This window comes from Schistocerca americana, chromosome 1 (assembly GCF_021461395.2).
Source record: "Schistocerca americana isolate TAMUIC-IGC-003095 chromosome 1, iqSchAmer2.1, whole genome shotgun sequence".
Classification (NCBI taxonomy): Eukaryota; Metazoa; Arthropoda; class Insecta; order Orthoptera; family Acrididae; genus Schistocerca; species Schistocerca americana.
In genome coordinates, this window is record NC_060119.1 from 731,449,677 (window position 1) to 732,026,392 (window position 576,716).

The 576,716-nt window shown below is 43.3% G+C and overlaps 1 long non-coding RNA gene, 2 other non-coding genes and 1 pseudogene across 3 annotated transcripts; 3 read left to right on the forward strand and 1 right to left on the reverse strand.

Annotated features, from left to right (window-relative positions):
- The first annotated feature begins 57,432 nt into the window (after positions 1-57,432).
- LOC124545628 lies at positions 57,433-387,528 on the forward strand. Its single transcript, XR_006967640.1, has 3 exons — positions 57,433-57,552; positions 367,999-368,198; positions 386,827-387,528. It is a non-coding gene; the product is annotated as an uncharacterized LOC124545628 (long non-coding RNA).
- LOC124552334 lies at positions 191,522-191,639 on the forward strand (annotated as a pseudogene).
- On the reverse strand, positions 236,778-236,884 carry LOC124554813. The gene has a single exon (XR_006968460.1). It is a non-coding gene; the product is annotated as a U6 spliceosomal RNA (small nuclear RNA).
- On the forward strand, positions 378,826-378,900 carry Trnas-uga. Its single transcript has one exon. It is a non-coding gene; the product is annotated as a tRNA-Ser (tRNA).
- Positions 387,529-576,716: the final 189,188 nt, after the last annotated feature.

Here is a 576,716-nt window from a genome sequence, read left to right on the forward strand (position 1 = left end):
GTCTCGCATTTGGAATGGGTTACAATGCCCTTACGGCTATAATAATTTAAATGTTCTGTAGTTTCACTAAGTCGTTCCAGGCCAACGGAACGATACTGTGCAATGCTAGTCGCAACCTGTATTAAAATGCAATTTAGTTATAGATGTCGCGAAAGACACATTTTACATTGCAATAAGTCAGCAAACGCGCCCTGTGTAGCTATCGAATGTGGTGTCACGCAGTGGGCATGGGATGGGCCCTGCAGAGTCAGAAGCATCCTCATAGCTTTTGGTGGCCATGAGGGCAACATCTCTTGTATAGGATAATAACCTATGAATTTCAGTAAATGTGTTCATTGCAAGTGGTACCTTTATTTCAACATATAATGACATATAATAAAGTGCTTAAAATATACACTACCCTCCATACGTTTCGAAACACCTAGTAATTGTAGACAATGGAAAGAAAATATTCTGTAAAAATGCATTTTGTTGTTTTCCAAATGTTTATTAAGCTCAAAAAATACACAGGAAGATGCAACAACTAAATTTTCGATTCCTCAAAATAGTCACCCTTTGCTTTCATCACTGCCTTGCACACTCTCGGCATGCGCTGTATCAGTTTTGCCAAGGTTTCAGTTGGAATTAATCTCCGTTCTTGCTGCAGGACCTCCCACAATTGTGACCCATTCATGATTTCCCGTTTTCGGATCCTCCTGTTCAATTCATCTCACAGCAGTTCAATTGGGTTATAATCAGGGACGGCCATTCTATGTTTTTCAATATTTTACGAACCTCTAGAGACTTCACATAGTTCTGACACAAGCGAGATCTATGTTTCGGGTCGTTGACTTGCTGCAAGACAAACCGTTTCCCAATCAGACGCAAACCAGATGTCTTAGCACGTTGCTGGAGAATAGCATGAGAATCCTTTTGGTTCAGTTTTCAATCTATTTTCACCAAATCTCCGACTTCATTCCCTCCAAAGGACCCCCATACCATCACAGATCCCCCTCCATGTTTTACAGTTGGAATTACGCACTGAGGATTCAAGTGTTCATGGGGTAAACGGGGTACAAATTGACGGCATTTGCTTCTAAACATTTCGAACTTGGATTCATCAGTGAATAAGACTCTTTCCCAATCCCCTGCTGTCCAATGTTGGTGTGTGTTAGCCCACTGAAGTCTTTTGTTCTTGTTAAATGGGTGCAACAGTGGTTTTCTTGTTGCTGCATAACCTCGGAGGCGTAGTCTCACTGTTGACACACTCACCGGTGTATCCCTCGTTGCGTTTGGTTCAGCAGTCAATTCACGGACAGTTTTTAATCTGTTACATTTACTGGTCACTACCAAATACTTTTCCTGGCGTTCTGATATTTTCCTGGGCGCTCCTGCGCGAGGACGATCTCCGTAGGAGCCTGTTTCTCGATGCCGGCCTATGGTTTTGACAGCTCCGCTGATGGAAATCATCGGTTTCTTTGCTATTTGTCGAACACTATTGCCTTCTTGGTGCAAAGTGATTATCATTACCCGTGATTCATGAGGAATCTGTCACTTTGCGGCCATTTTCAATTACTTTCGCGACGTGTTATACCTTTAACCAAACGCAGCTACAAGCGAACAGAAATGAAAACATAGTACATCTACATCTACACTACATCTACACTGATACTCCGCAAGCCACCCAACGGTGTGTGGCGGAGGGCACTTTACGTGCCACTGTCATTACCTCCCTTTCCTGTTCCAGTTGCGTATGGTTCGCGGGAAGAACGACTGTCTGAAAACCTCCGTGCGCGCTCTAATCTCTCTAATTTTACATTCGTGATCTCCTCGGGAGGTATAAGTAGGGGGAAGCAATATATTCGATACCTCATCCAGAAACGCACCCTCTCGAAACCTGGCGAGCAAGTTACACCGCGATGCAGAGCGCCTCTCTTGCAGAGTCTGCCACTTGAGTTTATTAAACATCTCCGTAACGCTATCACGGTTACCAAATAACCCGGTAACGAAACGCGCCGCTCTTCTATGGATCTTCTCTATCTCTTCCGTCAACCCGACCTGGTACGGATCCCACACTGATGAGCAATACTCAAGTATAGGTCGAACGAGTGTTTTGTAAGCCACTTCCTTTGTTGATGGACTACATTTTCTAAGCACTCTCCCAATGAATCTCAACCTGGTACCCGCCTTACCAACAATTAATTTTATATGATCATTCCACTTCAAATCGTTCCGCACACATACTCCCAGATATTTTACAGACGTAACTGCTACCAGTGTTTGTTCCGCTATCATATAATCATACAATAAAGGATCCTTCTTTCTATGTATTCGCAATACATTACATTTGTCTATGTTAAGGGTCAGTTGCCACTCCCTGCACCAAGTGCCTATCCGCTGCAGATCTTCCTGCATTTCGCTACAATTTTCTAATGCTGCAACTTCTCTGTATACTACAGCATCATCCGCGAAAAGCCGCATGGAACTTCCGACACTATCTACTAAGTCATTTATTATTATTATTATTATTCGTTACAGTCAACTTTGGACTACGCTAAGCATCAGTCATTTCTTGTGCTTTTTCTTGCGTTCTTCCCAGTACTTCTTCATTTTTTCTGAGTGGGCTTCTTTACGTTCTTGCGACCAGGTTGTTCCCGTCTTCTTTGATTGCGTTCGGTCTTTGAATCCATGTATTTTGTTGATGGCATTCCTATATTCCATTCTGTTGTAAACTGTCTCTGGTATAATGTTCATTTCTGCAATGTCTTCTTTTACTTCTTTCAGCCAGTTAATTTGTGTCTTTCTGCTTTCCATGTATTCCAGGATTTTCTTTGCCGTTCTTTCTGGTGCCATTCTTTTGACATGCCCATAGAAACTCAGTCTTCTCTTTTTAAAGGATGTTGTCAGTTTTTCAATTTTCTCGTATAACTCTTTATTGGATCGCAATTTATAATCCTGTCCATCCTTTTTAGGTCCTAAGATCTTTCTCAGTATTTTTCTCTCTTTTATTTCCAATTTCTCCAACAGACGTTTTCTGTTCAGTGGGATGCATTCAATCGCATACAAACTTTCTGGTTTTATTACCGCATTGTAGTGCCTGAGCTTCGCATTGATGGAGATCGACTTTTTATTGTATACATTTCGGCATAGCTGGTATGCTGTTTCCATCTTTATTGCTCTTTCCTGTAGTGAAACATTTGGTAACCCTGTCGGTGTAATCCATTCCCCTAGATACTTAAATTTATGAACTCTCTTAATTATTCCATATTTAGTTTGCAAAGTCTGTGTTGGGTCTGTTTTGTCCTGTATCATCAGTTCTGTCTTTTCATACGATATTTGTAGACCTGTCTTCTCAGCGATCTCATGCAGCATTTCTATCTGAATCTTTGCTGTTTCGATGTCATCTGCCAATATTGCCATGTCATCAGCAAATGCCAGACATTCAATTTTTGTTTTATTTCTTCCTAACGTTATCCCATTTTTCACTCCAGCTTCTGCCATCTTCTTTCTCCATTCCCTGACCACTTTTTCAAGGACAATGTTAAACAACAGAGGGGAGAGCCCATCCCCTTGTCTAACACCTGTTCCAATTACAAACGGTTGTGACAATCTACCCAAAAACTTCACTTGCGATTTTGTTCCCGTAAGGGTTTCCTGGATTAGACTTTTGCTTTTATCATCAATCCCAAATTCTTCTAATGTGTTAATCAGAGTTGGTCTATCAATAGAATCATATGCTTTTTTGAAGTCTATGAATGTAATTACTAGATTTTTCGATGTGCGTGCGCGAAGTTGTATTATGGAGAGTAGACTGAATATCTGTTCACTGCATGATCTTCCTTTTCTAAACCCAGCCTGATATTCACCCAGTTCTTTCTCTACCTGATTTTCAATCCTGTTTTGTAGTGCCTTGGATAGGATCTTATAGGCCACTGATAACAATGAGATACCTCTGTAGTTATTTGCATTTGTCTTGGCACCCTTCTTATGTAACGGATGAATCAGTGCTGTCTTCCATTCCTCCGGAATCTTCTCTGTATTCCAAATCTCTTCAAACAGCGCCTCGAAATTATTTATTAAGTTTTCTCCTGCGTATTTCAGTAGTTCCGCGACTAACGAATCTTTACCTTACTAAGTCATTTATATATATTGTGAAAAGCAATGGTCCCATAACACTCCCCTGTGGCACGCCAGAGGTTACTTTAACGTCTGTAGACGTCTCTCCATTGATAACAACATGCTGTGTTCTGTTTGCTAAAAACTCTTCAATCCAGCCACACAGCTGGTCTTATATTCCGTAGGCTCTTACTTTGTTTATCAGGCGACAGTGCGGAACTGTATCGAATGCCTTCCGGAAGTCAAGAAAAATAGCATCTACCTGGGAGCCTGTATCTAATATTTTCTGGGTCTCATGAACAAATAAGACGAGTTGGGTCTCACACGATCGCTGTTTCCGGAATCCATGTTGATTTCTACATAGTAGATTCTGGGTTTCCAGAAATGACATGATACGCGAGCAAAAAACATGTTCTAAAATTCTACAAGAGATCGACGTAAGAGATATAGGTCTATAGTTTTGCGCATCTGCTCGACGACCCTTCTTGAAGACTGGGACTATCTGTGCTCTTTTCCAATCATTTGGAACCCTCCGTTCCTCTAGAGACTTGCGGTACACGGCTGTTAGAAGGGGGGCAAGTTCTTTCGCGTACTCTGTGTAGAATCGAATTGGTATCCCGTCAGGTCCAGTGGACTTTCCTCTATTGAGTGATTCCAGTTGCTTTTCTATTCCTTGGACACTTATTTCGATGTCAGCCATTTTTTCGTTTGTGCGAGGATTTAGAGAAGGAACTGCAGTGCGGTCTTCCTCTGTGAAACAGCTTTGGAAAAAGGTGTTTAGTATTTCAGCTTTACGCGTGTCATCCTCTGTTTCAATGCCATCATCATCCCGTAGTGTCTGGATATGCTGTTTCGAGCCACTTACTGATTTAACGTAAGACCAGAACTTCCTAGGATTTTCTGTCAAGTCGGTACATAGAATTTTACTTTCGAATTCAATGAACGCTTCACGCATAGCCCTCCTTACGCTAACTTTAACATCGTTTAGCTTCTGTTTGTCTGAGAGGTTTTGGCTGCGTTTAAACTTGGAGTGGAGCTCTCTTTGTTTTCGCAGTAGTTTCCCAACTTTGTTGTTGTACCACGGTGGGTTTTTCCCGTCCCTCACAGTTTTACTCGGCACGTACCTGTCTAAAACGCATTTTACGATTGCCTTGAACTTTTTCCATAAACACTCAACATTGTCAGTGTCGGAACAGAAATTTTCGTTTTGATCTGTTAGGTAGTCTGAAATCTGCCTTCTATTACTCTTGCTAAACAGATAAACCTTCCTCCCTTTTTTTATATTCCTATTAACTTCCATATTCAGGGATGCTGCAACGGCCTTATGATCACTGATTCCCTGTTCTGTACATACAGAGTCGAAAAGTTCGGGTCTGTTTGTTATCAGTAGGTCCAAGATGTTATCTCCACGAGTCGGTTCTCTGTTTAATTGCTCGAGGTAATTTTCGGATAGTGCACTCAGTATAATGTCACTCAATGCTCTGTCCCTACCACCCGTCTTAAACATCTGAGTGTCCCAGTCTATATCTGGTAAATTGAAATCTCCACCTAAGACTATAACATGCTGAGAAAATTTATGTGAAATGTATTCCAAATTTTCTCTCAGTTGTTCTGCCACTAATGCTGCTGAGTCGGGAGGTCGGTAAAATGAGCCAATTATTAACTTAGTTCGGTTGTTTAGTGTAACCTCCACCCATAATATTTCACAGGAACTATCCACTTCCACTTCACTACAGGATAAACTACTACTAACAGCGACGAACACTCCACCACCGGTTGCATGCAATCTATCCTTTCTAAACACCGTCTGTACCTTTGTAAAAATTTCGGCAGAATTTATCTCTGGCTTAAGCCAGCTTTCTGTACCTATAACGATTTCAGCTTCGGTGCTTTCTATCAGCGCTTGAAGTTCCGGTACTTTACCAACGCAGCTTCGACAGTTGACAATTACAATACCGATTGCTGCTTGGTCCCCGCATGTCCTGACTTTGCCCCGCACCCGTTGAGGCTGTTGCCCTTTCTGTACTTGCCCAAGGCCATCTAACCTAAAAAACCGCCCAGCCCACGCCACACAACCCCTGCTACCCGTGTAGCCGCTTGTTGCGTGTAGTGGACTCCTGATCTATCCAGCGGAACCCGAAACCCCACCACCCTATGGCGCAAGTCGAGGAATCTGCAGCCCACACGGTCGCAGAACCGTCTCAGCCTCTGATTCAGACCCTCAACTCAGCTCTGTGCCAAAGGTCCGCAGTCAGTCCTGTCGACGATGCTGCAGATGGTGAGCTCTGCTTTCATCCCACTAGCGAGACTGGCAGTCTTCACCAAATCAGATAGCCGCCGGAAGCCAGAGAGGATTTCCTCCGATCCATAGCGACACACATCATTGGTGCCGACATGAGCGACCACCTGCAGATGGGTGCACCCTGTACCCTTCATGGCATCCGGAAGGACCCTTTCCACATCTGGAATGACTCCCCCCGGTATGCACACGGAGTGCACATTGGTTTTCTTCCCCTCTCTTGCTGCCATTTCCCTAAGGGGCCCCATTACGCGCCTGACGTTGGAGCTCCCAACTACCAGTAAGCCCACCCTCTGCAACTGCCCGGATCTTGCAGACTGAGGGGCAACCTCTGGAACAGGACAAGCAGCCGTGTCAGGCCGAAGATCAGTATCAGCCTGAGACAGAGCCTGAAACCGGTTCGTCAGACAAACTGGAGAGGCTTTCCGTTCAGCCCTCCGGAATGTCTTTCGCCCCCTGCCACACCTTGAAACGACCTCCCACTCTACCACAGGTGAGGGATCAGCCTCAATGCGGGCAGTATCCCGGGCAACCACAGTCGTAGTCCGATCAGGGGATGCGTGGGACGAGCTGGCCGTCCCCGACAAACCCCCATCCGGACCCCCACAGTGATGCCCATTGGCAACAGCCTCAAGCTGTGTGACCGAAGCCAACACTGTCTGAAGCTGGGAGCGAAGGGATGCCAACTCAGCCTGCATCCGAACACAGCAGTTGCAGTCCCTATCCATGCTAAAAACTGTTTTGCAAAGAACGTCTGAACTAATCTACAGAGAGCGCAAACAAATCGACAAAATTTAAACGGTTATTAAAATACAAGATTGCCTAGTAAATGCAGTAATGCTGCTACTTGCGCACTGCTGACACTGCTCAGCGGCGGAAGGAGACTAAGCGAAATTACACTATTCAGGTACTAAAACGCGATGCTACACTCTCAAATACTATAATACGCCCGAAATTTATGAATTAAACAATGCAAGTACCAAAAACACGCAAAGAAATTAAGAATTAAACTATGTAACAAACGAGTGAGCTAGGAGTATACGACTTGCTGCTCAGCTGCTTATCCAACGGCGGCAGGGAGCACACTGACTGTGACCAACCGACACTGGCCGTTCAAAACAAAAACAGTAGACAAACGACTACGCGAATTTACACTATTCAGGTACTAAAACGCGATGCTACAACTCTCAAATACTATAATACGCCCGAAAGTTATGAATTAAACAATGCAAGTACCAAAAACACGCAAAGAAATTAAGAATTAAACTATGTAACAAATGAGTGAGCTAGGAGTATACGACTTGCTGCTCAGCTGCTTATCCAACGGCGGCAGGGAGAACACTGACTGTGACCAACCGACACTGGCCGTTCAAAACAAAAACAGTAGACAAACGACTACGCGAATTTACACTATTCAGGTACTAAAACGCGATGCTACAACTCTCAAATGCTATAATACGCCCGAAAGTTATGAATTAAACAATGCAAGTACCAAAAACACGCAAAGAAATTAAGAATTAAACTATGTAACAAATGAGTGAGCTAGGAGTATACGACTTGCTGCTCAGCTGCTTATCCAACGGCGGCAGGGAGAACACTGACTGTGACCAACCGACACTGGCCGTTCAAAACAAAAACAGTAGACAAACGACTACGCGAATTTACACTATTCAGGTACTAAAACGCGATGCTACAACTCTCAAATGCTATAATACGCCCGAAAGTTATGAATTAAACAATGCAAGTACCAAAAACACGCAAAGGAATTAAGAATTAAACTATGTAACAAATGAGTGAGCTAGGAGTATACGACTTGCTGCTCAGCTGCTTATCCAACGGCGGCAGGGAGAACACTGACTGTGACCAACCGACACTGGCCGTTCAAAACAAAAACAGTAGACAAACGACTATGCGAATTTACACTATTCAGGTACTAAAACGCGATGCTACAACTCTCAAATGCTATAATACGCCCGAAAGTTATGAATTAAACAATGCAAGTACCAAAAACACGCAAAGAAATTAAGAATTAAACTATGTAACAAATGAGTGAGCTAGGAGTAGACATGCTGTCTACTCGCGCCACCCGACGTATTTAGTAGAACTGCTTGTACAGGTAACGTCGGTTAACATAAAACGGAACAATACTAGTATGTTCCAATATGTATGTATATGTACAATAATTAAGTGTACAATACTGTACGTGTCATTGTTAACCGTTATTTGAGCTTGCTATTCCGTATTCTAACCAATAATTCACATAGATCACTTCCATCTTGCTTCTTTGTAATATGCAGCATGGTGTTTCCAAACTTATGGAGGGCAGTGTATAACAGTTAATTATTTTAAAACTGTGGTAGAACGTTCATAATACCGTCAAATATGGCTCACATGATTTACTTACCCTCATTTTTTAATGAGTTGCTGCTCAAACTCTAATGACTTTTGTTAAACTCTGACCTTGCTAGCTATTTTAATAGGCCTCTGGCGTAGAGCTCCATAGTTTATACAGACACACAGCTTTTTCCTATTATCGGTACTGCAAGAAGGTCAACGATAATTAAAGCGGGCTTGGCACGGCAGCTTCGAGCGGCTACCATCACCTATCTTATAACGTAGTTTTTGTTTACTTTTTTGTGTAACGCCTCACATTTGCTCCAGTTGTAGGCGACCATTGCTTTCAGGCATTGCCGACAGCAGCGTTTGACACCTGTCACTTGAAAGCCGGCAGCAGCGGTGTCAGTGTCAGATGTCTTCTTTCGCCGCGCGGAGTGTAGCGAAGCACAGGCTAACACATGGTTTCCACCAGTGCCCTTGAACTAAAACATCTGATCACTGTAACCCAAGATCGTCATCTCCAGCATGTGTTATGGAGCCTTATACTGGACGAGAAATGAAAATGAAGGTATTATGATTACACGTTGTCACCGACAATCACACAACTAATGGATGAAGCCACTACAAGTATCGATCCCCATCTCAGTGCAGGATGTGTTGCTGAAGTCGTATACTTCCTTAGGGGATGTTCATGACAGCAAGTTGTACATTTTGGTGATCACATATCACAGGTTTTTTCGCTGTTGTGAAGTTATTTTCACAGAAACAACGGTAGCTGGAGCAACAAACCGATTAAATAATATTTACGGTATTACTCTGTAATGAGACAGTGGAGACCACGGGATCATTATAGCAGAATACTGTTGAAAAACATATGAAATTTTGTCGACGAAGTTCGCTCTGTACAAGTAAATCAGAAGTATATGATGCAGGAGCAGAAATGGTATGTCTGTTCTGGAGCACTGTGTTTACACGTGTGACCGTCGGGCACTTTGCCTGAATATTTTAACCCTGGTCTTCAACGTCTACCTGACCTTGACCTTTCACATATTACGTAATCACGGCCCTTCTTTTTCCCCTCTCCCTCCACCCTTCCCTTATCTTCTTCAGCCAATGTTAATATTTCATGAAGCGCAGTTTCATTGATCATTATCAGTGAAGCCTGCAACTACGTCAGTTTCGATTTAAATAATTACAATAATTAAATAAATTTTGAATATCCAAGACAGTGGAATCAGATCAGTTGAGATTTGTACCCCTTACCTTCCCTCTCCACTTTCCCCTTCTCATTTGATTTTTTATTAATAATTTTCGTAAGTACGCACACGAACACACACACACACATTAAAAATCTGTAGTTCTAATAATTAAACAAAATGAATTTTCAAAACATCCAACTATCCCAGTTGTTAGAATTTTCTCATAATTATAGTACTGAGGGGCGATCTGTTTTAATTGCCAAAAACTATTCAGAAGCCAAGATCGCACAAAATATTTTTTATTTAAGACAACAGGTTTGAAAAGTCTTGGTGTAAGCTTTGGATCTTAAGCATTATTTTAAGTAAAACATATTCATTTTACGCTGACCCTCAATCACAAGATGTCAAGTGCATAAAACTCAGCACATTATAAACGTTTTTCACCCCTAAAATATTTAAAAATACACAGCACCTTGTCCGAAAGACCATGTCCATATACAAATTGCTCACACATGCTTGATATATGATAAAAATACGATACACAATATCACATCTGTTTGCACATATGTTTGGACACATTCTCACTTCTGAATGGTTTTTAGGCCAGTTGTGCTTTGTACCCCTTCTCACACCTTCGCCTTTCCACAATCACAGCTTAGTATTAAGATGTATCTTCAATAAATAAACGTTATTGCTGTGGTCTTCAGTCCAGAGACTGGTTTGATGCCTCGGGCATGGGTGTGTGTGATGTCCTTAGTCTAGTTAGGTTTAAGTAGGTCTAAGTCATAGGGGACTGATGACCACAGAAGTTAAGTCCCATAGTGCTCAGAGCCATTTGAACCATTATCCATTGTACGATAACAAATTTCACAAAGACTTCACTACTCACCATTCTGAACTAAAGTTCCAAGGCTCCCAAGACAAATTAACTGAGCAAACACCACATTAAGAAGGAAGGACGGCGCTTGACGTTTCTGTAAACTTTAAAACTGTATATTTTTCGTAATCAGAACTAGAAACATCTTCAAAGAAGATGGTGCAACAAGACAGAGTCGATATCTCGAAGGTAAACTCTTTGACAAAATTATTTATCATTTATGGAGCACACAAAAAAGAAGACGGTTGTTTATCGTAGTAAGCAAGTATATTTTCAGATATCGAAAATTCAAACATTGCGCCAAAATAAAACTGTCTAAGTTTATGAGTAAAAAACACTCTCTGCAAGCACAATGAACCTTCAAATTAAATATTTCCACATCAGAACTGATTGTATTACTTATTAATATACAAGCAGCTTACTTATTGGCACTAGCGAAATAAATTGTAAGTTAGTAGACAAGCGCAGTTCGATGTTTCTATTGAAGATTAAATTTGTCTAAACACATAATAATTGGTTATCAAAACAGGCATGGGCGCTAGTGATGACAATAAACGAAGTTATTCTCAGGTGAAAAGCTCGTCTCTTACTACTAATTCAGTACTCGTAATTTTTCGGAAATTGAAGTTATTGTGAGAGAGAACATCCAAAATTATAGCTAAATGGAGTTTTCAGTCCTGTGTAAATGCATTAGTTTTTGATTCAAAAGCATTTAACACAGGGTATCCATAATTAAAGTTCCAGTTTCATGACACTGTAGAAAATGTAGATAATTCTAAAATTTTCGAAATGCCTCTGCAAGGCCGCTTCACTGGTTGTGCAACGTCCGGGGGAGCACAATCTTGCATAAAAATGATCCTACCAACACATCCACACTGTTGAAGCGTTGGAATGACGTTAGTCCGCAAAAAGACACTCACTGCGTTTACCAGCGATGGTATAGGCAGCAGCATCCGCAGGACTCGTCTCCTCGAAAAAATATGGCCCTAAGCTAAAGATACCGTCAACTCGTACCAAACAGTCATCTTTGCAGATGTGGAAATGAGCTTCATCCGCCCACATAATGTTCCATGGCGATTCATTGTCCACTTCCATGAGAGCAAAGAATTTCCGAGCGAACCTTTGTCTTGAGAGATTAGTGTTGAACGTCCCGTCAACAACTAGGTCGTTAGAGACGGAACACAAACTCGAGTTGGGGAAAGATGAGGAAGGAAATCGACCGTACCCTTTCAAAGGAACCATCCCGGCATTTACCTGAAGCGATTTAGTGAAATCTCGGCAAACCGTCGTCCTCCCCAATGCCAATCCAGTGTGCTAACCACAACACTAGCTCGTCCAGTAAGCTTTGTCTTGATGGCAGGTCAGCAGGAAGCAACTCCTGAACAAGAGTGATTTAGGTTTGATAGTAATGCAGGATGTTTCGTAAGATTGTATGCACTATACTCGTAGGGAAGTCCAACGTTGTGCCAATTCCCCATGCACTGCATGTTTACACACCAGCGTTCGACCTCTGTTGCAATGCTGTGGCTACATCTTCGGCAGACTACGGATCAATTGCTTTCCTGCCTGTGCCACATTCTACTTCAAAAGAACCTTTCTTTCCAAATTTTGTAATCATTTTCTCCAGATCCTTAGGAGACATCGGAATAGTGCCTTTTTCCATGCCCTTGACTATCCGAAACTTCTGCAGACCCACTGGGACACAGTCACTGTTCTTGTAAAAGAGCTTCAGCAGCAGCACACGATCCTTCATGGGGACAGTCATGTTGGGCATCTCAGATGCAAACTGAGGAACAGCCATGTGTTATATATCTGTTATTGTGCATATGCTGACTAGCTCGGATTGGCAAAATTATTGTTAATTTTTTTTTGTTCCATGACCTTTCCTCCCACTGATGAAATTTGACATCATTCTGAGCAGTGGTTCTCTTTCTACAGCGGTTGTTTGGAGTCGAAGCTAAATTGGAATTCAGAACACATGGGCAACGTTCTGAGGACTGATACCTTGAGAATATAGCAGCAACCCAATGAAAGCTATATTGAATTTTCGGAATTTGGTGAAATCTCCCTCACTATTTTGTGCTCCAGGGGCTATCAATCATGCAAGATAGATGGTGAAAGCAGTTTATTGCTTTGAAGACGTATATTTTCTGTGATATGTCACCACAAGCATGTAATACCATTTAGGATATTTGTATTTCTTTCATTTTTGAGGAAAGATCATACATTTTTGGGGCACGTTGATACACTTTCTGTTACTGAGTCGGAATTCCACTCAATTCATCTTTTTGTTTCAATTATGCTCCATCCTAATGATGTCTGGCATTGAAGGTCACTGACCTCATCAAGATTCAAGGTCGCTGATGGCAGTAATGTAGTCACCAGGTCATGGAAGCAGAAGGTCTAGATCTTAACCCAGGGTTGATGGATGAGTGGACACCTTGACCGTCATAATCCATTGACCTTCGCCAACTGCTGACCATCATTGACCACTGACCATATTCTCCACTGACCGTAAATGGAGAATTCTCCGTTGACCATAGTTCCCCATTGACTACAATCCTTCATTGACCACCGTTTTCCATTGACCATAATTCTCCACTGACCATTATTCTACATGGGTGCTGCAAAAATGAACAGTGTAGACTAGAATAATAAGCTTTTCGTAAATCTTACAGTAATCTTCACCTGAAATAATGTTATTGCAAAGTACGATAAGTGAAGCAGAAGACATGAATTGCTTCTCAGAGTGAAAGATGTCTAAAATGATCTTCCGGTGTTTTTAAAATCCTGTTTGCAGTCTCGGTCGTCTCCAGGTCATACATAATGAAGAAAGAGAAAATTGTCAAGGACAGTCCATCAAAATTTGGCTCCAGTGAGTGAAAGGTCGACTGTTATCACTGTTTCAAATAATAAAATCGCTTTAGTGTAAATTAATCTATAGATGAAGAGAAAGCTCATTTCCCTATTGAGAAATAAGGATTATTTCATGCACGAAAACTTTTGTCTGTATTAACAAATACCTTATACGAAAGGAGGACTTAGCTTCGATCCCACGGACGAGGCTAAAAATGATGGTCGTCCATTTTCACACACGCGGACGACAGGAGACGCAGCTCCCGCCAAAGCTGCACTGATCACAGTGGATGGAGGATGACTGAAAACGGGCTGGAAAGCACTAAATACGAGGAAGAGCGACATTCCTTAATACACTCCTGGAAATTGAAATAAGAACACCGTGAATTCATTGTCCCAGGAAGGGGAAACTTAATTGACACATTCCTGGGGTCAGATACATCACATGATGACACTGACAGAACCACAGGCACATAGACACAGGCAACAGAGCATGCACAATGTCGGCACTAGTACAGTGTATATCCACCTTTCGCAGCAATGCAGGCTGCTATTCGCCCATGGAGACGATCGTAGAGATGCTGGATGTAGTCCTGTGGAACGGCTTGCCATCCCATTTCCACCTGGCGCCTCAGTTGGACCAGCGTTCGTGCTCGACGTGCAGACCGCGTGAGACGACGCTTCATCCAGTCCCAAACATGCTCAATGGGGGACAGATCCGGAGATCTTGCTGGCCAGGGTAGTTGACTTACACCTTCTAGAGCACGTTGGGTGGCACGGGATACATGCGGACGTGCATTGTCCTGTTGGAACAGCAAGTTACCTTGCCGGTCTAGGAATGGTAGAACGATGGGTTCGATGACGGTTTGGATGTACCGTGCACTATTCAGTGTCCCCTCGACGATCACCAGTGGTGTACGGCCAGTGTAGGAGATCGCTCCCCACACCATGATGCCGGGTGTTGGCCCTGTGTGCCTCGGTCGTATGCAGTCCTGATTGTGGCGCTCACCTGCACGGCGCCAAACACGCATACGACCATCATTGGCACCAAGCCAGAAGCGACTCTCATCGCTGAAGACGACACGTCTCCATTCGTCCCTCCATTCACGCCTGTCGCGACACCACTGGAGGTGGGCTGCACGATGTTGGGGCGTGAGCGGAAGACGGCCTAACGGTGTGCGGGACCGTAGCCCAGCTTCATGGAGACGGTTGCGAATGGTCCTCGCCGATACCCCAGGAGCAACAGTGTCCCTAATTTGCTGGGAAGTGGCGGTGCGGTCCCCTACGGCACTGCGTAGGATCCTACGGTCTTGGCGTGCATCAGTGCGTCGCTGCGGTCCAGTCCCAGGTCGACGGGCACGTGCACCTTCCGCCGACCACTGGCGACAACATCGATGTACTGTGGAGACCTCACGCCCCACGTGTTGAGCAATTCGGCGGTACGTCCACCCGGCCTCCCGCATGCCCACTATACGCCCTCGCTCAAAGTCCGTCAACTGCACATACGGTTCACGTCCACGCTGTCGCGGCATGCTACCAGTGTTAAAGACTGCGATGGAGCTCCGTATGCCACGGCAAACTGGCTGACACTGACGGCGGCGGTGCACAAATGCTGCGCAGCTAGCGCCATTCGACGGCCAACACCGCGGTTCCTGGTGTGTCCGCTGTGCCGTGCGTGTGATCATTGCTTGTACAGCCCTCTCGCAGTGTCCGGAGCAAGTATGGTGGGTCTGACACACCGGTGTCAATGTGTTCTTTTTTCCATTTCCAGGAGTGTAGTAACCAACATGTATTTCGAGCAGGCAGAAGGACAGAAACGTCAAGAATGGATGACACATATAAAATAATTAGAACATCAGGAGTTAATCTAGTCTTTTCTAAAACTTCCGATACTGTTAGTCATGAAATTATTTTAGATAAGGTAGTAGCTATGGGGAATATGGGATAGAAAACGAGGGCGAGGGATTTCAAGCTTTTTTGCAAAACAGACCCCAGGTTGTGGAACTTGCGTCGGCTTGTTCTAATCATGAAACCAAATTAGTATCTGGTGCAAAGGAAGTCGAAACAGGTGTACAATAGAGTAGTGCGTTAGGCCCCCTGGTGATCCTTATTTACATAAATTCTGCACAGACTTCAGGAGCTGCACATAAGTTCATGTTGTTTGCAGATGACACAATTCTAATAGTGGGTGATGTAAAGGAATCTCTGCCTACGATAACTAATCAAATCCTAAAGTCCTTGCATTTTTGAATCAATACCAACAGGCTGAACCTTAATGTGAAGAAAACAAATTAAATTCAGCTTGGAACAATGAATCAAAACCATGCTCTCCATATGCTATTGGGAGCAAATGAGTTAGAAAGGGAATGTTGCTCAAATATTTTAGGGATGTGCGTTGATCAAGACTTAAAATGAAAACACCATGCAACTAAACTTTTCCAGAGACTTAGCCCTGCATGTTTTGCTCTCAGAATCATGTCTAAAGGATGCTCCTCAGAAGCTACTATATTGACTTACTTTGCTTACTTCTAGTTCCTTGTAGTTTATGAGAGTGTTTTTTGGGGCAAAACTAACAGTTGCTTAAATGAAAATTTTACATTACAGAAAAGGACAGTTGAAATCTTCTCACATAGCTATACAATGGCTCGCTTCGTGCTTACAATACAATTATAAGAGCTAATCTTGGAGACCTTCAAACTAACAGCCATAACCATATCAATAACACTCGCATTTGTGGGTTCCTCAATGTAAAGCAAGCAAAAACAACTCGTACTTAAAACATGTGAGCCACTTTGGTGCCACTCTTTATAATGCACTGCCAACACGCGTAAAGAAGTTTGAGGAGGAACGGCTTTTGCAGCAGAGTTGCAACTGTTGAGAAGTTTGAATGTTAGCGTTCAGAAATGCTGGGCCCTCGATTACTATTAAGGATTTTTTAACTTGTTACTACTAGGGGCATTCAATAAGTAGTGCATTGTTATTCAGGATTCCAATATACCATATTATTTCCCACTTCTTTGGCTTCAAAATTCCGTTTTTCAACATAATCTCCATTCAATGGGACGGCATTATGGTACCTGACTTCGATGGCCAATGTGGCTGCATGTTACCATTCTACTGGTCGACGTTGGACCTAACGTCTTACTGCATCAGCACCCTTCCATCATCCATCTACTGTTTTCCGCAGAGTGCATCTTTCATTGGGCCAACAGATGGAAGTCGGAAGGTGCGAGATCCGGGCTGTTGGGTGAACGAGGAAGAATAATCCAGTGAAGTTCTGCAAGCTCCTCTGAGTTGTGCAGACTTATAAGAGTCCTTGCGTTGTTATGGAGAAGGAGAAGTTCGTTTGCACGTTTGTGACGATGACCACGCTGAAGTCGTTTCATCAGTTTCCTCAGGGTAGCAAAATACACTTCAGAGTTTGTCGTTGCACTGTGAGGGAGGTCATAAAACAGAAGAGTTCCAGAAGATCGTGCCGCTGAAGGTGTGACTTTGAACTACTTCTTCGGAGGAGAGGTAGTATGGCACCAATCCATGCATTGCCGTTTTGTTTCCGCTGATGATTTTCGACCGAAAAATTGTCATCATCAGCCTCGTAAATCGCATATAATTCCGCACAGATGGTCCTTCGTTGCTCTTCATGGTCTTCTGTTAGGCGACGAACACACCTTGAGTACCACAGCGGGTGGAGGAGTGCGTTAGCACTACTAACAGAGATGTCTAGCTGCGCAGCGAAATGTTTCGCTGTGTTCCATCGATCACCCGGAATGAGAGTGTCTGCACGTTCCAATATTGCTGGAGTCACAGCTTTGTGCCGCCGTCTGGGACGCGGGAGATCGGACCGGTTTGCGCGACCTTGTTGCGATGATGACAAACGCCTCGCCCAACGATTCAACGTGTTTTTTTTTCACAACCGGTTCTCCATAGACATTCTGAAAGCGCCTATGAATATTTGCAAAGTCCTGGTTTTTCGCCAAAAGAGACTCAACGACAGCTCTCTGCTTGGAACGCACCTCCGTTACAGACGCCATTTTGAGGGCGACACACAGCGCCGCCACCTGTCGGAATTTTATGAAGCTGTAGGAGCTGACGAAGAAATATTTCAAGATGTTCCACACCAAATTCCTCGTTTTTTCTAGCGACACTGGCCGAGAAATGAGACGTCTTGCATTAGTTATGGAACGCCCCTCGTAGATGCACGATCTATGCTATGTTTGTCCTCGCACAATAATGTTTCTGGTGTGATTTCCTGTTTTCTCTGTTTCAGATTGCGTGCGATACACGTGCTCAGAGAAGGGATCTGTGGCAAGGTTGGGATGTAGTGCCAATAGGTGTTTCTTTGTTCGTGTGTTAAAGCTTTCAGCAATGGTTACGTTTTTCCAACGTGCGGTCTTGCAGAATTTTAAGGTCTAATTGTGTCACTGACTGTTATGAACGAAACAACAAGTTTACCGTTACCGGTGTCTGTCTATTTATATCTACAACACTTTCATAAGGTTTAAACTTCCATCATCTGGTGGTTTTATATGTGTTAGTACGACTTGTGTGTGTTGTGTTCCCACTCCGCCGTAACCTGTGGCACTGTCTCCAGTGGTTATAGGCTCCTTTGGCTCAAATGGCTCTGAGCACTATGGGACTTAACTTCTGAGCTCATCAGTCCTCTAGAACTTAGAACAACTTAAACCTAACTAACCTAAGGACATCACACACATCCATGTCCGAGGCAGGATTCGAACCTGCGACCGTAGCGGTCGCGTGGTTCCAGACTGTAGCACCTAGAACCGGTCGGACACTTCGGCCGGCACAGGCTCCTTTCTCTGTCATAATGTATCACATATAAACTGTCACATCTTGTGAACTATGATGATGTCTGCTGCAAAGTACGATAGTTTATATGTCATGTATTACGCTAGAGAAAGGAGCCTGTGAGCACTGGAGGCAGTTCTACAGCCTGCCCCTAAGACGTAACAGAACACACACATTTCGTACTAGCACATGTTAATCCCCTGATGATGCAAGTTCAAAACTTTGAAACGCGTTTTTCACATAAATAAACAGTGAGTGGTAACGGTAAAACTGTTGTTTCATTCGACCTCAGTAACAGTCACAGCGAAGTCCAGTTTAAAATTTTCGCATTTTAAATCATTGATTATACTTACTGTTCATCTTACAATCTCTTTGTAGTTGTGATATGAATAATTCGCGGCACGTTTTTCTTCCTGCCCCGCCCGACAGGTTAAGGTGGCGGTATCGTGCTAGTGCTGGGTTAGGAGGTACGGTTAGCAGGGCTTGTTGCCCGTCTGGGGACACTCGGTTCTTTGATGGGGCGAAGCTATTGGGAGGAGAACAGTCTCCTGCTCCGCTGTCAGCGTGGACACACCTCCTGCAAGCGGATGCGTGACCGCCGGCAGCGGTCGAGACGGTTGCGAACTCGCCGGTAGTCAGAACGGGACGTAACCGGGCTGGGGCACAGGCAGAGGTTGCCGCGGTGGGCCACGCTTGGAGGTATGGGCATTGGAACAGGAGGTGCGGCGTCAGCAACAGGGGCCTCCGCCGGTAGCCATAGTACCTGGTGCTGACAAGCCAGGCCGCTACTAGGGCATTGGCCAGACTCGTCTCAATCAGCTGTAACTGTCACAGCTGATGCAGGGTTAAGGGGCTCAGGAAGGGCTCAAAATCATGAAAAGTTCAATTTTTACTTTTTTGCGTTTTCTGAATCTGCAGACTATTACCTTTTAATAGATATATAATTTATTCAATTCCGAAGACTACAACTATTTTTAAATTTTTTTTGAAATGTGTTCTACATAGGCGCTGTTAAACTGCTGTCAAATGGTGTTATTATTAACGTCCGTGTTCATCAGGTACATTTTAGTGATGTGAGATAAAGTATGTGTTGTGGCTAACCTGTAATATATATCGCGGGTGTGATTGTCGATTGTTTCATGTTTATTTACTCTGTCGTTATCTCGAAAATATTCGTAATTAATTTTGTCTCTGTTTTGTTGAAGTATAATAATGAGTAAAAGTAAAGTTATTAGAAATCCTCTGAAGGCTTTTAAGAAAAGGAGAAATGTTGGAAAGTCAAAGGTATGTGTTATTACTGTAAACAATAAAGACGATAACCAAGTGAGTGAACCTAACCTCTCAAGTACACCTACCCATAGCAGTCAAAGTGCGAAAGAAAATACTTCACAGAAGAAGCTTGGTTCAATGAGTGAAAACTATGAATGTTTTATGGGCGAATCGGATATGAATGAAATATTTGATATGTCGGTTCTCAAAGGAATTTTTTCAAATTGTGTAAGATGTATTCATTGTAGTGAAGTTGGCCTGGAACTCTCCATAATAAAGCACGTAGGACTTGCTAGTGAAATACAACTGAAATGTGATAAGTGTTCATACATGACCACCTTTTGGAACAGTGTTGCAGTAACTGCAACTGAAGAAAATGGTAGCAAAAGCTACGAACACAACAACGAGCGATGCTTGCTTTAGACAAGGAACGCCTTCGGGCTGCAGACAGGGCTGTAAAGAGTCTAGAAATACAAGCAAGAGTAAACACGAGGAGGAACAAGAGGAAGCTGGAGGAGGAGTTTGCAGAGGATGAAGATAATCCATCCTATGGACCTGGAATGCACTAAAAAGTTAATCCAATCTTTGTCGCTCGATTCCCAAAACTTTTATTTTCTCGTACTAATTACATGTTTTCTTCCAAACATATTTGTTTCAAACTTTCAGTAAATGTTACACAGTACCTTCTGCATAATTTAACACAGCCTTTTTCCAAAAAACTGTATATTTTTGAATATATAAATAAAAAATTGCAAAAAAATGTTGTGAATTTTCATTACAATTGAAAAAAAAATCATCTTTAATAACTGAACTAAAATTTTGTAAAATCCCTGTGTTAAGTTGTAGCCCATATTCCAATAAATAATCTGTAAAAAGTTCAACTTCCTACCTCAAATACTTTGTGAGGAAAGATGTAATTTATAAGCGTTATTTTAACATTGCAAGTATAGGGCGTTCCGGAGCCCCTTAAGAGGTTCGCATTACATCGGCCAGATGGTGGACAGTCGAGAACGGGAAGCTTTGTGAAAAAAAAGGTTCAAATGGTTCTGAGCACTATGGGACTTAACATCTGAGGTCATCAGTCCCCTAGAACTTAGAACTACTTAAACCTAAATAACCTAAGGACATCACACACATCCATGCCCGAGGCAGGACCGTTGCGGTCGCGCGGTTCCAGACTGAAGCGCCCAGAACCGCTCGGCCACACTGGGGAAGCCTTGTCCCAAGCTGGTGCGCCGAGGAGAGAAATCTATGGCTCCACTAACGGTCAGTGTGGGGTGTGGCCACTGTGGGGACATAAACTACTCAGTGGGGTAGTCGATGTCTTTTCCCGCTTAAGACGACTGCGATCCCAGAGGAGTTGCAGACACATTACAAGAGAAGCGCCGTCAGGATGCTTTAGTAAGCGACAAGCGACATCGACAATTTGGTCAGTTCAGTGATGCAATACAGTCTACAGTGAATAGTACATGCTGTGCATTCAGTGTGACAAGTTATTAGTAATATTCCACAAAAAAGATACGGATGTACACTGCAGAACGTTGGCACGCTGGGCATGCGGTTGTTTTGTCTAAACGAAAGCCATACTGATCTTGTTAGCTATTCTCTGTGCGCGTGATTCATTCTGTATGTGCCATCGTACAGAAAATAGGAATTGCGAAACCTGCATAGGTAATATTGCAGTGAGCTGATAGTTGTTCAAATGTGTGTGAATTCCTAAGTGACCAAACTGCTGAGGTCATTGGTCTCTAGACTTAAGCACTATTTAAACTAACTGAAGTTAAGAACAGCACACACACCCATGCCTGAAGGAGGACTCGAACCTTCGACGGGAGGGGCCGCGCAGCCCGTGACATGGCGCTCAAACCACGCAGTCAGTCCGCGCGCCTGAATTGATAGCAGCGTTGATGAGTAATGATTGATGTGCTCGTAGACCTAGATTTAGTTGAGCGCTAAAGTAAGTAAGCCCTACTTAGGCCAGAGAGCTGTCTTCCGATTTTTTCCCTGATCCAAGTAGCTGTTTGTGCAAGCTATTTTCATTTGCCATTTTGGTGTTTGTGGCTAAGGGTCATAAAATGCGAACTACTGTTGCTGCTGACCCAGTTTATCCTTACGGTGGCGAAGTGTACATTAAATTTTTTTGGCATTCTGCGGAAGGAATTTCATGTTGTTTTTCTCTTATTTCAGGCTCGGCCTTCAAGAACTGTAAGTGAGCTGAGGTTCAGTTCAGTTATATTACTTGCTGTCAGTTTTCAAGAAGGATATTTTGTGTTTAATGCATTATAAAATTTAGTACACGCCTGCACAGCCCTCAGACTCAATCTCACTCCATCCAAATCCTACCCTACAGGTTGCTTACAATAAATTTATTTATTTTCTAGTTCATAGTATGACAATAAAAGAAACGTAAAGTCTTTAAGTTTTTCCTTGTTATTAAGCTTTAGTAGTTCATGATTATTTAGTCCCAATATTAACATTTATTTGTGGATAAAGGAAGTCAAAATTTAGTGGTTGAAGAGCCGAAGCTAACGAATGCTATTACACCCAGCGAAAGAATGGGCTGAATGGAGTGGATGGCAAACCGAAGAGAAAATTAAAAAATATGAATGGAAAAATAGGATAAAATAAAAATAAAACAAAACACAAGGAAAATAAATTTTAAAAAATGTTCATGGTCACTGCTTGCAACATGCAGAAGAAGTGGGGCCGAATCTTGGTGTGCCTTCAATGTTTGCCAAGGCATGTTCATTACACGTTCACTATTTTTGAATCAAATCAAAAATGTTCAAATGTGTGTGAAATCTTATGGGAATTAACTGCTATGGTCATCAGTCCCTAAGCTTACATACTACCTGACCTAAATTATCCTAAGAACAAATACAAACACCCATGCCCGAGGCGAAACGTCCCTTTTGAAAAATTGTACATGACTGTGCTTAACCTGACACACAATATTTTTAGCGCAACGCAATCTGACTTTCAAAAAATCCCTACGAAAGAATGGCCCTGACTAACATTAACCTATACCTTTCACAAATCACTTACCTCACAAAAATCTTCGTTACTGGAACTACTGCAATACAGCGAGCGCCACTACTGCCAGCTAAATAAAAGATTCAAACTACGGAAGGCACTAACTACTGATAGGCATAGTTAGCAAATGAAAGATTTTAATGTAGAACAAACAATGTATTTACCTTAATAGTCATAATATATATATCAGTTCATGACAAATTACAAAACTCCGCCATCTCTCTCCCCACATCCACCACTGCTGGCGGCTCACCTCCAACTGCCCAACGCTACGCGCTGTTCACATCCAGCTGCCGCTGCCCAACACTACAATGGCAGACAACAATGCAAACTAGCCACAGACTGCACACAGCACAGCCAGTGATTTTCATACAGAGGTGGCGTTACCGATAAAAAAACCTAAACAGCCTACTTACATAGCCCCCATGCTCCCCACAAAAAATTTTACAAATTCTGTTGGGCAGTGGCCAATAATGATTTGATAAAATTTTTCATAATTACAATAATAAAGATATCAAATGCACACACTTATTGATACAATGTTGGTCAAAAGCTAAAATTTTCTCACAGTCTATAAAGACAGTCCTGATTCATCACAGTAAAATTACAGTGTTTTTCTTTTTTTTTCAAAGTCTGAACAGTAAAAGAGAATGCACACAGAAGTAGTGGATTTCCATGCAGTCTTGAAGAAGTAGTGTCCTTCCAACGGAAAGACAGTGCTGACTCTTGACATGCAGACAAGTAATGGGCCACAACAGAGCAAACCCACAGCAGAGTCAGTCGAAATTTTGAAGAGTATTGGTAGGTAGGTCATCACAGAGCAGACCCACTGTAGTCCTGGTAGAGATTACGGTACTGGTGGGCCACCAGAGGTGCAGACCCACTGCAGTCCTTGTAGAAATAATGGTACTGGTGGGTCATCAAAGATGCAGACCCACTGTAGTCCTTGTAGAAATGGCCAGCAGCCATCTGTTGTGACTGTGCAGGTGCACAATCACCATTGAAGAGTCTTGCGGATAATATAGCAAGTCCATAACCACCACTTGTGCAGTCACAAAGTTTTTGAAATTGTCCTTAGAACCAGCAATGCTGTTATCCAGTCCCTTGCTGAATTATTAACACACGTGCAAACACTAACAGTCCCTACTTCTCACATATTGTCCATATACTATGACCAACAGAAATGTGTGCAGTGAAATGTAACTTACAAGTTAATAATATGATGAACTGGTGACAATTACAATTTTATAACATGAGAATACAATTACAAAGATACAGAAAACATCATTAAAAACATAGCAATACCGATAACATTTTTAGTAATACAGGCTTTACAAAAGAATAAAAATAAACATATACATCATTGTCACAGGAATTATGAGTACCTACATAAAAGATCAGAATAACTTTTCAAACATCAACTTCACACCTAAGCATTAAAACAGAACAGAATAAATAATGTCTAAACATCTTTACAAAGAAAATAACATATTATAAATGCAAATTATATTTGAGGATAACAGTATTCCTCATCATAGTGAATGTAGCTTAGTACTAGAACAGAAAAAAATTTCTATGAAACAGTACACAGAGACAGGAAGAAAAGAAATACACAAGGGTACACAAACACATAGCATAATAATACAAAAGGGAAGGACAGGGTTTGTTTTACTGCAGTATTTTGCAAAAACAACTTTCTTTACTTCTTGGAGATCTCCCTTCATTCATCATTATTCCCAAAAAGTCCTATCTATACCTGCTTTCTGTACTTTTTTCGTATAACTTCTTAATGCATTTTTTCCCTATTGTCCATAGTCAGTTTCTTATGTAGTCTACCCCCTCCTAAGCTAACTTAAATCTACTGAGCTCAGATGCTAAACTAAGGGACGAGGCAATGCAGCAGCACAAAACAATTAATACAAATAGCAATAAAAAATGGAAATTGTCAAAGCAAGCAGCAATATTACAACTAATATAAGGCAATGAGCAGCAAACAAGAAAAATAAATCAGTAGTAAAACTGGCTTAACAGAGTAATGTATAGTGAAATTTAGTAGCACTATGCCTGGCAGACAATAGCAGAAAATGAAATAACTTATACCTAAACATGACATAGCTCAAGCAGAAAAAATAGTACACTAAAGATAACAAGGCAGATAAGGGAAATGTATAATCACATCTTAATGTCTAAGTAATTAAAGTGGTGCACCACAACTATTTCTACAAAAGAAATTACCAAGTACTTGAAAAGAAAATTATGAATGCAGTTCCTGTGAAGGTAAATGTCTTTTTGTGCTCCCTAATTTTTTTTGAAAAAAATTATTATTTACTCGATCTGTAGATAGAAAATATTTATATTAGTACATCTATAAAATTTTATAATAACCAATGCAGCAGTGCAGCTAGAAACTAGATATTAAAGAAAATGAGCAAATATGTACAATGGAAGGAATGAAACATCTTTCATTAGCCATATGGCATTTCATAAGGTAGTACAGAAAATCTCTCAACTAGAAAGACAGTAGTCATAATCAGGTGTATAGACATAAAAATATTCCTCGTCATTTCATTAGGCATTTCAGTAAATATCATAAATTAAGAGCTCCACAGTGTTATCATATGTTTCCAAGTTTGAGCGTGTCGTATTTGCGATGCTTTCTACAAAGGAATGTCAATAGCGAGGATAATGGCCTCCCTTTTTTTCTCCACCTGTGCCTCTGAAAGGGGCACACGCTAATGGCTTTTTTTTCAGGCGACTGTCGCCCAGCTGGGTGCCCACGACGCATTACGTGCAGGTGGTCACTTAACTTTCTTACCGAAATATTTACGACAGCAGTTTCCGCTACAGTGGCAGTCTCATATACAAAATTTCACGGGTCGGGAAGTTGCGTTGCAAATGTGTAGAAACAAAATCCTATGAATATAACAGTGTTCAAAAAGTTTTCGTCGGCATTGTGATACATTCACGCATTTACAAACATTTCTTAACTCTTAAAGTACGATTCTCGGTTTCCAAAAACCTTTTTCACAAACCAGAGTCCCTAACCACTACTCATTATTCCTTACCTTATTCGTCGACACTTCTTCAATATTTCATCATAACAGATATGTAGCATACTCAAATAACTCATATAGCATCAGCTTATTGTTCATAAACATACCGCAACAGCATAATACACATCATCATCATAATAATAACATCATAAAACCTCAGCCACATCTCAAAATCTTCGTAGCTTCCTCCAATGATTTCAAAACCTAAAAAAAACCTCTGCTCATTTCAATAGTGTCATCTGCCTCAAACGTACTTTAAAAATCATAATCCCATACCAAATACATCATTCAAAGCTCTCATAATATCACAATGGTTCCAAAAAAATATGAACAGTTTACAAAGTACAGACAAAATACCATTTCGTAAGTGTGAAGTTATACAACGGTGTAATTACGTAAACATCTGTCACTGCCGTAGTAAAAAGGTTTGTCTCTCTCAGTTAAATGATCAGATAGGTGTGTAATTCTGTGTTAGAGAAATATGGTACCGATGTGTAAAGTTGTATAAGTAAATACCATATTAGCTAGGGCTCCTTGTGCTTGCCAAACACATGGTACACAAAGTAAGCATGTACCCCCCTGAGGATTAATGTAGTTATACCCTCAGGTGTTACAGATTACAACAATGGAATGAAATTATTACAGAAAACCTTTGTATCATTGTACTTCAAATATCTTTAAAAATAAATGTTTTAAGTACAAAATTAATCACTCAAATACGTGTCCTGTAGCGCTAAATGTGCGTCTTGCTGTAAGATAATCTCTGTCGAAGTGTCATAGTTATCGTCCTCCGAAAGCTAAGTTCTGCAGAAGCAATGTACTTACCTCATGATAAACAAAAGTGAAATGCTTTGCGTATAGATATCTTAGTTATTACGCTTATTGCCGTGATGAGGAAAGTACTGTGCTGTAATGTATTGTTGTCCTACGGAAAAGGCTGTCTTCTTGTAGCCATAGCACAAAAGTCACCACTAAAACATGTTTTACTTTCCAGAAGAATTCAGAAAACTGTGCAGATATTAAATAGAAACACCGCAAAACCAACATTGTAAATTGTCACTCATTAGTAGCGTCGTGATAAAATCGTGTAGCTGTCACATAAACTAACCACTGTCTCATCTGGTATCTCACAGAAAGTACCTTAAATCCAGAATGTATTTTCAATTAAACCAAAATGTTGCATTAAAATCTCATTAGCAGTACTGGTATATGTTCTAAGTATGTGAGCCTTATAGTCGTTACGTAATCGTGCAACTACCAAGCAAGAATGTACACACACAATAACACTGTGTCATCTGTTCACAATAACAATGCATTCGTAATTTCTGTTTAAATAAATTCTCTTGGTTCTTGACTGGATATTTAACTTCAAACAGTGTTGCATGTTAACAGTTTCTTAAGTCTGACAAAGCATACTAGAAATGTGAAGTGAAAAGTTTTATACCAAAGACTAAGTTAAAAAGCAGATTATCTCTCAATAAACGGTTTTACATGTGAAATGTAGTGCAATCCTTTACTCTTCATAGTACTCAGAGTTTCAACTTAAACGCAATTATCATGCAGCATACGTCGGTAAACAATACTGGAATTTTTCTCAAGGTTAGCGTCTATGTTATTTTTCTCTGAGCCAGCTGGCGCACGCGGCTGCCTGTGGTGCAAGTCATTGTCTGTTCCTTTGTTGGCGCGTCTCGTTATTGGGATTTGGAGACCTAACTTCTACAAATTCACCTTGCCCAGAGGGCCCTGCCCTGTTTAAATCCCGCCAGTTCTGATGCAATTCAGGTCTGTCGTTACGATCACATCGTCTGTCGTCATGTCGGTAGTTCCTGTAGTTTCTTTCTTGTCGGTTAAGTGGTGGAGAATTTCTCCCTGAGTTGTAACTGCGCACTGGACCGTTGTGTCTAAATTTATTCTGTCTCCCTTGATAATAATTATTTTGGTTCCCAAATTGTCTGTTTCTCTGATTGTCTCTGTGATAGTCACTACCGCGGAGAGGTGATCTTTCCCTGTAATTATTACTACTCTGCCAACGGTTGTCATAAGGGTGGTGTCTGTTTTGGTCACGATATGTGTTGTGAGAATAGCCTTGTCGTGTCCAGTTATTATTTCTGTCATCGCGGAATTGTGACGGATGTGACCTGTAATTGTTGTGCTCCTGTTTTCGGGTTCTGCGAATGTCAGTGTCAATTTCCAGTTCTTGTAAGATCCCCTGAAAAGCTTCAATGTCGTCTTTGCAACGTCCTGCCAAAATAATATGCCGTAAATGTTCAGGTAATTTGATTAAGCAAATGCGGATGAGTTCTGAGGGGCTGTATGGGTTTGAAAGATACTGATTCTTATGCAACATGTCTTCAAAATATTTCACAAGACTGGAAAATTCAGATTGTTCGAAATGTTTCATCATTATGATGCCATGTTTTACTCGGTCTTGTGTGGCTTGAGACCAATGTGCTGAGAGGAAGGCATGGTAAAATTCTCCTTCACTGTGGCAATCGTGAATGACCGATCACATTCTTACAGCTGGTTCATTCTCTAAGTAGCCACACATAAATTCTAATCTGTGTTCTAATGACCAGTTGGGAGGAAAACAATGAGAGAATTGATGGAGCCACGCTTGTGGATGAATGTCGTTGCCAGAATTCTTAAATGTTTTAAATTTACGTGTAGTAATGAACAGCTTATAGTCAAAATCATCATGTCGGCGAGTCGCATAGCGGTCATTGTTACGTCGTTTCGGCGGTTCCATTTCAAAATTCGGTGCACCTTGCCAATTTATGTCATAATTTCCGAAATGCGCTGTGTTATTATTTTGTGGCTGTTCCATATTTCTGTGTCCCTCATCCCGTATTAGGGCGCGAGTGTCCTCTGAAATACGTAATTCTTGTATTACCTGTGTCAGCTGATATTGTACTTCCCGGATTTCTCTTTGGTGTTGCGTATTAATTTGATTCAGATTTTGTTTCAGCTTCCTAATTTGTTCGCACTCTTCTGTCTCATTAAAGACTACCAGTTTTGTGTCATTCAGATTATCATCTACCTTCGTAGATAAATTATTTAGCTGATCCGAAAGTTCAACTACTCTCTCTGATAATGAACTAATTTCCTCCATGTGTCTTTCTGAACCAATTTTCAGAGTATCTACTGTGTCCTTTAAGTTTTCTTGAGTTTTTGCAAGTTGCGTAACCGAATCGGTAGATGCAACTGAGTCAGTTTTAGCTTGCAGGGTCTCATGATTTTGATGAACAATAGTTTGCAGTTCTTTTATGGCTGCTTCGTGATTCTGTAATGCATTTTCATGCCGCGAAAAAATAGGTTGGAAATGCTCACAAATTTGTGTTTTTACGTCATTACAGACTTTTTGACATTTCGATTCGATGTTATGTAACTCAGTAGTTAAATCTTCACGTGTTTGTTCAAGCGTGGTGTCTAACTTTTGAAGATTTTGTTCCATTGTGTCTAACTTTTGAAGCTTTTGCTGTGTTTGTCTCTGATTTTGTTCCATTGTGTCTAACTTTTGCTGTGTTTGTCTCTGATTTTGTTCCATTGTGTCTAACTTTTGAAGATTTTGTTCCATTGTGTCTAACTTTTGAAGCTTTTGTCCCATTTGTTGCATTAATTGTAATAACAATGCTCTGGTGTCTGAAACATGTTCCTCAGTGCTATTCGGCAATGCATTTGAACCGGCAATATTCGCGGTTTGAAAAGCAGAAAATGTGTCTTGACTTATTTGAGAAAAGGGTGAGGACGCAAAACCTGAATCTACAGTATTTGCAAGATTGTGTCCTGTCATTTCGGATTCCTGAGGCAAGCTGTTGCCGACCGATAGATCGATAATGCTTCCCTGTTCACTAATTGTTTCACTGTCTACACCATTGTTTGCAGCCCGCTCCATTTCCCTATGTACAATTACCAAATTACTACTTTGAACATTAGTTAATTCATTACTCGGTGGCGCTAACACACTGCTTTCGTCTTCACTGTCATTTCTCAGTTTACTTTGGAGCCTAATATTACGTTTTTCACACGCCATTATTGTCACAATATTTCACACGATAACACAGAAAAACACAATTTGAAGAGCAACAATAAGAGAACACATTAACATAGCACTGAAAATAATATCTCGTTAATTGCAAGCGCAGCTGCGAAATACTTGGTGCAAATCTACATGCATGCCACAACTGTTTTACTGTACAACAATGAAAGACTGCAACTACAAAGGAGATTCTCTCTACAATCACGCACTAGCAATAAACAATAGCTACACTAATTACACAAACTACAAGAAAAAATCAGAAGATTCCAGTGAGGTATCCTCGGCTAAGGGTCGACATATGAAATGTCCCTTTTGAAAAATTGTACATGACTGTGCTTAACCTGACACATAATATTTTTAGCGCAACGCAATCTGACTTTCAAAAAATCCCTACGAAAGAATGGCCCTGACTAACATTAACCTATACCTTTCACAAATCACTTACCTCACAAAAATCTTCGTTACTGGAACTACTGCAATACAGCGAGCGCCACTACTGCCAGCTAAATAAAAGATTCAAACTACGGAAGGCACTAACTACTGATAGGCATAGTTAGCAAATGAAAGATTTTAATAGAGAACAAGCAATGTATTTACCTTAATAGTCATAATATATATATCAGTTCATGACAAATTACAAAACTCCGCCATCTCTCTCCCCACATCCACCACTGCTGGCGGCTCACCTCCAACTGTCCAACGCTACGCGCTGTTCACATCCAGCTGCCGCTGCCCAACACTACAATGGCAGACAACAATGCAAACTAGCCACAGACTTCACACAGCACAGCCAGTGATTTTCATTCAGAGGTGGCGTTACCAATGGAAAAACCTAAACAGCCTACTTACAGAGGGAGGACTCGAACCTCCGCCGGCACCAGCCGCACAGTCCGTGACTGCAGCGCCATAGACCGCTCAGCTTTTCTCTAAAGCAATTTCATCACACTTCAGTGAGCTTAATTAAATCTCGATGGTATTTGAACAATGAGACAGGCGCCAAAATTTTGTAGCAGATGACGTGATCTATGCCTAAATGTTCTTCGGATTCTCTTTCCCTTCCAGTGTCAACAACCACATATTACTTGGGATAATGAACCGTAGGCCCGGCCGTAGGGGTGACAAGAATGCCCACGTGACCAGGCACAGCCACCCTTCACTTTAGAGTAGAGCGTGCTTTTACGTCGCATTGCAAGCAGGTAAGCCGGCCGCTGTGACCGAGCAGTTCTAGGCGCCTCGGTCCGGAACCGCGCTGCTGTTACGGTCGCAGGTTCGAATCCTGCCTCGGGAATGGCTGTGTGTGATGTTCTAAGGTTAGTTAGGTTTATGTAGTTCTAAGTCTAGGGGACTGATGACCTCAGATGTTAAGTACCATAGTGGCTGGCTCTGAGCACTATGGGACTTAACATCTGAGTCATCAATCCCCCAGAACTTAGAACTACTTAAACCTAACTAACCTAAGGACATCACTCACATCCATGCCCGAGGCAGGATTCGAACCTGCGACCGTAGCAGTCGTGCGGTTCCGGGCTGAAGCGCCTAGAACCGCTGGCAACCGCAGCCGGCTAAGTACCATAGTGCTCAGAGCCATTTTTGAGCAATCGGGTAAAGTCAACGCGACTAATGCTTTCGTTGGGCAGCCGCGCCCTTTTTCTGTTAACAACGTTGCAGCTGTTGACGATAGAGAGACAGGCAGTAATGCCGGCAAAAGTGACAGAACGCTTAAGCAGTAAATTAAAGTAGAGAATGACAACGGTGTGTGTATTACAAGAGGAGGAACAGAACGCTGGATGGAATCGAATTTGTATAGCTGCCTAAAAGAAGGGGAGGAGCTAAAGGGCACACAATTAATATCTAACTGATGGAAAAACTGTGTTATTAAGCAATAATTTATGTAACATTGCGAATAACAGAAATAAATAGCATCTTAAAGCAAAAGACAGACAAAAGAACAAAATCGTTCAAATGGCTCTGAGCACTATGGGACTTAACTGCTGAGGTCATCAGTCCCCTAGAACTTAGAACTACTTAAACCTAACTAACCTAAGGACATCGCACACATCCATGCCCGAGGCAGGATTCGAACCTGCGACCGTAGCTGTCGGACGGTTCCAGACTGTAGCGCCTAGAACCGCTTGGCCACACCGGCCGGCAGACAAAAGAACAAAAGTGCTAATAAATATTTACTGAAGAGCCAAAGGAAGTGGTACACCTGCCTAATACCGTGTAACCTCCTCCCGGCCTCTCCCCCCCCCCTCCCCCCCCGTAGCACGCAGAAGTGCCGCAACATGACGTGGCATGGAGTCGACTCGTGTCTGAAGTAGTGCTTGAGGGAACTGACACAATGAATCCTGCAGGGCTGCCCAAAAAGCCATAAGAGTACGGGGTGGTGGGGGGGGGGGGGGTGAAGATCTCTACTCAACAGCAGGTTGCAAGGCGTCCCAGATACGCTCATTAACATTCATGTGGGGAGAGTTTGGCGGCCAGCGGAAGTGTTTAAACACAGAGGAGTGTTCCTGGAGCCACACTATAGCAATTCTGGACGTGTGGGGTGTCGCATTGTCTTGCTGGAATTGCCCATGTCTGTCGAACTGCACAATGGAAGTGAATGGATGCAGTTGATTACACGGGATGCTTACGTACGTTTTACCTGTCAGAGTCGTATCTAGATGTAGCAGGGGTCACATATCACTACAACTGCTCACGCCCTACACCATTACAAAACCTCTACCAGCTTGAACAGTCCCCTGCTGACATGCAGCGTCCGTGGATTCATGAGGTTGTCTCCATAACCCGTACACGTCCATCCGCTCGATACAATTTGAAGCGAGACTCGTCCGACCAGGCAACACGTTTCCATTCATCAGCAGTCCCAGGCGAGGCGTAAAGCTTTTTGTATCCTGCAGTCACAAGGGTACACGAGGTGGCTTTCGGCTCCGAAAGCACATATCGATATTGTTTCGTTGAATGGGTCACACGTTGACATTTGTTGATGGCCCAGCATTGAAATCTGGAGTAATTTGATGTTTCTTTGGCGCTTCAGTGTATAATCTTTGTGATATGTAGGGCAGTTCGGATGTTGACTCATAGATGTGTAGTATACGGCAGTGCCCCACTTGCAAAAATATCGCCATGATATCTACTACTGTGTTTCCCAGTTTCTAGTGTGTGGCCACGATGCTTTGCTGCGTAATCTCTATATATTAGATATTGAAGTCCCCACCTATGTTTATTTGTCTGTATGTGGAGGCTAATCTCAAGAACTGCTGTAGTGATTTTGATGTAGTTTTCACTAACAGATAGACTGATCCACGAGAAAGATCTGTGTATGTAATTTATAAATATTTCGTGTATATCGGTCAACCTCTAGCAAATAACGGTTCGTAGGCCCTCGAATTCCAATATCAAGAGTTACCGCACAAGTTTGTCTTTGTCAGAATCGTTATCGGGCCAGTATGACTCATATCAGTTTAATATGTTTGTTCCACTTCATCTACTCTGAAAGTTTACATCATCAAAGAAACAGCCTTTGCCTCTAAAGTTCCTCCGGATATTGTATGGGAGCGATTTTCAGACCGTATTTTTGTTAGCGATTTGGATAACATTCCCAATAAATTACTGATACTTCTCTTGGCCACATCATTATCCTTCGTGTCTACGTACTGCAGCTCTCTGCCGCTAGAGGGCTCCGAATTGCAGCGTGTAACGTTGCGGAATGTAGCGCAACTATGGCGGTGCGTCATAGCCAGTGTGCTGCGACCGAGTTTCGAGTTCGAAAAGATCGTCCATTGTGAATAACCTCTCCTCCAACAGAGCGCTGCGACGCCTGCAACAAGCCAACTATCACCGTCCATACAATCTCGAATTGGCCCCATCCAGTTTTCATCTGTTCCAGATCGGAATGAACACCTTCTAGGACTTCACTTCTAGTGATGAAGTGGTGCAAGCAGAGCTCAGGTTGTGGCTCCGTCAACAAAGTCAGACATTCAACGGAGACAGTATCAACAAACTGGCCTCTCATTAGGAGAAATGTGTTCGTTGCCAAGATTACTATGTCGAGAAATAAATATACAGACATGTAGAATAAAGATGTAAATGCTAATAATTTTTTCTTTTTGAAAAAAGCTTTAAGAGTTTTCTCCTGAAAAATTCGGAGGCATTGCTTTTCAGAACTCCGTGGAAGAAATTAAATCCTTCAATAGAGAAAGCGTCCAATCTGCTTCTTTACAATTCACTTGACGTAGGTCACATTTCCAGTTTTGTAACCGGTTATTCGTCTTTTACTTGAAATACGAACACGAGTATAAATTTTTATGTGGTCCAACTCTCCCTGACTTCAAGCACATGCTTAGCATCAGAAATCTTCCACTGTTTCGTCACAAGGAAATCAAGCACCAAGAGCCCATAGAGATTGGAGCACCACACATGATGACGCGTTTTCTTCTTCATCACATATTCGATTCGCTGCTGGATGTAAAAACGCGAATAGAGATCTTCAGAAAGTGTCTGAAATTACTACTCGGATGAGACGTTATTGTAGAAAATAATTCTGAGTCATGAATTTTAGGGCAGCTAGGAAATTCCCCAACACGTGCAAAGATATTGTTTACGTAAAATAAATTTTGTTCCCCTTGGTTTTTGTTGCACAATAGAATAAGTCAAGTAGCAACTTATACTGAAGAAGTTTTCTTAAGGTAACTTCCATATGTTTTGGTTCAAATGTGTAAACTGGAACACTGTTAAGGTAAAAAATTATTTATTACTTTTTTGGTATATTATCAATGGAAGTTCAACAACGGTGCCTGATAAAAATTTCGTTTATGCACCTTGCCATGCCTCCTTCTCTTCAAGTGTCAGAAGGACGCTTAAAAAACATAAAGAAAGGCTGTGCGCTATTTTGCGTCTGGCTCCTCCGCTGGAAGCTCTCAGACACAAAGCAAGTCAGAGGCTTCGTCATTCGCACTTCTTCAACAAGCAGTACCGCAAGGTCAGCCATATTAGCGCTCAGTTTCTTTCTTCATGTATACCCCTGTGATGCACAATTCAAATTCATACAAACTCATCAAATCAACTAAATACACAGTATTATTCAATAAAGATTTCCTGCCACATCGTTTTTCACATCTGTAACTGCAATTAGTTAATAAATTAATTATGTAATAATTATCTTGAAGGTGGCACTAGGGTTGGGTTGGGTTGTTTGGGGAAGGAGACCAGACAGCGAGGTCATCGGTCTCATCGGATTAGGAAAGGATGGGAAAGGAAGTCGGCCGTGTCCTTTCAAAGGAACCATCCCGGCATTTACAATCAGAATGGCCGGACGCGGGATTGAACCGTCGTCCTCCCGAATGCGAGTCCAGTGTCTAACCACTGCGCCACCTCGCTCGGTGACACTAGGAAGAATGGAGTGTGGACATCGACCAAATGTCGCGCTACTCACTGCCTCGCTTTTGTTTTTCCGTCACTATTCAGGACTCTGGAAACCATAATCAACATTAGCTTTCCAATTACTTAATTACAAATGTTCAAATGGTTCAAATGGCTCTAAGCACTATGGGACTTAACGTCTGAGGTCATCAGTCCCCTAGACTTAAAACTACTTAAACCTAACTAACCTAAGGGCATCACACACATCCATGCCCTAGACAGAATTCGAACCTGCGACCGTAGCAGCAGTGCGGTTCCAAACTGAAGCGCCTAGAACCACTCGGCCACAGCGGCCGGCCTACAAATGTTCTAATTGTAGGCAGGCACATATGGGGCTTCCGCAAATTATTCAGTACGACTGCAGCTTTGACAGAAATGAGAAATAGTATCACACTAGCAGCAGGAAGAAAAAAAAAAAAAGATGTAGAACACCAGCAATGCATTTAACGTTGTTGATTCTGGCGTTCTGCTTGCCTAGCCGACAAACCGTTTCTGAGATCTGTGCAGTGGTTTCGCTCGTACTTTATCAGCCACCACATGTGTACGATGTCCGGAACAAGTAGGCCAAAATAAAAAGACGTAGTGCCAGGTGTCTCCTAAGGATCAGTACTAGATCCATTTCACACCTCGTTTTCAGCTGGTTCTTACACAGCAAGCAGTACACATTAATGAACTTGTGATGCACGTCCGTAACAGATAAATGACCATCAGGCGACAGTTATATTTCAATGTTGCTTTATCGTAGTTGTCAGAAAAATGCTGAGTTGCAACTAAACCCACGTGGAAGACTAGTATTGACACAAAATTTGTTGCCATCTAGACGGAGCCATTCTTTTCCCGTTCAGTGTTCAGTTTTGAATCTTACGCAAATAAAATGGTTAACCTCATAGAAGAACTTTGGCAAGAAAATGGGCGAGCTCATTAGCTGGACTGCATTTTATAAGAAGTCAATAAGGCAATATCGTTTTTTGACACATCACTTACATTCTTTCTGGAGCTTGTAAAGAAGTTGGTACAATATTGCACGTCCTCTGCCATGGAAACTTCATTATCTATGGACTTTGCCATCTGGCGTCGACGTATGTCGACGTCTGGAGCTACCGGTGAATGGCTGTGTGTGTTATATTTATTTTTAGAACTTCACTGTACCATGCAGTTGTCATAGATAAGTATGGATAAAAGTGTAGGCAAGAATACATTTCATTCGCACTTCCATTTGATAGTTTTCTTCAACCATCTTTTGACTTACAGGTTCTGGCTGATGGACATAGCAGAAACACCCATTTTCACCAGAAAAAATCTGATAGCAAATCATTTACAGCAAGAATATCACTCGTGAACTATCTTCACTAAAATCGTTAGTAAGTTACACTGTTCACAGCCTTCAAAACACGGTTAATGGTTCACCTATACCAACAGATGTACTTTCCATAAACTGGACTGCATCCAACTCCGCTCTGACCCTTCACTCTCTTTGCCCCAGTTTCCCAAAACAGTTCGGACTTCGCTTTCTGAACAGTCACGTTCACTACACTCTATTTTAATCATTTCTCCTTTGTCACATTTGCAGCGTCGTTAACGTGTTTTTATAAGTTCTCCATAAATAAAAATTGTTTTCATTGTTTCTGATTTTTATATCCAACATTTATTATTCCTATTATTATTATTATTATTATTATTATTACTATCTGTTTTATAATTACAAATATTACAATATTTGTCATGATGCCCCTTCATGGTACATATTCGCTGTAAAGCATGCGGGTATAGGCAGGAAGATGCTGAATGAAACGCGTTTGGCTTTGAATAGGGCAAGGCGCGAATCCTTCAACGATTACCGTAGAAGACTATTAATGTAAGTTGTCTCATAAGATTCTGATCATTTGTAAAGGCTGTTGGTGATACCATCGTTAGTGGTCGTACTCTAATAGACGAGATAGCGACTGAAATTGAGAGTGGCAAAGCAAAAGCAGAAAGTCTGAACCATATTTCCAGATGTTCCTTTACGAATGGAAATCGAGGGATATTGCCCCAATTCATTCATCGCCCCACTGAAAAGACGAGTGAAATATACATTAATGTCAGTGGTGTTGAGAAGCAACTGAAATCGTCAAATCTAATCAACGTTCAGGGCCCGATGGCATCGCTATCAAATTCTATATTGAATTCGCGGCGAATTGGTATTTTAACCATAAGCTACTGTAGATCCCTCGAACAAAAAGACATACCCAACAGCCGAAGAAAGTACAGGTCTCACCCGTGTACAAGAAGGGCAGGACAAGTGATCCACAAAACTACCCTCCTATTTCCCTGACATCCATTTGACGTCCTCCATGCCAACGAGCACGAATTTCGAAAACGTCGATCATGTGAAACCAAACCCACACTCTCCTCACATGACTTGCTGAAAGCATGGATCAAGGTACTCAGGTAGTTACAGTATTTCTCGAGTTCCGAAAAGCATTTGACTCGCTTTATATAGCGAAATTTATGACTGGATTGAGGGTTTTTTGGTATGGAGGACGCAGCAAGTTATCTTGGATGGAGAGTCGTCGATGTATGGGTGTGCCCCAGGGAAGTGTGTTCGGACTCCTGTTATTCATGTCGTATATTAATGACCTTGCATACAATATACACAATAACCTCAGAGTTTTCGCAGATGATGCAGTTATCTGTTATACTGTCTCAAAAGTCTGCTCCTATATTCAGTCGAATATTGATAAGGCTTCTGAGAGATGCAAAGATTGGCAGTTTGCTTTAAGTGTTCAGAAATGTAAAACTGTGCATGCTTGAACGTAAATGCAGATGCTAGACAGTTTTTTTTTTTAAAGAGGTGGAGCCCCTCCACGCCCACACCGGCATGATGGCTAACACAAAAGGTCTACTGCCATCTCTGCATAAGAGTTAGTATTCACTAAAGTGAGGTGTCGCAGGATGTGGGTACTGCGATGTCTGCGTACGTCTGGTTAGGATTAACCATTAATACGCGCTCATCTGGAGATAGATTGGTCGAAATCTGACGAAGGGTAGCGTTTTGAAGGGCAGAGGAAAAAAAGTGCCAAAGCAAGAGCCAAGGGAAAAAAACCTCTGCGAAAGTTAGGTCGGGCGGCAAGAGCAGTAGCGGTTGTCTTGCTGCCTGCGATAGGTTGTGTAAGGATAGGCTTTGTTAGTAGTGGGTATGATGCATGTCGATACCTTGACGTTGTGCGTTTGTGCTGGTCGGCGGCTGGCGCTGGGTGCTGGTACGGAGTCCTCGTTCAGCGTCCTGCAACCTGCAACAGTTATGTTTGTTATCGGTCTTGTGTCCGATAGGTCATATACCGGAGGCACAGTGTGAGGGAGTGTTGGCAGATTGTTCGTGCGTCTGTGTGCGAGCTCGTCGGTGTCCCTGCTGTGGCCTGTTGGTTGGCTCTAATAGCAGCTGGTAGTTGCCAGTCAGTGTTGCTGATATGCAGGGGCTTACCGGCGTTTGTCGCTGTTTGCGTATGTTAGTTTACCATAGGTGGTTATGCCCTAGCTAGCAGTGTCTATGCTAGACAGTCCTGCGAGTTGCGCTTTTGTACTTGACAACGAACGGCAGCTGTGCAACGTTCTCAATATGTTGAAAGCGTCGGTCGTGGCCAGACAAGTGTTCCGTGTATGTCGAAACTCGATGACTTCAGATGGTTCAAATGGCTCTGAGGTCATCAGTCCCCTAGAATTAGAACTACTTAAACCTAACCAATCTAAGGACATCACACACATCCATGCCCGAGGCAGGAATCGAACTTGCGACCTTAGCGGCCGCGTGGTTCCGGACTGAAGCGCCTAGAACCGCTCGGCCACAGCGGCCGGCTCGGTGACTTCGAACGTTGGCGATTTGTTAGTGCTCGTATGATGGGTGGTTCCGTAACCAAGGAAGCCAAAGTGTTTGGTGTTTAAAGGTGCACCATAAGGAACAATCACATCGCATACAGGTAAAAAGGAGAAACATCGTCCGCGAAGTCACAACGTGAACGGAAGTGTGTATCGCGTGATCGTGACAGACGGTCTTTGAAGAGGACTGTGCAAAAGTCGTTGCAGAATTGAATGTCGCACTCGCGTCCACTATCAACACGAAGAAAACACGAAAGGAGTTCCATAAGAAGGAAATTTCGGGTAAAGCTAGAGTTCCGATGCCAGTCATTAGTGATGCAAATGTATGAGGAAAACCTAACAGAGAAAAAGTGTTCCTAAAGCCAGAAGCCGGCCAGGTGGCCGAGCGGTTCTAGGCGCTACAGTCTGAAACCGCACGACCGCTACGGTCGCAGGTTCAAATCCGGCCTCGGTCATGGATGTGTGTGATGTCCTTAGGTTAGTTAGGTTTAATTAGTTCTAAGTTCTAGGGGACTGATGACCTGAGAAGTTAAGTCCCATAGTGCTCAGAGCCATTTGAACCATTTAAAACCAGAAAACAAGGATTATGGACCAATGGAAGAAAGTCTTTTGACCGGACGTGTCTTGTTTCACACTTTTTCCAACTTCTGGCCGAGTTTACTTTCCAACAGTGGATACGACGGGAGTTAGGCGATGATTTGTGCAGCCACGTCGTAATATTACATAGCCTCACGGTTACTCTGCAAGGTCGCATTACTGCCAACTTTATGTGACCATTTTAGCTGATCATGCCCATCCGATGGTACAGTGTTTGGTCCCGAGTAGTGATGTTGCGTTCCAAGATGACAGGGCCCCTGTTGACACAACTCGCGTAATCGAGGACTGTTATTGTGAGCACGAAGATGAATTGTCGCATATCCCCTGGTAACTAATGCACTACATCTCAATATAATTAAGAATTTGTCATCTACTTTGGAGAGAAGAGTTTCTGGCCACTATCTAGTTGCATCTTCGGTACCCGAACTTTCAACTAATTTGCAGGAAGATATCTATAACATTCCCTTGACAGTCATACGGGACCTGTATTTATCAATGCCGAGGCGGCTGGAAGCTGTTATGAAGGCCAATAGGTTTCCTAAGAGTCACGGTAATGTGTTTTTTGGTGTTTCCATACTTTTGTTCGACCCCTGTAGCTGAGGGTGTGGCTCCTCTTTGCCAGGCACTGTTCATTCCTTGCGCGAGGCATGAGGGCGGTAAGAAATGATCGCAAGGAATGGCGTGCACTCAGGCATTTCACATCGTGTGAACCTCCTCTGGGCTGGCCGTACAGTTTCGACTCCCGTTCTAGTAGCCCCCTGCCGGGCGAGTGACGTGAAGACGCTAAGGACTGCGTTCCACTTAGTACGAGTCGGCGTACCGTCGTTAGTGACTCACCCCTACAAATTCCCCTCCGTTGCAGAGGCGCCGGCTTTCGCTGGGTATTACTGTCACACAGCTGTCAGGGACCCGCTGCTTTTCCGCTATCTTGTGCTCGTCCCCGGGGAAACAGTTGTAACCCGAGAGGTCGAAAGCGTAGAACACAGTGTTACGCGCGCTCCGGTATGCGAGCTGTGTTCAAAATATATATCGAACCTTTTGTTGGCGCAAATACATTTACTGATTTGGAGGTAGTCTCCTTGGTGATGCACATTCTTCTCCCAACGCTCCCTCGATTGCTGGGAACACTTTTTGAATGCATCTTTTGGAATGGAAATCGGAAGCTCGGTCGCATTCCCCATGATGTCTTCTCTCAACTCAAATTGTGTTCCTCTCAAGGGAATTTTAAGCTTGGGAAATGGTTAGTGTCAACAGAGCCGTGTCGGGGGAGGAGAGAGCCCGATTAATCACAAGAATCTTGTGTTTCGCGAGGACAGTTTCAGTCAGACGCGCAGAATGGCCGAGTGCGTAACCATAATGGGGCGGTAACCATAATGGGGCGGTAAAATTTTATGTAGGATTCTAATGCTCGCCCCTGTCATAACTACAATTTCTATGATACGGCGGCCTTCTTTTGACCAAAGTCTGCGTTTTCTGAATTAGATTCTCGTTTCGGCTTGTTGCGGGCCTGACTGACCGTAGTTCGCTATCCATTGATATGCGGTCTTCTTTGTTTGCATCGCTTCTTCATCCATGAGTTGCTCATGGCTTCGTTCCTGAAAACCTTATGAATATTGCAAGTGATTTGCACTTCAGTATCGCCAAGATTTTCGCAAATGTTTCTGCAGTATTGCTGGTCGGTTTGTTCTGCCATTTTAAAAGTAATTGCAATCTGACGATTGCTCACAACACATCCTCAATGAAAGAATGGCCCTTTCGCTGCCCATGAATATTCCCCATCGTACCTCCACCTAAGAAAGTCAACCACGTTTCATTGGTTTAGCTGGAAAGAAACCACTCGATGCTTTTTGAATACACGTCGTAGTTCACTTGGCAGGAAACATCATTTGTGGAAAAACTGGACTTTACTGGAATTTTTCTACCTACTGAGTTGTTCGAGGATATCTCACCCTTTTTGTCACTGTACCATATAGTGCAGCGAGGAAATACAGGAGCAAAATAAAAAAAGATTTAAGCAGGGAGGAGTGTCCAGATAGCACAGCTGGCAGACTGTTGCTCTTGAAACCTGGGATCGAATTCCAGTTGGGTCTACAATTTTAATCTATGAGACACATCCAGAGGTGTCAAAAGTCATGGGGCACCTCCTGTTATCGTGTCGGACCTCCTTTTGCCCGGCGTAGTGCAACAGCTTCGCATGGCAGGGACTCAACAAGTAGTTGGAAGTCCCCGGCAGAAGTACTGAGTCATGCTGCCTCATAGCCGTCCATAATTGCGGAAGTGTTGCCAGTGTGGGATTTCGTGCTCGAACAGACCTCTGGATTATGTTCCATAAATGTTCGATGGGATTCATGTCGGGCGATCTGGATGGCCGAATCATTCGCTCGAACTGTCAAGAATGTTCTTCAAACCAATCGCGAACAACTGTTGTCCGGTGACATGACGCATTCTGGTCCATAAAACGCCATCGTTTTTCGGGTACATGATCTCCAAGTAGCCAAACATAACCATTTCCATTTTTTTAAAGTTTGCATTATATAAATTATGAACCATGCCCTCAACTAGGCAGAAACAATTTATACAGAACCACTTTAAAAATCGTAAAGCATTATAGAAAAACTTTAGGTGTTATGTTCGTTATATTATTTAAAATAGCAATAACAGCTGCATACCAATAAGACAGTGACAACAAAAAGTCATTGCTATTATATTTAATAGCATGTGACCCACCGAACACCTGACTGGAAGTGGAGGAAGAAAGGTGCTACGAACATGTGTCCGGAAATGCATCGTTGCCACTGTATATGGCGCTTACGAATGAATGACTACGTGCTGTCTATTTCTTGTGTGTTGCAGGCTGTGTGAGTGACGCAACGCACTGTAAGCAACAGAATGGTCCGGTATTCACGTCGGCAACGAGCCGAGATGGTGCTAGTGTTCGGCCAAGCAGAGGCAGAAACCGGTCCTCCAAATCTAGTGTACGCACAGTCCGCCGCTTTCCTGCATGTTCGTCTCATAGGACCATGATCACACATGTGCTCAAAAAGGGCTTAAAATTTTGTGTGATGTGGTTCGTGTCTGTGAGGGTACTTGTTTTGGTATAGGTATGATCGAATTGAAATAGAAAAATTTTCGAAATTGAATGTACTTTTAAGTGGGGTGACTTGGGCAGAATATGTTTTGCAACGTTCTGAATTTTTTAATCAAAATATGCGATAAACATTATATCCATCCACCGTGAAACACCGCGAAATCGACGATTTTCGGTGTTGTGTTCTCATTGTGCGATCGGTACAACTGAATTAAAGCGACACCATAATACTTTTATCTGACAAATTTTAAAGTTGGTACCAAGGAAATCAGACACCTTTTCCGATTATCCGTAAAACATCGAAATCACAAAATTTTATGACGAATTTATGAATTCAGTTTACAGGTGCAAACTATCCAGTCCCACAATATTTCATCACTAAGCCAACTCAGTGCTATGGCTGAGTGGCTGGTTCCCATCACGTGGCTATGACGTCAACATACCTCTACATCTGCACTCGGAGCGTACGCTTTCCCAATGCTGCCCATGAGCTGCACTAGCAATAGACGCCCTAGAAAGTTTCAGTTTGCTCGAGACGCCACGCCTTGTCTTCCCCCCTCCCCCCCCCCTCCGCCCCCCTCCCGTATGTGGAGGGATTCCATTAAAGCGAAGGGCACCATCGAATGTCTCACATCAATCTCTTCACAAACGGAAATGTAAGGGATGGAATTCAGTGCCAATTGGCATACATTTTCACAAGGAATCACCTACCACCCAGATGAACCCACATCACGATAAGTAGGGAGCTGTCTTCCGATGGTCGGACTAAAGCCACATAATGATGAATACTTGCCGTTGTCAGCTGTATTCGAGGCAATCTCAGAAACTAAACACTGTTGTTCTTCTTGTTATGGAGAATTATTTGCGCAAATCGCAAAAAAATACACAATGACATGCAATCTGGGCGAATAAACAACCATGTTTAAAGCTCTATGCCTAAAACACCAGATTTCCGATGTATTCAGTATTTTGCATAAATTTCTTATAATCCGTAACCTCTCTCTGAGTCCGAAATACCCTTCAATTTAAAATCATTCATTCCAGCTCAACTATTTTTATTCTTGTCCAAGGATGATTCACATAAGTAGGAAACTGAGAAAAGTGGATACTGATACGAAAATTATTAATTAGGATCTTTTTTATTTCCTCGAAAGTTTTCAGTAACTGTTCGGAAGGCGGTCCTGAGTCTCCTTCTGTCTTCTTCATCGTCTTATCAAAATCCTCATCCTTCATCAATTTCTTTATTTAAGGACCAACAAAAATTCCAGCTTTCAGTTTGTCTTGTGTGATGAAGGGAAATTTGTTGGGAATGTGCTTGAAGCACGGTCGATCATGTGGTAGAACCTTTACAGATTGCTACATCAAGCCCAATTTTATGTCTAGTGGTGGAAGCAAGATTTTTTGTGCTACAAGCGGTTCGAGTAGAATATTCTTAGGTAGAGGCACAAAATTTCCCCGCTCTGGCCAAACTCTCACACTTCAATGTCTTTCTCTTGCACTACTGTCCCATTCACCTAGAAAGTGTCCATCCTGGTAGCTGAGTAGTGAGCGCGATGGAATTTCATAAGTAACGGCCCGGGTTCGATTATCGGCTGCGTCGGAGATTTTCTCCGCTCAGGGACTGGGTGTTGTGTTTTCCTTATGATCATCATTTCATCTCCATCGACACGCAAGTCGCCGAAGTGGCGTCAACTCGAAAGACTTTCACCAGGCGAACGCTCTAACCGACAGGAGGCCCTAGCCACACGGCATTACCATTTTGCCTAGAAAGCAAGGCATTTTTGTGAACCTATCTTCTTTGCGATCGTTAATGCGTACCTCTATGTCAGTGATTATGAAGCTGAAGCCCATCTGGCTTACCATGAGACTTTACAACGTCTTTCCAACCAGAAGACCCAAGTCAGTACCCAAACACATAAACATAACCTACGGTTTGGAAAATCAGATTATAATATTCTGGCACAAGGACTGTTTCTGCTCCTTAGCATTTTTTCTATCCTGCCGAACTCTCTGTCAACAGGCAAATAACTGCGTCCATGTACAGAATAAGTTACGTCAAAAATAACATCGTACTGGTCGCAAGTCTGGTAAGCATACTCAGTACGATGTAGTTTTTGTTTTTATTCCCACAAACATCACGAAGCAAATTAATTTTTCTTATACGCCTGTTCTCAGAAAAAATTCGAGATAAAAAAATTGGAACACAGCACTAGGTACTTCTGAGCTACCCCTTTTTGCATCACCTTCGGACTCTGTAAAGAAATTTGTGCCATTCGAATTTTATTTCGATTTACCTCCATAATGGAGAACTAAATGTAAATCTAAATACCTGACGACCATGAAATGGTTCCCCCGAAGATGTTCGAGGAGCGGCTGTTTGTACATGAGGTCAAACGAAAACATGCGCGAGTTTTAGGGACAGTTTATAGAATTGTTTTCCCCTCTGTTTATGAACAATGAATTCACAAAGTAGTTCTTTCTTCACTTTTTCTTTATTCTCTCTTTTCGTTATTTTCAGTAACGCACACGTCTACGCATGGAACTCCAAAACCAGGGTTGTCATGACTAATGGAGCCTTTATAATACAGGTGGTAGTTATAGGTTTTAGCTTCCTCTTCATATTTATGTTCATAAAGAAACATGTTCCACATTTTTAGCATGTTGAGGTCTGCAAGCATGTATTTTCTAAGTGGTGTCTACAAAGAATAGATGAGAAACGTGACATATTTAGTTTTCCTAAGAAGCGAATACATTACGCAACTGTAGCCTAAGACAATGTGATGAAATTCAGAAGCCTAGCTCAAGTGCCGGCCGGTGTGGCCGAGCGGTTCTAGGCGCTTCAGTCTGGAACCTGCGACCGCTACGTTCGCAGGTTCGAATCCTGCCTCGGGCATGGATGTGTGTGATGTCCTTAGGTTAGTTAGGTTTAAGTAGTTCTAAGTCTAGGGGACTGATGACCTCAGATGTTAAGTCCCATAGTGCTCAGAGCCATTTGAACCTAGCTCAAGTCATCAAGTTCCATTGTATTTTAATAATGTAGGCTCATCTGTAAAATTAGGTAAGAATAATAAATTAAAAATTGTTAATATTCTCCACCATAGTGTTGGAAAGCACACTTGAACGATTGTATATGCACATGTATCAGTTTCTTGCTATGATGTACTCTTTTTTTCCCGTGTTCCCCTCTTTTTTCTCCTCGTGAAATACCATTTATAAATTGATACGCAGCCAAATGTTGGGAACGCTTCGGATGAATCATAAGAATGTCACTTAAGTTGCACAGAAATTTGTAACTTAATTCCTTCAGCACTCTGAACAAAATACGCAATAGGAAATTTCCTCTCCCTCTTCCCTTAGGTACTCCTATTACGGTCAGTTTTGCTTACCGAAATTTTATTGTTTATGACCTTAACTTGCTCCACTTCGGTAATAACATCGCTGTAAAATCAACTGTGAACTCTCACTATGTCGTTCTGTAGTAATAGTTTCGTTTCGCAGCATCCACCATCAAGTTTACAAGATACTTTCAGTCTTCTACCACCACTTTCACATGTCCGGGCCTTCTACATGTTTTATACCATTCTGATGGGTCATGTTTCCTTTTCTTAGGAAAACATCCTTGTTATTGTGTTATAGCGGCATCAAAAGATGCCATACTTCACAATTAGCTCTTTCAACACTATACTACCACACAGCACGCATTCAGACAACTAAAGCAGCCATTACTGTGACGAAGTTCACGTGACTTAAACCATCGCTCCTATCGGCCAAGTGAAGATAACTCAGATAAGGAAATAAAAGAGTGAAGCAAAAACGTCGCTGTGGAAGCAAAGACACTTTTCTATTGTATTTGGAGGCGGGATTTGCACCTCTTTGGAAACGAGATGTTGTTAGTATGACAAAACAGGGATATGACAATGCGCCAATTGTGTTATTTCAATTTCTTTTTTAAAGAAATGGATATACGTCACTTTGGAAATACACTCTTCAACTGAATTTCTATTTTCTTTGTTGACTTTTTGGCCTTTTTGTGAAATATTCCTTCATCTGATGCAACAGAACTATTTCAAAGATTATGTGAAACACTGGTCGTCTGTGAATTAATTCGTGTTTGATTCCTCAGCTTTTCTTCACTCCAGCGTCAAGTACTTCAGAGACTTACTACATCAGGTGCACGCCTCTGGACTCACCTTCATGTGGTCGTGGTGAGATTTCTAAATACTCGTTGGTACGCAGACTGCAACCTCTCATTTGAAATGGCGCAAATGGCTCTGAGCACTATGCGACTTAACTTCTGAGGTCATAAGTCGCCTAGAACTTAGAACTAATTAAACCTAACTAACCTAAGGACATCACACACATCCATGCCCGTAGCGGTCGCCCGGCTCCAGACTGTAGCGCCCAGAACCGCACGGCCACTCCGGCCGGCATTTTAAATGGGGCACTAGCTAAATTGTGAAATACTGGAGAGGTAAACAGGAACTCTCTGATCGTTCATCTGAGGTGTTTTAAGGGAAATACGAAAAATAGCGGTATGACGTGTGGGTACTTGAATCATCCAGTGGCTTGCCTACTGCTCCATGTTGGTCGATGTAACAGTACGGAGTAGGAGGCACAAGGCTCATGAACTCCTTAGCAGGCACACAGTCAAATAACGGGGACTTTTACGTGCAAAAAACGAGGCAGAGATTTAATTTTTTTATCTTGCGTATATAGATGTTGAATCAATGTTTTCGACCTCCAAAACTCTCGGGACAGCTTTTTGTGGCCAAAAAACTGAGAAATTTTGGCGCTTTTTCAGGTTTTCGCCTGTTACTCGGAAACTATGCATCCTACTGAAAATGATACCCGTACCAAAATGAAAGACTACTAAATTTTGCATCGAATGACCCATCTAAATGTTAAAATCGGTGCAGTAGTGTGGCCGCAGTTTGTTGTCAAAATTCGTTCATTTTTGTCAGCGTGGCTAAAAAGTCGGCTCCAACGCCTGTAACTCAAAAACGGCTACGTTATCAAAGTTACAGAGCATGAAATTTCCTGTTACAAAGGCATCTAGTTTTTCAGTTTTAGGCACTACGAAGCGTTCATACACTTGAAAGACAAAGTTGCCATGTTGCTGTTTGTTGTTTTTTTGTAAGTCATAATTATTTAATGAAATGAAATTTCCAGTGGAAAGACGGCTCTCTAACGAGCACATATGTGTTCTCTATGTGTAGGTTTTAATTTTATTCTTTCATTTGTATTTTTATTCGTTATTATCCTTGCCTTAATTGGTAAGGTTGGGTTGCTAAAATGAAAACAAAGTACATTGTAATGACCAATAATTATTTACGTATGAGTAGTATAAAGATTTGTACAAATGAACAAATAAAAGGGGATGACAACGTTGAAAAGAATTCAAATAGAGAGATTAATATTTTATCAAATTTTATCGCGTTCGATTGGGAGACTGCGAAACGTCCCGGTCCAGCATCCGATCTCCTGGATCCATTGCGGCACCTTCACCAACTTCCTCGTCCTGGAAGATATCTTCTATCTCTTCTTCACTCCTGTAGGGCATAATTTCTGGAGCGTTCTCGCAAGATAAGCCACAACCGTGTTTGCATGCTGAGGAGCCGTTCAGTCCAGATTTGCGACAGCGTCATACAGCTGTGCCTTCTGTTTTGCATGCACAGGAAACCATCTTCAGTAGCGTATGTGGTGCCGCATCTTTCGTCTTCGTCACGGGAAATAAGCCTGATAAATTTTTCTTCCAACCCGAGTGACGTGGATCTGTTTTCTTCCCCAGTAAAGATTGCACTTGATGGTAGGATCGTAATGAGTTCTACCTTGCTGGGTCCGATGTCGGCGGTAGCCTTTCATGTTTGAAGGATTTTCTCGTGGCAGATGTTACAAAAAAGTCCAAAGTCGCACAGTTAGAATTCCCATGCAGTGCTAACATCAGCTCTTGTCCACCGTGTGGTGTTAAGTCTCGTCTGAGGGTTTAACAAGTTGAGCAGCTTTCACTCTGAGGTGTGGCTGTTGTTCCTTAAGCTTTAGTAATTTCCCTTTTCCTTAACCAAAAAAAGAGGAAGTTGTATCATATCCTGTGAGAGCATGGATGAAAAGGGGAAAAACCAGGATAGAAATTGAAAGAATTACTGAAGTACCAAACCCCTGCTGATTTCTCTCTTCCCGGTTTATGGAAGTACAGGCTGTTGTAGTTGTTTCCTCAACAAGCACACCAATGTCCACGATGTCACACTGTCAGACTCAGCAGCTTGGGAAATAGCTGTTTCCACAATTAATGAATCGACATATTCTTCTCCCTGCAGCACCTGAATATCTCCATCCTCAAATTTCCTCATGAGCATAAAAATCAAGTTGTTCTTGTTGCTCTTATTTGGCAGAACCTTTTCACGTGCGTCTCCAGCATTTATAACTTTATCGAAAATTATATCTGTGAAGCGCCTGGTGTCTTTAAATGACGAGATCTTTCAAGAGACTTTGTTCCCCTTTGCGAAGCACCACTTGAGTAGACAAAAATTCAGAAGTTGAACGTCTTTTTTCCCCATCAATGTTCTTATCAGACTCCTTAGTGAGCAGGGAGAGACTGCCATGATTCTCCCACGGGAAGGAAAGTATTCAACCTGTCAATCGTCTAGATGTTGAAATCGGCGTTTGAGGCATTAGCTTGATGAATCCTTCACTGGTTATGTTACGATGCTCAGGTCGTGCAGTCGAGGAAGTCTCAAAAACGGAAGCTTCCATTATTGGAGCTGCGAATCCAAATGCACTCAAGAGCGTCGACAATAAGTCTTGATCCGAATCTTTTGTACATGAATATACTGAGCCCAATCAATAGTGAAGGTAGAAATGACCGTGGCCTTACTGTAGAAATCACTGCATGCGACAAAGCAAAACACTTTTTTTTATTTATCTAGTGTTCATTTTGACTTACAAAAAACTGAATAACTAGATGCCTTTGTAACAGGAAATTTCGTGCTCTATAACTCTGATACCTTGAAGTTTGTCATTTGAAGTAGCCGTTCTTGAGTTACAGGAATGGAGCCAACTTTTTAGCCAAGCAGGTAAAAGTGAACGAACTTTGCCAACAAAGTGCGGCCAAATGGCGGCACCGATTTTGTCGCTTAAATAGAGCATTCGATGAAAAATTCAGTGCTCCTTCATTTTGGTACGCGTAGCACTTTCCAGTAGGATGCATAGTTTCCGAGTAACAGTGCAGAAACCTGAAAAAAGTGCCAAAATTTCTTGGTTTTTTTGGCCGCAAATGGTTGTTCCGAGTGTTTTGGAGGGCGAAAACTTGGATTCATCATACTGTCAACTATACATACAAGATAAAAAATAAAGTCTTCTACCTCATTTTTGTAAGCAAATGGGCTTTTTTATAACACCGTTACTGGACTAACTCTCAGATATATCGGGACTTCTCGTGTCAATTTCCGTCCCTTTGTAACGTTAAACTTAGCAGTATATTCAATGTGATCGAGATGCTCACAAATCTTGTTTATACACTACATTGTATTAAAGTACACTTAAGGTGAACTGTCTTTCTTTACACTAAGTGCAGATATTGTGTTAGTCGTCCTGTATAATGTTTACAGTTGCACTTCGAAGATATTATGTCCGGGCTGTAGTCTTTCTTAGTACAATGAAGACAACGAACGATAGATGCAAGAGAGTCTGCCATCCATTAACTTGCAATTGGTACAGTAAAAAGCAGTATTTAGAGTTAAATTGTCTGTAAATTCACCAGAAACTCTGCCATAAAATAATAACTGTACGAATGAGTACACAGCTAAATCGTTTTAGTTAATGATGCATAGCGGTACATTAAATAAAATAAAAATAAACTACACATAAATATTAAATTTACTTCTTTTTTTCTCTGTGGAATGCTTCCTCGTGTTGCCAAACGAGTAATTAGACCACCAGATTGAGCTTATTAGAACAGAACTGAGCAGACAGAGTTTTGTTCTTCCGTTAATAGCTTTGACCGCTATCGTATGAACACAGTGTGTTTCGTTTATTCCCGGCGTTCTTTCGATCAATTACGCTAATGGCCTGTAGCACGGGACTAGTTAAACTGGTTTTTAATTTCGTGTGCCCCAGCTGCTGCTGGTGATGTAGGGCACAAAATGACAAAAACGATGTCTATGTTTGAACTTCAATGGTTTATCTAAAGCAGCAGTCCACCGTCCGGGACAAGAAAGGCATCAGTTACTGATAACCGATGAATACAAATAGCTTTTAATCACTGGCCTTTTCAGGAGTACTTTGCAGCTTAAAGTGGCCCATTTGCCAGGCAGATTTGCATATTAACAAAGAGCACTTGTTTTTCTACTGTCAGCCGTTATAATTATGTGGTGACATTTTGAAGCAGGATGAGAAGTAATTCTGATAAGGTGCTGTTTTCCCGCGCTGCTGGTACTGAGTGGTTTGAAGATTTCATCAACGTTGCCTATAGCGTCAGTCATGCGCATTTGCATCTTGACGTCGCTTTGGACATGACTGATCAGTGCTTGGTGGAGAACGTTGCGTTCACTTTTGCTCTCTTCCTTCCTGATTGACTGACGTATGAAATGAGAGTGAGAAGACCGCGCCTTTGCCTCTCTTCGCCTTATGTCTGATTATTTCCCTTCTCACGTTTTTAGTGTTTGTCCGAAATTCACGATCAAGTACCAAAAACATTCCCACGAGCTTTTTAAAATGGCGGTCCTAGCTCCTCAAATTTAGCCAGTCATTTCGTGAGCGACAACATAATGTCCTTAGAGACTCAGAAATTCTCGTACATTAATAACGCTTTATGGGCAGGATGATAAATACGGTCATAAAGAGATTAGAAATTGGAAATTTGTGGTAAGGTCTTATGGGACCAAACTGCTGAGGTCATCGGTCCCTAAGCTTACGCACTACTTAATCCAACTTAAACTAACTTACACTAAGGACAACACACACAGCCATGCCCGAGGGAGGACTCGAACCTCCGACGGGGGGAGCCGCGTGGACCGTGACAAGACGTCCCAGACTCCTCGGCTACCCCGTGCGGCAAAGAGATTAGAAAAATTTAAGTTTCGTGGAATTGATAACTTTACATACAAGTAACTGGAATTACAATTCGAAGCGAAACAGTCGAGTAGACATTGGCTCTAAAAGGCATACATGAAGAGCTACGGCCACTTCTTCACCTGTGATACTGCGAAACAAATCTTTTCCAGCGCAAGTTCTTTGCTTGCCATATTTTGGGAGGGAGTAATATGGACCAAAACAAGAAAAACTTGTCTAGTGTGAATTAGCTCTAAAGTGCAGACCTTAAGGCCTATGATTACTTGGTCAGTAGAAGGGATTTTTTTTTAACGGCATTGAAGATGAACAAATGCTCATAGCTTTTAAGGGATGGTACACGCTTTGCTACCCACGTTTACAGGGCTTTTTTGTTTTGTCTTAGCCCACGCTACTTGGTACTTTTAGCGGACAATACTAAGGTTATAACAAATCCTATTATAGACGAGCAACAGAAGAGATTGTTAATGTAGTTTTTCAAAGAATTAGTGATTCTCTGAAAATGGACTCTCCCTTTATTTTGAGAAAACATTACAACGTATTTGCTGTTACTTAATCTGTCTTATGTGACAAGTGTAGCAAGCCCTAGCATTATATCAGTGTTGAATCTTAAAAGCCAAGTTTAATATCCTTCCTGTTATCATTCTTATGGCCTTCCTATGGTCTCTGTCTGAAAATTAACAATGTCTGTTCGTGAGGGAAATTTTATTGCTGTTTATAATACTTAATCTGACAGCGTTTTACATTAAATCTGACTGCGTTTCGAAACTGAGTTCAACTGCAAACAGCAGTTACTTACAGTTCCTGCGCCACGCAAACAACTTTGATAAAAGTGTCATGAAACGTTGTCTGTAGTAACTCCTGTAAAGTGATTAATCTGTTCGTTACCTTGTGATGACTTGGTGTCGTGATAGGTTGCGTCGTTCTATCTGTACTGCAATTAGTTGTGCATGGACCCGGTTAAAAATGAAAAGAAGTGTCTACAATCACTTGCTTTTATTATTCTCATTCGTATTTCACTTAAGTTGTGACACCAACTATGATCATACACTTTGTGGCCTGACTACACAGTTTCTATTCACTCACTATAACCACATCACTTCTTCACATCACTATAACCATACATCAGTTCTCTCTTAAATTTTCTTTATTTTTTCCATCAATTTACCCATTAGTCCAAGTCAAATTACCCACTCTTGTTATGCCACATCTAGATGCCGTGCCGGCCGCTGTGGCCGAGCGTTTCTAGCGCTTCAGTCTGGAACCGAGCGACCGCTACGGTTGCAGGTTGGAATCCTGCCTCGGGCATGAATGTGTGTGATGTCCTTAGGTTAGTTAGGTTTAAGTAGTTCCACGTTCTAGGGGACTGATCATCTCAGATATTAAGTCCCATAGTACTCAGAGCCATTTGAACCATTTTTGAACTAGATACCGTCACGTTTCAACACACTATATTTAATTCTGTACAACAAATATAGTCATACCTACTACTGATGTAGCACATTAACGGGAATCAGTAAATAGAATACATATTGCTGAAATCTTGAAGTGGAAGAAGCATACGTATTAATAACCTGCGCAAAAACTAAATTCAGCTACTCCTGCTCTTCGTATAATTACTAGACTTGGAAACAAACGAATCAACCTCCTGAAATTTTTGCTTACTTCCACTCACTACTGTCTTATGGAATAATTTTCTGGGGTAACTGATCACTTAAGAAGAAAGTACTTGTTATCCAATAGCTAGCAGTAAGAAATAGTGTGCCGGTCATCGGGGCTGAATTCGAAGCGGGTCTCATCTCTGGGGACAATTCTACTCCAGTCAGTGACATTCCAGGCCGAAGGTGTGTCTGAAAATGTCCAGGGCAGCGGTGGGGTACCAGCTATAGAAGAGGAGAGATCGACAGATCAGCTGTTGCGCAACATAATTTGCAGCCAAAAGAACGCCCCATTCATTTTGGTAGCAAATAAGTACTGGCAGCCACAAGCGGACACCATTAAGGGCTACAGAGGGAGGCCGCAGAGATTGTTAAACGCCCAGGAATTTCAGTAGGAAGGAGGAGGGCGTAAAATTGGATGACATCTGGATCCTGGTGCTGACGAAGACCTGAACGAGTCTTCAACCATGAGACAGTAGGAACAGCAGACAACAGTTATCGACAACGCCCAGCTGAGCCTGGGTATTCGAACATGTGACGTGACGCCACCGCATAGGAACACGCCAACAAGGAATTTTGCTACAGTCAGTTGGGGCCCAGTGCGTGAATCGAACACTCAAAGAAGTTACGATCCCCCTTGAAAACATCGTCTATACATGAGGACGAAACATTGCGTTTTCATGTCAAAACCATCCGACTACGGCAAGTAGCCTGGAACTGCAGTAAGGAAGCAGACTTTGGAAATGCTTGCAGGTACTTAAAAAGAGGTACCTTTCACCAAAAGACGAAATCCTTTATTGGTCTGCACAACGGTAAGCTAAATTACTATTGTCACGATATGTACACTACTGGCCATTAAAATAGCTACACCACCAAGATGACGTGCTACAGACGCGAAATTTAACCGACAGGAAGAAGATGCTGTGATATGCAAATGATTAGCTTTTCAGAGCATTCACACAAGGCTGGCGCCGGTGGCGACACCTACAGCGTGCTGACATCAGGAAAGTTTCCAACCGGTTTCTCATACACAAACAGCAGCTGACCGGCGTTCCCTGGTGAAACGTGGTTGTGATGCCTCGTGTAAGGAGGAGAAATGCGTACCATCACGTTTCCGACTTTGATAAAGGTCGGATTGTAGCCTATTGCGATTGCGGTTTATCGTATCGCGACATTGCTGCTCGCGTTGGTCGATATCCAATGACTGTTAGCAGAATATGGAATCGTTGGAGGGTAATACGGAACACCGTGCTGGATCCCAACGGCCTCGTATCACTAGCAGTCGAGATGACACGCATCTTATCCGCATGGCTGTAACGGATCGTGCAGCCACGTCTCGATCCCTGAGTCAACAGATGGGGAAGTTTGCAAGACAACAAACATCTGCACGAACAGTTCGACGACGTTTGCAGCAGCTCGGAGACCATAGCTGCGGTTACCCTTGACACTGCATCACAGACAAAAATGGTTCAAATGGCTCTGAGCACTATGGGACTTAACTGCTACGGTCATCAGTCCCCTAGAACTTAGAACTACTTAAACCTAACTAACCTAAGGACAGCACACAACACCCAGCCATCACGCATCACAGACAGGAGCGCCTGCGATGGTGTACTCAACAACGAACCTGGCTGCACGAATGGCAAAACATCCTTTTTTCGGATGAATCAAGGTTCTGTTTACAGCATCACGATGGTCGCATCCATGTTTGGCGACATCGCGATGAACGCACATTGGCAGCGTGTATTCGTCATCGCGCCATACTGGCGTATCACCCGGCATGATGGTATGGGGTGCCATTGGTTACACGTCTCGGTCACCTCTTGTTCGCAATGACGGCACTTTGAACAGTGGACGTTACATCTCAGATGTGTTACGACCCGTGGCTCTACCCTTCATTCGATCCCTGTGAAACCCTACATTTCAGCAGGATAATGCACGACCGCATGTTGCAGGTCCTGTACGGGCCTTTCTGGATACAGAAAATATTCGACTGCTGCCCTGGACAGCACATTCTCCAGATCTCTCACCAATTGAAATCGTCTCGTCAATGGTGGCCCAACAACTGGCTCGTCACAATACGCCAGTCACTACCCTTCATGGCCGGCCAGGGTGGCCGAGCGCTTCTAGGCGCTACAGTCTGGAACCGCGCGACCGCTACGGTCGCAGGTTCGAATCCTGCCTCGGGCATGGATGTGTGTGATGTCCTTAGGTTAGTTAGGCTTAAGTTGTAGGGGACTGATGATCTCAGAAGTTGTGTCCCATAGTGCCCAGAGCCATTTGAACCATTTGAACTACTCTTGATGAACTGTGGTATCGTGTTGAAGCTGCATGGGCCATCCAAGCTCTGTTTGACTCAATGCCCAGGCGTATCAAGGCGGTTATTACGGCCAGAGGTGGTTGTTCTGGGTACTGATTTCTCAGGATGTATGTACCTAAATTGCGTGAAAATGTAATCACATGTCAGTTCTAGTTTATCATCTGCATTTCGTCTTGGTGTAGCAATTTTAATGGCAAGTAGTGTACTTTTATCACGATATATAACATTATCGTACCGCCGGTTATTTTCCGTAACGTGCGTCTGACGCCCGCTCACGCTGCGATCCACGGCAAGTAGCGGGGAGCGCGGTCGCTCTGGTGCTGATCGTTTGCGACGCTGCCAACGCATAGGTGCGCAGTAACCTGCGAGCTGTGCTCGCTACACCACACGTCCACAATGAAAAGAAAAAAATAAACTAAACTGAGCTTTGAATTGTCTGCTGGCTTAAAACGGAACCGTACTTTTCGCCTGTAATAAGTTTCCATTGTGGTGACTGCTGCCTCTTTGTGGGCGTGGCCTGTCGGTTTCCGGGTGCGCGGCGTGGCGGGCTTTCTGCGGCCGGTAGCGGGCTGCATTTCCAGGGCCTCATTCGCACTTTGGCAGGCTGGCTTTTGCCGCATCTATGGACACTACTGTGTCTACCTCTTTAATGCGGAGAGTGGGTTTCTTACTGTATCGCCATGCAACTTTGCATCGGTCTGGGTAGGGCTGGTCCAGTGATATGCGCAGCGGGTAGTGTTGCAGAAATACGCGTTTCGTCGTTGCGAAGTCTTTGAAAACAAAATTAATCTGTTTTCCGTGCCGTGTAGTTCCATTCGGTCGCATGACGTCCATTTGCCTTCGGACATCCGTGAGAAAATCTTGAGAAGATTGCAGGGGTCGGAATACTGTTCGAAAAACTCTCCTGGTGGATGCAGATCTTCGCCATACACCAGCACTACTGTGTAGGCCAGCAGGTTCTTTTTTACATCACTACGCAGTCCCAGCAGCAGGCACTGTAAGGACCGAAATGTCACGGTGTGCGAAATCAGTTTTTTGGTAGCGATCATGTTCTCCGATAATACTCACATCTTTTCCGATAACACTCACATCCTGGTAAGTATAGTGGAACAAACTTTCACTTTTCCACTTCGTCCAGTGACTGAGCTCGGCGTAAAAGTGACCTTGCTAGTAACACACAGGAGATCGGTGATGCGAGAATGTATACACCACTTCTCTGCAGTGTTTCTCTGTGTGTATTGCCATTTTCGTGGTGGAACTGCATTTTGCGGGTCGCTGCAGATCCAGGATGTGCGGATTCACTTCATTGTAGGTGCAGGCAAAGGAATACCGCCAGATCGAGACAAAAGAAAGAAAGCGTTTCCCGGCGAACTGGAAGACGAGTTGCAGAATTACTGCGGAGCTTTCGCCGCGCGTCGTCGGCGTCGCCGTGGTCAGAGCGAGGAGCTACCGTGACAAAGGCAGGAGGCCGCCTCCCCGGCAGCGCCACCGCCCCCACCAACCCCACCGCCCCCACCGCCTCATCGATCGCTCGGCGCCGCAATGCAGGCGCCTGAGTCCAGGTTAGGGAGGCCATCCGAAACACACCGCGCTCTCAACCACGCGCGCAGTGTCCTGTTCCCGCTTCCCTGCCAACCAGTTACACTTGGGTGACACACGCAGTCGCCACTGTCTGTGCGTTTCCCAAGTAAGTCAGTAACAGGTAATTTCCTGGTAGCGCCGATGTCCCTATCCTGGCCGTTATTGTGGGCATTATTGCTAGCCTCCGGTATCCCGGCTTTTTGCTTTACGTAGCCTGGTGGAACGGTCTTTCCATAACCCTCGTAGTAGGTTGTGGTGGAGGCGTCTGAAGCTAAGGGCTTGTGACTTCGGTAGGTGTTTTCCTGTACCTGCTGTAATGTCGTATATCCACTAGCAAGTAGACTTCCACAAGTCAAAATGCTTCAAATGGCTCTGAGCACTATGGGACTTAACTTCTGAGGTCATCAGTCCCCTAGAACTTAGAACTACTTAAACCTTGCTAACCTAAGGACATAACACATATCCATGTCCATGGCAGGATTTGAACCTGCGACCGTAGCGGTCGCGCGGTTTCAGACTGTAGCGCCTAGAACCGCTCGGCCACACCGGTCGGCTTCCACAAGTCGTTTGCAGAAGCTACGAGGGGTGTTCAGCAAGTAATACAACATTTTTTTTTCGTAAAGCAAATTCTACATCTACATCTACATTTATACTCCGCAAGCCACCCAATGGTGTGTGGCGGAGGGCACTTTACGTGCCACTGTCATTACCTCCCTTTCCTGTTCTAGTCGCGTATGGTTCGCGGGAAGAACGACTGTCTGAAAGCCTCCGTGCGCGCTCTAATCTCTCTAATTTTACATTCGTGATCCCTCGGGAGGTATAAGTAGGGGGAAGCAATATATTCGATACCTCATCCAGAAACGCACCCTCTCGAAACCTGGCGAGCAAGCTACACCGCGATGCAGAGCGCCTCTCTTGCAGAGTCTGCCACTTGAGTTTATTAAACATCTCCGTAACGCTATCACGGTTACCAAATAACCCTGTGACGAAACGCGCCGCTCTTCTTTGGATCTTCTCTATCTCCTCCGTCAAACCGATCTGGTACGGATCCCACACTGATGAGCAATACTCAAGTATAGGTCGAACAAGTGTTTTGTAAGCCACCTCCTTTGTTGATGGACTACATTTTCTAAGCACTCTGCCAATGAATCTCAACCTGGTACCCGCCTTACCAACAATTAATTTTATATGCTCATTCCACTTCAAATCGTTCCGGACGCATACTCCCAGATATTTTACAGAAGTAACTGCTACCAGTGTTTGTTCCGCTATCATATAATCATACAATAAAGGATCCTTCTTTCTATGTATTCGCAATACATTACATTTGTCTGTGTTAAGGGTCAGTTGCCGCTCCCTGCACCAAGTGCCTATCCGCTGCAGATCTTCCTGCATTTCGCTACAATTTTCTAATGCTGCAACATCTCTGTATACTACAGCATCATCCGCGAAAATCCGCATGGAACTTCCGACACTATCTACTAGGTCATTTATATATATTGTGAAAAGCAATGGTCCCATAACACTCCCCTGTGGCACGCCAGAGGTTACTTTAACGTCTGTAGACGTCTCTCCATTGATAACAACATGCTGTGTTCTGTTTGCTAAAAACTCTTCAATCCAGCCACACAGCTGGTCTGATATTCCGTAGGCTCTTACTTTGTTTATCAGGCGACAGTGCGGAACTGTATCGAACGCCTTCCGGAAGTCAAGAAAAATAGCATCCACCTGGGAGCCTGTATGTAATATTTTCTGGGTCTCATGAACAAATAAAGCGAGTTGGGTCTCACACGATCGCTGTTTCCGGAATCCATGTTGATTCCTACATAGTAGATTCTGGGTTTCCAAAAACGACATGATACTCGAGCAAAAAACATGTTCTAAAATTCCACAAGAGATCGACGTCAGAGATACAGGTCTATAGTTTTGCGCATCTGCTCGACGACCCTTCTTGAAGACTGGGACTATCTGTGCTCTTTTCCAATCATTTGGAACCCTCCGTTCCTCTAGAGACTTGCGGTACACGGCTGTTAGAAGGGGGGCAAGTTCTTTCGCGTACTCTGTGTAGAATCGAATTGGTATCCCGTCAGGTCCAGTGGACTTTCCTCTATTGAGTGATTCCAGTTGCTTTTCTATTCCTTGGACACTTATTTCGATGTCAGCCATTTTTTCGTTTGTACAAGGATTTAGAGAAGGAACTGCAGTGCGGTCTTCCTCTGTGAAACAGCTTTGGAAAAAGGTGTTTAGTATTTCAGCTTTACGCGTGTCATCCTCTGTTTCAATGCCATCATCATCCCGTAGTGTCTGGATATGCTGTTTCGAGCCACTTACTGATTTAACGTAAGACCAGAACTTCCTAGGATTTTCTGTCAAGTCGGTACATAGAATTTTACTTTCGAATTCACTGAACGCTTCACGCATAGCCCTCCTTACGCTAACTTTGACATCGTTTAGCTTCTGTTTGTCTGAGAGGTTTTGGCTGCGTTTAAACTTGGAGTGGAGCTCTCTTTGCTTTCGCAGTAGTTTCCTAACTTTGTTGTTGTACCACGGTGAGTTTTTCCCGTCCCTCACAGTTTTACTCGGCACGTACCTGTCTAAAACGCATTTTACGATTGCCTTGAACTTTTTCCATAAACACTCAACATTGTCAGTGTCGGAACAGAAATTTTCCTTTTGATCTGTTAGGTAGTCTGAAATCTGCCTTCTATTACTCTTGCTAAACAGATAAACCTTCCTCCCTTTTTTTATATTCCTATTAACTTCCATATTCAGGGATGCTGCAACGGCCTTATTATCACTGATTCCCTGTTCTGTACATACACAGTCGAAAAGTTCGGGTCTGTTTGTTATCAGTAGGTCCAAGATGTTATCTCCACGAGTCGGTTCTCTGTTTAATTGCTCGAGGTAATTTTCGGATAGTGCACTCAGTATAATGTCACTCGATGCTCTGTCCCTACCACCCGTCCTAAACATCTGAGTGTCCCAGTCTATATCTGGTAAATTGAAATCTCCACCTAAGACTATAACATGCTGAGGAAATTTATGTGAAATGTATTCCAAATTTTCTCTCAGTTGTTCTGCCACTAATGCTGCTGAGTCGGGAGGTCGGTAAAAGGAGCCAATTATTAACCTAGTTCGGTTGTTGAGTGTAACCTCCACCCATAATAATTCACAGGAACTATCCACTTCTACTTCACTACAGGATAAACTACTACTAACAGCGACGAACACTCCACCACCGGTTGCATGCGATCTATCCTTTCTAAACACCGCCTGTACCTTTGTAAAAATTTCGGCAGAATTTATCTCTGGCTTAAGCCAGCTTTCTGTACCTATAACGATTTCAGCTTCGGTGCTTTCTATCAGCGCTTGAATTTCTGGTACTTTACCAACGCAGCTTCGACAGTTGACAATTACAATACCGATTGCTGCTTGGTCCCCGCATGTTCTGACTTTGCCCCGCACCCGTTGAGGCTGTTGCCCTTTCTGTACTTGCCCAAGGCCATCTAACCTAAAAAACCGCCCAGCCCACGCCACACAACCCCTGCTACCCGTGTAGCCGCTTGTTGCGTGTAGTGGACTCCTGACCTATCCAGCGGAACCCGAAACCCCACCACCCTATGGCGCAAGTCGAGGAATCTGCAGCCCACACGGTCGCAGAACCGTCAGCCTCTGATTCAGACCCTCCACTCGGCTCTGTACCAAAGGTCCGCAGTCAGTCCTGTCGACGATGCTGCAGATGGTGAGCTCTGCTTTCATCCCGCTAGCGAGACTGGCAGTCTTCACCAAATCAGATAGCCGCCGGAAGCCAGAGAGGATTTCCTCCGATCCATAGCGACACACATCACTGGTGCCGACATGAGCGACTACCTGCAGATGGATGCACCCTGTACCCTTCATGGCATCCGGAAGGACCCTTTCCACATCTGGAATGACTCCCCCCGGTATGCACACGGAGTGCACATTGGTTTTCTTCCCCTCTCTTGCTGCCATTTCCCTAAAGGGCCCCATTATGCGCCTGACGTTGGAGCTCCCAACTACCAGTAAGCCCACTCTCTGCGACTGCCCGGATCTTGCAGACTGAGGGGCAACCTCTGGAACAGGACAAGCAGCCATGTCAGGCCGAAGATCAGTATCAGCCTGAGACAGAGCCTGAAACCGGTTCGTCAGACAAACTGGAGAGGCTTTCTGTTCAGCCGTCTGGAATGTCTTTCGCCCCCTGCCACACCTTGAGACGACCTCCCACTCTACCACAGGTGAGGGATCAGCCTCAATGCGGGCAGTATCCCGGGCAACCACAGTCGTAGTCCGATCAGGGGATGCGTGGGATGAGCTGGCCGTCCCCGACAAACTCCCATCCGGACCCCCACAGTGATGCCCATTGGCAACAGCCTCAAGCTGTGTGACCGAAGCCAACACTGCCTGAAGCTGGGAGCGAAGGGATGTCAACTCAGCCTGCATCCGAACACAGGAGTTGCAGTCCCTATCCATGCTAAAAACTGTTTTGCAAAGAACGTCTGAACTAATCTACAGAGAGCGCAAACAAATCGACAAAAATTAACGGTTATTAAAATACAAGATTGCCTAGTAAATGCAGTAACGCTGCTACTCGCGCACTGCTGACACTGCTCGGCGGCGGAAGGAGACTACGCGAATTTACACTATTCAGGTACTAAAACGCGATGCTACACTCTCAAATACTATAATACGCCCGAAATTTATGAATTAAACAATGCAAGTACCAAAAACACGCAAAGAAATTAAGAATTAAACTATGCAACAAATGAGTGAGCTAGGAGTATACGACTTGCTGCTGCAGCTGCTTATCCAACGGCGGCAGGGAGCACACTGACTGTGACCAGCCGACACTGGCCGTTCAAAACAAAAACAGAAGACAAACGACTACGCGAATTTACACTATTCAGGTACTAAAACGCGATGCTACAACTCTCAAACACTATAATACGCCCGAAATTTATGAATTGAACAATGCAAGTACCAAAAACACGCAAAGAAATTAAGAATTAAACTATGTAACAAATGAGTGAGCTAGGAGTATACGACTTGCTGCTGCAGCTGCTTATCCAACGGCGGCAGGGAGCACACTCAGTCCATTTGAGATTTCAGTATACCATATTATTCGGCCGGCCGGAGTGGTGTTGCGGTTCTGGGCGCTACAGCCTGGAGCCGAGCGACTGCTACGGTCGCAGGTTCGAATCCTGCCTCGGGCATGGATGTGTGTGATGTCCTTAGATTAGTTAGGTTTAATTAGTTCTAAGTTCTAGGCGACTGATGACCTCAGAAGTTAAGTCGCATAGTGCTCAGAGCCATTTGAACCATATTATCCTCCAGTCTTTGCCTATGAAACCCTTTTTTTCAACATAACCTCCTGTCACTGTGGCGGGCCCACGCCATCTTACTGGGAGGGTCTACATGACGACATCGTACCACCCTATTGGACGACGTCGGAACTTGCTGCATCAGTAAGCCGCCCATCATCCACGCACTGCTTGGCGCCAAGTGCTTCCTTTAATGGGCGAAATAGATGGAAGCTCTTTATGGTATTCTGTTAGGTAGTGAGGAACGCAGCAGGCACACACCCAGCTGGACGACGACTTTCTCGTCACTACCAACAGAGACGTCCAGTGTTGACTGTGATCCGTCGATCAGATTTTATGCAACACTGCAGGGGTCCCGGCTCTGTCCGGCTGTACGGCACGCCAGAGATGTGACAGGTTTGAGCGACCTTGTTGGGCAACACCGCGTCGCCCAGCGACTCTCTGTCACTGCCAGTTCTCCGTAGACATTCTGCAGGTGCCTATGAATATCTATGATGCTCTGGTTTTCCGTCAAGAGAAACTCAATGGCAGCTTGGAATGCCTCTCCGTTACAGACGCCATTTTGAAGGCTACGTACAGCGCCTCCACATGTCGCAACTCCGTGTAACTATAGGAGCTGAGGCAGGAGTATTCCACGACATCCAACAACAAGTTCTGCAATTTTTATACCGAAATCGACAGAGAAAAAAGTGTTGCATCACTTACTGAACGCTCCTCGAACGTCTGCAAATTTTTCGGCGTGGAAACACCTCCAGCAAGTCGACTTACTGAACTTCCGACAACTTTCAGTTTCCGCAAGTTAGTACAAACAGCTTCTTGGATCTTGTTGCAAGTACTTGCCAGACTTTCGAGTCTGAAGTTTTTCTGAAACCTCGATCCTCTTTGATAAGTTTTGTGTATTCGGTATCAGTACAAAAATGTCGGTGTCGGAAAAGTGAGTAGCACAAAGACATGATGGCCTGAACAAATCTATGTTTGAAACCCTGAAATATATATAATTTGCCACCGCCAACGAAGGAAGTAGGGGATGCTGAATGGTAGTACAGACGTCTTTCAGTTTTAACTTTTTTTTACGATTGTAATGAAAGTAATAAACCTGATGACAAAAGTGGAAGACTAATAGAAAGGCGAGCTTCTGTTGAAATAGCCTGCAGTATTTTTTATCTTGTTTTCGAATATCTGATTGTACTATAGACGAGAGATGTTCGAAAGTTGCTTACGACTTTCGCAAGAAGGATTTTAACCTGAGCAAAGTCCTTGTTTAGTTGTTAGTTCAAAATGGCTCTGAGCACTATGGGACTCAACTGCTGTGGTCATAAGTCCCCTATAACTTAGAACTACTTAAACCTAACTAACCTACGGACAGCACACAACACCCAGCCATCACGAGGCAGAGAAAATCCCTGACCCCGCCGGAAATCGAACCCGGGAACCCAGGCGTGGGAAGCGAGAACGCTACCGCACGACCACGAGATGCGGGCTTAGTTGTTAGTCCTTGTGTAGTATGTAAGTAGGTTGTTTAGGTTTTTATGTTGGTAACGCCACGTAGCGCTCTATATGAAAATCACTGACTGTGCTGTGTGAAGTCTGTGGCTGGTTGCCACTGTTGGAATAGTCGCTATTGTAGTGTTGGGCAGTTGGGTGTGAACAGCGCGTAGCGTTGCGCAGTTGGAGGTGAGCCGCCAGCAGTGGTGGATGTGGGGGGAGAGATGGCAGAATTTTGAGAGCAGACGATCTGGATGTGTGTCCATCAGAAAGAGTAAATTTGTAATACTGGATATGAAGTGATATATATATATACGACTTTTGAACATTATTAAGGTAAATACATTGTTTGTTCTCTATCGAAATCTTTCATTTGCTAACTATGCCTATCAGTAGTTAGTGCCTTCAGTAGTTAGAATCTTTTATTTAGCTGGCAGTATTGGTGCTCGCTGTATTGCAGTAGTTCGAGTAAAGAAGATTTTTGTGAGGTAAGTGATCCATGAAAGGTATAGGTTATTGTTAGTCAGGGCCATTCTCTTGTAGGGATTATTGAAAGTCAGACTGTGTTGTGCTAAAAATATTGTGTGTCAGTTTAGTTCAAAAATGTTCAAATGTGTGTGAAATCTTATGAGACTTAACTCCTAAGGTCATCAGTCCCTAAGCTTACACACTACTTAACCTAAACTATCCTAAGGACAAACTCACACACCCATGCTCGAGGGAGGACTCGAACCTCCGCCGGGACCAGCCGCACAGTCCATGACTGCAACCCCTAGACCGCTCGGCTAATCCCGCGCGGCCGTCAGTTTAGTGTTGATCAGAATAAGTAAAGAGAGAAATGTCTGAGTACGTTCAGTTCTGCTCAGCTGTTTGAAAATCAAATAACGTAAGGGGTTTATCAGCATAATCATTCATAAATTTTTCTAAGGGGACGTTTCAAGTAGTTGTTTCTTGTAACTTAAATGTGTATGTCTCTCCATCCATTTCTTCACACAAACCTTTCTTTGTTTCTTAACTCATTTTTAGTCATGATTTTTCTACAATAATAAATATGCAATAACAGTGGAACCTGATACGATTTTTCAGCACGAAACTGTAAACATGTACTTTTATACCTCAGGACGCGACTCAGATACGTCTGCAAGTTCCGACGTAACGGAATAAAGTAATGCTGTGTTCCCGAATGAGACGAACATACATGGCGATACAGATAGAATGCGCTTTGCTAACTAATTGATTCCTGACGAGACCAACACATTCGATTCTACGGATGCTTATGAAGCACAAATGCTGCTTTCCAACTAGTTGATCCCACAAAATAATTGTTCTGTAACTCTTAGCACAGGACCTTCCATGTACTATTGCCTGAATTATCAGTAGACAATTACAAAATCACTGTTACTTGCGTTTGTGACTGCATCGTTGTATTTATGAGTTGGCTACGCTACACGCTAGGGGCCAATCAATGCATTTATCGTATAAACTCTAAGAAAACTATACACAAAGATTAAATAAATGCACTTAGGAACCCGTGGTGAAAAATAACGTTTACTATCCACAGCGCTATTAAGATTTGACAAAACTGAGTTAATTCAATCCACTGTAACATTTATCGCTAGTTAATGGGTGTTCATCTTTGAATTACTGAATGAAGGGAAGAGGGAGGCTTAGACGAAACCGTAACAGTATTCCACGTTATGTATCGCGTAAACTTCTGGATAAATCCCGGAAAATATATCAGATATTATTTAACGCAAGTTTAAGCTTCCACAACTGCGAACTAACTAAATTCCGAGTGAAAATCACTCGCAGTTAACTATGGTATAGTTTTAGATTTCAGTCTAGTTCGCCAAACGGGAAATTATCAAAGCCACAAGTTGAAAGTATTTCAGAAGAACTGGTCGGGTTCAGTTTGTATTAGATTCAGCTTTATTTAATATCTGTGCTGGTCACTCAATTCAGCCATGGCGGTTACCCTTTCCAAGTTTCTCGCCAAAAGCCAGGTGGCTAGGTTTTTACCGACGACAGCTGTCCTGCGATCTTGGTGATTCTCATACTCCGAGTGGCCGCCAGGCACTAAGGCTCACAGGGCGCAGCCATCTATAGACGACACCGCGAGACTCGAGAACAGTGGAGGTCGCGGATCTGAGTTTTCAATTCACCACCCTTACTTTCATTCCATAATGACACATGGGATAATTATTTTTAAGCTAAAACTTCCTGAGTCCGAAACCATGCCGTACGAACTGTTTGTTACATGGACACAAGAACGTCCCGCAGAGGCTTGTTCCAGCAATGGGGATACTAACTACAAGTTTCCAATATATTTATTCCATAGCGAAATTTGTCATAAACATCTCTTATCTACATTTGGAAGATGTGACATCTGTTGCAACATAAATTAATCGTTTATCAGGAATAGCTAGCAAGATGGGCTTAGCAGTTTCTGAAGAAAAGACTAAATTTTAACAAACGTTAAAATTGCACCGAAATTTCCGAAAACAGATGTTGAGCGTTGGCAATACTCTCTTAGGATTTAAAGATTGGCTACAGCGCGCATACACAAGCTCTGGAATCTAAGATATTGTTGTCGCGCTTCGCAGCGCACGGATAAACTAGCGGCAGTTTTGAAGCCAGTGTAGGAGCCCGCCTGCTGTGGTGCGCACGTGTGTTGGGCGAGGGGTCGTCGCCGAGCTGCCGTACTGCCGTGTCCGCCAGCAGCGACACAGGATTTGGTATTGAGTTGATATTTTTTATAATTTGCAGCGTGCTTATTAATTTAAAGAAAAGGGTTTGTGTACGTGCGTAGCAGCAGACGGTAATTTTGATAATGATAGGAGTTGAATTCTTAAGGGAAACCATTGTTAGGCGAATATAATAAGTATTGATTTTTGTCATTGATTTCTTTTGTCATTGTCAGGGAATTGTTTCACTAAGTATTTAATTGAGAAGTATTTCAGTCTGTCTCAAGAGTCTGATTAAAGTGTAATATTGCTTTAATGCCACTGGAGGCAGATTTACAAACGAAGCGGTTGTTCAAAGAGCTCCTAGCGTTTTGTTAATTGAATGAGAAAGAATCGCTTTCAGGATATAGTTTTTGAAAAAAGGAATTACTTGTTTGGGTTATCATTTATCGAGTTTAGATTTGACCAAACCCTTTCTCTTGAATTATATGTAGTTGTAGTAAGCAGCAGCAGTCGCAGCAACAGCAGGAGCCGCCATACAGAACATGCATTGCACTCAGCATGAATCGTAGGTTTTTTATGTTTTTGTTAAATAATGGAATGCAGCAGATCAAGCAGTGGCAGCAGAAAGACCAAGTAAGTTATCTGTTGCGCACAGGACCAAATAAAAAAAAATAGTTTAGATGATCTCTGTAATAGTAAAGTTAACAAGAGTACAAGCACGAGATTTTCAGTAGAAAACACGAGATAAGAAGACAGAGCTCGCGACTTTCAATGTTGACCAAATGGAGTAGGTTAAGAAATGTAATTATCTTTGGGAGAAAATCCAACAAAATGGTTTGTAATAAGCTGCTGCAAAGGAAAGATTACATAAAATGGGAAGGGCATATGCTATCACTAACGACTTTCACAATAACAATCACCTTCTAAAATGCAATAATTAGAGATTACAGTACAACAGTGGAGTCAGAAGGTCTGTACGCAAGCGAAAGTCCAACATCAAACTATAACTTAGATAAATTAAAATTCCTGGAATGGCAAATCGTTTGGGAAACATTAGCCCCCATCAAAAACTATGGAAGTGTGGCAGTTACAAAATAACGATCACATTGTGGAAACATGTGAAACATACCAGAAGTCATGAGAAAAGAAGAACTGAGATTTATTGGACAATTGTATCGAATACTAGACAGCAGATTAACCAAAGACTCCGCGAAATATTTGTGGGATAAGAAGTTAACAAGTTGGATCCATGAAGTAAAAAGACAGTTAAGAAAAAAACATAGTATGAAAGTTCAAGAAACAACTGACATAGATGGGTTTAGGAAAAACATTTTGAGTATGGAAGGATTCCAAAGTAGGAGAGAGAAAAAATGTGGATTAAAGTGGTCGCTAGACAGGAAGAAAAAATATAGTGGACAGATGAAAGAGCACTGGAGGGAAAGAAGACATTAACGAGATTGGCACATGATCCTTAGTTGACCCATCCGAGAGGGGAAAAAATATCAGTTCAGTTCATGGAATGAATATTAGAAATAAGAATAATCTTCACAAAGATTTAAAGACATTTACTTTGATCCAGAAACGTATCCATTAGTCGGGAACACAAACTTTCAATAACTTGGCCATCAGCCATAAAAACTTTGATTACCATACCAATAAAGTTCATTTTAAGGGGAGCCTAAAGGATTTATTGGTGACCAACTCTTTCTACTCGATCGTCGAATTTCTTTGTGGAACAGAGTGATGTGTATAAATTATTAATAATTAGAACAATGTCATTATCATGTAAAATCTGACTTCGGTACCTCTTCAGTGTTGCAAAGTAATCATTGCAAATAAGAGTGGTAAACTGATTTTTCCCTTTGATAATGCGTGCCTACAATAGCCTAAGAATGATCACAGACACCTCAGTGTATTGTACACTTCCATGAATTGTGAGATGTCGATTACTACATTTTAAACGAAAATATGTTCAATTTTTTTTTACTTATTCCACATACATGGGGACCATTGCACTTACAACCTAGGGAAGATGCTTTAGCATATCTTGTTTTTCCTTGTAAATCATCACCAAATAAGATGAAGAAAATATTCCTGAATTCCAGTCAAGAACAACTGCCAAGATGAGAAACATAGAAGTAGATATCCCAGGTGTAGCAGAGCAGCTTAAATCACTTAATGAAGGCAAGGCCTCCAGTCCAGATTGTATACAACTCAGATTACTTTCAGAGTTTCCTGATACAATAGCTCCATATTTAGCAATTATACACACCCTCTCGCTCACAGGAAGAACCTTACCTAAAGACTGGGAAATTGCTCAAGTTACACCGATACCCAAAAAGGGAAATAGGAGTAATCGGCTGAATTACAGGCCCATATCACTAAAGTCGATTTGCAGTAGGGTTTTGGAACATATACTGTGTTCGAACATTATGAATTACCTCGAAGAAAACGATTTATTGATATATAGTCAGCACTGATTCAAAAATATTGTTCTTATGAAACACAGTTACCTCTTTATACTCATGGAGTAATGAGTGTTATCGATAGGGGACGTCAGATCAATTCCATATTTTTATATTTCCAGAAGGCTTTCGAAACCTTACTGATAAGCTTCTTCTAAGCGGACTACGTGCCTATGAAATATCGCCTCTGTTATGCGACTGGGTTCATGATTTCCTATCAGAAAGATCAAAGTTCGACGGAAAGTCATCGAGTAAAGCAAAAGTAATATCCGGCGTTCCCCAAGGCCCTCTGTTGTTCCTGATCTATATTATCGACATAGGAGACAAACTGAGTAGCCCTCTTAGATTGTTTGCAGACGATGCTGTCATTTACCGCCTTGTAAAGTCATCAGATGACCAAAAAGAATTGTAAAATGTTTTAGATAAGAGATCTGTATGGTGCGAAAAATGGCAATTGACACTGAGTAAAGAAAAGTGTCAAGTTATTCATATGAATACTAAAAGAAATCAGCCAAATTTCAACTGCGCCATAAGTCACGCAAACCTGAAGGCTGTAAATCCAATTAAATACATAGGGATTACAATAACAAATAACCTAAATTGGAACGATCACTTAGATAACATTGTGGGTAGAACAAACCAAATACTGCGATTCATTGGCAGAATACTTAGAAGGTGCAACAGGTCTACTAAAGAGACTACTTACAACACACTTGTCTGCCCTATTCTGGAGTATTGCTGTGCGGTGTGGGATTGCTGTGCGGTGTGGGATCCGCATCAGGTGGGACTGACGGATGACACAGAAAAAGTTCAAAGAAGGGTAGCTCGTTTTGTATTATTGCGAAATAGGGGAGATAGTGTCACAGACATGATACGTGAATTGGAGTGGCAATCATTAAAACTGAGGCGTTTTTCGTTGCGACGGGATCTTCTCATGTAATTTCAATCACCAGTTTTCTCCTCTGACTGCGAAAACATTCTGTTGGCACCCACCTATATAGGGAGGAATGACCATCACGATAAAATAAGAGAAATCAGGGCTCGCACAGAAAAATTTAAATTCTCGTTTCTCCTGCGCGCCGTTCGAGAGCGGAACGGTGGAGAGACAGCCTTAAGGTGGTTCATTGAACTCACTGTCAGGCAATTTGTTGTGAACAACAGAGTAATCATGTAGATATAGATATAGACGTAGATTGTGTTTTTCTTTTTTATGACATGTTTTACGTAATTGAGTCACTGACGATCTAAGGGTCGAAAAGTACTTGTAATTTAAACTAGGAAAAGTTTTTTGCCCCCCTCCGGTAGAGGGAGCATTTTAGAAGGTTATAATTTCTAAACTCGGGATCTTCTTTCTCATCAGATAGGGTATTATTACGGCATGGAAGACTTACGAGCATTCTCAACTGCATTCTCGTGCGCTGGTGTGGAGTTCTGTTTACACACTTGCTGTTTTTTTGTTTATTTTACTTTTTTAAAACATTTTAGGTGCGTGTTGCTGTTTTGTGAACGCGCACGTGCAGGATAAGAACCAGCAGCTAACAGGACTGAGAGGGGGGGGGGGGGGGGGAGGGTGCTATTTGATAAAAGTGATGGGTGTGGGAGAGATTTAATTGAAGCCAATAAATTGCATTATTTTCGTGCAAACGTGAAATGCGTTGTTTTGAGTCGTTTTTCCTATTGACTTTGAACTAATTCTTGTTTTGTTGTTATGAATGTTATCAGTGGAAACAGCTAGGGGGCAGCTGGAATCAGTGTTAACAGTTGACTTTTCCGGTCCAGTGGATAGATCTCGGACTCTCGATTGAAGTTGTAGGAAGGCTGCAGATCTTTCATTACTAACTTTGGACTCATGAGCAATTTAACTTAGCCTTGTGGTTCTAGCACCTACTGACGATTAAATATCGGATCGCTAGACTTATAGTCTAATTCTTACTATTTTTACCCGCTTTCTCATTAATTTTCTAAGGGGGAAATTTGTGATAATTCTGACATTGTTTAATAGTATAGTCTTAAATGAAAGCAGAACGTCAGTTCACGCAAATACAATGAACTTTCCCCTTGATGAATATTCATTACATTGCTGCAACTGGTAACTGCTTCTCCCAAGCTTTCCGAGGTAGAACCATTTATTTGTTGTTCAGCATTTGTTAACTGCACGTTGATGCAAACATCCACAGAAAACAAGTATTATTTTTATTCATGGAAGGAAAATTATGATTTATGTTCCCGTCGGAGATGAAGTGATTAGAGATATAACGCAAGAGTACAACAGGGGAGAAAATCGGCCAGGGCGTTTCAAAGGTACCACCCCTCACTTACTTTCAGCGATTTAGCGAAATCATGAGAAACCTAAGACTGAATATGTGGAAGGGGATTTGAACTGGCGTCCTCGTGAAAGCGAGTAAAGTGTTCTAGCCGCTCGGTGTGTCCACGGCCGATTATAATTTCACCAAAACTGGTTTTCTTGACAAACTATCGAAGAAGTGTTTGGGGTTAATTGGTATGGCAACAGATGTTGTCCACACATCATATACATTAACTGACAAATTTAGCACGAGGAGTCTAACACGTTGTTACGCCACTAACTAAGGAGTGGGACAGATATGTTTCCTGAGTATATTATATTTAAGGTGTGCTACTTTCCGTACGTTCAAATGTAATTACTGATGTCTTGATATAATTTAATAATCTATTGTCGAAGCAAAGTCGACACCACGCATTTATATAACTGAGATGCTTCGATGCGCTGTGAATCCACAACCATCATGCAGGTGTACACTCACGTACGACCTCCAGCGGGAATCTAAAATTAGTGAGCACGCCGGACATGGACGCGAGCTGCGGATATATGGAGGCGCTGGATGGGGATGTTGATCGGCCGAGGAGCCTGCTGAGACAGTCCGCGCAGTTATAATTAACGTTGTGTCTGGGAGGCACAGTGGTTAACCCAATTGCCTACTAAGTAGGAGATCAACAGCTCGAGTCACGGTCCGCTATTCATTTTCATTCGTCAGCATTGGTTCAGCACAAAGTCCAGATACACCTGATATTATAAGTCCTTTTCCTATCCTTTTCTTTCCATTTTCTTCCCTCTAGCTTAAATTTACATAATATATGTCGTAGCTGCGGATTCCACCACGCATATAACTAATAAAATGTGGTCAGACCCACGTCTGCCCCTGGACATGTCTTACCATTTAAAATGAGTTCCGAAATATCTGTCTTAGAACTGTACAATGAAGAGCCAAAGAAACTACTACACCTGCCTAATATCGTGTAGGGCCCCCTCGAGAGTGAAGAAGTGCCACAACACGACGTGGCATGGACTAATGTCTGAAGTAGTGCTGGAGAGAATTGACACCAAGAATCCTGCGGGGCTCTCTACAAATCCGTAAGAGTACGAGGGGATGAAAAACAGAACAGCACTTTGCAAGGCATCTCAGACATGCTCAACAAAGTTCATGTCTGGGGAGTCTGCTGGCCAGCGGAAGTGCTTAAACTCAGAAGAGTGTTCCTGGACCAACTCTGTAGCAATACTGGAAGTATGGGGTGTCGCACTGTCCTGCTGGAATTGCCGACGTCCGTCGGAATGAACAATGGACATGAATGGATGCAGGTGTTCAGACAGGATGCTTAAGTACGTGTCGCCTGTCAGAGTCGTATCTAGACGTATCAGGGGTTCCATATCACTCCAACTGCATACGCCCCACACCATTTTAGAGCCTCCACCAGCTTGAACAGTCCACTGCTGACATGCAGGGTCCATGGATTCATGAGGTTGTATCCATAGCCGTACACGTCCATCGATACAATTCGAAACGAGACTCGTCCGACCTGGCAATATGTTTCCATCATCAACAGTCCAGTGTTGGTGCTGACAGGCCTAGGCGAGGCGTAAAGGTTTGTGCCGTGCAGTCATCAAGGGTACACGAGCTGGCCGTCGGCTCCGAAAGGCCATATCGATCATGATTCGTTGAATGGTTGACACGCTGACACTTGTTAATGGCCCAGTAATGAAATCTGCAGCAATTTGCGGAAGGGTTGCACTTCTATCACGCCGAACGATTCTCCTTAGTTTTCGTCGCCTCCCGTTCTTGCAGGATCTTTTTCCGGCAGCAGTGATGTCGGAGATTTGATGTTTTGCCGGATTCCTGATATTCACTGTACAGTAGTGAAATGGTTGTACGCGAAAATCCCCACGTCATCGCTACCTCGGAGATGTTGTGTCCTATCGCTTGTGCGCCGACTATAACGTTCAAGCTCAATTAAATCTTGATAATCTAACCAATCCAACAACTGCGCCCGACACTTGTTGACCAATATAGGCGTTGCGGACCGCAGCACAAGATTGCTTGGCGTTACAGTGTGTATTCAGTCTGAAACGTGATGCCATCTCCAGGTCTCTTCCGCGTATACCTCCTTTTTTCATGATTCTTAAACCAAGTGTTAGCGATGATTAAATTACGCTCTCTGCAAAATTCTGCCAGGTGGCTTCGTCTTTCATTCATCCCCCCCCCCTTTTTCCCAAAAGCACATTCACCTACTATTTTTCTTTCTTCCTTTTCCTACTATCAAATTCCAGTCGACCATCACAACTAAATATCCCTTTCCTTTAACTATCTGAATCATTTATTTTATCTCATGATACATTTCTTCAAACTCTTCATCATCGCCGGCCGAAGTGGCCGAGCGGTTCTAGGCGCTACAGTCTGGAACCGCGCGACCAATACGGTCGCAGGTTCGAATCCTGCCTCGGGCATGGATGTGTGTGATGTCCTTAGGTTAGTTAGGTTTAAGTAGTTCTAAGTTCTAGGGGACTGATGACCACAGATGTTAAGTCCCATAGTGCTCAGAGCCATTTGAACCATTTTCTTCCTCATCTGCGAAGCTAGTTGGCTTATAAATTTTGACTACTTTGGAGGGTGCATTGTGTCTATCTTGACTAAGATAATGCTTTCGCTATGCTGTTCGTAGTAGTTTACTCACATTCTTTTTTTCTCATTCATTATTTAACCTACTCCTGCGTTAGTCCTATTTGATTTTGTATTTATAGCCCTGTATTCACCTGACCAGGAGTCCTCTTTCCTGCCACCGAACTTCACTAACTTCCAGTATATCTCACGTCAATCTATCCATTTCCCTATTTAAATTCTCTAACATACCTGCTACGTGTCCGTTGAGCGACAGTCTTGTCTCTCCTCCTTGTCTGGTGATCCGAATGTCTGACTATTTTACCTCCGAAATATTTTACCCACGCGGATGCTATCATGCTATGATGTAAAAGTACGCCATTTCAAAGCAGCGGCAGACTGATGATTTATCAAAAGCGCGTTGGTTTTGGTACAATTTGTTATAGTTAAATATCAAATAATGACACAAATGATTCTAGCCTTTACATATTTTTATTGGTGATTGTATACCACACAACTTAGAAAATACTATTGTTATGAAACCATGTTGTAATAGATAGAATCATGAACTAGGAACGCAAACATGGCATGTTCTTGACTGGTTACCTCCAAAGGTTTTTTTCGCCTTATGTTTTCTAAAAGACTCTGGGACACCCTTATTAAGTCAATAAAGGTGTGATCTACGATAATCGATGTTATTTATTATAAATAATGCATTTGCTGCATTTCTTATTGCACAGTTCGACTACTTGAATGGTTCCCCAGTGGCCAGAAATCTTAACGTTACTGGCAGAATACGTCAGAAAGTAAACACCAGTTACACACTGTAAGTTTTTGCTGTTATGAAACTTTGTGTAAAAGAGACGTACCTATCCCTTGGATTTGTGAGCTGCCATATGTTTGTATCTTGCCACTACATCTCTTTTCAGTGATAGTGAATACATTCGGAGAAATCTCCCGTTCCCTTCGAGCAACATTACTAAACAAATCTCGATTTGAAACCTATGTGATAATATCGAGAATATGGTTATCATGCGTGATGAAACTGACATTAGATTTTTGTAACTACAAGGGCCGATCAATAGGAGTAAGCTACAGAGAAAGACGAGTAATGTGTAAGAGACAATCAGAATGTTCCCTTTCGTAAACCGTACAGGCCAGAACTGGTATGTCAATCAGGCAAAATCGCAATGACCATTGAGGCAATCATTCACCGACGCACCGGGTTGAAGATACCAGTTATTAAAACACCGTGACCAGCTGTAACCGCCTGCTACACAACCTCGTCCGACAGGATCGTCAACCCTTGAAGACCTTTCCTAAAGGACCGAAGATGTGATAATCGCATAGGGAGAGATCAGGACTGTAGGGCAGGTGCTTGAGTGGCTTCCACTTGAGATCTACCGGCGTTTTGCGCCGAATCTCGAGCAGCACGGAAACTGGCGCACCATTCCACAATGGTGGTTTTCGACAGAAACGCTGCACCTTAATACATTCTTCGTTCCCAAATGGATGTATACGAGTGTTTGTCTTTGGGCAGCCAAGAAAAGAATTACAGTACACTGGTCCTATTTGGACGCCTTTGGTAAAAATGTCGCCATAGCTCGGTTTTCCGAATTTACCACATGCACGTCAGAAAGATAAAAATGTTACATTAATCCGTTGCCTCTATGACGGTGCTTATACACAAGCATCGCAGTCTTGCTGCTTTGAGTACACGCCGCAGAAAGGCCTACAACCCATTTGATCGCCCTTTATACACTACCGGCCATTAAAATTGCTACACCACGAAGATGACATGCTACATACGTGAAATTTAACCGACAGGAAGAAGATGCTGTGATATGCAAATGATTAGCTTTTCAGAGCATTCACACAAGGTTGGCGCTGGCTGCGACACCTACAACGTGCTGACATAAGGAAAGTTTCCAACCGATTTCTCATACACAAACAGCAGTTGACCGGCGTTGCCTGGTGAAACGTGGTTGTGATGCCTCGTGTAAGAAGGAGAAATGCGTACCATCACGTTTCCGACTTTCATAAAGGTCGGATTGTAGCCTATCGCGATTGCGGTTTATCGTATCACGACCTGCTCGCGTTGGTCGAGATCCAATGACTGTTAGCAGAATATGGAATCGATGGGTTCAGGAGGGTAATACGAAACGCCGTGCTGGATCCCAACGGCCTCGTATCACTAGCAGTCGAGATAACAGGCATCTTATCCGCATGGCTGTAACGGATCGTGCAGCCACGTCTCGATCCCTGAGTCAACACATGGGGACCTTTGCAAGACAACAACCATCTGCACGAACAGTTCGACGACGTTTGCAGCAGCGTGGACTATTAGCTCGGAGACCATGGCTGCAGTTGCCCATGACGCTGCATCACAGACAGGAGCGCCTACGATGGTGTACTCAACGACGAACCTGGGTGCACGAATAGCAAACATCATTTTTTCGGATGAATCCAGGTTTTGTTTACAGCATCATGATGGTCGCATCCGTGGTTGGCGACATCGCGGTGAACGCACATTGGAAGCGTGTATTCGTCATCGCCATACTGATGGTATGAGGTGCCATTGGTTACACGTCTCGGGTACCTCTTGTTCGCATTGACGGCACTTTGAACAGTGGACGTTACATTTCAGATGTGTTACGACCAGTGGCTCTACCCTTCATTCGATCCCTGCGAAACCCTACATTTCAGCAGGATAATGCACGACCGCATGTTGCAGGTCCTTTCTGGATATAGTGAATGTTCGACTGCTGCCCTGGCCAGCACATTCTCCATGTAAGTATACTTACATTCTAATAATACATTTTGATGTGTGATAAGATAATCCGTGATTCTCGTTTGCTTCGATTTCAACTGCATTTTTAATGATTTTTATTTTAGTTAATAATTGTAGTCAAAAATGGAATAGTTTTGATCTTTTTAAGGATTGCACAAAATCTCTTTTTAAATCTTCCATAATATAAACTGAACATTGCATATGCAGAAAAATGAGAACATCATGTTTGTTTCGAGAACATATCTTTTTTTTAGTGTGTATTATTGAGCTGCTTGTAGATTTAATTATTCCATTGTAAGTAGCAGTGTATCATATGTAGAAATAGTCTCATCGAAGTCACTGGTTCAGGCTCCTGAATCCCAAATGTGGCGTAAATATTCATATCATTTGATGCAACACCAACATTCCTTTTTTTTCCCAGTCACAATTTCTTTTACAGATATTCTGGATTGCATTTGTAATTGTGCAACATTGTGCAAATCTGATATCAGCATATTGCGTACTAATAAGATAACATTACAAAGAGCACAGGACCATAATGTATGTCCTGAGCGACAGAGGTGCTTATTACCTACTAATGAGTGATCACTAGATTGAGAATGCAGGGTGAGTCAAAAAGGACTTTACAGCTTTGGAATGCTATAAAATTTTATAAAGAGAACTTACAGAATCGGTAGATGTGTCATTTTTTAGCAGATAATCTCAAGTTTCACATAAGAGTATGAAATGTCATTTTGGTTTGGTGTGACTGTCATTTCTGATGTGGCAAACATACCACTGGTAATCAATATCTTCCCACACTCGTTGCAGCAAATTGGGTGTAACTTGTGCAATGGCAGCATAGATTCGATTTTTCAGCTCAGCTAAATTGTTTGGTAGGGGAGGAACATACACACGGTCTTTAATGCAATCCCAGAGAAAGAAATCCAGTGGTGTCAAGTCTGGGGAGCGAGGTAGCTATGCATTTGACCCTTAACGGGTAATCCACCAACCTACAGGGCAATTGCCAAAAAAACCTCGAACTTCCTTGAAAAATGAGGTGGTGCACCTCTTGCTACTAGTAAACCATCCCATCTCAGTCATCTTCATCGATCTGTGGAATTAAAAAATTTCAAGCACATCCAGATACACAATACCAGTGACAGCACGTTCAGCACCAGTTAAAGTTTTCATTTTAACTTTGATGGCGGAATGGGGTTCTGATGCATTGCGTGAAGCAAACTTGAGGTTGTTCCTACAAAATGACACATCTATCGATTCTGTAAGTTATCTCAATAGATATATATCTATATTATTCCAGAGTTGTAAAATCTTTTTATCTCACGAGACTCTGAGGGCCATAGACACGGGTTCCCAGGTAGATGCCGTGTTTCTTGACTTCCGCAAGGCGTTCGACACAGTTCCCCACAGTCTTTAATGAACAAAGTAAGAGAATATGGACTATCAGACCAATTGTGTGATTGGATTGAAGAGTTCCTAGATAACATAATGCAGCATGTCATTCTCAATGGAGAGAAGTCTTCCGAGGTAAGAGTGATTTCAGGTGTGCCACAGGGGAGTGTCGTAGGACCGTTGCTATTCACAATATACATAAATGACATTGTGGATAACATCGGAAGTTCACCGAGGCTTTTTGCAGATGATGCTGTGGTATATAGGAGAGGTTGTAACAATGGAAAATTGTACTGAAATGAAGGAGGATCTGCAACGAATTGATGCATGGTGCAGGGAATAGCAATTGAATCTCAATGTAGACAAGCGTAATGTGCTGCGAATACATAGAAAGAAAGATCCTTTATCATTTAGCTACAATATAGCAGGTCAGCAACTGGAAGCAGTTAATTCCATAAATTATGTGGGAGTAGGCGTTAGGAGTGATTTAAAATGGAATGATCATATAAAGTTGTTCATTGGTAAAGCAGATGCCAGACTGAAATTCATTGGAAGAATCCTAAGGAAATGCAATCCGAAAACAAAGGAAGTAGGTTACAGTACACTTGTTCGCCCACTGCTTGAATATTGCTCACCAGTTTGGGATAGGGTTGATAGAAGAGAAAGAGAAGATCCAACGGAGAGCAGCGCGCTTCGTTACAGGATCATTTAGTAATCATGAAAGCGTTACGGAGATGATAGATAAACTCCAGTGGAAGACTTTGCAGGAGAGATGCTCAGTAACTTGGTACGGGCTTTTGTTGAAGTTTCGAGGACATACCTTCACCGAGGAGTCAAGTAGTATATTGCTCCCTCCTACGTATATCTCGTGAAGAGACCATGAGGATAAAATCATAGAGATTAGAGCCCACACAGAGGCATACCGACAATCTTTCTTTGCACGAACAATACGAGACTGGAATAGAAGGGAGAACCGATAGAGGTACTCAAAGTACCCTCCGCCATGCACCGTCAGGTGGCTTGCGGAGTATTGATGCAGATGTAGATGTAGATCTCTCACCAATTGAAAACGTCTGGTCAATGGTGGCCGAGCAACTGCCTCGTCACAATACGCCAGTCACTATTCTTGAAGAACTGTGGTATCGTATTGAAGCTGCATGGGCAGCTGTACCTGAACACACCTTCCAAACTCTGGTCTGACTCAATGCCCAGGCGTATCAAGGCCGTTATTAGGGTCGGAGGTGGTTGTTCTGGGTACTGATTTCTCAGGATCTATGCACCCAAATTGCGTGAAAATGTAATCACGTGTCAGTTCTAGTATAATATATTTGTCCAATGAATACCTGTTTATCATCTGCATTTCTTCTTGGTGTAGCAATTTTAATGACCAGTAGTGTATATTCACTTTAAAACTGAAAATATCAGTCGAGATTCAACTGATTTGATGAAAAACTTCCTCTACTATGTATTTCAGTTCACTGTGCAGCATACGTAGTGTTCCTCTACCAGCGATTCGTTGTCCGGCGATGCCGGAATGTCTGCACGATGTAATCCACTGACGTTCGACGATTGCTAACAGAGTGAACGCAGCTACACTCCTGGAAATGGAAAAAAGAACACATTGACACCGGTGTGTCAGACCCACCATACTTGCTCCGGACACTGCGAGAGGGCTGTACAAGCAATGATCACACGCACGGCACAGCGGACACACCAGGAACCGCGGTGTTGGCCGTCGAATGGCGCTAGCTGCGCAGCATTCGTGCACCGCCGCCGTCAGTGTCAGCCAGTTTCCCGTGGCATACGGAGCTCCATCGCAGTCTTTAACACTGGTAACATGCCGCGACAGCGTGGACGTGAACCGTATGTGCAGTTGACGGACTTTGAGCGAGGGCGTATAGTGGGCATGCGGGAGGCCGGGGGGACGTACCGCCGAATTGCTCAACACGTGGGGCGTGAGGTCTCCACAGTACATCGATGTTGTCGCCAGTGGTCGGCGGAAGGTGCACGTGCCCGTCGACCTGGGACCGGACCGCAGCGACGCACGGATGCACGCCAAGACCGTAGGATCCTACGCAGTGCCGTAGGGGACCGCACCGCCACTTCCCAGCAAATTAGGGACACTGTTGCTCCTGGGGTATCGGCGAGGACCATTCGCAACCGTCTCCATGAAGCTGGGCTACGGTCCCGCACACCGTTAGGCCGTCTTCCGCTCACGCCCCAACATCGTGCAGCCCGCCTCCAGTGGTGTCGCGACAGGCGTGAATGGAGGGACGAATGGAGACGTGTCGTCTTCAGCGATGAGAGTCGCTTCTGCCTTGGTGCCAATGATGGTCGTATGCGTGTTTGGCGCCGTGCAGGTGAGCGCCACGATCAGGACTGCATACGACCGAGGCACACAGGGCCAACACCCGGCATCATGGTGTGGGGAGCGATCTCCTACACTGGCCGTACACCACTGGTGATCGTCGAGGGGACACTGAATAGTGCACGGTACATCCAAACCGTCATCGAATCCATCGTTCTACCATTCCTAGACCGGCAAGGGAACTTGCTGTTCCAACAGGACAATGCACGTCCGCATGTATCCCGTGCCACCCAACGTGCTCTAGAAGGTGTAAGTCAACTACCCTGGCCAGCAAGATCTCCGGATCTGTCCCCCATTGAGCATGTTTGGGACTGGATGAAGCGTCGTCTCACGCGGTCTGCACGTCCAGCACGAACGCTGGTCCAACTGAGGCGCCAGGTGGAAATGGCATGGCAAGCCGTTCCACAGGACTACATCCAGCATTTCTACGATCGTCTCCATGGGAGAATAGCAGCCTGCATTGCTGCGAAATGTGGATATACACTGTACTAGTGCCGACATTGTGCATGCTCTGTTGCCTGTGTCTATGTGCCTGTGGTTCTGTCAGTGTAATCATGTGATGTATCTGACCCCAGGAATGTGTCAATAAAGTTTCCCCTTCCTGGGACAATGAATTCACGGTGTTCTTATTTCAATTTCCAGGAGTGTATTTTAAAAGGTCCATTGCCGTAAACAAACTGCGCGATTTGCGCGCCAGATGCAGCTGACAACTGCCACCGCAGAGCACTGTGGTAGCAAATCACTATAAGGAGCACGGTACGTGAGATACAGCTGGCCTTTTCAGAGCGTGCAGCAACTGCGACGGATACCTCGTTTGGCGAGCTTCGCGGTGAGAAACAAATTCCACGCGTAGACAGCCTGCCGAAGTCATAGCCCATCCTCCGTAATCTGAGCTTGTGTTCCGTCTCTAATGACCTCAAAGTCGGTGGGATTTCAAAACCTAATCTTCCTTTTTCCCAAGTGTGCTGTTCCTGCTTGTTGGACAGGAGATCCTCTCTCTCTTATACACAAAGGGTGCTCTTAACTGGAGATGTACGAGCACTTTGCACAGGGTACAAGTCAATGATTTCGGTGACCTCCATGCTACTACTATTATTTATATTTTGGTCTCTGGAAGTGCGTTACTATACAGCGTGATTAAGCTCTCTCTTCTGAAGGGTTTTTCGGCAGCCCACAACGCTTTCAGAAATTGCATGTGAGATTTTCGTTGTCACTCGCTGTGTGCAAGCTATTAGACCTACAGAAAGAATAAACGGGACGTTTCTGGTTCAAATGGTTCAAATGGCTTTGAGCACTATGGGACTTAACTTCTGTGGTCATCAGTCCCCTAGAACTTAGAACTACTTAAACCTAACTAACCTAAGGACATCACACACATCCATGCCCGAGGCAGGATTCGAACCTGCGACCGTATTGGTCTCGCGGTTCCAGACTGTAGCGCCTAGAACCGCTCGGCCACCAAGCCGGCGGACGTTTCTGGAGAAAATTTAATATAATACAGGGATACGTTTTAACTGTAGGATAAGATTTTGGAATTATTCAAGAATAACGGATTTGAAGGTAACTTTTGCACGTTTTTCTTGAATAACTCGAAAGTTGTAGCCTGTACTGAAAGCATATTCTAGTACAAATTTTAACTGCATTAAATTGTCTACAAAATGTTCCTGTTAACTTTGCGAGTCGGACTAACAGTTTGCATATTCCGAACAAGAAAATATTAAAATCTTGTTCATGGTATCTGAAGGCGTTGTGGGTTGCATAAAACCTAGCGGTACGGCAGCTCAATCATCCTATACATACAAAAGTTGTTCAATAAATAATTTCCAAATGTTTTCCTACAGTCGTTAATATATTTAGGTAAATGTCCTTTTAGGTGCTTCAAATCTGATGTTTCTTCTGCACAAGTGCGAAGTCTCAAACAAATCCGACAGATAGCAGAACTGTGGTGAACCATCAAAGTGGTGTCTACGCAAATGGTTACAAGCAATGTGCTGCAATTGAATTCTTAGTTGCGGAGAAATGAACCGTGTTCAACACATACAAACGTTTGTATGTAACGTATGGTAACAGTACAGTTGATAGGGGTTCTGTTGGGGGATGGATAAAGAGACTTAAAGCCTCAGAAAGTGCAGAAACTTAACTCCATTATATACCCATTCTAGAGGTCTTGTCACAGTATTTGCTCCCGACATGCTGAATCGCGCGGATGTTTTTATTCGCGCAGACCGGTGCATCAAAATTAGGAATTTGGCTCTACTGCTTCAGTTTAGAACTGGAAGTGCGTGTGTAATGACTCAGATTATTGGCTATTGAGAGGCGTGCTTAAGAGGGGTTCCACGAAAGCTCACAACAGATGACACAATTGAAAGAAAAACCATTTCATCTGAACTACTGGAGTAATTTGAGACCAATGGGGAAGCCTTTCTACCATACATCATTACGTGTACGAAATATGAGTGCTTCACTTCGAACTTGAAACGGAAAGATAGTCACTGGGGTGGAACCACCCGAAACTACCAAACAAGACGAAATTCAAGATAGACTCTGCTGGCAAAGCCTTGATGAGTTTTCTGTGATAGTAATCGTGTCATTCTCGTGGATGTGTAGCCAGAAAGGTCAACCACTAATTCAGAGGCAAAGGTGAAGACTTTCAACAAACTTAAGAACCTATTCCGACGTCGTCGATCTGACAATAATTCAAAATAAACCTTGCTCCAACACGACTGTGCACGCCCACCCACAAATTCTAGAACTCGGAAACACATCGCGAACTAGGACTGCACATCATTGTCTCTTGCTCCCTAAAGCCCAGTCCTGGAGCACACATACTTCCGTCTGGGCCACTTAACGATTCTCTTCGTGGGACACACTTTGAAGATAATGACTGCATAATTCATGCAGTGAAAACATGGCTTCGGGCGCTGACAGGAATTTCTGCTAACAGGGAAATGCAACCTCTTTACAACGCCGGTGTAAGCCATAGAAAAATAATACATGTAACAGAAATGTTGACTGATATTGCTGTCAACTATTGTTAAAAATAATTGTTTTGAGAAAAAAATTATGGGATATTACTTGTTTACAGACCACAGTATGTTAGTTTTTAAACTTGCAGTATATTCCTTTCGAAATAAAACATCACATACATTACCGATCATAGTATGTTAGTTTTTAAATTTTCAATATATTTCTTTCTAAATAAAAACGTCACAGAATCTGAAGTCGAATATTATTTCCCACAAACTTCCACCGTCTATTCCTGAACACCTTCACTTCTCAGTTCCCTAAGCTCACAAGACGAAATACAATATTCACAAGCTTTTGCTGTGTAAGTTGCGTTTCAACACAAAAGTGCTTTACTCCAGGCAACAAGATTATTTTGGTATCTCTATTTGGTTCAACCAACTATATGTGTGATTTTACTATTTTAACAGTATTTTTCAATCTGATGTTCTCTTCATTACTGATTGCCGGCAGCTGAGGCCGAGCGGTTCTAGGCGCTTCAGTCTGGAACTGCGCGACCGCTACAGTCGCAGGTTCGAATCCTGCCTCGGGCATGGATGTGTGTGATGTCCTTAAGTTAGTGAGGTTTAAGTAGTTCTAAGTTCTAGGGGGCTGATAACTTCAGATGTTAAGTCCCATCGTGCTCAGAACCATTTGAACCATTATTGATTTGTTTCCCATTATGACCGTAAGCACTGTTAATGACTGTTATATTTGTCTCCATTTTCGTTTAGTGCCATGACGTTGACTGTTGACACCCGTTATTGCTTGTGCTTTTCTCTTTTTTTTTCCTGTTTATCTGTTACATTACAGTGCACTGAGAGTGAAGTTGTGAAAGCACAAAACTCACGGTATGAGCAGGTTCCCTGGCTCTTAAGTGAAAAAAACATCAGTATAATTTACATCCACTGTACATGGGAGATCAATATGTGAACAACTAACATTCACATGTGGCTGAACATACTGGCATTCTTGGAGCATACTTGCTTGGTTGGAGACAACCGCTACAGTCTTGGACACAAGAAGCTGCTCTCTCTCTCTGATAGTCCAGGATCTGCTGTCGTGTTGAGCATCCTTGTTGCGCACAGAACACGTGATCGAACGGTGGCCCTAAATCTTTCGACGGTGAGAAACGATAACAGAGATCTCAGAGCCCCATTTCCATTCCATCTAAACATCTCCACCCCGTAAAACCTCAATTATTTGCCTGAAACTGGGCCCTTGTGTCTAGCATCACTGCCTGACCATAGGCCTGTGTCGTATTCAGTAGCCCAGGCGATCATTCCCCATGCTAATCTCTGCAATCAGGGGCACGTGGCGAAAAAATTTAAACGTGTGGAGCATTGTTCCGATAACGAATAACTGAGGATGACACGACTATCGCGGAGTTTCCTTTTTCCGTTTTTCCTTGTGGAGCGTTGTCATGTGCACTCCCTAGCTGAGAGGCGATACTGAATGGTACGACGGGTGGTTATAAAGTCTTCATTTCGAAAAGCTCACTGTGACCATGAAACTTGGCGTTAGTCTTTCTCTAGAAAGTTGACTTCTTATTCAGCTCTTTCAATTTCCTGACTTTATGTCTTGTTTGCTGTGGGTCAAAATACTTATACATACTATACTGTATGCTAATATGCTGTAGCCAGTATCTATCGTTCGATAAAAGATTGTAGAAACATCTTTGCTTGTTCACTGTTACTGTCTTGGGCGACTCGTTTTGTTTTCGACCAACAGAATTCGTTCTCGGGCAGCACCATACGTGCTCAATCTCTGTCTTTCCCTACAGTTTTTACCCTGTGTAAGTAGGCTGTTTAGGTTTTCTTATTGGTAACGCCATGTAGCGCTCTGTATGAAAATCACTGGCTGTGCTGTGTGCAGTGTGTGGCTAGTTCGCATTGTTGTCTGCCATTGTAGTGTTGGGCAGCTGGATGTTAACAGCGCGTAGCGTTGTGCAGTTGGAGGTGAGCCGCCAGCAGCGATGGATGTGGGGAGAGAGATGGCGGATTTTTGAGAGCGGATGATCTGGACGTGTGTCCATAAGAGACAGTACATTTGTAAGACTGGATGCCATGAACTGCTATATATATTATGACTTCTGAACACTATTAAAGGTAAATACATTGTTTGTTCTCTATCAAAATCTTTCATTTGCTAACTATGCCTATCAGTAGTTAGTGCCTTCAGTAGTTTGAATCTTTTATTTAGCTGGCAGTAGTGGCGCTTGCTGTATTGCAGTAGTTCGAGTAACGAAGATTTTTGTGCGGTAAGTAATTTGTGAAAGGTATAGTTTAATGTTAGTCAGGGCCATTCCTTTGTAGGGATTATTAAAAGTCAGATTGCGTTGCGCTAAAAATATTGTTTGTAAGTTTAGTGTTGATCAGAATAAGTAAAGAGAGTAATGTCTGAGAACGTTCAGTTTTGCTCAGCTGTTTGAAAAGCAAATAACGTGAGAGGTTTATCAGCACAGTAATTCAATAATTTTTCTAAGGGGATGCTTCATATGGCGAACCTGCCAGGATACCTCACTGGAATCTTCTGCTTTTTTCTTGTAGTTTGTGTAATTAGTGTAGCTATTGTTTATTGCTAGCACGTAATCATAGAGAGAATTTCCTTTGTAGTTGTAGTTTTTCATTGTTGTACAGTAAAACAGTTGTGGCATGCATGTGCAGCTCGTTGGATAAGCAGCTGCAGCAGCAAATCGTATACTCCTAGCTCACTCATTTGTTACATAGTTTAATTCTCAATTTCTTTGCGTGTTTTTTGTACTTGCATTGTTTAATTCATAAATTTCGGGCGTATTATAGTATTTGAGAGTGTAGCATCGCGTTTTAGTACCTGAATAGTGTAAATTCTCGTAGTCTCCTTCCGCCGCCGAGCAGTGTCAGCAGTGTGCAACTAGCAGCATTACTGCATTTACTAGGCAATCTTGTATTTTAATAACCGTTTAAATTTTGTCGATTTGTTTGCGCTCTCTGTAGATTAGTTCAGACGTTCTTTGCAAAACAGTTTTTAGCATGGATAGGGACTGCAACTGCTGTGTTCGGATGCAGGCTGAGTTGGCATCCCTTCGCTCCCAGCTTCAGGCAGTGTTGGCTTCGGTCACACAGCTTGAGGCTGTTGCCAATGGGCATCACTGTGGGGGTCCGGATGGGGGTTTGTCGGGGACGGCCAGCTCGTCCCACGCATCCCCTGATTGGACTACGACTGTGGTTGCCCGGGATACTGCCCGCATTGAGGCTGATCCCTCACCTGTGGTAGAGTGGGAGGTCGTCTCAAGGTGTGGCAGGGAGCGAAAGACATTCCGGAGGGCTGAACGGAAAGCCTCTCCAGTTTGTCTGACGAACCGGTTTCAGGCTCTGTCTCAGGCTGATACTGATCTTCAGCCTGACATGGCTGCTTGTCCTGTTCCAGAGGTTGCCCCTCAGTCTGCAAGATCTGGGCAGTCGCAGAGGGTGGGCTTACTGGTAGTTGGGAGCTCCAACGTCAGGCACGTAATGGGACCCCTTAGGGAAATGGCAGCAAGAGAGGGGAAGAAAACCAATGTGCACTCCGTGTGCATACTGGGGGGAGTCATTCCAGATGTGGAAAGGGTCCTTCCGGATGCCATGAAGGGTACAGGGTGCACCCATCTGCAGGTGGTCGCTCATGTCGGCACCAATGATGTGTGTCGCTATGGATCGGAGGAAATCCTCTCTGGCTTCCGGCGGCTATCTTATTTGGTGAAGACTGCCAGTCTCGCTAGCGGGATGAAAGCAGAGCTCACCATCTGCAGCATCGTCGACAGGACTGACTGCGGACCTTTGGTACAGAGCCGAGTGGAGGGTCTGAATCAGAGGCTGAGACGGTTCTGCGACCGTGTGGGCTGCAGATTCCTCGACTTGCGCCATAGGGTGGTGGGGTTTCGGGTTCCGCTGGATAGGTCAGGAGTCCACTACACGCAACAAGCGGCTACACGGGTAGCAGGGGTTGTGTGGCGTGGGCTGGGCGGTTTTTTAGGTTAGATGGCCTTGAACAAGTACAGAAAGGGCAACAGCCTCAACGGGTGCGGGGCAAAGTCAGGACATGCGGGGATCAAGCAGCAATCGGTATTGTAATTGTCAACTGTCGAAGCTGCGTTGGTAAAGTACCAGAACTTCAAGCGCTGATAGAAAGCACCGAAGCTGAAATCGTTATAGGTACAGAAAGCTGGCTTAAGCCAGAGATAAATTCTGCCGAAATTTTTACAAAGGTATAGACGGTGTTTAGAAAGGATAGATTGCATGCAACCGGTGGTGGAGTGTTCGTCGCTGTTAGTAGTAGTTTATCCTGTAGTGAAGTAGAAGTGGATAGTTCCTGTGAATTATTATGAGTGGAGGTTACACTCAACAACCGAACTAGGTTAATAATTGGCTCCTTTTACCGACCTCCCGACTCAGCAGCATTAGTGGCAGAACAACTGAGAGAAAATTTGGAATACATTTCACATAAATTTTCTCAGCATCTTATAGTCTTAGGCGGAGATTTCAATTTACCAGATATAGACTGGGACACTCAGATGTTTAGGACGGGTAGTAGGGACAGAGCATCGAGTGACATTATACTGAGTGCACTATCCGAAAATTACCTCGAGCAATTAAACAGAGAACCGACTCGTGGAGATAACATCTTGGACCTACTGATAACAAACAGACCCGAACTTTTCGACTCTGTATGTACAGAACAGGGAATCAGTGATCATAAGGCCGTTGCAGCATCCCTGAATATGGAAGTTAATAGGAATACAAAAAAAGGGAGGAAGGTTTATCTGTTTAGCAAGAGTAATAGAAGGCAGATTTCAGACTACCTAACAGATCAAAACGAAAATTTCTGTTCCGACACTGACAATGTTGAGTGTTTATGGAAAAAGTTCAAGGCAATCGTAAAATGCGTTTTAGACAGGTATGTGCCGAGTAAAACTGTGAGGGACGGGAAAAACCCACCGTGGTACAACAACAAAGTTAGGAAACTACTGCGAAAGCAAAGAGAGCTCCACTCCAAGTGTAAACGCAGCCAAAACCTCTCAGACAAACAGAAGCTAAACGATGTCAAAGTTAGCGTAAGGAGGGCTATGCGTGAAGCGTTCAGTGAATTCGAAAGTAAAATTCTATGTACCGACTTGACGGAAAATCCTAGGAAGTTCTGGTCTTACATTAAATCAGTAAGTGGCTCGAAACAGCATATCCAGACACTACGGGATGATGACGGCATTGAAAAAGAGGATGACACGCGTAAAGCTGAAATACTAAACACCTTTTTCCAAAGCTGTTTCACAGAGGAAGACCGCACTGCAGTTCCTTCTCTAAATCCACGCACAAACGAAAAAATGGCTGACATCGAAATAAGTGTCCAAGGAATAGAAAAGCAACTGGAATCACTCAATAGAGGAAAGTCCACTGGACCTGACGGGATACCAATTCGATTCTACACAGAGTACGCGAAAGAACTTGCCCCCCTTCTAACAGCCGTGTACCGCAAGTCTCTAGAGGAACGGAGGGTTCCAAATGATTGGAAAAGAGCACAGATAGTCCCAGTCTTCAAGAAGGGTCGTCGAGCAGATGCGCAAAACTATAGACCTATGTCTCTGTCGTCGATCTGTTGTAGAATTTTAGAACATGTTTTTTGCTCGAGTATCATGTCGTTTTTGGAAACCCAGAATCTACTATGTAGGAATCAACATGGATTCCGGAAACAGCGATCGTGTGAGACCCAACTCGCTTTATTTGTTCATGAGACCCAGAAAATATTAGATACAGGCTCCCAGGTAGATGCTATTTTTCTTGACTTCCGGAAGGCGTTCGATACAGTTCCGCACTGTCGCCTGATAAACAAAGTAAGAGCCTACGGAATATCAGACCAGCTGTGTGGCTGGATTGAAGAGTTTTTAGCAAACAGAACACAGCATGTTGTTATCAATGGAGAGACGTCTACAGACGTTAACGTAACCTCTGGCGTGCCACAGGGGAGTGTTATGGGACCATTGCTTTTCACAATATACAGTATATAAATGACCTAGCGGATAGTGTCGGAAGTTCCATGCGGCTTTTCGCGGATGATGCTGTAGTATACAGAGAAGTTGCAGCATTAGAAAATTGTAGCGAAATGCAGGAAGAACTGCAGCGGATAGGCACTTGGTGCAGGGAGTGGCAACTGACCCTTAACATAGACAAATGTAATGTATTGCGAATACATAGAAAGAAGGATCCTTTATTGTATGATTATATGATCGCGGAACAAACACTGGTAGGAGTTACTTCTGTAAAATATCTGGGAGTATGCGTGCGGAACGATTTGAAGTGGAATGATCATATAAAATTAATTGTTGGTAAGGCGGGTACCAGGTTGAGATTCATTGGGAGAGTGCTTAGAAAATGTAGTCCATCAACAAAGGAGATGGCTTACAAAACACTCGTTCGACCTATACTTGAGTATTGCTCATCAGTGTGGGATCCGTACCAGATCGGTTTGACGGAGGAGATAGAGAAGATCCAAAGAAGAGAGGCGCGTTTCGTCACAGGGTTATTTGGTAACCGTGATAGCCTTACGGAGATGTTTAATAAACTCAAGTGGCAGACTCTGCAAGAGAGGCGCTCTGCATCGCGGTGTAGCTTGCTCGCCAGGTTTCGAGAGGGTGCGTTTCTGGATGAGGTATCGAATATATTGCTTCCCCCTACTTATACCTCCCGAGGAGATCACGAATGTAAAATTAGAGAGATTAGAGCGCGCACGGAGGCTTTCAGACAGTCGTTCTTCCCGCGAACCATACGCGACTGGAACAGGAAAGGGAGGTAATGACAGTGGCACGTAAAGTGCCCTCCGCCACACACCGTTGGGTGGCTTGCGGAGTATAAATGTAGATGTAGATGTAGATGTTGATGCAGATGTAGATTTGCACCAAGTATTTTGCAGCTACACTTGCAATTAACTAGATATTATTTTCAGTGCTATGTTAATGTGTTTTCTTATTTTGCTCTTCAAATTGTGCTTTTCTGTGTTATCGTGTGAAATATTGTGACAATAATGGCGCGTGAAAAACCTAACACTAGGCTCCAAAGTAAACTGAGAAATAATAGCGACGACGAGCGTAGCTTATCAGCACCACTGGGTAATGAATTAACAGACATTCAAAGTGGTAATTTGGTAATTGTGCAAAGACAAATGGAGCGGGCTGCAAATAATGGCGTAGACAGTGAAACAATTAGTGAACAGGGAAGCATTATCGATCGATCGGTCGGCAACAGCTCGCCTCAGGAATCCGAAATGACAGGACACAATCTCGCAAATACTGTAGATTCAGGTTTTGGGTCCTCACCGTTTTATCAAATAAGCCAAGACACATTTTCTGCTTGTCAAAATGTGAAAGTTGCTGGTGCAAATTCACTGCCGAATAGCACTGAGGAACATGTTTCAGACACTAGTGCATTGTTATTACAGTTAATGCACAAATGGGACAAAGGCTACAAAAGTTAGACACAACACTTGAATAAAATCAGAAACAAATGGGACAAAATCTTCAAAAGTTAGACGCAATGGAACAAAATCTTCACACCACGCTTGAACAAACACGTGAAGATTTAACTACTGAGTTACATAAAATCGAATCGAAATGTCAGAAAGTCTGTAATGACGTAAAAACACAAATTTGTGAGCATTTCCAACCTATTTTTTCGCGGCATGAAAATACATTACGGAATCACGAAGCAGCCATAAAAGAACTGCAAACTATTGTTCATGAAAATCATGAGACCTTGCAAGCTAAAATTGACTCAGTTGCATCTACCGATTCGGTTACGCAACTTGCAAAAACTCAGGAAAACTTAAAGGACACAGTAGATACAATTTCAACACAAATGGACACTCTGAAACTTGGTTCAGAAAAACACACTGTGGAAATAAGTACACTATCGGAGAAAGAAGCCGAACTTTCGGATCAGTTCACTAACTTATCTACAAAGGTAGATGATGATCTGAATGACACAAGACCTGTAGCCATCACTGACACAGAAGAGCATGAACAAATTGAAGAATTCAGAATCAAATTAATACGCAACACAAAAGAGAAATCTGGGAAGTACAAGATCAGTTGGCACAAGTAATACAAAAATTACAAATTTCAGAGGACACTCGCGCTCCAACACGGGAAGAGGGACTTAGAAATACGGAAAAGCCGCATAATAATAACACAGGGCATTTCGGAAGTTATGAAAGAAATTGGCAATGTGCACCGAATTTTGAGATGGATCCGCCGACACGACGTAACAATGACCGATATGCGACTCGCCGACATGATGATTTTGACTATAAGCTGTTATTTACTACACGTAAATTTAAAACATTTAAGAATTCTGGCAACGACATTCATCCACAAGCGTGGCTTCATCAATTCTCTCGTTGTTTTCCTCCCAACTGGTCATTAGAGCACAGATTAGAATTTATGTGTGGCTACTTAGAGAATGAACCAGCTGAAAGAATGCGATCGGTCATTCACGATTGTCACAGTGAAGGAGAATTTGATCATGCCTTCCTCTCAGCATATTGGTCTCAAGCTACGCAAGACCGAGTAAAACATAGCATCATAATGATGAAACATTTCGAACAATCTGAATTTTCCAGTCTTGTGAAATATTTTGAAGACATGTTGTACAAGAATCAGTACCTGTCAAACACATACAGCCCCTCAGAACTCATCCGCATTTGCTTAATCAAATTGCCTGAACATTTACGACATATTATTTTGGCAGGACGTTGCAAAGACGACACTGAAGCTTTTCAGAGCCTCTTACAAGAATTGGAAATCGATACTGACAATCGCGGGACGCGAAAACAGGAACACAACAATTATAGGTCACATCCGGCACAATTCCGCGATGACAGAAATAATAATTGGACACGACAAGGCTATTCTTACAACGTAAATCGTGACCAAAACAGACATCGCCCATATGACAACCGTTGGCAGAGTAATAATTACAGGGAAAGATCACCTCTCTGCAGTAATGACTATCATAGAGACAATCAGAGAAACAGACAATATGGAAACCAAAATAATTATTATCAAGGGAGACAGAATAACTTCAGACGCAACGGTCCACCGCGCAGTTATGATTCCAGGAGAAATTCTCCACCACATGACCGACAAACAAGAAACTATGTAAACTACCGACAAAACGATAGACCTGAATTCCGTCAGAACTGGCGGGATTCAAACAGGGCGGAGCCCTCTCGACAAGGTGATTTTGTAGAAGTTCGATCTCCAAATCCTAATAACGACGCGTGCCAACAAAGAGGCAGATAATGACCTGCACCGAAGGCAGGCGCACGGCTGGCTCAGAGAAAAATGATATAGACGCTAACCCTGAGAAAAATTCCAGTATTCTTTACCGACGTATACCACATGATAATTGCGTTGAAGTTGACACTCCGCGTACTAGGAAGAGTAAAGGTTTACACCACATTTCACATGTAAAACCGTTTATTGAAAGATAATCTGCTTTTTAACTTTGTCTTTGCCATAAAATTTTTCACTTCACGCTACTAGTACAATTTGTCACACTGAGAAACTGTTAACATGCAACAATATTTTGAAGTTAACTATCCAGTCTAGGGAACATATTTAGACAGTATTTACGAGTGCATTGTTCTAGTGAACAGGCAACACAGTGTTATTGTGTGTGTACATTCTTGCTTGTTAGTTGCACGAATACGTAACAACTATAAGGCTCATATACTTAGAACATGTACCGGTACTGCTAATGAGATTTTAATACAACATTTTGGTTTACTTGAAAATACATTCTGGATTTAAAGTACTTTCTGAGAGATACCAGATGACACAGTGGTTAGTTTATTTGACAGCTACACGATTATATCATGACGCTACTAATGAGTGACACAATTTATATTATTGCTTTTGTGCTGTATCTGATTTAAATCTGCACAGTTTTTCTGAATTCTTCTGAAAAGTAAAACATGTTTTAGTAGTAACTTTGTGGTATAACGACACTTCCACAGAATTATCTTACAGCAAGACGCACATTTAGCGCTACAGGACATGCATTTGAGTGATTAATTTTGTACTTAAAACATTTATTTTTAAAGATTTTTGAATTACAAAGAAAGTTTTCCGTGATACATTTCATTCCGTTGCTATAATCTGTAACACCTGAGGGAATAATTACATTAATCCTCAGGGGGGTACATGCATACTTTGTGTATCATGTGTTTGGCATGCACAAGGAGCCCTAGCTAATATGGTATTTGCTTATACAACTTTACACATCGGTACCATGTTTCTCTAACACAGAATTACACAGCTATCTGATTATTTAACTGAGAGAGACAAACATTTATTTTACTACATCAGTGACAGATGTTTACGTAATTACACCGTTGGATAACTTCACACTTTTGAAATTGTATTTTGTCTGTACTTTGTGAACTGTTCATATTTTTTTTCAGAACCATTGTGATACTATGAGAGCTTTGAATGATATATTTGGTATGGGATCACGATTTTTAAAGTACAATTGAGGTAGATGACACTATTGAAATGAGCAGAGAATTTTTTTAGGTTTTGAAATTATTGCAGAAAGCTACGACGTTTTTGAGATTTGGCTGAGTTTTTATGATGTTATTATTACGATGACAATGTGTATTATGCTGTTGAGGTATGTTTATGATCAATAAGCTGATGCTATATGAGAAATTTGATTATGCTACATATTTATTATGATGAAATATTGAAGAAGTGTCGACGAATATGTATAGTGTAATAAGGTAAGGAATAATGAGTAGTGGTTAGGGACTCTGACTTGTGAAAAAGGACGTTGGAAACCAAGAATCGTACTTTTAAGAGTTATGAAATGTGTGTAAATGTGTGAATGTATCACAATGCCGGCGAAAATTTTTAGGACACTGTTATATTTATAGGATTTTGTTTCTACATATTTGCAATGCAAATATTTCGACCTGTAAAATTTTATTTGTATCAAACTGTCACTGTAGTGGAAACTGATGTCGTAAATATTTCGGTAAGGAAGGTAGGTCACTGTAAGCACCCAGCTGTGCGACAGTTGCCTGGAAGAAATTCATTAGTGTGTGCCTTTCAGAGGCACAGGTGGAGAAGAAAAGAGGCCATTATCCTCGCTATTGACATATCTCTGTAAAAAGCATCGTAAATACGACACGCTCAAACTTGAAAACATATGATTGCACTGTGGAGCTCTTAATTTATGATATTTACAAAATGCGTAATGAAATGATGAGAAACATTTTACGTCTGTTGTCTTTCTAGTTGAGAGATTGCTCATTTTGTTTAATATCCAGTTTCTAGCTGCACTGCAGCATTGGTTAAAATAAAATTTAATACATGTACTGATATAATTATTTTTTGCCTACAGATCCAGTAAATAATAATTTTATGATCTACTTCCAAAAAAGCGAGGGAACACAAAAAGACATTTCCACTTCACAGGAATTGCATACACAATTTTTGCCAACGATTTGATAACTTTTTGCAGAGTAAATTTTTGGGATGTATCACTCTAGTGTTAAGATGTGACATAGGTATTAGACATGGCCATCTTTACTGTACTATTTTTCTGCTTGTGGGTTTGTCATGTTTAGATATAAGTTATTGCATTTTCTGCTGCTGTTTACCAGGCATGGTTCTACTGAATTTTACACTGTATTAAGCTAGTTTTACTACTGATTTATTCTTCTTTTTGCTGCTCATTGCCTCATATTAGTTGTATTTGCTTTGCTAATTTCTATAATGCTACTTGCTTTGCCAATTTCCATTTTTTGCCATTGCTGTTTGTGTTAATTGTTTTGTGCTACTGCATTGCCTCGTCCCTTAGTTTATGCATCTTAGCTCAGTAGATTTAAGTTAGCTTCAGATGGGGTAGGCTATATAAGAGAACGAGTTGTGATGAATTGGAGGAAATGCATTGAGAAGCTATAAGAAAATGGTTTGGCCAAAAAAGTATTTTGAAAGAGGATATGAACAAAAAAGTAGGGTTTAGAGACAGCAGGTTTAGGTAAGATTTTCTTGGAAATAAATGATGAGGTAAGATAATGGAAAATAAATAATGAGGTATGAAATATGTGAACATATAAATACAGGAAGCATGCTTGGATAGGATTTTTTTGGTGGAAACAAATGTTGAAATAAGACGAAAGATCTATGGAATGAAGTTTGGGTTGGACTGCAGTACCAAAAGTTACACTGAAAACAAACCCTGTCCTTTCCTCCTGTGTTATTCTGCTATGTGTTTGTGTACTCTTGTGTATTTGTGTTTTTCCTGTCTTTATGTGTTTTGCTAATAAGATTTACGTTGTAGAATTTTTCTGATAATATGTTATTTACTTTGTAAAGATGTTTAGACATTATTTATTCTATTTTGTTTCAATGCTCATGTGTGAAATTGATGTTTTGAAAACTATTCTCATTATTTTATATATTTACTTATGTCATAATTCTTGTAACACTGATGTACATGTTTATTTCTATTCTTTTGTAAAGCCTGTTTTACTACAAATGTTATCTGTATTGTTATGTTCTTTAATAATGTATTTTGTACCTTTGTAATTGTATTCTTATGTTGTAAATTTATAATTGTATAGACACCAGTTCTTGAAAGTAAGTAACATTTCACTGCGCACATTTCTGTTGGTCATAATGTATGCACAGTATGTGAGAAGTAGGGACTGTTAGTGTTTGCACATGTGTTAATAATTCAACAAGTGACTGGATAACAGCATTGCTGGTTCTAAGGACAATTCCAAAAACTTTGTGAGTGCACTAGTGATGGTTTATGGACTTGCTATATTGTCTGCAAGACTTCTAAGGACAATTCCAAAAATTTCGTGCGTGCACAAGTGGTGGTTTATAGACTTGCTATATTCTTCGCAAGACTCTTCGATGGTGATTGTGCACCCGCACAGTCGCAACAGATGGCTGCTGGCCGTCTCTACAAAGACTACAGTGGGTCCGCATCTTTGATGGCCCACCTATACCATTATTGCTACAAGGACTGCAGTGGGTCTGCACCTCTGGTGGCTCACCAATACCATACTCTCTACCAGGACTACAGTGGGTCTGCTCTGTGATGACCTACCTACCAATATTCTTCAAAACTTCGACTGACTCTGCTGTGAGTTTGCTCTGTTGTGGCCCATTAGCTGTCTGCATGTCAAGTGTCAGCACTGTCTTTCTGTTAAAAGGACAACACTACTTCTTCAAGACTGCATGGAAATCCACTACTTCAATGTGCATTTCCTTTTACTTCTCAGACTTTGAGAAAAACACTGCAATTTTGCTATGATGGATGATCAGGACTGTCATTATGGACTGTGAGAAAATTTTAGCTTTTGACCAACATTGTATCAATAAGTGTGTGCATTTGATTTCTTTGTTATTGTAATTGGGAAAAAATTTTAACAAATATGTATTGGCCACTGCCCAAAACAATTTGTAAAATTTTTTGTGGGGAGCATGGGGGCTATGTAAGTAGGCTGTTTAGGTTTTCTTATTGGTAACGCCATGTAGCGCTCCGCATGAAAATCACTGGCTGTGCTGTGTGCAGTCTGTGGCTAGTTTGCATTGTTGTCTGCCATTGTAGTGTTGGGCAGCTGGATGTTAACAGCGTGTAGGGTTGCGCAGTTGGAGGTGAGCCGCCAGCAGTGATGGATATGGGGAGAGAGATGGCGGATTTTTGAGAGCGGATGATCTGGACGTGTGTCCATCAGAGACAGTACATTTGTAAGACTGGATGTCATGACCTGCTATATATATTATGACTTCTGAATACTATTAAAGGTAAATACATTGTTTGTTCTCTATCAAAATCTTTCATTTGCTAACTATGCCTATCAGTAGTTAGTGCCTTCAGTAGTTTGAATCTTTTATTTAGCTGGCAGTAGTGGCACTCGTTGTACTGCAGTAGTTCGAGTAACGAAGATTTTTGTGAGGTAAGTGTTTTGTGAAAGGTATAGTTTAACGTTAGTCGGGGCCATTCCTTTATAGGGATTATTAAAAGCCAGACTGTGTTGCGCTAAAAATATTGTGTGTAAGTTTAGTGTTGATCAGAATAAGTAAAGAGAGTAATGTCTGAGAACGTTCAGTTTTGCTCAACTGTTTGAAAAGCAAATAACGTGAGAGGTTTATCAATACAGTGATTCAATAATTTTTCTAAGGGGACGTTTCACCTGTACAGTTCCCTCTACTACCAAGGAAGGTATCCCCTGATTTCTTAACACATTTCCTATCATCCAGTCCCTTCTTCTTGTCAGTGTTAGCTATTTATTCCTTTTTTCGCCCATTATGATGAGAGCCTTCTCATTCCTTACCTTATCAGGCCGCTTAATTTTCAACGTTCTTGTGCAGCTTACACTAAGAAATTTTCTATATCGTCCTTCATTTGTCTGTCGTGGGTTAATTTGCTTCTAAAGTTGTAACCTCCCCACATGAAATTTGAAAGTCCCACAAAAGTGAATAATAAAAATGAGCCAAGCGTAACCTCCTTGCAAAATTAAAGAATAACAATGTCCCAAAGGTAAACTCTCCACAAACATTAACGAATGAACATTGCTCATAAAACCCACAATAATGTTAATTAAATAATCAAGCATGAACTGAATATAACGTCTGAACAGAAATAATTAAACCTGATAAATCTTATAAGGGCAGCAACGCTGACCTTCGGCCCTGTGAAATAATTAAACCTGATAAATTCTTACCTCAGTAAAACTGCGTCTATATCTGCTCTTATTTTTCGGCACAGCTCCGTGCAATGCTGGCCTACATTTAATTTTGATTTTTGGAGGGAATGCATAGGAAATATTCTTTAGCTTGAAATGAATCTTTTTCTTTAAATGAGTTTCTTTATAAAAAGTTATTATTGGGGCATCATTTTGAACAAATTAATTACAATTAACATACGTTATTAGCTGAGCGCAATGCTGCTTCATTACCTTCAATAATAATACACATCGTCCATCACAATCCTGACCAGATTCGGAATAACAGCACGCCGTCGACGCATGGCGACGACTGCTCAGTACAACCGTCCGCTCGGTACAACTACTGCCGACTGACTTCTAGAATATATACAGATATATATAGGTGTAGAACATGAAGTAAATATAGTGCACATGCACTGAGTACAGAACATATCAGACAAAGACAAAATATATACAATGAGTACAAAACATATTCACAAATGGCAAAAGTGCACACGCACAGTAGTACAGAACATATCAGCAAATCACAAAAAATGTATATGCAATGAGTAGAAAACATGTTAACAAAATGACAAAAGTGCACATGCGCTGTAGTTCAGAACATATCAGCAAATCACAAAACGTATAGGCCATGAATACAAATCATGATAACAAAATGATTTTTAATATGTTACAAGAATTAGGATAGGAAAGAGAAGGATTGCGTCATGGTTGTAGCACTTTAGGTTGCATGCAGCTGCACTGAAAGTCCATATCTTTCTACAGAAGCACAACACCAAGTGAGGCAATCTAAAGTTCTTTTCCCAGAAGTATTAATCAGCGTAGCCAAGACACTGAAATGCCGTAGTAATATTCCATGTTATCCTTTTGGTAGTACATTAGGTACACCAAACAGTGGGACCATAATAGCATCTTCATCGCTCATGGTGGTGGGCAGCATGTCGTGTCAACACCACGTTCTTGTCTGTTATAACAACGTAGAATTAGTGCAAAAACCAAATATAGTGCTCCATGATCATGAGGATATACAGGACAAACGGATATTGCAGTAATTCCAGGTAATTGGGTTAGAAGGTGAAGGACATTACGTCACATACTAGTCTTCATTGAGAATTACACTAGTAATGGGTGGCACTCATTGCCCAGTCATTGAACATTTCTGTACCATGTACGTAGTATTACAGAATAATGTTCATGAGTAACTTTACAGAGAACATTGGTACTCATTGCCTAATTACAAACCATCAGAAGTCATTTACAGAGAACACTGGCACTCATTGCCTAATTACAAACCATCAGAAGTCATTTACAGAGAACATTGGCACTCACTGACTAATTACAAACCCTCAGAAGTCATTTACAGACAACATTGGCACTCATTGCCTAATTACAAACCATCAGAAGTCATTTACAGAGAACATTGGCACTCATAGACTAATTACAAAATCAGTGGCATTCATTTGCCAGTTACAAAGCATTTTTTTGTGCTAGCAATGCATTGCATTGGGATCGATAATTAATAACAATATTTACTTTTGAGTTATTGCTGCAAATGAAGATGTGTAACGTCATTCGTCATGAGTCAGCTGTATCGAGATTATGAAACAAGTAGAGTATATGTAATCACATTCATAAATGACACGGGTTTAATGAACAACTGCTTATAGCACATTAATTTCATAAATAATTTCTCTTGCAAAATATACAAAAATGGATTATTAAACTGAAAGAAGAAACGCATTTTATGCTGAAAAGTAGTGAACCTCGAATTAACAGGTAGTGAAATGTATATAAAATGTGTTCCCTAGCTGTCCTTTCCAAAATCTTGAGTCATCATACTATGCAATACAACACATACTGTCAAAACGAACTGCAACAAATACTTAAATAACTACAGAGCATAAATACATAAACTTCAACATCATCCTCATCTGTAAAGAAAAAACTTCATTATCCATCACTTCATTATCATAACTCCATTATTATCATCACCTGTAAAGAAAAACTTCATTATCCATAGTAGCATATTCTTCATCATTATTCATCATCATTCATTATCATCTGCAAAAAAGTCACTTCATTATTCATTATACAATTAATCCTTATTTCTATCATATCTCATCACTAAAACTAAAATGTGAAGTTCTGTCTGACAGCCTGCATCAATCGCTTCGTATTCTGAAAGAAAAAATTAGTTAAGACTGCTATTCTACGATGTGTATAGTATATTCTTGTTAATGCCTGTTAATTCTGATCCATTTACTCTTCCTCATAAGGTTTTTGCATCTTCTTTCGTTTATTCCGTAGGTGAAATTCCAATTTCTGTTTAATTTATTTCCTTTACACGTTATTTCTTTCTGAAAATGATGAACAAAGATTAATGTCTTGCATTTAATTCATATACCCATTAGATAAAACTGGTTTATAGTGATATAATTAAGCATACAGCATTGCATGACAGAAAACATTATATGTCAAAAAACATAGACAGTGTTCAGATGTAAAAATGTACACAGAATATTACAATGCAGCAGCAAAAAATGTAAAATAGTCACGATGTTGAGATATCATAGGGCAAAATGTCAAAGTCAACTGGTGTGTGTTATATCTTAACTATTTCATAGTGCATACAAACAAAACATGAAAACAATCGTACATACATAAAAAAATGATGATAAGAAATGTGACCTTCTTTGTGTTCAGCTTGCATGTTGTGTACTTAATAGAGGCGAGAATTAAAGACTTTACTGGGAACAGAATTTAATAAAATTAATATGTCACTAGGCAAAATTGCATAATTATTCATAAGATACGTAAATTTATCTGGAAAAATGTGCACGGTCTAATGTGTAACGACAAGAAGAGCGACCTGCTAACCTTACCTTGCCAGGCACTTGCCAAGAAATATATGACAATCATCAGTAAGTAGTCATATAAATATAATTGCATAAGTGGTCATAAAAATGTGTAAGTTCATCTGAAAAAATGCACGGTCTGATGTGTAACGACAAGAAAGGCGACCTGCGAACTTTACCTTGCCGGGCTCTTGCCAAGAAAAATACGACAATCATCAGTAAGTATTCATGTGAATATAATTGCATAAGTGGTCATAAAAATTAGGAAATGGCACTACAGCATGTTAAATCATAAAGTATTTTCATTCAATAAAAGGTTTAATATTCGATATGTGGTGGTTTCCTTTCGATTTTCTGGTTCTCAAAGTTTCGACGTGTACAACATTGGGGTGAGGAATGCTGCGAATCCGATATGGACTTGCGTATAGAAGTTCAAATTTACTGCACCTACCTTTTATTTTGTTGGATAAATAGTGTGTACGTACTAATATCTTCTGTCCAACGTGAAAGTCACGGCGTATACAAACCTGTTTTTGTTGTCTTCTCCGGCGCTCTGCGGCACGTTTGATGTTGTTCAGCTTAATGTCAATTATTTCATGGTGTCGTAGTCGACGAGATGTAGGAAATGTTACTAATTCTTTAATTTTGTTAGGTGTTTCAACGTTTTTCAGTATAACAGACGGAATGGGATAATGCTTGGCTTGAAATATGTCATGCTGTTTGACTTGAAATTCATACATAAAACCGGACATAGTACCAGGAATGTTGTCGAAAACTGGAGCTTGCTGTAAAAGAATTTTGTGTAGTTGCGTGTGTTCGTCGTCTGTATTTGCACTGCTTTGTTTAACTTTATCAGAAATCGTCTGTATTACGTCATAGTCAGCTTCGTCTGGAGTATTGTAGTTGTGTACGTATGTATCTGTAAACAACGTGGAATTAACGTTTATGCTATGTGATACGGAAATGACCTCTGTACGATTAATTGTTTGTTCTTCTGCAGATAATAAGTGCTGAAATTCTAAAGCCAATTGCACATTTTCATCTTTCAACATTAAATAGGAATTTTGAAAATCAATAACTGCGTCGTGTTGTACCAGAAAATTAGTACCTAAAATAACGTCTGTTGTCAATAAATGAACAATCCAAAAATTTGAGTGAAATGTGTGACCTGCAATACAAAATGATAAATGTGTCTGTAATTTAACGTCTACTCCTTTACTCGATACTGCTCCTTTCATTTTCGTTTTGCCTAATGGTAATGTAGGATACGTATTCTCTTTGTTGCACTCGTTGAAAGTTTCTTCATTTATTACTGATATAGGTGATCCAGAATCGATTACTGCTGAAAATTTCGATGGTCCAATTTTAATTTCGATGACAGGGTGTGAAATGGTTTTCTGAACAACTGGTCTTTCCTGCAAAAGAGTGTCTCGGATATCGTCAAAAGTAATAACATTTTCGTGAACAACATTTTGCGTGTCAAAGGTAGTGCTTGTGTTACTGGAAGATGCGACCTGTACATTATCTAGTCAAATTCTATCTGACGTCTTATTATTTTCTGGAGGATGCTGTGGCATTTCGACTATTTGAACTGTTCTGTTATTTCTTCCAGACGTATTACGCTCTGGATGATATCTACTGTCGGGTTCATTCATGAGAATATGTTGTTGCTGATCATTTTGCTGCTGGTAAGACCGACTGTTATTAAACGTATGTTGATAATTGTACTCATTGTTTTTACGTCTGTCGTGATACTCATTCTTATACGGTGCATTGCAATAGGAATTGAAGTACTGTGTTTTCTGCACGTAGTTATTTCCTTGCTGCCGTGCGTTTCTATTTGTTGGAGCTGAGACTATACGTGCGAAACATTAAAGTTTGGTTGACCTTGTAGACTGCATTGTTGGTTAGGTATGCTAACCGGCTGGCTTTCATGCTGTTGCGGTAAAAAACGTCTCTTGTTACCAAAATGGTGTTCCTGTTGCTGATAATTTTGACGATACCGATAATTAAAATTTTGCCTGTTATTAAAGTTCTGGTGGTTGCGTATGTTTGTTGACCTTGGTTATTATATGAAAAATTTTTGTTTATAAAGGAATAATCCGATTGCTGCACTTCCAAAAGCTGTAACAGATCCCTGAATGCCGAGATATTTTCTTTTTGCTGACCCGTTAAAAGTGACACTCTTAATGACCGTGGTAATTTAGAAATGCATAATTGTATAAGTGCAGATTCACTGTATGGTTCACTTAAGTACTGATTTTGTTGGACCATGTGCTCAAAAAATTGCGTGACACTGGGAAAATATGAGGTCTCATAATTCGGTAAACTAATTTGTTGATCTTTAATTCCGTGCTGTGTCGTCTTCGACCAATACGCTGACAGAAAAGCATTCTGAAACTCTTCTACCGAATAGCATTGTCTCGCGATCGGTCTCATACGAGTTGCTGGTTCGCCTTCCAAAAAACTGCAAATAAATTCAAGTTTATGTGTTACGGGCCAAGTCGGTGGAAAAGCAAAACTAAATTGTTGTATCCAATCCAGGGGGTGAATCTGTGCTCTGTCATTTTTAAATACTTTAAATTTTCTTACTGATAGAAAATGTTTGTAATCAAAATTATCGTCTCTGTATGTCGGAACCGGTTCAGGATTGAATGAAAATCTATTTGACTCACGTACTCTTTGTAGATTACCTAAATTATACTGGCTGTGTGAGTGTGAGAAATGTTCGGAATTCGCCGTATACTGTGACGTGTTATTAACTGAAATATTTTTTATATCTGTTACCTCTTGCTGTAAACTTGACAATTTTCTACGTAATGTGTTATTAGACGAATCGATCTCATTGATTGTCTGCTGTAAATTTTGGAATTCAGGTGTTTGGTTAAACAAAATCGGTGCAGTATCGTCTGATTTGCTGTCTTTATTACTTTCAATAACATCAATACGACTGGCCAATTCATCACATTTTTCAGTCAGTATTTTTACCTGATCATCGGTTTTAGTGTCAGAAGCATTAATTTGTTTTTGTATTTTACGTGTGGTTTCGCTCAATTTTTTAACGTCTGCTTTAATGACATCGGAATCCTGTGTTAGTTCTAATTGTTCGAGTCTGTCTGTCACTGTCCGAAAGGCTGTTGTGTGTGTGTGTGTCTGTTTTCGATTTAAGATCGGAAATTTCATCAGGTAATTCTGTGTTCAACTGCTTGATGGTATTAATTTCGTCGGACACTGTAGCAGTATTGTTGTCTACGTATGTTTTTGCTTTCGCAAACAATTTACGTTTATCTTCCTGCCTCTGTGCAGTGATTGTTTCCATTACTTATCGTTTTACTTTATTCTGATCCTGTATAAATTTAGGGAAACGCGTATCACTGTTTTGTAGGTGTTGATTAAAACGTTCGTCAATTTGACTGCTCTGTTGTTCGAATTTCGCGTCTATCTTTGCATCCATTGTGCGCGAAAGTTCTGCTGTCATTAATTTAAACTCTTCACGTAATTGTGTTGCCTTTTCAGAGCATTGTTTACCGACTGCACTAATTTCATCTCTAAGTATTTCTGTTGTAGCTGTTTGCATATCCCTTAAATCTTGAGCAACAGATCTAATTTCTTCACTACTTTTACTAGCGCAAGCCTCAATTTCCTTACGTAACTGTTCTTTAGTATCATGATACTGCGCGGCAACGGCTCTAATCTGTTCACTAAGCTGTCTGGAATTGTTGTCTAATTTCTCATTCAACTGTTTGGAAGTGTTGTCTAGTTTTTGATTAATTTCATTGATTTGTTGTTTGTTCTGTTCACTAAGTTGCTTGAAGTTTTCACTATTTTGTTTGTGATTGTTGTCTTGTCTTTCATTAAGTTGTTTGAAATTTTCAGTAAGTTGTTTGTTATCTTCCTTAAGGTTGTCTTGTTTTTTATTAAGTTGTTTGAATTCTTCTTTCTGTTCTAGCAATATTGCCATAATTTGATCCAAAGTAACATTACCTACTCTATTCTCTGTGATATGTGTTGGTGTATCTGCATTTGTCACGTTTTCTGTAACCATTTGGTCATTCTGTAATTTTTGAAAAGGTTCGCCAGTCGAATGTGCAGTGTTATTCACTACACCGGAATTAAATAAATCTGTCGTACTCTGATTACACTGTTCATTTTCATTAGAAAAATTTATCTGTTCGTCACGTAAATCCTGCAAACAGCGTGTGTTAAGCTGTGCAGCGCTCATTGCAACAGAACGCCTCGCGTCATCAATTGTCGTCAAATTAACAGAGGACACAATTGAATTCGTCTGTTCATCACTAGGATCAAAATCAACATTAGTGCTCGGTACGCACTGATTGTCAGTAAACGGAGGATTGTCATCATTACACTGCATGTCGCAAGTACTATCGGTCAAGTTATTTACGTCGGTTATTTCACTCATTATACCTCGCGATGTACTATTAACAGTTTTTCGCGGCATTTTTACACAAATCACAATTATTCAATAATGAAACAAAGACAATACAAAATGCAACAAACACAAATACAACAAAGAGCAACAAATTGCCGATGATCTGTGGAAGAAAGTGACAAAGTTAGTAAAAGCGTTGTGCCAAATGCTAATTATATTAAGTAAATAAGAGCAGACATCTGACTACTTATCAGAAGATTCTCAAAGAAATACGACCCTGGTCCGGATGTCGCCAAGTGTAACCTCCCCGCATGAAATTTGAAAGTCCCACAAAAGTGAATAATAAAAATGAGCCAAGCGTAACCTCCTTGCAAAATTAAAGAATAACAATGTCCCAAATGTAAACTCTCCACAAACATTAACGAATGAACATTGCTCATAAAACCCACAATAATGTTAATTAAATAATCAAGCATGAACTGAATATAACGTCTGAACAGAAATAATTAAACCTGATAAATCTTATAAGGGCAGCAATGCTGACCTTTGGCCCTGTGAAATAATTAAACCTGATAAATTCTTACCTCAGTAAAACTGCGTCTATATCTGCTCTTATTTTTCGGCACAGCTCCGTGCAATGCTGGCCTACATTTAATTTTGATTTTTGGAGGGAATGCATAGGAAATATTCTTTAGCTTGAAATGAATCTTTTTCTTTAAATGAGTTTCTTTATAAAAAGTTATTATTGGGGCATCATTTTGAACAAATTAATTACAATTAACATACGTTATTAGCTGAGTGCAATGCTGCTTCATTACCTTCAATAATAATACACATCATCCACCACAATCCTGACCAGATTCGGAATAACAGCACGCCGTCGACGCATGGCGACGACTGCTCAGTACAACCGTCCGCTCGGAACAACTACTGCCGACTGACTTTACTACAGACAGAGTACAACTCGCAACTGAACTCTCGCGCGGTCAAGCGTAGACTAGCCACGATAAATAACTCTCTGGTCAGAGATTCTGTCATGCCTCGCCATCCCCGGTAATGAATACATATGAAACGTACGCGTTTCAAGGTAAGTGAATTCCTTACCTTCATGTACTTTGTGATCACTCATTCTGATGTTAAGTTTCTCGCTTTTCTCATTGTTGCAACTTCTCATTACTTTCGTCTTTCTTCGGTTTACCCTCTTTAGAACGTTCATTCCATCCTACAGGTCTTGTAATTCTTCTTCGCCTTCACCGAGGATAACAATGCCAATCGGAATGTTAACAAGGTGTACCGCCAATGCAACAGACGTCAGAGCAAAGCAGGCAGAAATGCAAGTGTTGCAGAGTTACATACCAAGGCACTGTGAGGTAATGTTACGTTACTTCACCGCTTGAGTACCACTGCACAATCAACATAGGTAGAAAGAACTGAACTCGGCGACGCCAAAATACACTGCTGGCCGTTCAAATTGCTACACCACGAAGATGACGTGCTACAGACGCGAAATTTAACCGACAGGAAGAAGATGCTGTAATATGCAAATGATTAGCTTTTCAAACCATTCACACAATGTTGGGGCCGGTGACGACACCTACAACGTGCTGACATGAGGAAAGTTTCCAACCGATTTCTCATACACTAACAGCAGTTGACCGGCATTGCCTGGTGAAACGTAGTTGTGATGTCTCGTGTAAGGAGGAGAAATGCGTACCATTACGTTTTTGACTTTCAGAAAGGTCGGATTGTAGCCTATCGCGATTGCGGATTATCGTATCGCGAGATTGCTGCTCGCGTTGGTCGAGATCCATTGACTGTTAGCAGAATTAGGAATCGGTGGGTTCAGGAGGGTAATACGGAACGCCGTGCTGGATCGCAATGGCCTCGTATCACTAGCAGTCGAGATGACAGGCATCTTATCCGCATAGCTGTAACGGATCGTGCAGCCACGTCTCGGTCCCTGAGTCAACAGATGGGGACGTTTGCAAGACAACAATCATCTTCGCGAACAGTTCGACGACGTTTGCAGCAGCATGGACTGTCAGCTGGGAGACCATGGCTGCGGTTACCCTTGACGCTGCATCACAGGCAGGAGCGCCTGCGATGCTGTACTCAACGACGAACCTGGGTGCACGAATGGCAAAATGTCATTTTTTCGGATGAATCCAGGTTCTGTTTACAGCATCATGATGGTCGCATCCGTGTTTGGCGACATCGTGGTGAACGCACAATGGAAGCGTGTATTCGTCGTCACCATACTGGCGTATCACCCGGCGTGATGGCAGGGGGTGCCACTGGTTACACGTCTCAGTCACCTTTTGTTCGCATTGACGGCACTTTGAACAGTGGACGTTACATTTCAGATGTGTTACGACCAGTGGCTCTACCCATCATTCGATCCCTGCGAAATCCTACACTTCATCAGGATAATGTGCGTCTGCATGTTTCAGGTCCTCTAAGGGCCTTTCTGGATACAGAAAATGTTCGACTGCTGCCCTAGCTAGCACATTCTCCAGCTCTCTCACCAACTGAAAACGTCTGGTGAATGGTGGCTGAGCAACTGGCTAGTCACAATACGCCAGGCACTACTCTTGATGAACTGTGGTATAATGTTGAAGGTGCATGGGCAGCTGTACCTGTACATGCCACCCAAGCTCTGTTTGGCTGTGTTTGACTCAATGCCCAGGCGTGTCAAGGCCGTTATTGCGGCCAGAGGTGATTGTTCTGGGTACTGATCTCTCAGGATCTATGCACCCAATTTGCGTGAAAATGTAATCACGTGCCAGTTCTAGTATAATATATTTGTCAAATGAATACCCGTTTATCATCTGCATTTCTTCTTGGTGTAGCAATTTTAATGGCCAGTAGTATACTTACTAAATCACCACAGTGAGGCAAGAAGCGCTGACAGGTATGATTATGAGTGCAAATGCGATGATACATCCAGAGCCACCACATCATAGGCACGGGCTTACCCCTTTACGTAATGAGGCTTTCGCAGCTCAGAGACGCATTCAATCACGCTGCCATTCTGTTCACGTCGCTAGAGCCGGAGAGGATGACAGTCTATTGAGTTCCAGCGTCGATCATTGGTGTCCGACCAGGGCATGGTCTCCACAACAACAGCCGCGTGGGTTAGCCTTGCGGTCTGTGGCGTATTGTCACGGTTCGCGCGGCTCGCCCCATCGGTGGTTCGAGTCCTACCTCGGGCATGGGAGTGTGTGTTTTCCATGGCGTAAATTAGTTTAAGTTAGATTAAGTAGAGCGTAAGCCTAGGGACCAATGACCTCAGCAGTTTCGTCCCATTGTCCTTACCACAAAATTCCGAAATTTTCCACAACACCCGACATCGTGGACCACCGTCGGTAGTTCCCACCTGAGTACGTGACGGGCTGAGGGTGCTGAGGTGGAAGGCACACTGCGTCACGGAACGTCCACGTATACGGCGCCTCCCTCATTCCCCTGCTGCTTCCGGCACAGTATGCTGCCGTGGCACTGACTTGTGGAGCGACGTCAAGTCTCACTTACGAGCTACAGCACTTCTTCGTGGCATGAACGGTTATGCTAGGCCGCCGACCACTCTGTTCTCTTTACACGACAAATAAATGTTAAAGCATAAACTGGGCCACTCACCCACACTCCGTACTCGGCCTCTTGTTCACAACACGATCCCAGCTCCCCGGATGGCAACAAGTGACACTCACCTCTCGAGCTGCCACTACACAATATTAGTAACAAGCAATCTTCCTCTGCATGCTATTAGATTACAGAGGCTGCTAAAGGGAGGTCGACGCGTCCTACATTTCTGCGTGCTGTTTATGAAGGTGTGGTTGTTGTGGTCTTCAGTCTAAAGATTGCTTTGATCCAGCTCTCCACTCTAGTCTACGCTATGAAGGTCTCTTTGCTCTGTATACTACTGCAACCTATATACTTTTGAAACTAGTAAGTGCACTCAGGCCTTTGTCACCCTCTATCAAGGCCCCCCAACACGCGCGCGCGCACACACACACACACACACACACACACACACACTCACACACATACACACACTTCCTTCCATAACCAACTTGACAATTCCCTGATGCCTCAGGATGTGTCGTATCAACTGATCCTTTCTTTTCGTCAAGTTTTGGCATAAATTTCTGTTTTCCCCAATTTCCCACTGAGCGAGGTGGCACAGTGGTTAACACACTAGACTAGCCTTCGAGAGGACATAGTTCAAACCCTCGTCCGGCCATCCTGATTTACGTTTTCCGTGATCTTCCTAAATCGCTTCAGGTAAATGCTGGGATGGTTCCTGTGAAAAGGCACGGCCGACTTCCTTTCCCAGCCTTCTCTAACCTAATGGGACCGATGACTTCACCGTTGGATCCCCGCCCCTGAATCAACCAACCAACTCCATTGCCAACAGCAACTCATCATTAGTTACTCTACCTACTCATCTAATTTTCAACATTCTTTTGTAGCACCAAATTTCTAAAACTTCTGTTCTCTTCCTGGCTGAATTATTCATTGTCCACGTTTCGCTTCTACGTAAGAGTTCGCTCTAGACAAATACCTTCAGAGAAGACTCCCTAACATTTAAATTTATATTGGCGTTAGCAAATTTCTCCTCTCCAGAAACGTTTTTCTTCCTGTTATTAACATGTATTTTATTTTCTCTCTGCCCTGACCACCGTCAGTTGTTTTGTTGCTCAAATAGCAAAATTCATGAACAACTTTTAGTGTCTTATTTAACTATCCTACATCTCACCACCATTGTTTTCCAGATGTTGCTATTCATTTTATATTCTCTTTTCAAGATGTTATCTACACCGTTCAAGTGTTCTTATAATTCCATTGCCACTTCTGACAGAATTGTAGCTCCATCGGCAAACCTCACAGTTTTTATTTCTTCTTCCTGAACTTTCACTCCCCTTCCAGATTTCTCCTTGGTTTCATTTATTGCTTGCTCAGTGTACAAACTGACTAACATCGGGAAGAGACTACAACCCCTGTCATACTCCCTTAACAAACACTTCCCTTTCATGTCCTTCGGTTCTTATAATGGCTGTATGGATTCTGAAAAAGATGTAAGTAACTTCCGCTCTCTGTATTTTACACCTGTTAGGTTCAGAATTTCGATGATTCTATTCCATTCAACACAGGTAAAACCTTTCCCTAAGTCTACAAATGCTATAAAGTTAGGTCTGCCTCTCTTCAGTCCTTCTGCCAGAGCTGTTGTAGACTCAGTATCGCCTCATGTTTTCCTGCATTTTTCCGGAACCGAAACTGATCTCTGAGGTGGTTTCTACCACTCTCTCCATTCTTCCGTAAATAATTCGTTTCAGTATTTTACGACCATGGCCTACTGAGCTGATTCCTTTGTAATATTCGCAGCTGTCGGCACCTGCCTTCTTTGGAATAAGGAATTATTATATTTTTCTTGAAGTCCGAGGTTCTTTCGCCTGATTCATAAATCTTGCATACTAGGTCGGGACTGGTTCTACAAGGACGTCAATAGTTCTGAAGGACTGTCGTCTATTCCAGGGTACTTGCTTCGAATTACGTTTTTCAGGGTACTGTCAAATTCTTCTCGCAGTTTCATATCTCCTACCTCATCTTCATTTTCTACAAAATTGTCTTCAAGTTTGTGTCCCTTATATAAACTCTATTTGTATTCCTTCCTCCTTTCATCCTTCCCTTCTACATTGTTATTCATATAGCTGTTTTTCTTTTCTCCAAATGTCTCTCTAATTTTTTTATGCGCTACATCTGTCTTAGCCGGCCGCTGTGGCCGAACGGTTCTAGGCGCTTCAGTCCGGAACCGCGCCGTTGCAACGGTCGCAGGTTCGAATCCTGCCTCGGACATGGATGTGTGTGATGTCCTTACATTGGTTAGGTTTAAGTAGTTCTAAGTCTAGAGGACTGATGACCTCAGATGTTAAGTTCCATAGTGCTTAGAGCCGCATCTGTCTTTTCGCTAGTTATATCTACTTGGATTTCTCGTCTATCCTTTCCTGTGTTGCCAATTTGCACATCCTGTCAATTACGGTTTTAGAATCCTGTATTCCCTGTTGCCTATTTCATTTGTTGTACTTTTATATTTTCTTCTTTATCAGTTGTATTAAATATCTCACACGTTATCCAAAGATTTATACTCGATTCAGTCTTTTCGACTATTTGATCCTCTGCTGCCATCACTATTTTATCTCGCAAGGCTACTCGTTCTTCTTCTCTTGTGTTCTTCAGTGTCAGTCAGTCCTTCCTAATGCTCATTGAAAAACCCTCAACGTCTGGTTAAATCTCCACAATTTCTTACGTTTCTGCAATTTCTTCAATTTAATCTGCAGTTCATAAGCAATTATTGTGACCAGAGTCCACATCTGCCCAGCGCAATATTTCTCATTTTAAAATCTTTTTTAGAAATCTCTGTCTTAATTTATGTAATCTAGCGGAAACTTTCCTTTCCCTCGGGTTTCTTCCACGTGTACGATCGTCTTTCGTGATTTTTAATCAAGTATTAGCAATGATTAAACTGTTTTCAGTGCAGAATTCTACCAGGCGGCTTTCCCTTTCATCCTCTCCCTCAGTCCATGTTCTACTTTTCTTTCTTCTCGTCCTTTACCTCCTATCGAATTCCAGTTCTCTATCATAATTACTTTCCCGTCTCCCTTAACTATTCGAATATTTTTCTATCTCATCATACATTCTTACAACCTCTTTATCACCTGCTGACCTATTAGGCTCATTAGTCTGTACCACTGTGGTTGGTGTTGGTGTCTCGGGTACCATAATGTGTTCACTGTTCATAGTACGCTTATCTGCATTCCGTTTTTCTTATTCATTACTAGACATACTCCTCATTATCCCTGTTTGACTTCGTGTTTATAACCCTAACTGTCCGCAAGTACTGTTCCCTGGAAATCCACTTCAGTAATTTCCACTGTATCTGACCGCAACCTATCCATTTCTCTTTTTAGTTTCTCTACCCTATCTACCCCATTAAAGGCGTAATACTCCGTGCTCCGACTTGTAGAGTGACAGTTTTGTTTCTTCTGGTGACAATACCATCTTGTGTACCCGAAGATCCGAATGGGGGACTCACCTCACCGTCATCCTGGAAGTGCCTCCTATGCAGTGGGCTGTTCATCTGAGAGAAGAGGAAGAAGTCGCTAGGTGGATTATCAAGAGAATATGGCTGGTGAGATAAAGTTTCATAGCCAGAAAAAGCGGTTGTTTGTTTGTACGCTGTGCGAAATAAACTGGGTCGTTGTCCATAACCAAAAAGACCATGTTGCATAGCTTTCCGCGACGTTTCGTCTCGACAGCACGTCATAATGTTATCAGGAGATTTTGGTATTATCTGCATTTGATGACTTGCCTCCTACAAGTACAATTTGTTGGCATGATACAAGTCAATCCTCCAAAAAGCATCACGTGGCTCGGTGATGGTTCTGCCCTTCGGCGGATGGAAGCCCACGCGTTTCCACTGCTTGCACTACTCCCTTATCTCGGAATCATAACGATACCCTCAGCGCAGGACTATGTTAATTAGGCTACTGCGGAAGTCATTTAGATTGTCGTGTCTCGGTTCGTGAGGCTTTTGGATCGGGTGTGAGCAGTTGTGGAACCCAGCGGGTGGTGGCCTTTATGCTCAAAATGTCGTGAATAATGTCGAAAACTGATCCATGACTGGTTTTAACTGTCACCTCGATGGTCACAGACTGGTCTCCACTCATCTCCCTACCCCCGGCTCTTCACACAGAGGTGGTTTGCCACATCGTTCTTCGTCTTTCAGACTTGTTCGATGTCACTGGAAGCGTCTGCACCCACTAATCACTCTGCTGTTGATGGTGCAATGTTGACGTACACTTCTAGCAACTCAGCATGTTACGTCGTAATTCCCTTCAAAGTACGGAAACGAATTGTCGTACTACGTATTACCAGTGGGTTGCCTATTTTTTATGGTAGTGGTAAGTTCGTATGGGACCAAACTGCTGAGCTCATCGGCCCCTAGGCTTACACATTACTTAATCTAATTTAAACTAGCTTATCCTAAGGACAACCACACACACCCATCGACCCTTCGATGGGGGGAGCTGCGCGAACCGTGGCAAGGCGCTTCAGACTGCCCGGCTGTGTAATTTTGTTTCGACTACTTTATATGGGTGCTACCGTGCTGTTGCGTGAAGATTTTCCATGTGTGCCAGGACAGCAGAAACGCACAAAAACAAAAAAAAGTTAGGTGCCAGTCGTAAAGACAGAGGACCCATGAGTACCCGATCTAGGGCCTGAGAAAATTAAATGCGAAGTGTGTAATGTTCCAAATCTGGACGCAAAACGCAGTTAAAATAAACAGCGACAAAATCAGCTTGAATAACGACACAATTAACAGACCCGTAAACGGTCGAAATAAGGCTCAACAGTTTGTGCCCCATTTACTCCCGCTATAAAAACTTGTCAGCGTTTGACACTCGTTAAGACCTCTGCCTATCTTATGTCTTTAAAACCGGTGCTTGGAAAAAATGCTGCTCGTTATACTCGTTATTTACGGGGCGCCTAACCGTAGGTAAGTTGTAGGGAGGGGGAGTAGGTATACTGAATGCTGCTGCCAATCCGCTGACCCAATACCTCCGCTTTTCTACGTAAAAACAGAGAAAAGCAACAGATACTCCCCACTTAAACCTAGCAACAAGCAGGTTAATTCTGGTTTACAACAGCCTCCATCCGTTGGTGAGAACCGGCTGCAATGCGCTGCAGCGGTGGGGGCAATTACTTGGGATTGTACATTCTTTACTTATGGAGGGGTGCAACGAACTTCCTGACGTCGGAGTAGCGCCGATAGGACTTCTCCTTGATGTGTGGACAGCAAGGCAAATCTTACCCACAAGGATCCTCAGGGGAAAACTGTGGCGACCGGCGGCATTCATCACTGTGGCAAGAGAATTAGCGACAGAAACTGTCCACAACAAATACCTCAAGAAACAGGACCACTTCCGCGGAAAATGTCTATCACCCGGAACGCGCTCGTTCCCTGCTGTTGAGACACAGTGAAAAGCCTTCTGTCAACCTTAACGGGGCTGCCGCGGTCTCTGGACCCACTAGCCGCCCCCGAAACAGCGAATATCCGATACTCACGGCAAAATTAATTATCACGTAATCGTGAAAGATCTGGAACAAAATTGAAAAGTGACATTTGACAGTATGTCACAAAACGAAAAAGTTTTATTTTTCACCTCGAAAAAAAAAAGATAAAAGGAAAACTTTATGACTGCTTCTCAGTAAGGCTGCGACCTGCCTTTTTTGTCCAGCACTAAATTGGCGAGTAGTCTGTTGCAGTGTGGTCTGTCTGCCACTAAGGTTACGATGTAAAGTCACGCAGGAGGTCTGTGACCAGTCTGTAAACTCTGAACACGTCTTACGTCACTGTCCATTCTTACTGCCAACGATGGCTAATAGCGACGCCTGAGGTTAAGACGTTAATATTGACGGCAACTGAATCTGGCGATGGTGTTTACTTCCCCCGAATGAAGATACTCATGATGCAAAAAATGTGTGTGAAATCTTATGGGACTTAACTGCTAAGGTCATCAGTCCCTAAGCTTACACACTACTTAACCTAAATTATCCTAGGGACAAACACACACACCCATGCCCGAGGGAGGACTCGAACCTCCGCCGGGATCAGCCCCACAGTCCCTGACTGCAGCGCCTTAGGCCGGCCGTAGTGGCCGAGCGGTTCTAGGCGCTACAGTGTGGAACCGCGCGACCGCTACGGTCGCAGGTTCGAATGCTGCCTCGGGCATGGATGTGTGTGATGTCCTTAGGTTAGTTAGGTTTAAGTAATTCTAAGTTCTAGGGGATTGATGGCCTCAGAAGTTAAGTCCCATAGTGCTCAGAGCCATTTGAACCATTTTTTGCAACGGCTTTAGACCGCTAGGCTAATCCCGCGCAGCCTCTACGTTCGTTCGTGAGCATTGAAATGTTTGCCAGCTTTTCAGTCAAAACTGAATATACTGTCCCCTGTTATAAAAAGGTAAAGCTGAAACCACAATTGCGAACAGAGTGTCTCAGAGCACACATTTGCGGAAAGATAAAACTACGAGTAACTGGCGCTCACTGTAGAGGAAATTAAATAAAAACTGTTAATCAAAAACCATTACCAAAATCAAACTGCACACTGCGCACTGAAATTACGCAGCAACACTATGAAACTCATACAGTTCACTGGCCCATTAAAAATCTGAGTTGTAAAGAAAATGCTTAGAATTTGCTCCATGAGAATGTGAGACGAGGAACGAGTGCAACCAACAAAATATGAAAAGAATCTCACCTGAAAAATTACAGCATAATCAGCAGTAACAGCACAGCATGAAGAAATCGCACCATCCAAAATATGTAAAAGTAAAACTGGGAAAAAGACTGGGATGATTTTCTTATAGTAAAAAATCTTCTTACTTGAAATGAAAATACTAATCCTTTCATTATAATGAGGATGCTGTATTTTAAACTTCTTATTTCACAAGAACATAAAATTAAGAGAAAACGAAAAAGTTCACTTTCTTTATAAAATTCTCACAAGACAATGCTAATGCTTTCACGAATATGCAAATTAGAATGAATTGAGGTGAAATGACGTAAACAAACGTGGGGCGGTGGACTGTTCTGTTGCAAGAATCGTTAAGATTAACAGTACGTGCCAGCAAAAATTATTACCTTAAAAACATATCCATAATGCAAATCCATTCTCCGTGGTCCATAAATGCCGTGTCTGTAAGTCCTTCCATCAAGTTAATAATTCATAACAACTGGTTTCAGTAAAATCCTCCATCAGTATGCACTACGCTGAAAGTTCTGCCATCTCACTTCATTTCCAACACTCAACTACTCTCCGCTCTACAAATGAGCGAAAGATACACAAGTTGAGAGAAACTACTGTCACTGTCATAAATCGACTATTGCACAGCCGCTATACACTGCTTCGATCTCGTAATATGAAAATTCCACTTAATCTCAAACTGTCCGCAGATAAAACTTCCTGGCAGATTAAAACTGTGTGCCAGACAGAGACTCCAACTCGGGACCTTTGCCTTGGAATGTAGGAGACGAGATACTGGCAGAAGTAAAGCTGTGAGGACCGTACGTGAGTCGTGCTTCGGTAGCTCAGATGGAAGAGCACTTGCCCGCGAAAGGCAAAGGTCATGAGTTCGAGACTCGGTCGGGCACACAGTTTTAATTTGCCAGGAAGTTTCATATCAGCGCACACTCTGCTGCAGAGTGACAATCTCATTCTGGAAACATCACCCAGGCTGTGGCTAAGCCATGTCTCCGCAGTATCCTTTCTTTCAGGAGTGCTAGTTCTGCAAGGTTCGCAGGAGAGCTTCTGTAAAGTTTGGAAGGTAGGAGACGAGATACTGGCAGAAGTAAAGCTGTGAGGACCGGGCGTGAGTCGTGCTTCGGTAGCTCAGATGGTTGAGTTTGCTTTCCGCAGGCGCTGCGGCGAGGACGTCTTGTTTACGTCCCGTCCGCGCGGTCGCGTGTGCCCGTAGTTGTTTACTACTGCGTTGTCGCTAGTTTAGAGTCCATCACTACCGACGCAACATGGCACATTCATACAGACAAACCACCATCAAGATCAGTTTTCAACCCGATCATGCACGACCGCGAGTTTTTGAAGTGGAACGTTTTATACGTGACGACGTTAAAATTGAACCGCGAGACATAATTGGTGTCCATCTCTCTATCACGAGCAGTGTTGTCTACGTCAATTTAGTAAGTGACGATGTGTGCAACAGAATCGTGCGCGCACATGCGAACGATCTTAAATTCAAACATTCTGATGGCCATATTGGGGCAGTCTCTATCGATCACGCGGGGCTTGGCCTCCGTACGATACGCGTCTTCGAACTCCCTTTCGAAGTACCACCGGACGTAGTCACCGCGGCTTTCCAGCCCTACGGCAGAGTGATCAGCCATATGGCCGAAAAATGGTCCACCTTTACAACGTACCCCGTTCTTAATGGGGTACGACAGATCAAAATTGAACTGACCAAACATGTTCCGTCATAAGTTGTCGTCTTCGGATTTAGGGCGATCATTATGTATGGCGATCAGCCACGCAGTTGCTCTGGTTGTGGCCAAGAAGGGCACGTCAGGTCGGATTGTCTCCGACGACGGCTTACTGAAATCCCGATAGGTGAATCTATGACTCCTTCTATGGTGACGACCCTTCGTCTCAATTACGCCGATTTTGCACGGGCAGCAACCCTTTCCGATGCTGGTCACATTAGTCCGATAGCCGCCCCCGATAGCGAGACCATGATGGATTCTGCAGTACAGGATCCGGCCTCTACAACGTCGCCCGCACCTGAAGATAATCACCGACCGACCTTGCAAGAAGGCGTGGATGCGAGGATGGACATTGACCCACGGGTTGTGCCGGCAGCGGCTTTTCTTCCAGACACCGGAGCAGCCGAAGAAATCCACCCACATTCAGATACTGAAACACACGTCCGTAAACAGCGTTCCCCGCGAAAACAGCACCGAGCGAGGTGGCGCAGTGGTTAGACACTGGAGTCGCATTCGGGAGGACGACGGTTCAATCCCGCGTCCGGCCATCCTGATTTAGGTTTTCCGTGATTTCCCTAAATCGCTCCAGGCAAATGCCGGGATGGTTCCTTTCAAAGAGCACGGCCGACTTCCTTCCCCGTCCTTCCCTAATCCGATGAGACCGATGACCACTGCTGCCAATCCGCTGACCCAATACCTCCGCTTTTCTACATAAAAACAGAGAAAAGCAACAGATACTCCCCACTTAAACCTAGCAACAAGCAGGTTAATTCTGGTTTACAACAGCCTCCATCCGTTGGTGAGAACCGGCTGCAATGCGCTGCAGCGGTGAGGGCAATTACTTGGGTTGTACAGTCTTTACTTATGGAGGGGTGCAACGAACTTCCTGACGCCGGAGTAGCGCCGATAGGACTTCTCCTTGATGTGTGGACAGCCAGGCAAATCTTACCCACAAGGATCCTCAGGGGAAAACTGTGGCGACCGGCGGCATTCATCACTGTGGCAAGAGAATTAGCGCCAGAAACTGTCCACAACAAATACCTCAAGAAACAGGACCACTTCCGCGGAAAATGTCTACCACCCGGAACGCGCTCGTTCCCTGCTGTTGAGACACAGTGAGAAGCCTTCTGTCAACCTTAACGGAGCTGCCGCGGTCTCTGGACCCACTACCCGCCCCCGAAACAGCGAATATCCGATACGTAATCGTGAAAGAGCTGGAACAAAATTGAAAAGTGACATTTGACAGTATGTCACAAAACGAAAAAGTTTTATTTTTCTCCTCGAAAAAAAAAGTTTTAATGGAAAACTTTATGACTGCTTCTCAGTAAGCCTGACTTTTTTGTCCAGCACTAAATTGGCGAGTAGTCTGTTGCAGTGTGGTCTGTCTGCCACTAACGTTACGATGTAAAGTCACGCAGGAGGTCTGCGACCAGTCTGTAAACTCTGAACACGTCTTATGTCACTGTCCACTCTTGCTGCCAACGATCGCTAATAGCGACGCCTGAGGTTAAGACGTTAATGTTGACGGCAACTGAATCTGGCGACGGTGTTTACTTCCCCTGAATGAAGATACTCATGGTGCAAAAAATGTGTGTGAAATCTTATGGGACTTAACTGCTAAGGTCATCAGTCCCTAAGCTTACACACTACTTAACCTAAATTATCCTAAGGACATCACACACATCCATGCCCGAGGGAGGACTCAAACCTCCACCGGGATCAGCCCCACAGTCCCTGACTGCAGCGCCTTAGGCCGGCCGTAGTGGCCGAGCAGTTCTAGGCGCTACAGTCTGGAACCGCGCGACCGTTACGGTCGCAGGTTCGAATCCCGCCTTGGGCATGGATGTGCGTGATGTCCTTAGGTTAGTTAGGTTTAAGTAGTTCTAAGTTCTAGGGGATTGATGACCTCAGAAGTTAAGTCCCATAGTGCTCAGAGCCATTTGAACCATTTTTTGCAACTCCTTAGACCGCTCGGCTGATCCCGCGCAGCCTCATGGTGCAGTCTAGACAACATGGCATGTGGAAAGTCCAGTCTCAGCACAGTCGCGGTGATGGAGTGCCCATGCATAAGCTTGACTGTTACCCCTATGGCCAATACGTGGTCTGACGATAAGGTAACCCAGACATACTTCACAATGAACTATTCCATTTGGCGCCGTCACAGGAGCGCCCTCGTTGTAACACCGTTGCTACCCATAGTTGAAATGTCCATGAGTTAGTATCACTACTATATAGTGTTCTTTCCATGGAGCACAGCAAATGGAAGAATGGACAGCGATCAGGAAGGGCAGTGATGACACGTGAGTCAGTGGACTGTCACTGAAAGTTATTTGCTCTGGCTCGATCGTACGTTCGTTCGTGAGCATTGAAATGTTTGCCAGCTTTTTGCTCAAAACTGAATATACTGTCCTCTGTTATAAAAAGGTAAAGCTGAAATAACTACTGCGAACAGAGTGTCTCAGAGCACATATTTGCGCAGAGACAAAACTACGAGTAACTGGCGCTCACTGTACAGGAAATTAAATAAAAACTGTTAATCAAAAACCATATCCAAAATCAAACTGCACACTGCGCACTGAAATTACGCGGCAACACTATGAAACTCATGCAGTTCACTGGCCCATTAAAAATCTGAGTTATAAAGAAAATGCTTAGAATTTGCTCCATGAGAACGTGAGACGAGGAACGAGTGCAACCAACAAAATATGAAAAGAATCTCACCCGAAAAATTACAGCATAATCAGCAGTAACAGCACAGCATGAAGAAATCGCACCAGCTAGAATATGCAAAAGTAAAACTGGGAGAAAGACTGGGATGATTTTCTTATAGTAAAAAAACTTCTTACTTGAAATGAAAATACTAATCCTTTCATTATAATGAGGATGCTGTATTTTAAACTCTTATTTCCCAAGAACATAAAATTAAGAGAAAACGAAAAAGTTCACTTACTTTATAAAATTCTCGCAAGGCAATGCTTTCACGAATATGCAAATTAGAATGAATTAAACTGAAATGACGTAAACAAACGTGGGTAGGTGGACTGTTCTGTTGCAAGAATCGTTAAGATTATCAGTACGCGCAAGGAAAAAATATTACCTTAAAAACATATCCATAATGCAAATCCATTCTCCGTGGTCCATAAATGCCGTGTCTGTAAGTACTTCCATCAAGTTCATAATTCATAACAATTGGTTTCAGCAAAATCCTCCATCAGTATGCACTACGCTGAAAGGTCTGCCATCTTACTTCATTTCCAACACTCAACTACTCTCCGCTCTACAAATGAGCCAAAGATACACAAGTTCAGAGAAACTACTGTCAGTGCCATAAATCGACTATTGCACAGACGGTATACACTGCTTCGACCTCGTAATATGAAAATTCCACTTAATCTCAAACTGTTCGCAAATAAAACTTCCTGGTAGATTAAAACTGTGTGCCAGACGGAGACTCGAACTTGGGACCTTTGCCTTGGGATGTAGGAGACGAGATACTGGCAGAAGTAAAGCTGTGAGGACCAGGCGTGAGTCGTGCTTCGGTAGCTCAGATGGTAGAGCACTTGCCCGCAAAAGGCAAAGGTCCCAAGTTCGAGTCTCGGTCGGACACACAGTTTTAATCTGCCAGGAAGTTTCATATCAGCGCACACTGCACTGTAGAGTGAAAATCTCATTCTGGAAACATCCCCCAGGCTGTTGCTAAGCCATGTCTCCGCAGTATCCGTTCTTTCAGGAGTGCTAGTTCTGCAAGGTTTGCAGGAGAGCTTCTGTAACGTTTGGAAGAAAGGAGACGAGGTACTGGCAGAAGTAAAGCTGTGAGGACCGGGCGTGAGTCGTGCTTCGGTAGCTCAGATGGTTGAGTTTGCTTTCCGCAGCGCTGCGGCGGGGACGTCTTGTTTACGTCCCGTCCGCGCGGTCGCGTGTGCCCGTAGTTGTTTACTACTGCGTTGTCGCTAGTTTAGAGTCCATCACTACCGACGCACCATGGCATATTCATACAGACAAGCCACCATCAAGATCAGTTTTCAATCCGATCATGCACGACCGCGAGCTTTTGAAGTGGAAGGTTTTATACGTGACGACGTTAAAATTGAACCGCGAGACATAATTGGTATCCATCTCTCTATCACGAGCAGTGTTGTCTACGTCAAGTTAATAAGTGACGATGTGTGCAACAGAATCGTGCGCGCACATGCGAACGATCTTAAATTCAAACATTCTGATGGCCGTATTGGGGCAGTCTCTATCGATCACGCGGGGCTTGGCCTCCGTACGATACGCGTCTTCGAACTCACTTTCGAAGTACCACCGGACGTAGTCACCGCGGCTTTCCAGCCCTACGGCAGAGTGATCAGCCATATGGCCGAAAAATGTACCACCTTTACAACGTACTCCGTTCTTAACGGGGTACGACAGATCAAAATTGAACGGACCAAACATGTTCCGTCATAAGTTGTCATCGGCGGATGTAGCGCGATCATTATGTATGGCGGCCAGCCACGCATTTGCTCTGGTTGTGGCCAAGAAGGGCACGTCCGGTCGGATTGTCTCCGACGACGGCTTACTCAAATCCCGACAGGTGAATCTATGACTCCTTCTATGGTGAAGACCCTTCCTCTCAATTACGCAACCCTTTCCGATGCTGATCACATTAGTCCGATAGCCGCCCCCGATAGCGAGACCATGGTGAATTCTGCAGTACAGGATCCGGCCTCTACAGCGGCGCCCACACATGAAGATAATCACCGACCGACCTTGCAAGAAGGCGTGGATGCCAGGATGGACATTGACCCACGGGTTGTGCCGACAGCGGCTTTTCTTCCAGACACCGGAGCAGCCGAAGAAATCCACCCACATTCAGATACTGAAACACACGTCCGTAAACAGCGTTCCCCGCGAAAACACAAACGACGGCGGCGTGCTCCATCGGACGAGTGTTTGCAGCGATCATCTGACATGGACTGTGGACACTCCGACGACGGTACCGGCGGTAAAGAGGCCGCTGTAACATCAAACTCAACAGTTCGCCGTGGTGACGGGTTCAGCCCCTCCGACCCCACAGAACAGCAGTATCACAAGCAGACAGCCGCTGCCGATTCCAAGCCAGTAGATCCGATGGAGTCAGCGCCGAGTGCCGCAGCAGCCACTAACAACCACCAACAGCCGATGGTATTTCATGGCAACTGGGCGGACGGCTGTGAGGAAAACTCCTTGCCCATCGTGTCGGACGACACGCGGGGAAATTTACCCCACCAGTGTTGAACCTTTTCCGCCATCAGATACAGTGACGAGACAGCCTTACAAGGGTATTGATGGCCAACACGGGTGCTATGGATAGATCTCAAACTTATCGCGTTGCAACTATCAACATCAACACTATACGGACGCGCTCTAAGTTATCCTTGCTTCAGGATATGTTGAACTCTGCTTCCATCGATATAGCCCTTCTCCAGGAAGTGTATGTCGACGACTTCCCAGGCATGTGCGGTTACGATCCTTGCGTCTCTCCAGCTTCCCCTACAGGCAGCGGTGTCGCTGTACTTCTTCGGGAAGGGATTGTGGCGGACGATATCCTGTTTCTGCCTGGGGCAAGAGGAATGGCACTCACAGTACTGGGTGTCCGCCTTATCAATATTTACGCACCTTCCGGGTCGGACAAACGTCGCGAACGTTCACGATTCTTTGCGGAAGACGTCGCCCCGCTCTTCCAAGGCCGCCACGACCATCTGGTGTTTGGAGGTGACTACAACTGCGTACTGCCGCCCAGAGACCAACTCCCACGACATAATCCGTGCCTGGAACTCGAGACGCTAATCCGGGACCTGAAGATGGTGGACACTTGGGAACATCTTCACGGCCACCGACCGGGATTCACACACTTCACGAGTCACTCTTCCAGTCGCATCGATAGGATTTATGTCTTACGCTCTCTCGCCGCTGGAACACAGGATGCGGAATTGTGGCCTGCAGCCTTCTCGGACCACTCAGCTTACATTTCTGCCATCACCCTGCGGCGGCAACAAGTGTGGAGAAGCCGCAGCCCGTGGAAATTAAACATCGCTCACCTGTCGTACCCGGATTGCCGCCAAGCCGTTGAGGATACGTGGCATTCGTGTGAAAATCGCCTCCGTGCATATCCCACAACGATCCGCTGGTGGATGGACTGCGCCAAACCGGCACTGAGGCGAACGTTGATAACCTACGGTCGCAACCACGCTACTTGGCGTAGACATACACTCGACTTTTACTTCAAGGTACTGCGCGACTGCGATGCTATGGCGCCGTCTCCGGAACGACAAACGGCGGTCCACCGTGCTAAGGCTCAGATCATCGCTCATATGCGACGCCACCTAGAGGGGGTAGTCATCCGCTCGAGGACGCAGGATCGGATACCGAGCGAACGCCCGTCAATGTTCCACGTTCTTCGTGAACGTAAACGACGCCAACGAGCGATGATACGCTTCATCGACACGGAGGACGGTCGTCGCCTCACCACGCAACAAGACATAAACGCAGAGTTCTACATTCATTATTCCCAACTCTATTCCTCTCAGACCCCTGATCCGACAGCACTGGAGGACGTCTCTCAGACGATTTACGGCACCGTCACCCCGGCAATGGAAGCGGCCTTGATGGAAGAAATTACAGAAGAAGAAGTGATCGACGCCATTAGAAAAGGAGCTGTCAACAAGTCTCCGGGTCCTGATGGCCTCCCGTTGGAATTTTACCGGACTTTTCAATATTTATTAGCCTCCCGATGGACGGACATTTGTCGCGAACTACTATCCCCGGAAGTGCCGCTCCCTGCGGTCCTTGTGGAAGGGATGATTATTCCTATTCACAAACCGTCCGGTGGCTCACGACTGCAGGACTACCGCCCGTTGACGCTACTGAACTGCGACTTTAAGATCTTTTCTCGACTGTTGGCGGCGCGGATACGCCAGACCTTACGAAATGTTATCTCACCCGATCAAACGTCATTAGGAGACGACAATAATATTCAATCAGCACTCAGTGAATATCGTGACTTGATCTCACTGGCGAGGGCATATCGTCTGATATCGATTTTAGTCAAGCTTTCGACCGAGTGGACCACGACTATTTGGAAGCGGTCCTCCAACACATGCGGTACCCACAGCCATTCGTCACTGTCGTCATGCGACTACTCCGTGGCGCGACGTCCAAGGTGATCGTCAACGGCCGACGTACGCAGCCCCTCACCATTTCTCGATCGATACGCCAAGGCTGCCCTCTGTCCACTTTACTTTACGCTGTGGCCATGGAACCACTCCTCTGCGGCCTGCGCCAACGACTAACGGGTATGACGTTACGAGGCCACACTTCCGATGTAAAGGGTACGCTGACGACCTGGTGATTGTCATCCGCAACGGTGACGACACCGCTAGCGCACTGAATTGGATAGCGAAATATAGCACGGCCACTGGTAGTCGTATCAACGTCGCAAAATCGGTGGCGATGAACATCGGGGTCGGATTGTCTGAGAACAGTGTCACCCCCTTACAGCTCAGAGATAGTTTGAAATGTCTCGGCATTCATTTCACAGATGATATACGACGGACCGCTGCTCACAACTTTCGACGACTTTTACGAAATGTTCGGACTGGAATTGCCAACAACCGCCTACGAGCCCTGGACATCGTCCAAAGGACCCAGTATGTCAACACCCATTTGGCGTCACGCATTCCGCACATCGCCCAGATATTACCTATACCGGTGATGTTAGCTCGCCGTATACTTGCGGCTTTTGGGTCCTTCGTGAGTTCAGGAATGCTTTTCAAGACCAAATATGAGACTCTCACCCTTCCCCCGGATCGGGGAGGGCTTGGCCATTATCACGTTCATGACAGAGCGGTCGCCCTATTTGTGAGCACATCAGTCAAACTATGGCACCGCCGTCCGGACAGTCTGACGAGTTTGTTAATAGAAGAACTAGCACCGCCCTCCCTGTTGCCACCTGTGCCGATACACCACGTCCCCTCCTCGCTCTTCTACATCGGTGTCTTTTACCTCGAACTAAGTTACGTTCGACTTGCCTTACCAGCGACTCAACTGGCGACGGCTAAGACGGTTTATCGGGTCCTGCAACGTGGACGACCCGATAACGTCGTGGAGAGGAAGCACCCGAACGTCAACTGGCGAGTAGTGTGGAGGACAACTCACCACGTAACACTGGACACTGACGTCACGGAAATGTGGTGTATCACTGTCAACGGTAAGCAGGTGACCAGATCAAGGCTACATGGGATCCACATGGTAGACTCACCCACGTGCACGAGCTGTGGCGTTCAAGACAACGATGAACACCGTCTTAGCTGTGGCGAGTCTGCGGCAGTGTGGCACTTTGTGAGGCAAATGTCAGCATACTTCCTTCGAGTAACGGCGAATCATATCGACCCCAAGACTATCTTATTCCCGGATGAGACGTATTACCCACGCACTAAAACTAATGCAATGGCGTGGCTTCGTGGACATGCAGCGCATTATTTGTGTCAAGGCGGCACTAAGGACACTTAAGACTTTTGGAACTATTTGCAGGAACGACATTGCCAAATCCTCCGTAACCCAAAGTATCGACAATATTTTTCCAATTATTTGTGGAGTGTGTTCCACGACCCTCCACGTAGCTGGAACATCACGGGTAAGAGAAGTTAAAATTACAAGACGATGATAGAACACTACACGGTACAACGTGGGATCTACCTTGGTCATTACGAGAAGTCATACCTGGATGATACAGCAGATGGAGAGTTTCGTCGTGAACCCTCACACTCTGTAGCAGTATTTGCCCCATTTCCTCTTTTTGTCCCCGGTGCAAAAAAGTCTTCGCAGTTTTTGTTTCCCATCCGGTGCAAGATGTAGCACTGGTTAATGGTGGTAAGGATTCCACCCTTCAGTTTTGTTTCATGATTTCCTTAGCCCCGCACTTTGCTCTCTTTCTTTATGCCTTTTTCTACAACTATTTGCATGTTTTTAGTTATGTGCGTCCCCAACTGGACGCAATGAGTGCACTTACTACTTTTGAGTTCCTTACTGTTAAAAAAAATAAAAAATAAAAAAATTAAAAATGAGTAAATGAATAAATAAAATAAAAAAATTTAAAAAAAGATGGTAGAACACTTGCCCGCGAAAGGCAAAGGTCCCGAGTTCGAGTCTCGATCGGACACACAGTTTTAATCTGCCAGGAAGTTTCATATCAGCGCACACTCCGCTGCAGAGTGAAAATCTCATTCTGTCCGCAAATAAAATCACGGTCCACCTATATATGTTCACCTTAAACATCATACGTAGCGTGCTTACGGCAGCATGCCTGCCCTGCTTGACCTGCGCCGCTGCACTGGTACTTGCCTCAGGCTATTTAGAGAAATAAAGAGAAATATAAACACGGATGGCCGAATGGGATATTACCACGATCCTTCCAGTGCCTTACCACCGCCCAGCACCGCTCGGTTACAACAGCATCTGTCAGTTTCTTAGAATTACCCTCTCTTAAATAGTGTACAATAACGAAGTACCTTGATTCGCGAGAAACCACCTTCGACAGATTCGAATGCTGAGAATATCAGCCGACCGTGGTTGCCGAGCGTTTCTAGGCGCTTCAGTCCGGCACCGCGCGACTGCTACAGTCGCAGGTTCGAATCCTGCCTAGAGCATTGATGTGTGTGATGTCCTTAGGTTGGCAATGTTTAAGTAGCTCTATGTTCTAGGGGACTGATTGCCTCAGATGTTAAGTACCATAGTGCTCAGAGCAATCAACTATTGGGATGTGGATTTCATGTTCGGTTGTCGTCGTAATAGATGACGGTTATCGTGAAACTTAATTTCAGTGTAGGAGTGATAGCGTATTTAAGTGATGACTCGCTTGCGTTTTGAGTTCTTGACACACTCACTTTGTTGAGCACCAGAAACGGGATACCAGAAAAGTAGATGATTGATGTCTGCCACCGTTCCACTACTGCACACGCAGTATGAGTTTGGTCGCAGGCCAGTTCAGTACAGAAGGCTGGGGAATGAACTGTGGTCGAGTTACTAGTGCTTAAATTACTAGTGTCTTTTTCGACTGTAATCAGGTTAACTGAACCCAAGTAACGAGGAAATCGTGTCTTGAATCTTTGCATATCAACTGCCCTCCATCTGACGCAATATTTTCCCGCCTCTTTATCATGTTTCTGTAACAATTTTTAATAATGTTGATCAGCATACGGGAGCAAAATAGGCGAAGGAGATCCCGTAGATGATGACACCAAAATGAAATTCCCGCCTTATCCACAAAGCATAATGACAAGCTTGGTAAGGAATAGTTTTGTAACTAATAACGCAAGATGTTTTTTTTTTTTGGTCAGTAGTTTAGTCTAGTGACCGATTTTAGAATCACTTGAAGGAATGCGCATTAGAGACTGCCTTAGTAGTTCGCACCATTTCCCATATTTTTTATTGTTGTTTGACATGAGGCTGTGGGGGCTGTGTTGTCCACAGCAACTGAAAATGTTTCTAGCTCTACATACTTAAGTGTTGTATAGTAAATCAAAGTCATTTGGAATATAGTATTAATTCCTCAGTCACACCATTTTATGGCAAGTATTTTTAAACCAATTATATACCGCCTGAGGGATCAAACTGCTGAGGTCATCGGTCCCTTGACTTACATACTACTTAAACTAACTTACGCTAAGAACAACACACACACCCATACCAGAGGGAGGACTGGAACCTCCGGCGTGATGGGCCGCTCAATCCGTAACATGGCGCCTCTATCCGCGCGGCCACTCCGCGCGGCGGTTTTGGATAAGACTTCTGCTTAGTGTGATTTCACATACTGATAATTGGTGTGCAGCAGAATGGTAATCTAATAGACAGACGACTAAATACAGTATCAACAAGATTGTCTCGATTGTGACGCTTTTAAATTTCAATCGAAATAGGGGACCCGCGCGAAACTCTCGCACTTTTATCATTTTAAATCACGAAGTATTTGGAATAAATGTAGTCGTTGGGATAAGAGTAGTTGTGGGAATGAAGACAAAACATGTTTAAAAATGAACCGAACGACGTGAAATAATAATCATGAATTTATGATACATCCTTGTATATACATTTCCGTGTGTCCAAAAAGATGTTTTGCATTCGCAATGTTTGTCCCGTCTTGTATAACAGGCAGAGATAAGGAACCATCAGTAGGGCTACATAACCCATATGTTTAACAATACAAACATCTCGAATTACAGGAAGCACGTTAGGCTGTAGCGGCAATAGATAAATCACAATTCAGAGCGAGAATGACAAATATGTTTCTCTTTTCAGAAAGTATATTCGTTTAGAAAAGTCAACTTTTACGACGGGCAGAGATAATGGGCTACCGCATTCGTCACGGCTGTTGTATACAACAATGCTCTACACAAATTATCAAGTTAATGAGTACTTTAAAACATGTAAAATGGTATTTGTAATAAGATAACATGAAAAGGGAGTCTCTTATTTGTGATTAATAAGTTAGCTTTGTGAAGTATACGAGGGTTTCCCAGAAAGTAACGCACTGCATTTCTTTTCTTCAACGACTGTTTATTGATAATAATGAGAATTACGCACACGAAAGAACTGTATTTTATCTACACACTCTATTTTTCCACATAATCTCCATCCCGTTCTATAGCCTTCCTCCAGCGCGAAATAAGGGTGTGTATACCCCGTCCGTACCGATCGTTGTCATGGTAGCGGAGCCAGTGCATCACTGTGTGAATCACCTCCTTATCGTCCTCAAAATGTCTTCCACGAATGGCATCCTTTAATGGCCCAGACACGTGGAAGTCCGAGGAGGCTAGGCCATGGCTGTCAGGTGAGACAGCCGTGAATGGTCTCCCCCACGGCTGCAAATCATGGAGCTCCGCCGAACCGCCTTCTGATGACCTCGCCCTCCGTGCCCAGCGACTAACTGTACATCCGCCGACAGCAGATTCTCCATAGACTTTGCACAAGCGTTTGTGAAAATTCCCCACTGTTTCTTTCTCTGCAGTGAGAAATTCAATAACGGCACGTTGTTTGTAACGTACATCACCTAAAGACGCTATTTTGAAAGTGTCCTGCAGCTACACTATCAGCTGGAAGTGAGGAAACTTGCTGCGCTCACTCAGGAGACTCAAATAATACATATCTAACGTTTCGCATTCGTAGCACTGTTTTTGGCTGAGAAAAAAAAAATGCGGTGCATTACTTTCTGGGCAACCCTCGCAGATACGAGGCTGAGTATCCATGATTAAAATGTTCCACAAATACTAAGTTTTATCGCAAAATCGGCATGACAAGTCAAAAAAACTCCTTTCTGACGATGCTTCATCTATTCCTGTGCGATTAGTATTGTAAGTAGGCTGTTTAGGCTTTTATGTTGGTAACGCCACGTAGCGCTCTGTATGAAAATCACTGACTGTGATGTGTGCAGTCTGTGGCTGGTTTCAATTGCTGGAATATTTGCTATTGTAGTGTTGGGCAGTTGGATGTAAACAACGCGTAGCGTTGCACAGTTGGTGGTGAACCGCCATCAGTTGTGGATGTGGGGAGAGAGATGGCAGAGTTTTGAGAGCGGACGATCTGGACGTGTGTCCGTCAGAAAACCGACATTTGTAAGACCGGATGTCATGAACTGGTATATATATTATGACTTTTGAACACTATTTAGGTAAATACATTGTTTGTCCTCTATCAAAATCTTTCATTTGCTAACTATATGCCTGTCAGTATTTAGTGCCTTCATTAGTTCAAATGGTTCAAATGGCTCTGAGCACTATGGGACTCAACTGCTAAGGTCATTAGTCCCCTAGAACTTAGAACTAGTCAAACCCAACTAACCTAAGGACATCACACACATCCATGCCCGACGCAGGATTCGAACCTGCGACCGTAGCGGTCTCGCAGTTCCAGACTGCAGCGCCTAGAACCGCACGGCCACTTCGGCCGGCCTCAGTAGTTAGAGTCTTTTATTTAGCTGGCAGTACTGGCGCCCGCTGTATTGCAGTAGTTCGAGTAACGAAGATTTTTGTGAGGTAAGTGATCCATGAAAGGTATAGGTGATTGGTAGTCAGGGCCATTCTTTTGTGGGTATTATTGAAAGTTAGATTGCGTTGGGCTAAAAATATTGTGTGTCAGTTTAGTGTTGATCAGAATAAGTAAAGAGAGAAATGTCTGAGTACGTTCAGTTTTGCTCAGCTGTTTGAAAATAAATAACGTAGAGGCTTTACCAGTACTGTCATTTATAAATTTTTTCTAAGTGGATGTTTCAGTATGTGTGGAGGGAAAGAGATGCTGACTTGAGAAAAAATGTACATGATATTCACTCCTAGGTACATGACCTTGTTCTACCTTGGAACATGTTTACTCATTCGGAAAAGGTTTTATTTTCAAGAGCAATTTTTGTAATTTTAGAAGAAGACTACAGAATATAAAAATTGAAGGCCATCATTGAAAAATGGAATAAGAAAATGTGTTAAATTTCTATTGAGGGGCTGGCTAGAGTCAAAAGTCTGAAAAATGTTCCATCATACAACACTCCCTTACTGTCTCATCTTTCAAAGTGACTGTGGTGTCACATTAAGAGAAACGACGAAGTTCACCGAACACAGCCAGTACATTTTTTAAGACCACTCCTATATTACTGTTGTGAATGAGCCAGTGTACCTGGACCAGAGGCTGTACCAGTCTTCGCTATCTTCACTGTTTCCTCTTTTAATGGCGAATAAAAAAGAATGACGCTGCAGATAACCTACTGTCACGGTTTTCGAGGCTTATATGAGAGTCGCCCCCGCGCCGCCCTGGCGTAGCGCGGAGGTGAGTGGAATGCACCGCGGCGTACAAAGAGCCCCGCCGACCGGGCTTGCGCACGCAGATAGCATCTGGCCGCGCGGCCCTTGAGAGCCTTCGCCTCTGTGCCGGCGGAACTGGAGACGTGCATCTGGTGGCGCCATCTCCAGTGCAAGCATTCATGCCGCGCAGGATTGGCACGGCCGCTGAATAGCGACGAATCAGCGAGCGTATCTTCAGTCAGCAAGCAGTTGCTCCTTCTTCGAGGAGAGGACACGGAAAACCAATGCAAAACACACACTGAAGAGTCAAAACATTATGATCACTGCCCACCGGGAGATTACACTACTGGCCATTAAAATTGCTACACCACGAAGACGACGTGCTACAGACGCGACATTTAACCGACAGGAAGAAGATGCTGTGATATGCAAATGATTAGCTTTTCAGAGCATTCACACAAGGGTGGCGCGCCGGTGGCGACACCTACAACGCGCTGACATGAGGAAAGTTTCCAACCGATTTCTCACACACAAACAGCAGTTGACCGACGTTGCCTCGTGAAACGTTGTTGTGATGCCTCGTGTAAGGAGGAGAAATGCGTACCATCACGTTTCCGACTTTCATAAAGGTCGGATTGTAGCCTATCGCGATTGCAGTTTATCGTATCGCGACACTTTTGCTCGTGTTGGTCGAGATCCAATGACTGTTAGCAGAATATGGAATCGGTGGGTTAGGAGGGTAATACGGAACGCCGTGCTGGATCCCAACGGCCTCGTATCACTAGCAGTATCTTATGCGCATGGCTGTAACGGGTCGGGCAGCCACGTCTCGATCCCTGAGTCAACAGATGGGGACCCTTGCAAGACAACAACCATCTGCACGAACAGTTCGACGACTTTTGAAGCAGGATGGACTATCAGCTCGGAGACCATGGCTGCGGTTACCCTTGACGCTGCATCACAGACAGGAGCGCCTGCGATGGTGTAATCAACGACGAACCTGGGTGTATGAGTGGAAAAACGTCATTTTTTCGGATGAATCCAGGTTCTGTTTACAGCATCATGATGGTCGCATCCGTGGTTGGCTACATCGCGGTGAACGCGCATTGGAATCGTGTATTCGTCATCGCCATACTGGCGTATCACCCGGCGTAATGGTATGGGGTGCCATTGGTTACACGTCTCGGTCACCTCTTGTTCGCATTGACGGCACTTTGAACAGTGCACGTTACATTTCAGATGTGTTACGACCCGTCGCTCTACCCTTCATTAGATACCTGCGAAACCCTACATTTCAGCAGGGTAATGCACGACCGTATGTTGCAGGTCGTGTACAGGCCTAACTGGATACAGAAAATGTTCGACTGCTGCCCTTCGACTGCTGCCCTGGCCAGCATATTTTCCAGATCTCTCACCAATTGAAAACGTCTGGTCAATGGTGGCCGAGCAACTGGCTCGTCACAATACGCCAGTCACTACTCTTGATGAACTGTGGTATCGTGTTGAAGCTGCATGGGCAGCTGTACCTGTACACGCCATCCAAGCTGTGTTTGACTCAATGCCCAGACGTGTCAATGTCGTTATTACGGCCAGAGGTGGTTGTTCAGTGTACAGATTTCTCAGGATCTATGCACCCAAATTGCGTGAAAATGTAATCACATGTCAGATCTAGTATAATATATTTGTCCAATGAATACTCGTTTATCACCTGCATTTCTTCCTGGTGTAGAAATTTTAGTGGCCAGTAGTGTAAATGCCGTCCGGTGGCGTTGCGAGTGCGTGACGCGCTAAGGAAAGTATGTAAGCGGAACAGAGACTAATGGGGAATCATTCTAGTGATGATATCGGAAGCAAATAGGCAAATCTACCAACATAAGCGACTTTAACAAAGAACAGATTGTTATGCCTCAGCCATGGAAACGATTATCTCGGAAAGGGTGAAGCTAGTCGATTGTTTGCGTCATGATATCGTGAAGATCTGTGGAAAGTGGTTGAAGGACGGTGAAACCACGAGAACGCGACAAGATGTTGGACCTCCACGTCTCATCGCAGAACGTGGACGTCAGAGCCTCGCCTGATCTGAAAAGTGGGACAGGAGGCAATCTGTGGCAGATCTGGCTAAAGGGTACAGTGCTGTCGCAGGCACAAGTGTTTCTGAGCGCACTGTCCATCTCTCACTGTTGAACGTGGGGCTCTATAGCAGACGACCTTTACGTGTTCCCGTGTTGACGCAACAACATAGTCAGTTACGACTGTAGCGGGCACGGGATCTTAGAGATTCGACCCTGGTTCAATGGAAACGTGTCGTCTGGTCAAATAAATCACGTGTTCGTTACACCAGATGGACGGATGTGTCCGGATATTCAATTATCCAGGCGAACGGCTCTTCGAAACATGCAGTTCGCCACGGCTGCAGGCCATTAGGGAGAGTATTATGCTATTAAGGACATTCACCTGGTCTTCCGTGGATCCTGTGGTAGTAATCGAAGGCGCCATGACAGCACGTGGACATTACAGCGGACCTGCTGTATCCATTCTTGCTTGAAGTCCTCCACCACGGCAATGGAATCTTACTGCATGATAACTGTCAGTATCACAAGGCCAGAATCGTGCTACAGTGATTTGAAGAGTGTTATAGTGAACTCACGTTGATGTCTTTGCTACCAATTTCGCCAAATTTGAACCTATTTGGGACGCTATCGGGTGCCACCGTCGCACCCACAAACCACCTGTCCATAATTTGTGGGCACTGCGTGCCTTTGCGTAGACATTCGGTACCATGTGCCTTCAGAAACATAACAGGAACTTGTTGAATCCCAGTGACGCAAAATAGCTTCTATCCTGCGTTCCTAGGGTGGACCATCACGCTATTAAGCAGGTGGTCATAATGTTTTGGCTCATCAGCGTATTTTCCATTTAACACGAATATTTGGTTTTCATTAGTGCAGAACGTGGCCTATCGATTATTCTGAAGAAAAAAAACCACTACAGGTTATTGCCAAGCCGTTTACTATGCTGTCCTTCCTCTTGGAGCTACCGCGCCAGCAAGGAATGCAGGAAAAAGGAAAAGACTATTATATTGGCTATTTATCCGGATACAAATATGCAGACACTCCTTTTTTGGGTTTTAGATATTATTTATTGTACCATTAACTAGTTTTCGAGTCACTGCAGGCTCATCAGCAGATATTTACCTTTTGTGTACCTATTTAATTCATTTTGCTTGTATATTGTCATTATAAGAACACACCTGCAGCTAGCAAGATTCATTTAAATATATTGTCTATACTTGTAAATATTTATTTACTAATACAATGCTTCCTATAATGTTACTTAAAATCCGTCTTGATTGCAAATTTTTTATTATTCATACGACCGGTTTCAGTTCATTCAGAACCATCTTCAGATCTGTAAAAATAATTACAGTAATTTACTATTTCACGGAAGCAAATCTTAATATAAGAAAGATCTACTGAATACAGTATGTGCAAATGGAATGTAACAAATGTACCAGACGCCACCTGTCGGTATTAGTGTTATAATTAATATAAATAATGTGCACTCTGCCAACCAATTTTATGTGACGTAGCATGTGAAAGTTGCTGGATTTGGACGGGTTACTCCTGTAACTGAAATATCAGGTACGTTCTGGTACATTTGATGTTGATTAGATAGGATGAAAAAGATTTGCTTCCGTGAAATAGTAAATTAGTATAATTATTTTTACAGATCTGAAGATGGTTCTGAATGAACCGAAACCGGTCATATGAATAATAAAAAAATTGCAATCAAGACGGATTTTAAGTAACATTATAAAATCACTGATTGCTGTTATCCCATAAGACATTATGTCTGTTTTTGCAATGCTTCCTAGGCCAAAGATCATGATGCAACAGAGTTTCACACCCATTGTACACAAATTCTCTGTATTTGCATCTAGTGCTTATATTCTCTGAATAAGGATGTATTCGTGTGTACATTATGGGAAATGATTTGCTATGGATATCATAATTCAGTGTGCTATAAGTACCAAAAACGTAACAAAATTTCCGTTTCATAAACGTTTCCCTACTGATTACTAAATTTCCTTCATTTTCGCCAGCCCCATCATCATAACGTCTAGCTACACTTGGTCCACGATATAATGCTCCTGTAACACCCCCATCTTGTGATAAGACTGCAGTGGCTTGAAAACTAGTTACTGGTAGAATAAATCGTATCTAAAGTCCAAAACAGTGACTGGCTGCGTATTAATATCCAGATAAATAACCAAACTAAATCACAGTAGCAGTTCGTCGTCCATAATTGATATATTAGTTTGTTATGAAAAGCAGAGCAACTGCAAGGATGGGTGCAAAATTGGACTCTCACCATATTTACGAAACAGTCGCGGTATTCGCATAATTTAATGTACAGAAACCACATGTGAGGTCTTACACATTTAATCAGCAAATCAGGACCAACACATAAGGAGTGTGAGGACGTACTTATCAGTAGTAAATCTTGACCGATCAGGATGAAAACTTCAGAAGCTAGAGTTGGGCGTTGTGAGTTGCGATTCAGCCAACGAGGGTATTGCATTACATGGTGAGCCTATGCGAAGTTTCAATGTGAGGTCTACACTGAAGAGACAACCGGTCATGGGACAGTGATATGCTTATATACAGCTGGCGGTGGTAAGGCGTAAACAGAGCATAAAAGGGCAGTGCATTGGCGGAGCTGTCATTTGTTCTCAGGTGAATCATGTGAAAAGGTTTCTAATGGAATTATGGCCACGACGGGAACTGACACACTTTAAACGCGGAATGGTAGTTGGAGTTAGATGCATGTGTCGTTCTGTCTCGGAAATCTTTGGGGAATTCAGTATTGCGAGCTCCACAGTGTCAAGAGTGTACCGAGTATACCAACTTTCAGGCAATTCCTCTGACCACACACAATGCAGTGGCAGACGACCTCCACTTAACGACCGGAGCAGCGGCGTTCGCGTAGAGTTGTCAGTGCCAATAGACAAGCAAAACCGCGCGAAATAACCGCAGAAATCAATGTGGGATGTACGACAAACGAATACAACAGGAAAGTGTTGTGAAATTTGGTATTAATGGGCAGTGGACCGACGCGGGTGCATTTGCTAACAGCATGATATTGCCCACAGCGCCTTTTCTGGGCTTGTGACCATATCGGTTAGACCCCAGTCGGCTGGAAAACCGTGGCGTGGTCAGACGAGTCTCGATTTCAAATGGTTCAAATAGCTCTGAGCACTATGAGATTTAACATCTGAGGTCATCAGTCCCTTAGAACTTAGAACTACTTAAACCTAACTAACCTAAGGACATCACACACATCCATTCCCGAGGCAGGATTCGAACTTGCGACCGTAGCGGTTGCGCGGCTCCAGACTGTAGCACCTAGAACCGCTTGGCCACACCGGCCGGCAGTCTCGATTTCAGTTGATAAGGGCTGATTACAGGGTTAGAGTGTGGCACAGACCCAACTTGTCAACAGGGGACTGTGCAAGTTCGTGGGGGCGGCATGATAGTCTGGGCTGTGTTTACAGGGTGTTTCAAAAATGACCGGTATATTTGAAACGGCAATAAAAACTAAACGAGCAGCAATAGAACTACATCGTTTGTTGCAATATGCTTGGGACAACAGTACATTTTCAAGCAACAAACTTTCGAAATTACAGTAGTTACAATTTTCAACAACAGATGGCGCTGCGGTCTGGGAAACTATGTAGTACGATATTTTCCACATATCCAGCATGCGTAGCAATAATATGGCGTAGTCTCTGAATGAAATTACCCGAAACCTTTGACAACGTGTCTGGCGGAATGGCTTCACATGCAGATGAGATGTACTCCTTCAGCTGTTCAATTGTTTCTGGATTCTGGCAGTACACCTGGTCTTTCAAGTGTCCCCACAGAAAGAAGTCACAGGGGTTCATGTCTGGCGAATAGGGAGGCCAATCCACCCCGCCTCCTGTATGTTTCGGATAGCCCAAAGCAATCACACGATCATCGAAATATTCATTCAGGAAATTAAAGACGTCGGCCATGCGATGTGGCCGGGCACCATTTTGCATAAACCACGAGGTGTTCGCAGTGTCGTCTAAGGCAGTTTGTACCGCCACAAATTCACGAAGAATGTCCAGATAGCGTGATGCAGTAATCGTTTCGAATCTGAAAAATGGGCCAATGATTCGTTTGGAAGAAATGGCGGCCCAGACCAGTACTTTTTGAGGATGCAGGGACGATGGGACTGCTACATGGGGCTTTTCGGTTCCCCATATGCGCCAGTTCTGTTTATTGACGAAGCCGTCCAGGTAAAAATAAGCTTCGTCAGTAAACCAAATGCTGCCCACATGCATATCGCCGTCATCAATCCTGTGCACTATATCGTTAGCGAATGTCTCTTGTGCAGCAATGGTAGCGGCGCTGAGGGGTTGCCGCGTTTGAATTTTGTATGGATAGAGGTGTAAACTCTGGCGCATGAGACGATACGTGGACGTTGGTGTCATTTGGACCGCAGCTGCAACACGGCGAACGGAAACCCGAGGCCGCTGTTGGATCACCTGCTGCACTAGTTGCGCGTTGCCCTCTGTGGTTGCCGTACGCGGTCGCCCTACCTTTCCAGCACGTTCATCCGTCACGTTCCCAGTCCGTTGAAATTTTTCAAACAGATCCTTTATTGTATCGCTTTTCGGTCCTTTGGTTACATTAAACCTCCGTTGAAAACTTCGTCTTGTTGCAACAACACTGTGTACTAGGCGGTGGAATTCCAACAGCAGAAAAATCCTCTGTTCTAAGGAATAAACCATGTTGTCTACAGCACACTTGCACGTTGTGAACAGCACACGCTTACAGCAGAAAGACGACGTACAGAATGGCGCACCCACAGACTGCGTTGTCTTCTATATCTTTCACATCACTTGCAGCGCCATCTGTTGTTGAAAATTGTAACTACTGTAATTTCGAAAGTTTGTCCGCCTGAAAATGTACTGTTGTCCCAAGCATATTGCAACAAACGGTGTATTTCTATCGCTGCTCGTTTAGTTTTTATTGCCGTTTCAAATATACCGGTCATTTTTGAAACACCCTGTACATAAAATGGACTGGGCCCTGTGGTCCATGTGAACAGATAATTGACTGCAAATGCTTATTTTCAGCTACCATTGCAGCCATTCATGTATTTCATGTTTCAAAACATGTCACTGTACCACAGTCGTTCGCAACTGGTTTATAGAACATTCTGGACAATTCGAGCGAACGATTTCACCACCCAGATAGCCTGACATAGGTCCCATCGGACATTTATGGGATATAATCGAGAGATCAGTTCGAGTACAAAATGCTACACCAGCAACGCTTTCTCATTTATGGACGACTGTAGAGGCAGCATGGCTCTATATTTTGCAGGGGTCTTGCAGCGACTTGTTGAGTCCACACGTCAAGCTGCTTGCACTGCTCTGGGGAAAAGGAGGTTCGACACGCTACTAGGAGGTATCCCACGACTCTTGTCAACTCACTGTACATCGCCGTTTTGCTCATCGACGTATAGATACATCAGTGGTGTAATTGCTCGAGGATAAGGGTGTGACTACGTGACGTATGGAAGTTTCGATCGATCCCTGAGGCGTGCTCGAATAGCCCAAATGGTAGAGGCGATCGCTCGCGATATACGGCAAATTCGGGTTGGAGTCCCAGTCAAGCACGAATTTTCATGTTTCGCAAACAGCTGACACAAAATTCCGACGTGTTTCGTAATATTTATCACAGGTGCAATCGTCAGAATAGTGTCTACAAGTATGCATGTGTGAAGTATTGTGAACATGAGATACTGAAGAAACAGACGTTTTAACGATTGACAGTTAAAATAGCTAAACACGACAACTGGTCGGAATAGCCTACGGAAATCGACAGTCGTTAATTAAGAAATTGTGATTCAGGCGGTGTTTCTTCATTCATTACAACAACAGAGACCACGGAGGAGTGTCCTGCAACAGCGTAGTATGATATAATGCACTGGTTTGCTGGCACAGGGGCTTCCATTGTGGCCAGACAGGTATGAATGAAGAAGAACTAGGTGGCAGAGCACCTCTGTGAAGCAAGGAGATAGCCCTGTTGCTCGACGACTGGCGTCAATAGTGGAGTGAAAAATCAATCACAGTATGCTGTTCGTTGTTGACATGTGAAGTAAACACGAGTTTTATTTCATGAGTTCTTATCCTATCTGTCAGATAATGGAAAAATTTAGTGAAGAGTATTGCCTTTATCTGTGTTTTCGTGATTCGTTCTCGAAATTGTTGACTTTATAGTTTACACCGTGTGTGTGTGAGTAAGGTTTACACGAGGACTATAGGCTCACGTCGGTTTTTATTGCATTTATGAAACGTCCCCTTAGAAAAATTATGAATGACTGTGCTTAAACTGACACACAATATTTTTGGCGCAACGCAATCTGACTTTCAGTAATCCCTACAAAAGAATGGCCCTGACTAACATTAACCTATACGTTTCACAAATCACTTACCTCACAAAAATCTTCGTTACTCGAACTACTGCAATACAACGAGCGCCACTACTGCCAGCTAAATAAAAGATTCAAACTACTGAAGGCACTAACTACTGATATGCATAGTTAGCAAACAATGTATTTACCTCAATAGTGTTCAAAAATGATAATATATATACAGCAGTTCATGACATCCATTCTTACAAATGTACTGTTTCTGATGGACACACGTCCAAAACATCCGCTCTCAAAAATGCGCCATCTCATTTCCCCACATCCACCACTGCTGGCGGCTCACCTACAACTGCGCAACGCTACGCGCTGTTCACATGCAACTGCCCAACACTACAATAGCCAACAACAATGCAAACCAGCCACAGACTGCACACAGCACAGCCAGTGATTTTCATACAAAGTGCTGCGTGGCGTTACCAATAAAAAAATCTACACAGCCTACTTACACGTTTACTGATGAATACTGCTGTCCTTGCAGCAGGTAAGTAAATTTTTCTGTTCCAATTAATATTTTCGTTACTCTACTGTAGAACATGTAGTTATTATGTTAGCGGTAGTTTAACCCTGTGTATGTATTGTTTGCAGCTGTTGCCCACTTAGAAATGACCACAAGGTCGAAATTGCAATAGCGAATTTTTGATAAAGGTACAGTCGATGGAAGTTTTTCAAAGAATTTTACGAGACTGTGAACTCACAGCAAATATATTTGTTCAGTCATAGATCAGTTGTCTGACATTTTCATGACAGAGGTCGCCGACTACAGGGTTCCGCCACCGCTCACAGATCACAGGCAGCAGCGGATTTGACACACCTGTGTCAGGCCACTGCTGTCCAGACGACCCCTTTAGGTGTCTTAACACCATGGCAAAGGCACAGCGTAAACACGTGGATTCATTAGGGCCGAGAAATCGAGCGAGGTGATACTCGGTGGTTTTGTTACCATTTTTTTTTACTGTCATTGTGTGGTGGTAACAGATTACACTCGTAACGGGCAAAGCATTACATGTGCATACTACCGAAATCTCCTGACGAGGTTACGGGAGGCTGTCAAGTGTGTTTGCTACACGATAGTGTGCCAGCTCGTTCTGCACACTACACGGTAGACACACGTGTTGCTTCTCTGGGCTATCAGATCTTGTCTTGTCCCCATACTGTCTCGAATATTACTTAGTGACTTCTTCCTGTGACTTCAGATGAAGAATCCACTGCGTGGCAGGCTTTTGCAGAATGACGGTGAGGTGATATTCTAGGTGTAAAGTTCCCGAAACAGTCAAAAATGCAGACTTCTACAACCAAGTCTACACCAAACCATTCACTGTTGAGAAAAATGTGTTGTATTTGTAACTTTACCCTGGTTACTAATGCCAGTATGTCTTCGGTAGCTGCACCTCTGTCGAATCTGGCTAAAAAGTAACTGACGAAAGTAGGTAATTTCAAATGGTGTTGTTCACACCAGGTTTAACAGTGAAGTGACCCAAAAGTTTATGTGTTGCACGTAAATCATTAAGACGTTTCTTAATTACACTGTCCTTCTAAGTTTATACTCATTTCAGGAGGAAACCATGTACACAGTAAATAGCATTTGGAATGAACACAGTTCACATTCTGATCCAATTGTCAGAATGAGAATTATTGAAGATTAACAAAATTCATGAAACTAATTACCAGACCACACTCAATCATTAAAATGGTCACTGAACAAACTGTCGAACATTGAATTTAGAAAAAACTCGTCCGCGTACATTCTGCAGTAATTTCGGGCACAGATCTTGTTCACATCATAACTCTCCCCCCTCCTCCCCCCCTCCCCTCCACCGGCAGACCGACTGAAACGGCTCTCAGCAGCCCCTCTTTTATATGGTTACAGTAATTAGCAATACATTCAGCTACTGTTATTAGATGACTTTTTACAGATTACAATTAAAGATTTCTTTCTCTGAATAGCTGAATAGTGGAATAGGATTCGTTTGAGAGCTTTTAGATAAACCAATAATTGGTATTGTATTGTGTTGTCTAGTTTGCCAAAATATGGGATTCTGCTTCAGTAAGAACGTGTTAGGTAAGAATGTCAATTACTCAGAAACTAAATGGCAGCAAAAGTTGCTAACATATTTCAAGCATTAGCTATCTAGATACTTCACTTATCCATACTTTTGATCTCCTCCATCTGAAACTTAATAATTATTTGGTTGCATGTTTACATACACTATGTGATCAAAAGTATCCGGACACCTGGCTGAAAACGACTTACAACTGCCTGGGGCCCTCCATCGGTAATGCTGGGATTCAATATGGTGTTGACCCACCCTTAGCCTTGACAAAGGGGAATCGATGTCGGTCGGTGAGGCCTGGCACGAAGTCGCCGTTCCAAAACATCCCAGAGGTGTTCTGTAGGATTCAGGTCAGGACTCTGTGCAGGTAACTCAATTACAGGGATGTTAATGTCGTGTAACAACTCCGCCAAAGGCTGTGCATTATCAACAGGTGCTCGATCGTGTTGAAAGAGGCAATCGCCATCACGTAATTGCTCTTGACCAGTGGGAAGCAATAAGGTGCATAAAACATCAATGTAGGCCTGTGCTGTGACAGTACCACGCAAAACAACAAAGGGTACTAGCCCCCTCCATGAAAAACACAACACTATAACAACACCGCCTCCGAATTTTGCTGTTGGTACTACACACGCTGGCAGATGACGTTCACCGGGCATTCACCACACCCACACCCTGCCATCGGATCGCCACATTGTGTACCGTGATTCGTTACTCCACACAAAGTTTTTCCACTGTTCAATCGTCCAATGTTTACGCTCCTTACACTAAGCTTCGTGTCGTTTGGCATTTACCGGGCTGATGTGTGGCTTATGAGCAGCCGCTCGAACATGAACTCCAAGTTTTATCACCTCCCACCTAACTGTCATAGTACTTGCAGTGGATCCTGACGTAGTTTGTAATTCCTGTGCGATGGTCTGGATAGATGTCTGACTATTACACATTACGAGCCTCTTCAACTGTCGGCGGTCTGTGTCAGTCAACAGAGGAGGTCGGCCTGTACGCTTTTGTGCTGTACGTGTCCCATCACGTTTCCACATCGGTAACAGTGGACCTAGGGATGTTTAGGAATGTGGAAATGTCATACCGACATATGATACAAATGACACCCAATCACGTGACCAAGTTCGAAGTCCGTGAGACCTGCGAAGCGCCCCATTCTGCTCTCTCACGATGTCTAATGACTATTGAGGTAGCTGGTATGACGTACCTGGCAGTAGGAGGCAGCACAATGCACCTAATATGAAAAACGAGTGTTTCGGGGGGTGTCCAGATACTTTTGATCACATAGAGTATGAACAATGATAACGAAATTTGAAATGTCTGGAGTGCATAATTAGCACAGCTTTTAGGTAAAGTTTAATAAAGTCCAGTTGACTAAGCCCTAAATTAGTATTTGAGATTTTTGGTACAGTACAAATGCCATAAAAATAACACTACTGAAAGTAAACAAATAAAAATTTTGTGGGAGAAAAAGGACATAACAGCTGAAAAAAAAAGAATCCACGTGCTTTGTCACATGTTGTAGGGTGAACATGGGGAGAAGGTCTAATACCATCAGCAGTTTCGTGGCGCAGATTAATTTTTTCGAGATGTTTAAAACTCTTACTTTTGGACTAAGGAAATTTGAATATTACAGAGAAAGAGAGCAAAGTCTCCTCGCAAGGCATCGACTGACTTCGTATTGGTTAGCGCTTACTTTAAAAGAGCAGTTGTCAACCAAGCAGAAGCCCTGAGGCTGTTACTGTGCCGACAGGTGTGAAGCAGAGCTGCCTCTGCAATTATCTACGAAGTGAATTCTTTTAAAACGTGGGAAAGAGAGGAAGTGTCCACTAACATGACGGAAGAAAAAAAAGGTGTCGATTTGATGGATATGAGGGATCAGCGTTTGAGGAAGAGTCTGACAGAGCTTCCTAAAACTTCCAATCAAGACAGGAACAAAGGATGTTTTAAATTTCTTCTGAAATTCTGAAATGGTTGAGGTTGTTGAGGAAAGCGGAAGCCGAACAATTATCCACTTTAATATGTAGAAGCTATGAGATTGGAGACACACCATTTGATTTTCTGAAGAATATCATCCACACAGTCCAAAGTTAGCAAGGGTAATTAATTCGAGAATTATCGTACAATCAACTTGACAGCTCTTGCATCCGTGTTGCTGATCAGAGTAATACGAATAGTAATGTAAAAGAAATTTAAGATACGTTAAATGACGATCACGTCGTTTGAGAAAAGGTAAACGCAGCAGAGAGGCAGTTCTGAAGTTAAGTCGGAAATGTTTTAAATCCTCAGAAAAGTAGGTGTACATTATAGGGAATTGTGAGAAATATACAAGGAGTACGGAAAGTGGAAGGGAATAATAAGACTAGCAGACGAAGTTAGAAGCTGAGGAATCAGAAGGAATGTTTTCGACTGCTCTTATGTACCGATCTTTTGTCATACTCCGGTGCTTTCAGGTTTGTATTTTTCTACAACTTCATTTTGATTTCAATGAAATTTGCCTACAGCCTGTGTCACGTCTGGCATCAACTACAACCATCTAATGAATAGAGCGTTATTCAGATGCGCTACAGAACTTAAAGGCTGAGTTACTTCTAAAGAACGAGTGACAGAATGTAAATCGTGTGTGTTATCAAAAGATAGCTAACTAATGCAACAGTATTTATATCGTTAAAAATCTTTCACGAGCTGAATCTTTCCTTGCGTAGCGGAGCGTGCGTTGTAATGAAACTTCCGGATTGATTGTAATTGTGCACTGAATCTGACATAGCTGCCGGATCTTTGCGTGCAAATGGTGGAGACCTATGTACGAACCTTTTTCTGCCATAAAGCTATAATCGCTAAGGAAATTTCACATCTTGTATTTCTTTAATCGCGGAAGAACATTTAAGTATTGGGAATAACACTGCTGTATTTGCAAATGTTTTATTGCACAATGGTTAAGTAGTTACTTGTTGCACAAATAAAAACATTCTCTGGCGATGTTTTTGTGCTATTTACATGGACCACCTACTATCTTTTGTAAAGTTTCTAACTCTGTACAAACATCAGAACCGTCAGGAGTAAAGTTATTCCTTAATGGTGCAAATCAGTTTATGAAAGGGCGAAAAAAATGGTTCAAATGGCTCTGAGCACTATGGGACTCAACATCTTAGGTCATAAGTCCCCTAGAACTTAGAACTACTTAAACCTAACTAACCTAAGGACATCACACACACCCATGCCCGAGGCAGGATTCGAACCTGCGACCGTAGCAGTCCCGCGGTTCCGGACTGCAGCGCCAGAACCGCACGGCCACCGCGACCGGCAAAGGGCGAAAATCCCAGACATATGAGTAGGCTTCTTGACACTTATGAGGGTGATTTTAAAATATGGTAAAAAAGCAAGAATAAGGTTTGTTTTGCAAAAAACTCACCTTAGTTCCTGACGTAATCTGAAAGAGAGATATATAAGAGGGGCTGCCCAAAAAAACCGGAATTATTTTTTAAAAGCTATATGTTTTCAAAACAGCCTTATCCCCTTCAAAATACTCTCCATTACAACTAGTACATTTGTCCCACTAGTGCTCAACTGTTCAAAACAGCCGGCCGCGGTGGCCGAGCGGTTCTAGGGGCTTCAGTCCAGAACCACACGACTGCTACGGTCGCAGGTTCGAATCCTGCCTCGGGCATGGATGTGAGTGATGTCCTTAGGTTGGTTAGGTTTAAGTACTTCTAAGTTCTAGGGGGCTGATGACCTCAGATGTTAACTCCCATAGTGCTCAGAGCCAGCCATTTTGTTCAAACCATTTTTTGTAGTCGTCCTTAGAAGTAGCCGACAGTTCAACCCTCGTTTTTACTTGACTTCTACAATGTTGTCAAATCGGTGTCCTTTCATGCACTTTTCATGCATGGAAATACGAGAAGGTCGCAAGGAGTCAGTTCAGGCGAGTAAGGAGCGTGGAGCAGTGGAACTCCTCTCTGCCACAAATCAGGTCTTTTCTGACGAACACTGTTGTGCAATCTTCTTAAAACTTCCAAATAAAAGGTTTGATTGACGGTCTGATCTATGGGAACAAACTCTGAATGAACTATGCCCTTAGCATCAAAAAAGTAAATCAGCGTTGTTTTGATGTTTGATTTGACATGACGACATTTTTTTGGACGGGGTGACGATGACGTCTTCCATTGGCTTGACTGTTGATTTGTTTGTGGATCGGAGCCATAGCACCGTGACTCATCACCAGTAATGAATGACATTTGACAGAAAATCTGGATCAAGCTGTTGTTTCAAAACACCATATGTTTCAACTCTATGTTCCTTTTGGTTGTCAAGCAGAACCCGAGGAACAAACTTGGCAGCAACCCTTTTTATTCCCAAATCTTACATTTTAATTCGCTGAGCAGAGCTCCAAGATATGCCACTAATCTATGACAGTTAATCAATTGTCCGTCGACAGTCTGTGAGCACAAGCTCTCGAACTTTTTCAATATTTTCCTCGATTCTGACAGTTGATGGACGTCCAGGATGATGTTTGTCATCACTCGACATGTCGCCATTTTTAAACCGAGCAAACCACTCTTACACATGAGTTTTTCCCATAGCGTCATTTAATAAGCTGTTTTCAACACGAAAACAGTTTCAGAAGCATTTTTAACGAGTAGAAAACAAAACTTCAAAGCTGCACATTGTCCACTTAAATTTATCATAATAAGAAACGAAACAAGAACAAAACAGCGCTAGCAAACACAGTCACTACAGATGAACAGAACTGGCCAGGTCGACAACACAGGCAGTACTAAACTGGCAATGTGTTGCGCTGCACACTCCTACCGGCAGAAACACGTAATACACGAGCTCTGCCCACAGCAACTTCATACCCTCGCACTTGGTCCAGCGAACCTCCAGACTGTTTATCTCATTCGAAAAGTAAGTTCTAACAAAATGTGAAAAAACTCGTTGACTGCAAGTATCACTTCCTCATTTGATTAAAATATCTTCCCAGCAAGCCAAAGTTTCAAGTTAGGGAGCAGAAGAAAGTATCTTGTGACTAAGTCTGGTGAACAGGGGTGGTGGGGAAGGGATTCCTGCACTTTAGACACTGTTATCGCTGACGCTGTGTGCGATGGTCCATTGTCCTAGAGAAAGAGCAATTTGTTTGTATGCCACCTTGGTCGTTTTTCAGCCAACACAAGTTTCAGACGATCCAAGAATGATGCATAATAGGGTCCAGTGATGGTTCTGTCTTTTCCCAAGCACTCTATGAGGATCATTCCCTGGGAATCCCAAGAAACAGTGATCATCACCTTTCCACTGACAAAATGGTCTTTGCCTTCTTTGGTGCACTTCACCAGTTTTTGTTCATTGTTTTGACCGTCGTTTTCACTCTGTTGTGCATTGATGGATCCAGGTTTCATCAAGTCACAAACTGGTGCAAAAAATTTAGGGGACTGCGATGAAACATCGCCAGACATTCTGTTGAAATGTACCAAATGCTCTTTTGGTCGACTGTGAGCAATCGCGGCACTACCCACCTCGCTTCTTCATAGCCAATTCTACAAGCGGGATATTATGCAGTCGCTCAGTTGAGATGTCTCCAGTCTCAGCAATCTCGCGAATTTTTATTCGGCGGCTTTGCGTTATCATATCATAGATTTTATCAATGCTTTCCTTTGTGGCAACCTCAAATGGACGGCCAAAGTGCTCTTCGTCTTTGGCACTTGTCAGACCACGTTTAAATTCATTAATCCAAGAATAAATGCTCTTCAATGATGGTGCAAAGTCCGCGTGAACTTCATCCAATTCTGTTTTGATTTGTGCCTCAGTCCAACCCTACAAATCCAAATATTAGCACGAAACTCGTTTTTCTCCATTTTCAGTGATAGTCCACACGCTGACAATTTCGGGTGACTGTTAACAATGATCTATACGCTACACATTGTTGCCATTCTTTGTACGAACCCTGGAATAACAAAATTGCAAACCATGAAGGCGCAACAAAAATGTTCCGTTTTGTCATGAAAAGTTACCAGACTTATCAGCCCTCCCGAGGAAATATTGATAATTAAAAGTAAAGTCTCTTAAAATTTGCTTTGCTAAATTCTTAAACAAATTTAAGAAGTCTCGTCAGTTTGTGTGAGCTTAATACAACTCGTAATGAAAGAATATTCAGAGATTAGTACATAACGCAATCTGTAGAGAGTTACCAAGCTGTAAATGTGCTTGAATCCTTTCCCAAAATTACATAAATTTTACGATTTTCAAAGCCATACAACATTTTAAGGATATTTATATCAACTTGGCTACCAGAGAAAAGATTATAATAGTGTGTTACAGGATACTTACCATAGCACTTAGCATAACAAATGCATGTAGTGCTACTTGGAAAGAAAACTGTCTAATGAAGACTGTGACATTTGATACATAGGGTGAATACTGGCAGACAGCAATTTACGTGGGTTCTTAGTAGCTGAACGCAATCAGTGGACTTGAATACTTGAATACTATATCAGCACATGATACGGAGTTGGATATCGACACGTTCTCTGCTGACCGCAAGAGCTAACTTGTCAGCTCGCAGTTTACATTGTTTCCGTCTGGACGCTTTACCGCAATACCACAGGCAACCAAGTCACGCATAGTAACGGAGACTTGCTGGTCTAGTCGTATAATACTAATACAGAAAAAGCGAAGTTACCGTTCTCGTATTAACTCTAAACACCACACTTTGTACCAGTAAAAACAGTAACTGGGCAGGCGGAATGGAAACAAAGATGGAGATAGATGGCGATACCTGCTGCTTGCGACGTAACTGAAACACTTGCGACACCACGGTACTGCAACGTGTGGATCAAGGACAGCCCACAGCAGAGGCCTTGGAGATTTACTATCAGGTGTCCCTCGTTCTAAACCTGTTCTCTCTCCTTCAACGCTCTTCAGTAATTCTGCGCTTTCTTCGGGAGTTGCTCCCACGATCGGTGACTATATTTCTTTCTGCTGAGTTAACCGCTCTCCGAAACAGCAGTTGGGAAGTTATTTGCTCAGTGAGAAGACACAGTTTGACAAGCATGATGGTCTTTAAGTCTGGAAAGCGGCCGTTATCATGCCACTCACGGGACGTAATCGCCGCCTGAGTGGTCATTCACAATTTGCGGACCGAACAGAACGGCTACATTGCGCGCTGACGTAGCTTGAACGGCGTAACAGCTATAATAAGACGATGAAATTTTAATGTGGATGCGAATTAACTACCTCACGATCACAATATGCCTGGCCCTAGAATTGCATTCCCGTTGAAAATAAATTGGAAAGCTAAATGCACGGTCAGGTTTCTGGCTGAAGTTTATCGTGAATTCGTCCTTGGAATTGCTAAAGAAAATAATTTTATCAGTTTTGACGTACATCCATGAGCGATGGAGTAGTGAAATCGTTTGTGTTCTACAGATAGCGCTCCTTTCTTTGTTCTCTCCTAACATGAGTCACAGAACACGGAAATATGCATTGGTCCGGGAAGGCCGTCATTGGACGTTGTAAGAGTGGAAGGAAATTGCCTGAAGTCAAGTATACTGTTACACATTGGTACACGTTGCTAGCAGGATATGCGCACGTGAAAAACCATGTGAAGAAATTTTCTGGTTTGGCATTAGAGCACCGTTTAACCACACACTCTTATACATGGAATGTGTACGCAGTATGGAACGCAGACACTAATACGTCTGCCAGTGTATTCCATCGGCAAGCGATAAAAGAATCTATTGTGTGATGTAGTTAGTGCACCCGTTCGTCCTCTTACAGTATAGACTGACTGTAAACCGAGGGACTAGCATGAGATTTTCACTCTGCAGCGGAGTGTGCGCTGATATGAAACTTCATATCAGCGCACACTCCGCTACAGAGTGAAAATCTCCTTCTGGAAACATCCCCGCGACTGTGGCTAAGCTATGTCTCTGCAGTGTCCTTTCTTTCTCGAGTGCTATTTCTGCAAGGTTCGCAGGAGAGTTTCTGTAAAGTTCGGAAGGTAGGAGACGAGGTACTGGCAGAAGTAAAGCTGTGAGGACGGGGCGTGAGTCGTGCTTGGGTAGCTCAGTTAGCAGAGCACTTGCCTGCGAAAGGCAAAGGTCCCGAGTTCGAGTATCGGTCCGGCACACAGTTTTAATCTGTCAGGAAGTTTCGAGGGACCAGTGTTTGTGGCAGGGGAAGTCGCCTTCACGGGGAGAATGCTACCACACCTATACAGGGTGACTAGAATTCAATTTTCCTTAAAGCAGTGTACGACGGCAAAAAAATGGCTCTGAGCACTATGGGACTTAACATCTGAGGTCATCAATCCCCTAGAACTTAGAACTACTTAAACCTAACTAACCTAAGGACATCACACACATCCATGCCCGAGGCAGGATTCTAACCTGCGACCGTAGCAGTCGCGCGCTTCCAGACTGAAGCGCCTAGAACCGCTCGGCCACAACGGCCGGCTGTAGGACGGCATACGGTGATTTAAATACATTCTGTTCGTGTGCGTTTCATGCGCTTATTAGTTACTGTTTCCTGTATTCCGTAATGTTCACGAATTTAGTGAAAAAATAAACACTCCTCGGGCGTACCTGCGTGGCCACTGCTTTAAAAGGTGTGCGGTGCAAGTGTCGGTTTGAACTTGTGAAACAGTTTAAATTTGTCCCCAGACAATTGGTCTCAGACAGTCGATTCCGGATGGTAATGACTATCTTTGGAAGTGGTTGTCAATTGATAATATGGCGGAAGTTGCCACACAACTAAACATCCTCTTCTGTAGCCAGCCACTTGTGCGATCCAAATACAATGGAATCTGAATGTCATAGGCCGACCTAACAATTCTACACCTCACCATTTTTTGTTTGAAAATCACCTTCATCGACTTAATACCGACTACACCTTAGAAAACAAAAACGAGGAACAAGGAACTGGGCAAAACAGTAACTGCGAACCACACACTTAACGGGAAATATTAATACCAACAGTAATAAGGACAATGAATATTCCAATAATTAAAGTACGGATAGTTCGTTATCTCTACCCGTATTATATACGGGGTGTATCATAATTAATGGCGTAAACGCATACAGCTGAAAGTATACGATACTAGAAGCAAATCTCTTCTACTGCAAGCTCTTTGCTTTCCACATTTTGGGAAGTAGTAGTATGGACCAAAACAAGAAAAAATGTCCAGTAAACATTTGCTCTAAAATGCATACCTTAAAAGTTATGAGCAATTGTTCATTAGAAAAGTTGTGTTTTCGAGTAGCGAGGATGAGCACGTGCTCATAGCTCCTAAGGTACGTGGAATACGTGCAGCATTATACGACGAACACACTTATTCTTTCCACCCCAATTATCTACATTTCTCAGTCCATATCCATTTTAAGCTGCCTAGTGACGCAGCAGTCATTCCGCTTGGAACTGTAATTCACTCACAAGGTAAACTCACCATCGCCCTCCCCCACCCACCCCCTCCCCCCGAGGTTTAGTGGCAAGATAGCTCAGAGGGTATCCCGTTAAAAACGGCACACAGATCAAGCATGAAAACAGAAAGAGAGTGTACTGAACTTTGAAAACAAGAAGCGAAATCGAAACAGTGAACGGTCCAAGTTGAAGATATGCACAATGAACGGACGGACAGTTCACAATTTTGTGAAGAAAGAGAGAGATTGGTCACGAGTGAGATCTGAACACGGATCTCACCCGGCGCAGTCCAACACCACGACCACACAACCAGGCGCGTTACTTGTTGGAACGTGCTCGATGTTGCACAGCTTGAGCTTCGATCGTTCACTGTTTCTATTTTGCTTCTTTTCTTGCAGTTCAGTGTTCAGTTTTTGACGGGCTGTTCATTGAACCATGTTACCACTAAATCTGAGGGGGGGGGGGGGGGGGGGGGGCTCTATGCGGAGTTTCCCTTGTTAGTAGTAGTTTGTTCAGCATTCCGGAACAGACTTTTACGAAGTAGCTGATGTTGCAACGGTGAAGCAAAATGTAATGGTGAGGAAGTTCGGCTGCTGTATTAGCTGCAACGTCCCGAAATACCATCTGTGTGTGAGTTGAAGTACGTAATTAAACCTTACCTTCTAGCAACCTATCTCAAAACTGACGCTTATCTCGTTTTCCTGTAGCCGTAGACCCTGAAATCGCGCAGGAACTGCGAGGGGCATTCCATAAGTAACGGAACACTTTTTTCTGAAAGCAGGTTGGTTTTATTCAGAATTCCAATACATCATATTATTTTCCATTCTTTGGCCACAAAACCATATTTTTCATCATAATTTCGTTCAATGCGACGGCCTTACGCCACCTTACTGGGAGGGCCTGTATGTCCGCATCGTACCGCACTACTGGTCGACTTGGGAGCCGACGTTTTACTGCAACACTACTGTTTCCATCATCCACGTACTGTTTCAAGCGGAGTGCATTATTTGTTGAGCCAAACAGATTGAAATCATAAGGTGTGAGATCCGGGCTGTAGGGTGGATGAGGATGAACAGTCCAATGAAGTTCCGTGAGCTCCTCTTGGGTGCCTAGACTTGTATAAAGCCTTCCATTGTCACGGAGGAGAAAATCGATTATTCAGGGCTATTACAAATGATTGAAGCGATTTCATAAATTCACTGTAGCTCCATTCATTGACATATGGTCACGACACATTACAGATACGTAGAAAAACTCATAAAGTTTTGTTCGGCTGAAGCCGCACTTCAGGTTTCTGCCGCCAGAGTGCTCGAGAGCGCAGTGAGACAAAATGGCGACAGGAGCCGAGAAAGCGTATGTCGTGCTTGAAATGCACTCACATCAGTCAGTCATAACAGTGCAACGACACTTCAGCACCAAGTTCAACATAGATCCACCAACTGCTAACTCCATTCGGCGATGGTATGCGCAGTTTAAAGCTTCTGGATGCCTCTGTAAGGGGAAATCAACGGGTCGGCCTGCAGTGAGCGAAGAAACGGTTGAACGCGTGCGGGCAAGTTTCACGCGTAGCCGCGGAAGTCGACGAATAAAGCAAGCAGGGAGCTAAACGTACCACAGCCGACGGTTTGGAAAATCTTACGGAAAAGGCTAAAGCAGAAGCATTTCTTAAACAGGAGATTGGAAAATCGATGGATCGGTCGTGATGGAGATCATGATCAACAATTCATTTCATGGCCTCCACCCTCTCCCGACTTAACCCCATGCGATTTCTTTCCGTGGGGTTATGTGAAAGATTCAGTGTTTAAACCTCCTCTACCAAGAAACGTGCCAGAACTGCGAGCTCGCATCAACGATGCTTCCGAACTCATTGATGGGGACATGCTGCGCCGAGTGTGGGAGGAACTTGATTATCGGCTTGATGTCTGCCGAATGACTAAAGGGGCACATATCGAACATTTGTGAATGCCTAAAAAAACTTTTTGAGTTTTTGTATCTCAAATAATAAAGTTATTGTAGAGCTGTGAAATCGCTTCAATCATTTGTAATAACCCTGTATATTTGTGGCGGCGAACACGCTGAAGTTTATTTAGCTTTCTAATGGTAGCACAATACACTGCCGAGTTGATCGTTGCACAGTGAGGGAGGACGTCAAATAGAATACCTCCTTCAGTCCCACAAGACCGGCGGCATGACGTTACGACTGAGAGTGCAGTTTTGAACTTTTTCTTTAAACGAGATGTGATGTGGTGCCACTCCATGGATTGCCGTTTTGTTCGAAGTGAAGAACCCATGTTTTTTGCCTCTAAAGATGTTCGACTCTTGTTAGGATCAGCCTCATAAAGCGCAAGCAAGTCCGCAAAGATGGTCCTTAGTTGCTCTGTATGGTCTTCTGTTAGGCGTCAAGAAACTCAGCGGGCAGACACCTTAGAGTATTCCAGTTGATGGACTCGTCCATCAGCACTATTAACAGAGACTTTCAGCTGAGCAGGGAGATAGTTGATTGTGAAACGTCGATCAAATCGAATGAGAGTGTCCCTACCTTCCAACATTCCAGGTGTCACAGCTGTGAGTGGTCGGCCAGCACCGCGTGTGATAGGACAGGTTTGCGCGACCTTCATGCGATGATGACAGATGGCTCGGCCAACGATTCCCCGTGATATTGTTCATTGCCAGGTCACCGTAGACAGTGAATATCTGCGATGCTCTGGTTTTCCGCCAAAAGAAACTCAATGATAGCGCTCTACTTTGAAAGCATCTTCGCTACTCACGCCATTCTGAAGGTTACGCATAGCGCCGCCACCTATCGGAACTTCGTGAAACTACAGGGGCTGAAGCGCAAATATTCCAAGATGTCTCACGACAAATTCCGCATTTTTTCAGCCAAAACAGGCCGAGAAAAAAATGTGTTCCATTACTTACGAGTGCCACGCGTATTATTAAACATACTTTGCAAGCCACCGTATGGTGCGTGTACCATGTACCACTACTAATCATTCCCTCCTCTGTTCCACTCGAAAATAGAGCGACGGGAAAACGACTGCCCATAGGTCTCCACACGAGCCCTAATTTCTCGTATTTTATCTTCTGTGTCCTTACACGCAATGTATGTTGGCGGCAGTAGAATCGTTCGGCAGTCAGTACCGAATGCCGATTCTCTAAATTGCCTTTATTGTGTTCCTCGAAAAGAACGTTGCTTTGCTTTGATGTTCTCCTTCAATCCGACCTGGCAAGGATCCCAAACAATCGAGCAGCACTCAAGAAAAAGTCGCACCTGCGTCCTATATGCAATCTCCTTCAAATGTGAACCACACTTTCCTAAAATTCTCCCAAAAAACCGAAGTCGACCATTCCACTTCTCTACCACAGTTTTCACATGTTCGTTCCATTTTATATCGCTTTGCAACGTTATGCCCAGATTTTTATTCGACTTGACGCTGTCAAGCAGAACACAAAAAAATACTGTATCCGAACATAACCGGTCTGTTCTTCATACCCATCCGCATTAACTTATGTTTTTCCACATTTCGAGCTAGCTGCCATTCACCACACCAATTAGAAATTTATATCAAGATGTTATCTGTTCTTTCGGACAACTCCCTAGAATGAAATGATAATTAAATCAAGACACTAAGCTGCCAACAGACTTTGATATACATCAACGGGGACAGTTGAAAATGTGTGCCCCGACCGGGACTCGAACCTGGGATCTCGTGCTTACATGGCAGATGCTTTATCCATCTGAGACACCGAAGGTACAGAGGATAATATGACTACAGGGACTTATCCCTTGCACGCTCCCCGTGAGACCCACATTCCCAACTTACTGTCCACACACTGCATTCGTAATGCCCCTGCCCATTACACTCATTACTCGCGGCAGACAATCTTACCGACTCCCGTAAGAGTTCGGGCAATGCGTGTGCATCCGCACACAAGAAGGTCAATGGCCGGTTAGCCTTAACCATATGGAGATAGTATCTGTTCTTTCGGATATGACCATCTTCCTGACGATAGCATTGTCTCTGATGAACGCTCGCCGTCGTGGAGAACATACTGGGTTCCATTACTTAAGAAGTCTTTGAGCCACTCACATCACTGTGAACTTAATTCCATATGTTCGTATCTTCGTTAACAGTTTCCAATGGGGCAGCGTGCCAATGCTTTCCGGAAATCTAGAAAAATGAAATCACCCCGTTCCCTTTATCCATATTTCGCAATATATCGTGTGAGAAAAGGGAAAACTCAGTTTCACATGAGTGATGCTCTCTAAAACAATGCCAATCCTTGGAAATAAGATTCTCAGTCTCAAGAAATTTTATTATGTTCGAACTGAGAATGTGTGTGTGTGTGTGTGTGTGTGTGTGTGTGTGTGTGTGTGAATTCCTGAGGCACCAAATTGCTGAGGTCATCGGTCCCTAGACTTACACACTACTGAAACTAACGTATACTAACTTATGCTAAGAACAACACACACATTCATACCCGAGGGCGGACTCGAACCGCCGGCGGGAGGGACCGCGCAATCTGTGACACTGCGCCTCTAACCGCGCGGCTACTCCGCGCTGCTGAAAATATGTTCAAGGATTCTGCAGCAAACCGAAGTTAAGGGATATTAGTCCGTAATTTTGCCTTACTGTATGCAGGTGTTATCTTCGCTTTTTTTTCAGTCGCTTGGAACTTCGTGCTGGGCTAGAGATTCACGATAAATGCAAGCTAGGTACGGGGCCAATGCCATTGACTACTCTTTGTAAAATCGAATTCGGATTACATTTGGGCCTTATGATGTATTTGCTTTCAAATCTTTCTGTTTTTTTTTATACGCCAGGGATGCTGTCCGTTGGTCAAATGACGGTATGTTTGTACGATTCTCCTACGTCAACGATTTCTTGAACATGAAATTTAAAACTTTGGCATTCCTTTGCTATCTTCAACTGCCACAGCAGACTAGTCAACAATGGACTTAACGGAAGCCTTAGACCCGGTTGGTGATTTTACATACGATCAGAATTTTCTCGGGTTCTCTGCCACATCTTTTGCTAATGTGCGACGGTAGCACTTGTTGCATGCTTCGGGTATAGATGTTTTCACAGACACACTAAACACTGTTAATCTTTGGTTGTTGTTATTTGGGCGATCTCTTTTGAACCGTGAGTGCAACCTCCTCCGATTCCTCAGCATTTTCTGAATTTAGTTATAAAAACCATGTTGGATCTTTTCCAACCCTTATCCATTTACTAGACACATAACTCTCCACGCCATGATGTACAATTTGCTTAAACATTCCCCTTAATTCCTCTAAGTCCATCTTACTAGAACTAAGTGATGTCAACTAAGTGTCTAAGTGAGATGCTAATAATTGCTGATCTGCTCTATCTACGTGCAGAAACACTCTACTGGCCTTCTTGACTGATTTACCAACTTTCGTAATCATAGCTGCTGTAATGGCATCATGATCGCTAATCCCGGTTCCTATACTGACGTTGTCGATAAGGTCCGGCCTATTTGTAGTTAGAAGGTCAAAAATATTTCCATTGCGTCTGGGCTCACGGACTAGCTACACTGTTTTCAGAAAACATATTGAACAGTATTTCGCACGACTCTCTGTCTGAATCCCCCGCAATGAATCCATAGACATCCCAGACGATACTCGGTTGACTAAAGTCGCCTCTAACTAATAGTGGATGATCTGGGTATTCACTAGCTGCTGACCGTAGGGTATCTTTGAATGACTGGAACTATCACAGCAGAATCGGGTGGCCAGCAATTAACTTGGTTTCACCTATTCCTGTTATACGCGTCCACATAACCTCACTGTCACAAACAACTTCGACCCCAATAGAGACAATATTTTTTCAACTGATTGAACACTCCCCCTCCTATGGCCTCTAATCTATCGTTCTGATATACATTCCACGACTAGCTAAATGTGTCAGTGCTTTCCACTTCGGCTTTCAGCCTGCTCTCGGTCCCAAGGATAATTTGAGTGCGAGAACTTCCGCGGAGAGCAGTAAATTCGGGGACTTCATTACGAATGCTTCGACGGTTTACTGTTAAAATTTTGACAGTCGAAATGACTTTAGTCTGAAGGTGCTCTGACTTCCCTCGCTGCATATCGACTGGCGAGTGTTCATCAGAGCACCTCAAACTACCGTCCAGCCTAAAACATCTTCATGTGCTGTCCACAAGTTCTTTGCTACCCGAGTAATTGCTTCCTTTGTGTTCTGCACCCGTAGCCTATCAAAGACAGCCGGACAAATCCCGACACGATAGTGCAGGTCTACAAATCTGCGGCGAAGACTGTCGCACAGTCGAGGAACCCTTTGATTGAGACCGTCCACTCGGCTCCAAAACAAAGGGGCCCGATCAACTCTGGGAACAATGCTGAAAATTGCGAGACAGACTGAATAATTCTGACAATAGGCTACAAAACAGTCTCAATCCCTTCTCAATTACTGCCTGTCTTTCATGTTCTTCGACTCTTATAACTGCTGTACACTTTGTGTACAGGGCCTACACAACCTCTTGTTCTCTATCTTTTCTCCCTGCTACTCTCAGCTTTTCGAAGAGAATATGCAACATTTTCAAAAAAACTCTCTAATCTATAAATGCTGTAAAAGTAGTTTCGCCTTTATTCAAGCTATCTTCTAACATAAGTCGTAGGGTCACTATTGCCTCGCGTGCTGACTTCGTTGCTCTTGAACCCAAACCGACATTTCACGAGGTCGCTTTTCCCTCATTTTTTCGTTGTTCTATAAGTAAACCGTGTCAGCATTTTGCAGCTATAGCTTGTTAAACTGATGACTCGTCAATACTCACACTTGTTAGCACCTGCCTTCTTTGTAATAGAAATTACTGCATCCTTCTTGAAGTCCGACTGTGTTTCGTCTGTTTGATATATCTTGCACACCAGTTGAAATATTAGTTTGGTGCCTAGGTTCGTCTCGTTTTTGCATAAGTTTAATAAACGCAACAGCTACACATAACAGATATTTAAGCCATCAAAAGAATATTCGCCTTCACTAATCCAACAATCTGCCAACACTGGTGTAACGTTTCGATTCTACGTGTATAGAACTCGTCGAACCATGTTCGGAAAGCATTTTTATCCGGAAAGGAAGTTCCTTGAAGGTTGTTGGACATAGAGGGGAAAACGTGAAAATCTGAAGGTGCGAGATCAGGTAAATAAGGTGGGTGGGGAATGACTTCCCGGTGGGAGTTACCGTAGAGTAGCATCATTTCATGGAGTCTTCCTGGTTTTTGTCTTGGACTGTGTCTGCAACACGTATCAGCTGTTGACAATATAGAAGGTCTGCTCAAAATATTGCGGAACATTCGTAATTTGGCGCCAGTAGTGTGCTGGAGCGCAATGCAATTAGCATCCATTCCTGGGGACGCCTTTGTTTAATGTGTAACTGGCTGAAGTTTCATTGTTGTATGTCTGTTAATTATTGTTCAGTGATTTATTCAGTAGAACGTTGTGTCGCACAATTTTTGAATTTCGAGATGGCAGAATTAGAGGAGCAATGCGTCTGCATTAAATTTAGGGTGAAACGCAGGAAAACCGTTCCAGAGGCACACCAAATGATACAGGAAGCCTACGGTGACGAGTGCTTAAGCTGTATGTTACGAATGGTTCGCACGATTTAAAAATGGTCGGACGGAAGTTAAAGATGTCCCTCGTTCAGGGTACCCTTCGACGTCTAACGACGACGCTCATGTCAGCAACGTCAACGAAATTGTGCGTGCCAATCGAAGACTGACTGTCCGAGAGATTGCAGAAGAACGTAACATATCAGTTTGATCATGCCGTGAAATCGCGACAAAACTTCTTGGAATGCATCGTTTTGCCTCCAAGTCGGTCCCATGGCAGATGAGTCAACACCAGAAAGACCTTCGCCTCGCGCCTTGGATCGCACAAAAGGGAACGAGATGTGCCTTAAGAGAATCGTAACTGGTGATGCGACATGAGTCTACGGTTATGATTTTGAGACCAAGGTTCAGTCTTCACAATGGGCCGGGAAAGGTTCTCGAAGGCCGGAAATAGCCCGCCAGGTCAGATCAAATGTCAAAGCCATGCTGATAATCTTCTTTGACTGAAGGATTAGTTCATCATGAGTTCGTGCCACAGGGACAAACTGTTAATTGATGGTACTATCGGGACGTGTTGCGACGCCTGCGAGAAAATGTGAGAAGGAAATAGCCTGAAATGTGTCGAGACATTTCATGGCTCTTGCATCACTATAACGCACCCGCATGTTGATCCCTGTGGGTGAGTGACTATTGCACAAAAAACCAAATCACTGCGCTACCTTCCTACTATCCAGACCTGGCACCTGCGGACTTTTTTTTTGTTTCGTAAGTTGAAAACCCCTTTGAAAGGACGAAGATTTGCAACGATAGATGAGATGAAAGAAAGTTCGCAGATGTCGCTTCGCGCGATCCAGAAAGAGGCGTATCAAAACTGTTTCCGGAAGGGGAAACGTTGTTGGGGGCGGTGAACCAATTGTGGAGGACAGTATTTCGAAGGAGGGCAACGGCCTTGCCGCAGTGGATACACCTGTTCCCGAGAGATCACCGAAATTAAGCGCTGTTGGGCGTGGCTGGCACTTGGATGGGTGACCATCCAGGCTGTCATGTGCTGTTGCCTTTTTCGGGGTGTACTCAGCTACGTGATGCTAATTGAGGAGCTACTCGACCGAATAGTAGCGGCTCCGGTCACAGAAAACCATCGTAACGACCGGGAGAGCGATCTGCTGACCACACGCCCCTCCTATCCGCATCCTCATCTGAGGGTGATACGGCGGTTGGATGGTCCCGATAGGCCACTTGTGGCCTGAAGACGGAGTGCTGTTGCTGCTGTATTTCGAAGGAGACTATGCACACTAGGTAAAAGGTAAGCGTAGAAAAATTTTATGGACAAAGTTCCGAACTTTTCTGAATAGACCTCGCATGTCAATAGTGAGGTTACACCTCAGGGAAGCAATTCGTAGTATATGACACAGTCGCTGCTCCATCAGATGCATAACATTATCATTTGCAGATCCGCGCAGGTCTTGGTACGGGGAATGGTTACTTTGCTTGAGCTCAGCCACTCCTTTGTTTTGCCGGCCGGAGTGGCCGAGTCTGGAACCGCGCGACCGCTACGGTCGCAGGTTCGAATCCTGCCTCGGGCATGGATGTGTGTGATGTCCTTAGGTTAGTTAGGTTTAAGTAGTTCTAGGGGACTGATGACCTCGAAAGTTAAGTCCCATAGTGCTCAAAGCCATTTGAACCAATCCTTTGTTTTCCTTCTATTAGCATAAAGGTACCATTTCTCGTTACCAGTAACGATATAGGATAGGAGTGCTCGGTATTGTTCACGAGCCAATTGATGACGAGCAAGCAGAGGTGCACGGGTGGGGGATAGGGGGTAGAATGATCACAATTCATGACATTTGGCAGTTATCAACTGCAATGGCGTGGATCATCGTGGATTAATGCGTTTAAACGATCTTCATCAAACGTCAAAAGTCTTCCTGAACGTATAGAGTCACTGATGTCCATACGATCCTCCTTAAAACGAGAGAAGCATTTTCTTGGCATGCAGTATCCAATGGCACTGTGCATGGGGGCTTAATTAAAAAAAGAAACGAATAAATGCAATAATTTTAGTAGCTGTGTGACCGGTTACGAAGTCTCGTAACGGGTTGACCCTGACTATTGTTAGCACGCAATCTGCCTGCATAAAATAAAAATAAAGAATGACAAGGAATTTCCATTAACACAATTGATTAATTAAGTCCCCTGCAACTATAAAAGCTACGAAACAACAAAGCACAAGTTTAACTCTTTTCTGTGTGTGGTAGTGTGACTCAACGTACATGTATCTGGCTCGGTTCTTTCTCAATACGATAAAATATTTTAAACACCATTTACAATGAACTAATTGAAAAATCAGAAATACTATAATTGCACATAGAAACCAGAATTACAAGTCTAATAAATGAGTACGAGCAAGGTGCCTTGTTGACTGTACCTGTGAGCAAGAGGGATTGTCATTAAAGAAAACTGTAATACCTTTTTACCTCATTATATATTGACGAAAATTTTCCATTGCACCACCATCATAAATCAAAAGCCCATATCCTTTATCAAGTACACTCTGACAATTGCAACTTCTTCCATCTATACATTACACCAACCAACAGCAACAGAACAACAACTGCCCTCGACATCCTCTGAAGTACTATTGCACCAGTGGAGGCCGCGGAATAATAATCTTTGGCGCAATCCCTGGCGCTGTGACTCAGTGTAGGCACCTTTCAACTGTCCTAGTACACGATGCAAACGTTTCTGGCTGCCCCTGCTGCTGTCATACCTCTACTGAACTCCAACAGGAGACTATGTCAGAAATGTTTTGATTTCTCTACTTTGCATTCCATTCTCTGGAGTCCACAGCTCCACTTACTATCTCCAAATGACAACTTATAAACTAAGATTATCAATAGTGAACCACAAATAAAAATGGAAATTAGGGAGAAGAGGAGCTTGTGGCACAACTTGACTAGAAGAAGGGATCGGTAGGTAGGACATGTTCTGAGACATCGAGGGATCACCAATTTAGTATTGGAGGGCAGCGTGGAGAGTAAAAATCGTAGAGGGAGGCCAAGAGATGAATACACTAAGAAGATTCAGAAGGATGTAGGTTGCAGTAGGTACTGGGAGATCAAGAAGCTTGCACAGGATAGAGTAGCATGGAGAGCTGCATCAAACCAGTCTCAGGACTGAAGACCACAACAACAACAATCTATAAATAAGCCCGTAGCAACCGCAATACCAACATGCAGGACAAAACTGCTACGAACTTTTGCATCAACCTAATGGTTTGGTCACTAGTGGTCCAGTCAGTTTCACTGTTAAAGAAATAAAAGGCGTATGGGAGGATACAATAAAGATGACGGTATCAGGTACACTGCGTTGAGCGACGGTCGGTACGTAGAGGCAGCAACAGCAGCAGCAGAAGCAGCAGTGGTTGCCGGGGCCCTGTGTCGGCCAGAGCAGAGTCTAGACTCCAGAGTGTGCACGCCGGCCTGCGCCACGTGCCGCTGTGGGCGGTCGTCGACCGCGGCCTGCCAGGGCCTTGAGCGACCGAGCCCAGCCTGCAGAGAGAGAGAGACAGAGAGAGCCCTGCCAATCTGCCCTGGCTTGAGGATCTGCTCCAGGGTCACCGGCCTCGCGCACCGCGCACCGCCGGGACACACTCGCAGAGTCGCAGGCAGCTCACACTCGCAACGCCACACAGCGCTCTGTCCACAGTAACAGAGCTGCCAACTGCATGGAACGACGGGAGCCACACGTTTTGTGTTTGAGCCGGCACCGCTACTAAGTAAAACAAACACACAGTTTATACCACGAAAACGAAGTGGCTTAAAATTGCTTGACTTTTTCCCCCTGACAGCAGTTTCATAATCGTAACAGTTAAGCCAAGCGTGGCTTTGTAGAGGACAAGTTCTGCCTCTGAGCGAGCAACATTTATGAACTATACAGTTTATTAAAGTTATAGTGATAAATACATGCACATACACACACACACACATATATATATATATATATATATATATATATATATATATATATATAAAGTCATTAAGGAATGGGAAAAAGAATTAAAAAATCAATCCTACTGGAAACCAATCCATCTTGGTAGAACCAAAGACAACGTGGAGATATCTTGTTTAGCATTCGCGGACGACTTGGCCATACTTGCAGATGATGAAGAAATCGCCACCAAACAAATAGAGATCCTTAAGGAATGCGCGGATAAAGTAGGTTTACAAATTTCGTTTCAAAAGACAGAATTTTTCTGTACGAAATTCCATATACACAGTTTGAACACAAAATATGGAAAAATAAATAGAGTAAAATATTTTAAATACCTAGGTGAAATTTTGGAGCCAACCGGAGGAGAGAAAGTTGCACAGAAGATCAGACAACAGAAAATGAAGAGAGCATATGGTATGACACATGAAATATACAATAAAAAATGCATCTCCTCGAACACAAAAATCAGACACTACTGCGCAGTAATTAAGCCAGCAGCACTATATGCTAGTGAAACGCTCACACTCCACACAAAATGTGATTTAGAAAAAATACTAAAAGAAGAACGCAAAATTATGAGAAAGATTTTAGGTCCAAAATTAACAGAAGAAGGATACCGGATACAATCAAGAAGAACCACAGAAACTATATCAAACCTGGCAGCAGACATAAGAAGGCGAAGATTAAAATTTTATGGACATGTCACTAGACTTCCCCCCACACGACTCACCAACAGAATTCTCACTTACATAGAAAAAGTCAAATCAACAACACCATGGATTAGCCAAGTAAAATTAGATTTACAAAAAGCAAATATTGAACTTAAAGATGTCAAAGATAGAAAAACTTTTAGAAATAAGGTGGAAAAGTGGATTGTATTGTCGGAGAAGGAAGCACTAAAGAGACCAGGAACAAAATGGACAGAAGAAAGAAAAAGAAAACATGGAGAACGAATGAAAGAAGTATGGAAGAAACGACGTCAGAAAGCTTTGCGTGATCCTTCTGGGTCCATTCGCGATAAGTAAGTAAGTAAGTATATATATAATATTACTTGAAAATACAGCTCTTCGGTTGCACAGGTATGATGGTCCAATGACCATGACTGGGCCAAATATGTCACGAAATAAGCGTCAAACGAAAAAACTACAAAGAACGAAACTTGTCTAGCTTGAAGGGGGAAACCAGATGGCGCTATGGTTGGCCCGCTAGATGGCGCTGCCATAGGTCAAACGGATACCAACTGCGGTTTTTTTTTTAAATACGAACCCCTATTCGTGTAGTACGTAAAGAAATAGGAACGTTTTAGTTGGACCACTTTTTTCGCTTTGTGATAGATGGTGCTGAAATAGTCACAAACATATGGCTCACAATTTTAGACGAACAGTTGGCAACAGGTAGGTTTTTGAAATTAAAATACAGAACGTAGGTACGTTTGAACATTTTATTTCGGTTGTTCCAATGAAATACATGTACATTTGAGAACTTATCATTTCTGAGAACGCATGCTGTTACAGCGTGATTACCTGTAAATACCACATTAACGCAATAAATGCTCAAAATGATGTCCGTCAACCTCATTGCATTTAGCAATACGTGTAACGACATTCCTCTCAATAGCGAGTAGTTCGCCTTCCGTAATGTTCGCACATGCATTGACAATGCGCTGACGCATGTTGTCAGGCGTTGTCGCTGGATCAGGATAGCAAATATCCTTCAACTTTCCCCACTGAAAGAAATCCGGGGACGTCAGATACGGTGAACGTGCGGGCCATGGTATGTTGCTTCGACGACCAATCAACCTGTCATGAAACTTGCTATTCAATACTGCTTCAACCGAACGCGAGCTATGTGCCGGACATCCATCATGTTGGAAGTACATCGCCCTTCTGCCATGCAGTGAAACATCTTGTAGTAACATCGGTAGAACGTTACGTAGGAAATCAGCATACGTTGTACCATTTAGATTGCCATCGATAAAATGGGGGCCAATTATCCTTCCTCCCATAATGCCGCACCATACATTAACCCGCCAAGGTCGCTGATGTTCCACTTGTCGCCGCCATCGTGGACTTCCCGTTGCCCAATAGTGCATATTATGCCGGTTTACGTTACCACTGTTAGTGAATGACGCTTTGTCGCTAAATAAAACGCGTGCAAAAAATCTGTCATCGTCCCCGTAATTGCTCTTGTGCCCACTGGCAGAACTGTACACGACGTTCAAAGTCGTCGCCATGCAATTCCTGGTGCATACAAATATGGTACTGGTGCAATCGATGTTGATGTAGCATTCTCAACACCGACGTTTTTGAGATTCCCGACTCTCGCGCAATTTGTCTGCTACTGATGTGCGGATTAACCGCGACAGCAGCTAAAACACCTACTTGGGCATCATCATTTGCTGCAGGTTGTCGTTGACGTTTCACATGTGGCTGAACACTTCCTTAAATAACGTAACTATCCGGCGAATGGTCCGGACACTTGGATGATGTCGTCCAGGATACCAAGCAGCATATGTAGCACATGTCCGTTGGGCTTTTTGATCACAATAGCCATACATCAACACGATATCGACCTTCTCCGCAATTGGTAAACGGTCCATTTTAACACGGGTAATGTATCACGAAGCAAATAGCGTCCGCACTGGCGGAATGTTACGTGATACCACGTTCATATACGTTTGTGACTATTACAGCACCATCTATCACAAAGCGAAAAAAGTGGTCCAACTAAAACATTCATATTTCTTTACGTACTACACGAATATGTAATGAAAAACGAGGGGTTCCTATTTTTAAAAAAAACGGCAGTTGATATCCGTTTGACCTATGGCAGCGCTATCTAGCGGGCCAACCGTAGCGCTATCTGGCTTCCCCCTTCAAGCTAGACGAGTTTCGTTCTTTGTAGTTTTTTCGCTTGATGCTTATTTCGTGAGATATTTGGCCCGGTCACTATCAATGGACTACCCTACAAATATACCAAAGGAAATTTCGGAATAAGAACTAAAGCTTAAGGAGAAGAAACAAAACCCTTGAGGTTTGCTGACGACACTGTAATTCCATCAGAGACAGCAAAGGACCTGGAAGAGCAGCTGAACGAAATGGAGGATGATATAAGATGAACATTAAACGAAAGCAAAACAAGGAGAATGGAATGTAGCCGAATTAAATCAAGTGATGCTGAGGGAATTAGTTTAGGAAACGAGACACTAAAAGTAGAAGATAGGTTTTGCAAAGTTGAGAGGATATAAAATGCAGACTGACTATGGAAAGAAGAGCATTTCTGAAGAAGAGAAATTTGTTAATATGTTTTACAGATTGAAGTGTTAGAGAGTCTTTTCTGAAGGTCTTTGTCTGGAGTGTAGCCGGGGATGGAAGTGAAACATGGACGATAGACAGTTTGGACAAGAAAAGAACAGAGGCTTTTGATACGTGGCGCTACAGAAGAAGGCTGAAGAATAGATGGTTAGATCGCGTAACTAATGAGGAGGTACTGAATAAATTTGGGGAGTCAAGAAATTTATGGCACGACTTTATTAAGAGAAGGAATCTGTTTACAGAATACGTTATGGTGCATCAAGCGATCAAGTTAGTATTGGAAGGATGTGTGGCGGGATAAATTCATTGGGGGAGGTCAAGAGATGATGACAATAAGCAGATTCAGAAGGATGTAGGTTGCAGTAGTTATTCGGAGATGAAGAGACTTGCACAGGATAGAGTAGCGTGGAGAACGAAAATTCGGAAATTAATGAGGTTTGTGGAAGACGATGTAGGCCTCACAACGTCAGGGGTATATAACATATCATGTGGATATGGCCAGTTTTATGTTCAACAGACACCGCGCACTATTGAGGAGCGCCGCGTACAGTAGAAGAGGTGTTTCTGTCTACGGTACCTTCAGAAATCAACATTAGCAGAGCATACTCTGGAAAGGGGGATACCGAATTGTATTTGACGCGACGTCTCATTAAACGGACAATTGGTTTTCGGAACAGCTTCATAAAAGAATCGACAGAGATAAAAATTTGTGACAACGCCCTCAATAAAGATGACGCTCTGTAGCGAAGCATAGCTTGAGACCTGCTCATTGGAAAGTTGAAGCGACGGAGCGGGTGCGCGACGGAAATGTTAGCATATTTGGCGCTGGAGTGGACACCAGTCACGTCACAGAAGGTAGCGAGGGTGTGTAAGGACGGCAGCAGCAGTCACACATCACTTGACAATGGCCAAGGTGCACTTGGCGGAAAGCTCGTGGTATTTAAATCCCTGGAAGCCCGACAGAATTTTATAGCTACACTGTACGTTATTGTGTTTTTGATGACTTCCCTGTGTTATTGCCAGTTTGCAACAAGCGGGTCAGACCTACTGTTGCAGGGTATTTCCGCCGCGCGCCAGCTCCGTGTAATGGCTGGAACAGCTGTCGTCAGCGACTGCGGCGAGGCGTTACAGGTTACAATCTGAAACCGCTGGTGTGTGCTGCCACTGTCGACGACCGTGGATGACGTCACTGCGCTGACTGCTGCCTGCCCCTGTCTGTCCCGTACAATTGTCATTGTGCCTTGTACTTCCCCTGATGAGCTCGTGCGGCTGCAGTTGCTCTGTGTGACGTGACACTCTGATAGCTCACCAAAAGGAACTGCCAGTTCAGACCGTCGTATTCATGTGCATGCAAGCTGCGGATAAGAGAGCATATGATGCAATGCCATCACAATTATGTTGTGTAAGAACAGTTAAGCAAATCGTGTGGTTAAAAGACAAGCAGAAATCAATTACGATTGTGTGAGTAAAGGGGCACAATGACAATGTCAATGGGTTCGCAGATAAAATTGCAGAAGACGCTATGAGAAAGGATCGACATGAAGAATACAGGATTCCACATTCTGACTTAGCCATTCTATTCAACAGTCGAAAAAACAACAAAGATCACGATGTTAAGAAGAATGAAATTTACCTTACCCAATTAGAGGAAGATATTATAAGCAAATACATCTAGATGTGCCTAAAAAGCACACGTCGACGAAAATGAGAATTTCAAGAACGTTATACGCAACAATTCCTCACATCGGACGACACTTGTACACAACTAATAGAATAGACATGCTCACTCCTGTATCCGCAGACGTTGAGGACATAAATCACACTACAGTCGCAGGTTCGAATCCTGCCTCGGGCAACGATGTGTGTGATTTCCTTAGGTTAGTTTGGTTTAAGTAGTTCTAAGTCTAGGGGACTCATGACCTCAGACGTTAAGTCCCATAGTGTTTAGAGCCATTTGAACCATAAATCACATTGACTTTTGGCCGCGTATTGAAGAAAACTACAAATAACCTCCTGAAACAGTTATACAGTACGAGTGTCGAGAGCCTCTCGTCACTCTTTTAGTAAAGGAGTGTTTAATAATCTCAAAGTTAATCAAACAGTTTCTTAATGATATGCGTGTTGGCCGGCCGCGGTGGTCTAGCGGTTCTAGGCGCGCAGTCCGGAACCGCGCGACTGCTACGGTCGCAGGTTCGAATCCTGCCTCGGGCATGGATATGTGTGATGTCCTTAGGTTAGTTAGGTTTAAGTAGTTCTAAGTTCTAGGGGACTGATAACCACAGTAGTTAAGTCCCATAGTGCTCAGAGCCATATGCGTGTCTCAGTATAACATCGAACAGGCGAGCTTTCGAAAGAGACCCTTTGTGAACAGTTGTAAGAAAACGTGTACAGGTTTCCACGAATGCGTAAGCGATCCCCTGAAGACGAGAAAATGTAACGTGGATAATCAGATAACAGTCTAATTTAATTTAATGTCCAAAAGAACAGATACCATCGGTGAGCATGCAGATCGTTAGAATGAAATTACAATGAAATGAAAACCCTTAGCTGTTTACAGGCGTTGACATACATCAACGGGAACAGATGAAAATGTGTGCCCCGACCGAGACTCGAACCTGGGACCTCCTGCTTACATGGCAGAAGTTCCATCCATCTGAGCCGCCGATGACACAGAGGATAGTGCAACTGCACGCTTCCTGCGAAACCCACATTCTCAACGTATTGTCCCGCACTACATTCGTAGTGCCCCCGCCCCTTATACTCATTACTCGCGGCACGATGCCGATTCCCGTAAGAGTTTGGGCACTGTTTGTGCATCCGGACAGAAGAAGAAGATGGTATAGTGGCCGGTGAGCCTTAACTATGTGTATATGCTTCATTGTAATTTCATTCCAACGAGTGCATGGTCACCGATGGTATCTGTTCTATCCGACATGTCCGAAAGAACTGATACCATCGGTTCGAGTCCCGGTCGGGGAAGACATTTTCATCTGTCCCCGTTGACGTATGTCAACGCCTGTAAGCAGCTAGGGGTTTTCATTTCATTGTGATTTAATTTAGTTGTTGAAAGGAAAATATATAAAAATAATCCAGGTGAAGCAGGCGGCAGGGTAAGTATATGCCTAAAAATGCGTGAATAGGGGAAAGACAGATGCTGCCTATAAGAAAACTGAAGAGACATTTAGAGAAATGATCGAGTTTAGATGGGTATATCGAATAACTAATGAAGACGCGCAAGTCGACGAAGTGGCGTCAAATCGAAAGACTTGCACCAGGCGAGCGGTCTATCCGACGGGAGGCCCTCGTCACACGACGTTATTATTATTAACTAATGAAGATGTTCTGAACCAAATAGAGGAAAACAGAAATTAATGATACGAATTGACTAAAAGAAGGGATCGTTTGGCAAGACACATCATGAGGCATGGACGAATCGTCAGTTTGGTAATAAAGGCACTGTTGGTGGGAAAAAGGGTACAAGGAGACCTAGACATGAATACAGTAAGCAGGTCCAAGTGAACGTAGGTCGCAGTAGCTATTCAGATAGAACAGGACTGTGCAGTAAATACTATTTTAAATATATTTGTAGCTGCCAGATAAGTCGAAAAGCTAGTTCCCTTCTTTTAAATCTCTAACTCTGCCCAGAACGTATTCGCCCTTTCTGTGCTACGTTAGGAGCATTTTTCATTCTGGTGTATCTATGAATAACAAATGAAAACAAAAAAAAACAAAACAACACTTCAATCTTTAACACTTTCTTCGTGGAAACATGTCCCTTAGCAAGCCTCAGTAAAGTGTTTAATCACGGGTCAAAAGCACATATAATAATGTGTGTTTCGATTAATTTTGCCACAGACTCTGCTCAGGTTACAGTACGTTTTGCAGACAAAGTGTCAGTTATTGTAGTAAGTTGTGCTCATCTGCCGCCTCTCATCCCTCACGTATGCTTTCCAGCCCGCCTCGTCTTATCTGAGCGACGCCCCAGATGACGATATCGTCTGCTGCCGCCAGCTGCCGCGGAAAACGCATCTGTCCCGCCAGCCAGCTGCCATATGTCAAATGCTCAGTGCTCGGCCTGTGCTAATTAACCAGCCACTCGCGGTAACTCGGTAACTCTTTTCTTGTTCAGTCGCGAGTGCATTTATGTCACTGAGTGAAGACGTCCCAAACAACAAATGTAAAATCGGAATTCGACAGCTGTTACAATCTAGGATTTTGCCACTTATCGCTCTCTACATTATTCCTAATCCTTTGTCTGAGTCAGCAATGCTAAGATGTACCATGGTTCCGGGATTGCTAGGCGTATTTTAGTGCAGTCATACTTACTCTGCAAAGGTATTATTGTGAGATCCTTCCTTCTCATTATCTTGTATTTGAAATTAATTATCATACTGATTGAAACGAGACTAGCTGAGTGACTTCACGACTTTCCATCTGTATAAGTACTTAAATGGTTAAGGATTTATTCAGTGTTAAATAAATGGTTTTAAAGCTGTGGTGCAGCACTGATGCCTGTGATATCACGACTCAAGGTTGCGCGTTGACCAGCTGATAGTGGCCAATAAAAGCACAGACATGCTCATAAATCTAGTCAGGGATTTTTCTGGAAGCAAAATGTCGTGAGATTATTATAATTGTATATTTCTTCGGGATTTCCATGGCGCTTTTACAGAGAAGCGCCAAAGAAATTAGCATAGACATACTAATTCAAATATAGAGATATGGAAACAGGCATGATACGGCGCTGCGGTCGGCAACGCTTGTATAAGGCAAATGTCTGGCGCAGTTCATTGATCGGTTACTGCTGCTGCAAGGGCAGGTTAACAAGATTTAAGTGAGTCTGCACACGGTGTTATAGTCAGCGCACGAGCGATGGGACAGTACCTCCGAGTTACTGATGAAGTGGGGTTTTACCGTACGACCGTACCGTAAATATCCGGAATCCGGTAAAACATCAGATCTCCGACATCACTGCTGCCGGAAAAAGATCCTGCAAGAACGGAACCAACGACAACTAAGGAAAATCGTTCAGCGTGACAGAAGTGCAACCCTTCCGCAAATTGCTGCAGATTTCAATGCTGCGCCATCAACAAATGTCAGCATGCGAACCATTCTACGAAAGGTCATCGATATGGGCTTTTGGAGCCGAAGGTCCACTCGTGTACCCTTGATGACTGCACAACATCTACATCTACATCTACATCTATACTCCGCGAGCCACCTTACGGTGTGTGGCGGAGGGTACTTATTGTACCACTATCTGATCCCCCCTTCCCTGTTCCATTCACGAATTGTGCGTGGGAAGAACGACTGCTTGTAAGTCTCCGTATTTGCTCTAATTTCTCGGATCTTTTCGTTGTGATCATTACGCGAGATATATGTGGGCGGTAGTAATATGTTGCCCATCTCTTCCCGGAATGTGCTCTCTCGTAATTTCGATAATAAACCTCTCCGTATTGCGTAACGCCTTTCTTGAAGTGTCCGCCACTGGAGCTTGTTCAGCATCTCCGTAACGCTCTCGCGCTGACTAAATGTCCCCATGACGAATCGCGCTGCTTTTCGCTGGATCATGTCTATCTCTTCTATTAATCCAACCTGGTAAGGGTCCCATACTGATGAGCAATACTCAAGAATCGGACGAACAAGCGTTTTGTAAGCTACTTCTTTCGTCGATGAGTCACATTTTCTTAGAATTCTTCCTATGAATCTCAACCTGGCGCCTGCTTTTCCCACTATTTGTTTTATGTGATCATTCCACTTCAGATCGCTCCGGATAGTAACTCCTAAGTATTTTACGGTCGTTACCGCTTCCAATGATTTACCACCTATGGCATAATCGTACTGGAACCTTTACGCCTCACCTGGGCCCTTCAACGCCGACATTGGATCGCTGATGACTGGAAACATGTTGCCTGGTCGGACAAGTCTCGTTTCAAATTATATCGTGCGGATGGACGTATACGGATATGGAGACACCCTCATGAATCCGTGGACGGTGCATGTCAGCAGTGGAATGTTCAAGCTCGTGGAGGCTCTGTAATGGTGTGGGGCGTGTGCAGCTGGAGTGATATGGGACCCCTGATACGTCTAGATACGACTCTGGCAGGTGACACGTACGTAAGCATCCTTTCTAATCACCTATATCCATTCATGTCCGTTGTGCATTCCGACGGACTTGGGCAATTCCAGCAGGACAATGCGACACCCCACATGTCCAGAATTGAAACAGATTGGCTTCAGGGACGTCTTCTGAGTTTAAACACTTCCGTTAGCCACCAAATTCCCCAGACCGGAAGATTATTATGTCTGGAATGCTTTGCAACGTGCTGTTCGGAAGGCATCTTCGAGAGTATCGGCAGCTGAAAGGATTAGGGAAGCGTCCTTTTTCTGCATCTGCTGCGAGAAGCATAATGAACGAATCAGCTGGAGAACTGGGCGTCGCTCCGGGAAGAGACCGACGACCGGTTGCACCACAGGTGGTTGGTGAAATCGCTGTAGCTGCGGCAGACAACGCTACGCACAATTCCCGATCGTCAGGCAGTGCGCGTGCTGTGTCACGACAGTTAAACATCCCGTGGTCCACTGTACGGAAGGTGCTTCGAACCATCCTCAAATGATATCCGTGCAAGATCCATATCGTATAGCCGCTTGCACCACAGAACGCACAACGGCGCGTTGACCTCGCTCTCCACGTTCTTGCAAGGATCGAAGTTAACGAGGGCCCGCCCTGAACCATCCTATGGACAGACATAGCTAATTTTTCTCTGACGGGTGAGGTGAACACACAGTCCTGTCGACTGCGGGGATCTTCATCTCCAGTCACTGTGCATGACGTTTGTCTGTATGGTGAGCGTGTCGCCGTATGGTGTGGCTTCACGGCTACGGTGATCATTGGCCCATCCTTTCTTGAACAGGTTGGCGCTCAAGGAACAAAGAAGGCCAGCGTTATTGCTATATGCTACGCCAGCATTTCATACGCGCCATACAGTGGAGAGACGAACTGAATTCAACAGTTTTCATGCAAGATGGGGCCCCAACACACATCGCTCTTGAAGTTCACCGTTTCTCCGAAACACTTTTAGCAAACTATCGAATTATTAGCCGCTCATTTCCAAATACTTGGTCCGCACGATCACCTGACCTCACTCCCTGTGATTTCCGGTCGGGGGGCTACCTGAAGTACAGGGTTTACCAGGGGACCTTTCACACGTGTGCTGATCTAAAGCGCAGCATATCAAGAGAAGTAGCCACTATGTCTACGGACATGCTTCGTTCTGCTGTGCAGCATGTAATCCTGTGCTTTCAGACTCTTCTGGACTCTGATGGGCGCTATATTGACCCCTTTTATAGCAGTAATTGTACCGGTATGTAATGGTACGACGTAGTGTAGCAGTACATTTAAAGTCTTTCAATTGAATTGATTGTGCATTATTTCTCTTCCCCATGTCCTTTACAATAATGTTGCCAAGTTTGGTACTCGTGGGGTAGTTAGTTTCCGTGTTACAACGTGTTTAATAGGGAAAGTTTCATTAGACTGAAACTCCAAAGAAACTGGTATAGGCATGCGAATTCAAATACAAAGATATGTAAACAGGCAGAATACGGCGCTACGGTTGGCAACACCTATATAACACAACAAGTGTCTGGCGCAGTTGTTACATCGGCTACTTCTGTTACAATGGCAGGTTATCAAGATTTAAGTGAGTTTGAACAAGGTGTTATAGTCGGTGCACGACCAATGGGTCTCGGCATCTCATATGTAACGATAAACTTGGGATTTTCCTGTACGAGTGTACCGTGAATATCACGAATCCGGTAAAACAGTAAATATCAGACATTGCTGCGGCTGGAAAAAGATTCTGCAAGAACGGGACCAACGACGACTGAAGAGAATCGTCCAACGTGACGGAAGTGCAACCCTTCCGCAAACTGCTGGATATTTCAATGCAGGGCCATCAACAAGTGTCGGGCTGCGTACCATTCAACGAAACATCATCGATATGATCTATCGGAGCCGAAGTCCCACTCGTTTACCCTTGATGACTTCACGACACAAAGTTTTTGCCTCGCCTGGGCCCGTCAACACGGACATTGGACTGTTGGTGACTGGAAATATGTTGCCTGGTTGGACGAGTTTCGTTTCAAATTGTATCGAGCGGATGGACGTGTACGGATATGGAGACAACCTCATGACTCCGTGAGCCCTGCATAACAGCAGGGTACTGTTCAAGCTGGTGGAGACTCTGTAATGGTGTGAGGCGTGTGCAGTTGGAGGGATATGGGACCTCTGATGCTTCTACATTCGACTCTGATAGGTGACACCTACTGTCTGATAACCTGCATCCACCCATGTCCACTGTGCATTCCGACGCACTTGGGAAATTTCAGAAGGACAATTCGACACCCCACATGTCCCAGATTGCTACAGAGTGACTCCAGAAATACTCTTCTGAGTTTAAACACCTCCAATGTCCACCAGACTCCGCAGAGATGAACATTATTGAGTATGTCTGGGATGCCTTGCAACGTGCTGTTCAGAGAAGAAGTCCACTCTCTCGTACTCTACCGCATTTATGGACAGCCTTGCAGGATTAATGGTGTCACTTCCCTCCAGCACTACTTCAAACACCAGTCGAGTCCATGCCATGTCGTGTTGCGGCGCTTTTGCGTGTTCGCGGGGGCCCTGCACGATATTAGGCAGGTGTACCTGTTTCTTTGGCTCATCTGTGTATAACCACCTGGTACACGCTGGAGTTGAAAAGTATCTTGTTGTTGTGTTTTCTGATGTTAGCATCCATTTGATGCGTCATGGGATAAGATGCTGCAGTAGTTTAGTAGTTAATAATGTTTATATTCTATTATAACAAACAAGTAGTATCTTTCATCATAATGATCATATAGTCATTCTTGAAGTTGCAATGAGGTCTATGTTTGCTTGGTATCCGTATCCTGCTCACAGGATCTGTAACGTATAATTTTGGCTGTTGAATTCTGTGACATCTGTGAGCTGCTCTGAATACTAACCCAACGGCTGTGGCGCTGTCTGCTTGTGCCGCCGGAGAAGAGTTGACGTCGGGCGCAGCTTAGGAGACAGCGCTCCGTGCCGCGTGCCGCTTTCCAGAACGGTCTCAATTCCTGTCTAGTGGCTAACGAGCAAACATCTGGTAGACAACCCGCGCCGTGCAGACACAGTTTGCTTCATGTCTCGACCGAGTGACAAATGGGTCACGTCAGCGGATTTTCCAGCTGTCGTATGATTTTGAGGCGTGGTCTGATCTTCTTTCAAATATATCGGACTCTTTGGTTGTATAGGAAACTGTTACGAGTCCAGGTGCACTGGATTATGGTCATTTGCTGGTCTTTGCTTTTACCAAATTAAGGGGGTGATTGTGTTTGGTACAAATTATTCTTGTCCATTACAAATCGATAGTGAAAAATTTTGTGTAACTTGTTCGGTCTATTGAATGGCCGTTGCTATTTTCTTTCAAGAACGATTGGTAAGTATTGGTTACTGTTTTTATGGCCCTTGGTCTGACTGTTATATAATTTGTAGGCCCACATTGAAACTGAAGTGTTCCTTCACGCCTCTGGCAGTTACTATTTGAAGTTGGTTTTATGTAACCGCCAGCTTGAAATTGAAACCATATACGAGAGTTTTAATATTGGTGTTCTTTTAAAAACCAATGTGCGCATATTATACAGTTAATTCTTTTAAGTCTGGTCTTGCCAATTAACTACTAGCTTAAATTTTTGCAAATTCCTTAACCCTATGTAAGTGGTGCTATCTTATATTTTTTTAATTATTGCGTCTTGGGATTATTATCAATTCTGATAATAAATTTTTAAGGCTGATTGGAGGTTCTTTTCTTGACTGGGTTTTGTTTTAAATGTATCCTTTTTGTTCAAATGGCTCAAATGGCTCTGAGCACTATGGGACTTAACATCTATGGTCATCAGTCCCCTAGAACTTAGAACTACTTAAACCTAACTAACCTAAGGACATCACACAACACCCAGCCATCACGAGGCAGAGAAAATCCCTGACCCCACCGGGAATCGAACCCGGGAACCCGGGCGTGGGAAGCGAGAACGCTACCGCACGACCACGAGATGCGGGCTATATCCTTTTTGTAATGATAATAATTATCGTTTAATGTCTTTGCGCACTCCTCTCAACCTGACACCGCCACTCCCACCTAGTGTCGCACTTTGATAGCAGAGCATGGTTGCAGGTGTGGTCAGCGGTGTGTATAACTGGAATTTTAATAAGTAGTTTTTCTGCGATTATTTTGCTTGGTAATTGCGTTCCAGAATTTCTGCGAGGAAGCTGCTCGTTTTGCAGGATTGTGGAAGAAGGACATTATTTATGAACTGTCCATGAGAGGTTGCACCGTTTCCGGAATCGCAGCTGAGGGAGGCGTCTGACTGCACTGTGACAACACCTAACTTGGAATTGCTCGAGGTAGGTTGTGCCATTGCCATTTTTCAATGTGTGCTAGGGGAACTAGTTTCGCTAGTATCTTTCTTCGAAATGGCTAGCCATCACGCCCACAAATTAGTAGAACTGATGCACGTGTGGTGCGTTACACTAAGAGTGTTAGAGATTTTCATATGATCAACACTGCGTATGTGCGCTGTAAACAGATGCTGGAACTAGTTCACGATTTGGACGTGAGGACGCAGAGGATAATCAGTTGTGCCAGTGGAAAGAGTGGCCGTCTCCATGGAACTGGAGTCTAATGTGCAAACTACCCAAGCACTGTGTACGTGTTTCTCCGTGATTTTTTGCAAATTGCATAACCCTCTAGTGCAATTGTTGCTGGAAGGGGGAGCATTGCAGGTGACATACAGTGAGGAGGCTGAGCAATCACTTTATCTTGTGTTTGCAGTATCATGGTGAAACGTGTGGTCTGAGCGATGAGCAGATCCTGTATCCGGTGATCCTGGAGCGTTTGGAACAACCTTCGAAGGAGGTGATGTGGAATAATTCGATGTTTTCGGAATTTAGGCAATTAATATGTAGGTAATATTTGTCTGCATGGACGCACCATCAGCTGATAGAAAAGAATTGCTTATTGGAGAACCGCCTGAAAAGAGTCAACGACACTGCATCCTCTGGCCGTTAATCATTGCTGATTCTTCCGCCTTAGGGGAATTTCCCACCCCAAGGAGAAGAGAGTGCCCTGAACCTCTGTCGGCTTCTCCGCCCTCTTTGACAAGGCTAATCAAAGACGCTACCCTTAGACCGTACGTGAATACTTTGGGCCTTAATCAGGTTTATAACCGGATTTCACTGGCAATGAAATCAAAACTTGTAATTTTTTTTCCACTGATTTGGCCTCCTACGCGGACCACGATCCTTTTTAGAATTTTTAAGGAGGTTTTATTTATCCGAAGTTTCGGTTTATTCGCCACTACCTTGAAGACCCCGTAATTTTCAGTTAAGACTTTGAGGACAATCTTGAGCATACTAGAGAAGTGCTTCAGCATCTGCACGTCGACGGGTTCACTTTTAAGCTATCAAATGTGAGATTTCTGTCAACTGAGATTTTCTTTTTGGGGTACCTAGTTCCAGTCATGGTGTCGGAGAAGATCACAGCTGCACTGAGGCGATGCAGTCATGTCCCACCCCTAAAAATGGTTCAAATGGCTTTGAGCACTATGGGACTTAACTTCTGAGGTCATCAGTCCCCTATAACTTAGAACTACTTAAACCTAACTAACCTAAGGACATCACACACATCCATGCCCGAGGCAGGATTCGAACCTGCGACCGTAGCGGTCACGCGGTTCCAAACTGAAGCGCTTAGAACCGCACGGCCACACCGGCCGGCTGTCCCACCCCTGAAGAGCACGAAGGGAGTAGAGTGTTATATCGGCATGACCAGTTCTTTTAGAAAATGTATTTCCAACGTGCTCAGCTCGCAGCACCGTTAATGGTCTCAGGAAAAAGGGCTGGAAATCTGGGGGGGGGGGGGGGGGGTCGATTGCACATCCCAGAAAGCAGCATTCAAGGCCTTGAAGGTGGCTTTGCCAAGTGTCCTGGTGTTGGCTAGGCTGGGGTTTAATAAGAAGGGGTTTATAATCGAGACCAGCTCATCGAGAGCAGGTTTTGCGGCAATCCATTTGCAGGGGGCTAATGGTGGTGTCCTACTGCTAAAGCTTCGCGTGCCCTCCCCTCGTTTGTAGCCAAATATTCTGAATACTGGCTAGATGCCCTGGCAATTTTATTCGTGTTTCAGAAGTTCTAACTCTCTGCTGAACATAACCCATTCCTGTCAGAAACGGATAACCAGCTCAAAAAATGGCTCTGAGCACTATGGGACTCAACTGCTGAGGTCATTAGTCCCCTAGAACTTAGAACTACTTAAACCTAACTAACCTAAGGACATCACAAACATCCATGCCCGAGGCAGGATTCGAACCTGCGACCGTAGCGGTCTCGCGGTTCCAGACTGCAGCGCCTTTAACCGCACGGCCACTTCGGCCGGCGATAACCAGCTCCTCAGCTCGGGTTTCACAAGAGAAAAACGTGCTGGGATGTTTTACGAGGTGGACGGTGAAGACTTCTGCATTCCAGTTCTGGGTTATGCACATACAGTATGTGTCACGGACGGTCGAAGCATGATATTTTAGGAGGCCTGAACAAAATGAATTGGGCGCCTGAGACCATAGCCTTCCCAATATCAACAAAATGCCCTCTCCTTTTTAAACATGTTGGGGGAGAACAATATTCTGACCTGGAGGTGATTGAGCTGAAGGAGAGAGGAAAGGGGAGACTGTTAGGCCGTTTTCTGTGAAGGGGAACATTCTGTGTTGCGCCATCGAAGAAGCCATGGTCATGAAATAGTTTTACCCAAAGATTTCGTACCTCTCGTGTTTAATTGTTATTATGAAACCTATAGTTGGTCATCTGGAGGGGAGCACTTTATCTAGAATGCAATGGACAAATAGATTAGTGGTTCTTACAAGTCATAAGATGTGCGCTATTAGAAAGCCAGTGTTGGATACTCGCTGGGGTTCCTGGCATCGGAAGTTGCCTGTCAGTCCATGGAGAGGATGTACGTTGGTTATGTGGGGCCCTTTTCATGTTCGTGAGATGGGAATCACTACATGCTCTGGACCTTGGATGCGTTTACACATTTTTGCTGGCTGGTCCTGACATTTACACAGCCTCCCAGATTATGATGAAATGCCTTCAGTCCATATTCGGGACCTTTGACTCATGTAGGGTTTTAGCTACAAATCAAAATGGCTCTAAGCACTATGAGACTTAACATCTGAGATCATCAGTCCCCTAGACTTAGAACTAGTTAAACCTAACTAACCTAAGGACAGCACACACATCCATGCCCGAGGCAGGATTTGAACCTGCGACCGCAGCAGCAGCGCGGTTCCGGACTGAAGCGCCTAGAACCGCTCGACCACAGCGGCCGGCTTTTATTTACAGAAAATGCTTCTAGCTTCACCTGCATCTTTCCGCAATTTCATGTTTGAAACAGGTTCTAGCCACACCACAACAGCCGTGTATTATGCCTGGTGAGTGGGTGAATCAGAGTTTGCGTGCTGGCCACATCGCTTCCAACATACGGACCACACTTGTTTGAATAGTTCCCTGCCATGGCTGAGACACGCAGTCATGTTTGAGATAATTAAACAGCAGCCGCCCTTATGTTCGCCTTAAGGCCGAACTCCCCCTTGCCTAATATATATATGGATGATCTTCCCGAGAAAGTTGACGCTGCGCAGATTTGAGCTAACTAGAAGTACACGAGAAGGCACCTGAATCTCGCCAACGAAGAACTGGGGTGCCGCTATAGTGCTGAGAGGCAACTGATCTCATTAAGGTCAGGTGACAGAATTTGGAATAAAAACTTTGCTGCAATGAACTGGCGTTGAGGGGAAAGGGGGGGGGGGGTGAGGGGAGACCAGGTAATGGAACAATCTTTGACCAGATTTTTGGGTCCAGTTCAGGTCCTCAAATTCGTGACGCCAGTCACCTTGCTTGATAGATGTTCTCAGACCAAGCGAACCTTTACGGTTCGTGTTTCACAAACCAAGCCCTCCCAAAAGTTCGTGCTTCCCAGTAAGCATGAAGTTTATTTAATGTTGTACAGAAGGAGGTGAGCCCTGCTTCGAAAGTTGGCTTTAGACTGTTTGCCTTATTGTAAATTAATTGTGGAATGCTTCTTGAGAGACTGGGGGATCGCTTTGTCGACGTGCAATGGTATTTGCTTTTGGAAGCCATATGACTCGTACATTTCAACCTAATGCTCTTCCTTCCCTCTGGACATTCGGGTGAGACGGAGGCAGAGGTGGGGTTAGAGTATGTGAAGCCGCTTTCAATACCTGCCCAAAGGCTCCGACGCAGTCTGCACGAGCTGCTGGAGTAGTCTTGACATAGGCCGCAACTACTGATATGGCGCTACGTGGCTCGCTTGGCATTGCCGCTATACGGGGCGATCTCAGTTCGAGCGGCCAAAAAGCAAACTTACGGTGAACGACCTTTGCCGTGCGGACACAGTTTGATACGTGTCTCGACCCTGCCACAGGTGGGAGCCAACAATCGATTTCCCTACCGCCACGTCTCATATGTTTATCTTTCAACTGTATTGAATATTTTGGATCGCTAGAAATCTGTTGCGTACCAATGTGCGCTGCGTTCCAGACGTTTGGTGAACTTAACTTTTGCCAAGTTAAAAGGTTATTGTGTTTGGTACAAATGCTTCCTAGTCGTTACTAATAGGTAGGGAGAGATTCTGTCTTCGCTTGCGTAGCTTACTGATGCAAATTCTTTCAAGAACTATTGTAATTTTTGGTTACTGTTTTTATGGTCTATGTTCTGACTGTTATGTATTTTGTTATCCCACATTCAAATTAAAGTGTTCCTTCTCACCTCTGGTGGTTATGATTTGTAGCCAGCTTCGTGTGGCTGTAGACTGATTTGAAGCCATGTGTGAGAGTTCTAAATAATAACGTTGTTTTAAAAGAAATCTGGATGACGTTATAAACCTACGATCTCAAGGCCAATCCTTTCGATTCTGGTCTTGCCAGTTAACCATTGTGAGAGTTTTTTAATAAATTATTGTGGGAAATTTTTATAAATTGCTTGAGAAACGAGTGCTTCTGTGTTGATAATAAAAAAATTAAATGTTGCTGCCCATGCCACTCACCTACCGTCACATTAATTTCGGTGAAATATATAATATCATCTATTATTTCGTCCCTCTTAGCTGCCAATGTGCCATTTCCACCAGCCAGGTGCTGACGCCACGACCTTGATAAGTCTGCATCCGACCACTCAGCCATGAACTCTACCGGTATTCCTCCGTAGCCGTTGCAAGCCGCAAAAACACTCTCATCAGTGGCTCTCTCCCTGCGAGCTGCGCTCGCATAATGTTAACAGATTGGCATTCATATTCTGCCTTCTGAATGTACAGCTACTGTAGTCATATTCCGTAGTTGGAACTTAATGCATCTGGCGGGTAATTTCAGTCAGTGAGGCATTTCTCGTGGATTATTCGCCTGAACTATGTCCTGCAATTAGATGTCCCACCGAAGATAGATGGTCAGCTGATGCTCATCATCGGATGGTATTTGATTTCATTTAGAAAATCTATCTCAAAATTTACTGTTGGGTTGTAACTTAGTTATCTGCTGCAAGCCCGTACTGCACAATATTACGCATTATCAGTCCCTTCATGCCCGACGGTTGTGGGAAAAAAATGAATGAAATAAGTTTAGGGTTTAATGTCTTGTAAACGAAGTCCTCATTAGTGACAGAGTACAAGTTCGGAACAGTCAATGGTGGGTCTGGGAATAACCCGAGTCGTTTTGAAGTAATTGTCTCATTTTCCTCGTTAAATGAAGTAAGTGAAACACAGAATTTCTTAGTGTGGAGGAGGGCACGTGAATTTGAACCATGCTTCTACCGAACTTGTCTCCAATGCTCTGCCGACTACTCCAGTTCGCTCGATTTCAAGCAAAGCGCTCTATCAACCATAGTAGATCAATTCATACCGAGAACGTAATATTGTCACAGAAGTTTTAGGTTTCCCGTTCTGGTTCAAAAGACTTGCAGATAACGATAATATATTAATTCCTACACAATTTTAAATCAATAATAATCTCGCACGTTAGCGACCGATTTGAATGACACTTCCGTTCACAGCTTCCCACCCAGCTACATTTCCCATAGTTAAAACTAGTGCTGCCAAATAACGCCACAGCGTTCCAGTGTGTTGTGAAGCTATCATGACTGTGATGTAGCTTATCAGTCTCGCGCTATTCGTCCACGAGACTCACAGGTAGATGCCGTGTTTCTTGACTTCCGCAAGGCGTTCGTTACAGTTCCCCACCGTCGTTTAATGAACAAAGTAAGAGCATATGGACTATCAGACCAATTGTGTGATTGGATTGAAGAGTTCCTAGATAACAGAATGCAGCATGTCATTCTCAATGGAGAGAAGTCTTCCGAAGTAAGAGTGATTTCAGGTGTGCCGCAGGGGAGTGTCGTAGGACCCTTGCTATTCACAATATACATAAATGACCTTGTGGATGACATCGGAAGTTCACTGAGTCTTTTTGCGGATGCTGCTGTGGTATATCGAGAGGTTGTAACAATTGAAAATTGTACTGAAATGCAGGAGGATCTGTAGCGAATCGACGCATGCTGCAGGGAATGGCAATTGAATCTCAATGTAGACAAGTGTAATGTGCTGCGAATACATAGAAAGAAAGATCCCTTATCATTTTGCTACAATATAGCAGGTCAGCAACAGGAAGCAGTTAATGCCATAAATTATCTGGGAGTACGCATTAGGAGTGATTTAAAATGGAATGATCATATAAAGTTGATCGTCGGTAAAGCAGATGCCAGACTGAGATTCATTGGAAGAATCCTAAGGAAATGCAATCCGAAAACAAAGGAAGTAGGTTACAGTACGCTTGTTCGCCCGCTGCTTGAATACTGCTCAGCAGTGTGGGATCCTTACCAGATAGGGTTGATAGAAGAGATAGAGAAGATCCAACGGAGAGCAGCGCGCTTCGTTACAGGATCATTTAGTAATCGCGAAGGTGTTACTGAGATGATAGATAAACTCCAGTGGAAGACTCTGCAGGAAAGACGCTCAGCAGCTCGGTATGGGCTTTTGTTGAAGTTTCGAGAACATACCTTCACCGAAGAGTCAAGCAGTATATTGCTCCCTCCTACGTATATCTCGCGAAGAGGACATGAGGATAAAATCAGAGAGATTAGAGCTCACACAGAGGCATACCGACAATCCTTCTTTCCACGAACAATACGAGACTGGAATAGAAGGGAGAACCGATAGAGGTACTCAAGGTACCCTCCGCCACACACCGTCAGGTGGCTTGCGGAGTATAGATGTAGATGTAGATGATGCGGGTCGCCACGACTTCCTCTCCTGTGTTAACCTCTTTATCTCAGAGTAGCACTTGCTATCTACGTCCTCCGTTATTTCCTGGATGTATTCCATTCTCTGTCTTTCTTTACAGTTTTTGCCTCCTACAGCTCCCTCTAGTACCATGGAAGTCATTCCCTTATGTCTTAACAGATGTCCTATCATCCTGTCCCTTTTCCTTGTCAGTGTTTTCCACATATTCCCTTCCTCTCTAACTCTACACAGAAACTCCTCATTCCTTACCTTCTCAGTCCATCTGATTTTCAACATTAGTCTGTAGCACTACATCTCAAATGCTTCGATTCTCTTTTGTTCCTATTTTGCCTTAGTCCGTGTTTCACTGCCATATTACGCTGTGCTCCAAACGTGCATTCTCAGAAATTTCTTTCTCATATTAAGATCTATGTTTGATACTAGTAGAATTCTCTTCGCCAGGAATGCCCTTTTTACCAGTGCTAGTCTGATTTTGATGCCTTCTTCGCTCCGTCCGTCATTGGTTACTTTGCTACCTAGGTAGTAAAATCCCCTAACTTCATTTACTTCGGGACCATCAATCCTAATATTAAGTTCCTCGCTGTTCTTATTTATGCTGCTTCTCATTCCTCAGCAGCTTGTATTTCCGTATTCTGAATTTCCCTTAGCATTTTTGTACTTCCTTCTTTCATAGATTTCTTTCAAGGATTTCTTCTGTTATCCATAGTTTCTTCGCAGTTGCCCTCTTTGTGTCTATGTTTTTCTTTCCAATTTCTGTGACTGCCCTTTTTAGAAACGCCCATTCCTCTTCAGATGTAGTGCATGTTGAGCTAGTCCCTATTTCTGTATCTACAGCCTTAGATAACTTAAAGCGTATCTCATCATTTCTTAGTACTTCCGTATCCCACTTCTTTCCGTACAGATTCTTTCTGACTAATCTCTTAAACTTCGCGTGCTGTATGACACTTTCAATATACTCATATATTTTCTGTATCTCTTTATCTCCAGCTTGCGAGGTCGGAATGTCTAGCTGAACTATGGTTGCCTGTGTTGGTTTGCTGTCGATTCTGATAAGAACAACTCTATCACTGAACTGTTCAAGATCACACACTCCCTGCCTTACCTTACAATTCATAACGAATCCTTCTCCCGTTGTACCCCCTTCCGCTGCTGTTGATACTACTCTGTACTCTGACCAGAAAGCCTTGCCTTCTTTCCATATCACTTCACTCATCCCTACTATACATCCAGATTGAGTCTTTGATTTTCCCTTCTCAGATTTTCTAGCTTCACCACCACCTTCAAGCTTTTGTCTTTCCACGCCCTGACTCGAAATTGACTACTTTTACGCAAGTATATCGCCACTTTGGTCTTAACGCAACTGAGCGATGCTGATCTATCACAGTTTCAACTGAGATGCAGAGCAAAAAGCGACACTAAAGACTGCTCAAGTTATAGAAACGAAACATCTGGAGACACTTACCGTGACTTCTTGCCAAGCATTTCTGAAAGGTTACAGGCACTGATGGTGTTAAGGGGTGGACATTCGTGACACTGACACGGTAACTGTTCCAGGAAAGCGATTCCATTCTAGTTCTGGGTAGAACTTTTGCCGCAGGTGGTATAAATATATACACACGCAGTTAGAAAAAAAAAGAGTGACGTATAATGGTTGGAAACGTTTTCAACTCGCAATCTTTCACGTGATTCGCTTACCGTAAACAGTAAAGCTTGATTCAATACTAGAAATGAGATGCTACATTGGTACAAACGCCGTGAAAGGTGGTATGAAGAACGCTACGAAGTGTCAACTCATGCTGGTCTTCGTGGGTGCATTTCATGTTTCAGAAAGCGAGATCTGCTGGGAAAGAAGGCAGGAGACTAGATTCTGTAGTTTAACGTTGCGTCTTGATGAGGACGAGATCTCTAGAGACGGAGAAGTGGCTCCGATATACAATGTGGCGAAGAAAACCGAAGATGGTTATATTCAACGAATCATACGAACTTCCATCTTAAATTTTGCGAGATAAAAGGAAACTTCAGATCTCTGACCACCTGGACGGGTGATGTCGCTGTCCACGGTGCCGCACGCTCTTACACGTACCAGTCGATTATACACTAAAGAGCCAAGGAAACTGGTACACCTGCCTAATATCGTTATGGCTCCCGCGAGCACGCAGAAGTGCCGCAACACGACGTGGCATGGGCTCGACTAATGTCTCAAGTGGTGCTAGAGGGAATTGACTCCATGAATACTGCAGTGCTGTTCATAAATCCATAGTACTACGAGCGGGTGGAGATCTCTTCTGACCAGCACGCTACATGGCACCCCAGATGTGCCCAATAATGTTAATGTCTAGGGAGTTCGGTGGCCAGTGGAAGTGTTTAAACTAAGTAGAGTGTTCCTGAAGCCACTCTGTAACAATTCTGGATGTGTGGGGTGTCGCATGGTCCCGATGGAATTGCCAAAGTCCGTCGGAATGCACAATGGACATGAATGGATGCAGGTGATCAGACAAGATGCTTACGTACGTGTCACCTGTCAGAGTCGTATCGAGACCCATCAGGGGTCCCATTTCACTCAAACTGCACACGCCGCTCACCATTACAGAGCCTCCATCAGCTTGAACGGTCCCCTGCTGGCATGCAGGATACATGGATTCATGATGTTGTCTCCATACTCGTACACTTCTACCCGCTCGATAACGAGATTCTTCGACCACGCAACATGTTTCCAGACGTCAACAGTCCAATGTCGGCGTTGACGGGCCCATACGAGGCGTAACGCTTTGTGTTGTGCAATCATCTAGGACTTCGGCTCAGAAAGCCCGTATCGAGAAATGTTTCGTTGAATGGTTCGCCCGCTGACACTTGTTGATGGCCCAGCATTGAAGCCTCGAGAAATTTGTGGAACGGTTGCACTTCTGTCACGTTCAGCGACTCTCTACAGTCGTCGTCGGTCCCGTTCTTGCAGAATGTTTTTTCCGGCCGCAGCAATGACGGAGCTTGGATGTTTTACCGGTTTCCTGATATTGGTACATTCGTCAAATGGTCCTGCCGGAAAATACCTACTTCATCACTACCTCGGAGATTCCGTGCCCCATCGCTTGTTTGCCGACTATAACACAACTTTCAAACTCACTTAAATCTTGATAAACTGCCATTGTAGCAGCAGTAACCCATCTAACAACTGTGCCAGACACTTGTTGTCTTATATGATCGTTGCTGACCGCAGCGCCGTATTCTGCCTGTTTACACATGCGTATACCAGTTTCTTTGGAGTTTCAGAGTATTTTAATAATGTATGACCAGACATACGTGTTGACTTTGGCCCAAATATGTCCGTTTGACGAGTTATTTATACTCACTTGAAAATGGCTATACAGCAAAAATTGTGCAGAATTGAAAATCCAAACACGAGGAAAAGATTATTTTACTGCAATCAACAAAAGCCAGTGGCGTAAATTTTTCATAAAACAATGCACTTGCAAACAGTTACGGCTCGCTAATTGCATGAGTCCATCGTATGTACCCGACAACAGCACCCACACCCGAATTGTTACCCAACTGGAGGGGTGCCTGAAGGACCCGATTTACCATCGCCTCTTTATATTTTATACAAAGCCAACGTCCCCAAATAACACCCTCGTATATACCTTCTCCAATATTCTGCAGATACGGTCCGCCCCACAGTCCATCCTATCTTTCATGCCTCCCAACGACCCCTACAAAGGGACACCTTGCGATGGATCAGAAAGTAATGATAAGGTCTTAACGGAGCTCATGGGAGTAAAGTCGTCTTAACTTGTCGTATTAGCAACTGTATTAGATCAAAGACAAAAGCTGGAGAACTAAAATGTATGTTAGCATAATGCTTTTGTGATATGTGCGTTTTTGTGTATTGTAGATCGGTGCTGTAACATTCGCCGCCAGTGTTAACAGATCGAGTGGTGGAAGATGGTGCGAGTTGCGCTCATAGCCAACAATCGCAGTCTGCGGCAAAGATTACACCAACAGCAGCTGGCCGCAAAAGCTATTGCCGACAGGTGCGGAACATTATGAACCAACAGTCAAAAGTAACTGTTTGCTGAATGGCTCCTTGGTGAATTAAACATGGAGCGAATAGCCAGTGGAGTGCCGGTGTTTTACAGGACAGTGAAGTTACGGCAGAGAAGACTAACTGGTGTGCCGTGATACTGGTCGTCTCATTTTAACACTCGATTGCGTCTATTCAGGAAATAGTCTCTGATTAAGTTTAAGGAGGTACATCGTGGCAATTACTGAATTATATGAAAAAAACGTAAATTAGTTACAAACTACGGCGTGCACACACTTTATTCAACATGTAAAAGTGACTACAAATATTCGGATTTAGGTTATGACATGTTCGATATGCCTGCCATCACTGACGGTGATGTGGAGCAGCCAATTCTGAAGTGTCAGAACATGGATGCTGTCCATGATTTCCTGAATGGCTTTTTTCATCTCAGCTGTGGTTTTGGGGTCATTGCTGTACACCTTGTCTTTAACGTAGCCGCATAAAAAGGAGTTGCATGTGTTCATATTCGGAGAATGTGGCGGCCAATCGAGACCCATGCCAGTGGGCTCTGGGTACCCCAGAGCCAGAACGCGGTCCCCAAAGAGCTCCTCCAGGACATCTAACACTCTCCTACTTCGATGGGGTCGAACTCCGACTTGCATGAACCACATCTTGTCGGAATCATGGTCACTTTGGATAACGGGGATGAAATCATCTTCCAAAACTTTCACATACCGTTCGGTAGTCACCGTGCCATCAAGGAATATCGCACCAATTATTCCGTGACTGGACACAGCACACCACACAGTCACCCGCTGAAGGTGAAGACTTCTCGATCGCGAAATGCGAATTCTCAGTCCCCCAAATGCGCCAGTTTTGCTTATTGACGAACACATCCAAATGCAAATGGCTGACAATCACAAGGCGCGTGCGCATGCGCATACTAGTTCCCATCGTACTCTGCGGCCAACGGTGCAATTTGAACGTCCTAACGCAAACAGTTCAGAAGTTATGCCGATTTTATTTCACATAGTTCAATAATTGTCACCATGTATCTAGAGGATTTTGGTAAGTCGAAGGTTAATACTGACTAGTAGTGATTGTTCTGTGGTTTCTTGGATTCTGATCGTTGTTATTTAGTCGCGATCAATGGAAAATCTGTGTTGGAGATTGTAGGTTTCACGGGTTTTTAGAATTGATTGATAGCAGTTTACTACGATGAGTATTAAGTACAGTACCCAGATCAGATGTGGGCACTTCGGTTGTTCCACAATCTGTCGTCGTAATGATTGGATCTGTACATATTAACTAGTGATCTTGCTTGTGCACGCTAAGGAATATGGGTGTTTGTGTTACACAAGGTGTCCTTAGTTAGACTTCCAGTTTCAAAACGCTGTACAAAGATTACCACTGTTCAGAACAACGTCAAATTGGAACAATAAATTATTGACTCAGGGGGAAATGTCATGGCACAAAAAAGAACTCAACGAAAATTTTGGGAATAGGTGGCGCTGTAATCGTCTTGAAGTAAATAGAATCGGCTACAAGTAACATATGAATCACTTTACTATGGCTATTGTTTGAGTTGCACATTACACCATTCATACAGTTCAATGTGCATGACTACACAAGTTCGGCAGCAAACAGTTGTGGCTCTGTTCGGTAAGCACGTCCACCACAGTAAGATCGTACCACATCGGGTGGAAAAAATCGGTTAACTGTTCTGAGGCCAAAAACAACATAAAAAGCAGAATGACATCGGCTATTAATTGTCCTCGGGCAAAAAACGCACAAAAAGCAAAATGACATAGATTTTTGCCATGTGGCAGAAAACCGCATAAAAAGTAAAATGACATTGATTTCTAATTACAATATGCTGTTCACCGTTTTCTGTCACAAGTTGAAATCGAGAAATAGTATGTTCCACAACAAATCGGTGTGTTTCGGGGGTCACTTCAGAATGTCTTGCTCAATGTGTGCCTTCAGTTCAGCTACTATCGTAACTGAAGCACTGAACACTACATTTTTCAGTCATCCTCACAGCCAGAAGTCACACAGATTAACGTCAGGTAATATGGACGGCCAGGCTGCAGGGAAATGATGGTTGATAATTCGGGCATTTCTGAGATGCCTCTGCAGCAACCGCTTCATTGGCTGTGAAATGCACACACGAACGCCACCTTGCGTAAAAATGATCCTAGCCACAAATCCACGCTGTTGAAGGGCTGGAATCACAGTCGTGGTAAAAATATTCTTATAGCGTTTACCAGAGTCGGTACTGGTAACAGGAACTGAAGGATACATCTCCTCGAAACTATACCACCCAACGATAAACGGTGCCATTAACCCGCAACACACAGTCACCTTTTCAGAACGAAATGATACTGATTGGTGTGCGTGCGGATTTTTCCGTTGCCTATATTCTGCAGTTCTGCTTATTGACATGTCCTTGGAGGTGGAAATGGGCTTTGTCTGTCCAAAGATCGTTCCATGGCCATTTGGTGTCCGCTTCCATGCGAGCAAGAAATTTCAATGTTTGCATGCTAGCGGGTCAGCAGGAAGCAACTCCTGGGTGGTTTTATATGGACAGCAATGCAGGATGTTCATCTACACCTACTCTGCAGTTAACAATTAAGTGCCTGGTAGAGGGTTCATCGAACAATCTTAAAGTTATTTCTCTACCGTTGCGCTCTTGAACAGCGCGCAGGAAAAAAACGAACACTTAGATCTTACTGTGAGAGCTCTGATTTCTGTTATTTTAATATGATGATCTTTCCTACCTACGTAGGTGGGCACCAACAAAATATTTTCACGCTCTGAAGAGAAAGTTGGTGACTGAAATATCACGAGAATAGCCTGCCGTGACGGAAACGCCTTTGACTGAATGATTGCTACCGCAATTCACGTTCATCTCCGTGGCACTCTCTCCTTTATTTCGCGATAGTGCATAACGAGTTGCCCTTCTTTGAGCTTCTTCGATGTCTTCCGCCGATCTCATCTTATACGGATCTCAAAAAAAAAAAAAAAAAAAAAAAAGGTTCAAATGGCTCTGAGCACTATGCGACTTAACTTCTGAGGTCATCAGTCGCCTTGATCTTAGAACTAATTAAACCTAACTAACCTAAGGGCATCACACACATCCATGCCCGAGGCAGGATTCGAACCTGCGACCGTAGCGGTCGCTCGGTTCCAGACTGTAGCGTCTAGAACCGCACGGCCACTCCGGCCGGCTACAGATCTCACACCACACGGAAATACTCCAGAGGAGGACGTGAAAACCTAATGAAGGCAGTGTCTTTAGTAGACCTCTTGCATTTACTAAGTGTTCTGCCAATAAATCGTAGTCCTTGGTTTCCCTTACACACAAAATTATCTATGTGATCATTCCAACTTAGATTCTTCGTAATCGTAATCCTTAAGTGTTTAACTGAATTTACAGTTATTAGATTTGTGTGATATTGCCAACGGCCTTGCCGCAGTGGTAACACCGATTCCCGTCAGATCACCGAAGTTAAGCGCTGTCGGGCGAGGCTAGCACTTGGATGGGTGACCATCCGGTCTGCCGAGCGCTGTAGGCAAGCGGGGTGCACTCAGCCCTTGTGAGGCAAACTGAGGAGCTACTTGATTGAGAAGTAGCGGCTCCGGTCTCGTAAACTGACCATACGGCTGGGAGAGCGGTGCGCTGACCACATGCCCCTCCATATCCGCATCCAGTGACGCCCCTGGGCTGAGGACGACACGGCAGCCGGTCGATACCGTTGGGCCTTCCAAGGCCAGTGTTTAGATTTGTATGATTTATCGCGTAGCCGAAATTTAGGGGATTCGTTTTGGTACTCATGTGGATGACTTCGTACTTTTTATTATTTAGAGTCCATTGCCACTTCTCGCACCATATACAAATACCTTGTCTCAATCGTTTTGTAATTTATTTTGATCATCGGTAAATGACAGCATCTGAGTAATCAGACTGTCTCCTAAATCCTTTGCCCAGATCAGGAAAGGCAATGAGCCTATACCACTTCATTGGGGAACGCCAGATGTTATTCTGTTTTACTCGATGACTTTCTGTCAACTGTTACAAACTGTGAACTTTCTGACAGTAAATCACGCTTCCAGTTGCACAACTGAGACGATAGTCCATTGGCACGCAATTTGATCAGAAGTCGCTTATGAGGTACGGTGTGAAACGCCTTCCGGAAACCCGAAAACATAGTACCAATTTCACATCCTCTCTGAATAGCACTCATTATCTCGAGGAAATAAAGAATTATTTGTTTTTCACAAGAACGATATCTTTGAGTCCGTGTTGGCTGTTTTTCAATAAACGTTTCCTTCCAGACAACCCGTAATACATCAAATGAATTCGCAATTGCGACTAAGAACTACCATCAGTTTTAGAGTGGAATGACGACAATGACAATTTGTGCCGGACCGGGACTCAAACTGGATTTCCCGCATGCATGGCCAAAGGAACTTTGCATCGTAATCAGAACAACAAAGGCATTGCAATATTGTTAACATCGAGTATATATTTCAGTGTCAGGAAGTCGTTTCTGAAAGTATTTGTATGGAGTGTAGCCATGTATGGAAGTGAAACGTGGACGATAAATAGTTTAGACGAGAAGAGAATAGAAGCTTTCGAAATGTGGTGCTACAGAAGAATGCTGAAGATTAGATGGGTAGATCACGTTGCGAGGTGCCGGGGCAAGCAGTGTATTCAACACTAAATTCTTCTAGAATCTACACATGTAAATGATGCTCTAAGCCCCCCCCCCCCATTCTAACTCCGACTTTGACTGTTGCACATGGATAAAAAAATATACGCGAACTGACTGTAACCAACCCTGCAAGTGGAGTAGAAAAGAGTTTGGCACCTGCAATAATTTAATTTGATAAATAAGTTAAATAAGGGAAGGTTTCATTAATGTAGTGAGAAATGATGGGTTGCTCTACCGATTAACAGAATGAAAGTTCTGTCCAAAATAACAATAGGATTTATTAAGACTAAACACAAAATAACAAACAAAAACACATGAAACATTTATAATATATCAAATTGGGTCAAATTGGATACTCAAACAAACGCTGTGAAGGTGAAGTTGTCCCTAAACTAGATTTTGAGGTTTAAGACGAAGTGGTATGTGGAGCCAATTCCTTGCCACTCAAATCTTAAGAGACACACACAGCTAACCCAGCATTAATTGCTGCTACTCAAGACAGAACAAAGTTAGAAAAAGACGAACAGGCGCGCTCTGCTGAGCTCTGATTATCACCTAGGAAAATCCCTATCTGCTGGTGCTGCGTACATACATTACCAAACTGTCTTCTTAACTGCCAGAACATGATGTGGCGTACCGGAGGCGATGGCTGGTTTCATCGACGTCCTCGACCGAAAGGCGAGAGGCGACTACCTAGAGCACACGTACAGGCTGAACACACAACATTCCCGCCCCCACGACAGTGGCCGTGGTTAAACGTTCCAATCAGCAACTCGAAAACCGGCGGAAAATTCCACTCCATTGCCGGAGCACTACCATTCCACCAATGGAGATTCTTGGCGCCAATTTCTGCGCTGATTTTGCTACGTCACGGAGCTAGGCCCTGAGCAAGCCAATCACAGTTACTATTTTGCAGAAAGCGCGGGAATTTTCCCGCCACAACTGCCTGGGTACACAAGTCATTCCCACGCCTTGCTGGTAGCCCGCCAGAAAGTGTTTTCGCTAAGATTCTGCGAAGTAACAGAACCTCTAGCCCAGCCGCTACTTCAGACCCCTCCGGGCGTGTCCCGGGCGTGTCTTTTGACAATGTCGGCGTCTGCAAAGCATTCACTCGACTTCCTCACACCCGTCGGCTTAACCCTTTCCAGATCAGTGGAGCCCGCCTGTCACCGGACCACCCGGGTGACGAGAGACGCTGCGTGGGAAGTCCGCGTGTGAAGGAATAGCGACTTTTCACTGCATGCAATTAGAGAGGAAAATCGTAAGATAGAAATATGAGAGGGGGCTCATACCACCTCTCATAGCCCCTACGCCATTTTAGATTGTAATTGGTGAGCGGTTGGCTCACTTAGGTGCAAGGTAGTGAGTCAATCGCCCAAGAACAATCTCGCAAACTGGCTGCACATGCTGCACTCTATAAAGAAAATCACTGCAACTGAAAAATGCAGCTCATAGAGGGAGGATTATTTATGATGTAGCCAACTTCACCTTCTTAATATGGAACACTAACACTCACATCACACATCCATACCCAGGGAGCCCCTTTCAAACACCGATTCACACAGACATTCACTCTCTAAATATGGCCCGGGCATGTGAGCCAAATATGGAGCAATTTATTCTTTACAATCAGAGTTGGAGTGCTCCGCAATTAAGTGCCCAAGATGTTACAACAATTTTAATCATTAAACTAACCTGAACTCACTCACACATGATACTATTTAAGTTAACAATCTCTTTGTGAGCTTTCAGAATCTAATTACAACCTCCAATTAATTCTGTCTCCCTGCAGCAAGAATAACCTTTACAAAATGTTCCCTGACCTGATGGTCCATTCACAATGACAGTGGTGGTATCTGCTTCAGTTTATGTGGACTTCAGGCACACTGTTTGCATACACACAACAATAAATACAAAATACAAAAAAAACATGGTGTGGAGAACAATACAGTAATTTGTAATAAGAATTGCAGTGTAGAACACAAACACATACAAGGTATAACATACATTACAAAAACAACACAAGAGAAAGAAATTTAAGAAAAAAAACAAGGTCCATGGGGCATCAAGTTGTGTGTGCACATTGCACAAAGTTCACGACTGTGCTGAGAATGAGGCACTAAATCACATTGTTAGAAATATTCGAAGCACTTCACAAATTCCACAGTACTGACATCACATAGGGCTAAACGTCGGGTGTTGTTGCTACGTTGTTGCAACGGCAATAGGGTGTGCTGGAGCATCTGAAGTACTCTGTTGAGATTGCACCAAGACCCACGCATATGATCACGGCAGTACGGTAGGAAGACACAGTGATAGGCTCTCCTCACGTCGATTAATTGTCTCTGAGGTCTACTTGTTGGGACACATCACTAGTCTAGGTCTCTTCTCTCGCTTGACAGTACTTTACATTTCCCAATATTGCAGTTCAACGAGGGATGATGGCACGTGGAGTGACTCCACAAGTGTGTGAGGTCATCCATACAGGATCGAACTAGGAGCGACGATTGCTAAAACTGCTCTCTAATAGAGAGGAGAAGTTAGAAATGAGACCATTCATTTGTTAGTGTGGCACGATACTGCTTTGTCTATGCAGATCGGCCAATGCTAGTGAGTTGTAAAAACCCAAACAGGTGAGTATATAGCGTCCCTTTCTGTCCTGAGGCACATGAGGCGCAGGTTCTGACACGATAGGTGATCTTCTTCGTGTACTCACGACAACGTGGTCTGCCGCAGGGAATCCCTCCAAACGGCTGCCGCGTCCGGAGAGCTAGCAGGCTGTCGTGTGTGTTTCGCGTGTCAGTGTCAACGGCCAGCCTCACTTTCACTTGTGGCCCGGCGAGGATCCCGCCTAATCCCGCAGGTATACAGCCCGGTGACTATCAGCTTGCAGGACCGGACGCTCGCCTTCTTGCAGGTAGCCGAAGACCTCTTGTTTTTGCGCTGGCTGGCCTCTGCATTGCCACGATACCCGTCATCTGCACAGTTCTGACAAAAATTTTATGCCTAACTTTTTCCCATGACCTTCTATGTTATAATAAATTTTAACAAAATCTTGGTGTATCAAATGTAGACATGGAAATAATTTATCTTGATCTTTGTGTAGAGACCGGTCTCACTACTGTACATGGTGTGTGACTGGATGAACAGCTAAATGTGTGGGCCCGCTCTAATATTACTATTAATTATATAGATCTACAGTAGACATGCTCAAGAATTAACTACCATTTGCCAACGATCTACATTCTATGTCTTTTAATTAAATTATGTTGTTATGCAGGTCTAAGTTTTACTGTGCTATAAAGAACATGCAACTATGCTACTTTCGCTCGCCCGTCGTCCCTCCATCTCGGGTCTGTGGTTTGGTGACCTGGAAAATAGCATCTCAACAGGCGCGCGCCAAATACGTGTGGCAGAAAACAGCCACAATATTAAGGATCTAGTCACTGTAAAATCCTAAAGTTTAATCTATCCTAGTATATGGTACTCTCTCTATTTTTTTTTTTACCTTATACAACACTCTTACATAATTCCTGTTACGCTGAGATGTCTCGCTGCTCGCCGCTATTGACGACAGTGATGTGCGCGCCGTACGACATGGCCTCCGAGTTCTCACTACGCCTCACTGAAACTCCAGAGATTGGGTTAGCCATGGCTATACAAGACAATAAATTTATAGTTGCAACTTCTTTTTCTATGTTATGCAGTATTCGCGATCAAAGCACACCTTTCCAGAGGCGATGTAGTATGACCAAGCCAGGACTGGTTCCTGTTGAGGATTCCGTCGCCCAACACACGCCAGCTACACAGTATGTCACGAATATCGAAGTATAAGTCCCTGGTTATTCATCTGTGACAGTCACTAGCAGCACGCTAAATCCCCCAACCAGCACATTGGCATGGTAGGCTTTATGCCCGCATTTCTCTCGTCTAGGGCACCATTGGACTCAAACGCTCACAGGTTCACCCCGACTTGCAAGACAACGATGCTGGCGCAGCTCTGCAAAAAACTATACTGCCCATATTCATCCTCGAAATCACGCAATATACCACAATCTTGCAGTGCACTGACGCGTGCCTGCAAGCATTGGTATGAACGTCTCACGAACTGGTTGTGGCCGCTAAGGAGCGTATCACGACTTCTCAGAACGCTTCTAAGAGCACGTTCTTGTATGCGCCCGTTTGTGCGACATCTCGTCACTCATCTTTATCCCTTAACATGGACACCAGATAGGAAAGGACAAAAACATTGCTCATGGAAAGGTAGTGCCTCTTATCGCAACGACAGAGGAGATCACGAACATAGACAAAAAAAGTTAACAGCAGTAAATTCTTATGCGAGAAAACGCAGCGTGCTAGTACTTTAACAATCTTAATCTATTAATGCAACGATTATTGTTCCCCGAAGAAAGTTTCATATATTTGCCTATTCTACTATGTACATTACTTAAACTACTATTATTCCATGAACTTCTTTGTGTGAGAGATGTGGTGGAGTCCTATGGACTAGCGCCAATCCCTTGTTAGATTCCCCCTCCTCTGACGTGCATTAGGATTTGCAGGTCCTGTTGTCCTTGATTTCGCTCCCTCCAATTACGGTCGCTTTGCCGTTCGTTATTCCTCCTGTCCCAGATTCCATGTCTAGATTGACCCTGCTCCCTGACGTTCTGGTTTCCGTGTCTTTGGTTTCCATAACCTTGAATAGCGTAACCTTGGCTTCCGTGACCCTGGTTTCCTAACTGACCAGTGCGATTATGCGATCTGTTGTCGTCTTTCCTTCCTGGCCCGTGGTATTTGTTACTTTGCCCCTTCTTCCTGTCCTTTGCGTCTTGTTTATCAAAGACAACTTCAAGTTCGCGCAATAGACTCTTGAATGCTTCTATGTCGGATCCACACTTCCCGACAAGTGTCTGTTGGTACCTAACTGGCAATTTGGAAAAGCAAAATTTAATGATTTCTCCGTTGCTATATGGACTATCTAAAAACTGATTCTTCTTGAGTAAATCATCAAGAAATTTGGTTGCGCTCCTATGCCCGGACACTTCCAGTTCAGGACAAAATATTATTTCCTCTTTAATCCTGTCTTGCGTTTCCTTTGACCAGTATGTCCGCAGGAATGCACCAACAAATTCCTGATAAGTCCGACACGTCGCTGCCACACCTCGCATCTTTTCCGCGGCTTGGTCTTCGATGTGTCCACACATGAATTCTAATTTTGCCTGGGTTGGCCATGATGCCGGTAATGAGTTTGTAAATTGCATCACCCAGCTCTTCGGACGCATCGACCCTCCATTTTCTTTGAACTTCTGGAATTTTAGTATCGACAGGAAGTGATTGTGATCAAAATCCTTTCTGATCCTCTCACTGGTGTTGTCACTCGTTTCCGATACTTGAACGTCTGCTGAGTGTCCTGTTCTATCTTGCTGATACCTGTGATGTGCTACCTCTGTAACACAGTGGAAGTGGCACTCAGAATTCACGCTCCTAAGTGGGCTACAATTATTGGAGCTATTACTCGCTGTTTGCCGGCCGCGGTGGTCTCGCGGTTCTAGGCGCGCAGTCGGGAACCGTGTGACTGCTACGGTCGCAGGTTCGAATCCTGCCTCGGGCATGGATGTGTGTGATGTCCTTAGGTTAGTTAGGTTTAAGTAGTTCTAAGTTCTAGGGGACTGATAACCACAGCAGTTGAGTCCCATAGTGCTCAGAGCCATTTGAACCACTCGCTGTTTCTGCGTGTGCATTGTCAGTTCCGCACTCGGTCATTGGGCTAGAGCACGGCGGGCTTTTCCTCGGAGACACAATTCTGTGTACTCCATCATTGGTATCTGAACGCGCAGTGCTCGTGTACCCGTTTCGCTCTAGTTTTGCTATTCGACTCTCTACTTCTTTCATTCGTTTCGTGATATTCGTAACCGCGATATTACCTTGAGTCTTTAAGAACGCTAGGGATTTTGAGTGGGCTTGTGTCGCACGTCGCAAGCAAACTGCGAGTTGAGAAGTTACTTTTGCGATTTTCATTGCCCCTGTTGCTGCTGTTTTGGCTAGGCCTGCTACTTTTTGTGCTACCAGTGACATTTGTTTTGCTTCTCCACATTCTTTCTTTATTGTTAATAGTTCCCCACGAATTTTCCCTATATGCGAAATTATTGCCTGAGTGTCCTTCTTACGCTGTTCGTCAGCTTCTTCCTTCTCCTTCTTACGTTGTTTCTCATCTTCTAACTTCTCCTTCTTACGTTGTTCGTCAGCTTCTTCTTTCATTGATCGTAGTAAGCTCAGTATTGGGTTTACGTCATCTTTTTGATCCTCTTCAAACGTGGGAGATTTAACTCTGGACACCTGGGCGCTAGAGCTCTGACGTGGCCGAGCTAGCCCCTGTCTGCTCTCGTTCGTTTGATTATAAACTTCTGCTACCGTCTCGACCTGTGTGCCTGTCTCTGTTTCATCCTTTACTTCACTATCATAATCACGGCCGCAACGCTGCTCTGAGATCGCGTCCAAATCACCTTCCTCATCAATGACCCTGGCGTCCTGTCCTGCTAAAAATGTGCCCATCTCATCTCCGAACCTATTCCCGTCAGTAAACTGACCCTTCTCCATTATGCTATCCTCTTTTGTTTTAGCTTCGCTCGATAATAGTCGTGCCTTACTTCTCGTTATCATTCATGAAAAACAAATTTATCTAAAATGCACAATAAAATTAATCTACTCCACATATTTTTACACATAGACATAAAATTTCAACAACACCTCTCCAACGCTGTAATTATATGCACGATTTGTTGTGGTACAGAAACCGCACACAAACCCGACAAAGTGTGATGTGATACGGACACACCATCAAAGGAACACAAAAAAAATGAACAAAAGAATATATACACTGAAAACAAAAACGGTAATCATGCGCCGCTACTTAAAACTAAACGCGGAACTACCAGAAAAAAAACTTGGGTATTAATCAATAAAAAATTAAGCAAAAAAAATTCTGAGTGTCCCTACTACTAATAATACTTGCTTATCAGCGATTCACAGGAAAGATCCGAGGCTAAGGGTCGCCATTTTATGCGAGGTGCCGGGGCAAGCAGTGTATTTAACACTAAATTCTTCTAGAATCTACACATGTAAATGATGCTCTAAGCCCCCCCCCCCCCCCATTCTAACTCCGACTTTGACTGTTGCACATGGATAAAAAAATATACGCGAACTGACTGTAACCAACCCTGCAAGTGGAGTAGAAAAGAGTTTGGCACCTGCAATAATTTAATTTGATAAATAAGTTAAATAAAGGAAGGTTTCATTAATGTAGTGAGAAATGATGGGTTGCTCTACCGATTAACAGAATGAAAGTTCTGTCCAAAATAACAATAGGATTTATTAAGACTAAACACAAAATAACAAACAAAAACACATGAAACATTTATAATATATCAAATTGGGTCAAATTGGATACTCAAACAAACGCTGTGAAGGTGAAGTTGTCCCTAAACTAGATTTTGAGGTTTAAGACGAAGTGGTATGTGGAGCCAATTCCTTGCCACTCAAATCTTAAGAGACACACACAGCTAACCCAGCATTAATTGCTGCTACTCAAGACAGAACAAAGTTAGAAAAAGACGAACAGGCGCACTCTGCTGAGCTCTGATTATCACCTAGGAAAATCCCTATCTGCTGGTGCTGTGGACATACATTACCAAACTGTCTTCTTAACTGCCAGAACACGATGTGGCGTACCGGAGGCGATGGCTGGTTTCATCGACGTCCTCGACCGAAAGGCGAGAGGCGACTACCTAGAGCACACGTACAGGCTGAACACACAACATTCCCGCCCCCACGACAGTGGCCGTGGTTAAACGTTCCAATCAGCAACTCGAAAACCGGCGGAAAATTCCACTCCATTGCCGGAGCACTACCATTCCACCAATGGAGATTCTTGGCGCCAATTTCTGCGCTGATTTTGCTACGTCACGGAGCTATGCCCTGAGCAAGCCAATCACAGTTACTATTTTGCAGAAAGCGCGGGAATTTTCCCGCCACAACTGCCTGGGTACACAAGTCATTCCCACGCCTCGCTGGTAGCCCACCAGAAAGTGTTTTCGCTAAGATTCTGCGAAGTAACGGAACCTCTAGCCCAGCCGCTACTTCAGACCCCTCCGGGCGTGTCCCGGGCGTGTCTTTTGACAATGTCGGCGTCTGCAAAGCATTCACCCGACTTCCTCACACCCGTCGGCTTAACCCTCTTCAGATCAGCGGAGCCCGCCTGTCACCGGACCACCCGGGTGATGAGAGACGCTGCGTGGGAAGTCCGTGTGTGAAGGAATAGCGACTTTTCACTGCATGCAATTAGAGAGGAAAATCGTAAAATAGAAATATGAGAGGGGGCTCATGCCACCTCTCAACGTAACTAATGAGGAGGTATTGAATAGAATTGGAGAGAAGAGAAATTTGTGGCGCAAGTTAACTAGAAGAAGGGATCGGTTGGTCGGGCATATTCTGAGTCATCAAGGGATGCCCAATTGGGTATTGGAGGGCAGCGTGGAGGGTAAAAGTCGTAGAGAGAGACCTAGAGATGAATACAATAAGCAGATTCAGAAGGATGTAGGTTGCAGTAGGTACTGGGAGATGAAGAACCTTGCACAGGATAGAGTAGCATGGAGAGCTGCATCAAATCAGTCTCTGGACTGGGGGCCACAACAACAACATATCTTCAGAGCCATAGCAAATATCGGCCAGTGCCTTTTTTGACATCCCTGAATGTCCCGAACCTCTGCAGGACTTCTTTACCAGCAGCGCGCGATCCTTCGTGGAGGCAGTCCTGTAGGGCGTCTCAGTCGAAAACTGAGGAACACCCGATTGCCGCTCATCTGTTGGTGTGCATATTCTGACGCTTACAGTGGCATATATTGTCCAAATTTTCGTAACATTATCTTTGTGTCAAGACGTTTACCTCTGCGTCAATAATGTGATGTTAAAATTTGACGTCATTCTGAGCGGTAGTTATCTTTCTACAGCATTTTGAAACTGGAATTTTTATTGTGGATACCATGTACGTATAAATGCGCGATTCAGTGGTTGGTTGTATGGGCATAGTGTGATTGTTGTTCTTCCGGATATGTGGATTTAACATCTTTATTGAGCAGAGAACTCAAAGTCATTGTTAATTTACAAAAAGTTACTACCATTTTTTGACAACAGAATTCTGAAATTGTGGTCGTACAGCGAATGTCACCAGTTAATTAGTGAGGTTTTCACACTAACAGATAAACAGTATTCAACTGGGAGCATTCGAGCAAACACGTGACAAAGCTACTAATATTCAACTTTAATAAATGAGTTACCAGTTACATTAGGGCACGATAGCAGGCCCGCGTAGGGCCAACACCTGAAGTAGCTTATTTTGTTTGCATTATGTAAGTTATAGCCCAAATAGGTGATGACAATTAAGAATTTGTTTCCTTTTCTTAAAATTATTACCATTTAATATGAGGCTAAACGTGTTGACTCTCGTCCCCTTGTATCGTCCTTGTGCTGATGAAATAAAGAGCCCGTGCCATCCTCTTCATCTCAAAGCAGAATATGCACCCTACGTCCTCCACAAGCTGATGGATATATTCCAGTCTGTCTTCTCGAATAGTTTTTACTGTCACGCCTTTTTAGCACCATGTATCTTCTTCTTGTGAGTTTTCTCCATAAGTTTCTTTCTTCATTGATTCTGCGGAGAATCTGCTCGTCTCTTAACTTGGCAGTCCCTCTAATTTTCAACTTCTACTGTAGCAACGCATCGACACCTTCCTCTCGTCTTCACTCTTTTCATTCAAGTCAACGGGTCCTATAATTCTTCTTTACTTTCACTGGGGATAGCAATGTATCATCGAATATTATCATTGGTTTTCGGTCACCCTGAGTTTTAATCCCACTTCTAAGTCTTTCGTTTATTTCTTTCATTGCGGAAGACTACATGCCTGTCTAAAACCCTTTTAATCTACACTACGTTCTTGGTCTTTCATTGTTATTGTTCCCTCTTGGTTCTTGTACATATTGTTTTTCCACATGTACACTGCACATCTTTCCCTATAGCATTGTTTTGAACATCTTGCATAATTCTGCTTTCTCGAAAGATTTTTCTAGGTCGTCAAATTCTTAAGTCTTGCTTCTATTATCAGACGCAAAGTCCAACTGCCTCTTTGGTGCCTCTGCCTTTTCTAAAGCCAGTCGGATCGTCACCTAACAAATCCTCAATTTTCCTTCTTCTGTTTATTACTAGGCACCTATGTGCCGTTGTTATCCTCGGGATTGTGTGGATGGTATTTTCCCGAAAGTCTGATGGTATATCTCAGAGATTATGGATTCTACACACTAACTTCAATGATCACTTGGTTGCCGCAAGTTTTCCAAGCCCCTGTTACACTCTGTTTGTAGTACTGGACCCGTTATGTCTTCCATATCGACTTTCATTTCTTCCTCAACGACATCATCAGTGGATGCCTTCAGTGTACTCTTTCCACCTACCTGCTCTGCAATGTGTAACCTTATAAAATCTAAAGAAACTTCTCTGAAATCAGACGTACAAAGCATGCGGAAGAAGGCATCTGATAACGACACGGAATTGACGGTCGCAACTTGAACGACAGACTTATGCAAGCGTACTGGTTGTTGTTGTTGTGGTCTTCAGTCCTGAGACTGGTTTGATGCAGCTCTCCATGCTACTCTATCCTGTGCAAGGTTCTTCATCTCCCAGTACCTACTGCAACCTACATCCTTCTGAATCTGTTTAGTGTATTCATCTCTTGATCTCCCTCTGCGATTTTTACCCTACACGCTGCCCTCCAATATTAAATTGGTGATCCCTTGATGCCTCAGAATATGCCCTACCAACCGATCCCTTCTTCTAGTCAAGTTGTGCCACAAATATCTGTTCTCTCCAATTCTATTCAATACCTCCTCATCAGTTATGTGATCTACCCATCTTATCTTCAGCATTCTTCTGTAGCACCACATTTCGAAAGCTTCTATTCTCTTCTTGTCTAAACTATTTACCGTCCGTATTTCACTTCCGTACATGGCTACACTCCATACAAATATTTTCAGAAACGACTTCCTGACACTTAAATCTATACTCGATGTTAGCAAATTTCTCTTCTTCAGAAACACTTTCCTTGCCATTGCCAGTCTACATTTTATATCCTCTCTACTTCGACCATCAGCAGTTATTTTGCTCCCCAAATAGCAAAACTCATTTCCTAATCTAATTCCCGCAGCATCACCCGATTTAATTCGACTACATTCCATTATTCTCGTTTTGCTTTTGTTGATGTTCATATTATATCCTCCTTTCAAGACCATGTCCATGCCATTCAGCTGCTCTTCCAGGTCCTTTGCTGTCTCTGACAGAATTACAATGTCATCGGCGAATCACAAAGTTTTTATTTCTTCTCCATGGATTTTAATTCCTACTCCGAAGTTTTCTTTTGTTTCCTTTACTGCTTGCTGAATATACAGATTGAATAACATCGGGGAGAGGCTACGACCGTGTCTCACTCCTTTCCTAACCACTGCTTCCCTTTCACGTCCGTCGACTCTTATCTCCTACAAAATAATATATAGAAATTTTAAAGAAGCAAAAAATCGAAAACTTTGCGGAAGGACATTAGAATAAGGCAAGAGAGGCGTGGCCTCTGACCGTGGCACTAGACGGGTACTTCCATTCCCCAGTGGGACAGGGTGCATGCATTATGCAGCGGCCTGCCGAGTGTTTATGTATGTATATGCGAAGATAGGTTGTGTTGGCTAGTTAGCGTCTCACCAGCAACAGTCGTAGCGTAGGAGACGGAAGGCGACAGAAGCGAGCGCCCTGTACGGGGCCAGCCTACCTGGGAACGGCGAACAGCTCCGCTGCGGCTCGTGGGAACGCAGCGCTGCGCCAGCCTGACGGATGTGTGTGTGTGTGTGTGAGTGAGTGTGTGAGTGTGTGGGCGGCAAGCAGGAAGAGCCGCGCTGGGAGGGGGCGCGGAATGTGCTGGCGCTAGTCGTGAGAGTGACGCCGGTTGACCATACGTCACCACCCACCACTGCCACAGCCGTGCACCTACAAGGCATCCCGTGAAGTTAATTTCACGCTACAGTTCCATATTTTCCCCTGTCAACGTAAAATAGTTCATCGTGGGTTTCACACGTAACCCATGTCGATGGGTTGGATATGTAACGTCGTCAGTCGTATACCCCGGACTGTCGTGGGACATTTCTCGCTACCAAGCTGTCTTCCTCCTCCACAAAGCACTGCCGTTGCTTAGAAATCGCCTAATATGCAGGGTCTGGAGAAAAATAAGGAAACGCCTAGAGAAATGTCTGCCTGAACATAAATGCAGACGACAGTCAAGCCTGCAGGTTGTGCTGTTGTAAGACGCTTATCCGGAAAGCAAGGTCCAATCCGTCGCGAAATGCGAATTACGATGAAAATCAAAAATGTTTTCTTTGCAAACAGTCAGCTAAAGCTCCCAGCTACTTCTCTAGGCAGTCGCAGCGCTGAGTTTACCATTTGTCGTGGCATTGTGCTAATTTTCCAGTACCCTCGTCACAGAAGACAGCCGCCTGTCCTTTCTGACAGTTTTTTTACGCTAGTCTGAGCTCGTTATCTGTGCCGAAATTTAATGTTCATAGTCAGTGTTTCATGTGAGCCTAGATGAATATCAGAGGGAGCTAATTCCTGGCTGTATGGTGACTGATCGAACACCTCCTATCGAAATAGTTTTTAGCAGCATCCTTGTTGCTCTTGTAGTGTGTGACCGAGAATTGTCATGAAGAAGGAAATCGTGACTTACGTTACGTAAAGTTCCATGAAGTCAGGCGAAATCTTTCAGCAAGCACCCATACTTGGCGGGAGACACACTTTTTTAAGCATCACTATGTGATCAGAACCGGAAAGGGCGACGTGATGCGACCGACGGCCCTACTAGAGACACTGTCGAAATAGAAAACTATACTCGTAAATGTACAAAAAAACAGATACCATCATCATATAGTTAACACTAACTGACCATTGACCTTCATCTTCTGTGCTGGATGCACATGCATTGCACTAACTCTTACGGGACTTGGTAAGAATGTCTGCCGCCAATAATGAGTGTAATGGGCAGGGGCACTAAGACTGTAGTATGTGGACATTAAGCTAGGAATGTGGGTCTCACGGGGAGCGTGCAAGGGATGAATTCCTGCAGTCGCACTATTATCTGTGCCCTCGGTGGCTCAGATGGATAGAGCGTCTGCCATTTAAGCAGGAGGTCTCGGGTTCGTCCACACTACAGTGCGTGGCGCAGGGTACCGCGTACCACGACCAATTATTTGCACTACTGGCCATTAAAATTGCTACACCACGAAGATGACGTGCTACAGACGCGAAATTTAACCGACAGGAAGAAGATGCTGTGATATGCAAATGATTAGCTTTTCAGAGCATTCACACAACGTTGCCGCCGGTGGCGACACCTGCAACGTGCTGACATGAGGAAAGTTTACAACCGATTTCTCATACACAAACAGCGGTTGACCGGCGTTGCCTAGTGAAACGATGTGATGCCTCGTGTAAGGAGGAGAAATGCGTACCATCACGTTTCCGACTTTGATAAAGGTCGGATTGTAGTTTATCGAGATTGCGGTTTATCGTGAAGCGACATTTCTGCTCGCGTTGGTCGAGATCCAATGACTGTTAGCAGAAAATGGAATCGGTGGGTTCAGGAGGGTAATACGGAAGGCCGTGCTGGATCCCAACGGCCTCGTATCACTGCCAGTCGAGATGACAGGCATCTTATCTGCATGGCTGTAACGGATCGTGCAGCCACGTCTTGAGCCCTGAGTCAACAGATGGGGACGTTTGCAAGACAACAACCATCTGCACGAACAGTTCGACGACGTTTGCAGCAGCATGGACTATCAGCTCGGAGACCGTGGCTGCGGTTACCCTTGACGCTACATCACAGACAGGAGCTCCTGCGATGGTGCACTCAGCGACGAACGTTCTGTTTACAGCATCATGATGGTCGTGTCCGTGTTTGGCGACATCGTGGTGAACGCACATTGGAAGCGTGTATTCGTCTTCGCCATACTGGCGTATCACCCAGCGTGTTGGTATGGGGTGCCATTGATTACACGTCTCGGACACCTCTTGTTCGCATTGACGGCACTTTGAACAGTGGACGTTACATTTCAGATGTGTTACGACCCGTGGCTCTACCCTTCACTCGATCCCTGCGAAACCCCACGTTTCAGCAGGATAATGGACGACCGCATGTTGCAGGTCCTGTACGGGCCTTTCTGGATACAGAAAATGTTCGACTGCTGCCCTGGCCAGCACATTCTCCATATCTGTCACCAACTGAAAACGTCTGGTCAATGGTGGAAGAGCAACTCGCTCGTCACAATACGCCAGTCACTACTCTTGATGAGCTGTGGCATCATGCTGAAGCTGCATGGGCAGCTGTACCTGTACACGCCATCCAAGCTGTGTTTGACTCAATGCCCAGGCGTATCAAGGCCGTTATTACGGCCAGAGGTGGTTGTTCTGGGTACTGATTTCTCAGGATCTATGCACCCAAATTGCGTGAAAATGTAAACACGTGCCAGTTCTAGTATAATATATTTGTCCAATGAATACCCGTTTATCATCTGCATTTCTTCTTGGTGTAGCAGTTTTAATGGCCAGTAGTGTACTTTCTTGTTCCACTCGTAAACAGAACGAATGAAAAACGACTATCTGAATGTCTCTATACGAGCGCTGATTTCTCGCGTCATATCTTCGCAGTCCTTTCGCGCGTTGTACTGGAAGCAACAGAATCGTTACGCAGTCAGCTTCAAATGTCGATGTGACTTTTTTGATGCGGCCCGCCAATTACTTTCGCCTCAGTATTGTCACATGCAACCTAAGGCCTCAGTTATTTGCTGGATATATTTCAACCTCTGTCTTAGTCCTCAGTTTTCAGCCTCTACAGCTCCCTCTAGTACCATGAATGTTATTTCGTGATGCCTGCACAAGTACCATCCCGTCCTCCCTTCTTGTCAGTGTTTTCCGTGTATTCCTTTCCTCGCCGATTCTGCCGTGAATCTTCTCATTCCTTACCTTGTCAGTCCATCTAATTTTCAATATTCTTCTGTAGCACCACATCTGAAATGCTTCGATGCTCTTCTGTTCGCATTTTCCCTCATCCCATGTTTCACTATCATACAATGCTGTGCCCCAAACGTACAGTCTCAGAAATTTCTTACTCAATTTAAGGCCTGTGTTTGACGCTAGTTGAATTCTCTTGACCAGGAATGCCCTTTTTGCCGGTACTGTCTGCTTTTGATGTCCGCCTTGCTCCTCCCGTCGTGGGTCATTTTGCTGCTTAGACAGCAGAATTCCTTAACTTCGTCTGGTCCGTGGTCCCCAATCCAAATGTTAAGTTTCTCGCCTTCCTCATTTCTACTACTTTTCATTACTTTGTCTTTCCTTGATTTACTCTCAACCCGTTCTCTGTCCTCATTAGACTATTCAGCAGATCCTGTAACTCTTCTTCCCTTTCACTGAGGATAGCAATGTCATCAGCCAATTTAATCATTGACATTTTTTCACCTCCAATTTGAACAACATTCTTGAACCTTTGTATTATTTCCAGTATTGCTTCATCAATATATAGACTGAGCAGTAGGGACGAAAGACTACATCCCTGTCTTACACCCCTTTTAATCCGAGTACATCGTTCTTATTCTTCCAGTCCTATTTTCTCACTTGGCTCTTGTACATATTGCATATTATCCGTCTTTCCCTATATCTTATCCCTATATTCTTATAATTTCTAATATCTTGCACCATTTGACATAGTCGAACTCTTTTTCCAGGTTGACAAATCCTGAGATTTTGTCTTGATTTTTCCTTAATCTTGCTTCAATAATCAACGGCAACGCCAGAATTGCCTTTACCTTTCCTGTAGTCAAACTGATAGTCATCTAATAGATTCTCAATGTTCTTTTCCATTCTTTTTTATATTATTCTTCTCAGCAAATTGGATGCATGAGCTGTTAAGGTGATTGTGCGATAATTCTCGCACTTACCGGCTCCTCTAGCTTCGTAATTGCGTGGATCATATTTTTCCAAAAGTCAGATGGTATATTGCCAAACTGATACATTTTTCATACCAAAATGAACAGTCGCTTCATTGACACTTCCCACAATGATTTTAGAAATTCTGCTCCGTGATCCTTAATCCAAATGTTAAATTTCTCGCTATCCTTATTTCTACTACTTTTCATTACTTTGTCTCTCTTTGATTTACTCTCAACCCGTTCTCTGTCCTCATTAGACTGTTCATTCCATTCAGCAGGTACTGTAACTCTTCTTCCTTTCACTGAGGATAGCAATGTCTTCAGCCAATCTTATCATTGACATTTTTTCACCTCCAATCTTAAGTACATTCTTGAACCTTTCTATAATTTCCAGTACTGTTTCTTCAATATACAGATTGAGCAGTAGGGACTTATTCGGACGTAAGTCTCGCAAAGCTCTTTCAACTGCATAAAAAATTCCCTCGCCTCCAAACGTACACCGCCCGATTTTGGTTCCGATGGACACACCACCTCCATTACGTCCCACAGTGAATATGTTGTTATTGTGAAACTGAGTTCTACCCTCATGAGAAAGTTGCGGGAAAAACGTCAATTCTTCATTGTCGAGCCCGGCGTTATTGTATCGTTCTGCGATCTGTTAACGAAATGTGCTATGTAGATGGGTTATACAAGTACCTTTCCGGTGTCATGTTGCATCTGAGTCATATGCAAGAGCGTGAACTGAAAGAGGTGTGGAACGTTGTTGCTTCCTTCAAAAACGCCAACAGTGTTTGCAGCTTAAGGTTGTTACGTGCCGAAAGTATCAGGGTAATAATATTGCACAAAATTAAAGTACTGAAGACGTGATGTCTCTGGGAAACGTGAACCCTGAAATACAATGAAAAAGACATCGTTTGGGTCACTCTGTCTTACTTGGAATAGCGGTTTTGCCTCGTATTACAGGTCACCTTCAGATTCACATAAGTAACAGTATTACTGCGAAGCATAACTTGTCAGCAGGGCGAGGATTCACAGATATCTCTGTTTTTCATTATAATTCATTACTGCGGAAAATTTTGAAACTTCAGTCGGCGACGAAAATTTTGCTGCTCGAACAACTCTTCCCCTTTAATCTTCCCATTGGTTCCTGCCCACCGATTTTAAGCATCCCATTGGATCTTCTCAAAAGCTGTGAATTTAGTATCTTCGGACGTACGGTTGCTGCGAGGAGTCTGATTTCAGCGCAGTCTCGGGATTGTAACAGAATGAAACGATTTTACTCGACACAGAGGTTCTACTGTGTTATTCACCTGCGAGAAGTTTTACTCTGCGCGCCAAATTGGGGATGAAGGCTGGATACCTAACTTTCGTGCACAGTGCTTCCGTCCCGACATTAAGTTTAAATTTGTCGCAGATAATACCAGAGTTTACATTCGTCAAGAGTAAAGCAATTTTACTCTCCACTTTTTTTGCGATTTTTTGGAAACATAAAACTAGAAGGTTAAGTCTTCTATTAACTTTTCTCAAAAAATTTCACTAAATAAATGAAATAAATAAAATCTTTAAACCGATAAAGAAAATAAAAGCAATTCAAAGACAAAGGTAAAAATCTCTTTCAAGTTAAATACTGAATATTAATTTATTATAACGAAACCGAGGTAAAGTACCTCGAACTCAAATAAACACAAAAGGTATAACAGCAAGCTTAATAAAAAATATAAAAGAATAAAAATCACCACCTAAAGAATTTAAAGCCAACAACATTCTCATAAAAACAAATCTAGTATATTCAGCCAATAAAATCAAAGTTATTTGAGGAGCGGATTTACTTTCTCGCTCCATCGCGACAAAAACGAGATAGCTAAGCTTATATATATATTCCATCAAAATAGCATGGCGTAGAAAACTTCGAACCAGATTGTAGACATAACGATACACACTTACGGCTTTCGATGACCATTAAAAAACAAGTGGTGAGATGGCTGTCTACACTGCCAGCACGTAGACCGGCAGGCTATTGTGTTTTTATCGTAATAATAATCGTAATTAAAATTATTGTTATAGCGAGAAATATCTGGAAATAGTAGGAAGAATTGTGGGTCCAAAGTAATTAAGTCGATGGCCAGTATTAATGTGCAGCACGAAGGGGTGCAACCGTATTAAGAGCATACGTGATGCAGACACCTCAAAGTACATCCTCAAAAAGAGACATAGGTAAACTCGTTCCTGTGACGCACAGATGGTAAATGTTACATTTCACTGATCTTTACAGCCACATGACTGCCTACAGCTGGCAGAAAGTACGTCATAATACACTCACTGAACGAGAGGAGGATACACAATGAAACGTCACGCACTAAGAGCGTATGTGACGTTATTTTAAATATCACGGAATCGACTCTACAAATAAATTGGCAGTATAAGCCTAGTTATTAATGCACCACCTCTAGCCCGGATGCATGCACTGATTCGGTTGCAGGGAGGGAGGGGGGGGGGGCTGTCATGAAGCCATTATATCTTCTCCTAAAGCAAGCTGGTCCATAACTGTTGTAAATGGTCCTTGATATCCTGGGTACTGCCATTGGGACGGAGTTGACATCAGAGCTGATCCCAACACTTGGATATACTGGGAAGCTGTTGAAGTCCAAACTGGCCCTAGTATCCTGCATACTGGCACTGGGACGGATCTGGCGTCCAAACTGGCACCAATATCCTGTATACTGGCACAGGGATATAGCTGAAGTCTCAACTGACCCCAATGTCTTGGATACTGGCACTGGAACACAGTTCAAATCCTGTTTGGGTAAACACATGTTCTATCGGAGGGGGGACCTGAGGATCTTGCTGGCCATGGGAGTACCGCAACATCACGCAGTGATTCATCGAGATACATACCATCTACAGAAGAGCATTTTCTTTTGAAAAATGGCACTGGTACGCCCTGCTAAATCTGCAGGACAGGACAGGTAGTTTAAATTGCGGAAAGGGGCCAAAATAAGGGGCTGTCAGTTATACTCGAACATACAACTTTATTATTTGATCAAACATTACAAGAGCCCCCCAAAAACGTTTTTTAAACACACAGCTTTAATCTCTAGGACTTAATTACCAGCTGAAAGCCACTTTGATTTAAAAACGACTGAAGACCAATAACTTAAAACGCAAGCACAATCAGAAATTTAAAAGGCAAGCCTTCTCTTAAAATAGTTCTTTAGTTAGGCTGAAGGCCCAAAGAATCAGACACTTTAAGAGCAAACAAGTTAAATTCAAATCGGCTGAAGGCCTAACACTTAAAACTCCTTAACATTAAAGTTTTTTAAATACCAAAGGCCTTACGTGAAACAGTTCTTTAATTTAGGCTGAAGGCCTTAAGATCAAAACAACTTAAAATCGGCTGAAGGCCCAATACTTAAAATTCAACAATATTAAAATTTTTAAAATGCTAAAGGTCTTACGTGAAACAGTTCCTTAAATTAGGCTGAAGGCCTAAAGAATCTTGCGCCTTAAGGGCAAAACAACCTTAATATAAAAAAATCGGCTAGAAGCCGTACAAGTACAAACAACATGAAGAAATAAAAAAAGGCAGTACACTCAAGGGCGCTCAGATGTTCGAGGGTCGGCCTGTAATTCAAACACTAACGCTCGCTTAGGTGAGACAGGCAGTCGGGCCAATCATTCACAATCCCACGACAACCCAATCGACCGACAGCCGACGAACCCACTGACAACATAACTTCCACTTCACCCGACCAGGGCACAACAGGGAGATCAACGGAACACCGTAGACGATATTGGCGCCCACAAACAATCATACATGGAGCTGTCAAACTACACACTGTGCTGGACAGCACAACACAATGAGGAAACTACACTGCCTGAAATTTACGTGAACGGCCAGGGCAGGTAACCAGAACGCTTACGGCCACAAGGCAGAAGATTCCGCTGGCGCACTTCAATTCAAATAACCAAATACAGTGAAACTCCACAGGAGTGTGGCAAGAATTTTCCATCTTGAAAACCACGTTGTCGCTCACGGGAATATGCCAACAGCCGACAACGAACTCCAAACGACACAATGTGAACAGTCTTGACTTGGTGGTAGATTTAATCAAAACTTAAGCTTCGAGTCCAGGGTCGGTGAGCCACGGACCTCGTAGCAATAGGAACAGCCCCATACACTCCGACACCGTGTGGAGACCGCCAGCGGCCCCGGCCAAACTACGTCCCGCGGAGCATTCCTCGCTGCTCCACTCCAACTGACCGAGTGCTCAGGCCCGGAATCGCTGAAAGGGCCAAATAACGTCGGCCGATGAGACGACCAACCGAACGACCAACCAACGGTCGTCTCGCTCCAATCTCCCTCCGTCGGACAGTTCATGTGTGTCGCCAGCGGTCGGCGAGCACTGGCTGTCGGCGCCTCACCGGCGCTCATCCTCGACTTCACTGCTGCTGCGTCCCGACTGCACTGCTGGTCCGTCCCGAAATAACTGCCAGACACACGACGACCTGGAAATACTATCGGTCGCTCCAGAGATGGTACGACAGTGTACTTATCAATACGCGCTGCTGCTGCCGCTCACAGGCATGCAAGGCAGGAAGATAGTGACGCCAGCAAACGGAATAAAAAAAGGAGGCCGCAGTACCGTAATAGAAGATGACAAACAATAAATGGGATAAGCGCGAGCCGTGCGCGGCTCAGGCAACACAATACTGTCTCAGGAGAGGTGAAACATTACGTCGCAAGGTGTTCGTGCCGTCGGTGTACCTCCAGTCACTATGAAACGTCCCCTTAGAAGAATTATGGATTACTGTGCTGGTAAACCTCTTACGTTATTTGATTTACAAACAGCTGAGCAAAATTCAACGTACTCAGACAGTTTTCTCTTTACTTATTCTGATCATCACTAAATTGACGCACAATATTTTAGTGCAACACAGTCTGACTTTCAATAATCCCTACAGAAGAATGGCCCTGGCTAACAATAACCTTTACCTTTCATGAATCACTTACCTCACAAAAATCTTCGTTACTCGAACTACTGCAATACAGCGAGCGCCAATACTGCCAGGTAAATAAAGGCACTAACTATTGATGGGCGTAGTTAGCAAATGAAAGATTTTGATAGAGAACAAACAATGTATCTTCCTTAATAGCGTTCAGAAGTCATTATATATATGTTCATGACACCCAGTCTTACAAATTTCCTTTTCCTGGCGGAAACACGTCCAGATCGTCCGCTCTCAAAACTCTAGCATCTCTCTCCCCACATCCACCACTGCTGGCGGCTCACCTCCAACCGCGCAACGCTACGCGCTGTTCACATCCAACTGCCCAACACTACAATAGCGAATATTCCAACAATGCCAACCAGCCACAGACTGCACACAGCACAGTCATTGATTTTCACACAGAGTGCTACGTGGCGTTACCAAAATAAAAACCTAAACAGCCTACTTACAACTAGAAGTCGTGATGTGAAGTCGTACCCGGTGGTTCGTCACACAATGACACCTCTTTGCCACTCCAAAACATTGGAAGAACGAGAGCTCTCCACATGTCGCCGACAATGTCATTCGAGGCAGTGCAGAATTGCGATTCATCGCTGAACACGGTGCTGCCACATTTATCAACGATCCATGCCCTCCAGCCAGTGGATACACCGGTTCCCGTCAGATCACCGAAGTTAAGCGCTGTCGAGAGTGGCCGGCACTTGGATGGCCTCGTGATGCCAAATGAGGGGCTACTCGACCAAATAGTAGCGGCTCCGGTCAAAGAAAACCATCATAACGACCGGGAGAGCGGTGTGCTGACCACATGCCCCTCCTATCCGCATCGTCAGCTGAGGATGACACGGCGGTCGGATGGTCCCGATGGGCCACTTGTGGCTTCAAGACGGACTGCTGTGCACGCCCTCCGCTCACGGCACCACTCTAGAGGCAGCTGTTTGCGTTGCGGTGTTAACAGCAGCCTATGTGTGGTAAAGTAATTCCCTATTCCGCTGTTGCTTGTGTTCGACCAATCGTTCGCCATGACATGGTATATAATACGGTGACCCTCCCGTATGTTGGTCAGACGTGACCACGAGCACTCCAAGCCTCAAGTTCTGATACAGTACAACACAGGGCCATTCTCACTTCCTAATGCCCGAAAAATCTGGGTATTACACGATTCGACCACCCGGCCAAATGGCGACCCGCGGTGACGCCCCATTCAAACTCTGTCAAGTGGTGATAATGCTGTCTCACACGAGTTCACGGCATCTTCGTGTTCTTCACACAACATCTGACACTGTTCACACACATTACATACCACTCCAAGCCCGGTAACGACACAAAAAACGAACAATATTAATGCACTCTGATGGTCGCTTACCCGTTGCTGAGAATTGCAATCCTAATCATTTACATACCCTTCGATGATATGTAGGGCCTGCGTGTGCGAAGATACACTGACGACCGACCAAGTCTTCTAGGTGGTTCACTTTTTTATCCGCCATGCACCGTATCGTGACTTGCGGAGTATGTGTGTAGACGAATGTATCGTTCTTACAGTAAGTTATAATACACATCGAACTTTACATAGCATTCGCTATGATGTCACGACTGAGGTTCATACTTCAAAAACATCTGAATTGGAGCATAAAGACCATTAGAGGAATACATTCTCGTATTTTAATTTCGAAGTTTTGAGTGTCGGTGACGAACAGACAGATAGCCGTCTGTAGCCTGTATGAAACACGCCCAGCTGGAGATTTGGGAATGTAAATTTTTTAGTCGGGAATAGTGAACATTTTCATGCTGTGCAACGAGGCAAAACTGCTGAATATTTAGTATGCAGAGCCTATGGCATCGTTGGCCGGGATGCTCCATTCAGGGAAGTTCGGCCGCCAAGTGCAAGTCTTATTTCAGTTGATGCCACATTGGGCGACTTATGCGCCGGTGAGGAGGATGAAATGATGATGACGACAACATAACACCCAGTCCCCGAGCGAAGAAAATCTCCAACACGGCCGGAAATCGAACCCGGGCCCGTCTGCACTGGAGACGAGCACGTTACCATCCATCTAAGGAGGCGGACAGAATAAAAGAATCACACGCACATACGACGAGAGTGGCATGCTCACATCAAAATATAACTCTTGTTAAAATAAAATTACTAGAGCATTTAATCAGTTTGTGTGTCCTCTGCTTTAACCTTTACAAATAATAAAGACAAATAACTAGCGAAGTTACTGTGAAATTAAAAGCGAGTTAATGCAGTCAACGCCGCGCGACTGCTACGGTCGCAGGTTCGAATCCTGCCTCGGGCATGAATGTGTGTGATGTCCTTAGGTTAGTTAAGTTTAAGTATTTCTAAGTTCTGGGGGACTGATGACCTCAGATGTTAAGTCCCATAGTGCTCAGAGCCATTTTTTGCAGTCAACGGTGAAAGGAGTAGCTGAGTTGCAAACGTGCATTGTACGACTATTTATACAGGATGTTCAGAAATTTCCGTTACAAACTTCTAGGACTTATAGAGGGGAGTGACTACATTATATTTTGGGTAGGAATCCACGTCTGGAAACGTGCCATTTCCGTTCTACTACGGTTTCAAGTCAACTGTTAACTCGTCCACTTCTGCCTGAGAAACTGAATTAAGCGTGAAGCAGTACAATTCAAAAGGAAACATAGCGAAACATCCATTTACCACTTAAGAACATTTGTTTGTATTTAGACTTAAACATTATTCAGAAACCAAAAAAAAAAAAAAAAAACGGCATACTGTTCGTGCAGAACTGTACTGATTTACTTCAACAGCGGCTCAACGTCGAGATCACTAACGTTGTTGCAGACACTGTACCTTCGAAGCATGTTTCGATACACACATTTCATCCCACCTGATGTGTCTCGAGTTCCTAGTGCAGCGCCCAGAACTCGATCCAGTCGATCGTCCTCTGTGTCTACACGGATCTCACAGCAAGGCAGACGTTAGGTGACATTAGGTGACCGTCTGACATAGCACACAGCGTCCTGTCTACCTTATTGCATACCAGGCCAAACAACACTAAGACTTTTCTCTTTCCTCATCAGATGTGTATGCGTTACACGTCTAAACTGAAACCGTCGTAGACGGAAACGGTACGTTTCCAGACATGGGTTCCTTTGGGAATTGTTATGTACCCACTCGCCGTTACAAGTCCTAGACGTCTGTAACGGGAGCTCCCGAACGCCATGTACAGCAGTTAAAGGCACAGAACTTCTAACTAGAGCCGGCCGGAGTGGCCGAGCGGTTCTAGGCGCTACAGTGTGGAACCGCGCGACCGCTACGGTCGCAGGTTCGAATCCTGCCTCGGGCATGGATGTGTGTGATACCCTTAGGTTAGTCAGGTTTAAGTAGTTCTAAGTTCTAGGGGACTGATGACCTCAGAAGTTAAGTCTCATAGTGCTCAGAGCCATTTGAACCATTTTTTCTAACTAGGTGCTCATTTCCATCTACAGCGAGTGAAGACAAACTATGGAGCACAACAATATGTGGTAGCGCTAGTGTTTCCAGGGCGTGTGATAAGATAACACTGTAGGATAAATTCATAATAATTAATAATTTGGGTACTCATATGTCTTCACATAACTTCACTGGTATCTCATAAGAAGTAATTGCACGTGAGAGAGTAGATGATATCTGACGTTTCATCTGTATATTGACATAGAACTTCAAGCGGCTGTATTGTGCGGTATGAAACACGGTAAGACGCAGAACAATTCTCGGCATTAGCCTGATAATTGCAGCACCAAGAAGAAGTTGTGCGACATAAACGAAAGTTGGTAGGTGCGTTTCTACACCTGAGGAATGGTGTCTATTGAAATTTCGCGCCACTCGCACAAATTAGGTTCGCTCTAAAGACACACTGTGACAGTCGTGAGGGTTCGTTACCTTTGGACGTGGTGAGTTGATGTTAGTCAAGAATGCCTTTAAGGAGACAAAGAGGCCATTGTCAATACAACACTGAGTTTGAACGAGGTCGCGTATTAGGGCTAAGGGAAGCTGAATATTCCTTCTGCGATATTGCAGAAGGACTTGGCAGGAATGTAACCACTGTACATGACTGCTGACAGTGGAGGTCACTTGAATGTACGGTCGCAAGCAGACCTCCGGAAGGCAACGTGACACTACCAAGGGAGAAGACCACCGCGTTCGGGGCATGGCTCTCGCGCATCGTACTGCAATTGCACGACAGTTGAGGGCCTGCAACCAACCTGTATGCAGTCCAGACACACTGCGGCTACACCTAGAGTTATGGCCTGGGGTGCGATTTCGTATGACAGCATTAGCGCTCTCTTGGTTATCCCACGCACCCTGACTGCAAATTTGTACGTCAATCTCGTGATTCGCCCTGTTGCATCTCAGGAGGTGCGACTTTTTTCCAACAGGATAGCGTTGGTCCACATACCGCTGTTGTAACCCAACATGCTCTACAGAATGTCCACATGTTGCCCTGGCCTGCTCGATCACCAGACCTGTCTCCTATCGAGCACATGTGGGACACAATCTGATGACAACTCCAGCGTCATCCACAAACAGCATTAACCGTCCTCGTACTGACTGACAGAGTTTAGCAGGCAGGAAACTCCATCCCACAAACTGACATGCGGCACCTGCACAACACAATACATACACACCTGCAAGATTGCATTCAACATTTTGGTGGTTATGCCGACTATTAATGTTCCAGCATTTCACATTTGCAATGGGTTGCCTCTTACATTAACCTGTGATCTTGCAGTGTGATTAACATGCTACCTAGACAAATGTACTCCAGAAATTTCATTACTCCACATTAAGTATTTTTTGGTGTTGCGACTTTTTTCCGTCAGTGTATAAATAACACACCGAAGCTCGAGACATCGTTCTATGCGCAGGAAAAATACTCGTCTAATGATATATTTTATTGATAAAATTTAATACATTAAAATTACAGTTTTACTTTGTAACTTAGGACGACTGTTACGGGCAATGGAACTGGAGAAGTGGGCACAGTCCCTGCGCATAAGGCGTCGTAGGAGTGGGGGGACAGTTGCGGGGCTTGCCATCGACACAAATTCCTTTTTAGCAGCGTGTCGGTTGCACCATTCTGAAAACGTATGAATTTCGGCTGTAATGTACAATTCCAACAATTAAGAGCTTTCACGAGACAAGTCGTTAGAGTGAAAGCAAATTCTGGTGCATTAAGCAGTTGGAATTTCGCGTCTGTAGTCGAGATAGAAGAAAGTTTACCAAAGCACTTTAATTAATTTGAAGAGCCAAAATAATTTGGATGCCTTGAACTTTGGATTTTGGGTTGAATTCTAGCTAAGCGTGACATTCCGAAGACTTAGTGAAAACTTTAATGCAGTTCAATTGGGAGTTAATTTCTTGGTATTATCCATTCTCGTTAGCCGCTGTCAGTCTGTGAGACACATGTCAAACACTCTATGATTACATAAACTATTTTTCACGTAAGTCACGTGTCGGAGAACCTTTTTGACACTAATGCCACATTTATAATTCATCTGAACATAGTTGCTATTAGCGACTAATTTAGTGATGGGGACATATTGTAACTACGTGTGGCCTCCCGTAAGCAGTTAATAAGTATCTCAATGCCACACATATACTGAAATTCGAGGACAGATTTATGCAGTCTCAGACTAGAGTTGTTAAGGCGTAAACAAAGGAGCGAAGGAAGATTAGTGTGTAACACCCCATCGACGACGAGGTCTTTAGGGTCTGAACTGAAGCTCAGTTTGGTGAAGGATGTGGCAGGATACTGGCCGTGGCTTTTCAACTGGACCGTTCCGTCAACTCCCGTAAGCGATGCAGCGAAATTATGGAAAAACTGCATCTGGATGGCTGGACAGGGGTTTGAAGCGCCGTCCTGTCCAATCCTAGTCTAGTGCCTTACCACTGCGCCACCTATTTCGGTCCAGTTTTGGATTACTTCTACTCCAATGTCTGTCATAACATCACAGCGAGTGCTATGTAAGAATCTGATGTTTACTGCTAAAGTCGTATATTAGCACGTACGCCTGCTACATCTATCCGCTCCTCCGTCCTCTTTGACAAGGCCGTTGGCAACCTGGTAAGCAAGATACCCTACTTCGAATCCGAGTGTGGCACAAATTTTCAACTTGCCCCACTGATATAAGTCATTGCCCGCTGGCAGCTAATGTCTTTAATTCCTTTGAGTCTCGGTTTTGAATAGCGCTGTTTTGCCATGGACAGTATGCATTAACCACGGCGACACGTGAACAGTTTTGGGTTGGGTTGTGTTGTTTTGGTGGAGGAGACCAGACAGCGAGGTCATCACTCTCATTGGATTAGGAAAGGAAGGGGAAGGAAGTCGGCCGTGCCCTTTCGAAGGAACCATCCCGGCATTTGCCTGGAACGATGTAGGGAAATCACGGAAAACCTAAATCAGAATGGCCGGACACGGGATTGAACTGTCGTCCTCCCGAATGCGAGTCCAGTGTGCTAGCCACTGCGCCACGTCGCTCGGTTTGAACAGTTTTCAAATGGTTCGAAAGACAATGGTCACGCACATTTGGACGCCATATACATCGCTCCATTTCCACATTACGACACTGTTTTCAACGGCCCCCCGGACACACGTTGTATACTTTCCACTGCCAGTGCTGTCACTGAGTGGTTATTGCACATTGACCTCGAACATAGACGGTGGTCACGTTAATGTGACTGGACCGTGTTGTTAGTAAACATGTCTTTGAAGTGCAAACTTTTCGATTAAGTGCCCGCCCGTGGGTTCACAATTCGACCATGGTCTGCCTTAATAAAAAATACGATACTTCTGCAGCACTTAACGTGTTACAATTTACTGTGGACTCATAACTCTTAACCGTTTGTGCAATGAGTTACGAAATCTTGCAAACAACCCCAGATCAGTTCGCAAATCTTGATAACGCTGTACACTTTGCTACACCAGTTCTTTAACATATGGCTTCTGGTGAGTGCTGTACACTACTTCGAGTTGGCTCCAGATGGAAAACTCAGAGGGTTGAGGTCTCCTTGGTGACCTAGGTAGTGACCGTGCTCGATCTACCCATCTTGGAGCGTATTGGGGTGGCAAACGTCGTCCAATATCTGCAGCAGAATAAGGCTGTGCTCCATCATGCTTCTACCCCGTTCGCAACCATGGTCCATAGGTGTAATCTGAGCCCAGTTAAATGAGGACTGGACAGTATTTCATACCAAAAATTTCCAGTTATCTCACAATATTCTCGTTCATAAGCCCTTCTTTACTGGAATGTTTTTCCATCACTTCTTGTACATTTTCACCCATGTTCTAAAGGAAACATCTTTGAATAGTAGTCAAAACGTCTTCGGCCAGGTTCGAACCCTGCCACTGCTTAAATTTTCAATAAAAATTCTCAGTAATGGCAACCGAAGACTTCCAGCATAAGAAGTCACCCTCATTCTGGCAACGACCTTGTCAAAGAGGGCAGAGGAGTGGACTGAGGTTCAGCGCACTCTCTTGCCTTGGGGTGGGAAACTGCCCCTAAATGGCGGAAGAATTAGCAATTATCAACGGCATGAATGTGCATAAGGCAATGGAAACCACTGTATTAAAGGCACATAATGTAGTTATGATGATCTCTCCACTGGCGAAAGATTCCAGACTAATTCCCCATTCGGATCTCTGGGAGGGAACAGCGAAGGGGGAGACGAACATGAGAAAAAGAGTGAATAATCAACGAAAGGATAAGGTTCTACAAGTTGGAGAGTGGAATGTCTGAAATTTGAACGTCGAACAGAAGCTAGAAAATCTAAAAAGTAACAAACCAAGGCTCCATCTACATATGGTGTGGATCAGTGAAGTGAAAAGGAAAGAAAACAGGATTTCTGGTTAGATGAATTTATGGTAATATGAACAGCAGCAGAAAGTGGAATAACAGGAGTAGGATTCGTTATAAACAGGAAGGTAGGACAGAGAGTAAGTTATTGTGAACACTTTAGTGATAGGATTACTGTTATCAGAATCGACAGCTAATCAATACCGACAACAATGGATCACACTGAGAGGTGGCACACCATTCTCTTACTTTAACGACATCGCCAGACACATTAACATTCATACTTCAGTTGGTGTGTGTAGTTTGCGAGTTTTTTACATGAGGAAATTATGGGCAAAATGTTCTTATAACTGCATGTATAACCTGTAGAGAACTTGCACCCAAGGGGCTGTCCGCCCCCGGTAGCTGAGTGGTCAGCGCGACAGAATGTAAATCCTAAGGGCCCGGGTTCGATTCCCGGCTGGGTCGGAGATTTTCTCCGCTCAGGGACTGGGTGTTAAGTTGTAATAATCATCGACGCGCAAGTCGCCGAAGTGGCGTCAAATCGAAAGACTTGCACCCGGCGAACGGTCTACCAGACGGGAGGCCCTAGTCACGCGACCCAAAGGGATATTGTGGAGGCAACAGTGAACAGGGAGAGAGACAGTTTGGGGGCCAAAAGTTAAGAGTGCAGCGACCAGGCTGTGTGAGTGATTCTCGGAAGCAGCACTCAGTGAATCGTAACTGCAGAGGTATTTCTGGCCATAACACTCTCCTCCTTCCACTTAGAGTTTGGCAGGAAGGCATTGGTTCTAAAACATTTTACCTGGGCCAGGCAGCAGTCCGTTGCGAAGCTGGTCAGTTGGCGGAAAGTGGGTGGAGAATAAGAGAGACTTCTGTAAGCTAAGCCTTAATGTAAACAGTGGGAAGGTCATAAAACTCCATGCATTCTCTTGTTAGAAGCTGAGATGATAGAGACAGAGAGGCTGGTGCATGTGTTTAGTGGAGGCAAGACTGTAACTCCCCTGATGCCAGGAAGTCGCCATGTTCTTTTAGCGAGTGAAAAAAAAAATGCATTTCACGGGCACGACTGTCTGGGAAGCTTAACAGCCTCCTTTCAGAAATCAGAAATGGTCTGCCTGGAAAGGTTAGATCTCTCAATAAATGAGGAATTGTGGTCCTGTCTAGATAGATGTTTCTTTTGCCCAAACATGACCACGCTTACCATGAGAACGACGGGTCCCTAGCCTAAAGTCTTCTTTTTTCAGACAAGAGAGATTCTGAGTTGCTGATTGGCTCCTCTCACAAGATACAAAATGGAGGTTTGTTCCTCCAGTTTGGGAACCCCGGTGCTGTGTCTGGATTGGCTACCAGGCCAACAGGAGGGGAGATTCAGTGAATACAAGATAGTTCGATTCGTTTGTGCAATGTGGGGGCGGTATCATTTTTGCTAATTAGGCTCCCTATGGAGCTCCCACGGCCGTCAGTAGTTCCAATGGAATATTGTCTACTCCGGGGGCCTTGTTTCGACTCAGGTCTTTCAGTGCTCTGTCAAACTCTTCATGCAGTATCGTATCTCCCATTTCATCTTCATCTACATCCTCTTCCATTTCCATAATATTGTCCTCAAATACATCGCCCTTGTATAGACCCTCTATATACTCCTTCCACCTTTCTGCTTTCCCTTCTTTGCTTAGAACTAATGAGGAAGTATTGAATAGGATTGGGGAGAAGAGAAGTTTGTGGCACAACTTGACCAGAAGAAGGGATCGGTTGGTAGGACATGTTCTGAGGCATCAAGGGATCACCAATTTAGTATTGGAGGGCAGCGTGGAGGGTAAAAATCGTAGAGGGAGACCAAGAGATGAATACACTAAGCAGATTCAGAAGGATGTAGGTTGCAGTAGGTACTGGGAGATGAAAAAGTTTGCACAGGATAGAGTAGCATGGAGAGCTGCATCAAACCAGTCTCAGGACTGAAGACCACAACAACAACAACATGGAGGCTTGGTAGAAAGTGGTTGTGATTGTTTGACTTCTTTGTCTTCTGGTCCTCCCATAGTGCAGAGCTTCAGATCTTTCTATAGTGGGTGAGACTTGTGGTCTATATCTTGTGGCAGACCGAGAGCCAGTGGCATTTTCCAACTGTACCGACAGTGGAACTCAGATCACCTCAGACATATCGTGTGTCACGAGAGTGAACTTATTCGTCCTGAATCGGCCATCTGGCGTTTGACAATTCCAGCACGTACCGTCGTGCCGGTGAGTCAAATTGGTTTGGCCAGAGCAGCGAATGGGTGCACCTCACACTGAAAGCTACCGGGATTTCAGGGCTCTGATAGGGAAGTTTCCCGCGTTCTGATAATCAGAACTCCTGACCCCGTAGTTCGCAAATTTTCATAGATGCCTCAGAACATTACAGCTGCCGCAACGAACCGCTCCTCGTCCACAGCGCGTCGTTTTCTGGTGCCGTCTGAATAAAGGTGAAAGGATAAGGAATTGCTGCACCGACGTCGTGTTTATAAATGATATTCACAGTTCCGCGTTCTCATGTGAACCTTAGTTTGACGTATATATGGTCGTAGTTGGTTCCATTTGAATAGAGATCGGCCTCACTGTGGATTCATCTAAACAAAGTCAGATTGCGCTGTAAAATGGATTACTTCAGGGGAGAATTTGTATTGATTCCATCCGATGTATGATCTGCAATCAAATACCCTTCCCTTCCTGAATTGTGTTTGTAATTTTTGTCTAAGATTTATGAACTAGTTGTAGTTACAAAAGGATTAATAAAACTTGTCATTATTTTGTAAACTTAAATACGCCACTGTTGTCATTCATACTCCCTCAACAATACATTGTGTTTATTTTATTGTGGTGGTACCTGGGTACACCAGCAACTTAAGGTTCAATTTTACTAAATTAAATAATCTGATTATTAATTTGAGTTCTGAAACTGACTAAAGGCGTAGGCAACGAAGGTTCCGGGTGTAGCTCACAAAAATGGTTCAAATGGCTCTGAGCACTATGGGACTTAACATCTATGGTCATCAGTCCCCTGTAGCTCACAACTTGAAGGTTATTGAGTAGACTTTTCTTTATGTATAAATACTTTTCTTTATGTAAAAATAATAAATTTAGCATCAAACAGATATATATGTATGATTAAAGCAAGCGGCAGCTTGCAAGATATACTTGCCAACGACGCAATTAAAAGATGAAGAAATAGAGAAAATATATGAGGATATTCAACGGATAATTCAGTACCTAAAGGGAGCTGAAGATCTATAATCAAGGGGAATTGTTGGTCGGTTGTAGGGAAGGAATAGAAGAAAGAGTTACGGGAGAATATGGGCTTCGTAGTAGGAATGAGAGAGGAGAAAGGCTAATAGAATTCTGCAATAAATTTCAGCTAGTAATTGCGTATACCGTGTTCAAGAATCACAAAAGGAGGAGATGCATTTGAAAAACGACAAGAGGTAAGGGAATATTTCAGTTACATTACATTATCGTCGGACAGAGATACAGAAAGCAAATATTGAACTGTAAGGCTTACCCAGGAGCAGATATGGAGTCAGATCATTTCGTAGTGATGAAGGGTAGGCAGAAGTTTGAGACTAGTCGGGAAGAATCAGTGCGCAAAGGAGTGGGGATTGAAAAGATACGCTTGAATTCTCTGAGGCTATAAATACTGCAACAGTGAATAGCTCAATAGACACTTCACTTGAAGAATAATGGATATCTCAAAAAAGCGCAGCCACAGAAGTTGGAAGGAAAAACCTAGATACAAAGAAGGTAACTGCAAAGAAACCATGGGTAACAAAGAAATAATTAAATACATCGACGAAAGAAGGAAGCACAAACATTTATAGGGAAATTCAGGAACGCGGAATTAGAAAACATTTAGGAATGTAAGAAATCGAAGTGCACGGAAGCTAAGGCGAAATGGCTGCATGAAAAATTGGAAAAAATGTAAAAAGAAATGAGTTTCGGAAGAGATGACTCATCCTACAGAAAGGTCAAAACAGCCTTCCGTAAAATTAGAAGTAAGGACGGTAAAATAAATAGTGCAATGGTAAGTCCACAGTCAAGTCCTGAGAAGAGGGTGGATATGTGGAAAGAGTACACTGAAGGCCCATGTGAGGGGGAGGACGATACAGAAGAAGAAATGGTAGTCGACAGGGGAGAATTTGGTGATCCAGCGTTACAATCAGAATTTAAAAGAACCTTGGAAGACTTAAGATCAAATAAGGAAGAAGTGATAGATAACAGATTCCATAGGAATTTCTACAATGATTGTGGGAAGTGGCAGCAAAACGACTATTCGCGTTGGTATGTATAATGTGTGAGACTGGCGATGTACCATCAGATATCAGGGAGAACATTATGCACACAATTCCGGAAACCAAAAGAGCCGACAACTGCTCACAGTCAGCTTAACAGCTCGTGCATCCAAGTTGCCGATGAGATTGAAATACAGAAGAAAGGAATAGAAAATTGAGGATGTGTTAGATGACCATCAGTTAGGCTTAAGTAAAGATAAAGGCACCTGGAAGACAGTTCTAACACTGCTGTTGATTACGAAAGCCAGACTGAAAAAGAAATCAGGAGACGTTCAGAGGATTTGGCGACCTGGAAAAGCGTTGGACAATGTAAAATGATGACAGATAATCGATATTCTGAGAAAAATAGGAGTAAACTATAGCGAAAGACGGGTGATATACAATATGTACAAGAAGCAAGAGGGAATAATAAGAGTGGACGACTAAGAACGAAGTGAGCGGATTAAATAGGGTGTAAGACAGGGGTGTAGTCTTTAGCCTATGATGTTCAATTTGCACACAGAAGAAGCAATGGCGGAAATAAGAAAAAGGTTCAAGGTGAAACGATGTTAATGATGCCAGTCGCTGATGACGTTGCTATCTTCAGTGAAAGTATAATTAGAGTAACTGCTGAATGGAACAAAAGTCTGATGAATACAGAATATGATTTGAGAGTAAATCGTAGAAAGCAGTGAGAAGTAGCGGAAAAGAAAGCATCGAGAAACTTAGTACCGGAATTTGGTATCATGAAGCAGGAGAAGTTAGGGAATTCTGCTAGGTGGGCACAAAATAGCCCATGACGGACGGAACAAGGAGGACGTAAAAGGCAGGCAATAAGTGGAAAAAAGGCATTGCTAGCCAAGACAAGTTTGCTAGTATCAAATCTAGGCATTAATTTCACAAGAAATTTCTGAGAATGTACGTTTGGAGCACATGATCGTTCGGTAGTGAAACATGGACATAGGAAAACCGGAAAAAAGGGAATCGAAGCATTTGAGATGTGTTGCTACAGAAGAATGTTGAAAATTAGGAGGACTGATAAGGTAAGAAATGAGGAGGCTCTCTGGAGAATCGGTGAGGAAAGGAATACGCGGGAAATGCTGACAAGAAGAAGGAACAGGATGAGTGAAAGTTTGTTAAGACACGAGGGAATAACTTCCATGGGACTAGAGGAAACTGTAGAGGGTAAAAACTGCAAAGGAAGACAAGAGACTAGAACATATACGGCAAATAATTGAGGACTTAGGTTGCAAGTGCTACTCTGAGCTGAAGAGGTTGACACAGGCGAGGAATTCGTGGCAGGCCGCACCAAACCAGAGGACGGAAGACTCGGAGAAAAATACAAATGTTTTTTGGTATTACACTACTGGCCATTAAAATTGCTACTCCACGAAGGTGGCATGCTACAGACGCGAAATTTAACCAACAGGAAGAAGATGCTGTGATATGCAAATGATTAGCTTTTCAGAGCATCCACACAAGGTTGGCGCCGGAGGCGACACCTACAACGTGCTGACATGAGAAAAGTTTCCAACCGATTTCTCATATACAAACAGCAGTTGACCGGCGTTACCTGGTGAAACGTTGTTGTAATGCCTCGTGTAAGGAGGAGAAATGCGTACCATCACGTTTCCGACTTTGATAAAGGTCGGATTGTAGCCTATCGCGATTGCGGTTTATTGTATCGCGACATTGCTGCTCGCGTTGGTCGAGATCCAATGACTGTTAGCAGAATACGGAATCGGTGGGTTCAGGAGGGTAGTACGGAACGCCGTGCTGGATCCCAACAGACACGTATCACTAGCAGTCGAGATGACAGGCATCTTATGCGCATGGTTGTAACGGATCGTGCAGCCACGTCTCGATCCCTGAGTCAACAGATGGGGAAGTTTGCAAGACAACAACCATCTGCACAAACAGTTTGTCGACAGTTGCAGCAGCATGGACTATCAGCTCGGACACCATGGCTGCAGTTACACTTGACGCTGCATCACAAACAGGAGTGCCTGCGATGGTGTACTCAACGACGAACCTGGGTGCACGAATGGGAAAACACTATTTTTTTGGATGAATCCAGGTTCTGTTTACAGCATCATGATGGTCACATCCATGTTGGGCGACATCGCGGTGAACGCACATTGGAAGCGTGTACTCGTCATCGCCATACTGGCGTATCACCCGGCGTGATGGTATGGGGTGCCATTGGTTACACGTCTCGGTCACCTCTTGTTCGCATTGACGGCACTTTGAACAGTGGACGTTACATTTCAGATGTGTCACGACCCGTGGCTCTACCCTTCATTCGATCCCTGCGAAACCCTACATTTCAGCAGGATAATGCACGACCGCACGTTGCAGGTCCTGTATGGGCCTTTCTGGATACAGAAAATGTTGGACTGCTGCCCTGACCAGCACATTCTCCACATCTGTCACCAATTGAAAACGTCTGGTCAATGGTGGCCGAGCAACTGGCTCGTCACAATACGCCAGTCACTACTGTTGATGAACTGTGGTATCGTGTTGAAGCTGCATGGGTAGCTGTACCTGTACACGCCATCCAAGGTCTGTTTGTCAATGCCCAGGCGTATCACGGCCGTTGTTACGGCCAGAGATGGTTGTTCTGGGTACTGATTTCTCAGAATCTGTGCACCCAAATTGCGTGAAAATGTAATAACATGTCGGTTCTAGTACAATATAGTTGTCCAATGAATACCTGTTTATCATTGCATTTCTTCTTGGTATAGCAATTTTAATGGCCAGTAGTGTAGTTACGATGCAGCCCCTGTTCACGACAAGTTCCCGCTGCCCGTGGGGCGCCGTTCTGCTGGCGCGGAGCTCCCGGCGCTTCGCATCGCCAGCAGGCTGCAGGCGACCGCCGGCAGCGATTAGCAGGCCGTGGGCGTCGGCGTGGGCGGCGCTAATAGCTGCCGGAAGCTGCGGCGCGTGCACCGGCTCACTGACACACCGCGGCCCGCCGCTCGCACGTCCCTCTGTAATTGCACCGGCCCTGCCGCGTCGCGCCGCGCTGTCTCTGTCGCTTCAGCTGTCAGGAGAACGTGTTTCACAAGTTCCGAACATACCAACCAATAATAGGTACATCATGCGGAGCAATAGTAGACACCCTAAATAGGCAGGTCCGGCAGGGACGCTACCCGAATCTTTATTAGTAACCAGCTTTTTTGGCTGCGACCTCTCCAATCTACCCATATCTCACGCACACACCGTTACACATGTTTAAGGGGTCCTTTAATCTGTGCCGACGTCAGTGTGTAATAAGAATATGTGCACTTATACTCCTAACACCAACGTTGCCTGAGTGTCTATTCCAATGTCTATTAGTCCAGCTCCTCCTTCCCTCTCTCTCTCTGCCCATCTCCTTCTGCTCCCCCTCTCTATCCATCTCATCCTCCCTCCTCTCACTGTCCATCTACTTCTTCCCCTCTCTCCAGCTCCTTATCCCTCTGTCCATCTTCTCCCTCCTCCTTCTCCACTTTATGTCAATCTTCTCCTCCCCCTCTCTTTGTCGATATTCTTCTTTCTCCATAACCTAGTTCTCTCCCTCTTTGCCCGTCTCCTCTTCTTTCCTATCTCTATCCATCTCCTTTCCTCCCCCCCCCCCTCTCTCCATCTCTTCCCTTTTCCTGTCCATTTCCTCTTTTCACTCCATCTCCTCCTACTCCATCTCTCTATCCATCTCCTCTCTTTTCTTTCTCTTTCCATCTTCTTCCTTCTCTCTGTCTCCTCCACTTCCCTTTCCCTGTCCTTTTGCTCCTCCCACTCTCTGACAATCTCCTTCTCCTCCCTTTTTCTGTCCATGTCTTCCTCCTGTCCCTGTCCATTTCATTGTTCTTTCTTCTGTCCATCTGCTCCTGAGCTCGCGTATCAGTACTATTGTTATGATTAGTGACGGTGAGTAAGTAAACATCGGATTCACAGCATCATGCAATAATCTATTAAAAAATCCAAGATATTGGACTCGACACAAGTGTCGTCAGCATCCCTCTCAAGTATTACATATTTAAAAATGTTAATAATACTTGAAAATATAATACACCCACTCTACTTAAAAAAAGATGGAATGATTGTTTCAGAAAATTAAAAGACTGAAAACCTTTTACAAAAAGAATAAAAGAAAAGTTTATCATAATTGGTATATGGCGACCATTCAGACACCCAAAGCACTGAATATTACATTATTAAATATACTGTGATTATAATGTTAATTAACTAATAATGTTAATATTATAATTTTAAGTAAACAATAGTAGATCAAGGGACAGGCTCATCTCGATAACACTCACAACTGGTAGCATTTTAAACTGAAAGAATAACTATTAGAGATTTAAATTACAACGGGTAATAGTTGAAACTGAAGGAATAGATATTAAAAGAATTAGAATTAAAATTAATTGATATTACTTTCTCTGCTTGGTTCCGAAGGATGTTGTGGTGAAAGCAAATATTCTGTGGAATGTTTTCAACAAAAACAAATTTGAAATCTTCTAAAATTAGCAAATAGCTATTAATTTGTGCTAAAACATCCAATCCATTTCTTGCGAATGTTCTATCACGGCACTAAGAACGTCACAAATTTAGTTTTCCATCTACACATAGTGTTCGCCAATCTTGATGAGTACTTCCATAACCCTGGAAAGGCGTGTGGTAGATGACGTAGCAAAAATTTATTTAAAAATTTAACATCTTAAATGCGAAGAAAAGCTGCACTGCGATGTTTGGCTAGTGCTTTGTGACAAAACAGGTTTTAGTAAGTGGGCATAACAGTGGGCTTCGAGATGTATGATTTGATTAATGGTTGAACCCCATTCAGATTTGCCGCCATAATCACCACACCCTCAAATTTTCCGTTACATCCGAATTCTGATAAGAAGTGCCGGATAAGTTCTGATATAGCCTAGGAGTGTTTTTCACTAGTTATATAAAAGAAGCGTCAGAATCTTTCCTTCATCTCTTCTTCATTTAACCAACGCAGGACAATGGAAAACTGTACTGTATTTGCCACATCTTAAGTTTCGTCAACCATGACGGCTACAAAAGGAACACCCATAATTTCCCGATCTATAGCTGACAAAACTATCGAGCCAGCGGCTTTATTTTGCATTCGAATAGATATTTCTTTAAACACAGTGGAGGAGTCTTTATGTGCTCCACTAAATGAAGATCATACTCTGGAGTGTACGTCAACAATTCCACATAATTTCCCATTTTAACGGAATCTGTTCTTTCATCGTGTCCTCGAAAGGATGACGGCTGTTTTCCCAGAAAACACCGTGCTTTAATAATCCTTTTAAGGATGTTCTTGTTCTGCCTTCCATTTTTATTGTGTAGGAGCTGGTCGTCAATCGCAGGTTCTACTCCATTTTCTCCAAAACCAGCTATAGCTACTACGATCGTAGATGGTGATTGATTATCGACGTCACTGATTTCCTAAATGCGTGTATCCAATTTTAACCCAACTAGTATTTCTGCCTTTTCCAAATAACAGACAACACCAACAAAACAGGTCACCGCTACGGGATAACCATTCACAGTTGGTAGGCATCTTAAACTGAACATGTCTAGTATATTTACTGGTCTTTTGAATCAAGTTCGGTAATTACGCTGTTGGTCGCCTATTTTTAATTATCTTCTTTTTCTGATAAAGAATGCTCAGAAAACGGTTTGGACGAAAGCTTTTTTACACTGAGGCCAATAAAGTCATGGGATAGTGATATCCATATATGTACAAATTGCGTACAAATGGCGGTCGTATCACGTAAACCAGATGTAAAAGGGCGGGCACTGGCGGAGATGTCATTTGTACTCAAGTACAGATGGGGATTAACAGACTCTGAACGCGAACCGTTAGTTGGAGTTAGACGCTCGGGACATTCCATTTCGGATATCGTTAGAGAATTCAGTATTCCGAGACCCACAGTGTCAAGAGTGTGCCAAGAATATCAAACTTTGGTCATTACCTCTCACCACGGACGAAGCAGTGGCCGACGGCCTTCACTTAAATATCGAGAGTAGCGGCATTTGCATAGACCTGTCAGTGCTAGCAGAAAAGCAATACATCATGAAATAAACGCATAAATCAAGGTGTGACGTACGAGGAATGTATCCATTAGAACAGTGCGCCGAAATTTGGTATTAATGGGCTATGGCAGCAGAAATCCAACGCGAGTGCCTTTGTTAGCAGTACGACACCCCCTGCAGCGCCTCTCTTGGGCCCGTGACCATTTCGATTGGACCCTAGACAAGTGGAAAACAGTCACCTGGTCCTAATTTTAGCTGGTAAGAGCTGATGGTAGGGTTCGAGTGTGGCGAAGACCCCATGATGCCAACAAGGCACTGTGCAAGCCGGTGGTGGCTACATAATGGTGTAGGCTATGATTACTTGGAATTTAATGGGTCCTCTGGTCCAACTAAACTGATCATTGACTGGAAATGGTGATGCTCGACTACTTGGAGACCATTTTCAGCCATTCATAGACTTCATGTCCCAAGCAACGAAATTACGTCACTGGGTCACAACTGTTCACGATTGATTTGAAGAACATTCTGGACAAAGCGAGCGAATGATTTGGCCACCCAGATCGCGCGACATGACTTCCATCGAACATAATCGAGAGGTCAATTCGTGCAAAAATCCTGCAACGGCAGTATTTTCGCAATTATGGACCGTACAGTCAACATGGCTCAATACTTTTACTGGGGACTTCCAGCGACTTGGTGAGTCCATGCCACGTTACGTTTCTGCACTACGCCGGGAAGAAGGAGGGCAGACATGATATTAGGAGGTATCCGATGACTTTTGCCACCTCAGTGTATTATACATGTACCCATAATTCTGTAGTATATTACTGCACACGAACTGGCACCATCACATAATTTCATACACATTCGGCAAACCAATAAACTGCGCAAAACAATATCGTACTGTTATTGATACACTCCGATACTCTGTCTGTACTATACGCCCGTCTGAAGCTGGCATCGGTTGTGGGACTATGTAAAACATGCAGAGGGCCCGCGGCCAGCAGAGTGCGCGTGCAAGTCTCTCGCTGATCAGCTAAGCTGCATGGACACTGCTTCAGCACGGCCCACAATGCTCGATCAGTAACGTAACGTAATTAATGTATTAGTTCCACCTGTTTCCAAGAAATGTAACAGTTTTATCCAGACGTTAACTCATTCAGTGATGTCCGCAGCTCGTGGTCTCGCGGTTGTGTTCTTGCTTCCCGAGCACGGGGTCCCGGGTTCGATTCCCGGCAGGGACAGGGATTTTCACCTGCCTCCAGATGACTGGGCGTTTGTGTTGTCCTCATCATTTCATCATCATCCAGGAAAGTGGTGAAACTGGGCTAAGCAAAGGTTGTGAAACTGTACGGGCGCTGATAACGGCGCAGTTGAGCGCCCCACAATCCAAACATCACCATCATCATCATCATAATTCTGTGATTATAATCACATAATGTATTCTTACAGTTACTGTTGCCGAAGCAACGTTTCGCCTGCTTCCCCTGAATGTGTGCCTGGTTGTTACAGAAGCAAAGAAACCACTAAATGCTGGACAACTACTCAGTATTATAGGATGTTTGTAAAATCATAAGAAAAAAACTTTGCTTACTTAAAATATTAAGTATTACTTATAAGAAAAATATCCATGGCGAAATAGATAACTAAAAACACAAAAAACTGATAAACAACGTCTTAATTTGTGACTGTATTATAAAAACTAAATGAAATACGAGATCGAAAATTACAAAATATCTATTATCTATTCTATTTCAAGGGAACAAGACCACTAAAATAAAAGGGGGCTTTCAAAAACTATAAAACAGCGTTAAACTCATAAGAAATAAATAATTTGTAGTTCGGAGCAATACAAATTTTATAATATTTGTATGTGCTATTAACGTCCTCCCGACACGTGTCAACGACTTCAGGTAAACAGTTCGTCATGAGCCTCCCACTCCACCCTCTCACTGCCCCAACGCATGATCTTGCCTAGGTGCGTGGGCAAAAGGGCGCCTCTATGCAATGTGCCTAAACTTTGCCAAACATGTACATCACCCAACAAATTAAATAATTTTTAACATGCTTTGCGTTCACTGATGTAAAAAAATTGTCCCATTCTCTACTCCAACCCCTTACAGTTCGTTTATTTATTTTAAGTAGCCTATGTTCTTCCTCAGGATTCAAGCTACCCCTATAACAAATTTCATCAAAATTGGTTCACTCGTGAAAATGTAGCAGACGCAGCTACTTTCACATTTATAATATGAGTATGAATATTGGAACAAAATACGAAATAAAAAAATTGGAAATGGTCAGAGGGAATAAACTGACAGTTAAAATAATAATAGTAATAAAAAATTATAATAAGTAGTGATAAAATTGTAAACGTGAAAGTAGTAAAGAATTGTGAATCTGAGTCTGATTTCTACCTCTCTAAAATTAAGGTTAAACTCGTACCTGGCAAAATAAAAATAAAATCATGAAACCTAATGAAATAATGAAATAGTACAGACAGATTTACTATAATAACAGAGTCAGTTCAAAAATAAGACACAATTAAAATAGCTAAACAAGGCAACTGGCCAGAATTAGCTAAACAAATTAATAATGCTACACAGAAAACATTTGGGACAATCAAAAATAAAAAAGGAGACGTTACGGAATGAAATATGTGAAACAGCTTTAACGGAGAGCACCAAAAATGGAAAAAAGTGGAAATGCTCAAGAAAAATTTAACACTATGATCAATTTATACAGCAAAGAAAGGAAACAGCAAGGATAATTAGAACTATTAAAAGATGTTTTGGAGGGGGAGGAAACTTGCAGAAATTGAGAAAAACTTTTCAAAAAAATAATACCCGTGATTCTTGTCACACGTTGAAGTGTATGCTGAAGGGATGCCGGATCTCAAGTGTGTTTCTCATCAATGAAGATGGCAAACTTGTCTTAAGAAATAGCAAACATTGAAAAAATAAACTTGCACAGTATTTTGACCAGCTTCTTAATTGTTGAGAGCCAATACACAAATTGAAATTCTCGTACACGCCGGATTGTACCAGCGAGTAGTGGGCTAAGTAATGAGAAATTGTCAGTATGCTAAATAACATGGGTGCCCACAGTATTTTTAAAATAAACCATAGAATTGGGTAGGTAAAAGTGTTCCGTGGAAAAGGAGTGCGGAGCAGGGGTGGTGTGGTAGTCGGCAACCATTCAGGGCAGTAGCCTTTGTGTATGTTCTCAGATGGAGCGAGGTCCAAAAATATGGCATGAGTGGTGGGAGAAGAAGTAGTACGCACTGCCAACCTGGAAGTCAAGGCGAGAGAGCGCGTCTGCCTCCCGTGGCGGATAGCACGTGATTCCCTTCCCACGCATTCCATCGGTTTGCTCAGACGTGATGTGGGAGAGCTCAGACTATCAGCAGTCTGAATTCCGATAAAATTCCCTTTTGCTGAAGTGATCTTCATGTTTCCGAATGCCCAGTATGGCTGTAAATCCAACGTGAAAATAATTTTTTTTTAAATTGGCAGTTAATTACTAACATCTTAAACAGAGGGTGGTTGTTACAGTACTCTTTTAAGGGAATGACATAACCCGTGCGATCAACTTATCGAGTAACGATAATAGTAATATGTGTGATAGAAATTATGATAATAGTTATTACTATAGTAATTTGTGTGATAGAAATTATAATAATAGTTATTTCTATAAGAGCCAGTAAAATGAAAATGAGACAGGTGGAAAAGAGAAAGTAAACTGTATGTTATTTCAAAAGTAATTGCCGTAACTGTTAATACATTTATCGCAACAACTTTCGCAGCACGTGGGAGGGCATTATCCTGCACACAAAATGGCGCAGCCCGTCAACATTCCTGAGCGTTTGCACTTGATGGTTCGCTTCGAATTTTGCAAACCGTCCACGTACCGCTGTGCCTTAATTGTGACGCCGTGTTGCAGGAAGTTAATGAGTAGCGAGCCCTTGCAGTCAAAGAAAAACTCCCCACGACTTTCCAGCAGCTGGCGTCGCTGTTGTTTCGAGTACGCTACTGAAGTTTCGCTGGGAACCCCTTACACGTCCTCCACTCAATCCAGATGTCTCCCCATGAGAGTTCCATATTTTTGGAGCTCTGAAGAAACACATTCGTGGCCGTCGATTTGCACGCCTGGGTACAATCATGGTTCTGTCGGTAACCACAAACATTTTTCCATGAAGGTATTGACCTTCTTGTCTCAGAGCGGGAGGTGTTAACAGTTACGGTGATTGCTTTGAAATAATGAACAATTTACTTAGTATTTTCTTCCTGTCTCGTTTTCGTCTAACTGCTCCTTCTATGTTAAAGCAGGCTGTAATTAGGGCAAGGTAAATAAAGAAAAAGGTCATAAGTAGGGATACAATCAGATGATAATTAAACCGACACCCTAGTTGTAAACAGGCGTTGATATACATCGTTGGGGACATGTTGAAAATGTGTGCCCCGACCGGGACTCGAACCCGGGATCTCCTGCTTACATGGCATCTTTTTTTTTTAATCTCATTTCGTTCTATATTATTCGTTGACTTTGTTCGTGGTGGACGTCCGATGACACTCGTTCAGGTTGTTCGTTGATCCGTTCACTCAGTTTTTTATTACAGAGGGAGGCTAAACCCTCTGACCGAACACGCTGAGCTACCGTGCCGGAGTCCCACGAAACGTGTCCAAGTTCATCGTCGGTCCATTAACTCAGTTTTTTATTACAGAGGGCAGCTAATCCTCTGACCGAACACGCTGAGCTACCGCGCCGGCTTTTATAAAATGTGGAACGCTTCACGATTTTGCGTGTCATCCTCGCGCAGGGGCCATGCTAATCTTCTCTGTATCGTTCCAATTTTAGGACATGTACCGCCGAAGCGAGTACAAAATTCTACGGTACAGGTGAGTTTTGAGCTCACGAGCCCCCCACGCAGCGGTTTAGTATCATAACCACTACAACACTGCGCTACCCATCCATATCAGACACTGAGGGCAGAGAGTATAGTGCCCTTGCAGGGACGTATCCCTTACACGCTCCCCGTGAGATCATCAATGGTATCTGTTCTTTCGGGAACAGATACTACCTTCATATACAGAAAACAACTGATGGAGAAATACAGTGCTGAAGTCACGCACTTGTGAAGTAAAAAAAAAAAAAAAAAAAAGTTATTTCTTTGTAAGGTTGCAGTTCGTTGCGGAATGAAGGCATCATACAAGTTGTGAACTATTTCGCATGAATTTTCTGCCGTTCGCCATTCAGTTCCACCCTCTGTTCCGTAAGGGAAAAAGAGAGATAATACCAGCAAACGTTTCTCTGCTCCAACACCGACAACTGAGAAAACAACTGGACCACAATTTAAATATTTTTGCCTATTGGTGATCCACAGCCGTAAGTTTTGTGTGAGACTGATGATGCAGACATGTCCTTGATAAACTGATTATATTTTGCAGTTTCTACTTTTTAGATCGTTTTCAGACACGAAAAATGCACATGCTGACATTATGATCTCCAAAAATGTTTATTGACTCTATCAGGAGTAGCACAAATGTCTTAAAATATCTGAGTAACCCCGTCTGAAACCGCTTTACGAGGAAAGAATACTAGTGAACTACAGTGTAACTTTCTACCTTACAGGGCCGCCACCGTTTTAAATGATAGGAAATACGAACCCTAAAATATAAAGCTTCGTTGGGGATCCACCGTACATAATATTCATCCATCAATGAATTATCGGCCCACATTATTATCGTAACTGATTTATAATTCGTAGCATCGTCAATAGTAACGACGTCGTAACGCCTTCTCAGTTTTCGTCAGAGAATTGGAGTTTTCTGCCCCGTCACGTATGCTTCGTTTTTGTACCTTGGTAGAGGCGTGACTGTAGAAGCGTGAGGTTGGAGATAAAAAAGGAGTTCTGAGGTCTTTTGTGTCGCTTTGGTCGTACGGCTTCTGTGACTAACTTCTTCAGTAGCTGGTGTTCCCATTCACTAGGGAACAGTTTTCAGCCTTTACTAATCGTCGCGTCTTCAAGCTTGTGGTGAATACCGTCTGCACACCATCTGGATGTCTGCACGCCAACTGGACACTTTTTCTGTCGATAAAGACGGCGTAATGCGGAGTCTGAAATAAACTTGTTGTAACTAATCACGCTTGTGATAATTTACTGTCGTCTCAAGTCGGAGAGCACTCATTCGGCTTCATCTCCGCCTGTTCACCAACGACCACTCGGCCGATTACAAGAACACACAATCCGTTGGGCGCTCTGCAGACCAACGTGCTTCACAATGTAAGTAGGCTGTTTAGATTTTTATGTTGGTAACACCACGTAGCGCTCTGTATGAAAATCATTGGCTGTGCTGTGTGCAGTCTGTCGCTGGTTGGCATTGTTGTAATATTCGTAGCGTTGGGCAGCTGGATGTGAACAGCGCGTAGCTTTGCGCAGTTGGAGGTGAGCCGCCAGCAGTGGTGGATGTGGAGAGAGATGGCGGAGTTTTGAGAGCGGATGATCTGGACGTGTGTCCATCAGAGACAGTAAATTTGTGAGACTGGATGTCATGAACTGATATATATTATGACTTTTGAACACTATTAAGGTAAATACATTCTTTGTTCTCTAACAAAATCTTTCATTTGCTAACTATACCTATCAGTAGTTGGTGACTTCAGTAGTTAGAATCTTTTATTTAGCTGGCAGTATTGGCGCTCGCTGTATTGCAGTAGTTCGAGTAACTAAGATTTTTGTGAGGTATGTGATTCATGAAAGGTATAGGTTATTGTTAGTCAGGGCCATCCTTTTGTAGGGATTATTGAAAGTCAGACTGTGTTGCACTAAAATACTGTGCGTCAATTTAGTGATGATCAGAATAAGTAAAGAGAAAACTCAGATTGCGTTGCACTAAATATATTGTGTGTCAGATTAGTGTTGATCAGAATAGGTAAAGAGAGAAATGTCTGAGCACGTTCAGTTCTGCTCAGCTGTTTGAAAATCAAATAATGTAAGAGGTTTATCAGCACAGTAATTCATAAATTTTTCTAAGGGGATGTGTTTCAACAACAGTATATATGACTTTGCAAAGTACGAACCATCAGCGTTACCATCTCATAAAAATGCATTACCTTCGTAGGTAGGTGGTCTCATTATTTTGATAACCATGTGTGGGAGCTAGAGGTCTCCAGGTTCGTCCATCTTCTCACTATGCTTTACGGTATCTTCTGGCGAACAGAGGGTCAACTTGCGTGTAACTGAGCCTCCCAACGGGCAGCACTAACCGAGTTCCCTTTTTATGTAGCGGCAGCGATTCGTAAATATTCATAAGCGCGTTAACGAGTAGATGCGGCGCTCGGCGGCGGCAGCGAAGGGAAATGAGTTAACGCTGACAGCGCGACGTGCGCCGTGACGCTCCGCGTTTAATGAAGACAGCGGGCCGGCCTGTGTGGCGCTTCTTTAAAGAGGATATGTCTTCACTAGGTAAACACGCACTTAAAAATTCGCTTTAGAACCACTGGGCGTTGTGAGGAGCAGCTTAAGGAAAGGACTGAGGCATTAAACACAAATGAAAAATAGGAAACTAATTTCGTGCCAAGAAATGTGCGTAAAGTCCTGAGATATTACACGAACTTAGTTTACTGTGGGTTCATAAAGTGTTTCAAATCACCAGTGGTGTTGACTTTGGATGACGACGACGATAACGTGAATGACTGTAGCGATAAGGTGTAAGGCGATCGATACGGCAGGGCCTTCAGCACCCCTACTAAAATCACGTACAGGCGAGTACTATTAAAAAATTTCCAGATTTTCCACTAAGATTCGTAGAATATCCATACTCAGTCTCACGTGTACTATGTGCATACAAGTCAAAAAATCACGTTCTGTGAAGAGTGGTGGACGTCTAACCATTTATCGCCTAATAGTAGTTTACTGTCCTTCTGCCTCTTTCCCTAGATACTCGAGGCAGTAGGACGCGAACATCCGAACAGCTTCGCCGTTTCGAGATACTCGTTCGCAGGCTCTGCATCTAATAATAATCTTTTTGTCAGAGTCGATTATCTCAATCGATTTCCCCATTTGCGGTCCATATTTATTTATTTTTTATTTATTTTTATTTATTTATTTATTGTTCCGTGGGACCAAATTAAGGAGAAGTCTCCATGGTCATGGAACGAGTCAATAGATGAAATTATAACACGATAGTAGAAACAGATAAAATGAAATGTAAGAAACTGAAACGTCCCCTTTGAACAATTTATACATGACTGTGCTTAAACTGATACACAATATTTTTTCTTTTTTAGCGCAACGCAATCTGACTTTCAAAAATCCCTACAAAAGAATGGCCCTGACTAACATTAAACTATACCTTTCACAAATCACTTACCTCACAAAAATCTTCGCTGCTCAAGCTACTGCAATACAGCGAGCGCCACTACTGCCAGCTAAATAAAAGATTCAAACTACTGAAGGCACTAACTACTGATAGGGATAGTTAGCAAATGAAAGATATTAACAGAGAACAAACAATGTATTTACCTTGATATCATCATGTATAAATATAGCAGTTCATGACAAATTACAAATCTCCGCCATCTCTCTCCCCACATCCACCACTGCTGGCGGCTCACCTCCAACTGCGCAACGCTACGCGCTGTTCGCATCCAGCTGCCTAACACTACAATGGCGAGTATTACAACAATGCAAAGCAGCCACAGACTGCACACAGCACAGCCAGTGATTTTCATACAGAGGTGGCGTTACCAATAAAAAAACCTAAACAGCCTACTTACATAGCCCCCATGCTCACCACAAAAAATTTTACAAATTGTATTGGGCAGTGGCCAATACAGATTTGAAAAAAATTTTTCATAATTACAATAACAAAGAAACAAATGCACACACTTATTGATACAATGTTGGTCAAAAGCTAAAATTTTCTCACAGCCCATAAAGACAGTCCTCATCATTCGTCACAGTAAAATTGCAGTGTTTTTCTCAAAGTCTGAGCAGTAAAGGAAAATGCACACAGAAGTAGTGGATTTCCATGCAATCTTGAAGAAGTAGTGTTGTCCTTCCAACGGAACGACAGTGCTGACTCTTGACATGCATACAGGTAATGGGCCACAACAGAGCAAACCCACAGCAGAGTCAGTCGAAATTTTGAAGAGTATTGGTAGATAGGTCATCACAGAGCAGACCCACTGTAGTCCTGGTAGAGATTACGGTACTGGTGGGCCACCAGAGGTGCAGACCCACTGCAGTCCTTGTAGCAATTGGTGGGCCATCAAAGATGCAGACCCACTGTAGTCCTGGTAGAGATGGCCAGCAGCCATCTGTTGCAAATGTGCAGGTGCACAATCACCATCGAAGAGTCTTGCGGACAATATAGCAAGTCCATAAACCACCACTTGTGCACTCACAAAGTTGTTTTTAATTGTCCTTAGAACCAGCAATGCTGTTATCCAGTCCCTTGCTGAATCATTAACACACGTGCAAACACTAACAGTCCCTACTTCTCACATATTGTCCATATACTATGACCAACAGAAACGTGTGCAGTAAAATGTAACTTAATTTGAAGAACTGGTGTCTATACAATTATAAATTTACAACATGAAAATAAAATTACAAAGGTACAAAATACATCATTAAAAACATAACAATACAGATAACATTTGTAGTACAGGCTTTACAAAAGAATAGAAATAAACATATACATCAGTGTTACAGGAATTATGACATGAGTACAAAAATAAAAGATCAGAATCACTTTCGAAACATCAACTTCACACATGAGCATTAAAACAAAACAGAATAAATAATGTGTAAGCATATTTATAAGGTAAATAACATATTATTAATGCCAATTATATTCGAGGATAACAGTATTCCTCATCCTAGTGAATGTAGCTTAATAGTAAAAGAAGAAAAAATTCTATGACACTACACAGAGACAGGAAGAAAGCAAATACACATGGGTACACAAACATATAGTGGGATAACACAAAAGGGAAAGGACAGGGTTTGTTTTACTGCAGTATTTTGCATGGAGATCTCCCTTTGTTCATCATTATTCCCAAAAAGTCCTATCTAAGCCTGCCTTCTGTATTTTGTTCACATCCTCTGTCAATAATAGTTTTTCTCCACTGTACAGTATCCTATTTCTTATAAATTTATAATAGTTAGTTTCTTATATAGTCTACCCCCTCTTAAGCTAACTTAAATCTACTGAGCTCAGATATATATACTAAGGGACGAGGCAATGTAGCAGTACAAAACAATTAATACAAACAGCAATGACACAAAAAAATGGAAATTGGCAAAGCAAGCAGCAGTAAATGTAATAACTTATATCTAAACATGAGAAACCCACAAGCAGAAAAAATAGTACACTAAAGACAACAATGCAGTTAAGGGAAATGTATAATCACATCTTAATGTCTATGTAATTAAAGTGGTGCACCACAACAACTTATTGCAAAAAAAATATTACCACGTACTTGAAAAGAAAATTATGTGTTACTGTTACTAGTTCCTTCTTATTGTTCTTTCCTTTCCAAGTGCACCTTTTTTGAAGAATGTGGATCACAAAATTATTATTTAATAGATCTGTTGACAGAAAGTGTTCACATTAGCAAATGCATTTAAGTTTATTTTATAAAACTAATGCTGTAACACAGCTGGAAAACTGGTATCAAATGAAATAAGCAATTACGCAAACCAAAGCATACAAATATCATTCAATAGTCATGTGACATTTCATAAGTCAGTAGCTCTCAACTCTCGTAGAAAGACACTTGTCATTATCAGGTTTGCAGATGTAAGAATATTTCCCATCAATTCATAAGCATTTCAGTAAATATCATAAATTACGAGCTCCACAGTATGCTTTCGACAAGGAAATGTCAATAGAGAGTATAATGGCCCCCCCTTTTGTTTCTTTTTTTTTTTTTTTTTTTTTTTTACCTGTGCCGCTGAAAGGCTAATGGCTTTTTTTTCGGGCGGCTGTCGCCCAGGTGGGTGCCCGCGACGCATTACGTGCAGGTGGTCACTTAACTTTCTTACGGAAATATTTACGACAGCAGTTTCCGCTACAGTGACAGTCTCACATAAAAATATTTCACAGGTCAAGAATTAGCGTTGCAAATCTGTAGAAAGAAAATCCTATAAATATAAGTGTCCAAATAAAATATTCGTCAGCATTGTGATATAGTCACGCATTTACGCACATTTCATAACTCTTAAAGTACGATTCTTGGTTTCCAACATACTTCTTATTCCTCATATACGGTAGCATCATCTTATTGATCATAAACATATCTCAACAGCATAGTACACATCGTCGTCGTAATAATAACATCTTAACACCTCAGTCAAATCTCAAAAACGTCGTAGCTTTCTGTAATAATTTCAAAACCTAAAAAAAATTCTCTGCTCATTTCAATAGTGTCATCTGCCTCAAACGTACTTTAAAAATCAAGATCTCACACCAAATACATCATTCAAAGCTCTCATAGTATCACAATGGTTCCGAAAAAATATGAACAGTTTACAAAGTACAGACAAAATACAGTTTCGTAAGTGTGAAGTTACCCAACTGTGTATTGCGTAAACATGTGACACTGATGTAGAAAAAAAAATGTTTATCTCTCAGTTAAATGATCAGATAGCTGTGTAATTTGTGTGTTAGAGAAATATGGTACCGATGTGTAAAGTTGTATAAGCAAATACCATATTAGCTAGGGTTCCTTGTGGTTGCCACACACATGGTACACAAAGTAAGCGTGTACCCCCCTGAGGATTAATGTAATTATACCCTCAGGTGTTACAGATTACAGCAATGGAATGAAATGTATCACAGAAAACTTTCTTTGTAATTCAAAAATCTTTAAAAATAAATGTTTTAAGTACAAAATTAATCACTGAAATGCGTGTCCTGTAGCGCTAAATGTGCATCTTGTTGTAAGATAATCTCTGTGGAAGTGTCGTAGTTATTTTCCTCTGAAAGCTAAGTTCTGCAGAAGCCAATGTACTTACCTCATGATAAACAAAAGTGAAATGCTTTGCGTAGAGATATCTTAGTTATTACGCTTATTGGTGTGATGATGAAAGTACTGTGCTGTAACGTATTGTTGTGCTATGGAAAAGGCTGTCTCCTTGTAGCTATACCACAAAAGTTACTATTAAAACCTGTTTTACTTTCCAAAATAAAACAGAAAAACTGTGCAGAAATAAAACACAAACACTGCAAAAGCAACATTTTAAATTGTCACTCATTAGAAGCGTCGTGATAAAACCGTGTAGTTGTCACTTAAACTAACCACTGTGTCGTCTGGTATCTCACAGAAAGTACATTAAACCCAGAATGTATTTTCAAGTAAACCAAAATGTTGCATTAAAATCTCATTAGCAGTACCAGTATGTGTCCTAAGTATGTAAGCCTGATAGTCATTACGTAATCGTGCAACTAACAAGCAAGAATGTACAAATACAACACTGTGTCGCCTGTTCACTATAACAATGCATTCGTAATTTCTGTTTAAAAATGTTCCCTAGGTTCTTGATTGGATATTTAACTTCAAACATTGTTGCATGTTAACAGATTCTAAGTCTGACAAGCATACTAGTAATGTAAAGTGAAAAGTTTTATGGCAATGACAAAGTTAAAAAGCAGATTATCTTTCAATAAACGGTTTTACATGTGAAATGCGGTGTAAACCTTTACTCTTCCTAGTGCACAGAGTTTCAACTTCAAAGCAATTATCATGTTGTATACATCGGTAAAGAATGCTAAAATTTTTCTCAAGGCTAGCGTCTTATGTTATTTTTCTCGGAGCCAGCGGGCGCACGCGGCTGCCTGCTGTGCGAGTCATTGTCTGTCTCTTTGTTGGCGCGCGCCGTTATTGGGATTAGGAGACCTAACTTCAACAAATTCACTCTGACGAGAAGGCCCTGCCCTGTTTGAATCCCGCCAGTTCTGATGCAATTCAGGTCTGTCGTTACGATCATATCGTCTGTCGTCATGTCGGTAGATTCCGTGGTTTCTTCCTTGTCCGTCACGTGGTGGAGAGTTTCTCCCTGAATCGTAACTGTGCGCCGAACTGTTGCGTCTGAAGTTATTCTGCCTCCCTTGATAATAATTGTTTTGGTTCCCATATTGTCTGTTTCTCTGATTGTCTCTGTGATACTCACTACCGCGGAGAGGTGTTCTTTCCCTGTAATTATTACTGCTCTGCCAACGGTAGTCATACGGGTGGTGTCTGTTTTGGTCACGATTTGCGTTGTAAGAATAGACCAGTCGTGTCCGGTTATTGTTTCTGTCGTCACGGAATTGTGACGGATATGACCTGTAATTGTTGTGTCCTTGTTTTCGCGTTCCGCGATTATCAGTGTCAATTTCTAGTTCTTGTAACAGTCCCTGAAAAGCTTCAATGTCGTCTTTGCAACGTCCTGCTAAAATAATATGCCGTAAATGTTCAGGTAATTTGATTAAGCAAATGCGGATGAGTTCTGAGGGGCTGTATGGGTTTGACAGGTACTGATTCTTGTGCAACATGTCTTCAAAATATTTCACAAGACTGGAGAATTCAGATTGTTCGAAATGTTTCATCATTATGATACCATGTTTTACTCGGTCTTGTGTGGCTTGAGACCACTATGCTGAGAGGAAGGCATGGTAAAATTCTCCTTCACTGTGGCAATCGTGAATGACCGATCGCATTCTTACAGCTGGTTCATTCTCTAAGTAGCCACACATAAATTCTAATCTGTGTTCCAACGACCAGTTGGGAGGAAAACAATGAGAGAATTGATGGAGCCATGCTTGTGGATGAATGTCGTTGCCAGAATTCTTAAATGTTTTGAATTTACGTGTAGTAATGAACAGCTTATAGTCAAAATCGTCATGTCGGCGAGTCGCATATCGGTCATTGTTAGGTCGTGTCGGCCGTTCCATCTCAAAATTCGGTGCACATTGCCAATTTCTTTCATAACTTCCGAAATGCCCTGTGTTATTATTTTGCGGCTTTTCCGTGTTTCTAAGTCCCTCTTCCCGTGTTGGAGCGCGAGTGTCCTCTGAAATACGTAATTCTTGTATTACCTGTGTCAGCTGATCTTGTACTTCCCGGATTTCTCTTTGGTGTTGTGTATTAATTTGATTCTGATTTTGTTTGAATTTTCTTATTTGTTCACACTCTTCTGTGTCAGTGAAGGCTACAGGTCTTGTGTCATTCAGATCATCATCTACCTTTGTAGATAAGTTAGTGACCTGATCCGAAAGTTCGGCTACTTTCTCCGATAGTGTACTTATTTCTTCAGTGTGTTTTTCTGAACCAAGTTTCAGAGTATCTACTGTGTCCTTAAAGTATTCCTGAGTTTTTGCAAGTTGCGTAACCGAATCGGTAGATGCAACTGAGTCAAATTTAGCTTGCAAGGTCTCATGATTTTCATGAACAATAATTTGCAGTTCGTTTATGGCTGCTTCGTGATTCTGTAATGCATTTTCATGCCGCGAAAAAATAGGTTGAAAATGCTCACAAATTTGTGTTTTTACGTCATTACAGACTTTTTGACATTTCGATTCAATGTTATGTAACTCAGTAGTTAAATCTTCACGTGTTTGTTCAAGTGTTTGTTCCAATGAGTCTAACTTTTTAAGATTTTGTTCCACTGTGTCTAACTTTTGAAGCTTTTGCTGTGTTTGTCTTTGATTTTGTTCCATTGTGTCTAACTGTTGCTGTGTTTGTCTCTGATGTTATTCCATTGTGTCTAACTTTTCAAGCTTTTGTCCCATTTGTTGCATTAATTGTAATAACAATGCACTGGTGTCTGAAACATGTTCCTCAGTGCTTTTCGGCAGTGAAGTTGCACCGGCAACATTCACATTTTGACAAGTGGAAAATGTGTCTTGACTCATTTGAGAAAACGGTGGGAACCCAAAACCTGAGTCTGCAGTATTTGCAATATTGTGTTCTGTCATTCCCGATTCCTGAGGCGAGCTGTTGCCGACCAATCGATCGATAACGCTTCCCTGTTCACTACCTGTTTCACTGTCTACACCATTGTTTGCCGCCCGCTTCATTTCCCTATGCGCAATTACCAAATTACTACTTTGAACATTAGTTAATTCATTACTCTGCGGCGCTAACACACTGCTTTCGTCTTCACTGTCATTTCTCAGTTTACTTTGGAGCCTAGTATTGCGTTTTTCACACGCCATTATTGTCACAGTATTTCACACGACAACACAGAAAAACACAATTTGAAGATCAAAAATAAGAGAACACATTAACATAACACTGAAAATAATATCTAGTTGATTGCAGCTGCGAAATACTTGGCGCAAATCTACATGCATGCCACAACTGTTTTACTGTACAACAATGAAAGACTGCAACTACAAAGGAGATTCTCTCTACAATTACACGCTAGCAATAAACAAAAGCTACACTAATTACACAAACTACAAGAAAAAATCAGAAGATTCCAGTGAGGTATCCTCGGCTAAGGGTCGACATATGAAACGTCCCCTTTGAACAATTTATGCATGACTGTGCTTAAACTGATACACAATATTTTTTTTTTTAGTGCAACGCAATCTGACTTTCAAAAATCCCTACAAAAGAATGGCCCTGACTAACATTAAACTATACCTTTCACAAATCACTTACCTCACAAAAATCTTCGCTGCTCAAGCTACTGCAATACAGCGAGCGCCACTACTGCCAGCTAAATGAAAGATTCAAACTACTGAAGGCACTAACTACTGATAGGGATAGTTAGCAAATGAAAGATATTAACAGAGAACAAACAATGTATTTACCTTGATATCATCATGTATAAATATAGCAGTTCATGACAAATTACAAATCTCCGCCATCTCTCTCCCCACATCCACCACTGCTGGCGGCTCACCTCCAACTGCGCAACGCTACGCGCTGTTCGCATCCAGCTGCCTAACACTACAATGGCGAGTATTACAACAATGCAAAGCAGCCACAGACTGCACACAGCACAGCCAGTGATTTTCATACAGAGGTGGCGTTACCAATAAAAAAACCTAAACAGCGTACTTACAAAACATATTCAGGCGACAAGTCGTAAGTTTAAATAAAGAAAATCAACAATGTAACACTACAATTTGCTTAATTTTTCAGCTCTTCCAGGAGCTCCTCGACAGAATAGAAGGAGTGGGCCATGAGGAAACTCTTCAGTTTAGACTTAAAAGTACACTCCTGGAAATGGAAAAAAGAACACATTGGCACCGGTGTGTCAGACCCACCATACTTGCTCCGGACACTGCGAGAGGGCTGTACAAGCAATGATCACACGCACGGCGCAGCGGACACACCAGGAACCGCGGTGTTGGCCGTCGAATGGCGCTAGCTGCGCAGCATTTGTGCACTGCCGCCGTCAGTGTCAGCCAGTTTGCCGTGGCATACGGAGCTCCATCGCAGTCTTTAACACTGGTAGCATGCCGTGACAGCGTGGACGTGAACCGTATGTGCAGCTGACGGACTTTGAGCGAGGGCGTATAGTGGGCATGCGGGAGGCCGGGTGGACGTACCGCCGAATTGCTCAACACGTGGGGCGTGAGGTCTCCACAGTACATCGATGTTGTCGCCAGTGGTCGGCGGAAGGTGCACGTGCCCGTCGACCTGGGACCGGGGTCCCAGCAAATTAGGGACACTGTTGCTCCTGGGGTATCGGCGAGGACCATTCGCAACCGTCTCCATGAAGCTGGGCTACGGTCCCGCACACCGTTAGGCCGTCTTCCGCTCACGCCCCAACATCGTGCAGCCCGCCTCCAGTGGTGTCGCGACAGGCGTGAATGGAGGGACGAATGGAGACGTGTCGTCTTCAGCGATGAGAGTCGCTTCTGCCTTGGTACCAATGATGGTCGTATGCGTGTTTGGCGCCGTGCAGGTGAGCGCCACAATCAGGACTGCATACGACCGAGGCACACAGGGCCAACACCCGGCATCATGGTGTGGGGAACGATCTCCTACACTGGCCGTACACCACTGGTGATCGTCGAGGGGACACTGAATAGTGCACGGTACATCCAAACCGTCATCGAACCCATCGTTCTACCATTCCTAGACCGGCAAGGGAACTTGCTGTTCCAACAGGACAATGCACGTCCGCATGTATCCCGTGCCACCCAACGTGCTCTAGAAGGTGTAAGTCAACTACCCTGGCCAGCAAGATCTCCGGATCTGTCCCCCATTGAGAATGTTTGGGACTGGATGAAGCGTCGTCTCACGCGGTCTGCACGTCCAGCACGAACGCTGGTCCAACTGAGGCGCCAGGTGGAAATGGCATGGCAAGCCGTTCCACAGGACTACATCCAGCATCTCTACGATCGTCTCCATGGGAGAATAGCAGCCTGCATTGCTGCGAAAGGTGGATATACACTGTACTAGTGCCGACATTGTGCATGCTCTGTTGCCTGTGTCTATGTGCCTGTGGTTCTGTCAGTGTGATCATGTGAGGTATCTGACCCCAGGAATGTGTCAATAAAGTTTCCCCTTCCTGAGACAATGTATTCACGGTGTTCTTATTTCAATTTCCAGGAGTGTATTTGGGCTACTGCTAAGATTATTGAGTTCTTGTGGTAGCTTATTGAAAATGGATGCAGCAGAATACTGCGCACCTTTCTGTACAAGAGTCAAGGAACTGCATTCCACATGCAGATTTGATTTCTGCCTAGTATTAACTGAGTGAAAGCTTCTAACTCTTGGCAATAAGCTAATATTGCTAACAACAAACGACATTAAAGAAAATATATACTGTGAGGGCAGTGTCAGAATTCCCAGACTATTGAATAGGGGTCGACAAGAGGTTCTCGAACTTACACCACATATAGCTCGAACAGCCCGTTTTTGAGTCAAAAATACCCTTTTTGAATCAGAAGAATTACCCCAAAAAATAATACCATACGACATAAGCGTATGAAAATATGCGAAGTAGACTACTTTTCGTGTTGAACTGTCACTTAGTTATTTCAGATACTGTTCTAATGGCAAATAAAACAGCATTTAGTTTCTGAACAAGATCCTGAACATGGGCTTTCCACGACAGCTTACTGTCTATCCGAAAGCCTAGGAACTTGAACTGTTCCGTCTCGATTATAATATGCCCATTCTGTCTGATCAAACTATCGGTTCTTGTTGAATTGTGAGTTAGAAACTGTAAAAACTGAGTCTTACTGTGATTTAGCATCAAATTATTTTCCAAAAGCCATGAATTCTTCGCTAGGGTGGTCCAACCTCCGTGTCTGCCCCGCTGACACCCTTTTGTTACCGCGTCACGTGTCCAGAACGCCACCAGGCGGCATCCAATGTCGCAGCGCTCGGTGGTCATAATGTTTTGGCTTTGCCAATGTACATTATTACAATGCAGGGTCTTGGCTGGACTTAATGATTAACAACATGACACCAGCAGTTTTTCTACATAGCCGTGACGTAACATAATCCACGGTGCCTTGACAATGTTTGACCAATACGACTTTTGACTCTGCAAGTTACATGTTATATTTTTAACTTTCACTATTTAATTATGGTCTATTATTTACCTTATGAATACTGTAACTACGTAGCTCTGTACGTATGAGGGCCGGCCGGTGTGGCCGAGCGGTTCTAGGCGCTTCAGTCTGGAACCGCGCGACCTCTACGGTCGCAGGTTCGAATCCTGCCTCGGGCATGGATGTGTGTGATGTCCTTAGGTTAGTTAGGTTTAAGTAGTTCTAAGTTCTAGGGGACTGATGACCTCAGACGTTAAGTCCCATAGCGCTCAGAGCCATTTTTTTGTACGTATGAGGGACACTCAAAGGAAAACCAAACACCAGCCTAATGGGACCGTGGAATAGTCTCCTTCAAAAGTATTCACCAGAAGAATTAAGACATTTATCCCACTGGTAGGCGAGACCATCATTTCCAGTTTCGTAGCATGCGGTCGGCCGCTGACGGTTGCACAACCACACCCACTCTTGCACTTCCTCATCTGCCTGAAACCGAGGTCCAAGCATGTCTTTCTTCAGTCACCAGAGATGTAAAAGTCATACGGTGAAAGATTCTGACTGTACGTAAAGATGTTGCAATGTTTCCCAACCACATCGCTGACGTGTAACCTTCGTCCTGTTTGCAGTGTTGGGGCTGGCGTTATCGTGCAAGAGGATGATTCCGTCCGACAGCATTCCTGGACGTTTTGGCCTAACTGCGCATTGCAGTTTCTGTAAAGTGTTTTCACGTCCGAGGAACTTGACGAGCAAGTGTCCCTTGCTGACGAAGAAGGTCATCATGACCTTACCGGAACTTGCGTGGACTGCTTTGGATTTCTTTGCCGGAGGATATGTGGGATGTTTCCACTGTTGGCATTGCCTTTTGCCACCGGGCAATTGGAATGTTGTTGGACGGCATCATCCCGTTGCATGATAGCGCCCGCCTCCATACTGCCAATCGGACCAAGTCTACGCTGCAGTGATTTGGGTGGGAAGCACTGCAATATCCTCCATACAGGCCGGATATTTTACCATTGATTTTCACATCTTTGGTGACCTGAAGATAAACATGCGTGGACGTCAGTTTCAGCCGAACAAGGAAGTGCAAGAGTGTGCACGGTTGTGGATTCATCAGCGGCCGACCGCGTTCTACGAAACAGGAAATGGTCGTCTCGTCTCACAGAGGGATAAATGTCTTAACGTGTGTGCTGATTAATTATGAATGGAACTATTCCGTAGTCCCGCTCAGGCATCAGACCAATTAGCGGCGAACTATGGGTAGCGTGATTGAAAAGACACAACTGCTCTGGCGTACCAGCGAGAGATCTTGTCTTGATACTCTTATGACGCAGTTCGGTCTATGCAATAGACGATGTCGTAAGGCTCAGTTTGGCTATATGCACGCTGACCACGCTCACATTACGAATTTGTTATTCACAGAGATTGTCGAGTCCACGTGCAGTTACTTTCTTTCTTCGCAACGCAAAGCTTAAGGAAGAGAACTTCATTGAACTTTTCATGACCTTAAAGTGTGTCTTGCTTGTGGAGATATGGCCTAAGGGCCTTTGTGAAGAGAACAGATTGTAGTGTGTACTACAGAACCTGTATGCTATTACTTCGTCGGAATGGTAGAGTTACGTTCGTTACGTTCCCTGTCTATGAGCTTTATTCTGTGTTTCCCACTGCATACTGAAATGGATCTGAGCGCGAGCACTGAGGCCTGGCCCCCCTCGTCACTGGTCACTGACCGCCTCGGTGTTGTGGGAGGCATGGATGGAGGTTATTGCTAAAACAATCGGTTTTCGGTTATACTGTTCTTTTTTCTCGTCTCCTGTTTAAACTGGCTGTTACAATCGCTCAAAATAACCGGTTTTCGAAATAACCGTTTTTCAGTCTTTTATTGCTATTATTTCCAGTTATAAACATAGACGTCGAACAAAGGCTGAAAAATTCCAAGATATCCTCAGTCTTTTGCGTTATACGTTTCAAGAGACGTAGAATCAAAATATGAAATAAAGCAGGTAAATGGAAGAAAACTTAGACGATCCATTTTTCTCTACTGTCTCGAAGATTAAATGCGGATTGAATACTATAAAAAGATCACCAGTATTGTTTTTTTCCTACTTTTTTTTTTTTGAAACTGTTCAATAATAATGTTGTAATCGAGGATCATAGCACTATTTGAACATTACATATAGTGCTGAGTGGCGAGAACTTAGTTTGGACAACACTTACGTTTTCGTGTTAAGTTGTCCGTTTTCAAGGGCTGCAAGCAGAAAAAGGAATATTGTATAGACAAAGGCAGCAGATCAGATATTTTCTCCTTTCATTATAAAGTATGAACTGTTAAGATTTTAAGTTTTTATTGTTACCGTGATTTTCTTTCTCTTTCATTATCTCATAGAAATGGCGAAAAATAAGAAGCTTTTGTATAAAATTTGTAGCGTTATTTCTACGTAATTATTTCACATGACTAGTCCATTTCAAGTATAAATATTTACTTTTTATGCAGGCGATGGGTCTTACACACTCCATGTGCGCGCACATCGTCTAGTAGGCCACGTTAGACAGCAACAGGTACAGTATTGTCTCAGCGATGCCGTACCAACTCATATGTCATGTGTTGTTGGTCGTTTCTACTTGTCGGTTTTGCTACTGAAATAACTCTGATCCCCTTTCCCATTTTCCGTAATAACTCAATATTTCAAACCGCTGAAAATCTTCGAGTAAACATTAAACGTTTTTAAAAAAAGGTTTCTTTTAATCACAAAAAATTTTAGCACCCGTGCTATGGAAAACTGATGTACGGCACCGGTTTTCTAACCGTTATAAACTGTTATGACGGAGACCAAGCAAGTACTGAAAAATATCAGTTATTTAGAACTAAAATGCCGGTGTCAGTCACAGAGGGAAGAGCGATGTTGCTCCCCCCCCCTCCCGCACACACACACACACACACACACACACACACATATCCACCCTATCGTACGCCAGATGGTTCATCTGTGCAGTTTAGAAGAGTAGAAGACACATTATCAGATCAAGGGCAGGAGTGAAAAATCGGGTGCCTCTATGGACTTGGGATGCTAAAGTGAAACTATAATACATAGATTGCTAATGTACGGAATGAGGTCTCCGCAGAGTCGGCGAGGAAAGGAGTATATCGAAAATACTGACAGGAAGATGGGACAGGATGATAGGACATCTGTTACTATATCAAGTAGTAACTTCTGTGGTACTGGATGGAGATGCAGCGGGTAAAAGTTATAGAGGAAGAGAGAGAGAGAGAGAGAGAGAGAGAGAGACAGAGATCGGAACACATGTACAAAATAATTGAGGACATAGGGTGCAATGGAAGTTCAATGAATCAAATGGCTCTGAGCATTATGGGATTTAACATCTGAGGTCATCAGTCCCCTAGAACTTAGAACAACTTAAACCTAACTAAACTAAGGACATCCCACACATCCATGCCCGAGGCAAGATTCGAACCTGCCACGTAGCAGTTGCGTGGTTCCAGACTCTTGCCGAGAGACGGTTGAGGAAGATCACACTAATTTGGAAGGACGTTTTAGCAGAGAAAGATGACGTGGCAAAGGGACAGAACATTGGATATCTACTCTAAAATGGTGACACAGCACTTGCCCAGTGAAGTAATTCTACCAACAATGAAATCTGCATGTGGTTGTTCACTCGTGGGAATTGTGGCCTGGTAGAGAACATTTAACAAGAATGGTGAACAGTAGTTTGATTGACTGGAGAAGAGTATGAGCCAGTCAATCGAGTGAGAGGCCACGCACAAGGACAAGGCGCTGGAGGAAGCAAAGAAACCACCTTGGAGGGATACTTGTTCCTGAGATAGGAAAGAAGACACCTGTGATCGAGACGACAATGACCACTCTATACGCGCTGCCTGGAGACATGGCCAGCCGTCTGCAGAGCGCCCACCCACCGAAAGACGTCGCCAGCCGTCTCTAGGTCGTCTTCCTCGGCGCCGATAACAGCCTGATCACAGCCAGCTGGAATGCTCTGTGGTCTTCATCCGAGTCCGCCTGGCAGTTCCGCTTCTCATATAGCAATCGCGGCTTAAACATCCTGGAAATGACGCTGAGAATTTTCTAGCTAATAATGGACAAATTTTTATTTCCTTTTTTTATGAATAAAAGTAATTCGTAAATTGTATTTGAATAACTGCGGTCCATAAAAATGAATGTTTTTGACCAGCCTATTTGTATTCTTGCGGCTGGTCCCTTTCAAATCATCTGCAAACGCCACTCTCAAGTGTAGCTTAAGATATTGTGATTCCATTGATTTAATTCGCAAATGCCCCACACGAATGCAATCCAGTAAAATATTCTAAACATGTCGCCCACTACTTTAATTGGCGCCCAACGTGTGGCAGGTTTTGCCATTAACAGCGCAAATATTTTGTTTTTAAATTCCCACGTTTTTGTTATTTGCTTTGAAAAAAATGTTCTAATGTGTGTGAAATCTTATGGGACTTAACTGCTAAGGTCATAAGTCCCTAAGCTTTCACACTACTTAACCTAAATTATCCTGAGGACAAACACATACACCCATGCCCAAGGGAGGACTCGAACCTCCGCTAGGACGAGCTTTTGCTTAGAGACATTGCTTCCCTAAATTAAAGAAATTCTGCATAAAATCAACGTCAGTTTTGGAATTGCATGGCAAGTAGCAGCAGAATTAGGAACAGAGTACATGTGTGTATACTATATGTGGTGTGAATGGGGTTATCATTTCAAATACTGTCCGCCCCCGGTAGCTGAGTCGTCAGTTCGGCGCTAGCGGCCGTGCGAAGCGGAGGTCCGATGCTTCCGCCTGTGCGGCGTGTGCGAGTGTTTGTTTACCTGTGGACTTAGTCTGGGCGCGGGCTAGTAACAACGACCATGGCGAACAAGTACAGGAAAACTACATTACGATTCAATTTCTGCAAAGACTACGAACGACCAAAGGCTTTAGCAGTGGAACGATTCATTCGAGAGGAAGTCAAGATACCGCCAAACGATATTGTCGGAATTCACCTGTCCATCATTAGTCCCACGGTGTATGTTAAGATGGTAAACGACGCGGCGTGTGAGAGAATTCTACAGGCGACAAAAGCAGGTCTCCGATTTTGCCATAGTGACGGGAATGTTGGCACGGTAACTGTAGAACATGCTGGTCTGGGTGTACGGACAATACGTGTTTTTGAGCTGCCATTTGAGCTCCCGGCTGAAGAAGTTATCGAGGCTTTTAAGCCATACGGCACGGTACATGGTCACACGGCAGAACGCTGGACACAATTCGCCACGTACCCCGTTCTTAACGGAGTGCGACAGATCAATATTGATCTTCAGAAGCATGTATCGTCCTATCTGACAATTGGTGGTTGTCGGGCGGTGGTGATTTACGATGGTCAACCACGTACATGTTCTGGCTGTGGCCAGGAGGGACACCTCAGGTCGAACTGTATGCAACGGCGGATTATGCAACTGCCTTCCGATGTGCGGGAGCCATCGCCGGCGATGACAGTACTACCGATCATCTATGCCAAAGCCCTCACTGCGTCCGCTGATGACCGAAAGGACACAGCCCCGGTGGAAGATCAAGATGGCACTCTCCGAAACCTTGTCGCAGACGTCGGAATGACAGAGGATGCTGCTCCATCGAGCATACAATCTACGGCGACAACATCAGATGAGACCGAACTCCCACCAAGCACACCGACAGTACACGAAGCAGTTCCAGCCACTACGTATGCTGTTCCGTCTGGAACGCACTCTGAGACGACATCAGTTTCGACCGAACTCCCGTCAAGGACAACGATGGGACTCGAAACACTTCCAGTTCCTACGGATGCTTTTCTGTCGGGCAGCCGTGATTCCCTACAACCTGAGGACACGGAAGGAAGATCACGCAAACAACGTTCCCCGAAAAGGAGGAAACGGCGGCGTCGCACGACATCTCCTCGGGATGACTCCCCTTGCCCCGACGACGATGTGCATGTGGACCAAGACGACACAACAGCCTCTACGAAACGGGATGAGGCAGTGGGAACTGTTCGATCAGACCCACAGCGGTCTGGCGCATTGACGGTACCGGGACATGGTGATGCTGAAGAGGAATCACAGCCAGTTGGCTCTCCAGACGCAGATGCTGTGGCTATGGACACGAATATATCACAGCCTGAAAAGATGTGGTATGACGATATTGAGGAGGCGCCGGACGTCATACAGAGGCAGCCGGCACTCACGAAGACGGCCTAATAAGGGAGAGGGGCGAGAGAACGTCTTCTAACTCAGCCCCCAGCGCCGATGCAGGGAGATGTTGTTGCGCCTCGACAGAGTGGGATTAAACGCCATGCGAACTGTATTGCGACATTAAATATAAATGACGTGCGTTCACCGGCCAAAATACACCTACTGAAGGAAACGATTTGGGCATCTGATGTGGATATTGCTTTGCTCCAGGAAGTCCACATAGCTGCACTCCCATACATCGCAGGCTACCAATCCTATTCGTCACATGGAGATCACAATGGGAGTGGGGTGGCAGTTTACGTGCGAGATGGCTTCCCAGTGGAAAACGTGTGTTATCTTCCGTCGGCCAGGGCAATGGCTTTCACGGCGTTTGGGACACGCATCATCAATCTTTATGCACCGTCGGGAAATAATCTGCGGCGGGAAAGGGCGCGATTTTATGCAGAAGACATTGCCGCACTATTCCATGGACGTTATGAATGTGTAATAATTGGTGGAGATTTCAACTGTGTTCTCAGCCAGAAAGACCAATGGCCGCAAGCAAACATCAGCCAGGAGTTGCGAATCGTTGTCAACGACCTTGTACTTAGTGACACGTGGGAATTACGACATGGAGATGCACCGGGATACACCTATGTGACAAGTCATTCGGCGAGCAGATTATATCGCATTTATATCTCACGGGCCTATGCAAATGATGTCCAGGACGCGGAACGCTGGCCATTGGCATTTTCCGATCACAGCGCTTACATCTGTACGATGCTTCTTCCCTGTAGAGGTGTGGAACAGTAAGGCCCCGTGGAAACTAAACATTCAACATCTAAATGATCCTGAATACCGTCAACGGATCCTTGAGACATGGACGATGTGCGAGCGAAGGGTTGGAAGGTATACGACGATGCTTGATTGGTGGCTGACTTGTGCTAAACCGGCGCTTCGCCGTACGTTCATCTCATATAGCAGGGAGATGGCAGAATGGCGCCGCCGTACGACCGACTTTTATTTTGCAGCACTGCGCGACCTGGATGATGGTCCGCCGGGACAGGACATCTGGATCGAACGCAAAAGGATAAAAGCTAAACTAGTGGCTTTAGCTAGGAAACATCGTCAGGGAACCATGGTGCGCGCCAGATGTCACGATACGATAAGGCACGAGATTCCTTCCATGCACCACGTCGTGAATGAATGAAAGCACCGACGACGCGTTTTGGTACGGGAATTAATTACCCGCGAAGACCGAAGAGTGACGCGTCAAGCGGACATTGTCTCTGCATTCGTCGACCATTACCAAAACATCTGTCGGGAAGAAGCAGCCCCTGTCGATGACCTCGACCGTATAGCCACGTACGTCTCCCGTACACTGACGGTGGAAGCCGCGGGAACCTTACTGGAAGCCATCAGCTGTGAGGAAGTACATGATGCGATCGCACAAGGTGCGTTGAATCGGTCCCCAGGCATTGATGGGCTTCCTGATGAATTTTATCGAGAATTTAGCAACGAAATGCCACCGCGATGGACGGAAATGTACAACGAGATGTTAAATTCCGATGCGCCTATTCCATCGGCTTTTATGGAAGGCCTCTTGGTGCCAGTACAGAAACCGAAGCCAGGAATTACGGTCACACATTATCGCCCCATCACCCTGCTTAATGCCGACTATAAGATCTTTGCACGGTTGCTAGCGTCCCGATGTCGTATGTTAATTCGTAGCGTTCTCTCTCCAGAACAGACGACACCCGGTGGATCGGTGAATGTGCAAACAGTTACTGGCGAATGCCGTGATGTGATAGCGCTGGTGAAGGAGTGCCGGCTTAAAGTGGCGATGGTGGCGGTTGATTTTGACAGTGCTTTTGATAAGGTGCGCCACAACTATCTGTGCGCTGTACTGGAACAAATGAGATTTCCAGACCGTTTTACTGATCTCATTAGAAAGATTTATGGGGGCTCACAATCCTTGGTACAGGTTAATGGGCGTATAGCAGGGCCCATTCAAATTCGACGATCCATTCGCCAGGGCTGCCCTCTTTCGATGCTGCTGTTCGCAATAGCGTTGGAACCATTAATTGGGAGGCTAACCAATTCTCTTTCTGGGATGGAACTACGGGGCCACACCTTCAAATGTCGTGCCTATGCGGACGACCTCCTTCTGCTCGTTCGTTCTGAGGAAGAGGTGAAGACGGTCCTTGAACTGTTGTTGGACCACAGTGTGACGGCGGGTAGTGCAGTGAACATGAACAAATCGGCGGCAATGCCAGTTGGAAGGGGCCTTACGCCAGAAGAAATCAGTCCGTTTCCTTATGTGCAACGATTCCGCTATCTCGGCATAGACTTTACCTCATCTATAAAACATACTGCGGCAGTTAACTACCGACGTATTTTACAGACAACACGTACCATGGTCCGACAACATCTCCTACGGCGCCTTGATCCTTTGCAGCGAGTCGAGTATCTGAACACTTATGTGGTTTCTCGAATGGTGCATATTTCGCAGATCCTGCCCCTACCACTCACGCTCGGACGTCGACTTCATTCAGCACTAGGCTATTTTGTGATGATTGGATCGCCCCTCAAGGTGCGATACGTAACGCTCACGCTCCCTACGGACAAGGGGGGACTCGGACTTACGAATTTTCACTGCCGAGCGACGGCGCTCTTTCTAGCCACGATGTACAAGCAATGGCGTAGCGGGCGTGATTTCCTCACATCCCGCCTTCTGGATCTCCTGGTTCCAGCGTCCCTCACACCTCCGATGGCGGTGGGAAACATTACGCCACATTTTGCGCATGTATCAACATTTATCGTGGAACTTAGTTATATCAGCGACGAGCTTCCGCGCACGAGACCGCCATGAGCGAAGGATTTTTATGTTTGGCTGCTACGACGGATACGTCGTAATGTCATTGAACTCAAACACCCAGGTTTCATGGGCCGATGATTTGGAGACATGTGCACCAAAAATTGCTTCCTACCTTCGTCCGGGCACTGTGGTTCTCTGTCGCCTGTGGCAAGTTCAACACCAACCAACGACTCCATGCAATTGGACTAGTGGACACTCCACTATGCCCGAAATGTCGCCAAGTGGATGACGACCATCACCGCTTAACTTGTATCGCGGTGGAGGACGTCTGGCTCCTAAGAAGACAGATGGTGGTTTGCTACCTCCGTGTGACCCCGCAACATATTACACCTGCTTCCTTCTTACATCCGGAGAGTGACTACTTTCCGGAGACTAAATCACAGTCGATCATCTGGGTCAAGGGTTGGACGATCGCGTACCTCTATGGGGATGCTGCCAAGTCGCGACTTGACTTTTGGTATTTCTTGCAGCAAGCCCTCAATGAGGTTCATAGATGGTCACACTATTGGAAAACCTTTGCCAGCTATCTTCAGGCAGTCTTCCTCGACCCCCTCCCCCCCCCCCCCCCCACGCAGTTGGGATGTGCCGGGTGCAGTCGGTGTGCACATTTGACAGCTGATAATGAACCTCACGCTTCTCTCGCCACTCAATATGTAATGCACATATTATACGATGAAATGATCTACATGTTCCTTTTAACAGTGATCTTTATTGAAAATAAATAAATTAATAAAAAATCATCTCTGTTCCTTTAAATTTGTGATTTGTTTTGAAATGATTTTTTTTAATTTTTTTTTTTGGAGAGGATGCATTTCATTTAGTGTTTGTGAACTGCCTAATTTTGTATCCAAATAGAATACAAATAAATAAATGTTAAAAAAAGGTCGGTAGAGCATAAAAAAAAGTCGTCAGTGCGACGGAATGTCAATCGTAAGGGCCCGGGTTCGATTCCCGGCTGGGTCGGAGATTTTCTTCGCTCGGAGACTGGGTGTTGTCTCATTCGTCATCATCCCCATCGTCGGGCAAGTCGCCGAAGTGGCGTCAAATAGAACGACTTGCACCCGGCGAACGGTCTACCCGACGGGAGGCCCGAGTCACACGACGTTTATTTTATTTCGAATACTGTTTCGATATTGAGTTCCTGTGTCTCGTATGCTGTGTCATTTTCGTTGTCTCGGGACTGCATATCAGCTTTGTGTTGATCTTCTTGCTGTCTTATTTTGTGGGGAAATTAGGGTAAGTGTGTAGTCTAGTTAGATGGAGTAGTGTTGCAACTTATTGTTCCCAATTCCTCCTTTAGTGCTTCGTATGTCCGTATCACATCTCTGCAGAAAAATGCAGACTTTCTGAAATCCGGGTTGTTGTGAAACTGTTACAACGATTGACTACCTAATATGTTTCCGTTTTTAACTATCTAGTTTTCAAATAAGTAGGTATTTCTATATGTAATGTAGTTTTCAAAACTCGCTTGGCAAATTAAATTGCTGCCAAATACTATGAATTTAAAATGATCAAACAGTCTCAAACGAGGAACGTTCTCTGTTTTTCACAATGAAACATTCTGCAATACTGTCAATGGTTTCTTACGTTCTGGTATTTTTGCACTTGTATTTCTGGAAGAATTAACCATTGAAGATTGTGTGGCTCTTGGATGTGAATGTTCCCCTACAATCAACCGAAACATAAAGAGCAAGACGGTAACTCACGAGTGCCACCTTAGCTAAACCAGACTACTGTAGTTCGGTTGGGTAGCCACCGTCAAGTTGCTTCTCTGCAGTTCCACTCTCGAAAAGCGTTGGGAAAAAACGAACATTTAAATCATACCGTGCGAGCTCTGATTTCTCTTATTGTATTATGGTGATCATTTCTCCCTATGTAAGTGAGCACCAACAAAATATTTTCACACACTGAAGGGAAAGCCGGCGATTGAAATTTCATGAGAAGCTCCTGCTGTAGTGAAAAACGCCTTCGTCTTAATCACTGACATCCCAATTCTTGTATCGCATCCGTGGCATTCACTCTCCTATTTCGCGACAACACAAAACGTGCTGCGCTTCTTTCAACTTTTTTGGTTACCTCCGGCAATCCTTTCTGATGCGCATCCCACACCGCGCAGCAGTACTCCAAAAGTGGGCCAACAAGTGTAGCGCAGGCAGTCTCCTTCGTAGACCTGTTACATTTATTTAAGTACTCTGCCAGTAAATCGCAATTATTTGTTTGTTGTCCCCACTATGTTATCGTTCCGATTGAAGTCATTCGTAATTGTAATCCCTAAATACGTAGCTGAATTTACAGCCTTTAGATTTGCGTGGCTCGTTGTGTAACCGAAACTTAGCGAAATCCTTTTTTTCTGTACTCATGTGAATGTGGATAACTTCACGCTTTTCATTATTTAGCGTCAACTGCCACTTTTTGCATCATACAGAGATCTTGTCTAGATCGTTTTCCAATTCGTTTTGATCATCTGATTACTTTACAAGACGGTAAATAACAGCATCATCTGCAAACAATCTAAGAGGGCTCAGATTTTCTCTTAAATCGTTTGTGTAGATCAGGAACAGCTGAGGGCGTGCAACACCTCTTTGTTTTGCCCCCACGACTTTTCGTCACTTACTAAGAACTGCGACCTTTCTGACAGGAAATCACGGATCCAGTCGCACAACTGAGGCAATACTCCATAGGCATGCAATTTGATTGGAAGTCGCTTATGAAGAATGGTGTCAAAAGCCTTCTGGATCACTCCCCGCTGCAAAACTGAATGCTGCCTGGTGGTGTTGTGGATCAGTGGGGAATCATTCTAGCGACTATACGGGCCAAAATGGAGAAATTCACTAACCTAGGTGACGTTGACGAAGGGCATATCGTTATGGTCCAGCGCCTGGAAACGAACATCTCGAAAACGGCGAAACTCATGGTCTGTTCCCAAGCTGCTGTAGTGAGCATCTATGGAAAGTGGTTGACGGACGGTGAAACCACGATTAGGCGAAAAAGTGTTGTATTTCTATATTCCGACATAATTGTCATAAAGGAATGTGACTATAAGTTAAATCTAAGAATTTTTAGCATATTGCAGCCCCGTCAGCAACTGTGAAAGACTAATATTTTGAAGGATCAGCCTCAGTTGCGCAAATTTTATGTTCTTTACCAGGTTTCGGTATCTCTTCACCACGCGGTCGGTTGTCGCTGCCAACCGACCACGCGGTGAAGAGATTCCGGCGCTGGATTTCAGTTAAGTAGTTTTAATTCGACATGGTACCATCGTACTATAGGTTTTAATTTTAATGTTGACTGTGCCTTACTCTGGCATGTTATAGTAATTTTGTGCTTCTGAAGAAGGCTACATTAATTTAACCGAAACCTGGTAAAGAACAGAAAATTTGCGCAGCTGAAGCTGAGCCTGCAAAATATTATAAGTTAAATGTTTATTTGACACTACAATAGGCCGCGCGGAGTGACCGCGCGGTTAGAGGCGCCGTGTCACGAATCGGACGGCCACTCCCACCGGAGGTTCGAGTCCTCCCTCGGGCATGGGTGTGTGTGTGTGTTGTCTTTAGCGTAAGTTAGTTTAAGGAGTGTGTATGTTTAGGGACCGATCACCTGAGCAGTTTGGTCCCATATGAATTCAAACACATTTGAACGTTTTGAACACTACAATAGTGACGCCATCATCACAGTACATAAAATTTTCCTTTAAAAAAAGGGGGTTACGTTGCTTGCTTCAACGAACTACGTCATAATTTTAAAATGTAAAACATCAGTTGGAGAATATATATTTCGTTGAAACCGGTAATGTAACCACTTTTTTAAAAAAGAAAAAAGAGGAATATTTTATGTACCGTGACTATGGCTTCAATATTGTAGTGTCAAAAATACATTTAACTACAAAAGGTGCTGGTTATGCCTCATTGCAAAACGTGGAGGTTGGAGCTGACCAGTTTCTGAAGGTTAGGCAGCGGTCTATGGCAGATGTGACAGAAGAGCTCAAAGCTATAGTTTGAGTCACGGACGATGGCGGGCGAGTTTAGGCTTGCTCTGCACACCTACGTCACGCCTTCTCTGATAGCCAATGAGCGTTCGGCAGTGTTCTGAGCGCTATGTTGCAAATGTCATAGCCAATTCGAGCATCGAAAGTTGTCTTAGCGAGTTATTCGGTTAATTTGGATTCCTTTTGTTGCGGTTTGGCACCGCTGATCGTGAAGGTAACCGACACATTCTACATAAGCAAGAGAGAGACATTAGCAGGATACACGGTTTCATCAAGCACAAAGCATGGCCGGCCGGGGTGACCGAGCGGTTCTAGGCGCTACAGTCTGGAACCACGCGACCGCTACGGTCGTAGGTTCGAATCCTGCCTCGGGCATGGATGTGTGTGATGTCCTTAGGTTAGTTAGGTTTAAGTAGTTCTAAGTTCTACGGGACTGATGACCTCACCAGTTAAGTCCCATAGTGCTCAGAGCCATTTGAACCATTTGAACCACAAAGCATGTGTTTACGGTACCGCAACTGTCGCTTGGAGTGGGCAACAAGGCGAATACCGGCTGTGCCTGGACCTGCCCGAACCGTTGTCGTTCGTAAATCGGAATATAGTGCAGGTACGAGTGTTTCGTAGTGGGCCGTATAGCGCTCATTGCTGAGCACTGAACTCCGCAGCGGACGAACTACTCCTGTCTCCATGTCGACTGAACGACACCGTCATTTACGATTACAGAGGGTACGAAATCATCGATACTGGTACGTGAATGAATAGAAATGTATCACATTGTGGCATTAGTGACGTTTTTCGTTACACCAGTCCGAGGAACGTGTCCGGACACGCCATCATCTAGACGAACGGCTGTTCGAAACGTGGACCGCGCCACGGTTGCATTCAGATGAGGGCGCGGAGGACATTCGTCGGTGCTTTCATGAGATCTGCGATATTAATCTAAGACAACATGACAGCTGTGGACTACACGAGCATTATTGGGGGCCATCTGTGTCCCTTCAAATTTGATACCTTCGACCGGGAGAGCGGTGTGCTGACCCCACGCCCATCCTATCCACATCCTCCTCTGAGGATGGCACGACGGTCGGATGGTCCCGGTAGGCCACTCGTGCTCTGACGGCGATAGTATGTTCCAGCAGGATAGCTGTCCGTGTCACAAGGCCAAATTCGTGCTACAGTGAACTCACGTTGGTATCTTGGCCACCAATTTGTTCTCACGTGAAATCGATGATACACATCTGGAACGCTACCGGACACTGGCTCCGCGACTACAAACCCCCGATCTCCACTGTAGGAAAATTGCGTAACCTGTAGGTAGACTTCTGACGCTACACACACTCAGGAAAATACAATGGACTTGCAAATCTTTGTCAAGCAGAATCGCCTCTGTATTGCATTTGAAAGGTGGACCAACAGACAGAATGCATGTGGTATTGTTTTGACTCGTCAGTGTAATTTATGTGCATAATTAGCTGATAATTTTTTCGAAAAGATCAGCAACCTTTGGTGTCCAACAATAGTTTATTTACCATATCGGCTGCACGCCAGTTGAGATCGACGTTCAACCGTGAAAGCAATGCACGTTTCTCGACGAAAGGCGACGCCATCAGGTCTACGTGTGTGTGTGTGTGTGTGTGTGTGTGTGTGTGTGTGTGTGTGTGTCAGCCGCTTACTGCGTCACCAGGCGTCCTCGCGGCGCTTCCGGCGTCCATTCAGTGCGGGACAGAGCAGTCAGCGGGCATTCAGCCTCCCGCTGCGCCCTGACACAGATAACACTCCGAGGTGCTGCCAGCGCGGTCGCTGCTCACTGCAGCCCAGCAGCGGGCCGTCAGCAGGCGCCACCACAGCTGTCAGCAGCTCCCTGACGCCACTGTTACAGTTACTTGTGCTGCAGACGACACGTGACCTGTGCAATTGCAGCAACATTCAGTTGCATTAGCTTATGGCAGCTACAAAACACACCCAAAACAAGTTGTTAGGATATTCATTTGATTCTTTCCTTGCAAATACTTGACGGTTGTACAGAATTCCATCAGTTAAGGGGCAAAATGGAGAACTTCGTATCCTCGACTACGGAAGGAGTACTCGATAAGAGGGTGCCAGCTGGTTGCTGTATTCTTTATTGCACAGTTTATTTCATAGTGCTATCGACCTAGGACCACGTGATTCGATCTTTCGGTAGCAAATCGATGATACGTTGCTCCACCTCTGGCCCTTTTGCAAGAAGTTATTTGATTTGGCATTGATTGATAAAGTTGTCGGATGTCCTGAGGATTGTCTTGCCAAAATCCTGAGTTGGTTGAGGGAACTGCCCCTAATGCTTCAAACATTCCCAAATGGGGAGAGTTGTTGGCCAAGATACAAACACGAACACAAGCAGTAAGTACAAACTTTCGCCATGTGTGGGTGGGCACTTCTCTTTTCCTTTTTTTTTTTTTTTCTTTTTCGAGTCATCAGGTTTCTGGCTGGTTTGTGGCGGATCACAAAACCCTGCGCCAACCTCTTCATCTCAGAGTAGCACTTGCAACCTACGTCATCAGTTATTTGCTGGATGTATTTCAATCTCCGTCTTCCTCTACGGTTGTTGCCCTCTGCAACCCCTCTGGTACCATGGAAGTCATTCCTGATGTCTTAACAGACGTCCTACCATGCTGCACCTTCTTCTTGTCAGTATTTTCCACATGTTCCTCTCCTCCGATTCTGCGCAGAACCTCCTCATTCCTTACCTTATCAGTCCACCAAATTTTCAACAATCGTCTGTAGCACCACATCTCAAATGCTTCGATTCTCTTCTGTTCCGGCTTTCCCACAGCCCACGATTCACTACCATATAATGCTGTGCTCCAAACATACGTTCTCAGAAATTTGTTCCTCAAATCAAGGCCTATGTTTGATACTAGTAGACTTCTCTTGGCCAGAAATGCTCTTTTTGCCAGTACTAGTGTCCTTCTTGCTCCGTCCGTCATTGGTTATTTTGCTGCATAGGTAGCTGAATTCCTTAACTTCATCTACTCTGTGACCAACAGTCCTGATGCTAAGTTTCTTGCTGTTCTCATTTCTGCTACTTCTCATTACTTCCGTCTTTCTTCGATTTACGCTCAGTCCATATTCTTTACTCATTAGACTCTTCATTCCAGTTAGCAGATTATGTAACTCTTTTTGACTTTCACTCGGGATAGCAATGTCATCAACGAATCGTGTCACTGATATCCTTTCACTTTAAATTTTAATTCCACTTGTGAACCTTTTATTTCCAACACTGCTTCTTCGATGTACAGATTGAACAGTGGGAGCTAAAGACTACATCCCTGTCTTACTTAATCAGAGCACTTTGTTCTTGGTCGTCCACTCTTATTATTCCCTCTTGGGAAATTTCGAAAATTTTGCACCATATTACATTCTCTAATGCTTTTTCCAGATTGACAAATCCTAAGAGCGTGTCTTGACTTTTCTTTAGTCTTGCTTCCATTATCAACCGCAACGTCAGAACTGCCTCTCTGGTGCATTTACCTTTCCTAAAGCCAAACTGATCGTCGTCTAACACATCTTCAGTTTTCTCTTCTATTCTTGACAGTAACTTGGATGCATGAGCTGTTAAGCTGATGTACGATAATTCTCTCACTTGTCAGCTATTTCAGTCTTCTGAATACTGTGAAAGATATTTTTCCAAAAGTCAGGTGGCATGTCGCCAAACTCATACATTCTACACATCAACGAGAATAGTCGTTTTGTTGCCACTACCATAGAGATTTTAGAAATTCTGATGGAATGTTAACCACCCCTTGCGCCTTATTTGATTTTAAGTCCTCCAAAGCTCTCTTTTATTCTGATTCTAATACTGTATCCACTATCTCTTCTAAGTCGACTCCTGTTTCTTCTTCTATCATATTAGACAAATCTTTCGCCTCATGGAGGCCTTCAGTGTACTCCTTCCATCAATCCCCTCTCTCCTCTGCATTTAGCAGTGGAATTTCCGTTGCACTCTTAATGTTACCACTCTTGCTTTTAATTTCACAGAACGTAATTTTGATTTTCCTAAGAGTCAGTCCTTCCGACAATCATTTCCTGATTGATTTCTTCATATTTTTCATGCAGTCATTTCGCCTTAGGTTCTCTGCATTTACTATTTATTTTATTCCTCAGCGACATGTAATCTGATTAGAGTAAGGGAGCCACAACTAAATCGTGTCAGCGGTTACATCCTTAGCAAGGCGTGGAAACCCGCGATCACCAAGATTAAGAAGAAAAGGATATTTCCCAGAGCGTACCGGCTTCGGGGGAGGAGGGAAGAATAACGAGAGCGGTGTCGGCAGACCCTCCTGAACGAGGAGACCTAGGACGCAGCGTCCAGACGGCGGGAGAACGGACGCTGCACCTGGACCGCGCGCGGGGCGCGGACCGCACCGACTCATAGGAAGCGCCTGAGGGAGGAGCGGGAGGGGGATTGTCCTTTATATACATGGCGCCGGCCCACCGCCGGTCAGTACATCAGCGCACCTGATGATGGCAACGTGGTCGATCGCCGAAATATTGTGTCCTGTGCACACTCATACCAGGCTGTCACCCGAGATTTATTTCGTCATAAAATACGCCTGGATAAATTGAAGAATCACTTCACGCCCTTGTCTGTTCCCATCAGAGCAAAATTCTGTTGGGCTGACTCCATCGTTCATCCACCTTCTCAGAATCCTTCTCAATGGCAGGAACCCAACTCTGGAACAAAACGAACACGTTTTACAATAAGAAAACCTGAAGATCAGAGAAAGTTATATATATATATAATATAATACAATGAACATATCTCTTACGTCATTCACCTGATTTATGAATTTTTTTGAATCTTCGTATGTCTCTCCTATAAAATTTATTTGATATGGCTTACCTACGAGCCCCGAGAACCTAATTTGCGACAAATTATCCTGATAAATAAGTGAAGTTTTGTATTTTAATTCTTGTTTACTGCACAATTTAGAGACAGAGCACTTATTAGACCTGTTAACTCTTCTTGGGTTGTACGAGATTTGTAACGGAAGCGGCGAGGCGGGGCGTCAGACAGAAGCACTTAGGAGCCGTGGCTGGCGAACGGCTTCTCTTTCAAGTGTGTTTACTCTGCCGTTAAAGCGAGGACGCGGGCTCCCACCAGCCGTTAAAGAGGGGAACCTCGAAACAAGTGTTGGTTGCCCGATATCTCTCTGAGTACGAGGCAGAGGACAAAAGAGGCCTATACGTCTTTCATATTACCCTTTGTCCGGTTGTGAGATAGACTATCAGTAACAACTGATCGCATTCAACACACTCTGAGTGTGCCTCGCGCAATACAGAAAGAAATTATTTATTACACAAAAGTAAGCAATAACAATAACATGAGTTGTTTGCCCACAGACATCTTGTCAAGATGTCGTCAAGAAATTAGGCAGTTTACATGTACCTTCCAAATATACATATTCGATCCAACTGGCGCGTTAGGTCTCTAGATCCCGAGGGAGTTGGTTGGAAGGCCCTGCTCGTAATGCTCCAAAGGTTCTTAATTTGGGGGAAGGTGGGGGAGGGGTGAAGGAGATCCGCCGACGTTACTGGCCAAAGTAGATTTTTGGCAAGCATGAAGACAAGCGGTAGAAACTCTCGTAGTGTGCGAGCGGGCATTAGCTTGCCGAAATGTAAGCTCAGGTTGGCTTGCCATGAAGGGCAACAAGACGGGGCGTAGAATGTCGTACTGCTGCGCTGTAAAGGTGCCTCGGATGACAACCAATGGGGTCTTGCTATGATAAGAAAGAAACGGCCCCTTAAGACCACCTCTCCTGGCTGTCAGCCCGTATTGAGGACGACAGTTAGCTTGATGTCCCATTGTTGTCCGAGGCGTTTCCAGGAACTTCTTTGGCCTGGAATCTCATTGACTGGAGCAGAATTGTCTCCATTGATGAGCCTGCTTGGAGCTGAGTTCCCATGACCAGCGAAGACTAATCTGGAGACACCCTGGACAGCGTTGGGACACCATCCTGACTGCCCCCCACCATTTGGCCCGACAACAAGGAGCGATGCTCTGGGGCGCCATTTAATTTCGTAGCAGGACACCTTTGGTTGTCAACCACGACACCCTTACAGTACAGCGGTACGTCGACAATATTTTACAGCCCGTTTTGTTGCCCTTCACTGCAAGCCATTATGGGATTACGTTTCTTGCACACGATTTCCTGCAGCTTGTTTGTGTGCTTGTCAAACCCTACATTGATCAGCAAGGTCACCAGATCTCTCCCCAATTGAGGAGTTTAGAACATTGTGGGCAGGGCCCTCCAGCCCACTCAGGATTCTGACGATCGAACAGGCTAATTGGACAGACTTTAGCAAGATATCTCTGAGGAGGACATCCAACAACTCAATCAACCAAAACCAAGATGAGTAACTACTTGCACAAGGGCCAGAGGTGGACCAACGCTTTACTGACTTACTCTACTCGTGAAGCTCTTTCTCTTGAATAAATCAAACAGTTTTTTTTATGAAATTGTAATCATTTGTTTGTCTACCGATTTCCGCCCCATTCGGATGACTCCTTCATGGTACGTAGTTTTATTTTGGCCTCAGAGTGCATAATTAACTTAAATATGGTGAACAGACATTAGTAGATTACAAGCATGGTTACAAGTAGAATGAAATTTTCACTCTGCAGTGGAGTGTGCGCTGTTATGAAACTTACGGACAGATCAATTACAAACTATGTAGAAAAGTTAATCCAACAGCAATAAACCTTGTCAAGGAACAAAAGTGGCAGTATTTTTATACTGCCGATAACATAGATGGTAAATACAATGCTTTCCTTAACACATTTCTCATGCTCTTTGAGAGTTGGTTACCATTAGAACGTGCTAAACAGGGTACTAGCAGTAACACGTAGCCTGGGTCGCTGACTAGTCGGATAAGGACATCATGTAGAACAAAGCGGGAATTACATCAAAATGTCAGAAGTAGTCACAATCAAGCTACAGTAGCCCATTATTACAAACAGTATTGTAAGATACTTAAAAATGTTGTTAGGAAGGCAAAGAGTTTGTAATATGCAAATAGAATAGTGAATGCACAGGATAAAATTAAAACCATATGCTCAGTTGTGAAGAGAGTGTCTGGTCAACAGCAGAAGGTCGACGACATAAAGTCAGTTCGTAGTAAAAGTATATATGCTACTGATAAATCATTTTTTGAGCTTTGCTAGTGAATTCAATAAAAATTTAGTTTCTACAGGGAATCATGTAATTTCCTTGACAAATGTCTTTCCGAGATTGATTTCTGAAATAGTCCTCTGAGATACAGACAAGAGGGAGATTGAGCCAATAATTAAATCACTGAAGACTAAAGACTCTCTTGGATATGATGGAGTGCCTAGCAGAATATTGAAGTACTGCGCTGCACATGTTAGCCCTGTATCTAGCCATCTCTGTAATTTTTCCTGTAGGAATATTCAGTTTCCTGACCGATTAAAGTGCTCAGTAGTAAAGCCGCTTTATAGAAAGAGAGGAAGGGATAATGCAGACAGTTTTAGACCTATTTCTATGCCATCAGTGTTTGCTGAAGTTATTGAAAAGGCTGTGCATGCAAGATTAATTGATTATTTTATATCGCACGATTTGCTATCAAATGTACAGTTCGGCTTTAGAAACCGATTAACAACCGAAAATGCTATATTCTCTTTTCTCTGTCAGGCACTGGATGGGTTAAACAAAAGGTTTCGAACGCTTGGCATATTTATTGATTTAACTAAGACGTTTAATTGTGTTGATCACAAAATATTGCTCTAGAAGCTGGACCATTATGCAGTACGGGGAATAGCTCACAATTGGTTCAACTCTTATTTTATTAACAGACAGCAAAAGTTCATTATTCACAATGTTGAGAATGGCTATGATGTGGGGTCTGATTGGGGTACGGTCAAGTGGGGGTGCCCCAGAGATCAGTGTTGGGGCCACTCCTGTTCCTTATTTGTATAAATATGTCCTCTAGTACTACGACTAAGTCTAAAATATTTCCGTTTGCTGATGACACTAGCTTGGTAGTAAAGGATGGTGTGTGCAACATTGGCTCTGTTTCAAATAGTGCAATTCATGACCTAAGTTCATGGCTTGTAGAAAACAAATTAAGGCTTAATCACAGGAAGACTCAGGTTTTACAGTTTCTAACACACAGTTGAAGAAAACCTGACATTTTAATTTCACAGACTGGGCATATGATTAGTGAAACTGAACGGTTGAGATTTCTAGGTGTTCAGATAGATAGTAAACTGTCGTGGAAAGTCCACGTTCAGGATCTTGTTCAAAGACGTATGCTGCCATTTTCACTATTCCAAAGGTATCTGACCTGTTCACAAGTCTGGGTACTTTGACATTGGCGTCTCAATATATATATTCCTTACTGTAATTTCTTGTTAACAATATAGGGTTATTCTCAAGAACAAGCAACTTTCACTCAGTTAATACTCGGCAGAAATCAAACCTACACTGGGGTTAGACTTCCGTAACTCTTGTGCAGAAAGGTGTGCAGTATATTGCTGCATCCATTTTCAATAAGCTACCCTTAGAATTCAAAAATCTTAGCAGTAATCCATGCGCTTTCAAATCGAAACTGGAGAGTTTCCTCATGGGTCACTCCTTCTATTCTGTCGAGGAGTTCCTTGAAAAATGAAGCTGATTCTTGTTGCATTGTTGATTGTGTTTACTTAAACTTATGGATTGACTTTTATCGGGCTCATAAACATTTTATTTTTATCTATTATTACTTTTATGTTGTAATTTCATGTGCTGTCACGTTCCATGACCTTGGAGATTTGCTCCTCAATTTGGTCCTAAGGAACTTGACGTGTAAATATGTAAAATAAATAAATCAAAACTGTGTGGCGAACCGAGAATCTAACTCAGGACCTTTGCCTTTCACGGGCATGTGCTCTACCAACATTTTTTATGATGTTAGTAGATGAAGAAAAATACGTATTATTTGAAATTTTCTGTTGCACAATATATGATAGGAAGTTTCTATTTGATATTTCTTCGAAACTGCAAAACGTATGGTACACAAATATCTATCACTTCATTGTTGAAAGATATTGGCTCTCCAGTTCTGCAAGAAAAAAGAAATGTAAGAACACAAAATGGGAAATAAAACTGCCTTCTGCATTGTTAAACGCCTGGAATAATATCTTAAAATTACGAGTGTAACTGAAGTTGTGCTTGGGTAGCTCAGTTGGTAGAGCACTTGCGCGCGAAAGGCAAAGGCCCCGAGTTCGAGTCTCGGTCCAGCACACAGTTTTGATTTGCCAGGAAGTTACATGGTTACAAGTAGGTTCACTTCGCTGCAGGATTGGCGAGTAGTTTATTCGAGGCCTGGTTGGCGCAACTTCGTCGAGTCGCAGAGGCTAGTGAGAGATTCAGCTAGGCTATGTTGTTGACTATGGACAGCAACTCATTTGCGTCACCTGCAGTTACTCAGCTTCCAGAACCAATACTCTCCGAGCTACAGGAGCAGTTAGTGATACTCTTTGATTCCCATATGACCTGGAAGCAAGAAACCTGCACTGCCTTCCACCTGTGGCGTTTAGAGACAGCTTTTTCTGTGCTTGAGGACAATAAAAAGTTGAGACCCCATTCAAAATACAATTTTATTACTTAACAAAATAAATGTAATTTTCATGCAAAATGATGTATGTCTCACCTTAAAGGAATTTTTGTGCTGACTCCCAAATTAGTCTCACATTTTGTGAGTCTGTCATATTTCCGAAGTTATGGAGAATTTAATGGTATAGTTAATATTTAAATGTTTTATTATTTAATATTTATAATATTTATATTATAATAATAATATAATATAATAAGTAATATAATAATATAATGATATAAATATAAAATAAAATAAATAATATAATATAATAAAAATATAATAATATAATATAGTATAATATTAATATTTAAATGTTAATTCAGTTGACGCTTTTGGATTACAGTTGTTTGTGTAAAACATGATCTGTTGTTCTCTAGCAATAGTTGAATCAACCTTAATTTAGAAAACAGTTGTTCAATTAAATTTTAATATTGCTGCACAACTTCCTTCGTTAATACAAGATACAGTTTTGGAATTAGTCAAATAAGTAGTTCCATCATTAAACATGTAAACCTATCGTAGTCTTTAGTTGTGATGGATCCCCAGTACATGTCAACAAAATATGGGGCGATGAATTTAACTGGTCTCAACATCTGAAATATGTATTCCTTACGGAAATCCTAAAATACAATTTCAGAAGAACTGTACGATATTTATGGAATCAGAGGACAGTCACCAGAGTTAAGCTGTTTTTATAATCATGTCTTATGCACTGTATAAAAAATTAGAATTTACGTAATATTAATGTAGGTTAATGTCGAAGATTCTGTTGCTGGGTGTGGTGATCAACTTTGCTTCAATCGACATTCGATTATGAAATCATATCTCGCACATCTATGCAACATAAAAGACTCCTGACTGATTTTGTTTGAATCTATCCCTGGATATCACGTTAAGCCGTACATGGCGATTATCTTTCGTGGTTAGGATGAGACTGTTCAGTATGACAACACTTCCTTACATGGTTTGACCTGCCTGGAAATTACTGGAATTACACGGTCAACAGTTCATAGCATTTTTCTGCCTCCAAAACTTCTGAACTTGATTCAACCACCTCATCTCAGCTGTGATCACTGGGCGAGCCATCCACAACGAACCTTCAGCTTGTATGGATACCGTTGTAAATGGCATGATCCGAGTTCTCATGGAAATCTCTTTGGACCCGGGAAAGTTACTTACAACCTGTCTAGTGGTTATATGTAATGCAGCAGTGGTAACTGCGAATGCTGCCATACAGCTATAACAATTTTGTCTCTTTCAACAATAGCTTCACCGTGGTCATCCCAAATTTTGTTGACGACCAGTTTGCCTTTTGATCGACTGGAGCGGAGTATTTCCATGTCCGCATTGTTTCTGCAGTCTCCTCGATCAGTCTTGTGTTTTGCTTTCTCTGATCGCCTTCTTTACGTTTAGGTCTCTGTATCTGGGTATCTCTCTTCAGAGTTTTTCCTTTTCCTGAAGAATTTTTTATTTTTTTATAAGCCGCCCTGTTTCGAGGCTGAATTTCATATTTTTCCGTTTCTGGAATACACTGACTCTGTATACTGCCGTTCGAATATTGTTAATAATTTCTATAGAGAGTTGGTCCAGTCTCATTCCTCAAGTTTTCTGTTGTTAGTTTCTTGTCTCTGCACTCGTTGGACACGCTTGTTTTCTGTTTCAGCTCATTTACTGTTGGTAGGCTCTTCCTTTCCATCACATATTTTCTCTCGAATCGTGGGTTAATATGATCATGGCTCTTACTAGCCTATGGTCGCTACCTGTATTCAAGCGATTTATGTCTGACACGTCTGAGTACATTCGGCTGCTCAGTGTGAGGCTGTAATATGTTGCACTCTTAATCGTGCCGTCGGGCTTCTCCACGTCCACCTTCTTTTCGAATTTTCCTTGCAAAAGGTGTTCATGCAGTGTAAACGTTCTTTGTTGAGAAAATTCATTTGATCATGTTCCATCGCGTTCCATGTCAACAATTTCCAACGAAGGGAGGGTCTTCTGCGGACTTCCATCCTCTCTTGGCATTAAAATTGCCAAATACTAAGGAAAATGTCTTTTTTGAATTACTTGCTATTGTCAGAGTTACATAAACCTGTTCTAGCTCTTCATCGGTTGATGTGAAAGTAAGTGTATAGGCACAAATGATTTGGAGACTAATCTTGGCATTCAACTCAAGACTCACAGGTAGATTATCTGAAATGGACATGGTCTTGGTAATAATGTGTTTCCCCCTGTAGTGAAATAGCAAAGCTATGCCGCCAATATGCGAATTTACATTCGAGTGTCCGGACTTGAGGAGAGTAATCGTTTTACCTTATAGTGTCGTCTCATTGATCCACGTAAGTCTCATTTCACATTCTGCAGTTCGTGTTCCAGACAGACAAGATGTTCTTCAAGTCTCATGCTGCGAAAATTATTTGCTGAGGCATAGAAAGTTTTGTTCAAGTCGTTCCTATTTCTTTTTTAATTTAATTCATAAACTAGATATTTTTTCTCGTTGCGGTGCAGGACGTCTACATTCCTTACTCGATCAGTCCATCTGATCTGTAACAGTTCCCTGCAGCATCACACTGCAAAGCAAATCTTTCACATCTGTCTTTCTCGTTGTTCACATTTCGCAATACAGACAAAGCCGTGCTTGAAACATAGATTTTGCGAATTCTTTTCTAGTCACAAGATGGGTTGTATATCTATAGATTTCCAGAAGGCTTTTAACACCGTTTCTCACAAGTGGTTTTCAAATAAAACACGCGCCTATGCAATATCGTCACCTCTGTGCGACAGGATTTCTGATTTCCTGTCAGAAAGGTCACAGTTCATAGTAACTGACGGAAAGTCATCTAGTGAAACGTAAGGTTCTCCAAGGAAGTGCTACAGGCGCTCTTCTGTTCTTAATCTGTATAAGCGATTTAGGAGACCTGAACAGCCCTCTTAGACAGTTTGCAGACGATCCTGCCATTTATTATCTAGTTAAGCCATCAGAAGCTCAAAAACAGGTGTAAAATAATTAAGATAAGATATTTACATTTTTGTGCGAAAAGTGGCAGTTTACCCTTCAAAAAAAATGAGTGAGGTCCTCTGCATGAATACTGAAAAAAATCCGTTAAATTTCGTTTCCACGATAAATCACACAAATTTAAACGTCGTCAAAAATAAATGGTTCAAATGGCTGCAAGCACCATGGGACTTAACATCTGAGGTCATCAGTCGCCTAGACTTAGAACTACTTCAATCTAACTAACCTAAGGACATCACACACACCCATGCCCGAGGCAGGATTCTAACCGGCGACCGTAGTAGCAGCGCGGTTCCGGATTGAAGCGACTAGAACCACTCGGTCACAGCGGCCGGCTAAACTTCATCGATTCAGCCAAATACCTAGGGATCCCAGTTACGAACAACGTAAATTGGAATCATCACGTAGAAAATTTTCTGAGTAAAGTGAATCAAAGAATGCGTTTGACTGCCAGAGCACTTAGAATATGCAACAAATCTACTAAAGATATTGACTACACTACAATTCTCCGTGTTCTTTTGAAGTATTGCTGCACTGTATGGGTTCTTCACGAGATCGGATTGACGAAAGACACCGAAAAAGTTTGAAGAAGAGCAGCTCTTTCAGTAATATAGCGAAAGAATGTCACGGATATGATAAGCGAGCTGAGTTGGCAACCATTAAGAAAAAGGCGTTTTTGTTGTGGCGTGATCTTTTCATGAAATTTCAATCACGAACTTCATCTTCCGAATGCGAAAACATTTTGGTGCCTCCCTCCTAAGAAGTAAGAAACGACTATTGTAACAAAATAACAGAATTAAGAACTCTCAAGGAAGCATTTAGCCATTTTTATACGTGCTGTTCTAAAGTGGACCACTCATAGTGACGTGTCAACTGCAGCGTAGTTGATGTAGATATTTCGGATTGTTAACAACCGTGTGTTCCTATAATAAGCACTTTTACCCTGAGCAATCCTTACCTTTACGTCTTTCTTGCGTCTCCGCTTTTTCTCTTTTCTACTTCCGTCGTTGCCAAACTCGACCAATTCTTCCAGGGTCTCTTCGTCGTGTTTAACATTAGCCACCGGGCATGACCACAACTTGCGTAGAACATTTCGCTAGTTTTCCTTTTCTTTATATGCATATTACAGCCAACGTCTAGCAACGCTCCATCGCTTTAAGAACCCGACTCAGTTCCTGTTACCTTAGGCTATAGTACCATGTTGTCAGCGAACCGTATAAGGTCTGATTCACACTGGACGTGAACAAACGGAACGGGACGAAACGGAATGCCACGTTACCGTCAGCGCTGTGTTCACACTCAGTACGTCACTTCGCAACGGTGAGAGTGCGGTTATGAGAAACCATCGGTGATACAAAATGTCGCAATATAGTATCAGAATTAAGGAAACAGCAGTGGTGAATTTTATTACTTGCCAAAGCAAAATTCGTAACAAATGATCTCAACAAACTCAGCGTGGTGAACTGCTGAGAAATGAAGCAGCATGGGCGTTAGCATTCATTCATCAGAAATCGTTTAGTAATAGGAAAAATGTCGCCCAAACAGTTCAAGGCATCGACATTAAGCTGCAAGAGAAAATTCATACACATCATTACTTCAAACAATAATCGCAGCCCAAAACACAAAGCCCATATACCATTTCTCCTCCAGCTGAGTTGACCTTTTCCATCCTTTCTTTTCCTTTCTTTTTTTTTTAAAGAGGTTGTTTAATGAAAACTGTTTCATCAATTTAGGTTTTTATTTATGCACAGTATAAACTTCTTCTTTGTCCAGATATTACACAACCTAAACCATTCTATCATTCTGCATATCAGTTCCCTTCAGCGGAAAAACACGCCTTATCAACCTTTGTACTGTTTCACAAAATCAAAGCAAACAGTTATATAAAAACTAAAAAGAAACAAAAGCTCGAAATCCAGAACAATAACACAAGAGAGTGCTGCTACAATAACTTAATATACACTATTAGCAGACATTGCCACTGTTCCTTGTACCAAGATGATGTCACAATTTTCTTTTCAAGAAACCTTCACTTAAACGTATCATTCCATTCAATCCCATTGACAGCCACTGTGAATGCCGCCATTTGAAACGCATTGTAGAATTTTTACACTTTCTCTTCCGTTCCATCAAGACTGAAACAGTAGATCAGAGACTATTCACGCTCACGTTGGAGACGCCATGCCGATTGCTACATCCAGCCCATTCAAAGAAAGAGCATGATATTACTCAGTTCATGTAAAAAAATGAAAAAAAAGTGCCGCACCCGCCTGAGGATCGAACCCAATACCTCATTACCGATACTCAGAAACGCTTACCATGAGACCTCTGGAAAAGAAATTCCGTAAAGTCTGTTAATAATACCTCTTTTATCCCAGCTTCCTAATCTAATTTCATAGTTCTTACAGTACAGTAAAAACATAGGCAGTTCGGTCACAAACAAGAAGGTTCTGGTGCTGATTTTTAACTTTTATATCCTGCAACCACGTTCGCCCCAGGTCCCCGTATGTCAACTAATCGAGCTCTCTGCCCACTCCAGAGTGTTTTCTATAGGCAGGGACGATGGAAGAGCTGAGACTAAACCACAAGGAGTCCCATAGACAAAACCTAATTATTCTGCCTAGATCATAGTTTACGCAAAGTTATGATACTATTCTCTCATTGGTTCATCCTGTTTTCCCTCCTCAGCCGTTACTGTTAATGTTGAGTATTTTATTTGCGACCCAAAAATACTCACCTTTTTTCAGCGTGGCCCAGGTAAGCTAAAAGGTTGCATACCCCTGGCCTAGATGGTCTGACTCTTTTCAGCGTTTGGCCCACTGGCATCGCTGAGCCGCAGCCAGCAGACTAGGGGCGCCGGTGTATTATTGTCCGGCGGTAGCCTCGACACACTCACTGCAACCGCTGGCGCCTAGCGTGAGCAGAGCCGAGCAAATACACTACTGGCCATTAAAATTGCTACACTACGAAGATGACGCGCTACAGACGCGAAATTTAGCCGACAGGAACAAGATGCTGTGATATACAAATGATTAGCTTTTCAGAGCATTCACACAACGTTGGCGCCGGTGGCGACACCTACAACGTGCTGACATGAGGAAAGTTTCCAACCGATTTCTCACACACAAACAGCAGTTGACCGACGTTGCCTGGTGAAACGTTGTTGTGATGCCTCGTGTAAGAAGGAGAACTGAGTACCATCACGTTTCCGACTTTGATAAAGGTCGGACTGTACCCTATTGCGATTGCGGTTTATCGTATCGCGACATTGCTGCTCGCGTTGGTCGATATCCAATTACTGTTAGCAGAATATGGAATCGGTTGGTTCAGGAGGGTAATACGGAACGCCGTGCTGGAGCCCAACGGCCTCGTACTACTAGCAGTCGAGATGACAGGCATCTTATCCGCATGGCTGTAACGGATAGTGCAGCCACGTCCCGATCCCTGAGTCAACAGATGGGGACGTTTGCAAGACAACAACTATCTTCACGAACAGTTCGACGACGTTTGCTGCAGCAGAGACTATCAGCTCGGAGACCATGGCTGCGGTTACCCTTGACGCTGCATCACAGACAGGTGCGCCTGCGATGGTGAACTCAACGACGAACCCGGGTGCACGAATGGCTAAACGTCATTTTTTCGGATGAATCCAGGTTCTGTTTACTGCATCATCATGGTCGCATCCGTGTTTGGCGACATCGTGGTGAACGCACATTGGAAGCATGTATTCGTCATCGCCATACTGGCGTATCACCCGGCGTGATGGCATGGGGTGCCATTGATTACACGTCTCGGTCATCTCTTCTTCGCATTGACGGCACTTTGAACAGTGGACGTTACATTTCAGATGTGTTACGACCCGTGGCTCTACTCTTCATTCGATCCCTGCGAAACCATACAATTCAGCAGGATAATGCACGACCGCATGTTGCAGGTTCTGTACGGGTCTTTCTAGATACAGAAAATGTTTGACTGAAGCCCTGGCCAGCACATTCTCCAGATCTCTCACCAGTTGAAAACGTCTGGTCAATGGTAGCCGAGCAACTGGCTTGTCACAATACGCCAGTCACTACTGTGGATGAACTGTGGTACCGTGTTGAAACTGCATGGGCAGCTGTACCTGTACACGCCATCCAAGCTCTGTTTGACTCAATGCCCAGGCGTAGCAAGGCCGTTATTGCGGCCAGAGGTGGTTGGTCTGGGTACTGATTTCTCAGGATCTATGCACCCAATTTGCGTGAAAATGGGACGGCCGAAGTGGCCGTGCGGTTAAAGGAGCTGCAATCTGGAACCGCAAGACCGCTACGGTCGCAGGTTCGAATCCTGCCTCGGGCATGGATGTTTGTGATGTCCTTAGGTTAGTTAGGTTTAACTAGTTCTAAGTTCTAGGGGACTAATGACCTCAGCAGTTGAGTCCCATAGTGCTCAGAGCTTTTTGAACCATTTTGCGTGAAAATGTAATCACATGTCTGTTCTAGTATAATATATTTGTCCAATGAATACCCGTTTATCCTCTGCATTTCTTCCTGGTGTAACAATTTTAATGGCCAATAGTGTATGTTTGGACACCATTTACATTAAAATAGTGGAAAGGGGGTGCAGTTCTTCGAAGTTTCTGGCGCCAGCATAAGAACAGAATTTTTTCAAAAGGACTCTCCAACATCAGAAAATTGGTCATGCAACTGTCTCTTATCTTCCTACTCCGTCTAGTGTTAAGTCGTACCTATCCAAGAAGTTGAGTAGGAGGGTACTTCTCTAGGTCTCGTTGGCTGGTCACAGAAAATTATCGCAGGGGGGCAATTACCTGTAAACAGTCTTTTTCCTAAACGGCGGAACAATTTGTTCGTAGTAAACTGCGGGCTAGTGAGCAAATATACCCATTTCTGAAGTGTACACTACGAAGATTGAAGCGATGAATCAACATTTGTGCCAGGGCCAGGTTTCGAACCCAGCTCAACTGCCCATGAGGCAGATGCACTACCCACTACATAACCATGGGACAGTGGCTTTGTTCTACTGTACGGACAGCTGTAACACGCCTCACTCCTCAATCACAATTCCTGTTCAGGCCTCAGCCCATTTGGTACCCCGTGCAGGCCTGTAAAGTCATTGTGTCATGTTGGTATAACGGTTAGCGCATCTGCCTAATGAGCAGAAGACCAGATTTAGAATCCTAGCCTTCGTACAAATTTTCATTCGTCACTCCAGTATGCACATATACACTACTGGTCATTAAAATTGCTACATCAAGAAGAAATGCAGATGATAAGTGGGTATTCATTGGACAAATATATAATACTAGAACTAACATATGATTACATTTTCAAGCAATTTCGGTGCATAGATCCTGAGAAATCAGTACCCAGAACAAGCACCTCTGGCCGTAATAATGGCCTTGATACGCCTGGGCATTGAGTCCAACAGAACTTGGATGGTGTGTACAGGTACAGCTGCCCATGCAGCTTCAATACGATACCACAGTTCATGACGAGTAGTGACTGGCGTATTGTGACGAGCCAGTAGCTCGGCCATCATTGACCAGACGCTTTCAATTGGTAAGAGATTTGGAAAATGTGCTGGCAAGGGCATCGGTCGAACATTTTCCGTATCCAGGAAGGCCCGTACAGGACCTGCAACATGCGGTCGTGCATTATCCTGCTGAAATGTAGGGTTTCGCAGGGATCGAATGAAGGGTAGAGCCATGGGTCGTAACACATCTAAAATGTAACGTCCACTGTTCAAAGTGCCGTCAATGCGAAGAAGAGATGACCGAGACGTGTAATCAATGGCACTCCATACCATCACGCAGGGTGATAAGCCACTATGGCGATAACGAATACACGCTTCCATTGTGCGTTCACCGCGATGTCGCCAAACACGGATGTGACCATCATCATGCTGTACCTGGATTCATCCGAAAAAATGACGTATTGCCATTCGTGCACCCAGGTTTGCCGTTGAGCACATCATCGCAGGTGCTCCTGTCTGTGATGCAGCGTCAAGGGTAACCGCAGCCATGGTCTCCGAGCTGATAGTCCATGCTGCTGCAAACGTCGTCGAACTGTTCGTGCAGATGGTTGTTGTCTCACAAACGTCCCCATCTGTTGACCCAGGGGTCGAGACGTGGCTGCACGATCCGTTACAGCCATGCGGATAAGATGCCTGTCATCTCGACTGCTAGTGGTACGAGGCTATTGGGATCCAGCACGGTGTTCTGTACTACCCTCCTGAACCCAACGATTCCATATTCTGCAAAGAGTCATTCGATCTCGACCAACGCGAGCAGCAATGTCGCGATATGATAAACCTCAATTGCGATAGGCTACAATCCGACCTTTATCAAAGTCGGAAACGTGATGGTACTCATTTCTCCTTCTTACACGAGGCATCACAACAACGTTTCACTAGGCAACGCCGGTCAATTGCTGTATGTGTATGAGAAATCGGTTGGAAACTGTCTTCATGTCAGCACGTTGTAGGTGTCTCCACCGGCGCCAACCTTGTGTGAATGCTCTGAAAAGCTAAACATTTGCACATCACAGCATCTTGTTCCTGTCGGTTAAATTTCGCGTCTGTTGTTGTTGTTGTGGTCTTCAGTCCTGAGACTGGTTTGATGCAGCTCTCCATGCTACTCTGTGCAAGCTTCTTCATCTCCCAGTACCTACTGCAACCTACATCCTTCTGAATCTGCTTAGTGTATTCATCTCTTGGTCTCCCCCTATGATTTTTACCCTCCACGCTGCCCTCCAATACTAAATTGGTGATCCCTTGATGCCTCAGAACATGTCCTACCATCCGATCCCTTCTTCTGGTCAAGTTGTGCCACAAACTTCTCTTCTCCCCAATCCTATTCAATACTTCATCATTAGTTATGTGATCTACCCATCTAATCTTCAGCATTCTTGTGTAGCACCACATTTCAAAAGCTCCTATTCTCTTCTTGTCCAAACTATTTACCGTCCATGTTTCACTTCCATACATGGCTACACTCCATACAAATACTTTCAGAAATAACTTCCTGACACTTAAATCTATACTCGATGTTAACAAATTTCTCTTCTTCAGAAACGCTTTCCTTGCCATTGCCAGTCTACATTTTATATCCTCTCTACTTCGTCCATCATCAATTATTTTGCTCCCCAAATAGCAAAACTCCTTTACTACTTTAAGTGTCTCATTTCCTAATCTAATACCCTCAGCATCACCCGACTTCACTCGACTACATTCCATTATCCTCGTTTTGCTTTTGTTGATGTTCATCTAATATCCTCCCTTCAAGACACCATCCATTCCGTTCAACTGCTCTTCCAAGTCCTTTGCTGTCTCTGACAGAATTACAGTGTCATCGGCGAACCTCAAAGTTTTTATTTCTTCTCCCTTGATTTTAATACCTACTCCAAATTTTTCTTTTGTTTCCTTTACTACTTGCTCAATATAGAGGTTGAATAACATCGGGGAGAGGCTACAACCCTGTCTTACTCCCTTCCCAACCACTGCTTCCCTTTCATGTCCCTCAACTCTTATAACTGCCATCTGGTTTCTGTACAAGTTGTAAATAGCCTTTCGCTCCCTGTATTTTACCCCTGCCACCTTTAGAATTTGAAAGAGAGTATTCCAGTCAACATTGTCAAAAGCTTTCTCTAAGTCTACAAATGCTAGAAATGTAGGTTTGCCTTTCCTTAATCTATTTTCTAAGATAAGTCGTAAGGTCAGTATTGCTTCACGTGTTCCAGTATTTCTACTGAATCCAAACTGATCTTCCCCGAGGTCGGCTTCTACTAGTTTTTCCATTCGTCTGTAAAGAATTCGTGTTAGTACTTTGCAGGTGTGGCTTATTAAACTGATGGTTCGGTAATTTTCACATCTGTCAACACCTGCTTTCTTTGGGATTGGAATTATTATATTCTTCTTGAAGTCTGAGGGTATTTCGCCTGTTTCGTACATCTTGCTCACCAGATGGTAGAGTTTTGTCAGGACTGGCTCTCCCAAGGCCGTCAGTAGTTCCAATGGAATTTTGTCTACTCCGGGGACCTTGTTTCGACTCAGGTCCTTCAGTGCTCTGTCAAACTCTTCACGCAGTATCGTATCTCCCATTTCATCTTCATCTACATCCTCTTCCATTTCCATAATATTGTCCTCAAGTGCATCGCCCTTGTATAGACCCTCTATATACTCCTTCCACCTTTCTGCTTTCCCTTCTTTCGCGTCTGTAGCACGTCATATTCGTGGTGTAGCAATTTTAATGGTGAGTAGTGTGAATCATAGATGTTTGAGACTTGAGAAGATCTCTGGAATCGTACAGTTTCATTTGAATAGGCATTTCTTGCGCAAAAAGCGTATGTTGAACTCAGGGAGTAGGTGAAGAAATTCTGGTCATCCTAGTTTTTGTTGTTGATCGAGGAAGGACGCAGAGGACGTCCGACTGCTAGTTTTGATCTCTGAATGCAACAGACTTGAGATGTGGCATCGATTCTTCAAAGGATAAGATTTATCTGGCGAAGTACAATGATGGGAACAGTTAGGTAAATTTATTCAGAGACATACTCGTAAATCTCGAGACGTGCCCTCGATTACGATTAACATCAGCTAATTCCTTAAATTCTCCTCCTAAGTTCATAAAATGGGCCTATTCTGAATTTACAAGAGCCGCTCACGAAATGCCGATCAGATGGTATCGATTTTCTGTTACCTGCACGTTACAACCCTACCTGTAACATTAATATGACGAAGATCGAAGCAAATGTCTTTGGAACGTCCTGAAGGCATGAACTTCAGAGATGGTGAATACGATTTCTTTCCCCTTGCTTGCTCCTCCTTGCGGTCACTTGTCAGATATGTCACGTCAGTAATCTCATCAGGAATCTGAGTTAACAATGGTATTTTCCTTCGCTCATGCGCCAGTCACATGTAATCGTGTATAATTCGATTGCGCAACTTCTTTATAATAAATGATCTTGACCCATTCAACTGCCAACGTTTAAATGCAATAAATAGGATGAATTTATTCTTCTTAATCAGTAAAGTATCTATGAAAAAGTCCAAGTTATTTGTTTTTTTTCCGTTTATTGTCATTTCCATTCCCCATCAGGGCCGGGCTGGCAGCAGCATAAGCGCTGCTCTTCAGCCAAGAGACATAAATAGAAAGGAAGACATTTAAAAACAATATAAAAGAGATAACTTGCTGGAATATAGGAACAAAAAAAGGTGGAACAGAAACAAATAAGACATACAAAGCGGTGACTGTGAATCGGATATAAAAATCTAAAAAAGTATGTTACACAAAAAAAACAGACACTACATTAAAAGGCACCAGGCGAAGTAAGGCCGGAGCATTAGAACGACTAAAACAGCCACAAGACGGACGGCGTAGCAAGGAACTGTCATAGACAATAAACAGGTCGAGCACACAATTAAAACCCACATCACTAGATGACACTGTAGAACGGCACTGAAACACAACACTAACGTAGCACACTGATACCGAATAAAAACCTGGGATGATCTGCATGGGAGGGGGGGGGGGGAGGGGGGGACAGGGGACATGGGAAGAGAAGGGACGGGAGAGAAAAACAGCCGAGGAGGGGTGAAAGATTTTTGTCAGAAACGTATTACAATAAAGGCCGAAATGCAGTCACATACAACGAGAGCGAGAACCACCCAGGTGTCAGGGCACGATAAATAATAGTCATAATTGTTTCCCATGACGGACATCTTTGAAGAATAATCAGCTGCTGCCAGAAATAGGTTCTATTAAAGATCCGAATATCGCACTGAGTGTTCGGAAAGGCTGTTTCCATTCAAATTTTCTTCGTGGCCCATGCGGTCGCAGATGGAGACATCTGTTTACGTGTCCTCGCTTTAACGTAAAGCAGAGGGATAGAGAGAGAGAGAGAGAGAGAGAGAGAGAGAGAGAGAGAGAGGACCTCATCACTCGGGAATTCCTGTCTAGCCATAAAGACTAAATGTAGTCACTATAGCCTCCGTGCACAATGACAACGCAGACTATACTTCTAGTTGTGGAACTTACAAAACAGCTGGAGACATCACGCTTCCTCTCCTTCATGTCTCATTCGTTTGTAGTTCGTTTTCTCTTACTTTTTCTTCCTTTGGTAACATGAAAATTGACGCAGCACTCTGCTGCTATGTTAGGATAACAACACGTTATAGTCTCCATTACCTCGGTGTCAGGCTAGGTGAGTCCAGCCTTGATATTAATGCAATTCCGTGACGAGAAATATGGTATCGACGTACAACGGAGTCGAGGCCACGTACGGCTGTAGTCGACCTCCTGGGCACCTGTGTGCTTTGGCTGAGCTGCTAAGCCTTATCGTCTATACCACACCCTGTCACGAATCTCTGGCTACGTAACAACTCTCATTCGCCCTCCGTGTAGCTGTGTAGCTTTTTTCCCTGCCATCTTGCTATGGGCTTGAGTGAGCGGATTTCTTTATCTTACTAATACTTTTTCAGGTTAAACCATTTCTCTGGTGTAACAGGTCTATTTTCATGGTAGTCTAGCACTGACAGTAGCTCCCATAATGAGAAGATTGCTTGAAGTATCTTTGTGTTAGAAGAAAACTCTGTCCAATAAAAACTATCAGGAGATACGTAGTTTGTCCACGTTTCGGATTTATGATAGCTTCATCTCTGCTGGGAGCACTCTCTTTGAGATGGCTGAAAGTCTGTGGAAGAATTAGAGCCCATTCTTCCTCAAGACCTCCAACCAGAGAAGGTAGTGATGTTGGACGCCATGACCGGGAGCCACGTCAACGTTCTAACTCACTCACAGGTGTACCATTGAGTTTAGGGCGAGCTTCCGGGCAGGCCGGTGCCTCACGGATGCTTCTTTGTGCGTACATTGTAACGCTCATACAGTCATCGTCTCTAAACTGTTCCTACACTTTAGGCAATGCACGTTTAACGTTTTCTTAAGCGCAATACGGGTACCGTTCCCTAACCACGAACGATACCCCCATATGGAAACACCACCTCTTTCATACTTCAGGACCTTCCTACCGCCTTCTCATCCTCAGTGGAGGATGTGGATAGGAGGGGCGTGTGGTCAGCACACCGCTCTCCCGGTCGTTATGATGGTATTCTTGACCGAAGCCGTTACTATTCGGTCGAGTAGCTCCTCAATTGACATCACGAGGCTGAGTGCACCCCGAAAAATGGCAACAGCGCATGGTGGCCTGGATGGTCACCCATCCAAGTGCCGACCACGCCCGACAGCGCTTAAAATGCGGTGATCTCATGGGAACCGGTGTATCCACTGCGGCAAGGCCGTTGCCGCTTCTAAATGTAACGGCAGTTAATTTTCACCTAGCATTCGCCAGACCCAAACGATTCCATCCAATTGACACGGGGTATGGCGTGATTCATCATTCGATTCACTTCTTTCGAGTCATCTGGTATCGTTCTTTACACCACCTCGTGTGTCGCTTAGCAATAAATGGTTCATATGGCTCTAAGCACTGTGGGACTTAACATCTGAGGTCATCAGTCCCCTAGACTTAGAACTGCTTAAACCTAACAAACCTAAGGACATCACACACATCCATGCCCGAGGCAGGATTCGAACATGCGACCGTAGCAGTCGTGTGGTTCCGGACTGAAGCGCCTAGAATCGCTCGACCACAGCGGCCGACTCCTCTTAGCACTGAGTACAGAACGTGAGGCTGGACGATTGTACCCTGTTCTGTTTAACTCCTCAAGCTTAGTCACTCTACCAGCTGCACTGCGGGCAGCACTTCTGAACTAGCGAGTGATTCCTTTCGTTTACTTCAAGCGGTTTCTTACAACCAGTCTCCGGAATGCTCAATGAATCCTGTCCGTCAATACATGGGTTCTTCCTGGTCTTGCTTTAGCTGTAGTTGTTCCCTCGCGTTTCCACTTAGTTGCATCACCTGCGATCGACGAGGACAGCTTTACAAGGGTTAAAATGTCCCTGATGACTTTTTTACTGAGTTCCCTTATGATGACTAGTCCACATTCGAAGTCACTGAGCTCTCATGACCGACCAATTTTGCTGTTACTTCTTTCACACTGACAGCACAATACTTCTAGTGAGATCTAGTGGTCAATTCCGCATTACACAGTGATGTCTGGGTATATCTGCTCAGATAATTTATATCCGAATTACGTTAAAATTCTTAACTGTTTCTTGCCCGTAACCATTCTACCTGTCACAACAAGTTTTGGTAGAGACACCGGTAGTGCCCCGAGAAGGCCGACAATACCGTACTCTTCGTGGTCCACAGCTCGTGGTCTAGTGGCTAGCACTGTTACCTCAGAATCGCGGGGTACCGGGTTTGATTCCTGCCCGGATCAGGATTTTTTCCGCCCGGGGACTGGGTATTTGTGTTGTCCTCATAATTTCATCATGATTCCCGAAAAGTGGCGAGACTGGACAGTGCAAAGATTCGGAATTTGTACGTGCGTTGATAACCACGCAGTTGAGCACCCCATAAACCGAATATCATTATCATGCAGTTCGTGACAGGATTCTCTTCTCTGGGATTGCGTATCTGTGAGTATCGGAGGGAGCGACCGATAGTTACAGACTAGGGCAAAGTCAAACTGAGATCTTTATTATTCCATCAGCAGGATTCCGGTATTTTCTTCATCTGACTGAGCTTATAAAATTCTGAAAAATTAATTGAACTCACTGTTCTCAGATTAAAGCCAAGTGTAGCATATCGAACTTAATGTTGACTTTCCGTCGATAACAGCCCACTGCCGAACGGAGACAGCCCCTTGGCTCGATCACTGCTTCTTGGGTGCCGTGCAAAATGAGCCGCGACGGCCACAAACGGCAGTCGGCGGTTACGCAAGGCAGCCGGCCGCCCCCGCAGCGGCGCGGCGCCACAATGGACGGCTTAATAGCTGTAACTAGCTCTTCCTCGGCCGCGCGCGCCGGCTTTCCGGTGCTGCAGCTTTGCTCGCCTCGGCTGCGTCGTTCGCAACCAAACAAACCACCTGCAGTCAACCAGCGAGGCAGCCATCGTAATACCACTCCACAGCAGCGGAGGGACAACTGCACTAAAATTCGTAAATAGAATATGGGGAGCTAAAAGCTGACAAAAGCATTCGATCGCTGAATTCGACGACAAATATGGTTCAAATGGCTCTGAGCACTATGGGACTCAACTGCTGAGGTCATTAGTCCCCTAGAACTTAGAACTAGTTAAACCTAACTAACCTAAGGACATCACAAACATCCATGCCCGAGGCAGGATTCGAACCTGCGACCGTAGCGGTCTTGCGGTTCCAGACTGCAGTGCCTGTAACCGCACGGCCACTTCGACCGGCTAATAAATATGTTGGTTTATAAAAGTTCGACGTAATCAAACAGACGTGATAGTCTAGTGGATACACCCATATACTATGGTTCCAGCATGCGCACTCCGCCACACTAAAATGAAGCATAGTAATAAAGTGTTAATTACACTGCCTGACAGAAAAAGCGAAGTACCCAGAATGGTAGGATGAAACTAAATGAAAGTTCGAGTTGAGACAGTCTGTAATGTCGTTTTAGTGGTTACAAAATCGAGTCAAATTTACAAAGAAATTTGCAGTTTGAGCGCACTTACCAATACCGATTTTACGGACTACAACACACACTTTTTTCTTCGAAAAAGTTTCAAGTTCGTCTTATACTCGCAATTAATATGAAAATATCCAATGTTTGATTTCAAATTCTCGCCAGTCTAAGAAATGACCATATATTCGATACCGCGGGAACCCTTTCTCTATCTGGCAACATTGGATTCAATTGGTAGCAGGAGTGCGCCGATGCTACGAACGTGAGTTGCGGGGATTAACAAGCTTTCTGTCCCCTTGCTTACCGCCGGCATGGTAGCTCAGCGTGTTCGGTCAGAGAGCTAGCTGCTCTCTGTAATACTAGTATTAATAATAATAATAAAATGAGTGAATTGATCAACGATGAACTTCAACGGGTGTCATGGGACGTCCACCCCGAACAAGTGTAACGAACTACAGCAAACAAAATGAGATAAAAAAAAGAAAAAAAGCTGCGTGGTAGCGTGTTTGCCTACCATGCAACGGGCCCGGGTTCGATTCCGCGCTGGGTTGGAGATTTTCTTCCCTTGTGGTCTGGCTGTTGTGTTGTTCTCATCATTCTTTCATCATCATCCTACACACAAGTGGCCCAATGCGACATCACCTGAAATAGGACCTGCAACCCGGTCAACTATTCCACACAATGATTTCATTTTTACAAGCTTGCTAACACTGTCATCCTCCCTCCCCGACATCGTAAATCCAGAACACTGTCTAGCCTGTGACACGTCATTCCAGTCTACGATGCCAGTGAACTTGAACTGAAAGTGATTTGTGTTATCGGTAACAGTAAAATATTCTTGTTAGAAGCTAGGTTCATCATGAAAAACAAAAGGTATTTATATGATGCGGGCTATAAATTGAAAGTAATAGTATATGGAAAAGAACATGGAAACACAGTAGCTGAGCAGAATTTCGGCCCTCCACCGACAGTAAAAAACATTCGCGATTGGCGGGCTAGTAAAGAAGAACTGAAAAAAAATGAGGAAAGCTAAATGTGCTAACAGAGGATTGGATACAAAATGGCCAAAACTAGAACATGACGTACTGAAATGACTTGAAGGACACCGTCAAAATAGCACTGCAATTAGTACAAAAATGACTGAAATACACGCTCGTAAGCTAGCGCTACAGTGGAATTTGATAATACTTTAAGGATGTAGTTGGTTGGTGCTACAGGTTTATGAAGCGTTATGGACTTAGCAAGCGAAGCAAAACCCAAACATCTCAGAAAACGCCACAAGGTTATGAAGAGAAAATACATTCAACATCGAAAGAAAACCAGTGTGGAACTAAGCCAAATAGCGAATATGGACGAAACATCTCTGACATTTGATGTGCCGAGTAACAGAACTGTTGCCATGAAAGGTGCTGAAACTGTAACTATAAAAACAAGTGGACATGAAAAATCTACTACAGCGTTGTCCTTTTCACGTCGTGCTGCCGGCACTAAACTTAATCCAGTGATCATTTTCAAGCGCAAAACAATACCAAAATCTTCTAAGTTACTGCCAGGTATTGTTCACGCACGTGACAAAGGTTGGATGGACGCCACTGGTATGAAATTATGGGTTAACAGAGTGTGGGAGAGAAGGAAAGTTGTTTTATTGATGAAGAGTTCTCTTATTAAGTTAGATCAGTTTAGCAGTCATTTCAAAAATACTATGAAAGAGAAGTTGAGAAAGGAAAATACAGAGTTGACTGTTATTCCGGGAGGACTTACTTGAAAATTGCAACCTCTTGAAGTCTCGATAAATACACTATTTAACGTGTATATGAGAGAGGAATGGAACACACGGATCATGGATGAAACCCAAGATGAATTCATTCCGAATGGAGCTTTAGAAGGACCTACAATCAAACAAGTGTGTCAGTGGATAAAACAGTCGTGCTCTAGATTGAGAGAAGACATTACTGTTAAACCCTTTCAGGAAGTGTGGTATAAGTAACTCTCTCAATCGCAGTGAAGATCGTCTTATATATGAGGATGACAACGCTGACGACGAAGAGGAAGAAGACAGTTCAGGTGACAATTTTCAGGGATTTTAAAGGTGTCTTATAGTCAACAAAATACAGTATGACATACACTGAAGCACCAAAGAAACTGGTGTAGGCAAGCGTTTTCAAATACAGAGATATGTAAACAGACAGAATACGGCGCTGCGGCCGGTTCAGATGGTTCAAATGGCTCTGAGCACTATGGAACAACATCTGAGGTCATCAGTCCCCTAGACTTAGAACTACTTAAACCTAACTAACCTAAGGACATCACACACATCCATGCCCTACGCAGGAGTCGAACCTGCGACCTTAGTAGCAACGCGCTTCTGGACTGAAACGCCTAGAACCGCTCGGGCACAACGGCTGGTGCTGCGGTCGGAAACGCCTATATAAGACAAGTGTCTGGCGCAGTTGTTATATCGGTTACTGCTGCTACAATGGGAGGTTATCGAAGACTTAAGTGAGTTTGAACTTGGTGTTACGGTCGGCGCAGAGGCGATGGGACACAGCATCTCCGAGGTAGCGATAAAGCGGGGATTTTGTACGGACATTTCACGAGTGTACCGTGAATATCAGGAATCCGGTAAAACACCAAGTCTCTGACATCGCTGCGGCCAGAAAAAAGATCCTGCAAGAACGGGACCAACGACGACTGAAGAGAATCGTTCAACGTGACAGAAGTGCAACCAGTCCGCAAATTGCTGCAGGTTTCAAGGCTGGGCCATCGGCAACATTCAACGAAACATAATCGATATCGGCTTTCGGAGCCGAAAGCCCACTCGTGTACTCTCTCGAAGACTGCACGACACAAAGCTTTACGCCTCGCCTGGTCCGTCAACACCGTCGGGCGAGCGTCGTTTCAAATTTTATCGAACAGATGTACTTGTACGAGTGTGGGGACAACGTCATGAATCCATGAACCCTGGATGTTAGCAGGGGACTGTTCAAGCTGGTGGAGATTCTGTAATGGTGTGGAGCGTGTGCAGTTGGAATGATATGAGATTCCTGATACGACTACATACGACTATGACAGATGACACGTAAATAAGAATCCTGTCATTTGTTCATGTCCATTGTGCATTCCTTCGGACTAGGGCAATTCCAGCAGGACAATGCGACACCCTGCACTTCCAGAATTGCTACAGAGTCGCTCCAGATCTCCCTTCTGAGTATAAACACTTTCGCTGGACACTAAGCTCACCAGACGTGAACATTATTGAGCGTATCTGTGATGCCTTGCAACGTGCTGTTCAGAATAGATTTCCACCCCCTCGTACTCTAACGGATTTATCGACGGCGCTGCAGGATTCAAGGTGTCAGTTCCCTCCAGCACTACTTCAGACATTCGTCGAGTCCATGCTACGTCGTGTTGTGGCACTTCTGCGGGCTTGTGGAGGCGCTACACGATATTAAGGCAGGTGTACCAGTTTCTTTTGCTCTTCGGTGTATATGCGTACTGACATTATAGATGTGAAAGCAACTCTGCCTGTTACGCGTTCACGACTAATCCGATTTTAGTGAAATTTGGTGTGGGGATAGCATGAACGCCGGGGAAGAACATGGGCTACTTTAGAAAGTGTTTAGTACAAAATATTATTGATTTGAAGAACACAACGCGAAGTATGGAACAATAATTACTCATTGATAAGCTATTTACTCTTCGACTTTTGAACTTCTTCATGTTTGCGAATATGCTTTTATTGTTTGATATTATAATGAGCAGCCGGCCGAAGTGGCCGTGCGGTTAAAGGCGCTGCAGTCTGGAACCGCAAGACCGCTACGGTCGCAGGTTCGAATCCTGCCTCGGGCATGGATGTTTTGTGATGTCCTTAGGTTAGTTAGGTTTAAGTAGCATGCCGGCACGGTAGCTCAGCGTGTTCGGTCAGAGGGTTACGTGCCCTCTGTAATAAAAAAAAAAAAAACTGAGTCAATCGATCAACAACGAACATAAATGGATGTCTTACGACGTCCGCCCCGAGCAGATGCAACGAACAAAAGCGAACAAAATGAGAGTAAAAAAAAAAAAAAAAAAGTAGTTCTAAGTTCTAGGGGACTAATGACCTCAGCAGTTGAGTCCCATAGTGCTCAGAGCCATTTGAACCATTTTTTTTTTTATAATGAGCAATATTTTTGGTTTACTTATTCTAGGATTGAAGACAACTGTGTAAGTTGAAATGACATGTTTAATGTCGCAATAATAGCACAAAAATACACGTTTTTACACAGTTTTCAATGTGACAACAAAAAACAGTTGTCAGGATAACACATATCGTCAACATAAAAAACTGAAATAATTGTAAACACGATATTAAATATTAACTCTCAGAAAGTTAAATTTTCCTAACACTACAATATTAAAGTTTAACTAGAAATATCTTTACAAAATTGTTCCTACACATATGTTATGATGTTGGTCATTACTACGAAAATCGTCCAATTCCGGTTCAAAGTTCGGTTCTATTTTTAGGATGACAATCAAGTCTACGGTGTATGGTAAGTTATGTGACAAATTGAGCAAAAGATTACCCAAGGTCACTAGAGTTTACAGTGGACACAAGCTGGTGAACCAACAAGTTGACGCCTCTGCATGCGGTATTTACCTTAAGCTGCGATGAGCTGTCGTCTGCTAGGCCGCACTCTTCCGCTGAAATTCCCATAAAACTAATTACATCTTTGCTGAATTTTTCAGCAAAAGCTTGCCCTATGTTTCTAGTCATGTGAGAGAACATGTAATCATCCCTGGTCTTAAAATGTGGCGATATACACGCATATGGTTGGAGCAGTGTGCATATTATAATGCCCTCTCAGTTCTCACAAGAACAATTAACTACGAAGCTGGTTGGTTTCTCCACAGTTGGAGCTAAACGATGCTACAGCTAATTTCTAGCTGGATATCAGATGGTGCGAATGCAGTGTTCACACAAATTACTCCTCTGCGTCGTACAGAGCATTATGCGCTCCTTTCTGCACTTGACGCCAGTATAGAGAAGAGTCCAAGAAAACTTCCGTCTTGTCTTCCTCATAGCTGAACTGTCTCCCCACCTGGGTTCTTTCGTTCTTCACGTCATTGCTTTTTTCGACCAATAGGAGCGTTCCTATTATTTTGCAGAAACTCTCTCTACCATTCGCAAGGTCTCTACCATTAAACTGCGTCGAATCTTTGACTCTTTTCTCTTCCTAGCGCGTTTCCGCCAATCGTACGTTTTGTGGCCGTTCCAGACGCCTAAATGCGTACATAGACTCTCTCACATGTGTATCACTCGCTGGAGACGTGATCGAAAATGCGTCACAGGTATTGTTTCGTATCCATTTGGAATTCCGAAACGCAGTTTTCTAAAAGCTTTCTTTCCTGTCCTCCCTCAGATGGGCCATTATACTCGCTCTCCTCATGAGTCACCTGGTCGCTCATTGACTTTCCCCCTGGGACACCCCTTTAAGTGGTTTCCGTGGTACCCCCTGTAGCGCGGCCTTACCTCTGCGTCGTACCTCTCAATTCCAAACTCAAACGCCTCTCACTGCTTGTTTCACCTTCCCCTTAAACATGCATTATAGAAACGGTGTATTAATTACTGTAAATTGAATGTCATCTCTTTTTGAATTACATAGTGCTATGCAAATTTGCTCATTACCGCCGAATTAAGTTAGATGCCATATTCACCTTCCCGTTGTGATGTATAAAGCTCTTATGTAAGGTGCGAATCTGACCTTCATTTATTCCACCCTCTTACAATATTTTCTATATAAGACGTTTCAACGTAATGCATACAATACTTATACAATCCTCAACGTTCTTAATCCATACTTTTATCATCATTTCAGACACAAGCCCGTCGCATTATGGTCGCTGAGCGTTATGCTTCTCTTATAGTTTCTGAGACCCTTGAAGACTCACAATGACAACGTCCTTTACATACTGTACGACAAGCAAAGATTCACATGTCTTTTCAAGTAGAACATGGCAGGCTTTTAGTGAGGCTGCATTTGATTATAATATGCAAGCACAGCCACAGGTAACAAGCAGAAATGTAAGGGCAGCTGACGTTACTGTAGATGTTATAAAATTTGCGCAGCGCCAAACTTCAAATCATTTATTTCCATTATTCGTCATTTTAACACTATTTCATAAAGTTAGACAACATGGTCTATGGAGAGCAACGACCTGATGCTATATTTAGGTTGAAATGGACATTCGAGATAGTAATAACATTTGGTTATTTACCGGTTTCGGTTTGTGTCAAACCATCTTCAGAATATTTGGCCCCCTATGGCTGGTGCTGCCGCCTCCTCGGTTTTCTCGTGATACCACGATCATGACTGTGTACAATCCATTTTAACCTAAATTAACGCTATTTAGTAATTTTAGGAAGTCCACATTTTATTTTAGTATCGTCACCACGGCTCATCATAACAGGGCTACTAATAACCGTCAACAATTCGTGGTATTTTGGTTAACTTGGCTGATGCTGACTACCAGATCCCGGCTTCGATTCCCAACTGGGTCGGATTCTTTCCGCTCGAGCGTGTGTGTGTTTATGTGTGTGTGTGTGTGTGTGTGTGTGTGTGTTTGTGTGAGACACGCAAGTTGCTGGATTGGCATCAAATAGGAAAACTTGCACCAAGTGGTCGAACATCCAGAATGGGGTCTTCTGGGCAATAAAGCAATACATACATTTCACTTCATTTTAATGATACGCGCCCGCAGTAACACCTAGTACAAATATAAAGAAGAGCATCCTCTATTCGATTTTTGTAGTTCATACAAAACTACAGTTTTATTCCGATATTGATGTAATCTTGAATACTTTACCTTCAAAGATAACAGGAAGAGCTCTGTCTACATAAAATTTGCGGAATCTGACTTGTAACATACATGCATGTAATCTATACAGGGTGTTTCAAAAATGACCGGTATATTTGAAACGGCAATAAAAACTAAACGAGCAGCGATATAAATACACCGTTTGTTGCAATATGCTTGGGACAACAGTACATTTTCAGGCGAACAAACTTTCGAAATTACAGTAGTTACAATTTTCAACAACAGATGGCGCTGCAAGTGATGTGAAAGATATAGAAGACAACGCAGTCTGTGGGTGCGCCATTCTGTACGTCGTCTTTCTGCTGTAAGCGTGTGCTGTTCACAACGTGCAAGTGTGCTGTAGACAACATGGTTTATTCCTTAGAACAGAGGATTTTTCTGGTGTTGGAATTCCACTGCCTAGAACACAGTGTTGTTGCAACAAGACGAAGTTTTCAACGGAGGTTTAATGTAACCAAAGGACCGAAAAGCGATACAATAAAGGATCTGTTTGAAAAATTTCAACGGACTGGGAACGTGACGGATGAACGTGCTGGAAAGGTAGGGCGACCGCGTACGGCAACCACAGAGGGCAATGCGCAGCTAGTGCAGCAGGTGATCCAACAGTGGCCTCGGGCTTCCGTTCGCCGTGTTGCAGCTGCGGTCCAAATGACGCCAGCGTCCACATATCGTCTCATGTGCCAGAGTTTACACCTCTATCCATACAAAATTCAAACGCGGCAACCCCTCAGCGCCGCTACCATTGCTGCACGAGAGACATTCGCTAACGATATAGTGCACAGGATTGATGACGGCGATATGCATGTGGGCAGCATTTGGTTTAGTGATGAAGCTTATTTTTACCTGGACGGCTTCGTCAATAAACAGAACTGGCGCATATGGGGAACCGAAAAGCCCCATGCTGCAGTCCCATCGTCCCTGCATCCTCAAAAAGTACTGGTCTGGGCCGCCATTTCTTCCAAAGGAATCATTGGCCCATTTTTCAGATCCGAAACGATTACTGCATCACGCTATCTGGACATTCTTCGTGAATTTGTGGCGGTACAAACTGCATTAGACGACACTGCGAACACCTCGTAGTTTATGCAAGATGGTGGCCGGCCACATCGCACGGCCGACGTCTTTAATTTCCTGAATGAATATTTCGATGATCGTGTGATTGCTTTGGGCTATCCGAAACATACAGGAAGCGGCGTGGATTGGCCTCCCTATTCGCCAGACATGAACCCCTGTGACTTCTTTCTGTGGGGACACTTGAAAGACCAGGTGTACCGCAAGAATCCAGAAACAATTGAACAGCTGAAGCAGTACATCTCATCTGCATGTGAAGCCATTCCGCCAGACACGTTGTCAAAGCGAAGGTTCTGCAAGGTTCGCAGGAGAGCTTCTGTAAAGTTTGGAAGGTAGGAGACGAGGTACTGGCAGAAGTAAAGCTGTGAGTACCGGACGTGAGTCGTGCTTCGGTAGCTCAGTTGGTAGAGCACTTGCCCGCGAAAGGCAAAGGTCCCGAGTTCGAGTCTCGGTCGGGCACACAGTTTTAATCTGCCAGGAAGTTTCAATACTTAACAGATTTACTTCATATATCTACATTAGGATGAAAAAACGAAGAAAATTAATGAAAAATTAAATGCCTAACAAACGAAATATATCGTGGTAAGCTGAGTATAATTCCTATCGCGAGAGTGAATTACGTGGGCAGTACCCGTCTTGGAGATACTACTGTCAGACGTCAGTCACTAGATCGTGGAATGAACGAAAGCTCGAGAATTTGACAGAAACATGATTTAAAACTCTTATTTATTGATTATCTTCTGTTGTTACATATGACTCATACTATAGAAGATACTTTAGTCTGTGCTATTTTATTTTTATTATTAAAATCCACAGCGTCATACAAACGGTAAGGCAGGTCGTATATATAATATCAAAAAAGGCGGCTGATCAAAAGACTGAACAGAACCAGAGAGTTCCATAACTGTGACGCAAATTGGCCAAATAGTTCGAGTCGAGTCAAACACAGCCCTACCTGATACAATGAAAGCAGAGCTGAAGCAATGGGAGACTAATCCTCTAAAAACACAAACAAGATACTTACAGCAAAATATAACATCACATGGCAAAACAAATGATATTTTCATACAGGCAAAATAAAAAGTTTCTGTAAATTTAATTAAGGAAAATTTTATAGCAGATTCACTACAATCCGATTTACAGTTTTTGATACCGATCTACATCGGCAGGAACGACCACCACGGTAAAACAAGGGAAATCAGATCTCGTACAGAAAGATAGAGGTGTTCACTCTTTCCGCACGCTATACGACATTGGAATAATAGAGAATTGTGAACGTGGTTCGATGACCCCTCTGCCAGACACTTAAATGTGATTTTCAGAGTATCCATGTAGATGTAGATGTAGATGTAGACAACAAAAAGTACAACCCACCTTTCTCCGGAAGCGTATAGTTTAAAGTCGTTTACATCGCCATTTCTTGCGCGGGGTGGCGGAGTGGTTAGTTAGCACACTGGACTCGCATTCGGGAGGACGACGGTTCAAACCGCGTCCAGCCATCGTGGTTCGGGTTTTCCTTGAGTTCCCCAAATAGCTTCACGCAAATGTCGGGATGTTTCCTTTGTAAGGACACGGCCGACTTCCTTCCGCGTCCTTCCCTAATCCGATGGGACCGATGGCTTCGCTGTTTGGTCACCTCCCCCAAACCAACTAACCATCGCCATTTCTTATTTAACTGCAGGTGAAGAAGTACTCATTCGTCGCATTCCGTTGACAGTCAGTGATTCAAATATGCCCTTCGATTTAAAATGTTTACACTTTCCCATGCGACTTGTACTCGCTACGAGTATCAACAAGCGAAAGGGCCAATCACGCTGTGTGGCAAATATTAAACAACCCGGTCGACGCCGGGCACTGCAGCAAGCTACACGATGAAGTTCGGTCGATGACTCATGGCTAACAGCCGGATTACATTCCCAATCGATCAGCTGAAAGGTAGGGGAAGGAAAGGTCATGCCGCCTACATCAGGCCTATGCTTTGTGAAGCACTGCTGTATTCATACCGAACTTTACAATGTGCTCAGATGTAAGTTTTACTATTTGTTTTGTTTGATTATGTCGGGTGGCGTGGTTGGCTACGAGGCCCCAAGGATCAGGTTCAGATTTTCCCTATCATTTGCATGCACTTTGTAACCCCGCTTCTTTTGGACGCAAAATTGAAAATATAAAATGGTACCCAAAACCCAATAAAAGCCCCAAAATCCAAGATCCAAATTTCAAGTCCCACTGGAATAGCATCGCTTGAATACTAGCAAGTGTATAGAAAAGAAATCCAGTATAAAGTGACTTAATGTTTTGAAAAGGGAAAGAAAAGAAATAGAATCCATTAGTTTCAAATTAAAATCATAGTAGATCGTAAGATAGTGTACTTATAGATCACGGAGTAGAACGAGTGAACTCAAAGATTACTCCTTGTGAGCACTCTTTGAGGACACTGCGTAATACAGAAGAAAAAAGTCATACATTGTTAATGTGCTACTAGCACTTGCTGGATCAGGTCGTATCTCAACGTGTGCTCTTGTACGTAGGCGCGACGAGACTGTTTTTTGTGCATTTTGGGAAATTTGCGCTCTGCTAGCAATCATTAAACTTGAAATAGGTAGATCAGCAATTTGAGTATATCATTACGTAAAGCCAAGAGAGGAAAACACCCGAACTTGTCTTAATTGATTATTATACAGGGAAGACTCAACTTTGCTCCAATGTAATAGACTGTTAGCAATTCACCGACATAGGAAGTGAACACTGGTATTGAATTGTGAGAAAGTACTGAAGTTTCGTTAAAGTAGCAAATGAAATCTGGATCTTGTTACAAACTCTTTGACGGAAACTTACGTAACTAATCACCCAGCTTAGGGAAAAGTTACTTCCTTAATACGTTGATAGGACGTGAATAGTATAGAATAAACCATCATAAAGTGGATTTACCGTGTGACATTTCTTTCAACCCATTTAATATTGTGTGTTCATGAAATATTTATTTGTGCGACGACATAGATTAATAACAGAGCGCAGCATGCATAAATACTCTTTGCCGCGTTAGACAGGTATGTTACCGATTCGAACTATTAAACTTACGTAAACTGAAAACTTTAGGGGAGAAACTATTGCCGTACATGGGCTGTAGCCGTAATTAGTACAAGGATAGCCATTATATATATATATATATATATATATATATATATATATATATATATTCTACCGCTAGTTAGCCGGAGCACGAATTTCATCAACGAACATTTCCAGTATATCTTAAGAGGAGCAGATACAACTGGCACCTTTTCTTCGCGAAGTGTGAGAGTTGTGTTTTAATCATAGGTGACTGTAATGGGTGTGTGCGTATGTAGTGCACTGTTTGTGTTGGAATATGATGAGAGAACGAAGAGGGTGAAACGAAGCACCGGCACATAGCCTATTCTTTTCGAATATCACTAAGGGGTCGGCCAAGCTAAGCGTCCCCATCAGATGGACGGATCACAGTCAACAGGGTACCATGCCCACATTTCATGAGACGCTGCGGAGAGGTTTGGATTTTATCCAGGACACCGGAGCAACGTCTGGTGATCAGCAACTCTACGCCACCAGCCCTTCACTCCATGGCAAGCAAAGACACAGGGTAAGCTGCCAACAGCATGTGGATTGCTCAGGCGATTACCAATTCTAGTACCGGCCATGCTCGACGTTGCTTAACTTCGGTGATCTGGCGACAACCGGTGTATTCACCATAGTAGGTTCGTTGGCGATAACACTATTAACAACAATTGATACAACGAATCAATCAGACTTTAAGGTAGTATCTAAACACAGCGCGTTTGGAAACATAATATCTTGACGTCGCATATTTGCATTAGGTTTTCAGGTCTGTTGTATCTCCGAGAGATGCTATTCAGATACTTTAACAAAAATCATGCTTACGTAGCTTTGTAATACACTCAAGCTCATAAATTAAGGATAATTGCAGAATTTGGTGCCACACAACGTGGCACTGCACAAAACTGGCGCTAACAGCATAGGCACATAGGGAACACACACGACACAGATCTGTAAGTCCACGTTATGGTGATAAGTTGAGAAAACCGTCCCGAAACACATGTGCTGCAAAACGCCACTGTTTCGTGCGCATGTACCCCGACATCAATATGGGATATGATTACCATGCACACGTACACAGGCCGCACAACCAGTTCGCATACACTGGATCAGGTGGTCGAGCAGCTGCTGAGGTATATCCTCCCATTCTTGCACCAGTGCCTGTCGGAGCTCCTGAAGTGTGCTACGGTTTGAAGACGTGCAGCGATACGTCGACCGAGAGCATCCCAGACGTGCTCGATGCGGTTTAGGTATGGAGAACAGGCAGGTCACTCCATTCGCCTGATATCTTCTGTTTCAAGGTACACCTTCACGATGGCAGCTCGGTGGAGCCGTGAGTTATCATCCATCAGGAGGAAAGTGGGACGCACTGCACCCCTGAAAAGGCGGACATACTGGTGCAAAATGGCGTCCCGATACACCTGACCTGTTACAGTTCCTCTGTCAAAGACATGCGGGGGTGTACATGCACCAATCATAATCCCATCTCACACCATCAAACCACGACCTCCGTACAGGTCCCTTTCAAGGACATTAAGGGGTTGGCATCTGGTTCCTGGTTCAGGCCAGATGAAAACCCGGCTATAATCACTGTTCAGACTATACCTGGACTCGTCCGTGAACATAACCTGGGACCACTGTTCCAATGACCATGTGTTCTTGACACCAGGCTTTACGGGCTCTCCTGTGACCAGGGGTCAGTGGAATGCACCTTGCAGGTCTCCGCCCGAATAAACCATGTTTGTTCAGTCGTCTGTAGACTGTGTGTCTGGAGACAACAGTTCCAGTAGTTCCGGTAAGTTCACGAGCAAGGCTACCTGCAGTACTCCATGGCCGTCTGCGGGTACTGATGGTGAGATATCGGTCTTCTTGTGGTGTTGTACACTGTGGACGTCCCATACTGTAGCGCCTGGACACGTTTCCTGTCTGCTGGAATCGTTGCCGTAATCTTGAGAGCACACTTTGTGGTACTCGGAGGGCCCGTGCAACGACCTGCTGTGTTTGTCCAGCCTCCAGTCGCCCTAGTATTCTACCCCTCATAACGTCATCAATATGTGTTCTTTGAGCCATTTTCAGCACACAGTCGCCATTAGCACGTTTGAAAACGTCTGCACACTTACTTCTGCACAGTACTCTGACATGCACCAACACACCTCTGCGTATGTGGACTGCTGCCAGCGCCAGCGCCACCGTGCGACGTCCGCAGGTCAAATGCACAGCATGGTCATACCCCGAGGTGATTAAACCTCCCACCAGAGCGTTGTTTCACCCTGTATCAACATTATCCTTAATTTATGAGCATGAGTGTAGCTGCAGTTATTGTCGAAACAGTGTAGTACCATCACTTGGGCAAACACGAAATCGAAGAATTTAGAAGAAGTACGTTGTGATGACGTTTATAGCTTCAAACGGGTTCTTTTGAAGATATTGCAAGCTGTCGCAGTTGGTTATAATTAGCAGTTTCGTGATTTATGTTATTCATGTCTAACACAGCCACAGTAGGTATAACACGAATAATTTATACTTTCACAGTTTTATGTGAATGATTACAGTGGCCGTAGGGCCACTGTAAACTGAAAGCAAATGTTATTAATAAAATGTTCGACAGCGTTCTTCGGCAGTGGAGGGCACCACAAAACATACAGTTTCAGTTCACCAGGCAGGCCTATTTCTACGCTACCTTTGCCGCAGACAGACACTTTCACACCAGAACTGAAAAGTTCATGAAGCACATGAATAATCGTCTTGCAAAGCAGAACGTTTAGAGCCTGTTAGAACCGACACTTTCTTTTCACTAGTTTAAGAATAGGTGATGTGAATCGAGGTCGCAAGCTGGTTAAATGAGGGAGTTGTGTCTTGGTAATTTAATGTAATCGACCCGGCGTCGATCTAAAGGCTTGATAACATTGAACGCAACGGCGACAAGCCACAATGAAGCGTGAAATGTATGCGTTGCACGGGGAGCAATTCTTCGTAAACAAATTTACTGCTGCAGACCTGTACTGTCACTTGTAAGCTACTACCTCCATTTAAGAGAATGGCGCCTATATACCGTTCTAAAACGATGCTAAGTAATGTATACAGCACGAAGGCGTTAAAATATCTTCGAGAAATCCAGCACTCCGACTCTCTATATACTCCACACCCAAACTATCGTTCGCAGTGAACCAAATAATACAGGGTGCTTATGTACTAGTTATCCAAAAGCAACCTTTAATTTATGTAACTTACAGAAATGTTTGATATAGGACTGAATGCAGTATATCTTCGCATTTTAACTACAGATATTCAATGCGGCTACCTTTAGTAACAGGACAAATTTCCCATCTGTAATCCTGCCAAATCCTATAAAGCAAGTCCTGATGTATGGTGGCATCTGCTTGTATTATCTGTTGTCGCACTTCGTCGACGTTCCCCGGAAACTAAGGAACAAACATCCTGTCTTTAATGTGACCCCATACACAGAAGTCCATTGTGGTTAAATCAGGTGACTGTGCTTCTTCAATTGCTGTGTCAGAGGCTGCTGGCCGACCCTGACCTGGCGTCTTAACTGATCCGCAACCAGTTTCGGTGAAACGACTGTCCAATTAATAATAGTTTGTCTCTGTGGTAGTGGCTTACAGTATTTAGTCCTGAATTGTCTCCGTACTGTAATAGCGGATTTGGATTCATGAAACCATAAATAATACTGTGCACTCTGTTGGCGGTCACACAACACCATGACGACTGTTGGAATAACTCATTCGCGCATGCCATCTAGCGGCAACGTCGGGAACTAAAAGTGTTTAGGCGGGAATAAAACTTGACGATATACTGCATTCAATGCTGTATCGAACATTTCTGTAAGTTATTTAGCATTTCACAATTAAAGGTTAAATTTGTATAAGTACTTTATAAACAACCTGTACGACGCCGTTTACCATGTTGAATATGTTAATTATTTTTCTTCGAATCGCCACGTCCTCCACAATAGGGTGGTGTACTCAGAGCATCTTTGAAACGCAATACTAACTACTGCGAGTTGATAAAGAGGCTGTCCCCTTTACCTTGAGCACCCCAAATAATTTTTTGTCCACAAAACAATGAAGAAAAGTATCAACAGCATGTTGTTTAGCTACCAGAAGGACATTAATCAGCATGGTTGCCTTCCTTCTAACTTTTTTCGTTACGAAGATAGGAATAGCAGTACGTCTTTTATGAATCTCACCACATATTTTTGTACGGCAGACCACTTCCACTCGCCAAGATCTGTTCAGAAAAGTGACACAATGTACTATTCACGTAAGGATGTTGTTACTAAAAATGCAACACACAAAACTGAGTTTGACTTTCCTGTGCTAGGACACAGTGCTGCTACTCGAGGTGACGTATTTCTTCCGCTTGCTGCATTTGACACTAAACAGCTGGAAACACAAGGAAAATGCACGTCACTTAGTGTGCTAGCACAGGAGAGTCAAAGTCAGTTTTGTGTTACGTTTTTAGTGTCATGTTCACGTGAATGCGTAATGTTCTAGAACAGGCCTTGAGGAGAGGAAGTGGATTACCGAATAAAAAATACACGGAGCCATTTAAAAAAGACGTACTGCTGTTCATATTTTACAAGAAAGGCAGTGACACTGTTTTATGTATCCCTGGAACTGGAAGTCAAATATTATTTGCATTATATATATATATATATATATATATATATATATATATATATATATATATATATATATATATATATATTATTTTGCTTCTGGACAAAAAGTTATTTGGGGTGGTGAAGATGGATGGGACACACTGTAAATGCGCTGCGCACGTTTACGCACAGACTGAGAATCTTCGATTCCGACCTACATGCTTGGCAGTCGAAGAAGTGGACTGCGTTTGAGAAATGTCAGTTAGTCAATATGCCTCACGTCAGGTTCCGCCTTATTTTTATTCCATTCATTATTTAAGTTAAGGGCATCTGGTCGTAACGTCTTAAGGAGGGAAACCACATTAGGAGGCTGCTTGACACAAATTTTTTTGGGTGGGAAGAATTAATTAGAATTTAATGAAACCTCGACATTATTTCATTCGTATTTCGAATAGTTTTTGTGAATTTTTGGAATAATTTCAGCCAAAAATAACAAATTTACGCTGCGATGTCCGCTGAAGGTTGTGAGTATAGTTATCCAATTGCGGGCAGTGTAGCCATTCCGATTTTCATCTGAAATCAAACGTGTTTTGATTTTACATTAATAACTTGTTTTCTAAGAATATGAACCCAACGCAGGTGAAAATAATGAAAATCAAAAATTTTGCAGTCGTTGGAATAATTTATTTCGATTTTCAAGATTTTTTCTCTAATTATGCAAAGAAAGATTCCCTTAAAATCAATGATATAGTCTCACGAGTTGGTTCATATAATTCGTAATTGTATAAAGAATCATACTATCAATTTTCATAATGATCGGTTCTATACTTTTTTAATTAGACTGCACGCAAATGTGAAAAAAATCTTTTCTAGACAAACGCGATTGAAAAATTGTTCTCAGAAACTAGAAATTCAAGGAAGTTAACAAAAACATAAAATGCTCACTGATTAATCTGCGATTCCTGCAGCATATGGTAATCCTTTTTCTTCCTCATAGGCTTCGTTCTGCTCTTGCAGCAATGCTTTCCAAGTTTTTCGAACTTGTTCGATTCTGCCGGCCCACGCGCTGATCCATTTGTTCGGCATAATTGAAGCTTTGCGTGCCTACAATTGCTGCCTCGTTCATGAGCATCAAAAGGGATGAATTCGTTCACAAAATAAGCCCGCTGCTAAATACGATGCCAATTCAAAGACTTTTAGTCCGGAGTGCAAGTATTTAGAAGCTAATCGCCAAATAGTGGAATTAAAACTTTCATTCACATTCTGTGTGTGGCCACCTAAACATCTCTCCAGTAACTCATCCCTTGGAAATGGAAATGCCGTGTGGCTAGGACCTCCCGTCGGGTAGACCGTTCGCGCGATGCAAGTCTTACGAGTTGACACCACTTCGCCGACGTGCGTGTCGATGGGGATGAAATAATGATGGTAAGGGCAACACAACACCCAGTCCCTGAGTGGAAAACATCTCCGACCCAGCCGGTAATCGAACCCGGGTCGTGAGGTATGACAGTCCGACGCGCTGACCACTCAGCTACCAGATTCATCCCTTCATCAAACTTCATATACTGCAGGAATTTGCTTCTGTACGTCGGTGTGCGATGGAGTAGGGTGTGGTTTATGTTTCATTCCAAGGGCTGTTCGTTTCTGCCACTCGCACCAGCTGTCTTCTGCCTCTAGTCAATACTCGTGTCGAGGATTTTCATCCATGGAAATTATATGATAGTATGTCGCTATAATTGCCTTTTTCATGTCTTGTGCACTATCTGTATGTCTTCTAATCGCTAGTCCATACTAAGTGCTGAGCTTTTTCACTAATGACTCTATCAGTTTGCCTTTTCCACCAAGCTTTTTAGTTTTTAGAATGTTTCGGAGTCGAGTCCCCATTCTCTTCTCGGGTGCACCGCCCTATTTGCTCTCGAGCCTGTACCCGATGTGCACTCGGTTCTATGCTCATAAAATATAAATGAATGCGAATTTCGCTTTTAAATTTTGAGAGAGTGTTCTTGGATAGTTACGCTAACGATTTATGCAATAAAAATGATCGGATTTTTGAGTCTCCTAATGTGGTTTCCTCCCTTAAAGCCGATCCCGAACGTGTCTGTTAAGAAGCCCTGAACAAGCTCGAGTAGATGTTATACATCTACATAGACATTCTGCAAGTCACCGTACGGTGCATAGCGGAGGGTACCCTATACAACTACTTGTCGTTTCCTTTCCTGTTCCACTAGCAAACAAAGAGATGCTAAAATGACTGCCTATATGCCTCCGTATGGGCCCTAACTTCTCCTACCTTCGTGTTCCTAACGCATAAATGTACGTTGGCAGCGGTAGAAGGAAGTCAGCTTCGAATGCCGGCTCTCTGAAAGAACGTCCAGGGATCCCCTTTCGAATTCTCAAAGCATCTCCGCAACTGTTGCTTGTTGTTGTAATCTGCCGGTAGCAAATCTAGCAGCCTACCTTTGAATTTCTTCGATATCTTCCTTTAATCCGACCTGGTACAGATCCCACACACTCGGGCAGTACTCAAGAACAGGTCGCACTTAAGTCCTATTTGCAGTGTCCTTTACAGATGAACCACATATTCCTAGAATTCTCCCAAAAAACTGAAGTTGACCATTTGCCTGCTTTACCACAACCCTCACATGTTTCATGTCTAATCTGATGCGACAGGGGAGAGACAGTACACAACTAAATCACGTGGTTCATATTATTCACGAAAACTTCCTTAAACACAAACTGGCTAGCTATACTTTAATTATTTTAGCCAGTGCAAGCACCAACATATGTAGCAGTACGGGAATACAGGCTTTCTCGGCGAACTGCGCTGATGAATTCTGCTCGAGAAATCTGCCGGGTAATTTCTTTGTGCTCCAGCGACGCTTCGACACATTTCTTCCTTGCGTAAACGTCGCTCCGAAATTAAGATATTATTCCGATGGTGTCCCGAGAACAAATCAGAAATACATAGAAAAAATGAGCTACTTGTTACCGTAATGTGCAAGATCAGCTAGGGTTGTCTTTGCTGACGCATACCCCGAGTCGATTCACATTTTCAGTGATTCTCCATCACAATGGAATCGACGGATTACAAGTAGTGAATCATCGTGGTAAGAGAAATGAGTCTATAACTACGAGAATGGAAGTAAATGGCAGTGAACCGCCCAGAGAGCACGTCTATTTCGATTCGACATCAAGGTGAAAATAGTTACGTTCCTCGGTATTAAAGGTATTGTGCATTAGATGTTCACCTGACCGCACACTACAAATGTTCAGATGTGTGTGAAATCTTATGGGACTTAAGTGCTAAGGTCATCAGTCCCTAATCTTACACACTACTTAACCTACATTATCCTAAGGACAAACACGCACACCCATGCCCGAGGGAGGTCTCGAACCTCCACCGGGACCAGCCGCACAGTCCATGACTGCAGCGCCTGAGACCGCTCGGCTAATCCCGCGCTGCCGCACACTACAGATCGGCGTTTTAAAGCTGTGTGCAGGAAGCTGTGTGAAAAAAAAGCCGTAACTGTGTGAAGACAAATCGTGTACGCTACACCGCGGCAGCGCACTGGCTCGCAGTGAAGTAGAACAATCACTCACTACCGTCTCACCCACAAAAAACAGCGAAAATGATCGTTGTCGTCCGGCTGATACAAACAGGTACCCTCACACACCAGTCATAGTATTAAGTTAGACGATAAGTACGTCACTGGAGTGACGATCGCTCACCACCATAGCCCATAAACAGCGGAAATTATCACTGTCGTCCAAACAATCTAAAGCAAACAAGGGCGCTGCTCACGCCCATTGTAGAACAAAAGCTAATTATTAACTACATTAACTATAATTATACGTATAAGAAACAGCAACAAAAAAGTTACAAAACAAACAAAACGTTACAAAAAGATAAAAAACACATAATAAAAAAGAAGATGCTAGATAGTGTCCTAGGTTAGTACTGTAATTAGACTTAGGACCAACCAAACAAGTCATTACAACATCTGCAGCACCCACCAAGACAGTCATCACAGCCTTGCCGCAGTGGTAGCACGATTCCCGTCAGATACCGAAGTTAAAGCGCTGTTGGGCTGGGCTAGAACTTGGATGGGTGACCGTCTGGTCTGCTGAGCGCTGTTGGCAAACGGGGTGCACTCAGCCCTTGTGAGGCAATCTGAGGCACAATGTGGCTCGTAAACTGACACACGGGCGGAAGAGCTGTGTGCTGACCACATGCCTCTCCATATCCGCATCTGGTGACGCCTGTGGTGTGAGGATGACACGGCGGCCGGTCGGTGCCGTTGGGCCCTCATGGCCTGTTCGGATGGAGTTTAGTTTCTATTAACAGTGAAGCCGTATGCCACAAGGCTTGAAGTTCCTTGTTACAGATCGGTCAAAATGATGCCCACATATTTACTGCTACTACAAGGGCGTCGAGCGTCAGTTCCTAGGCTCGCTTTGAAGAAGGCTGAGCGATATACAAGAAGAAGCTGAACGGCTGCGCACCCGAACTGTAATGTAGCGGTGTCCTCTACGTCTAAACAACACCCACCGTACGACGTTTGACGTGACTTGCTACCCAAACGCTAAAAATCAAGAACTAACTTCCTCACAGGGATAAGTCAGTCCCCTATACAGGAAAAGAATGGTGAAGACAGATGCGACAAACCCGCACTGGCATCCTGAGCAAGACTCTAGGGGAATCGGGCTGCCTTTTCTTTCATCTACTCTCAAATTAAATGTCAGTTCTTTATCCGTGCCCTGTGTATTGCGGATTAGTGCTATGAGGTGCTGTACAACGTGTCACTGTGTCTATGTTGTATACAGGGAGGAGGGAAGATTACGGTTCAATGTCCCATCGACATCGGTGTCATCAGAGAGAGAGCATAAGCTCGATTTGGGGAGTGAAATATATCAAGCCTTTTCAAAAGTATCATCCTCACATTTGCCATGAGCGGTTTATGGAGGTTACAGATTGTGACGTTCTTTTTATGTAATAAACTTTTTTAAGATTACGTCGAATGAATGTACGAACCGTGGAATGGATACAAAACTCGAATTATCGCGTATCGTGTTGTAACTGCAAGTGGTGAGTTTACTCTGTCTTATTGTTAGTAAGAACTTTATACGAATTGACTGGGCAATGCAACTCCCAATGCCAATAAAGAAATACAGTCACTGCAAAATACATTCAGTTCCTCAGGCACTGAATCGTCAGACCCTGTTCCAAACTGATAACTTTGGTTCCTGCGCACATAACAAACGTCTAAAGCAGCAACGGAGCAACGCGATATATTCAGGTCTCTCATGAGACACAAAAATATGCTAGCTCCAGGCTCAGGGGTGTGCAGTGTTGGCCACAATACGTTTAAATGCACATGAAATTCTTTTGGTTGATAAACGAGAACATTTAACAAAATTCAACTTCTTAAAAAAATATATGACCTGGACCGGGAGGAGGTACTGATTATGGTGAATTACTAACAATGAGTTTTTTAGTAAATATTGCAAGTTTGTCTTTTGAAAAACATCTGACAATTGAAGATAAATTACTCACATTTGATTCACAAACAATGAGTTTTAAACAGCAAGTATTATCTAACCCCACTAACCCAACATCAATGGACATCATCAAATTACACATAGCTCTGTTAACAAGCCATAGAAGCATTGCAAAATGAAATATCTAACTACCCTCTTTATCAAAACGGCTTACGAACATTCTGGGGTTACTCAACAATTATAAATTATCTGCCAACTCATCTATACTAACGCCCTGGCAAAAAGCAAAAATCATTTTTTTTTTACATTTTCATCTTGTTTGCATACATTGTTTATCATATTCCTGTGCCACATACAAATGTGCCTCAGTAAACTCCTTTCAAGATAACCTGAGTCGTGTTTACCAGACGGGTATTTGAACCGTCGCTTGGCTTTCTGTTGTATGGTGACGTGAGAAGGGAAAGGGTGAAACCAGGAACGGCAGATACGGAGTGGCAAAAATGGCCCTAAGCATTACGGGACTTGACATCTGAGGTCAGCAGTCCCCTAGAACTTAGAACTACTTAAACCTAACTAACCTAAGGACATCACACACAGTCTGGAAATCTATTTACTGTCTGCGGACAGGAAAAGCAGATACAAACCGAAATTTATAAAATGGGAATAACCTGTACTGTCTACTCAGTAGAACTGTGGTGAGGTTGAGACAGCTCAACAAATGAATTCCTATCCAGACTGACCCATCCAGTGCAAACATCGCGTTAGAACTCCTAATGACCGAGCGAAGTGGCGTAGTGGTTAGAACGCTGGACTCGCACTCGGGAGGACGACGGATCAAACTCGCCTCCGGCCATCTTGATTTACATTTTTCAGTGACTTCCCTAAATCGCTCCAGACAAACGCCGGGATGGTTCCTTTGAAAGGGCACGGCCGACTGCCTTTCCCATCCTTCACATATTCCGCGCTTGTGCTCCGAATCTAATGTCCTCAGTGTCGACGGGACGTTAAACACTAATCTTCCTTACTTTAGAAACTCGTAGTGCATCTGACGTCACATGCTTCTGGGCTAAACTAAACTAATCTGTTCTGTTACTTAATGCATTAACTTATTTTTCGTGTTGTTGCCAGGAAGGCGCCACCACACAATAGAGGACCTTGTCATGTCCAGCCAGAGCGCTCTTCATGTGAGAACACATTGCTAGCAGATTTCCTCTAACAGAGGTTGACACGTCTTACAGTAAGTCCAGATGGACGTCTTTACGACCCATGCACATTTTAGGGGGTCCGGTTACATCGGCGTTTATTTAAGCAGGGCTGAACTCTCCATACGGTCAACATGTCGCGCCAAATGTAACAAGTTCTTCTATTGCTGTGATGATCAGCACTGCTATAAATGATTCATTCGTCTTCAGACTTCTGTGTTTTACAAAGTATCATATGTACAAATACAACTTACCCACGAACAGAACCGTAAACTCACCGAAATTGCATTGTGTCGTCCAGAAGGCAGTAGGAGTGCAATGCCTTGATAAAATGGTGACAAAGTAAGGAAAGAGTTTTTGTGTGTTTAGTGACGAAGCAACATTCCATTTATCTGGAAAGATTAATCGCCACCATGCAAAGTACGGGAACACAGAATGCTTATGAAATTCTTGTACATAAACGAGATTCGCAGAAGGTTTTTGTTTTCTGTGCAGTGTCACAGACGAAGCTGTATAGACTGTTTTTCTTCTGTGAAAAGATACCTCTTACCTTGATATGTTACAGTTGTGGTTGTTTACACAACTGAGTGCTGATTCCAAAAATTTCACCTTCCAACAAAATGGGGCAGTCCATCTTTGGGGCATCAATGTTTGTCGCTACCTAAACGACGAACCACCGTATCGTTTGATTGAAAGTAGTGACGATGATAATGTTTCTGTTCCATTGGCCACCCAGGTCATCTGCCTAACGCCTTGTGAGTTGTTTATTTGAGGGTACATTGAAGATAGCGTTGACATACCCCCACTGCCAAGAACTTTGAAACAGCTCAGAGAATGCATTAGTACTCCTGTGGCGAGCATAGACAGGCTGTTGCTGCATAAGGTATCGAACCAACTGCCGCTTGGACGTGTCTCACGTGACCAGCATGGCACTCAGAACATTTATAGAGTGTAAAATGAAAACTTGGCGATCTTAGGTTCTATTCATGCATCAATGATATTTGTACATGTAGTTCTTTGGAAAATATGGAGCTTTGAAAACGAATGAATCATTTATAGGAGCCCTCAGATATAATTCAAGAGGAAGAAATATGACATGATTGGGAGGCAACTGTGTGGCTAAAAGAGATGTGGTACATTATTGAAGGAAATAAGAGAAGAAGACGAGAGCTCTTACACAAATTTCATGTGAAGGTCTCTCAAATGTAATAGTTATTGTCTTAGTTATTTGTTCCTTACTTAATTTTTTTTTGGGATCTCAATATACTGCAAACCAGTCTGCACATCGAGGAACATGTGACAGTGCAGAGTAAGAAAAATTCTCTCTTGTAAACTGGAGGAAAGAAAAAGCTCCACAAGTTCCTAGCATTCAGTGCAATATACTCTCGTAATAAATGCAGTTTGTGCTGCTAAAGAAGTCCTTGAACCATTCAGATTGTATTAACATGGCAGTACTATAAATTTCAGCAGATGTTACCTCTTGTACCTCAAGCCTTCATTTCCTCTGAGGCAATGAGACAATAATTGCCAACTGTTTTACGTCGCCACTGTGAAACAGACAATAGCATTCAAATGCAGGTCAGTACGATAATCTATGTTATCTGTGTCCACAAATATAATTATTTCAGTAAAGTATTCAATACTTTTTGTGTAAATACGTGCTGTAATTAATTGTGTTACAATAAACGGGACAGCGAAAGAGAAATTTACTTACAACGGAAAAATCTAATCCGACACATCGAAACCTACCCTGATATTTTTCACACAGAAAGAACACACCGAAAGAAATGTACCGTCAAAATTTTATCTGCTGAGATCCACTGCAATGTTAAATTTACTCATTTTTGGCGGACGAGGAACCGCTTATAGCAGCGCTCGAATCGGCGACTACGCAGACGCGACGAGAGAACGTAGCGGCGCGTAGCACAGAATCCAAAATGCACACACGCGAATTTAAAGCACGTAAACCATGCCGAAAATGTCTCAAATCATTAATTTTTGAATAGTTTGCAGTTCATATCGACAGCTACACTGTTGCAGATGTAACTGTTACAAAAGTGACTAGCAGAGGAAAGAAAAACAGGGCGGAATATGATGTTAGTTACAAACGAATTCGATCACTTAGAACTTTCATTTGTTGACATTAAATATTTGATAACGATCGATTCCTGCAGCACTGTTCTTATGATAATTTTTGAATACTCTGTATCTTACTAACAATGAAACAGTTTCGTTTCAACTCCCCGAAGTCCTCACAAAAATGCGACGTGTCTATTGGATGACGAAAACAAACATTTTTACTGCACCGCATAAAAGAGAAACTACTGAATTCAGGCACTACACAGTAATCACTAGTTTTATTTGGGCATAACTCGAATGCACAAATGACTGAAATTTAACAATACTGCTCCGCTCAGAAACCTGAAATGACAAAGAGCGCTACGAAATAATATTTTCTGACAATTTTCTGAAAAACCTAACTCTGTGAATTCTTTTTTTTTATCGAGAGGGTGAATCACTCTATAAGTGGTGAGTGGAATCCCAATTATTTTAACAATCTGTTTGTCGTCCTCCTAAAGACACAGGTGTCGCTATGTCCAGGGCAGGCAATGAAGAACTTCCTCCAAATGGTAAGAAGTGATTTCGGATGTAACATTGAATATGATTCACATTTCTCTAGATTTTGCTATATCGAATACAAGATTTTTGCATGAAAACATCCCGTTTTTTAAATTTGTAGTCCTAATTTGCCTTAACGTTACTGAAGACATAAAGCTGCGGAAACAATAAACCTCTGGTACTTACCACTGACATTCTTGTACACAAATATGTTATAGCATTCACTGACTGTACAAACGACCCTGCTTTTTTTCGCCCTAAATAATGAAGTACGATTTGTATACAATACTTGCACGAAACGTGACTGACTACCTTTATATGCAGCATTTTAATGGATAACAAGAAGCTTTGTCTTCACGTCAGTCAAGAGTTTCTCTACGGTATTACCTGTTAATGACATCTACTCTACACGTTTACTAGAAATAAGCTTGGTAATTTTGAACTTCCTTTGCCATATAAATTCCTGAATCTGTTTAACCAGGTCGAAGAACCCTGGAAATCAGTAATGTTCACCTCAGGTGCAATTGACAGCGCTCAGTCTCATAGGTCTTCGGTATTAGTATACTGACTCTCACGACCAGTCCTAAATCTTTCGAATAGTTTTTCTTTCACACTTTTCCGAGTTTCATTTTGCGTGTATTGCATACTTAGTGCAAATCTTTTTTTCATTTATGCAGTTCATGTCCAGATTTTACGAAGCGAATACCAGCTTTGCACATTGTTTATGTTTAAGCGTATTCTCCCTCCTTCGTTTAACCAAAAAATTTTCAGACTTTTCTTTGTCACTGAAAGCTATTACTGCATCTCACAACTCAATAAAAAATTTAAACTTTGAATTAATAATGCGTAAATATTTATGTTTTCCTAGTAGTGGCGAACATATTTTGTGGCGTAGCTTGTTTTCCTGCAACTAACATAACCCCTAAAAGTTCTCACATCTCACCCGGAGATGTATCTACATCCTGATCTGCATGTATCTCCTTAGTTGTTATGGCTCTGCAGAAGTTGTGATAAATAGGAAGTATTCACTTCAGCGCAGAACTGAGATCTTGTTCCTTCTTTGGGTCAATTGAAAGTGACCCAGAATACTTCCTTCGAAGACTGGTACGTTGTAAGCATGGAGGACGCCCTCGTTTGTTTAAGTTGAAACTCTGCCAATCTTTCACTCAAAATACCTAATACAACAGCATTCTTGGCTTGTCTGCAGTGAGGATGACCCTTACAGCATCTCGCAATAACATCTTGTGCCCTTCTTCTGAGATATTCTTCTGACTAAACACGAATATCATGCCACTGAAGGACACATAATCTTCTTATGTCATAACATGGACACAAAATGATCTCTTCTACATATCCATCCACTCTCCAGGAACCGGCAACACCGAATGCCCATAGCTCGGAGCTGGCTCTCACAGGTTTTGCATTAATCAGTATCCAGACATTCAGAGTTATCCAGTTTTTGTTTCGCCCTAAACAACTAGAACCCATAATCAAATCAGCTGGCATAACAACATTATGCCATACACTGTTATAAAACATGGCAGAAGCACTTGTGTCTTTAAAAGTGCATTTTTGAGCATCCAGGGTTTGCAGCGCGACAGAGGTATATTTCTATGTGTCTATGGAACATTCAATACAAAGTTGCTATAACCACTATAAAGATGACTACTGTCCTGACATCAACGTAAAGACTATACCTTTCGATAAACGTCATCGTATTTTTATTGAATATTTCCATATTCCAGTCAAACTGCCACAACCAGATTCTTGCCCAACGTGCAATTCGAATTAAATTGAACTGACAACTGTGAAAAAAACGACCTGCAAAAATTAAAGGAAATAAATATACGGAAGGAATTACATATTAGAAAATCCCTGTCAGGCCAAAATAATATAAAACTAAAAACAGAGCAGGCGCTTTTTGATAAAGATATCCATACAATAAATTTTGAGCTGAGCTACAACAGGCATTGCCCAGTCTTAACTCTACAGGTCCAATGTTCTATAAGAGGTAATTGTGGACGTATAACTTTATCATTCATCCCTTTCATTCACCACAAGGCACTTTTTTTGGAATGAAACGGTAGCATCAAGGTGATGAAAGGAAATAGGCAGCTGCTTACTGAAGTATTTTGAATACCACACCATACGAGGAAGTACGTTGATTTCAGTTTCACTCAGTTGTTTAGGGCGAAACAAAAACTGGATAACTCTGTATGTTTGGATACTGATTAATGCAAAACCTGTGAGAGCCAGCTCCGAGCTATGGGCATTCGGTGTTGCCGGTTCCTGGAGAGTGGGTGGATATGTAGAAGAGATCATTTTGTGTCCATGTTATGACATAAGAAGATTATGTGTCCTTCAGTGGCATGATATTCGTGTTTAGTCAGAAGAATATCTCAGAAGAAGGGCACAAGGTGTTATTGCGAGATGTTGTAAGGATCATCCTCACTGCAGACAAGCCAAGAATGCTGTTGTATTAGGTATTTTGAGTGAAAGATTGGCAGAGTTTCAACTTAAACAAACGAGGGCGTCCTCCATGCTTACAACGTACCAGTCTTCGAAGGAAGTATTCTGGGTCACTTTCAATTGACCCAAAGAAGGAACAATATCTCAGTTCTGCGCTGAAGTGAATACTTCCTATTTATCACAACTTCTGCAGAACCATAACAACTAAGGAGATACATGCAGATCAGGATGTAGATACATCTCCGGGTGAGATGTGAGAACTTTTAGGGGTTATGTTAGTTGCAGGAAAACAAGCTACACCACAAAATGTGTTCGCCACTACTAGGAAAACATAAACATTTACGCATTATTAATTCAAAGTTTAAATTTTTTATTGATTTGTGAGCTTCAGTGTTTGAACAGCGAATTCCAGTTGTTTTAATAATAAAATGTCAGTAACTTATTTATGATTTTTTTTAAACTTTGAAACCTTCTCGTCTCCTCTATATCTCTTTTCTTACGCAACCTTCCGTTCTACAATAACCTATGAAACCTTCCCTTAGGAGTTCTATCTCTTGCTTAATAATAACATATGGGATCTTCCCTTTGAAATTAATTCTCTTTCTCAATCTTCGCATACAAATTTAAATGCTGCTTATTAAAAGTGATTTTCTGATTATTTCGACGAAACATAGAATGTGTCGTCGTAGTGGCCCTCAGTCGTTACCTGCAATAGCTCAAAACTGTTCCTTACCTTTTTTACTGTTACTGGATCGCCATCTGACTGCTACATCGAACTGCTACATAAATATACTTACTCTGTTTTACTATACTCTATTAGCTGCTGGTGGGCTGTCATAGTAAGTGGCTATACTTATTATGAAAGCAGACGTTATTCTTTAATAGCAAAGCTGACGTTATTCTTTAATTAATTTGACTGAAGTTACGTAATTCATAGTTAAACTTTTTCTTGACAACAATAAAATTTTGCAAAGTTTTACATTGATGGTTTTTGGGATGGATTATAATCAGTAATGCAATATTGCTGGCAAAAATTTATTATATTCTGAATGAAATGATTTTAAAAACGTTCAAATGGGACTTGCTTTTTACAATAATCTTACAACTAGCATTGCGCAAACATACCTTCAGTACTCTGGAGTTTCTCAAAAAAAAAAAAATGATTCAGTAATATTAGTCCCTCTTATGATAATAGTTAGCTGATGTCTCTGTGCATCCGTTTATAATGTCTTGTAAATAATAGCTGGAGTCTGGCAGACACTCCGCTCCTCTCAACCTCTCGCTTCAGACCTGCTACCGACTCGCTTCACTTGTCACTTACTACTGACTACCTACGAACGCTAAAGTGCGGTCTCTCCCGTCAACAATGCTTTCTGGTGCAGACAATCCCTGCTACCATTACAAGATGTATCAATGCGCGGTCTTTCCCGCGCTTTTCTCAAAATGTATCCATGCGCGGTCTCTCCCGGCCTTTTTAAAATTATGTCAATGTGCGGTCTCTCCTGCGAACAATATTTTGGTGCAGACATTCCCTGCTACCACAATTATTTCGAACATGACAAATATTAATTATGCCTACTTGATCCTATTAATAAAATATAAACATCTTTCATAAAATGTGGTTTGACAATAGACAATAGAAATATACACGTCTTACAACTTTACCTACTGAATATCTCCCTTTATAATTAATGTGGTTACCATTATATTTCCTCTATACACTTCCCCAGATAGGGAAACACTAAAAACGCAACAGATTACCACGTCTAATAAGACGCAGGAAACCCGTCGTTCAAAAATGGCTCTGAGCACTATGGGACTCAACTGCTGTGGTTATCAGTCCCCTACAACTTAGAACTACTTAAACCTAACTAACCTAAGGACATCACACACATCCATGCCCGATGCAGGATTCGAACCTGCGACCGTAGTGGTCGCTCGGCTCCAGACTGTAGCGCCTAGAACCTCACGGCCACTCCGGCCGGCCCCATGGAATACCACTATATGGCTGCCCAAATCATCACTGAGCCCCCGCCATGTTTCACTCTTACGACTCAAACTTGGCCAGAAGTTGGAAACAGTGTGAAAGAAGACTCAGCGGATCAAGTGAATTTCTCCTATTGCTCAATACTTCCGGTTTCAAGGCTCCAGCACCAAGTTTTCTTGTTATGAGCATTTCCACCACTGACGAATGGTTCTGGTGTCCCGGCTCGCCGTACAACTCACTGTTTATGAAGCTCCCTTCGTGCTGTTTTGATGATGGTAGAGATCGCCAGTGTGACATTCAGTTCTGAAATTACTTTTGCAGCTATCGTTGTGTGTTTTTCATCACAGTCCTCTTCAGTTACCGTCTCTCACAACTACTCAACATATACTTTCGTTCGCATTGTGACTTAGCAGATGATGTTTCCCCACTTTCCCTCTAAGCGGTTTAAATCTTCGATACGATGTCTCTTGAAACACCAAACTTTTCAGCTAACTTGGTTACTTAAGCACAGGTGCCGTTCGTGGTCAAATATAACAGTGCAGCCAACAGGCTTGCCTATCATCTTCATTTATGCACAAGCATTCATTTCTCGCGGTGTTTCCGCATTATTCCCCGACCCCTATGTAAGTGAAAAAAATCGGTATCGAAAGGGATGGATAATTTCAAAAGAAGTTTTAAATTGTGGCCAAAAGTGTGTGTTATGTTACTCAGGACAATCTTTTATCATCTAGAATTTAGGTTATGACGGACAAAGAAGTTTCTATCTGAAGCATTTGCGTTGCTGTACATCGAGTGGTTGCAATCGTCTCGAATTTATGGAGAGAGCAGCGAGTTCATTACAATTACCAGATGTGTGAGAAAAGTAATGAGACTGACAACGCTGCTAGCGATCTGGCAACGCTGTTTTGTTCTACTTGCGCAGACCAGCGTGTTCATCCTTTCCAATTGCTCAGTCCGAGTTTCAGCTCCTTACAGCTACAGTGTGAGTCTCGAGAGCGCCATCAGTGAAGTTGTGTTTTTTGTTGTCTGCTGCGAAAATGGAACAGCGGAATGTAGAGTATCATTAAGCCACCTATTTTTGTGGTAAACTTAGGGAATCCGCCAGTGTGACATTTGAAAAGTTGAAACAGGCCTGTACGGAACATTCCTTACCAAAAACACAAGTTTTCCACTGGCACAGACCTTACTGGTTGAGCCAAGAGCACGTTGAAGAGGAACTACGCTTAGCATGTGCATGCTCTTGTGAGATCAGACCAATGTTTAACAGTAAAGATGATGGGTTACCTGTTAAACATAAACACTTCCACCGTAGATTAAATTTTGACCGAAGTTTTGCACATGTGAAAGGTTCGCGCCAAAATGCTGCCAAACAACCTCACATCTAGCAGACGTACAATCGAAGAAACGAGAGGCGATGGTTGCCATTGAACACAAATGGTCCAGTCGTGTGATCACAGGTGGTCCTGGATTTTTGAGTGCGATCCTGAGATTAAGCGACAAAGCAAAGTGTGGCACTCTGAGACATCTCCTCAACCGAATGAAGCTCGAATGAGCAAATCAAAGACCAAAACAAATCTGATTTGCTTTTTTGACAATAGGGGTATCATGCATCAAGACTTTGTTCTTCCAGAATCAACTGTCAACTAGGTAATTTACAACGATGTCCTTGAATGGTTTAGGAAAAGGGTGAACCGCGTGAGACTGGACATTGCAGACAATTAGATGCTGCACCGTGACAACACCCCACGTCACTTCCGTCACAAAATTTTTAACTTCAATAGGCATTCCTGTTTTTCCACAACCCCTCTATTCACCTGATCAGGGTCCTTGTAACTTTTTTTCTTTTCCCGAAATTCCAAAATGTCTTAACAGACCGTCATTTTTGGACGCTGGAGAACATTCAAAAGAATGTGGCCGACATGTTTGAGGCCCTACCAGTTGAAGCTTTTCAGCGCCGCAACCAAGACTGGGAACAATGACTCCACCGGTGTATAGCTGCCGAAGGGAACTGCTTTGAAGTGAACAACATGGTTATTTGAAAAAAAAAAGAACTTTGTAGATAAAAAATGAGTCTCATTACTTCTCTCACACACCCTTTCTGTCACAAGTATTGCGAAACGCCGGTAGTTTTATCACATACAATACAGTCCAGAATTTTTTTTATCGAAATGGGCTCGGGCCACGCTGTTATGTTTAGTCTGCAGTTAATTGCCTTCCTACCTGTAGCGGTTGTCTGTTGCCCTGTGCCTCCTGCAGGAGGAACAACGCAGCAAGTAGTGCAAGCAGCTTTTGTTTCTGTAGCTCACCTGCGTATTGTCTGCGCTCGTAATTTAGCCGAGCGCCACGTCCCCGCCTCCGTGCGCCTCGGATTTATTACTGGCCACTACATTTTGTGCGTCTGTGGCATCCACGCTATTCTCCACCGCACATCATTCAGAGGACACTGCTACAAATAGAGGAGAAGGAAAAGAAATTCCTTTTGTGCTGCCGAGCGCCCGCTAGTATATTCTACCGACCTGCGACAAAGTGCCGTGCTGTAGTAACGAGATTGTCTGCCTGCCAATGAATTATGATCGCGATTTATGGCGGTAGTTAGTTGTTTCCTGTGGGTCTCATTTTACAGTGGCCTTTATGTCAGCAGTGCCTAAGGCAGAATGTGGAAGAGTTGGGTCGGCGTGAGCAATGGCGTCCCACCAGTCGATAAACCGCAGCGATACGTTACGGTTAGAGGGCAGAAAGGAGGGCGACTCTGCATGAAAATGCGTCGGCGAAAGGGACTTAGCTTTCCTCCTCAGTATGGTTCGTTTACTGGTATAGTGCTGGAAATTACGGCGTGTGTGTTCCAGACTACATGAGAATTGAGGGAGATATGCGACTGGATACAACAGATAAAAAATCCGGGGCCGATCGGGACACAATGTCACCTAACATGCTACAGCCTTAGTTTTATGTACGAGATCATATGTTTATGCGAGAAAGGTTTCCTTGTCACTCTGTTGTAGTCAGTTGACTGTACTATCTGCCTGGGGAGCAGAAGAGACCAAGTATCAATCACCTTGTGAATGTTGCAGTTCTTCTTACTCCCGTGCTTGCTAAGAAAAATTGGAGAGGAATTTCGCTGTACGTAAGATACCGTTTCACACTTTTATTTTCACCCAGACATGTGTCAGCGCTTTTTGGTATCTTTAGTGGGTTTATTTTTTCCCTTCTGCAAGACTGTTATTACACGTTGGCCTCTAAAGAAACTGTTGGTACAAAATATTTATATTTGCAAAATAAGCGATTATTATCACATATTTTATATTAGTTTGCTTACAGTACACAGCCGAGTTGATGCGTACTATGTTGTTCATTTATATGATAGGTCTAAAGGTGCTAGTTTTATGGTGAATATCGAAATAAAACTGATCTATACGTCTGCTTACATACCTCACATGAAGTTGTTGGTATTTATCCTAGTAGACTTAAATCTACTACACAATTTATAGCTTGTGATTTGCAAGTAGCAAAACTTAAAAAAAAAATATTTTTCCTTTGCATTCCCGACTGATTTCAGTTTGCAAGGGACAGTTACAGTCCATTAGAAGCGTTTAAGTAACCGCAAAACTCAGTGGCAAATACTCTACCTATATTTTTGTTATACACTGAAGAGCCAAAGAAACTGGTACACCTGCTTGATACCGTGTAGGGCCTCTGCGAACACGCAGAAGTGTCGCAACGCGATGTGGCATGTACTCGACTAACGTCTGAAGAAGTGCTGGAGGTGACTGACACCATGAATTCTGCAGAGCTGTCCATAAATCCGTATGAGTACGAGGGGTGGAGATCCCTTCTGAACAGCACATTGCAAGGGATCCCAGACATGCTCAATAATGTTCATATGTGGGGAGTCTGATGGCCAGTGGCAGTGTTTAAGCTCAGAAGAGTGTTCATGGGGCCACTCTGTACCAATTCTGGACGTATGGGGCATCGTATTGCCCTGCTGGAATTGCCCAAGTCCGTCGGAATGTAAAATGGACGAGGATGGATGCAGTTGATCAGACATGATGCTTACGTACGTGCCACCTGTTAGAGTCGTATCTAGACGTATCAGCAGTTCCATATCACTCCAACTGCACACGCCCCACACTATTACAGATCCTCCACCAGCTTGAACAGTCCCCTGCTGACATGCAGGTTTCATGGATTCATGAACCAGTCTCCAATACCTGTACACTTCAGTGCTCTCGATACGAATTGAAATGAGATTCGTCCAACCAGGCAACATGTTTCCAGTCATCAACAGTCCAATGTCTGTGTTGACGGGCCCAGGCGATTCGTAAAGCTTTGTGTCGTCCAGTCATCAAGGGTACACGAGTGGGCCTTCGGATCCCAAAGCCCTTATCGATGATGTTTCGTTGAATGGTTCGCACGCTGACACTGAAATCTGCAGCAGTTTTTAGAAGGGTTGCACTTCTGTCACGTTGAACGATTCTATTCAGTCGTTGTTGCTCCCGTTTTCCTGCAGCAGCGATGTCGGAGATTTGATATTTTACCGGATTCCTGATATTCACGGTACACTCGTTAAATCCACACCTCATCGCTATCTCGGTGATGCTGCGTCCAATCGCTCGTGCGCAGACTAAAACACCACGTTCAAACTCACTTAAATTTGCATCAGGTTACCTTCCATTCGGAAAGTGCGTGCACTCAGCGACTGTTATGTGGCTTATAAATTACAGAGTGCAGCGATCAGTCGTCCTTTTTTAGATTTTATTACGCAAATCCAGATTTCGGCTAGTGGCTAGTCTTCCTCAATGCACTATTTTCTGTTCTCGATGCATGGAAGTCCGTGTTGTTCGGTCGTCAGTCACATTTCTTTGGATACTACTGCCATCAGAGCGCTCTTTGGAGCTGGGTCATGACACTGCGCCCTTGTAAACACTAGCGCGGCAATACGAGAGGCCGAAGTTTAACACTGTTCCTATCAAAAACTGCTCCAAAAAGCAAGACACTGACTTTAGTAGGGATGCGACATCCTCTGCACTAGTACTTCATTTATGTTTTTCATACTCTCTCTCTCTTTCTCTGTCACACACACACACACACACACACACACACACACACACACACACACACACAAACACACACACACACACACACAACTTTATTCAAGAATAAATTAAAAGTAGTTCCAGTGTCACTGTCCTTACGATAGTCTCCTGGACGTTTCCCTTGGTTGTAAAGGAACTGCCTCTCATTTCTTTATACCCAACTAGGAAACCCTCTGCCCCAGTTCATCTGGCATTTGCCTGAGAAGACCACAGCTCTATAATGGGCCTCCCTTCAGACAGCCGGCCCGCATCTCGTGGTCGTGCGGTAGCGTTCTCGCTTCCCACGCCCGGGTTCCCGGGTTCGATTCCCGGCGGGGTCAGGGATTTTCTCTGCCTCGTGATGGCTGGGTGTTGTGTGCTGTCCTTAGGTTAGTTAGGTTTAATTAGTTCTAAGTTCTAGGGGACTGATGACCATAGCTGTTAAGTCCCATAGTGCTCAGAGCCATTTCTGACAGCCAGTTCACTGTTTGAAGGAAAAAACAAAAAGAGGGAGAGGTAGGCAGGCAGACACAGAGGAGAAAGAAAGAAAGCTGGTTGGGCGTTTCCTAGATTTCACTTACCTCTGCTCTGTACATTGCGTCACTGTGCTACTTCTCTCATTTCCTGCGCTCAAAACATACGCCACCAGATGTAACTGACTAATCGAAGCTGGGATCAGTTAACACTTCAGTAACTTCTGCAATTTTTCAAGTCATCCCATTTTCAATTAAGTTCGTTTTTTTCCTTCCCAGTGTGAAAAATTTCATATTTACGTAGCTGTTGCCCTTAATTTGCTCTATAGTCTGTTTTGCACAAGGCAGACTTGGTCTGCCTGTACTGTTATTCTTATCTGCTTCTAGTGTATCCCACCTGTCAGCGCCTAGCGTCATCATGTGTGAAAGTGTGTTTTAGAATCAAGTAACTGAGGCCGAACGCGCGTACCACCCCAGTATTCACATCGTTGAATGTGGGAAACAGCCTAAAAACCACATCCAGGCTGGCCGTCACGCCGGTCCTCATCGTTAACCCGTCGGTCGCAGTCGATCCCGGGCTGGTGCTCCTCCCTAAATCTCGGAAACGGCGTGAATAACAGTGCTGCTGTCCAGTCGCATACTGATGAGTATACTCGCAGCACCAAGAATAAATTGCTCGACATAAACGAAAGTTAGTAGGCGTGTTTCTACATCTGACAGATGATCGTCTATCCAAATTTCCCGCCAGTTCCGTAAGAGTGTCGCTAGTAGCGCCACTACGAGGATGCAAATCTAGTTTGATTTAAATTGAAACGTCCCATTAGAAAAATTAATCAATGATTGTGCTGATAAACCTTTTACATTATTTGGTTTTCAAACAGCTGAGCAAAACTGAACGTACTCAGATATTACTCTCTTTACTTATTCTGATCAACACTAAACTGACACACAATATTTTTAGCGCAACGCAATCTGACTTTTAATAACCCCTACAAAAGAATGGCCCTGACTAACAATAACCTATACCTTTCATGAATCACTTACCTCACAAAAATCTTCGTTACTCAAACTACTGCCATACAACGAGCGCCAATATTGCCAGATAAATAAAAGATTCTAACTACTGAAGTCACTAACTACTGATAGGCATAGTTAGCAAATGAAAGATTTTGATAAAGAACAAACAATGTATTTACCTTAATAGTGTTCAAAAGTCATAATATATATATCAGTTCATGACTTCCAGTCTTACGAATTTACTGTCTCTGATGGACACACGCCCAGATCATCCGCTCTCAAAACTCCGCCATTTATCTCCCCACATCCACCACTGCTGACGGCTCACCTCCAACTGCGCAACGCTACGCGCTGTTAACAGCAAACTGCCCAACACTACAATAGCAAATTCCAACAATGCAAGCCAGCCACAGACTGCACACAGCACAGTCAGTGATTTTCATACAGAGCGATACGTGACGTTACCAACAGAAAAACCTAAACAACCTACTTACAAAATAGACGGTGTAATGGTCGTGAGCGTTAATTACGTTTGAGAGTGGAAGTGGTCAGTAGATGTTAGAATGCCTTTAAGCCGACAATGACGCCGTTATCAACAAGCTACTAAGTTTGAAATAGGTTTTGTAATAGTATTACGAGAAGCTGCTATAAAAACTGCGGTTTAAACACTGTACATGATTCTTGCAGCGGCGGACACGAGAATGTACGGTCGCAAGAAGACCGGGCTTCGGATGGCCACATGGCATTACTGAGGGGAAGACCATCACGGTTGGCTTACGGTTTTAACATCGTACTGCATGTGTACCAGCAATTTGAGCAGCAGTTGGCACTACAGTGACGCAACGCAGTGACGGTTACTTCAAGGACAGCTCCGAGAGACGCCCTGTAGAGTGCATTCCACTGACCTCAAACCACCGCCGTTTGAGACTTCACTGGTGTCCAGGGAGAACTCATTGGAGGACAGGATGGAGGTAGGTTGTGTTTTCTGATGAAAGCTGGTTTTGCATCGGTGCCGGTGAGGGCCGTGTATTGGTAAAAAAGAAAAAGTGACCAGTTGTAGGTTTGCAGCCAACCTGTCTGTGTGCTAGCACACTGAACCATCACCTGGAGGTACGGTCTCGAGTGAGATTTCATATGACAGCAGGAGCGCTATCGTGGTTATCCCACACAGCCAGGCTGCAAATTTGTACGTCATTCTGGTGATTCGACCTGTTGAGGTGCCATTCATGGGTGTTTTCCAACAGGATGACGCTCGACCACATATATGTTGTAATCCAACATGCCCTACAGGTGTCGATAAGTTGCCATGGCCTGCTCGATCATCAGATATGTGTTCAGTCGAGCACGTATGGGACATCATCGCGGGACAAGTCCAGCGTCATCCACAAACAGCATTAGTCCCTATATTCACCGACCAAGTGTAACGGGCATGGAACTCTATCCACAGACTGTCGTCCGGCACCTGAACAACACCAATGCACGCTTGGCACGCAATATTCTGGTGGTTACACCGGTTATTAATGTACGAGGGTAAGCCCAAAAGTAAGGTTCAAATGGTTCATATGGCTCTGAGCACTATGGGACTTAACATCTGTGGTCATCAGTCCCCTAGAACTTAGAACTACTTAAACCTAACTAACCTAAGGATATCACACACATCCATGCCCGAGGCAGGATTCGAACCTGCGACCGTAGCAGTCGCGCGGTTCCGGATTGAGCGCCTGAACCGCTAGACCACCGCGGCCGGCCCAAAAGTAAGGTCCCCTATTTTTTTATAAGTACGTAGACCTGTTTATTTCTACAATGGATTACATCAGTTTACAGCTTGAACATTTAGATAGTTTTTGACATAATCACCATTTCTGTCGATGCATTTTTGTAGACGCTGTGGCAGTTTTTGTATGCCCATGTCATACCAGCTCGCCGCCATGCTGTTTAGAAAATTATGAACTTCTTCTTTCACCTCGTCGTCGTAGGAGCTGAATCGCTGGGACCACAATTAACGCTGACAGGTACTGTGAGACTCCGAAAAAACTCAAACGGGCTATTCAGAACCGGGCAAGAGGAATGTTGAGCAAGGGCGTACACATTCTCCATGACACTGCTTGAATACTGCTCAACAGTGTGGGATCCGTACCAGATGGGGTTGATAGAAGAGATAGAGAAGATCCAACGGAGAGCAGCGCACTTCGTTACAGGGTCATTTAGTAATCGCGAAAGCGTTGCGGAGATGATAGATAAACTCCAGTGGAAGACTCTGCAGGAGCGACGCTCAGTAAGTAGCTCGGTACGGGCTTTTGTTAAAGTTTCGAGAACATACCTTCACCGAAGAGTCAAGCAGTATATTGCTCCCTCCTACGTATATCTCGCGAAGAGACCATGAGGATAAAATCAGAGAGATTAGAGCCCACACAGAAGCATACCGACAATCCTTCTTTCCACGAACAATACGAGACTAGAATAGAAGGGAGAACCGATAGAGGTACTCAGGGTACCCTCCGCCACACACCGTCAGGTGGCTTGCCGAGTATGGATTTAGATGTAGACAACGCTCGCCCACACATCGCTCGACAAACCGTTGCTCTCCTGCAACAGTTTCAGTGGAACATAATCACCAACCCACCCTCGTACTAGCATTTCGCATATGCAATGGCTTACCTCGCGCTTACGTTAGCCTATGATCTTGCAATGTCAATGGCTTAAATATGTTACCATACAAATGTATTCCCGAAATTTCATTACTCTACATTAATAAGTTTTTGGTATTCAGATTTATTTTTCGTCAGCGTAGGTACAAGATGCTAGTAGAGTTCTTTTTATCGCAGGAAGCTTCCATCACCTACGCCAATCTACTTCCAACTTTGTTCTTGATTCTGTAATTCTGTATAACCTTGCTTCCAGGTTAGGAGAAACCTTTCACTCTTTCGAATACTGTGCTGTCCCTATTTTTTATATTATTATTGTTTTAAGCAACTACCTCCAGCCGACTACTTCTCATCACCTCAGTCTTCGCTGTGTTTATCCTTACGCGATATTCGGTGTCACGTACGTCGTTCATTCTGTTATTACAAATATATTCTGGGGGCAATAAGCTGTTCTGTCTGAACGCACTGTTCGTAAGTTAAATCGTGACTGCCACATATTACACATTATCAGCGCCAGTCCACTTTTCGTAAAGCGTGTTGTTATTCTCATGGGTAGAACATTAATATACGTACTTGAATAATTACTTTGCCACTATAAATCGTATTTTAGTCCTTGCTGTGTCTCTAGTAATGTCTGTTGTTGGGCCTCACATAGTGGTTCGCGACGTTGCTGATTATCAATTCAAATTCAAATGGCTCTGAGCACTATGGGACTTAACATCTGAGGTCATCAGTCCCCTAGACTTAGAACTCCTTAAACCTAACTAACATCACACACATCCATGCCCGAGGCAGGATTCGAACCTGCGACCGTAGCAGCAGCGCGGTTCCGGACTGAAGTGCCTAGAACCACTCGGCCACAGCGGCCGGCTGATTATCAATTCTCGGAACGTGTTACTCGCTCTAAAGGTAATACTACACTTATGGAACAGAGTTCACCGTATTGCTTTTGATACTGAACCACACGCTCATACGACGTAACTACTGCATAAATTCAAATTAAGCAGTTTTTCACTTGACACGATTATAAAAAGATCTGTATTCACAATTACTTCCGTTTGTCCCGCGTCCCTCCCATCTTGCGAAGCAACTGCAGCTCTCTAGATACCCGCACATGACACAATATTCTTGGAAGGGGAAAAACACAGACGGCCTATGCCACAACCTCCTGACAAAAGAACTGAGTGAGGTAGTGCAGTGGTTACCACACTGGACTCGCATTCGTGAGGAAGACGGTTCAAACCCGCGTCCGGGCATCCTGATTTGAAGTTTTCCGGGATTTCCCTAAATCACTTAAGGCAAATGCGGGGGAGATCCCTTCTAAAGGACACGGCCGATTTCCTTCCCTATTCTTTTCCAATCCGAGCTTGTGCTTCGTCTCTAATGATCTCGTTGCCGACGGGACGTTATACATCTAACCTCCTCCTTCTCCTGCTCCTCCTCGACAGAAGATGTCGCATACAGCCGACCTTCGAGGTGAATGGTGCAATTAATTATGACCCATCCATCTTTGAGGCAGCTCGTTGTTCAGAACTGCTCTTCCTTGCAGGCACCTGTCCAGTTGTGCACTGTCTTCCAGGAAAATTAAATTGTCGGCGTGTTCTCGACTCGACACACATTAGATAAAAATGGAAAGCGTGTGGAGCTGTTGACTGAGAAACCTCAAAGGATACGTTCAACCTACTAACTAGTAAGCTTTTTCTGTTCTTTGCGCGCTATGGTGCCATTCCTTCGTAAAGTGTGAGAACTGTGAGTTAACCTTATCGGTTACGTGTAGGTGGCTGTGCAATACGGTATCATGATTAGAGAAGGTAGAGGGCGAAACCAGCTGTCGCTACATAGCATACTACTCTGGAACAGCACCTTAGGGGCCACCAAGCTTAAGATCCCCATCGGACAGACGGATCACGTCATGTCCTCACTTCATGAGACACTGCAGGGAGGTCTGGAATTTGATCCAGTGCGAAGTCTGGTGATTGGGAACCGTACACCACTACCCCTCCTACCCATCGCCGTAAAGGCAAAAGGAAAGCAGCAAACAGCAAGTGGCATACCAAGGCGGTTACCCACCAAAATACAGGGTGTTACAAAATGACCATACCGTTTTCAAGGCGTTGTAGCATTTACTACGTTCAACTTACAATTGAAAATAATACATCAAATGAAAGAGCAACTCAAACAGTTTTGTTTGTATACCTGAGCGCATTGGGAAGAGTATGGAATGACAAAGAGTGACTGAAAAACGTGTCGAGCGAATGCGAGTCTTTCACGCTTAGCCCCAAGAAATATCCCCCGGAAAGTTTATGGGCCTTTCTTTTTCTGTGAACCAACTGTAACTGATGTTTCTTATCTTCATGTGCTACGGCTATGCGCCGTGCCTCAATGGGAAGAAGCTGAATCTTCGAGCAAGATGGTGCGCCGCCTCACTGCCATTACACAGCACGCGACTGGTTAAACGACGTTGTATGCGACCGGTGGATTGGGAGCAAGGGGCCTGTTGACACAGCATTTTATGCATGAACTCCACGTTCACACAATATCTGACGCGATCATGTGTGTATGTGTGCCTCCGATACCAGCTGATCTATCCGCCTTTGGAAACAGTGTTATTCCAACAGTTACTCCCGGCACATTGCTCAAGGTTTCGGAACAACTCGCCTATCGACTCGATGTGCGATCGGTGTTCGGTGTTCACACTGAATAAGCGTAAGAAAAACTGTTTGTGTTTCCCTTTCATTTAGTGTATTATTTATAATTGTAAGGTGAATGTAATATGTGCTACAAAGCCTTAAAACCCGTATATTCATTTTGAAACACCCTGTACTAGCCACGTCCGACGTTTCTTAAAGTAGGTAATGTATCGAGAATCGGTGTATTCAACCAGGCGAGGTGGTTGGCACCCACTGGGTAATCCACGATTGAGCGAGCGATTAAGGGAGCAGCACGGAAATCCCTGCCGGCAACAGCAATAACTGGCATCTTACAATTGGCGTCAAGGTAAACTTTAATTTTGCTGCCTACGTAAACTTACAAGAGCTGACAAGAGCGAGAATTATCGCACAATGAGCTTAACAGCTCATGCATCCAAGTTGCTGACAAGAATAATATACAGAAGAATGGAAAAGAAAACTGAGGATCTGTTAGATGACGGCCAGTTTAGGTTTAGGAAAGATAAAGGCGCCACAGAGGCAATTCTGACGTTGCAGTTCATTATAGAAGCAAGACAGAAGAATAGTCAAGACAAGTTCATAGGATTTGTCGACCTGAAAAAGCATCCGGTAATGTAAATAGTGCAAGATTTTCGAAATTCGGAGAAAAGTGGGGGTAAGCTGTAGGGAAAGACAGATGATATGCCATATGCACAACAGCCAAAAGGGAACAATAAGAGTGGAAGGCCAAGAAAGAAGCGATCAGACTAAGAAGAGTTTAACACAGCGCTGTAGCCTTTCGCTCCTACTGTGCAATCTTTACCTCGAAGAAGCAATGACAGAGACAAAAGAAAGGTTCAAAAGTGGTTCAAATGGTTCAAATGGCTCTGAACACTATGGGACTTAACATCTGAGGTCATCAGTCCCCTAGAACTTAGAACTACTTAAACCTAACTAACCTAAGGACATCACACACATCCATGCCCAAGGCAGGATTCGAACCTGCGACCGTAGCGGTCGCGCGGTTCCAGACTGAGGCGCCTAGAACCGCTCGGCCACACCGGCCGGCTTCAGGAGTGGAATTAAAGTTCAAAATGGAAGGGTATCAATGATAAGATTCGCTGATGACATTGCTATCCTCAGTGAAAGTGAAAAAGAATGACAGGATATGCTGAATAGATTGAAGAGTCTAGTGAGTAAACCGAAGAAAGACAATGTAATGCGAAGCAGCAGAAATGAAAACAGTGAAAAACCCAACATCAGGATTGATAGTCGCTAAATTAAGGAATTCTGATACCTAAGCAACAAAGTAACCCATGCCAGACGGAGCAAGGAGGAGGTCAAAAACAGAGTAGCTCTGGGGGAAAGGGCATTCCTGGCCAAGAGAATTCCACTAGTATCAAACATAGGCCTTTATTTGAGGAATAAATTTCTGAGGATGTACGTTTGGAGCACAACATTGTATAGTAGTGAAACGTGGACAGTGGGAAAACCGGAGCAGAAAAAAATAGAACCATTTGAGATGTGGTGCAACAGAAGAATGTTGAAAATTAGGTAGGCTGACAAGGTGAGGAATGCGGAGCTTATGCCAAGAATCGGCAAGGCTTTATGAGACACCCCCGATTTCTGCATTTAATTATGCGTCCAGAATTTGTTCCTAGTGTAGATCATACTTTCCATTCCAAGCTATGTTTTGTTTTCCTAGAGAGTCATATCGTAATGAGAAGAAATAGGTAGCACTATTCTGGTAACGGCGTGACCTGATCCCTCTCATGGCTATTTTGGTAGAGAAATTACGCTTATTTCAGATATTCATGATTCCTACTTTGTTCAATAAAAGAATTACAAAATACAATTTATAATATGCCTGGTATTAAATATCCTTCGCTGCCTGACCAAAAATAAAGTGAAGCACCCAGAAGGGAGACAGGAAACGCAATAAAATTTCACAGTTTGCGAGGATATGTGCTGTTACTGCCGTCATTACAAAATCGGGTCAAATTTCCAAAGAACTTGGCAGTCCGAACCCATTTATCATTACAACATTACATCACCTGGATGTATGCAGTGATTCGGTTAGGGTTTGCAAACCCTTTATATCCTCTCCTGAAGGAAGTTGGCCCGCTGCTGTTGGAACTCGTCGTTGATATCCTGGATAGCGGCTTTGGGACCGATTTCACGTTAGAGCTGGCCCATCGGGAACAGAGTTGGGAATTCGCTCCCTACTGCAATACCTCAACATAACGTAGGCAGTTCTTAGAGACACGTGTCATGGATGGACGACCATTGTCCTCCTGAAAAATGGCACCACGATGCAGTCGCACATGAGGACGTATCGCCGTGCCACAAGAGTTCCATCAGTCACTACCAGTCATGATCTGAAGTCGTACTCCATATCTCAGAACGCCATGTCACCGGGATTAATACCACTGTGTGTTGCAAAGCATTGGAAGAATTGGATCTCTGCCCACGTCGCTGTCATACTCACCGACGTTGGTCATCCAGGATAGTGCAGAATCGCGATTCATCGCTGAACACAGCACGTCGCCATTGTGTCAACAGTCCTTGCTTCCCGGTCAAGCCACTACTCCAAATGTAGCTGCTTGTGTTTCGGTCTTAACGGCGGCTTACCCAAGGTTCAGTTAATTCTGAGTCCGTTGCTAGTCTGCGACGAATTGTGCGGGATGACACAGAATGTTGCAGGGAATCCATTACTTGTTGTGGGGAGGCAGGTGCGCACGCTTAGGCGCTACGATGTGCCTGGTGCACAGTACGGCGATCCTCTCTTGTGGTCGCCAGGAATGGTCAACAGGAACCTCGACGTCGAGTATGCCCTCAAGTTCCCATGCAGCTACAAATCGGGTCACTGTCGTATGCGAATGTCCCAAAATCTCGATCTTGCACCATTCGACCAACCAGGCAAATGGAGACCCAGAACGAGGCCAATCTCAAACTCCGCCAGGTGCTGATAATGCTGGTCTTACAAGAGTACGTGGCATATCGGTATTCTTCAGTCATCACTCAACATCCGACGCTGTTCACGTCCCCTACATACCTTACCAGCTTAGAGCTCTAAAGACGAACAGCGGTACTCCACATCGGGGCCGCTTTACCTGTCACAGAGAAACTCAGCTCTAAATATTTACATGGCAGCCAATGGAGCATAAGTGTACAAAGTTACATTGACATCCAACCGTGACTTCTGGGTGCTTCACTTTTTTCGTCAGGCTGTGTATCTAAAATTTACACTACTAAAACTTGTGCGAACTTATGGCTGTTAGATTTCGATGTAATGAGTGAAATGCAAGCAGTTGGATCAGGCTTTAATTCGAACGAAAACGACCACCTTTTGCCTTCAGACTCGCATTACGAACATCCGTATGTTTCTTTGAATTGGTATGAAAACCTCCCGAGCGGTCAACGCGACAGATGCTCATGCGGAAGACCCTGGTTCGATTCCCGGTGCTGCTAGGAATTTTTTTCATCGTGGGAAGACTGAACCGGGTACATCCAGCCATGCGATGCCAACTGAGGAGCCACGTGACTGAGATGTAGCGGCTCCAAGGTCGAATCGTTGTCAACGGCCGGGTGAGCCGTGTGATGACCCGATGACCCTCCATACCGTATCTAGTGATGAATGGACGAGGATGACATGGCGGTCGGTCGACTACCCGCGTGGTCTTCAGTGCCTGATCGCAAGGTTTCCTTTTCACTTTTTTCCTAGTATAAAGGAATCTGAATGTGGATGACTAAACAATTCTGGGAATCACAGAAACGTGTACAGTGGTTTCCTGCATTAGTAATTGGCAGAGTTTCAGAAGACCCTGACGCACTGTCCAAAGACTGAGGGAAAAGGCGTGAGAAGTGTCACGCTGACGAGGAAAAGGCAGATGATTTTGCTGTTCTGGTTTTAGCTGGTGGCGAAACTTCCGACATGTCACATTTGTGGCCAAAAAAGTGACTACGACGTTGTGCAGTTTCACAAGCAGAGAGAGAAAAAGTAGCAGGTAAGAGCGGTGGGGAATTTCACGCGCTGGCGGTAAATATTTACCCGCGAACCTTTCCGGCAATGTTTTGTGAAGCCCTTGGCGTCTACAGAAAGGCTGGAGGTGCTACTGGGAACGCGACAGCTAGCTGTGGAGAGTCTTATCCGAGCTTTTCTCGTGAGCTTCGTACAGCTGAAGACTACTCCAAGAGAACAGAAGACAAGTCCTTCCTCGAGGCTTAAGCTGCCAGAAGACTTTGTGCATTACCGAGATACTGAACCAGATTTGAAACAATAACTTGATCTCATTTTTCTCTTGGTCGCTTGCTTCCTCGCGTGCGGCGAGAAAATGTGTTACTGATCATAGGAAAAACTCCTACTTCTTTCACATACATTACCAATACTTTTTTGTGTACGTAATTTTCTGAAATAATTATACGAAGGCTGTTCATAAATTAATGTCCAATTGTTTATTAAAAGAGAAAAGTTGTTAACTCTTTCTAAGTGTGGATGCAGATATAGATCGTACACTTAGGGATAACAACTTAACTCTCTTTCATCATGTCAGCCAGTGAGATCCTTATTGATAATAACCAGTTCAAAGCATTCATTGCATAAAGCTATTCAGTACCATTGCAATTACTAGAAAAGAAAACAAATAAAATTCGCTGCATGTATGCAACATACTGCTTATGACTTCTTCTTATGAGTAGTTGTAGTACTCTTACGGGTGACGTCTTTCTTCCATTCTGATGCCCAAGTCCCTTCATGCTTGATGATGTCTTCTAGCGGGATAACTGTCTGTTGTACAATGCCTAAACCGTGTTACAGTGGCTTCAGGGTGTACAAAGCTCACAGTGCTGACGGTGTAATACATTCAGTCATAAGGCTCTTGCTCGCCCGTGTTACCGAAAATGTTAACAGCATATCACAGACCGTATGGTGCAGCAGCTGTGGCGAATTCACTGCTGTGGAAAATTTTCCACCACTTTTCTGACTAGTTTGATTCCGACTGCCAAGACTTCCTCTTCTGCGCTAACCTCTTCGTCTCAGAGTAGCACTTGCACCCGACGTCCACAATTACTTTTTGGGCGTATTCCAATGTCTGTCTTCCCCTACAGTTTTTACCCTCCACAGATTTCTCTAGTACCATTGATATCTTATAACATGTCGTATCATCCTGTCCCTTTTTCCTGTCAGTGTTTTCCATATGTTCCGTTCTTTGCCTGTTCTGCACAGGACCTCCTTATTCCGTTTTATCTGTCCATCTAATTTTCAACATTCTTCTGTACCTTTACATCTCAGACCCTTCGTTTCTTTTCTGTTTCGCTTTTCCCAGGGTCCATGGTTCATTACTATACAATGCACTGCTCCAAACGTACAGTCTCAGGATTTGTTGCCTCAAATTAAGGCCTATGTTTGATACCAGAAGGCTTCTCTTGGTCGGGAGTGCCCTCTTTGCCTATGCTAGTCTGCTGTTGATGCCCTCCTTGCTTTCTTCGTCGTAGATTATTTTGCTTCCCATGTAGCAGAATTCCTTAGCTTCGTCTACTTCGTGATTTTTGATTTTAAGTTTCTCGCTATTCTCATTTCTGCTACTTTTCATTACATTCGTCTTTCTCAGGTTTATACTCAATCCATTTTCTATGCTCATTAGAGTGTTCATTCCATTCAACAGATCCTGTAAGTCTTTTTCCATTTCATTGAGTATAGCAATATCAGCGAATCCTGTCATTAATATCTTTTCACGCAGAATTTTAATCCCACCCTTGAACCTTACTTTTAATTCACTCGTTTCTTCTTCGATTTATAGACTGGACAGTACAGAGAGAAGACTGCATCCCTGTCATACAACCTTTTTAATCCGAGCACTTGGTTCTTGGTCCCCTAATCTTTTGTTCCCTCTTGGTCTTCTACGTATTGTGTATTAGCTGTCTCTCCCAGTAGTTTACTTCTACGTTTCTCAGTATTTTGAATATCTTACACAATTTTACATTGTCAAATGGTGCTTTTAGGTCGCCAAATCCTATGAAGGTGTCTCGATTTTTCTTCAGTCTTGCTTCAGTTATCAAACACAATGTCAGGGCTGCCTCTCTGGTGCCTTGACGTTTTCCAACTCCAAGCTGGTTATCGTCTAACTGATCCTCAAAAATGTTCAAATGTGTGTGAAATTTTATGGGACTTACCTGCTAAGGTCATCACTCCCTAAGCTTACACACTACTTAACCTAAATTATCCTAAGGACAAACACATACACCCATGCCCGACGGAGGACTCGAATCTCCGCCGGAACCATAAGTGATCCTCAATTTTCTATTTCATTTGCCTGTGTATTATTATTGTCAGCAGCTTGGATGCACGACCTGTTAAGTTGATTATGCGATAGTTCTCGCACTTATACGTCCTTGGTGTCTTTCGAATCATGTGGATGATATTTTTCCGTGAGCCTCAGAGTGCGTTGCCAGTCCCAAAGATTCTACACACCATCTTGAACAGTCGTTTGGTTGCCGCTTCCCCCAATGATTTTAGAAATTCCGATGGAATTTTATCATCTCTTCTGCCTTATATGATCTGTTCCAAAGCATTCTGACTCTAATACTGCATCCCCTATGTCTTCCATATCGATTCCATTTCTTCTCGAATCATGTCATAAGACAAGTCTTCCTCTCATAGAACCCTTCAGTGTATTCTTTCCACGTATTCGCTCTTTAATCTGCTTTTAACAGTGGAATTCCCACTGCATGTTACCACCCTTGCATTAAATTTCACAGAATGTTGTTTCGATTTGCTATATGCGAAATCAGTCTTCCCGCCAATCATTTCTTTTTCGATTTCTTCATGCCTTTCACGCCGTTCCTGTTTATTTCGTTCCTAAGGAATTTATATTGCTGTATTCCAGTCTTTCCGTGAACATTTTTTACTTCCTCTGTACTTCGATCATTTGACAGCTTCATCAAACTTATAAAATAGTGGTTCTTGTACGAACCGATATTACCGGAAGATTCACTTATTTTGCCACAAAATTCACTGACGTCCAAACAAAATTCGCCAATTTAGACAAAAATTTGCCTTTTTCTACGCATAATTCAGTGCGCGCAAAATTGAAGAATCAAATTACACTCCCTAATGACTTTAGTCTGTAAAGTGAAGAAGTGAACTACATGAGTTCTTCGTCGCATGCAGTATACTGTGGGTGCAAGCATTTGAAGAAAAACTGTGTCATTCATTACAAATTTGTGTCACGAATCACGTATCACTGGTCGCTCTGTTTTCTGACCTTGAGGTTTTCCATGAGATAGCATATCCCTCGATGGATATGTGACACCAATTTGCAATTTGTAAATTAATTCGCTGCACATCTTCTGCCATGCTTTCGAATGGGTATACGGCTTTGATAACAATCCTGTGGCACTTATCGTCGTTTATTTAGTATGCAGCAGTGCGGGACATCCACCAAACGCAAGGGCTCCTCTGCCACTTTAGAACTAACATAATTTAGTGATTATATATGTATTGCTTTCCTCGCCGATATTGCAGAGAACCTCCTCATTTTTTACCTTATAGTCCACTTAATTTTCGATATTCGTCTGTAGCAGTACATCTTAAAAGCTTCGATTCTCTACTATTCCGGCTTCCCTCAGTCCATGTTTCATTACCGTATGATGCTGTGCTCCATACGTACGTTCACTGTATTTTCTTCCTCAAATTAACTTCTATGTTTGACATCAGTTGACTTCTCTTGGTCACGAATACCCTTTTTGTCAGTGCTAGTCCGCTTTTTACGTCCTCCATGCTCCATCCACTATGGGTTATTTTGCTGCCTAGGTAGCGGAATTCCTTAACTTCGTCCACTTCATGATCACCAATTCTAATGCTAAGTTTTTCGCTGTTCTCATTACTTTCGTCTTTCTTCGATTTACCCTCAATTCATATCCTGTACTCATTAGACTGTTCATTCTATTCAACAGATACTTTAATTCTTCTTAACTTTCACTGAGGATAGGAATTTCATCAGTTCATCTTATCGTTCATATCCTTTCACGTTGATTTTTTGTCCCACTACTAAACCTTTCTTTTATTTTCACTTGCGTCATTGCTTCTTCGATGAACAGCATACCTTCATCATTGTAAGAATTACTGGACACAGAGGGGGTACTTTATCAATAAATCTTAGTTGGTTACGTTTACAGTTGAGTGCATTTACGTAAATCCACTGTTTACTTGATCTGTGAAAGAGTTATGTTCAAGCAATCGCCTTGGGAGCAAACTGAATTATAAAGTTTTTGTTTATTTATTTTCGGTTATTTATCAGCAACGAAATTGCAACCAAAATTGTCAAAGTTTATGAGAAGACTATTGCTTCAACTTTACTTTTAAGGCATGGGATTTTAAATTACAAAAATGAGTCAACATCTCCGGAAGCTGATAAGCTTCAACGATATCCCAGTACTGGCAATCAAAGATGAAAACATTTTAAAAATACAAAATACAGTACTGAAAGATCTGCGATTAAAAGTTTCTCACAAAGTTGAAGCCAAAGGCATATCAGAAGAAATACACACATCAAAAAATGTTTTGCAGCATCCCGGTTCCCAGAACTCCTGAAGATTGACGTTGACTGTGGATATTGTATCACAGACATAGTCCCTTTCACTGTTCAGACAGAGATGCCACTAAACCCGCCCAAAGATGTAAACAACCATGCATGAGCAGCGCCTATTAGACGGAGGGCGTTCGCTAGCCGATCAGTTCCAGTCATTCCACCAGGAAGGAGGTACACCACAGATGTAATTTGAATAACAGACAACATTGTGAGACTCGACAAGCTGCAAATAGTCTCACGCACTATCCACACACCGCTTTCTCAAACACCATCGAAATTAGTTATATTAATATATGCGAACCTTCACGAAGCTAAATGACTACGGAATTTGAAATGAAAGTCACACTACAACTAATATAGTGCCCAACGAAGGGGCAGCTAAGATGCTGCACAACGGAAAGGGACACGGGCGAGAATAAACATAACCGCTTTATAGCAGCTATAAACGTCTTCAGTGACAACACTCCGCTTGATAACTAGAAACTTAATCAGAGTTGGTTACAGTAAACGCTGTAATTAATGGTCGTTATTAGACAACAATTTTCACGGCCTCCTCTCAGACAGGGACTACAATGCCGATGTTATAAATAGACCGCGGACTTTTAGATCGTAAAAAGTGCATTTTAGATGCCTAGAATAAGCTCTTTCAGTACATTATGTAGGCTATCTAAAACCTAAGTTTGACACTAAAAATTCTACATCAACGGATGTAACATTGGCGCATTTCACTTTCGGCACACGTTGGACAGGAATGCTACAATCAGGGGAGCTATGTTTTCCGCTAAGTATATATGTTGCTCCACACAAGTCCTCCAGACCGGTGCAAAACCTTTATCTTTTTCTCCCACCTCTTCTGACTCTTCGTTAACTTTCTTTTTAACTTCGTCCGGTAAAGAAATGTTTTCATAGTTAGGTCTCCCTCAGCCTTCTAATTCGGAAATAATTCTTGCCATAAATGTGTAGTTGCTTCTAATACAAACAGTGGCGCCCAGAAAAATGTAGACACTCATTGATAGTCAGTATTAATGGAACAAAATGACCTACCGTTGCAATTCTAGAACGGTGGGAAGACAGTTTTATGTGTTCAAGGTGACCCCATTAGCAGCCAAACAAAGTCGGTGCCGCTGAACTGTTGACCATATTAGGGCTGTCAGTGCTGACTGTGTGACAGCCACAGAGGACGCCTCGATCGTATCTCGTAGCTCGGTCAGTGTAGCTGGCTTCTGTTGATAAACTTCACTTTTCAATTTATATTTTAACTGAAGTTCAGTCTTGATCACAACACTTATGTCTCAATAACATAGGTGACCGGTTTCGGTTATATTTATATAACCATCTTCAGACCTGTGAATTAATTTTAGAAAACACTGGAAACCAGTCTTAAAATAACATGAAAAGTGTCTAATGACGACATATTTTAACAACAGGAAGTAGGCGGAGCCTCTACATATTTAAGCTCATGCTCAGCACTCATAACCATCAGTTGACTTTGTAGCAGCTGAGGAGAGCTCCGCCTACCATCCTCCAAGGAAGCCATGGGTATAATAAGTTTTATTTTATCTTGTTAAAATTTGTCGTCAGACACTTTTCATGTTATTTTAAAATTGGTTTCTAGTATTTTCTAAAATAAATTCACAGGTCTGAAGATGGTTATATAAATATAACCGAAACCGGTCACCTATGTTGTTGAGACATAAGTCTTGTGATCAAGACTGAACTTTAGTTAAAATATAATAATCTATTGATCACTGTATTCCAAAAATGTTTACCAAAATTCACTTTTAAAGTTCCACCGTAAGTAGAAGTCAAGACGTGTAAGGTCTCGATACCGTGCTGGGCACTCAGCAGCTTCTCTTCGACCTGTCCATTGTCCTGGTAGATTTCCATTCAAGTAGGCTCTGACATTTCTGTGATAGTGAGGCGGAACGCCATTTTGCTGTAGGTAAAAATCTTTCATTCATTCAACACCTCTCGGATGATAGGTAAAATCGATGTTTACTACATATGAACATACACTTCACCAATTATGGTACCTTCAAAGAAGAATGGACCAGTCAAACTGCGCGATGACAGACCACACCACACATTAACACCTGGTAGATTAACATGATTGTTCACGTGAACGTTAGGATTTTCAGGAACACAGTACACGCACTTGTGGCGCTTTACAGTACCGTTCACTTTTAACTGTGCTTCGTCAGACCAGATAACCAGTCCTGCTATCCATTCATCCTCACGAAGCATTTCTTCAAACAACTCAAAGTACTGCATCCTTCGATCGGGATCGTTCTCGTTCAGAGCGTGGAGCTATCTTGGAATTACTCTTTCCACTTTGCACCTTCCAGAATTCGTTGTAGGCTTGATCGGCTTACTCCATGTTCAAGTGCACCCACCTTTACAGATTCCTGAGATGACCTAGTAAAATGTTGCAACACAGCAGCTATGGAAAACGGACTTACAGATGTTTTTGGTCGGCCAGACGTTTTCTTATGCACATCCTGAACAGTATCGTCGGCTTCAGATTTATCCCGAACACGATAAATTGTTGTACCTGTTGGCGGCTGAGTTCCGTACACATGACGCCATTGCCGCTGTACCGCCGTCATGTTTTCGTAGTTCCAGTACCGCTTCAATATTGCCTTGCGTTGCACAAACGACAATTTTATTTCATTCGTTATTGCACTGTCATCTGCTGGAAAACGCTCTCCAGGAAATGTTGATGATAAAACAATGGGCAACGCTGCCGCGCTAAATTGCAACGATATGCCATTTTATTCCAAAGATATTAACTATCAAACCCCGACCGGTTAGCCGTGCGGTCTAACGCTTTCCAGATTGGGAAGGAGCGCCTGGTCCCCGGCACGAATCCCCCCGGCGGACTTGTGTCGAGGTCCGGTGAGCCGGCCAGTCTGTGGATGGTTTTAAGGCGGTTTTCCATCTATCTGGGCGAATGCAGACTGGTTCCCCTTATTCCGCCTCAGCTACATTGTCGGCGATTGCTGCGCAAACAAGTTCTCCACGTACGCGTGCACCACCATTACTCTACCACGCAGACATAGGGGTTCACTCGTCTGGTGTGAGACGTTCCCGGGGAGGGGGGGGGGGGGGGGGGGGGTCCACTGAGGGCCACACCGCACAATAACCCTAAAAGAGTGGTTCGGTGTGGGGCGACAGAGGGGTGAAGTGGATTGCGGTAGTCGTCATGGGGTTATATTGTACTACGCGGAATGTACTTTGACATCCTTAGAATCGTACACCACAGCCACAAATGGCGGTTCTCAAAATTTTCTCAATATTTTTCCACGAAAAGAACGTCACCCCTATTCCCTCTCCCCACCCCCCTCCTTCGCCCAGGGATTACCTTTTCAGTTCCCGATGTATTTCCGTAATACTCGCGTGTTGACCGAACCTACTGGTAACAATCTAGCAGTAAGCCTATGAAGTGCTTCAATGTTTTTCTTTAGTTTGACCTTGTGGGAATCCCAAACACTGCAGCAATATTCAAGAATTTTCGCTATAAAGTTCTATACACCGTCTCCTTCATAGATGGGCTACAGTTTCTTAGAAGCTCCCATTCACCTTCCCTCCCACTTACTTACATCCTCGTTCTATTTCATATCGCTTTGCAACGTTACGCCCAGACGTTTGATCGACGTCAGTACGTCAAACAGCACACCACGAATACCGTATTCGGATAAATCCAGTGACCACCTGCCATCTACGCTGGAAAACTTACGGGTTTTGCACAACGCTCCCAAAGATAAGAGGCTCAGTCTGCTTGAAGAAATGGAAATCGTTAAACATCCACACGCTAAGAAGGATATGTTACTCAATGATCATTTATCAAGCGAGAACCCGGTTTTCTGTGATTGCATGTTTCACGTTCTAAACAATTAGTTTTTAGCTCTTTATTACTAGGGCCTTGTTCGCTTGTCATGTGTACGCAGTTGATTTTATCTTTTTGGCATTGTTACCTGTTAGTCATACATTTGTAGTCTAATCTTCATTTTATTTCTCTACGTATCCTATTTCATTCTTTTACACCGCTTTTAAACCAAGGGTTTTCTATGTCTCCGACCATAGCTTTCGATCCGGCATGTCCCGCATTGTGTATATTCCCTTATGCTCTGTTATGTTTTATTTATTTATTAATTTATCCGTTACTATTTGAATTTTACGCCGTTATCACACTGTAAACCCGACGGCGGGTCTGCACGTCGACTGTTATTAACTTCTACCCAAATATTTCTCACGAGCATACGTATAAATTATGTTAATTCGGACGGGCCTTTGGGACCATTGTAGCGTACGGCTGTTTATAGCTAACGCGGGAGGTTCTGTCCTGCGCTGTTATGCCTGTCGTCGCCTCCATGAGGTAACACGCATTTTTCGGTTCCTCCTTCACCTGATACCGGTGACTTTATTTCATTAATTTTTAATGTTTTTCCATATATGTTGCCTTTTAGTATGTTTTATGCGCTATGATGCTTTCTTCATGGATACTTTTTGCAGAAAATATCTCACCTCTTAAAGCGAGTTACATTACGTTTCTCATATAATTTTGTTCGGTCGGTTTTGAAGCTTATTTTGCTGATATAGTAGTTCATAATAGGACCACGTCGGGTTTGTTGTAACATCGTTGTCCGCTTGTATTTTCAGATAACGCGATGACGCCCTGTGAGGGAGAAACGCGTCGTTCGTAAATTAATGACGAACACTCTGCAACCTACGACTGTTTTTTAAATAATTACAGGATTGCTTTTCCAATTCATATTTTTCTACATTTAGAGCAAGCTGCCATTCTTCATATCAAATAGAAATTCTAAGTCTTCAGATACCATCCTACAATCACTCAACGACGATATCTTGCCTCATGCTACAGCTTCATCAGCAAACACTTGCAGAAAGCTCATCACCCTCTCCGACAGATCATTTATGTATCACGATTCCCTGGGGCACTCCTGGCGATAACCTTCCTTCTGATGAACACTTGGCGTGCAGGACAATGTAGTCGATTCTACTAACTGAGAAATTTTCGAGCCACTCACATATTCGGGAACTTATTTTGTATGCTCGGGCCTTCCTTAACAGTCTGCAGTGATGTACTGTGTCAATAGCTTCCCGGAAATTTAGGAATGTCGAATCTGCCTGTTGTTCTTTATCCGTGGTTCGCACGATAACATGTGAAGAAAGGGCAAGCTGAGTTTCACACGGACGATGCTTTCCAAATCCGTGCTGGTTTACGGACAGACGTTTTTCTATCTCAAGGAAATTCATTATATTCGAACTTAGAATTTTGCAGCAAAAGGAAAATGCTGGGTTGTAATTTTGCTAGATCGGTTCTTTTATCCTTCTCTTATGCAGGAGTGACCTGCACTTTTTCCCTGCCGGCCGCGGTGGCCTCGCGGTTCTAGGCGCGCAGTCCAGAACCGTGCGACTGCTACGGTCGCAGGTTCGAATCCTGCCTCGGACATGGATGTGTGTGATGTCGTTAGGTTAGTTAGGTTTAAGTAGTTCTAAGTTCTAGGGGAATGATGACCACAGCTGTTAAGTCCCATGGTGCTCAGAGCCATTTTTGAACCACTTTTTCCCAGCCGCTTGGCACTTTGCGCTAGGCGATAGATTCGTCATAATTGCAAGCTAAGTGAGGGCCCAGTACTGACGAATACTGTCTGCTCCTTCTTCTCAGCTGACAGCGAATCCACTCCCGTGATTATCACATACTAAAGCGTTGGTATATGTTTTCCTTGCACTTTAATCATCTTCTGATGTTTTCTTTCACTTGCTTCCCTGCTTCTTCCAATTTATCATAAGCTGCACCACTGCCTCGCACCGTTCGTAACCCGAATTTACGAATCTTGACATTCCGCACTTCTCACTCCAACCTATGTTTTTGAGATTTTGTAGATGATTCATCTTTGTACTTTAGTCTTGATTTTTTAAGTACTGTAAACATCTTATTCCACCACCTTCCATTGTCGAAAGCGCGCTTTAATTCTACAGATTATAAGAACGGATTCTGGTTTTGCTTCTGTGGTAACTTTTCCCTTCCTGACACCTAACTAATATTCTTTTTTTACTCTTGTGCGTATTATCTTGGTCGGGCGTCGACAACAGTGACTTGTAAGACTAATCGGCCGATAAATTTTCGGATTTGTCTGTACGTGCCTTCTTTGGTAATGTGATAATTGTGATTTTTCTGTAAATCTGAAGGTATGTTAACTGTTTCATAATCTTTTTGCGTCTTCCCAAATACCCTCCTGGTTTCTAAGGATCCCACAAACATCAGTACCTCTATTCATCATTTGGATTTGCAACTCCTTGTGTTGACTGTGTTTGCAGTTAAAATTGTAGGATGTGAGGTTCGCCAGGTATGCAAAACACCGTTTTTTCTCAGTACCCAAACATGTTTCAGCACAACTGTGTCATCATCAGTGGGTTTCCGTTTTATTTATTCTTTACACTTGGAGTGCATGACAATCGCACTGTGTTTTGATGAAGTGAAAAGTGTTTTACTACCTTATTTGTGGAAAATATGTGTTATATTTACTTCTGCATCACGACAACTCACCATGATGCGGAGAATAAAAGGGCTTCCCACACCAAAACATGACAAGCTACCGGTAGTGAATAATACACAACTTATCCGGAAAATTCATTCATAGTCACTCGTCCTGTGTAACGCAATAAGCTTGAAATCAAATTTCTCAGATGATAATACCCAACGGGAAATTTAAAATACAACTTCAGGCTTCATATGTATTTCATCCTTACCCAAATTCATTCACAACCCTTAATTTTAGAAGTGTATTGTAGTGTGAGCACTGTCTTTGAGTCTCACGTTAAAAGGTGAGCTCTAGGCGGGAGTATACACGTAATTCAGAGATTTTTACCTCTGGAATGTCGCTCTGTTAAATAAATGTTTTGTTTCCCGTACCACTGGAATCTAGCTATAATTGCTCCCCGCGTTTTTTATGCCCACTTTGGAGGTTAAAATAGCAACGTACAGTGCCAAATATTGGCAAATTCCTCGTTTTGTTACACGTTCCTGATAAAACCGTAAAAAACAACTCTTTTCGCTTTGAAAAGCGAAAAGCTTTCATTTATCGGTATTAATAAAAGGTTTGACTATTGCGCGGCATTTCATTGGAATATTTATTCATTTATCAGTCTCTTTTCATCAGTGAATGGGGGTGCAAATAATTTAATAATGGAGCACCATTGATTTCAGATTTTTAAATGCGCTTGTCAATGGAGCGCTGCCAGGATATTTAATACGTCAATATCGGCGTCGTACGACGCGACATAGGACCCGTGTTATAACATTACACCGTCCAGACAGCTTTATTCTTTGAAGTGATCGACAAGGAATGTCCAGCCCAAAGGTGAGTGGTCATCGCGACAGAATGGCAATGCGACGAGCCCGGGTTCGATTCCCGACGGGGTCGGAGATTTTCTTCGCTCAGCGATGGGGTGTTGTTTTATCATCATCGTTTCATCCTCGTGAACACGCATGGCGCCGGACTTGCACAAGGCGATCGGTCTGCCAAATGAAAGGCCCTGGCAACAGCGCAATTCTGCACTAAGAAATGCTGTTTACGCCATGGCGCGTTGTTCCTATTTGCGGGGCTCTAATAGCAGTGGAGAGATCAGGGGATGAGGGGGCGAGAGGAGGCAGTAGCAACCGAAAATTTTAAAGAGCCCAGAATGCCTTTAAGAAAGGGTTTTAATGAAAACGCATCTTCAGCACAGGAAAAACTTGTTGAGCAGCTGATGAGATGGAAGACTATGTTTCTATTTACAGGAGTTGGGCAAAAATATTGAAACGCCGCGATAAATGCATGCATGAATATAAATATAAACTACCGGCCGTCAAGAAGAAATGCAGATGATAAACGGGTATTCATTGGATAAATACACTACTGGAAATTGAAATAAGAACATCGTGAATTCATTGTCCCAGGAAGGGGAAACTTTATTGACACATTCCTGGGGTCAGATACATCACATGATCACACTGACAGAACCACAGGCACATAGACACAGGCAACAGAGCATGCACAATGTCGGCACTAGTACAGTGTATATCCACCTTTCGCAGCAATGCAGGCTGCTATTCTCCCATGGAGACGATCGTAGAGATGCTGGATGTAGTCCTCTGGGACGGCTTGCCATGCCATTTCCACCTGGGGCCTCAGTTGGACCAGCGTTCGTGCTGGACGTGCAGACCGCGTGAGACGACGCTTCATCCAGTCCCAAACATGCTCAATGGGGGACAGATCCGGAGATCTTGCTGGTCAGGGTAGTTGACTTACACCTTCTAGAGCACGTTGGGTGGCACGGGATACATGCGGACGTGCATTGTCCTGTTGGAACAGCAAGTTCCCTTGCCGGTCTAGGAATGGTAGAACGATGGGTTCGATGACGGTTTGGATGTGCCATGCACTATTCAGTGTCCCCTCGACGATCACCAGTGGTGTACGGCCAGTGTAGGAGATCGCTCCCCACACCATGATGCCGGGTGTTGGCCCTGTGTGCCTCGGTCGTATGCAGTCCTGATTGTGGCGCTCACCTGCACGGCGCCAAACACGCATACGACCATCATTGGCACCAAGGCAGAAGCGACTCTCATCGCTGAAGACGACACGTCTCCATTCGTCCCTCCATTCACGCCTGTCGCGACGCCACTGGAGGCGGGCTGCACGATGTTGGGGCGTGAGCGGAAGACGGCCTAACGGTGTGCGGGACCGTAGCCCAGCTTCATGGAGACGGTTGCGAATGGTCCTCGCCGATACCCCAGGAGCAACAGTGTCCCTAATTTGCTGGGAAGTGGCGGTGCGGTCCCCTACGGCACTGCGTAGGATCCTACGGTCTTGGCGTGCATCCGTGCGTCGCTGCGGTCCGGTCCCAGGTCGACGGGCACGTGCACCTTCCGCCGACCACCGGCGACAACATCGATGTACTGTGGAGACCTCACGCCCCACGTGTTGAGCAATTCGGCGGTAAGTCCACCCGGCCTCCCGCATGCCCACTATACGCCCTCGCTCAAAGTCCGTCAACTGCACATGCGGTTCACGTCCACGCTGTCGCGGCATGCTACCAGTGTTAAAGACTGCGATGGAGCTTCGTATGCCACGGCAAACTGGCTGACACTGACGGCGGCGGTGCACAAATGCTGCGCAGCTAGCGCCATTCGACGGGCAACACCGCGGTTCCTGGTGTGTCCGCTGTGCCGTGCGTGTGATCATTGCTTGTACAGCCCTCTCGCAGTGTCCGGAGCAAGTATGGTGGGTCTGACACACCGGTGTCAATGTGTTCTTTTTTCCATTTCCAGGAGTGTATATTATACTAGAACTGACATGTGATTACATTTTCACGCAATTTGGGTGCATAGATCCTGAGAAATCAGTACCCAGAACAACCACCTCTGGCCGCAATAACGGCCTTGCTACGCCTGGGCATTGAGTCAAACAGAGCTTGGATGGCGTGTACAGGTACAGCTGCCCATGCAGTTTCAACACGGTACCACAGTTCATCCGCAGTAGTGACTGGCGTATTGTGACGAGCCAGTTGCTCAGCTACCATTGATCAGACGTTTTCAACTGGTGAGAGGTCTGGAGAATGTCCTGGCCAGGGCAGCAGTCGAACATTTTCTGTATCTAGAAAGACCCGTACAGGACCTGCAACATGCGGTCGTGCGTTATCCTGCTGAACTGTATGGTTTCGCAGGGATCGAATGAAGAGTAGAGCCACAGGTCGTAACACGTCTGAAATGTAACGTCCACTGTTCAAAGTGCCGTCAATGCGAACAAGAGGTGACCGAGACGTGTAACCAATGGCACCCCATACCATCACGCCGAGTGGTACGCCAGTATGGCGATGACGAATACACGCTTCCTATGCGCGTTCACCGCGACGTCGCCAAACACGGACGCGACCATCATGATGCTGTGAACAGAACCTGGATTCATCCGAAAAAATGACGTTTTGCCATTCTTGCACCCAGGTTCGTCGTTGAGTACACCATCGCAGGCGCTCCTGTCTGTGATGCAGCGTCAAGGGTAACCACAGCCATGGTCTCCGAGCTGATAGTCCATGCTGCTGCAAACGTCGTCGAACGGTTCTTGCAGATGGTTGTTGTCTTGCAAACGACCCCATCTGTTGACTCAGGGATCGAGACGTGGCTGCAAGATCCGTTACAGCCATGCGGATAAGTTGCCTGTCATCTCGACTGCTAGTGATACGAGGCCTTTGGGATCCAGCACGGCGTTCCGTATTACCCTCCTGAACCCACCGATTCCATATTCTGCTAACAGTCATTGGATCTCGACCAACGCGAGCAACAATGTCGAGATACGATAAACCGTAATCGCGATAGGCTACAATCTGACCTTTATCAAAGTCGGAAACTTGATGGTACGCGTATCTCCTCCTTACACGAGGCATCACAACAACGTTTCACCAGGCAACGCCGGTCAACTGCCGTTTGTGTATGAGAAATCGGTTGGAAAATTTCCTCATGTCAGGACGTTGTAGGTGTCGCCACCAGCACCAACCTTGTGTGAATGCTCTGAAACGCTAATCATTTGCGTATCACAGCATGTTCTTCCTGTTGGTTAAATTTCGCGTCTGTAGCACGTCATCTTCGTGGTGTAGCAATTTTAATGGCCGGTAGTGTAGATGCTGTCCAAGCTTGCAGGTGAAGCCGTTGTGTTTGACACCGAAACGAATCTGTCGAATGTCCTCAGTACATTGGAAGTGTCAGTCGTGGTCACAACAGTGTGCTGGGTAGTTGTGACTGCATATGTCCGAGCTAACGTGTTGGTCCTGGTATGGTGAATGCTTCTGTAATTAAGGTAGCCGGAGTGTACGGCATGTCAAGAGGCAGCATACCAAAGATTTGTACCTTATACTGTAAAAGCGGAAAAGCAACATACGCTAAGTCACAACGTATGTGTTAAACGATAGTGACAAACGGAAGAGGAAACTGGAAATTTGTGGTAAGGTCTTATGGGACCAAACTGCTGAGGTCATCAGTCCCTACACACTACTGAAGCCATCACTCTATTTAATCTAACTTAAACTAACTTACCCTATGGACAACACACACATCCATGCCGGAGGGAGGACTCGAACCTCCGAGAGGGGGGGGGGGGGGGGGGGGGAACCTCACGGACCGTGACAACGCGCCTCATACCGCGCGGCTACCGCGAGTTGCTCATTGAAGAGGATTATGACGAAAAAGGAAAAAGAAGAGGACTGCAGTTGCGGAGGGGGCCCCATAAGCTGGGAATTGCTAGAAGAACCATAAGCCAGTGATGCAAATGCCCGTAACAAGCAAACGTGTTGCCTAAGACAAATAACCAGGACTATGCAACAATGGAAGAAAGTCATTTGGTCTGATGGTAGGGGGTTCGGTAATGATTTGAGCTGCCATGCTGTAGTATTTCTTGGGTCCTATGGGTACTCTGTAAGGCCGCATTGCTGCCAGGGGTCTTACGACGATTTCGGATGACCACGTTCATCCTATGCTACAATATTTCTTCCCCAGTGATGGTGCCGTCTTCGAAGACGACATCGATGGGACTATTGTTCGCCGCGCGGGATTAGCCGAGCTGTCTCAGGCGCTGCAGTCATGGACTGTGCGGCTCATCCCGGCGGAGGTTCGAGTCCTCCATCGGGCATGGGTGGCTGTGTTTGTCCTTAGGATAATTTAGGTTAAGTAGTGTGTAAGCTTAGGGACTGATGACCTTAGCAGTTAAGTCCCATAAGTTTTCGCACACATTTGAACTTTTTTTGAGGTCTTCAGTTCACACAGCAGTCACCATCCAGGACTGGTTTTGTGAGCACGAGGAGGGATCCATTCCGAGAGCAGCGAAAGATTTTATGAATGCCGTCGGTTTTCCTAAACAGTATTACGCATGGTAGTGTGTTGTATTTTGTGCTAAGATATTTTTGTCCACCCCCTGGATATACCAAGAACTAAACGCTATATTGGTAAGATACAAATGACAACTGGAGTAGAGGACAGAGAAAGGCATGTCACAGTAAAGCGATAGTGCAACAAAGAAAAAGCTCTCCAAGAAGTGATCAAGGAAACGCAACGATAGTTTGATAAAGAACACATATAGGAAAGACAGTTACGTGTTTCGAAGATACTTGGCGCCCTTATTGTATGAAAATGAGTTGTGGAATCAGCATCATTCAGTTGAATGTTTTAAGGTTTAATAAGGAAAATAATGTAAAGCTAAACTAAGAACATAAGGTTAAGGTGACGGTGGCTTACAGCACAAAACGGCGTGAGAAATGGCCTGCTTACGTGTAACTGTACATAATGACGACTGAATACAAGATACGCAAAATTGTAAGGTAGAACTGTTTCAGTTTTATGTTATTTACGCCGGAAAGCCAACGTAACTGTGTTGCAATGTTGACTGCTAGTGTTCACGAAGTAGTGACGAATATATAAAGCATTTTTTAGATGTATGTATATCCACATAGAGGTAAAGCACAACACACACACACACACACACACACACACACACACACACACACACACACGCACACCAGGATGTTTTCGTCACAATGAAGACTGTGTTCAAAGATTGCGATATCACAAATTTAAGAATGCCACAGAATTTCTCTCTAAGATTACTACAGTATGTACATTGTTTTAACAGTAGAAAACGTACAAAGTATAAACGTTTAATTACATGTTCTTTATATGCCGTGAGTACTGATTACAAATAAAATAAACAAATAAAGAAATCGCTTTATTAGGAAATGTCACTGGAATGATATTATGAAAATATTGTGCACATTATTATTATTATTATTATTATTGTCATTATCATTATTATTCGTAAATTCTTCCAATAAATGGAACACGTCAAGTAAATAACTCAAACAACTTGTCTATACGTTTATCTTGCTGCTCCAGGAGGCTTTCATTCTTTCCGGGAACGCTTGTTTATATTCTTTCCATCACTTTGGAACTCTGGGCTGTGCTGATTCTTTTTTTTCTCTTTTTTTTTGGTTACTCTAATGTAAATTCCCATTTGTCTACTTTGCGTCTGAAGATCTCTTTCTAAAATGTCGGTTGGTGTTACGTTTGCGTTGTTGAGGTAATTTCGAATTTGTTCAACCAAGGTGCTGAGTTCGTAAGTGATGTTAAACAGTCTATTACTCTTTTTGTCATTCGCTTCTCTGATAACCTGTAGAGATGTCCAAGGAATTTCATTCGACTTTTCCTAATGTAAGTTTCGATGTTTCAAAATTTTTCTGTTTTGATTGATTGTAGCCTGTAGCCGTCGTCGGTGTGTCTGTCTCCTAAAATTTTTCTAATGATCGTCCTCTCTTCTCTTCTGATTTCTTCTAGTTCGTGTTTTCTGTTAACCGTCAGTGTTTCGTTTGCGTTGGTTTTAAGACTGTGTTGTAGTGCCGAATATTTATCTGTCTTGAAAAGAATTTTTTGCTGTAGAGGTTTTGGACTAATGCTTTCTTTGAATTTTTGGAGGTGATTTTGCTGTGAGGCCTGTCGATTCGGTGAATTCTGCTAGGTTTCTAAAGCACGGGACCCTATGGATTTTACAGTGTTTTGTTTTCAGGCTTGTGATTTCTGTCTTTGAACACAAGAATTTAGTTTTCTCAAATGGGATTTGTAACCCTACCTTTTTTGCACATTCTCTAAGTGTGTCAAGCTGTTTGGCCGCAGTGTCATTGTCCTTACTTATTTATTATTATTATTACACAGTTTCGTCCACAGGACAGTGTTTAACTTGAATGTTGCATCTTAATTCAATTTTTGTCTTGTTTCCTTCTATTTTTCTTCCCAAAATCTCTTCATTCTATGACTGTGTTCCTGTTTCTTCTGCTCTGTCCGTATTTTCCCAGTTTTCTTCCTTTCTTTTACCTAAAACTTCGTGTTCATAATTTGGTTTCTGAAACTGTTTCTTTCATTTATCATTTCCCTACTGATCCCTGCTTCTTTTAGGTCTTTAGTTTCTTGGAACCAACTGGTTTTTTAGATTGAGCTGTTTGCTACATCAAAAACCTTCTTTGTGAGTCTGATGTTGTTAACTCTATACGAGTATGTCCATAAAATGCTAGGTGGCGTTTCCTGATCGTATCTGTGAGTCTGTGTTCGTATAATTCTCTGGTTGTTCTCTTCATCCGTATACCATCTCTGAGTACTACTCCAAATATGTTTTTGTTGATCTTATGTTCTGTTTCTTCCATGCCTGTGTAATGCCTGATGCTCCGTCTATGGTAGTTTCTGATTCGTAGAGAGCTTCTGATAGGAGACTTGTGTTGTAGTGCCCGAGTTTGGCTGCAGTGCGTCATTTCAGTAACATTTCCTAATGTCCTACATCCTTGGAAAGCCGAGGTGAAATCACGAATCTGTCTGTTTAAAATAAATATTTTCCTATTCACAGTAGCACTTCCCATTCGTAGTGAATTAAAGTTCACAAAGTCGCTTAATATTTTTCCATTCTCATAAACTGCTGGTTCTCCATTCGTTCCAGGTGGGTCCTTAATGGGCTGTTGTCCTATTCTAGCATTCATATCTCCTCCCCTGACAATATAGTCATTTTTATATATGTAATCAAGGACACTTTATAAGCTCTAAAGAATTTAGCAGATTCTGTCTTCCTTCCTTCTTCAGGCGCATACATTGATATACTGCTCACACATCCTATAGTTATTTTAAATTTGCGTGTTATAGCTCACTCATTCGCCTGACTGTAAGATGTTATCCTGCCCCTCCATTCCTCAATTACAAGAACAGCTGCTCCTGCTGCTATTCTGTTTTCAATAGGTTCACCACTATAAATAAATGTACAACTCGCGACCCGTCGCGACAGCTTTACTTCCGCCAGTATATCACCTGCTCTCTTCCAAACGTCACAGAAGTTCTCCTCCACACCTTGAGGACAAGGATATTGCGGGGACATGGGTTAGCCACAGCCTGGAGGATTATTTCCAGAATGAATGTTCCATCTGCAGAAGAGAGCCCGCTGATTTGAAACTTTCTGGAAAAACTTCTCTGAAGCTGGAAGGTAGGAGATGTAGTGACGGAAGTAAAATTGTGAGAGCGGTTCGTGATTCGTGCTTGGATAGCTCAGTAGGTGGTGCACTTGTCCGTGAAAGGCAAATGTGCCAGGGTCGAGACCGGATTCAGCACACAGTTTTAATTTCCTAGTAAGTTTTAAGTGAGTGTCTTTGTAAGCAGTGCAAACACATAGAATTGGAGAAACCATTTGTGAGAAGAATGGTTTTCCGACACTTTGGACATTGGGTGGAGCAAACAAACCGTAGTGAAAAGAAAACAATGAACACAATTTTTGTTAGGTTGAGTAAAACGGAATGACGTTCCAGTGACATACAGGAAAAAAATATAATAAAGTGCATACGGAGAAAGACCTATTTATTGGAACAAGCGAAGAAAAATCACAGACGTGGAATAGAGAAGATAAGGTCTTAGGAAAATAGAAAAGCTAATGTAACACAATTTCTATATTCGAGATCTTGGTACATAGATTTTTGATCGCGGCAGTATCCAAAATAATATCATGCTTCATTCTGGAGATTCGGTCTATTTTAATTATTTCTTTATTTTTGTAGAATATATCGAATTCAATCGTCTTTTAAGTGACGCATATTATGTATTGTTTTCTTAGGAAGTTATTATCGCCAGGTCGCGGAGCATTACGCTGCGACATACACTGACAGGCCAGAACATTATGATCACCTCCGTAATAGTATGTACACAGCTAGCACGGATAACAGCGGCGACTCGTCCAGCATGGAAGCAGCGAGGCCTTCGTAGGTCGCTGAAGGGAGCTGGCATCACATCTGCGTACACAAGTCACCTAATTCCCGTAAATTCCAGTGAGGCGGGCAATGAGATCTGATGCCACGTTCAGTCACATCTTAGATGTGTTCGATCGGGTTCAGATCTGGTGAGTTGAAGGGGGTGGGCAGCAAATAATTGGAACTCGTCACTGTATTCCTCGAACCAGTCTATCACACTTCTGGCCTTGTGACATGGCGCATTATCTTGTTGAAAATTGTCACTGCCTTCGGGAAGCATGATCGCCATGAAGGGGTGTGCGTTGGCTGCAACCAGTGTATGATACTCCTTGGTCGTCGTGGTGCCTCGAGCTCCACTGGACCCTTGGAAGCCAACGTGAATGTTCCCCAGAGCATAATGCAGCCGCCGGCATCTTGTCTTTGCAGGAGTCAAGGAGCTGTTCCCCTGGAAGACGACGGATTCGCGCTCTCCCATCGGCGTACTGAAGGTATAGGGATTCACCAGACCCTGCAATGCTTTACCATTGCGACTGCGTGCAGTGCCGACGATCACCTGATTATTTCAGTCGTAGTTGCCTATGATGTGGTGTTAACATTGGCACATTCGTGGGTCGTCAGACATCTGTAATGAGGGATGTCCGCCCAACCCCAGACGTCTGGACGTGGTTTCACCTTGGTTTCCCCATGTGTTGAAGACGCTCACCACAGCACTCCTCGAACACCCGACGAGTTTTCCATTTTCCGAAATGCTCGTGCCAGGTATCCTGGCAATCACAATCTGTCATCGGTTAAACTGAGACAGATCGTGCGCTGCCATTCCACACACGGACGGCACGCTCGTTGATACCACTCTGACCAGCAGTCATTCTTCGCCAGGTGACCCTGCTATAGCCTGAACGGGCTTATATCGATGGTAGTCGGTGGTCATAATGTTCTGGCTGATCAGTATATGTTAGTGCATTTTCTTTTCTTCTTCTTCGTTTCTTTTCTTTTGCTTTTGTTCTTTTTTTAGAATTCAAAGAAAAATATTTTTGGATAAATTCAAAGATAAATTTCTCTTCTTTTGTCTTAATTACCTCTTTTCTTTTAATTAATGAAGAATTGAATGAAATAATTATGGTGAAGGTGCTCGTAATAATGTACGATTCGTAGCAGCAGGCAAAAATAGGAAACAAACAGCTTTCAGTGTAGTACGCTGCATAAGAATAAACGCGATAGTTCAGCCACTAAACATCCCCGCATCGGCCTTATTATTGCATCTGCAGTGAAATCATGTGGTTTCACTCATCCGGAGTAACTACTCTAATTATACACTGACGGAAAAAATGGTTACAGCGAAACTAATTAATGTGGAGTAATGAAATTTCAGGAGTACATTTGTCTAGGTAAAATGTTTAGGTGATTAACCTCGCAAGATCACAGGTTAATGTAAGCCCGAGGTAAGCCATTCAAAATGGGAAATGCTGCTACATCCATAACCGATGTAACCGCCAGAACGTGGAATGCAAGCATGCAAACGTGCATGCGTAGTGGTGTACAGGTGCCAGATGTCAGTTTTGGTATGGAGTTCCACACCTGTTGCACTTGGCCTGTCAATAAACGGACGGTTAATGTTGGATGTGGATGACGCTGGAGTTGTCATACGATGATGTCCCGTACGTGGTCGATTGGAGGCAGATATCGTGATCGAGCAGGCCAAGGCAACATGTCGACACTCTGTAGGGCAAGTTAGTTTACCACAGTGTTATGTGGCGAACGTAAATCCTGTTGGGAAAACACACCTGCACTGCTATTCTTGAACGGCAGCACAATAGTTCGAATCACCAGACTGACGTATACAGGGTGTTGCAAAAAGGTACGGCCAAACTTTCAGGAAACATTCCTCACACACAAAGAAAGAAAATACGTTATGTGGGCATGTGTCCGGAAACGCTTACTTTCCATGTTAGAGCTCATTTTATTACTTCTCTTCAAATCACATTAATCATGGAATGGAAACACACAGCAACAGAACGTACCAGCGTGACTTCAAACACTTTGTTAGAGGAAATGTTCAAAATGTGCTCCGTTAGTGAGGATACATGCATCCACCCACCGTCGCATGGAATCCCTGATGCGCTGATGCATCCCTGGAGAATGGCGTATTGCATCACAGCCGTCCACAATACGAGCACGAAGAGTCTCTACATTTGGTACCGGGATTGCGTAAACAAGTGCTTTCAAATGCCCCCATAAATGAAAGTCAAGAGGGTTGAGTTCACGAGAGCGTGGAGGCCATGGAATTGGTCCGCCTCTACCGATCCATCGGTCACCGAAACTGTTGTTGAGAAGCGTACGAACACTTCGACTGAAATGTGCAGGAGCTCCATCGTGCGTGAACCACATGTTGTGTCGTACTTGTAAAGGCACATCTTCTAGTAGCACAGGTAGAGTACCCCGTATGAAATCATGATAACGTGCTCCATTGAGCGTAGGTGGAAGTACGAAACTAAAATGAGCTCTAACATGGAAATTAAGCGTTTTCGGACACATGTCCACATAACACCTTTTCTTTATTTGTGTGTGAGGAATTTTTCCTGAAAGTTTGACCGTACCTTTTTGTAACACCCTGTAGATTTACGGTCAGGATGCGTTGGATAGCCACAAGAGTGCTCTTGTTGTCATACGAAGTCGTACCCCAAACCATAACTCAAGGTGTTGTTCCAGTACCTCTAGCATCCAGACAGGTTGGTAGCAGGCCTCAACTGACCACCTTCCAACCAACAAACGGCCGTCACTGGCACCGAGGCAGAACCAGCTTTCATCAGGAAATACAACAGATCTCCACCCTGGCCTACCCTAAGCTGTCGCTTGAACACCACTGAAGTCGCAAATGGCTGTGGTTTGGGGCCAGTGGAACGCACGCTACAGAGCTTCTGGCTCGGAGATATTCTTGAAATAAAGTTGATATATGTGATCAAGTCGTACTGTTGCGGTGAATCGCTATTTCTTAAACCTATTCATAAATCGTTCGCATGTCGTCGTGGGTAACATATACAGTGCGTGGTGAAATGGCACTATTCAGAAACGGCGCCTGGCAACTGTGGTGCACGACGGTTCATAGATGGCAGGAATCAAAGTTAGCTGCGGAGATGTGTACGGGCGAAAAGACGGGCAACTAACTGTTGAGCAACTGACCACCCAGAGGAACCAAGAGGCTACCAACATTGCCTCTTCAACGACCATACAGCGAATGTTGCTGCCTATCAGCTCCGTAGCAGGCACCTGGTTGATGCAACCATGCTGACTGCTGTTTATAGGCGACGAAGGTTGGAATTTGCCCGCCAGTAGCAAAACTGGGCGTCTACAGAGGTACAAAAGGTGGCCTTTTAAGACGGCACATGACCGTTGTCGTTTACTGCGTGTATGGTCTGAAAGAAAACAGTCTGAAACAATAGCCGGAAGAGTCCAGGCCAGAGGACGATGCGTTATGGTCTTGGGTATGTTTTCGTAGTATTCCCTGGGCGATCTCGTCATTCAGAAAGGCACAGTGGATCAACACAAGTATGCATCTATCCTTGAGGATCATGACCACCCCTACATGCATTATGTTTTGCCTTGGCTTGATGGCATGTACCAGCAGGACAGTCCAACATGTCACACATCTCACAGAGCACTTGCTTGGTTCTAAGAGCAGCAGGATGAATTTATCACGCTCTCTTGCCACCAAACGCCCCGTATTTAAACCCAATCGTGAATCCTCAAGACCCCCTCGATAGGGCTATTCGCGCCATGGGTCCTCAAGCGGGATATCTTGTGCAGCTGGCGCGGCACTGAGTCGATATCTTCGATCTCGACTACGGAGGTGGATTCTCTACACAGTGACCATGGAAAAATGGGATGAAATTATAAACAACTTAAATGGTATTCTTTAACTCTTATCCACGTAATGATATTTTTCATAGTTGATACATGCAGTCTGGTCAGTTTCTCGTATTAACCTACCCATTAAAGACGTCGAGCAACAAGAGGTGTCGCGACTCAGACATGATGCACTGCGAAACGTTCTCAGCAGATAGCAAATTGCAGCCAAGAATTTCGTGAAATAAATCAGACATAGTAACTTGAAAAATATGTAAAAAGCATCCAACCGGTTGCATAGGTTTTCCATACACCTTGACCAGGTTTCGTCACTTCTAAGGGTGACTTCATCAGAAGGTAAGGAAATTACATGAAGAACATATAGTCAAAGATGTACAGTGATTTAAGAGCTGAGTTGATCAGGTCATACATTAAAATATAAGACATAATGTTCTTCAAAAGGTCAGTCTCCTCACACCACACCGGTGTTACTTATGTTTTAATGCTTGACTTTTGAAGAACATTATGTTTTATATTTTAATGTATGACCTGAGCAACTCAGCTCTTAAATCACTGTAAATCTTTGACGATATGTTCTTCATGTAATTACCTTACCTTCTGATGAAGTCACCCTTAGAGGTGACGAAACCTGGTCAAGGTATATAGATAACTTGTGCAACCGGGCGGCTGATTTTTACATATTTTTCAATTTTGTGTATACGGTTGCTGCAAACGTCAGCCATGTTCAAAATTGTAGGCATAGTAACATTTATAGATATGAGGAAGAGAACAACTCAACAAAATCATACCGAAAGAAAAACTCGGAGAATGATTTTTTTAAATAGATCCTCCCCAACAATATCGAGACAGGAGAATAGGAACTACCCAGAGATATTCGTGGAACTGTTCATTACTGTTTATACTGCAAGTAGTATCTTCAAACTGTATGATTTCCAACAGGAAAATACTCCACATTATTATTATTGATTTGTTACTTATTAAACGTAAGGCAAAACAACAGAAAAATGTGACATATGTAAAACAGAAAAGTGATATGCAGAATAAGCACTATTTTAAACCACAGCAAGCTAACATTTAGAGACATTATAAAGTTTGCAGTTCCATCATGGCACTATATCCAGGAAACTTAACTACGTTATAGCCTTACGCCTTCATAAAGCTGTTCAGTCTCCTTTAAATCTTGTTACTGGTCATTCACGGATAAAGCAGTATACTGTTTCCTCCATTGTACCATAATCAGATTCAGAGCTGTTCGTGATACCCATTTATAAAGGGTTGTGGCGTGGTTGAAGCGGATGCAGGTTGTGGTGTCGTACAGCGTACAGTATCGATAGTACACCAGAGAAAACGCATCCCAAAGATGACAGTAAATCGCGTGACCCCCCCCCCCCCCTCCCGCCCCAGTCCACAGCCGTCTTGATGCCACACCTCCGGCTGTACACACACGTGGCGCCATCACTGAGGACATCGCAACGAGCGCAGTCGCCTACCGGCCTACGAGGCGAGTCAGCTGAAGCCTCAGCAGTCTATAGCTGCGTTTCTGTGTTGTGGTCGTGTGTGACAGATAGGCCCTGGTTAACGAACTCTCCCTTCGACTTACTGCTTAAGTTCAGTTATCGTGTTATCCAGATTATGTGTACGTTTAATCATTTCTGCTTTCTGCCTAAGCACCCACTCATTCCTCGTCACCCACCTCTGGTGGATCCGACACAGATTTTTCTCGCTCAGTGCATTCCTGTAAGCAGTACGGTTGGGTGCATCTAACTGACTAGTACTTGTTCAGCACACAGTCTGCAGTTAGCTGGTCAGTGTTCTTCGAAATCGCAAGGAGCAGTTTGGTAGAAACAACCGTGACACCATACAAGCTCTCTTGATTTAAGCCTGGCATGCGGAATGTGAAAGACCAGCCTGGATAGCGACGCCTCTTTCGAGACTCAGGAAGGCATGCTAGCCCTAGATCGAAACCGTCCGGCGGTTTAACGGCGAGGGTCGTTGTGGCGGCCACCCTGGACTTGGATTTTAGGAGGTTTCCCACATCCAACGAGGTGAATACCACGCAGATAACCCCGTTCCACCTCAGTTACACGATTCTCAAAATATTCGAAAACGTTGGCGACACAAAGGGCATTCAGTCAGCCTCAACCACTCCAGAACTACATACCAACCCCATGAACACACGGGATAAGGTGAGGAAAAAGACAAAATGTGGAACGCTAGAAAGGACTTCGTTGACCGAAAAGTTTCTTGGAACTTATCGGTTGTATATCTTACTGTCTCTGTCAAACGTCCGTTGTTGTTCGAGATCTGGCGTTGATAAAATGGGTAAGACATGAAACCTGAGATATAATGACGAATTTAGTGTGACAATGACGATTCTCATTATGCCGTTAAGCTGGATATCAATATGGTTGACATAATTGTTTCTGGCCCAGACAGGAGCACAGTATTTTGCCATAGAACACACAATCAACAGCCTTCAAGACGGTACATTTTAGACAACGTTCTGCTAGTACAGAGCGGCCAAAAGCTTGCACAAACGTTGGCCGGAATAGCACGTTTCTCTCGGACAGAGAAAAGAACAAGAATAAGAAAAATAAGCTCCTGACTTCACGTCATAAATGGATACATCGTTCAGTATGCATAAATTGCAGCATTGTCTGAGGAACCATTCATAGTGCTTTGATCAGACACAGCCTCCCACTGTATTGTGTAAACTTCTCATGCAGATGAAAGCACCACTTTTAAAGCTTTTGAAAGTTTTCTTTCAAAACACTTACGTGCATGAGTATTTGAGGATGTGTAAAATACCAGTCTCCAAAATAGGTGTCAACATACTTTTTCCTCCCAGTATATTTAATCCTGTGAATCTAAGATTGTGAGTTATGTTACAAAAAAAAACAGGCTGGAGTGGTTCTCAAACTTACACAAAATAATTCACAATAAAGTGTTTGATTTCCACAAAAATACGAGCACTACCCGTTCACTAGGTACCTTTGTTACAGATATGCCACTGATCTCCAGAGGACTGTATATTTTTGCAGGCTTCTAGACATAAAGAATGGAGGTAAGTATGTTGAAATTTCTGTATTACGATACGTAAGCCTTTCTTGGTTTGGATATCTCACCAAAAATAGTCATTTTTTTGTATTATCTACAACATAAGTACTCATTATGAATCACGACGGACGTAAAATAACTTCCAGAACTGCCTCTAAAGCATAACTGATGGAAGTCCCGGTAGACCAGTACTTCCTCACATGTAAGCCAAGGACATTGATAAACGATTACTTAATCCTGTTATTGGACGGCTTTGTGGTATACTCTATGCACACAAGGACTAGGATCTGACCTTGAACTACGTACAACAAGGCGTCAGTACCATCTTATTACAGTTCCCAACAAGTCCTAAATTTTAGGACAAGTAGGTCGACATAATCTATGGGGAAGATGTAGAGGGTACTCTAAAATTCTCTTTACAAACTTCTAGGACATTATAGAGGACTGAGTAGACAATTTTTTGAATTGGAACCTATGTCATGCTACAGCAGTTTGAAAATGAGTTTATTAGGTAGCTGTGCAACATGGTAGTTATGGTGGGGGGTGCTTACGTCAGATGGTGTCATTTGACGTCTGTGCTACCTCTCTGACCTGCCTCGAGCCTCATAAGTGTGTCTGTGAGTGTTTGAGAAAAATGGCTGAGTACACGTTTGCAGAATACGCTGACATGATTCTTCTGTACGGCGAAGCTCAAGATAATGGAAGAGCTGCTCGTCACGTTGTTTCATTGGTTGTTAATAAGTGAAATTGTGAGACAAGTGAAGTACTGGGTCACGCCTAATAAAGTGCTTCTAAAAGTGGTCGCCTTACCAACATGTTTTCAAATGGTTGTAACACAGACATGGTTATGGTGGGGGGTGCTTACGTCAGATGGTGTCATTTGACGTCTGTGCTACCTCTCTGACCTGCCTCGAGCCTCATAAGTGTGTCTGTGAGTGTTTGAGAAAAATGGCTGAGTACACGTTTGCAGAATACGCTGACATGATTCTTCTGTACGGCGAAGCTCAAGATAATGGAAGAGCTGCTCGTCACGTTGTTTCATTGGTTGTTAATAAGTGAAATTGTGAGACAAGTGAAGTACTGGGTCACGCCTAATAAAGTGCTTCTAAAAGTGGTCGCCTTACCAACATGTTTTCAAATGGTTGTAACACAGACATGGAGTCCACTTCAAAAAATTCAAAAATATTGGCTACTCAGCCCCCTCTAGAAGATCTAGACGTTTGTAAGAGGACTTTACAGCACCCTGGATAAATGAGTTCCAATCTAATGAACGCATGAGGATTGGAATCCTTAGAGCTGTAACATGAAACGACTAGGGAGCAGCCGGCCCAAGTTCCTTCTTGCACCCATACAGAATGGTAATGGCTCCGTTATATCATTTTGTCTCGATTTGTAAGGAGAAAGCTGGAATGTTGCACGTTACATGACACTGCTCCACGAAGTAATTAAACTTTCTAGAACGCATACAATCTTTAGTCCTGAGGTTTTGTGGAATTTCTATTAAAACGACACCCATACTTGTCTTGCAAGTGGATTTGGTGACCCATCCACTTACCACAAAACGGAAGTATATATGGCGGTGAGGTACACTCACTTTAAATCCGTTATCAGTCACCCGATGTTAAGTAGCTACCTCGATTAGTAAATGCAAATGAGACTTAAATATAACTGAGGCTTAAAAATAACTATGACTAAATCGTGCTGGAAGGAGAAACCAACACCCCCATTACCCCCATTCTATTGCATGATAATCCCGGTACTCTCGTCAACACAATGTTAACACGTTTTGCAGAGAAGATTTGGTGCCAACCATATAACGTATCTAAAAAGGTTTCTGTTTAATGTATGATGAACAAGTCATTAGGGATAATCCTTCTTGTTATCTACAGAAGCTTCAGTATTATCTGCCAAGCCGTTTACCACTCTCCAGCCATTTCCTTTTACAACCGGTTTATAACTCGAGTACGAATTCTACGGCGGTTCAGTCTTCTAAGAGAGGACAAACTGAGAAATCAAAACAATGCAAAGGTATTGATATTATTTGGAGCTGATTTCGAGACATATTGGAAGTCCCCTTACAACATAATTATTGTAATAATACAGTTGCCAGCAAAGCAAAGACGGAATATGCAGTTTTCCTGGACCAGCACGTTAACTTCATACTCACATTGCATCAGACATCGTAATTGTAGGGTTGCTTGTTCAACTCTTAACTAACTAAAACAGAAACTTTTACTATTTACAGACTAACAGCATAGCTCAAGGATAGTATGAAAACATAATACTCTTATATTAAGGGTTGAAAACCCTAGAAATCAAGATTACAAATAAATTTTATTTAGTGTACTGATTGCAGCTACACATGAGCGATCTTCAGATCTAAGATATAAAATTGCACATAAGAATACAGCAACGTACATCAGCCTGTTACACATTGTTGTTGTTGTGGTCTTCAATCCAGAGACTGGTTTGATGCAGCTCTCCATGCTACGCTATCCTGTGCAAGCTTCTTCACCTTCAAGTACCTACTGCAACCTACATCCTTCTGAATCTGCTTAGTGTATTCATCTCTTGCTCCCCCACTACGATTTTTACCCTCTACGCTGCCCTCCAGTACTAAATTGGTGATCCCTTGATGTCTCAGAACATGTCCTTCCAACCGATCCCTTCTTCTAGTCAAGTTGTGCCACAAATTCCTCTTCTCCCCAATTCTATTCGGTGCCTCCTCATTAGTTATGTGATCTACCCATCTAATCTTCAGCATTTTTCTGTAACACCACATTTCGAAAGCTTCATTCTCTTCTTGTCTAAACTATTTGTCATCCACGTTTCACTTTCATACATGGCTACACTCCATACAAATACTTTCAGAAACGGCTTCCTGACACTTAAATCTATATCTGATGTTAACAAACTTCTTTTCTTCAGAAACTTTTTCCCTGCCATTGCCAGTCTACATTTTATATGCTTTCTACTTCGACCATCATCAGTCATTTTTCTCCCCAGATAGCAAAACTCATTTACTACCTTAAGTGACTCATTTCCTAACCTAATTCCCTCAGCATCACCCGAGTTAACTCGACTACATTCTGTTATCCTCCTTTTGCTTTTGCTGATCTTCATCTTATATCCTCCTTTCAAGACACTGTCGATTCCGTTCAACTGCTCTTCCAAGTCCTTTGCTGTCTGTGACAGAGTTACAGTGTCATCGGCAAACCTCAAAGTTTTTATTTCTTCTCCATGGATTTTAATTCCTACTCCAAACTCTTCTTTTGTTTCCCTTACTTCTTGCTCAGTATATAGATTGAATAAATCGGAGATATGCGACAACCCTGTCTCACTCCCTTCCCAACCACTGCTTCCCTTTCATGCGCCTCGACTCTTATAACCGCCTTCTGGTTTCTGTACAAATCGTAAATAGCCTTTCGCTCCCTGTATTTGTGCCCTGCACCTTCAGAATTTGAAAGAGAGTGTTCCAGTCAACATCGTCAAAAGCTTTCTCTAAGTCTACAAATGCTAGAAACGTAGGTTTGCCTTTCCTTAATCTTTCTTCTAAGATAAGTCGTAGGGTCAGTATTGCCTCACGTCTTCCAATATTTCTACGGAATCCAAACTGATCTTCCCAGAGATATGCTTATACCAGTTTTTCCATTCATCTGTAAAGAATTCGTGTTAGTATTTTGCAGCTGTGACTTATTTAACTGATAGTTCGGTAATTTTCACACCTGTCAACAGCTGCTTTCTTTGGGATTGGAATTATTACATTCTTCTTGAAGTCTGAGGGTATTTCGCCTGTCTCAAACATCTTGCTCACCAGATGGTACAGTTCTGTCATGGCTGGCTCTCCCAAGGCTATCAGTAGTTCTAATGGGATGTAGTCTACTCCCGGGACCTTGTTTCTACTTAAGTATTTCCGTGCTCTGTCAAACTCTTCACGCAATATCGTATATCCCATTTCATCTTCATCTACGTCCCCTTCAATTTCCATAATATTACCCTCAAGTACATCGCCCTCGTATAGACCCTCTATATACTCCTTCCACCTTTCTGCTTTCCCTTCTTTGCTTAGTACTGGTTTTCCATCTGAGCTCCTGATATTCATACAAGTGGTTCTCTTTTCTCCAATGGTCTCTTTAATTTTCCTGTAGGCAGTATATGTCTTACCCCTAGTGAGATATACCTCTAGAAGCCATCCCTGATTAGCCTTTTTCACTTCCTACCGATCTCATTTTTGAGACGTTTGTACTCCCTTTTGCCTGCTTACACATTACAGATCCTAAATACAAAGCTACACATAAAATTACAGCAAAGTTCAGAAGTATACAAAAAAGTGATTACAGCACACCTAGCATGAAAAATTTCTTGATTTGTGTAATTGCCATAACGGCTCAACACGTAGTTAAAATCGTTTTTAAGACTGACAGTATCCATACACAACATATAGATTAGTAACTTTGCGTCTTTCATACCAGTCAGGTGGGATGGAGGTCATAAAACCGAAAAAGTATATATTAAGATAAGGAAGAGGCAATGAAAGTTACAGAATATCTATGTAAGTCAAAACTCTCCACTACAGTGAATTTACAATATAAGTAAGTGCTATACCATTAAACATTAGTAACTGATGCAATTTAATCAGTATTTATATTGAAACTTCCTGGAAGATTAAAACTGTGTGCCGGACCGAGACTCGAATTCGGGACCTTTGCCTTTCGCAGGCGTTAATCGCCAGAGGGCATTAGCAGTCGTTTACGTAACTTACGTAAAATCTTAATTTTGTAACAAAATTTAAAATAATACAGGATGTTAATGTATTTATAGCAAAATTATAGACGTTTGTACAGTTTATCATAAAACTGAATGAACAGGGCTATAGCTGATAATAACATGACATGACAATAACAAACCAAGTTATCCAATTTTACGTAATATCCTTCCAAACTGGTAGTTTACAAAGGTCAGTAAAATACATATTTTCATAACATGCCGGAGTGGCCGCTACAGTCTGGAACAGCGCGACCGCTACGGTCGCAGGTTCGAATCCTGCCCCGGGCATGGATGTGTGTGATGTCCCTAGGTTAGTTAGGTTTAAGTAGTTCTAAGTTCTAGGGGACTGATGACCTCAGAAATTAAGTCCCATAGTGCTCAGAGCCATTTTCATAACGAACCAAAGTATAAGAAATGCTGTCAACATACAAGGCAGCATAACTGAGGCCAAAATAACGGTGCCACAGTTTTCGTCACAATGACAATTAGATTAATACTTGTCCCATAGGTCATGAATAGGACACTTCATAATGATGTGAAAAGTGTCAGTTTAACAAAAGGTTTCTTTACATGCCATAATTCAGTATCTTGACACAGCCCACTTGGAAACCGATGATGATGATGTTGATGATGATAAGATGAACTCCCTACTTACCAAAATAGTATAATTAGAGTCAGTTTAAGTCTACAAGAAGTCCCATATGGACTGATAATGACAAGGACCAGTTCCTTGGTAAGTACCAGGTCATGTGAAAAAATAATTTATGGGTACATGTGATACTTACCTATCATGTTTTTTGCCTTGGAATCATCACACACAGTACTTATACATATACGTGTATTTGTTTTTTTACAGGAATGTTAGAATCCTACGTCAATGCCCTAGTGAAGTCCATCGACATCACACTCACACCAGCCTGGACCATCACAGTAACCTCAGCCTGGACCGTTGACAGCATAATCATCTGAGCCTCTAGACCACTGACATCACTCTCAACTCAAGCTCAACGGTCGACGTCATGATCAACACTTCCTGGACTGGACCATCAACATCTGGTGGATATAAGAATCTATTGACTAGCAGCAGTTTCTTAGCCCAATCCGTTAGTGCTATCGAGCATTGGGTACATTGCACCACAGTTTTATCATACTCAGTGATTTGAGGTACATTTAAGGATAAGATCTTGTACACCTTCATCGATAATTCTAAAGTTGGGTACTGTTATCCAAACCTTTTCTTAAATGCATGCCTAGTCCGCAGCTCGCGGTCGTGCGGTAGCGTTCTCGCTTCCTGCGCCCGGGTTCCCGGGTTCGATTCCCGGCCAGGTCAGGGATTTTCTCTGCCTCGTGATGTCTGGGTGTTGTGTGATGTCCTTAGGTTAGTTAGGTTTAAGTAGTTCTAAGTTCTAGGGGACTGATGACCATAGATGTTAAGTCCCATAGTGCTCAGAGCCATTTGAACCATTTTGAAATGCATGCCTACCCATTTTGGAATGGGGGTTTCAGAACCTCATAAATCATCTGTGGTATCGTGTCATTAAGTGCTGTCAAGGATTGTGCTTTTAACTCATGTATCCTCTAAAACACGTTGGTGATTTTGAAAAAGAAAAAAAAAAACATTGTTCATTAATGGGGTGAAAATGATGTGATATCATAGGGCATCTCAGTTGACGAATGGTTCAAGCATTTCCCCTACAGTGCCATGCAGAAAAAATTCTCTGAAGTGCAACAAAGAGAGTCTGGGAAAGCTCTAAGCAAACTCTTGTATCTGTATGTTTACTCTCCCATATTTGATCCATTAAACAGAAGCTCCTTTTATATCACTCTTCCAGAGGGTATGGATAGATGACAGTACATTGCTAACGTCCAAAATGAGGACAGCTTTTGCTTGACATGGTCACTTCTGGCTTGTGAAAGAAGTTACAAGTAAAAACTTGTTATAAACTGCTTAATTTTTGCTGGTATTGATTTCCTCTGAAACTCCAGGATATAACCAAATGTTGTCTGTTTACATTTACGGTCTGGGGATCTCAAACCAAGGTAATATAAAACTGTTGGACCCCTGCACCATCCAGTTTCGACTCACCACCAGAAACAAGTAGATTTGTTGTTATTCTCCCACAGGGATGAACAGTATTGCTGCTGGGTGAAGAACATATGCCACCTACTTTCCCTCCTCTCTCCCCCCGATTGTTGAAACATCACAGTGCACAATACATTTGTCCTTGGTGCCAGAACCCATTATATACAAGTGAGTGATTGTCACAGCATCTGCTGGATCGCTCTACACAGGATCCAACAGATATAGAGATGTCTACTGAGGCAAATTAGTTCTAAATATTCAAGAAATTTGATGACCATCAGCTTGTACCCGTTGCTCTGCAGTTTGTCTGAGTTAATTTTCTGATGATTTGGATTGTATATGGATGTCTATTGGCGCTGATTTTACAGTTTAATTCTGCTTTGAGCAATTTATCACAACACTGTGTGCTATTTTCTTAAATTTCTCTGGACTGAGCATGCATCTGAATTCATCTTCTTTAACTGTTTCATAGTAAGAAGGTCAAAACCTTGCGTACATGTCAAACAGTAGGCTGTAAATGTTATTACCCAAGTCCAGTTGTAAATTATCGCATAGGTAGAACCTTGAATTAAGGTAAACTTTAGTATTACTGCGTTTACAAGTATCGAATTCACTTCAGTCACAGAGCTCCCCTTCAAGTCAATTTGCAGCACTGAAATAATGAATTAAGATGTTTTAATAGCCTACATGTCTGGATGTAGTTGGTAGTTTGGGATATTCAAATAGCTCCCATGAATGGTAAGTTAATGGCAGTTGAATATCAGCATTCTAATACCTTTAAAATTTTTTAATGGCCCTTGTCAGTTACAGAAATATGAGGCACTTTTCACACTAATTTCTCTGGCACATTTTTATTCTCTTGGCCATCAGTCCAACTGGAACATATTAGTTATAATCCGTTGCACTTCTTACCAGAACTGGTTCATAATCTACAGTCATAATGACATATTTCATGCGCCTGAAGTATCCCATCAGCATCGTGAGTGGTATAGACATACTAAACCACTTGTTGGCACTTATCGAGGCGTATATTAACCATCCTGCATACTGTAAACCATTGTGGTCCGAAGCTGATATGGAAACATATGTTTTAATGGATGATGTAATTTCAACGTTTATTGTACAGCCAGCTCGTATCTTAGCCGTTGAAACAGTGAGTCTAAAGCACTACATGTAAGATGTAATATCACTTTAGGACCCCTATCTTTTTTCACAAATTTTCCTTCAAAGTATACAAAATTGCCGCTTCAAATTGTTAAATTAACAAGAAAATTAGCTCATCATTATTACTACGGTTTCCTGAAGCAAAAGGTTTGTGCGACAAATATTTCTGGCATATAATTCGCTCATTGTACTGAACTGGGACTGCTATTTCAAATTAAGTTATTGTGCGGTTACAAGCTCATCGATTTAATGAAGTTTTAAATCTCCTATGTTATCACATTGTTCTTCTGCTGTGAAACAGTCTACTGATGACTGTATACATCAGTTTTATACCCTACAACCATTCTACTACTCCTGCTACAACAGCAGACATGTTACAATTTCTGCATCTCGAAATTCCACTAGATACCCGTCTTTGTCTACAATATTCAACTAACGTCTGGACAGTCACTGGAAGGTATATGGTATTCATGGGAAAATCAGTGATTTTTTTATCCTGGGCCCAGTGTAGGGAAGAATCCATAAATTGTGTGATTTAGTTGGTCATGAAACATCCATTCAATAAAATATTAGACCGACACAAATTATGCTAATTGGGAGTATTTCTACTGCTTCATCTGATTCATAAAATTTACAGGGTTCTTCTCTAAATTTAGACTCCTTGAGAAAGCTTATAGTACTCCTGCTGAACCTTTGTATCAGAAGTCTACTGTCTGTTCTCATTATTTTAGTACTGTTTTAAATGTGTAAATATGGCATATCATTCAAACCCTTCTAGAGATTGGTTAATACATTTACATAAATCATCAATATCAACTGAATGTTGGGGTATTTTCACAGCTTTACCATTTCCCAGAAACAGTTTATTGTTACCTCAGTGATATTAGAAATGCTGATTGTACGTTTCCACTCTAGTCAATACTAAACCTCATTCCCCCTCCCTGTCCGCCCCAGTAGCTGAGTGGTCAGCGTGACGGATTGCCGTCCTCTGGGCCCGGGTTCGATTCCCGGCTGGGTCGGAGATTTTCTCCGCTCAGGGACTGGGTGTTGTGTTGTGTTCATCATCATTTCATCCCCATCCGGCGTGCAGGTCGCCCAATGTGGCGCCGAATGTAATAAGACCTGCGCTATGGCGGCCGGACCTGCCCCGCGAGGGGCCTCCCGGCCAATGACGCCAAACGCTCATCATCATCATCATCATCCCCCTCCCTTAAATGAATTGGTGGAGAGTAACTCATAATACAATTGATGAGCATTATATTTGTTTTTATGGAGTAATGAGAAGGAACATTACAACTAAATCCCCACACAGATGTTTATTGTGAAGTTTTGGTAGTGTTAAAAATTGTGTAAAGTGCTTGTTGGTAAAGTAATGGCGCAATTATTCTGGCAGGTGTAGGTCCCTGAATGAGACAGAGTAGTAGATACTATTATTTTCTTTTAACATGTCCAACACAATGGGTTTCAGGTCCTCCTCCACATCCTTCACATTTCCAGACGACATATTCCAGATGCCATTGTACTCCACATAAGCACTCCACCGTATCTTGAAACACAGAATTTTTTGATAAATTAAAGCAGATCTGTATTTGTCAGTGATCTGTTGGGTAGTTGCTGTTCTTGTTGTGGTCTTCAGTCCAGAGACTGGTTCGGTGCAGCTCTCCATGCTACTCTATCCTGTGCAAGCTTCTTCATCTCCCAGTACCTACTACAACCTACATCCTTCTGAATCTGCATAGTGTATTCATTTGTTGGTCTCCCTCTACAATTTTTACCCTCCACGCTGCCCTCCAATACTAAATTGGTGATTCCTTGATGCCTCAGAATATGCCTTACCAACCGATCCCTTCTTCTAGTCAAGTTGTGCCACAAATATCTCTTCTCTCCGATTCTATTCAATACCTCCTCATCAGTTATGTGATCTACCCACCTTATCTTCAGCATTATTCTGTAACACCACATTTCGAAAGCTTCTATTCCCTTCTTGTCTAAACTATTTACCGTCCGTATTTCACTTCCGTACATGGCTACACTCCATACAAATATTTTCAGAAACGACTTCCTGACACTTAAATCTATACTCGATGTTAACAAATTTCTCTTCTTCAGAAACGCTTTCCTTGCCACTGCCTGTCTACATTTTATATCCTCTCTACTTTGACCATCATTAGTTATTTTTCTACCCAAATAGCAAAACTCATTTACTACTTTAAGTCTCTCATTTCCTAGTCTAACTCCCTCAGCATCACCCGAGCTAACTCGACTACATTCTGTTACCCTCGTTTTGCTTTTGTTGATGTTCATCTTATATCCTCCTTTCAAGACATTGTCCATTCTATTCAACAGCTCTTCTGGGTCCTTTGCTGTCTCTGAGAGAATTACCGTGTCGTTGGCGAACTTCAAAGTTTTTATTTCTTCTACGTGGATTTTAAGTCCTACTCCAAATTTTTCTTTTGTTTTCCTTACTGCTTGCTCAATATACAGATTGAATAACATCGAGGATAGGATACAATCCTGTCTCACTCCCTTCCCAACCACTGCTTCCATTTTTTGCCTCTTGATTCTTATAACTGCCATCTAATGTAAGTTAATTATATCTTTGTTGAATTAATCTGATTTTGCTCATTGGGTAGTAGCTGTTTTTAATGAACAATCCAGGCCATTATCTGCTGGGTTTAAGTATAGCCACGGTGTTTTAACCAAGCTTCTTCTTGTTCCTTTCTGCTTCAAGATACTTTTTGCTGCTGACACCAATAATTGGTTGTAATTTTTTTAAACATCCTTGGGTTTCTCGTTCTTAACTATCGATTGGGCGCGCCTATGTATAGGTTGTGCCAACAACAAATAATATTTTCTTGTACCATTTCATTGTTATTTTACAATTCTGAGCCTATACCTATTCCTTCATTATTGCTTCAGCTAATGCATGACAAACTTCTCTCTCATACATCCAAGAGAGTAGCAGTAATATAAAATTATCGGTGAGCTGCATGAGAAAAAAATTACGATCTGTGCAAGAAAGTGACGGATTACGAGGCAGCAGCAAAATCACACAATGAGGCAGTTGTCTATGAGATCATTAATAATTGTATAAGTAGTGGGCTGGGATCTGATGCAACTGCTCTGTTTCATGCTTAGAGTGAAACATCATTGTGGGGTAATACTTGCACATGGGAACAGAGTGATGTAATGAAAGTTTATTTTATTATTGTCTAATTAAACCATGATTTAGCTTATATAATGTACGTTAATTATATCGTTGTTGAATTAATCTGATTTTGCTCATTCATATCTATCTTGGTTACATAAAGACATCTATTGCTTACATATGTACAAAGTATGATGCGCCCACTTGTGTTATGTAATATGGTCCACCTGCTAGAGTGTTAAGTAGATGTTAGTGGCACTCGTAACTTGTTGGAAATTTATCCCAGCACCTAGATGAAGTTTGGTACACATTTATTTATCAACTGCAAATGCTGTGATGTGTTTTCCCTACACAAATGCTCCTTCTTGTATGTGTCCACTAGGCTTTGTCAGCTAAAATTCGATTTCCTACATGACATTCCACCAAATCTTTATTTGTTGTGTATGTGATACTGTGTTCTTTGCAAGCCTCGACCAACAGATTAATTCCCTTACCATCCAGTGCTAGCTGTATTTCCAGCATTGTTCCCAGTCCAAAACAGTCATATAAGGGAATGTATAATTCTGCAGGTAGTTTCTCGAGAATACCAAAACTACATAAATGATGAGCATCCTACTGGAAATGTTTTGCTACTGCATGCATTATTGTATACTGTGTCTTTAACGACCACTCAGTTGTTCTGTAGTTGAGGGAAGCCAAACTATTGAATCGAGACCTTATCCCCCTGTCAACTTATGACACACTCTATGACAAACACATCTTGTTCATACCATCTTTTCAATTCTTCTGTGTAAAATATTCCAGCTATTTCACTACTACATCAGATATGTCTTTCAAGCTGTAAATTCTACAGTTTGTTCTTTGCACTTTGGAAACTTTAAACCTCTCCATTGACCAGTTCAGCAAGTATAATTTTCAAATGCAGCCCTGTATTTTCATATATGTACTGAATCACCCGTATTAAATTTCTGCTTGCACAGATCCACGATTTTAGTATGATTGTATACTGTCTTTAGATGCTCATTATGATAGACATCAAATGGTTTCATTTTTATTGTTGATGTGTGGTTTCATTATACTACTCAATGATTTACGAAAATTAAAATGCATCTGCATACAGTTTTTTATCGTTCAATTCAAATATTCCACAACATTCGCCTTCATCTGACAGAATGTTGAGTAGTGTTGTATTCCACACTACTACATTACCATCTTGAAATATCTGTTATGAAACTCACCAACACAATCGGATGGAAGGTCTACAGGACATTGTTTTGTCCCTGTCTGCAGCAGCTGTTCAAACACCCATGCAACTTCCTCCCCTGTCTTTATTTTCACAGGTAAGAACCAGGCTGATTTTGAGTATCTATCATTGACCATTAAACTATATTTGTAACTTTTATTTTTTCATGAATATTGCTTCATATCTACAAGATCTGCATGCTACAGCATTCAAACCCCACATTCTAACACATCCGTGCAGGTGTGTTTCACATGTCGGCTCGTGGAGTTCTTGAATTACTGTCTCCATAATTATTCAGTAATGTGGCTTTCTTAAAGGTGTGAAGTGATTGATATAACTTCATTCATGTGAGGTGTATTCTGAGCAGTAGCAGATGATGTGAGGAATCATAAGCAGTCTATTATTTCATTGGGATCGTCATATCTGTGTATATTGCAGAAATCGATTGTTTTATGCTGAATGGTAGAACCTGTGTTGGTACTCTGTCTGCCATCTAATGGAAGTTAAATCATATTTGTCCTACTGTTTGATTTTTCCACTTGATAGGTTCAATTTTTGTGTCAGTCTGAGAGGCACCCACATGCCTTACTCATACTGTGGCATCAAGCAGTCAGGCCTGCAAGATGAGTGGTCTGCCAAGCGAGTGGATTCATTCTTATTTATCGAGTAACATGGACCCTAGTACTCACACTTAAGTTACAAGTTATCCTCCTATATGATTAATACGCAACGGAAACATGCATCTGACTATCCGTAATAGAACTCTGACTGTTCACTACGCACTGGCAATATCACATTTTCTTTCTTTCTTTTATTTAACAGCTTTTGTCAACACGTGGCCCACCGCACTGAATATGAATGGCGCACACATTATAAATTCGGGACATTATGACAACATACAATTCGAGGGAAAAGTCCACCAATCTTTTTCTTTTCACTATCTTATTTATTCCGATAAATTCTCTAACCTAAACACACAAATTCTATAACCTACTACAACACATGAGAAATTCCGCCCAGTGGGCATGGCTTTACATTGATGAATCTCTATATTATGGTCTCGTAATTATTTAACGCTACAGTGCACTTTCTGGATAGGATGGTGGATCTTTTATTATACCTCACACTTCGACTCTCACAATCATCATCACGAAACTTTCCTCCAGACCGAGCAGTACCGAAGGAACAAGCATAACCCACTAATCTTTTGAAACTATCTTGCTACTCTCCCATGCAAACCACACATATCCAAATTACATGAGATACACCACACTATAATATGAAATACAAAACACTAAATAGTCACAACACTATCACTTTCAGCTATCCCATTTCAATTAATATTTATCCCAGTTTCACAAGGCACTGCCCCACTTCGTAATTCTACTTTCCTACTATGAACTCTGGAGATATATGCACGTCTTCCTGTGCAATGCAAGCCAAGTGGCGTTGCTGGATAGACGGCCGACTCACCTTGCTTCTCTCTCAGAGTTTGAATCTGGCGTCACATGGAATCATATCACGCAAAGTAATATTAAGAACATATTCATCACACACGCGAGTCCTCAACTGATACCATGGACGAGTACTTCTCTTTATCCTTTGTCTCATACACAGTTTGAGACTCACACAGTACTCACCACGTGGAAGTACTCGTCTCTAATTTGAAGTCCTGCACACGCCATTTCTTAAATTTTTCAACTTATGGTACACACACTATTTCTTAAATATTTCAACTTATTGTACACACGCTAGTAATTCAGCTTAACTTAAGCACATGGAAGTATTTCAACTTATTGCTACACGTGGTTTCATTGTGACCGTTGGTCACTTCCGAAGATTACTACAATCCCATTAATATTACCTGCCTGACATTTAATTCTCCCCACAAAAGTTCCTGAAATAGAGAAATTATTATTTCAAACTACTCTTAAATATTCCACATGCATACCATGTCTCCACTCTTTTGTCATTATGGAGCACAACTAAAAGAGGTCTTAACAGCACAAGATCCAGCGGCAGAGTGCTGAAACATGGCCGTTCTCCAGGTCCTCTCACCTCTGCTGAAGTGGGGGAGCACCTTGCTACCGTATTGGTCAGCCACATTTCAGGCGCTCAAAGCTCAGGTAAATTTCATCTCTTTGGTCCCACCAAAGGTGGCCAAAGGATCGTCTCAAAGATGATCATATATTCACATTCACTATCTGCGGTTATCAGACGACCATACATTCATTCATTTCACAGATCTCACAAAACTGGATGTAGGGATTTACTTTGTGGGAGTGCACATGTGATCTATTAAATAAATAAATTGTCATTCTTTCCCACACTGGTATCCGGCTTCGCTGTATTAATTGAAATTGAGTTATTTCACAAAAAAAATGTGTTGTTCTGACAAAAATAATGAATTATGTTGTACCTATTTTCAATGTCGGGTGGTATTGTACCCTTTCAAGTCCACAAATGAATGTTTGGTCTATGCATCACTCCACAAGAATGAATGTATCACATACATGTGAATTTGTCCATAGTGTAATGAATGATGCAATTATCTTTTACTTTCATCTTCATATGTAGATGCAGGTCCATACTGACAAAGATAGGTACTGGTACATAATCTGTGAAAAAGAAACTTCTGAAAGTTTCATCTATGTGGCCTATCATTAACTTTTCTTGTTTTATCAAGAACGTAAAACTTGGACTATGTGTGATTCCGCTATTTCCACTTATGGTTATAAATTCATTGAATGTTATATCTGTCCCTACATGTGCTTCAAAAACGTGTTTTAAATTCTTATAGTCTTTTATGAAAGTTTTACATTATCCTACCAACTGCTTTATATTTCTAGAATATGTCTGACTTAAATAAATGCTGTCAACCCCTATATGATGACCAAAACAGAAATATTTACTTATTTGATCCTGGATCCCACATCATCATCATCATATATAAACATGGTATTTGGCTTTACTCTTTCTGGTGGTGGGATATCACCATCACTCCCACTGAATATAGTGTGTGTTATACCATCAATGTCAAATGATTTCTCCTGTAATAACTAGATTTTGACTTGAAATAACGTTTTTGAAAATCCTTACCTATGCTCAAAGCAAAATTCATCAGGAAGTGTTAGCAATGACAAAATACCATTCTTCTTACCAGAGTCTGGTGGACTAACAATTACCAATCATATATATGGCTAGGGCTGAGTGTTCAGTTCTTCTTCTTTTTCCTCTGGTTTTCAGTAGTATTGCAGGACTAGTCAGCTGCTATGAAGTCATTGTGATGTTTATGCACTCAAAATTGGTGATAACTATAGGCTTATATTAGGATGCAAGGGATTTTAATAAGAAAAACACCCATGTGTGTGGCTCAAACACTTACTTTGTTTATAAACTCTTATACACAATTGGATATGTGAGCACACTTGAAGAAAAATATAGTTTCCAGAATGCGATTTTCACTCTGCAGCGGAGTGTGCACTGATATGAAACTTCCTGGCAGATTAAAACCGTGTGCCCGACCGAGACTCGAACTCGGGACCTTTGCCTTTCGCGGGCAAGTGCTCCACCAACTGAGCTACCGAAGCACGACTCACGCCCGGTACTCACAGCTTTACTTCTGCCAGTACCTCGTCTCCTACCTTCCAAACTTTACAGAAGCTCTCCTGCGAACCTTGCAGAACTAGCACTCCTGAAAGAAAGAAAGAAGAAAGTAAAGCTGTGAGTACCGGGCGTGAGTCGTGCTTCGGTAGCTCAGTTGGTAGAGCACTTGCCCGCGAAAGGCAAAGGTCCCGAGTTCGAGTCTCGGTCGGGCACACAGTTTTAATCTGTCAGGAAGTTTCGTATCAGCGCACACTCCGCTGCAGAGTGAAAATCTCATTCTGGAAACATCCCCCAGGCTGTGGCTAAGCCATGTCTCCGCAATATCCTTTCTTTCAGGAGTGCTAGTTCTGCAAGGTTCGCAGGAGAGATTCTGTAAAGTTTGGAAGGTAGGAGACGAGGTACTGGCAGAAGTAAAGCTGTGAGTACCGGGCGTGAGTCGTGCTTCGGTAGCTCAGTTGGTAGAGCACTTGCCCGTGAAAGGCAAAGGTCCCGAGTTCGAGTCTCGGTCGGGCACACAGTTTTAATCTGCCAGGAAGTTTCAAAAATATAGTTTATTGCCAACATTTGCCATGATCAGTCCATACATATATCCATCTATTGATGCTCACCATGTGTCATAAAACTGAGCAATGAGTTCATCCTGGAGCTGCAGAGTTTAGTGTTGTAAATTGTATTTAGTAAATCAAATTGGTCCATATTTTCTCCTACAATCTGAATACATTGGCTGCCATCTTAGTTGTTTGCCTAAAGCATGCTGGCTTGTGTAACTGGAAGAGATTGATGACTGCAAGACATTAATGTTTCCACGAAATCTACTAAGTCTAGAAATCCTAAATATTGGAAGAAATTATTCCTGAACGTCAAAATGCTACAACTAGAAGATTCAATGAGAAAGAGAGTGTTAATACTTATTACTTCTTCCAGTGGCTTAAATCTAAAAGAAGTGTGTAGGCTGCTTTTTGGTATGTATGAAAAAGCTTACAGGAGAGTGTCATAATTTGAAAGCAATTGAGTATTATTTGTTCCTAAACAACTAATGCATTTTTATGCAATGTTTTACACAGCTTTCATGAGTTATCTTAAGTTTGCCAGAATGATATACTAATTTCCCAGTATAAATATTGTTATAAGCATCATGATTTAATAGAGAATGTCAAACTGATAGACCTCCTCCAGTTAAACTGTGCTGTGAGTGTTGTAAAAGAGAAAATAATTTTTTTTCGAAGTATTTTATGGGGGAGGGGGTCATAAATTATCACACTTGTATGCACATACCCCTGTACATACATGGTCATGTTCATATTACAAGTTATGCCTTATACTTAATGGTCTAATTAGACAAATATCTCGCTAAATCACATAATTGTAAATAACAGCAGTGTGGCAATCTAACTCAAACTCAGCAAGTAATTTACCAATGTATGTCGCCTAGTGGGCTTAACCTGAAACCATGAAATGGAAATAGAGATTAATCTCTCCTTCTTCTCATTTTCAATATAACACTCATAACACAAACACAACACTACATTACTTAAGAACACATCATGGTCATCTACACAGTGATCTTTCTTCAGCACCTGCTACTTATGACACCAACACTGAAATAGCTCTAGCTCATACCTGGCTATCATACTCAATTACTCAGAAATCAGATGAAATACACAAGTATACTTAGCTATCAAGGAAACATACCTAAGGGATACACTTCGATGTTGATCAGCTTTGAATGTTTCAGTGTAGAGAAAAATATGACACTTACTTTAGATGCATGTCCATATAGTCATTACAGGGGTAAAACATTGCATTTAATTTTTGTGAGTGAATACTGTTGAAATGATAACAGATATAAAATGTCTAGTAAAGGTACTATGGTTTTTAACATATGTTACAATGCCACACCCATATTTTTCGAAAAGTAATGTTTTTTTTTTTTTTAAATTGTCTCCCCACATTATTTTGTTTTTCCATTTCAACACTTGACTAATAGCTAAATGTATAGCATTGTTAATACCAAATTCAGTAATATATGATCTGGTATTCCAATGATGCATTTTTAAGAAATAGGTTAGAAATATCTCTACACAGTTGTAGATGTGCCTGATAGGTGTCCACTTCAATGCCAGTTATCATGGTGGGCTGTGTAATAAGTCTTACCCACATAAATACACACATCAAAAAAAATTTTGCATCACCTCGTTTCCGAGAGTTCCGAAACCTATGCAAAAAATTGGAATAGAGGTCAACATAAACATAATTTCCGCCATTTTATGGCTCATGAAAACCACACATTGCATGTTGTACCATCATACAGTGAGACCTTCAGAGGTGGTAGTCCAGATTACTGTACACACCATTACCTCTTAATACCTAGTGGCACGTCATCTTGCATTGATGCATGCCTGTAATTATAGCGGCATATTATCCACAAGTTCATCAAGACATTGTTTGTCCAGATTGTCCCACTCTTCAATGTCGATTCGGCATAGATTTTTCAGAGCGGTGGGTGGGTCACGTCGTCCATAAACAGCCCTTTTCAATCTCTCACAGGCATGTTCGATAGGTTTCATGTCTGGAGAACATACTGGTCACTCTAGTCGAGCGATGTCGTTATCCTGAAGGCAGTCATTCACAAGACGTGCACGATGGGGGCACGCATTGTCCTCCACAAGACGAATGCCTCGCCAATATTCTGCGGATATCGTTGCATTGTCGGTCGGAGGATTGCATTCACGTATCGTACAGCCGTTACGGCGCCTTCGATGACCACCAGACGCGTACGTCGGCCCCACATAACGCCACCCCAAAATAGCAGGGAACCTCCACCTTGCTGCAATCGCAGGACAGTGTGTCTAAGGCGTTCAGCCTGACCGGGTTGCCTCCAAACACGTCTCCGACGATTGTCTGGTTGAAGGCATATGTGACACTCATCAGTGAAGTGAACGAGAGCGGTCCATTCGACATGTTGTTGGGCCCATCTGTACCGCGCTGCATAGTGTCACGGTTGCAAAGATGGACCTCGCCATGGACGTTGGGAATGAAGTAGCGCATCGTTCGGCCTATTGTGCACAGTTTGAGTCGTAACACAACGTCCTGTCATGGACTGTGCGGCTGGTCCCGGCGGAGGTTCGAGTCCTCCATCGGGCATGGGTGTGTGTGTTTGTCCTTAGAATAATTTAGGTTGGGTAGTGTTGAAGCTTAGGGACTGATGACCTTAGCAGTTAAGTCCCATAAGATTTCACACACATTTGAACATTTTTGAACAACGTCCTGTGGCTGCAAAAAAAGGATTATTCAACATGGTGGCGTTGCTGTCACGGTTCCTCCGAGCCATAATCTCGTAGGGAGCGGTCATCCACTGCAGTAGTAGCCCTTGGGCGGCCTGAACGAGACATTTCATCTACAGTTTCTACCTCTGTGTATTTCCGAACAATATCGCTTTGGTTCACTCCGAGATGCCTGGACATTTCCCTTGTTGAGAACCCTTCCTGGCACAAAGTAACAATGCGGACGCGATAGAACCGTCATATTGCCCGTCTAGGCGTGGTTGGACTACAGACAACACAAGCCGTGTACCTCCTTCTTGGTGGAATGGCTGGAACTGATCGGCTGTCGGACCCTCTACGTCTAATACGTGTTGCTCATGCATGGTTGTTTGCATCTTTGGACGGATTTAGTGACATCTGTGAACAGTCAAAGGGACCGTGTCTGTGATACAGTGTCCACAGTCAACGTCCATCTTCAGGTGTTCTGGGAACTGGGTTGATGCAAAACTCTTTTTGATGTGTGTATTCTACATAAGTGCGTATTATATATATTCTATCAATTTTACGAAATATAAAATATCTTGTAATTGTTCTACCTTTTTATATCTGATGAATGATCATGTTTTGAAGTTGTAACTTATCAGATTTAATTACGTTACATCTGAAACTGTTTGTATGTTGTTGCTGTAACATTACGTATTATACATCTGTACAGTAATGAGGAAGTGCAGAACTGTTTGGGTCTGTATAATGGTGAAAGGGCTTTGATTTCTTGAGGGGGTGTTTCACCCCATTAATGGCCATATAGTCACAAATTTAAAAAAAATTTGTGACTTATTTTATTCTGCACTACAACGTAGTCAAAGCCAATCAAAATCAAAATGTATCTCCTGGATTGGTTTATTTGTAAGTGTATGTGGAAATAACAGTTTGTTGTGATCTTCAGTCCAAAGACTGATTTGTTGCAGCTCTCCACGCTAACTTACACTATGGAAGTGGCATCGTCTCTACTTAACTACCGCAACTCATGGGTGTCGTTCTATAAGTAATGCAACACATTTTTACCCACAAACCGCGATGGTTTTATTCATGATTTAAATACATCATACTATTCCCGAGCTCTATGGCTACAAACCCCTATTTTTAAACGTAATCTCTGTTCAGTTCTATGGCTCTGCGCCACCTTAAATGCAAGAGCTTATATGGCGACATGGTAACAGATATCAGCCAAGTTCTTGCTGCATCATTTAACTTCCCCAACGTTGCTGTAGTCTCTCCATGGAGTTTAGCCTTCATTAGGCGAAAGAGAAGTAAGTTAGAGGGTACTAGATCCAGACTTTAGGGCGAATGAGAAAGAGCAGTCCATCGAAGTTTTGCGATATTCCATCGTGCCCACAGATTTGTGTGTGGCCTTGCATTATCATAAACAAGTACATTCACATTTTTGTGGCCCCAAACACGCTACAATCGTTTCTGCAATTTCCTACGAGTCTTAATACAGACTTTGGATTTACTCATTTCACGATGCAGGAGGACATCGAACAGAATGAACCCCTCTGAGTCCCAGAAGACTGTAGCTATGACTTCAGCAGGTTGGGGGTGTGTTTTGTTTTACTTTAGAGGAAATGTTGAGTGGTGGCACTCCAGTGACTGCTGTTTTGTTCCAGGCTTAAAGCGGTACATTCAGGTTTGGCACTGATGTAACTTCTTTCTACCCTTTTCAGTTAGGCTTTGAGGAACCCAATGGGCAGAAACCTTTGAACACGCTAGCTGGAGCAGAAGAGTGTCTGCACGACTAACGGAGATGTCAAATATAGCACTGAGTTGCCTGATTGTTATTCGTCGATCATCTCGAATAAGAACGTCTGCACATTGCAATACAGCTGTGTATGGCCTGCTTGTGTGTGGGAGATCGGACCGGTTTTCTTCTTCTTGTTCTGTTGACGACAGACGATGCATACAGCAACTTACCGTGCTCTCATTTACTGTTCGTTGTACATAGACATTCTACGAACGCCTGTAAATATATGTGGTGGTCTGGATTCCAGCAAAACAAATTCAATTACTGTGACGCACCACAGTTGCAGAAGCCATTTTGAAGACTGATGACAGTGCTGCCATCAACCGAGAGTTACTGGAAATATATGAGACGGTGCGGGAATGTTTAAGGATGTCGCAAACTAAATTACAATCCTTTAATCGAAACTGACTGCAGAAAAAGAAAGAGCTGTATCAGTTATTGAACGCCCCACGTATGTACATTTGAATCCGTTTACTGTAGTGAAGGCTGATCTTCCTCTACAATTTTTCCCGCTTGCACTTTTCCCGTTGACAAATTCAGTATTCCTTCTTACCTGAGGAAGTGTCCTACAGATCTACCCTTTCTTTTAGTCACATTGTACCTTACAACCATTTTCTCCTTAATTCCATATATTATCTCATCAGTAGTTAGTCGACTAAGGTCTTGATCAGCATTCTTCTGTAGAACTACGACTTCAAAGTTTCTCCTCTGTTTTTGTCGGTATTGTCTATCGTACACATTTGACTTCAGTATAAAGTCACACTCCAAACGCATACTGTCACAGTACTAAAATCTGTATTCGGTGTTAGCAAATTTATATTTTTCGAAAACTATTTTCCTGCTATATCCTCTTTACTTCGGCTATCGCCAGCTGTTTCCCTGCCCAAGTAGAAAACACTTGTATTACTTCTAGTATCTCATTCTCTGAACCGGATTTCTCAGTATGGCCTCATTTTACTCAGTCACACTCCATTAACAGTGTTTTACTTATATTGATTTTCGTATTATAACCTCTTTTATGGACTTTTAGAAATGTGCTAAAATATATAAAAGCTATTAAATGCGTCTGCAGCAGTAAATTGTGTCTGTACAGTTCATAAGACAGTCTCATACTTCACTCAGATCTTTTAAAGACGTTATCAGCTATGTTCATGTGATCTGTCAAGTCTTTTGTCGTATCTTATAGAACTATAACTTTATTTCTTTACTATATCTACCTTTGGTTTCATTTACTACTTGCTCTTTCTACAGATTTAATCATTTGTGGGATAGGATGCAACTCTGTCCACTCCCTTCTCAATACTGTTTCCCTTTCATGTCCTTCGTCTCTTACAATCACATTCTTGTTTTTCTTCAAATTCGATCTCTGTAGTATGTCCATGATAACGACATACGTTAAAAAGTATGCTCCAATCGTCATTGTCAAAAGCTTAAATAATATTTGATGATAGGTAAGGTAAAATACCATTGTCCTACATTCTGGTCTTATTACGAATGTGGGAAATAGATGTGACGGAAATGTGTGTGGGAAACGGTACACTAGCGCCGTTAAGGGCTTCCGACGAAGGTCGGTCAAGGACTTAATTGTGTGGTACAACTCGACACTTCTTGAGACTCAAGAAAAGTTCACATGAATTATGCTTGATAGCGTGAGAAGTTCAAAGGGGAGGGTAACTACCAGTTTGTCAGTTCTCTGCATGCAGTAACTATGAGACTTGTTTCAAAGTCTGTAGAAGTGGGAGTGGGGGGCGTTACACATCGTTATGGAGAGGTTCACATAAGTAAAAGGTAAACAGAGGACAGACTCGTGTCATGTCAGTGAAGCTTAGAGCGAAAGTAATCATAGTATTGAATAACGGCCTTTAAAACCCAAAGACTGAACGCTATGAAATACTACAAAGTTGGCTAACTAAGTTTCATTACTGTAACAAGGACGTACTCGCCGCATTTTTCGTTGTTCTTGTTGGCTCTGTTTTGTAACTTTATAACTGAGCATAATTTCAAAAGAACGACAGCAGTACACGGAGTGTTTGAGAGTAGCTCTACACTATTAATCGCAGTTTGCTTAATGAACCAAAAGACAAAAAGTTGCTATTAGGAGAGCATAATTCATGTACGTTTTGTGACGAACAAGCCAACGTAACTGAATCTTGTTTCAAATGTCATGTTTTCTAAAGCGAATATTCATAATCTACAGCTTAGACCTTCATTTGATAGTTGGAATGCAATAATATGTGTAGGTATCAGATTCAAACCATTTTTGAGAGTTTAACTGGAAACAACTAACATCCTTCAATTATTATTGTTTTATTATTATTTACTTTATGGACCTCTGTGGACCACTCTAGTCACCTATACAAAGATTTATACATGGTGTTGTTATTCAGTAATACAACTCAGTTTCAATAATAATTCACTAAGATAATTCAATAATACAGTAGTTAGACAAAGATTATTATAATTTATAATTATATATGTGTGTGCCCAATGTTTCTTCAGTCTTTTGATATAATTTTTCTTTCTTCATTTGAGATCATCCTTCCTGTAGTTCCACTATTCATCTTCTTTTATAGTCTGGTTTGTGTGTCAGCAGAGTAAGTAGGTTTTTTCTGTTTTATTTATAGGTCTTTTACTGTAATTTGGAGTTCTCTTATATCTTCCTTAATTTCTGTGATCCTTTTAATGTTGCTCTTAGTACTCCAAAATTTTTCTGCTGTTACTTTATTAATTCTGTTTTCTAGCGTTCTCATGCCCAAAGACTGAGATGCATTTCATCCTGATCAAGCTCGTTATTGGTTCTATTTACTTGTACACTGTTTCATTTGGAGGTAGTCTCCACAGTCTTTTTTCTTGATATTGTTTATTTATGCATTTCCTATGTATTGTTGTTTCAATCTTTTGTATTTTGTCAATTTCTGCTGCGTTAGCTGTTTTGAAGATAGTTTCAGCTGAAAGTGTTATTTCTGGATGTATAATGGTTTTACTTTTTTTTTAAATTTTGCAGCTACAGATAGGCCCTTTTATTGTGTGAGTGTTTGGTAATGTAACTGGCTTTGTTCATATTTTTTATTCTCTTTTGCTATGTTTGTATCTAATTTGTATTGTATCTTACGATTTCATATAAATGTTTGAATTTATCAGATGTTTTGAGTTCCTGTTCTTCTATTCTAATTTTGTTTGCAAGTGGTGGATCAGTTAACAGAATCTTTGTTTTTTCGAATAATATTCAAGGCCAGTTTCTTGAGCTACATCCTCTAGTGATTAGACTTCTTGTCTGTTTTCTTGAACATTGTTGACTAAGAGAGCAAGCTCACTAGTAAATTCCAACCAGTTACGCTCATATCATTCCTCTTACTTCCTTTCTCTCTTGTTACAGATTTCAGTGGACAGCTTGGTGCATGTCTTTCCCAGACTGTGTGAAGTCTGTTGAGATCGAGTGGCTCTTGGCTACCATGGGTGCTGCTTGAGCATAGATTGCAGACAGGCTGGCCTGGATTAAGCGCCCAACAGCAAGGAATTCGTGTGATGTGTCTCCATGTCTCACAACACAACACCTTCTTAAGGTGGAAACTCTGATCAAACTTCGAGTGTAAAACTCATACTGTTGGTATGCAATATATTGCATAAAAGACAGGCTTATGCAGTAGGTCATAAAATATTGGTACCATAAGGAGCATGAATTTTCCGGATTCTGGGAGATACGTCAGCAAATTAAACATTACTCTGGAATGGTTTTAGAAGGTACATGTGTTAGTAGAGTTGCGTTTTATTTATCTTTAGAGAAGGAGAGCATTATTCAAGTTCAACAAAAGTTGGTAATAGATAATCCAATTAACTGGACCCAGAAACTGAGCTAGACATTCGAAAGTTAGGGCATGCTCTAGGATATTTTTTTCAGAACACCAGGGAAAACAAAAGATTTGATATACCCCTACCGTGAAACACTCACTTCTACATTTGACATGATGTACTCTAACTTATGCTGGATGGTCAATGAGGCACTGCATTGCAGTTAGCAATGGCAACCATTCCAATCCAGCTGCAGTCTGCATCCAGGTAACACCCTTAACATCGTGCCCAAGCTCCGCACCCCCACCCCACCCCCTTCCCTCCCCGTAGAGGCTGTGCTCATGAGCACAGTACGTGCACTAATGCAAATTGGACGAACTCTTACCTGTCAATGTTCTGCTAATTTTAGAGATATTAATAAGTAACCTACAGAAAAGTCACCCTGAGATAATTATAAACATAATGGCCATATTATTGTTTTTAAATTTTAACTTGTTATCTAAAATGTTAGTTAATATCTTTAAACAATTGCCGGCCGCGGTGGCCGTGCGGTTCTAGGCGCTACAGTCCGGAACCGCGGGACTGCTACGGTCGCAGGTTCGAATCCTGCCTCGGGCATGGATGTGTGTGGTGTCCTTAGGTTAGCTAGGTTTATGTAGTTCTAAGTTCTAGGGGACTGTTGACCTAAGATGTTAAGTCCCATAGTGCTCAGAGCCATTTGAACCATTTTTTATACAATTCAGTATTCAGTGTTTTGTAAAGGTTTACTGCCAGCAATAAATTTGCGTTCCAAAATGAATAGTTTGTTTGGAAATATAAACCATTATAATTTATTGTAATTATGTTCTTTCAGCTTTTTTTTTAGTTTTATGAACTTTAAAGTCACACTCAACTGCTTTAATTTAGTCTATACACCTGAGACAGCCTCTTTAATAGTGTAACGGAAGTGCTCTTCGACAGGAAATTCCTTGAAATTTCAGAATGGGAGAAGTCAATGACATGGCCTTATGGATACTACGTTACTGGTGTCAGCCGCAACTACCGATTGTTGCGATTTGACCGAGATTATTCTGAATTTTACGTGTGCTTTTGGTAAGAATGAACAACTTACTTTCTGAATGACTTACCTTACTTTGCTCAAATGGAATAATTCAAAATACATTGAGTAACGAGGAAATTTTGAGTCGTAATCGAAAAAGTTGTATGACTCTTTATATGACATTTAGGGTATAATTTGAAAATTGGCTGTTTCTGTGACAGACGTTGATTATACATCTTAGTTCGGATATTCCACTGGAAGACTTAATATGTTGTAAATGTTTGCAGCAACTCGGATTAGGTTCGTCTGGAATCCTCAATGAAGATGGTGGCAAGTTCACCCTGAGCTACAAAAATATACAAAGTCCAGTCCATTTCCCAAAGCGAGCCAGTATCAACTGAAATGAATGCTCAGACGCTCCTCAGTCGCAACTGATCCTTGAACCCCTCTTTTCTAATTTGAACTGATCTACCATCTACCATGACTTCTGTGTCGACGGTAACGCTAACCTCTTCTTTCCCTGGAGATGTCGCTGAGATATCGGTCCACCACTTTGATACCGGTAACAAATTACTTGATAGCATCAGTGTAGAAAATAAAGCCTCTATTTTTCAATCGCTGTAAGGCTATGAAGTCATCTGCGGCGTCTCTCAGCTGTTACTACAGCAAAATAAATGTCATTTTGGAAGAAATAGGGAGCTTGCAACAGTTGTGGGAATCCATATCTGGTAACATCACAGTGTTAGAAAACTTCTGCTGTTGGACTGAATAGGGCACTGCACCTAAGAAACGCGTCATATGTTATTGATAAGGTAACAGTCATAATTTGCAGACTGTCTCTGAATCAAATGTATTTTAAAATGCCGCGGTATGTGGACACTGAACTATTTCCGTAAGACCAAGGGTGTTAGATTATAGGCCAGCCGGTGTGGCCGTGCGTTTCTAGGCGCTTCAGTCTGGAACCGCGTGACCGCTACGGTCGCAGGTTCGAGCCCTGCCTCGGGCATGGATGTGTGTGGTGTCCTTAGGTAAGTTAGGTTTAAGTCGTTCCAAGTTCTAGGGGACTGATGACCACAGATGTTAAGTCCCATAGTGCTCAGAGCAATTTGAACCTTTTTTTTGTTAGATTATAAAAGTCGTGGTAACATAATATTTTATTAAACTGATTACCGGTTTCCGCTTTTCAGCCATGAACAGACGTAAAATTCAGCTGCGACGAATAAACTTGCAGTTAGCTGGTTGCTGCCACATTAGTATTATACTATGCGGTAACGCAGTTTACAGAACCACAAAAAGACGAAAGTGAAAGTCAGATATTGAAATGCGTAGTTTGATTCCTCCAATTTATTGTCTGGAAGACGTAAAATCATAGTTTTAAACGGATGTTCCTGTAAATTATTTTCACATGTGTGACCAAATTCTCAGCTCTATTTTTCCACAGAGCCGACACCATAACGAAACTTAAAATCTCATCACGCCATCGCCTGTCTATATTATGTCGATTTTTTTCAGTTATTCAGCATGCATTTACCGCTTTGCCCACTTGAATATCATGCGTTTATTAAGAGCCATGCTTGATGAAGACTATCATTTTGCGGAAATTAAATTATCTCTTTGGCGAGATTAATTTCCTGTTACAGTTATTACTACCATCGTTCTCTTTCATTGAGAACAGTCAGTTTGCCTGATTTACTACTGATTTTAAATTTTGTTGCAACGCTGTAGGTGAATAAATTATTGCCCTATATCTGGTTCGATTAACACAATTGCTCTTCTGTGCTAAAGACTGCCGTGTTGTATGTATTCAGTGAACAAGTTCCAAACCACGTTGTATTGACTGTTGGAGTGAGAATACAATTCTAAGTATTGCTACGTGCGCGCCTGTTTTCTTTGCTGACGTTGCGATTTTTGTCTCCTGCTAATACGCGGTTTCTAAGACAGATGGCGTGGCTGTAGCAGCTTGCGCTCACTCTCCCATGGGTTCCCGTGAGACCACACCACACAGAGGTCGTTCGCAAACAACGACCTCCTCCCCCATATTTACCCAGTTTTTGCAGCCAAGAATTGTAGTGCGAAACGTTTCTCGTTCATACTGAGATGAAAAAAGTAACCTGTATCATGCACGTCACCATGGTATGCAGATTACAGATGCAGCTGACTTCTTCTAAGTACGACACGGTAGTATCGTTCCGTTAATCACGAATTTAAAGAAATGTCGTAAAATAGAGAGAGATTGATTGTAAAGAAGGAATGATATTTTAAATAGATATCCCGTACAGCGGGGGTAACTTTGTTCCAACTTTGAAAATAGTTTCTGTCCTGCCTAGTCCCTATTATTCGACATTTCGATTCTGTCCAAAAGTTGGCAGCTGCTATTAGCTCATATGCTTTAGTTATCCTGCCACTCTATATCTCGGGTATTTTCTACTAACCATTTCTGTCCCAATGTATTTCTGTTTCCTTTTTTTTTTCGAGAAAAAGTAGTGTTTTCGCTACCAAAAAGCTGTTTAAAATTTTCAGGAATTAGTTATTGTCTAAATCATACCCTCAACATTGTGATCGACGCGTTATTTCTCGTTGTACGATCGAGAGAAGACGTGAAGGTTATTTTCTGGAAAAACTGTGCAACTTTGCAAAGTGGATCAATGTAATTCCGTAGTATTTTTATTACTTGTTTTAGAGCTGATTCAGCTTGGGATGAATCCCTTACGTTGAAAATGAGTACTGCCAAGAGGTTATTGTTGCAGTATGGTACGAGTCTAAGCTAGTATTTCGCCGACAGGCCAATAATAGCATTGAACATGCATAAGAAATGGAACGCTTGATTGAAATGTCACAAAATACTTCCAAATCAGTGTCACATATTAGTAAACGACCTAAGAAGAGAAAATCTAGACAGCGCTTGATTATTCTATCGGCGAAGATCTACTATGAGAATAAATTCTTGACGAAAATTCAAATGAATATAGGGAATCATACAGAAGAAATCAAGTGGAAGTGTTAGCAGCATCCACAGATAATGAAGAGGCCCTATCAGAGCCACTGAACAAACTGAAACCAATCAGCAAGCAGACCGTTGTGTTTGTGGTTACACAGTATGAAAATAAACATTACTCTGTTATTATTGATAATTTTAGTGAAGAGTGTGCAACCGTAAATACCATGATGCCCTCTCTTGGTAACTGGAGGTGGCCCGTAAATAAAGATGTACTTTTCCACAAGTGCGAGGATATAGTTGAAGGTATAAGGCCCCGAAAACATTTAAAGGAAAAATGACATTTTCTCAGTGCCTGAGTTGGCTGTTGGTGATGAATTTGTCGAAATGTTTTTTCTGGAGTAGTCACTGAGATTTTGACACACCAACATATCTAATGAAACATTGACATTTTGTTAGATAACAAAGCAACACAAGCAATTTCTGTCCAGCTTTGTTACTTTTAAATAAGAAAATTGTACTGATCTTTATTTTTATCATATATGTCCCTTTGATACCAAAAAGTACATTCATACTGGTTCACTATGGTCTTATCAGGCAACACAATAAATTTTGAAGAGAGTAACTTTGCCCCGAGCCATTATTCTGTCTTAAAGTGATGTTCATATCAAGTGGAGCAAAGTATCCCGTTCCAAGGGCTAAATTGCTTCAATTTTTTAAAAAAACACAAAATTTTATACGTAAATCCTTGATATTGTTCTATGTTACTAGATGGATTTTCCACTGTTTTAAAATGAACTACTCTTGTTTCCAAAAGCCCTTGTACAAAACTACTGTGCATTACATTATTTTATTTGAAGAACTGTCGAGAAGTGGGACAAAGCCTTATGGATGAAACAATGGTACTAGCAAAGCCGTCGAAATGCAGTTATTCTTGTAATATCGCTAGACGCGTTTCACTTTTCGTGTCAAAGAAGGTTGTTAATCTGGTGCAACTTTCCAGAAAAAAAAAAAAAATGGTTCAAATGGCTCTGAGAACTATGGGACTTAACTTCTGAGGTCATCAGTCCCCTAGAACTTAGAACTACTTAAACCTTACTGACCTAAGGACATCACACACATCCATGCCCGTGGCAGGATTCGAACCTGCGACCGTAGCGGTCGCGCGGTTCCAGACTGTAGCGCCTAGAACCGTTCGGTCACCCCGGGCGGCAAACTTTTCAGAGTTGGTTTACTGTACATCTTACGCCTACACCATACAAACAACAATAAATAATCGGTCTTTGCCATGTAACACGGGTAGAGACAGGAGGGGGTAAAAAAACGACCATGGAAATAGACACGCTCGTAACCATTGAACAAACTATGCTCTTGCCCACATTCTACTTTCAGTCTTTTACCTTGCAATTGTTAAACTATTTCCAATATAATGGATAACATTAAAATTATGAAAGCGATGCTTTGTAAATTTTCATATAAAGATACAACAACTCTTTCATTGTTCTGCAATGCATTTAACAGTGAATTGTATTTGATGTTCATGTGAAGCACTTTTCAGGGTTGGTTAAACTACTGTAGGGTAAGTGAAGAGTTGCATGAGGTTTTCGCCTTTGAGGGCTGAAAGACAAAGCACTCCGTTATGGTTACGTGGCCGGCAGGAAAGGAAGAGGAGGGAGTCGCGTTACGCTGGTCGGCGTGTAGCGCGGCGGCGGAACTGACGTGGGCCGCCACAGCGCAGCGCTACAGCATGGCGTGTTGCGGCAGAGTCGGTGCGGACGCGGCCGGCTCAGGCTATGACCTCACAGCGGACGGCACGTGGAGCTAACTCCAAGGCCGCCGCCGCCGCAGCGCGCGGCGCTGCTGTCGCCCCATTCACTCGGCTTCGTTCCTTCCGCCGTTTCTCGATTCTTCCACTGCGCGGTTATTTACCGCCACACAAACGACCGGTCAACTATTTAAGAGCCTTCTTATAGTAATTTTAACTTCTCTTTTAATCACACCAGCTGACGAGAAGGTCTGCTCAGGGAAGGCATCAGACAACCACATTCTCTACCGGTATCTCAACGGATAAATTTTATGGCTTAAGTTAGCGCATAGCTGCATTTTCATCAGATACTCTATTTACTCTGCGTTATCGTGTTCAAAACTGCCCGAGAGAGTATCTGCTTGCGGTTAACATATTTCGACAATTCATTCCTCGTCTCGTCTCGTCATTCTTTGTTTCTAATAGGACTAAAGCTAGTCTTATTTTAACGGTGTACCGTCTACACGATCGCATCCCAGAAAGAAAAGCGACAAGTCGAAAAACGGCAATTTTAGTTTATTTCACTGAAAAAGACGTGTGAAATGCCCCCACGTGCACGAAAAATATAATGGAATCTACTGCCAAACCTGAAATTTAAAGGAAGCTTATACTGTTTGAGTTTTACAGAATTAATTCTTTATGTCGAGTTCTCTCAGTTATTGTAGTTTTGAGTTGTGCCACTGTTCTTTCCGGGGTGCTAATTATGATGATACAAACTGATACCTGAACCTGATAACCATGTTGGAGAACTGGAAAATTTCAAAAATAGTCGATGCTGAAGAAAATAAGTACTGACTACAGTTTCGTTTGTTTCGTACCTTTTTGGTCTCTGTTTGAGTGTTACTATTTCGTTGAGTATGTGGCACTGTCGCTGCCGCAATGATAAAAAAATCGGTAATGTGTATGTATAGTACAGTATGCTTCTAAGCACCGTTGACGTAATTTCTGGGCTCTGATGCTTCCGGATATAAAAAGTGTAACGCTTCTGGCATTCATGCATATTGCATTTCTCAATTCCGCAAATCTGTGTTAGGTGAATCACAAGCATTTTGTGTAAATGAAGCAAATATTCCTAGATGTCATCCAGACCTATTTCACGGTGGCTGTTTTCAATTCAGTCATAAGGGAATGACATGTCGACGATAGGCAACGAAAACCTCGAACTCCATCTCTCTGTGAAAGCCTCGTAATTCCCGCTCATTGAAATAGTTTGCACTTTTGACGGTAGGGTAGAATGAAAGCTAATTTAGCACGTTGATGGGAAAATTTTTCTACATATTCTTCAAACATCAACAGTTCTAGCCTATAACTATTGCTACTTGTCTATTTCCTTTCAATTTCTACGCTAGTCAATACATCCAATTGTCTCCTTTGTCTCATGAGGTATTCTTTATTTTTATTACTTAAATTTCCCTTTATTGAGACCGAGCCTCATTAGATTGTGGTTTCATTTTTTCCCCGCAATTGAGATCGGTAACTTCCTGGGTAGGGAGCGTAAACACCCTGAAAGAGTTGGTACGAATGGTCAGGCATTTTCATCCTGTGCGTGTACGTCTTGACCATCTCGTGTGATTTATTTGTGGTAGTTCTACGCAGTCCTGTAGGTGAAATTTATTTTAGGTCTTTAGTACCATTAACAGTTGATACACAAAAAGAACACACAGCGCTACTCAGTGACATGTGGGGTCGCTGGATTTTCCTTGCTTTGTTCGTATTCATAGGGAAGAGGGGACGTCTGCTGACAGAAACAGGTGACAATTTTAAGAGTCTCCTACGAACCGACCTTGCCGAGTTGGTGCAACCACAACTCAGGGATATATATGTGGGGAGCCTAGACTAACTTTTGGTTGCTTAAGAGGGGCAGGAGCCTTCTCAGTCTTGACCACTGACTAATTTGGCCTTGTAACAGGGAAGAGGATCTGGGCAACAGTTAACATAGTCTGAACGGCTGAAAGCAAGAGGACGCTACAACCGTGGTTTTTTTTCCCAAGAGCAGGCATCTCTACCGTTGCATGGAGAAGAGCTACATCAAACCAGTCTTCAGACTGAAGACCTCAACAGTGACAATGTAGTTGAAACCATAACTATTCCTTCACAGATGGTTTCACCGTACCATTCAGTTTCTTCAACCGTGGTTTTGACATATTTAAATACACGATATTACTGACAGTAAATCCGTCTGACATGCTCGTTTTGTAGTATCATTGAACTAAAAAGAAAATAAACAGGATACGCTCACTGCATTTGTAGATCTAGACAAAGCCTTCGGAAACAATAGGTAGTAAGACGTTCTCAGAGACGTGGCTATTTCGCTATGTCTTCAAATTCAGTTTCGTAGCAACATAGGATCAAAATGAAGATAGAGAAGTTGGTGTTAATATTAAGCGAAACAGCACTGAATTTTATTCCGCCCCCCTGTTAATTGTTGAAGTAGCAACGAAGGTAGTTTCAGAATAGTGATAAATGCGGACGCCATTGTAGAAGCAAAAATATGGAAGAAGAACAAAAGGAAGAGATGTCTTAAGAAGGTTCGTTCAGACAGAAAATGTTTTGTCCGGCCATTCGACTAACGAGGCCTATCTGCTTCAAATACTGGCACTGGATTGATGGAGATGTTCTGAAAACACACAATCATAAAATACCGTTGCTGTGAAATGCAACTAGCCATTTATTCTCACGAAATAATGAATGCTATTCACAGCGGATGTGAAACTGGTTCCATATTTTTAAATTTCCGGAAGGCTTTTGACACCATTCCTCACTAGCGACTTGTAATGAAATTGCGTGTCTGTTGAGTATCGTCTCAGTTGTTGTATGACTGGATTCGTAATTTCTTGTCAGGAAGGTTACGGTTAATAGAAATTGACGGGAAGTCATCGAGTAAAACAGAAGTAATATCTGTCGTCACCCAAGGAAGTTTTATAGGCTCTCTGCTGTTCCTACTCCATATAAACAATTTAGGAGATAATCAGAGTAGCCCTCTTAGATTGTCTGCAGATGATGCTGACATTTACCGTTTTATAAAGTCATTAGATGATAAAAACAAATTGTAAAACGATTTAGACAAGATATCTGTATGGCGCAGAAAGTGGCAATTGAGTAAATAATGAAAAGTGTGAAGTCATCCTACTAAAAGAAATCCGCTAAATTTTGGCTACACGATAAATCTCACACAACTCTAAGGACTATAAATTCAGCTAAATACTTAGAAATTACAGTTACGAATAACGTAAATTGGAACGACTACATAGATATTATTGTAGGGAAAACAAACCAAAGACTGTAATGTATTGGCAGAACAGTTAGAAATGTAACAGGGCAGTCATTAAAACAAAAGCCGCGCGGGATTAGCCGAGCGGTCTTGGGCGCTACAGTCATGGACTATGCAGCTGGTCCCAGCGGAGGTTCGAGTCCTCCCTCGGGCATGGGTGTCTGTGTTTGTCCTTAGGATAATTTAGGTTAAGTAGTGTATAAGCTTAGGGACTGATGACCTTAGCAGTTAAGTCCCATAAGATTTCACACACATCTTGATTAAAACAAAAACTTTTCTGTTGCGACAAGGTCTTCTCACGAAATTTCGTTCGCCAACTCTCTCCTCACAGTGTGAAAATATTTTGTTCGCGCCCACATACACATAGAGGAATGATCACCATAATAAAATGAGAGAAATCAGAGCTCATACGACAAGATTTAAGTGTTCGAGAGTAGAGCGGTAGGGAAATAGCTTGAAGGTGGTTTGGTGAACCCTCTGCCAGGCACCTAACTGTGAATTACAGAGTAATCATGTAGATGTAGAGGTAATACTGTATGTCTAGAGCAAAAAACTGAATGAAATTAGAAGCGAATTGTGCGAAAACTGGAAGCACAGGAAAAAAGGTGCTATCGATGTGTAAAAGTTAGCGGCCAAGGTGAAGGCGTGGTATCAGAACAAGTAGGCGAGGTTTTCGGTCTATGGAAAAATCTATTTCAAGAAGGGGCAAGCGTGTGAAATATCTACTAAGATATAGTAGTAGACGAAAGAACTTCAGGGACCAACGAAGGTTGTAATTAGACAAGCAATTTCTGAGAACGCTATGTTTAGCTGAAGCAGTAAATTTCCGTATTCAAGGCAAGATTGAAAGCGGTGAGGATTGTTACAAAACGTCGAAACGAATTATGTGAATAATTAATTGTGGCCATAGTGGCTAAGTGCAGAAATGTGACTGCGTCAGTAGTTATTTGTGTTATACAGATGTTGCAGTGTAACAGAAACAAAGATCTAAATAATCGTATCGGATTCGTTCGTGAGAATTTCAATTTACTTTCATAATTTACGCGAAAATAATAATTTACGCAATGCTTCTCCCTTTTCTTCCAGCGTTAGCTGCTTCAGGTATCAGGCCTTCGTATTCACCACGAAGAAAAAGTCTGAGTGCATTTCGGCGCCGTTCGCTTTTTGCCAAATGAAATCCCATTTTAATTTACGCAGTGGCCGCGCGCTGCCAATTCACAGCGTAGTCCGCGGCCGGATTCCATTTCCTCGTCCCGTCCGCTTATATAACTCGGTGAGAGCTTCTGATGTTTTGTTTTCCGTTCGCCGTCAGCATGAAAAGAACATTTCCCGCCGCCGCTTGCGTAATAATTTCTCGCGAACAAAGCTGGTTAGATCACTCGCGGTCTTGGCAGCGCCGTCGACCATCTCTAACCTGTAAACCACGCTTCCCTGTGTGCCGTTCACTTCAGCTATCGCACGCGCACGGCTGCTCACACTTCCTACAGCTGCAGTCAGTCCGTTGATTCGGCAAACGATAAGAAACGTGTATTACTTTTTCCCATTGAATTTCGCAAACACGCGACTTGAACATACTTAGCAAACACGAAATTGTAATTCTCCCTAGGTACACTTTTGTTACAACTGACTCCAGTGAATGTACGTACTTGCCATCCTCAGGACAAAGCAGTTTGATAGCAGTTGGAATTTATTTCGGAACTTACCTTTGATTTTTTTTTATTACTAGGGATTAAAATCGGCATGCATACATTGTGCAGGAAGACTACCAAACGCAACTTCATTTTAGCGGAAGGTATAGAAATACAGTTTATTTTTGTTGGCCATGTTCGGGATATTTGGTGGAGCATCACAAGGAATGGTTTACAGACAGTCTTGTTTTGTTATCAGTTTTCACGTCCTATTAGTCATCTATTTTGTTCTTCGCGGATGCTAGTTAAATAATCCGTAAGGACCTGCTCCTTTATTGCGATGTATCACTAGAAGCAACTAGAAACATGCAGTATTTTCACCCAGTACCTTAATGTTTCAATATGAGAAAGTATACAGACTTCCCGGAGGCATTTTCTATTCGTTTTCTCTTCGCCATGATGAAGTGAAATTAGAAACATTTAGCACTGTTAGATTTCCATTAAGTTTCGGGGAATATGTCGTTACTTGCAAACGTGGTAATTTTCTTCTTAAATGTCGCCCAAATTAATTTCTCCCAGTTTCACGCTGCATTCGGTATCTCGGATTAAATAAGTGCGCTAAACTTGTAAGTAGGCTGTTTATGTTTTTATGTTGGTAACGCCACGTAGTGCTCTATATGAAAATCACTGACTGTTCTGTGTGCAGTCTGTGGCTGGTTTTCATTGTTGGAATATTGTAGTGTTGGGCAGTTGCATGTGAACAGTGCGTAGCGTTGCGCAGTTGGAGGTGAGCCGCCAGCGGTGGTGGATGTGGGGAGAGAGATGGCAGAGTTGTGAGAGCGGATGATCTGGACGTGTGTCCATCAGAGACAGTAAATTTGTAAGACTGGAGGTCATGAACTGATATATATATGTATTATGACTTTTGAACACTATTCAGGTAAATACATTGTTTGTTCTCTATCAAAATCTTTCATTTGCTAACTATGCCCATCAGTAGTTAGTGATTTCAGTAGTTAGAGTCTTTTATTTAGCTGGCAGTATTGGCGCTCGCTGTTTTGCAGTAGTTCGAGTAACGAAGATTTTTGTGAGGTAAGTGATTCATGAAAGGTATAGGTTATTGTTAATCAGGGCTATTCTTTTGTAGGGATTTTTGAAAGTCAGACTGCGTTGCGCTAAAAATATTGTGTGACAGTTTAGTGTTGATCAGAATAAGTAAAGAGCGAAATGTCTGAGTACGTTCAGTTCTGCTCAGCTGTTTAAAAATCAAATAACGTAAGGAGTTTATCAGCACAGTAATTCATAAATTTTTCTAAGGAGACGTTTGAAACTGAACGATACGTGTGGACAACAGTAACTTTAACAGTCTCGCCACGATCGCTGTTATGGCAACTGATAAGCTTGTCACACTTAACGCACGTATAGAGGAAGCAGGTAGCATTAAGTGAACTGTCCTGTCATGAAGAAAACTCCCACTTTTGATGTGTTACTCACTTCAGCGAACACGCACAATACGAGGTGCATTCAAGTTTTAAGGCCTCCGATTTTTTTTCTCCAGACTGGAAAGAGATATAAACAAGCGCATTGTTTTAAAATGAGGCCACGTTCATTGTCAATACGTCCCAGAGATGGCAGCACCGTATGGCAGATGGAATTTTACCGCCAGCGGCGAGAATGAGAACTGTTTTAAATACTTAAAATTGCGACGTTTTCCTTACTTGAACAGCGTGCAATCATTCGTTTTCTGAATTTTCGTGGTGTGAAACCAATTGAAATTCATCGACAGTTGAAGGAGACAAGTGGTGATGGAGTTACGGATGTGTCGAAAGTGCGTTTGTGGGTGCGACAGTTTAATGAAGGCAGAACATCGTGTGACAACAAACAGAAACAACCTCAGGCTCGCACAAGCCAGTCTGACGACATGATCGAGAAAGTGGAGAGAATTGTTTTGGGGGATCGCCGAATGACTGTTGAACAGTCACAATCCTGCATGACGACCTGAAAATGCGAAAAGTGTCATCCAGGTGGGTGCCACGAATGCTGACGGACGACCACATGGCTGTCCGTGTGGCATGTTGCCAAGCAATGTTGACGCGCAACGACAGCATGAATGGGACTTTCTATTCGTCGGTTGTGACAATGGATGAGACGTGGATGCCATTTTTCAATCCAGATTCAAAGCGCCAGTCAGCTCAATGGAAGCACACAGATTCACCGCCACCAAAAAAATTTCGGGTAACCGCCAGTGCTGAAAAAATGATGGTGTCCATGTTCTGGGACAGCGAGGGCTTAATCCTTACCCATTGCGTTCCAAAGGGCACTACGGTAACAGGTGCATCCTACGAAAATGTTTCGAAGAACAAATTCCTTCCTGCACTGCAACAAAAACGTCCGGGAAGGGCAGCGCGTGTGCTGTTTCACCAAGGCAACGCACCCGCACATCGAGCTAACGTTACGCAACAGTTTCTTCGTGATAACAACTTTGAAGTGATTCCTCATGTTCCTTACTCACCTGACCTGGTTCCTAGTGACTTTTGGCTTTTTCCAACAATGAAAGACACTCTCCGTGGCCGCACATTCACCAGCCGTGCTGCTATTGCCTCAGCGATTTTCCAGTGGTCAAAACAGACTCCTAAAGAAGCCTTCGCCGCTGCCATGGAATCATGGCGTCAGCGTTGTGAAAAATGTGTACGTCTGCAGGACGATTACGTCGAGAAGTAACGCCAGTTTCATCGATTTCGGGTGAGTAGTTAATTAGAAAAAAAATCGGAGGCCTTAGAACTTGAATGCACCTCGTATTTCGTTTTCAGCTGCGTCTACAGTCTGGTAACCTCTCCGATGTGTGGGACGCGAAGTACTTCCATTGGACCAGAGGTACCTGTTCCTTCATTGATGAAGCGTGCTCTGAATGCTTAGGGAGCCACATATGTTCTTACGTTCACAGGCTGTACGGGCACGCTACGTCCGTGACCACAGAATATTTGTAAATGCACCGCTGAAAATCATTTCTTGGGAATCTCTAAATAATTGTTCGTAGGGTATAAGCCGTCTTTCCAAGTAACTATCACCTGATATCATTTACGATCATTGTTACGCGCAGACCTCTGTCCATCCGGGCTGTACCTCTTCATGTATTCTGTATTCGCTGGCTCTTGTTAATAAACCTAAGGTTCTGGCTACGTTTTGAACACTGATTACCTATAAAAGTAAGTCCGGATATACTATGATTTAAAATAAATGTCTTCTAATGTACAATGTTTCGCCACATGAAACAAATTAGTAACACTGTCTGACTGATAATTTTGTGTAATATTACCTAGAAAGTTCTGCGTGACGGTTAATAACGGGCATTAACAAAACTGAATATTTCGTGAACCTGTATAGTTGTAACATACATCTCACTTTGCATGAAAACGTGTAAGCAACGTGGGTTTTAGCCTCTTGCTGTGATGTTGGTATGTGGACCCAGTCTGTATAATTATTCACAAACACAGGAAATCACATAATCACAAATCACACTGTATGTTGAATGATGTACTGTCACAGAGGCAGCTGTGTGTTCTCAAGAACCTACCTTATCTGCTGAATGTTCGTGGCGAAATACACAAAGTATAATATCCACAATGAATGACTTTAGTTTGATGTCGTTGCACGTTCCGCATTTCATGATTGTAACCTGAGTGCAGCTTGCAAGTCAGCATAAGCTCGTCTATATAGGGAAATGACTGGCAAGGAACTTGATCTCAAACAACATTTGGGCATAAGTCCATGTAATTGTCTCCAAAGATAGTAAAATCACGATACCACGTATAATATTAAAGTTCAGAAAACATGACACACTGAGCCGTGTTACGGCTCTCGTTGGCACTGTTTGTAGGTTTCCGCCCTCTGCTGGAGGCCAGACGGTATCGTTTAGTTGACATGGTTGCGGTTGTTTGTCTTCTTCTCGTGTTGACTGGCGCCACTCGGTTTCGCAAGCGCTGCCTGTCCACTAGTGGCAGCAGCGGCGGCTATCGATATCTAGTAACTGTTGCCCTATCTTTGGGGCGACGGCGTTGTTTTTCCGGGTCGGGTGAGTGGGCCAGTTCGGTTGGGGAGCCAGGTCCGAGAAGTGCCAGAACACGCGGAGACCGCTGGCGGCACGCATGGACTGCCGGATGGAAGGGCTGTGGTCACGAGGGTGCACGACCTCGTCGTAAACCGGATCCAGCAAGCTTTAAGATGAGTGCATTTCAATCCAAGTAGAGAAACCTCCACCATTGTGATATATCACGATTCTCCAGTGACTTGGGTTCGTGTTGATACTCGTAGTGCCACCGAGGCGAAGAGCAGCGAGTGGAGTGCTTGGGGAAGTCGGATCTGGTTAGCTTTCCTTTCTCGTTCCGGGCGCTCTAAACAGAGTATTCTGGGGACGTAGTGCAGACCGCCGGCGCCGGCTTTGGCGTATTGTTCCATCGCTGCATTTGGTTTATCGGACGTCAGGTAGCTTCAGCAAGATTACCATTAGTCATTCGTTAGACTGCCACTAGTCTGAGTTACCATCTTGTGAAGTGAATGCAACTCTTGGCTGCCTATCTCATCGCTCGCGGAAGTGTTTGTTGCTGGACCTTCTCAGAGGTCGATTCCTGGAGCACCGTCTGAGGCCCCTTGGTTCTTGTAAGACATGTGTGTTCTAAAAGGAGGTCTGATGGCCAGTAGTTCAGTGTAACGCTCCTTCAGCCCACGCCTTCTGCGGGTATAATCTGCCTCAGTACTCTTTAAGGAACTTATGTACTGGTCCTTGTGTTTTATTATTGTATTATTTATTACAATACCTTGTAATGCCTACATTAAAGGTTATATATGTCTAGTTAATAGTTCTGGTGGTCTTCTGGAATAAATCTAGCAGTGTAGTGCTCAGTGGATGTTAATTTTACCATCATCTTATTTCACCCATTTTGTGATCGGTTGTTTGTTTTTTAATTAACCTTTGCTGTATTTGCTATTTTATAGCAGGTTTCTAAATTTTTTATATTATTTCTGTTCCTGGCGTGTAAGGCCTTCTGCCCAGACCACAGCCGGTCGGTGTGGCAGAGCGGTTCTAGGCGCTTCAGTCTGGAACCGCGCGACCGCTGCGGTCGCAGGTTCGAATCCTGCCTCGGGCATGGATTTGTGAGATGTCCTTAGGTTAGTCAGGTTTAAGTAGTTCTAAGTTCTAGGGGACTGATGACCTCAGAAGTTTAGTCCCATAGTGCTCAGAGCCATTTGAACCAACCCAGACCACAGTGACTTGCTTTTAAAACATTATCTGCTGTATCTGTATTTAATGGTGATTTGCTAAATTGTAAATCAGTGAAAACACTATTATTTACACAGTTGTTTATTCCTTCAGTAGGAGCGTGTGGTATTTTATTTATTGTTGAGTCTGGAATTCCTGGTTCAAAATAAACTGGCCGGCCGGTGTGGCCGAGCGGTTCTAGGTGATTCAGTCTGGAACCGCACGACCGCTACGGTCGCAGGTTCGAATCCTGCCTCGGGCATGGTTGCGTGTGATGTCCTTAGGTTAGTCAGGTTTACGTAGTTCTAAGTTGTAGGGGACTGATGACCTCAGATGTTGAGTCCCATAGTGCTCAGAGCCATTTTTCAAAATAAATTGTGTGTTACTGTAAAAGGCAACCAATAGCAACTGATTACGGCCCCGTCCACAATCGTAACCGAATCCTGCCTTCCCTTGACTACCAGGTTTCACACATAACGTTCCAACATGGCAGAAAACTGATCAAAGAAAATTCAGTACAAGTCGCTAAATATTGACCAGTGTTCATTAAAAGGGAATATTCTGAACTGTTCTGTCAGATGAACTGAAAACATATTCTGTGACAAGTATCACAATCTTCTCTCCTCACAAAAGCCCAAAGACCTGGCCTCCACGAGGGTGATACTATTCCGACATTAAGCGTTAATTACCCTACCCGTGAACGAATCGTAAATTCATGCTACAGATGTGCTCACAACGCACATCATCAAAGTGTGATTTAACACTGAATAAATCTACAAACAGCGACCCGCTGCATCGCACGTGATAACGCGAACTTTCACAACGCTCGGTAGAACACACTTCTTCAATCTCATGCCCCAGCATTCTCGCCCAGGCGGGCTACGAGTTGCTTGGCCGGCACAGCCGGAACTCAGAGAGAACTTCCTGAGTACTCCATAGACTGATGCAGAGATAGCTAAGTTGTCCTTATTCGATACTAGGTACAGAACCGCATCTCTTCAGTGAGCCGGCCTTCAGTGAGTCGCTAAAATAGCAAATTAAATGTTGAAAGTTGCATTGTAATAGCCAACTTTTGACCTGATATATATGGTATGCAGTATAATAGTATTCTAACGTGGGCTGTACAGTTGTATAGTAAGCAATGCCTATTACATACAAACTTCAGTTTAGGCAGTAGAGATTAATTACTTTGCTGTAATTTTCAAATGAGCTTATGTGACCGTCACACTTCATATATCTTTACCTTGTGACATGTGCACAACCGAGTCACATTAATGTGACAAATGGCTGAAAACCACGTTTACAGCTCGGACATGCAGGAAGAGAGTCGACGAGGTTCTGGCAGGTAGCGGTATGGATATGGAGCCATGTCGACTCAGTTGCTGTGGCCAGTTGCACTAGGTTTCTCGGTCAAGGATCCACGGCACGAACAGCCTGATGGAGGTTCAAATGGCTCTGAGCACTATGGGACTTAATTTCTGAGGTCATCAGTCCCCTAGAACTTAGAACCACTTAAACCTAACTAACCTAAGGACATCACACACATCCATGCCCAAGGCAGGATTCGAACCTGCGACCGTAGATTTGATACAGCGGAGATATATTCTTTGCAGTGATATCTGGTCTTTACACACAGCAGAACCTAGTAAAAAAGAAGGTTAGTGAATGGGTGCCAACTACATATACTGAACATTTTAGAATGTTATGTGTTGCACAATATTGCATCATTACTCCGCATATTTCCCACCTTTCGGAAGGAAGTCAATCAAGTCCCTATATTTTCCAGGAGGTACTATGCGGCAAAAAAGAGTGTGCAATGAAACTATGTGCTGTACGAATAACCAGCTGAAGAACATTCGGATTATTAGGCTGAAGATGGATGTGAAACATTCATGGGAGGCGCTCATTAATAATATTCCGCATACGTTGAATGCAGCTACCTGTATGATCAGAATATTTTCCGTCAGTGAATTCCTCCGGCAACTCAGATGAGACACAAACAATATTTTAGTCCAAAGGCATATCATCTCGTCCGGAAATGGGATCTTTTGATGACATAAGCCCTACAGAGCTTCAGGGTGACAGTGCGTGTAGAGTGCGACCTTGTCTATCGTTTATAATAACGGAGTGTTACACTGTGAGGTAATATTTAACATGGTCCCGCAAACACTGAAACACTTCACAGACAAACCAAAGCTTTCGGACCCAGTCTGAAAGCTTTCTTGTTTCTAAACTCCCATTTCATGAAGAAATTTAAACAGTCTGTTAAACTGCAAAGATTGTTTCGTTCTAATGCGTTTTTCCCATGCTGATAAGGATGTGTGGTCACAGAAATAAGTACTTCAGTCAGATTGCAGTCCAGAGAGAAATTTTATGTGCTGTGATTGCGGAGTGTCGGACAGCCTCAGCCGTTGAGACGGACGCAGGATATTCGGAACGCATTCCTAACTGCATGGGAGCTGGGATACTCCCAGTGTCGTCAGACTTCCGGGTTGTTCTCAAAATCTGTGCATACTGTGGCACTCGAGGATGTTTTGACTGCCCAGAATATTCAGAAGATTTCTCATGATGTCACGGGAGTTATTTTGATCGTTAGTTTGACCATTTCTGTTACGAGTGTGGTACAGCTACGTGACAGCACTTAGTAGAGGGTTGTTTCAGCCTACAGAGCAGCTGCAACATTGAGAGCGCCTTTGAGCAAGAAACAAGCCAAAAATTCTGCAGCTATGTTATAAACTGTTTGAGAAGGCTGGATGTTTGACTAGTTTCAGAAGTGGCTTTTGATATGCAACAGCCCACTGCTGGAATGGCAAGTTTTATATTTCATTTATTACTTATGTAAATTCATCACAGTCTGATTTCCATCACTGTAAAATAATTAGTATTTAACGCTGGTAATATGTAATCTCAGTGGTAGCAAGAATTAAGCCATCTGCTGCTATATTGAGCGATTGCTTCTCTTTTCTGTTGGCGGTTTTCCCCGTGATAATTTCTGTACTTTAGCAGGCCCACGATGAGCCACGGAAGAAAGAGAGGTTGAGGTTGAAGGCAGTGACTCGGCGTCTGGTCAAGCGCCCCCCCCCTCCCCCCCCTGTGAGTTCCGGCTCGCCTTCCAGAGGTGAAAGTGAGAGGACGGGGAGCAGTATTCACTCGCGGCAGATAAAATGCTACAGGCCAAGAATTGTTTAGCTTGAGCGCTTGGGCGTTACGTTCCGTCAGTCTTTCTGTTCAAATGTTCAAATGTGCGTCAAATCTTATGGGACTTAACTGCTAAGGTCATCAGTCCCTAAGCTTACACACTACTTAATCTAATTTATCCTAAGGACAAACACACACACCCATGCCCGAGGGAGGACTTGAACCTCCGCCGGGACCAGCCACACAGTCCATGACTGCAGCGCCTTAGACCGCACGGCTAATCCCGCGCGGCTCAGTCTTTCTCATAATGTGCTCTGCGCAATGTGGAGTACCTGCCTCTACGCAAAGAAGTCGTGACCAGGACCTGGTTTTGCGCAGAACCTTGGCTTTTAGAAGTTGTGCCGTCTGGTCAACTTTGTTTTCCTAGAATGTAATGAAATTGTATACGAGCCACAGATATAGATCTCTGAGCGCCATGAGAAGGGACAGAGCTGCATTTGGTTCTGGAATTCTTCTTTATTTTGTCAAGGCGATGGTCCAACATTCCGACGACGCACCACATGGGGTGAAGAACCTCCTGGCTAAAATGTTGTAAGAGATAATCTCACTGGTTAACCTTAACAAAATAGCAGAGGAGAGGAAGTCAGGTCGCCAATTTGTGAGAAATACAGACATGGAGACAGAAGTGGAAAGCTTAGCTGAAGAGTTGAAGTTTAACACAGACTGATTTAAGACTGCATAATTGGGAGTTAGACGACTGGTTAAAATTGTAAAAATGTCACCAGGCGACGACATCTTGTTAACAATAATATCATTGGCCAACATCATAAAGAGAGTTTTCATGAGCACATGGAAATTACATGGGCTTTCTAGAGACGAGAGAGAAATCAGATTGAGAGTGACACATTTCGGCTAGAGTTTCTGAGTAAAACACTTCATCTGGCGATCTTGAGAGAGGCACTTGGTCCTCAGGGTCTGAGAACAACACTTCACCCGCAGATGTAGGAAAGGGGTGTTGCCACAATCAGCAGCTGATCTGTTGCAAAGAGCAGTAGATCGTGGCACTTGGAGCTTTCTGTTCTACAGTGTGTAGAGTATGTAGAGTCCGTGCAGCTTAGACGGGCTGGATATGAGACTTATCACTCGTTTGCAGGTGTGTTGTTAAGGTCAAATGGGTTCCGATAATCTTATACTTGTTTTGAGTTACTGAGACCCTTTCGTGTATTAACCACAGATGTTGATTGCCTGTGGTAAATTTCCGTTCCTCTGGTGGAATCAGGCGAATTCGTCTTTCCATGCCGGTCGTAGTGGCCGTGCGGTTCTAGGCGCTACAGTCTGGAACCGAGCGACCGCTACGGTAGCAGGTTCGAATCATGCCTCGGGCATGGTTGCGTGTGATGTCCTTAGGTTAATTAGGTTTAAGTAGTTCTAAGTTCTAGGGGACTGATGACCATAGATGTTAAGTCCCATAGTGCTCAGAGCCATTTTTTTGCATTTTTCTGTCTTGAACTTACAGTGTCATTTATTCTTGTTCACATGTGTGTTAGCAGGGAACTTCAAAATCACATGGGGTTTATTTGGAACATCATAATATTTTGTAGGTAGATGATCGCCTTTTTTTTACCTATTGTGAGCTGCAACACTCACGTCTCATGTTTGCTAGGAACACCTTCCTGCTATTATCAATCTGCGCGATCTGGCTATCCTTTAGTCCACGTGATGCAGATCATTCCGACACCAACAGGGGTATTTGGAAATCTCATTTAATGCCTTCCACAGAATTGCTGACGGCTGCACAGGATTTCGATCGCTTTTGACATTCCAAACGGCAGTTAGAACCCACAATACAAAGTTCAGAATCTTGTACAGATTCATGAACCAAAATTTTTCAGGACTGACTGAACTTTTAACACCATTGATCATCATTCGTTTGGGTGAAATTATAAAGAGTGCTTAATTATAACTCTGATGAAAAGCAGAAATGCGGAAAAGATGAAGTTAATGTCCTTGCACATATAATTATTATAGCTACATCTTTTGCAACATCCTTGTGTTGGTCTTTATAGGTCTATCTTGATGTTGTGAACAGTGTTGTTATCATTGTTGCACTATTTTGGAGGATGAGTTTTCAGTATTTTACAGAGGGTATTGAAGTGATTTTATGTTTGAGGTAACCTTTTACTTTTGGATTTTTGACATATAAGTATCAGGTGTGTTTTTTACAATAAAATTCTTAGCCTTACTGGGCAATTTCTAGGTTGACACGTGCCAGCGTGTGGAGTTTAGCTAGAATGAGTGTAGAAGATATTTTGTAATTTGGAGAGCGCAGATAGTGGGAGCAAAAAAGAGAGCCAACAGGAAATTGCTCAGCAGACTAGTGTCAGCAATATTTAGGAAAATAGTTTGTGGAACTCAGACAGTGGGGAGGCCAGTATGTCAGGAACGCGCAATATTGGGAACAGCCTAAGACCGAGTTAAGCAGTTAACAAGAACAATGGCAAGACATTCCCGGAAACATCAAGGCCTGCAGCTACTGTGACTGCCCCAGGGATGGTGAGTTGACTCTTCCTGCACCCATTGGATTTGATTTTTCTGTCCTTCAAGCATGAATAAAAAGAAGTAGGAACAATTCCAAAACCTAAGCAAACAGAATGACAATTAATTCCAAAACCTAAGTAAAAGGGTCCCAAGAACAGTTCGTGAGTACAGAAGAGAAAATTTATCCTCAAAGCAAACAGATCCAGGACGATTTACCAAAGTAACTGAGCATCAGGCGCAAGAATTTAATCAGAAATTAGAAACCTCTGCCCGAGAGAGCATGTCACAGATTCATGAACAAATCTTGAAACCGCTAGTGTATTGCAGGAAGAAGTTGCAGAACAAATGAAAATGATTAGCGTTGCAAAGTCACCTTAAGTGATCAACCTGGACATCGAGTGCCTGTGCCAGAAGAAGGGGCTATAATACATCGTCATGAGTTAAATGAGGTAACGGAGCTGATCAGAGTGTTAACTACAGCCACGGAACAGCTCGAAAGAGTTTAGATGAACATTAGTCGAAGGAACTGAGAGAAATTTCTTCAGTTACAATGAGATAAGGAGTATAGTGTAATTTGGGTGGCAAAGCAAAAGATTTAGGGTCGATTATGAATGAGGACGGACAGAGAAGCGATGAGGAAGAATTACGCAACCTGACAGATAGTCTATGCCACATTATGGACACACCATTGTAGCCGATTGCTAATGTATGTGTAAATTATGATGATTATAATGATTAAAATGAAGATTAGAGTCGCAGACATTTTGTGTCAGTTCAGAAGTATTCGATCTTCCCAAACCCATTAATCTATTTGAATCCAAAAATCTGGAACTATCAATTTGAAGATGCATTGCCAGTTCATCGTCAGATGCTCTATAAACCAAATTTCTCTCCACACACCTGCAACAGGGACATCAAAGAGTAGACTTGCTCCAGGTCGTGGCATAATACTACAGAGAGGGAGGTCTTCGACTTAGAGCAGAATACAGAAGGCGAATTGGACTCAGAATTTCCAGCCACCACTGCAGTCACTAAGAGTTGTAAGCATGAGCCGGCTATGCAATCACCGAGTAGTTAATTTACATCCATGCTTAAATGCACAGTTTTAACGCTTGCAGCCAGCTAGTTGCACCCACCATGCATTTTGGTGAATCTACTGGTGTTCGTACTTCCTTTCCTGTGGTTATTTCTTCAAATCACTTATCATTTTCACAATCATTGGTCATGTCTTTAATATAGTTCCACATTATGCTTTCATTTGACCAACCACTTGTACCAAGGTTATAGTTCATGATTACAAACTTTCGTCCATTTATTAATTGGTTATGCGACTGAGTCAGCGGATAAATAATTGAATCTCATATCTTATGATAACAAATCAAATTGTAATAGTCACCGCTAGTTTCCTTTGGTAATTAGATGAGCCCCTTGATTATATTTCCACAGGGGGTGTGGTATCTGTACTGTCTTGCCTAATTGGGCCACCTCTAGAAGTTTTAATTCCACAAGATATTATCCGTCGTGTGACTTAAATTTGCATGATCTCTTGGGGAGCTTCCTCTCCTTGTAGACCACCAGCGACTGAACTTACCGCATCTTAGCGATACGCTAAACAGCTCAACTGATATCTTGCAACTGCACAAGGTTTGTTTCACATGCAGATTTATCACAACAGTAAAAATTTGCATTACTGATGTTTTAGCAGTAAAGAGAGTTTCTCCACAAGTGCTTTTTCCTTAGCAATAATACAAAACTTTATACAGTAAATTCTCAGTCTGACATAGGGCTCACGAGAAGACTCTGCACTGCAATGAGGAACTAAAGTTTTTTCTTTGGTGCAAATCTCAAGTACAAGTAAAACCTTGTTCCTTCCGAAGCATCTAGAAGCTTCCATTAGTCAAACTGATAAAAAGAGCAATTTAAATTTAATTGGTTAAGCACTTTCCCTCGTTGTTAGGGAAGTCATGCAGCATTCCACAGTTCCGCCAGGTCGACTCACGTCATGCGACGGGCCAGCATTTCCCCATCCAGCCACTCAAGGATATGAAGGCACCCCCCCCTCCCCCTCCCCGTCGCCACCTCATCCTGCATTCCACAACTCTCCTCTACCTGGGCCAACGCCGTCAGGTTGCGAGTCACCGATGGGAGCCTGTACAGAAGGAAAATGCTGGGAATAGACGCCGGCTACATATGACGATCTGCCTGTCTATTTGTATATTGAGATGCGAACGTCAACAAGCACATGCCAGACATGTTCAGTCACATTTCGTTGCTGTAATTATGGTGTCTACATGAGGTCTGACTGAATCAGGACAGCTGATATCTTTTGCTGCACATGTGATGTGAGGAACTGGAACATTTCTTTCGTTTTGAACATTTTTATGAGGGACAAGTATAGAGTCTTCCATGGCCTAAGGAAAGGTTTCTCCTAAGACAATTCTTATTCAGCTGAGAACGTATATGTTAATTGAGACAGGTGTCCTATAGGATGTTAACTGTTAGGTACTACCATACGAAAGACCAATTCGTGTTGAATACTGTTAGGCATCTCATGATGAACTATGTGATCGAAGGTGCATTAGTCAAGCAAGTGGAAAGAAACTAACCTGTGCTGTTCATAACCATTGAAATGTTGTTTGCATGTTATTTATTCAGTGGACATGCCGGCGTTAATGTATGCCAGAAACGAGAGAAGATTGTGAACCTGCGGATCCAACACTGGTTTTCATGACAATGGTCTGATATTGGTGTAGTTTGTAGAGTGAAGACAAAATACTGAGACTAGATGATGGTCTCTGATGGAAGCAGGCTTAAAAAATCTTCAACTGAACTAAACCTTGTCAACTTCATTTCTACTGCACGATGTCCTTTATGTAGTTAGGTAAAATCCACTGCATCCCCAATGAACCACAATTGTGTCTCACTTTCCCATACAAACAAAGTGGAGTGCGACAGATAAGTGTCTTGTGACAAACTAAAAATTTCGAACTGGTAATGAACAGTGTATGATGTGCTTATTTTCAGGGATTGACTTTTAATTTCTGAGAATTGTCACTGACACTCGTAAATATAGATTCATCATCTTATCTGCTGAAACTGAGGGAAGAATTATCAGTCAACGACATATTTGTGCCGACAACATCATTGGTGTGATTTTAGATTAAATATTTTTTGTATAATTTATGGATTAGTTGCACATTTTTGTAATTTTATACTGTGTCGTACGAAATTTTGGTCTCCTTTTGGAGGGGATGGAGTTCATTTATCATGAGTTAAGTTTTTCAGTTTAGTACTTCCATGTCATTGTTTACATTCTAACTTATTTTGCACCAACTTACTGTAATTTTTTGTTGTGTGCATGTAAAACACATGGCTATGTGCCTTGAACTCATTAACACTATTCTGTACATAACTTGAGTATATTTACAATGTTTTGTATGATGGTATTTCATAATATTTCTTAGTAAAATAGTCTATGATTCACTGTCGTGATTGTTGTCTATTTCTATAGAGCAAATGAGACTCAAACGATATTTTCTCATTTTACAAGTAGGCATTTCAGTTATTCTTGCTTACTGATTAATGTCTAAGAGTTACGTGTTTGAATAAATGTCTGTCCTAATGGCATTGTACAATAGGGATGTGTATAAATGTTGGTAAGAGTAGTAAATCGTTCAGGTAAAGAGTGAATTCAGAATTGCTACGGTTTGTTCAAGGAAACAGTGAATCCTATTAGACAATTCAGCAGTGATTAGAATGAATGTGAGAATGATTGATAGTCAGCAAGAAACCCAACATTTGTAAAAATCTAAGTGTGAATGTGAAATGTTTTCAGAGGGTAACTACTATAAAATTTCTCATACACAGAATGAGTGGAATATGTAATCTGGTTTTCTTCTTATTGCGTTTTGTGTCCTGAAATAAAATTTTCGACATATGTGGCAGCAGTTGAAATAAATGCTTGTGGTGGCTTTAGGAATGGGTGAGTTCCCTCTGCAAGGTACAATTTTTCTAATTGTCTCAAACAAGCCCTCCAATCGAGATTAGGAGATTCCAATAAAACTTTGATGGATTCCCTCACACTACGACGAGTCTGAGTGCAACAGCATCTGTACAAATTACTACCATAGTGTAAGTGTGACGATACTGCTGACTTGGCACATCAGATATTTGATTTATTACTGCTTTAAATTCGACACACACTGTTTTCTGGTGGCGTTTTTGCCTGTGTTATTTTGTATAGTTCAGCAGGGCTATGATGAGCCGTGGAAAAAAAGAGTGTCGCATGACAGTGACCCAGAGTCCAGACAGGTCCTCCTAGGAGTTACGGTTCACTTTTCATGCCTGAAAGCGAGAGGATGGGGAGAAGCGACAATGCACAGCGGGTACAACGCTACGGGCTAAGCACTGTTTTACTCAGGCACTTGGGAGTCGCCTTCCAGCAGTTTTTCTCATAATGATCCTTGCACAATATTGGATGCTGGTCTCTGTCGAAGGATGCCATATGACGTGTTCTGACAAGCACCTGGGCTTGTGCAAATCTTCGCTTTTGCAAATTGTGCCCTCCAATCAAAATATTTTTAAAAAAGCTTGATAGGCACCCACGTGCCTTGCTCATACTGTGGCATCAAGCAGTCAGGCCTGCAAGATGAGTGGTCTGCCAAGCGAGTGGATTCATTCTTATTTATCGAGTAACATGAACTCTCGTACTCACAATTAAGTTATCAATTATCCTCCTATATGAATAATACGCAACGGAAACGCACGTCTGACTATCAGTAATTTACAGAACTCTGACTGTTCACTACGCACTGGCAATACCACATTTTCTATCTTTTTTTTTATTTAACGGCTTTTATCAACACGTGGCCATCGCACTGAATATGAGTGGCGCACACATTATAAATTCTGGATATCATGACGACCATACATTCATTCATTTCACAGATCTCACCAAACTGGATGTAGGGATTTATTTTGTGGGAGTGCACATGTGATCAATTAAATAAATAAATTGTCATTCTTTCCCACACTGGTATCCGACTTCACTGTATTAATTGAAATTGAGTTATTTTACAAAAAAATGTGTTGTTCTGACAAAAATAATGAAGTATGTTGTACCTATTTTCAATGTCGGGCGGTACTGTACCCTTTCACCACCGGCTACCCATGCAGAAAAAAATGGCACAGTACTATCCTTGCAATGCGAGGGTAGTTCCGAACATTTTTTTAAGAAAGCTGTATTAGAACAAACGTAGCAAGTCAACATAATAACCAGGAGGAGACCTTAGCCCCTGGTGACTTCAGATAGACGACCAAATGCTGTTACTTTACCAAATTATTGACACAGTCGTTGCATTATTGTACTCTGCACAATCCGGAGTAACGTACACATACATATTTATAACAATCCAAATGACAAATAAAACATCACATCATACAAATAAAAAATAATGGTGAGATAAAAATTGGCTTAGTTACCGGGATCTCCGTTATTTTTAGGAGTAATCCAAACTTCAATAATTCTAAAACAAATAAAAAAAATAGTAATTGTACTCATGAAATTTTAAATAGCTCACCGTCCAAACACAGAGCAAGTAATCTGACAATCATAAATTGTGGGGTAAAAACCTTTACACAGCAAAGTCTAAATACAAAACAAAATCAACAAAAGAAAAACATTGCGTACACTAGTTACATGTAGAATGTCAGGCTCCATACCATTACTCTAAAATATACATCAAACCTACAGAGAAATAAAACTGAGAAGAAAAACAATGAAATATACCACAAGTTACATACTGGTTACGTAATATAGTTCATCTAAGACATCATGTCATACCTAATTAACTATCATCACTTAAGCAATTGCCACCACTACTCGACTGTGAGTTTAACCTTATCCTTGTCCACCAGTACAAATACCTGCTGCTGAGATAGTCAGTCCATCAACTTTGATCAATACATGCAGTAAATAGTTAGCAATAAGTGCTTGAATCCACCAATAGCTCTCGTATCTTACTCTACTGCTCATTTCTCTGTTGTTACACATTTAGATGACTAGAACTTGCATTTCGACTAGCCTTCGTTACACTTTAGTGTGAAATATCACCACTGCGATAATGCAATTAAGTGGCTGCAGTCAACACACCAACAAGATCATTACTGTCCATGACATCAAAATGCATCAATTAATTCCGATATTTGTTGTGCAATGCAAACTCTTCTCCCCTGTGACAACCTTACTGATCAATGCTACAAGAGCCGCTACGTTAGTATTACGCCACTGGCTAATAATTAAAGCATCATTATACCAAATATTCTAATAAACGTGCTATGTGAACTTGATAACACAGAACAAACAAAAAACCACACTAACTATTCTAAACACATACGTTAATGAGATACAATTACACTTGCTGTCCCTTCAGGAATGAAACATATAAAAAAAATTACACAATTACAAGTACAACTACATTATTCCCTATCTCGCGAGTCACACGGAATCATTTCCTTCTGTGATTTTCTTGGGGTCAAAAAAGTTGCTGACAGGTTCCCTAGAAACACTGTCTCGGTGTCAAAGCTCTCCCATGGTTACCCGGACGAAAGTCTTTAAGTCACTCAAATCGGCATTTTGAGCATGCACTGAACAGTAAACTGTATCTCACATTAAACACGAATGCCATAGTCACTCTCAGCGTACCATCCACACGAATCTGGTCGTCCAGAATTGGCCCTACAACTACTATTACCCACGGTTCTGTCCTTTCAGTTCATGGTGTGATTAAAAGTCGTAAGTTCCGACAAACAGCACTTATTCCTGCACCAATGAAAGAAATGTCTCCTACTACAAATGTAAATGTCAATGTCCCACTTTAGTTTCTTGCGTTCATACAATAATTAGTCACCAAACGACAACTGTCCTCTTTAAGTATACCAAGCGTCCCACATGCAATTCACAAAGCACACTTAACAAGTCACTGCCAAATGTTTATGGATCCCACCGTTCAGTGGTCAAGACAAAGCAAAACAATCGTCCTGTCTGCTAAAGACAAAATCTTTTCCACCACTCACAACGTAGAAACAGCAGTCCTTCACTTTCCACCTTATGGAGACGTAACGAGCAGTCATCTTGTTTCACGGCTCCACAGTCCAGTAATAGTTAATAGTTGCTGGTAAAAAATGCCCGCCGGCCTCTGTCGCGCGTCGTCCATTCTGCCGTTACTCCACCGCCGCGCGAGTCGTTGAGCAGAAGAAACCACCCGCTGTTGCCTCCGTGGGATACTGTCTCCAGTCATAAGGGTGGCGGAACTTATGAATGGCCAGTGGTACATGCGCGTCGCCCCAGGCCGTTGACCTGCTGTAGCGGGCGCGGGGAGTGTACCCCGACCGGCAGTGGAGTGGGGAGCGCACCGGCTCTGTTGCCTCTCCCATGCCGACGTCTGCTTGGCTTACGTGGTACGGGCTTGTTCTGCATGAGCACCTCAGCGCTACGACACCCAATCAGTCAGACCCTTCTGTGCATCTCGCAACATTACAGACAAAACGGTATTCTTACATTATCTAAACACTCATTGATTACATGTATGATCTATAGATACATTGGTAATAAAAGAATCTTTGTTCTAAAAAAACATAAAATTATACACCCTAGTTTTCTACTCATACAACATCAACATTTATCTCTTTCCTATATACAGCCCACACTTGTGCTATTGATTGTACCTGTCGTCCCTCATACAAAACATGAAAGTGTAAAAAAAAAAGGAATAAGAAACAATCTACACAACTCATAATTACAATATAAAATTGTAGACTACTCTAACATCCTATCACAGTAAAAATGTTAGAAACTGTTGATTCTAAAACTAGAATATACAATGAACCTTTGTGCTTGTGACAGACATAAATTAGTATCTCTTTATATATTTTACCTTTTTATTATATATAACAACATTTCTAGGACATGTATGTACCATCCACATGATGTCAGATCCTGGCCTGCCATCGAGGTTCCTCCAAATCAAACAATAAAGCTCAATAATGTTTTAGTTATGGATCGGTAGCATCCCCTTTACAGGAGTGTGCGCATTGATCACACTACTCTACGACTCTCACTCACCAGACATCACATTTTCCTTCTCATTCAATCCATCAATACATTAACAGAATAGGTCTAGAAGTGAGCTAACCTTAACACCACCACTGTCACGACAACATACCATACCTTTGCTCCCTTATACTCAACCACAGAACACATGAAGCTGTTTTGGAGATAGCATTCCAGTCTCCGAATTCGTCCTTTCACTCTGGCACCTCTCTCCATCGGCTTACCTCTGCATTCACTTTACCGATTATTCATCCTGCTAAATATCAACTTAGAATTGCGACATTTCATCTAAGAACAAAAAATACACAAACTATTCATCCTGCAAAATAACTGTACACATTCTTGGTACCGTTTTGAATAGTTATACTGGCACCAGGCTTCAACAACAACAACAAAAATTACTTTTTTTTCATGTTGCAAATGTTATGGTAAGAATTAGATTTACACTTATATTACATCTTACGTCAGTATTCCACAATGTTCACCATCTGGATCTCATACTCCCTTTATGTCCTTTCGCACTGTGCAGTTGTCCTCCTCTCTTCATTCATATTTCAGCTCTCCGTCCGTCCATTACTCCATCATTTCCTGGTCTTCCTTCGCCGTTCGTATCAATCTCGATTGCAGCATACACAGGCCTCTCTGTAACATACATCTAAGACATCTCCACATTATTAATTCTACTCACCTTCATTTACCACTGTTTCATCACGTCGAATCTCTCTTTATTAATCACACTGCTTCACGTCGCTACTCTCCTTAAATATCACCTTTATCAACTACTATTTATTACGTCGCTTCCCTCATTATCTACCATCTTTATCCACTCATTACTCATCACGTCGTTTCTGCTTGATCCTTATTCATATGACAAAAAATACGTACATACACCACTCTGTCGACTCCTGTTCATGACTCATTCGACCAGTCTATTCCGTCATACTTACTGACATCCCGCCTGAAAATTCTTATGTTCGATTTGACCCTGCACAACGTTACACACCACAAATAAATACACTGACTATCTACCATAAATTGCCTACTTTCTATCTATCCTTAACTTTTCCATAATTTGATGTTAGAAATGTGATGAAACCCACGAGATTGTTTTCCCTTGATCGTCTCAATCAGTACAGCATTTTCATGGACAATCCGCCTCACTCTGAATGGTCCACTAAAGAACTTGCTAGTTAGGAATCTAAGCTTACATGAAAATTAAATGTGTGCAGAGAATACAAGCTGGGAGAAATAGGCATCCCAAGCGTTAGAAACCTAGGCGCTAATGGCCTCTTTCCCTAACACCAGATTCCGAACAACCATACACAGCACTTCATTATAACTGTCACCATGACAATGACATATTATAGACGAGATGGCATCTAATTGAAAAACTTCGATCACAATGTTGACTTTTTACATTACGTGTTAAGTACCTGCAATAGTCAAATCACACTAAACAAACTTGACTCATTGGCATTATTACATAACATTTTTAGCAACTGGTCTTTGAGGAAACAGTCCTTTTACTTTAGTGTTCCAAATAAAAATTTGCAAATTTTGCTCTGAGAGGCCAGCCTAACAGATTCCATTACTGGTGTTTTATTCTGTGATCAGAAGTATGGTATTTGCACTCCTACATATCAGTAGAGTATGTCTGCTACATAGACAATTTTCAGTGCCAGCTGCATGTGTTTTAAGGCAAGATGCTAAGGGCTGATATGTTGGATTAGTTTCTCCTATCCTTCAATCCATTATGACAAGAATGAAATGCCAGGATTCCATGTTCTCCTGTCATTCTGATAGTTTCTGCCGTTCCTACCCTCGACACTATCTGACCTATGAGTTGTGTCTCCGTTCACGATATTGCTCTCAGTACCCAATCCTTGTAACAAGTGCTGAAATGACGCAGAGTCGTCTACGCCTCTGCCTGCTATCGCTATATCTCTGCGCAATTTCACTGGCAACTTCACTATGCAGATCCTAATGAGCTCCCCAGGTTCGTATGTCACATCCAAATACCTATTTCGTCTCAGGATTTCCTGATAGCACGACACTGGATCTCTTATACCACCTTCGTTACAATTTGGCATCATCAATATGCTATGCTTAACCTGGTCCTGCTTACTTTTCGACCAGAATTCATTTAAAAACTTGTCACAAAATATCTTGTAGCTACTACAGTCTTTAATAACTTCCTGCATTTTCGCTCTAGCCTCGTCCCTCAAATGATTACACGCAAACTTCATTTTGAGGAGCGGTCCCCATGATGAAGGTAATGAATCTTGAAATTGAGACAGCCTTGGACTATACCCAGTTGGGTTTGCCACCTGTTTTATCCGACACAACCGTTCTTCTGACTCTCTGAATTAGTCTTCCTCTCTCTGCCTATTTGAATTTATCTCACTCTCCCTCTGCAATCTACCTGGTGGTGTGTCACCTTCGCTACTGCACGCTAATTGCAACTGTGCTAGTTCTTCACTATGTTTCCTACTTATTTCTAATTGCGCTTCTTTAAGCTGTAATAGCGATTGTATCTCCCCCTGGTTGGCATAAACCTCTCGCTGCGTACTGTCTGAGCCTGTCTCGCCTCTTATACTGATCTTTTCTACATCTGCACTAATCGTATTTATTCTGACCACTACTTCTTTGATTCGCTCATCCGGCAACACGTCCCTACGTTCTGTAGTATCACTCATTATTGCAAATATTTGTACCTCCAAATTAAGATTCTTCTCCCCCTCATCTAACCGGTTATTAACTGCGGGCAGACACTCATCGATAACTGATTGTAGCTTCCTCATTGCCTCTTTATTTCCCCTATCCATTGCCTCCAATCTTTCCTTAGTCTCCCTATCTCTCTCCTTATTATCTTCATCCATCGCTTCCAATCTTTCCTTATTATACCTATCTCTCTCTTTATTATCTTTATCCATCACTTCCAATCTTTCCTTATTTGCCTCCAATCTTTCCTTATTATCTCTATTCATCGCTTCCAATCTTTCCTTATTATCTCTATCCATCCTCTGTAAAAACTGCAGTAGCACATTGTCATTTGCTAGTTTCGGTGCACTCACCTCGTTCGCCTGAGAAACCGTAGCTTTGCCAAGGGTAGCTTCACTTTCACTGCATACCTGACCTAGTCCTGGCTCGCCCGCATCGTCGGGAAAAGCCCCAATTTGTGGACAAAGCCTGCCGCATAAGGGATCACCCAGCCGCGGTCCGCTGAACAATTCAGCCCCTTCCGAGTGTTTGCCGTTCTTGCTCATTAACCCATGGTCGACGGCTACTTCCTGCCGCACTGCTACGTTCACGCCAGAATCACTATTCTCCATGGTGACTACACTTTTCGACTGCGACCTAGTTACTACGGACATTACGCAAAAAAAATTTTACAACGATCTTCCAACCTTAGATGACGTAGCAAGCGATTACATAAAAAAAATAAAAGATCCTCACCAATCCAGAAAGAAATTGCAAACAAAAAAATTTTACTTCTTAGCTCTATCACAATACATTTCATAAAAAAAATCTTAACAGCAAACCCTAACAGCAAAAAATCCTGGCAGGATCGAAATTATGAGAGGCATCCACATGCCTTGCTCATACTGTGGCATCAAGCAGTCAGGCCTGCAAGATGAGTGGTCTGCCAAGTGAGTGGATTCATTCTTATTTATCGAGTAACATGAACTCTCGTACTCACAATTAAGTTATCAATTATCCTCCTATATGAATAACACGCAACGGAAACGCACATCTGACTATCAGTAATTTACAGAACTCTGACTGTTCACTACGCACTGGCAATAGCACATTTTCTTTCTTTTTTTTTATTTAACGGCTTTTATCAACACGTGGCCATCGCACTGAATATGAGTGGCGCACACATTATAAATTCTGGATATCATGACAACATACAATTCGAAGGAAAAGGCCACCAATCTTTTTCTTTTCACTATTTTATTTATTCCGATAAATTCAATAACTTAAACTCACAAATTCTATAACCTACAACAATAACACATGAGAAATTCCGCCCAGTGGGCATGGCTTTACATTGGTGAATCTCTATATTATGGTCTCGTAATTATTTAACGCTACAGTGCACTTTCTGGATAGGATGGTGGATCTTTTATTACATCTCACACTTCGACTCTCACAGTCATCTCGAAACTTTCCTCCAGACCGAGCGGTACAAAAGGAACACGCATAACCCACTAATCTTTTGAAACTACCTTGCTACTCTCCAATGCAAACCACACATACCCAAATTACATGGCATACACTACACTACAACATGGAATACAATACAATAAATAGTCACAACACTATCACTTTCAGCTTTCCCACTTCAATTAGTATTTATCCCAGTTTCACACAACACTGCCCCACTTTGTAATTCTACTTTCCTACTATGAACTCTGGAGATACATGCATGTCTTCCTGTGCAATGCAAGCCAAGTGGCGTTGCTGGATAGACGGCCGGCTCACCTTGCTTCTCTCTCAGAGTTTGAATCTAGCGTCACACGGAATCATATTATGCAAAGTAATATTAAGAACATTTTCATCACACACGCGAGCCCTCAACTGATACCATGGACGAGTACTCCTCTTTATCCTTTGTCTCATACACAGATTGAGACTCACACAGTACTCACCACGTGGAAGTACTTGTCTCTAATTTCAAGTCCTGAACACGCCATTTCTTAAATATTTCAACTTATGGTACACACGCTATGTCTTAAATATTTCAACTTATTGTACACACGCTAGTAATTCGGCTTAACTTAAGCACACGGAAGTATTTCAACTTATTGCTACACATGGTTTCATTGTGACCGTTGGTCACTTCCGAAGATTACTACGATCCCATTAATATTACCTGCCTGACATTTAATTCTCCCCACAAAAGTTTCTGAAATAGAGAAATTATTATTTCAAACTACTCTTCAACATTCCACATGCATACCATGTCTCCACTCTTTTGTCTTTATGGAGCACAACTAAGACAGGTCTTAACAGCACAAGATCCAGTGGCAGAGTGCTGAAACATGGCCGTTCTTCAGGTCCTCTCGCACCTCTGTCGAAGTGGGGGAGCACCTTGCTACCGTATTGGTCAGCCACATTTCAGGTGCTCAAAGCTCAGGTAAATTTCATCTCTTTGGTCCCACCATAGGTGGCCAAAGGATCGTCTCAAAGATGATCATATATTCACATTCACCATCTGCGGTTAGCAGACGACCATACATTCATTCATTTCACAGATCTCTTCAAACTGGATGTAGGGATTTATTTTGTGGGAGTGCACATGTGATCAATTAAATAAATAAATTGTCATTCTTTCCCACACTGGTATCCGGCCTCTCTGTATTAATTGAAATTGAGTTATTTTACAAAAAAAAATGTGTTGCTCTGACAAAAATAATGAAGTATGTTGTACCTATTTTTAATGTCGGGTGGTACTGTACCGTTTCAAGCTTTGCTTTTCGCTGACAGGTTACCTCCCTAGGACACAGTGATGTTCGAAGTCTTCCGCAGATACATATCTCTATGACCCATGAGAAGCTACATAGCGCTATTTTGTTCTGGAATTCTTTTCTGTCTTTGCAATAGCAAATTGCGTTGCCAAACCCACGCTGTGAACACGATCCTTTCTAAAATGTTGCATGAGACATTGGTTGGTCTTAAGAAAAACGTAGCAGAGGAAATGGAGCCAGGATGCCAGTTTCCAAGAAATTCGTATGTGGAGACAACCATGTTGGCTGAAGTGAAAAACAAACTGAATACTGGCAGTGTAACACATACTGATTTAAGAGCTATGTGGGAGTTAGATGATAGGTTAACACTGTAAATGTTTTGCTAGGTTATTTTTTTCATAGCAATGTCATTGCTCAGCTTTGTAGAGAGGAGAGAGAAATCGCATTCAGAGTGACACACTTCGATTAGGAATTCTGAGTAAAACACTTAATCTGGCGATCTTGAGAGAGGCACTTGGTTCTCAGAAGTTGAAAGGAACACTTTGACCGCAGATGTAGAGAAGGGACGTTGCCGCTGTGTTGCAGAGAGCAGCAGATCACAACAGTCTCAGCTTTCTGCTCTACAGTATGCAGAGTACGGTGAGAAATTGCAGCTTAGGGGAGTGGGTACGAGCCGGCCAGTGTGTCCGAGCGGTTCTAGGCGCTTCAGTCTGGAACCGCGCGACCGCTACGGTCGCAGGGTCGAATCCTGCCTCGGGCATGGGTGTGTGTGCTGTCTTTAGGTTGGTTAGGTTTAAGTAGTTGTAAGTTCTAGGGGACTGATGACCTCAGATATTAAGTCCCATAGTACTCAGAGCCATTTGAAGAGTGGGTATGAGACTTATCGATGGTCTGTGTGCGCGTTGTTAGGGTCAAATAAGTTCCTAGAGTATTATACTTTTCTAGTGTGACAGAGATCTCATTCGCGACTAGACCAGTGATGTTGTTTGTATGTGGTAGTTTTCCATTCTTCCAGTTCAATCAACCAATCAACTCGTGTCCTCTGTGAATTCGTGTTTCCATAATTGATTTGGAAGATGCTGGTCTCTCCATTTACCTGACCTATTTGGTCTTGTCAGGCCATTTAAGTGTTATTTCATGTTAGTAAGTCAGCCCTTGTGTTCTCTGTATTTTTCAATCTTGAGCAGATTCTGTGATTAATTATTTCTCAAGTGTGCGTCAGCAAAGAACATTATAATAAAATGGGGTTAATGTGGACTGTTTTTCCATTTCATAGTATCCTTCTTATTGTGTATTGTGAGCCGCAACACCAGTTCTCTTGTTTGCTAGGGCTACCCTCTTCTTGTCACTAATCCACTGCACTGCAGTTTTTGTTAAAGAATGTGAGCCCATGGGGAGCGATATGACTATCGGGCGATCCAGCCGTTACAGATCATACTGACACATACAAAGATATGTCAGAAGCTCAGCTGACCCCTTACATTCTGATATTACGTTTGGAGAGTGTTATCAGGCCCTTGCATAGGGAGCCTACGTCCTATGACATAAGACCGCGGGATCATAGTGGCAGTTGCGAATTGCTTCAGATAAACACTGTCTTATTAACGCCGATTTACCGCCGATAATAGCTATAGTGTAGTATTACCTGAGCAGCCGCACTGACTTTCAAAATTCGAGGGTGATTTATGGCCAGCTTGTAACATTACTGAATAGTACTTTCGTATCAGAGGTTGATTAGAGCCAAACGAAAAACATATTTTTCCATGGAAAACAGTGTCTGGTTTTTGTTGTGGCTTTCTGAACTTCTAAACCAGGCGTGGCCTTCTCAACGGGAAAGCTAAATCTGGGTTACTGGATGAGGATTTGAACCACCGTCTTCAGGAATGCATGTCCAGTGCCTTAACATTGCGCCATCTAGCTCGGCCTCGTAACGCCGTATGTTCAAACTATCATTCCGAAACTTTTACGTTGCCGAGACTGTGGAGGACAGCACACAGAGCCAGTTGGAAGCTATACAGATACTGTCGAACTTCTGTTTTTAAATCCAGTGGTGGACTTTGGAATTTATCTAAGTGCTGCAGAATTGCTATCCGGTGGTGATCGGCTAGGTCGAGGTACGACTTTTTACATTACCTCACGTTTTAAAATTAATGTAGAGTTTCTTATCGTTGATTAATTCATTAACACAACAGTGCAGAGTTGATCTGAGTGCACTGACGAACAGTTCCTCTGCCGACAGCTGCGCAATTTCGGCTCGCAGTGGTGGGCCCAACGACACAGGTGTGGCACTACACTGGTTTTTCAGACTAGTCCTGGTACTGCGTACTGCGTCATGGCAGATATATCCTTAGGTGGAGCCACCGAGGAGACCGAACGTTGCCGGAATGCATTTATCATCGTCGGCATCTGGCCTCACGGACTGGAGTGCCATTGGGTAGACAACACGATCACATCTGGCTCACATAGTCGGTAATTTGGACAGCAAGTATCACAGTTCTGGCGTGTTGAAGGTGTGCGCTGTCTTTGAGGTCTCTGTGACGTTATCTTTCAACAAGATATCACACTACGACGTTTTGCCTGCCCATGCCGTGACCTACATCAGTACAGAGTTGATGTTACACTACTGTTTCAACCAGTATGTTTTCCAGATAACTGTTCCACTTTAATCATCTCGTTACTGGTTGCCAAGACATCAGTGCAACACCGCTCGCCGGCGAATTTGACTGATGTTCTCTGGCATAGAGTTTAAGTAGTGCGGAATGACGTATCCGCATCTGTGATGCAAGTTCAGTTGGACTCCATATACTAGAGGTTTAGTGCCATTGTGGCTGCCAGAGGTAACAGCTCTATACATTGAATTGCACACATTATATACTCCCAAATCACTTACAAATTTAATCACGTATCCTTCCCGCTTTACAGTGTACCCACAAAAAGTATAATTTCATTATTTGCTATCCTTCCTGGTGCTGCAGCTTAGCTCAGCAGTATACATTTCGTAGGGAGGATCGAGAGTGTACCAAAGACACAGAGCTCGTAGACCACAGCACGGCTGTATGTTCAGGAGTTCAAGCAGTCAAGAAGAGAAGGGGGTCGACTGTTTCATCGCAAATTATTAAAACGAACTCAGTTTAGAAAATTTTCTTTGGTAAAGAAGATTCGTGATTTTTATCTTGCGTATCCATCATCATTTACTTTATTCTCGGTTTCTAAAATCACTTCAGATGGATGCTGGGATGATTCTTAACAGTAAACCGTGGCGCCCACGTTTCTCGCCACTGCCAAGTATTACTAAAATAAAATTAACTTCAAACGCATTATTATTAGTATTACTCGTTCAGCATGTTATACTGTTAGCTTTTTAATGTAGTGGTCTATTGCATGTCTCTGTGACATTGTTTCAGTATTTTAATAGAATAAAAATTAGACCGAAGCTTGTTGCTCTGAGTCAAGTGTATCAAATTTATGAAATAGTGCGAATATCTTTGTTCACCTTAAACGAATGAAAACACTAATTTACATTAGTTTCAGCTCTTAGACTGTATGATTTATCACACTACTACACCTGTCTCAGTAGAGGGGGGGGGGGGTTGTTTGGGGAAGGAGACCAGACAGCGAGGTCATCGGTCTCATCGGATGAGGGAATGACGGGGAAGGAAGTCGGCCGTGCCCTTTGAAAGGGACCATCCCAGCATTTGCCTGGAGCGATTTAGGGAAATCACGGAAAACCTAAATCAGGATGGCCGGACGCGGGATTTAACCGTCGTCCTCCCGAATGTGAGCCCAGTGTCTAACCACTGCGCCACCTCGCTCGGTGTCTTAGTAGAATGAGGCAAAATGGAATCCACCAGTCTGTAGAGGAGCCATACTAAAAATCTTAAAATTTATTCAGATGTTGCTTCGTAAACAGTTATTTCAGAAAGCAAGAAGAGTTTCTTTCCTGTACTAAACCTGAATAAAATATGATCTAAACGGAAGAACCCCGTCGGTTTACGAAGGTAAACGTGGAGCGCCCCCGAAATCTGCCGATGTGAACTGAGGTACGTAAATGCTGATTGTGTTTAGCAGCGTGGCCGACCCAAGGTGAGGTAAGGAGTCCGACTCCACACAGCGGACAGATCGGCAAGTTTGCCCGCTAAGGCCTCATAAACAGGAAGGAACCTTGTGATACTAGCCATTGTCTGTGGAGTCCTTGATCTAGTACTAACAAACGTTTTTGTTTAAACTGCCTTGATCGCCAAAATTAGTGACAAGTTTGACGGGTTTCAAGAGCTAAGCGACCATCATCTAAAAAAGAATAGAAGGGAATATCGTTCCTGTCCTTTTCTTTTGTAGTTCTGCCGATGACTGCTTAGCAGCCGAAACCCGTAAACATTGTTACAAATTTTTGCTATCAAGGCAATTTCAATAAAAACAATCGGAATGAAAGGTGACAGTAGCTGGTCTTCTTAACTGTTCAAGACAATGAAACACTATTATCCACCGACGCTACAGATGATACAACAACATTTTAAATGTCATGACAATACGATTCTGTTGTCACATTGATCTGGTCAATACGTCAGTTTTTAATAACGTTACAGCAAGCTAAGAACTGCTGATTAAAAGCACTTTAAATCGATGATTACTTGTTAGTGAAGTGTGAATCAAAAACTAAGAGGAGCTATCATAGGAAGAGCCAATACAGTAACCATAACATTTCTCCTGAAATATTCTGTAAAAGAGCACGATTATGTGTATTAATTGTTCTAAATTTAATTAAATGAGCAATACGCAGAAACTCAGTAACATAAAGTGGATTCTGCTAATGCAGTACTAACACAGATAGGTTTTCGAATATCATAGAACAGTTTGTATTATAGTATTGATTATAGTATTTTCCATCGACGGCCTCACATTGCAAGAATTTTTGTTTTGAATCAATCGTCTTCAGCTTAGATTGTATAACCGCAAGCATGCCGAAGGCTGTAGGGCATAAACGGAGTAGCAGGGAGGCGCGAAACCTGTGCCGTTTAAGAGACTATTCTGTCTCGTAGTTTGATAGCCTCTAAAAAGGTATACGCGGAAACATCACCAGTAAGCTAGTAGAGGACTACTGCGCAGCGTTGAAGCCAAGGTGCCCTTCCTACAGCCCAAGAAATCAACAACGATGTTTCAAAAAGTATTTACCTCTCTTTAACGTTCTCTTCGGTGGTACAGTGGCTGACTGACAGAATATAGATTCGAGGGTCTATTGCGGTACGATCACAGGTCAGGTCTAGAACTACTCACACTGGCAGTGTTTACTGTCGTGAAACACATCGAGCTGCACCGTGGTTCGGAATCCATGTTAAACTATAACTCTCCCTTCCCCCCTTCCCCTCTTTAAGTTGCTGGGTAAGTAATCTCAGAGGCCGGAGGAAGGCAACGGCATACAATCTCTAATAGTACCATTGTTGTTGTTGAGGTCTTCAGTCCTGAGACTGGTTTGATGCAGCTCTCCATGCTACTCTATCCTGTGCAAGCTTCTTCATCTCCCAGTACCTGCTGCAACCTTCTGTTTAGTGTATTCATCTCTTGGTCTCCCTCTACGATTTTTACCCTCCACGCTGCCCTCCAATACTAAGTTGGTGATCCCTTGATGGCTCAGAATATGTCCTACCAACCGATACCTTCTTCGAGTCAAGTTGTGCCACAAATTTCTCTTCTCCCCAATTATATTCAATACCTCTTCATTAGTTATGTGATCTACCCATCTAATCACTTCTTCAGAAACGCTTTCCTTGCCATTGCCAATCTACATTTTATATCCTCTCTACTTCGACCATCATTAGTTATCTTGCTCCCAAAATAGCAAATCTCCTTTACTACTTTAAGTGTCTCATTTCCTAAACTAATTCCTTCAGCATCGCCCGACTTAATTCGACTACATTCCATTATCCTCGTTTTGCTTTTGTTGATATTCATCTTATATCCGCCTTTCAAGGAACTGTCCATTCCGTTCAACTGCTCTTCCAAGTTTTTTGCTGTCTCTGACTGAATTACAACGTCATCGGCGAACCTCAAAGTTTTTATTTTTTCTCCATGGATTTTAATTCCTACTCCGAATTTTTCATACTAGTAAAGTACTGCTGCATTCACATCAGCCGTGGGGTTGATTGCAGTCTTATATTTTTAGTCTTTTTTATGACTTGGTAAATGGTTGTATTCAGTGGAAGGACACTAAACGTATTGGCTATATGAACAATCGGCACCTAGCAGCTCTTGTGCAACATTGGTCTTGCGAAATACTCTGAAAATTAGTAACCGAGTTAAAACTCGCCCATGTTGCATTCTATTCCTCCCTCCCCCTCCTAGCAACATATACACGCGCGCGCGCACACACACACACACACACACACACACACACACATACACATACACACACATCCGCAAGTAGAGTTAGGAACGAGGCGCAAATTATGCTATGCTGGTTCGTGGCAAATTTTTCTGCTGACGAAATTATAGCAGTGGCGCATTTTGTATGATTATTCTTTTCATTTGTTTCTGCTCTCCTGCCGACAGGAGAAATTCTGGTAATCCGGTGAGCGTCAGCGTGAGCCCACGTTTCCAGTGACAACGCCCTGACTCACATGAGTTCTGCCCTCGGAGTGGAATATCTTGGGAAGGGGCAGGAGGCGGTCCCCCCGGCCACGTATACGACGTCGCTCTTGATCCCTGACCTGGCAGCAATGATGCACGACAGGTAGTCGGACAGGCAGTTGCAATTCTGCAAGCCTCGCCTCTGCCAGTGTTTTCCCGCTGGCCGTGCGCCAGATGCGGCGATGGACGTAATAGGTCTCCGAGCACACTGCACCACCCAAAGCGACTGTGTGACGGAGACGCAGCGTTCCGTGAGGTGAATGTGATTTGTCAGCGAAGAGCGGAATATTTCCTGTTTCACCTGTGACGCGGCATACTGCCTGGGAATACCCCGGGGTGTCGTGACCCCATTTTGTCTCACTTCCGTAAACAAACGGCGATGTTGTCTTCCAGGAAGGAGCGTTACAACTACGTGCTAGTGATACTCTTCACAAGATGTAGTAGCCATTTGTTCCCTGTACTTCCTCTAAGTCTCTAGTCTCATATTTTTTTCTTGTAAAAGTACTATAAATTTTTATGAAGTTCTGTCTCACTCTGCCGAGAATGTTGTCAGAAGAGCGGAAATTTCTTTTCTTTGCAGCTCTTACTTGGTTGATCCAGAAATTTTTAATCCAGTTCCAACTGTCATTAGCTTTTTGAGACAGCCACACATTAAGATCATTTTATTACTTTCGAATCACTGTCTCTTTGCTTTCACGACTCGTAGCCATAACTCAGCACTGAAAATACAACAATGTTCATAAGACGTGCCCACATAGTCGTTACTATACTGTACTTCCAAAAATTTGCGCATTTATTCATAATTACGTCCTAAGAAGCGACTCAGGTGGGATCTTGGCAAAGCTTTAAACAAATACTTGTCGCCTTTGGGCCGTGAAAATGTTATGCCTACGTTTGTTAGCACAGTATAAAAATTGTAAAAAGCTTTTTGCACGTCATCAGAGGAAATAAACATTCGAAGGTAAATAACTGACAATAAGTACTTAGTACAAAAGGTGTCGTGATGCACTGAAAGTATTTTATTGATTGAAATTAGAGCCAAACCCGGAATTTCTGTACTGTCTTAATATATTTTAAAAATTCTTCTTCGTTTAAGACACGCTTAAATAATCATCGTTTCTTCCCATTAAACGACAGGATTTTTGTGCGGTACTTTCCTCTATTACAAAACATTGCCTGACCTGGTTCTCAACTCACAGTGCCTGTGATGGAAATTTTTACTGTGACAAATGGAGTTGGAGAGGAAAGATAGCTATAGGCTTTCAGTTGGGTCCTCTTAGCCCCCTTAGCTCTCTGACAATCAACGAGAGAAGTTATCAGAGATTGATCTACATTTAGAACTGTGTGCAGTTCACACCATAGTTAATCTAAACTCTTATTAAGTACTGTGTAGCAGAATTAGGGCTAAGGCGACAAGTGTTCATTTGTTGATCTTATTATTCGGTATCTTAGGCACCAAATGAGATATTTATCTAAATAGTGCCTACAATCGCTGATACATTCAAAAAACCTGAAACAAAAATTAAGGCCTGTACTGAATGTGAGGATATATCAGTCAAGGTCGGCAGCGTATAAAAACTTTACTTCCTTAAGTGCGTGAGGTCGATGACGTTTAGGTGATAGAATGTACTGCGCGTTGTATTCGGGATGAGTTATGCACCCCCTTCATTCAAACAGCACGTTTCTCTTTGCTGCGTACCTCGGTAAGCCATTCATAGTTGTAGTTAGGAAGAAAGTTTTGAAAGAAAGCAAAGTTTAGTATGAAACAGGGCCAGCGTACGGAGAGGAAGAAAATGGTGTGAGGGGCGCCGTTGAGGGCCGAGTGCCGCTATGCCGGGAGCCGAGGCACACCTTAAAATCACCGTCTCCGCTCGGCTAAACCACTTGGCCGTGTGGTCTCGTAGCCGTGAAGCCACACCATACTATGGCACATTCATCATATGGAGGAACTTCATGCATACTGACTGGAGACGAAGATCCCCACCTCGGCAATTCTGTGTGTTCACCTCTAACCCATCATAGAAAACTGAGCTTCGTCTGTCCATAGGATGGTCCAGGACCAGCGGTACAGTGGACCACGGGATGTTCAACTGTCGTGTCACAGCACGCGTACTGCCTAACGGTCGGGAGCTGCGCGTCCGGATCGACGCTGAGTTCCCCAGTTGATTCGAACTTCTCCATCATGCTCCACACAGCAGGTGGAGAAAGATGACTCTTCCGTAATCCTTTCAGCCGGCGATATTCACGAAGTGTAGCTGCAGCTTAACAGTTGTTTTGACAACAGATGGCACTCCGTCGTCAGGCCACAAGTGGCCCATCGGGACCATCCTACCGCCGTGTCATCCTCACTTGAGGATGCGGATAGGAGGGGTATGTAGTCAAGCACACCGCTCTCCCGGCCGTTATGATGGTTTTCTTTGACCGGAGCCGCTACTATTCGGTCGAGTAGGTCCTCACTTAGCATCGCGAGGCTGAGTGCACCCCGAAAAATGGCAACAGCGCATGGCGGCTGGATGGTCACCCATCCAAGTGCCGGCCACGCCCGACAGCGCTTAACTTCGGTGATCTCACGGGAACTGGTGTATTCACTGTGGCAAAGCCGTTGTCTTTGAGAATAGTGCTTGACCAATAATCCCTGCTCGTTTGTCCAAGGTCATGTTGACAAGTCAATAAGTGCACTGTGACTGGTCAGATGTGTGATATATGAATCACAATGACTAATCACGGCACCTGGTGGCCATAGTTGGAACTGGACGGTGGCGCTGTGACTCATGGAAATTATGCACACCCGATACTCCCGACTTTAATGCTACCACATTTGGTACTCGTACGGTAATTAGTTGCCGTGTTACGACGTGTTAAATAGGGTATGCTTAATTATAACCACCCAGTATTACTTACGATTACTGAATGAAGCCTGTCTGAATCATTCTGCTCATTAATTTTGATAGAATATTTTTTTACAATAAACGCGCTGTGATTAATGTAACACTGAAATGACGCTGAAGATCACACTACATAGCTATGTAGCACGCTAATAGTTCCACAAATTTTCAGATGAACTAATGACGTTAGAAAATTAAAAAGTTCAAACTACTGAAACTCTTTATGGTACCAGGTGGCTATAATTAAAAACTGGCAGTGTTCCGAATGCTGCATTGTGGGCTGTATACATCACAGGACGCTGAAAAAACGTAGGTATGTTCATTAATCGGATGCTAAAAAAAATAATAATTCCACTTTCTGCCGCCAGGTGAAAATATGCCGCTGTAAGCAATTAGAATGTGATGTATGTGCGGAAAAGGGCAGGAACGATGAAACACATGGTAACGATGGCTCTGGGATGTTTATTAGGATACAGTCATATGTCACAATACGTGTCCAGTATGGTCTCCCGAGTCAGCAACATTCTGCATCCGTAACATAGCATGGTCAACAGCTGCTCGCAGCTAATCTGGTGTAATCAGAGTGATATGTCGTCGTATGCTATCTTTCAGATCAGGAACAGTCCAGATACATTCCTGATAGAAACATCTTTCAGCCAGGAGTCACATGGATTTAGATTGGGGAATCTGGAAGGTCACACATTTGAAATTTTCTTGAGATGGTGCGGTAGTAGCAAGCGACATGTAGTCTTACCGCATCTTGCTTGGTAATTGTGCTGGAAAGTAGTTGCATTCTTGCAAAGCTGGAATCACGTATTGCACAAGAAGGTTCTCATAGCATGCACACCTAAAAGGCCCATGGGGTGTCATCTCCTCGAAGAAAAACAGACCGAGACTAAAGGAGTCACATACGCTGAGTACAGTGGATGTTCCTGTACAACATGTAGCGGATAGAACTCCGTATGAGACACTTCTGGCGGCTGGTCCCGGCGGAGATTCGAGTCCTTCCTCGGGCATGGTTGTGTGTGTTTGTCCTTAGGATAGTTTAAGTTAAGTAGTGTGTAAGCTTAGGGACTGATGACATTGGCAGTTAAGTCCCATAAGATTTAGCCGGCCGTTGTGGCCGAGCGGTTCTAGGCGCTACAGTCTGGAACTGCGCGACCGCTACGGTCGCAGGTTCTAATCCTGCCTCAGGCTTGGACGTTTGTGATGTCCTTAGGTTAGTTAGGTTTAAGTAGTTCTAAGTTCTACGGGACTGATGACCTCAGAAGTTAAGTCCCATAGTGCTCAGACCCATTTGAACCATTTGAACCCATAAGATTTCACACACATTTTAAATACAAAGACACTTCTGTCTATTTACGAAAGCGTCCAGAGCAAAATTTGTATCAGTCAAAAGTATATTCCCCAGCCACATGACATCCATTTCCAAGCGTGCCAAAAAACGAAGGACAAAGTCTCGGCATTGTAGCCTATCTTGGTCCTTGGGGTTTCGTGTGGTGCACATTCTGAATCTTCTAGGAATACCAGTGTAAAATGCGTCGCAAAATATACTGAACCATTGACTAGCAGACAGACAATTTCCGCGGCACAGTTCGGTCACTGGCAGCAGAATTTGAGACGTATGCTGCATCATCGGCTATAGCTACAGTAACTTCATCAACAACAGTCATCGGAATGGGCCGCCATCCTCTTCCTGTCAATCCACCTAATTTCCCTATTTCTTCAGACTATTTGGTCACGTTCTTCTGAAACTGGTCTACTTGCAGCTGTTTCTGTCAAAGATATTCTCACAATGCAGCGGGGCTATTGCTCTCGTTATGATAAAACAACTTTAGCAGCAGTCCACCTTCTTTCTTCTCAAAGCTCACTGTGTTCCTCATGAGAAACCTCAAGCTTCTTAAACAGGAAACAATTCACGTTCTGGTTGCTTACAGCGCCATATTTTCACCTGGTGGCAGAAAATGGAACTATTTTTTCTCAGCATACTATGCGAGCGCATCGATTAATGAAGATACCTACGATGTTTTAACATCCTGCACTTGCGATGTATACAGCCCGTACTGTAGCACTCAGAACACAGTTTAACTATAACAACATGGTATGTCAACTGTTGAAACGACGTGAAGTAATACACATCATATGATCAACACAATGATAATACAGAAGTGCAACCAAATCTGTTTAGTGCCAAAGAATACTAGGCTGAATGTGTGTTATAATACAAACTGGCTGTTACCTAATTTAGATTTACTCACGAATATTCCAAAGGGACAATAACTGATATAACGGTATTGAATTTTGTTACAATTTAAGATACTGGGATATTCCGATAGGATCCCAGGTATGATAACATAGATCAGTAATGTAATCTACTAGTGACAATCTGCACTGATACAGTACATATTTAGTAGGTCAGTTAATATTTCCCAAAGAGTCATGGGGATCACTCTAAGCGTGAATCTCACAGTCGCGAGATTGACAGAGTCTTCGAATGTCGTAATTTTGTGGAGAGGTTGTTATGCAGCGCAGAACTGCTCCATATCCGCATTGCGCGACAAGTCTTTTAATATTGTGCAGTGGCGTAAGCTGTTGTCAGATATATCTTCTCTGCCCACTGCAGCCCAGGAGTGTCACGAATCAGAGAAATCGCATGCTCGGAAGTCGCACCTTGCAAGTGCACGCTAGCACAGTCTGCCGTTTACGACTTAACCTGCTGTTAAAGGCGGGCACAGCGATTGAATTCATTCGGTCTTCCAGCGCTCGCAAGTGCGCACGCGTTTTCAGAGTCACTGTTATGCAGAAACACCAGTCCTAACCTATACATTTCTCTTTCCCCTAACGTATCCTAATGATTACAATAACTATACATTAACGTTCTTAGCACGGAACTTTTGACTAAGGTATGCTTCATAAAAAACACAAAGGAAACGATAAATCTGACTGTGTTACTTTGTGTCTGAGAAACAGAAAATAAAATATTCCTAACTGGAACTGTGCTGAGCCGTTAGACGCTCAGCTGCGCCAGCGCCAGTTCATGAAGGCTAAGCTGTAACATTAAGAGAGACGGATTTTGTCTGTCGGAACATCAGCTTTCTTGGTACTTTCTCGAAACAAAAAATGATTCAGATGGCTCTCACCACTATGGGAATTAACATCTGAGGTCATCAGTCCTCTAGACTTAGAACTACTTAAACCTAACTAACCTAAGAACAACACACACATCCATGCCCGAGCCAGGATTCGAACCTGCGACCGCAGCAGCAGCGCGGTTCCGGACTGAAGCGCCTACAACCGTTCGGCAACAGCGGCCGGCTTCTCTAAACATCACACATCATTGTATCCTCTTTCCATATACATGAAGGAAAACAAAAAACCCGCCAACTGATGCAAGAGTAAAAAGTAAGGAAAATTGTGAGGCAGTGTTGTCAATTGTCGGCACTTAGTTTAATTTGTATGTACACAAACGGGAATGGAAATCGTTACATCACGAAACAACCATGCTTTATTAATCAAACTTGCTGGAGATGTTAGCCACATAACCGGTACTGAAGGATTAAACTTTCGTTCTTTACCATCAACATCAATATGAGTTGTGGCCCCAACGGAGGCAAATGCACTTTTGGTTTCGTTGCAAGACGGAAACAGACAGCTTCTTGAGGAATTTCATGTCGCCCCGACAAACATCTTGTGTCAGTTCATGGAAATTGCTCGCTAGAGACTGATATCACAGTATGCATCTTTCCATCGTGACCCAGACATTGTAAGTAGGTGTTTAAGTTTTTATATTGGTAACGCCACGTAGCGCTCTGTATGTGCTGTGTGCAGTCTGTGGCTAGTTTGCATTGTTGTCTGCCATTGTAGTGTTGGGCAGCTGGATGTTAACAGCGCGTAGCGTTGCGCAGCTGGAGGTGAGCCGCCAGCAGTGGTGGATGTGGGGAGAGAGATGGCGGAGTTTTGAAATTTGTAAGACTGGATGCCATGAACTGCTATATATATTATGACTGTTAAGGTAAATACATCATTTGTTCTCTATCAAAATCTTTCATTTGCTAACTATGCCTATCAGTAGTTAGTGCCTTCCGTAGTTTGAATCTTTTATTTAGCTGGCAGTAGTGGCGCTCGCTGTATTGCAGTAGTTCGAGTAACGAAGATTTTTGTGCGGTAAGTGATTTGTGAAAGGTATAGGTTAATGTTAGTCAGGGCCATTCTTTTGTAGGGATTTTTGAAAGTCAGATTGCGTTGCGCAAAAAATATTGTGTGTCAGGATAAGCACAGTCTTGTATAATTGTTCAAAGGGGACGTTTCATATGTCGACCCTTAGCCGGGGATACCTCACTGGAATCTTCTGATTTTTTCTTGTAGTTTGTGTAATTAGTGTAGATTTTGTTTATTGCTAGCGCGTAATTGTAGAGAGAATCTCTTTTGTAGTTGCAGTCTTTCATTGTTGTACAGTAAAACAGGTGTGGCACGCATGTAAATTTGCACCAAGTATTTCGCAGCTTGCAATTAACTAGATATTATTTTCAGCGCTATGTTAATGTGTTATCTTATTTTCTGTGTATTCGTGTGAAATATTGTGACAATAATGGCGTGTGAAAAACGTAACACTAGGCTCCAAAGTAAACAGAGAAATAATAGTGACAACGAGCGTAGCTTACCAGCGCCACCATGTAATGAATTAACAGACATTCAAAGTAGTAATTTGGTAAGTGTGCACAGGGAAATGGAGTGGGCATCAAATAATGGTGTAGACAGTGAAACAGGTAGTGAACAGGGAAGCATTATTGATCGATCGGTCGGCAACAGCTCGCCTCAGGAATCGGGAATGACAGAACACAATATTGCAAATACTGTAGACTCAGGTTTTGGATTCTCACCGTTTTCTCAAATGAGTCAAGACACATTTTCTGCTTGTCAAATTGTGAATGTTGCCGTTGCAAATTCACTGCACTGAGGAACATGTTTCAGACACCAGTGCATTGTTATTACAATTAATGCAACAAATGGGACAAAAGCTTCAAAAGTTAGACACAATGGAACAAAATCAGAGACAAACACAGCAAAAGCTTCAAAAGTTAGACACAATGGAACAACACCAGAGACAAACACAGCAACAGTTAGACGCAATGGAACAAAATCTTCACACCACGCTTGAACAAACACGTGAAGATTTAACTACTGAGTTACATAAAATCGAATCGAAATGTCAAAAAGTCTGTAACGAGGTAAAAACACAAATTTGTGAGCATTTTCAACGTATTTTTTCGCTGCGTGAAAATGCATTACAGAATCAGGAAGCAGCCATAAAAGAACTGCAAATTTTGTTCATGAAAATCATGAGACCTTGCAAGCTAAAACTGACTCAGTTGCATCTACCGATTCGGTTACGCAACTTGCAAAAACTCAGGAAAACTTAAAGGACACAGTAGAAAGACACATGGAGGAAATTAGTTCATTATCAGAGAAAGTAGTTGAACCTTCGGATCAGCTAAATAATTTATCTACGAAGGTAGATGATAATCTGAATGACACAAAACCGGTAGTCTTTAATGACACAGAAGAGTGCGAACAAATTAGGAAATTCAAACAAAATCAGAATCAAATTAACACGCAACACCAAAGAGAAATCCGGGAAGTACAAGATCAGCTGCCACAGGTAATACAAGAATTACGTATTCCATAGGCCACTCGCGCTCCAATACGGATAAGAGGGACATAGAAATACGGAACAGCCACAAAATAATAACGCAGGGCTCTTCGGAAATTATGAAAGAAATTGGCAAGGTACACCGAATTTTGAGATGGAACCGCCGAAACGACGTAACAATGACCGACATGTGACTCGCCGACATGATGATTTTGACTATAAGCTGTTCATTACTACACGTAAATTCAAAACATTTAAGAATTCTGGCAACGACATTCATCCACAAGCATGGCTCCATCAATTCTCTCATTGTTTTCCTCCCAACTGGTCATTAGAGCACAGATTAGAATTTATGTGTGGCTACTTAGAGAATGAACCAGCTGTAAGAATGCGATCGGTCATTCACGATTGTCACAGTAAAGGAGAATTTTACCATACCTTCCTCTCAGCATATTGGTCTCAAGCTATGCAAGACCGAGTAAAACATAGCATCATGATGATGAAACACTTTGAGCAATCTGAATTTTCCAGTCTTGTGAAATATTTTGAAGACATGTTGCACAAGAATCAATACCTGTCAAACCCATACAGCCCTTCAGAACTCATCCGCATTTGCTTAATCAAATTACCTGAACATTTACGACATATTATTTTGGCAGGACGTTGCAAAGACGACATTGAAGCTTTTCAGGGACTCTTACAAGAATTAGAAATTGACACTGACAATCGCGGAACGCGAAAACAGGAACACAACAATTACAGGTCGCATCTGTCACAATTCTGCGATGAAAGAAATAATAACTGGACACGGCAAGGCTATTCTCACAACACAAATTGTGACCAAAACAGACACCACCCATATGACAACCGTTGGCAGAGTAGTAATAATTACAGGGAAAGATCACCTCTCCGCGGTAGTGACTATCACAGAGACAATCAGAGAAACAGACAATATGGGAACCAAAATAATTATTATCAAGGGAGACATAATAACTTTAGACGCAACAGTTCAGCGCGCAGTTACGATTCAGGGAGAAACTCTCCACCACGTGACCGACAAGAAAGAAACTATGGAATCTACCGAAATTACGACAGACGATATGATCGTAACGACAGACCTGAAATGCATCAGAACTGGCGGGATTCAAACAGGGCGGGGCCCTCTCGACAAGGTGAATTTGTAGAAGTCAGGTCTCCAAATCCCAATAACGACGCGCGCCAACAAAGAGACAATAGGCAATGACTCAAATGCAACATATCGAACGATTGCCCCACTCTTCCGTTACGTAAGATTAAATTACAAGGTGCAATCGTTGGAAAAAGTGTAGATGTACGCCAACAACCCAACTTAGAATTCTTTTGTGAAAGCCACAGCTTCTCTATGAACTTTCTTATTGTTCCATTATTGTCGACGGAAATTATATTGCGAGTAGACTTTTTGAATGAATACAAAGCAATCTTAAACTTTCACGATGCTGAAATAAGTTTAGAGAAAGAAGGTAAGTCAATAGCTTAGAAAGTTGAAGATTGGCTCTCAAACCATGACGAAGAAATTAATCGGCTTTACCTCCTGTTAGACAACAGTTCGGAACTTGACACTAACAATCACTCTGCAAGTTCTAACAGGGATGATATCGACGGCGCATTTGATACTAATGAGTTAATTCAGAATAAAATTAAAACAATTGAGAATTGTAATGACACTGATAGGCAAGACCTTTATGAGATTTTACAAGCACATTCCACAGTTTTTACTCACAAAACAGGAACAATCAAGCGATTTCAATACCAATTTCGTGTTCGTGAGCATACTAAATTTTGTGTTAGACCATACGTAATACCGGCGCATTATAGGGGCCGTGTTAGAACAGAAATACAATCTATGCTTGATGACGGCATTATTGAGCCTGCAGTAAGCTCATACAACAATCCATTACATGTTGTTGAGAAGAAAAATAGATCGATCAGGCTTGTCTTTGATTCGAGACAAATCAATACTATCATCATTCCTGAAACAGACAGGCTGCAAACGTTAGAACTACTTCAAAATTTTAATGGTGTAAAAGTGTTGTCTTCTATTAATCTCAGATCAAGCTTTTATCAGATCGAACTTCATCCGGAATGTAGAAAATACACAGCTTTCCCTTGTTTCGGCTTTTGTTACTAGTTTCGAAAACTTCCTTTTGGTTTGAACATTTCTTCGGCAGCGTTCATTCGCGGGCTAAATTCCATATTACCTGAGTTCTTAAAACGTCACATCACCTTATATGTGGACGATATTCTGATAGCAGAAGCCTCATGGGAACAACACAATCGCATCCTCAACAGCGTGTTACATATTTTTGCAGAATCTGGAATTACAGTTAACTTGGAAAAGTCTGAATTTGGTAGGACAAAGGTGAAGTTTTTGGGACATATTATTTCTTCTGAAGGTATTCAGCCAGATCCTGAAAAGTTAGAAGCAGTAAGAGCCATTCCAGTTCCATCCACAAAAAACAAGTCTGCAGTTTTCTAGGTCTTGTAAATTTTACCGTCGTTTTCTGAATATGCAAATTCTAGTTACACAAAAACTTTGTTCTCTCACTGGAAAAAATACTATTTGGAACTGGGACGAACAAGCACAGTTGGAATTCAATTCTTTGAAAGAATCGCTAATTAACGCTCCAATACTAGCTCACCCAGATCTGTCACAAGATTTCTGCCTTAGCACGGATTCTTCAAAGTCGGTCTTGGTGCCCATTTATTTCAAGAAGCCATAGAAAATGACACTACTGTTCAGAAAACCATTGATTTTGCTAGCCGAGTGTTAACAAAATCTGAAAATAATTATTCCGTTACTGAATTAGAAGCTTTAGCTCTCGTTTGGGCATTTAACAAATTCCGTTTCTTTCTTTCTGGTAAGCATGTAAAAGTATACAGTGATCATCGTGCATTACAATTTCTTATATCTTCAAAATTAAATCATGACAGGTTAAAACATTGGGCATTGTTTCTGCAAGAATTCCGCTTCACAATAGTCTACATTCCCGGTAAGGAGAACATTGTTGCGGACGCACTGTCACGCGCACCGGCTGGGCTTGAGAAAAGTAACACAGAAGGCAACCTCGAGAAAAATTTCAGTATTCTTTACATTCAGAAAGTCGCCTTTGAAAACTTCATCACCACACCTTTAAAGGACATTGCTCATGAACAAGATAAAGATCCGATTTGGAAAGACATCAAGAGCAAATGGCATGAAAAGACACACACACAGATTCGGCATTATTACCTGGTTAGAAACAACATACTCTTCAAATGCTGCACTGTTGATGACAATCTATGGGTACTTTGCATTCCAGAAGATTTTGTTAATAAGCTCATTTGGTACAGTCATTTCAGCTACGCACATTTTGGTCCAGGAAAATGTTATCATATTCTTCGAACGACTTGTTATTTTAACAATATGGAAAAGAGAATTCGAAGAGTCTTGTCTATTTGTAAACTTTGTCAAAAGGCGAAACCATCTACTATCTCACATCGTGCTCCGTTGTTTCTTATCATTCCTTCTAAATTAAAAGAATTTGCTGCTGTTGATCTCTTGGGACCTCCTGTCAGAACATCGAATGGATTTTCGTACGTGCTAGTCGCTGTTGAACTTACTTCAAAATTTGTTTCTTTCACTGCGTTACGTAAAGCCACTGGACGGTCTGTATCCAACGCCTTTGTTAAAAATTTCTTACGTGAAGTTGGCCACGTTGCTCAAGTCATTTCAGATAACGGACCGCAATTCAGATCTGCTGTTTGGTCACGCATGCTTCAGAATCATAAAATCAAACCTGTTTTTATTTTATTGTACTCACCACATTGTAACCCCTCCGAACGGATTATGAAAGAAATCAATAAGCTTTGCAGACTTTATTGTCACAGAAAGCATCAGCATTGGGACAGATATTTACACTTATTTCAAAACATGCTGAATGAAATGCCTCATGACTCCACTGCTTTGCCATCTGCTCTTGTACTGAAGAATGAAGAACCACCGAACAGGATCAGAGAGCTTGTACCTTTCTCCAATACACGTAAACTTCGACACAAAGACATAATTGATTTGGCTATTAAAAACATAAAATCTGCAGCAGACAAAAGGAGAAAACTACACGGTAAAGCAAATGCAAAGAAATTATATATTGGTCAGAAAGTTCTCATTAAAGCTCATTCATTATCACATAAGAAGAAACACTTGAGTCACAAATTCTTTCTAGTTTACAATGGACCTTACAGAATCCGACGTATACCACATGATAATTGCGTTGAAGTTGAAACTCTGCGTACTAGGAAGAGTAAAGGTTTACACCACATTTCACATGTAAAACCGTTTATTGAAAGATATTCTGCTTTTTAACGTTGTCTTTGCCATATAACTTTTCACTTTACATTACTAGTATGCTTTGTCAGACTTAGAATCTGTTACATGCAACAATGTTTGAAGTTAAATAGCCAGTCAAGAACCAAGAGAACTTATTTAAACAGAAATTACGAATGCATTGTTACTGTGAACAGACAACATAGTGTTATTGTGTGTGTACATTCTTGCTTGATAGTTGCATGATTATGTAACGACTATAAGGCTCACATACTTAGAACACTTACCAGTACCTCTAATGAGATTTTAATGCAACATTTTGGTCTACTTGAAAATACATTCTGGATTTAAAGTACTTTCTGTGAGATACCAGATGACATAGTGGTTAGTTTATGTGACAGCTACACGATTTTATCACGACGCTACTAATTAGTGACAATTTACAATGTTGCTTTTGCGGTGTTTCTGTTTTATATCTGCACAGTTTTTCTGAATTATTCTGGAAAGTAAAACATGTTTTAGTAGTAACTTTTGTGGTATAGCTACAATGAGACAGCCTTTTCCATAGCACAACAATACGTTACAGCACAGTACTTTCTTCATCACGGCAATAAGCGTAATAACTAAGATATCTATACACAAAGCATTTCACTTTTGTTTATCATGAGGTAAGTACATTGACTTCTGCAGAACTTAGCTTTTGGAGTACGATAACTACGAGATTTCCACAGAGATTATCTGACAACATGACGCACAGTTTAGCGCTACAGTACATGTATTTGAGTGATTAATTTCGCACTTAAAACATTTATTTTTTAAGATATTTGAAGTACAATGATACAAGGGTTTTCCGTGATACATTTCATTCCATTGCTGTAATCTGTAACACCTGAGGGTATAATTACATTAATCCTCAGAGGGGTGCACACTTACTTTGTGTACCATGTGTTTGGCAAGCACAAGGAGCCCTAGCTAATATGGTATTTGCTTATACAACTTTACACATCGGTACCATATTTCTCTAACACATAAATTACACAGCTATCAGATCATTTAACAGAGAGAGAAACATTTTTTTTTTACTACGTCAGTGACCGATGTTTACATAATTACACAGTTCGATAACTTCACACTTATGAAACTGTATTTTGTCTGTACTTTGTGAACTGTTCATATTTTTTCAGAACCATTGTGATTCTATGAGAGCTTTGAATGATGTATTTGGTATGACATTATGATTTTTAGGGTACGTTTGAGGTAGATGACACGATTGAAATGAGCAGAGAAAATTTTCTAGGTTTTGAAATTATTGCAGAAAGCTACGACGTTTTTGAGATTTGACTGAGGTTGTATGATGATATTATTGGGATGACAATGTGTATTATGCTGTTGAGGTATGTTTATGATCAATAAGCTGATCCTATATGAGGAATTTGATTATGCTACGTATTTATTATGATGAAATATTGAAGAAGTGTCGACGAATATGTATATGTGTAATAAGGTAAGGAATAATGATTAGTGGTTAGGGACTCTGACTTGTGAAAAAGGATGTTGGAAACCAAGAATCGTACTTTAAGAGTTATGAAATGTATGTAAATGCGTGAATGTATTACAATGCCGACGAAAATTTTTTGGACTCTGTTATATTAATAGGATTTTGTTTCTACAGATTTGTAACGCAAATTCTTGACCTGTGAAATATTTTTATATGAGACTGTCACTGTAGCGGAAACTGCTGTCGTAAATATTTCCGTAAGAAAGTTAAGTGACCACCTGCACGTAATGCATCGTGGGCAGCTGCACGACAGTCGCCTGGAAAAAAGCCATTAGTGTGTGCCTTTCAGAGGCACAGGTAGAAAACAAAAAGAGGCCACTATTGACATTTCTTTGTCGAAAGCATCGCAAATACGACACGCTCAAACTTGAAAACATATAATTACACTGTGGAGCTCTTAATTTATGATATTTAATAAAGTGCCTAATGAAACGATGGGAAACATTTCACAGCTATTGTCTTTCTAGTTGAGAGAAATGCCATATGGCTTGCCTTATGTATTTATTTATTCATTTTGTTTAATATCTAGTTTCTAGCTGCACTGCAGCATTGGTTAAAATAGAATTTTATAGATGTACTAATATAAATATTTTCTGTCTACAGATCCAGTAAATACTAATTTTGTAATGCACTTCCCAAAAAATGAGGGAGCACAAAGACATTTCTCTTCACAGGAACTGCATACATAATTTACTTTTCAAGTACTTGGTAATTTTTATGGTAGAATAAGTTTGGTGCACCACTTTAATTACATAGACATTAAGATGTGAATAGACATTTCCCTTATCCACATTGTTGTCTTTAGTGTAACATTTTTTCTGCTTGAGCTATGTCATATTTAGGTATAAGTTATTGCATTTGCTGCTGCTGTTTGCCAGGCATAGTGTTACTGAATTTCACTTTGTATTACTCTGTTAAGCCAGTTTTACTACTGATTTATTTTTATTGTTTGCTGCACATTGCCTTATGTTAGTTGTAATATTGCAATTGCTTTGCTAATTTATGCTGCTTGCTTTGCCATTTGTATTTTTTATCATTGCTGTTTGTGTTAATTGTTTTGTGCTGCTGCATTGCCTCGTTCCTTAGTTTATGCATCTGAGCTCAGTAGATTTAAGTTAGCTTAAGAGGGGGTAGACTATATAAGAGAATGAGTTGCGATGAATTGGAAGAAATGCATTGAGAAGTTATATGAAAAAAGTACAGAAAGCAGGTATAGGTAGGATTTTCTTGGAAATAAATGATGAGTTAAGATAATGGAAAATAAATAATGAGGTAAGAAATATGTGTACATATAAATACAGAAAGCATGCTTGGATAAGATTTTTTGGGTGGAAACAAATGTTGAAATAAGACGAAAGATCTATGGAATGAAGTTTTGGGTTGGACTGCAGTACCAAATGTTACACTGAAAACAAACCCTGTCGTGTTTTTTTATGTTATTACACTATGAGAATTTGTGTTTTTCCTGTCTGTATGTGTTTAGCTAATAAGATTTATGTTGTAGAATTTTTATGATAATATGTTATTTACTTTGCAAAGATGTTTAGACATTATTTATTCTGTTCTGTTTTAATGCTCATGTGTGAAGTTAATGTTTCAATAATTATTCTGATCTTTTATGTATTTACTGATGTCATAATTCCTGTAACACTGATGTATATGTTTATTTCTATTCTTTTGTAAAGCCCCTATTACTACAAATGTTATCTGTATTATTATGTTTTTAATGATGTATTTTGTACCATTGTTATTGTATTCTTATGTTATAAAATTGTAATTGATACCAGTTCATCATATCATTGACTTGTAAGTTACGTTTCACTGCACACGTTTCTGTTGGTCATAGTATATGGACAATATGTGAGAAGTAGGGACTGTTAGTGTTTGCACATGTGTTAATAATTCAGCAAGGGATTGGATAACAGCATTGCTGGTTCTAAGGACAATTCCAAAAACTTTGTGAGTGCACAAGTGGTGGTTATGGACTTGCTATATTATCCGCAAGACTCTTAAATGGAGATTTTGCACCTGCACACTCACAACAGATGGCTGCTGGCCATCTCTAAAAGAACTACAGTGGGTCTGCATCTTTGATGACCCACCAATACCATTATTTCTACAAGGACTACAGTGGGTCTACACCTTTGCTGACACACCAATGCCATTATTTCTACAAGGACTGCAGTGGGTCTGCACCTCTGTTGGCCCACCAATACCGTAATCGCTACCAGGACTACAGTGGGTCTGGTCTGTGATGACCTACCTACCAATACTCTTCAAAATTTCGACTGACTCTGCTGTGGGTTTGCTCTGTTGTGGACCAATACCTGTCTGCATGTCAAGAGTCAGCACTGTCTTTCCGTTGGAAGGACAACACTACTTATTCAAGATTGCATGGAAATCCACTACTTCCGTGTGCATTTTCTTCTACTGCTCAGACTTTGAGAAAAACACTGCTATTTCACTGTGATGAACGATCAGGACTGTCTTTATGGACTGTGAGAAAATTTTAGCTTTTGACCAACATTGTATCAATAAGTGTGTGCATTTGATTTCTTTGTTATTGTAATTATGAAAAATTTTTTCAAATCTGTATTGGCCACTGCCGAAAACAATTTGTAAAATTTTTTGTGGGGAGCATGGGGGCTATGTAAGTAGGCTGTTTAAGTTTTATATTGGTAACGCCACGTAGCGCTCTGTATGTGCTGTGTGCAGTCTGTGGCTAGTTTGCATTGTTGTCTGCCATTGTAGTGTTGGGCAGCTGGATGTTAACAGCACGTAGCGTTGCGCAGTTGGAGGTGAGCCGCCAGCAGTGGTGGATGTGAGGAGAGAGATGGCGCAGTTTTGAAATTTGTAAGACTGGATGTCATGAACTGCTACATATATTATGACTATTAAGATAAATACATCATTTGTTCTCTACCAAAATCGTTCATTTGCTAACTATCCTATCAGTAGTTAGTGCCTTCCGTAGTTTGAATCTTTTATTTAGCTGGCAGTAGTGGCGCTCGCTGTATTGCAGTAGTTCGAGTAACAAAGATTTTTGGTAAGGTAAGTGATTTGTGAAAGGTATAGGTTAGTGTTAGTCAGGGCCATTCTTTTGTAGGGATTTTTGAAAGTCAGATTGCGTTGCGCTAAAAATATTGTGTGTCAGGATAAGCACAGTCTTGTATAATTGTTCAAAGGGGACGTTTCAACATCATTTATGGATACCATATCAGGAGATGAGGCAGGCCGGTCGAGAACTGGTACATTGCTCAGGGCGTTTGTGGTTTGCGGTTATACATCATTCAGGTGGAATATGCTGTTTGGTACCCTCCTCATCAAAGGCATAACAATTTTGTTTTATCATTTTTGAAACACACAGGCGATCCCTCAACAATTTCAGAATGTCTCCTGTTGTCATATCAATAGCTACCCTTGCCATGAAACTAGAAGTTAGAGAGGTTTGGGTCTTGAGACTCGGGGCTTCCTGTGTTCCTTTACCAGATTATCTACGGACACTTTGGCGTCGACCTGGCTGCAACAAAGAAAATCAGAGTCATCACTGAACACTGTAGAATGCCAGACAATATGGCAGTTGCGTCAGACTGTACGTCATACAGATTTCTCTCGCCTGTACGGTGCCAGTGTTAAAAAATGCATAACAATTCTAGATGTGAACCCAGTTACCAGTAATCTGTTCCTGATGATTCGTTATAACAAACTGCCTGTAACCTCTGTCCAGATTCCGGCTGTTGTCGAGCATGTATATGCAGAATTCAGTGGAACAATCTTACTTCTCTATTTCGTCAGTGCAGAGCAAGGGGTGAAGAATGTAATCTCACTGTGGAATTGCTTTGTCAAGGATATCAGCAGTAACAGCCGCCGAAAGTGAACGGGACCAACATCGCGTGCTTAATGAAATGAAACGAGTGCCAGGTTGGTTGGTTGGTTAGTTTGGTGGATTAAAGGGACCAGACTGCGATGGTCATCGGTCCCCGAGTGCCAGATGGTGGCTATAATATCAACACAAACCCAGAGAAATCTAATGTTCGATGATCACGAGCGAGTAACACCCGCGCCTGCTCGCAGCATCGGAAATATTTTCAGTACACACACGGTAACGTCGCTGCGATAATCGCGCAACACTTGTAGACAGGAAGGCAGCCACTGTGAACATAGTCAGAGGAAAGCAGGTAACAGGGATGTAACAACGGACTATATTTTAAAACATCTACATCTATTTCGATACTCCACAATCCACATTATGGAGCGTGCGGAGGGTACCCCCTGCCACTACTACTCATTTTCTTTTCTGTTTCACTCGCAAATAGAACGAGGGAAAAATGATTGTCTATATGACTCGGTATGAACGATAGTTTGTCGTATCGTATCTTCGTGGTCCTTACGCGCAATGTATGTTGGAGGCAGTCAGCTTTCTCAACAGTGTAGGTCGGAAAGAAGGTCGCCTTCCCTCCAAGGATTCCCGTTTGAGTTCCCGAAGCATCTCCGTAACATCTGCGGGTTGTTCGAACCTACCAGTAACAAATCTAGCTGCCCGCCTAGGAATTACTTCGATGTATTCCTTTACCCGACCTGGTACGGCTGCCAAGCATTCGAGCAGTACTCAAAATAGGTCGCACTAGCGTCCTATACAGGGTGTTACAAAAAGGTACGGCCAAACTTTCAGGAAACATTCCTCACACACAAATAAAGAAAAGATGTTATATGGACATGTGTCCGGAAACGCTTAATTTCCATGCTAGATCTCATTTTAGTTTCGTCAGTATGTACTGTACTTCCTGGATTCACCGCCAGTTGGCCCAATTGAAGGAAGGTAATGTTGACTTCGGTGCTAGTGTTCATCACGAACGTGGTTTTGCAGTCAGTGCAACGTTTACAAATGCGGAGTTGGCAGATGCCCATTTGATGTATAGATTAGCACGGGGCAATAGTCGTGGCGCGGTACGTTTGTATCGAGACAGATTTCCAGAACGAATGTGTCCCGATAGGAAGACGCTCGAAGCAATTGATCGGCGTCTTAGGGAGCACTGAACATTCCAGCCTATGACTCGCGACTGGGGAAGACCTAGAACGACGAGGACACCTGCAATGGACGAGGCAATTCTTCGTGCAGTTGACGATAACCCTAATGTCAGCGTCAGAGAAGTTGCTGCTGTACAAGGTAACGTTGACCACGTCACTGTATGGAGAGTGCTACGGGAGAACCAGTTGTTTCCGTACCACGTACAGCGTGTGCAGGTACTATCAACAGCTGATTGGCTTCCACGGGTACACTTCTGCGAATGGTTCATCCAACAATGTGTCAATCCTCATTTCAGTACAAATGTTCTCTTTATGGATGAGGCTTTATTCCAACGTGATCAAATTGTAAATTTTCACAATCAACATGTGTGGACTGACGAGAATCCGCACGCAATTGTGCAATCACGTCATCAACACAGATTTTCTGTGAACCTTTGGGCAGGCATTGTTGGTGATGTCTTGATTGGGTCCCATGTTCTTCCACCTACGCTCAATGGAGCACGTTATCATGATTTCATACGGGATACTCTACCTGTGCTGCTAGAAATGGCTCTCAGCACTATGGGACTTAACATCTAAGGTCATCAGTCCCCTAGAACTTAGAACTACTTAAACCTAACTACCTAAGGACATCACACACATCCATGCCCGAGGCAGGATTCGAACCTGCGACCGTAGCGGTCGCTCGGTACTAGACTGTAGCGCCTAGAACCGCACGGCCACTCCGGCCGGCCAAGTACGACACAACATGTGGTTCATGCACGTTGGAGCTCCTGCACATTTCAGTCGAAGTGTTCGTACGCTTCTCAACAACAGATTCGGTGACCGATGGATTGGTAGAGGCGGACCAATTCCATGGCCTCCACGCTCTCCTGACCTCAACCCTCTTGACTTCCATTTATGGGGGCATTTGAAAGCTCTTGTCTACGCAACCCCGGTACCAAATGTAGAGACTCTTCGTGCTCGTATTGTGGACGACTGTGATACAATACGCAATTCTCCAGGGCTGCATCAGCACATCAGGGATTCCATGCGACGGAGGATGGATGCATGTAACCTCGCTAACGGAGGGCATTTTGAACATTTCCTGTAACGAAGTGTTTGAAGTCACGCAGGTACGTTCTGTTGCTGTGTGTTTCCATCCCATGATTAATGTGATTTGAAGAGAAGTAATAAAATGAGCTCTAACATGGAAAGTAAGCGTTTCCGGACACATGTCCACATAACATATTTTCTTTCTTTGTGTGTGAGGAATATTTCCTGAAAGTTTTGCCGTACCTTTTTGTAAAACCCTGTATACGGTCTCCTTTACAGACGAACCACACTTTCCTAGAATTCTCACAATAAACCGAAATCGACCATTCGCCTTTCCTATCACAATCCTGACATGCTCGTTCCATTTCATATCGCTTTGCAACGTTACGACCAGATATTTAAACGACGTGACTGTCTAAAGCAGGAGACTACTAACGCTGTAACCAAATATTACGCGTTTGTTTTTCCTACTCTTCCGCACTAACTTACATTTTTCTGCATTTAGAGCTAGCTTCCGTTCATCACCCAGCTAGAAATTTTGTATATGTCATCTTACATCCTCCTACAGTCAGTCAACTTCGACAACTAACCGTATACCACAGCACATCAGCAGACAACCATAGGTTGCTGCCTACCCTGTTCAGCAAATCATTTATGTATACAGAGAACAATAACGATCGTATCACATTTGCCTGGAGCCCTCCTGACGATATCCTCGTCTGTCCATGAACACTCGACATCGAGGACAATATACTAGGTTTTATAACTTAAGAGGTCACGAGCCACTCTCATATCTGTGAACCTATTCCCGTCAAATGTTGTTACTGACTGAAGATTTGTACATCAAATGAAAGGACTCTTGCCACTAGGCAAAGCATTTGCTGGTTAAGGCTGTTTCAAATTTTGAATGGCCACATTCGTGCAAAAACGCCGCAATTGGAACACACAAAACAGGATCCGATTTCGTAGCAAAAGCCTCAGAAAACTTTTCACACACTTGAAACTACGCCGCCTGCTTCTTAATCTTATCATGGTACTCCTTGCGAGACTTGTCCCGTATATCAAGGTATTTCTTCACCTCTTCAATAAATAGTTGAAGATCGAAACCAGCTGCATCCGCGGCAAGGTACCCTCAGCTGCTGCTAGGGTGGCGAACATGTGTACGTTTACCGACTCTCCAAGGACTGCTGCTTCACGACCATCAGCAAGATCGCTGCGAAGCACGAGTCGTACGCCAACAGAGTTCTCTCGCAGCGTCTTCGAGATGATGTCGCAGTTTCACTGTCGTAGTATGCGTGGTTCCATTGCTTCACAAGTACTGCGAAAACCGCGAAGTTAATGATGCTGCGAGCTCACGATGATAAATCGGTCGTGTGCATCGAGTCTTTGGTAATTGTGTGTGCAGCAGGTGGAAATGCTGGGTGGCTAAACGTTTAATTTGGATAACAGGATCTTTAAGAGGTGGACGAATCTTGCTGTTTCTGGGAAGGTTACGTGAAACTAGAAGATTCAATAAACACAAATAACAAGTATTTCACGAGGCAAAAGTGATTTCTATGAAACGTAACACCAACTAATACCAAATTAACTGTTGAGAGCAATAAAAGATTCATGAAAGACTATGGAGCACGGGTCTGCATTGATGTGAAAGACGAACAACGGGGAAGACAGAAATGTAGTGTTCCAGGGGACCGTCGAAGATCAAATGGATCGATCGAGTCGTGGATGAAAACAGTAGTTGAAGGAATAGTAGAGCGAATAATTGCACGGGCAGGTTTAGATAAGGATACAATTGGCAGACTGTCATAGATGCGATGCAGCAGTTACGCTGAATGATGAATGCAGCGAAAAGGTATGTGGCCATTGAGACAATATAGTCGTTAGCGAGAAACTTATGGTGCGTCTGCCTCTATCATGTGAGAACGACTCTGTCCTTGTCGTTAAAAAGAGTAATCCATCTTCTGAACATAAAAAAACTATCTGAACAAATTTGCACATTATCTAAGCATGTTAAATGATCTCTCTCACTCTCTCTCTCTCTCTTTTTTTTTTCTTTTGAGTCATCAGTCTTCTGGCTGGTTTGATGCGGCCCACCACGAACTCCTGTGCCAATCTCTTCATCTCAGAGTAGCACTTCCAATCTATGTCATTAATTGTTGGATATATTTCAATCTCTGTCTTCCTCTACAGTTTTTCCCTCTAGAGGTCCCTCTGGGTACCATGGAAGTCATTCCTGAGTCTTCACAGATATACTATCATCCTGTCCCTTCTCTTTGTCTGTATTTTCCGCATATTTCTTTGCTCTCCGATTCTGCACAGAACCTCCTCGTTCCTTACCTTATCAGTCCACCCAATTTTCAAGATTCGTCTGTAGAACCACGTCTCAAGGGCTTCGATTCTCTTCTGTGTAAGACGTGTATATTTCTATTGTTTATTGTCAAACCAAAATTTATGAAAGATGTTTATATTTTATTAATAGGATTAAGTAGGAATAATTAATGTTTGTCATGTTGGAAACAATTGTGATAGCAGGGAATGTCTGCACCAAAGTATTGTTCGCAAGAGACCGCAAATTGATATAATTTTAAAAAGGGCGGGAGAGACCGCGTATGGATACATTTTAAGAAAAGAGCGGGAAAGACCGCGCATGGATACATTTTGTAATGGTAGCAGGTATTGTCTGCAACAGAAAGCATTGTTGGCAGGAGAGACCGCACTTTAGCGTTCGTAGGAAGTCAGTAGTAAGCGAGATGTGAAGCGAGTTGGTAGCAGGTCTGAAGCGAGAGGTTGAGAGGAGCAGTGTGCCTGCCAGCTACCAACTACGATTTACAGGAGATTATAAATATATGTACAGAGACATCAGCTAACTATTATCATAAGAGGAACTAATATTATTGAATTATTTTCTTTGCGAAACTCAAGACTACTGAAGGTATGTTTGCGCAATGCTAGTTTTAAGATTATTGTAAAAAGTAAGCCCCATTTCAACGTTTGTAAAATCATTTCATTACCAGCAGTAAATATTTGAAGAAACTTTTTCAGAATATAATTAATTTTTGCCAGCAATGTTGCGTTACTGATTTTAATCCATCCCAAAAAAAAACCATCAACGTAAAACTTTGCAAAAATTTTATTGTTGTCAAGAAAAAGTGTAACTATGAATTACGTAAATTCAGTCAAATTAATTAAAGAATAACGTCAGCTTTGCTACTAAAGAGTAACGTCAGCTTTGCTATTAAAGAGTAACGTCAGCTTTGGTAATAAATACAGCCACTTATTATGACAGCCCACCAGCAGTTAATAGAGTATAGTAAACCAGAGTAAGTATATTCATGTCGCAGTTCGTTGTAGCAGTCAGATGGCGATCCAGTAACAGTAAAAAAGGTAAGGAACAGTTTTGGGTTATTGCAGGTAACGACTGAGGGACACGACGACGACACATTCTATGTTTCGTCGAAATAATCAGAAAATCACTTTTAATAAGCAGCAATTAAATTTGTATGATAAGATTGAGAAAGAGAATGAATTTCAAAGGGAAGGTTTCATTTGTCATTATTAAGTAAGATACAGAAATCCTAAGGAAAGGTTTCATAGGTTATTGTAGAAGGGAAGGTTGCGTAAAAAAAAGATATAGAGGAGACGGGATGGTTTCATCTGTTACGGTTTTCTCACAGTCCTTGTTTCACTATCATACAATGCTGTGCTCCAGACGTACATTCTCAAAAATTTCTTTCTCAAATTAAGGCCTATGTTAGATATTAGTAGACTTCCCCTGGCCAGGAATGCCCTTTTTGCCAGTGCTAGTCTGCTTTTGATGTCCTCCTTGTTCCGTCCGTCACTGGTTATTTTGCTGCCTAGGAAGCAGAGTTCCTTAACTTCAACGACATCCTGACCACCAATCTTGATTTTAGTTTTCTCACTGTTCTCATTTCTGCTACTTTAATCTTTCTTCGATTTACTCTCAATCAATATTCTGTACCCAATAGACTCTTCATTCCATTCAGCAGCTCATGTAATTCTCTTTCACTTTCACTCAGGAAGACAATGTCATCAGCGAATCGTATCATTGATATCCTTTCACGTTGAATTTTAATTCCACTCCTGAATCTTTTTTATTTCCGTCATTGCTTCTTCGAAGTACAAATTGAACAATAGGGGTGAAAGACTACATCCCTGTCTTACATCCTTTTTAATTCGAGCACTTCGTTCTTGGTCGTCCACTCTTGTTATTGTATATTCCCCGTCTCTGCCGATAGCTTACTCCAAAATTTTTAAGAATTTCGAGCATCTTGCAATATTTTACATTGTGGAACACTTTTTCCGTTTCGACAAATCCTGTGAACGTGCTTGACTTTTCTTTAGTCTTGCTTCCATTATCAACCGCAAAGTCAGAACCACCTCTCTGGTGCATTTATCTTTCCTAATCCAAACCGATCGTCAGCTAACACATCCTCGATTTTCTTGTCCATGCTCCTGTTTTGTCTGGATGCATGAGCTGTTAAGATGATAAGTGCTTGTCAGCTCTTGCTATCTTTGGAATTGTGTGGATGATATTTTTCCGAAAGTCAGATCCTATGTCACCAGACTCATAAATTCTACTTACCCGCGTGAATGGTCGTTCTGTTGCCGCTTCCCTCAATGATTTTAGAAATTCTGATGGCATGTTATCTATCCCTTCTTCCTTATTTGATCTTAAGTCCTCCAAGGCTCTTTTAAATTCTGATTTTGATACTGAATCCCCTACATCTTCTAAATCGACTCCTGTTTCTTCTTCTATTACATCAGACAAATCTTCCCCCCGAAAGAGGCCTTCAGTGTACTCTTTCCACATACCCGCTCTCTTCTCTACGTTTAATAGTGGAATTCCTATTGCACTCTTAAAGTTACCACCCTTGCATTTAATGTCACCGAAAGTTGTTTATATTTACCTGTGTGTTGAGCTAGTCCTTCCGGAAGCAATTACTTTTTCGATTTCTGTACATTTTTCATTTTTCGTGTTTCCCTGTACTTTTTATTTATTTCATTCCTCAGCGACATGTGTTTCTGTATTCCTGAATTTCCCCGATCATTTTTGTATTTCCATCTTTCGTCGATCAACTGATGTATTTCTTCTGTTACCCATGGTTTCTTTGGAGTTACCTTCTTTGTACTTATGTTTATCTTCCCAACTTCTGTGATGGTCCTTTTTATAGATGTCCATTCATCTTCAACTGCACTTCCTACTGAGCTATTCCTTGCGTATATTGCCTTAGAAGATTTTAACCGTATCTCATCATTCCTTAGTACTTCCGAATACCACTTCTTTGCATATTGATTCTTCCTGACTAATCTATTAAACTTCAGGCTATTCTTAGTCACTACTACATCGTGATCTGAGGTTGTATCTGATCCTGGTACACCTTACGACCTAATATCTGATTTCGAAATCTCCGTCTGACAATGATGTAATCTAACTGAAATCTTCCCGTATCAGCAGGTCTTTTCCTAGTACAGGCCGTCCTCTTTTGATTCTTGAACAGAGTATTCGCTTTTACTAGCTGAAATCTGTTACAGACCTCAATCAGTCTATCTCCTCTCTCATTCCTTGTCCCTAGCCCATATTCTCCTGTAATCTTTTCTTCTGCTCCTTCCCCTACAACTGCATTCCAGTCCCCCATGATTATGAGATGTTAATCTTCCTTTAAGTACTGTGTTACCCTTTCAGTATCCTCATATACTTTCTTTAATTGTTCATCTTCTCCTTGCGTCGTTGGCATGTATACCTGAACTATTGTTTCCGGTGTTGGTTTGCTATCAATTCTGATAAGAGTAACCTTATCACTAAACTGTTCACAGTAACTTACACTCTGCCATACCATCCTATTCATAACAAACCTATTCATAACCATTTTCTGCACCTGTTGATATTGCTCTAAACACCTCTGACCGGAAATCGTTGTTTTCTTTCATTTCACTTCACTGATCCCCACTATATCTAGATGGAGCCTTAGTTCGCTCGTGTTTACATTTTCTTGCTTCCGTACCACATTCGAACTGCTGATACTCCACCCCACGACTCGTAGGACGTTATCCTTTCGTTGTCATTCAAACTTTTTCTTATGGTCATCTCCCTCCTGGCAGTCCCCTCCTGGAGGTCCGAACGGGGTCTATTCCGGAGTCTTTTGCCAATGGAGAGATTATCATGTCACTTTTGAATTACAGGCCACGTGTCCTGTGGATACATGTTATGTGCCTTTAATGCAGTGGTTTCCATTCCTTTCTGCATCTTCATGCCGTTGATCATTGCTGGTGCTTCCGCCTTTAGGGGCGGTTTTCCACCTAAGGACAAGAGAGTGCCCTGAACCTCTGTCCGCTCCTCCGCCCTCTTTGACGAGCTCGCTGGCAGAATTAGGGTGACTTTTTATGCGGGACGCCTTAGGCCGAAAGACGATATCCCTTGACCACCAGGTGTTTCTACGGGAAACTATATCGTTCCATCAAATGTGAGTTCTCCTGAGAAAAAATAATCTCAGGGGATATTACATGATGTACGGTACTCTAATCTCAGTAAGTATATGGTAGCATTTGCCTTTGGTGGCATCAAAATATCCAAAGGTACGCTGAAATCATGGAGCTCTTCGATAGAAAATTCGATAATAAGAGGCAATGTCGAAATACAAAATCAGGCCAGAATTTATTATTAATTTACCTGTTGATCTGGTTAAGGCTGGCTTTGCGCTTATCACGGTAAGAACGTATATTTATGATTCAATATGTTGCTCCGGTTGGCAGTAATACGGTCACGACCACGTTATCTCGCAAAAAGCAAATGACTTGTGAGAAACGTTTATTAGCAGCATACGAGCCAGAAGTAGTATTTGGGTTTGACAGGTGCGTGTGAATTTCTCAGGGAACTGTGTGATCTGAAGCAGGTATGTTCCAATTAAAAAAAAAAAAAAAAAAAAAAAAGTAATGAAATGCGTTACATATAGTAAAGCAAAGAAGGTGCGTGAGTTCTACAGCCGCAGTTATTTAGATCGTTTGTATCATGTAGAAGAAACTCGTTTAAAAGGCACACGCATAGAGCCAGTGATACGAGAGCAACACAAGTACCTGTTCTTGCGAACACGAATGTTCTAAGGCATCTGAGCTGCACCAGACCTGTGGAGGTTTAAAGAACAGAAAGTAGCAAAGTTAAAGGCGACATTTGCAAAGAATCCAAGAATTTCACAGGATCGACAATATGGCAACAATGTCCTCTTCACGGAACGAAAAATGTGCAAGGGAACCAAAACGAAAGAAAACACGATGCAAGCGACTGATCACACTACACATATTTTGTCTTAGAGGTCAAATTGCAACTCCGTGCTGTAGTATCGGGAATGCGAAGTCTGGCTGACCGAATGTTACTGTTCCTCGACAAAATTCCAGTGCAGGCTCTGCATATCTTTGGAAAGAAAAAGGAATTGTAGAAAGAAAAACTTCACTCGAAAAACGGCCTCCGTACTCGTGCACGAAGTCGGTTAAGGTTTGCTTGAGGAGAAAGTGAGGGTAAAAGCACGGTGAAGCCTCTCGTGCGTCTCCCAAAGACCCATTTCAAAGGCTCTGACGTCTGTGTGCTAAGGGGTTACAGCCTCCGCAGAAGGACGACCTTAGCGAAGAGAGAGCTGAAGTCGCAGTGAATATCCTTGCAGATGACAAATATCACTCTCGCCTCTTCCCCGCATCTCCAATACGCAAGTAGTTTCATTTACAATCCCTTTGCCTTGCACTTGTATATCTGTGCAGCTTCCACTTCGCTTTCTCACTTGCGAGGACTTCAGAGCTGCTAATTTGCGACGGAGCTGTGTTAACTCGCTGCTGGAGTCGACTATCCGAAGACACGTTTTATAATATGAAACAGGTCAGAATATTTATTTCAACACTGCTACGAACCAGTCTCTGCACTCACTTCTCTCTCCCGCCTACTCACTGGAAAGTCGTCGTTTATTTATGCTCTAGTGGCCAAAAAAAATGGTTCAAATGGTTCTGAGCACTATGGGACTTAACATCTGAGGTCATCAGTCCCCTAGAACCTAGAACTACTTAAACCTAACTAACCTAAGGACATCACACACATCCATACCCGATGCAGGATTCGAAACCTGCGACCGTAGCAGTCCCGCGGTTCCGGACTGAAGCGCCTAGAACCGCTCGGTCACCGCGGTCGGCGGTCTAGTGACCCTTCCCTACTTGAAAGAAAACTGTAAAGGCAGGTATTCAGGAAATACACTGAAGAGCCAAGGAAACTGGTACACGTGCCGAATATCGTGTGGGGCGCCCGCGACACGCAGAAATGCCTCAGCACGACGTGGCATAGACCTCACTAATGTTTGAAGTCGTGCCTGAAGGAACTGACACAATGAATCCTGCAGGTCTGTCCTTAAATCCGTAAGAGTACGAGAAGCTAGAGACTTCTTCTGAACAGCACGTTGCAAGGCATCCCAGATATGCTCAATGACGTTCATGTCTGGGGATTTTGGTGGCCAGCGGAAATGTTTAAACTCACAAGGGTGTTCAAATGGTTCAAATGGCTCTCAGCACTATGGGACTTAACTTCTGAGGTCATTAGTCCCTAGAACTTAGAACTACTTAAACCTAACTAACCTAAAGACATCACACACACATCCATGCCCGAGGCAGGATTCGAACCTGCGACCGTGGCGGTCGCGCGGTTCCAGACTGTTGCGCCTAGAACCCCTCGGCTACCTTGGCCGGCTCAGAAGGGTGTTCCTGGAGCCACTCTGTAGAACTTCTGGACGTGGGGGTCTCACATTGTCCTGCTAGAATTACCCAAGTCTGTCGGAATGCACAACGAACATGAATCGATGCAGGTGATCAGCAATATGCTTACGTACGTGTCGCCTGTCAGAGCCGTATCTAGACGTATCAGGGGTCCCATATCATTCCTACTGCACACGCCGCACACCATTATAAAGCCTCCACCAGCTTGAAAAGTCCTCTGCTGACATGCAGGGTCCATGGATTCATAAGGTTGTCTCCATACCTATACACGTCCATCCGCTAGATACAATTTGAAACGAGGCTTGTCCGATTTTTTCAGTCTTCAACAGTCCAATATCGGAGTTGACAAGCCCAGGCGGTGCGTCATCAAGTGTACACCAGCGGGCCTTCGGCTCCGAAAGCCCATATCAATGATGTTTCGTTGATGGTTCGCACGCTGACGCTTGTTGGTGGGCCAACATTGAAAACTGCAAAAATTTGCGGAAAGGTCGCACTTCTGTCACGTTGAATGATTCTCTTCAGTCGTCGTTGGTCACGTTCTTGTAGGATCTTTTTCAGCCCTCAGCGATGTCGGAGATTTGATGTTTTACCGGATTTCTGATATTCACGGTACACTCGTGAAATGGTCGTATGGGAAATACCACGCTGCACCGCTAACTCGGAAATGCTGTGTCCTATAGCTCGCACCGACTATAACAGCACGTTCAGACTCAATTAAATCTACATGACCTGCCATTGTATCAGCAGTAACCTGCCTAACAACTGCGCCAGACACTTGTTGTCTCATATAGGTGTTGCCGACGGAAGAATCATATTCTGCCTGTTTACATACCTTTGTATTTGAATACCCGTGCCTGTACCAGTTTCTCTCGAGCTTCAGTGTATTTGCTGTAAGGACAGCTTGTTGTGCTTGGAGACCGAAACAGTGTTCAGATACTGGTGAATCACATTTCAGGTACAGGTACGAACATGATCCAGCGCCGGCCGATGTGGCCGAGCGGTTCTAGGCGCTTCAGTCTGGAACCGCGTGATCGCTACGGTCGCAGGTTCGAATCCTGCCTCGGGCATGGATGTGTGTATGTCCTTAGGTTTGTTAGGTTTAAGTAGTTCTAGGTTCTAGGGGACTGATGACCTCAGATGTTAAGTCCCATAGTGCTCAGAGCCATTTGAACCATGATCCAGCGTGCCGCTGATGCACTATTACAGCCTTTCCGCGGTTTTCATACCAAAGACGAAGTGACCGAGTGAGAGAGTGTCTCCAGTCGTAGGCAGAAATATTGTTTTGAGGAACTTCAAATACCAGCTAACTGCAGAGAAGGTCACGTGTAGCGCTGACGAAAAGTTAGAGCGAATTATTAAATGGAGGTATGGAAGGTTTTTTTTATTATTTTTTTGGCTCTTTAAGGAAAGTGGCACTGTAGTTAAGAAACTGGATCGTTTTCAGGCCATCCTAAATGTTATGTGTTATCTCTAAATCACTTGGGCCGAATCCCAGAATGGTCTATTGAACTAGTTCTTTGCCCAATTTTTTGTCCTATCAGAGATTTTGCTCGACAGGACTTCAGACTTTAATCTTCTTTTTTTCTTCCTTCAAGGAGAGTCATACTACAAACGTGAAAAGTTGTTTCCTGAATATCTCCAACGAAACAGCTTTCATTTTAAGTTTATTTCTATAGTTCCCTTCTCCTCTGTATTTAGGCAACGGGTGGTTAGCCTGCGTTCTGTCTAGTGTTGACATCGCATTTTGCATAAATTTGGAAATACGCAGGTCAGTATTTTAGATTACATTTATTATCGTTTGTATACTGTGTTCCACTATTGCAAAAAAAGTACGGTTTTTTTTAGCTGTATACAGCCACACGCCTCAATTTTCCCTTAAAAGTCGGTAGTGCAAGTGCTGGAGAGTTTAGAAACAGCGCGCACCGTTGCAAAGTGAGAGATTAGGCTGTGGATATGCCATTTTCTCCATAATGTTCTTACTTCCTGGAGCGCTAATCCCGCAAGGTATGCCAGAGAACCTCCGTCAAGTTTGGAAAGTAGGAGAGAGTTATTGGCGGAAGTAACGCTTTGAAAGGGGTCGTTATTCGGTAAGAGCATTGCCTGTGAAAGGCGATGTTCTGGATTAGAGCACCAGGTCAGCAAATAATTTTAACCCGCCAGAAAGTTTCAGTGAGCAGTGTTTCTTGTCTCAAAAGGTGCCACTGGATATGTCGTAAAATTGCAGTAAGATCATTTACGGTGACCTGACGTGTGGTAGAAGTTTTTAACAGTAGAACTAGGGATGGAGGAAAGACATTCTGTTGCAGTTCTGTTGAGAAGACTGAATAATTTCTTACAGTGACACTTTAAGGCCTCGCGCGAGATTCTTTCTTGGCATGCCTGCAATTGATTTCTCGCGGACAGGCGAGTCGGTAGGTTGCATGCACTGAACTTCAGCCCCTTGCGATTCCCAAAGTTGTTGAAAAGTAGTATCAAATGAGGCTTGACACTCGGGGTGTGCGACAGTTCAAGTACTTGTATCTCAGATCATGTACACAATGACTGTAATTTGCCGGCCGGGGTGGCCGAGCGGTTCTAGGCGCTAGTCTGGTACCGCGCAACCGCTACGGTCGCAGGTTCGAATCCTGCCTCGGGCATGGATGTGTGTGATGTACTTAGGTTAGTTCGGTTTAAGTAATTCGTAGGGGACTGATGACCTCAGATGTTAAGTCCCATAGCGCTCAGAGCTATTTGAATACTGATCCTACGACTTACCATAGAAGACAGGTTGAAGAAAGGCAAACCTACGATTTACGGGAAAGCTTTAGACTATTTTCGATGGAGAGAAGTGTGGAGAGTGAAAATTGTAGAGAGAGAGAGAGAAAGAGAGAGAGAGAGAGAGAGAGAGAGAGAGAGAGAGAGAGAGAGACATAGCCATGAACACAGTAAGCAGCTTCAAATAGATGTATATCGCTTCAGTAGTTTATAGATGAAGAGGCTTTCTCAGGATAGACTAGCATGGTGAACTCCATGAAAGCAATTTTCAGACTCCAACAACAACTACAGTGTAAATACAGTCCTGAAAGAAAAAAGTGTTGAGAATGTGTTACAGAAATGTAGGAGTGGGGTAGAGGGAGGGGGGCGCAATAAGCCAGTGAGTGATAAAAATTGGCAAGTACGTGTATTGAACCACTGGAAACAAGCGTAAGCAGCATGATCAGTTGACTGAGTGACGAGAAAAATATATTATCCTGCTGTTGGGGGAGCACAATTCTCCCAGGGTACGTAGCCTGGGAAGCTATGGCCACATACGTTATAGAGGATTACAGGTTCTGAAGCGCAGCGGGACAAAGCTTATTAAAAAGGCGAGGATTATCACATCCACCGCGCGTAGGAGAACTCAGGTGCGACATCCTGGCCCACTGTGGCGACCGCGGCGGCCCGTGTGTCTTTCGCCCTCAGCTGCATGCATGAAATATCGAACCAACAAAATGAAACAACTGCAGAAGAGTGCGAACGTGGCTGTGGCAAGGCTTCTGCCTCAACAGTAGTGAGGAATCTAGACTCGTCCCAGACTTCACCAGTGGAGAATATCTTCCACGTTCCCGGGTTCGATTCCCGGCGGGGTCAGGGATTTTCTCTGCCTCGTGATGGCTGGGTGTTGTGTGATGTCCTTAGGTTAGTTAGGTTTAAGTAGTTCTAAGTTCTAGGGGACTGATGACCATAGATGTTAAGTCCCATAGTGCTCAGAGCCATTTTTTATCTTCCACGGTTTGCTTTTGTTAATTCGTCCACGTTAAGTTCCCCATCTTTGGTGAGCACTAAGCTTTCTTGGTGCCAGTTCGTTCAGGTGGTAAACGATTTGTGACATAAGCACGTTGCCACCAGTAATTTCCATGTCCAGGTGCCACGTGCTTCTGGCCTTGGGAAAATTACTTCTAGGACGGTCACGTTCCCGTCGACCTCGTTCTCGGTCTGTCATTACTATAGTTCCATCTTGGTCCTCGTACACACCGCATATCCAATTTCCGAACATTTTGCACCATTTTCCATTGTGGAATGTCTTTCCCAGTTTGAAAAATCCAAAGAGCGATCTTTCTTATCTTGCTTCCATTATCAAGTACGTCGTCAGAACTGCTTCACCTTTTCGAAAACTAAGCTGATCGTTTTCTTTTCCAGTCTTCTGTATATTATTGCTGTCCGAAACTTGGACGCATGAGCTCTTAAGCTGACTGTGCGATAGTTCTCACATTTATCGGCCCCTGCTATCTTCGGCATGGTGTGGTTGATATTTTTCCAATGTCAGAAGCTATGACACCAGTCTCATAGATCCTACACGAGAACTTAAATAGTCCTTTTGTTGCCACATGTTGCAATGATTTACGAAAAGTTCGCGTGCCAAAACGTGGTGCTCTTTCGCGGACCTTCTCTGCCTCTTCGATTTTTCAGCCGAGTGGTGGTCCCATACTGGTGATCGATGCTAAGGAATCAGTTGCGTAAGTGTTTTTTAAGCTACTTTTTTGATGGTAATTTACATTTCTTTCAGATTCTTCCACTCCCAGACTGGTATGTGCTATTTCTACAGTTAATTTTGTGCGGTCGTGACCACTTCAGGTCTCCATGGACGGTTGCATCTAACTACTATTATATGCTTGTTACTATTTCCAGAAATTTATCGGCTTTAGTTTACTAGAATATTAATAGATCTACCTGAGAGAAGATGAACTTCCTAGTCAAAATTGTTTGTGAACAAAATTTGTCGTCCACTACCGATTCGGTAACCACGGTTACCATTTTCATATCTGTGAATGCACTCATACAATGCGAAATTATGAAGATAATATGAAGTGTAATACCAGGTACTATGTAAAGTCAAAACCGTGTTGAAACATACCTCGTTAAAGGTTATTACATGCCTCTTATACCAGCTGTACGGATACTCTTTCTGAAACTTTGCCAGGTATGTGAGGGACAGATGAACGATGAATCGGCAGGTCAAGGTTAAAACCACAACATACAGAGTAATTCGCTAAATTCTCGTGTCGTATACCGTACACTACTGTGTACTTCGTTGCAGCCAGGACGCCGCCAGGTTGGCAGGTGGTTGCCGGTGCTGGCCCCAGAATTGACAGTTGGGACCGATAGGTGTCGCTAGTGTATTCATGTAATTCTTACTCAAAATTGTGTATGTATTTCAATTGCAGCACGATTCCTCTTACGTATCGTAAAATATTCTTGAACAACTTTTTGTGCTTATCGGAAAATAATTATTAAAACAAAAATTAAAATTGATTCTTGGTAGTTCATTTGCACAAAAAAATTGCGGACTATGTAGAACCTGCTTTACAACATGGTACTCTTCCCTCCAAGTGATACACAATAAATTTCTGTATGACTACATCTTGTAATTTATAAAAATTTGCAGACATTATTGTAAACTAACTAAAATTAAAAAAATAAGCAGAAGTAAAATTAAAAGGCAGGCTTCCGCTGTATCATTTGGATAGCAACATATACTACGGATGACAACCTAACTAAATACTAGGTGTGCAAATCACAAAATAATTACAGTGATAATGGATAACAAAGTTAATTCACGTAGAAATAACAGTTAAACGTGACCGCCCATATGAGACTTGAGAACTGTGGCTACATTGTGTTTCAGGCGTCTACTACTTAAAAAAATATATAGACTCACCTATAGTCAGTTGCTTAAGAACACGTTAAACAAATATGAAAAAAACCTAGAAAACTCTAGGAAGGGAAAAAATTAAATTCCCGTGTAAGGCATGTGACAGCCCCACAAAATGCTCGTTTACTGTGTTCTTTTATCTTCAATCGATACGTAGCCGGACTCGTGATGTAATTAAAATACATAAATAATTTTAAGTAAGAAGTGCCTGAATACACAAGCGATACCAGTCGCTACCATTTGTCAGTTTTCCGGCCAGTACCGGCCACCACCTGCCACTCTAGTCTGTGGTATGGGAAGTATTTGGCGAATTACTCTGTATATTGTGGTTTCAACCTTGACTTGCCGATACGTTCTTCATTTCGTCCCTCACATACCTAGCAAGATTTTAGAAAGAGTACCCGTGCAGCTTGTACAACAGGCATGTAATAATCTTTTATCGAGATTTGTTTTAACACAGTTTTGACATTACAGTGCACCTGGTATTACACTTAATATTATCTCTGTAGAATTCCACATTGTATGAATGCATTCACAGATCTGAAGGTGGTAACCGTGGTTACCGAACCGGTACTGGACGATAAATGTTGTTTACAAACGATTTTAACTAGGAAATTCACCTTCTCTCAAGTAACTATTACAGATCGCTCCTTAGCATTCAAGATGAGTAAATTAATTAATAGATCTCCTCGCGCTGTATCGAACATTTAATTACGTTCAGCATCATTAATACTTACACTGTTGACCGAGCGAGGTGGCGCAGTGGTTAGCACACTGGACTCGCATTCGGGTGAACGACGGTTCAATCCCGTCTCCGGCCATCCTGATTTACGTTTTCCGTGATTTCCCTAAATCCTTTCAGGCAAATGCCGGGATGGTTCCTTTCAAAGGGCACGGCCGATTTCCTTCCCCGTCCTTCCCTAACCCGAGCTTGCACTCCGTCTCTAATGACCTCGTTGTCGACGGGACGTTAAACACTAATCTCCTCCTTACACTGTTAGTCGATCCTCTGCAAGTCTTCCTGCATTTAGGTACTGATGTGTTGGCTGAAGAGCCAACACCGTGTTGCTAGAGGAGGCCGAAATGCACGCTTTTAAGCTCACGCAGACTGGCGTAAGGTCTGGAACAATTAAAGGAGTTGAATCTAATAAATAAAGTACGGAGTTGCTTGAATACTTAACTTTAATCCATAATTGGAGAACATCGCTCTTGTTGATACATTAATAACAATCTCAATATAACTGGTAATGGCGCCTTGCTAGTTCGTAGCAAATGACGTAGCTGAAGGCTATGCTAACTATCGTCTCGGCAAATGAGAGCGTAATTGTCAGTGATCCATCTCTAGCAAACTCTGCTGTACAACTGGGGCGAGTGCTAGGAAGTCTCTCTAGACCTGGCGTGTGGCGGCGCTCCGTCTGCAATCACTGACAGTGGCGACACGCGGGTCCGACGTATACTACTGGACCGCGGCCGATTTAAAGGCTACCACCTAGCAAGTGTGGTGTCTGGCGGTGACACCACAGGTACACCCCTCTGACGTTTCAAATTGCTATAGCCAACAGTATCGTTCGCGAACATCCGATCTGAGCTAGAAACGTTATCCATATATATCGTTAACAGAAACGATCGTAACGTAGGCGGTACTCTTGCATCTGACGATTTCGCCTCGTCAAGAACGTCAGCGAACTGAACGAGTCGTTTATTTGCTCTACAGTCGTATATAAGCGATTCGTTGCTCGCAGAATGGTGGCTGGGCGGTTTGCCGTCGCTCATAAACTGGAAAACCTGGGCAGCGCTACTTGGCGAGAAGGGTGAGCGGAGAGTTGAGAAAGCTGGTGACGTAGCCGTGACGTCACGCATTGGCCTTCGGTGGTCCGCTGCAGAGAGCTTGTTCCGCCTGAGTTCTGGTCTCAGTGCCACGTGTCCGACCTCCGCCACTTCTAGGACTAGCTGCCTGCCAAATCTTCCTCGAACTCCTTACATAGCAGGCACACGAAATCGACAGGAATAGGAGTGAAGTGGCGCATCGTCGAGATATTGTTCGTGGGACTCTTTTCTGAATATATATATATTAAAAACATCAATTTACAGTTGAATTGCAATAACATGATTTAGAACTTCGTTAAAAATGACGCGTCACAGCCAGTTCACAGCCGTGATCAGGGTCGACTCAGTATAATCGCCTCTGCTGCCCCTTCATGTTCGGTCCTAACTCAACAAAAAAAAAAAAAAACTTAAACAGAAATATTATGTTGGTTATGCTGATGATAAAACAAGAATTACGTCTCATAATTTGGTTTAGCAGCGACAACAGCAAATTAACACAGTGACATAATTACGGGAAACAAGAAATAATAATAGGCTGGTGCATAAGTTCGTAGCATTTTTGTTTTGCGTGTTAGTATTCCGGTTGCTATGGGTTTATTTACCGATTATCATTTTTCATTTGTAGTTCACTGTTGCTGTCTGAGTTCATAGACGGCCTGTGTGGCCGAGCGGTTCTAGGCGCTACAGTCTGGAACCGCGCGACCGCTCCGGTCGCAGGTTCGAATCCTGCCTCGGGCACGGATGTGTGTGATGTCCTTAGGTTAAATAGGTTTAAGTAGTTCTAAGTTCGAGGGGACTGATGACCTCAGAAGTTAAGTCCCATAGTGTTCAGAGCCATTTTTTGAGTTCATATATTGTCATTTGGAGATAGTAAGTGGAGTTGCGGACGTTAGAGTGCCAAGTGGAGAAATTGGAACATTTCCGACGTATTCTTCTGTTTGTGTTCAGTAGAGGACGACAAATTGCCGAGACAATCAGAGACATTTGCGCCGTATGTGGGGATAACGCTACGGACAGAGCTCGGCAAGAAAATCGTTTTCTCATTTTAAGGAGGATCGTTTTGACACTAGTGACTCTCCACGTGCAGGAAGACCTTCGGGATTTGCTGGAGTTCGTTTAAAAGCAGTAATCCACTATGATCCACACCAGTATACTCAAGAACTGGTATATATTATGAACTGTGATCATTCCAGCATCGTGCTACGTTTGCATATAGTGAGAAGGTTCAAACATCGAGTGCGTAGATACCGCGTACTCCAAGCCAAAAATGAGCGCATAGCCAATGTGCAACTCTGCTTGCTCGTCATCAACTGGCTCGTAAACAACACCGACCATTTCTATTCTGTATCATTACTGTTGACGAAAAATGGTGTCTTTATGCTAAGATAAGGAAAAGAAAGGAATGGCTGAACCCAAAAGAGCTGCAACTCCCCGGAAAAAGACCTGCGCGTGTCCACAAAAGACAATGTACGCATCTGGTGGAACAGCGACGGTGTCGTGTACTACGAATTGCTTTTCCAAGGTGTAACCGCTGCCGCTGACATTTATTGTCAACAACTGAGACGTCCTTTAGACGCAGTCCTAGAATAACGACCAGGAAGACTGCGTGAAGTCATGCTAATCCATCATAACGCCTTCCCGCTTTCTGATAGACTGACAAAAAACACTACACACGATTTGGGTTGAGAAATCATTTCGCCCCCACCTTATTCAACTGATCTTGCGCTCTCAGATTTTCACCTTTTTCCTCTCTATCGAGCAACCATGAAGGAACTTTCCATGTGCATGCAAATGCGCTCCGAACATGGCTCTGTGAGCTCTTCGCCCCAAGACTACGTGATTTCCACAGTAGCGGAATCGAAAAGTTACCCTAGCGAATTTCCAGCATGCTGGAATAGCTTGGGTCAGCAACTTTCGTTAATCGGTAGAACGAAAAACCAGTCCAAGTCGCAAATTTTTACTTTCTGTTCATTCGATGACTAGTTTTGGGCCAAGACCGATTTTCAGATCATCATAACATAGTCGAAAATAGTATTTCCGAAGATGTCAAAAATATGCAATGAACATTTACAGTACATTCAGATGACATTGTACATTTTTGACATCTTCGGAAGTGCCATTTTCAACTATTTCATGATGATTTGAAAAGGGCTCTCGGCACAAAACTGGTCATCGAATGAATAAAAACTAAAAATTTACAAATTGGGCTGGTTTTTTGTTCTGATGAACTCTAGCTTTGGCGGCCTGTTGTAAATAGTGAAGGAGAATAAATCGTTGAGGACTGAAATCTCTCTTATGTGTATCTGTCGTGTTTATCAAACTCATGGAAAAACCTTACGAACTTATCCACCAACCCAATAATAATGGCGACTGGCCCTCGGCTGCCACATGCAACGACAAGGTACACATTCCAGCACAAACTTATTTCCGTGTCTCTTGTTACGTTTTGGGCTCAGAATCCAAGGATTGCATCCAGTTTAGCTCAACGTTCTTACTTGAGACTGCATCTTTATAACAGTACTACCAAAAAGTTGAGATAGTGTACTCTGATTTTGAATCAAACTGGAAACAGAAATTCGTGATTCAGGGCAAAGTTCCCTTTAATACTCGATTTGTTGACATTGCCTCTAGGGATATCACACCTGCGACCTTCAGGGCAGCCAAAAACAGGATGAGTCGAACGACTCCCTCTTCTGCCGAGCTGGTCATTACCATTGTGTGACGTCATATTCACCTATCATACAGGACTAATCTACGAAATTACTGTTTGCATCTGCGTCGTCACAATACCTCCAACACCCTCAGATAAAAGTGAATAAAAACTAGTGTATTTTTTTGAAAGAAATGTTAACTGCTGCTGAGAGGATGACTAATATTTATTCACAATGTTTTAATAGGTATTCAGAGGGAAAAATTAGAAACTTATTAGAATGACCTTCTGTTGTTCCATATCCAGTAAAGCAACAGAGCAAGAATATAAGTTAAATAGTACACTTTCAGTTTATAAATATTTACCATTCATTTCTAAGAGGTGTCATTCTCTCTGGTTCAATGTATGCCAACAGGCTTATTTTGTTGCCTTTGTTATATATGCTGTGCAACAAAGCAAACGTTTGTTAATACTGGTAAAAGAAAATGGCACACAAATCAGTTTGAAAAAGAATGTATGCAAGTTCTATGGAAAACACATTTTGTTCTCTCCATATTTTCATAATGCATTTATAACCGACAGTAATATGTAATTATAGGTTCTACCGTTTGGTCCTGAAAAAGGGGAAAGATCCACCGTGGTATAACAATCATGTACGAAAGGTACTACGGAAACAAAGAAAGCTTCATCATAGGTTTAAGAGTAGTCGAATCATAGCTGATAAGGAAAAGCTGAACGAAGCGAAAAAGAGCGTAAAGAGAGCAATGAGAGAAGCATTCAACGAATTCGAACATAAAACATTGGCAAACAATCTAAACAAGAACTCTAAAAAGTTTTGGTCATATGTAAAATCGGTAAGCGGATCTAAATCCCCTATTCAGTCACAAGATGGCACCGAAACAGAGGACGACCGAAGAAAGGCAGAAATACTGAATTCAGTGTTCCGAAACTGTTTCACTGCGGAAAATCGTAACACGGTCCCTGACTTCAGCCGTCGCACGGACGCCAAAATGGATAATATTGAAATAAACGATATCGGAATTGAAAAACAACTGCTATCACTTAGTAGCGGAAAAGCATCCGGACCAGACGAGATACCCTTAAGATTCTACAGTGATTATGCTAAAGAACTTGCCCCCTTTCTATCAGCAATTTATCGTAGATCGCTGGAAGAACGTAAAGTACCTAGCGACTGGAAGAAAGCGCAGGTCGTTCCCATTTTCAAGAAGGGTCATAAATCAGATGCGAATAATTATAGGCCTATTTCGCTTACGTCAATCTGTTGTAGAATAATGGAACATGTTTTGTGTTCTCGTATTATGACGTTCTTAGATAATACAAATCTCCTTCATCATAACCAACATGGATTCCGCAAACAGAGATCACGTGAAACTCAGCTCGCCCTATTTGCCCAAGAAATTCACAGTGCCGTAGACACTGGCGACCAGATTGATGCCGTATTCCTGGACTTCAGGAAGGCATTTGATACGGTTCCGCACTTACGTTTAGTGAAAAAAATACGAGCTTACGGAATATCGGACCAGGTTTGTGATTGGATTCAGGATTTCCTAGAAGAAAGAACGCAACATGTCATTCTTAACGGTTCAAAATCTGCAGATGTAGAGGTAATTTCGGGAGTACCGCAGGGAAGCGTGATAGGACCTTTATTGTTTACAATATACATAAATGACTTAGTTGACAACATCGGTAGCTCCGTGAGGCTATTTGCAGATGACACGGTTGTCTACAAGAAAGTAGCAACATCAGAAGACTCGTACGTACTCCAGGAGGACCTGCAGAGGATTAATGCATGGTGCGACAGCTGGCAGCTTTCCCTAAACGTAGATAAATGTAATATAATGCGCATACATAGGGGCAGAAATCCATTCCAGTACGATTATGCCATAGGTGGTAAATCATTGGAAGCGGTAACGACCGTAAAATACTTAGGAGTTACTATCCGGAGCGATCTGAAGTGGAATGATCACATAAAACAAATAGTGGGAAAAGCAGGCGCCAGGTTGAGATTCATAGGAAGAATTCTAAGAAAATGTGACTCATCGACGAAAGAAGTAGCTTACAAAACGCTTGTTCGTCCGATTCTTGAGTATTGCTCATCAGTATGGGACCCTTACCAGGTTGGATTAATAGAAGAGATAGACATGATCCAGCGAAAAGCAGCGCGATTCGTCATGGGGACATTTAGTCAGCGCGAGAGCGTTACGGAGATGCTGAACAAGCTCCAGTGGCGGACACTTCAAGAAAGGCGTTACGCAATACGGAGAGGTTTATTATCGAAATTACGAGAGAGCACATTCCGGGAAGAGATGGGCAACATATTACTACCGCCCACATATATCTCGCGTAATGATCACAACGAAAAGATCCGAGAAATTAGAGCAAATACGGAGACTTACAAGCAGTCGTTCTTCCCACGCACAATTCGTGAATGGAACAGGGAAGGGGGGATCAGATAGTGGTACAATAAGTACCCTCCGCCACACACCGTAAGGTGGCTCGCGGAGTGTAGATGTAGATGTAGATGTTACAGGAATACGAGCAAACAAAAAACACGAAAATATGTTTCCAGTTGAAACACACATATTCTTCAGAACACCAAACCAGCAATTAGAAGAAACTGATCAAACGAACAGATATTCCAGACAAACAACTTCATTTTCAAATTTTATAGCAGCTGAATGGGGCAGGATTTCGGTGGTGGTGGAGTTTGCCTGGGGTTTGTTTAAGCGTGTATTCCTAACCAAGTAGTTTGATTTGTTAACAAAGACTGAGGATGGCGGAGAGTGTACAAAACAATCAAGGTAAGCACTAGGGTTCGATCTTCCAAATTAGTTAACTTCCGGTTTAACAATATAAATTTGATAAAACTAATTACTCGCTGCACAGTAATAAGATAATTAAAACCAGATAGTACAACAAAACCCAACTGCACAAAGAACACGTACGAAGAACGTAACATACACTGACACAAGGAATAACATGTAATCAGCTGTGAAGGTACATGGACTGGCAACAGATTCACTAAAACTTATCACTAGGTTACAGTTAGTTCATATCGAGGCCTCGCTGTGTCTTCTCAGTTCAGTACTAATATATGAGACACTTGTTCTACCAATTCAAGTACGACAACGGGCCCACTGCGTTTTTACAATTCAGCTCGCGGTCACGCACTGATGTCAGACCAAGTGCAATTATGAGTACCACTCAGGAGCACACTTCACTCTTACATCCCTCTTGTCAATCGTTGTATCGGAAATTCTCTTCCACAATACTTCCGGGCCTCCTGCAGCCGTGTCTTCTGTACGTTCGGCGGTGAAAACCGCTGTTTACTTCTTACATCAATTTTTTAGAAACATCATAACATACATCATGAGTAAAGCTCATTATGCTAACGTGTAAAAATACTATAAGCACGACATCGACGTATTCCAATGAAATATTTTTGACTAAATAATAAACAGCCAGTCAGTCGCAAAATGGAAGGTTTATTTAAATACCTTGACCATGGTTTCAACTTTTATAAAAGCGTCTTCTTCAGAAGGAAATAGTGACAATCTGTTTTGAGAATTGGCAGCCAAGTGTTCATGTATGTAGAAACAGCTTTTGACCCCTAGGGAGATAATAATTTTGCACATGGCTGTAAAATTCTCAAAACAGGTTGTCACTAGTTCCTTCCGAAGAAGACGTTTCATAAACCGTGAAACCATGATCAAGGGGTTTAAATAAACCTTCGATTCTGCAACTGATTGGTTGTTTATTATTTCTTCGAAAAAATTTGCCCCTCCAGCCACGCACAAAAAAAAAAAAAAAAAAAAAAGAGATGGAGAGATAGAGGTACCAGTGAAATTTCGTAATACAAAGTGAAGACCAACATTCTAGGGAAAGCCAAATTGTAAGAAAATTGTAATTATTTCATGAAAACGACCAGATATTAACTGATTTTGTGTAAAAATAGGCTATGCCACGCATAAATAAAAACAAAACTTGATTAATGAGCGCAATTGTGGCCAAGACGTCGAACCATTTCTTGACCACGACCGACTGGCGCTGGCACAAAGCTGAGGTGGCCGTTTCTGTTGCGTACTTAAAACCGGCTTTTGATCTGCCAGCACGCCATTTCACACCTCGCTTTGACGCTGCGCCCGTCGACACACAGGTAAGCGCCGGTGTGCGTGCGCAATACTGTCGCGTGCTGCTAACGGTGGAATCTTTTCTTTCTCTCTTTTTTGTGCCTTCGTCCTACTGTAACCTCCCCCTCACTTATCGACCTTAATGACAGTGAAAAATTAAACCGCGTGTACCTAATGGAAATTTGGGAAAAGCAATCGTCACCGAAGTTAATCTGTCGGTAAAGAGGGAGGAAAGGGTTACATCTAAATGAAAGGAAAAATGCAAATGAAGCTGGTGGAAATTAATTTTGAAAAGGGGTAAAGTCAATGAAGAAAGTAAATGTGCGGCCGTTACGTTAACAATTAACTAGCGGTAATTAGATATTTGAGATTTGGGGGAAATTACGGTCGCCAGTCCTAAGGACAATTACTATAGTAACTGAAAAAGAAAGGTAATTACACATATAATTAGCACTAGAAGCGTGGCAACTGAAGGTTGACACGTGTAGTGTGAAAACTGAAAGTTTGTCAGAAGTAATAACTTTCGCTGCACTCTGACTTAATTTAGCAAAAGAATTAATAAAACCGGAAAACTGAAAGTTAATTTAGTGACTGAAATTAATTAGAAGCTTTCTTTCTTAAGCACATCGAAATTCAGTAAAATACGGTTAGTCTTGGACTACCTCAACAATCATTTCAAAAGCTACTTGAATCTACGCAATTTAGAAATAAGAGATTTAGCTTTGAACTTGAATTAAATGATTCTGAACAATTAACAATAGTAAAATTTAGTACGTACCAAGCTGAGCTGCAGTCACAGGTAAGCTAAGATACGGTAACAAAACTCGCACTCTTAATTTGTGCTTGTGTAATCTAAGTATTGTAGCCAGCTATGAATACTTTAACTGAACTTTGAAACTAAAGCACTGAAATGGAATTATGCTGGCGTTTGAATTTCAACGACACTCGGGTTCATTTCGGAAAAGGAAGGGACCCTGCTGGGTAATGCAATTGGGACAATGAGCAACAAAGGTTCATGCTAAGTAGCTGTAATTTTGTGATGCAACAATTTTAAAAGTTTGAAAAGCTGAGGTCTGCCATACAGTTCTAAAACTTTACGTGCTTCCAGTCTTCCTTGTTGGTTGATTGAAGGTTTGAAGCCGTCGATCGAGGATGTGGCGACAGTCACTCATTGTCGGCCGTCGCTGTTGCAGAGGCTGGATGTTGGCGCGCCTTCTTCTCGACACGGTCACCAGACGAAACGGGCTCTTGACGTGCGTCAGCTAATGTTTCCCGTCCGCGACACCGTGTCAGAAACTATCATCGCAAGTCGAGCGCAATTACATGCTGCCATACCCCGAAAGCGCGGCAACTCGCGGGAGCGTCACACAACACACCTGCTCCACTCGCTACTCCAGCCAGACTCCCTCTCATGCTCTGCCCGCGCTCCACGCGGCAGAGTTAACACTACCAAAGATCCTACACAATTTGATTCTTCACACGACCTATCGATGTAATCGTTCGATAGCAGTTTTCCCTAGGCAAGACCCAGCGTAAAAATACAAATAATATTTACGAAACAAACCAATTATACATCGACATAAATGCATAAATATATATATACAAACAGTAAAACAATTACAATATATAAAGAGACAGAAATGTCATATCTTGAGGTAACAAAACAAGGAAAAAAAATAATAGTACAATAGATGGAAATAGGAGGATATGCATTTCCGGCGTTACACTACATCGGTGCAGGCTATCATAGTTGTTAAAGAATTTGGCGCGGTTAATTTAAGGGTTGGCCGGATGCCTTTCCTGATGCCACGCCGTTACCCCTGGTGACAGAATACGTGTACCCCACTTACCTTTATGTAATGTTGTCCATGTGAAAGTGAGCGGAAGTTTTCTACTTGTTTGTGAATCGTGTAATTGAGGCGCGACTTGGGTGGCAGCCTGGTATTCACCTAGTGGGATGCGGAGAATCAAATAAAATCCACACAACCAGATTTGATTAGTACTTTTTCCATAGATCATGAATGCGACACTTCGTAATGATGTGGAACGTGCCAGGTTAATAAAAGGTGTCTATACAAGGTATTACATTACACAAAATATTACATGAGACTTAATATTTTTAATTTTATTTTTTTGTGTGGGAGGTGTGGAAATTACCCACTTACTATATCAAAAAATGCATCTAATGAGTAGAAGGAATTGCCATTCAGAAATTCTTTTAATTTCCTTTTAATGCTATATGGCTATCTGTCAGACTTTTGATGCTATTAGGTAAGTGACCAAAGACTTTTCTGGCAGCATAATTTAACCCTTTCTGAGCCAAAGTTAGATTTAACCTTGAGTAGTGAAGATCATCCTTCTCCTTGTGTTGTAGCCATGTACACTGCTATTACTTTTGTATTCGTTCGGATTGGCAATAACAAATTTCATAAGTGAATGTATATACATTGTGAGGCTACAGTGAAGATCCCTAGCTCTTTAAATAAGTGTCTGCAGGATGATCTTAGATGAGCTCCAGCAATTATTCTGATTACACGCTTTTGTGCAATGAACACTCTTTTACTCAATAATGAGTTACCCCAGAATATGATGCCATACGAAAGCAGAGAAAGAAAATAGGCGTGATAAGCTGATTTACTGAGATGTATATCGCCAAAATTTGCAATGACCCTAATAGCATAAGTAGCTGAACTCAAATGTCTCAGCAGATCTTCAGTGTGTTTTTTCCAGTTCAACCCCTCATCAATGTGTACACCTAGAAATTTTGAATATTCTGTCTTAGCTACCGATTTCTGATCGAAATATGTACTTATTAATGGTGTCATTCCATTTACTGTGTGGAACTGTATATACTGTGTTTGTCAAAGTTTAATGAGAGCGGTGTAGGCCACGCGGTCTAGAGCGTCTTGTCACGACCCACGCGGCTCCTCCCGTCGGACGTTCGAGTCCTCCCTCGGGCATGGGCGTGTGTGTTGTCCTTAGCGTAAGTTGGTTTAAGTAAGATAAAATAGTGCGTAATCTTATGGACCGATGACCTCAGCAGTTTGGTCCCATAAGACCTTATCACAAATTTCCAAATTTTCCACACAACCAGACTGGCTGGCACACAGGCCCTCGTCGTTCATCCGGCGGGCGAATCCGAAACGGGCCGGTGCACCTCCTCGTACCGGAAGTGGCTCCTTAACGTGCACGGACATCCGGGCTGCTTCCTTCGCCCTATCTCACATGTCTTCAGAGCGTACTGTCTTAGTTCTGCGTAATGTACTGCGTTGCCCCTTGGCAGCTGGAGCAAAACTGCTCAGCGCCCTCCTCTGCTTTGGCTCAGGACAGCTCCAGTTTTCTGAGCACGCAGCTGGACATTAATTTAGATTCAGTCTGCAACTCAGCCATTCATCTTATTCACTGTAAGAATGAAATGGAAAACAATCTGCTTCAGTTCAAAGAACTAGTGAATTAAAAAATATACAGAATAATGTACAGAATAAATTCAACAAACTGAATACTCACATCAGTTCTTTACCTAGGGATTTGATCCAGAGAATTGTGTAAGTTTTTGTCTATCCAAATTTTACTTCACATCCTGACCACTCCCTAGAGATCCCCATTGTAATTTTACGCAGTAAATTACAGACACAATGTGTTCATTTAACATGGTCACATTTATTCAGGTGGTAACAGTGCTACCCACCCACACGCCAAAATCAACTACTGCCTATTCTTCAGGGTAGAAAACAAATTTAACATCCACATTAGGCAGTATCCCCATCCCATCCAAACATCATCGATCACCACACACAAATTTCATGTTCTACTCTAATCCCACAGGGTGTTCATTGTAACTGAAGACATTCACATATCTCGTGAGGTACACATCGGATCAAAAAAAGTTATGACTCCAATTTCTTTGTCTCTGAGGGTGGCTTCCGTTGATGCCACTCTCGACACTCCACCCCACCCCGTGCGTGGGTGGGTGGGGCAGAGGGGGTGGCGGCAACTTTGAAATCTCCAGTGGGAACCCCAACTTTATATTGCAGATTGCGATTCTACGGCAAAATCGACATAGTTTTGACTGAAGCATTTCCTTCGCTTAGCCACAGATGGCGCTGTAACCGGAGGAATAGAAATGGGTACATAATCGTAATTTACGACGTGCTACTCCGTGGCTTTTGAGTATCAAATGGCACGTCCAACCTCACCTCCATGCTGATAGAGTAGGACGGGCCAATATTTCATAACTTGTAACTGGAAACCCCATTCGCAACGTTGCATTCCTTCGACATATCGAACTGGGGACTTCTCGGCGCGCCACCGTGACCGTTGCTCGAGGCGAACGCTACTCTACTACTTCAACTATAATAAGTGTGCAAACGTAGTATCGTTAACTTCAATACACTTAGTGTTCCGTTTTCCAAATGACCGTACACAGGACAGAAGCATATCTGCGGGAATGTCAGCACAGGTGTTTCTTGTGGTGTCACCGCCAGACACCACACATGCTAGGTGGTAGCCTTTAAATCGGCCGCGGTCCGTTAGTATAAGTCGGACCCGCGTGTCGCCACTGTCAGTGATTGCAGACCGAGCGCCGCCACACGGCAGGTCTAGAGAGACGTCCTAGCACTCGCCCCAGTTGTACAGCCGACTTTGCTAGGAAAGGTTCACTGACAAATACGCTCTCATTTGCCGAGACGATAGTTAGCATAGCCTTCAGCTACGTCATTTGCTACGACCTAGCAAGGCGCCGTTACCAGTTTATATTGAGATTTTGTATCTACAAGAGCGATGTTCTCCAATTATGGATTAAAGTTAAGTATTACATCAACTACGTACTTTATTTGCTACTATAAATTCCCTTAACTGTTCCAGACCTCACGCCAGTCTGCGTGAGCTTAACGCATGCCTTTCGGCATCCTCGCATAGTGACTTGGCTGTCATGCCAACTCACAACATTTCTGATGCGGTCGACCATATCTTCACGGCCTGTTAGCACGTACTGGTACATCCCGTCTCTTAAATATCCCCACAGAAAAAAAAAAAAAAAAAAAAAAAAGAATCCGACAACGTCAAATCCGACGACGTAGTATGCCTACGAACAGTGCCACCTCCGCCGATCTATCGACCAGTCTAATGCTTCCTACCCTTCAATTGCGTAATGCGCGGGGCAATCGTCAAGCTGAAACCAAAAACGTTTTCGAACGTCCAGGGCAACATCCTGCAGTAGTAACGGTAGTACCCGTTCCAAAAACGTTCGATATTTGCGCCCCTTCAATGTGCCGTCGATAAGACACGGGCCAATGAGTTTGTTCCCCACGATGCCACACCATACGTTAACCGACCAAGGACGTTTGAAACGTCCCCTTTGAACAATTACACAAGACTGTGCTTAACCTGACACACAATATTTTTAGCGCAACGCAATCTGACTTTCAATAACCCTACAAAAGAATGGCCCTGACTAACATTAACCTATGCGTTTCACAAATCGCTTACCTCACAAAAATCTTGGTTACTCGAACTACTGCAATACAGCGAGCGCCACTACTGCCAGCTAAATAAAAGATTCAAACTACGGAAGGCACTAACTACTGATAGGGATAGTTAGCAAGTGAAAGATATTAATAGAGAACAAACAATGTATTTACCTTAATAGTCATACTATATATATCAGTTCATGACAAATTACAAAACTCCGCCATTTCTCTCCCCACATCCACCACTGCTGGCGGCTCACCTCCAACTGCTCTCCCCACATCCACCACTGCTGGCGGCTCACCTCCAACTGCGCAACGCTACGCGCTGTTCACATCCAGCCGCCGCTGCCCAACACTACAATGGCAGACAACAATGCAAACCAGCCACAGACTGCACACAGCACAGCCAGTGATTCTCACACAGAGCGCTACGTGGCGTTACCAATAAAAAAACCTAAACAGCATACTTACACGTTGATGATCAGCTTGCCGTAACCAGTAGGGATTGTCTACTCTCCGGTAATGCAAATTATGCCGGTTAACGCTACTACAGTTTGTGACTGTAGACTTATCGGAAAATAGTACCTCGCCAAACAGAGTGAGAGTCGTTTGCATTTGTTGAGGCGCCCATTCGCAAAACACTATCGGCTTACGGAAATCGGCGTCATGAAGTCCTTGATGCAGTGACACGTGGTATGGAGGATACTTATGACGATGCAATATTGTGACAGTACTACTACGGACATACCAAAATAACGGTGTAATTGCCGAGTCGTGGGGACGGCGCACTGCTGGTAGTACAGCTATTTCATTAGCTGTTTCTGTAACACGTTGGCTTCGTTTGCTTTTGCCGGTGTGTACGCTGCCATCAGATATAACGGCGTTCACAACCTTGTAAAAGAGCGAACGAAAGCGATTTTTCTCTGAAAAACGCTCGCTACACAAGGCAACAGCGGCCTCAATATTCCTTCTACATCCTCCGTAAATCAGGGTATTTCAGTTTTTTCGTGTATGGTTGCAACATTAATCGTCCATTTGCACCTCTGTTCTGCAAATTGTAAGTAGGAGTGCAGGCAATAAATGCTGCACGAGTACTGCATTGTTAGTGCTGCTGCCTGTTCTATGTCTGCACTATACATGAGCTCCGGCCGCAGTGTACTACGTATTATAATACGTCGTAGTTTGCCACACGGTGGCGTGTCGAGTAGTCCCTTGTTCGATATGTCGGAGAAATGCAACGTTGAGAATGGGGTTTCCAGTTGCAAGTTATGAAATACTGACCAGTCCTACCCTCGCAGCATTACTGGATATTCAAGGGCCATTGAGTAGCATGTCATAAACCACATTTGTGTACCGATTTCTATTCCTCCGATTACAGCACCTTGTGTGGCGAGGCGAATAAAATGCTTCAGACTAAACGTATGTAGATTTTGGCTTAGAATCGTGATCTGCAATAAAAACCAGGGGTTCCCACTGAAGATTTCAAAGTTGTCCCGCGCCAACAACGCACAGGGTGGGGTGGAGCATCGAGTGTGGCATCTTTGGATTTCCCCCTCCGAGACAGACAAACTGGAATTATAACTTTTTTGGTCCCATGTGTAGTTTTCAAGATATTTCAGTGTATTCAATTAAAAAGGATAACTATATTGTGGAAGGCGCCGCCGTGTCAGTACCAGGCAGTTGGCCCGCTAGTACGGGGTAAGCCAGACGACGGTGTGGAACACTCTCCATGACAACTGTTACTACCCTTATCACTTACAGCGTGTGCAGGGGTTACTAGGGACATACTTTTCACATCGGGAGCAGCTTTGTCACTGGTTTCTTCACCAGGCAATCACGATTCTGGGATTGGTGGCATCCATCCTATTCACAGATGAGACCACCTTTACGTGGACTGGTATCTTCAACTTTCATAACGATCATCTGTGGGATAACATGCAGAACCTCTATGGTATGGTGACAGCGAATCGTCCGTCACCTTCGGTACAGCCGGAATGTGTGGGCCGGGATAATTGGCGATAGTATTTTGGGACCAGTCTTCCACGTCGCCTAACGGGCCGGAACTATCGGCGTTTCTTGCGGGTGACTTTGCCTCACCTGCTGGGAGATATCCCATTGATGATCCGAAGGGTTACGTGACTCCTCCAGAACACATCGTGTCTTCCCTGGTCGATCGATCGGACGAGGGGATCCAGTTGCATGGCTTGCTCGTTCACTGGATCTCAACCTGTGCGATTTCTGGTTATGGGACCATCTCAAAAGCATCGTGTATGCACAGCCCATTCCAGATGTGGAGAACTGGAGCAGCGTGTTCAAGCTGCCTTTGACACTGCTCGGATGCTGCCTGGTCGACGTGACGTGTGAAACAGAACATGCGACGGCGCGTACTGCTTGCGTTGAGGCACATCTGTATATATAAGACGTAACACCCCTATTATATCGTGAACGGTTAGGACTATCGAAACGCAATTTTCACCAAATGTTAGAGCGTCGAAGGGCACGTGTGTTTTTGTTTCGGTAATGTTTTGAGAGCTGGTATCAACTGAGATATGTTCACGTTGAAACCTTTCGTAAAAAATTTCGAGAATATCGTAGAATGTGAGAGCACAGTGGCCGGAAACGGCATTTGCGTTGCTAACAGTACCAAGAAGGCTTGTCGGACCAGGTTGTGTAGTAGCATACCGTGAGGTAGTCCTGCGCTGCGTGAATAAAGCTTTATTTCCCTTTTAACCAACTTACGACCTAGATGTAAGTTCACCTGCGAATGTTTGATATGGCAATACGAGATTGACTAGAATCTAGCGTATCACAAAGCGATTGGGAGAACTATTTCACATTTGTGTTTCCACCCACATTTATGTGAGCTGAAACAGAGAAATCAACAGTTCATTCTTCAAAAATAAAGAGGTCTTAAAAGCCGCAAAAAGCAACTGTCGTATTAAATATCTAAATTGTAGAAGGAAGATTCAACTGTATCTACCTACACTGCTCTAAATTATATCACATGGGATACATTAGTTGAACTAAACATTTTATTAAAAATATTTTTGTGACTACATGTTCACAGCAAAATAAATACGCTTCTTAACGAAACGCCGTTTCACGTTGAAAGTAAGCGCGTAATGATAGTGTCACCATCTACGTGCAATACACCCTGTCGATTTATTTCACACTGCATTGCAATTTCGTACCCACGTAAATGAAACAAACAGTTTACTAACAATCATTTGGTAACCACACAAATGACATAACATAAATTTTGTCTTTCAAATGCCGGCCGCGGTGGCCGTGCGGTTCTAGGCGCTCCAGTCCGGAGCCGCGCTGCTGCTACGGTCGCAGGTTCGAATCCTGCCTCGGGCATGGGTGTGTGTGATGTCCTTAGGTTAGTTAGGTTTAAGTAGTTCTAAGTTCTAGGGGACTAATGACCACAGTAGTTGAGTCCCATAGTGCTCAGAGCCATTTGAACCATTTGCCTTTCAAATAAATAACTTTATCCTTTATTTAAGCATGTGTTCAAACTGTTGACCATGGACTGAAAGGCACATTTGCAGTCGTCTTTCGAAAGAACGATGAACAGATTTAATTACAGTGGATGATATGGTAGAGCATGCCCTGCCGATTCGATGACACGTGCAACCGTCGTGTTGCAGCCACATACACTGTCGAATAACCACTGGTACGTATTCTAGAAGAACCGACAGATTGTTCGTCAGAAAGCGAACTCCTGATATGAAGAAAGGTCCCACAATGTAATTTTCTATGATGGCGCACCATATGTTTACGCTTCAGGGCCGTTGATGTTGCACATGACGAAGTCTCGCAGTCTCTCTAATTGAAGGCATTTATCTCCACCTTCCCCGCTGTGGTATTATGTCCTTCCTGTAATTTATTTATTTCTTAATTATTTCGTGTAAGACTTCCGTTTCCTCCACGTCATAAACATCCTTAGCCTTACCAGCTTGACATTCTCTAAAAGTTTCCTTAGTGTACCTTTTCTTGATCTTAATCACCTAGGTTTCTCAGAACCAACTGCCTTTGCCGAAACAACATTTGCCCTTCTGACATTAATGGCTAGCCCAGACTTCACTAAAGAAACTGAAATTTCCGTTTCATCATCTGTCAGCCTTACCAGAAAGATTACTAAATATACCTCATCCCTAAATCTTCCACTAACACTATTATCTCCATTCTCCACAACCTGAACCTGCATTCAATAAAAATACCGTCATCATTGAAAATCAAGGTGAAAAAATTAGAATTATCGTGTTTTTTACAACGGAAGAAATATTCTTAAGAAGTAAAACCCATAACACGTCATTAACATTGCAATGCACTTAAGAAACTGTACCACTCAAATTGTCATACAATCAGTCGGAGTAACTTTGTACTACGTTTTACCATTTTTTGAAAATATTGCCCCCAATACAAGTTACACGTCGCAACATTGTAACATTCTACGTCTACACTTAATCAGTACATGGAAATGTGAAAATGTCTACTAACTGTGCCCCATTAGGGAAAAGTTTCAGTTTTAGAGCTGGTACAAAAGTTTTCGATCAAGGAAAGTTGCCTCACGTACACCTGCAGACGACACTACAGTTCGGTGACGTACTACTTTTAGCTTTTGTTAAAGCAGAGGTGAATACTGTGCCCTGACTGTCTACTGGGGTGTGCCTTGGGCGCGGCACCAAAACCTATAACTTCAATTATGTGTATTCATTAAACGAGATATCGAATAAGAATTTACAAAATGGTAAAAAGTCACTCTTCAATAAACTCATTAGAATGAACTTGTTAAAACAATCTATCGATAACGTACGTAAAATAGGAAAACGTATCAATAGCTGAATCACTTCCCTCATGGTCGATTAGTCATGAACAAAGCCCCAGAAAATGATCTCCACCTGCAACACGAGTCGCCGGCCTGTGTGGCCGAGCGGTTCTAGGCGCTTCAGTCCGGAACCACGCGGCTGCTACGGTCGCAGGTTCGAATCCTGCCTCGGACTTGGATGTGTGTGATGTCCTTAGGTTAGTTAGGTTTAAGTAGTTCTAAGTTCTAGGGGACTGATGACCTCAGCTGTTAAGTCCCATAGTGCTGAGCCATTTGAGCATTTTTGCATGCCTTGCCGACAGCAGTGTTGTTGCGTGTTGGCGCGACTCTGTTAGCAAAGCTGGTTAATTGGTCTCTAGGAAAGTTAATTATTGACCATTGTGTATAAAAACTTTTATTGTAACGTATGGAAATTATCTTCGATGTGACTTGTAGATCGTTGATTTTTGTGATCACACGACTTCGAGAGTTCGCTTTATCCAACACAAGTAGCGTGAATAAAATAACTGGCGTCCCTTGTAAAACTATCCTGATAATCTCAGTCACGGATGGCAGCAATCTATTTGAAACTGCAGTACGTCACCAAGAATCGACGCCACACTTCTCACTGCACTGGAGCAAACTATTTGGATTCCAAGCGCCAGAACAGCACATCTTACAGAACATTTTTGTCTTTCTCTATGTGTTAGGATCCAACGGTACTCCCAAACAGACTGTCGTCTCGGTACAAATTAGATCAGTTCAGTGGACACGGTGGTGGTATTTGTACGGGGACGTTTTTCGTAAATCTGTTTACATTTTCATCAATATTATCTTCTGACCACTCAGAGGATACTTTCAATTTTCCGCTGTTACTTCAGCACAGAGTTCGAGATATGCTTTAGCACTAGTTTCTGAACCCAGCTTAGTTTCTACTTCATGCAGTTTCTTCCACAAACTACACCCACAGATAAAACCTCCCTTGGCAACATTCAATCCCTGATCAGAGTTTTTTATGCTAGCTTTTACTTGACCAAATGTCCGCATAATTAGGCCTCAGTCTACAGTGGTAACAGTGATCAACTCAATTATTAGTATCTCACGTGGACAGTGAGCTGGCATCAATTAGTGCAGTAAGATGGATGTAGACGAATTATGGAAAAGTTTAACCAGATTGTAAATCGTGGTCTGGAGAGTAATGTGTCCAGTAAGAGCATAAAAGATGCAAAAGACCCACAACGGTTTAATAATGAAATTCGGAGGATGCCGAGGAAGCAGAGGCAGTTGCACTCTCGGTTCAAAAGGGAACGCACGTATGATGACAAGCCAATGGTAGTAAAGACTCGGGCGACTGTGAAAACATCTATGCGCGAAGCATACAACTACCACCGTCACACCTAACCAAATATCTCACAGGGGACCAGAGGAAATTCTGATTTTATGTAAAATCGCTAAGGGCTTGCACTGAGTCCCTTGCTGATCAGTCTGGTGTGGCAGCTGACGATAGCAAAGCGAAAACCGAAGTTTTAAATTTCACGTCCAAGATATGCTCACACAGAAGAATCGTAGAAACATACCGTCATCTGACCATCGGACACACTCCCGTATGGACGACAGTAAACAGCATCTCCGGCGTAGAGAAACGTCAAAGTTTGTTAGAGCATTCCTGGACACCATGTGCAAATAAAGATTTACTCATATCACTCGTGCTCTTTGAAAGTTGTTTTGCATTATAAGGTTCTAAACAGGGTACTACTAGTAAAAGACAGCCTGGGTGGCTGACTAGTGGGACAAGGCTATCATGTAGAACAACGTGGGAATTATATCAAGCTATTAGAAGTAGTCACAATCGAGCTACAGTAACCCATTACAAACAGTACTTTAAGGCTTACAAATGATAGGGCACAGCAATCAGTCGTTCTTTCTCAAGGTTTTATTTGGCATATCTAGATTTCGGCTACTGCCTTGCCATTAACAATGCAATATTTCATAGCATCAATGCATGTCAGTTCCCTGTTTTCCGAGCGATTGTCACAGTTCTTTCAAAACTACCTCTTGGTAGAAGAAGGAAGAAGGGAGCTCACGAAAACGTCTTTATGCTGACACTTGAGTATTTCTCGAAAGTGTGGGACCCTTACTAGATAGGACTGATTGAGACAAAGAGAAGATTGGAAAAAGAGCCGAGCATCTCGTCAGAACTACATTCAGTAAGAATGGAAGCATCCCAGAGATGCCCATAAAACTCTAGTGGCGGGCGTTACAAGGGAGGTCTTTACATATAATAGTGTGTGCTTTACTGTCGAAATTCTGAGAGTATACGTTCCTAGGCTAGTCAATCAAAAACAAAACTAGAACAGAAAAGGGGACCCTCCTCCTTACAGATAAAATGTCTTATAAATGGTTTCACAGTATTTTGAATAGGTTCCAACCCGAAGCGCCTTCCGTTAACTTTGAGAGATCTGTAAATTCGCTTTGTATTTCAGGTTTAAGATAGCAACAGTTCTATTCTTTGTGCATAGCAAGGAATGTAAGAGTGTCCCGTTGCTACTTTACGCCACAAGCTGGTAGCAGGATATCAGCCACGAACTTCGTTGACTCAAATTACACTTTATAAGAACTTTGTCAAATATATCTCACGAAAGACGCTTTATTAAATCGTTGACGTTCTGCTGAGGTATTTTCATCATAACAGCGTGATCCTAGCTAATATAAAATATTTCTCAAGAGCTTTGGCACTAGAATTTAAAGGGAAACCGGTCAAGTTCGTGGCTATTCTGTGATAAATATATCCTTTCCTGATGAGCTTCGTACGAGCATAAACGATTAGTGTATTGCACTGTAAAAACCATAGTGGGCCACGGCGAAGTTGATCTGTTGTCTGAGAAAGGTCGCAGCAGATGAGTCGAAAGGAACTGCTTGTGAAGCATACGTAGTGTCAGTGTCGAGCGGAGCCTGGGCGAAGGAGACGAGGGCGACCGCTGCTGCCGAGTTAGCTGCGCGCCCACAATTGCAGAGCAAACTGCCGCCTCGCCTCACCTTTACTTCTTAAGCTGCCTGCAGGCGCGAGTGACCCCGTCTGTCTAGCTTATTGACTGTTTCGGGCCCATGAAAGCACCCAGTCGCCACTAGAGACCGAACTGCCTTTTGCACAAAAACACGCGCATAAGAAAAAGAATTTCGGTCTGAGGGTCACATGAAGCTGAGTTCCGAAAGAAGTATTGTGAAAACTCTTTAAGCTTTTCAAATAAGACATACTTCCTTGACATTCTGTATCTTTATTTGTGTCTGCATACAGGGCGCGTGAGAAATCGTTCCCTAGTTTTAAATGTCCGTAAATTTTAGATTTATTAATGGACGTTGTCGTGCTTTGTTACAGGACCCCTGAAAATATTTAGGCAGCCAGTAGTACCTTTTTACGGCGACTTCATAAGAGCGCGGTCAGGTCGCTTCGAGGTTTGCATCCGGCCGGGGCGGCCGAGCGGTTCTAGGCGCTACAGTCTGGAACCGCGCGACCGCTACGGTCGCAGGTTCGAATCCTGCCTCGGGCATGGATGTGTGTGATGTCCTTAGGTTAGTTACGTTTAATCAGTTCTAAAATCTAGGCGACTGATGACCTCAGAAGTTAAGTCGCATAGTGCTCAGAGCAATTTGAACCAATTTGAGGTTTGCAGTGTGGCGATCTGCAGCCCTCGTTCAGCGATGGTGGCGGTACGTTCGTGGCCTTCGTGCCACACTTGATGCTAAAACCATTAGGAATTGTCACACCAAGCTAATGACCACTGGGTTAGTTGTGAAAAAAACCAGGAGGAGAAGGCTTTGATGGCGCGATCTCCAGAAACTGTAGCGGCAGTGAGGGACATCTTGATGATGATGAGGAGGAGAAGGAGGAGGTAAACCGATACGCCAGGCGGCTCGTTAGAGCGGAATCACTAGGCACACGGTGCGTCTTGTGTTAAAGAAGGGCCTGATTTGAAAACCTTGGAAACCTCATTATGTTCAGGAGTTACCGTTGGAGACTTGTGACAGACGGGTGGAATATGGGGTAATTATGCTGCCATGGGGTAACGATTGGCCGAATTTGTTCCAGAAGATCGTTTGGAGTGATGAGTCGGTGTTTCACGTTGGCGGATTCGTCAATCGGCAAAACTGTCGTTACGGGGTGAAACAAATCCAGGAATGACAACTGAAAGATTACAGTCTGGTGCGGTATGACCGTGGATCGTCCTGTTGGTCCATTCATACTGCGAGTCACCATGAACAGCGGCCGGTGTCGCCAGATGTTGATTGAATATGTGTGGCCACTGATATCACAATGGGATAATGTTGCGCATATCATTTTTCACCAAAGCGGAGCAACACCTCCTTTTGAATGCATCGTTCGTGACTAGCTGGAAGAACACTTTCCACGACGTTGGCTGGGACAGCGAGAACCCCATGAATGACCTCCGAGAAGTGCTGACGTCACACCTTGTGACTTGTTCTTGTGGGGCTGGGCCAAAGAACTTGCCGCAGTGGCTACACCGGTTCCCGTGAGATCACCGAAGTTAAGCGCTGTCGGCCGTGGTCGGCACTTGGATGGGTGACCATCCAGGCCGCCATGCGCTGTTGCAATTTTTCGGGGTGCACTCAGCCTCGTGATGCCAATTGAGGAGCTACTCGACCGAATAGTAGCGGCTCCGGTCAAGAATACCATCATAACGACCGGGAGAGTGGTGTGCTGACCCCACGCCCCTCCTATCTGCATCCTCCACTGAGAATGACATGGCGGTCGGATGGTCCCGATGGGCCACTTGTGGCCTGTAGTCGGAGTGGCGGTTTGAGCCAAAGAAGGTGTGTACTAAAAAAAACCACGGACTCTTAAAAAATTAGAGAGGATCACAATTGTCTTCGGGAGTGCACCTGTGACTTCTCTGCAGAAATCAATTGATGACGTACCTATAGGTGTACGTCGTTTGGTCGACAACTCGGGAGTATTTGTGAAACTGTATTGTAGTACGAATATTCGCATGGTCCTGAGAACCGTCTGCAGCTTATTCTGTGTGCAAAATAATCATTAATAAAAAAAATTACAGACATTTAAAACTGGGAAGCGACTTCTCAGCCACCCTGTATTTGCAGCCCTCTGCCGCTAAAGATCTCCATACTGTAGCCTCTGACATGACAGTGTGTAACGTAACTGTGTCGGTGCATTACAAACAGCGTGCTGTAATCGAGGTCCGAACTGGAAGGCTTCGTCCACAAATGGAGCACCCTGTTCTTCAGCATGACAACGCCAGACCACACTCGAGCGCAGCAACATCTGCAGCAATCCGACGCCTCGGCTTCGCTGTCATCCATCATCCTCCATACAGTACCGGCTTGGCCCCATCAGATTCTCATCTGTCTCCAGAACGTAAAGAACATTTTCGAGGACTTCACTTTCATAGTGATGAAGCGGTGCAAGCAGAGATTAATTTGTGGTTCCGTCAGCAAAGTCAAACATTCTACAGTGACTGTACCAACAAACTGGTCTCTCGTTAGAAGAATTGTGTTGATCGTCAAGCTGGCTATGTTGAGAAATAAATATTTAGACATAGAATAAAGATGTAGAATGTTAATCACGTTTGTTTTATTTAATTAGTGTTAAGACTTTTCGCATGCAAAATTCGGAGGCATTTCTTTTCAGCTCGCTCTCATAAATATGCATCTGACTATAATAATGTCTAAACGCATCATAATTAATTTATTGTTTTCCTTAACAAAACAGCACACATAAATAACATTTCTAACTGCATAAGGCGACCATCATATTTACTCTATTGTTCTGTATCTACCCACAGTGCAAATATCCCAGCAGCCCTATTCGGTTACCAGACAAGTCACCTGTGGTCTTTATTGGTTCAAATGGCTCCAAGCTCTATGGGACTTAACATCTGGGGCCATCAGTCCCCTAGAACTTAGAACTACTTAAACCTAACTAACCTAAGGACATCACACACATCCATGCCCGAGGCAGGATTCGAACCTGCGACCCTAGAAGTCGCACGATTGCAGACTGAAGCGCCTAGAACCGCTCGGCCACATTGGACGGCTGTGGTCTTTATTGCAACAAAAAATTAAAAGAAAGCGATCCTGTGCTACGGCTTGTAAACACTAATTCTACAATGGACTAATTTTGTCCTGGTCACGTGGGTACTAAACCTTTCGCAACCTCTAGTGCACGTCATCTGGTACAAACTCTCTCGATATAATAGCTTAATATTCAGGCACAAGGTCAGTTTTATTAAGAAAGAAATCTAAGCTCCTGAAATAGACAGCTCGTAACGGACAAGTGCAAAACAGATCTTCAGTACAGATTAACGACCACAAGACGATGAAATTACGAGTGCGCAGTACGCATGCAGCAGAATTTATAGTCGAAATCTTTTAAAATAAAAGCACACGTGTTCATCACATTTCGCACATTGCTCGCTCCAGGACAACTCATTCACGAACAAGGTACATATCTAACCGAAACACGCGAAGCCTATTTTCACGTGAATTCTTCATTCAGAAATCGAATTAAAAACAGAAATTACGCTATACGAAATGTACGACAATAATGTACTACGACACTTCGGCCTCTGACACCTTCCACAAGGACTCGCCACGAAGGTCTCGGTTCCCGGGAGTTTAAATTATAATTAAAAACACCTCGAAGCTGACTCAAACAGCCACAACTTCCTATACCATATGATAGAGCATTCTTATCTAGACAGAGCAGCCCGATTTCTGGCCTCATTTATCCATGCATGACACAATAAAGGACTTGGGACTCACTAGCCACCAGGTGGTACGGAAAATCTCGAATATACCAAGAATTTCCTGTCGGCAAAGTTACGAGTACACCACACATTCCAACGGTAACCAATTCCCAGGTACGAAATACGCGGCCGACGAGCGACCAAACTTGCGAATTCATCCAAAGGAACATGGCGAGAAAACAATCATCTTGGCACGGTAACTTACGAATTATTGCGTGTACGGATACACATAAGACACTGCGAGGTAAAGTATTTATGAAATATACGAGACATTAATATTAAAACTGACGTGCTCAGAGCCATGTGGTCTTTGTAGAAATCTGACTCAAAAGATTTTAATCTTTAAGTTCGTCAATTAAATTGAGAAACTGGCCGCAATAATTAAACTAAGAGGAGACATGTAACGACAAATATGAATCTAAAGTTAATTGTCGTTCTGACGCGCAGCGAACATGTCATCGGCGCGATTTTTGTCATAGGCATCGTCACAGGCGCAAGTGTCTTCATGAGTATCTTCACGACACTGTGTCTGGAGCTTGTCCACCCGTTTCCGTTATGTTCTTCACCAGAGTCGTGCTCAGGTCGACAAGTATTTGACTTACAGAATTCAGCAGACATGGCGCCTCTGCCCAAAGCGGAAACCAGGATACGCTTGAAAAATGAATGTCTGTTTATGAGTTATGGAAAGCCCTCCGCTCGCGCATGCCAAATATGCCTGCGATTTAAGATACAGAGTGACCCAAAAGTCCGTTCAATAATTCACAAAATAATTAAGGTAGGGAGGTAAAAATTGACACCCGCGGTTGAAATGACGTGGTGTTTTACTAAAACCAAGAAAGTGCACAAAATGACCAACAGAAGACGCTTCGTATAGTACAATGACAATAATTAGCATAACATTTGATTTTTAGCAACGATGATGATCTTTACAACTAACGTCAACATGTTTGCCGTTATTCATCACCACCAACTGCAGTCGCGGGACAGAGTTGTAAACAGCAGTGTAAAGAATATCAGTAGGTATGGTGAGAACTTGACATCGGATGTTGCCTTTTAGCATCTATAATAAGATCTTCCGAGCGCGGTAAACTTGCGACTTCGGCTAACCGACAATCAGTGATGGCATGGATTGTGGCCTGGAGACATAGGGGCTAAGTATGACGGACCTGGAGGCTCAGCACGCGATCCTCACCAATGATATACGCAAGAGATCACTCACATGTGTAGCAATATGAGGTGGAGATCCGTCCTCCGTAAAAGTCGCGCTATCCAGCAGGTGTTTATCACCCAGGCTAGGATTTCAGGCGTTCCCCCAAGGTAGTGTTATAGGCCCTTTGCTGTTCCTTATCTATACAAACGATTTGGGAGATAATCTGAGCAGCCGTCTTCTGTTGTTTGCAGATGACGCTGTCGTTTATCGACTAATAAAGTCATCAGAAGATCAAAACAAACTGAAAAACGATTTAGAAAAGATATCTGAATGGTGCGAAAAGTGGCAGTTCACCCCAAATAACGAAAAGTGTGAGGTCATCCACATGAGTGCTAAAAGGAATTCGGTAAACTTCGGTTACTTGATAAATCAGTCTAATCTAAAAGCCGTAAATTCAACTAAATACCTAGGTATTACAATTACGAACAACTTAAATTGGAAAGAACATATAGAAAATGTTGTGGGGAAGGCTAAGCAAAGAGTGCTTTTTATTGGCAGGACACTTAGAAAATGTAACAGACCTACTAAGGAGAGTGTCTACACTATACTTGTCCGTCCTCTTTTAGAATACTGCTGCGTGGTGTGGGATCTTTACCAGGTAGGACTGACGGAGTACATCGAAAAAGTTCCAAGAAGGGCAGCACGTTTCGTATTATCGCGAAATATGGGAGAGAGTGTCACAGAGATGACACAGGATTTGGGCTGGAAATCATTAAAAGAAAGGCGTTTTTCGTTGCGACGGAATCTTCTCACGAAATTCCAATCACCAACTTTCTCCTCCGAATGCGAAAATATTTTGTTGACATCGACCTACATAGGGCGGAACGGTTACCACGATAAAATAAGGGAAATCAGAGCTCGTGCGGAAAGATATAGGTGTTCATTCTTTCCGCGCGCTACACGAGATTGGAATAATAGAGAATTGTGAAGGTGGTTCGATGAACCCTCTGCCAGGCACTTAAATGTGATTTGCAGAGTATCCATGTAAATGTAGATGTAGATGTAGATGAGGATGATTTGATTCCCTGTCTCAATACAGTTCACTTTATACACGATCCTCATGCAGTGCCACTGACATGGTCCTGTCCAGCGCCACCTGTTGGTCAGTTTTAGCACTCGTGTTTGGTTTCATTTCACGTTACAGTGTTACAGGGCCAGTCATACATAGAAAGTACCATTCATGAGTAATAGTGTTCAGCTCTACTATGGTTAAACTACAAGAATGTTGCAGTATAAAGCTACACTTCTGAATGTACAAACTGCGAAGTGCACACCACTAGGTACAAAACGAAAGTTCCTATACGTTGTTAACTTTCTGTAGTACTTACATGCATCGGCCTGTCGTGTATGAGCAACTAATATGTAGTTCAATAGATGTCGTTTGATAACATCAGTACCATACGTTTCCCGTAAATGATCTTTTAAAATGTCATCTATCTTCAAAATATGCTCTTGCAAGTTTCATCTCATACTGTCTAAATTGACATCATAGTTTCAGACCATCTTCATAAGTTCTATCGATAGCTGCTCGAGCGTGGAGTAGATCTCAGATATCCGAGGCGCCCTCGAGAATAAGTCGGAGGATATAAGAATTTTTCATACGTACATCTCACTTCATAATAGTTTGTAATGTTATACATGCATATTTAATCTAAGTGACTGACTACAGCAGTACGTCGATAATACTGTGCTAAAAAAAATCATGAACACCGGTCTTCATTAATATAGTGTTAGGCTCTACTCTTCAAAAATTCTTCGATCGACCCATATATATATATATATATATATATATATTTGGCATGCTTGTTTAGCCGTTGACAGATGACTAATTCAGTAACGAATACGGAAAGTGTTTGTTTACCTATGTATGTGTTGTCAAGATGTCTTGTGTGAAAAACTCGACCTGTGTTTAACATTAAGGTGCTTCCTAAACCCGACGGTTACATTTTCGTTACATTGTAAAGGTACAGGTTCTGGAGCTGCCTCTGTTTTATATTAACGTGCCGACGTACGATCAAATCATCACGTACGAGACTGACTATATGCAAGGTTCGTGCACTAGCGCACAGGAATGTAAATATTCTTGTTTCCACTATTCGTCTTCGAATAACGTGTGAAACGAAGAGACTGACACGGACTTTCCTTGTATGGCGAAGCTTTCAGGGCACAAAGCGAAGGCCGCAGCGCATGTTGACGCTCCAAAATGAGGTCGGCGGGCGCTAAGTGGAGCGCACGGCCAGCGGGGTTCCGCGCTGCGCGTGCGCGGTCCTGGGATCGATGTCGGGTCGGGACACGTGTAGCCGCCATGTTGGCCGCGGGCACCAATTAGGCCACGTAGGGAATCAACCAGCCGCGCCTCCAACTGACCGCCGCCTCTAGGGGAGCAGCACTGAGGAAACTCCCAGTTGTCTGCGTTAAGAGAAATAAATAACGGAAATAAATTTGAAAACTATAGTCGACATAATCACCTCGAGAGATTCAGCAACTGCTTCGGACAGATAAGATAGTTCTCATTTATTGTTCCGTCTAAACTGCACATTTTTTATTAGAAAACATGTTTCGATCACACTGGAGCGACGACTGAAATCTGAAGATGATCCAGAGTGGTCGAAACATCTAATCTAATGAAAAAAATGTGTAACTGAGATGTAACAATATATAATAATAATCTTGAAACTTCCTGGCAGATTAAAACTGTGTGCCAGACCGACACTCGAACTCGGGACCTTTACCTTTCGCGGGCAACTGCTGTATGAACTGAGCTACACAAGCACGACTCACGTCCCATCCTCACATCTTTAATTCTGCCAGTACCTCGTCTCCTACCTTCCAAACTTTACAGAAGCTCTCCTGTGAACCTTGCAGAACTAGCACTCCTGAAAGAAAGGATATTGCGGGGACATGGCTTAGCCACAGCCTGGGGGATGTTTCCAGAACCAGATTTTCACTCTGCAGCGGAATGTGCGCTGATATGAAACTGGAAGAAGTAAAGCTGTGAGAACCGGGCGTGAGTCGTGCTTGTGTAGCTCAGTTGGCAGAGCACTTGCCCGCGGAAGGCAAAGGTCCCGAGTTCGAGTCTCGGTCTGGCACATAGTTTTAATCTGCCAGGAAGTTTCATATCAGCGCACACTACACTGCAGAGTGAAAATCTCATTCTGGAAACATCCCCCAGGCTGTGGCTAAGCCATGTCTCCGCAGTATCCTTTCTTTCAGGAGTGCTAGTTCTCCAAGGTTTGTAGGAGAGCTTCTGTAAAGTTTTGAAGGTAGGAGACGAGGTATCTGGCAGAAGCAAAGCTGTGAGGACGCGGCCTGAGCCGTGCTTGGGTAACTCAGTTGGCAGAGCAGTTGCCCGCAAAAGGCATAGGTCCCGATTTCGAGTCTCGGTCGGGCACACAGTTTTAATCTACCAGGAAGTTTCATATCAGCGTACACTCCGCTGCAGAGTGAAAATCTCATTCTGGAAGAATAATCTTAAATGTGAAATCTTTTACAGACATTCTTTCTCTATTTGTGCTGGGCGATGCTAGACATTAGTTACAATACTGACTTTGTATGCGAGAGAAGCGAGGTTCAGATCGCGGTCCGACAGTCGTGATTTAGAATGATGACAAAATCTTCTGAGCCATTAAACAGCGTCATACTTCTCTTCAAACTTCTTCGATGCTCGACGTTTCGATCCCTCTTTTGGAAACTTCTTTAGAATTCCACTTGTCTCGATGGTCGGCCAGAGAACGTGTCGAAATGATAGTGCTGAGTATGTATTCGGTAGTTACTGTTTCCTAAAATAACGCTATTAAAAGCTGATGTTCGGTTTTCTTGTCCATTCGAGGACAGCAGTGGAATTACAGTAGTGGAATTTCGGAGAAGGTACCAGCAGAGGAATCGGAACGCAGAGCTCTGAAGAAGTTTGAAGAGGAATGTGACGCACCCTAACGACTCAGAAGATTTGACCATCAATGATGTCCGCCCCATGTAGTTGAGTGGTCAGCATGAGGGAATGTCATACCTAACGGCCCGGGTTCGATTCCCGGCTGGGTCGGAGATTTTCTCCGCTCAGGGACTGGGTGTTGTGTTGTCCTGAGGAAGTTGCGGTAGCGATAAGAGAGCTAAAGAATAAAAAAGCACCTGGACCCGACAGGATCCATGCAGAAGTGCTTAAGAGGCTAGCACCACAGATCACCCCATACTTAACAGAACTACTAAACGACGCGTTAAGGCTAGGCCGTGTACCGACAGTCTGGAAAACCTCAAATGCAGTCATCATACGAAAATCAACAGACAGAGACCAATCAGATCCGAAATCCTACAGACCAATATGCCTCATAAACACCATGGCAAAAATCCAAGAGAGGCTACTGTGTGACCGCTTGCAGGCTCACAGAACCCTACTTGGAATGAATCCCCACCAGTTTGGATTTCGGAAAGGGAAAAGCATCGATGATGCAATAAACAGAGCTTTAGAAATTACACAAAACACAGATAAAACATACTCCTTGGCAATCATGATAGACATCGCAGGAGCATTTGACAACCTGTGGTGGCCAGCACTGTTTCTGAGGTTACGCCAGATGGAAGTACCCGCAGCCCTATACAACAGTCTTTTAGACTACTGCAGAGACAGAATAGTGGAATGGCGCGTGGGCAACCGGAAGGTAATAAGGAAAATTACCAAGGGATGTCCGCAGGGGTCGATCTGTGGACCCATCTTCTGGGACATAATTTTTGAACCTCTCCTGCAACTGCTGGAGGAGGATATGAGGACAGACGGTGCTGTCGCCTATGCAGATGACCTACTGGTGGTCATCTCAGCAAATACAAGAGCCCAGCTAGAGGAGAAGGCGAGTGGCACACTGCAAACAATAACACAATGGTGCAACACAAACAAGCTCAAGATAGCGGGCAACAAAACAACATACACACTGCTCAAAGGGCAACTCAGACGCAATCCATCTATTAAAATACAGAACAACAACATAAAGAGAATGACGGTAACCCGCTACTTGGGCGTATACATAGATGAGAAGCTGAACTTCCATGAACATATCAGAATAACAACAAACAAGGCAGAAAAATTACTACATAAACTGGCAAGGATTAATTCAGGACAATACAGACTTCCTCTGTCAGTCACACGAACTTACCACTGCGCACTCTTCGAATCAGTGCTAAGCTTTGCGGCCAGTACATGGGCGCACAGACTCAACCTCGCCACAAACAGAACAGCGGTTAGGCGAGGGCAGAGAAGCGTCCTTCTGCGACTATCGGGAGCTTTCGGCACTACATCAGTCGAAGCACTGTGTGTCGTGCTAGGAATCTTCCCGATAGATATCACAATCAAATATCGGGCCGCTCTGTACTGGTTAAAGATGGGTAGACTAGACCAGGTCAACATATTGACTGGTTCCCCGCTGAACAATAAGCGGGACCTCAAAAAATGGAAAATCGACACATGGTAACAGGAATGGGGCACAAGTGATAAGGGACGGAGAGTCTATACATTTTTTCCGAACATAACGGAAAGATTAAGAATGAAACATGCCGATCCTAGCCGCGGCATGGTGCATTTCTTGACTGGCCACGGACCTTATCCCACGCACTTAAATCGCGTGAGTCTTAGAGACACATCAACGTGTACATGTGGAGGTATGGGAACCCCCGAACACACAATCCTATTCTGCGGGAAATACAGACAGCACAGGAACACACCTGGGATACAACACTTACAGACAGAGGAACACATATACGACGCGATCAGAACACCTGAACTTTGGGACATACTGAACGCACTAACAGACAAAATTTCTGACGAATGCCACAAAGAGTACAGGAACAGAAGACCACACAGACAATAAACCTATATGCAGCACCCAGACAGACACCATAGTGTGGAAGAACTCAACTAAGTCTCAATATAAAACAACTGACATGCAATAGACTTACATAAGTAGACCTAAAACTGACAATACACTCCTGGAAATGGAAAAAATATCACATTGACGCCGGTGTGTCAGACCCACCATACTTGCTCTGGACACTGCGAGAGGGCTGTACAAGCAATGATCACACGCACGGCACAGCGGACACACCAGGAACCGCGGTGTTGGCCGTCGAATGGCGCTAGCTGCGCAGCATTTGTGCACCGCCGCCGTCAGTGTCAGCCAGTTTGCCGTGGCATACGGAGCTCCATCGCAGTCTTTAACACTGGTAGCATGCCGCGACAGCGTGGACGTGAACCGTATGTGCAGTTGACGGACTTTGAGCGAGGGCGTATAGTGGGCATGCGGGAGGCCGGGTGGACGTACCGCCGAATTGCTCAACACGTGGGGCGTGAGGTCTCCACAGTACATCGATGTTGTCGCCAGTGGTCGGCGGAAGGTGCACGTGCCCGTCGACCTGGGACCGGACCGCAGCGACGCACGGATGCACGCCAAGACCGTAGGATCCTACGCAGTGCCGTAGGGGACCGCACCGCCACTTCCCAGCAAATTAGGGACACTGTTGCTCCTGGGGTATCGGCGAGGACCATTCGCAACCGTCTCCATGAAGCTGGGCTACGGTCCCGCACACCGTTAGGCCGTCTTCCGCTCACGCCCCAACATCGTGCAGCCCGCCTCCAGTGGTGTCGCGACAGGCGTGAATGGAGGGATGAATGGAGACGTGTCGTCTTCAGCGATGAGAGTCGCTTCTGCCTTGGTGCCAATGATGGTCGTACGCGTGTTTGGCGCCGTGCAGGTGAGCGCCACAATCAGGACTGCATACGACCGAGGCACACAGGGCCAACACCCGGCATCATGGTGTGGGGAGCGATCTCCTACACTGGCCGTACACCACTGGTGATCGTCGAGGGGACACTGAATAGTGCACGGTACATCCAAACCGTCATCGAACCCATCGTTCTACCATTCCTAGACCGGCAAGGGAACTTGCTGTTCCAACAGGACAATGCACGTCCGCATGTATCCCGTGCCACCCAACGTGCTCTAGAAGGTGTAAGTCAACTACCCTGGCCAGCAAGATCTCCGGATCTGTCCCCCATTGAGCATGTTTGGGACTGGATGAAGCGTCGTCTCACGCGGTCTGCACGTCCAGCACGAACGCTGGTCCAACTGAGGCGCCAGGTGGAAATGGCATGGCAAGCCGTTCCACAGGACTACATCCAGCATCTCTACGATCGTCTCCATGGGAGAATAGCAGCCTGCATTGCTGCGAAAGGTGGATATACGCTGTACTAGTGCCGACGTTGTGCATGCTCTGTTGCCTGTGTCTATGTGCCTGTGGTTCTGTCAGTGTGATCATGTGATGTATCTGACCCCAGGAATGTGTCAATAAAGTTTCCCCTCCCTGGGACAATGAATTCACGGTGTTCTTATTTCAATTTCCAGGAGTGTAGATTAATGTATAAAATTAGACATAAACAGTGTCGGCGCACCGTCGCAATTGTCATCAGCTACCACGGCACTCTAAACCTGTATACAAGTAACCAGATAGAACATAAATAGAGATATCAAACGCCATAAATAGAATAGAATAGAACTTCCTAGGCTAAGGTTAGGGGACTGAGGTCAAGAGGCTTGAAGATAAATGCCAAGGCGCTCATCCTCAGTCCCCTACGGTGGTGGGACTATCATCTCTTCCTTTCCTATCGTCTTTTCTCCTCTTCAGACTAAACTATTCCTTGTATTTCCTTCTTCCAATTCAAAATTAATTTTTGTAAAATTTTTGTTAAATCGGTTTTGGGAAAGCTGCCAAAGTAAAGGAAAAAAAAAAAAAAAAAAAAAAAAAAAGCACAGACCCGCCTCCACGTGGCGGGACACGGGCAACGGTGCGACCGGATGCGGGAACTGGTGTGAGTTTCATCAACTACATCAGTGTCCGCACACCGGTCGTAGCGGCCAAGTGGTCAAAATAGACCCACCTTAAGCACTTAGGTGGTGGGTCGTAAAATCAGGGAGGCAAGTGAAAAAAAAAAAAAAAAAAAAAAGTGTCCTGATGGTTATCATTTCATCCCCATCGACGCGGAAGTCGCCGAAGTGTTGTCAACTCGAAAGACTTGCACCAGGCGAACGGTCTACCCGCCGGGAGGCCCTCGTCACACGGCATTTCCATTACAATCAAAGACAACGGCCACGAACTCCTACAGACTTATAGGACTACGAGTCGCGTCCAATAAGTAATGCAACAAAGCTTTTTCCGGATGCAAGTTGGTTGCTTTCAGGTTTCACGTGAACGAAAAAATGAAGACCTTAACCTTAACAATGTCTACAAGGACCTGGTAATGGCAACGTACAAGTGTACCTGGATTAAACCCAGAACGGGCCGAAGTACACTGCTTTTACTAAATTTCCGTAGTGAAAGTCTTGGAGCTAAACTGTGTGGGTGACACGATGGTGGACGCAGAGCTTCGCAGGCTGGTGAACGAGGTATGCGTGGACATATTGTGTCTGCAAGAACCGTACACACGAGGTGGAAGAATTCCAGGCCTTCCGAGGCAGTACATGCAGATCACAGGCAGAAAAAGGTCAAGGCTGCAATAGTAGTAGTAAACACTAACATTACACTAACACAAATAACACAACTATGCACACAACGTGTGGTTAGACTCGAAGTAACTTCAGGGAGGAAAACATGGATCATCTCGTCGATCTACTTCCCGTACTCATTTGATATAGAACCATCTGCTTAAACAATAACAGAAACTGTGCGATTTGCAAATGGCTGACCACCACTTAACAGAAATAAATGCTAGGTCAACCCTCTGGCACTCTGACTAAAGGGACGCCAGCGGACAAATAACAGTCGACGTTATAAAAAAATGTCATCTTTTCGTTTTAAGCAAATCAGGCTGACCGTCGACTAACCACGGAAATAGTGGAGTAGGCAGGAACACAGATATTTCTCTACAAACAGCGCGTCATTAATAACTGGCAGGTGCTCGATAAGAGACTACTCAGCGGCCATAACGCATTAATTACATATACTAAAACAAACACTGGAACAGACACCGACATATCACAACACTTACGGTTGCTGCTACGCAAAGCAACCTGGCAAAAACTAAGCCACGTGACTGAAGAGTTTCCTCTACGTGTCACCCAAGGAAGCGTAGCTTACAGAGCTCACTTTCTTACAGACATCTTACACAGAGCACAACCTCCCGACGCATCCAAACAAAGGGCACCGTGGTCAGCAGTATTAATAAGACTAAGAAAAGACAATCGTGATAAACGACGATATTACCAAAAACCTAAAGCAGCACAGGAGAGAGAAATTAGACTCCAGCATTACCGCGACGCTAAAACGCGATATAAAGACGAACTACATAAGACCAGGAAAGACCACGGAGAAACATATGCTAGGACGAACTTGCAGAACGACATATAGGGGTAAGCCGTTTAAACTGGCGACTGAATGTACGAGTATTAAGATCCCTTCAGTATTATCAACACTGAAGAAACCACGTGACACTACCACAAGAGGCTGGAGGTGCACAGCAGAGTATCTCCTCAACAAACTACTTCCTGACGGTGGCCACACTCAGGACAAACAATTTCATACCTCCCTTCGAAGACTACCATATGCCAAATACGGGAGCGAAGGTATCACAATCCCCTTTTCTCCCGAGGAAGTTGCACTGGCAATACACAAAATAAAAAACAAAAAGGCTCCACGCCCTAATGGCATCCACCCTGAAACCATCAAACAAGCTGCTCCACTTATCGGACCATACCTGACAGACTTGTTGCGTGCTTCTCTACTAGAAGAGCGAATATCTAATATACGGAAGACGGCAAATGCCGTTATAACCAAGAAAGCAGAGGACAAAGACGCCACTGGCCCTAAGACATACATAGCAAAATGCCTCACTAACATTCTGGCAATGCTGTGCGACAGACTTCAGTCGCACCGACAGCTTTTCCGCCTTAGCCGCCACCAGTTTGGTTACGACCACATAAAACAATTGATGACGTAGTAAACAGAGCTGTAGAAGTGACACAGACAATAAGCGACAAATACGTAGTAGCAATCCTAATTGACATTCCTGGTGATTTCGACAACCTTTGGTGGCCGGTGCTGTTTGCAAGACTTAGAGAGATGAATATTCCGCCGACACTATACAACAGCCTTAAAGATTATTGTAAAAGTGGGATAGTGGAATGGAAGACTGGTCGCCAAAAGGTTATAATGAGTGTAACAAGGGGCTGTCCACAAGGAACCACTGCTAAATGCACTAAAAGACAACGACATGGCGAACGGGGTGTTAGCGTACGCTGATGCCCTTATGGTCATGGTATCGGCAAATTACAGGTCCTCCGGCTGCAGTGACCGAGCGGTTCTAGGCTCTTCAGTCCGGAACCGCGCGACTGCTACGGTCGCAGGCTCGAATCCTGCCTCGGGCATCGATGTGTGTGATGTCCTTAGGTTAATTAGGTTCAAGTCGTTCTAAGTTCTAGGGGACTGATGACCTCAGATGTAAAGTCCCATAGTGCTCAGAGCCATTTGAACCATTTTCTTTTTTTTAAATACGGGTCCCAATTAGAAGTAAAGCCACGCACCTCCTCACGTTCATTGGTGAATGGTATGTGAACAACAAATTAACAGTAGCAACAAACATAACAGTTTACTTACTTGTTAGAGGCACACAGAAAGAAATCCAATTATAGTTAAACAACATATATATAACAAGGAAAGGTATGAAAAGATACCTCGTCGATATTTGTACTGACGAACATTAGTTCCTTAAATTCTTGCGTGTTAATTTAAATATTTAATAGGCACAGCTCTCGCGTTTTCGTTTCCATCCGAAAGTAAACCGATTTTGTGACACATTCCAAGTTGCTAATCTGGACTGAGACATTTAGTCTCACCTGAGTGGTTTAGTAGCATAGTTTTTGAATCTCTGCATATTAATCTAATTTATTGGACACAGTTCTTGTGTTTTCGTCAGTGTCTACAGTACATTTCCGCAGTACGTGTCGATAGTCCATTTGCCTGTCTAGTGTAGCTTTCCACGTTCTTTAGTAGGATAGGGACTGTTATTGCCGTGTGCAGATGCGAGCTGCACACAGAAATAAAAGTCCCTCTCAGCTCCAGGCTGTTATGGCTTCAGTTACACAGCTTGAAATTGCAGCGATGAGCATCACTGTTACCAGCCGGCCATGGGGATCCAATGGACGTCCAGCACGTCTCAGTCCTCCAATCGGTCCACATCGGTGGCCAGCCCAGTTACTGCTCGCACTGAGGTTGATCCTCAACCTGTGGTCGAGTGGGAGGTTGCCTCGAGGCGTGGCAGGTGACGAAAGACTTCCCAGGGGACCACACGTATGGCCTCCCTGGTTAGTCTGACCAACAGGTTCCAGGTGCTGTCAGTGGCTGACACTGTCGCTCAGCCAGATGCAGTTGCCTGTACTGTTTCAGAGGATACCTCTCAGCCTGCAAGATCTGGTCAGTCACAGAGGGTGGGATTATAGGTAGTTGGGAGTTCCAATGTTAGGTGCGTTGCGGGGCTCCTCAGGGACATGGCTGCCAATGAGAGGAAGAAAGCCAATTTGTACTCCATGTACATATCGGGTGGAGTTATTCCAGATGTGGAACGAGTCCTTCCAGATGCCATGAAGAGCACAGCATGCAGCCACATGCAGGTGGTGTCTCACGTCGGTACCAAAGATGTGTGTCGCTTTAGATCGAAAGAGATTCTCTCTGGTTTCAGCGGCTAACAGAAGCGGTAAAGGTTACCAGTCTTGCTTGTGCGATGAAAGCAGAGCTCACCATTTTCACCATAGTCGACATGACCGATTGCGTATTTCCGGCACAGAGGCGAATGGAAGGTTTGAAGCACAGGTTCAGACGGCTCTGCAACCGTGTAGGCTGCAGATTTCTCGACTTACGCCACAGGGTGATTGGGTTTTGGGTTCTGCTGATTAGGTCAGGAGTCCCCTACACGCAGGAGGCGGCTACACGGGTAACAGCGGCTGTTTGGGGTGGACTGGGCGGTTTTTTAGGCTAGAGGGTCTCAGGAAAACACAAAACGGGCTTCAGTCTCAAAGGGTGCAGGACGAACACAGGGAGAATGAAGATACAGGAACCATCGGTATAACAATTGTAAATTGTAGAAGCTAGTTTTGGAAAGTACCAGATCTCCAAGCGATAATAGAAAGCACTGATGCTTAAACCGTTATAGGCACTGAAAGCTGGTTAAAGCCAGAGATAATTGCAGCCGAAAATTCGGCGAAGAACCTAACGATGTTCCGAGAGGATGCTCTAAATACGGTGGCGTGTTTGTTGCTGAGTTAGTATAGTCAGAGGTCATTCTTGGCAACCGGAATAAAATAGCAATTGGAGACTTTTAAAGACCTCCCAACTCAGATGATACAATTGCTTATGGGTTAAAAAATAGCTTGAGTTTAATTTCAAACACGTACCCGACTCTTACGACTATAGTTGGTGGTGACTTTAATTTATGCTGGATATGTTGGCGAAAATAAATGTATAAATCCGGAGGTACGGATAAAACATTATCCGAACGCATTGTCTGAAAATTATTTCTAGCAATTAGTTCATGAGCCCATGCGGATAGTAAACGGTTGTGAAAACACACTTGAACTCTTAGCAACAAATAATCGTGAACTAATAAAGAGCTTCAAAACGGTTACAGGGATTAGTGAACACAGGGTTGTCGTAGCGAGTTTCAATATTGCAACCCCCAAAGCCTCCAAAAGTAAACGAAAAATATACGTATTCAAAAAGCAGATAAAAATTCACTTGACGCCTTCCTGAAATACAATCTGCACTCCTTCCAAATTAACAATGTGAGTGAAGACCAGATGTGGCGTGGACTCAAAGAAATAGTATCGACAGCAGTTGAGAGTTTATACCAAATAAATTAACAAATAATGGAGCTCGTCATCCTTGGTACACAAAACAAGTCAGAACACTGTTGCAGGAACAACGAAACAAACATGCCAAATTTAAACGAGCTCTAAATCTCGAAGGCACGCGATCTTGTACAGAAGCTCAAAATTTAGCGCCGACATTAATGAGAGATACTTATAGTAGTTTCCACAGAGAAACTGTTTCGAAATCTGGCAGAAAACCCAGAGAGATTCTGGTCGTATGTAAAGTATGCTAGTGGCAAGGCACAGTCAACGCTTTCTCTGCGCGATACTGTCGACGACAGTGCTGCGAAAGCAGAGTTACTAAACACAGCCTTCCGAAATTTCTTCATCAAAGAATACGAAGTAAACATTCCAGAATTCGAATCAAGAACAGCTACCAACATGAGTAACTTAGAACTGGATGTCTTCGGAGTAGTGAAACAGCTTAAATTACTTGACCAAAGCTAGCTATAACAATCAGATTCCTTTCAGAGTCTACTGATGCAATAGCTCCATATTTAACAATCATATACAACCGCTCGCTCGACGAAAGATCCATACCCTAAGACTGGGAAGTTGCACAGGTCATACATATATTCAAGAAAGGTAGTATGAGTAATCCACTAAATTACAGCCCGCATCATTAACGGCGATATGAAGAAGGATTTTGGAACATATATTGTGTTCGAATTGCTTCGAAGAGAACGACCTATGTACACACAGTCAACAAGGCTTTAGAAAACGTCGTTCTTGTGAAACACAACTAGCTCCTTATTCACACAAAGTTTGAGCGCTATCGACAAAGAATTTCAAATTGATTCCGTATTCCTAGACTTCCAGAAGGCTTTTGACACTGTACCACACAAGCGGCTTGTAGTGAAATCGCTTGCTTGTGGAATGTCGTCTCAGTTGTGTGACTTCATTCGTGATATACTGTCAGATAGGTCACAGTTCGTAGTAATTCACTGAAAGTCTTCGAGTAAAGTAGAAGTGATTTCAAGCATTCCCCAGGGTAGTGTTATAGGCCCTCTGCTGTTCCCTACCTACATAAACGATTTAGAAGACAATCTGAGCTCTTAGGTTGCTTGCAGATGATGCTGTCGTTTATCGTTTATGAAAGTCATCAGAAGTTCAAAACAAATTGCAAAACGATTTAGAAAATATTTCTGTATAGTTCAAAAATTGGCAATTGACCCTACATGAGTAGAAGTGTGAGGTCATCAACATGAGTGCTAAACCGTTAAACTTCTGTTAAACTTCCCTTAGACTTCTGTTACACAATAAATCAGTCAATGCTAAAGGCCGTAAATTCAACTAAATACCTAGGAATTACAATTACAAACAGCTTAAACTGGAAAGAACATACAGAAAACGTTATGGAGAAGACAAACCAAAGACTGTGTTTTATTGGCAGGACACTCAGAAAATGTAACAAATATACTAAAGAGACCGCCTACACTACGCTTGTCTGTCCTCTTTTAGAGTACTGCTGCACGGTGTGGGATCCTTACCAGATAGGAGTGACGGAGTACACCGAGAAAGTTCAAAAGTGTGCGATGGACATCATTAAAACAATAGTGTTTTCGTTGCGGCGGAATCTTCTCACGAAATCTCAATAACAAATATTTTCCTCCGAATTTTAAAATATTTCATTGACGCCGACCGACGTATGGAGATAAGATAATCAAAATAAAATAACGAAAATTAGAGCTTGCAAGGAAAGATATACGTGTTCGTTTCCTCCGCGTGCTGTTAGAGATTGGAATAATAGAGAATTATTGCGATGATAGTTCGATGAATCCTCTTCCAGGCACTTAAGTGTGATTTGCAGGGTATCCGTCTATATGTGAATGAAGAACATTCCAGACTGGCACTTAAGAAAGCGGCAAAACTCATGCATAAACTTGTCAGACCGAACACTATAATATACAGACTATCCTTGAAGACAATGACGACATATTACATTCTTTGACTCAATAACGTGTTTTGCGGCTAGTGCTTGGGCACATAGATTATGCTTAGAAACGCATAAAACCAACGTGTGTTCTACTCGGAATCTCGGGGACTTTCGGTACGACCTCGAGTGAGGTACTGTGTGCAGAACTGAAAGTTTTCCCTATACATATTACAGTTCGCCACAGGGCAACTGCCTATTAGCTGAAGAGGGGAAGACGTGACAAAATAAGAGGAATAACTAGACAAGACATAACCGACAAACGGAAGTTATCAAGTGGAGAATTAATATATGGCAGACAGACTGGGACACAATTGACAAGGGAAGACGAGTCTACTCTGTCTTCCGCAGTAGCCGAGAAGGGCTGAAGTACATAAACACGTGGCATGGTGCATTTTCTCAAGGGGCCACGGCCCGTATCCTGTGCATCTTCGCGGGTTTAACCTAAAACAGACTCATACTTGTGCCTGACGTGAGAATGGCACACCTGAACACATAGTGTTTATGTGCGAGGTCCTAGGACACATAATTTCGAGTTTCGGGAACTAGGGCATATGACAGTTAATACGCAGATTAGATGACTGGAATTTTATAACGAACATCGCAAGACGAAGTATCTCGATCACTGCATGCGACGTACAAACACCGGAGACAACACGCTAGAATAAGACAGGCTCCACATCTGACAGATCAGCAGTACGTAGTAAACGACACAGATACAAATACAGACACTGAATTGGATGCTATATCATACAAAGAAAATGAATACGAAACAAACACGCAAACGTAGCAAAAGTAAGCTAAGGTCCTCCAACAATAAATCAAATCAATTTGAAAATGTAATTTCTCTCTGTACCTGGCTGTTATACCATTCCATAGCATGTAACACTATCTGAAGATGTGACATTTCTTCTCCTTTCACTGCATCAAGTGTGACTGGCTCGAAGTTTTACCGAGCCCTCACACCTGATGCAGCCGACTATGACTTTTTAAATCAACTCCCAATCTTCACTGTCACCTTAAATTTAGAAACACATCGTGACCTAATTAATAAATACATTATTAATTTAGTATTAACGAAGTCAAGACAATAAATGTCACAGATGTAACCATACACATAGAAGGTGTAAAAGGAAGAACTATCACATCAGATCTAAGTCAAATTCCCATCCCTTGTTTCTTCCATTAAAATTTAAAATACACTACTGCCCATTAAAATTGCTACACGTACAACGTGATGACATGAGGAAAGTTTCCAACCGATTTCTCAGACATAAACAGCAATTGACCGGCGTTGCCTGGTGAAACGTTGTTGTGATGCCTCGTGTAAGGAGGAGAAATGCGTACCATCACGTTTCCGACTTTGATAAAGGTCGGATTGTAGCCTATCGCGATTGTGGTTTATCGTATCGCGACATTGCTGCTCGCGTTGGTCGAGATCCAATGACTGTTAGCAGAATATGGAATCCGTGGGTTCAGGAGGGTAATACGGAACGCCGTGCTAGATCCCAACGGCCTAGCAGTCGAGATGACAGGCATCTTATCCGCATGGCTGTAACGGATCGTGCAGTCACGTCTCAATCCCTGAGTCAACAGATGGGGACGTTTGCAAGACAACAACCATCTGCACCAACAGTTCGACGACTTTTGCAGCTGCATGGACTATCAGCTCGGAGACCACTGCTGCGGTTACCCTTGACGCTGCATCACAGACAGGAGCGCCTGCGATGGAGTACTCAACGACGAACCTGGGTGCACGAATGGCAAAACGTCATTTTTTCGGATGAATCCAGGTTCTGTTTACAGCATCATGATGGTCGCATCCGTGTTTGGTGACATCGCGGTAAACGCACATTGGAAGCGTGTATTCGTCATCGCCATACTGGCGTATCACCCGGCGTGATGGTCTGGGGTGCCATTGGTTACACGTCTCGGTCACCTCTTGTTCGCATTGACGGCACTTTGAACAGTGGACGTTACATTCCAGATGTGTTACGAAGCGTGGATCTAACCTTCATTCGGCCGGCCGAAGTGGCCGTGTGGTTAAAGGCGCTGCAGTCTGGAACCGCAAGACCGCTACGGTCGCAGGTTCGAATCCTGCCTCGGGCATGGATGTTTGTGATGTCCTTAGGTTAGTTAGGTTTAACTAGTTCTAAGTTCTAGGGGACTAATGACCTCAGCAGTTGAGTCCCATAGTGCTCAGAACCATTTGATTTCTTAACCTTCATTCGATCCCTGTGAAACCCTACATTTCAGCAGGATAATGCACGACCGCATGTTGCAGGTCCTGTACAGGCCTCTCTGGATACAGAAAATGTTCGACTGATGCCCTGGCCAGCACATTCTCCAGATCTCGCACCAATTGAAAACGTTTGGTCAATGGTGTCCGTCACAATACGCCAGTCTCTACTCTTGATGAACTATAGTATCGTGTTGAAGCTGCATGGGCAGCTGTACCTGTACACGCCATTCAAGCTCTGTTTGACTCAATGCCCAGGCGTATCAAGACCGTTATAACGGCCAGAGGTGGTTGTTCCGGGCACTGATTTCTCAGGATCTATGCACCAAAATTGCATGAAAATGTAATCACATGTCAGTTCTAGTATTATATATTTGTCCAATGAATACCCGTTTATCATCTGCATTTCTTCTTGGTGTAGCAATTTTAATGGCCACTAGTATACATCCACAACGATTACGTATTTTATTTATTATCATTATCTAAGTTGGCAACATGTTTAAACAGAATTGTACACACACACACACACACACATATATATATATATATATATATATATATATATATATATACATTTGGACTTTTTATATTTTTTTACTTTTTTTTACTTTATCCTTTTTGTAAAATTTTCAAAAAATTTAGTAGTAATAAAACTGAATTTGTGTGATATGTAAAATCATACAATGTACGACCTGCTGTATAACAACAGACAGCTGGTCTTTACTTGAGAAATAAATACATAAATAAATAATTCAGGATTCCAGATACCATATTATTCCACACATTTCTGGCTGCAAAACGCTATTTTTCAGCATACTGTCCGTTCAATGCGACGGAATTACGCCACCTTACTGAGAAGAACAATATTCACGCATGGTAACACTCGCCATCATCCAAGTACTGCTCTCTATGGAGTACGCCCTTCACGGGCCAACCAGATGGAATGTGTGAGATCTGGGATGTAGGGTGGATCAGGAATGACAGCCCAGTGATGTTCTGTGATCTCCTCTCGGATACGTAGATTTATACAGGACCTTGCGTTGTCGTGGAGAATTTCGTCTGCAATTTTTGTCACGACGAATACACTGAAGCCATTTCTTCAGTTTCGTGAGTGTAGCGCAATACACTTCAGAGGTGAGGACATCAAACAGAACAACACTTTAAGAGTCCCAGAAGACCGTTGCCATGACTTTACCGGCTGAGGGCGCAGCTTCGAACTTTTTCTTCGTTTTGTTCCGGTTCGAACTGTTAGGCCCATGTTTCATTGCCTGTGGCGATTTTCGACAAAAGATTGTCAGGCAAAGCCTCGTAAAGCACAAGCAACGTCGCACAAATGGTCTTTCGCTGCTCTTTATGGTCTCATGTTAGGGGCCGAAAAACCTAGTGGGCACACAACTATGAGTACCCCAACTGGTGGCCGAGTGTGTCAGCACTACCAACAGATATGTCCAGTTGTGCAGCGAGGTGTTTGATTGTGATCCGCCGATCACCTCAAATGAGAGGGTCCGCACGTTCCAACATTGCAGGAGTGACAGCTGTGTGCGGCCGGCCGGCACGCGGAAAGTCGGACAAGTTAGCGCCACCTTGTCGCTATACTGACAGCCGCATCGCCTAACGACTCACTGTGCTTTTGTTCACAGCAAGGTCTCCATATACATTTTGCAAGCGCCTGCGAATATCTGAGATGCTCTGGTTTTCCGCCAAAAGAAACTCGACACCTCTCTGCTTGGAACGCAGCTCCATTACAGACGCCGTTTTGAAGGCATACGACCAATCGAAACTTTGTGAAACTACACTGAGATGAAACAAATAAGTCATGGGGTAGCGATAACACATATACTGATGGTGGTAGTATCGCGTGCACAAGGTAGAAAAGGGCACTTCTGTCATTTGTATTCAGATGATTCATGTGAAAAATTGTCCGACGTTATTATGACTGCACGACGTGTATTAACAAACTTTGAACGCGGAATGGTAGTTGGATCTGAACGTATTGGGCAATCCATGCCGGAAGTCTTTAGGGAATTCAATATTCCAAGATCCACAGTGTCAAAAGTACGCCGAGAATACCAAATTTCAGGCATTACCTCTCACCATGGACAACGTAGTGGCCGAGGGCGTGCCCTTCACTTAACGACCGAGAGCAACGGCGTTTGCGTAAAGTTGTCAGTGCTAACAGACAAGCAGCACTGCATGAAATAATCGCAGGAATCATTGTGGGACTTACCGTTAGGAGAGTACAGCGAAATTTGGCGCTAATGCGCTATGGCAGCAGACGACCGTCGCCTTTGCTAACAGCGCGGCATCGTCTGCAGCGCCTCTCGTGTGCTCGTGACACTAACGGTTGGTTTCTAGACGACTGGAAAACTGTGGTCTGGTCAGATGAATTGCGATTTCCGTTGGTAAGAGCTGACAGTATGGCTCCAGTATGTCGTAACCACACGAAACCATGGAGACTGAACCACGAACTTACTTTTAAAATCTTTTCTTAAAGAATTTACTTTATTTACTAGCGATTCATCAAGAACATTAACACATTTAATCACACTAGGTGAGCGTGGAAGTAGTCACCAGGTAGTAACTGATGAAAATGAAATTACCTTTAGCAAATGGGAATTTTATTCATTAAAGCCTTTTCAAAAACTGATTTAAAATTTATAAGCAGAAAAGCACCCTCGAAATATCAAGTTACAATTTTATTTAGAGGCAGGAAGAACAATATTGACTGAGCCTACGGGCTGACAAGCTTGCCGCTCCCTTTCAACACGACCGTAGTCACGACCGCTCACAACAACCTCTGAAAGACTACACTGGTACAAGTCTGCAACACACCAGATTACTTTAAACTAAAAATTTTAACAGCTCACCCAAACACATTAACTATGCACCCGTAAGCAGGATGGAAATGGTACAAACACTCACACTAAGAAATTATTTGCCACCGAAAGTGCAATTTGTTTTTAAAAGATCTCTTACGGTGGAAGTGTGGAAACTTTATAAAAATGACTATTTAATTAAAACCCATGAAATTCAGACTTGTATAAAATGTACAACATGCTCTACATTACACATATACCGCCTCGCAAAATGACAGGCAAGATAAAAACATATTTCAGGAATTTGGCCTTTACACCTTAATTCTATAAATTCGTTAACAACGAATCCGACAAACATGACAGAGGGAGCTATTAACGTATGGGGTCGACAGAAGCGTCCGATCCCACGCGTCGGCTTTGACCCGTGACGTAAGGGTGTTGTCGTGTGTGACGTCATGACGGCGCGGAGTTTGGTTTGAGTGTAGCTGTCTCCAGTTCTGTTTTATCTTATTTTATTTACTTTTCTGATCTGTTCGTTCTATCTCGTGAGATTTTTTTTTAATTTAAAAACACTTATTACTTATTTTAATTATGTTTCCTCCAATTTCTGTTTTAGTTTATTATATTTATCTTTCTGATCTGTTCGTTCTATCCCGAGAGATTTTTTTTTTAAAAAGACAAAAAACACTAATCAGCTACTGAAGCATCTTTATCTTCTATGGGTTGCATGGTTTACGACCCCTGGGTAGGTGGGTGGGTATTTATGCATGGCTGTCTTCACTTAACACGTTGCAGCTACGCAAGGCGTATAAATTTGTTTATATTTAGTTAACCCCCCCCCACCCAAAACACCCCATTTTCCGCGCTTGTCCCGTTAGTGTCATTAGGCTTCTTGTGGAAAGTGTGTGTGTTTGTTTTTGTTTCCGCCATATTTGTGACGTCATGGGTCAAAGCAGAAGGGTGGGATTGGACGCTTCCGTATTTCCAACGTATGGCAGGTTGACAGGTTAGTTAGTTAGTTAGTGTTTAACATCCCGTCGACAACGAGGTCATTAGAGACGGAGCGCAAGATCGGGTTAGGGAAGGATTGGGAAGGAAATCGGCCGTGCCCTTTCAAAGGAACCATCCCGGCATTTGCCTGAAACGATTTAGGGAAATCACGGAAAACCTAAATCAGGATGGCTGGAGACGGGATTGAACCGTCGTCCTCCCGAATGCGAGTCCAGTGGGCAGGTTGACAGGGGGATTACTGAACAACCCGAACCGCAGATAGCTCTAACCCTCCCCAACACCACAATGGAAAAACGGGCCACCCACTTCACAGATAACCACCGTCCCGCTGGTGGGCAAACGGAGAAGAATGCTGGGACGACCCCAAAACAAAGCGGCTGGTGACCTCACCAAGAAAACAAGTAGAATTTAACAAGTAAATGAAACAACATATCTCCAATCACTTAACTTTTAATAAACTGCGATTTCTGGCGAAGACCTGACGCTGCTCCCCCAACGCTCTCCCGAACCGTCCGCTGCCAGCCGCTTCAACGGACGCAGGAAGGCGCGCCGATCTTCCGTCTCACGGCGTCGCAGCTCGCCCCGGCCAGCCCGATGTGGTTTCACTCCTGTTGCTCTCGTGTCAACCGCGAAGCCAATACCCCTTTCTATACGGCGCGGCCCACTGGACTCATGGGGACCTCATGCGCCGACACTCAAGGCGGACAAGTCATATAGTGTCTCAGTGCGCGACCAACCAACCGACTGATCCAACCGCCAACGACCGTTGCCCGAGACAGACCAGCAACTGGTGACGCGAGACTGACTTAGCCTCACTCCGACTGACCCACTGCTGACTTTTTTTTTTCCTTTATTGATTTTCAATTTCCCCCGAAGGGGGCGGGCTGGCAGCAGCTTAGTACGCTGCTCTACAGCCTACAGACTTTTATTTTAAAAAACGGAAGAAGAAAAGAAACAAGAAAAACAGGCGATAAAACGGTGACGTCAAGTGTAAAATGGCGGAAAAATGCGGAAAGTTAAAGCAGAAAGCAAAAGGGGTTCGCAACGTTAATAAAAGACACAGGAATCAGACAAGTAACATAACACACAAACAATTAAAAAACACGGCGACAGTCTGGTTTCTGTTCGCATGAGATAAAAGCCACACTCAGCGACAGTATGATGGCCGTTCGCAACACTTCCCAAAAAACATAACACGGAACACCCACTGTAAAACACTCACTGTAGAACACTCAATGTAGAACACTGCACGAAAGTGGCGGCACAAAGATGACACTCCCGAGCCAAAGGCAGATGGGGGGGGGGGGGAGACCTGGAGGAGGGGGAAGAACAAGGAGGGAGGAAGACAAAAAAAAACGAAAAAGGTGGGGAGAACCAAGGAGGGAGAGGACTAATAAAGGGGGAGAAGGTCAGACGCGAGAGGGAGGGAGAGGAGGGAAATGTAGAAGGACTCCGGGGAGAGAAGGGGGCAAAGAGAGGGGAGGTGGGGAAGAAAGAGGATGGAAGGGGGGGAGAGGGAGCCTGGGAAAAGGACAGAGGAAAGTAGGGGGAGTGACGATCAGAATTGATAGGAGGGATAAATGGAGGGAGAGAGGGCATCATCCAGGAGGGGGAGTTGATGGAAGCCACCTTGGGAATGGAGATGTAGGGTGTAGAGATGGAGGGTAGGGGGGACACAACAGTGAAGATGTGGCAGGGGGTGGGGATGGGAGAGGAGAGGAGCAACCAGGGGGTGAGGGGGTTCAAGGCGGCGGGAGGTGTAGAGGATGTGGATATGTTCGAGGAATAGGAGCAGATGGGGGAAAGGAATGAGATCATAGAGGATCTGCGTGAGGGACGGGAGGCGTATACGGAAGGGGAGGTGGAGTGCATGACGCTCAAGGATCTGGAGGGACACTGCCGAGCTGATTGCACCCCTTAAATGCACGTGAACAGGCAACCTTCCCGCTTTCCCACCAGAGGGAGACACCAAAGCTGCGATTGCCACAGCGGCGCCACCGCCAGAAACGGAGGGCGACTGTTTCACACAACGCGCTGCGGCGCGCTCTTCAAAACAGCAATTTTTTTTACCACGGCTCAGAGACAAGTTGTCAATAAGGTAGTGTGCAAGCTGGTAATGGCTTCATAATGGTGTGGGCTGTGTTTACATGGAATGGATTGGGTTTTCTGATCCAGCTGAACCGGTCATTCACTGGAAATGTTTGTGTTCAGCTACTTGGAGATCAACTGAACCATTCACGGACTTCATTTTTTGTGGATGACAATACGCCATGACACCTTGGCACAATTGTTCGCGATTGGTTTGAAGAACATTCTGGACAATTCGAACGAATAATTTGGCCACCCAGATCGCCTGACATGAATTCAATCGAACATTTATCGGACATTATCGAGAACTCAGATCGTGCTCAAAATCCTGCACGAGCAACACTTTCGCAAGTATGGACGGCCATACAGGCAACATAGCTCGATATTTATGCAGGTGACTTCCAACGAATTGTTGATTCCATGCCACGTCGAGTTGCTACATTATGCTGGGCGGAAGAAAGTCCGACGCGATATTAGAAAGTATCCGATGACTTTTGTTACCTAGTTGTGTAGGGGCTGAAGCAGCAATACTGCACGATGTCTCACAATATACACTCCTGGAAATGGAAAAAAGAACACATTGACACCGGTGTGTCAGACCCACCATACTTGCTCCAGACACTGCGAGAGGGCTGTACAAGCAATGATCACACGCACGGCACACCGGACACACCAGGAACCGCGGTGTTGGCCGTCGAATGGCACTAGCTGCGCAGCATTTGTGCACCGCCGCCGTCAGTGTCAGCCAGTTTGCCGTGGCATACGGAGCTCCATCGCAGTCTTTAACACTGGTAGCATGCCGCGACAGCGTGGACGTGAACCGTATGTGCAGTTGACGGACTTTGAGCGAGGGCGTATAGTGGGCATGCGGGAGGCCGGGTGGACGTACCGCCGAATTGCTCAACACGTGGGGCGTGAGGTCTCCACAGTACATCGATGTTGTCGCCAGTGGTCGGCGGAAGGTGCACGTGCCCGTCGACCTGGGACCGGACCGCAGCGACGCACGGATGCACGCCAAGACCGTAGGATCCTACGCAGTGCTGTAGGGGACCGCACCGCCACTTCCCAGCAAATTAGGGACACTGTTGCTCCTGGGGTATCGGCGAGGACCATTCGCAACCGTCTCCATGAAGCTGGGCTACGGTCCCGCACACCGTTAGGCCGTCTTCCGCTCACGCCCCAACATCGTGCAGCCCGCCTCCAGTGGTGTCGCGACAGGCGTGAATGGAGGGATGAATGGAGACGTGTCGTCTTCAGCGATGAGAGTCGCTTCTGCCTTGGTGCCAATGATGGTCGTATGCGTGTTTGGCGCCGTGGAGGTGAGCGCCACAATCAGGACTGCATACGACGGAGGCACAGAGGGCCAACACCCGGCATCATGGTGTGGGGAGCAATCTCCTACACTGGCCGTACACCACTGGTGATCGTCGAGGGGACACTGAATAGTGCACGATACATCCAAACCGTCATCGAACCCATCGTTCTACCATTCCTAGACTGGCAAGGGAACTTGCTGTTCCAACAGGACAATGCACGTCCGCATGTATCCCGTGCCACCCAACGTGCTCTAGAAGGTGTAAGTCAACTACCCTGGCCAGCAAGATCTCCGGATCTGTCCCCCATTGAGCATGTTTGGGACTGGATGAAGCGTCGTCTCACGCGGTCTGCACGTCCAGCACGAACGCTGGTCCAACTGAGGCGCCAGGTGGAAATGGCATGGCAAGCCGTTCCACAGGACTACATCCAGCATCTCTACGATCGTCTCCATGGGAGAATAGCAGCCTGCATTGCTGCGAAAGGTGGATATACACTGTACTAGTGCCGACATTGTGCATGCTCTGTTGCCTGTGTCTATGTGCCTGTGGTTCTGTCAGTGTGATCATGTGATGTATCTGACCCCAGGAATGCGTCAATAAAGTTTCCCCTTCCTGGGACAATGAATTCACGGTGTTCTTATTTCAATTTCCAGGAGTGTATATTCCGCATTTTTGCAACTGAAACTGGCCGAGAATAAAATGCGTTGCGTTACTTATTGAACGACTCTCCTATTTTGCCATTTTTGTGTTACCTTTAGCAACTAGCCAACGGCGTTGCCAGAATGGTAACTCCAGTTCACGTCAGAGCACCAACCGAATTTAAGCGCTGATGGGCTTCGCTAGCTCTTGGATGAGTGACTGTCCAGGTCTGCCAAGTGTTGTCGGTAAGTAGATTGCACAGACCTTGTGAGACCAATTGGATAACTACCTGAATGAGACGTAGCGACTCCGCTAACGAAAACTGACAGCAGCTTGGGAGAGCGGTGTGCTGACCACATGCCCCTCCAGATCTGTATCCATTAACGCCTATTGGATGAGGGTGACATGGCGTTCGGTCGGTACCGTTGGGCCTTCCGAGGGCTGTTCGGACAGAGAGAGAGAGAGAGGGAGAGAGAGTTTTAGCTCAACTTGGAAAATATTTTAGTTATTAAATGTCCGTTAATGCAACTGATATACTTAATGGAAACATGAAATCACGAGTGAAACAGGAAATGATATGAAATTATGGAAAACACTATTGAGCCAAAACGTCATGACTATCTGCTTAATATAAGGGTCGATGGGAAACTTACCGTTTGAGGGCGTTGCTACAAATTATATGCAATCGGTGGGACTCCGATACGCGTATATAAGCTCCGACATATAGGTAACGGGTTAGTGTGGCCTCCGAATGGAAATTTTTTGATCGCCCGTGATACTGTTGGTCGATCTTTTCGAACTCAGTACAGCAGCTATTCTGCGTTTCATGCATTCGACAAATCCTCCGTATCTTTCCCGATGTATGTGGCACCATATCGCCATGCACGAGTCACGCAATTCCCATAAATTACGGGCAGGTGGTTTGAGGGTGCAGGGCTAGCGCCCGTTAGTTCCCCGGATGTGTTCCGTCGGGATGAGACTGAGCGAATTGATACCTAAGACATCACGTCCGGTCACTATCATGCTCCTCAGACACCTGTAGCACGATTCTCTTCTTGTACACTGGCAGTTTTTCTGCAGGAAGATTCCATCGCTGTCGGGGAAGATGTCAAGTGTGAAGGGATGCAGGGCGGGTGTTTACCTAGTGCAGAGATGTTAAGGTGCCTTCAATTACCACCACGTGTGTCCCGCAAGCCCATGTCCCTCATACCATAATACTACCTCCACTAGTTTGGGTCCGTGGCACGGTACATGTTTCGAGGAACCATTTTCCTAGATGACAGTGTATCTGGAGACAATCATTGACGTGGTGCAACAAGAAACGTGATTCATCCGACCATACGATATGTTTTCATTAATCCACGGTCTAGTCACTATAATCGTAACTGATGATGGCGATGGGTCAACATGAGAACATGTATGGGTCGTCTACTGCGGAGCGCCACGTCCAACAATTTGTGCTCAACAACGTGATCCGAAACAGTTGTACCAGCACCAGCATAGTATCTTCCACAGACCACCGTCTCTCCTACGTCACACCTCCCAGATCTGTGATGTGGTGTGGATGTCTAACACCTTGTCACCTTCGCCGTCTTCGAAGCACTTTCCATAGATCCTCAGTACAGCAGGATGCGAAACGCCGACCACTTTCTCAGTATCCACGATTGTAGTTCCCAGGCGCTGAGTCGCAACTACACTATGTGATCAAAAGTATCCGGACATCCCCAAAACATACGTATTTTCATATTAGGTGCTTGTGCTGCCACCTGCTGCCAGGTACTCCATATCAGCGAAATCAGTAGTCATTAGACATCGTAAAAGAGCAAAATGTGGCGCTCCGAGGAACTAACGGACTTCGAACGTGGTCAGATGATTGGGTGTCACTTGTGTCATACGTCCGTACGCGAGATTTCCACACTCCTAAACATCGCTAGGTCCACTGCTTCCGATGTGATAGTGAAGTGGAAACGTGAAAGGACACGTACAGCACAAAAGCGTTCAGGCCGACCTCTTCTGTTGACTGAAGGAGACCAACAGTCGAAGAGGGTCGTAATGTGTAATAGGCAGACGTGTAAGGTAGCAGATTTCGTACCTTACATGATGCTAAATCAGTACTAATACACCTAATAATAATTAATAATTGGCCCACCGGTAGGAGAGAATGGACACAGAAAAGGAAGTTGTGTGTGTCATGTCAAACTAACGAGATGGCCGCAGAGGCTGGAACACTGCCGGAACCCCTAAGGAAAGTGTTTATGTCATGCAAAACTAACGGGATGGCCGCGGCCGGACCGCTTTGTCGGCTGGCACTTCAGACCACCAAAGACGTTGGGAGAGGCTGGGCCATCACAATAAGAAGTGAGAAGGAGCTATATGCGAAAGAGAGAAACACGATTTCGCGCCACAGTGGAAAATTTGCGGAAGACTGTGACGGGATTGGCGTAGAGCGCGTAGAGATACGTGTTAAAAGTTTGGCGGCAACAGTAACCGCGTGAGAATTCTGTGTCGTTGTTTGGGTACTAACGCGCACGGATACATGGAACTCTGTGTCGTGATTGGCTACCAGTGCGCACGGATCCATGTGGCGAAGAACGGCCAGGTTTGCAAAAACTCTGAAGGAAGACTCGGGGGTCGGCAGTGGACTAGAGCAGTCGCGGTGTATGGCTGCCCTGCTTGGAGAGGTGAAGTAGGTTGGAGAAATTACCGGCATTGAGTCCAGTGGTTACTCTCCAAGTCTGAATAGTGTAGAGCATACGATTCTACACACGTAGCATTATCTGTTCTTCTGAGGAGAGAAACAGATTTGTACTAACTTGTGGTGTTCATATGCAATCTGAAGTGTACCTTTGCTGCCGCGCACTTGAGTCGACCAACTACTCTTGGCATTAGTGCAAGTAGCTTGAGTATTGACTCGTGACGGACCCCCCAATTGAACACTTACGTACAGGAGTTTACGGACTCAAACCACGTCCACGTTGGAGGTTAAAGCCAAGCTCGCTCACGGGAAAGACGGCAATACGACGTTGGCACGGCTGACCGTCGTAATCATCATGGAGAATTATGGCGATATTAGCAATCATCTGCCAAAGTAGGGCACTGTAATTCTAAATGAGTTCCTATTCCGCTAGCTCTTTGACTGGCGTTCTCTGAGTCTGTGTCCGTTCAGGCAGAACTTCAATAGAGTCACTTGCGGGTTCAGTGTTGACTTAAGTAGTTAGAAAAAGAGGATGCATTGTGCCAGTGATAGGCTAGTTAGGTTAGCGAGTGTGTTGGATTGTCATGTTAGGCTAGAAATGTATTGGATTGTCATGTTAGGCTAGAAATATTGCTCATCCTGTTTTCTGAATAAATCTTAATTTGGTATCATATGCTAATCATCGCATTATTCATTTTGTAGCTAGGAATCACCAATTTTTGTTTAATAATTAGAGTGTAACGGTAATTTCGATGCAAATGATACTGGGGGCTTAACCTCGCGTTTAAACAGAGCCAACTTAAGTCAGATAGCAACTCATGGTCGACTAAGACTACCAATAGATATTTTTCAATATATCGATAATTTTACAATAAACCCCCAGTGCGTTGCGGACTGTAAGTAGGCTGTTTAGGTTTTCTTATTGGTAACGCCACGTAGCGCTCTGCATGAAAAACGACTGGCTGTGCTGTGTGCAGTCTGTGGCTAGTTTGCATTGTTGTCTGCCATTGTAGCGTTGAGCAGTTGGATGTTAACAGCGCGTAGCGTTGCGCAGTTGGAGGCGAGCCGCCAGCAGTGGTGGATGTGGGGAGAGAAATCGCGGAGTTTTGAAATTTGTAAGACTGGATGTCATGAACTGCTATGTATATTATGATTTTTCAACACTATTAAGGTAAATGCATTGTTTGTTCTCTATTAAATCTTTCATTTGGTAACTATGCCTATCAGTAGTTAGTGCCTTCCGTAGTTTGAATCTTTTATTTAGCTGGCAGTAGTGGCGCTCGCTGTATTGCAGTAGTTCGAGTAACGAAGGTTTTTGTGAGGTAAGTGATTTGTGAAAGGTATAGGTTAACGTTAGTCAGGTCCACTCTTTTGCAGGGATTATTGAAAGTCAGATTGCGTTGCGCTAAAAATATTGTGTGTCAGTCTAAGCACAGTCGTGTATAATTGTTCAAAGGGGACGTTTCAAGACGTCTATCCAGACCATCACACACGAATTCCAAACTGCGTCAGGATCCACTGCAAGTACTATGACAGTTAGACGGGAGGTGAGAAAACTAGGATTTCATGGTCGAGCGGTTGCTTATAAGCCACACGTCACGCCGGTAAACGCCAAACGACGCCTTGCTTGGTGTAAGGAGAATAGACATTGGACGATTGATCAATGTAAAAATGTTGTGTGGAGTGGTGAATCACGGTACACAACGTGGCGATCCGATAGCAGGGTGTGGGTATGGCGAATTCCCAGTGAATGTTATCTGCCAGCGTATGTAGTGGTAACAGCAAAATTCGGAGCCGGTGGTGTTATGGTGTGGTCGTGTTTTTCATGGACGGGGCTTGCTTCCCTGGTTCTGCGAGGCACTATCACAGCACAGGCCTACATTGAGCTGGCCGGAGTGGCCGTGCGGTTCTAGGCGCTACAGTCTGGAACCGTGCGACCGCTGCGGTCGCAGGTTCGAATCCTGCCTCGGGCATGAATGTGTGTGATGTCCTTAGGTTAGTTAGGTTTAATTAGTTCTAAGTTCTAGGCGACTGATGACCTCAGAAGTTAAATCGCATAGTGCTCAGAGCCATTTGCACCATTTGAGCCTACATTGATGTTTCAAGCATCTTCTTGCTTCCCACTGTTGGAGAGCAATTCGGAGATGGCGATTGTATCTTTCAACACGATCGAGTACCTGTTCATAATGCACGGCCTGTGGCGGAGTGGTCACACGACAATAACATCCCTATAGTGGTCTGGCCTGCACAGAGCCCTGACCTGAATCCTACAGATCACCTTTCGGATGTTTTGGAACTTTGACTTCGTGCCCGGCCTCAGCGACCGACATCCATACCTCTCCTCAGTGGAGCACTCAGTGCAGAATGGGCTGCCATTCCCCAAGAAACCTTCCAGCACCTGGAAGCTTTCATCAAGGGTAAGGGTGGGCGGACACCACATTGAATTCCAGCAGTACCGATGGTGGTCACCACGAACTTATAAGTCATTTTCAACCAGGTGTCCGGATACTTCTGATCACTTAGTGTATCTGCCATTCGTCAATGTCGCTTATGTCAGCGAATTTACCCATTTGTGATCCTCCCAAATCATTTCCCATTCGTTCCTGCAACATGACAAGGCGACACACAGTGCAGTGGCGGGCGATGGTTATAACGTATTAGTGCGAAACACTTTATTCTTCACGCTTTTATCACAAAATTTCCGACACACCTTAGTTTAACAGAACAGCTAGTGATGCGTATTCGGAAGAGGACTTTTTAGAAATTTCGTGTAAATAATTCTAAATGCTCTTCGCTCCTGGTAGCAGTATTCCGAATTCTTTCTCTCCTTCTTAACTTAACGGTTCCTCGAATACACGAACATTACGGGCTGTGTGCGGCTTTCAGTGTTCTCTTCCTGAAAATATTTGAGTTTAAAACAGAACAAACTTCTGGGGGCGTGTGAGGTCGTCAGGACACTTCTGTTCCTGGCGTAATCCGCTCCCACCTTCGCTGGAAAATGACAGCACAGTGTCTCGCCTTTTCGGAGACTTCAGTCGGCCGAAAACCACAAAACTTTAGATTACATTAGCCTGCCTCGAAAATCAAATGTTATCGTTTCGTTTCCTGTTAGTGACTCCTCTTTTAGTCTGTATTACGCCTATTCCCATTTTCAAATTTTTTTGTTATTTCTCCAGATGCTGGACAAATTTAATATTGTCCCATGCCAGCGTCAGAGGAATCCTGGGGTTAATTTTGCCCAGTGCCCGTGAAGGAGGAGCTTATAAAACACTCAGACTTTAAGAGCTAGTGCAACACAGCTGCATAATTCCGCACATTTCCTTGTGGTTCTTTTACAGCTGCTCGAGGAGTTTACTCACCGCCGCAACGGGAATGACCTTATAAAACGTACGTTGTTAAGCGTACCGGGAACGAACCGCTGCAGCCAGGACATAACACCGCCGTGCGACGCAACGCCATAAACCAGCTGCAGTGCTGCGGGACCCACCGCTGTGACGCCATTACGCGGCCACGCTCCAGAGCTTGACTCGCGTGTCGCCTTGTAAACGCTAACTGTTGCGGAATTTGTCCTTGCCGCTGGTACCGTAGCTGCCACGCTCAGACTGGAAGTAATGTTATGCCTTTTGAGTTACTGCGGTAGTAAACCGTGCTCATCAACCAGAGAATGGTTTGATCAACGCACTGTGCTTTACTGGACATGTTCCTGCTGAAGCTAGCTCACACTGACAGCAATACGGGGACCCACGGGTCAATAACAACCACGGTGCATCTCTGTTGGCACTTTCCCATGAGCAAAGCATTGCCTATGGAAAAAATCACGATAAGTGATAAGAGAAGAACTTCTGAGCCTGAGCAGGGTGCAAACTCTTGTGTATGTCAACGCACAGTTCAGAGGAAAGCAAGAGCGTACCACATATTGTTGGGCCATCCTTACAAAAACGCAGCGGTGATGGAAGCTAAATGTGAACCGAGGAACAAAACTCACATCCGCTTCGTTATTAAGCATATTTTTTCCTGTTTTGTACGTCTCTGTACAATTATGACAATTTTCATTACGTTTGATCCACCGTTTGTTCTGAGTTAAATCACACTGAAGAGTTAAAGAAACTGGTACACCTGCCGATTGTCGTGTAGCGGCACGGCGAGCACGAAGAGTGACGCAACACAACGTCGCACGGACTCGACTAATGACGGAAGTAGTACTGGAGGGAAGTGACACCATGAATCGTGCACGGCTGTCTATAGATCCGTGAGACTACCAGGGGTGGAGATCTCTTCTGAATATCACGTTGCATGGCATCCCAGATACGCTCAATAATGTTCATATTTGGGAGTTTGGTGGCCAGCGGAAGTGTTTAAGCTCAGAACAGTGTTCCTGGAACCACTGCATGGCAGTTCTGGACGCGTGGGGTGTCATATTGTCTTGCTGGAATTGCCCAAGTCCATCGAAATGCACAATGGGCATGTCTAGATGCAGGTGATCAGACAGGATGCTTACGTATGTGTCACATGTCAGAGTCGTATCTAGACATATCATCCCACGTCATTCCGACTGCACACGCCCCACACCATTACAGAGCCTCCACCAGCTTGAACAGTCCCCTGCTGACATGCAGGGTCCATGGATTCATGAGGTTATCTTCATAATCGTACACGCCCATCTGCTCGATACAATTTGAAACGAGACTCGTCCGACCAGGCAACATGTTTCCAATCATCAACAGTCGGTGTTCACAGGCCCTGGCGAGACGTAAAGCTTTGTGTTGTGCAGTCATCAAGGTTACACGAGTGTGACTTCGGCTGTGAAAGTCCATATCGACGATGTTTCGTTGAATGGTTCGCACGCTGCCACTTGTTGATGGTCCAGCATTGAAATCTGCAGCAATGTGCGGGAGGGATGCACTTCTGAGCTTTGAAGGATTCTCTTCAATTTCTGACACTCCACTCCTTTTCTCTTTCGTAAACATCAGCATAAACATCCTGTGAGTGGGTTAACGTCTACAGAATAAATGACTGGGGTGAGGAGTGGACCCTTATTCTATGACAGAGCACGACAGTGTTTAAGTTGTATACAAATTGTTTTTAATTCATTATTATTATCAGAGAAATACAGCAATTTATATAGGTTGTAACGTGATAATGTTAGGACAGTTGTCAACATAATGTATTTCGTCCTGATTAATCGAAATAACTCTAGACACAACAATATCAAATTTTAACCAGAAGGTACTTTACAAAATTGTTCTTACTACTAAATCATGAAGTTGGCCAACGTTACGTCAAATAATTGATTCCGATTCTAAGTTCGGTACTATTTAGGATGACAATCAAGCCTACGGAGGATGGTTAGTTTTTGTGACAAGCTGAGCAAAAGATTACTCAAGGTTGCTCGAGTTTACAGTGAACGCAAGCTGTTGACCCAAAAAGATTACGCCTCTGCTAGCGGTATTTACCTTAGCTGCGATTAGCTGTCAGCTGCATGGCTGCTCTCGTCCTCTGAAAGTCCTATAAAGCTAATCAAAATCTTTGGTAATTTTATCGGCAGAAACTGTCCTATGTTTCTCGTTTGGCGAGGAAACATGCACTCATCCCTAGTCTTGAAATATGGCGATATGCACGTGCATAGATAGAGCAGCGTGCATATTACAATGACCTCTCAGTTCTTGCAAGAACAATTAACTACATGGCTGTTGGAGCTCAACAACGCTACAGCTAATATCTAGTTGAATGTCAGATGAAGTGAACGCAGTGTTCATTCAAAATTCCTCCTTTGCATCGTACAGAGTGTGATGCACCCTGTTCTGCACTTGACGCTGGTTGAGAGGAGAGTCCCCAAAATTTTTGGTCTTGTGTCCCTCATAGCAAAGCTGTCCCCCACCTGGGGCCTTTCGTGCTCCACGTCATGGCTTTCTCTGAGCAATAGGAGCATTCCTTTTATTTTGTGGCTACTATCTCTGCCAACTGCAAAGGGACTACCATCAAACTGCGTCGAAATCTCGGCACTTTACTCCTTCCTAGTTCATGTTAGCCTATCAGACTTTTTGTGTCGGCTACAGACGCCCAGAAGTTACATGCGTACATCATGAGTTTACCATGTGCAGTTCACGGTTTGTTTGTATCCATCTGGAAATTCCCCAACGCAGTTTTCTAAACATTCCTTCTGTACCACTACAGTGGCCCGCTATTTGCCCTCCTCGATGAGTCACCTGGCCCATTCGTTGTCCCGCACAGTGGGTCGCTTTAAGAGCTTTCCATTGTACTCAGACCGTGACGTCGCCACTCGCATCTGCTCCCAAACAAAACATTTCCTCCAGCAGCTTCTTTCACCTCTTGCTCATTGACATGCAGGATTTAGATTCGGTGTGTTAATACCGTCGATTGAGTGTCATCCCTTTGCAGTGCATACTGTTCACTTTCATAGGCAAATCTTCTCATTTGTGCTGGAGTATTTCAGGTGATATATTCACCTTCCTGTTGCGATGTATAAAAACTCTCATGTACGGTGCGAAATTGACATTGATTTAATCTGCCACCTTACAAGTTGTCGTTGGTCCCATAATTGCAGGATCTTTTTCTGGCCACAGCGATCTGCAAGATTTAATATTTTATCGGATTCCTTGTATTCATAGTACACTCGTGAAATGGTCGTACGGGAAAATCCCCACTTCATCACTACCTCGGAGATGCTGTGTCCCATCGCTCGTGTGCCGACTATAACATCACGTTCATACTAACTTAAATCTTGATAACCTGCCATGGTACCAGCAGTAACAGATCTAACAACTGCGCCAGACACTTGTTGTCTTATATAGGCGTTGCCAACAGTAGCGCCATATTCTGCCTGTTTAATATCTCTGTATTTGAATATGCATGCCTATACCAGTTTCTTTGACACTTCAGTGTATAAACAGATATATATGACATGTATTCGCATTTTCGAATACAAACAACCATCAGCTGTATAAGCGAATGACGACAATGAAAATTTATGCCGGATCGGGACTCGTGCCAGCTTTCCCACTTTACGCGAGCAGTAGCCTTAATCGCTTTCTCTGTCGGTGTATGACCCACAGTCAGACCCAAACTTCCATACGTCTTCGTCCCTGAGTCACTGCCTGTACTCATACACACATTATGGAATTGTCTTACAAGAGACAACATTTTAATTGAATGTAGCTGCCCTGTATCGGCGGCTAAAACGATATCACAGTGTACTGCATGCATCTCCCAAGGAACATTGCATAGTTCTTCTGAACAACGCAGGCAATGCAATATCGTATAAGCAGATAAACTGATATCTGTAACTTCTACAATACCTCGAAGTTTTTCAGTATGGTTTTTCAAACAGTGTTCGTGAGTTTGTACACTACATCTACGTCTTTGTGGATAAGACTCTTTACAGACTGAAATGTTACTGCTGCATCAACAGACGAATTTCTTAAATTACAAACGAGATGAGCTAAGACAGTGAGACATATGACGTGTATTTGGAAAGAGGGTGAAGGTATCCAAGTCCAGCTATTCAGATTTAGGTTTCTGTAGATTCCCCAAATCACTGAAGGCAAACTCTGGGATAATTTTTCCGGAAAAGACATGGCAGATTACTTTTTCCAGTCTTGTGATGCTTGACCTACGTCTATAATTACATTACCTTCAATAGATCATTAAAACCTTTCTTTCTGTTAAACCCTTTCTTTCTTCCAGCTCCTGCCACATGGGCTAAGCATATCTTGAGGGGCGTCAGTCAACTAGTGAACTGACATGTTGCATGTATCGTTACCACTGATTCAGTCTGTCGTAACCCGTATCATGTTCCTACTCTTTGATAAATATCCTGTAAGGTGGTCATGTCATTTTGGTTTTTGTATGTTATCAATGTGCACGTCAGAGAGAGAGCAAGTTGCGTTACTGTTAAATAAGTCTTGTCGTGGCAGCCTGATACATTCTCAGTTGAAGTGCGGTAGGTGATGGACCTACTTACTAGTGCTGTGTGGGTTTGTGATTATATGCGTCAGATGAAGAAAGATTATTTGTAAAACACAAAATGGTTCAAATGGCTCTAAGTACGATGGGACTTAACATCTGAGGTCATCAATCCCCTAGACTTAGAACTACTTAAAACTAATTAACCTAAGGACATCACACACATCCATGCCAGAGGCAGGATTCGAACCTGCGACTGTAGCAAAAGCGCGGTTCCGGACTGAAGCGCCTAGAACCGCTCGGCGACAGCGACCGGCTGTAAAAGACAGCAATGATGAATATGATGCCTGTACTGGAAAGCGAAATGGTTATAAATTTTGAACAATGTCATTATTTTTGAAGAGAAGCTAGGAATGTTTATTGTCAGCTAGTTAACTTGCTCAGAGCTGAGAGAAATACCACATCAATTCCCAGAGTGATGAATTAACATATTAACTGATTAAGCTGTTTGGTTTTTATAGAAATGCTCTGTTAACATTATACCCTTTTCTAAATCATTGTTCACGTTCTTAATCATAGTATTGTTCTGACCAATGTTAAGTGTGAAGATCATGCGAAGTTTTACTCCGTCTTTTTGAATACACACTTAATTCTAAAATAGTTGTCTTGGCATATCGTTTCATAGGAATAGTTACTCTCTCCATGCCACTGTTTGTCATACCACTTTCAACAGTTCGAATATGTATTTAGAAACAGAAATCTAGCTTAGGCGCCCCCTACTTGTTGTTTTCTGTTGTGCTATCGAGAAATTTGCAACAATGTTGTCAAGACGCGAGGTAAGTGGAAATTTTTATTAGGGCCAGATAATTGTTTTACTTCAGTTGCGCATTTAATAAAACACAAGTTGCATTCAGATCAGTAACAGTCTAGTTGAAACAAGGTTCCGTTGAGTCAAAGGTTTGCATACGAGTTTAAGTTGGATAATAGTTTGTGGGAACATAGTTTTGGTAATACGTAGATTTTTCTAGAGTGGGAGGTAAAGTTGGACTAAATTTCAGACTGAAACAAATATAACGGGGAGGTTGCAACGTGACAGTGATATTACGGGGAATAGCGCTGATTCCAAAGATTGAGCGATGTCTTACGTTCTTTCCAGCAGTGTAGGTGATTGAATTTACCATATTTGTTGCGATGTACAAGAGTATGAGCTACACAGCAAGAGGGGCCAAGGGCCGCTGGCAACCGGTCCCGGAGTTCCCTGGGGAGAAAAGTTGACTTCTGAATATTAGGCCACTTGAGGCAGGGGATGAAAGCGCGGCCACTGACCGCTAGGTGGCAGTCTAGGGAGCCCGTATTGTCTACCACGGCGCAGGCAGCTTACGCGTGGTCAATATTCCACGAACCGTGGCCCACGCAGTGCGGGATGCAGATCTTTAACTTAAGATGACTAGTATAAGGAACCGTGTCATGCATCCAGCCAGTGCAGAATAAATTACTTTACAAGTTGGCGCCTCTGCTCAAAGAACAGTTTGGGGGGATGCAATTCCTAGAAAAAAGGATGGTGCCACACTGGTTGAGAGAAATTCATCTCTGCTTTCTTCTCCCCTTGTCAGGTTGGAGTGAGAATTTCTCTCTCTCTCTAGGTAGAAAAGTAGCTTGCTGGGTGATTTAAAACAAATATCTGTGAGTGGGAATTTAGGACACCGTTGTCTTGATGATTTATACCCAGGAAAACAATCCACTGGGTGACTTAAAAATATATCGGAGAAGAGGTAGTTTGGAACTCAGTTTTCTCACAATTTTACGCTTGAGAAGGCAGCTCACTGGATAACTTGTAAAACTTTTTCTAAGTGGGATGTTGGACCACATTTTTGGAAAAAAAAACCACCACCAATGTTTGACGACTCCTCTCATTGGTGAAGTATAATTTGTGCAGAGCAGAAAGGAAAGAGAGGTATGAAGAAACGGACTTGGTATCGAGAAGTGGCCTATCACACAGTGGTTGATGGCATCAGTCCCAGCCGTATGTAGGACTCAACTCTGACTCATCAACAATGGCTTTCCAGGAAAGAGAGGAGTTAGGCGTTTTTCGGTGGTTTGTGACTAAACTGGATTAGGTTGTGTCATTTAACACCTAGTCAGCAGTCAATGAATCATCTATGATCGACAACATTTGCATGTGGATTTCAGACGTCGTTCTGGCACAATTGGGACAATGACCGCGCACCCATCTGCAGCGATATTTGTTCAAGCATGACCTGCTGAGACGATGGTCTCTACCACCTCACTTGTCTCCTTGTGGATTTTTGGAAGATCAACGCAGCACTAGTTTAAATTTGTTTCAGTGTTCACAATTGTTAATTCTTATTACGCTGTATTTTACTAATCACATTAATGTGTAAATGATTGCTTTCTGCTTTATGTATGGGATCGAAAGAGTAACTGCAATTAACTGGGGAAAAACTGGACCAAGACTTTTTAATCCATATTTAGACAAACTTCCTTCTAATTGTTGAACCTTTAATGTAAGATCCAACGCCCCGAACTCATTTACGGGGGCCATTCTATTCATATTGTTCAAACAGTTGGATGACAAATTCATTGCCGTATGTGAGTTCGTGGGGAGTAAAATGTTTCACGGTCAGTCTAGCTGGTTAAGATCACTGTAGTAGCTCAACGGTTTGTTAACTCGGTTGACATCTTTCATTCTCTTTTGATACCTATAATTTTAGTGGAAAAATGAACTCTAGCCGTCTTACTATGTTGAGTTTCAGTTCTCCTACTGCAGTAAGGCTGATGGAGCAGTTAAAGAAACAGAAATAGAAATATTGTGAGGATTTTATACCCGCTGCACTCAAAAGAGTTCTTCAAATCACGTGTTCCCTAAGTCATGCCAAACACAGAACCACAAAAAACTGAACCGGCAATATGGAACCTACATGTCCTTTGACACCCTCGCACACTGTTCCAAACACCACCTCCCGCTTAAAACTCGAATCACAGGCCACAGAAATATGCTAGTAGCTTACTGTTCGTCAGTCTCAATCTATATTCTAAATCCCATGACTCTAGAGCTGATCTCCTGAAATTTTTTGGTAGACCCTCTGACTACTTCATTGTCAAAGATCTACTGTTCGCACATTGTATTGGTGAAATATGGAGGCCTCCTCAATAAAACAAGAATGGCAAGAACAAAACATGCACAAAGTCAGCGACAAAAAGATTAAGTAGCTTGTGAAAGTAAACTTACCAGTAGTAACATAACTAAAAGTTAATATTTATTCAATGTGACTGGATTACGTGCTCCATTTGGGAAATACTATAAAACAATATAAACGTAGGCTTCCGCGGCCATTGGCACAGTCAATAAAATTCTTCTGGATCCATGACCGCATTGTCAACATGTAAAACTACCGATGTTTTTCGGTCACTGTTGCAAGTAACCTTCTTCAGGGTGTAAATAGAAACACCCTGAAGAAGGTCACTTGGAACAGTGACCGAAAGGTCGTTAGTATTACATACTGGCAATGCGGTCGCAAGCCCAAAATAATTTTATTGATTATAAATAAAGTTTGTCAACAACAGCTCAGCATTAGATAAATATGTAAGTTGAAACACGTATGTAACGTAGCAGCGATGGTGAGGCACGTTAAAATCTTTGACCAGAGAGCCTATAATCGTGGTTAGTCTGCGCTTGACCGCGCGAGTGTTGCGAGCAGTACGCTTGTAGTCGTCATGCAGAGCTGTACAGTAGTAGTCGTCGTGCAGTACGCTAGTAGTCGTCATGCAGAGCAGTCGGTCAGTAGTAGCAGCCCAGTGCGGTTGTGTGATGTAGTCTGTCGGCAACACTGGTCAAGATGCTGAATGAGGTATATTGTTAATTAAGGTAATCATCAGATAATGTAAAGTTTATTTATTGTAATTAATTTCCAACAAGTGCCCCAATAATAATTTTGATTTCAAAAGCAATTTTACAAAAAAAAAAAATTATTTAATTGAACTAACGATTTCGTTCCACTTCCCTTAAAGAAAAGTTTCAGTTAAATTACAAAAAAAAAAAAAGAATATTATTATTTGCAATGCAGTTCCTCCAAGCCGTGCGCAAGAATAAGAGCAGAAATTTGACTAGCAGTTACAATGAGGTAAGAATTTAATTCTGATTTTTGCACAGGGCCAAAGACCGATATTTCGGTTTAATTGAATTATCATTATCACTGAGATTTTCTTATCACTGAATTGACTTTCATTATTTTCGTGAGGAACTTATACTTGGGTCAGATTGCGATTCTCACTTTTATTGTCATTAAATTTAATTGCTAGGGAGGTTACGCTTGGCTCCCATTCATTTATTATTTCTGTCTTTAAAATTTCAGTGGAGAGGTTACACTTAGCGCAATGTCCATTAGCATTCTTAAATAATATTGTCATTTCTTTTTAAAAATTTTTGTGGGAAGGTTACACTTGTTCTATTTTTTTTTTTTTTTTTTTTTTTTTTTTTTGGGGCACTTGTTGGAAATTAATTACAATAAATAAACTTTACATTATCTGATGATTACCTTAATTAACAATATACCTCATTCAGCATCTTGACCAGTATTGCCGACAGACTATATCACACAACCGCACTGGGCTGCTACTACCGACACAGTGCACTGGCCTACTGCAACTCGCGTACTGCTCTACATGACGGCTACTAGCGTACTCCACGACGACTACTACTGTACAGCTCTGCATGACGACTACAAGCGTACTGCTCGCAACACTCGCGCGGTCAAGCGCAGACTAACCACGATTATAGGCTCTCTGGTCAAAGATTTTAACGTGCCTCACCATCGCTGCTACGTTACATACGTGTTTCAAAGTGACAGAGCGCTTGTAGCGAATCTGCTATCGAAACCCTCTAACTCTGTTATTCATTTCCTTATTATTCCATCCTCCTCTACAAAAAATGCTGCACATCATTCTCCATCCAATCACACCCATGTGATCTAGATGGAATGTTCAGCGCCTTACCATTATTTCGGTCGGCTAGCTGTTCCCTACCCAAGTCAGCAATCACTGACAGTCGAATCCACACTCTCATTTCAACGGCAGGCCTGCGCTTCGGTCTGCCCCTCTCACCTCTTAACCCTCTTTCCTGCCCCATGAACCATCACATACTGCTATTTCCTAACAGGAGACCCTTCGGGTTATTACACATTTGCGTTATCTCGATCATTGGCTGCCTCCGAATTATTATCAGAAATCGCCAAAGATTGATAGAACTGTTCCGCTTCTGTACAAATTTGGAAGATTCCGACCTTATGCTCCCTCTGTTGACAATCTTAACCGCACTGTTTTTCAGCCGCGAGGAATTCACCTGCTGGTGATGGCGTATTGTCCAGGCTGTCTGTTACGACGTCGAAACCCCCAGGAGTCGTTAGGCCATGGGATGGATGAACAAGCACTCCAGCAAAACTCTGCTGTGTGGTCGTTGGAACGCCATTACTACAGCATCTACCTGCAGAAAATGTACATTCATTCTCGCTTTCACTTCTCATGCTTGAAAATTCAAGAGGCACTACTCTATCTCTCAGTGAAATAGCATCTATCACTGAGCTCTCTATTCATGTCACATTGGATTTATGCTCTATAAACCACCGAACGATAACTTTTACTTCTAGCTGTAGCGTAACGTAGGTGAGCCGTGCCGGGAATCGATAGGTCGCGTCACGCTCTCAGTAATATTCATCTTAGGCCGTAGGGCGTGACTGGCCTCGCTCTCATTGGTGGGACGGCGAGATTGGTCGAGGAGCAGAGCCGGGATTGGGGTAGCAATTTCACTCCGTGTTGGCTCGATTGGCTCATATTCTGGATCCGTGGTTCGTCGCTGCAATTCTTCCTGGGCGCACATGAGGCGTGATGGCCGCGACGACTTGGATGGATGAGTCTGGTCTGAAAGAGCTCGCTGTGCGACCAGCCCTTTCAGTCTCTTCAGTGGTTTTTACAGACAGCACTGTTTATTCTGCACCTCGTGTTGCTGAATGGTGTAGATCTGATTTTCTGGGACCGGAGGAGCATGTTTTAAATAGTTAAACTGCATGCGGTGTAACTCAACCTCCACTAGTGTGGTTTTTGCAATGTTATTTTTAAGAACTAATTCTTTCAGATTTTATGGTTAATAAAATAATTCTGAAATGCACTCAGCGCTTGTGCCTCGTTTGAATGGGCTGTCTGATCAGCGCAATTTGTAAGAGAAATTTGTGAATTAATTCTGCTCCCTTCTGGCTTGGTGACGGGAACTGCCTTTTGCCCGGCACAGTAACTTGAGATGCAGCAAGTCGCAACTGTTGTTTATACGGCGAAGCGGGTTAGCGATCAACAGATTTGAGATTTGCCCCGCTTGTTAAAGAACTAGATTTTTATTATGCTATTAATTTGGATATTGTTTGAACGCATTTTTTCTGGTTGTTTAACTGTTAACTTTAAATCACTGGGGTCCAAAATCAAGTTTAAGTACCTTTCTAAATTTCTTGTCAAATGTTAAGCATCCAGTTCTTCTTTAATCGCATGTGCGTTCGTTAAATCTCGGACACCTTGCAGTCAAATTTTGGTGAGTGTCCCCTTGCACTATACAATTTTGTTGCTAATTACCTTGAGGTGCGCATTTTGTTTACGGTTTCGAACACACATGCGCCATTAGGAGTTACTGAGAGCTGATTGCATTCAATGCAAATTTAATTGTTTTCAAGAGAAATATTACTGTGGTTAATGACAGTACCTAAGGTGTAAACGTGATCAGTTATTATCACACGCACGTAAATGTTATTTTAGTCTGTTTTTTAGAATGAGATGTGTTTTCAAGAGAAATATTACTGTGGTTAATGACAGTACCTAAGGTGTAAACTTGATCAGTTATTATCACACGCACGTAAATGTTATTTTAGTCTGTTTTTTAGAATGACATGTCTCAGTTCCTTCACTAGTCTAGACTGTGAAGCATCCCAATTAGCATGTGGCGTCGGAATTGAAACTTACTCCATAGTTCTTCCAAGTTACTTAATCATACTGTGTGATACTCCACAAAGAGAAATCTGCAGATACGAACTGATGTGCGTACGTTAACCAAAGGTAAACAATAATTAATCTTAACTCTAAATCTCCTTACCTGCTTAATACTAGAGAAGGAAAGAGAAAACGACAGAAATTTACTTGATCAGCATCTCTTGAAGAATAAGGCGCAATAATAATAGTGTTCCTTAGAGGTAACGGACTGAAACCTCTTTTGGAGCTCCTCCTCTAAGGGAACCTTACCGCGATTGTATTTCAGTTAATCGTCTCTGGTCTGAAACACCCGTGCCCGCTAATATCAATTACTTATTCATATTTTCAACAGAAATTAGAGAACGACAATCACTGACTCAAGTACCTTCGTACTGAGCAGTTTTCGTTACCTTGATCTTCGCAGTATCTTCTCCATCATCCGGTGGACCCGTCCCCATTTAATCGGCTGCATACCTCCAAGATTTTTATTTTGATGATTGGAATCCACTGTGCATCTCCTTCAACACTCGTAGTTGAACTGTTCATGGGTTGATTCTCTTTTCAGGCACCGAGCGAGGTGGCGCAGTGGTTAGCACACTTTCCGTGATTTCCCTAAATCGCTGCAGGCAAATGCCGGGATGGTTCCTTTGAAAGGGCGCTGCCGACTTTGTTCCCCATCCTTCCCTAATCCAATGAGACCTATGACCTCGCTGTCTGGTCTCCTCCCGCAAGCAACCCAACCGTCTTTTCTTTCGGTAGACTTGGACGCCTCAACAGCGTCAGTTCTGATCGGCCGCTGAATTCTCCATCTGCGTCGAAGTCCGTTGTCTGCCCTGTTCTTTTCAGTTTAAGTGATAGGAGTCTCTTTGGCTCTCATTCACTACAAGCCCTCATCTGCCACCCCTCCCCCCCCCCCCCTGCCCCACGTGCTCGACAATGTCGCAAAACATTGGCGAGCCAAAACATTATGACCATCTGCCTATAGCGTATTTGTCCAGATTTGTGATGCAATATGGCAGCAATTTTGCATGATTTGAACTAAAGTTTTTCGTAAGTTTCTAGAAGCCTGTGGCATCAGACGTCTAACCACAGGTCACGCAATTCCCGTTAATTACGAAGCAGTGGTTTACAGACGCGAAGCTGGAGCCCGAAGCGTCTCAGATGTACTCCATCGGATTCAGACCAGACGAGTCTGCTGGCCAAGACATCAACGTGAGTTCGTTGTGATGGTCCACACATCACTGTAGCACGATTTTGGCCTTGCACACAGACGATTATCCTGTCGAGAGATGCCATCGCTGTCCGGGAACATACTAACTCCGAAGAGAGACAGGTGGTCCGTAGCAATGATCACGTAATCAACAGCTGTCAAGGCGCCTTCGACTACTACCACGTGTTCCTTTTAAGCCCAGTTCGACAAGGCCATCGCTTCAACATTTTTGTACCACCTCATTATATTCCTTTCTGCAGCTGGTGCCCTCCCATGCTAGAGCCGATAATCACGTAATACCTTTGTCACATATTTGGATTCTTTCTATTCTGCATACCAGATGACACATTGCACGTTCTCCTCGTCTGTCGGCAACTCCATACACTCCAAGTAAACTCTGCAACAAAGGACAACGGAAAAAGGAAGTTTGAGAGCTGTTAAACGTTTGACAACGTGCCACGATACTCTATCTCTAATACTTCCCAAGTTATGATTTTTGAAATGATAACTGGACATTATGGGCATCTAATAGTTACAGAGAAACGAAGAATAATACAAAAGTCATAGGACAGCAACATGCACAAATCTAGATGACGGTAGTATCGCTTACACAAGGTATAAAAGGGCAGCGCATTATCGGAGCAGACATTTGTGCTCAGGTGATTCATACGAAAAGGTTTCCGACGTGATTATGGCCGATCGGCAGCAATTAACAGACTTTGAACGCGGAATGGTAGTTGAGGTAGATGGATGGGACATTTGGTTTCGGAAACCGTCAGGGAATTCAGTATTCCGAGATCCTCAGTGACAAGAGTGTGCAGGGAATACCAAATTTCATGCATTCCTTTCAACATCGACAATGCAATGGCGGACGGCCCCCGTTTAATGACTGAGAGCAGCGGCGTTTTGCGTAGAGTAGTCACTGCAAACAGACAAGCAACATTGCGTGAAATAGACGTAGAAATCAATGTGGAAGGTAAGACAAAGGCGTCCGTTAGGACAGTGCAACGAAGTATGACGTTAATGGGCTATGGCAGCAGATTAAGCAAGCAAGTGCCTTTGCGAGCAGCACCACATCGCCAGTGGCGTCTATCCTGGGCTCGACATCATACCTGTTGTATCCTAGGCGACTGTAAAACCGTGACCTGGTCAGATGAGAGCTGATGGCAGGTTTCGAGTGTAGTGCAGACACCACGGAGCCATGGCCCCGAGTTGTGAACAAGGAACTGTGAAAGGTGTTGATGACTCCACAATGGAGAGGATTTTGTCTACATGGAATGGACTGAGTCCTCTGGTCCAAGTGAACCGATCATTAACTGGAAATGGTTATGTTCGGATCACTGGTGACCATTAGCAGCCATTCATGGACTTCGTGTTCCCAAACAACGATGGAATTTTTACGGATGACAGTGACAATTTCCGCTATTGGTATGAAGAACAATCTGGATAGTTCGAGCCAAATGATGTGGCCAGTCAGACGGACCGACACGAATCCCATCGAACATGTATGGGTCATGATCGAGAGATCAGTCTCGATCACAAAATCCTGCACCGGCAGCACTTTTGCGATTGTGAACGGCTGTCGAGGTGTTATGGCTCAGTATTTCTGCAGAGGACTTCCAACGTCTTGTTGAGTCCATGCCACATCGAGCTGCTACACTACGTCGGGCAAAAAGAGGTCTGACGCGGTATTAGAAAATGTCCAGTGAGTTTTGAGACCTCAGTGTACAACATACCACAATGCTCTCTAATACACTGAAGCGACAAAGAAACTGGTACAGGCATGCGTATTCAAATACAGAGATATGTAAACAGGCAGAACACGGCGCTGCCGTCGGCAACGCCTATATAAGACAGCAAGTGTCTGGCGCAGTTGTCAGATCTGTTACTGCTGGTACTATGGCAGGTTATCAGCATTTAAGTGAGTTTGAACGTGGTGTTATAGTCGGCGCACGAGCGATGGTACACAGCAACTCCGAGGTAGTGATTAAGTGGGGATTTTCCCGTCAGACAATTTCACCAGCGTACCGTGAATATCAGGACTCCGGTAAAACATCAAATCTCCGACATCTCTGTGGCCGGGAAAAGAAGTGCAATCCTTCCGCAAATTGCTGCAGATTTCAATGCTGGGCCCTTAACGAGTGTCAGCGTGCGACCATTCAACGAAACAACATCGATATGAGCTTTCGGATCCGAAGGCCCACTCGTGTACCTTTGATGACTGCACGACAAAAAGCTTTAGGCCTCGCCTGGGCCCGTCAACACCAACTCTGGACTGTTGATGACTAGAATCATTTTGCCTGGTCGGACGAGTCTCGTTTCAGATTGTATGGAGCGGATGGACGTGTACGGGTCTGGAGACGGCCTCATGAATCCATGGACCCTGAATATCAGCAGGGGAGTGTTCAAGCTGGTGGAGGCTTTGTAATGGTGTGGGGCGTGTGCGGCTGGAGTGACATGGGGACGCCTGATGCGTCTAGATGTGACGCTGACAGGTGATACGTACTGCCTGATCACCTGCAGCCGTCATGTTAATTGTGCATTCCGAGGCCAAAGCGAGACCCTACACGTCCAGAATTGCTGCAGAGTGGCTCCACGAACACTCTTCTGAGACCGAGCGAGGTGACGCAGTGGTTAGCACACTGGACTAGCATTCGGGAGGACGACGGTTCAATCCCGCGTCCAGCCATCCTGATTTAGATTTTCCGTGATTTCCCTACATCGCTTCAGACAAATGCTGGGGTGGTTCCTTTGAAAGGGTACAGCTGACTTCCTTCACCATCATTCCCTAATCCAGTGAGACCGATGACCTCGCTGTTTGTCTCTTCCACCCGCCCAACCAACCAAATCTTCTGAGTTTAATGACTTCCGCTGACCACAAAACCCCCCAAGATGAACATCATTCAGCATATCTGGGATACCTTTCAACGTCCTGTTACAAGCTATCTCCAGCCCCTCGTACTCTTACGTATTTGTGGACAGCTCTGGAGGATTCATGGTGTCAGTTCCCTCCTACACTACTCCAGACATTAATCTAGTCCATGCTATGTCGTGTTGCGGCACTTCTGCGTGCTCGTGGAGGCCCTACAGGATACCAGGCAGGTGTACCAGTTTCTTTGGCTCTTCAGTGTAGTTCCCAAGTTACGATTTTTTGAAATGAAAGCGGGATTTTATAGACGCCCTAAAGTTATGCAGAAATGAAGATAAATGGACTGGATAGTGTGTACAGCTACGTCAAGTCAGTCTTTGGAATGATGACCAGAAAAACAGCAATAGCCCATTACTGGCTGAAAAACATTTTGACTGGAATTTTTAGACGATACAACTACGCTCGACTGAAGAGAATGGCCAAACATGCGGAAGTTTCGCTGGGAGGCGAGCCAGCGGCAGGCGGCCCCTATGACGGCAGCAGGTGTGGGGGTGGGTGCGCGCTGCGCCGCACGTGAGTCAGCTCGGCGCCGCCCGCGGTGTGAGCTCACGCGGCAGTGACGCGCGCCGCCGCCGGCCCGGCCACCGTTCCGCGTAGCGCGCCTCTGCGTCACAGCGCGCCGCGCAAAATAACGAGCGTGACGCCGGCGCTGACGTCAGCAGCAACAACAAAAATCTCGCCCGAGTGAAAAAGCCCTAAGTGCTGCGGCTACTGCGAAACTGCTTTCATCTCGTCCATCCTGTTTGTGGCACTCCTTGCTGCACGGCAAAAATAATCTGCAACGCTACCGGAAAGAAAATTGCAACACGTGAACATATAGCCGTGCATATTAGGCGTTCCTAATCGTAATACCTCTTTTCGTGGTGCTTAATGGTTCTGTGCAAGTACACTGACGGAAAAAGTCGCAACGTCAAAAGTAATTACTGTAGAGTAATGAAAAGTCGGGAACACATATGTCTAGCTGTGATCAACATTTCAACATGCTTAATGTAACCTGATATAAGCCATTGCAAATGTTAAATACTGGTACTGTAACCACCAGAATGTTGAATGCAAGCATACAAACGGGCATGCATTGTGTTGTACAGGTGCCGGATGTCAGTTTGTGGGTTGGAGTTACATGCCTGTAGCACTCGGTCGGTCAATATAGAGACGGTTTGTGTTGTTTCCTCATGTCGTCTCATGTCGTTTGACTAGGACCTCCCATAGGGTAGACAGTTTGCTGGGTGCAAATCTTTCGATTTGACGCCACTTCAGTGACTTGTACGTCGATGGGGATGAAATGGTGAGGATGAGGACAACACAACACCCACTCCCTGAGCGGAGAAAATCTCCGACCCAGCCGGAAATCGAACCTGGGCCCTTAGGACTGACATTCTGTCGTGCTGGCCACTCAGCTACCGGAGGCGGACATGCTTCAAAACAATTTCACACCTCCCTTCGAAGACTACCACATGCCAAATACGGGAGCGAATGTATCAAAAAATGGTTCAAATGACTCCGAGCACTATGCGACTTAACTTCTGAGGTCATCAGTCGCCTAGAACTTAAAACAAATTAAACCTAACTAACCTAAGGAAATCACACACATCCATGCCCAAGGCAGGATTCGAACCTGAGACCGTAGCGGTCACGCGGTCCCAGACTGAAGCGCCTAAAACCGCACGGCCACACCGGCCGGCGCGGACATGCTGTTTTGCTGTTTGTGGATGGCGCCACAGTTGTCATCCAATGATGTCCCGTATGTGCTCGATTAGAGACAGATGTGGTGGTCGAGCAGGCCAAGGAAACAAGTCGACATCCTGTAGAGCATGTTGGGTTATAGCAGCGGTAGGTATCCGAGCGTTATTCTGTTGGAAAACACCCCTTGAGTGCTGTTCATGAATAACCCGCCAGGTTAGCCAATAGCGCTAATGCGCTGCTTCCAGGACTCGGGTAGGCGCACTGGTCCCAGATCGAATCCGCCCGGCGGATTAACGATCGATGCCAGAGTGCCAGTCAGTCTGGATGTGGTTTTTAGGCGGTTTTCCACATCCCACTAGGTGATACTGGGCTGGTCCCCACGTCCCGCCTCAGTTACACTGCTCGCAGACATCTGAATACATTCTCACTATTCCATGGATTACACTAGACACAGACAGCTGGGGTACACTAATTCCATCCTGGGGGTACGCGGTAGCGGTAGGAAGGGCATCTGGCCACCCCCTAAATTAACCTTGCCAAATCCGATTAACCATGCCGACCCTGCGTCACTGCGGAAAAAGGCGCAAGCAAAAGAAAGTGCTGTTCATGAATGGGAGCACAACAGATCGACTCATCAGACTGATGTACAAATGTGCAGTGAGGGTGCATGGGATAACTGTGTCATATGGAAAAGCACCCCATACCATAACTACAGATGTACGTCCAATGTGTCTAGCAGGCAGACAGGTTGGTTGCAGGCCCTCAACTGGCCTCCTTCTACCCAACGCATGACCATCACTGGCACCGACGCAGAACCAGCTTTCATTTGAAAACACAACAGACCTCCACCCTGCCCTTCAATGACCTCTCCAGTTGAAGCCACCAAGTCGCAAATGGTCATGCTTTGGGGTCCAGCGGAATGCACACTGCAGGGCATCCGCCTCGGAGTCGTCCTTGAAGTCCCCGATTTGTAACAGTTCGTTGTGTCACCGCAGTGCCAACCGCTGCTCCAATTACTGCTGCAGATGCAGTATGATGCTCCACGGCCAAATGCGTCATAGCCAGGCACTAAAAATGAAGGTGTCTTCTCTCGGTAGTGCCACGTGGCCGTCAGGAGACCTGTATTCTTGCGGCCATACGTTCCGATTGACCATCCCTACCAGCAATCATGTTCAGTGCTTTGACTTTCTGGTCATGTCTTTCAGCAATATTGCAGAAAGAAAATCCAGCTTCTCGTAGCCCTGTTACACTACCTCGCTCGGAAACATTGAGGTGTTGATAATAGCGTCTTTGTCGCCTTAAAGGTAATTCTTCAGTAATATCAAATCAGCACGTCCAGCCTCAAAGGTAATGAACATTTACGAACGTTACAGCGTGTACTGAAAGTAAATCTGATTTGCATCCTCATAGTGGCACTACTAGCGAAACGCTTATGCGGCTGGCGTGAAATTTGAAAAGACGTCACCTTTCAGGTGTAGAAACACTCCTACTAACTTTTGTTTATACGATACTGCAGTGCCTGATTTACTCCGAATTGCGATGCAGTGTTCCTTTGGCACGTATGCATGTCCAAAGGAACAGGCACTGCGGCGACTACAGCCGTTACGAAATACATCAACGTATTGCGAATATGGACAACCATCAGGCTTAGAATTTAAACGACGACAATGAAAATTTGTGTGGGATTAGAACTCGAACCCGGATTTCTCTCTTATTACAAGCGGTCGCCTTACCATTAGGCTATCCCAGCACGACTCTCGGCCAGATCCACACTTCCATATGTCGTCAGTCATTTGTCCACAAACTGTACTCGCATATCCATTGTGTGTATTCCCGTACAGGCAAAAATTTGCATGAAACAATATACGTAATGTATATACGAGTACAGTATGTGGACAAACGATTGACGACATATGGACGTCTGGGTCTGGTCGAAAGTTGTGCTGGGAAAGCCTAATGATAAGGCGATAGCGACTTTCAAGTAAAATGTCTCGCCTGTACGGGAATATACACAACGGTTGTAAGAGAACAGGTTGTAGATACGTGTCTGACGACATATGGAGGGTTGGGTATGGCAGTAAGTCGTGCTCGGATACTCAAAACAACATTGTAGGTAGGGTAACCACAGCTATAAGTAGTCATCTTGGGTATTAATAAACCGCCCAGGCTGTATACAGTCCTTCATTATTGGATCACTACCGGTTTCGTGGCACTACAAGCCACATCTTCTACATCTACATCTACATTTATACTCCGCAAGCCACCCAACGGTGTGTGGCGGAGGGCACTTTACGTGCCACTGTCATTACCTCCCTTTCCTGTTCCAGTCGCGTATGGTTCGCGGGAAGAACGACTGCCGGAAAGCCTCCGTGTGCGCTCGAATCTCTCTAATTTTACATTCGTGATCTCCTCGCGAGATATAAGTAGGGGGAAGCAATATATTCGATACCTCATCCAGAAACGCACCCTCTCGAAACCTGGACAGCAAGCTACACCGCGATGCAGAGCGCCTCTCTTGCAGAGCGCCTCTCTTGCAGAGCCTGCCACTTGAGTTTGCTAAACATCTCCGTAACGCTATCACGCTTACCAAATAACCCTGTGACGAAACGCGCCGCTCTTCTTTCGATCTTCTCTATCTCCCCCGTCAACCCAACCTGGTACGGATCCCACACTGATGAGCAATACTCAAGTATAGGTCGAATGAGTGTTTTGTAAGCCACCTCCTTTGTTGATGGACTTCATTTCCTAAGGACTCTCCCAATCTCAACCTGGCACCCGCCTTACCGACAAGTAATTTTATATGATCATTCCACTTCAAATCGTTCCGCACGCACACTTCCAGATATTTTACAGAAGTAACTGCTACCAGTGTTTGTTCCGCAATCGTATAATTATACAATAAAGGATCCTTCTTTCTACGTATTCGCAATACATTACATGTGTATGTGTTGCCATTCCCTGCACCAAGTGCCCTTTGGCTGCACATCTTCCTGCATTTCGCTGCAATTTTCTAAATCTGCAACTTCTCTGTATACTACAGCATCATCCGCGAAAAGCCGCATGGAACTTCCGACACTATCTTCTAGGTCATTTAGATATATTGTGAAAAGCAATGGTCCCACAACACTCCCCTGTGGCACGCCAGAGGTTACTTTAACGTCTGTAGACGTCTCTCCATTGATAACAACATGCTGTGTTCTGCTTGCTAAAAACTCTTCAATCCAGCCACACAGCTGGTCTGATATTCCGTAGGCTCTTACTTTGTTTATCAGGCGACAGTGCGGAACTGTATCGAACGCCTTCCGGAAGTCAAGAAAAATAGCATCTACCTGGGAGCCTGTATCTAATATTTTCTGGGTCTCATGAACAAATAAGGCGAGTTGGGTCTCACACGATCGCTGTTTCCGGAATCCATGTTGATTCCTACAGAGTAGATTCTAGGTTTCCAGAAACGAGATGATACGCGAGCAAAAAACATGTTCTAAAATTCTACAACAGGTCGACGTCAGAGATACAGGCCTATAGTTTTGCGCATGAAAACTGGAACTACCTGTGCTCTTTTCCAATCATTTGGAAGCGTCCGTTCCTCTATAGACTTGCGGTACACGGCTGTTAGAAGGGGGGCAAGTTCTTTGGCGTACTCTGTCTAGAATCGAATTGGTATCCCATCAGGCATGGTAAGGCGACCGCGGCTTTCAAGTAAAATGTCTCGCCTGCACGGGGATATACACAACGGGTGTACGAGTACAGGTTGTATTTAGTCCTTCACTATTGGATCACTACCGGTTTCGTGGCACTACAAGCCACATTTTTCAGGTGAATATGTGTATAACAGTAAATCCAGAAGGAATAACAACGCAGAGATAAACACTGGTGTGGTAAATTATTTTAAGATTTTGAAAAGAACATTTTTAAGTCTTAAAATAATTTCCGTCTAGACAAAGTGCAATTCCCTGAAGCTTAGCAGCCAGGTGATAGGACAAGACGTGCTATAACGAATCGAAGCAGAGAGTGATTATCTTAATAGTTTTTTTTCGATAAAGCGAATTGTCACGTCTCCTCCGCTCTGGTCTCTTCTGTGCTCCACGAAACTCATATTCTCTTTTCCCTTCTCCTCTTCTCCTCTCCTCTCCTCTCCTCCCCTCTCCGATCTTCTCCCTTCCCCTCCCACCCCGCCTCTCCCATCCTCTCCCCTCCCCACCCCACTCCTCTGGAGGTCGGAGGACCCACATATCGTCGTACAGCGGATCATGGACAGCCCGAAAGTGAATATGTGGTGTGGTCTAACGCACAACACAGTTTCTGAACCGGTCCTTTTCCCAGCGTGTACCGTTACGGCAACAGATCACACTCGACGTGTTGGAACTGCGTACAATACAAAGGTTGTGAGACGTAAGCGTCAAACCGTCTCGGTGCTGTCTGCGAATATTTTAAGAGATAAGATGGAACAATTCTGAGAGAGACAATAAGTCACCGTTATTTGAAACCAGTGTTAACAGGAAGCGCATGCTTTACATATTTTTTCATATTTACACGCCGTATAGATTTATCACCGGTTTCTGAGAAAGCAGTGTTTCGTAAACATAATCTTATCGAAGCCGTGGCACACTAACACACTTCGCAGTCAACAAGGCTGTGAATGTCGCCGCGGAGTGCGCGCGCCTACTCTCGGCTGAGGCCGTACGGAGAAACTTATCTGGCTTTGCGTCAGCAGTGCGCAGCTCGCAGGAGGAGCGGCGCAGAAGCAGGGGCTGAGGGCAGCAGGCGTATCGCAGGGGGCTCGCGCTAGGCGCTAGGCGCTAGTCCGCGTGCCCTACATCTCAACACGAGTCCGATTTGTTCCACGGGGAACATCTGCAATACGGCGTTGTGGGACCAGGAGACGTCAAACACCGGAAAAACTCACGAAAACAGACCAGGTAGCTTGGGTGTCGTCCCTGAAGTTTCGCTCGTTGTGTTACAAGTACAGGGGGTCCGTAAAGTCTTTCCCTCATTACATAAATTGATAACTCAGGCTAGAAGTAAGATACAAATATGAAACTGGTGTCTAATTGTTTACAAACTATCAAAGTTTTTTTCACACATCAGTAAACTTCCACTTCCATTGTTGCCCAATGACAGTACACGTCGATATGACTTTGCGGTCGAAATGCTGTCACGTATTGAGGACAATGATGGTTACCTCAGACGAATTGCCTTTTCCGACGAAGCGACCTTTTTTGTCATTGGAGTAGTGAATCGCCATAATGTGCGCATTTGGGGTTCACAACCCCCTGGCGAGGGCACGGAGTGCACCAGAGGCAGTCCAAAGGTGAATGTCAGGTCGCGCCATTGCACGATCGAATTATCGGGCCATTCTTCTTCGCTGAGGCTACCATCACATCTGCCGTGTATCTGGACATGTTGCAACTGTATGCTGTTCCTCAGCTGCTTCAGTATCACCCCGATGTCTTGTTTCAGCAAGACGCTGCACCGCCTCATTGGGGTTTGGACGTCCGTGCCTATCTCGATATGACCTTTCTTGGGCGATGGATTGGTCGTGATGGGCCAACGGTTTGGCCTCCACGCTCTCCTGACATAACCCCATTAGACTTCTTTTTATGGGGTTATGTCAAGGACGAGGTCTAACGAATACGTGTACCAGATCTTGAAACCCTGCGGCAACGGATAACCACGGTCGTTGAATCGATCCCTCCAGTGATGTAAGCTAATGTGTGGACGGAAATTGAATTTCGCCTAGATGTGCTACGTGCTGCCAAGGGTGCTCACGTGGAAGTTTACTGATGTGTGAAAAAAACTTTGATACTTTGTAAAAAATTAGACACCAGTTTCATATTTGTATCTTACTTCTAGTCTGAGTTATCAATTTATGTAATCAGGGAAGTCTTTCGGACACCCTGTTTATTCACTGGTGTCAGACAGTTTGACTACTACACAAGACGTGTGATTCCACCTGAATGTTTCTTACACCAGCTAGTCTCAGTTTAACTTCAGTGTCCGCAATAAATGTCATCTTACGAGATAGTGTTCGTTATCTCATGGTCCCAGATAAGATGAAAGGTATTCTGAAAAATATGGTTGTACAGCTCTCGAAATACAGTTTATGATTCAGCTAAACCCAAAACCCACTTCCACATAACAAATGGATCCAGACAACAAGGTGTTTCGCGACAGCACTCTTGCCTAAAACATTCTCGAACTTCTTGCCGCGTCAGTTCAGGGTAATATCTCGAGCTTTCGGAGATTACGCCCATCCTCTTCGTCAAGGGCAACTGACTGTCAAAACTGCTGTTGTGGCGGCCCTATGAGGCCCATTAACGACTACTGATTGGTCGGCAATTACGTTATGTCGTCGTAGATCTTGACAACGTCTGCGCTGGTGGCGTCACAGCTCTGGCCGTAGCTTAAACATTGCGGCGAATATCTCTGGCTCTTCTCTACATCGAGAGCTTGCTTCCATGCACCGCTGTCACGGTTGAAAATATTCTCACACATTTTTATTTCCATACTAAAAAATCACCATATGTGTAAGCCTGGGAAAACTTCTGTTTCGTCAAGTAGTATTTTATGTTTGTTTGTGAGGCTGTGCTCGGCAACTTCAAATTTCTCCCGTTATCGATTTTTAAAATGCCGTCGATGTTCTGCACAACGGTCGAAAATAGTCCTGATGGACTGACTGATGCAATTGCTTCCGCTCTCACAAGGGAAGTTATAAATTCCAGGGATTCTGAAGCGAAGACTGTCTTTAACACGGCGTAGTATCTCCTTTATCTTCTTAAAAGATCGGAAAATAGATCTTAGACCTTGTGCTCCCAGGAATCTGCCTGTTTTGCTGAATGTAGCGCCGCAGAAAGGAAGCAATGCAATCGGTTGCTCACCACGTCCGTGTTCAGTATTTTCACGTTTGCTTTTCTAGGAGGACGCTGACTTTATATCACGTCACCCACGCCGTTCCTATGAAACACATACACCAGATCATTAATTTCGGAACCCAAGTGGTCCTCGTTAGAAACAAGTTTTGCTCTGTGTGCCAGTGCATTTAAAACTGCTCTGTATGGTGAAAACTCTGGGCGCTAAATCAGTGTGCGGCGGCTTGCGGTACACTGAGTGGCCGAGACGCCCATCCGACTTTCACTGTACCAAAATGTGTGTGTGAAATCTTATGGGACTTAACTGCTAAGGTCATCAGTCCCTAAGCTTACACACTACTGAACCTAAATTATCCCAAGGACAAACACACACACCCATGTCCGATGGAGGACTCGAACCTCCGCCGGGACCAGCCGCACAGTCCATGACTGCAGCGCCCTAGACCGCTCGGCTAATCCCGCGCGGCTGTACCAAAAAATCTACATGCAGTAAATAGGCAGAGTCCTGCGAAGACAAGGTATAATATCTATTTTCTGAGATGATAAAGCAGATGTTACGCCTTGTTAAGGACAGTCTCGGCCTCAGGATCTCTGGGATTTACATCCCTTGCGAGTGCGGAAGTAGTTACATCGGTCAGTCAATCCGCACCGTTTCCGACAGCTGTGCAGAACATCAACAGCTTATTAAAAATCGGGAACTGAAGAAATCTGTAGTTGCTGAGCACAGCCTCAGGAACATATATAAAGTACTATTTGACGAAACAAAAGTTTTTCCTAGGCTTTTACATACTGGATTCTGAAATTGAAGAGGCTGTAGAAATAAGAATGAGTGAGAAGATCTTCAATCCTGACAGCGGATATAATCTTAGCGGTGCATGGAAACGAGCTCTCGATGCAGATCAGAGTCAGAGATACTGGTCGCAATGTTCACGCTACGGCTGGAGTCGTGGCGTCATCAGCGCAGACGTTGACACCATTTTCGATGGCATTACATAATTGCCGACCAATCAGAAGCCGTTTATGGGCTACATAAGTCAGTCACAGCAGCAGTTTTGACAGTCAGTTGCTCTTGACGCAGTCGATGGAGGTAACCGTCGATAGCTCGAGGTTTTAACTTGAATTGAGGCAGCAAGAAGTCCGAGAACGTTTTTTTACAAATGAATCCCGAGCTTGCAGCGATCCTTGTTCATAGTTCTCGTGGTTGGCGTCCTCAAGTGTAAGATGAAGAAGACAGCACGTACATCGACAAGCTAGCGGGAATGACTATCCGCCGACGATCTAGCACGTTTTCACTACTGAAAACCGCGCCACTTTTGCACACTTGCAAACGCGACGAGAACAGCCCACAGCACAGAAGCGACAAGTCAGATATAACACAGCAACGTCATGCTGCAGCACCATCACGCGGTAGTGCAATGCGAAGAACATGTGGGAATTAGCACAGGATATTAACAGATAATATGGTTCTCATAAGCTGAGCGTTTCATCTCTCCTCTAACTGTTGAGTACGGTACAGCGCTTCTACTTTATTCCGCATCTGCATCAGAACGATAGCCTCTGTTTCGAGCACCGTCGCATATCATCACTTCCGTTCCCGAAACTTACATTTTCATGCATTTTTTTTTAAATTGCCGATTATATTACAACTGCCATTTAGCGTTATTTATACATTCCCAAGAGTTCGAGTTAGAAATTTTATTAAATAGCAGTTTGAAAGTACATGTGAACCATTTATGTAACGAAACTACATCCGGCATCTCAGTGATGAAATCCTGGAGTCACTGAGAAACTTGAATGAGACTGTCCTGACGGTAGCGAGAAAAACCATGTTCCCGCATCGTTTACTCCTACGTAGTTGCTGGAAACACATATATCTCTGATTCATGTGTACATCAAGCTGCGGTGAGTAAAGGTACCACCACAGCTGGTAACATCATATCCTCTCTTCGCCACATACTGGTTTCCCACAGGAAAAAAATAGAGGAACTCCATTCCTCCGCTGCAGTCACGGATTTTGCGGCTGGTCCTGGCGGAGGTTCGAGTCCTCCCTCGGGCATGGGTGCGTGTTTGTCCTTAGGATAATTTAGGTTAAGTAGTGTGTAAGATTAGGGTCTGATGACCTTAGCAGTTAAGTCCCATAAGATTTCACACACAAATCCATTCCTCCATTGCAAATGGGTCGTCAATACCATAAAACTCAATCCACAGTCAAGAAAAGTTATATTACATGATGACGTATTTTCCATAATTTTTCATCACAGCTGTAGCTGGAGAGTTCTAGATGAATGGAAATTGGAGAGGTAAGGACTAACGAATTTTATTCATAAATACGTCGCTTTTATTTCTTAATTTCATTTCAGTACGCGTTATATTTCATTGATTGCTCTGACGGAGAGTGAAAGCGTCCGGGAGGAGGAGGCAGTTCGACAGGTTCAATATGCATGCCGTAATGGAAATCAATAATCGAAGTCGCGCCGAGTGCCTTCCCAACAGCAAGCAACTTAACAGACGTGTAGCGGAGCGCGACCGCAGGGTTTTGGCGGTCACCTTGTTGGCAAGTGTCGGCGGACCTACGCGATAAAATATCTGGAACAATCGAAATACGTTTAAGTTAGGAGAGAAAATAAACGAAAGCAGTGTTACGATAAATGTACGGTAGCTCTGTCGCAGTGTAGAGCGAGCGCTATTTCTATGGACTATTTTGTGGATAAGAGGTGTAATGAGCTTGGAAACCTTCTGGAGGGAGAGAAAGAATTCGGAAAGCACTTGTCATTAAGTACAAAAGATGTCCACTTCGTTCATGATTAAAGAGCTTTTCGGGCGCAATGAATATTTCTGCAAATGAAACTGTAGGGCTTCTCGACATTTATTTGACAAATGTGGATATGTGACTTCGCAAAATAATACTTCACGTAATGGCTTTGTTACTAATTTTTTAGTTGGTCCAATACTGCTTTTAGTGTTTGACTTCGGAATCCACACAAATTATAAAAATAAATGTGAGTACGTGCACGTATACGTATGTTCCACATTTCCCCCTATACCACAGGAATCCGTTCCAAACAAACTTGCCACATAAATCATTTACTGTCTGGAAAGAAGCGCTGTGAGTGTAAGAACCGCATACCTATCGAAGGGATGAGGAGACGGGTGAAAAAGAAGTGTAGCCCACGACGGGCGAATATCCAGACTTTATCCATCAAGAATCTGATAAAGAGAGCACTTAGTGACTTGCAAAACATTTTATGTACAATTTCAGGCCTTTAAGAAACTTTTAACGCTGAATCACCTACAAAATTATGAAAAGAAAAAGCGTATTGCTTACACACTTTCGTTGACATGGAGTAGAACTGCCGCACCAGGAATGACGTAATGTAATACTCTTTTCTACTAACTCTATCCGTGACACGTGTTGAAGACAGTACTCATATATACCACCGAATGTAGCTCCAAAATGTGTCATCATTATACAATGAATAGTTCACGAGGTACGACGTCATAAACACTGAGCTGTGTAAAAACAGCTGCATCATGCATGACGTTTTAATTTATTGCTTCTTTACCACTTAGTCTATTCGCAACAGACGTCACAGAGAGTATCCACACGTATCACTGAATTTACTGCCAAATTACACTGAAGCGCCAAAGAAATTGGTATAGGCATGCTATTCAGATACAGAGATGTGTAAACAAGAAGAATACGGCGCTGCGGTCGGCAACGCCTGTATAAGACAAGTGTCTGGCGCAGTTAGTAGATAGGTTACTGCTGCTACGGTGGCAGGTTCTCAAAATTTAAGTGAGCTTGAGCGTGGTGTTATAGCCGGCACACGAGCGATAGGACACAGCATCTCCGAGGCAGCGATGAGGTGGGGATTTTCCCTTAAGACCATTTCACGAGTGTACCTTGAATATCATAAATCCGGTGAAACATCAGACCTCCGACATTGTTGCGGCCGGAAAAAGATCCTTCAAGAACGGGACCAACGACGACTGAAGAGAATCGTTCAACGTGACGGAAGTGCCACCCTTCCGTAAATTGCTGCAGATTTCAACACTGGGCCATCAACAAGTGTCAGCGTGCGAACCATTCAACGAAACGTCATCGATATGGGCTTTCGGAGCCTAAGGCCCACTCGTGTGCCCATGATGACTACACGACACAAAGCTTTACGTCTCCTCTCGGCCCGTCAACACCGACATTGGACTGTTGATGACTAGAAACATGTTGCCTGGTCAGAGTCTCGTTTCAAATTGTATCGAGCGGATGGAAGTGTACAGGTGTGGAGACCACCTCATCAAACCATGGAGCCTGAATGTCAGCAGGTGACTGTTCTAGTTGTGTAATAATGTGGGGCGTGTGCAGTTGCAGTGATATGGAACCCCTGATACGTCTAGGTACGCTCTGACAGGTGACACGTATGTAAGCGTCCTGTCTGATCGCCTTCATCCATTCATGTCCGTTGTGCATTCCGACGGACTTGGGCAAGTCCAGCAGGACAATGCGACACCCCACAAGTCCAGCCTGCTACAGAGTGGCCCCAGGAACACACTTCTGAGTTCAAACACTTCCGGTGGCAAACTCTCCAGACACGAACATTGTTGAGCATATCTCGGATGCTCTGCTACGTGCTGTTCAGAAAAGATCTCCACCCCCTCGTCCTTGCGGATTTATGAACAGTCCTGCAGTATTCATGGTGTCTATTCCTCCAGCACTTTTTCAGACATTAGTCGAGCCCATGCCATATCGTGTTGCGGCACTTCTGCGTGTTCTCGAGGGCTCTACACGATATTAGGCAGGTGTACCAGTTTCATTGGCTCTTCAGTGCATATAATTTTAATACACATGGTTCGGGGGCCGGCCGGAGTGGCCGAGCGGTTCTAGGTGCTACAGTCTGGAACCAAGCGACCGCAACGGTCGCAGGTTCGAATCCTGCCTCGGGCATGGATGTGTGTGATGTCCTTAGGTTAGTTAGGTTTAAGTAGTTCTAAGTTCTAGGGGACTGATGACCTCAGAAGTTAAGTCCCATAGTGCTCAGAACCATTTGAACCATGGTTCGGGATATATGACACGATAAACAATGAGCTGCACGAAAACGAAACTGCAAAGCGCAGTTCTCAAGAGATACATGTGAAATACGTCTACAAATATGTGCGAAGCATGTTAAATGCATGTGGGGTGTGCGAACACCGGTGAAGCCAGGGGTAAAAAGCTCTTGGTTTGGGGTAACAACCACCATTGTCCTGTCGGGATGGGGCTGATGGTCAGAGAAGGTGCGGGAGGAGGAGATGGAGATACTGAGAGCGGGAAAGAGGAGATGGACTAACAGAAAAGGAGTAAGAAAGATTAGGATTTAGCGTCCCGTCGACATCGAGGTCATCAGAGACGGAGCAGAAGCTCGGTCTGAGTTACGGATGAGGAAAGGACCCGGCCGTCCTGACAAAGCAACCACCCCGGCATATTTGCCTGGGGGGATTGGCGTAAATCACGGAAAACCTCAACCTGGATGGCCTTAAGCGGATTTTAACCGTTGTCTACATCTACATCTACATTTACACTCCGCAAGCCACCCCCGAATGTGAGTAGTGTGCTAACCCTTGCGCCACTTCGATTAGTGGGACTAATAGACGATTAGAGTAAATACATACCAAGGCACGCCGGCCACACAGGTAGTGTTATAAACGAAAACACAACAACACTCAGGTATACCACAAATGAATTCCTTATGTACCTATAATTTTGTAGTATGCAGCTATATTTTTTTCGTGTTTCTGTTTTCCGACTGTTCCCCTTTTGTGTATATTATACAACTATTAACTGACTTTTGAGGACTGGCGTCCTTTTCTAGAGAGCAACAGTCGCGAGCAATGTACTCCATACTAGGTTGAAAGTGGAGTGAGAGTATTACGTAACTTTAGTGTTTTACCGTAAGTTTCAAGATCTGTATGAAAAACATCCGGGGCAAAATTAAAAATGCATCGCAGGGTCGTTAACATATTTGAGGTTGACCAACTAATAGGTGCGAGGTGTTCAGATCCATATGCGACCACCGATCGCTAATGTGGGTTCAGTACTTACCCGGTTCATCTCTTGTCGCAAAACACTGGACTTGACTCACTATAAACTGCGGCAGACACATCACGTAATGATTTATTCAACAAGTGCATGACCTATTTCCTGTCTCATACCCGTAAAAAGGAAACAATTATTTTATCCATGCTGGACCTTAATGAATTCTGTGGCTGTTTCTCAGTTAAAGATTGCTGAGAGAGACCTCTACGAGCTATAAATTCTTCTGTCTTTAAAAGGAAGTATTACCCTTTCTGTGAAGTCTTCGATGCAGACTAACCATCTCCTATTTTACGCTAATTTGTTCAACAATAACGAAGCTCTAATATTGCGAGAATCTTAGGTTAGTTTTTGACACGCGACAAACTGACATTTACCGACGGTCCCAAAATATTTTGAACACATTATCAAAACAATACGACATCAATATTTTTCGGAAACATGCCATGAAAGTAGCACTACAAACAGAAGAAAAATCAAAGTAAATAAATTCGACTCTCTGATCATTAGATCAAAACAGATCTGCCACCCTGTCTGAACACTTTTAATCTCCATCCTAACAGCTTTCGAATGAGCTGAGGAAACATAAATTTGCGTAATATTTGCTCTTCTGTAATTAACATAGGAGTGTTCCGTTAAGCTCTCTGCCCGAATACGAATCCCTCTCACTTAAAATGTACCCGTCAAACTATGTACTTCTCAATAATCATAGCATAGAGATTTATTCACGGAATACCCATTCGTGAGAGAAAACAATAGTGAACAGCTTGTCCTAACGTTAGCCTAAGGTTCTTTTTCAGCATAAGTCTTACACTCTACCGTTGCAGTATTCTGTCCTTGGAATGCTATAAATACACGTTTAAAGATATAGTGTGGAAGTGAATCAATTGTGACGAACGCCTCTTGCTAATATTTAACACAACTATGAGGGACATCAGTAAATAATGCAACACATTGCTTGTTCTCGGCCAGTTTTGGTATAAAAAATTGTAATTTTGTTCTTGACGTCTTTAAGCATTTCCGCATCATCTCATATATTTCCATTAATTCCCTGTAGATGGCAGCACTATAACCAGTCTTCAAAATGGTATCTGAGATAGAGGCGCGTTCTAAGCAGAGAGCAGTTATTGAATTTCCTTTGAGCGAAGACCATACTATCACAAATACTCACAGGTATTTACAGAATGACTACGGTCAATGGGAAGTGGGTAAAAGCACGGTAAGCAGCTGGGCACAACGTCTGTTGGCAACAGAATAGAAAGAAGGAAATCAGTCTGATCTCCCATGTTGCAACATACGGATGTTGCAAAGTGTGGACAATTCGTATTCGAGGTAATCGACGAATAACAGTCGAGCAACTCAATGTGACGCCACTGTTGGTAGTGCTGACATACTTGTCCATCAGTTGGCGTATAAAAAGGTTTCTGCGTCTGCGATCCTCTAACCCTAACTGAAAAGGGTAAACAGCAAACAAGTGTTCGCCTGTGTCGAATTGATTGCGCATTGTAATAGTGATGGTGACGATTTCTTATCAAACTTTGTCACTTGCAATGAAACATGTAGCGAACACATCGAACCTGAAACAAAACGGCAATCCATGATGTGGGATCAAACAACGTCTCCGTCGAAGAACAAGTTCAGGAAGAAACCCTCAGCTGGTAAAGTCGTGGCTACTGTTTTCTGGGACTCTGAAGGAGGACTATTCCTTTAGATATCCTCCCTCATGGTGAAACGCCCAAGTCCGACGTCTACTGCGACACTCTTAGGAAGCAGAAGAAACGATTACGTGTGTTCATGACCGAAAAAACGCGAACACACTTCTCCTTCTCCACAACAAGGCAAGGTCACATACAAGTCTGCGCACACGAAAGGGGGTTAAAAAGTTTGGTAGACTGCTCTCTTTCATCCGCCTTACAACCCGGATCTCTCACCTTCTGACTCGCAGTTCTTTGGACCACTGAACTCCACGGGAAGCACTACACCAATGACGGAGAAGTTACTGATGCAGCAAGAAATTGGTTGAGAGACAGACCCCCGTCATAACCCTCCCCATCTATCCCTCTCCTTACATCCTAACTACACTACTATCAATGTAGATATGCTACCACAGATTAAAACCTGTACTATGTTTCTAAATGATAAAGTCCTCTACTGTTAAAATAAATCAATACATTTTACATGTTACTTCTAGCTGGAACAAACAGAATCTGCCTTTACCAATATTCCAGATCACGTTACTCCAGCCGGCCGCGGTGGTCTAGCGGTTCTAGGCTGCCGGCACGGTAGCTCAGCGTCTTCGGTCAGAGGGTTGGTAACCCTCTGTAATAAAAAAAACTGAGTTAATCGATCATCAACGAACCTAAACGGCTGTCTTACGACGTCCGCCCGAAGCAGATGCAACGAACAAAAACGAGCAAAATGAGTGTAAAAAAAAAAAAAAAAAAAAAAAAAGGCGCGCCGTCCGGAACCGCGCGACTGCTACGGTCGCAGGTTCGAATCCTGCCTCGGGCATGGATGTGTGTGATGTCCTTAGGTTAGTTAGGTTTAAGTAGTTCTAAGTTCTAGGGGACTGATGACCACAGATGTTAAGTCCCATAGTGCTCAGAGCCATTTGAACCATTTTGAACCACGTTACTGCAAGAACAAAAATAAGTCAACAGTACACTTGAACTTTTGTCTTTGGTTTTAGATATAAAGTCTATGTCATACAAACAGCTTTAGTCCATTACAGACACTATGACTTTTATATATATCACATTAGCGAAAATAAATGGAATTTACTCTTACTAATATTCCAGATTATATTAACGTAAGAACAGAAATATGTCAACACTTGATTTGAAGGATATTAACACTTAAAATTAAGACTTAAATATAAAGGTCGTGTTCATACAGGTTCGAATCCTGCCTCGGGCATGGATGTGTGTGATGTCCTTAGGTTAGTTAGGTTTAATTAGTTCTAAGTTCTAGGCGACTGATGACCTCAGAAGTTAAGTCGCATAGTGCTCAGAGCCATTTGAACCATGATCATTGTAAATAGGATAACTCTGTATTATTGACTCTTGGGGATTCCTGTTAATGCCAATCTTGATTATTATATATGCTATAAACTGACTGTATTATACGTTAATATACGAATAGAAATAAGACATCACATCACTAGAAGTTTGTTCTTTTAGTAATTAATTTATTTACGTATTTTATTTTGTGCTTTCATGTTATCGCCTGTCTGATTAAAGTATTTGCCCTTATATCGACATCAATACATGTAAAAAAGAGTAAATTACATCTCAGTGCAAAGTAAGCCTATGCCATATCTTTTTGTCAAGATCTGTGTCACAAGCCAAAGTTGTACAGCACTTGCTGGATGCTGGTAAAGTTTCGCTGTCAGAGTGTAAATTAATATATATTGTGATAAAGTGCGCGAAGTGATATACCAACTAACCATCAAAATGGAAGCAGCCAGATGGATACTAACGGAAAAAAAGCCGCTCATATTATCACAAGCCAGCACCCAGCATTGTGCTAAAAATAATGATGTAACCTCTAGAAACCTTCTGAAGATGAACCTCAGGAAGTTAGAAAACCGGTTCTTGGAATAAAACATAATTATTCAAAAAAGTGACTGGTTGCTGTTTGGTGTAACTTTTTTACAACAAAGAAATTAGTTCAAATATCCAAGGCACTCGGTAGGAAAACGACACAGGGAGAATATGGGGCTGTTAACTACTCTTGACAGATCTCGAGATACGAAACAACGGGTGGCATAAACAGTATGGTCATAGCGTCAACCCCAGGCGTATATAGCGTTCAGCTGTGGCGTCCGTCGATACCATATCCATTCGACGTAACAGAACTAACAGCAAAGGTGGTCTCTGCAAGTCCGAGGCAATGGAGGTCAGAGCATGCTGGTACACCAATGTTAACTGTAATGTAGAACAAATAAGCCACACCCAAGTGGGACAAGACTGAGGGAAGAGTGAGGCGATTGAGACGCACGAGGCGGGGTGTGGTGGCTCCAGTCGTTTTATATCTGGCCATCCGCTGTGGCCGAGTGGTTGTAGGCTCTTCAGTCTGGAACCGCGCGACCGCTACGGTCGCAGGTTCGAATCCTGCCTCGGGCATGGATGCGTGTAATGTCCTTAGGTTAGTTAGGTTTAAGTAGTTCTAAGTTCTAGTGCTCAGAGCCATTTGAACCATTTGTTTTATAACCGGAGTAGTGAGCTTGTACGGCTAAGGCCAGACCCTGCACTGCCGACCCTGCAGGGAAGTTGCAGTTGCCTACCCTTTTTACGCCCTTACGGCAGGGACGACGAGGACTTTTTTCAGCGTTAGGGTCGTCATCTCCATGCGGTGGCCGAGTAAGGACGAGTAGATAAGCGCCTCCCTCCGTGAGCGCGTCGGCCACTAACAGACTTTGAACGGGAGCAGTTTTTTCTGACGGCCAACGCCATGTTTCGATTTTTAATGAGTTACTTGTTGTAATCACATAATCATTCTGACATCACTTTCTGATAGTCTTATCCTTTCTCAACACATTGGTAGTATCAGAATTCTGCAGATAATTACTTTATTAGGTGAGATTTGAACACTAAATGCGACAGCACGCTTACCAAAATGTTCCAAAATGCCATGCATGAAAAAGGGATTTTTCCGGCGCTCACACCACGAATTCTATCGATGATGAGAATATAGGGTCTGTTTTGGATGCCCCTTGGGCTAGCGACCATTTGTAGGCGCATCAGAAGGATCGATCGTCTTAGTGTTACTGTCATTCACGTGCAAATATTTTTTCGAAAATTTATAAAGGTGCTGAGTCAGTCTTTTAACAAAGGGGAGCATATTCGTCTTTATGTGCTGCGACAGGAGGGTTTTTCCGCTGGGTGTATGTAATCGAATCGTGATTGCGATAGTTTCATACGCTGTCAGAATCTGTTATCCGAATTTAGTTGTACGAGTTCATAACGTGCTCTTTTTTTGTGTGTGCTGGATGTTATGGGTGCCCTGGCCTGGCCAACGTGAGCATAAGCAACAACTCCGCTGCCTGCACCAGCCTTTCCACGCGTAAACGGGAGGTCTTGTACTCGGATGTTGTGGTATTTGAACGCTTGGTTCTCGAGAAACGAGAACGTTTCTATTCTCGGGTCTCACGCTGCACAACATTACACACAGGTTTTCGTGTTTCAGTTATTGGAGGTCTGGGAGGAATTTTGAAACTAAAAACTATAAAAAACATATGATGTTCTGATCTAAGAGAATTTTTTAAATTACAGTGAAGTATATAAAATATTTTGTTATAATTATAATAAATATTTTACATCGATATTTGGTACATTGCTTTAGCATAACTTCCAGTGCAGAGAAACACAGCATTTGAAAAATATTCCTCAAAAAGTTTGAAAAGTACGTTTGTCATACAATTCATTTAGGAAGTGTAACAGCAATAAATTATCTCGCCTGTGAGTCATTGTTTACACAATATAACACCGAAATGAGCACCTACCATTGTCAATACCGGTCCTTCAGTTAGAACAGCGACTGTAATCAAAAGTCTGTAGATTATGGCTACGCGACCGCGCAGATGTGGTGAATGCTGTTTCTTCATTCACTTCGGCCTACGTTCAGGAAGTCTTTGTTTCCTATATGTCTTTTTAGTAGCCTTTTCCATCTGTCTAATCTTGGTGTCGTTAGTGGATTCTGCCTGTGGACTCAAGATACGTACTGGCATCGAAATGAATCCAGTCTACATCTACATTTATATAGATACTCCGAAAGCCACCGTACAGTGCGTGGTGGAGGGTACTCCGTACCACCACTTGTCATTTCCCCTCCTGTTCCATTCGCAAATAGAGCGAGGGAAAACGACTTTCTGTAAGCCTCCGTATGATCCCTAATTTCTCCCGTCATATCTTCGTGGTCCTTAGACGTAATGTATGTTGCTGGCAGTACAATCGTTCGGCAATCAGCTTCAAACTCCGGTTTTTCAATTTTTCTCAATAGTGTTTCTTGAAGAGAATGTGCCTTCCCTCCAGGAATTCCTCCAAACCAATGGTGACAAGTGAAAATTTGTGCCGGACCGGGATACGAACCCGGATATCCTGCTTTACACGAGAGGTCGCCTTAACCGCTTCGGCTCTCCGAGCACAGCGCACCAGTTATGAGCGTCAAGGGGCATGAAAGGGAAGTAGCTTTTGAGAGGGAAGTGAGACAAGGTTGTAGCCTATTGCCAACATTGTCAATTTGTACACTAAAAAAAAGTCGAGTAGAAATTAAAGTCTAAGGATAAGAAATAAAACATCGAAATTTGCCGATGACATTGTAATTTTGCCAGAGGTTGCAAAGGACTTGAGAGAGAAGCTGACCGCGCGGTCTCAGACACTTTGTCACGGTCCGTGCGGCTCCCACAGTCGGAGGTTCGAGTCCTCCCTCGGGCATGGGTCTGTGTGTTGTCCATAGCGTAAGTTAGTTTAAGTTAATTTAAGTTCGATGACCTCAGCAGAATGGTCCCATAAGACCTTACCACAAATTTCCAGAGCAGCTGAACGGAATGGACAGTGTCTTGAAGGATGGATATAAGATGAACATCAACGAAAGCAAAACAAGGATAACAGGATGTTGTCAGATGATAAAGTGGGAATTACGTTAGGAAATGAGACACTTAAAGTAGAAGATGATTTTTGCTATTTGGGCAGCAAAATAACTAATGACGGCCGAAGTAGAGAGGATATAAAACATAGACTGGCAAAGACAAGGAAAGCATTTCTGAAAGTGAGAAATTTGTTAACATCGAATATATGGTAGAAAATCTTTCTGAAAGTATTTGTATAGAGTGTATGGGAGTCATGGACGATACACAGTTTAGACAAGAAGAGAGTAGAGGCTTTTGAAATGTGGTGCTACAGAAGAAAGCTGAAGATTAGGTGGGTACATCATGTGACTGAAGAGTAGGTACTGAACAGAATTAGGGAAAAAGAAATTTGTGGCACAACTTGACAAGAAGAGCGGGTCGGTTGATAGGACACTTTCTGAGACATCAGGGGATAACCAGTTTAGTACTGGGTGGAAGTGCGTACTGAGAAGGTTGTAAGTTGCAGTAGTTATTCAGTGATGAAAAGGCTTTTACAGGATAGAGTAGCATGGAGAGCTGCATCAAACCAGTCTTCGGACTGAAGATCACAACAACAACAAGCGAGCACGCTTCCTCTACAACGCAAATTCTCAGCTTGTCGCACACTCCAACATATAGCGTCGACTATCCTTTATCCTCATTGCTCGCAGCTTCTCGTTTTCCCCGAGAGTTGGGACGTAGTGTGCGTCCGCATTGTAGGTGTCATTATATGCCGTCAGCCGCATACATTATTTTATGTGTGGTATCTCTTCTTTCGCACATATCTGAAAGAATAGAGACCACATGTACAGGGTGTCAATTAAATTATCTTTACACATTAAGACTTTAATACCTTTAAAATTATGCTAGATATAAACAAACGGATTTCAGCATGCGATTTTGTTTCCCCATTCATACACATGAATGTGTGCACCCGTAGTGGGACGGATAATGTCTAGACGGAATTCCCTTTCTCTCCAAGTACGATTCAAGATCTCAACGGTGACATGTTCAAATGCATTGCGAATGCGCGCCTTTAAGTCCTGTAGGTCTCTAAACTTGCTTTTCTATTCCTGACCCTTCACAAAAAACCACAAGAAGGAGTCTAGTGCTGTGAGGTCAGGGGATCGTGGTCTGTATGAAGCAGACCCCAAACTGAGCTTTCTCCCGTGGCGTCTACATTTAATCAGGTTTACGAGTTCAAGTCTGCTTCAAAATTGCGTCACCTGCGAAGTAAATAAACTCCATGAGTCTGCTTACCACACGCTGAAAACTATTTGTTATTATGTAGTATGTTTATAAAGTTATCAACGTCTTAATTTGTAAAGATGATGTATTGAGACTCTGTCTGATAACGTATTAGATTCGCTGTAGATAGCAGGTACGGCCAAACCTGTCACTGTCCGCCTGTACCTAGCAGGAATCTTCTACGCAACAGGTTAACTCGAAAGTCCGTTTGATTAGGGATATTCTCAGGTAAGCAGCTGGAAATTGCTCTGGGTTAAGCACAGCTCGGAACTTCTAGAGCTGCTTGCCATTTTCGAGACACTTATTTTTCAGGCTTTTTATTTTCCGAAAGTCAGCTGAGAATTTTGGAAATTTATATTTGTAAAATTTTAAACAATTTAGGAAATCGTTCTCTGAGGGTAGGTGGTTCATGATCGCGGTTACCTCCACCTCTCGTCACCATAGGATCGAAGCCTTGCTACGGAGCAGGCTGTTAAGCTGTCCTCTCAAGGGTATTGAAAACGCACGTGCACGAGCAGCTACTGACGTCGTAACATGCAATTTCACGTTCCGCTACACGTCGGAGCGTGAAACGAAGAATCCGGCGTGTTAGATTTTTGCCTCCTGGAGGCGAACTTGGCCAATAAGATGCGACATCGTTTTACGTCACAGCAGAATTTACGAGCCGCCATGTTGTACTGAGTTAATGTAGTTGACGGGTTTTCTTTGCCATAGAATAGGTGGTATGAATATAAGCTGTTTCAAAGAATCTGCATACTGAGGATCTCTCAAAAAAGCGTCAGCCACGACATGTTGTAATAAAATGTCAGGAAACTGTACATGTGGTATTTTTACTGTTATGATTTGTGTGGCTATGAGAATATACCGTTTCAGTGCTACGCCAAAATGATAATGTACCAAAACTGCTTCATTTTCCTACAATTTGACATAATTAAACATCAAATAATGACATTCGTAGATACAGTCTTTAGACAGTGTATACCATGAACACAGGCCGCGCTACCGTGTTGTAGTTAAACTGATAGAGTTGTCAGCTGTGGACTGCAAGGCAACAGGCTTGCTTTCACTTCCTTAAAAAATTTTTTTCGCCTTTTTATTTCTAAAAAGAATTCTGGATCTTGCTTATTAATTTAATAGAAGTATTACCTGTCTATGTTATTTGTTATAAATAATGCATTTGCTGCAAAGACCAAAGACTGGAACGTTTCCTCAGTAGCGAGAAGTCTAAATATAAGTGCTAGTCTATGTCAGAAAGTAAACACAAGTTACATGCTCGAAGGTTTTGATTTTGTGAAACTTTATGTAAAATACACAGTGTTCCGAAACTATTGCTCAGATTAATACAGGAGGTAGAGAATATCAAAGTAAATATATTTGGTTAGGAAATACATGGTCCCTGATGGCAATTTCTCATATTAGAGATGATTTACACAGAAGGTAGTTTAGCATGCTAATTACTGCAGTGATATTCACAGGAACTGTTCGAATGCGCGGCCGTTGGTCCGTATCTACGCAGTATATCGTCGGACATTGACTGCTGTGTCCGTTAGAAGCTTCCTGGCATGTCTGGAATTGTGCCAGCAGCGAAAGCAATTCTAGCAACGAGATCTTCGGTTTCCACAACGGCTTCATACATCAGCCGCTCCACACGTCCCCAGAGGAAGAAATCCAGACGTGAGAGGTCACGTGACGTGTGTGACCAGGCCACAGGGCCACCTCGGCCGATCCATCGATTCCCGAAGGTGGCTCTCAGATGACTGCTCACAGGAGACCTGAAAAGGGGTGGCGCCCCATCGTGCTGGAAGCACATGCTTTACCTAACATTCAGAGGTACATCCTCCAGCAATTCCGGCACACGATGTTCCGCACACAGAGTGCTTTGAATGTGAGTACTTAGTCCATATTCCCAGTCAGTGACATTGACACAACAGCTTACATCAGTGCCACTAATAAAACGTTCCCTAACATTTCTAGTTGAGTTCAGAGACCATACGTTCCTTACTGAAATATATTTGTTTTGGTATTCTCCTGTATGAATTTGACCGGGTAGTTTCGGAACACCCTGTATATTCCAATCTCATGGTTTTATAGACTGCCCCATGTTTGTATCTTGGCGAAAATTTCTTTTGCAGTTATGATGAACAGCTTCGAAAATATTTTCTTTTCCATCCAAATGATATTACGAAACGAATCTCGATCTTGAAATCTAGGTAATGAAGTACGTTACTTCTGAGTAATGGTAGTCAATGCAACATCGACAATAGACACATTATGCAGGTGCATTTTTTCCCTTTATTGTTATTTCATCCTAAACACCCCGTATCGTCGTGGGAGAGGGGGCAGGTGGAGTTGTCAGCAGTATAATACTCCGCTTTTCAGCCAAGAGCATTCATAAAGTGATAACAAATGTGACAGTAAAATAAAAATATGAGGACTGTTTATGTTTAAAATTAAAAAGATATATGACAGATAGCTAAAAGGACGAAAAAGATATATGGTTTAAAAACAGTTGCGCTGAGGTGATATTCCTCTATGAAAAAGCACTGGAGCACTGCACTGTCATTCACCATGTGAAGGATTTAAAATGGGTGAAAAGCATGTGGCAGGAGAGAATATATTCCATAGAATTTGGGTGATGGGCGTGTGGGAAAAGAGATAGGGGTCTGTTCGGTGGGGAAACTACGAAGATGATAAGCACGGGGTGAAGCAGGTGGTGGGAATGAAGAGAGTGGGAAAGACAGAGGGTGAGTGTGGGGAGGGTAGCGGTACAAGAAGGAAGCGATAGGAGTGGATGTAGAGAGAGAGGAGCCCTGATGTGAAGTGGGATTGATGCGAAAGTGTTAAAGATGGCAGGAGGGATAAATATCGTGGCGATATTATTGTCTGGGAGATGAAATTGGTTCAAGTTGCACTGAGATAGGATAAGAAGTGTGTGTAGGTTTTGAAATGCAGGGTTGTGTTTTTGAAGTCGTAGCAGCATACCAACTTTAGTGATTGGAAGCGAGACCCTGGGGTTGTCGGAATACAGTGTTCGAATAGTATAGGAGATGTGGAGGGTTTCAGTATGGTTGATGAGGAATGGAACTTTGAGAAGAAGGTGCAGGATCCATGAGGGGAAGGCAAATGGATGTGGAAAGCGAGATGGAGTGCACGTTGTTCGACATCAGTACGAACTTTGGTGAGGCAGATATCCGTGCGATGTTGGCATTGCAGTGAAAGGGTCGGATCAGGATGTGGAGAACAGTGGAGGGGTGTAATCCCCAAATTTTGGCCTGTTAGTAGTTTTAGTAGCTTCAGCCTAATGTGGGCTTTATTTTGGATGGTTAGTAGGTGAGATTTCCACGTTAGTTGCCGGTCGAGGGTTTAGTCCTAGATATTTTAGTGTGTTAGTTAACTGGATATGGGCAACGGCCTTGCCACAGTGCTAACACTGGTTCCAGTCACACCACAGAAGTTAAGCGCTGTCGTCTGGGCTAGCACTTGGACGCGGGACATTCCAGTCTGCCGAGCGCTGTTAGGAAGCTTTGCGCATTCAGCCCTTGTGAGGGAAACTGAGGATCTGCTCGACTGAGAAGTAGCTCAGGCCTCGTAAACTGACATACGGCCAGGAAAGCGGTGTGCTGACTACATGACGCTCGATACCCGCATCCAGTGAGGACCACACGGCGGCCGGTCGCTACCGTTGGACCTTCTTGGCCTGTTACTTAGATTAGTGTTAACTGGATAGGATGGTCGTAAATGGTAAGGTACAAAAGCGAAAGATGCACGTGGTTTGTCCTTTAACTCTTGCCGGGGTTGGGACTGGTTGATTCTGAGGATTGGTTGCACCAGGAGGCAAACTGACTGAGGTCTAGTTGGAGGGATCGTTGGAATTTCTGGAGTGCAGGGTAGAGGATGAGGAAGGCGATATCTTCAGCATACTGAAGGAGGTGGACTGTTGGGGATAGTTTGGGCATATCAGCAGTGTGGAGGAGATAAAGGAGAGGAGAGAGGACGGGGCCTTGGTGCACTCCTGCAGTGGGGTGGAAGGTGCGGGTACTGGTATTGTTAATAGCGACGAGGAATTGCCGATTTAAGAAGGAATGCATGTGCAAACTGATTTTAGATGCTATAACCGTATTTAATTTAAAACCGAAAACTGTATGTAGATTCAACTGATTTAACAAATAACTTGTACTAGTATGTATGTCAGATCGTTGTACAGAATTATTTGCTGTTCAAGCCATCGACGAACCCGGAGTGCTCTTGGCGGTTTCCTCCGCTTTTCTTCGACTGTCGCTAACAGAGTTAACGCTGTCAGTTTCGTAAAGAAAGTGTGTGATTTAGGCGCCAGATGCCGCAGGCTGCACTGGAGAGCGCTGAGTTCACAAATCACGAATAGGAGCACGTTCCGAGAGATGTAGCAGGTCGTAGCATAGCATGCAGCAATCACGACGAACACCGCGTCTGGCGTGCTTCGCGATGAGAAACACGTCCCGTGTGAGGACGCCCTCAGCGCCGGAACAGTCTTTGGCTCACGCTGTAGAAGCGGCAGAGGCCAGGGAGCCCACCTCGCGGTGCTCGTCAGCGCCGATAGCGGGAGGTGAGTGCGCCAGCGACGTGGCGCTCGCGGCCTGGTGACGGGGAGAGGCGGATGTGGTGGCCTTACTCACCAGCAGCATCAGCACCGTAGCATCACTCACCAGACAGCGTCCGCTTCCGCGGCGCTCAGCTTCGTGTCCGAGTTAGCGCTTGCACAAGAACGGCCAACCCGCCGCATCGGTGACTGCTTCCCGGCAAGTGTTACACAACCACATTCGAAACGCAAAACGACTAAAAGCCATTCCTCATCTCTTCGCAACCTTCACAGCTCTGATTTCCTTAATAGCTGTCAATATCGTGAAACCTTTTGATTCAGTAGTCTTGGGCATTAGAGTAATAGCTGATAACCGGTTTCGGTACTTAATAAAATCTTCAAACCTGTAAAGAATTCATTACGATAGTAATGAATCACTTAGTTTGTGTGGGCAACTGTGCTTGGTACCGTGACACACCGTTTGGAGACAAGATCAGCGTTTCAATATGAGGCAGTTGTACGCTACAGTGTTCATGGTATACGTACTACCCTGACTGTCTAGCGATAGGCACTGCCTGAGAAAAAAGAAAGACATCCAGAAGGCATAGTCGGGTGTCAACGTAACCCCGTACACGCACACTCCATCAATTGGTATGTAAATCGAAAATGTTCAAATGTGTGTGAAATCTTATGCGACTTAACTGCTAAGGTCATCAGTCCCTAAGCTTACACACTACTTAACCTAAATTATCCTAAGGACAAATACCCACACCCATGCCCGAGGGAGGACTCGAACCTCCGCCGGGACCAGCCGCACAGTCCATGACAGCAGCACCTTAGACCACTCGGCTAATCCCGCGCGGCGTATGTAAATTTTTACAGCTGCAGTACTCTGGCAGAACAACCACCAGAGTACATTGGTGTCTTTCGTATTTAGTGTTCTTACCAGGCGTGGTAGTGTTTATAAGCAGCGCGGACAGCGTTGGATGTTGAGTGATTACTGGGAAGGATATGGGGATGCCACATACCAGTTTACGACAGTGATCTCAACACCTGAAGTAGCTTGAAAGACGCCTCATTGTGAGTCTCCATTTGATTGGCTGATCGAATCGTGCAAATCCAGATTTGTGAGGCATTCGGATGTGACAGTGGCCCAGTGTTGGACCGCATGGTAAAGTGAGGGCAGGCATATTCGTCCTCTAGATTCCGGACGACCAGGTCTCACCACCACAACGGACGATCACCGTGTCCTGCACCAAACACGTCGAAACTCTTTAACATGTGTGGCTTCCATTCGAGAACAATGCTATACTGCTTGCAGCAATCTGTGTCATGTCGCATCAGCGGTCGGAAGGTTACCAGCATCCAGACTTGGGAATCACCGATAGCAAGTCAGTGTGACACATAGTAAAATCCAACTGGAACAATGTCACAGACATAGTAAAATCGAACTGGAATATATCCTCCTTATGATGGATATGTCAAGTAGGGAATACATCCACCTTATGATGGATGTCAAGTAGACCAGATAATATAGTGCTCAGTAAGCAAAGTACCAAAAGTATGATCAACAGAAAAATACGATGATATACAGCTCGTAAAAATACTGCATATACAAATCTGCAGCATTATTAGAGGAGATAAGAAGACACACTTTTGTTATGTGAAGCAAAGGTTGTGGACCGTTTCCCCTCTAGGCGTCCTTGAAGAGTTTGGCTTCCGTCAGGCCAACGTTTTGACTGTTTCACCTGCAACACGTTGATATTCGCATCTGATCTGCAACACAATTACAGCTTACTACCGGGAAGTGTAAGTTTTCATTACTGATAACAGTGCCCACGAACCTACGCAAATATAGGGGGCTATCAAAAAGTTTCCGTTTGAGGGCGTTGCTGCAGCGTATATCTAACGCAGACCGAATGTCGCATCGACATGTAGGTGAGGGATTAATGGGCATTCATGTCCTCCCGACGTGCGCACGGTAAATGCGGACATTATTACTAAATGAGTCCAAACAGGACCAATGTGCTGTTATCCTTTTCTTGGCTGTCGAAGGATAAGCATCGGTAGACATCCATCGACGAATGAAGAAAGTTTAAGGAGCAGCATTTATGTCAAACACCGCCATTGTGGAATGGTGCGCCAAGTTCCGTGCCGGTGCTTCATAATAACGCACGTCCCTTTACAGCAAATGCCATAACGCAGAAGTTACGCCGACTCAAGTGGGACACACTCGATCACTCACCCAATATTCTTAATCCCTTCCCATGCGATCGTCGCACCTTCGGTCCCTCAAAAAAGGAACTGAAAGGCTGTCAGACGAGGACGTGAAACAGGACACGGTGCTTTCCCAGGCTCAGTGCTCACGGTGATTTTGCGTGATTGGCGTACTAAGTCTGGACTGTGTAAAAGAAAAATTTCTGTTCTCCCCTTACAATTATGTAAACATTGTGTATGTTACGTTGTGTTATACTTAAGTTTCTACTGCTGTTTACAGGTTATTGATGGCTGATTACGGTGTAACCGCGTTAGATGACATGCATCTCTTTTACGGAGAGGCGTTTGCAACAGTCGAGTAACAAGGCACCTGTATGTAGAACTATTCCCAGGGAGGACCAGATCATGTCACATTTCAAAGACTTGATGGCCGTGTTCGTGAAACCAGGTTCCCTTAGACCAGAAGGACGGGAAACTAGTGTGATAACTGCTCATGTGGAGGAAGCTGTGTTATAGCGAATTAAGAACAACCCCAGCAGCATACAATCCATACCCAAGAAACCAAATACTTTTAAAACCAGTGCGTTGAACGTCTTGCACGAGACGGGTATACATACTTTCAAGTGCCAGAAGGAAAGAGACCAGTCCGCTTATAACCTCCCCCAGTGCATGGAATTCTACCAATGACATCTACACCAAATTATAAACATCCCTCACTTCTATAGATGTGTTTTCTTTACTAACAAGCTGCTTTCCCGAGGGAAGGAATATTCAACAGACGCAATAGCCATGTCCAGGAGTAGGTGTCCGAGGGCCGGAATTTTAATTCACCACGTATACTTAATTAGCAGTACACGCCAGATGTAAGTATAGGAAATTCATTAATAATTATTGTGAGACCCTGAAAGTGAGGAATCAATCAAACACTCAAATAATGTGGAACACTTGCGCTGATAACATTTGAGAAACGCCAACAATAGGTACCACTAGAGTACATACTAGTCAGTACTACAAACACTTTTTCCACTCACCAACGTACTGATCTGACATTTCGGAGAGCATTTGATCAATCTATAAATGAGCAGCCTATTTTCGCTTGGCTTATCGCTAATAAGTCACATCTGGAGCACCTTTAGTACTAATCAAGCAGTAATACGTCAAAGTGGCAGGATGCCACTTCCATGCACATCTCTTTTCCGTGACTGAAGTATCCTGATGAAATTGCACGTAATGTTTGTTGCAAAGTACTCCACACTTTCCAGGGATGAAGTCGAAGTGGATACCAAGGAAGTGTAATTCAGAGACATGTCCCAGCCAAATTCTGCACATCGCGACAACAGTTTGACCACAGCCTCCTCGAAATTTTGTGTTCTCTTGTTTCCTAAGAAATTAAAACAACTATTTTTAAGACTTTCCCAGGCAGCCTTCTCATCTCTTTGTAACATCTTGCGAAACTGATTGCGTTTGACAAGCTCTTCAATTTCTGAATCACCGAAGGTACCCTCTTTACTTCTGATACACTCATTTTGAATTTTGTCCTTATGATTATAGCACTCATCTTCGTTATTAACTTTTTTTTTGAAAATTTTTCCTGCGTCATGTGAAAATTTGGAAGGACTACAATCACTACCACCACAGTTTAAAATTAACTAACGTATTGAACTGGTGTGATCCGAGTGTTGAATAATATTTTTAGTATATTGTTTCATTCTCATCACATGCGAAAATTATACATGCGATGGCAATAGATTTCCTCCTCTTTTCTTGGCAGGTGGCTGCCCTTTCTGGCTATCCACCTGTCACTATTTATCAGAAACAGAACAGAGCAATATGCTAATGACAGAATGTGACAGAGATACTTAGGGTCGTGTGGTCTGACGTGGCAGTGATTTCAGAAGCAATAATAACTATCTATGCTTGCTCTTTCGTTACCGGGATTCTATATCTAGAGGTGCAAAGGCAAATGTTGGACCATCCAGGACAGACAAGAACAAGGCACCAAGCGCCCATCGCAGGGGTCACACCTCTGGATGCAAGCAGAAGTGTCTTTTCATAGCTGGACCACAAACCCACAAATGGGAAGAAAGCAACAAAACGGACTTTGAATAGACAGATGGCAGCTGACGGACCTTGCTCCCTTCCGGTCTACAGTGATGTGGTAAAGACGCAATTACAGTGATAGTATTGACAAAACCTGCTGTTTCTTCCAGTCCGGTCTACAGAGAGCTTGGAGTATCTGCAGCTGGACGAGAAAACATGTCAGTGGCGTGATGAAATATAATCACACACTGAAGGATCTACTCAGATCATTCACATACCATGGCATAAAGGCCAACATTGTGATGTTAAAGTCGAGGTTGCCAGAGTCATATAGTACACTACTGGCCATTAAAATTGCTACACCACGAAGATAACGTGCTACAGACGCGAAATTTAACCGACAGGAGGAAGATGCTGTGATATGCAAATGATTAGCTTTTCATAGCATTCACACAAGGTTGGCGCTGGTGGCGACACCTACAACGTGCTGACATGAGGAACGCTTCCAACCGATTTTTCATACAGAAACAGCAGTTGACCGCCGTTTCCTGATGAAACGTTGTTGCGATGCCTCGTGTAAGGATGAGAAATGCGTACCTTCGCGTTTCCGACTTTGATAAAGGTCGGATTGTAGCCTATCGTGATTGTAGTTTATCGTACCGCGACATTGCTGCTCGCATTGGTCGAGATCCAATGACTTAGCAGAATATGGAATCCGTGGGTTCAGGAGGGTAATACGGAACGTCGTGCTGGATCCCAACAACTTCGTATCACTAGCAGTCGAGATGACAGGCATCTTATCCGCAAGGCTGTAACGGATCGAGCAGCCGCGTCTCGATTCCTGAGTTAACAGATGGGGACGTTTGCAAGACAACAACCATCTGCACGAACAGTTCCACGACGTTTGCAGCATCATGGGCTATCAGCTCGGAGACCATGGCTGCGGTTACCCTTGACGCTGCATTACAGACAGGAGCGCCTGCGATGGTGTACTGAACGACGAACCTGGTGCACGAAAGGCAAAACGTCATTTTTTCGGATGAATCCAGGTTCTGTTTAGAGCATCATGATGGTCGCATCCGTGGACGCACATTGGAAGCGTGTATTCGTCATCGCGATACTGGCTTATCACCCGGTGTGATGGTATGGGGTGCCATTGGTTACACGTCTCGGTCACCTCTTGTACTCATTGACGGCACTTTGAACAGTGGACGTTACGTTTCAGATGTGTTATTACCCGTGGCTCTACCCTTCATTCGACCCCTGTGAAATCCTACATATCAGCAGGATAATGTACGACCGCATGTTGCAGGTCCTGTGCGGGCCTTTCTGGATACAGAAAATCAAATGTTCAAATGTGTGTGAAATCTTTTGGGACTTGATTGCTAAGGTCATTAGTCCCTAAGCTTACAGTCTACTTAACCTAAATTAGCCTAAGGACAAACACACACATCCATGCCCGAGGGAGGACTCGAACCTGCGCCGGGACTAGCCGCTCAGTCCATGACTGCAGCGCCCGAGACCACTCGGTCAATCCCGCGCGGCTTTTCTGGATAGAGAAAATTTTCGACTGCTGCCCTGGCCAGTACGTTCTCCAGATCTCTCACCAATAGAAAACGTCTGGTGGCCGAGCAACTGGCTCATCACAATATGTCAGTCACTACTCTTGATGAACTGTGGTATCGTGTTGAAGCTGCATGGGCAGCTGTACCTGTACACGCCGTTCAAGGTCTGTTCGCCTCAATGCCCAGGCGTATCAAGGCCGTTATTACGGCCAGAGGTGGTTGTTCCGGGTACTGTTTTCTCAGGATCTATGCACCCAAATTGCGCGAAAATGTAATCACATGTCAGTTCTAGTATAAAATAATAGTCCAATGAATACCCGTTTATCATCTGCATTTCTTCTTGGTGTAGCAATTTTAATGGCCAGTAGTGTAGATAGTAACGGGACCTCATTAGACTCGCAGGAAGTAAAAGCCATACAATGCTACATAACATCACCAACCAAGGGACAATTATGGAGATACTTAGGCGTAATAAATTTCTATAAGAATTTTGTGCCCATCAAAGAGCTAGCCATACCAAGACAGTGTGAAGTGGTGGGGAAGAAGATGAACTGGTCTGGGATGCGACTGCTGGCGAGGAATTTCAATCATTAAAGCAGGTAATTGTATTGGAACCGATATTATCCCTCCCGGATCTATCCGAAGACTTTTGTATGATAACAGACAGTGCAAAGACACGTTTGGGTGTGGTTCTCTTTCAAGAGATCAGAAAAGCAGTGGAAACAAGGCGAAAGATAATATTTTTGACCAGTCAGATGCTCATAAAGGAAGAAAAGAACTATTAAATGATGGAACTGTTAGCTCTCATTATTGTGTGGGGATTCAAGAAGTTCAGATATTTATATATGGCAGGAAGATGTGGGTGTTCTCAGACCGCAGAGCACTACAATTTTTTAAGATGGTGAAGGCGCCATAGGGAAGGTTATAGTAGTGGGTGCACTCCATACAAGGATTTCAGTTCACCATTAAGTACATGCCTGGGGTGTTAAATATTGTGGCCGATGAGCTGTTGTGCTCGAGACTGGGCTAACAATAAAGGAGGAGAACGACATAGAAGACGATCGGTACAATATGTACTACATGAAATAGGTGGCGTTTGAAAATTTTATGTCGTCGTCTCTAAGGGATGCTTTGAAGGAACGGGATTACGACCGACGTTGAGAGAAATAAAAACGAAGGTCAAAGATATGGAGCAAGTCGCTGTGTGGCAGTTTTACCCCCTGAAGAACGAAATATTATTTCAGTGCCACAACTCGAATGGAATGTGATGGCTCTTGTGCATAATGGAGGAAGTAAGTAAGCTAGTATGGACTAATATGGTGTACCCATAAGAGGCACGCATATTACATACCAAGGAAATGTTTCTTGAAGCTGCGGTCAACTTGATACTTCAAGCACATGGAGAAGAGAATCAGAAAGGTGTCATCCATTTGCAAACAATACTAAAAGTCAAAACCAACAACGATGTTGAACCAAGTTCATATGTTTCCCACTGTAGCAGATAGAGTGAGACACCTGGTGGCAACTGACTTAACGAGACTGTTACCACATACACTCCTGGAAATTGAAATAAGAACACCGTGAATTCATTGTCCCAGGAAGGGGAAACTTTATTGACACATTCCTGGGGTCAGATACATCACATGATCACACTGACAGAACCACAGGCACATAGACACAGGCAACAGAGCATGCACAATGTCGGCACTAGTACAGTGTATATCCACCTTTCGCAGCAATGCAGGCTGCTATTCTCCCATGGAGACGATCGTAGAGATGCTGGATGTAGTCCTGTGGAACGGCTTGCCATGCCATTTCCACCTGGCGCCTCAGTTGGACCAGCGTTCGTGCTGGACGTGCAGACCGCATGAGACGACGCTTCATCCAGTCCCAAACATGCTCAATGGGGGACAGATCCGGAGATCTTGCTGGCCAGGGTAGTTGACTTACACCTTCTAGAGCATGTTGGGTGGCACGGGATACATGCGGACGTGCATTGTCCTGTTGGAACAGCAAGTTCCCTTGCCGGTCTGGGAATGGTAGAACGATGGGTTCGATGACGGTTTGGATGTACCGTGCACTATTCAGTGTCCCCTCGACGATCACCAGTGGTGTACGGCCAGTGTAGGAGATCGCTCCCCACACCATGATGCCGGGTGTTGGCCCTGTGTGCCTCGGTCGTATGCAGTCCTGATTGTGGCGCTCACCTGCACGGCGCCAAACACGCATACGACCATCATTGGCACCAAGGCAGAAGCGACTCTCATCGCTGAAGACGACACGTCTCCATTCGTCCCTCCATTCACGCCTGTCGCGACACCACTGGAGGCAGGCTGCACGATGTTGGGGCGTGAGCGGAAGACGGCCGAACGGTGTGCGGGACCGTAGCCCAGCTTCATGGAGACGGTTGCGAATGGTCCTCGCCGATACCCCAGGAGCAACAGTGTCCCTAATTTGCTGGGAAGTGGCGGTGCGGTCCCCTACGGCACTGCATAGGATCCTACGGTCTTGGCGTGCATCCGTGCGTCGCTGCGGTCCGGTCCCAGGTCGACGGGCACGTGCACCTTCCGCCGACCACTGGCGACAACATCGATGTACTGTGGAGACCTCACGCCCCACGTGTTGAGCAATTCGGCGGTACGTCCACCCGGCCTCCCGCATGCCCACTATACGCCCTCGCTCAAAGTCCGTCAACTGCACATACTGTTCACTTCCACGCTGTCGCGGCATGCTACCAGTGTTAAAGACTGCGATGGAGCTCCGTATGCCACGGCAAACTGGCTGACACTGACGGCGGCGGTGCACAAATGCTGCGCAGCTAGCGCCATTCGACGGCCAACACCGCGGTTCCTGGTGTGTCCGCTGTGCCGTGCGTGTGATCATTGCTTGTACAGCCCTCTCGCAGTGTCCGGAGCAAGTATGGTGGGTCTGACACACCGGTGTCAATGTGTTCTTTTTTCCATTTCCAGGAGTGTATATTTTGGTAACGAAACGACTTGCCTCTAAATACATACCATGGTGCCATTGTGAAAAGAAATAGATTAGAAAGAGTCAGACGCTTTCCAGAAAGCAGCCGGGTAGCCGCGCGATCTAAGGCGCCTTCTCACGGTCCATGAGGCTCCCTAAGTCGGAGGTTCGAGTCCTCCCTCGGGCATGGCTGTGTGTGTTGTCCACAGCGTAAGTTAGTTTAAGTTAGATTAAGTAGTGTGTAGGCTTAGGGACCGATGACCTGAGCAGTTTGGTCCCATAAGACCTTACCACAAATTTCCAAAATTTTCCTGGAGATTGGGGCAGTAGGAAAGGTCATTCGAATAAAAAGCCTAATTTAGATCACGACAATGGAAAGCAATGTTGAAGAAACAGGATCTTGGCGATATTTATATCAACATAGCACCCCACCTGAAATCCCTCTGAGAGAATCGTGAGAGAACTGCAGTCGCTCTGCTGGCTATACTGCAGTAAACAGCACATGTCGTGGAATCTGCTCCTCAATGATTTCCAGGAGGTCATGAATAATTGGCCCTATACTGCATCAGGGTTCACTCTGGTAACAATACTAAAGAATAAGGCAGTAGCCAAATAATTAGGGAAATAATGAGACACCCATAGAGGAAACACTACGACACATCTGGCGCGAAAGAAGATACAAACAATGGCGGCCAAGTGAAATGAATGGATGGGTAAAACGCAAAGATGTGGAACAACGAAGGAGGCAAAAGTTTTTGGTATGATCACACAGGCTATCGAGCAGGCAGAAGGCGGCGCGTCATAAATTCTTTCCGGTGTATTATGGATTAATGAAGATCCAGCGCATTATACATTCCAATGTCGTGAAAGTGGAGGCTCTCAATACCAGCTAATATGAAGCAAAGCTCCATACTAGCAACATAAAACCTTCCCGACAGTGAAGCGAGAACAGGAGCCAAATCTGCGGAAGGATGAGTAACGTTAATGTCTCATGGTAAAGGAGAGAAATGCGTTAACCAGATGGGTGGCCGAGCAAGTGATAAGAGATAAATAAGTGAATAGTGATGGAGAGAGAGAGGAAAATAACTAGGTAATATAGGGTAGATTTGTAAATCTAGTAAAAAGAAGTAGTAACCAGTAGGAGGATGAGTATGAATTAGGTGAGAATACATTGCAAGCAAAATTAGAAGACTCATTAAGAGAGCACCTGCGCCGACTTAGAATTAGTCTGTCACTATAGGAAACAAAAAGTTGGAGATGCATTGTGTATTCAATAGCAGGTGATTGTGTCTATGTCATGAGCATAAAAACATGATACATGAGGATGAATAGAGCGCGCTGAATTATTAAGGTAGAAAGTACTCCAACCAAACAGCCTCCGAGGGCCCAACGATACTGACCAACCGCTGTGTCATCCTAAACCGATCCCAGGGGATACCGTTACGGAGGGTCATGTGGACATCACAGTGCTCTCCCGGCTGTTGCCAGTTTTCATTGCCGGAACCGCTGCTTCTCAACAAAGTAGCTCCTCAATTGGCATCACAAGGGCTGAGTGAATGCCACTGGCCAATAGCGCTTGGTAGACCCGGGCAGTCACCCATTCAAGTGCTAGCCAAGCCCAGCAGTGCTTGACTTCGGTGATTTGACGGGAACCAATGTTACCACTGCTGCAAGGCAATTGGGAGGTAAAAGGAAGAAAGAATTAATTTATTTATAGTACGTATGTCGTACTGCAGTAATTCTCAGAGCTAGGGAACAAGTGTTTCAGCTGAAAAGTAGCGGAGGGAAGTGAAAGATTAAAGGACAAGTACACTTACGAGTAGTACTCATGAATGGACGTTCAACCAAACAGGAGTAAAGGCTGGATGAGGATGACTTCTTGCAAGTTAAAGGTATGGATTTGTCTGTTCTCTAACATGTGTAGGATAGCCCTACACTCACTGGCAAGGAAAAGAGGTCCTAATGAGGATAGAGGAGGCAGATACTCTGTGCTTGAGTTGCGTGAGTCCATTGGCAGCCGTATCGAAATATGCAGAGGACTATCGTAGTCGACGCCACAGGAAGTACGTACCACTGTGCGGGCTAGGGAATAAATTGCGAGGAGACTGTCCCACTAGCCCACACCACTTAAACGTAAATTCGAGTAATACAGTAGCATAAGGATATGTAAAATGTTGGTGTTTTGTCAAGAGAGGAGGCAGTTCCACCTAAGATACCAGGGAAAAGACAGCAATAGAGACAGAGAGATAAAAAGAATGGATTCGAGCTGAGAACAAGAAATGTTGAAGAAAAAAATCAAACTTGGCGACCAAAGGTCGTTGTATTGGGTGAAAATGGTTCAAATGGCTCTGAGCACTATGCGACTTAACTTCTGAGGTCATCAGTCGCCTAGAACTTAGAACTAATTAAACCTAACTAACCTAAGGACATCACACACATCCATGCCCGAGGCATGATATTGGGTGATGTTATTCCATTATCACATGGTTATAACAGATGAAAAGTAACATAGTCACAGAGAGATAGAACACCTGACATGGGAGGCGTGAGAAAGGAACTGCATGAAAATAAACGATTGGTGGTAGCACCAAATGTCCCACTAAGCAGTAACCAAACTTCTAACACCAAACATAATAATGATTGACATGTGTGATGGAATAAAAGAACGCAAATATTAGGTTCGAAAGAATTGTTGTAGATACCACTAGGAACATAAATCTAAAAACCGCAAGCTCTGTAACATCATAATAGTGATGTTATATTGAAAAAAGTAATTATAAATGTAACACTATCCAATGCAAAATGGTTCAAATGGCTCTGAGCACTATGGGACTTAACATCGGAGGTCATCGGTCTCCTAGAACTTAGAACTGCTTAAACCTAACTAACCTAAGGACATCACACACACATCCATGTCCGAGGCAGGATTCGAACCTGCGATCGTAGCAGTTGCGTGGTTCTGGACTGAAGCGCCTAGAACTGCTCGGCCGCCGCGGCCGGCTATCCAATGCATTTTGATACAGTAACAAGCATACAAATTTATAATTATAATGAGGAAATGTATCTTGTACTAAGCTATTTTTGGATAGCTTCATGGCAATACTTAAGTAAAAAGTTGTATCATGAGGACTGTGCAGATGGGAGCTGGAAAGGACAACTCGTAGCGAGCATGGGACGGCATAACAGGCACTGGTGCATGAGGGAGGCATGAGCGGTCACAGGGATGAACTTCAGGACAGCTGACGGCCTCCTAATCCCAGGACGATTACCCTCTGGATGGGCCCGGTGGGCACAGGATG